The 505,899-nt window shown below is 50.6% G+C and overlaps 1 protein-coding gene across 2 annotated transcripts; it reads right to left on the bottom strand.

Moving 5' to 3' along the window:
* Nucleotides 1-62,919: 62,919 nt before the first annotated feature.
* LARGE2 (LARGE xylosyl- and glucuronyltransferase 2) lies at nucleotides 62,920-356,857 on the bottom strand. Of its 2 annotated transcripts, XM_078684388.1 has the most exons (18): nucleotides 356,558-356,857; nucleotides 231,658-231,779; nucleotides 129,094-129,272; nucleotides 111,837-112,102; nucleotides 108,973-109,055; nucleotides 104,010-104,133; nucleotides 103,389-103,560; nucleotides 99,059-99,163; nucleotides 96,768-96,880; nucleotides 94,984-95,109; nucleotides 93,368-93,523; nucleotides 88,265-88,431; nucleotides 87,176-87,454; nucleotides 85,776-85,922; nucleotides 70,268-70,463; nucleotides 67,458-67,651; nucleotides 65,842-67,378; nucleotides 62,920-65,262 (listed from the first exon to the last, which is right to left on the bottom strand). In XM_078684388.1, the coding sequence occupies exons 3-17, from the start codon at nucleotides 129,191-129,193 to the stop codon at nucleotides 67,258-67,260; spliced, it is 2,349 nt and encodes a 782-aa protein (XP_078540514.1). In that variant the 5' UTR covers nucleotides 129,194-129,272; nucleotides 231,658-231,779; nucleotides 356,558-356,857; the 3' UTR covers nucleotides 62,920-65,262; nucleotides 65,842-67,257. The 2 variants fall into 2 exon arrangements, with proteins under 2 accessions (XP_078540514.1, XP_078540515.1); XM_078684389.1 differs by lacking the exons at nucleotides 231,658-231,779; nucleotides 356,558-356,857 and adding an exon at nucleotides 166,752-166,885.
* Between the last annotated feature and the right edge of the window lie 149,042 nt (nucleotides 356,858-505,899).

Below are 505,899 nucleotides of genomic sequence, written 5' to 3'. Positions count from 1 at the left end.
AGAAATCACTCTGCCACTGAATCTTTAACACGCTCGGAGTAGATATCACTCGGCCGCTGAATTTGTACACCACTCGACCAGTGAATTTCTACTCGTTCAAGTTCCTTTCGTCGCTCAGACATTTTAATTAGGCTCATGAAGATTTCAGTTTCTCCAAATTTAACGGTCATACCACACAAATAATTTCTCGAGGTTACTGAGACGAATGAACAGTATTACTCAATGTCACTTCATATTAAGTTTGACGTGGAGATTCTTGCAACTTCACAGCTTCTCAAACTACTTTTAAGTTGACATTCAATCATCTTGATGAAAGTTTACTCACGATGTGGAGGATGACTTTTTCTAACATATATAAATAATCCAAGGGTGGAGGGATATTGCACTGGTAGTCTGCCCCTTGCCCAGAGTTCACTTCTGGGTTCACCTCCTCGCCAATGTAAAGTTATGGTGTAAAATGTTCTGTGCAGTATTTTCAGTTGCACCAGTTGGAGTCTGGAGGGGATTGCCACTTCGCGCTTGGATGCTCGCGCCTTTTGCCAGTCTTGCTCGTCCATATCCCCAAGCTCAGCCTGCCATTTGTCTGTAAGGTTGTGCGTTTGATCTTTCTGATGGTATATCAGTTTACGGTATGTAAGAGAAATTGCTTGGATTCCATTTAGGATTACATAATTTTTAGTTTTTTTTGGCTGAAAATATTTGACACAACCACTTGCCTACATCTCAAGGCACACGAGTGGTTGGAAAGGAATAACAGAGGAGGGGAGAATAGAAAAAGGGGAGGAAAGTGGGGGGATGCACTCAACAATGAAGGAGAGGGCAAAAGGAGAGAAAGGGGCAGATACACTCAACAATAGAGGAGAGGGGAAAAGGAGGGAAGGGTAATAGATGCCTCTTCAGAAAAGTAACTCACTATTCAATCAATCATGCCATTTGTATAGCGCACTACTCACCCGGGAGGGTCTCAAGGCGCTTGGGGGGAGGGGTATGCTACTGCTCGAACGGCCAGGTCTTGAGTTGTTTCCTGAAGGCGAGATGGTCCTGGGTCAGCCGAAGGTGGATGGGGAGGGAGTTCCAAGTCTTGGCAGCCAGGTAAGAGAAGGATCTTCCTCCGGCGGTGGCTCTTCGGATGCATGGTACGGCTGCGAGGGCGAGGCTGGTGGACCGTAGCTGGCGGGTGGGCATGTAGAAGGTCAGGCGGTCGTTGAGGTACTTGGGGCCCAGGTCGTGGAGAGACTTGTGTGTGTGGGTGAGGAGCCGGAACGTGATCCTCTTGTCGACGGGGAGCCAGTGCAGGTTCCTCCGGTGGCTGGAGATGTGGCTGCGTCGGGGGACATCCAGGATGAGTCGGGCGGAGGCGTTCTGGATGCGCTGGAGTCTTTTCTGTAGCTTGGCTATGGTTCCGGCGTAGAGGGCGTTTCCGTAGTCCAGTCGGCTGGTGACGAGTGCCTGGGTGACAGTCTTCCTGGTCTCGGTTGGGATCCAGCGGAAGATCTTGCGAAGCATACGCAGGGTGTTGAAGCACGATGAGGAGACAGTGTTGACTTGTCTGGTCATCGAGAGGGAGGGGTCCAGGATGAAGCCCAGGTTGCGTGCGTGGTCGGTTGGCTTGGGTGCGGTGCCCAGGGCTGGGGGCCACCAGGAGTCGTCCCAGGCGGAGGGCGAAGATTCCAGGATGAGGACTTCCGTCTTGTCCGAGTTCAGTTTCAGGCGGCTGTCCTTCATCCACTCGGCGACGTCTTTCATCCCTTCGTGTAGGCAGGTTCTGGCGGTGTCTGGGTCTCTGGTGAGGGAGAGGATCAGCTGGGTGTCGTCGGCGTAAGAGATGATGTTGAGGTTGTGCTGGCGTGCGATGGCTGCGAGAGGTTTCATGTAGATGTTGAAGAGGGTGGGGCTGAGTGAAGATCCTTGCGGGACGCCGCAGATGACTTCGGTGGCCTCGGAGCGAAACGGGGGGAGGCGGACTCTTTGTGTTCTTCCGGCGAGGAACAAGATGATCCACTCCAGTGCCTTCTCTTGGATACCGATGTTGCTGAGGCGCTGGACTAGGGTGCGGTGGCAGACCGTGTCGAACGCAGCGGAGAGGTCCAGGAGGATGAGGGCCACTGTTTCCCCCTTGTCGAGCAGGGTCCGGATGTCGTCGGTGGCTGCGATGAGGGCGGTCTCGGTGCTGTGGTTGGCTCTGAAGCCAGACTGCGAGGGGTCGAGGGATCCGTTTGTCTCGAGGAAGGCGGTCAGCTGTCTGTTGACGATCTTCTCGATGACTTTAGCAGGAACAGGGAGGAGCGAGATGGGGCAGAAGTTTTTGAGATCGGTGGGGTCCGCTGTAGGTTTCTTCAGGAGGGCGCTGATCTCGGCGTGCTTCCAGCTCTCGGGGAAGGTGGCGGTGTTGAAGGAGGCGTTGATGATGTTCCGGAGTTGGGGTGCGATGGTGGAGTCGGCCTTGTTGAAGACGTGGTGTGGGCAGGGGTCGGTCGGTGATCCGGAGTGGATGGTGTTCATCGTGCGGGCTGTGTCTTCGGTGGTCACCGTTGTCCAGGTGCGAAGGGTGGCGGTGGGGGGCGTTGGTTCGACGGTTGGGTGCATGGGTGGGGCGCCGAAGCTGTTGTGGATGTCGGCGATCTTGCGGTGGAAGAACGAGGCGAGGGAGTCGCAGAGGTCTTGTGACGGAGTGATGTCGTTGGTGCCGGTGCTGGGGTTGGAGAACTCCTTGACGATAGTGAAGAGCTCTTTGCTGTCGTGGGCGTTGTTGTCCAGTCGTTCCTTCAGGGATTTCTTCTTGGTGGTGCGGATGAGCTGGTGGTGCTTGCGGGTAGCGTGTTTGAGGGCGGTCATGTTGTCGGTGGTCCGGTCGAGGAGCCAGGCTTTCTCGAGGGTGCGGCAGGTCTTCTTGGAGTCCTTGAGGTCGTCGGTGAACCAGGATGCCTTCTTGCTTCTGGGTCTGCTGGGAGGGTTCTTTAGTGGCGCGAGGTCGTCGGCGCAGGCTGTCAGCCACTGTGTGAAGTTGCGGGCTGCTTCGTTGGGGTCCGTTGTGTTGGCGGGTGGGCTCTGGCTGAGGGAGGTGGTTAGCTGGTCTGCGGTGATCTTGCTCCAATTCCTGTGAGGTACCTGTTGCGGGTGGTGGTGGGTCGTGGATCTTTTAAAGCTGAAGTAGACGCAGCTGTGGTCGGTCCAGTGGAGTCCGGTGGTGTGGCTGAAGGTGATGTACTTGCTGGAAGAGAAGACGGGATCAAGCGTGTGGCCGGCGTAGTGGGTGGGGGTGTTGACCAGTTGCTTGAGTCCGAGGTTGGCGAGGTTTTCCAGCAGGGCGGTGGTGTTGCGGTCCTTGTTGTTCTCCAGGTGGAAGTTGAGGTCCCCGAGGAGGATGTAGTCAGTGGAGGGGAGGGCGTGCGGGCTGATGAAGTCTGTGATGTCTTCGCTGAATTGTGTGCGTGGTCCCGGGGGTCTGTAGACGAGGGTGCCTCTGAGGGTCGTCTTAGGGTCGGTGTGAATCTGGAAGTGGAGATGTTCGGCTGCGGCGAAGGAGTCGTTGGCGTCGGTCGTGATGAGGATGGTGTTCCTCTGGACGATGGCGATGCCACCTCCGGTCTGGTTGATGCGGTCCCTCCTGATGATCTTGTACCCGTCCGGGATGGCGATGGCGATGTCGGATGCAGAGGAGGCGTTCATCCAGGTTTCTGTGAGGAAGGCGGCGTCCGGTGATGTAGCGTCGAGGAGGTTCCAGAGTTCCACGGCGTGTCTGTGGACGGAGCGGGTGTTGATCAGGATGCACTTGAGGTGGTTGCTGCTGGTGTTTGTCTTGGCGGGTGCGGGGCAGGTTCGGAGGCAGGTGAACTTGCAGGTGCAGCAGGTGAAGGGTCCGTGGGTGCGTCTCGGGGTGGCTCGGCAGCAGGCATGGGTCCGGCCGGCATTGAGTGCGTTGAGAGTGGCGGCGTCGTAGGACAGTCGGGCCGTCTTGCCTCGGCGGGGAGGGCCAGGGGTCCTGGCGCTGGGCACAGGCCAGGCGCAGACGGGCTTACCTTTGGCGCACCTTCGGCGCTCAATCGGCGCTCCCGCTGCGTGGTCGCTCTGGGGGTGTCATAAGTAAAGAGCCGGGAGGGAGGAGCAGCTGGGTGGCGGGAGTGGGGCGGCGAATGGAATCACAGGGGGGCGGGGCCGCAGGGAGGCAGCGGCGGGAAATTCCAAGAAGCAGCGGGCAGCGGGAAATTCCCAGGAGCAGCGGGAAATTCCCAGGAGCAGCGGGCAGCGAGCGAAGGAATCTGCAGGCAGGAGCGGCAGCAGTGAGTGGGGCGACCAAGCCCTGTGGAGGGCTGAGCGGTCACACTCTGTGGTCCCCTACGGTCCCCTTAAGTAAGGAGCCGGGAGGGAGGAGTAGCTGGGTGGCGGGAGCGGGGCGGCAAATGGAATCACAGGGGGGCGGGGCCGCAGGGAGGCAGCGGCGGGAAATTCCAAGAAGCAGCGGGCAGCGGGAAATTCCCAGGAGCAGCGGGAAATTCCCAGGAGCAGCGGGCAGCGAGCGAAGGAATCTGCAGGCAGGAGGCGGCAAAGGCAGGCAGGAGCGGCAGCAGTGAGTGGGGCGACCAAGCCCTGTGGAGGGCTGAGCGGTCACTATTCAATTTGCAAACATCGGCATGACTACACGCAAAGTGCGTACCAGAGTGGTGGAGCACAGGAGCACCATCAGGTGTAAGAAGAACATCAGCAAGCTCACTGACCACTTTCTACGACACAACCACACCCCCAACGATCTCCACTGGACAGTTATCGAACAATTCCCTAAAAATGGGGATGACAATGAGAAAAGACTACTGAACAAGGATCAACGGTGGATCTATCTTCTTTCCCTTCAAAGGGATGGGCTTAATGACTCAATCCCATGGAACTCTCTCAATCACTGATACCTTGTCCCTATTTAGAAGAGCCACCCTTTCATAAACAGTCCCTGAGTACCCTGCCGTGCACATCATGCCCCCCTCCTTCATAATCTCCTAGCGCCCTACCTCGCGCCGCACCAGATAGCCTGGCACTGGCAGAACTCACTCGCACATCCACGAGTGGCTCCACTGAGCACACTGTCCCTCCCTTGTCATCGCGCACTACCTCGCGCGTCATTTGATGGGATTACGGTGCATAACTTACGAACACGCATGCACACAGCGGCCCTACCGCGCATGCACCAACCCTGGTTAATTATCCTGGTACATGTAAGCGCTCCTCGCGCATGCGCGAAGTCCGTTCTATTCTGTTCCAGTAACACGCATGCGCACGGCGGCTCTACCGCGCCCTGCAAGTCTCACTTCCATTGCTCCCACTCACAGGTGCTGGCAATTTACGAACATATATAAACAGGATCGCAACCTCCATTCATGTTCCGGAGTACGAGGATGGCACAACAGGTATCCCGCAGGTCCTGACCAACATCTTTGTGAGTACCATGACCTTCCAACACGACTTCCAGGTAAGCGTTTCTTTCCCCACAGATCCTTAACGATCAGTGGTCCCCCATTTGTATTCAGGGTCAAACCCCTTGCCGAATTACTCCAGGAAGCATCGAGGGCTAATCGGCAACGTGAGAACTCTGTCCTTACGCTTCCACCACACAGTGTGTGTGTACTACTCGTTTCTTAGCATCACCACGCCATTTAAAATACGATAATACCACTAACAGTACCACCAGTACTGTTCCACTTTAGCCGTTCTTTAGTCTCCACACAAAGCACTTAAAAATCGGCAAAAACACTATGACTTGTGTGATATCAAGCTACATGCGAATGTCTTTCTTCATATATGTCTTGGCTTTGTCATACATGTATGTCCAGGTATGCTTGAGGAGGGAATCCCCCCCCATAACACCTAGAGCACCTTAGTGGCGCGACACATATTCTACAAAACACTCACTTAGGGGCAGATTTATGAAGGCCTTGCGCCGCCGGTGCGTCACTTTTTCCCATGTTAAAAATGACGCACCGGCGGCGCAAGGCCTTCATAAATCTGCCCCTAAATGTTTTATTTGCACCAGAACTTTTTATGGTCCTGAGGAAAGCCAGCATTAAGAAAAGTCACTGGCAGAAACATGTCGACCAACACAGGATGTAGGAGGTCGTAGTCCGCCACCACAACATCCACACGCCTTGTTTTTAACCGCTGAGAGGCCCATTTATTAATATTTAATTAACCCTCAGGTATTGGGATCCGACCACTTCCAAGCCGTTTTAATCTCACTTCACATTCCACCACACTGCACACTCAGTAAAATACCTGCTTCGCTGTAATCCGGCGACAAAGCACACCCAGGACACATTAGGTGTCACTGGGTGGGCCCGATGATGAAGCATGCCACCAACCAGGTTGGTGGGTGAGGGCTTTATAAAGACACCCAACAGGTGCCTCCTGACAAGCAAGATATTTTAGAGACTAATTAACAAGTCATTCATAGCTATTTCTCTTTGATAATATATAAATCCTTGGGGATACGGACTAGCTATCTAGTCCTCTCTCTCTCTCTTGATACGCTAATGACTAGATCAGTGCCCCACCTCAAAAGGAGAACTTGCTTGCCGCGCATAAAGACAGAGTGATAGCCCTTCCTCTTGTAGCGTGGAGTGGATGTGTCAGTGCATTTGGTAGGCCTTGAAGGATGTAACGGGAAGCGTGGGATATCTATGTTGAACATCTGGTCGATATCTGCTAACACATCAGACCAGTAGCAGTGTAGTTTGGGACAGTGCCATAACAAGTGTGTCAAGTTGATGATATTCTTAGAGTGCCACCAACATCGTTCATCGCGTCCCTGACCTCGTGGCCATACGAGCAGGTATATAATACCAGTAGTGTGGAAAAGTAAATTTTGCCATGTTCTGTGTCCCTACGTGTTCCCCATCTTATGTTATATGTGCATGATTAATATGCATATGTATTTCCTTTTGATCGAGTAAAGACGCAATTACAGTTGTGTCCATCTCTAGTATGCCAAGTTTCCAGTTCTCGTGAAAGCTACGAGTATTAGGCCTATGTAAACCCATGTTGCCACGTTTCACAGTGTGCACGTTAATTCAGTAAAAGTCCCCGTTTCTGGGCCTCAAAAGGGCCCGGACTCAGATTCAGCTCCTGTCTCCTGAACCCTCGCTGAGGAGCGATACAGCCCCCACCTGCATCCCTGACCCTTCACTTATTTCCTGCCTCACAGTGCCCGGCTCGGCCTGGCTCTGCCTGCCAGTCTGCCAAGAGTATGTTATGATTCTAGTTATCAGTCCAGCCCCCCTTCTCTGCATTCCTAAGCTACTGAATCGCATCAATAGTTTCAGTCATAGTCTAGCCTTTACGTCTCCATGTAAGAGAAATACTGTATTAATGGTCATTTAATATTCCTCGACACTCACTACATGCAGAATAATGCATGCACCAGTCTTAGAGTCTGTTAGCCTTTGCCCTGATAACTTTTGGATTCTATCAACATGTTCTCTAAACATCAGATACTAGATAGTGTTTAGGTACATGTCGCTCTGACACTCCAGACTTTCGTCTCCTCTTCTAGTGCAGAAGTCGTAGCCACCAGCTCCTCATGGTAACACGTCATTGTCAGTTTGCGCGCACCACTAGGTTAAAGGTCCCGGCTCCTTAGGTAGCCCCCTCCATGTTTCCGCCCCATTTATGACATATTCTGTTACGTTTACATCACATGTCTATGTATACGCCCTGTACACGCCTCTTGTTACACCCATTTTATGCCTTATCTTTCGCGACTGCTACGAACCCCGCCCACTGCTACGCCTACTGTACTTACTGCAATGCAATTGTTTTAGTATATATATGTTGTGTACTGTTATGAAAGTTAGCGCGCTCATCCCAGATCTCGCCCCGGCAGCTGCCGGGCCCTGCCATCCTATTCCCGTGCAGGTTGTCCTGTTCCTGTCCTTTATGCTTTATTAAAACCTGCAAAACTCCAGCTACCTCGAATCTTGACTCTTATTTATTGAGCTATCTGTTTATTAATGATTCCGAAAAATAGACCCGGTATTTAATTATTTATTTACCACATAATGGCGCCCGAACAGGCACTTGCCCTTTCCCCACGCGCCGGAGAAGCCACGCAAGCCCCCTGACCCTCTGCAGCCGTGACGGAACCATACCGTGCACGTGCAGATATTTAGTTTAGTTTTAGTTTTTAGTTTAAAATTATTTATTAAGCGCACGGTCACCAGCGGTTTCATGGCGCTATAACTGGCAAAATAACAGGGTAGGAGCAGAGAATATAAAACTGAGGGAATTTGGAATAATAAAGGACTAATCAAATGCTTTGGAAAACAAGTGAGCCTTAAGCTGCTTCCTGAAGTGCGGATAGAGAGTCAAGGCTCTAAGTTCTGGAGGCAAGGAGTTCCAAAGGAGGGGAGCGAGGGTCGCAAACTTCGAACCTCCCCATTTCCTCCTCCGGAACCGCGGGACTGTGAGAAGGGATTTGGCAGATGAGCGTAGTTCCCTGGCAGGAACATAGGGTGTAATCTCAGACGAGATAAAGGCCGGAGCCGTGCCCAGTCGAGCTTGGAAAGTGAGAGAGGCAAGCTTGAACTGGACACGCTCACGGACTGGAAGCCAGTGCAAAGATTTAAGGAGGGGGGTGACATGGTGGAACTTTGGCAATTTAAACACCAGGCGTGTTTCAAGTATCCCTCAGGCCCACGGAGGAGACGGAGGTTGCGGTCCAGCATCCAGACGAGGCGGTGGAGGAACGCGGCGAGTCCCGACCAGAGCCCAAGCCGAGAGTCCAAGGTCCGAGGTATCCGGAGGCCCACCCGTAACTGAAGTCCGAAGTTCGTAGTCCGTCGTCGTAGCAGTCCAGTCCAGTCCGAGGCCTTCCGTTCTTGCTGCCCGGTGAGTACCGTTGCTGGGGTAGTATCTAGACAGGGTCAATTAATTTGTCTCTGGTCCGTAGGTTTGGGTACGCAAATCCAACACGAAGTGTCCACCTAGGTGGATGCGGGTCCTGACGTGTCTCTTTATGTGACCGGTATGTTTCGTACTGTTTCAGCAGTGCATCTAGTAATTCTAGTAAGTTCTGTTCTCGAGAAATTCATGTGTTTCTGTTTTCAAGTATTCCAGGTAATGTTTCTGTTCGTACTGTTATTTTAAATGTCATTTCAATGTGTTTTCAATGTCGTGGTATGAGTGATCAGTCTCAAGTCATTATTGTGTTCATTGTGTATTGTATTGTGTCCAGATCCCAGTTCACGTCATGCCTCTGTTCTCAAAATTACGTCAGTTAAGAACTAGAAAAGGTCTGCTCGAGGAAGCAGTTCCTGTCCCGCCTAGGGACAGTCCAGGTCATTTTATGTATCATAAGCATGGCATAAGTGCCATATTATATCTAGACTTATGGGTCGAGTACACTAAGGAATTAGAAGAGATATATAGATGGCCTGTATCAGGCACATGGGATGCCGAGTGCATCATGCGAGTAGAAGAAGTATTATGGAAAAAGAAAGCCAGACAGTCACAGAAAGATGCCATCGAGTTATGGCGCAAAGAATCTCATAAAAGAACAGAAAAAGAAATCAGAAAGTCAGAATTAAGTAGAGAATCCTCAGAAAGAGCCCAAGAAAGGGAATTAATCGAAATAGGTGAACGAGTTAAAACCGAACAGTCAGACAGACAGAGAAATGCCCTCATTAAGGGTATGTACCCTCTTCTTGCCGAGGGCTTGCCAAAAGCAACCCCGGAGGCATCCAGTAATTTTCCGCCACCCTTAGTTCCGACCAAGCTACATCACAAACCGACCGCAGCTGATATTTTTCTCTCGTCCTATTTGGACGACACAGTCCCAGAATATGCAAATCCTGTTCCGCCAGCTCCTGTAAATAATGTAAATCCTGTTCCTCCAGCCACCGGGGCACCTGTTACGGTACCCCCGGTCCAGCCTACATTACAAGTACCCGCTACACTGATCACTCTGCCAGCACGAAGAGTATCAGTCGACGATTCCAGTTTAGGGGCCGCGGGAGGAGGTCCCCCGGGAACCCCGCCGCCACACAAACGTGTAACGTCAGTTGAGTTACATGAACGTGCGTTACAGCGTACGCCCAAACACCAGTCCGTTGCAGATATCAGGCGAGCTCTTACCGAATGCCGTTATGATCCGGTCCCAGGTGATGATAGTATGGTTATATATTCATTACGTGTAAGACGGGTGACCGAGTATTTGGACACCCTACCGAATATGAAAGAAGATCTAGACAGAATATATCGTTTCATTCGTACAGGAACAGACCCAGAAAGTATTGGCGAAGTCATGTTTCTAAGAAAAGCTGAGATTCAGCTCATGCTATTAAAGTTTCTAATAAATTGTTTAATAAGGGAACAAGATTATCCGACTAAAGATCCGACCGAAATGAAAGTTCTGACAAGGTGGAGTGATAATATAGCCGAGGGTAAACACAGGACCATCAGTAGTATAGAGAGTATGTACAAGAAAATACGTAAAGAAATAATAAGGTTACACGAACAACGCAAAGAAGCACTGGTAAGCGAGAAAGAAAGTAACTCTGATACTGAGGAAGCAGAAGACGAGAATACCGCCAGAATAGCGTATGTAGGTAAATCGAGATTTCCCGACCGACATTTACGTCTAGAACACAAGAAAGTTTTCTCTCTTCCAGCACCAGAACAAGAGAATCTTGAGCAAGTATTTCAAGCTACCGATCACATTCTGAAATCACGAATCGGTTATAGTGAACTTAGTACTATGCATGAACAAGAACTAGCCCGATCAGCAGTCCGATGGGCTACTGATTCTACCACTTTTCCAGACGAAATAGTGGCACAAATGTTTCTGAAACTGCCCCCAGCCGAGCAGCGACTGGTGGGTATGTACATGTTCCAGCACCTCATTACACTGTATGAGGGTCAACATTCTGATCCAGGTCCGTTACATGATATCCTGAACGAGTTACTCCAGTATAAATGGAAAGGTTTAGGTACCGATTTAATTAGTGTCATTCTAGAACAGCGCCACAAATATAGAACGTTTCTGAATCCGCATTTTGTTCATGTCTCACCCCCAGAAAGTAAACCGTTTTACATAGACAGACAGCATCCGTTACGGGAAGTACACCCAGTTAAGACAGCGGGTGGTGAAATGCAACGAGTATTTGTTTACACCCCGATTACAAAGATGGAACTCTTAGAGATGAAGAAATTGATTCCCTGTCACGACAAAGATCCAGCAGGGTTCCATCGAGAATTAAAAGACATGCTCCGTATGGGAGAATACACATATCCAGATATAATTAAAATGTTAAAGGTTCTGTTGCCTGCGGGCACATATGAAAAACTCAAGGAAAAAGAATGGGAGGTGGGAGAGAAAAAGATAGATTGGGCAGCTCTAGAAGCTGAAGAAAATACACGTGTACCAGGTACCGGTCAAGGAGATAAATGTAAAGAATTACCTGAACTGTTAATACAAGTTTTGCCAAGATTACTAGCCACGAAAAAGGAAGACTGGGATGCAATCTCAGCCTGTAAACAGAAACCAGACGAAGATACTAGTGATTTTTATTCTAGATTTGAGAAATGTTTTAGCATCAACAGTGGTTTGAAGACGAGTAGTGAGTCATACCCTCATCTTTTTGTTACTAAACTAGTCGAGAATTCAAGTCCACAAGTTAAAAATCGAGTTTTGGAAGTCGAAAGTACATGGCAAGCTAATACTCCGTCCCAAATGCTTCAGATGCTTCAATATCACCAGAATAGAATCAGAGAAGAGCAAGATCATGAAAGGAAACGTATGAAAGACACGAAAATGAAAGTATTAGTTGCACAATCTGTTCCTCAAGACAGTCAGAAGAGGGGTACGAATCAAGCCAGTCATCCTGCAGTTCCTGTTAAAGGGACCTGCAATTATTGTAAACAGCCAGGTCATTTTATAAACGAGTGTGCAGTTCTGAAACACAACATAGCTACCGGTAAAACTAAAGAAAGACCACGTCCGCCTAGACAAGAACAAGTTTTACAGACTTCCCAGTCACCACAGAATGCACAACAGACAGTTACAGTACCGCAGCCTATCGCTGCAACACAGCATGTTACACAGCAAATGTACCAGTATGCACAGTCCGAGTATCCAGAGTACCAGCAGTATTCATGAAACAGCCTAGAGAGGGAGGTAGGCTTGCCTCTCATCGAGATACCTGTAGATCAAGAGGGTCCCTATGTTCACAGTCAAGTATTAGGGAAAGACAGAAAGTTTCTGATTGATACAGGGGCAAGTAGGACTACTATCAGTCATGACGAGGTTCCAGGGGCTCCGCTCTCAGGCTCAAGAAATGTTTCCCTTGGATTTTCAGGAAAGCCAATAGTTAACGAGATTTCCAAACCAGTTACTCTAGAAGTAGGTCCATTGTCCCGAACTACTGACCTGTTACTTACGAAGTCATGTCCAGAAAATTTGTTAGGCATTAAAACACTAAAAGAATTAGGTGCAGTTATTTGCTGCTCCCCAGAAGGAATACGTTTGTTTTTACGTGACTTTAAGGGTCACTATGTATTACGTGATTTTGATCCAAGATTATTGAATGTCCCGCAGCATCTATGGGCGCAAGGTCCAACTGATGTTGGTTTTATGCAAATCACACCCCATCGCGTGACTCTGAAACCAGGTGTAGTGTTACCACGAATCAGACAGTACAGATTGCCACCAGAGGCTGTAGCAGCCTTATCCAAAATTATTGACAAGCTTATTGTTCAAGGAGTGGTTGTAGAAACTGACTCCAATGTATGTAATTCTCCTATCATTCCAGTCATGAAACGTACTGATCCAAATGCACCTCCAGTATATCGATTAGTGATTGACCTTCGAGAACTTAATAAATGTATCATTCCCCAGTACCCAGTTGTTCCAGATATTTCTTCCCTATTGACAGCTATTGATTCTGAAGCTACATTTTTCACAGTCATAGACCTCAAGAACGCATTTTTCAGTGTCCCCATTCATCCAGACAGCCAGTTTCTTTTCGGATTCTGTTTAAATGGAAGGAGCTATAAATTCACACGAGCTCCTCAAGGTTTCACAGAAAGTCCTAGTATTTACAGTCAAGCACTTAAGAGACAACTAGACAATATTCACATGCCAACTGACACTGCCCTACTCCAGTATGTCGATGATCTACTGATCACAGCCCGTTCTGAACGTAACTGCGAGCGAGCGTCACTTACAGTTCTGTATTTCCTAGCCGAGATGGGGCACAAGGTGTCCCCTTCGAAGCTTCAATTCTGTGTCCAGCAAGTGATCTACTTAGGCCACTTACTGTCCAAGTGGGGTAGGCAGTTGACACCAGACCGTATCCAGTTAATAGCGAGTCTTCCTCAGCCCAAGACACAGAAGGAGGTACGTGCTTTTATTGGCCTCACTTCTTACTGCAGACAATGGATTCCCCAGTATGCATTTCTAGCTAAGCCACTGATACAGTTAACGACACAGGAGGCAGCCGTATCGACTGACCTCCCTTGGACATCTGAACATACACTTGCTTTTAATGAATTAAAGAAAGCCTTATGCCAAGCTCCTGTTCTAGCTACACCGAACTACAGTAAGCCTTTTACACTTTTTGTCACAGAACGCGAAGGTACAGCATTATCTGTTCTCACACAAGATCAAGCAGGACAATACAAGCCCTGTGCTTATTTTTCTAGCACATTAGATCCAGTAGCCCAGGCTCTGCCTGCGTGCCTCAAGTCAGTTGCAGCCACAGCACTAGCTATCAGACAAAGTGATTCCATAGTGTTAGGACATTCCCTGACAGTACAAGTTCCACACTCCGTGGAAGTTCTTTTAAACCGAACCCAGACTCAGCACTTGACAATTGCACGTTTAACAGGTTATGAATTGACACTGTTCCAGCCACACATAGAAATCAGACGCTGCAACGTTCTAAATCCTGCTACACTGTTACCGTCAGTTACTTCAAATCCTGCCACACATGACTGTGTGGAAGTAGTTACCACCATGACAAAGCCAAGACAAGACCTGACAGATATTCCATTACCAGATCCCGACCTGACACTTTATGTGGATGGTTCATGTATGAGAACTAGTACAGGAGAACTAGTAGCCGCGTATGCAGTGACTACTGACACTGAAGTTATAGAGACACACCGTATTGACACCCTGTCCGCTCAAGCAGCAGAGCTAGTCGCTCTGACCCAAGCCTGCATACGTGCCAAGAACCTGAAAGTTAATATTTACACAGATTCACGTTATGCATTCGGAGTCGTACACGACTTTGGAGTGCTCTGGCAAGAAAGAGGTTTTATGACTTCTCATGGAACCAAGATTCAGCATGGTCTCCTTATTCAAGCTCTGTTAGAAGCAATACATTTACCGACAGCTATCGCTATCATGAAGTGCAAGGCACATACGAAAGTCACTGACATCATTTCCCAAGGTAACGATCTAGCAGATCGAACAGCCAAACTCACAGCCCAGACTCCAGCCATTCCAGTTAACACAACACAGACATCCACTCCAGATCCGACTACATGTATGACAGTTAAGGACCCCACTCAAGATGTCATAGATATCCAGTCACATGCTACTCCCGATGAAATCAAGAAATGGTCCGAACAAGGAGGGGTCCAGACAGATCAGGGATGGTTGACGAAGGGAAAAGCCACGTGGTTTCTCCCCGACTCAATGGTTCAAGTCATTATTAATACCGCACATAGTCCTGCACATTTAGGAGAAAAAGCCATGTTAGACAGTATCCAGAACATTTGGTTCAACAAGCATTTACGAGCTGCAGCCAAGCAGAAAGTCCGTACCTGTATGATATGTTGTCAGTTCAATCCAGGTAAAAGTGTCCCGGTGGAACAAGGGGGATTCCAGCCTCCTGACCAACCTTTTGAGGTCCTCCAAATGGATTATATTCAGATGGAGCGATGTCGAGGTTTTAAGTATGTCCTCGTAGTTGTATGTGCTTTATCCAGGTGGACAGAGGCATATCCAGTCCCAGATTACACAGCCGCGACCACTGCCAAGCAGCTGGTTCGTGAATTTTTCCCCCGTTATGGACTCCCTAGGGTCGTGTATTCAGACAACGGCCAGCCATTCTCATCAGAGTTAATGAAGCATGTTTCCCTTCTGTTAGGGTACCAGTGGAAGTTTCATTGTGTACGCCATCCTGAAGCAGCAGGTCTCGTAGAGAGACATAATCAGACCCTGAAAATCCGCATCGCCAAAGTTTGTAAAGAGAAAGGTGTGGACTGGCTAGTAGCTCTGCCAGTCGCCCTATTTTATATGCGCATGGTCGCACATTCCAGATCAGGTCTGTCCCCTTATGAGGTCGTATTCGGCCGCCCCCCGAACATGTGGGGTACACCTAGACCCCGAAGTATTACAGATGTTTCCAGTAATATGCTGACAGATAACCTAGCTTCCTTGATGTCTGCCCTCCACTCTTGTCGTTCACAGGTTGCCGCTGCATTTCCAGACAATACTGAAGTCAAACCGCACGAGGTCCTTCCCGGAGACCTGGTCTTAATCAGGAATTTCGATCGTTCAAGTCCGCTGGAGCCTCGCTGGAAGGAACCGAAGCAAGTCCTTCTGACCACCCGTACGGCCGTGAAGTTGGAGGGCCGCAAAGGCTGGGTGCACCTGTCCCACGTCAAGAAATTTCATGGATGTCCCATAAAAACTTTGGACTGTTCCATTTTCAAGGACTGCCAGAACTTTAAAAACTGCCCTATTTCTAAGGACTGTCCCGCTACAGACTTTGATTCCAAACCTCCCCTGTTAGAGGAAACTCCGCAGCAGGAGTATAAACAGAAGCTCCGGTCTAGTAAAATAAGTCAGCCAGTTTAATTGTCTAAGTCCCCCTCGGGTGAAACGGTTAGACAGGTTTCTGACATGTATGAGATAGACCCCCATAGTGAGAGAGTTAGTCAAAACTCCATCAGATGTATCGTTATTTTATGTTTTCTTCTATTTTTGAGTTTGCTGGTTACCTGCACAAGTTATGCATTGCATTTATGTTTTTCAATTTCTCATGTAAATAAGTTTTCTAATGCTACAGTAGAGCACACATTTAGTGATCTGCCTCCTCACGAGCTATCCTATCGTCTTGCTATGAGAAACAATACATTTATCAGAATGCTACACTATTCACACCAGACCAGCAATGCCACTAATTGTTGGGTGTGTGGTCGACTCCCCCCTTTCCAGACACCGAAGGGAGTTCTGCCACTCTTTCCTTATCCGTTCTCGCATAATGGTTCGTGTGGAGCATGGTCCACGTTAACGTCATCCTCAACAGATATGTCCCTTCTGAATAGTACATGTTTTCCAGACAAGCAAGGTCTCACCCATAGAACAGGGTTAGATCTAGAAAATGAAGTTTATGATTTAGGTAACTATTCTTCGAATTTTATGGTCCTGAATGTTCAGTCTGATACTACTCCAGATCTACCTGCTATTTCAGTACTACCAGTCAAAGGCGAATGATGTGTCCGAAAGAATGGTTCCGCACATGTAGGACATAGTGATTGTACTACTATTGTCAAGTATAGTGACAGTGGGAAATCCATTTTCAAAGCCTCACGTCATTCTTATTTTGTTTGTGGTCAGACCGCATATGTTCGTCTGCCCCTCGATTGGGATGGAACCTGTTACATTGCCTTCCTACTGCCACCAGTTTTTCTAGCCCCATCCGATTATCATAGAAACACACATCTAGTACACATTAGACATAGAAGGGAGATCGAGTCCCCGATTGTCGATCAAACTGAAACTGCTCTAGAACAGTATCAAGATTTCAATAAAGGATTCTTCTTCTTTATAGGCCCTGTCCAGAATAGTAAGCTAATCCGTAGGTTAACCAGAACCCTTGAAGCAGTAGTGAATGAGACTACTTCTGCTCTAGGTAACTTAACCGAAGAGCAATCTGCTATGAGATTTGTCGTGCTCCAAAATCGTCTCGTTCTTGACATCATACTGGCCGATAGAGGAGGAGCATGTAGAGTCATCGGATCTAGTTGCTGCATTTTCATTCCTAATAACGCGCCGTCTGTTTATTCAGCTATAACCAGACTTCATAAAATTGCCCATCAGTTACACCAGAATCCAGGCACCTGGACATGGTCCGGTTGGCTCTGGAGTATAATTTCTGCCTGGGGATGGAAAGTATTGTCATTCCTAGGTATAGCAGTAATGATCATTTTCAGTTGCTGCCTCTGTTTACAATGTGGCCCTGCGATTTGCGGCATTTGTGCTACATCATGTATTCCTAGTCCTAAGCCCCGCTCTAGATCCCGTTCTAAGACAATTCGAGACGAGCAAATGATACTGTATGAAATGATAGATGGTATCATGAATATTGATGTTTCCTGATGGAAACGTAGTGACAAGGAGGGAATGTGGAAAAGTAAATTTTGCCATGTTCTGTGTCCCTACGTGTTCCCCATCTTATGTTATATGTGCATGATTAATATGCATATGTATTTCCTTTTGATCGAGTAAAGACGCAATTACAGTTGTGTCCATCTCTAGTATGCCAAGTTTCCAGTTCTCGTGAAAGCTACGAGTATTAGGCCTATGTAAACCCATGTTGCCACGTTTCACAGTGTGCACGTTAATTCAGTAAAAGTCCCCGTTTCTGGGCCTCAAAAGGGCCCAGACTCAGATTCAGCTCCTGTCTCCTGAACCCTCGCTGAGGAGCGATACAGCCCCCACCTGCATCCCTGACCCTTCACTTACTTCCTGCCTCACAGTGCCCGGCTCGGCCTGGCTCTGCCTGCCAGTCTGCCAAGAGTATGTTATGATTCTAGTTATCAGTCCAGCCCCCCTTCTCTGCATTTCTAAGCTACTGAATCGCATCAATAGTTTCAGTCATAGTCTAGCCTTTACGTCTCCATGTAAGAGAAATACTGTATTAATGGTCATTTAATATTCCTCGACACTCACTACATGTAGAATAATGCATGCACCAGTCTTAGAGTCTGTTAGCCTTTGCCCTGATAACTTTTGGATTCTATCAACATGTTCTCTAAACATCAGATACTAGATAGTGTTTAGGTACATGTCGCTCTGACACTCCAGACTTTCGTCTCCTCTTCTAGTGCAGAAGTCGTAGCCCCCAGCTCCTCATGGTAACACGTCATTGTCAGTTTGCGCGCACCACTAGGTTAAAGGTCCCGGCTCCTTAGGTAGCCCCCTCCATGTTTCCGCCCCATTTATGACATATTCTGTTACGTTTACATCACATGTCTATGTATACGCCCTGTACACGCCTCTTGTTACACCCATTTTATGCCTTATCTTTCGCGACTGCTACGAACCCCGCCCACTGCTACGCCTACTGTACTTACTGCAATGCAATTGTTTTAGTATATATATGTTGTGTACTGTTATTAAAGTTAGCGCGCTCATCCCAGATCTCGCCCCGGCAGCTGCCGGGCCCTGCCATCCTATTCCCGTGCAGGTTGTCCTGTTCCTGTCCTTTATGCTTTATTAAAACCTGCAAAACTCCAGCTACCTCGAATCTTGACTCTTATTTATTGAGCTATCTGTTTATTAATGATTCCGAAAAATAGACCCGGTATTTAATTATTTATTTACCACAGTAGTTTAGCATCTTGTGAAGGGTTTCTTGCCCTGCACCTCTGCATGCTGATGTGCGTGCCCTCTTGGTGATGTCCGCCCATTCCCTATTGGAAAACCACTGCCCGCACTCCTGCTCCCAAGGGGTACGTGCTGGAGAAACCGTGGGATCAGCATTAGTATTAAGCAATTTGTAAATGGCCGAGAGGGTTCCTTTATCGATTTGTCTAGAGAGAAGCCACCTTTTGAATAGCATAGGAGGTCTGCTTGCATGTGGGTGTATGGGCGGGTGTGTTAACCAGTGTTTAACTGCTTGGTAGCACTAGTCTTCGGTCCCTGGGAGACCGTAGGCGGCTTAAAGTCATCGGAAGTCCAGGAGGCCCTGAAGATTGTATAGGTTTCTAATTCTTCTACATTCCATTTCTTGCTAGAGGGAGTAGGGCTAGTCATTGAGAGAAGGAGAAAAATCTGGGTTCCCTATGATGTGTGTAAGTGGGGAGATGGGGGGGTAGAGAAGCCCACTTTATTCCATGCCCAAACCGTGGCTATGATCACTGGGTAAATGTACACCCCAGGTGGGCAGTTTTTCTTACAAAGCCAGGGGAGTTTACAGACCACAATGCCGGCAATGGCCTGGTCAGCGAAGCACCAGTGCTTTTCTGTGCTTGGTTGTTACCACTCTTCTAGATATCGCAGTTGTGCCATGTGATAGGGGGTCTGTGCATTCCACATTTAACCCACTATCGCTAATGGGAGGTAAGCCCTCTTCCTAGTCGCACATGAGCACTTCCCTTCTCAAAGGAATGTTTCAATCTGTAGCTTAAGTCTCAAGCATATGGTGGAGGCTGAAGGGCCAATGTTCATAGCAGAAGCAGGATCTTGGGGAGAAGTCATCTTGATGGCTGCTATCCTCCCAAGCCACAAGATGGACCTCCCACGCTAGGACTGGATTGTGTAGCGGCCCGTATCCAACAAGGTGGCATATTGGCGCCCAGCAATCTGATCTAGAGTGGAAAACAGGGAAATGCTCAAGTATCTGATCCCTGGAGTCACCCCTGGAAACGGGAAGAGAGTATCAAGCTGTGCCTTTTCAGCACGTGGAATAGAGAGATTTAAAAATAAATCCCGGATTCTTAATCTGTCTGCTTTACTAAATAGCTCAAGTTCCACCAGCAGCATGGGGAGTGACTGGTGGGGTTGTGTAATCGGCAACAATACGTCATCTGCATATAGTGCCACTTCATGACCTTGACCGCCCATGGTAATGCCCTCTATATGTGGGTGCTGCCAAATCCACTCTGCCAGGGGTTCCATATGCGAGGCAAACAGGATCAGCGATAATGGGCACCCCTGACACGTCCCACAAGAGATGGGAAAGGCGCAGGTTTGCAGCCCATTGATCCGAACGGTTGCCGTTGGGCCAGGGTAGCCAGACCAGATCCAATTGCAGAAACAAGGGCCCAAGCCCAATGTGTATGTGGCTCCCCTTGCTGACATTGTGAGACAATATGGGTTTACCCTTGTGTCGTATGCTGACGACACCCCGGGACACTCCTTGGAGTAGCCGTGCGCTATAAAAGAGACCATATAATATAACATAACCCAGCTCTTGTTCCCTTTTCAGACTTTAACCCCAGAAATTAAGTACTCCTTTGCTGAAGGTATGAGAGCGGTATCACACTGGATGGCCTCTAATTGCCTCCAGTGTAACGTAGGCAAGACAGAAGTCATGCTATTTGGGAACGCAAATCTCCTGTGGTCACCAGACTGGTGGCCGCTGGAATTGGGACCTATCCCGTGTCCAAAACAATCAGTTAAGAACTTGGGAGTCAGACTAGACCAGAACCTGGTCCTAAAAGAACATGTGAATCTGGTGACTGGATCCTGTTTCCGGACAATTGGCCTTTTGAGAAGGGTTTTTCCCTACCTATCGGATATCTATAGAAAGATCTTAGTCCAGGCGCTTGTAATAAGTCGGTTGGATTACTGCAATGGCCTCCTTATTTCGGCAAAGGAACATGTAATCAACCGACTCCTAGTGGCCCAAAACACTGCGGCCAGACTGGTTCTCAATGTTCCCTCAAGAACTCCATCTAGGCCCCTTTTGGAAGAGCTTCACTGGCTGCCTGTAGCCAGCGAATCAAACTTAAAATTTGTTGTATCATTCACAAAAGTCTCTTTGGATCAAGCCCCTATTACCTGACTCAGAAATTTCAAATTCACAAATCGGAACGCTTTTGCGTTCCAACAGCCAATTCTTACTAAAAATGCCATCTATTAAAAAGGCAAGGCAGGGTGGCCGTGCTCTCTCTTATGTAGGACCCTCCCTTTGGACATGCGTCATAACACCAATCTTCTCTCCTTCAGGAAGGCACTAAAAACCTACCTCTTTAGGGAAGCTTAGACACCCACCCATTCAGTACCCAAGATACCATTTCTCTGATATCTACAGCGTGCGAAGCGCGGAGATACCCCTCAGGGGGTCGAGTCCGGTGCTATAGAAGCAAATAAATAAATAAAGCCCACTTTCTCCAAGACAAGACGTAAGGAGGGCCGGTGTACGCTTTCGCAGCGTCGATCGACATCAGGAGGACCAGGATCTGCTAGATGGATCGATGAGATGGAGGATGCACCTAGTGTTGTCGCTGAAACCACACCCTGGAATGAAGCCCTGTTGGTCCGGGTCTATCAACCCAGGTACATAGGGCCCACTGGGGTTGCTAAGATACTAGTAAAAATGTGTGTGTCAACATTTAAGAGCAATAGAAGTCGATAAGAATTACAATGGACAGGTTACTTCCCTGAATTGTGTATTACTGATATAGTGGCATTATATAGTCTAGTCAAGACAGTAGTCAATTAAGGTGTGAACATGTTGTATAAGTTGACAGTAAACCCATCCTGGCCCGGTGCTTTATCCACCTGTAATTTCTCTATCGCCATGGTGAGCTCCTCCACCGTAATATCTTTATCAAGGAGCTGGGCATCCATCTTTGGTAAGTGGGCTAAAGGGGCCTGCGCAACATACGCAGCAGCATACCCAGTATCTAGCGGGTCTGCCGCGTATAGGGCAGTATAGAATTGCTCAAATTCTGCCGCTTATATCCACGTCCCTTTGGGAAATGTTACCTGATAGATCTACAACCTCTGACATCGCTGGTGCTGGGTCTTGTCGCAGTCTTGAATCCTCAGGATTGTTCGTTGCTCTATATGGTCCACCTCCTGACACACCCATTGTCTGATTGTATAAACAGACTCAATGGAGTGATCAAGTGGGAGAAGGGAAGGTTGGGAGAAGGGAAGGGTGGGAAAAGGGAAGGATGGGAACAGCGGGGAAGGAGACCTGTAACGAGAACATAAACGTTGAGATATACAATAACCCCACAGATTATCGTACTGGTATGTGTGACAATACCTGTAAAAGAAAATACATCTTGACGTACAGAAAATTGTGCGTGTTGTATGGCTCCACTATGATCTAAAGGGTAGACAACATAATCCGTAACCTTCCATGAACTACCTTCTTCTAACAAGGACTCTATCTCTCTAGAAAACAAGACTTAATAATATTTTTGCTGTTAGGGCTGGGAACGGGGGGAGAGCCGTCCTTCTGTGATCTCAATGCCCCTGTTGTGAAAACACAAGGAAACAAAAATCATTGACCACACCTCATGAAAGATGAGGGACAGAGATTAGAGCCTTCCACATGAAAAAGGGCCACAGAAAGAATCCATGCGCACATCCCAATAATTCTTGGAATGTTGCTGAATACACAAGTCTTACATCAACACGGAGTTTCTACTCCGTTACCTCCAAGGTATCCCCCTCACTGAGGACAGTATGAAACCTTGGTCAGATATCCTCATGCATTTAAATGCTTGTGTATAATGTTATTAACAAAACCTTGCGATATAACACAGAAAGAAAGGGTATAGCAATGCTCCTTGCTTAATGAAAACAAAAGTCAATGTCAGCGAAAGCAAAAAGCCAGCAGTGTGTTCTCTCTGCTTGAGCTGAGTCTCAGCTCTCCAAAACGAGAGATCACCTCAAAAGTACTTTTAGACAAATAGACAGCCACCGCTTATCAACAGCGGGCTCCACTTGCACATTGGCGTAGGCAGGGGAAAACAGGATGGCAGCAGGCACCCCTTCACAGAGTTCCCACCAACAATTCAGCCCCACACAATTTCAGGATGATTTGCAGTTAAAGGATTACTCTGCAAAGAACTGCAAGGGATGGTTCACCCAATGGAGCAATCGTGAAGGTAAAGTTCTCCAGAAAATACGGGCCACAGCAGGCTGAGCCAAATTAGACGGACCACCAAAAGAACAACGAATTGTTGGTGCACGAAGCACCCTTACCGGACTTCATTACGTCGCGGGAACAGACTCAACTACAAGAGTAAGCGGCACCAAGCCGGTGCCTTGGAAGCGCTTTTCTCCTCACGCCTCCATGAATGCGGTGACGGCGCTGACGTCTGGTACCCATGGACTCATGGGTAATGTAGTCTTTGTTGCATCAGAGTACGCGCTCCTTTCAACGCATCTCTGCAGTGTTCAACGGGTGCTCCTACGGTGCGCCATAACCAGTCTAGGCCTGCATACGGTGGGCCAGAAGATGGCCCACCTTGTTGCTTCCTACATAATATTTTTGTTTGGTACAAAGTAGCACGGTCTGCCGAATCCATGTCTAGTGCCGTAAGCCGTTTCCCAGATAAGATATGGAGGCAGCTTATCGTATGTGAGCCTACGTGTAAATGCAACTCTTCCAAGGCCCTCACTTGATCCTCTAGAGTGAAGCATTTCGCCTGTCTATCTTTACTCAATTTTGCAGCGACCGCTATAAACATCCCTCGAATTACTGCTCCACGGGCATCCCACAGTATCGCTTCCAGAGTGTAAGGGTTGTCATTAATAGAGACGACAGTCTAGATGGCCTCTTGGATTTCTTTAACCATGGGCTCATAGTCCAGCAGCTTAGTATTTAGCCGCCATAAACGTGATTGTGGACAATGTGCAGGTGAGTGGGGAGTAATAGAAATTGGGGCGTGGTCCGACAAGACCGCCACCCTGATGTCTGCCTGTTGGACTGTTGACTCTAGAGAGTTGGAAACTAAGAAATAATCTATTCTAGTGTGTCTGGTGGGCAGCTGGGAAGAAAGCATTGGCCTTCACAGCAATGTTCTGGGCTTCCCAAATGTCCCCCAAGCCTGTCTTGGCAAGCCATTGCAAGCTTGAAACAGTAAAGGAGCCCGTCAACTGAACTGAACGGACCAGAAGGGCATTCTGTGTCAAGTTGAAGTCCCCCTTCAACCAAAATGTTGGCATCTGGGTAGGTGAGAACATTCCCAATCACTTGCTGGATACAAGCTTCTTGGTGGTCGTTGGGAGTGTATAGGCAGGCCACTGTAAAGTTGTTTTGGTGGAGCAAAATTCTGCAGAGTCAGCAACTGGCCAGTGATTTCAGAATGTATCTGGAGAATGTGTCCTTGAAAATGCATCGGAGAAGGATAGCCACCTCCAGTTTCTTCCCAGGGCCAGAGGAAAAGAACGGTCATTCTATTTATACTACATTCTGACCCAATCACGGTGGAGCGAATGGGTTTCTTGCAAGAAGCAGATATCATTCCGGGAGTCCGTAACGAGGGCCAGTCTCTTAGCTGGGGCATTAAGACCTCTGACATTAATGCTCAACACCTTCACCATGGTCCCTGAGAAGGAGGGTGGTTGGAGAGTCCCTAAGCAAGATGTATCCCAGTACGTCTCGCCCAGGACTCAATAGGCTCCTTTTGGCTGATAGTACCGAGTGTGAGAAATCTGGAGGCATCTTCGAGGTTGGGTAACAAATAAACTTGGGCGGTGAACCTATTTACCATTGTAAACAAGTATGCGGTACTCTGAAGGTCCATGTCTCAGACGAGAGTCTGTTTCGGCGAGCAAGGAAGATGTATCGGAGCTCCGCTGTATCCATGTAATAGCAAGTAAGAAAATGTGGTATTCAGTGGCATATTAACAGTCAGCAGATCAGGCTTGATCTCCCAACTGAGGCAACCAAACAATATATCCGCGGAGCGGGCCAGCAAATCAGTAGACCAAGTGCTCTCGCTTGGGTGGCTAGGCGGCCCTTCACTCCATGGCAGAGCTAGGGGGACCTCTCCCTCTGATTGAGATGTTGTATAAGAGTACTGTTCAGACCTGGCCATATGCAAATCAGTCTGACCCTGTGCCTCATGGGAACAGTCCAGCCCGAACTGCCAAGCCATGACTTCCCTGGACCGGAAACAAGCTTCCAAGGACCGGTTTCTGGCATTTGTCACCCCGAGTGGGATGGGTATGCTCAGACGTGAGTCCCATGCTCTCCACACCACTGGAGTCAAGCTATCCTGGCTGAAGACGGCTGATAGCCAGAAACCGGTCCTAGGAGGCTTGATTCCGGTCCAGGAAAGACATGGCTTGGCAGTTCGGGCTGGACTGTTCCCATGAGGCACAGGGTCAAGGCTGATTTGCATATGGCCATGTCTGACCTGGGTGGTGTGGAGTGCAAAAAAAGGATGGATTTAGGCCCAGATCTCTGTACTGGGGTGAATGTATGACATTGTTCTGCATTCTGTCCATCAACTCTTGTTTTTGCATTCCCTGGAATGGAAACAAGCATCCTGGGACCGGTTGCCTGTTTTGCCACGTGAAGTTGTCATGGCTATCCTGCTGCGTCTACTCTTGTAGTCACTTCAGGGGTCCGCAGACAGAATGGTGTCCCCTTCAAGTCTCCTCCTCTCGGGTCACCCCTGATAGTAGCACTTAAGTCCTAGTGCTACCACTGAGCCGGTGCGGAGGGAAAGCAGCACCCCTCAGGAGGGCGCTGCTGCAAATATATGTTCCAGTCAGCCCCCCAAATCTCCAAAAACAAATCCCACCATCTCCTGCAAACATGGCAGGTAACAAGGGGTGCATTAGGGGCCACCAAGCAGCAAATTCTGTCACCCATCATCCCCAGGGCAATCCACTAGCAGGGAGGGGAGGTACTAACAGCATGCCTCCTGGGGTAAGGGGCGGGTCAACACTGTCCATGTCCCTTGGAGGCAGGTCACATACTCCAGCCCTCTGTGTGGCCTGATGTCTATGTAGAGTGTGATACGCGATGAGGCAGTCACCCACAGCTCGGCACCGCGGATGAAGGGGGCGATCAGTCAAATACAGGGGCAGCCATCCACCCCACTGGCCCGCCAGGGGAGTAGGCCTGCAAGGTCCAACACGCAGGCAGTCGTTGCAAAGCCCCCATGAAGCGGGGCCTGCCACAAGTTTAACACTTGTCTCGTCTGCCGCTGGGCCACAAACACATTCAGTATCGAGGCGCTCCCACAGGCCACCGCCACCAGTATTGGAGCGTTAGGACCCAGCCGTCCTCTTGCAGGTGGCGAATTGCCACTTTTCTCCAGCAGTTACGGGATTCCCAGGTGTCTTCCTCAGCAGGCCTCCCGCAGACTGGAGAGCTCTCCTGACGATGTCTCTATGCCGCCTTCTCTCTCTCGTGGGGCCAGGGACAGCAACAGTTCTATGCAGGGCTCCGCGTGTCTGCCGCTCACCACAAGATGGGTGCCTCAGCTGGCCCTCTGGTAGTCTTTGCCAGCCACCCTCTGCAGCGGTTCCAAATCTGCCTGGCACCCCAGGCAATGAAGACAGCCACACTGCCTCCTTTCGCTTGGGAGGCATCACTGCTTTCAGGTGTCCGCAGAGGTCACCAGGTAGGTCCATGTCAGCCCTGGCGTGACTATCTCCTACCCAAGAGCAGATCCGCTGGGCATTCTTTCTGCGGCGGCCTGGTCTGTCAGATGCGCCAGATAAGTGGGCTAGCGATGAAGCGCTGTAGTCGCGACACACCATGGGGCAGATTTACAAGCCCCTTGCGCCTCTTTTACGCCGCCGTTGTGTCACATTTGTGACGCAGCAGCTGTGCAAAAAATGCGCCATGGTGTGGGGTATTTACAACGTGACGCATCTGGGAGATGCATCATGTTGTAAAGCCCTGCACCAGAAGTAGGCGTTCCTGCGCAGGGGGGGCCTTCCGGCGCAGGAACACCTCCTAAAAGTGGCTGAGTGAAATCTACAAGATTTCACTCAGTCACATTTGAGCCTGTGCTGCGTCAAAACCCTGCGCCTGCTTGAAGCAGGCGCAAGGATTGACGCAGCATTGGAAGAATAGGGCACCCCTGAGCATTGCTGGGGCTGCGTCACGCTTGCGACGCAACTCCAGCAGTGCGCCGCCTTTACGGCACAGATGCGTCATGCATATGTGCCATATTTGCCCCATGGTGCGCCGCATTGTAAATGCGGTACATCCATGGTGGTGGAGCCCTGACGCACAATAACTGGTGCATCCCTGCTGATATGCAGGGATGCGCCACTTATTGTAAATCTGCTCCTCTGTATGTAGAGCCTGCAGCTTCCAGAGGCCCACAGGTCTGGGCTTGACATCTGCTGCCGCACAGGTGGGCTCGTCGCCCGGTTGCCTGGGTCCAATAACTCCGCATTTCGGGACCACTGAGCTAGTAGAGAGGCTTACTGGTATTCCCGGTCCCCATCTCTCCATACAGCATCAATTGGACTGCGAGAAGGCCCCCCCAATCTAACCAGGGCCCAAATTACACGGCAGAGCTTTGTGAATCTGCTCCTTCCAGGCGCCATCTTGGGCACGCCCCCTTGGATTCCATTTATCCGCACAAAAGGCGTCATTTTGCTTCAATGGTGAGCATGTAGCTTTCTTTGACAGTAATATCTTAATTACCATTACTCACCACTACAGTAACGTTCAATTCGTAGTACTTGTGGCTGTAGATACACATGCTCTGCACACTTCTGCCATCTAGTGTTGGGTGCAGATATTTGTACTTTTTTTCTTTCTTCGAAACGATAGTTCTGGGAACAATCTTAGCTGTGACTTCAATGCACCAGGAAACAAGCATTTACAATGCAACGGTTTCGCCTTTCACAGACTGAACCGAGAGACTTTGTTTGCATGTTTTTGTTTCTTAGACGGACTTAGCTGGGATTACTTTTTTTGTACAATGCGATGCTTAATAATATGCCTGCTTATTATAATCTCTTTGAATACAGCAGAATGACACTTCACTCGTGTGCTGCAATAAGTTTGAGCTCCCAGAGTATGGAAGCATAACCGATGAATTGGTCACAAAAAACCCAACACAAAAATGAAGTAGCATGAAAGCTTTTTTTATATATAAAGCGAAAGAGTCAACAAGGGAAAGGAAGCACGCGGGGGAGGAAACAACTAGGAAGAGAGCAACAAGCAAGGTAGAGCGACGCAAACGAGGGAGAGAACACAGGGGGAAGCACAGGGGCAAGAGAAATATGAAGCACGGTAGGGAGATCTAATCCTAGCACCCAATACTTGTTTCGTGGCCTGAAAACCCTCATGGGGTTGTTCGCTCATCTCTTGTACTGGGGCACCCCTTTAGCAGAATCCACTGGGTGAGTCGGCCACATCTAAGCCTGGCGGGGAGCATACGTGCCATCCTTGCACGAGCTCCCTGAATACAGCAGCCTGGCAGTGTGCACTCGTGCCGTTTGTTGTAGGAGTTCCCAGAATACAGAAGCATGAGTGTGCACTCGAGCTGCTTGTTGTACGAGGTCATACAATACAGCAGCATGACAATATGCACTTGTGACCTGCTTATTATAATCTCTTTGAATACAGCAGAATGACACTTCACTCGTGTGCTGCAATAAGTTTGAGCTCCCAGAGTATGGAAGCATAACCGATGAATTGGTCACAAAAAAACCCAACACAAAAATGAAGTAGCATGAAAGCGCTTTTATATATAAAGCGAAAGAGTCAACAAGGGAAAGGAAGCACGCGGGGGAGGAAACAACTAGGAAGGGAGCAACAAGCAAGGTAGAGCGACGCAAACGAGGGAGAGAACACAGGGGGAAGCACAGGGGCAAGAGAAATATGAAGCACGGTAGGGAGATCTAATCCTAGCACCCAATACTTGTTTCGTGGCCTGAAAACCCTCATGGGGTTGTTCGCTCATCTCTTGTACTGGGGCACCCCTTTAGCAGAATCCACTGGGTGAGTCGGCCACATCTACTCTAATGCCTCCGGGGACACACAGGACTCCTCATACACCCTACAGCTTGTTACTCAGCCTATACTATGACTACCCAATTTTTTCAGGGGGTGTGGGGCGGCAGGGCGTTTGGGGATAGTTTAACTATTAATTTGTTGCTACCATTTTGTGGTCTTGTTATCCATGCTAATGCAACGCACGTGGTGCGCATCTCATACACTGCTAAAAGTATAAATGTATCAATTAATTTGGCATTATAGCACTGCAATGCGACTGTTGTATTCTATACTTGAAAAACCTGGTGAGAGAGAGCCACACAGGGTACAGCGGAAGAGAAATACGGGTGAAAGCGCGTAACATGGAGATGGGGGAGAAGCAAAGGAGGGAGACCGCTGGAAACATGCAGTTTCATGAACCACTTAAGCAAAAAGAAACCAGCACTCACCTGAGGAACAACGGAGGCCCAGCACGGAGCGGGCATTTCGGCAACCCCGCCCACGGCCATGTGCGCTCGAAAAACATGAAGCGGGGGGGGGGGGCGGGAACGGACAGCGGTCTGGTCTCTGGGTCCGGTGTGGACGTCAGGAGGGAGCGCAGGCTACGGAGAGTACCAGGGGCGCCCAGGGGACAAAGAGCGGTGCGAGCCTCGCTGGAAACGCGGCTCGCACCGCGGCTGTGCTCACACGCTGCGGGACTCATGGGGGTGCCTGCAGCAGCCCGGGTTAGGAGAGCCAGTGTGAGGAGAGGGAGGCGGGGTGGAGGGAGCAGGGCAGGCCGAGCAACTCCATTGTCTGCCGTGAGCCGGGTGACTAATCTTCCGTCGTGAGACCCAAAAAAAATGGCGGCCAGCAACTCCTGAATTTTTCAGATTGGGGGCGTGTTTACAGGGGCGGGAACGGCGCACAGACAACGGGAGGGGGCGGGAAAGGGTAATCAAAAGGCAGAGCACTCACCTGGGAACGCCCAGGGAAAAAATCTCGGGAACGCCCCCGAATCTGGTCCGGCCTTGACGGACAGATCTCTGTTCCAATGGCTAGCCTCCATTTATGGAGCTAGCCAATGGGACAGGGGGGCGTATTCCAGAGTCCTTACTAAAATCAAGAAATTTCTCTGGAGGCGGAGCTAAGAGCTCCGCCCTCCAGCGAAACCTAAAAACTGCTTTGAACAGTTTTTTCTGCTATCAAGCTCAGATGTTCGACTGCCAGTTCTGAGAACTACATTATTTTGCCAGGACCTTCGCTGCCAGCTGTCGGAATTTGGACCCTATTGATGGCAAAACTTCTGCAGACGCGACTGTCTCCAATGTCAGCCAACACAACCTTTTTTCCCCCCACTTCATCCCCTTCCTAATAAAGGAGTTATAATGGTTGTGGCCATGGGAAGGTGGTCAGAAAATACAACGGGAGATTCAATATTAAAAAGAGAAAGAAGGTCCTCCAGAAATGAAGAAATCACTAAGGAAATAGTCAATCTAAGTGACCACACAAAACCTCAACTCCAGGTTCTAAATAAAGGTCTGGGGTTTGTCCCCACTCCCAAGTCAGACTTGTTTCATCTGCAAAAAGAATTTTTAGTTCTTCCGACTGATTAGTCTCAGTCTTATTTTCTAACCAACCAGTAGTTGGAGAAGTTAGAGAGAACAACCCTGGTCTAAGTAATACCTCTAACTTTTACCCACCTTCCAGTGCAATAGCACAAAAATGAACAGCTTTCGGAAAAGCTATGACACATGATATTGACAAATTGAATAATTACAGGGATCACACTTTTCAGTACCTAAGTAAAAAAGAGCAAGATGCAGTAAGCCAGCTGGATAAGTTAGATAATATCATAATCAAACCGGCAGACCAGGGCGGTGCAACTTGCTATTCTCCGTAAAGAGATGTTTAGAATTGAATGTCTAAGATCACTGAATGATGTTAGAAATTACAAACATCTGGATGGATATCCGACGAAAGACATTATAGAGAATATAAAATTCATGGTTGTGCAAGCGAAAGAGAATGACGAGGTAACAAATTTAGAGGCAGAATGTTTACAAGAGAAGCATCCTAAATACCCTATTTCTCATTCTGCCAAAGATCCAGAAAGGGAAAGCCCCCGCACCCCTAAGGAGGCCATTAGTATCGGGATTGGGTCATATTTGGAACCACTATCTAAGTTCACTGACTATTCCCGGAGGCCTCTGGTGTCTCAAATGCCTTCATATGTAAAAGGCACTAAAGAGAACTTCAACATCTTGGAAGACATAGACTTCGACCCCACAACTGAACAGGTCGATTAGTGTCGGGTACTACAAGTCCTGCTTCAGGATGAGTGTTAGGTGTTGTTGGCCCTGCTGTAGGTGGGTGAGTATTGGGTAGTACAGGTCCTGCTGCAGGTGGAAGAGTGTTGCGTACGTCAAGCACTGCATTGGTTACTACAGGTAGATTACTGTTGGGTTCTATAGGTCCTGCTGCAGGTGGAGGAGTGTTGGGTGCTATGGACCCTGCTGTAGGTGGGTGAGTATTGTGCACTAGAGGCACTGCGGCAGGTGGATGAGTGTTTGGTACTTTAAGCCATGATTCAGGAGGATGAGTGTTGGGTACTACAGGTCCTGCTTCAGGTGGAGAGTGTTGCGTACTTCAAGCACTGCGTTGGTTACTACAGGTAGCTTAGTGTTGGGTACTACAGGCCCAGCTCTAGGTGGATGAGTGTTGGGTACTACAAACCCCACTGCAGGTGGATCGGTGTCGGGTACTATAGCTGGTGGATGAGTGTTGGGTAATACAGGTCCTGCTACACGTTGATGGGTGTTGGGGACTACAGGTAGATTAGTGTTGAGTTCTACGGGTCCTGCTTCAGGAGGATGAGAATTGGTTCTGCAGGTCCTGCTCCTCGTGGATGGGTGTTGGGTACTACAAGTCCTGATGCAGGAGGATTAATGTTGGGAACTACGGGCCCAGCTCCAGGTGGATGAGTGTTGGGTACTACAAACCCTGCTGCAAACCCCAAAGGTATACCAGAGGTTAAAGTCAGGGCTGACCTTACTCTCAAAAGTGGCAGCGTGGTCGAGCAGTAAGGCAGTGCCAGAGGGCAGTGCAAAACATTTGTTGTACACACTCAGTCAGCAAAAGGTTTCACACACTCAAGGACTGAACTCCAGGCCAATGGTTTTTATATCCAAAGATATAGTTGTTTTATTTTTAGAACCAACAGGCATAAAAATATACTTTGCTAGATACGAGAACTCTCATGTAATTACTTTGCAAGGAAGCAATAAAGTTGGTGAACACACCAACAGGTACAGGAGTTGACGAAGGCAACTCAAGTCTAGACACACTTTAGCATTGAGCTCAATGGATTGTTACCATAAAAGTACAGTTGATTACAGTACAGATGACTTTAGTAGTTCCAGGACTAGATCTTAGATTCAGTCCTGGGGTCTAAGCTGAAACCAGATCAGCAAAAACGTTTTAGTGACTGTGGTGAAGTTTCATGAATATAAAGCTGTTTTAAAAGTTCACACTTGGAAACTTTTCAAAAACAATCTGGCAATGTTATTCAATGGGAGAAAATTCAGGTTGCAGGTAAAGTATGATTGCGCTACTTTTGTAATCTAGTACTGGGCTTCTAAGGCCATCACTTCGGTCTGAACTTAAAACAGGTAGGTAATTGCGTTTCAGTATTTCGTATTATTTTTAAAGAATATTTCAAGTTTTCAAAAGAATGCACTTAGAAGACATTTCATAGAAAAGCAGACAATGGGTTCCTATGGAGAAAATACAGATTACTAGTAAACCCGGTAAGGATTACTTTTGTGGTTCAGTACTGGGCTGCAAGGTACAGTACTGGCTTCTCGCCTGCTTGCACGTGAGTTCTTGGGAATTCAGATTTTGGCTGATTTGATATGAATATTTGCAGTTTTCAAAACTTCACACTTAGAACATTTTCGAGTCAAAATGGGTCAATGTTATCCAATGGTAGGTAAGTGAGTTACCGGTTTCCAGGTGAGTACTTGGCTGGTGAAGTAAAGGTTCCGGGTATAGACTCAGGGGTCCCCCAGGGTCAGGTAAGTACAGTCGGTTCCGCCCTAGCAGCGCAGGGCCGGCCGGGTGCAGAGGTAGGTAGGCCCAATGATATCCAATGAGTGAAAGGGGGCCTTCGGTTGGTGGCTGCTGGCTAGCAGGCCACGCGGCTGTGGGAGCTGGGCTCCTGGTCACTTGCTCAGGGCAAGGGGGGGGAAGTAGGCTAGAGCAAAGGTTGCACAGCCAGTAGAACTCGGGCGGCTGGGTGCAGGGTGCTCTTGAGCCGTCGGGCGCTCAATGTTATCCAATGGGAAAGGTCAAAAACGAACAAAGGCTGGAGGCTCGGGAACGGAGACTCTCCAGGGGCGACCAGCACTTCGAGAGGTAAGTTGGGATCCTGGAGCACAGGTAGGTACCCCAAAGGGAGGCACAGGGGGCTGTAGGGCGCCGGGTGCAGGGGTGTCTTTGGGTGTCGGAAAAGCTTTTCCTCGGCTGGTTGGGGTGGTCCCTGGTTCTGAGTCTGTAGGCGTCGGCTCGTTCGTCGAGGAGGGTCTTTGGGCACTGGACTTTGGGTCCCTGTCGCCGGGGGGACGTCTTCGTGGTCTTGGTTCGGTTGGGCCCGGCCCGGGCTCGTCTGGTGCAGAGTGGGCTGGTCCAGAGCTTCCTGGTTGGCACCAGGTGGGTGATTGCAGCAGAGCCGCTGCTGATGGGAGTCCCAGTCTTTAAGAGGGTCAAGGCAGGCAGGGCCTCCGGGTGTCCCAAGGTTGCTGTCTACAGGAGTCGCTGGCATTAGGCAGGAGCAGGTTCCAGGATCGACAGGCCGGTAGGGCTGGGGCCAAGTCAGTTGTTGTCGTCATGTTGTTAGCAGTTGCACAGCGGGTCTTCTTCTTCTAGATCTTCTTTCTTCTTTTCGTATCGGGATCTGAGGAAGGAAGGTTCAGGGAGCCCCTAAATACTAAATTTTGGGGCGTTACAGGTAGGTGGTGGGTAGGTAGGTGAGTACACCCCCTAGCCTGCTCCTCTCCTGTGAAATGAAATGAAATGAAATTTGGGACTTATATAGCGCATGGCTGCCCGTAAGCGTCCCAGCGCTGGTCTTGCAGAACTCCTGAGGGGGGAAGACAGGGAGAAGAAGAAGATTACTGCAGGAAAAGGTGGGTTTTTAGGAGCTTGCGGAATTTCAGCAGATTGGCCTCAGAGCGGAGGTGAAATGGCAGAGCATTCCAGGAGGTGGCCACAGTGACCGAGAAACGGCGTCCTCCAGTCCGAGCTTTTTTGATTTTATGGACCGTGGCCAGATGGCCTTGAGCTGAGCGAAGGGGCCGATTGGGTCTGTATGGAAAGATCATGTCTTTTAGCATTGGGGGCCCTTGATTATGCAAGGCTCTATGGGCCGTGCAGAGGGCCTTAAACTTGACCCTTTCACGGATCGGCAGCCAATGTAGTGCCTTGAGGGCGGGTTTAGCTGAGACCCTACGAGAGGTCCCAGTGAGAATCCTGGCTGCGGCATTCTGTGTTCTTTGCAGAATGTTGATCGTGGATTCCGGGGCAGCAAAAAAGAGAGCATTGCAATAATCTAGTCTTGATAAGACTAGACCTTGAACAAGCAATTTCTGAGAGGGTCCTGGAAGTCCTGTGGGGGTTAGAACTGATGGGAGCCACTTGCTGGGTACAGCAAATGGTCTGGAGAGGCTCCCAGAGGCGGCATGCCTTTGAAGCTTCCCCCTGCCCATCCTGGGGGAGGAGACCTAGCACCTCACCCAGGATGTGCATTGTGGCAGGCCCAGGAGAGCGGAGGCCCTCCACCCAGGGGTCCAGCAACATGTTGTTGTGACAGCCTCTGCAGCCACTCAGCCCAGACATGGATTGTAGGTTAGGATTTCAAAGGGCATCTCTAAGATGCCCTCTGGTGCATTTTACATTAAATCCCACACTGGCATCAGTGCGGGTATAATGTGCTGAGAAGTTTGATACCAAACTGGTCAGTCTTCAGTGTAGCCATTATGGTGCGGTGGAGTTCGTAATGACAACCTCCCAGCACCATATACTCTTAATGGCATCACTGCACTTACAGTGCCCAGAAATTGCCCTGGGAACTGTAGGGGCACAGGGCTCAGGCACCTGTGCCCACACCTCTGGCATAGGGCACCCAGCTAGAGGGGTGACTGAAGTATGCTAGGGCAGTGGGTTCTATGGGCATGGCACACAGGGATGTGTGCCACGTCGACTCTTGGTTTAGTTCTGTACCTAGGCACTCACCCTGCAAAGGCAGTGTGTGGGTGCCAGGGTACAGGGCTCCTGAGGGTGGTACAATAAGTGCTGCTGCCCTCAGGGGTCGTCTCTGGTCACCATGCCCTGGGTACCTAGGGCACCATTTAATAGGGGCTGACAGGTGGCCAGAGATGCCAATTGGGTTTTTAGTTTCAGCACAGTTTTAGGGAAGGAACACAGGCCCGGGGTACCTGGTTGGCAGGAACCCAGGGCACACTCAGTCAAAGCACATCAGCAGTTCAGAAAAAAGTGGGGGCATACCAAGGCAAGAAAGATGGCACTTTCTCACAATAGGTATTATAGGCCCTGGTGCTGGTGGATGAGTGTTGGGTACTACAGGTCCTGCTACAGGTAGATCAGTGTCAACGTCTACAGGTCCTGCTGCAGGGGGAGAGTGTGGGTACTACAAACCCTGCTGCAGGTGGATGGGTGTTTGGTATGTTAAGCCTTGCTGCAGGGCTTGAAGTACCCAGCACCGATCCACGTGGAGAAGGATCTGCAGAACCGACCCTCATCCACTTGAAGCAGGACCTGTAGCACTCAACACTAATCTACCTGTAGCAGGACCTGTAGTACCCAACTCCCATCCACCAGCACCAGGGCCTATAGAACCCTACACCCATCCACCTGCAGCAGGGTTTGTGGTATCCATCTCTCATCCACCTAGAGCTGGGCCTGTAGTACCCAACACTCATCCACCTGCAGCAGTGCCTGTGGTATCCAACACTCATCCACCTGCAGCAGTGCCTGTGGTATCCAACACTCATCCACCCGCAGCAGAACCTGTAGAACCCGACCCTCTCCCACCTGAAGCAGGACCTGTAGAACCCGACACTAATCTACCTGTAGCGGGACCTGTAGTAACCAACACTCATCCCCCTGCAGCAGGGCCAACAGCATCCAACACTCATCCACCTGAAGCAGGGCTTGAAGTACGCAACACTCATCAGTATTGAGTGCATGTTCTAATTTATATGCACACGGTTCTGCGACTGCCAGATCATGTTTTCATTAAGGATTAAGGGCCAGATGTAGGTAGCCAAATACCGGTCGGTAACGGCCGATTTCGGCCGTTACCGACCGATATTTGGCTTTTGACATATAGGTGGCTTGGAACTTACAGAATCGGTATATTTACCGATTCGTTAAAGTTACCACTTAGGTATTTTTCCGAATCGGTAAATATACTGATTCTGTAAATCCATATGTAGGTGGCACAGTTTGCAGTGCCAGGCCCTTAGGAGTTCTTATTTTACCACCCAATCCTATCTGTGCATGTACACCTATGCCATATGACACACAGACATGCCCTTAGGGCATGTATGTGTGCCACATGGCACACAAGCCTGCAATTGGGGTGCTACAGGGTGTCAAAGTGACACCCCGTTCCCCCTGCCAGGATTCGGTATTTACCAATTCGGTAAATACCGAATCGGTATTTCCCATTGATTCCTATGGGCTTCAACGCCCATAGGAATCAATGGGAAATACCGATTCGGTATTTACCGAATCGGTAAATACCAAATCTTACCGATTCGGTAATTGCAAAATAAAGATTACCTACATCTGCCTGCTTCCTATTTACCTACTCTTAAATACCGATTCGGTATGATTCGGTATTTAAGAGTAGGTAAATCGGAATTACCTACATCTGGCCCTTAGAGTGGTATAGTGATCTGTTTAGATCCTGAGGAGAAGTCAAGGGGATGACTTTGAAACATGTCGACAAAGGAGGTGTTTGCCCATTGTTGCATAGAACCCGTTTCCCCATTTTTATTAATAATACCAGCTAGAAAGAACATCAAAGTTCATTTTTCCACATAGCCAGGTATTTTTTAAACAAACATCACTATTGCACATCTGACCCTTCCACTCTCACTTTCTGCCACTTCACATTGTATTCACTTATCAGTGCTCCCACATCTTCGTAGGTCGTAGCACGCCCCGTCCCACCGGAGGGCGGGAAGAACCCGATGATGAAGCATGCCACCAAAGGCCCTTTTGGTGGGTGAGGGTTATTTTAACATAACTGTGTGCTTCCCCTAACACCAGGAAAGACACACAACATAGGGTCTGGCAAGACACCTTCTTTCACATCCTGTACATGGTGGATTTACTTTGTTTACTTTAAAGACGTGCTTGAGGAGGATGAATCCACCACTGGTTTTACCTCTTCACTCCCTCTTGTTTCATTTGTTACCCAACTGTGAGAAAGTGCCCTCTTTCTTGCATGGTACGCCCCCAATTTTTGCTGAATTGCTTTGACTGAGTGTGCCTGTGTTCCTTCCCTAAACCTGCATTGAAGCCTAGGCCCATTGGCATCTCTGGCCACATGTCACCCCCTGGTAAATGGTGCCATAGGTACCCAGGGCTCTGTGACCAGAGGAGGCCCCTCAGGGCTGCAGCACTCATTGTGCCACCCTTTGAGGCCCTGTGCCCTGACACACTCACACTGCCTTTGCAGGCTGCGTGTCTTGGTGAAGAACAAAACAAAGAGTCGACATGGCACACATACCTGTGTGCCATGCTCACAAAACCCTGCTCTGGCCAACATCAGTCACCCCTCTAGCTGGGTGACCTATGGCAGTGGTGAGGGTACAGGTGCATGAGCCCTGTACCCCTACAGTACCAAGGTCCATTCCAGGGCACTGTAAGTGCAGTGCTGCCATTAAGAGTATATGGTGCTGGGAGGTTGTCATTGCAAACTCCACATCATCATAATGGCTACACTGAAGACTGAGAAGTTTGGTATCCAACTTCTCAGCCCATTAAACCCACACTGATACCAGTGCGGGATTTAATGTAACATGCATTACAGAGGTCATTTTAGAGATGTCCCCTGAAACTCTACCAACTCCTAGTGACCTGACTGAGTGGCTGCCTCGGCTGCCACCACCAGACATGTTTTTGGATCTCTGGGTCAAGATCTTGCTGCTCTCGGGGACCTGAAACAATGCACATCCTGAAACGAGGTGCCATGTCTCCTCCCCCAGGATGGGCAGGGTTCACGAAGGAGAAGCTTCAAAGGCATGCCACCATTGTGAGCCTCTCCATACCACTTGCTGTACTCAGCAACCAGTCCTCACTGGTTCTACCCCCCACTTTAGACTGGAGACCCGAGGGAAGAACAAAGTGAGGAAGTGAGGTGTGCCCACCTTTGCCAACTCCTCCCCTAAGGTGGGGGAGGTGAGGTGAAGCACAACCTTGAGTCCCCGCCATCTTGAGGATGGGGGTACCCAGCCAACCAGGGACAGACTCCTGCCCCCCTCCCACTGGAGAGTGGCAGAATAGGGGGTGTACCCACCCTAGGGAAGGGACCCATTTACCTACCTGTAACACCCCTAAATTTAGTATTTAGGGGTACCCTGAACCTTCCTTCCTCAGATCCAGCAACCATAAGAAAAGAAGGACGAGAAGCCGTGCAGAGCTAACAAGAGGACGACGCCCCCTGACTTGGCCCCAGCCCTACAGGCCTGTCTCCCCTCGAACCTGCTCCTGCAAAACCCCGGCGTGTCCAGCGGCCAGCAATCTCAAAAACCCCGGATGATCTACATGCATTCACTTTCCAAGCGGTTTCTCCCGTGAAAACAGGACGTGTTTAAACTGCAGCTTCTGGTGCCAGCCAGAAACTGCGAATCCAGCACAGTCTGCACCTCGTGAGTCCAGCCCCTGTTTGAGTGAACAAACACCACGAGGAGGTCCCCCCCCGGGGATTCTGACCCGAGATGCGGTGACCCCTGACCTGTCTCAAGCCTCCAGCCGACAGCTGCAGCCTCAATCCAGAGGACCCCTCCTACCGCGTCCAGAGTGGGTAAGAAAATCCGGCGTCCAAAGGCACCCCTGCACCAGATGCCCCACGACCTTGTGTGCCCAACCCATCGGTGCCTAAACATCCCAACTTACCCCTCGAAGTGGTGGTCCCTCCTGGAAGATCCTTGTCCCCGAGCCTGCAGTATTTCTTTGCCCCTGAGAATCCCCATTGAAATCAACAGGGCACCCGACCTCAAAACAGCACCCTGCACCCAGCTGCCCTAGCGCCGCTGAGGGTGCCCCTTTGGCGCTAATTTGGTCCCCAACTTGCCCTGAGCTTAACCCTAGGGGCCTTATTTATGAAGGTCTTGCGCCACCGGTGCGTCACTTTTTCCCATTTTAAAAGTGACGCATCGGTGGCGCAAGGCCTTCATAAATAAGGCCCCAGGAGCTTTGCTCCCACAGCCCTGTGGCCTACTTTCCAGCCGCCACCAACCGGAGCCCCCCCTATCCTCCATAGGATAACATGGAGTCTCAACACTCTGCTCCCGGCCGCCCGAATGCCAGTGAGGGTGCAAAAACAGTGCATCACTGACCCTGGGAAACCCCTGAGTCTAACTCCAGAACCCTAACTTACAAGACCGATTACTTACCTTGAAACCGATAACTCAGTTTTCCTCATAGGATAACATTGACATTTTTTCTCTCCAAAAGTTTTTGTATTGACTTTTGAAAACCACAAATATTCCTTAAAAAGCAGCCGAATAACCAAAACACATTTTCTCAACTGTTTTCAGGAAATGTCCCAGGGCTGAATCCGGGATCCAGTACTGAGTAAGAAAAAGTATTGATAACATAACTTACCTGCTAAGTGAATTTCCTCCCATAGGATAACATTAGTGATTATATGTGAAAAAGTTTCCACTTTTGAAATGTAATAATATCCTTTAAAAATCGTACCTTTAACCAAAACGCATTTACTCACCTGTTTTTAGGACATGTCCCAGGGCTGAATCTAGGATCCAGTCCTGTGTTAGCAAAAGTAATTTGAAAAGTAATTAACTGCATTTCACTTAAAAAGCCCATTCAATTGAATGTACTATACCTGCAATGTGTTGCAAACTGCTTACTCAAAACTGTAACCAAAACCAGTACAAGTTACACTGCAATTTTGAACTGTGTTCATACAAGTAATTTACTACTGAAAAGAATTTTTATGCTTGCCTGTACCAGGCTGCTTGGTTCTAGAAATAAAACAACAGTATATTGTTGTATACAATACAGTTGACCTAGAGTTCAGTTCTTGAGTGTGTGGTTTTATTTGCTCACTGGGTGTGTACATCAAATGCTTTACATTGTCCTCTGATACTGCCTCACTGCTCGACCAAGCTACCACTTTAAAGAGTAAAGTTCTATCTAACTTTAATCTCAGCCAAACCTCTGGAGACGCTTGGACTCTATACACCCTGCACCTCTCTTTGGTGCAGTATATATAGAGCCAGTTTTTACACCAACACTCACCCACCTGGAGCAGGACCTGAAGTTCCCAACACTTTACACCTGCAGCAGGGCTTGAAGTATCCAACACCCATCCACCTGCAGCAGGGCTTGCAATACGCAACACTCATCCACCTGGAACAGGGCCTGTAGTACCCAATACTCTCCGACTACAGCACAGCCTGTGGTACCCAACACTCATCCACCTGCAGCATGGCCTGTAGTACCCTACTAACTGTAGTTAGGTTTCTAACGCAATTGAGAATTAAGTTGGAACATCAAAAATTGAAAGGGTGTAATCTAGGAAGTACCTAACATGTAAATAGTGTAACAAACTTGAAGTTTATAATTTTTATAGAACTGATTTTATAACTGATTTTATAATCAAGAATTATTGCATCTATATTGTAAGGTTTTAATTAATCAAACAATAAAGACCTTTTCATTTCATAGTACCCAACAACCATCCTGCAATGTGTTGTGTACTACATGTCCTGCTTCAGGTGGAAGAGTATTGAGTGCTGTTGGCCCTGCTACAGGGGGATGATTGTTGGTTACTTCACATCCTGCTACAGGTAGATTAGTGTTGGGTTCTACAGGTCCTGATTTAGGTGGAAAAAGTCTTGGGTACCACAGGCCCTGCTGCAGGGCGATGAGTGTTGGGCACTACAGGTACTGCTGCAAGTGGATGAGTGTTGGGTCCTGTTGGCCCTGCTGCAGGTGGAGGAGTGTTCAGTACTATAGGCCCTGCTGCGGGTGGATAAGGGTCTGGTTTTACAGGTTCTGCTCCAGGGGGATGAGTGTTGGGCACTACAGATCCTGCTGCTAGTGGCTGAGTGTTAGAAAGGCGACCCCGGGGGAGGCAGAAGATGTCTGACTGACCACCCCTAGGTCCACCTCTCCGTCGAGAAGTAGCCGAGCGTTACCGAGAGGCCTCCTGAATGAGGGCCCTCTCCTAGGATCGTACAGCGGAGTAATCACAACACTACAAACGGACACCACACAAGAGGTCAAGTTCTTAGGCTTTTATAAGTAATAAAGGTTGCGGGTTCTTGGCAGTATATACAGGCGGATCGAGGGATCCGTAAAGTCTCGAACAGGAGGGTAAGGTAGCGGGACAGTCTCACTCTGGCGGGGAAGGGATACCCTACGCACAGCTCTCAATCCTCGAGCTGGGGGGTTCCGAGAGGTTCGAGCCGCGGCAACGCCAGCAGGCTTGCAAGGTGGTTCAGCGAGGTAGGCCGCGGCAGCGCCAGCAGGCTCTCGGGTGGTTCAGCAAGGTAGGCCGCGGCAGCGCCAGCAGGCTCTCAGATGGTTTCCGCAAGGTAGGCCGCGGCAGCGCTAGCAGGCTCTCAGATGGTTTCAGCAAGGTAGGCCGCGGCAGCGCCAGCAGGCTCTCAGATGGTTTCAGCAAGGTAGGCCGCGGCAGCGCCAGCAGGCTCTCAGATGGACGTCGGGTTACAGGAGGGAGGAGTTCGTTTGGTGTCGGCCGTGACAGCGTCCGCAGGGCTTCCAGTCCAGGATACAACTAGCGTCCTACTCCGGGGCTGGCCCAGATATAGGACGGAGGTCCTTTGATGTCCGGACCCTCTCGCCTGGGGGTCAGAGGGGCCGGGATGATGGTGTCCAGACACCCAGCAGGGGGGTGGAGCCAGCGCCCAGGGAGGCCGGAGGGCGATCGATACCAGGCGTCGGGGACGGCTGGAGGGCCATCGAAACTCCTCTTCCTCCGGGATCTGTCGAGTGGCCACTCGACCACCTGGGGGGATCTTGGTGCCTCGATGTCGGGGCTTCGCTGGAGCCTGGGCCGGGGCCGAGGCCACGTGGTCGTGACGTGGGGGACCCAAGATGGAGTCGGGCACGGCCTCGTGCTTAGGTCGTGATGGGCCTACGCTGGAGCCAGGCCGGTGATGGGGATCCGGGATGGTAGCCGGACCTGTGGTGTTGGGGCGTGCAGGGTCGGGCCGAAGGGGCTGCCCGAGGTCCGGAGGAGGGCTGATGTCGTCCTGGGCCCGCCATGCGGGAGGGGTAGGACCACGCCATGAGGCCGGGTCCAACACTGAGCTTTGGGTACTACAGGTCCTGCCGCAGGTGGATGACAGTCTATGTCTACAGGTCCTGCTGCAGGTGGATGAGTGTTGGGCACTTCAGGTCATGCTGCAGTCAGAGACTATTGGTTACTAAAAGCACTTCTGCAGCTGGATGAGTGTTGGGCACTACAGGCCCTACTGCAGGTGGATGAGTGTTGGGTATTCCAAGCCCTGATGCAGGCGGATGGCTTTTGGTTAGTACAGGCCCTGCTTTAGGTGGATGAGGTTCAATTCTGCAGGTCTTGCTCCATGTGGATAGGTGTTGGATACGTCAAGCCCTGCTGCAGGTGGAGTGTGTTTGGTCCTGCAGGTCCTGCTGAAGGTGGGTGAGTGTTGCGTACTTCAAGCCCTGCTTCAGGTGGCTGACTGATGGATGATGTTGGCCCTGCTGCAGGTGAATGAGGGTGGTTCTGCAGATCTTGCTCCACATGGATGGGTGTTTGGAACTTGACGCCCTGCTGCAGGTGGAGAGTGTTAGGTACTTCAGGTCCTGCATCAGGTGGGTGAGTGTTGGGTACTACAAGTTCAGCTGTAGGTGGATTTTTGTTGGGTACTACAAGCCCTGCTGCAGGTGGCTGGGGCCCGATTCACAGAATGAACTTAAGACTAAATCCTAAACTTACTACTATTTGGTATTCACAGAATGCACTTGCTACTTTCGGGATTCACAGAGTGAACTTACTACTTTCGGGATTCACAGAGTGAACTTACTGCTTTCGGGATTCACAGAATGAACTTACTACTTTCGGTATTCACAGAATAGATTTAAGACTACTAACTTTACGTCCGCACTCGGGCTGGAAATTCCGGCCCGGAGGCAGAGTTTCCGGCCTGGAGGCGGAGCGTCTGGCTTGGCGGCAGAGCTTCCGGCTCGGAGGTGGGTGATGTCATCAGTGATGTCACTGACCATGTCATGAATGATGTAATATGTGACATCATCAGCAGTGGATTGCGGGTGCGCGATATATAGTTAGTGCAACTAACTATATATGGAATTTCAATGGTTTTGTGTGAGTAAAATAAGGTTTTGTAAATGCTAATTCCTAACGATATATGGTCTATAACCTATGGTTTTTTCAGTGAATTTTCAAGGTTTTGTAAATGCTAATTCCTAACTATATATGGTCTATAACCTATGGTTTTTTCTGTGAATTTCAATGGTTTTTTAATAGCAAATATCATAAGCTGTCGAATGTCAAGTACGTGGTAAGTAAAAACATTTTCGTGTTTATGCACACTGATCTGCTTTGAATGCTGCCCCCCACCCCTCATTTCTATTAGGAGTACTCTCTCTTTGCAGATAGTGAAGGCTAGTTAACGCAGGCCTTTGCCCCCGTTGTAATCCGTCGTGCCTGCTTCTCTCTCCATTTGATTGATTGTTCTCTTTGGTTCATTCTCTATTTACAAACAAGCACAGAGTCGCAATACTCTCTTTAGTCTTTGCAGATAGCGAAAAATCGTGTAAAAAAACAAAAGGAATCGAGCAAATTCAGTAGGCCACTAATGGGATCTCTTTTTGACCTCGCTAAAATAGAAACATTAGGAACAACCTGTTGAAAATAGCAATGTGTATGTACATAAGCGGCGTTCATTTGTGTTCACAGTACCCCTTGTTGATTGTTTGAATCGAGCATTGAATTGTTCGAAGTTGGTTCTCTTAAGGATCTTCTCTGCCTGCAAACGAGGAAGAATAGGAATATTCTCTCTCCCTTTGCAGATAGTGAAGGGTAGGTAACGCAAACCTTTAACACGTTGTGCCTATTTCGTTCCTCATTGATTGATTGTTTGCCCAAACATTGACTGTTTGGGAATTGGTTCTTTTTGGAGGTATTCCCTGTTTGCAAATATACGTAGGAAAATCTTTGCAAGTAGTGAAAGGGTAGGTAATGCGGACCTTTCTCCCCCGTTGTAATCTGTCATGCCTATCTACTCCCCACTGATTGATGCACCTGTTTCACCCGGACCATTTACTAGAGATACGTCATCTGGCCCGACCAGAGAGCACCCCTAGTGAAAAGGACATATGCAATAATAACGAAGTGATCACTGTATCCTGTTAACAGAAACTTTAGCATGAGACAACCTGGAAAGAAAAGAATAGGAAAACGAAAATCAGTAGGCCACTGATGAACTTTTTATTAAATAACAAACAAAGAAACGATAACAATACGTAATGATAAAACCTATTATTGTCCTAGAAACAAGAAACGTTAGAAGTAAGCCTGTAATAAGAAACCTGAAAACATCGCCCCTCACTGCCCCAAAACCTGTCTGTCCCACCGCCTGCCACGGCCAAATAACGGCAAACTGGAAAAGATAGAAGTCAGCAGACATCCGCCCCATTCTAGAAACTTCCAAAGGGCAACAGGTTTTCGGCTACGCCCAGCCGGAAGCAACACATATAAGACGGGTCCTGCTGCCACGCCTCGGCCAGGAGATCATCACGTAGGGTGTAGCCGGAGGAGAGGCCGAGGCCAGCGGGACCCGGCCAGGGGGATTGACAACACTGGAGAGTTGCAGGGGGGGGAATGTCCGTGTCCTCGACCCTCCCCTCTCTCTCCCAGTCCGGCCGCGGTGGCCCTTGACAGTTGCAGGTAGTCCCGCCACATTCTCTACCGGTCCGGCCACCAACGGCCGGGGGCTGGGGCCGATGGGATCCGGCTGCAGCCGATAAACCAAGGAACCCGTTCATGGGGCCAGAGCAAGGGGCGTCCGGCCGACATCCACCGGAAGCCCGGCCCGAAGGCGGACGGGACATTTCTTCTTTCTTCAATAATGGCTTTGACAACACTGGGGGGGATGTCTTGCACATGCCTCCGACCCCCCCCCCCCTCGTCCTCATCGCCTGGTCCGGCCATAACAAATGTCAAGCGAGACGCCGTGGGGTGCACTGGGAGGGAGAGACGGTGCGAACAGGCCTCTCCCGCCTCCCCAGGTGGAGGCTTCCCAGCTGCACCCTCAGCGCTCCAGGCGCCCGGAAAAGGATCCGGCTGCAGCCGATGAGCCAAGGAACCCGTTCATGGGGCCAGAGCAAAGGGCGTCTGGCCGCCATCCACCGGAGGTCCGGCCCAAAGACGGACGGGACATTTCTTCTTTCTTTTATAATGGCTGCAACAACACTGGGGGGGGATGTCTTGCACATGCCTCCGACCCCCCCCCCCCTCATCCTCATCGCCTGGTCCGGCCATAACAAATGTCAAGCGAGACGCCGTGGGGTGCACTGGGAGGGAGAGACGGTGCGAACAGGCCTCTCCCGCCTCCACAGGTGGAGGCTTCCCAGCTGCACCCTCAGCGCTCCAGGCGCCCGGAAAAGGGTTCTTCCACTGTGGCGATGCTGCAACGTCTCGCCCGGCAGGGTGGAGCCCGTCCACTCATTTGACCCCGCGATCGCCAGTAGCTACCGAACTCTCAAAATGGCGGTCGACCTGGCAAGAGCGGGCCCAGCATAAAGAAATGGCCCGGTCACTGGTTGACTCCACCACCGTAGTCCTCCACGACCTTGAAGATTCTAGAGGAGCCGCGGGAGTCTCCGACCCCCGCAGACACCCCCGATGGGGAATGACTGCCATGATCGCCCGTGGAGTGACGAAACTGTATCCGCGGGACGTCGGCGCTCCCATGCTGGCGCCAGCCTCACTTTGAATGACTAGAATCCTGCAGACCTCAGTTCCGGTGAAAGCACACTGTGACCCGGTAGGAAAAATTGTTGCACCCCCTCCCCTTTTTGACTGATAGTTCAAACCACCGATCCTTTCCTTTGCCCTTTTACCAGAACTTTGGACTGCCTCCCCCTCTTTTACATTTTCTAGAGAAAACAAAACATTAACCACTACATTAGCATAGCAGTTGACACCAGAACTGTTTTCAAATTGAAAACCAACAACATCTTCAACAGAATCCTTTTTGGGTTTCGCCTGCCGAAAGGCTGCGCTCTGCGCAGCTTTTCAGCGCAGGTGAAATCCTTTGTTGACTATAAGGAGTTCGGGAACGTCCCCCGGCTCTCATTGGCTAGCTCCATAAATGGAGGCTAGCCATTGAGTGCCGGATCTGTCCGTCAAGGCCGGACCAGATTCGGGGGCGTTCCCGAGATTTTTTCCCTGGGCGGAGTTACGTTGTTTCCCGTTCCCTCCCCTTTCCCGCCGTCCGTGTCCTCTCCCGCCGTCCGTGTTCTCTCCCGCCCCCCTCCCGCCGTCCGTGTCCTCTCCCGCCCCCCTCCCGTCGTCCGTGTTCTCTCCCGCCCCCGAATCTGGTCCGGCATTGAGCCGGCACCCGCCTTCCTGCTCCGGCCGTCTTCTGCGTCTCTCCTCCCCCTTTCCCGCCCCCTCCCGCTTGACATTTTTACCTTCCGATCAGCCGCATGGAGAGCGAGCAGGCAGCGGACTTCGCTGGAGGAGGAGGAGGAGGAATAGCTGCCCACATCCCGGAGGAGAGGATGAGCACCCAGCCTTGGAAGCCGCAACCCGTTTGTGACGACAGTCAGGGCGGCCCCATCAGCGCACCTTCACAGGGGGAGGCCCCCGAGGCACAATGTCCCGGACCCCCGGACTGGGCACCTCCCGGAAGCCCCGAGGCCAGCGGCGGCTCCCTGCTCCCCAGGCATACGAAACATAACCTTGGGAAAAATAAAATATTCAGAAGGCTGGCGATCTTTAACTGATCACCTAACTAAATTTCACAAAAGCTTGGGCAATGAAAGAGAAAAGCCGCGTCCTGCAGCTGTCACGAGATGACCCTCGGGCCAGGGGGTCAGCAGTTGGTGTGTGGGCCTCTGGTCACACCTCGACCACTCGCTGGCCGCGTGCTCCATTCACAAATTTCAAAGCAGGTCGGTTTCCCTTCTCAAAGAGGCGTGCGCCTGCGGCGGTGACCGCCCCTCGGGGGTGGCGCTTGGCTGGTGCCACCTCCCCTGCTGCCAATGGTATTCACAGGGGAGGAGAGGCAGGGAAGGACTCGTTTCCGTGACCGACTCCCCTGTTTCAAACCTTCCTCTGGTGCCATTGACGCCTGCTGCTGCGTTTTCAGCCAGTTCACCTGCGAGGACAAAGAGGCGCAGAGCGCCCGGGAGTCGGTGCACCCGCCGCGGGTAAGTCTTAGAGGTGGGCGCTGCAATGCTAGGAGGAGGGAACCGGTGACCCTGGGCAGGCGCGCCTTGTCTCCCGCACCTTCCCTTTGCGTGCGCTGTATGGGCGCCGAACAACTAACTTATGCTTATTTCCTACACATTCCAATAACTTGGAATGTTTACCTACCTTTGTTTCTGCTGGTCAGTTTCAGTGTATGCCTATTTGGATCCGTGGTTCACAAATTGAATATTGTCATTCCATTTTTTTTTTTATAATTCCTGAATTTTTGAGACGGGGAGTAGATAGGCCTTTGCGGGGCAGGGGGTGCTGCTTCCAGGGGGAACCTATTCTATCTCATGCCTTCCCTTGGTGATGATATGGAGGGGGAGGGCGTTACGCCACTGCTTTGAGACTTCTAAAGTGTGAGCGGGAGACTTCACTCAAGCTCTCCTACTTCCTTACACCTAGCTATAGCTATGCCTCTGTTTCCTTCGTAAATTGGGCCTCTTTGTTTCATCATGTGTTGCACCTGACCAGCGCTCTGTCTGTTTTTACGTATGTGTTTTAGGTGTATAGCAGAGCGCCGCAAAAGTTAGACCATTGCTCCGCCAGCTCCTAAATAAACCTGAAAATGATCCTCTTTCACTGGTAAGTCCCTGCGAATGTGTAAACCAGTTGATGCGTAGCCGGCTTTGCTGAGCTAGCTAGAGCTGGATTCGATTATTCACGAGGACAGTTGATCGATGAAAGCGGGACGCATCTATCTCGTGTTTTATCGCTGCCATCTCGTGTTTTAGCGCTGCCTGGCGTAGTGCATAAAATATCAACTGGAAGAAGAACAATCACACCCGGGCAGGAGGGGATATGCAGCCGCGCAATTAGTAGGCGATGTTTAAGGGCGTGGGTAGATGCAAAAAAAATCCGAGTATCCCTTTGTCAGATTTCCAAGGTTGATCGCATCACCCTCACAATCAATAATTCTTTATTCGGCTATTAATGAATGATCTAAAAAGTACAATTAAAAACACATACGATGTAGCACACATCATAGAACAGAAAAGCTATGAATACATATACAATAGTCCCCTCACAGCTAGACTCATTGCATTTATTCAAAAGTATTCCAAAGAATAGCATTCCCCCTTCTTGATGACAATCTGTGACCATTTTATCCCTAGCAAATCTCGCGATACAGGTTCATTTTACTCTATATGGGGCAGTGGATTTACAGCTGCTTTTTGGATATGTGTAATAAGGCAGTTTAAAGGTCCTGGAGTCACAGATAGTGTTGGCATGCACTGTTTCTGTAATTATTTATTTCGCTGGAACTGAAAGGAGAGAGAACCTAAAATGTTTTCTAATTTGGGAGTCTAGGTTTAGTTTGTCTTCGGAAATCCAGATTATTGGCTTCCTTTCAAAGATAGCCTTTTGGGGCAAAGTAGGTGTGGTTGGGGTAGGCAAATGAGCATCAGTTAGCTGTTTGTCCCTATTACCTTGTCTCTACTTTTTTGCTCTAGTGTGTTTCAGCCCCTTTAATCCATTTTGTTGACCGCCCTGTTTAGGCCGTCTGACACTACCAGTTCTCAACGCGAGGCAATAAAAAAAAGTTGAAGTAATAAAATACGTTTTCTCCAATACATGAAGAGTTGCCATGTGTGAGACATGATAGAACATAATTTTGAGTGTGGCATCATTAACTTATATATTTCAGTGGGCTGCAGTTTCCAGGATTTTGTAAAACTATTCCGTTTCTGGAAAGTTATAAATCATTAAGTTAACTGATCTTAGTACTACTTTGATTTGCTACAGTGTGAATGTGGTACTGTGAGTACATTTCAATATGAAAGTTTGCTGGTTTGGGCATTTGGGGCTAGAAGATGATTCTTAATTAAATCTTACCCGCCCCCCCCCCCCCCGCACTTCACTCTTTTTTGGGTTTCGCCTGCCAAAAGGCTGCGCTCTGCGCAGCTTTTCAGCGCAGGTGAAATCCTTTGTTGACTATAAGGAGTTCGGGAACGTCCCCCGGCTCTCATTGGCTAGCTCCATAAATGGAGGCTAGCCATTGAGTGCCGGATCTGTCCGTCAAGGCCGGACCAGATTCGGGGGCGTTCCCGAGATTTTTTCCCTGGGCGGAGTTACGTTGTTTCCCGTTCCCTCCCCTTTCCCGCCGTCCGTGTCCTCTCCCGCCCCCCTCCCGCCGTCCGTGTCCTCTCCCGCCCCCCTCCCGTCGTCCGTGTTCTCTCCCGCCCCCGAATCTGGTCCGGCATTGAGCCGGCACCCGCCTTCCTGCTCCGGCCGTCTTCTGCGTCTCTCCTCCCCCTTTCCCGCCCCCTCCCGCTTGACATTTTTACCTTCCGATCAGCCGCATGGAGAGCGAGCAGGCAGCGGACTTCGCTGGAGGAGGAGGAGGAGGAATAGCTGCCCACATCCCGGAGGAGAGGATGAGCACCCAGCCATGGAAGCCGCAACCCGTTTGTGACGACAGTCAGGGCGGCCCCATCAGCGCACCTTCACAGGGGGAGGCCCCTGAGGCACAATGTCCCGGACCCCCGGACTGGGCACCTCCCGGAAGCCCCGAGGCCAGCGGCGGCTCCCTGCTCCCTAGGCAGCGGGAGCAAGAAGAAGCCCCGGACAATTCCGAGCACAGCCCCCCCGTCCGGGGCCTCTTCGCTGAACATCAGCGCCGCCTCTCCCAATCCCCTTCCCCTCAGGGCTGTCCCACTGCCCGTCTACGAGGACTCTCACACCCCATCTCCACCTGCGGCCTCTCCTCATCATAGCCACTTAGAGCCCAAGACCACCGTTGAAACCTCTCAGTCTGCAGAGACTGCCTTTCAAGACCCCTCGTTCTCCGAGGCTTGTCCTCGCATACCCCTACCCCCGACGGCTGTTTCGTCAGGTTCCGAGCTTGCCTTGCCCAACCCCTTGTCGCCACCCTTCACATTGCCCTCCCTCTCCACCTCGCCAAACCCCTTGGAACCCGGATCTGCCCCGCCCAGCCACTTAATCTCTGCAGATGTTTCATTGAAGCCCCTGCCTGTGGCTTCCCTACCCACCCTCTTGCCACCCGGGGCCTCTTCATCCACCTGTCATCGTGAGTCCCCAACCCCCCCCTCCACACCCTGGCTTCGTTCACACCGCATGGCCTCCTGTAGAGAACAGGATCTGCTGCATATCTGTCGTGTCTGCCCAAGGGCGCATCCAGCTGAGAACTAGAGCGGCCGTGAGGTGGTGCCGGTAGTCAGTCCGCACCCGGACTTCGAGTCGCACCCAGAGGTCCCTGTTGAAGGGGGCGTGCAGTATATCTGCACCCCCGTGTTTGTGCAGTGTATGGGCACAGTGAGGTCAGCGTGAAACCGGCTGCAGGGACGGACGATGCAGACACGAAGTACGCCGCCGCTGCAAAGCCACCAGGGTGGGGGAGGGACTCTTTTTGTGAACAAGAAGTCGCGCATCTTTAGGTTAGAAAAGCTGACGTTTTTTTACACGCCATGGTTTACTGCACACGCGATGACTAAACTTACGCAAACATCCCCAAGCGAGGCCTGCATTTTGAATAATGGGCATCATCTGGAAATGGGCATGTTCTGCAAATATTTATGGCCACCCAAAACGATGACCAGGAAGAAGAAGAGCATATTGATGTCTGAATATCAAACACCAGCGCAATAGAACATTCCGTGCATAAGCGCATGATTTAATGTAAAGCAGGTCGGCGCTGTTGGATGTTAATGTCAGTGGAATGCCTTACAGGAAGGGGGCGCATGCTGCGGGCACATCTCGGAAACGCAAGACTATTTTTGTGCAATGCTGAACGTGTCAAAATTCCGCTTCCCCTATCGCCCTCAACTTCCGTAGTGTTTCTGCTTGATGCCTACTCTGAGACCGACCTCTTGTATCTTGTGCACGGGTAGGGTAAGGCATGTAAACGGATTGATCATGAACATTCAAATGTTACATTTCATGAATCTTGTGTCTAGTGTGAAGGCATTGTGACCATGTAACATCGTGCTTACTTTTTAACAGTATTATTTTCATCCTAATTCACCCATTTTGTTCCAATAGATTTAGGCCTCATGCTTGATTTCTCTATTTTTTTTATTTAACATAGCCGGTTGTTGTCACAACACCGTAGTATAAACATCTTTGTTGGCAGCATAAATCGATTATTCCAGATGCTGGTGTTTGGTGATTGATCCAGGTCAGACAAACTCAAAGGGCCTTCCTTATTTCGGCACACAAGTGGGCGGTCTTAAAAAAGACAGCAGCTTAAGTTGGCTAAGTCTTTGCCTTTTAAAGAGAAACACAATGCATATGGGCAGTGTTTATTTACGAATAACATTAGTGTGGGAACTATGGAGGCCTCCTTTCAAAAAGAAAATACCGGCCATCTGTTCACTTTTTAACATTCTGCAAATGCCCGGACAGGAATCCTAAGTAAAACTTTACATAAAACCGTCTGTATAATATTTTACATGGCCTTTTTGTTTTTATTTAATTTAATTATCAGTTGGGGGTTATTAGGACAACCGTACAGCACACTGAAGTGTAGCTCAGCTGCTGTGCAAGGGTTAGCTGCTGCTCAGGGTTTAGCTGCTGTGTGTGTGGCTCTCTGTATGTATGTGGCTGTGTGTGTGGCTCTCTGTACGTGTGTGTGTGGCTCTCTGTATGTGTGTGGCTGTGTGTGTCGCTCTCTGCATGTGTGTGTGTAGGAGAGACAGCAGTGTGAGAGACAGCAGTGTGAGAGACAGCAGTGTGAGTCTTCTAGGGAGAGCATGGTGTGTGAGAGGCAGCAGTGTGAGTCTTCTAGGGAGAGCATGGTGTGTGAGAGGCAGCATTGTGTGAGAGACCGCAGTGTGAGACCTTTTATTTATGTTTTGGTTTTTGAAACAAATAAAACGCATGGTTATCTGCAATATCATTAGCTCAAACTCGCGTAAATACGCGACCTATTGCATTGCAAATGCTATAGGTCTCGCATTTGCGAGAGATTAAGCTATTGGCATTGTAAATGACAATGCCATTTATTTATTTATTTTCAAAACCAACACATACATAAAAATTGTCATTTACAATGCCAATAGCTCAAACTTTTCAAAAGGCGAAACCATTGCATTGTAAATGCTTGTTGTTTCTGCTGTGACCCTGCTACAGCACAGGCATTGTCTCCAGCAGTAATTCTGCAATGCCGGTAAGTATAGCTGTGGTGCCTACTGGACTCACTCACCCCCGCGGCGCCCCACGCCGTTATTTGCTGGGCGGCAACTTACTAGACATCACCTTCGTGACATCCAGATTTCAGCGCGTTCTGCTGCCTTGGAACTATTCGCACAACAGACCGCTACTGACAATCCACCCCCCCCGGGACGCCCCACGCCGGATACCCAAATCAGTGCGGCACCCAGGCAACATCTTCTGAATTTTCATAATTTGAAAGAACTAGTAACATGTCCTCATCAGGAATTTCCTCATGAAAAGTCTGCAATGATGATTCTTGTAACTCTATGGTCTCCAAACATTCGATAAATTCGCCATCAAGAGATTGATCAAAAAAATCATTCAAGTCATCTCCTCCTTGTGAGAATATTTCATTATTGGTGCTGTCAATTTCAATCAATGTAGTGGATAATTCAAAAGAAATTGCCACGGTCTCTTCGTTGTTTAAATGTTTTTACTGTTTTTGTTTAGTTGTATATATTTATAAGTTATTAAAGTTTTATAATCCTACTACTTTGTTGGAGTGCTATATATTTTTAATGTGACACATAAATGTAAAAACTTTGATGTACAAAGAGTCATCCCTGGAATCTTCTGCTTCAGGCTCGGTCCCCTCCCCAATCACAATACAGGATGGTTTTCAGATAGTAGGAACACGTGTGGTGTGACGGATCTCATCGGGTGTGGGCCTTGATCTACTATAACTCCTTTGAAGAGGGGTGATTCTTTACAGCTGGGGCCATAAACTACATCTGCAGGGCTAGCTGATAGCCTGGACAATCGGACACAGAGGAAGAGGCGTGTCAGAGGGTGCGGTAGTGAATAGGGCGAAAGGGAGGTGTCGGGCGGGCACAGAGTGTGATTCTCAGGGAAGAGCAGCGCAGATGGGGGGAGGTTTATTGCCCATGCATAAGACAGAGAGCGGGGGTGACCAGTGCCTGGGGAAGATGCTTGCAAGGGTGGGGAGCCATGCTACGAATCGACAGCGTGCAGAGAGTGGGTCTGGTCAAGGCATCTAAAATGGCTGCCGTGCACGACAAAAGTGTGGCATTTCAAAAAAGGCAAGATGGCGCAAACAATGTTTTTCAACACTTCCTCATTTCCTTCGAATCGAACGTTAACAGACGTTGGTGCATATTACCAAAGTTAAGCGATATTTATCGCTAACGATGCTTACCAACTAATTTTTTACCGCTAAGCATCGTCAGAAATTATCGAAGATAAACCTTGCTATTATCAAGGTTTATCGCAAATGCGATAAAAAACGGCCGCAATGCATGAATATCGCTAAAAAGTCAGCGATATTCATGCATTACCGAGCTAATGCTCTTAGCCATGTTATCCACCTCCCATTGGATAACATGGCTAAGAACTGCTCAGGGCAGGTGTTAGTTTTTGGAGATATTCGCGCTTAGCGCGAATATCTCCAAAAGTTGGTAATAGGAGATAGATATCTTGCATGTTGTAATGCAAGTTATTGTGGTATATGGAACTCATACCATAATCTCTCAGGAAAGCAGAAACTGATCCTTTTGGGACCGCCTGAGAAGGCCTAGGGGGTGAGGGGTACTCTACTTTGCCCCCTTTTCACGTTCCGAACTATTTTATTTTACTCTCTTCTGTAATTACACAAAATAGCAGCGATAAGATGCATCAGAGACACACAGTGAGAGAAAGGAGGCCGGAGATGAAGAAGAGATGTCAAATACACATTGGAGATAATATAGTGGGAGAAGGGAAGTAAATATGAGTAAACTTACCATGTAACATAAAAATGTTGCACTCTATACTATAAGTCTCATTTTATACTACAATCACTTCGCTACAACCTCATAAATTAAAAATAAAAATGAATAATGTCTCAAACAATTTTTGATTTCTAAATATAAATTTATTCTTCTGAATTTTCTAAATTTGAAAGAACTAGTAACATGTCCTCATCAGGAATTTCCTCTTCAATCATCTCATCTGGAATCTCCTCATTAAAAGTCTGCAATGATGATTCTTGTAACTCTATGGTCTCCAAACATTCGATAAATTCGCCATCAACAGATTGATCAAAAAAATCATTCAAGTCATCTCCTCCTTGTGACAATATTTCATTATTGGTGCTGTCAATTTCAATCAATGTAGTGGATAATTCAAAAGAAATTGCCACGGTCTCTTCATTGTGAGCCATTTTATTTTGAAATTGCTTGCTGTAAATTGCAGAAAAAAATAATCACTTTCATTTATCGTTTTTAGTAATACATAATATGAAACTAACTTTATCAAGTATTTAGTATAACAGAAGGACTGCAAATAAATAACAGAAAACATTTTTCAAATTATCTTCAAGTGTACAACATAGTTCCCCTTACAAATTAACAACTCACCTTTTTAAAAGTAGGAGAAGTGTTAGTACTGTGTAAATCAAACACCAGAAATTGACCACCAAAAATTCCTCACCGATGTACCTCAGACAGTAGTATCACAAAATGGCTGTGGTTTCCTCTCATTTGAGATATATACATAACCAATTAACTTTCATCACACACAAATACAAAACCAAAGTAACATTTAACACTTTCAAATGTGTTTTCCCCATGCAATTTTCCATAGGACATTTACATACGTCTACAGCCTGAATGGCTGAACGGAATTACACCAAACTTGGCAAAATGGTACATCAAACCTAAGAGGTCAGGGAGGATCTACTATGCCCCCTTATGGTCATTTGCCCCTTCGCTTTGGCCTCCTCTTGTCTCTCGATCCTACCGAGAGACAAGATGGCGGCCGCTACGGACTGTTTGGAATGTTTACAGACGCCGGAGAACCAATCAGCTTCGCAAAGCTCCGTAACGCGAAAAGTACGCGAAGCGGAGCGCTGTTACAGATATATATCTTTTTTTGAACGTTCATTTCTCAAAATCCACTGGAGCACATATATTGAGACCTAGCAAAGGCACATCGGGCTACCAGTCCCTAATATTTTGCCAAGTTTCGTGCAAATCCATTCAGCCGTTCGATTATTATTATTTTATTTTTTTTTGCCCCGCGGGGCCCTTTTAAAACCTCCACATCAAACCTAGAGGGTCAGGGAGGATCTACTATGCCCCCTTATGGTCATTTGCCCCTTCGCTTTGGCCTCCTCTTGTCTCTCGATCCTACCGAGAGACAAGATGGCGTCCGCTACGGACTGTTTGGAATGTTTACAGACGCCGGAGAACCAATCAGCTTCGCTTCACAAAGCTCCGTAACGCGTAAAGTCCGCGAACCGGAGCGCTGCCTGGTCCGCTGTTACAGATATATATCTTTTTTGGAACGTTAATTTCTCAAAATCCACTGGAGCACATATATTGAGACCTAGCAAAGGCACATCGGGCTACCAGTCCCTACAATTTTGCCAAGTTTCGTGGAAATCCATTCAGCCGTTCGGCCTAAAAGTGAGGCCAACCGCCCTATGGAAAACTCAATGTTAAAAACACGTTTTGGGACCCCCCTTTTTTCTCGGCCCCCCCTTGACGAACCCTCCCCAAATTTCCAGGGGCTGCTCAGAAACAAAATGTGCCATTTTCCAGAAAATTTCAGCCAATTCCGTCCACAAACGCCAAAGTTATTAGACATAGAATTTTCAAAAATCCCATAGGGAAAAAATCCTAACTATATATACCTACTGGCGACCGCCAGTAGGTAATATATATATATATATCAGTGAGTACGGAAAGAATGGCGCCCCCTCCTTTCAACAGGATATCGAGGGGTGCGCGATCCTGTGGGGAGCCTCATTTTACAGTTTTTGCTATGGTTAAAGTGTCCTCCTTGCTAACCTGCGGCAACGCGCAAAGTTCAACCCGTGGTCCTGTTCTTGTGATCTGATGCCCCTACCAGCATGTCAGAAACGAGCCCTGCGTTTCCAAGGAAATAACTGGCTATGAACTCAGAGTGGGGCCTCAAAGGAGGAAGACCAGCTCCTTAGTAATTAGGTTTCCAAAAGGAATGAGTAATTTTCCGATTTTATGATTTAAATGTCAGAACTGCTGCCTACAAAAGTTGATAATTGGAGGGCACCCATAGGCTTTGTGGTGTCTGAGGTTTTTCAAGCATCGGTTAGACCTTCTGGACCGAAGGAGGACATGTTGAGCAGACGCTGCTGTACGTCTGGTTTAAAACCACAGACGCGGAGCCAGGTGGGCCATCTCACTAGGATCCTGGTGTTAAGCCCACAGGCCGCTGTGTTCGCGGCATCCAGGGCACAGCGAACGGTGGTGTTGGAAATGGTTTTCTTCTCCACCACCAAATACTCTCTCCTCGGCCTATACTCCTCGGGGAGACCCTACATCTCATTCCAGTGCACTCTAACGTATCACAAGAGCAAGCCAAATGGGCTGCCAATCCTTTAGTAGTTGGCCACCTGCACTGCTCCCCTTTTCCCCGTGGCTTCTTTCTTTTTGTTCTACTTATCTGGATAGGAGCATCTCCTGTGGCCTGTGCATTTTCAAGTCTACTGTTATGATCTACTGTTGCCTTTTCCCCTTTGCCTATGTATCTCTTCCCTGCTGCTCAGCCAGAATGAGTGTTGGTGCGCTTGGAGATGTCTGGAATGTTGGAGGATTGATGATGTCGTGGACTGCATGGGTGCCCAGTGAGGTTGTGAGTGGCATTGTTACAGCATAAATAGCTACCCATACAGAAGTGTGGATACTTGGTTGAGTAACAGAACAAAAGGCTTCTATAAATGTGGCCGTTGTAGCTCCTGCAGGTGGGCTGATAATAGAGTTAAGACATTTTGTTACAACAATTCAGGGACCTATGAGATGGATGCCTTTATTAACTGTGACACCACTTTTGTGGTATATGTTATAGTATGCTCCTGTGGACAGATACATGTTGGAAGCACAATTAGGAGATTGCAGGATAGAATGATGGAGCATTTCAGAGCGTTGAAGAATGGGGATACAAGATACCCTATGACCAAATTAAGCATACATTCCGATTTCATGGCATTGATCATATTGGCCAGGACCCTAGATGGGGTAATAGACAACTTAAACTTAGACGAAGAGAGGTAATCTGGCTAATGAAACTTAAAGCAGTGGAATGTGGCATGAATGTTGATAATGAATATCAGTACTTCCTTGGACATGACTAACAGTGATTTAATATTTATTCTAGGAATGCCAGGATTTGTATTATCAGTATTCTTGTGTGCTTAATGAGCATTGTATTAAGACGTGATTATGGAGATCTGTTTTGTAATATTTAGATGAAATGACATTATCATTAAAAGTTGGAATATAGATCATGATAACCCCTTAGAATATACACATTGGATAGATCACGTAAATAATACCTGATGCCGTCATGTTCTGACAATAATTGCAAGGCTAGGATGTCAATTATATTATTGAATATACTAGGAAATATGTTGTGATATACGTTATTGTAGGTTACCTTCTCACTTCTAGTGTATATATATATATGCAATCTTTTCTTCTTCTTTCACCCTACTGTCTGTCGTTCTTATTGTGTATACAAGTAGATGATAATTGGTGAAGACATAAGAACTACCACCCGTTGTTAGTATGAGCAAGTTTGGCACACTTAGAATGTTGTTCGCCTGACACGTGGCAGGCTCCGGTTCGAGACCGGGCGTTAACATTTAACTATATATAAAAAAAAATCGTCTTCCCAACACTGGAACGTGGCAATTTAGATCTGGTAATAATATAGGTCTAGATGTGTATATGTTTGTTTTAACTACATTGATATTTGAATTTACAGATAAGGAAGTAAATTTACCTTGTCTTGCTATACATGTAATATGACAGTAATAACGGAACTACATTTGACGTATATATCATTGAGATTATCTCAACTTCTGAACATTTGAGTTGGAGCCTCAAGTGGGGAGATGGTTTCTGATCCTTGATTAAAAGTGTGGGGGCTTTGTAAATTAAAAAGTTTTTAAGTTTACTCGTAACTAGTATACTCCAAGATGGCGCTCAATTTTCTCGAGTATAATAAGGGTTGTTAAGATGGCGCTTACCGAGGACGCCGGCAACCGTTGATGGATAGGGTGTATCGGTACACGGAATTGAGAACAGGGTGAGTGTGTTTACTACGGGACTGATTAGAAAATCGGGGGCCGTGTTATGTTGGTTGCCCCCTTTTTTGGCAACAGGACATTTATGCTGAAGCTTGTTATTATATTGGTACAGTGTTTGGGACATGGTATGACGTCGATGTTGCCATTTGATGTAATTATTTTTATTCTTTGAATGATACTGGTGTTGCTTGCGGTATATTTGGAGAGCAATTTAGAAGATGAGCAACTTTGAAAATTAGTGGCATCGGAATTCACACTAAATTACCCTTATATATTATCTTTCATTTGTCAGTGATTTGTGATCGGTGAGATACTGGATACTGACATTGTGAATATGGATGATTCTAGATGATTCTAGATACTTACATTGAAAACATTGGTCTTTGGTTATGTATACATATGTATATTCTAATTACACCGGTATTAGAGATATTGTACATATTATATTGTTTGTTTACTTTGGTATTACAGGGATAAATGAGCAGCGGTTTGAGGTAATTTTGAGGATTACAGTAACCCGGCGTGGGATAACTGATTTACGGTATCATTTGCTTTGATTTGGCCCAATGGAGCAGAGGGATTATGATTGGTTAGGTGGGGGACATACAATTTGAGTTAAACGATTGCATTAAGTTTACAGGATATTGGATTTGAGGAACTTTGTGGAACAACAGAGAATTTCTGTTTGCGTTGATTTGGGACAGGTGATTATTCAACCTGACACACATGTATAATTTATTTTCTGCCTTTAGTGATGACTTTTAAGAAAGGTGGAGGTACTTAATACTTTAGTATTGTTTTCACACAAATTGGTGTTCTTGGAGTTGGTTCTATTCTTTGATTGGTCTTTTCTTTCACGGGACTCCATTAGTATTAAATTATGTGTAGATTATTTATGCTGTAACAATGTATCTAAGTTACCCTCAAATGAAAAGTTTGGCATTTATATATCTTTTGTGTGGGTTGCAGCCCTGAGGAAGTTATTGTGCTTAAACTGTGACACAACGAAACACGTGTTGGCTGCGTTTGGAAGAAAACAGTGGATGAATAAAATCAAACTGGATTACGAAGATTGTATTGACTGGATTAAATAAGGACTGGAATATAATCGTCTTCCTGCATATTTATTTTATTTATTTTAAGAATTTGTAAAGCGCGGCTGTCACCATTGCAGGCATCCTGGCGTTATCTGGAGATATTGATACTCTTTGATTAATAATTTAATTTTGTTATTTGAGTGCTCAGGGAGAACGTTTGTAGTTTTTGTAACAGTTCCATTTGTGTGGAATTGAGTATGCATGGTAACCATACTCTTCACCCTTGGGAGCACCACATGTGATAACTTTGTGTAAACATTCCCATATTTGAGCTGAGCGCCCTGTTGAAACTGGTTACCTTAAAGTGTGCTTAAGGTTGTGAGTGTCAGTTGGAGTGTGCAGGCTGAGCAGGAGAGAGGCTGCTCCTGGTGGGGCATCACCTGGACTTTACATCTTCCAGTAACTTATCTGAAGCGGTTATCTTATGAATAAATCTACAACATACTTATATAACACCTGGCTACAGAAGATCTTTTATTTACAACATCTACGCACAGAGCAGACCATCAGGAAATCGGGAATACTTAAGGAGGGGCTTGTTGGAAAAGGCCCTATAATTTCTGCCAACTCAATGTGCGACTAGCCTTGCCTTCACAGGCCCCTCAAAGGAGTCTGTGGTGGTGTTTAGCATACCCTTGGTTATGGAGAGGAATTGCACTCTGCGTTAGGTTTTTGATAGTGTCTCAACCAGGAAGTTGTTGTCTTCCTGGAGGACATGCATGTCCACCTGATAATAGGCGGCTGCCCTCTAAATGACTTCAAGTTGGGATGTTGTGTGATCTAGGAAAGAGGACCTAGCTGGGTGCACATCCGTATCTGGGGATTCAACAACACTGCAGTCTTCTCACGGGTTGTCAGTAGGTACTGAGTCACAAGGTGCGTCATTGGGGCTGCCAGGATGAAGTGGGCTGCCTTACTCATAGGATGAGTGGGCAAATGCCTCTGCTAAGTATAGGAGAGGAGAAGTGTGCAGTGGAGGCTGTAGTGGAAGAGGAGGAGGTGGAGCTGGAGCTGGGGTGGAACAGCGAGAGGGCTGGTGCCCCAGTCCTTGCACTACTTAGGTTTAGGAAGTGGAGGAGGCTTTAAAGCAATTTCCTCCTCAAAGGGGAGTTTCTTTTTCCAAGGCAAAGTCTTGGTTGGCTTTGGAGGAACTTCGTAATGATCTTGCCTAGTTGAGAATGGATCAACAGGTGTTTCTGGCGAGCATCCAGTTCTTCCTGCCGCGGCTGGAAGACAGGTCAGTCTGACTTAGGAGCCAGCTGCCAAGGGTGTTTTTGGCAAAACACACAAGATGATGGACGGAATGTTGCAAATTGGCAAAACATTCACCCCCAGTCCCAGATCTGGGTTTAATCCATCGTTATTTTGCTCACCATGCCACCCCAGTTCAGAAAGGTTTTTTTTGGAACAGAATGAGCTATTGGAGCTAATGTAATATTTCGGCATTGATGTGGGTTTTGGTGGCAGAGCCGGCTATGGTGCCAGCGCTGTAGGTCCTCTCAGCTTCGAAGGCTTATGAAGAATCTTTGGGCTCCAGGGATGTACCTGTTGGTCCCTTGAAGGAAGGAGCGCTGTTGGCTCTGAAGCTTGGGTCATGCCGACCACGGCCCGAGGGCAGTGATGGTCCAAGAGATTGTTTCTTAGATATTGGGCTAGATGCCTGGTACCGTAAGGGCGGTGCTCAGCCTCAACTTGGCCATTGTGCTGACCTCGTGATGTCCTGGAGACGATAGTGCTCACGGTTGGAGTCTTTACGTGTATCTAAATATCAGTCTGTCTCAGCTGGGATATCCTATCTGCCCCTGTGAACAAAGACCTTTTCTTTAAAGCATTGTGTATTATTCACAAAGCACTAAAGAATACCAGACTGAGACAGATCTACTCCATGTTTCAATAGTATGCTCCTTCTAGAATGCTCCAATCTTTCAGCCACAATGGAGTAATCGTCCCTAAATTCCGAAAGGCTTTTTGGGGGAGGCAGAGCCTTTTCGGTAGTTGCGTCCAAGCTCTGGAATACCTGCCACTGCTCCATCTCCAGCCTTAAGATTCACACTACATTCCGAAAGGCCTTAAAAACCTGGGTTTTCACTTTTCAATGGAGGTTCTGGGTCCTTGTGATCTTTGAAACTCTAGTTCCTCCACTTTTCCTTCCATAGGACTAACCCCTTCAGCGCCTTGATTCCTCCGGGCATTTGTTTGTGCTTTAAAAATCTTTCATTTCATGTCTGTGAAGCATCTGCGTCTGGTTCTTCTTCCTGGTCAGACTCAGGATAAAAAGGCCACCTCCGGGCTGGGAGACGACTGGATGAGCTGTGCCTGAGGGGTTTGCTGCTTTTTCATCTGCCTCGACGCAGTCTTCCCAGGAGAGGTCGGTGGGAGGTCGGTGGCATCATCGGACTCCGGCCTCTGCATTCTCCAATGACCCCCCTCCACTCACATCGATAACAAGGGTCTTTTAGGGGCGGAAGGCCTTGCACGTGGTGTTGTCGTGGTTAGGGGGGAGGCAGAGACTCCAGTTCATATGGTGCTAAGCCACAGAGATTTGGAGTGACACTGAGTGGGGGGGGGTAGGGTGGGAGTGCTGGAAGGGCATCCGTTCGATCACTGTTTATACATTCTTCTCAAGACCTGGCTGTTTGAACAGTAGCAGCTTCCTCTCCCCCCTTTTAGCGCCTTGAGACCCTCGCGGGTGAGTAGTGCGCTCTACAAATGATTGATTGATTGAGGCCAGTGTCTGTTGGCCGTTGCTCTCAAGGAAAAAGAAAGATCGAGTACAGTTTTTTCCGCAGCTCCCACAATTGGAAATGACTAAATGAAGTTGAAAGGAAACACTACAAGTGCTGAACATGGGAGCCCCATCGCTACCGGTCTAGACCTGATGGTAGAAAAAAAAGGATCTAACATGGAGTTGATGCCCAGGAGCTCCGCCTACTTAGGGAGGAGTCACTATACCGCATCATTCAAAAGACGTAATTAAAGAAAAACAACTTGCACATGTACGAGCCCAGAACTAGATGGCAGGAGTATACAGAGCATGTGTATCTACAGCAACACGCTACAAACATCATATTTTGGTGGGACTTCCCAAACCTCAGTAATGTCACATACATGTTTAAGTAGCTTCCCCCCAGCCCCCAACATAAGCAAGCAGTGAGTGATACAGCCAACACCAAATGTTTGTCATAAAATACTTTATAAAATCAATAAAAACTAACATTCAAGCGCCTTTAACGCCAAATACATGTAGAACCGCATTCTGATCAGTAGCTTAAATAATTTAAATATTCATGGGTGTAGAGGTAGTGGGATAAGGCTGCGGTTTGTCTATCTCGGTATCCAGTGTCTAAAGAACCACCTGTAGTTACTACGCAGTAGGCCAGGCTTGCAATAGGATCCTGGTGCCACTGCTCAACGATTGTCAGCCGCTCTTCATGACGTGGCATTGGTTCACCTGGCATTAGTGGGCGGAGTTTTGTCATTTCTGCCTCAAAATGTCAGACCACCAGAGCCAGAAGGTTATCTTTTGATCTGCAGCAAGAAATGCCAGCCCCTGTAACCCCAATCCTCATCAGGGGCACGCTGTGGTCATACGTGATCTTGTCATCAGGCACATCTTCATGATGTACATGAGTGGACGCAACAAGGGATTCTGCACTTGTCACTTTAAAAAGTGGGACAAATTAAGGCCTGAGCACTTTGAAGAGGCAAAGACACAAAATGTAATCCAGTTCAAAGGTCCGTATCTCAATACCCTACATAGTAGCTACCGACACCACCACCACCACCACCACCTCACCATCCTAGGGTAAGCGACCAACACTGCACCTCCCAGGTGCTCCATGGGATAAACACATAATATATAATGCTTCCCAGGGGCCCCAAGGGCTGTGTGTGCACCCTTTAAGCAAGAGGAGAGGAATGCGAATGGTGGGCAAGGCTGGAGGGGCATTGGTTGCCGTGACAGGAGTCTTGGGGTCCCAAGGAAACGACCATGGTATTGGGTATTTACGCTTCACCTGCGATTCTGTCACCGCTGTCTGCTCGCGAAACCACTACCAAATAAGTGCTGATGGCGATGGGTGCAGAGGAATCGGAGAGATTTGAATGGAAAGGGTTGAGGGGTGATCCAGGAGCGACTCTCCAAGAGCAACATCCACCATTGTAGTAAGGACATCTTTCAAATCCAATCTCCTTTCAAACTGGGAAGTGTGGGCAAGAGAACAGGCTCTTTTTTCTTCTTTTGTGGTAAATTGCCTAGTATTACACAAGGTATTCATGTGGGTACACTAGCGCTGGCACCCAGGTAGTCTGGTTCCCGGTGGCCAACTTCGGCACTAGACCACATCTCCACTGTGCTGCCCACTGTCTGAAAGGAGATTGTAAATGTCCAGCGCTGGCTCGTTTATGGCTGCACATGCTGGAATTATTCCTGTTGACCAACTGGGAATACTCGGCCTGACGACAGAGAGGGTTTAAAGCATGTGAATCTATGAAAGATACCAAAGCTGGAGAACTGAAGTCACAGGCAAGTAACTTTAAACTATAGGGTTACATGAGCCACCTTAGAAAACCATGTCTGAAACATAGGGCAAAACAGAAAGCCAGCCTCGTGCCCGGATACCACCCCATCACCGGCAGAGCTTCCGTGATATTTTAGGTAGAGAACATCTTACAGTTCCCTCCCTGGAGTTTGGAAGTCGAAAGATTTCCAAGCAGAACAATTTGCGGGTAAATGTCTTGCACACCAAAAGGTGCGTCACCGTTTGGAAATCTGCCTATTGTCCAGTTCTAGGAGCAACAAGCCTAAGGCAGACCAAGCAGAGTCCAAATGTAAGCAGAGGGACTTAACGAGACGCCAGACAAAAATAAAAACAATTACAGAAAACACCTGAGGGTCTAAAACTGCAAGGGGTATTTGAAACCCCACGCAACAATCGAAACAAACTCATTGACTGTTCTGTTTGAGTGAACCTTCTTAAAAGAGTACGGTTCACGATGTGTTATCCTTCTGATGGAGTGACACGTCCTAGGAGAGTAGGGTCCATCATGGGTCCCCTCCAGCCCTTCTGCTGGAGTGACATCCCTCTAGAAGAGGGAACTCCATAACAGATCACCCGCTCCAGGCTAACTGCTCGAGCGACATCACTTAGGAAGAATAAGCTCCATTACAGATCACGCCTTCCTGCCCCTTGACTCGTGTGACATCTCCTATGAGAACAGGGTTTATAACGGCTCACCCCTTCAGTCCTTCAACTCAAGAGACCTCTCTTAAGAAGAGTAAGATCCATAATAGATCACCCCTTCCAGCCCCTATGTTCAAGTGACATCCCTCTAGAAGAGTGAGCTCCATAATATATCACCCCTTCTAGCCCTTGTGTTTGAGTGACATCCCTCTAGAAGAGTGAGCTCCATAATACATCACCCCTTCTAGCCCTTGTGTTTGAGTGACATCCCTCTAGAAGAGTGAGCTCCATAATACATCACCCCTTCTAGCCCTTGTGTTTGAGTGACATCCCTCTAGAAGAATGAGCTCCATAATAGATGACCCCTTCAGCCCTTTGGAGTGACATCCCCTGGGAGTGCAAGGTCCATTATGGTTCACGACTTCCAGTTCTTCTGCTCGAGTGTCCTCCGCTAGGAGAGTACATGTGAAGTAGTGTGGCTCACTGGTTAGAGGCGGCAGACCCGAGAGCAGAGGACGGCCCGGGACCAGGGTTCGATTCCCGGCGCGGCAGGTTCCTGGACCAGGGTCAGCGGACTCGATAATTCTCTCGCCTCGGTGCCCACTCTGATCAGCGTTCACACTCGGCAACTCTGGGCATTAGCTTGCCTCATCTTCACTAACGGCCCCACCAGACCGCCGGGGATGCCTGGTCTCACCCTGGAGATACCCATTAAGGGACCATCTCTCAGGGAAGCCAGGAAGGGTTTCGCAGCGGTCGAAGCGCCTTGGGACCCTACGGGTAAGTAGTGCGCTATATAAATGCCTATACATACAGTCCTTTATGAATCACCCGTTCAGCCCTTCGAGTGACATCCCCTAAGAGCACAGGGCCCATAATGGGTCATGCAATCCAGTACTTCTGCTCGAGTCACATCCATCAGGTGAGTACTGTCCTTGATGAATGACCCCTTCAGCCCTTTGGCGTGACATCCCCGAAAAGCATACGGTCCGTATTGATCACGCCTGCCAGTTCTACTGCTTGAGTGTCGTCACCTAGGTGAGTACAGTGCGGATAACTTGTTTTGCGCTTCTGCAAAGAGAATTTTGTCCACAACAGATCACGCCTTCCACCCTTTCTACTCGGGTGACATCACCTAGCAGAGTACCGTCCATGATAGCTGACCACCCCATCTCTGATGACGGTCCCCACAAGAGTACTCTCTGTGACGGACCACCCGTTCCAGCCCAGTGCAGTCCCCCGAGAGGCTATTACCCATAACAGTTTATCATGTCTTGTACGTGTGACAGCCCTTAATAAAGCACAGTCCAAACCAGGCTGCTCCTTCGGGGTGGAATGCCTTCCCGTAGGAGAGCTCCTCTTCTGGCCCAAGGGATATCAGCCGACAGAGTACTGGTCATGGCTTACCACCCGTGCCGTACAAAGTGATCTCTCAAAGGTTTAGTTTCCAGCCTTGAAAGACACTATTGATAAGTTCTGCCTACCACCGATCACCTTTTCTGTACTGGGGTGATGTACCGTGCATGGTCCACAATTGAGCTCCACCTCGGTCCCGAAACATTGGCCCATTTGACCACCTCACCTCCCAAAGTAGAAACGATTCTTTGAAATGACAGGATCATGTTAGGAATGAGCTTCTAGCGCATGTCAAATGTTTTGGACCCCATAAGGAAACACATTTGTGGCAGTAACGAGCTGAGGCAGACCTCCGCACGCAGGACATTACACTTCAGTTACCACAGAAACGAGCGTTTACCTCGTCTGCAGACCACCCATGCTTTTGGGAAAGTTTGGGACCCACCCTCTGATGGAGAAGGAACTGCAGGGAAAACCACTGGGGGCAAAGAGGCGGGCAAGACTCACAAGGGTCTTCTTGCCATGCCTTCCGTCTGGTATAGACTCCTCACCAGGGCACCACTTGGCAAAGCTCAGATTAATAAGGGAGTGGCAGACTCCAGATGAGGGTACAGTGTCTTTGGCATGGCCCACTGAGCTCAGCTTGGTGCAAGGCAGGTTGGCAGGGAGGGTCGCGGAGGCTGGAAATCTTGAGCCTAGATCAGATGAAGGAAGAGGGTCACCACGGTAGTCACCCTCTCAAATTTGCTGTGGTCAGACAAGAAGCAGGGATCACCTTGGCAATGAACAATGCTCAGTTTCAAAAGAGGTGTGGCGAGGATGGGACATCCACATGGGAGCCGGTAAAGATCCAGACAGACAGAGGTAGGGGTCACCATGGCAGCACCCCTTACAGTCAGAGGCAGGGTAAGTAGAGCACGGTCCTGTAAGCGTTCTTACGTTGGAGGGATGCCGGTATCACAGTCACTTCCTCTCAGATGAGACGCGCTGGTGGTGGACGAGTGCCTTTGGCAAAACTTCCTGAGCTCAAGTGGCGTGGAGTCTCTGTGGCTTGGCCCTCTTGGCTTAGCTGAGGCTGCTGGGGCAGACCCCCGCTGAGTTCAGTTTAGAAGGAGAAGCACAGGTCCAAGGTCAGTTTCCATGACGGCGAGGAGCCGCTGCAACAGTCCTCACAGGTTCTTCTCAGCAGTGAGATATTTCAGGGCCGCGGAGCCGTACCGGCGGGACATGTCCTGGTGGAACTCCTCCTTCAGCGTCTTGAGGCAGTGCCGGTAGGAGGGGCTCGAGCGGAACTTGGAGATGTCGAAGCTGGGGGCATGTGGCATGTGGATCATGAAGGCGTCTGGCAGAACCACGAGCTCGTATTCCTGCGGAAACAAAAACAACATTAGGATACCCACTGCAACAAACCTATGAGAAAGGTGTAGCCAACAAAAAACACCACACGCATTGCAAGTGAAGCCTCGTCTGCAGTACTGGGGCTAGTACAGGAGCCACAACTTCACAACCTCATTAGTATTGACCAACACTATACAAAAAGTTACATTTCACTCTCCTTCCACATATCAGCATTCTAAATTTGATCCAGTTTTCAAAATGGCATGATTCATTTCAAACAAGTTATTCTTGTATAATGCCTCCAATCTTATCAGGTAAAGTGCTAATGAAAATCTGAAACATTAGACCAAGATAAATACCTTTAAAAAAAAAAATGAAAATAACCCGGTCACCTCATTTGGTCTCGGCATTACGGCATGACCCTAATCTTAGCACTTTCTGGTATGGGACATTAACCCCTTCAGTGCTGCGCGAATTCCCCTGCGGTGCTGAAGGTTCTAAAGAACCTATGGACTCATGACGGAACCGTTCTGTCATGAGCACCGAAGGGGTTAAGCTTGTATCTAGGTTGCTGCTCTACATTTTTCCTTCAGTTGTTCTGGCATCAGGGTACCAAAGTTTTGTGGATGCTGGAGTTTACTATTTTAACTGAGCCCTAGAATATTTTGGGAAAAGTGTAACATTCCTCAAAAGAGCACAAGAGGTTTATTTACTATTCTAACTCCAGTTTTGGAAAATGTTGAGGAAAGGTAAACCACTTCCAGTGTAGTAAAAAAACAGGGCTGCTTAAAGCACTCAATCATACTGGTTGTGAGACTCAAAAGCCATTCCACTTAGTTAAGTGGTGACCATTGGCCCTGTAAACTGCAGAACGAAGGCTGATAAATGGCTCATCGCGGTGAATATCACCTTTCACTAGCACCTGTCCAGCGAGACAGGGCATGGTGGGCGAGGTCCAACGAATGACTGCCCAGCGAAACTGTCTCCCTCCCGCGACACGCTACTGGCCAATCAGAACTCTGGATACTAACTGAATACATGTAATAGGAAATTACATTCCCAGCACAAAACAACTTGCAAAGTTGTTGTTACAGCTCTTTAGAGGATGAAGGAGGATTGAGCTAAATTTATAGTAATAAACAAAACAAAAAGCTGGAACCATATCCGCATTTAGCAGACAAACATCAAAAGGACCCTTTCCAACACTCTGAAAAAAAGAAAATACCCAGCTGTGGTTCTAGGGCTTAACTTAAAAGCAGCTGGAGAGCCCTCGCAACACCTGATGTCAATATAAATATGTGAATTCACTTAATTGGAAGATAAATATTGAAATAATGGAGTGGTTGAGGCATTGCGTTCCGTACGCAAAAGGGCAACTAGGCAAAGAGGGACAAGAGGAGGACGGAAAGAAACACTTGAAAGTCCTAATAAGACATCCAAAGATTTTGGAATAGACGCCTCACCCACTGAATAGTGGCATACGTCATCATTGGCGCCTATCCACCCCCTGGTAGGATGGTACCCCCAGGGCGGACTCAGATAAACATGGGAGTTCTTATATAAAGTATTTCTCTGGATAAAGCACGGATCCAGAAAGATAAAAGATATAAACATGTCTCACAGTATACCCAAAAATAATTCCTTTTATTTGTAGGCTACCGTGGACATGACTTAAACAGATACAGGGTTTTAAGTGAGCATTAGTTTCTCAATCGCACCTAATTTTTGCCAACATACTTCGGCCATCGCTAAGAGCCCTCTGGGGCCATCGTCAGGGCTGTGTGTATATCCCTGCCTACCTATACGTGCACTCCATGCACATTTATGTTGTGCGGCGGTGTGAGCGGCACCTGTAGGTGACAGCAGCAGTCCTAAATCCTTGATGTATGTTTGACTATAGAATGATTCCTTCCACCAGACATGCATGAATCCAGTCACCCAAAAATGTGGTAACTCTGAATCAGAAGGTTCATTTTCAAGTGAGAGCCTTACAACTCACAAATGTGCATGGAGTGCATGTATGGGTGGGTAGGGAGCCCTGGTGAAGGTCCCAGACCCGGATGGTCTCCTAGGGAAGGCCGAAGCATGTTGGCAAAAATCAAGGATGATTGAGACACTAATGCTCAATTAAAACCCTGTGTCTGTTTTTAGTCATGTCCACAGTAGCGTACAAATAAAAGGATTTCTTTTGGGGTATACCGTGAGGCATTTTTAGTATCTTTTACCTTCCTGGATCCCCGCTTTATCCAGAGATATACTTTTTATAAGAACTCCCATGTATGGCTGAGTCTGCCCTGGTGATACATCCTACCAGGGTGTGGATAGGCGCCGATGATGAAGCATTCTACTATTCATGGGGTGAGGGGTCTATTCCACAATCTTTGGTTGTCTGAGTAGGCATTTCAAGTGTCGATTTCCTCTTTCTCTTGTCCCTCTTCGCCTAGTTGCTCTTTTCTATATGGAATATTGTTAGGGAGAACGCAACTAGGTTTTTTTCTCTCGCTCTCCCTTTGTGACAAGGAGGCATTGTGATCCCTATGTGAAGGCCCTCAATAAACGAGGGGAAAAAGCAAGAGAAAGCCATATTTGTCCTTCAGCATGGATTTGTGTTCGTTCCCCGCCTCTACCTTTGGTGTGCCTCTCACCTGCGCATCCAGTTCCATGATGTGTGACACTTTGTTCCAGCCGAATCCCACGAACCGCTGGTCGTACTTAGGACAGTCGCGCCCCACTACAACGTAAGGCTCAAAGTCGGCAGCCCACTCCACCCTGTACGGTTCGGTCATGGTGCGCCACTTGTCGTAGTCGGTGGGTGCATGGCCCTTCGTCCAAACATGGTATCTACAGAGAAGGAAGAAGAGGGCGTCAGCATCAGCCTGCTCAGAACCACGGCCTCTTTTACATAGCAGGTTTTATTAATGTGTATTATACCCATGTGCCACCCACGGGTGGGAAGTGTGCAAACGACCCTCTCTTCATGCCCTTAACTAGTTTCACTCTCTTGACAATTGTTTAAAAGAGCGCTGGGAGTAAACCAGCCTGCGGGGAACCCAAAAACCACTCTACCCTATCCCACCCCTTTCTTCACTTTATTAGCCACCTTTTCTTCGCAGTGTCATTCTTGCAGTAATGAGGCATTGAGGGGTAACAAAGCTGTTCTCTGAAACTCATCTTTGGACCAGAGCCCTATCTGTGGTTACTCAACTGTATCCGAGAGCGGATTTTTCATTGTGATATCAATTTCACTTCAGTGCGCGTTTACCGCCGGCGCTGTGCTCTGCCCTCCCCCCCGCTGCCATTTTGTTTATTTTGATTGTGGTCCGAGGTCTGTGTCCTCGTGAGCCCGCCCCGCCTCCCAGCTGAACAGCCCTCGCCCCTCCCCCTTCCCACTATGTTGAAAATTAGTACGTTTTGGTGAACATTATCTGCGCCATCTTGCCTCTCCCCCTGATGCCACACTTTTGTCGTGCGCGCCCGCCATTTTGTTAGATGCCCCGATCAGAACGAACCCTTTTGCATGCCGCTGGCCCCTGACCGCTGGCCCCTGACATAGCCTTTCGCCTTCACTAAGCCTGCACGCTGACCACCCCCTGCTTGCACCTGCCTTGAGTCATAAAACCCCTCTTCGGCGCTGCTCTGCCCCAGGCCCTCATCCTGTTCCCAGCGCGACACCTCCCTGCTTCCCTTTCATGATCTCCGGCCCTTAGATGCAAACCCCCTTCTTCCCCGTGTGCCCGTTTTGTCTTCCCCGTTCCCAGGCCGACACCCAGCTCTGCCGATACCATCCCTTGCCCCTCCCCGTACAATAGAAAGCTTCCCCCATCAAAGGATCCCCGGGTTGATCAAAGCCCCCACTCCATGAGATCCGATCAAACCCCCACATTCCGTGAATCGGCGGAATATCCAGCTGCGTGATACTCATCACCTGTTGTGACTAGGGTGGGGACTTCGACTGTAAATGTGTGTGGGAACGGGCTCAAAGGGAGTTCCGGGAATGTCTTTTTCATACATCAAAGCTTTAACATGAATGTGTAATGTACAATAAAGTCATAAACTTGTGTATAAGAGGCCAGGCCTCAGGGATGCAGTTAGAGCACCTCAGAACGATACCTTCTGTCCGTTTCGTTGTGTTCTCCTCCGGAGAGAATAAAAACCTTGTTTCCTGCTTTCCAGTCTCCAGCGCCTGCCTCTTCATTGATTAAATAACTAGAGGGTCACAGAGGCAATACCGCCGGGCAAATATCGATTGTCCCCGACCCGCCTCAGGTTTTTACAATTGGCGTCCCAAGCGTGGGGCCCATCAGCGACTCGTGGATCCAGTGGGAGAGGTCCCGACGACAGAGTGAACGACTGCAACGATCGGGAGAGCTCTTGCCCAATAGACCCTCGTCTGGCAACCGATCATCCGAACTTCACTAGTTCCGAACAGACCTCTCTCGAGTGATCTACGGTCCTGACTGGGGACCATCAGGAGTGCCGTGAGAAATACGAGAAAAAGAGGACGATCGGGCGCTGGATTCGGAAGACAAGAAACTGTCCACATGGTCCGGGTAAGGTCGTGTAATCACGACAAGTTGCGAAATAATTGCTTGTTTGCTTGATTGTTTAAAAATACTAGTATTGCTCTTTTTATTTTATTTGGAGATTCACTGTCTACAAACGGAGAAACAACGGGCTCTCTCTTTGCAAGCAGTGGAGGATAGGTAGGGCAGCAGCCGTGCTTATTTTTTCTCCCCCACTCAATAATTACTTGAAACTGAACTGTTGTTCGCAAAACTATTGTTTCCTGGAGATTCCCTGTCTGCAAACAGGGAAGAGACCACCCTTTTTGCAGATAGTGAAAAGGGTAGGTAACGCAGATCTTTGCGGACCTACTCATTCTCCCCATTGTTATTTATTGGTCTTTTTTTGTTATTTTTGATCCATGAGGTATTCACTGCCTGCAAACAACGTTGAATAGAAATATTCTGTCCGGTCTTTGCACCTAGTGATAAGATAGGCAGTGCTGACTTTTTAGTCCCTCGTTACGAGCCGTCATGTCTGTCTTCTCCCCACTGATTAATAGCCTGTTTAGCCCGGACCGTGTATTAGAGGTGGACCATATAGCTCCACTAGAAGGCACCCCTAATAAGGACATGTTCATAAACTATGGATTAGTCACCATAGCCTATAATAAAATTGTGGCACAGGTATACCGAAAATAGTCAAGACAAACAGTGGCCACTGACAGGATCCTTTGACCTTGATAAAATAGAAACGTTAGAAATAGCCCTTCGAAATAATAAGACAACGCCAATTATGCTCGACAGTCTGGGTATGTGGCGCAGAGAGGCTATGCAACGACAGAGAAAAGACGAGGACAAACCAAGTAGAGAAATATACCGACAGGACAACCCCAGGACATCGCTACCCACAACTTATCCCCCGACACTATGCAAAAGACGACCAGACTTAGGGCCAGCCCAATGCGCTTTTTGTAGGTATGTCGGACACTGGAAAGCCCAATGCCCGACTCTACTGAGCGTGAGTAAAGGCAAAGGGCCGACAGGAACGACAGACCGGCAGTACAAGAAAAAGCGCGAGACAAAGAAGAACCCGACTTACATAGACAGACCAGACAGAACCACCACGTTTGATTATGCCCGATGGCACAGATTTCGCCAGGACAATTTCAGCGGCATGCTCAAGTTTTCCTAGGTCGGGCAACGTCAAGACGGGAACCCAGCCTTGTTTCAAATTCACTGACGGAAAGAGATAATTATGACCAATAACTGTTTTATATTCGTCTTGGGTCTTTGTATGTCGTACTTGTACTGTCCCCCCGTCTGAGTTTGTGTGTATGTAATGTACAAATCTGCGTCATCCCTCTACACGTGTTTCCGTGTTACTCAACCTCTGTTAGCAGAAACTTAGCATAAAAACAACCTGAAAAGAAAGAAATGGTAAAACAAAATCCGTAGACCATTAATGAACTTGAACTTTTAATTTAACACAACAAACAAGGAATAATAACGGTAAACTGTAGAAAATGAAAGTCAAACAGAACATCCCCCCCCCCCATTCTGGAACCTTCCAAAGTAGGGCAGGGTTACGGCTACGCCCAACCAACGGCAACCCATATAAGGCGGGCCCCGCCGCCAACTCTTGGTCAGGAAATCTTAACGTATGGGGGAGCCGGAGGAGAGGCAGGAGCCAGCAGCCGGGGCAGTTGTAGGTAGTCCCGCCACATGTCTCTTCAGCCAGCCGCAACGGGCCTGGATAGACTTAAGTAGTCCCGCCACATGTCCAGAGGAGAACGAGGCACCTTTTTTCCTTTTCTCTTCCGTAACAGCCGCAGCAGCTCTGGACGGCGGGATGTCCTGCACGTACCTCCACAACAATTTGTCCAAGTTGGGCTGGGAGGGAGAGGCGACGCGGACGAGCCTCTCCCACCTCCACCGATAGGAGGTTTCCCAGCCCCCGGCCCGACGCCGAACACCCCCAGTCAGGCGATGGTGCCAATACTTCCACAGCACCGAACACACCATGGTGGCACCCCAGTACTTGCGCAGCACCGAACGTACAATGGTGGCCATATTCTCGGAACACCGAACCTGCAATGACTGCACTGATACTCGTGCCGCGCCGAATGCGCGCCACAGGTGGCCATACTCCCACAGCACCGAGCACAGGACTTGGGGAACACCGGGTGTGGAGAGACCTTCCTGCGGGGCGATGAAAAGGAGCGGCATGGAGTGCACCGGGAGAAGGAGACGATGCGGACGAGTCTCCCTCGCCCCCCCAGGTGGGGGCATCACAGCTGCACCCCAGCCGAACGTCCCGCTTTCACAAAACAGAGCCCTCTTCCGTTCACTCCGAAGGATCTCTCCCACTCTTGCAAACTCGACGAGAGTGGCCCCTGCAGGGCCTCAAAATGGCGTCTGGGTCCGCTGGAAGGCGGGCCCCGGCCACTAGAGTAACTTTGACCAGCAATATAACTCGAACATTTGCCCCCTGGAGCACGAGCCCCCATCTCCGACAGCGTCTCCGCAGCCTTGAAGATCCTACAAAGGTCCCCGGCGGAACCTTCGGCCTTTGCAGGTTTCCGGTAAGGGACGGCTGCCTTGAGCGCCAACGAAACAAACATGACATTGCCACTCCTTCTGTTAGCATGAATTCTAGAACTGCCGAAAAGGACTCTGGTCCAAACTGCCAGTAATGGGAAACATTTCCCCCTGATGCTGCTTCCGGACTGAACCGGCCCCGCCCAAAATGGCGCTGGTATCAATCGGAACTTACGAACACCTCGTGGTGTTCCTTCGCACTAATATAAACTTGATGTTCTGAGATTTTATATGATCCTTTGTACACTTGGTTAGAAAAGACAAGGAGAACTCACTCGACGAACAGTATGAAAGGATCCCCGTTACAAATGTTGATTACAAATGTACAATGTATTATATTTTTATAACTGATGTAAACCTCATTTACGACGCTCACGTACGGTATGCATATAGGAAATCTGATTACCACTATTATGATTATGCTTCTAAATTATGAAAATAAATGCCCCCGAACCCCCAGCCAATTAATAGACGTTTTAGTCTCTTACCAATGAATGAGTAAAACTTTCCGATGTTTTTATTGCTGCAAACGACACCCCACTGTACGCACTTTAGCCATCGCCACGACCGGCCAAATACGACCGCACCCTCATAATCCTCATGCTGAAATGATTTTGCAAAATAAAGTTTTTGAAACTATGGACGGGTATTGCATGCCTTATTTTAAAAATGTGGGATCGGTGGGAAAGTTCTTTTCTGTGCACCCTACTCTGCTCTCTCTTTAAGGTTAAAAGAAGATGGTTGCCCAGCCCTGGAGGACGGATCGGATCGACAACACGACACTCCGCCTTCAAAGTACGCGACTGACTCATGACCTCTCGCGTAGAGGAAGACTTCGACTTCCAAGGATGGGTAAAACGAACGGTGTAAATGAGGGAATGTAAAAGGAGGGTGAAATGAAATAATGTAAATGTGATAAAGTACAACGTTCCAAAGTATCAGGGAACGGAGCTGACCCAAGAACCAAAGAACCTTAGAACGCCACAGCGTTGAAAGAGGTTTAAGGATCCCGATAGTGAGATACATCCTTTGACTAGATACCTCGCACTAAGCACCTCTGGTTTCCTTTTTACGTTTCCCCGCACACGACCTATATGGACACACTACCCCCCCCGACTCCAGAAATCATATCCCCGGGGACCCTGCCCCGAGGAGGAAAAACGAGTAAGAGGTAAGTAAAGGTCTTATGAATCCATGTGTTTGAATATGCGCGAATGCTGTCTCCCCCACCCCTTTTTCCTCCCTCTGCAGGTTACATCAGAGATTACAGCCAAGGTGTGGCGAAGATCTGAAGCCTTGCCATGTCAATACACGAAGCGGACTAGCGCCGCAAGGTGGTGTCTAAGCACGCCTGCAAACTACTCACGTATTGAACAAATCCGAAAAATTAGCACAACCTGATAAAAAGTGATCACCCTTAAACCAGACCGGACGAATGAACCCATGTCACGTATGATGCGAAACTATGAGGGAATGTGTGTATGTGTGACTGAGGCGTCGGCCTAACTGGTCGAAGGACCGAGAATGCGAGAAAGTGCGACAAAATGGTACCTCCTTTCTTCTTTCCTTTTTCTCAAGGCACGTCCCCTCTACCCTGTCTAATGCTCAAACTGCATGATTACAAGATTCTAACGCAGACCCGTGAATGCCCTTTACTGTGTAATGCACTAAATAGCCTTTCTTGAATACACTGCCACCCTCTCTGTTGCACGTGTACTATTTAGCCTGCCGTTGCTCTCTCTCTCTCTCTCTCTCTCTCTCTCTCTCTCTCTCTCTCTCTCTCTCTCTCTCTCTCTCTCTCTCTCTCTCTCTCTCTCTCTCTCCCTCTCTCCCTCTCTCCCTCTCTCTCTCTCTCTCTCTCTCTCTCTCCCTCTCTCTCTCTCTCCCTCTCTCTCTCTCTCCCTCTCTCTCTCCCTCTCTCCCTCTCTCCCTCTATTTTTGCACTCCCACTCTTCCGAGTGATTAGCCCCGAAATTGGCAGATTGCCACCCCTAGCACACCTCCTAATTGGCTTCAAATACCGTCAGTATTTGCACAAAAACGTGTCTTTAATACAATCACCCTGAGGCCGCGTCATTACCTCTCCTTTTCCGCTAGAAGTCAATGAACCGAGGTTGGGCCGAAGGGAAAGGACAGGTAAGGCGACAGAGGTTCCCTAATCTGGCCCGAAATAAGGGAACTACAGGTCAACGGCTCCTATGGTATAAAACAAGGACCTCAGAATACGCGACCCTCCCCTCCCCGAAATGTCGCAATACCCAAAACCGGAAAAATGATCACCCCTGTTACCTCCCCTGTATCAGCCGCCCAAAAACTGGAATTATGAAACTACCCCTCATTTCCGGTTGTGAGAGATGGGTCGATTTATGCCCTTACCACAAGTTTCCTATGTCCCTGGTTGTTTCCCATAAAACCCCTGTCCTTCCTAATTAAGTAATCGGGCTGTAAAAGGTTACGTAGGATCCAGAATGATGTTTTACAAGGTTAACAGACTAGTCCAAGGTAAAGAAATCATCAAAATAAACCCCGTAGTAGTTGAAAAGCAGGATGCATCAATAGAAAGGAAATGTTTAGCCATGTTCGTCTCCCGGCAAAATACCTGCGTAGTAAATAATTGTAAAGGAAAGTCATAGTAAATCCAACAAGCCCGTCTCCGGTCATTCATATGCCAGTTGTGAACACCAATATAACGGGCATTTTCATTCTTTGCCTGGAGCTGGGAGAGAAATAGACTTTTTGATTATCTTCATCTGCAAATTCTCTAAAGACTGTCTTTTCAAACTTGTTTAAGGGTACTGCTGTTGGAGGAGAGAAGGACCGGATGTGGGAGCACGAGGCCTGACTGCAGACTAAGGAACACCTGCGACATTAGCCAAGGCGAGACCACGACAGAAAAGAGCTGCAGGACGAGGCACTGTTTTCGACAACATGAGAAGAAAGGGTCGACCTGATGCCCCTGCTCGATGTCCAGTGTCTGTCGACAAGTCCCCGCTCTCTGAATTCGGTCACACGCTCGCCTATTGGAAGTCTCTCGTTCCCCTAGTTTGTTCCTAATTTGGCCTTGCTCCATCCCCCTTTTCCTCTGACCTACCCTATGGACTGTTTTGAACGCTCTTCTTCCATCTGAACTTTCTGACAATCACCTCAAAGGACACAGGGCGAAAGGGACCTTTCCGACCAGGAACGCGAGGAAAGGGTCGTGCCCTGCAACGCAGAACTTAGAACCGAGCTGGACTCGTAGCTCCACCGCCGGTGCTCAACAGCGCCAACGAAAGGCAGCAAAGAACATTTGACATCCCCAATCGCCGTTTCTGCTAGACCTCATTCCTCTCCCAGCCGCCCTTGTATTGATCATGCTCCAATCCGAACCTGATATATATGTAATAACCTGCCAGTATGAAATATGCTTGCTGCTCTCGCTACAGAATCGTTTTTGTATTGCATTTCTATGACTTTCCTGCTAGACAAATTGATCAAAGTTTATCAAATAGGCCCACCTCCTAAAAAACTAGAAATGTTAAAATGTATTGTTTACGACTCTTTTCATCTAGGGTTCCTACCGTTTTCTTTCTCATGCCCACCACAATAGAACCGAGTAGAAAATGAACCAGCAAGATGTCTTGAATATGTTAAAGGGAGGACTGTTGAAAATTAGTACGTTTTGGTGAACATTATCTGCGCCATCTTGCCTCTCCCCCTGATGCCACACTTTTGTCGTGCGCGCCCGCCATTTTGTTAGATGCCCCGATCAGAACGAACCCTTTTGCATGCCGCTGGCCCCTGACATAGCCTTTCGCCTTCACTAAGCCTGCACGCTGACCACCCCCTGCTTGCACCTGCCTTGAGTCATAAAACCCCTCTTCGGCGCTGCTCTGCCCCAGGCCCTCATCCTGTTCCCAGCGCGACACCTCCCTGCTTCCCTTTCATGATCTCCGGCCCTTAGATGCAAACCCCCTTCTTCCCCGTGTGCCCGTTTTGTCTTCCCCGTTCCCAGGCCGACACCCAGCTCTGCCGATACCATCCCTTGCCCCTCCCCGTACAATAGAAAGCTTCCCCCATCAAAGGATCCCCGGGTTGATCAAAGCCCCCACTCCATGAGATCCGATCAAACCCCCACATTCCGTGAATCGGCGGAATATCCAGCTGCGTGATACTCATCACCTGTTGTGACTAGGGTGGGGACTTCGACTGTAAATGTGTGTGGGAACGGGCTCAAAGGGAGTTCCGGGAATGTCTTTTTCATACATCAAAGCTTTAACATGAATGTGTAATGTACAATAAAGTCATAAACTTGTGTATAAGAGGCCAGGCCTCAGGGATGCAGTTAGAGCACCTCAGAACGATACCTTCTGTCCGTTTCGTTGTGTTCTCCTCCGGAGAGAATAAAAACCTTGTTTCCTGCTTTCCAGTCTCCAGCGCCTGCCTCTTCATTGATTAAATAACTAGAGGGTCACAGAGGCAATACCGCCGGGCAAATATCGATTGTCCCCGACCCGCCTCAGGTTTTTACAACTATCCATATATGACAGTTCCTCCCGCGCGCAGCGTTCACGCGCAGCGACCGCGCCCAATCCGCGCCGAAGGTGCGCCAAAGGTAAGCCCGTCTACGCCCGTCCGCGCCTGGACCGCGCCCAGCGCCAGACCCCCTGCCCCTCGCGCTGCCCAGCCCCCCCGCATTACCTACGATGCCGCCACCCTCCTAGCCCGTAACCCCGGCCGCTCCCCCAACTGCATCCAAGCCGCTCCTGGACATACCCATGGACCTTTCTCTTGCTACTCCTGCAAATTCATCGGCACCGACAACATCCTCTCTACGACCACACCACAGATTCCCGACCCCCATCACCTACAATGCATCCTTCTCAACACCCGATCGGTCCACAGACACGCCATTGACCTTTGGAATCTACTAGACACCATCTCTCCAGACGTCGCCTTCCTAACAGAAACATGGATGAACGCTTCCTCCGCCCCAGACATCACCATTGCCATCCCTGAAGATTATAAGATCACACGCAAGGACCGTACCGGCCACACAGGAGGAGGAATCGCTATCGTCCATAAAAAATCAATCCGCATCTCAACCAGCTCCGACGTCAACCTCGCCAACTCTGAACACCTTCACTTCCAGATCCACATCGACCCCAAGACCACACTCAGAGGCACACTCCTCTACAGACCACCAGGACCCCGCGCAAAATTCAGCGAAGATATCACGGACTTCATCACTCCACACGCGCTCCCCTCCAAAGATTACATCCTTCTGGGAGACCTCAACTTTCACCTTGAAAAGAACAACGACCGCAACACCACCACCCTCTTGGACAACCTCGCCAACCTCGGACTTAAACAACTGGTCACTTCCCCCACCCACATCGCAGGTCACACACTCGACCCCATCTTCACCTCCAGCAATCTTGTATCCTTCAGCCATACTACGGATCTCCTCTGGACTGACCACAGCTGCGTGCACTTCACCTACAACAAGCCGAAACCCATCAACCACCTCCAACCAACTCTGCAAAGAAACTGGAACAAAGTCACCATCGACCAGATCTCCTCATCGCTCCTTCTAAACACCCCAGCCCACTCTTCTAACCCAGACCAAGCCGCCGCCAACTTCACCCTATGGTTATTCAACACCGCCGACACCTTAGCACCACTGAAAAAACGTCAAAACAAACCTGGCAGCAAGAAGGCCTCATGGTTCAATGATGATCTTAAGAAGTCCAAGAAACTCTGCCGCTCCCTTGAAATGGCTTGGAAAAAAGACCCAACCACTAGCACCAAGGACGCCTTCAAAAACGCCACCCGCTCACACCACCAACTAATCCGAAAGGCCTAGAAAACAGCATTCAAGGATCGACTAGACAACAACGCCCACAACAGCAAGGAACTTTTCAACATCGTCAAGGAATTTACCAATCCCTCAGCCAACTCCAACGACATCACCCCCTCTCAAGCCCTCTGCGACTCCCTTGCCTCATTCTTCCACAACAAAATTGCAGACATCCACAACAGCTTCGACAACCAACCCGGAGACCAACCCACCCAACCATATGTTGAACATTCTCCCCCCTTGAACACCCTTAACGACTGGAACCCAATCTCCACTGAGGACACCATCCGCCTGATGAACTCCATCCACTCGGGATCTCCCACAGACCCATGTCCTCACTACATCTTCAACAAAGCAGACTCCATCATAGCACCGCACCTCCGAGACGTCATCAACTGCTCCTTCAACTCCGCCACCTTCCCGGAAAGCTGGAAACACGCTGAACTCACCGCCCTTCTGAAAAAACCCACAGCGGACCCCACCGAACTCAAAAATTACCGCCCCATATCACTCCTCCTTTCCCGGCCAAAGTCATCGAGAAAGCTGTCAACAACCAGCTCGCCGCTTTCCTCGAAGCCAACAAATCCCTCGACTCCTCACAATCTGGCTTCCGAGCAAAACACAGCACTGAGACCGCCCTCATCGCAGCAACAGACGACATTCGAACTCTACTGGACAATGGAGACACAGTCGCCCTCATCCTCCTTGACCTCTCTGCAGCCTTCGACACAGTCTGCCACAGCACCCTTTTACAACGCCTCAGAAACATCGGAATACAAGGAAAAGCACTTGAATGGATCACCTCGTTCCTCACCGGAAGAACCCAGAAAGTCCGCCTTCCACCATTCAAGTCCGAGGCCACTGAAGTCATCTGTGGCGTACCACAAGGATCCTCACTCAGTCCCACCCTCTTCAACGTATACATGAGCCCCCTCGCGGCCATCGCACGCCAACACAACCTCAACATCATCTCTTACGCGGATGACACTCAACTGATCCTTTCTCTCACCAATGACCCCAGCACCGCCAAAACTAACCTACACGAAGGAATGAAAGAAGTTGCCGAATGGATGAAACACAGCCGTCTGAAACTGAACTCAGATAAAACAGAAGTCCTCATCCTAGGCACATCCCCCTCTGCATGGGACGACTCTTGGTGGCCGGAAGCCCTTGGAAAAGCACCCATCCCGACAGACCACGCACGGAACCTAGGCGTTATCCTGGACTCTTCACTTTCAATGAACAGACAAGTCAGCGCCGTATCCTCATCCTGTTTCAACATTCTTCGCATGCTCAAAAAAACATTTCGCTGGATCCCTACCGAAACCAGAAAAACAGTCACCCATGCTCTGGTCACGAGCCGACTGGACTACGGAAACACCCTCTACGCAGGTACTACCGCTAAACTCCAGAAGAAACTCCAACGAATCCAAAACGCATCAGCCAGGATCATATTAGACATCCCGCGTAACGAACACATCTCTGGTCACCTGAAAGACCTCCACTGGCTACCCGTCAATAAGAGGATCACTTTCCGACTGCTAACCCACGCACATAAATCACTCTACGACATCGGACCAGAATGCCTCAACTCACGACTATCCTTCTACACCCCCTCCCGCCAACTACGTTCTTCCAGCCAAGCTCTCGCCACTGTACCTCGCATCAACAAGACAACCATGGGAGGCAGATCCTTCTCATACCTGGCTGCTAAAACATGGAACTCACTCCCCACTTACCTTCGCCTTACCCAGAACCACCTAGCATTCAGAAAGCAACTTAAAACGTGGATATTTGACAAGTAAGCCTCTTCCCCTCCCTAAGCGCCTTGAGACCCTCTGGGTAGGTAGTGCGCTATATAAATTCTCTGACTTGACTTGACTTGACATATTATTAATTTGTTATGTAGATCTATCACTGAAAGCCACTATCGAGAACAACATATTCTAAATCTGGTTATTCACTGCTATGATGTAGCAACAGAGGGGCACAAAAGCTATTTCTCACTCTTGCGACACCATAACAGAAGTCCAGTCTGCGGACAGGACTCTCTGAGGGGGAACATCCTTTACGACGCGGATGTTACCCCGCAGTACCGTTACAACGCGTATCTTAGAACGCAAGTCGTAACCACGCATGCGCTGGAGGGCGCTAAAGGACAAGGAATAGTAGATCTACTATTCCAACACCTTCCCTCCTGTACGTAGGCTGGTGTTGGAATAGTAAATTAAACTATTACTAAGTCCGCACCCCTACAGCGCAAGTCGTGGTAACGACTTGCGTTGTAAAATACGCGTTGTAGCGGTACGCGTGGTAATACCACGCGTCGTAACAACGTACATCCCTCTCTGAGAGCCTATCAGGGCAGCACCGCCTCTCTGCTCCGATGGAGAGCAGGGAGCACAGCTCCAGGACAGGAGAGTGAGGAAAGGCACTGAGGGTGGGGGGAATGAGGCCAGGTATGTCTGTTGTTTGTTTACATCTGGGACAAGGAGGAAAGAAGCCATGTTAAGTATGGCTGCTGCATTAATCCTCTGCGAAGCAGATGAAAACAAGAGTTGATGGTTTAGGGAGCCATACAGAACATAACATGTGAAATGGGTAAAAAGTGAGTAACAGGAATGTTTGTCATCACTGAGGTCTGAATGACATCACAGACAACTCCTGGTTTGCTCTCGTCTATTTGGCAACAGTCTGAACCCCCTCAGTGAAAAACACTCCTGTTGTTCACTGTTATCTGTATATAAGTCTATATATCACAGGTACTTGTAAAGCGCATGCGCAGTAGATGAGGATTCAAAATGTAAGACTAGGCAACCGAGAAGTGTAAACATCAACAGGTAGGAGAGAGAACCCATCTGTGGACAAGAGGCACCAGTCAAGCACGCTCCACTACGTGGGTCAGGGGTACAATTATTGAGGCTGCACCAATTAAGAGAGATAAAACCACAACGTTTCTTCAGCATACGACAAATTCTGTACACTCCTACCTCGAAGCCCTCTTCATCAAGGTAGAACCAGACTGCGGCCACTACATCGTTAGGGTAAGCTTTCATGTATTTTCTACTCCATCAGCTTCAACATTTCTATTAAAATGATTTCATTTATTTTACCCTTTAAAGTAATAATGCCAAACTCCGCACTGTACCTTAAATATTAAATGATTGTAAAATAATTCAGAATAATCCAATTTGTAATGAATTTGCATTTTAAAAAAATTCAATTAGTTATTCCTAAAATAATAGATTTACATTTAGACCTGCCCCTCAACTTTAATGAAATTAAAATAACTAAGGTAAAATGTGTTTAAATACATATTCATACCCAGGTCCTAATATCAACATTATTTCTTTCATGCAACAAGGCCTGAGGAGGGAACTCACGGATAGGGAGCGCGGCAGGATCCGGCCTGCATGGCTTTGGGGAACACGCTGACTGGCAAGGGTGAGAGCCTGGGTATGGGAAGCGGGCTGCGTGGAGCAGTATGAGCTCGAAGGAGAGCTTTACGAAACACGCCGCAGGGAAACACGCTGTTGGAAAAAGGACCGAGCCTAGAAATAGAGTTCGCTCTTTTTGTCCGACTTGTGGGGCAGAATCGGAGCCATCCCGACGACCGCGCTGCCCACAACCGAACTGTGTGGGGGGTTCATCTGGATCAGTGAATGCAAAATATCTTATTTATGTTCTATGGGATGAAGGAAGGAGGACATGGGTTCTATGGTAGATCTTGAAAAGGAAGGTTACATTTCTGGGGGGGAAATGAGGGAAGAACGGGGGAGCGGTGCGAAGACTGGTTAACATCCCTCCTCTTGGAGTTGGAGTCACTGATCCACGTACAGGAGCTCCAGGGGCATTCAATCAAGGATTTATAAAGCACGGCAAATCACTTGTGAGAGTCTTAAGGCGCTGGAATTGCGAACTACTCTTTTCGAACTGCTCAATGGGGTCGCCCAGCGGCCTCCATTAAGTAGGTTCTGGGAGATAGGCGGGGCTTGGCGGAGGCGGGACAAAGACGGCATGCAGGAGAAGCAATGAGGGAAAAACAAGGAGAAAGCAATGAAAACAAGGGAAAAGCAAAGAGAAGGCACACAAACGAGGAAAAAAGGCAAGAGAAAGCAGTGAAAACAAGGGAAAAGCAAAGAGAAGGAACTCCAAAAGCAAGAAAACCGGAGCAAGAGCAACGCAGCAGCACGGGGTGAGGTGGCCTTGAACTGTGGGGCTTTACCACCGCCTTCTTAGGCTAAGATGGGAGAATGTTAGATAAATAAAGAAGTATTTGGAGTGAAGATTTAAAGCGGACATCTCAGTAGAACATCTACTTTCAAAAGTAAAGTAGATTAAAGCTTGTGGCTTCCCTGAGGAAAAGCTATTTCAGTAATTACTAGGGAGATGCAAGTATAAGAGTAGATCCTGTCGCCATCGAACTTATGCTCGTAATGTAGTAACCGCTCTCCGGCTATCTAACGTGGAGGTGTGACGGTGTTCAAGATTTCTGGGGAGATGGGTTATTGACAACCTTGACGACTGAAAGGAATAGGAACTATAGAAAACATTCCAATCAAAGGTAGTTTATTTAGTTTGACTCCCAATCTCCAGTGGTAATGGCTGTACGAAGCGGTGTACGTAAAGTATACAAGACGGATAGCCGAAATTGAACTGGTCGTGCCGAGTGGATACAACACGCAATGGTCCATGAGCTACAGAACAAATGACCCAAGAGGTGATGACACTTAAGACTCGCAAAACAACGGAATGCATCCGTTCCTGAGCTTTTCCTTTAAAGTGTTTTTGTACACTAATTATCAAATGTGCCTGTATCTCTGAGAGGCTGCTTGCAACAGTCTATTTCATTTAGGTTTTGTATTCAAATCTGAAAACTAAATGAGCTCTGTTTATCTTATATCTTTCGCAGGGGCGCTCACAGGCCAATTTTACTGTGAGATTAGAATGGTTTTTAATTATTATTATTTCTGCACAGGGTGCTAACACAGTTTTACCTGTTGATAACAGAAAATGCAAAATTTTAAAACTATTGCAGAAGTTAAATTGTGCTCAGACCTTTCCAGTAGGCAATGGGCACGGCTACTACTCACTTACACCTATGCGGACAACCACTACAGCACTAAAGATGCATCACCACCTACGCGCCCGCCTGCTAGGGCGATATTTATAGGTTTATAAACTACCCACCTGAGACCCAGATGCTCTTACCTGAATGTATAGAGTGTTCCCATGTCCAGCATAGACAACAGCTCTGCTTTAGATTTGGGGAATGTAAGGCGGTACCGTAGTGTCTCGAAGGCCGGGACGATCAGTGCCCGCTTCTTCACGGCCATGTCCTGCTGAACGATGGACTTCCTGGTCACGGGAGGAAGGGAGAGATGAGAAAACAGTGAGACAAAAAGAAGAGTTACAATGCCACAGAGAGACTCTTTACACCAACATTCAGGAGCAGGTGGTGGGTTGGTACATTTACAGCAGCCCAAACCTTCTAGAAGGCCAGCATGTCTGGGCATCAACCACCACATGCCAGGCAGCCCGGGCATGTAACGGATTCAGTGACTTTCAGGGGCGCCACACCTGCTGTAACACTCCAGACTGCCATATGCCAGTATCTTCAGGGAACAGACTGGTAACAGCAGCAGGGGTGATGTCTGCATAGGATACACCAACGGAGGTCGTAGTGCATAGAGGCGTACCTCTGAGCACTGCGCCCTCACACCCCATGCAGAGGTCACACTTCTGCAGGAAGCGGTGGACTCAACCGTTGCAGAGGGGTTATGATAAATTAGAAGACACTGACTAACCTTCCTGGTGGAGGCCTACTCTGTATACCACACATCCCATCTCTTATCCACCTCTACTCTTCATGTTCCCTCTACAGAATTCAGGAATACGCAAAGAGACCGCTACTCTCCGACTGGGAGCTCGCTGTGGAACATCTCTGGGTACGACTCTTCAGCCGTAGCCGCTTTCAGGCAGGTATCGCGTCGGAAGTGTGCTATGTACATGTGATAAAGCTGGTCTGTCTTCCCTGCTCATCGTGTGATCAACGCCAACATCTCCAACTTACACCTGATGCAGATTCACTCCCACAACCGGTTCCTCACGTACCCAATCACGTGGTTCTGCTGTCCATGAGCACGTGTGTTCAAATGCACAAACATCACACCGCCCTTGCACACCACAGCTCCCCTGTGGAGTTTGAGCAGGACTAAACCCACATCTAGCCTGGACTGTGGGGCTTCATACAAGGGGGTCTCAATTACCTTCAAGGTAGCAAGAAGCTATCATACATTTGTGAAGAGTCAGAATTGTTGGCCATTAGGAATGACTTACCAGTTGACATCAATAAGGCAATATGTAGGCAGCCCACTCAGCAAAGTCCAGAGGTTAGAAGGGTTTCAGAGACACCCTCACTAGGTGACTGAAGGTTCAGGCAAGCTAATGTATTCACACCTAATGCAGACAGTGCAAGTATCCCGCCCAACCAATTCTCCCCCTACTCCCCCCAGTTGCTGCTCTCAACCCTCTCCACTCCAAGACCTCTGTCCTTCGAGGGCCCTAAAGGCGGTACCCAAAGTAGGTGTGTCAGCTTTGCAGGGTCGCACCTGAGATATTCGTAGAGTCCGTACATGGGCAGAAAGTCTATATCTGTCAGGAAGACATAAGGTGTGGCCGCGTGGCTCAGTGCCACGTTTCGCAGCAGGTTTACTGGGTAGAACTGGCCCTCCTTGTACACCACATGGTAGCCAATGTTCTTGCGGTTCTGCAGCACCTCGGATGCTTCCGCGTAGCGCAGGAACTGCTGAGCCTCGGCATCGGACATGTACAGCGCCAGGCTGATGGGGCCCTCCCAGTGCTTGCAGATGGCTTCCAGCATCTGTAACCTGCAAAGGACAAGAGAGAAGACGTCAAGAGAAGTGCATGGGTCACCTGGAGTAAAAGAGAAGGAGGGAATCAGAGAGAAGGAAGGATGGATTGTGGGTGACGGGAGGGCATTGCATGGGCAAGGGAGGCAGAGGGCTGCAATTGTCTGTGTAACAAGACGGCTAATGCATGGGCAACCGTGGAGGGTCGGACAGTCTGTGGCACAAGAGAGGTTATGTACAGGGCACAGAGGAGGCGACAGTTAGGAGCCACGTCTGCCACAAGGGTGCTCCATGCCTGGGAAGAGAGGACGATGCCATCAGAGAGTTGCAGAGCACGGGAGAGACCCTGCTCTCAAAGTACATTTTGTTCTATATCTTCATTCGGTCCAAATCTGCAGGGCTGTTTGTTCCAGCCCTGAGATCCACCCACAGTTCTTTCAATGCCCAATCCCACAATACCCGCTTAATGATCAAATACTGACAAACGACGGTGCCAATGCACTTCAATTGTGAGCTGCTGCAACTTCTAATGCATAAAACATGCTGGGCTTTGCCAATGCACCTCAAGCCAAACCCGAAGCACAGAGTTTATCACAGTCACCATTCTGAGCACTCAAGAGCATTGCACCTACAATCATGTTCTGAGATCTAGCCAACTGATGAAAAGTGACCTGCCCAAGGTCACACTGTTGGCATAGAGCAGGGTTTGCCTAAAAAGGGCACTCCACTTCTACACTGCAGCAGAGGAATGACTTCTTCCGGACTGACGAGAAATGACATCCTAATGCTCAGTGCATTCAAAGAGCAGGATGCAGAAGCATCAGAGACCTGTCCATGGAAAGCTGCGCCACAAGGGTCACGTCTGCTCCGTCAGGGGTAGGGATGTAGGGGTCACTCTGCAGGAACCAGAGGTGGATACGATGCGCCGCAATGCGCTCCCGGCGGAAGTCATAGCACTCATCATCCTCATCCAGCGCCTCCAGGGCTCGCTGCAGCTGCAACAGTAAAATAACAATAATCAAAGAAGGGGAAAGAGATTCAAAGAATCCAGAGGTACACAGAAGGAGAGGCACACGGGGATTGGGATCAGAGGTACACAGGGGAAGGAGACAGGTGCACAGGAGGGAGGGGACAGAGGTGCACAGGAGGGAGGGGACAGAGGTGCACAAGAGGAAGAGGACAGATGCGGAAGAGGACAGAGGTGCGGAAGAGGACAGGGGTGCACAGGAGGAAGAGGACAGGGGTGCACAGAAGGGAGGGGACAGAGGTGCACAGGAGGGAGGGGGACAGAGGTGCACAGGAGGGAGGGGACAGAGGTGCACAGGAGGGAGGGGACAGAGGTGCACAGGAGGAACGGGACAGAGGTGCACAAGAGGAAGAGGACAGATGCGGAAGAGGACAGAGGTGCGGAAGAGGACAGGGGTGCACAGGAGGAAGAGGACAGGGATGCACAGAAGGGAGGGGACAGAGGTGCACAGGAGGGAGGGGGACAGAGGTGCACAGGAGGAACGGGACAGAGGTGCACAAGAGGAAGAGGACAGAGATGCGGAAGAGGACAGAGGTGCGGAAGAGGACAGGGGTGCACAGGAGGAAGAGGACGGGTGCACAGAAGGGAGGGGACAGAGGTGCACAGGAGGGAGGGGACAGAGGTGCACAGGAGGGAGGGGACAGAGGTGCACAAGAGGAGGGGGACAGAGGTGCACAAGAGGAGGGGGACAAAGGTGCACAGGAGTAAGGGGACAGAGGTGCACAGGAGGAGGGGGAGAGATGCACGGGAGGAGAGGGGCAGAAGTGCACAGGAGGAGAGGGACAAAGTTGCACAGGAGGAGGGGGACAGAGGTGCACAGGAGGAGAGGCAGAGGTGCAAATGAGGGGCAGAGGTGCAAATGAGGGGCAGAGGTGCAAATGAGGGGCAGAGGTGCAAATGAGGGGCAGAGATGCAAATGAGGGGCAGAGGTGCGAATGAGGGGCAGAGGTGCGAATGAGGGGCAGAGGTGCAAATGAGGGGCAGAGGTGCAAATGAGGGGCAGAGATGCAAATGAGGGGCAGAGATGCAAATGAGGGGCAGAGATGCAAATGAGGGGCAGAGGTGCGAATGAGGGGGCAGAGGTGCACGAGGAGGGTCAGAGGTTTTCAGGCTGTAAGTGGGGGTGCCCATGTCAAAAAGGGGCCCTTTCCTACAGTAGGATTTAGAACTTTGGTCTTCAGACTCCAGACCTCAACACCAAACTCCTTACAAGCTTTGGTCAAACGACCAGGCTGTCCCTGATGAGTGAGAAAACTTCACAGTGAGGTTGTTCAGAGATGTCAGTTGTAAAACAACAAGTAGAAAAGAAGAGAGTTCCTGGGGGCAGTCATGAAGCAAATACAAGAGTATGAGACCTAAAAAATATTTACAGAAAGAACATTATTAATCTGTGCTTCAAACTGCCTGCAGTGATGAAGAGGCAGAAAGTTATGTCCCGGAGAAAGGAGATCTCCTATTCTTAGCACTTGGGGGGTCAAAATAAGTGAGACATCAGCGTGATGACGAGCTGGAATAGCGATTTGGTAAATGTGAATGCACCATTCGACTGAAGATGAGGAAAGCACCCCAAAAAAGGGCCAATCTCACCGCCTCCAAATGTTATGGGAGTGATTTGTTTGCACTTGCAGTTTTCAGGGGGGGTGAGGGTGAGCAGCTTGTAAGCCCCTTCGGTGCCCCCTTTACCGAGGCCTCTTTTACGTGTGGTCCTATACCTAGGTGTATGCTCTGGTGCACGATGCTGCTACCACAACATGTGGTGCAGGGCTTAGCACTAAAAAGTGTGTCCTTGTGGTTTGATGCAATGTCGGGTGACCTTTTTTGAACTCAAGTGCTTCACCCACAAGCTTCTAATATTTCATGCCAAATAAAGTGTGTATTTACTGGTGGTGCCTGAACGCCAAGTGGATTCCCAACATTCCTTTGCAGGAGTGTCTCCGGAGTAGCACGCTGATTGTTTCAGTTGCTTGAAGCTGATACCAGTGTGTTTAGGTCGATTTTACCTTCATATGCTTGTATGTGTTCCTTCCTATACTGCAGACACCATATCAACTCTTACTTTCCTGGCCATCATCATACGTGGCCAGGCGGGGATCATACGTGGCCAGGCGGGGATCATACGTGGCCAGGCGGGGATCATACGTGGCCAGGCGGGGATCATACGTGGCCAGGCGGGAATCATACGTGGCCAGGCGGGAATCATACGTGGCCAGGCGGGGATCATACATGGCCAGGCGGGGATCATACGTGGCCAGGCGGGGATCATACGTGGCCAGGCGGGGATCATACGTGGCCAGGCAGGGATCATACGTGGCCAGGCGGGGATCATACGTGGCCAGGCGGGGATCATACGTGGCCAGGCGGGGATCATACGTGGCCAGGCAGGGATCATACGTGGCCAGGCGGGGATCATACGTGGCCAGGCGGGGATCATACGTGGCCAGGCGGGGATCATACGTGGCCAGGCGGGGATCATACGTGGCCAGGCGGGGATCATACGTGGCCAGGCGGGGATCATACGTGGCCAGGCAGGGATCATACGTGGCCAGGCGGGGAGCAAAGCTTCCCAAACGAATCACAAGTGATCCTTACGAACAAGCATTTCTCCCCAAGATATAGACCCCTTGCTTGGTCTCTCTGGTGGGGCTCCACTCTACGCCTTTGGGTTTACCTGATCGTAACTCTCACTCCGCCTGTTTCAGGGTAACTTGTGTCATCAATGTCATCTTGTGGGGCAGGTGCAAAGTTCCTATTGTAAGTCTGCCACTTTGGTAGTTATGGAAGAGGATCTGGAAGCAATCTTTCAAGTCTTCAACACAACTTCTAACATAGGTAAATCCTGGTTAGAGAGGGATGGTGAGCTCTGAGTCTCATGAGCTCCTGTTACATATATTTACCAAGCACTTTTCATAAAGTCTTCATACATTGCATGAGCCGGCAGGGGGACTTGCTCTCTGATGGGGAAGCTTTGTCGCAGGCAAACATATTGATCTGTTTTAGTATTTTTTTTATTTACAATACTGCAGTTCTAAACCTACTCACTGCCAAAAGTTATCTTCCCAAGGATTTGATCTCGAATGGAACTGCTTTTCTGCCCCCTAGTCTGTGACCTGTACGAGTGCCCCCTTATGGCATTGAGGTTCAGGATCACTTGTATTGGCAGGTTCTGGCGTGGGTTCCTCAATAATTAATAAATCATAGTAGGCATGTTCATCAGTAAATGAGGCGGCATGGTTATGGGAGCGTGGGTCACTTGTTCAAAATCAGTGCAATCAATGCTGAAGCTTCCAATCGGAACAACCAAGGCGTCCGCTGTCCGCACGAGTTTGTTCTAACAACAGACGCCAAATATACTTTGCTTGTTTGCACTATTTCAGTAAAAAATTACTGTATTTAATACTGTGAGCTAGACATGATGCATGCTCAGGAAATTGTTTATTAATAATAAGTTTAGATTAGATATATATCGTTTGAAAATCTAGGTCTAGGACCACTGTCCCTCAGTGCGCTGGCTAGAGTAGGAACAGGCTTCGAAGGACCGTCTGCGCTTCAGATGCTTGCCGATGGTGGCCTCCAACATAGAGGTTTTGGGAGTAGTTTTTTCTGAAATGTCCAATACCCATTTAAGAGACTACTCCAATGTGGGTCTTCGACTTTGGAGACCCCTCTATTTTGTGTTGAGTGTCCAATCAATGTAGCTTAGTTAAAAGCCTCAAGGCTATATCTATGAACAGGTGCAACAGCACAACTTGTCCTCTATTACCTCAATGGTGTTATTGATTAATCAACTTAAACCTCTTAAAAGTTGCTTTTCAAGAACTTTCAAGAGCCCAAGTGAACAACAGCTTCAAACTCTGTGCTTGTCAAACCACCAGAAATGGTTTCTGCATTTGGGTCACAACTTTAAAATGAACTTCAGTCATCGTCTAAGCTCCAAAACTACTTTTGAACATCAACTTGTGGAAAAATGTCATATGTCCTCTTCAAAATACTGACTGATAAACTGCTGATGCTGCAATAAAAGTCAACTCAACTCTATTCCCCATTACAATAATGTTTTCAGCAGCACGGACTCTGGTGGAACTGCAGGGCGCAAAGTACAATCTGAAGATGGTGCAGTGTGTCGCAGTGGGCTCAAATTACACCTCAGTGAAGAATCATTTAATACAAGCCCAGAGCTGGTGCTTTAAAGATATACTTTTTTTAACCGAACCATTACATGGCTGATCAATGTACTGTACATGGGGATCCATGATAAAGGCGTGCAGCACGATTGCAGACTTGTGCATGACGTGTAGGTTCTTGCATGTTTCTGTTAAACAATCTCTACATATAAGAGTTTCTTAAACTTAGCAATGGCTGGATTAAACCAAGAAGTCACAGCTTTATCAAAGCCTTAGACCTGAAGCTTAGTGCTGTGAACAAGAGGTGCATAACTGAATGGAGGGGAAATGTGATGGTAGATCCCGGATATGAAATGTCTGTACGAGAAGTCGATAAGGTAAATTTGAGAGATTTACCAGGCACAGAAAGTTAGGATTCTTCATAGGTAATGCCTTATTTTAGCTGCTCCATGAACACTGAAGCTGGAGTGTTGCATGTGGTCATAGGCGAAATGATCAATAGCAGAACCGGGAGAATTTGCGTCACCCAGAACCTACGAAAGTTCAATATAGCTCAAACTAACTTGGTGATTATTATCTGAAAGTGGTAGCTGGGGAGCACGTCTACATCAATCCTCCAACTGTATCGCAAACTTTTCACTCCCCTTTTCCCCAGGGATTGGGAATTAGCAGTACAGCTTAAACTCCCCAGGCTGTGTGGGTTTCATACAATGATACCAACATCCCTCCTCCACCAAAGACGTTCTTCCCCCAGAGTGAATTTTTCACATCAAGCCCTCTCACCTTGAGGCTCTCGGGCTGAGCTGGGCTGGGACAGCCGAAGAGTTCTCTCCGCAGAAGATTCCCATCGTACTCCAGGAAGGTGAGGTACAGGTTCCGGAAGAGCTCCACGTGCTTGTTCTTGACGTGCAGTTTACTAGGAGAGTTCCAGTGGATGACCTGGGAAGGGAAAAGCATCAGAAGGGAGTTGGGAGGCTGAGAAGAGGTCTGGATCAGGAGTGTATGCGGGGGCTGCTGATACTGCTCATTACTGACTGTAAAAGATTTGACCCTATCACGCCTGCCCACAAATCCCTGAATTGGCTCTCCATTGAAGGAAGATGCTTTTATAAGACTGCCTGCATCACACACAAAGCTCTCCACTCACAATCTCCGTCGTACCTAACAAACTAACTCAAAATATCTGGCCGCTCCAGACTGATGAGAAGCTCCATGGCACTCCTCTTCGTCTCCCCATTACTAAAAAAAGAAATCCATCCAAACTCGCTCCTTCTCTGGCAATGCTCCGAGCATCTGGAATGCCCTCGCGAGGGACCTGCGCTGCAACCCCTCCTACCTCAGCTTCAAAAAGGACCTAAAATGCCACCTACTCAACAAGTACTGGAGTCTATAAAGTCGCTTCTGAGCTAACGAACTGTCTCCCCCGTATTGGTTGCCTTTCTGCTAACCTGTTCGACCTTTCGCTCTCCCTCTTGTACTCTTCCCTTCTGTGTACCCCTGCCTTGCTCTCCCCGGCCCCCCTACTATCTTAGCAGCTCTAGCTTATGTTCTGCTAGCTGTTGGAGGACATCCTCCTCTGTCCTTGACCATTGCTCCCCCCATCCCCCTGTTCCTCTGCCCTCCTCCTCTTCAATTTGCATTCTCCCTGTTGTTACTGCCTTGAGTCGTTACTTCCATTTTATTTCTATATGCACTTTAACTCGTGAATCATCCAGAACCCTGGCTGTCCTTAGAAGTAGAGATGTGCTCTCTCCTGACTGCTGTTCTCTTTGCTCTGAATTAGTGTTTTGTTTTTGTTGACTGCTCTTGCAAAGCGCTCTGATACCTCTGGGTCTAGCCAGCGCTATATAAAACCTTTTTCCAATATATATGGATGGGAAGCCGGGCTACTAGGAGGTCGTGACTGAGGCGCGCTGACAGAGCAGTGACTAGGCAGCCCCTTGAGAGGGTCATCGTTAGCCCACATGTGTCACATCTAGAAGTCACTGCACAGAAGACACCTCATCTTTAATTAAGCATCACAAACAAAGGTTGCTCGGATGGCCCTCCCCTAGGCCCCTGCACTCGCAGTCAGGTCTTGTGATCAAGAGAGGGATGGTACTGCAACAGCCTTGAGGTCACATGATTACAAGACATCAGACCCCTGCACTCACCCTCAGAGCATGTGTCCATGCAAGGCCCTGCACAAGCCTGGAGATCCTGGTGTGATCCATATTTGTCAGACCACCTACACTCCCCACTCCAGTCATGCTCTTTTACAGAACCCCAAGACCTCCCCTTCTTCCCCTCAGGTGATGTGATCATGAGAAGTCAGAACCAATAATTCACGGAGTCGTAAGAAACCATGCATTCGCCTTCAGGTCATGTTGTAACCTCGAGTGGTGCCACCACAGACTCACCTTGAGGTCCGACACCTCGGTGTAGCAGATTTCCGAGCGCGTGTGGTCGGACAGCTGGACATTCCAGTAACATGGCAGCTGGTAGACCAGGGTGGGCATCTGCTTGATGACGGCGTTGAAGATGTCCTGACAAAGAGCAGAGAGAGGAATCATTCAGGGGGTGCATCTGGGAGAAATGCAGTGGGGCTGACAGGGTATGGACAGACAGACAGATTCACACAGGTGATTCATGGCACACGGACAGATATAGCCACGCTGAGAAGGGCCTGGAAAACAGCAGAGGGAAATGTTGGTGCTCTGCAAGGATTGTAAAGGCCAAGGAGGGATCTCTCTGCCTTTCACTGGAAGAACAGAACACCTTAAAATGCCAAAAGGACATTCCCACAGAAGCAGAAAGGACTCGGGAAAGAAGACATGTAGCATCCCAACAATAACTAGGCCTGACGCTGGTTCACGGGGAGAGCCTTCCGCAGAGACCTTGGCTTCAGCTCATTCGTCTCCCGCTGGACTCATGTAGGTTCCCTACCTACGCCCTAGAGAGCGATGAGTGATTATGACCGCAGCAGCAAAATGAAATCAGCTGCACAACTAAACCACATTGATTATAACAAACTGAGCAGCCAACTCTGGCACTTTACAATAAATCAACAGCAGAGGCTCGGACAACATTTCACCACCATGGAACTCAATGGTCAGAACATCTGCTTTGAGAAATTCATTTTATTTACACTTTCATCTACTTGCACTTCATAGATCTCAGTCTATACACTTTTTTTCTAAATATCTCAATGATTTGCCCAGGGCCTACATGCTCTGCTTTCTAAAATGATGCCAACAGATGTCCTTAGAATACAGAGGAAGGGATGTGAGCGGTGTCTGACTTCATCTCCGCATTTTATGCCTCCTTTGACACTCCAGAAAGATAGGAGCGATAGGCAATTCATTCTTGGTACTGAAGTAGTGGGAACAGTGGATTGTGGAGTGCCACGCCAGATTCACTCTGGTTGGAACAAAAACAACCCCAGGCCTGCTTCGGCGTTGGGCCAGATGAGTGAGGGGTAGCTCAGGTTTTAGACGCGGGGCATTTCACTTGGACAACCAAGAAGGCGATGGGTAGGATGCTTGCATTAACATGTGCCCAGAGCTTCACGAAGAAGCCGTTTTTTGTGCTGCTCAAGAACATTCTAAACATCGACATAAAATAAGCAGACGACTTTAAAAGCAAGTTAACAGTGATCTTGGCCTTATTGTAATCATAAAATACTTTGGATTTTACCACATTGGTCTGCAGTTACCGATCCTTTAATCCAAGTGCTGTGCTCGGACTGGTGGCCCTTAAAGCCCATTCTCTGGAGTATCCTCGGTTCTCGATCCCGCGCCGCTACGGCGCAGAACGGTTGTCTAGCAGAAACAGTGTTTGCCAGACTAGGAGCTGGTTCTCCAAAGACGGTGAGAGAATTTGCCAGACTGGGCACCCGCTTCCTACACTGGACACAGACTTTAATATCGATCCTTGGGATCCATTGAAGACGGATGCTCTGGAGTGACTTCTGAGCGCTGCAGAGTCACAGCGACCCTGACCAGAGACCTAAACCGCATGGTCTTGGGTTCTTGTGAGCCAGACAGAGCGCAAGCACACACCAAGACCACGCTTCGATCGGACACATGTATGAACAAGGTCCATCAGGATTGTGAACAGTATGTTCACTACCCTCCAGACACAGCGTGGACAGGCAAAGATCTTGCTTCGATAAGGACACACGTATGTACCCTGCACCACTCACCTGGTCCGCCAGGGATGTAGACAACATGTTCATCAGCTCACGCTCCGCCGTCAGCCGCCATAACTGCTCCCAGCCAATACGACGCAACTTATCCAGCAGGAGTAGGATAACACCTGAGACGCAAAAAGTACAACTTCATTTTAATTCTCATTCACCATCTCACTTTCTTTCTTAAATGCACACTCCTCCTTTACTGCCACATCTTTTGCCCACCCTCTTACTTTATCTATTTTCATCCCTATTTCAAAAGCCCATTTTCATACCTGGACTGAAACTTTTTTCAAACTATTTGCATTTTTTACATATATATATGAAAACATATGAAGATGTATGTCACAACATATAAACATCACCACACACTATGATTCAATATCTTTCAAATGAAATCCAAGATATTTTAGTTCAGACCTTCTTCTAAACCACCGGATTCTCTCGAGAGCTGAAACTGTGCACAATGATTCTACCAGGTGGAAATTAGGCCTGTTGTGAAAACCTTTCCCAGCCTGGCACCATCTATTCCCAGGCTGGCACCATCTATTCCCAGGCTGGCACCATCTATTCCCAGGCTGGCACCATCTATTCCCAGGCTGGCACCATCTATTCCCAGGCTGGCACCATCTATTCCCAGGCTGGCACCATCTATTCCCAGGCTGGCATTTCTATTCCCAGGCTGGCACCATCTATTCCCAGGCTGGCATTTCTATTCCCAGGCTGGCACCATCTATTCCCAGGCTGGCACCATCTATTCCCAGGCTGGCACCATCTATTCCCAGCCTGGCACCATCTATTCCCAGGCTGGCACCATCTATTCCCAGGCTGGCACCATCTATTCCCAGGCTGGCATTTCTATTTCAACTAGTCTGCCCAGTACTAAGAGCAAGTCTTCCCGGTTAACCTCTAGTCCTGCATCGATTTCTTTTTTCAATCATCGAGTGGGAAGGAGACCGGCTTGGAATGGGGGGGCTCAATAAGTGGTTCTAGGAAACCAGGAGGCCCCAGAAAAATGGGGTGCACTCAGTGGGCATGGCTGTGATATGTGTCGGACTGAACCCTTGATTTCTATAAAGACACAAAGGCCTGGTTTAGATCTCGGCGGTTGGTTTACTCTGTTTCAGGGGTGACTGATTTCCTGTCCGCCGAAATATAAATGTGATTATATCCCATCGGGTTTATATCTCAGCTGAGGAATAGCCATCACCGTTGTGATGGAGTCACCCATTCGCAGAGATGTAAATCATTTCTCTTCAGGATGTGAAAAATCGAAGATCAAATGAGGGCAATGACAACAACCACAGGAAGAAGAACCCTGGCTTCTTATAAATCTAACCCATAGCCTAAAAAAGGACTGACCTCACACGTTGCGCAAGCAGGAAGGTAACAACAGGGAGAACAGGAGAGCTATGGGACAGGCGGGTGTCCGCAATCGGACCCTTCTCTGTATGTAGGTTTCTTCTCTAGTACTGCCCCCACCCCAGACTCAACACCTCCTCACGCCACACTGTACTGCGGAAATGACGTGGTCTGCTTCCCTGCCAATTAACGCCACTAACCGGGGGCATTGCCACCACTTTACAACATCGGGTGATGGGAAATGTAACTGCTTTCCAACGCTTGGAGCTCTCATGAAAACACAATACTTTTCAACTACTAGGACTGAAGAGGGAAAGGGTTTTGAATTCTGACCTCTACGTAATTTTAGTCTATTTTGCTAACATATGCTTTTGGATTTTCACCAAACTTTGTTTTGGTGATGCAGCCTGGAACAAATGCAAATCCCACTACAGTCTCTTCCAGAGGTTTCTCACAAGCCCAGCATCTTCAGAAGACTCAAGGACAGTTCTAACCACCTTCTGATGGTCTTGATGGGGACACACATGTGTTCTCAGGGCGTCTGGGAGAAGACAAGGGCACTGGGCATCCAGTGGCAGGGACTGCTCCAGAGCTGCCCAGTGTGTTGAAAAGTCCACCCAGGTGACCTCGGTTTCAAGAACAAAACCCTCTGTTTGAACTGCTCCCGCCTTGACGGATCGAGCACTTCGTTGGGTTTTGGCGATGTACAAATATCAACAAGTTAGGAACAGTACTCTTAGTGGCACTGGCTCTTGGTGGCACTGTGACTGGAGGAAAGGTTTAAAGAGGATATGGAGACACAGAGCCAAGGCCAAGGCGGAGAGCAGGAATCTCAAAGGAGAGAATGAGGCAGGAGAGCCGACAGAAGGAGGCGGGGTTAATGACAGCACTAGGAGAGCTTTCGTAATGATGGTAAGAAGTAATATCACTCGACTCCTTACCTGTGTTGAACCCGCGACCCAGCGCTGGCCACGGCTTGTGGTTCTTCCACAAGTTCCCCAAGTACCAATCACTCTGGTTCTCCACCAGACCAATCACCTGCTTATCTGCAAACAAGAAACAAGGAAGAGGTGAGGAGAGGCTGTGAATCACAGGGAGAAAACAACAGAGAATCGCGAAACAAGAGGCAAAGCAGGGAAAGGAGCAATGCTTATTCCCACACCCTGAGGAAGGCAGTGAGAGAACAGAGCATGTTTTTAAGATTTCATAATGAAAGTGAGCTGGGAGTGTGGGCTCCTTGACCTCAAAGGTCAGGGCCCAGGGTGAGGGCTGTAGTGTGGGCTCCGTGACCTCCGAGGGAAGGGGTGAGGGCTGTAGTGTGGGCTCTGTGACCTCCGAGGTCAGGGGTGAGGGATGTAGTGTAGGCTTCTTGACCGCCCAAGGGTTATTGATGGGTGCTAGAACAATCCAAAGCTCAGTTCTTCAGTTCTAAGATTGCAGCTTTGGTTTTCTTTCAGTTGAACCAACAGGACTAAGACAGCTGCAAAGAAGGATTCATAAAAAGAAAGCGCAGGTCTAGAGGCGTGGGCTACTCTTCGAACCACTGGTCGCAGCAGGAGACGCTGGTGTGGAAACCAAAGAAACAACGAGACAAAAACAATTCCAAAGTCCCTTGGAAGCAATAACAGAGATGAGAGATCAGTGCTAGGAAAGGGGTTACTGCCACTGGTTTTACCAAGGCTTGCTCCCTCGCCTGGGTTGACTCCTCGGTCTTTGGCTGACTGCAGTCCAACCATCCGTACATGATCTGTGAATGCCAAGACCTCTGCAAGGCTGGTGCTCCTTGATACAAGGGACTAGGATACAGTGCACTCCATGTATTTGGAGTATCCAAACATGTCATTCATCAGCTCCAGGTGGTCCAACCTGAAGCAGCTAACCTTTTTCTGCAATTACCCAACATTTGGATAGTCTACAGCGACTTTCCGCAGCCAGAGAGTAGCGTTTAAAGTTCTGTGCATGGACCACTAGGCAGAAAAACATGCCACGGCTTGCATGCCTGCAATCTAAAGTCATTAACTATGTCCTGCTTCAAACACGGTCAGTCTATAAGCTTCATCTAAATTAAATTAATTGTTTAGGCCTGGCTTAACAGCTCGGCTGTCCGCATGATTTATTATTTCAATTCCAATCTTCGGCAAGGCATCCGAGCTACTATGAGCAACTCCCTACACATGCTAAGACGGCAGCAGCCGGTGACCCCATCCTTCTGTCCTGCTTAGCATGTGGCTACCGTGGTCCGCACCCTGCGCATGGCATGACGTCAGCTGCTGCATTGTCCATTCCTCTTCCCGTACGGGGTATGACCCTTAAATGGGCTGCTCCTGCAGCGTGACATGTCAGCTGGCATGTGGTCATTCAGCTCTTTGCGCATGCCATGACACCAGCTGCCAAGTGGCTTTTTTGCTCTTTACGTGCATGTCATGTGACCTACTATGGGCTGCGTCCAGCGCACGGCATGACGTTGGCTGCTATGCGAGCCTTGCCTCTTTACTGAAGGACAAACGCTGAATTGAGGCCCTCCCTCTGCATGTCATGTGAATTACCGTGGCAGCTCCCTTCACATGGGATTGCATGGGCTGCAACAGGGCACCACAGGGTGCATGGGATGACAGGAGCTGCAATGGGGCAGCTCATGGTGCAAGGCAATCCATGGCTGTAATGTGGCACCTTATGGTGCATGGATTGACGTGGGCTGCAATGGGGCACCTGAGGGTGCATGGAATGACATCGGCAGCAATGGGGCACCTGAGGGTGCATGGATTGACGTGGGCTGCAATGGGGCACCTGAGGGTGCATGGATTGACGTGGGCTGCAATGGGGCACCTGAGGGTGCATGGATTGACGTGGGCTGCAATGGGGCACCTCAAGGTGCATGGGATGACGTGGGCTGCAATGGGGCACCTCAAGGTGCATGGGATGATGTGGGCTGCAATGGGGCACCTCATGGTGCATGGCTTGATATGAACTGCAATGGGCACCTCATGGTGCATGGCTTGACGTGGGCTGCAATGGGGCACCTGAGGGTGCATGGATTGACGTGGGCTGCAATGGGGCACCTGAGGGTGCATGGATTGACGTGGGCTGCAATGGGACACCTGAGGGTGCATGGATTGACGTGGGCTGCAATGGGACACCTGAGGGTGCATGGATTGACGTGGGCTGCAATGGGGCACCTGAGGGTGCATGGATTGACGTGGGCTGCAATGGGGCACCTCAAGGTGCATGGGATGACGTGGGCTGCAATGGGGCACCTCAAGGTGCATGGGATGATGTGGGCTGCAATGGGGCACCTCATGGTGCATGGCTTGATATGAACTGCAATGGGCACCTCATGGTGCATGGCTTGACGTGGGCTGCAATGGGGCACCTGAGGGTGCATGGATTGACGTGGGCTGCAATGGGGCACCTGAGGGTGCATGGATTGACGTGGGCTGCAATGGGACACCTGAGGGTGCATGGATTGACGTGGGCTGCAATGGGACACCTGAGGGTGCATGGATTGACGTGGGCTGCAATGGGACACCTGAGGGTGCATGGATTGACGTGGGCTGCAATGGGGCACCTCATGGTGCATGGCTTGATATGAACTGCAATGGGGCACCTGAGGGTGCATGGGATGACGTGGGCTGCAATGGGGCACCTCAAGGTGCATGGGATGATGTGGGCTGCAATGGGGCACCTCATGGTGCATGGCTTGATATGAACTGCAATGGGCACCTCATGGTGCATGGCTTGACGTGGGCTGCAATGGGACACCTGAGGGTGCATGGATTGACGTGGGCTGCAATGGGACACCTGAGGGTGCATGGATTGACGTGGGCTGCAATGGGGCACATGAGGGTGCATGGCTTGACGTGGGCTGCAATGGGGCACATGAGGGTGCATGGCTTGACGTTGGCTGCAATGGGCACCCCATGGTGCATGGGATGACGTTGGATGCAATGGGGCCCCTCACGGTGCATGGCTTGACATGTGCTGCAATGGAGCACCTGAGGGTGCATGGCTTGACATGGGCTGCATTGGGGCACCTCACGGTGCATGGCTTGACATGGGCTGCAATGGGGCACCTCACGGTGCATAGCTTGACGTGTGCTGCAATGGGGCACCTGAGAGTGCATGGCTTGACATGGGCTGCTATGGGGTACCTCACGGTGCATGGCTTGACATGTGCTGCAATGGGCAACCTGAGGGTGCATGGCTTTACGTGGGCTGCATTGGGGCACCTCACGGTGCATAGCTTGACGTGTGCTGCAATGGGGCACCTGAGGGTGCATGGCTTGACATGGGCTGCTATGGGGTACCTCACGGTGCATGGCTTGACATGTGCTGCAATGGGCAACCTGAGGGTGCATGGCTTTACGTGGGCTGCATTGGGGCACCTCACGGTGCATGGCTTGACATGTGCTGCAATGGAGCACCTGAGGGTGCATGGCTTGACATGGGCTGCATTGGGGAACCTCACGGTGCATGGCTTGACATGGGCTGCAATGGAGCACCTGAGGGTGCATGGCTTGACATGTGCTGCATTGGGGCACCTCACGGTGCATGGCTTGACATGGGCTGCAATGGGGCACCTGAGGGTGCATGGCTTGACATGGGCTGCTATGGGGTACCTCACGGTGCATGGCTGGACATGGGCTGCAATGGGGCACCTCACGGTGCATGGGATGACGTTGGATGCAATGGGGACCCTGAGGGTGCATGGCTTGACATGGGCTGCTATGGGGTACCTCACGGTGCATGGCTGGACATGGGCTGCAATGGGGCACCTCACGGTGCATGGGATGACGTTGGATGCAATGGGGACCCTCACGGTGCATAGCTTGACGTGGGCTGCAATGGGGCATCTCACGGTGCATAGCTTGACGTGTGCTGCAATGGGGCACCTCACGTTGCATGGCTTGACATGGGCTGCTATGGGGTACCTCACGGTGCTTAGCTTAACATTGGCTGCAATGGGGCACCTCAGGGTGCATGGCTTGACGTGTGCTGCAATGGGGCACCTCACAGTGCATGGAATGACGTGGGCTGCAATAGGGCACCTCATGGTGCATGTCATGACATGGGCTGCAATGGGGCACATTCATGGTACATGGTAAGGCGTTGGCTGCAATAGGCCACCTAATAATATGTGGCATGATGTGGGCTCATAGTGCATGGAATGACCTACACTAGGGCCCCTCCGAGTCTATGTATGGGCTGACCTAGACTGTAATGGGGCCCTCCCCCTGTGCATGGGACAACAGAGAAGAAGTCTGGGGTCTTTACCTGTAAACTTTTGGAACACGGCCCAGAGTTCAGCGATGTCAGTGGCGAAGGTGATGTCCGTGTCCAGGACGATGACTCTGCTGAGGTCAGACGGCAGCGCCCTGGCCAAAGTCAGCTTCATTAGGCCATAGATGCCAGAATAGTGCTTGTTGGGAATCCAGGAAACCTCGCTCTGAAAAGGAAATGGAGGAAAGGCATTGAAATGGCAAATTCAATCACGGCTTCTTATTGAGCATCTGTGGTTCCAAGAGCCGCTGGCATTAGAGTCAGAAGCCATGTCTTACAACAACACTTGGCAGCAGCACATGTAGTCTCATGGCAGCTACAGGTGTCCAGCCCAGTTTGGAGCAGGACAGCCTCCGTCTTATGAAGTTGGCACATGCGAGGCATCATGGAAGCTGCATGCGACTCATCTCATGGCAGCTACACGTGTGCAGCCCTGTGGGAGCAGCAGTCTCATGGAGCTGGCACGTGCGAGACAAGGCTGCATGTGACATCTCATGGCAGTAGCAAGCGTGTGGTATCATGATGTTCTTGAAGAACCAAGTGTCCCTCGACAAAGAATAGTCACACACATCATATGCATGTATGACTGATCTTCTAAACACCGGCCTCTCCTACCTTCAAGTCCTCGGCGTTGTAGAAGCTGATGGCCAGCGACGGCACCATCCAAGACTGGAAGAGCGTTTGGAGGATCTCGTGAGCAACGCCGTCCGTGATGAGGTGGAAGTGCAGAGGGTTCTTTCTGCAGAGAAGAAACAGGAAAGGACACCTTGGTGAACACCAAAGCCAGGCTGGTTGAATCCAGCCCCAAGAACTGAACCTAACCTTGGCCAGGATGGGAGAGCATGAGGTCCATGGCAGCGAATGGCAGAGAAGGTGCAAGTTTACAGACCCCCACTTACCAATGCGTTCACCAAGCTCTACAGAGGAACAGCCCCTCCTCTCTGAAACCCACTTTAACAATCCGACTAAATAAAATGGCGACACATTCAAGCACTGATCTGTTCTAAGCGCTAACTACCATCTACCACGCAGGAGCTTCAAAACGACAAAGAGGCGATAGGGGTTGGGTTTGTTGAGACATAAGCGACAAGACAGTAACTGCATGAACTAGGAGAGGATAGAAAAGGAGCTCTAGATAGACAGCACGGCTGAGGCACCAGGCGATTGTTATCCGAGCATGGATCACTTCTGCACCGCCATCGAGGGCCTCAAAGGTCCTTAGCAGAATATGCAATGCCTGCTGGTTTGACAATGGACCCCTCGAGCTACAATCCCGCACTAAATATCTGAAGATTATCCAAAAATGAGAAAAAAGTGAGCCCTTAAAACACATATCGCTGTCACGGCACAAAAATACTAATATTTCAGGAATTTGTTTACCATGTGACAGACAGGCTTGCCCTTTGTCTCTGGCAGATCTTTATGCCACATGTAAAGAGATGAGTGCCTGGCCTGCCTATCCCTCAACCAATCAATCAATCAACCAAGCAGCATTTGCATAGCGCAGCACTGTCACCCCTAGGGGTATCTGGGCGCTGTGGGTGCGACGTCTCTGTCGAAGAGCCAGGTCTTGAGTTTCTTCCTGAAGTCTGCAGGGAGGGGGCTGGTCTTAGCCGCAAAGTAGGAGAAGGAGCGTACCCCGCTGTAGGTGGGATGATACAGGGGGTTTGCACATTAGCTAGTGAGGAGGAGCGCAGGTGTCTTGTGGTAGGTGGATATGAGTACTGACACTAACCCACTAGTCGACCCTTCTGACCAGAGTCCCCTTCCATCACCAGCATGGTTCACCTTAAGTCACATGCCCATTTCCAATGCCAGTTCAGCGCCTTGGCACCAGACAAAGCACGAACAGCTCGTCTCCGAGCTCTCAGCGTAGACCTGGACAAAGGGGCGGATCACATACAGCGTGTCTTTGATCTCTATATCAAGTCACAGTGCCCAATAAATCCATCAGATTTGTCTGGCATGCCTTCCCCTGGTGAAGCTGCAGGGATCTGGATTCTGTGAAGCTTGGCACTGCTTCAAGATATCTCAGCATGGTTTCTCACATAACACTATATGCATTATTGTCCCCACCACTGAGATCAAGTTTAAAGGTGACCAATTATGAAACAACCCCCTACCGAGATGAAAGCACCTAATATTCGATCAGCCTCAGGTATCTCTAACCACTGAACTCCCCCTCTTTAAGAACCTTTTTTGATTGACATTTAAATAGGTAGCAGTGCCTTTTAGGAAGGGGTTGACCCATCAGAAGAACTACTGGAACCACTGAATCATAAAAGGGGGACCTGGCCTAAAAATAAAAGTTGCAGTAATGATGTCATCCACACATTCCCCAGCAAAGAACCAATGCTTAGTTTTGTAGCATCAATAATCCGTCAATCATCAGGCGGGTCTCTGACGGCAGCCGCAACTCAAGGTTTCATAAATTAAGAGAAAAACATAAGGCATTCTATTCCAGAGGATGGAAAACAACATCCACTCATTTCATGATTCAAGCAGAGATTTACCAAGAGCAACCACTTCCATGCAGGGCCTTACATTTTATATAGGAATGAAACGATGAGCAGAGAGAGCCTCAACACGAGCGTCCACCTCCGTAACCCAAAGGGTCACCTAAAGAGCGAACCCCTGAGCGCTGTCCATGGGTTCGTGGATCCTTCCCACAAATGCAGCATCAGAACCATTGGAGAGTTTTTAACTCATCCCTCTGGAAACTATAAAAGCTTCCACAACCCAAGAAGAACTCAGAGCTTCGTGAAACCTAAGCAGCATTTGGGTTATATAAGCCGCCCGGACAGAGTCTGGAGCTTTTCCCAGCAGCAAATAGAACATCGTAGTCAAGAAAAAACTCCCCTTGGGCAGCTTAACCCTTTCGCTGCGGCGGCTATTCCGCCGCAGTGCTATGGGGCGGGGGGCGGAGGGGGCGGCGCTCCGACGCTGGTGACGGAACCGCTCCGTCACGGCCCTCGGGTGAGCTGTGCTTGTGACAGAACGGTTCCGTCACGGCCCCGCCCGCTCAATAGAACGCGCCGCACAGGAGCGAAATCAGCGCAGCGCAGGCGGGGCGAGCGGGCCGTGACGGAACCGTTCCGTCACCAGCACAGCCCACCCGAGGGGCATGACGGAGCGGTTCCGTCACCAGCGTGGGAGGGGTTAATACACCAAGGCAGAAATACTCATACAAACAATTATATCACCCGAACACAACACCCCACCATCAAAGGCCAAGTGCTGAGAATTACAAAAATATCTTAATAAAAATAACCAAACATGTGGTCAAATACAGAACATTTTCCATAAAGTGTTAAAATAATTTAAAAACATTATGACCATTTTTACACAAAAAACCAAACAATGTAGTGCATTAATGGGAGAAGCGGCAAGAAAAATGATTTCTCATCACAAATAAAGGCACATACATTAGATAAAGATCATTTGTTCAACAATTCATTTTTGTACAAAGTGTTTTTAACAATAATAATAACAAATGTCTCCATAATCTACAGTATGCCTTTAAACAGTTGCATCAATGCGTTTCGGTGGGTATTACTGCTTCAACACTACCTTCCTCAGGACAAGAAATGATATCTCCCCCATGAAATTTTGAATCTGTTGTAACACCGGGAGACTCATCCAATCTAAACTGCAGGATTTATCCTTGCAGTCAGGTGTGCGTAGATTAATCAATCTCTCACTTGGACATCCCTCCTTAATAGGAGGATTATTCTCCAACCTTTTTATTCTTGGCACCCCAAGGTTTGATCCTGTGTTCAAGCAGTTCGTAATAAGTCTCTTTCAAACGATAAAGCCACATACGGGCTGATAGACGCAAGTGTATGCGGCTTTATCATTTGAAAGAGACTTATTACGAACTGCTTGAACATGGGATACTATTGAGGGAATTACAGAGAGAGGATAAGAATGTAATGATTTGAATATCCTACATTGAGCGATACAGGAAGAGGCTGTAAGTTGAGAACCGTTTTTAAGAGACGTATAGTGGCCTTTTCTTCTCTCAAACCTTGGGGTGCCAAGAATAAAAAGGTTGGAGAATAATCCTCCTATTAAGGAGGGATGTCCAAGTGAGAGATTGATTAATCCACGCACACGCAACTGCAAGGATAATTCCTGCAGTTTAGATTGGATGAGTCTCCCGGTGTTACAACAGATTCAAAATTTCATGGGGGAGATATTATTTCTTGTCCTGAGGAAGGTGGTGTTGAAGCAGTAATACCCACCGAAACGCATTGATGAAACTGTTTAAAGGCACACTGTAGATTGTGGAGACATTTACTATTATTATTGGTAAAACACTTTGTACAAAAATCAGTTGTTGAACAAATGATCTTGATCTAATGTATGTGCCTTTATTTGTGATGAGAAATCATTTTTCTTGCAGGTTCTCCCAGTAATGCACTAAATTGTCTTGTTTTTGTGTGTAATAATTTACATACTGTTTTTAACTTATTTTAACACTTTATGGAAAATGTTCTGTATTTGATCACATGTTAGGTTATTTTGAATAAGATATTTTTATAATTCTCAGCACTTGGCGTTTGATGGTGGGGGTGTTATGTTCTGGTGATATAATTGTTTGTATGAGTGTTTCTGCCTTGGTGTATTAAGCTGCCCATGGGGAGTTTTTCCTGACTACGGTCTATTTGGTGCCCTACTCCTTTGGTGTCGAAGGGGCCCCTCTCATTGTATTTGAGGCGAATAGAACATCAACAGGGGCCGTAGAAACCATACGGTCTCCGGGCTGTCGGTGATCGGCATCTAGCCAAGCCATACCATCCACAAATATGTGGTCCGTCTTCAACAGTCTCCAACTTAAGCAGCTTATGGAGCGCCAACGACAATGGTCCATACCACAGACATTCTAGAGGGTAAAAGAGTGCAGTTCATTCCACAGACCTTCTAGAGGGTCATTGAGGGTTGTATGCACTACAGACAATCTGCAGGCCAAGGAGATACGTCTACTCCACAGATAACTTAAAGATCCAACAAGAGTAGTCCACCATTTGGAACATCTAGTAGCCCAACAAGAGCTGTTCAATCTGAAGTCCACCTGGAGGGCCAGGGACAGCAGTTCCCTTCCACAGACTCTCTGAAGGTGCATCCTGAGGCGTTCACTGTCCTACACAGACCAGCTCCACCCGAGCTATCCTCTCCACAGATCCTCTGCAGGGCCAACAAGAGCTGTGAGCTCTACGGACCATCTAGAGGTCCAATAGGAGCCACTCGCACCATGGACCGTGTGATGGTCCACTAGAAGCAGTCGGTTCCACAAACCAGCAGAAGGTTCAATCAAGGCCATCAACTGAAGGCAGCATCAAAAGTTTATTTTATAACTAAAAAACTAATAAAGCTTCTTGAACAGAAAAAAAAGTTTCTAAAATGGCCATACACCGCTAACAACGTTGTGCTACCTTCTCTGTGCAGAGACAGGAGGGACTCGAGCACACTCACTGTTGCAGCTCATTCTCTTCCACCCCACTCATGCATCACTCAGTGATCCCCACCCTTCCACAATACAAAGGCAGAGTGACTCCTTCTGCAAAGGTCTCCTTACCGGTGAAAGAGGATGGATTTCACAAGTGTGACTACGTCCCGGCTGGTGTTGTGTCCCGCACAAACAATTGCCACATGGATAAGCTGTAGGAGAAAAAACACAGAACAAACTATGTTATGTTATAGCTATTTGTAAAGCGCAACTGTTACCAAAAAGGTGTCCTGGCGCTGGGAGAAGCCCTAAGCAAGGAGTCAAGCCGGATGGGGAGATCATTGCGTTGGTTAGATCATTTTTGTAAAAAGCCAGGTTTTAAGTGTTTTTCTAAAAACAAGGAGGTTGGTGCTGCTTCTTAATGAAAAAGGAAGTGCGTTCCAGGCCTTTGCGGCATTGACTGTGAAGCTTCTGCCTACCCAGTTAGCCTTTTTCACCCTAGGTGCTGTTACCAGTTTGGCGTCAGAGGAGCGTAATGTTATTGTAGGGGTGTACCAGTGGGTGAGTTGTTTAAGGAATTCCAGCCCTATTCCATGAAGGGCATTGAAAACCAAGCACAAGGCTTCAAATTGGATATGTTTCCTTACTGGAAGCCAGTGTATGGCTTTGATTTGGGCAGAGATGGTACGCAAGGTGTCCACAGTAACGTCAACAAAGGTGATGTCAAAATGCAAGGTGGGCCTTTAGGTGTTGGCAGAGTGGGCCAGGGAGCACATGCATGTTCAAGATGGAGCTACAGGGTCCAAAATCAGCCACCGCTGAACTGATCTGTAATCTTTGGTTTGCTTGCACCTACGGTAGAAATGGGACTGACTGGTGGGTCTGACTGGTGGGTCTGCAGTCCTCATGTGCGACTTTCTACAACAGTGGTACTGGATGGCAACTGGTTTGTAGAACATAGGGTTCATAGTTGGCAACCAGGAGTGACCAGCAGTGGCGCTGCCCTGGTTTCAAGCGCCATGAAGGCAGAAGAGGGATCAGAGAGTAATAAAAAGACCTCAAAGAGAACTGCTGATCTTCTGTAGTGATCTCACACTGGCCTCTCAACAGCAGATACAACACCGTGGAGGCGCTGCAGTGTTGTCAAGCGGTCAACAGTGTGATGTCATTGAGGGTGTGATCTCACTTCTGCTTCCCATGTCGGGACATGTACTACCATGGCAAAGATGTAAAGTTACACAGCTCTTGGAGGGACAGAAAGACTGTGAAAGGTGAGAGTCCTGGGAGCCAAAAGGGGGAAGGAGTAGTGTCTTACCTGTAACTCCAGTTCTCTTGTAGGGGTATTTCCGTGATAGTCAATCATTTTTACGGGGTCCACGCACATGGGTGGGACTATTCACATGATTATGACTATACACGGAAATCCCCTACAAGAGAAATGGGGCTTCTTTGGTGGTCTCCAGAGATAAGGAATCACACAAGGTGCCTTCCATGGAAGCGTGTACTGCCAAACCTGTCCTTGAGACCCTCCGGTATAAGCCACTTTTAAAACCTGATTAGGCCGCCACAAAGGAGACAACACAGCCCCACAACAGGTGAAAACAAACACACAACATAACATACCTAATATTATGAGAACCGGCCATTGACCGCAATGAAGTGTGTATGTACTATACAAACTTCACGCACACTTTAATAGTAGGGTAGGTTGTAAGGCGGGCAGAGGCAAATATAACTGCAATTTTAGTTTTTTGATACACTTGCTCGAAAATACTCAATCAATCAATCATATAATTTGTAAAGCGCACTACTCACCCGTGAGGGTCTCAAGGCGCTGGGGTGGGGAATGCTGCTACTGCTCGAAAAGCCAGGTCTTGAGGAGTTTTCTGAAGGTCAGCAGGCCTTGGATCTGCCGTAGGTGGATGGGGAGGGTGTTCCAGGTCTTGGTGGCGAGGTGGGAGAATGATCTGCCGCCGGAGGTCACTCTTCGGAAGCAGGGGACTGTGGCGAGGGCGGCGGAGAGGAGCTGGCGGGTAGGGGTGTAGAAGCTGAGTAGTCTGTTGAGGTACGTTGGTCCGGTGTTGTGGAATGCCATGTGTGCGCGGGTGAGGAGCTTGAAGGTTATCCTCTTGTTGACCGGGAGCCAGTGCAGGTCTCTCAGGTGGGGTGTGATGTGGCTGCGGCGAGGGATGTCGAGGATCAGGCATTCTGGATGCGTTGGAGACGTCTCAGGAGTTTGGCCGAGGCGCCTGCATAGAGGGCGTTTCCGTAGTCCAACCTGCTGCTAACGAGGGCCTGGGTGACTGTTCTTCTCGTTTCAGTGGGGATCCACTTGAAGATCCTGCGGAGCATGCGGAGGGAGTTGAAGCAGGAGAAGGAGACGGCATTGACCTGCTTAGTCATGGAGAGGGTGGTGTCGAGGATGACCCCTAGGTTGTGTGCGTGGTCGGTGGGTGTTGGAGCGGTTCCCAGTGCAGTCGGCCACCAGGAGTCGTCCCAGGCCGAAGGGGTGGATCCGAGGATGAGAACCTCCGTCTTGTCTGTGTTCAGCTTCAGTCGGCTGTTCCTCATCCATTCAGCGACGGCCTTCATTCCTTCGTGAAGGTTGGTTTTGGCTGTGTGGGGGTCCGTGGTGAGGGAGAGGATCAGCTGGGTGTCATCAGCATAGGAGATGATGTTGAGGTTGTGCCGACGGGGGACGTGGGCGAGGGGTGCCATGTAGATGTTAAACACACCATGGCGTCCTGTCCTCCTAACATACCGAGCCTCACAAAGAAGGTGCTTGTCTGGTTCTGTCAGGGTTTACCCACGCGATGGGGACCGAGTTCAGCTTGTGCACTTTGGTCCGTGCCAGCTAGCAGGACAGATAGGAGGGCAGCGAGAGTCTGGGCCCTCAGCTGATGTGCTCGAGCAGATAGTGGGCCTATAAAAAGCACGTTATTTTCTCATGTCTGCCCCCCAGTACCTCCAGCAGCAGCAGCAGCTCTGCTCACCTCACACTTCTCCACTGGCCGGTGTTTCACGCACTCGCTCTGGTTCCGCCTCTTCTGTTCAGGGACTTCTCCGTCCTCGGCGGATGCTGGCCACGACTGGCTCACGGAGCCCCCTTCAGCCCCACGGGCTTGCACCTGACCCAGCTGCACACGAAGCCTCTGGTTCTCTTCCTCCACAGTCCGCAGTCTTTCCTTCAGAGTTTCCTGCTGCAGGAGAGGTGGCGGCTGGTCCCGGAAGCAGGGAGGCACCAGGAAAGAACTGCCACCTGCAGGGATGGGAAAGAGATTATATGAGGTCAGAGAATGGAAAGAGACCTTTATGGACAGCCATCAGGCAATGCATCCGACTTCAGACCAGGGGCCGGATCATACCAAGTGCGCCGGGGGCGCAACATCGAGAGCACTCCTTCCTCAATCCACAACACATCAAGAGCACTCCATCCTCAATCCACACCACCACATCTAGGCACTCCTTCCTCAATCCACACCGGGCGGGCAAAGCGGAGTGCGGCGCTGGACAGCAATAACTCCCTAGACACTAACCTACCAAATTTTAGTCTCACAATAACCTGCACTGTACTCTGCTCAGTTTTAGCGCTGTGATGTCCCTTGGAATGAATGTCGCGCTATACAAATACTTATAAATACAACAATACACCACCCTACCACCTCCACAGTGCTCCTTCCTCAATCCACACCACCACCACATCCAGAGAACTCAATCCACACCACCACCACATCCGGAAAACTCCTTCCTCAATCCACACCACCACCACATCCAGAGAACTCAATCCACACCACCACCACATCCAGAAAACTCCTTATATATAATCAACAAAATCGAAATATCGAGGGACTTTGGAGAGAGAGAAACTGAAAGCGATGAGCGTTTGTTTTAGGGCTTAGGGTTGGTGTAGTTTTAGGGTTTAGGGCTTAGGGTTGGTGTAGTTTAGGGCTTAAGGTAGGTGTAGTTTTAGGGTTTAGGGATTAGGGTTGGTGTAGTTTAGGGCTCAGGGTTGGTGTCGTTTTAGGGTTTAGGGCTTAGAGTTGGTGTGGTTAAATGTTTAGGGCTTAGGGTTGTGTGTGTTAGAGTTACAAAGTTTTAGGGTTCAGGGTGTGTGTTAGTTTCAACTATATATGGAGTTTGTTGGGAGTTGGCTGCGTAGGAGTTGGTGAGAGCAATAAAGAGAAGAGATCATGAAAGAAGATCATCTCGAGATTAATGGAGGGGAACTGTGAAGTATGAGGAACTGAAAGGTGCAACCTCTACTCTCTCATACCTCCAACATCTCCTCAAGCACCTGTACCTGTAGGTGATACTGGAGTTATAGAAGAGGAGGGAGGGAGGCAAAAAGCAAGAGAGAATGAAAAAGGGAGAGAGATGAAAAAAGGGAGAGACAGATGAAAAAAGGGAGAGAGGGAAAATGGGAGAGAGAAGGAGTGAGAGACAGAAAAAGGGAGAGAGAGAGAGAGAGAGAGAGAGAGGGGGGAACAGAGATGGGGAAGGAGGGAGAGAGAGAGAAGGACAGGAAAGAGAAAAGGAGAGGGGGCGAGAGGGAGGGAGGGAGGGAGGGAGAGAGAAGGAAAGGTGAAGGGAGAGAGAGGGGGGAGAGAGAGAGGTCAACATTTTTTGAATATTGCAGCCATGTCATCCTTTGATAACCGCAGACTCTCTCCCAAACCCCAACATTTGGAAGACAAACCCTCACTGGAGAGAGGAAACAGCCACATCACAAGGAATGAGAGGGAAGGAGGCCTGTGGCTGTACCACCATGAGAAACCACCAGCTCTCGACCCCCACTTTCCATAACTCAATGATCTGCTTATGCAGCTCTTGTTTACCAAGGTCACTTCATATAAGCAGTAAAGAGTTTCTAAGCTGAAAGAGGGAAAGGACAGAAATGTTTTTAAAAAAAGGCTCTAGTAACTGGCCGGGTCACTCCTGCCGCCGTCGGCGACATAGCAGTGTCCGAGTCTTGTGTTTCTTCCACCCGGATCGATGTTACACCACCATGGGCTCACACCGAGACATGTCTTCTGGACTGGACAGCAGCACATAGTCTACACCATGACTAAAGCCACAGATACCTGCAAGACCACCATCAACTGCAGCTCGTGCCACTGGAATTCGGGTGAGTCTCCTCGACAGTTCTAGTGCCCACCGGCACCGGCCTACCTCCACGAGCGAAGGCCAGGTCATGCCGGGACTATGATATTTGAAAAACTCTCTTTCAGCGCCTTCTGCGCTTCTAGTCTGTACCAATGGAAGGAGAGAGTTTTCATTGCTGAGATCAAACTTCTTCGTTTGTTTTGTTTTGTTTTACTAGTAAAGCGCAACTGTCACTCCGCGAGGAGTATCCTGGCGCGGTCTAGATCGGAGGTGAGAGTAAGTCATGAAGAAACTAAATGGAAGATCCATAATTTGTCTGGGGCAATGAATACCCAAGTCTTCAGGGCCTTCCTAAAAAGAATTTCTGATTTAAGAAGCCTTAAGTGAGGTGGCAATGAGTTCCACGCTCTACTCCCAAGGAAGGCAACTGTTTTTCCTCCTTTCAATTTGTATCTGAAGGTGGGGGGTTTAAGTAGGTTCGTTGACGATGACCTAAGCGGCCTGGAGGTGGTGTATGGGACAAATCGTGCTACAAGATATTTAGGTCCCACGTTAAGCCTGGCCCTATAGGTGATCAGGAGAATTTTAAAAATTATTCTCTTGTGTACCGGGAGCCAGTGCAGGCTTTCTAATGCTGCCGCTGTTCAGGATCTACGTGGGAGTTTACGCACAAGCCGTGCCGTCACGTGTTGCACCACCTGTAACTTTGAGAATAGCTTTATTAGCTCCCGCGAGAAGGCCATTACAATAGTCTACACGCGAGAGAATCAGGGCCACTGCCGCTGATTTCCTTGCAGCTAGTGGGAGAAAATGAAAAAAATATTTTAAAGATTTCATCAGACTAAAGCAAGTCCCTCTCACATCTGTGGCGTGTGGGAGAAAAGAGAGAGTGTTGCATCAAATTTTACTCCCAGATTCTTTGCTACCTTCACCCCATCTGGCGGAGGAGTGGTTCCCGCGGGCCACCTTTTACAAGGCTGGAATAGGACATCTTTACCTATTGGGAGGATTTCTGTTTTGCCAGTATTGCATTTGAGGTGGTTATTACTCATCCACTGGAGGACTGCGGATAGGCAACTTTTAAAATTACCCAACAGTAAATGGCTCCCGACTGCCAACGCTCACTGTAGGGCCCACAGCGGAGTCCAGACGGGTGAGGGATACGGACTGAGAGCATCAGTGGTCCTCTCATCGCGTGCGCACAGCGCCCGTCTGCTAAGCCATGAAGTGACATGGCAATAGTCCATCTCCAATCCTTTCTGCAAAGGTGGGATGAGAAGGTCCCCATCAGCCTAAGCCAGAGCCCCACCTACACTGGGAAACATATCACCAGGCAGGCAATATTCACTGTTCCAGGGTGGACTACTTTCCGGGAGGTGGAGCACACACACCGGCCATTGCCAGGCACACTGATTTAAAGTATCAGAAAAGTATCAGCAATTCCTGTTCTTGTCTAGAATCTAAGCAAGGAAATCTTGTATGACCACGACAGATGGGGAGGTACCCAAAGGTATTTCGCTATTGAATTGAATTACACATTCCTAAAGCGCACAGCTACTCATAAAGAGTGCCCGGCGCTATTCGGTATGCCCAAAGAAGAGAGAACCGGGTTATAAGCCATTGTTCCTTGCTAACATCTCAATAAACTGGTCTTCAATTCCCTTTCAAATTTTGCTTATTCAGGTATGCATCTAAGGTAATCTGGGGGTTTATCCCACAGATTTGCTGATAGGTAGCACCTCCCTTCTGCGGTTTCTACAAATGCAGGGAGACAACACCAGCTGAGTTCGACCGCAGCAGTCTCCCTGGGAAGTCAGCCTTAATGCGCTACCTAGGTTCCCTATTGTAGAAGGCTTGATGCGTTAGGGTTAAAGCTTCATACCTCATTCACTGCTGAACTGGCAGCCAGTGAAGCTTCGCTCTATACACTGATACCGACAAGCATTTAGGAATTTTGTATAATAAGCGGCCTGCCATATTCCGCATAACATGTAGGCGCTGGATCAGATATTCCGGGATACCGAGATACAGGACATTAGCATAGTCCAACCCGGATAAATCAGTGCTCTAACCACTGTGATTTTGGCCTCATAAGAGAGCAGATAAAGAAACTTCTTCAGCATGCGGAAGATCCAAAAACAGGATTTCACCACCGCTGACACCTGTGCAGCGAATGCAAGCTGGGTGTCCAACAGTACACCCACATTTCTTGCTAAGTTTCCCACCTCAGTTGTTGGGGCGGAAGAGGAACACTTTCAGGCCAGGGCCCAACCCATGCAGGACAAGGGTTCCGTCTGAATAATAAGACCTCAGTCTTATCCGGGTTGCACTGCAATCTCTTGACCCTCAGCCAGTCTAACAATGCCACCATACAGTTAGCAAAGGCAAGCCTCCCCCTCTCAGGCTCCCCATCACATGTGAGCAGGAGTTGGGTATCATCCGCATACGATATGTTCTTGATACTATAGGATTACACCAAACTAGCCAAGGGAGACACGTAAATATTAAAGAGTGTAGGGCTAAGGGAGAAGCCTTGCGGCACCCCCCATTCCAACTCTTTACCTCCTGAGGCATATGGTTTCATCCAAACCCCCTGCTTGCGGCAGTCGAGGAGGGAACCCAACCAACTCAGCGTAGAGCCTCCTACTCCCGCTGTTTTAACCTGTACAGCAGGATGTGATGATCCACCACAACAAAAGCGGCCGACAGGTCCAACAGCACCAGAGCCAGGCTGCAGCCAGTGTTCAGATTGAACTTAATGAACGCACAAACCTCCAACAGTACGGTCTCGGCTCTGAACCCTGACAGCGAGTGGGTGAAGCAAGTTATTATCCACTAAGAAGGTAGTAAGTTGCCGGTTTACCACCTTCTTCAACACCTTAGAAGCTGCTGGCCGGAGACTGGGGTTTCTTGAAGGAGACGTTGAGCTCGAGCATTAGCGAGGTATGCCATATAAACAAAAAGGGTTGTGTATGAGTTTGGAGATTTAAACCCATAGAGAAAATTAAAACATTAGGTTGACACAGCACTCTGCTTACCCTTCTCACAACCATTGTGGTAAGTAAGCACAAGTTACTCACCATCAATACGTGTGCATTCGAAGTCATGATTCACCGTTCCTCCTGACTGCTGGCTAGAAGGTACTTACCTTCGTTAACATCTTTTGTGGGAGAGACTTTACTGAATCTCAGTTCCCTTTTTTCTAACTGATATGCTGATTACAGGACGCATTCCCGGCAACTGCATCACTTCAGGATACGGCTAATACCGTTTTAAAGTACATTGCATTGCTAATACATATAGGATACCGCTCTACTACGAGTTTCACCATTATGCCATAGGACTGTATTTAAATCATTCTTGACCCAGCTACTGAGGATATAGCTCAATCCTTAACCTATTACCCCGAAGAAGCCCATGCTTGGGCGAAACGCGTTGGCTGGTTCTATCAATCGCATATCAAGCATATCTGAGAATAAAAGACCAGAAACGACTCTCTGCAGACGCTATTTATTGATGTGCTTTTCTGTACTAATTGTTTGTATTTATATATTGCCTCATCCAACCAGTTCACAAACCTCCGTTCCCTTACCTGACAATATTTCCCAGGCATCAGACTGGATCTGGGAAATCTTGAGCAGTACCACTGCAGGCCGGTAGGTGGTGCCGCCTGCTCGGTTGGACGTCGACTGCGCCGGATGACGCATACACAGTGCCTATATAGTCATCACCCTAGCATGCAGATGTCATTTTCTTTTCTGACACAGTCCTTGCTAACAGACAAAGAGCCTTGTCAGAATGGCTGTGACCAGTGTGCTGAAGAGGAGGATTAATCTGGAACACCCACTTGTCTGCGGTGACTATTTGCCATTCATTAATTTCATTTGGTTAGTGTCTTTCCGCTGCCAGCACTGTGATTCAGGGTACTTTTTTTGTTACATTTTTCTGTCCTTCATTTATCCTTCCATGCTACTCGGCACTTCACTCCAATCTACTCCAACCTACCTACTCCACTCTACCCCACTCCAATCCATTCTTCCCCACTCCACTACACCCCAATCTACCTCACTCCACTACACCCCAATCTAACTCACTCCACCCCACTCTACCCCATTCCACTCGGATCTACTCCATGCCAATCTACCCCCAATCTATCCCACTCCAACAGACCCCCCATTCCAATACAATGGACCCCCCACTCCACGACACGGGGTCCGGTTTGTCCCTTCCTGTCCTGTGCATATTCCTAGTTCTCAGGGAGTGGCTCTGGTCTATGCCTTTCTGTCACTGGATCTATGCTCTACCCCTGATGTTTTTCTGGGTGTGAGTTCTTACTCCCATTCTGGCACAGGTGCCTCTTTAGGTGGCATTACTGTGTGTGTATTCTTCTCTACGTCCTCCATTTTGGTAGACGGTGTCGGTCTTAGGCGGTGTAGGCTTTGGCGCTAGGCTTCTGTCTGTGCCTTCTTTCTACCCCTTATGGGCAGTCTTGTGGTCTATGTTTCCGCTGTCTCAAGGGAGACCAGGATTCTTCCCCCTCGGGACCTGTTATTTTTTCTGCATTCTTAACTGTTATGCAGCACACCGGTGCCGTGGTGCCGCTTGCATTACTCCCCTATTTAGGATTTAGTCACTCCACGTACGCGTGTCGACATTCCTGTCTCTTGTGTGTATATCGTGGATTCTACACGGCGCTGGGGTGCTCACATACAAAGTCTTTTTTGCCTTAGTGTCAGACATTCTTGCTTACTCTTTCCTTCGGGATAGTGTCCTCTGTGTGTTAATAGCTTTGCAGGTTATCCACTCACAGTGGTGCTTTTTAATTTGTTTGGCTGCATGCCTACCTCCTGAGCTTTTGCTCAGATGGTGGCTTTTCGGTCTCTGATTGGCCCTAGGCTCTGGGCTCCGCCCTGCCACTGTTGTCATACGTCCTAAGCAGTACACGTTGAGGTGTCTTTTCTTCCACCCAATGGCCTCATGCTGCGGCTCCGGTTATTGGGCAGTCTCCTGACTGTCCTGTTTCTTGCGGCTTCCACTGTGGTGTGGGTTCAAGCGGTATGCTCTACCATTGTCATATTTTTTGACCCTTGGTACTTCGTTCCTCCTGGGTTATACAGACCCATGCCTGAATCCTTCATTGAAGGTCTCGCTGCATTGTTTCTTACGTTGGCACAGGACTTATAGTTCTGTTTTCCTTTCGTCTATGTCTGGGAGAGAGAGGTCTCACACCGTCCCTTGTTGGATTTGGTGTCTTGCCATTCCTTGTTCATGCTCCTTAAGGTGGGTCATGGGTCCGAGGCCTGTTGTCGCGGCATTGCCGTTTCCACTGTTTTTCGTCAGCCGTTGACGAATATGTTCTCCTGGAACCTGGTGGTTGTTTCGCAGACCCTCCTCCTATGGCTTTGGTATCCATTCTAAGTTAAGGAATCTGCGGCTAGATGTCTCTAACAGATGGAAGAGTTATTTACCTTCGGTAACGATATATCTGGTAGAGACACAGTCTAGCCGCAGATTCCTTAACGCCCGCCCATCCTTCCCACTCTGTGAAGAGCTTTTCATATGGGGTCTTTTCACCTAGCCTCCCTCTTTCTGGTGGCCTTGGTCTTCCGGGGGTGTGCTCTGGCACCTCACTCTGGGGTAGGGTGTGTTGTTCTCCGTGGGACCATTCGGACTCCTCTCCGTCCTAGTGTTTGGTTGGTGGTGTGCTCTCGCAACTTCCTTTGGCAGCTTTCGAGCCTTTTGGCTCTCCACTTCGTCCACGTTTTACGGTGGTTCAGGTCTATACTTGTTACTACCTTCTCATGTTTTTCCTCCTGTGCTACTCACACATGGAGTTATTCTGTTTTTAATTCCCTCCCTCCGTCCACACTTATGCCTCCTCCTTTCTCTGGCAGTCAGTTGGGTTGGGTTCTCTTGATACTACAGTTCTCCAATCTCTGGAGTGTGTGTGTGAGGTGAACTTTCTAGCGGTCGTTCACTTCGAGTCCCTTGTCTCGCAACATGTTGCTTCTATATTGTGGTTCTTTTAATTTCCCTTCTGTGGTGACAAGCTGTGCCTCGCTTGTCATATCTTTTGTGCCGCTGTCGTTGCCCCCTCGAGGTGGGGTACGGCTTGGCAATCTGTTGGGCCCTTGCTCGCAGCAAGTACTCTGTGAGCTCCCTTCAGCCCCTCCGGGGACTGGGTGCTTTTATTCTTCTATAACACACACTGCTCCTGTGCTATCACAATATTTTTCTTGCACGGCTCCACGTTATGGCACGGAAAAGTTTCCTGTAGAAAACGGACATCAGCACGTCGGGAGGGGCTTATATGGCTCCATTGACATCACTTCCGTGGACGACGTCAGGACGGAGCCGGGCAACGCCGCCTCCCAGCGTGGATAGGTATTGCTGGGGAAAAAATATTTTCCGGATCCAGTCTGACACCTGGGGAGATATCCTAAGTTAAGGAATCTGCGGCTAGACTGAGTCTCTACCAGATATATCGTTACCGAAGGTAAGTAACTCTTCCTTTTGGCACAAGTTGTTTTTGCAATTTGTGTGTCATTACAGGACACACTGCTCTCCGAGTAAAGCAGACACGGATGAAAGGGTGAAGGGGAAGGAGAAGGAGAGAAGAGATGAAGGGCAGTCACCTGGCATTTGGAGCAGTCCCACTGTGCCCTAGGTGTGCCTAGACTCACCTGCTCAGCGCCAGGATGCCCTATCGCGTGATAGTGCGCTCTGCAAATCTACATAACATAACACAACGCAACAAGGAGGGCAAATGACAAGTGTAGGAGAGACGCTGTATATGCCTGTGGGTTCATGCCACAGTCCACTTTTGGGGGGGGGATCCAAAAGCCAGGCCACATTTGGGGATTCAAGGTTCAGGCCAGTGTCCACGTTTGGGGGTTCAAGTGCCAGGCCAGAGTCCACATTATTGGGGGTCCAAGAGCCAGTCCAGCGTCCACGTTTGGGGGTTCAAGTGCCAGGCCAGAGTCCACACTATTGGGGGTCCAAGAGCCAGGCCGGAGTACACGTTTGGGGGTTTAGGGCCAGGCCACAGTACATGTTTTGGGGTTCACGGGCCAGGATAGTGAGTATCCTTCCATGCCCGGACCACTGTAGAACCAAACAGGTTCTGAGGGAGTGGGGGCGCACTGTTCACAGACGAGCAGACCCCCCTCCAGGGTTAAGGTGAACCCACTATCCAAAGTTTTGTTGCCTCTCGATAGCACAGTTTTATTTCATTCCACGTTTGAGTTGAATGACTCACAAAACAGGATGTTAGCTGAGGGATTTGTCAGACTTACATTCTGAGACTCCTGAACAAAGGGACTAACTCTGGGCATCAAGAAGTCATCCTCTGAAAATGTCAAGAACACAAGGTGTAAACGGAGATAACACACCCCAGGCACAGAGGCCCTCTGCTTAATACCGAGACAAACACTGCAGGTGTTGGAAAGCAAACACATGAAGTGGTCACACACCGAGAGGGAGCTTTCCCCCCATCCTGTGTGGGTTGGCACGGAGCTGCCGGGTGTGGGCACCCCAGGCTGGCACTGGGAGCATGTACTCCTGCGGACATGCACAGGGCATCAGGGCTCCGGTGAAGCTGCTCGCAGGGCAACTTTTATACCATGGTGACATGGGTAAGGAGTGCAGCAGGCAGTAACCAGGCCCCCTATGAACACTGCCCTCTGCTCTGAGCACCCCAATATCGCAGGAATGTATTGGCAAAGACACCAAGACTTTCATCAAGTCATATAGCAAAACTCTGCAAGATCGTCAAGCTCTCTGAGTTATTAATGCTTTATTGATGAGTGATTTCATGTCTAAACAACGCCGTCATAAATAAGAAAAGTGCAACATTGTTAGACCGGGCATTTCTTGGTGTCGTCTCCCCTAATCTTTTTGGCTGCCAAACTCAAGTTCTGACCTTGTTTTGCTACCCTTAGGACTTGAGTGCGTCGAACACTGCCGTGTAGTGTGAAAGCGCTGTGCTCGTCATACACGTACTGTGGATCTGTGTATATATGATTGGCTGATTCGAGTTAGCTGCAAGTCCCTTGTCATGGGGTAAGACCTATACCGGGGGCATGTACCTCGAATGCGCTGCCATAGGCCTGCCGTACTGGTTGTGCCATCCAGTTACTGTTACTGGGTTTGGAATTTATAGAGCTACGTGCCAAGGATCTGCGTGTCTCCTGCTGTACCGGAGTTCTCCCTAGTGACACGTGAGTTGCTGGGGAGAGGTTGGGCAGGTTTGTGTAGGCGTTAACTGGCAGAGTTGTGAATGACACTGGATGCTGTGTACGGTACGATGGGCCTGCTTCTCACATTAGCTTACCATGAGGGGATGTAGGGAAATGCTGTTGAGCATTATTTCCTACGGACAGTATAGTGTTTGGTATCGATGAGTTCGTAATGGCAAATTCTCTCCAGTAGTGGGACGGGTTTCGACATAACAGACCTGGAAATGTCACTTTGGGAAAGTGAGCCTTTCAATGTGCGGGGCTCTGTGTGCCTGGCGACCTGTCTCCTAATTCACACTTGGGTGGTGGAGGACAGCCACATCTGTGTATTATGATAGAGGGCCACAAACGAGGGGTTCACTGGAAACCGTGGAACTCCGAGGTGTCTTCTGGGACAGTTATGTGGGGTGGAATGGGCAGCTACATTCCAAGGGGCAGGGTCTTGGCCCCGCTAAAGATTGTGATCAAACTTCCTGGGGATGGATGGCAGACAGGACAAGATTTAGAGGGGGCCTGTGCATTTCAAAGGCGACCTTTTGAACTGATCGTATCTTCAAAGGCCATGGTGGTTATAACTACTGGGGCTTCGTCCTCCAAAAGTAGAGACACTTTTGGACTTAGAACCATGTAATGCTGATTCGATACTGGAACATTTACACGAGGAGTCATTAGGGCTGGAGGGACTGAAACTGGACTATCCACAGACGTGTGGTGGCTTAGTCCCCTTCTTAGTTCATGACAAGTTCTATCACTTGGTGGATTTTGCCTGGATGTTGCTGGCCTGCAGCTAAGTTCCAGCTGTCAGTCTTGAAGTACTCTCCAAGGGCAGGGGAGCTGGCCTCCTGTCCACAAGATCCCAGAGACACAAAGGATCTCACTGTCTCCACGAGATCCTAAGGACCACACTGGGTGTGGTAGAGATCGGTGGAAGTGATCGTGGTTGGGACAGGGACCATCCTGACAAACACCATCATCTCGCTGTGCAAGAGGAGTGTGTGCCCAAGATCAGCAGTAAATCTGAGGTGCCGAGATGTGAGGAGTTTGAGGAGTACGGGGGAAGCTTGCAGAGTCAGAGGGACCAGTGCTTGTGCCCAGGCGAACTGTGCTCGCTCGTGCTCCAGAGCGTATGGTGTCAGAGGGGTGTTGGGAATACATGATACGGGAGCCGAGACTGTCTTCGGCCTCCGGATCGGGAGATGACAGTGCGTGACATCGCAGCCTCAATCCAAGGTTGTTGGCCTCCTCTCCCTAGACCCATGCCACAGGGTGCATAGTTTTAGGAAACACTTATGAAACCTGAGGGTTTTTTTGTGCCTTGTGGGTATCTGCAGCTGACTGTCGGTAATCTATGGCAGGTCACAGCTCCATTTGAGGGGAAAGCATTTTTTTAGACTTGGAAGCGAACCAGCTATCTGGTCCACAACTTTTGTCTACAAGGGGCATTGATCCCGCACTCGTGCAGGTGCCGTTGGGTGGCTGGAGGTCTAGTCCAGATGGACGAAACTAAGTAACAGTTTCTTTCCGTGTTAGGTGGTTGAGACTGTCTAGTCAACAGGGCACCAGCCGGTGCAACATGTATCGTTGGCTTGTGTAGATGAAGACTATGGGGCTGAGTCACGAGGCATAGTCAATAATTGTGACTGTCTAACCTTTCTGCTAATGGGAACGTCCAGCAGTTGCCTATAACTGTAAAGTGTATAAACAATGTGTGTTTCATTTTGATTTGAATAGAAAGTTTGACAATCTCGTATGACTGTTGAGTGTGTATATACAACGTGTATCTCGTTTTGATTTCAGTATGTGTGTGTATAATACAAAGACAAGTGTTTTATACATACGGTGTGGACTCTTTTTGTAGCATATGCAGTGTATTGCGTCGGGGGGTGCCGTGCCAATACTATATACTCGAGCCCCGAGGATAAGCCCGACTGCTCAGTGCCAAGCTACCAAAGGGTGAGCACAGGTCATCGGACAAGTATATCCTACTCATCCTATTTGGAACAGTGGATTCTGACTGGCTTCGATGCATCTTAGCCAGCTTGATACAACTGGGTTTAACAAACATCATAGAATAGTTCAATTTTCTTTACCTATGCTTCACTCTGAAATTAGTAAACAGAATCTGGAAGCATTAACAGTGGCCAATATGTCCCAACTAAATCTGATGTTCTATAAAACCCCTCTACAAACATACTGCTATGAAAAAATAGGATATGAAAATCCAAATTTTTTAAGTTTATTAAATTATTGAGTATTTCTTCACATCATAAATTCAGTACTTTAAAATAGCCTACACATTGTTCAATAGTTGTTCACCAAAGTAGTAATTTACATCTTCAACAAACAACAATACCTTTTGTTTTTAAGAAGTGTTATAAAATAAACTTCTGTGTTTTAAATGATATAAATGGCTGTGCTCTAAGATGGACGCTCTCTGATGGGCTTCAGCGAAACCACGGTCCACATCAGAACTGAAGTCTTGGGGGGAGAGGGGGCTTCCAGTCCAGTGGGAGGGCCACCAAGGTGCAAACAAGCATCTTGGGACCAGAGAAGGTTCCGCAGTGTGGGTCGCGTGTTGACTCACTGATGGAGGATATTCCACCCTGATGACGAGCAGCTGAAAATTTGACGAGAAGTTCAACTTCTCACTAAAGAGGAGTCTTGAAGAGAATAAACAGAAGGGGAACGGGGGGGAAAGAGTCTTCACTGCCCGAAACTCTTGATTTCCTGTGATGGCCAAGACAATGATCATAAGTGATCTAAAAATGCAGGTGCGACTCCCTCCTGAGGGGAACCTAGAGTGAAGAGCAGTCTGAGGTAGACGCAGAGCTCCAGGCAGCAGACTGAAGGGAACACATCTGCCCTTCTAAGGCTACTGGAGGACTTTACAGTCTTCACAATGCAAGGAGTCTGCACTGTTGTAAGCCACTCCTGTAAACAGCTGTGAGACACAGAAAGGAGGAGACACGTGGACCCAGAAATTCAAGGATTGCGTGGTCACCTCAGTGGGTAACTTGGAAGCAAAGACGGCACTTTCTGAAAACAAGGCTTGCCTAGGATTCAAATCCTGGGCTCCACCAGATACCGGAGGATAGTACGCCCGAGTAAAAGGCACGGTATATCTGTGGTCGCCTCACGAAGAGGTGGCTAAACTGGCCAGCTCTGGAGGTCTTTGGCTGCCTATGACGGGCACTTCAGGAGCAGAGAAGGGTCGAGGGTCTGTTCTCGTGGTTTGGGTGATGACAATCTGAGCCAAGGGAAGCCCTGAAGACAGGAGCCGCCAGGACAGGGGAACCCCAGGAAAATGGTGAGAATCCATGCTCTCCGCCCTTGGTACACCACGCATGGCGACGAGCTCAACCGCTGCGGTGCATGCAACCGAACCAGAGCTGAGACTGAGTAGGGGTGACTGATACTGTCCTGAGCTCCCCAGCTGGAACAAATACTGTCCTGATCTCTCCCACTGCCCCAGCACCTGAAGATCTGGCTGTGGTACCTCTATAATAGGTTTGCAGTAACAAAGCAAACTACAAGGCAGACAACGTAGAAAACTAGAGACGTAGAGCAGAAAAGCGGCTCGGAGGGCATAAGAGAAAGTGTAACATTATGTTTAGGTTTGGTTTAGGAATGAAGATTAGAATAAGGTACGACTTGAGGGGCTTTATAGTAAGAGTAAAGACAAGAGTGAGTTAGGTTAACTTTAAGGGACGGGTTACAGTATGAGCAAGGGATGGCGTAAAGGAAGGTGTAAGGTCCAGGCTGGGGTGCGCGTTAGGCGTGGGGCAATGGATGTGGTTAGGTTTAGGAGTTAGAGTAAAAAAATGTAACTGATGCTGCAGAAGAAGGGTGCTTAGGGGGGGCCACGAGGGGTAACGCGGGACAGCATGGTGGATACAGAGTGCGGACGGGGTACATTGGCGTCAAGAATGGGTTCGGGGTTATGTGAAAGGATGAGTTACTGCTCATGTACAAGCCACTGGTAAAACAATCGCTTTTTAACTCTGCATTCTCCTGATCGACACACACATGTGATAGCTGCAACTTTACCACCGCTTTCTGATATCTCCAGTTTTTATTTTTTCCCCTAAAATGCAGATATTAGTAAATTCCTGGAGGGTCGGATCTGTGACATATTGGAAGGAAAACCAGTGAAGCGGCAATACCTTCTGAAGCAGGGATTGAATGAGTCACGAACATGGACTGAATATATGAATGACTGCTGCAATCGGTTCATCTATGGCCGTATCATATTTTTAAGTTGGTGGGTGTTTACATAACCGGAGTTCTATACGATATGTATAGTATATATATGTGGACAAGATTTGCATAAAGTGTAGCGATTCTTTACAGTAGTAAATATTCTGCTGTAGTAGGTGTGTGAAAGGGTCTCTCCAGGGAGGTTCTCATTGTAATTATACGTAACAGAAAGTGCTTATTTGTCGCACTGCTCGACAATAAAGCGGTCTCAACAAGCACTGGCTGCCTTTTCTCTGTTATCTGTGTCACCTCCTACCTGCCTCTAGACAGATTGTGTCAGCTACATTCCTTAGGAGCAGAAAGTAAAAGTGTTTATTTCTAACAGGTGTACAGCCACAGATTACTTGCAAAAATTCTCCACCTGCTTTATTCCTTCAAATCCTGCACTAAAAATTGACATTCTATCAAACTTTTGTTATTGTTACTTACTTCCATATCCTTTTTTTATTTATTTTTTTAAGTGCATCACTCTTTTCCTTCTTACTGCCTCTTTTGCGTACAAGTGTCTCCAAATCTTATGCCTATCCGTCTTAAGCTCTTTTTCAAACCACAACTATCTTAATAAATCCAGTAAGCAATTGCTTCTCACAAAGCCCCCTCTAGTGATCACACCCCTGTCAATCATGTCCCACAAACAAAATGTGTGAATGCATGGAATGAGCATGCAAAACTAACCCCAACAAGCATTGGCATAGCCAATAGGTCTCGCCTTTGCGACCTTATAAGTGTTTAGCCATGAAACACTTGATGTTGTGGCACCAAGGATATTGTGCTGCATAACTAAATACTTATAAGATCCCAAAGGCGAGACCTGTTGGCTATGCCAATGCTTGTTGTTGCTTGGTGCTGTGTTTGGGCTTAAACTGGTACTAATGAGCTGCAAGTAATGCCCAGACAGTCGTATCAAGTTTACAAATGTCAAAATAATGAACTAATACTATCTCAAAAAAATGTGCCACAAAATGGCGCATAATTTGTCTTTTCTTCCTCCATAATTTACTCAACCCTGCCGCATAATTTGGCGTTTCCCTGCCGCATAGTTCCATTCGCCCTGTGTATAGTTCACAGAGTAAAAATACAGCCAAAGAGTGTGAATTTGTTTGAGCGGTCTGGCGGCATGTACTTGTTTTTTTGTGCTTTTGAAAGCTGTAGCAACATTAACATGAATGTGTTAAACTAATGGTTGCTCCAGTTCGAGGTGAGCCACAGAGAAATTATTTTGAATAAAATAATTTGATTTAAAAAACAAAGCTCAATGTGGAACCGAACCACGATCATCATGAGAACTGAAACGGCCCTGTATTTGCCCCTCTAGTAAACAACAAACTTAACTCCCTGTCTGAAAATAATGAAAAGAGAATCATTTGGTTTGGGCGTTTCTTGGATATTAGAATAAAACTACAGTCATCCTTTAATAGTGATATAAAAAGCAAGTCTACTGCAACGACTCCCCAGAGAGCCCGTGCAGGATCTTATCTACTGAAGGCTGAAGTGAAGGGTTGAGTGTGAGGAGCTGCCAGGTTCTTGCAAAAAATAAAATCAACATTTTTCAGAAAATACAAAAAAATAAAGTCAATGTCGCATTCATAATGTAAAAATACACCAAAAAACAAACGACTTCTTTAGGTCTCTGCTGGACGTTTAAATGCCTTTCAGAGCTGTGGAAAGAACTGCACTTACAATAATATATCAGACTCACAGAGGTTATTTTTCAAAGTTAAACTATGGTGAAATTATTTTGAAAAAAGGTTTTGAAAACACGAGGAACGAACCAGGACCTTCATGAATGAAAATATACACATTACGCATGAACTTCATAACCCAAATGAGGCTGGGGATGAAAAAAGGATTAAAGAGCAAGAGATACATACACAGTCCTGTACATACATCATGGTCTTCCTGTCTAACAATCTTCTGTGCTTAAATGCAGGCAGCGCCGCTGCGGGAGGGTGCAAATTGGAGGAGCTCTAGATGGAAAAACCTAGGAAACTGCAAGGCATTCACAAATGTACGAAATAACAAGCATTGGCCGCGCGGCCCTGAAAGTGACACGGCCGCGGGGCAGTGAAAGCAAAAGTAATGAGGAAGAGAGTGGTGTCTGCGCGCGCGTGAGCTAAACCGAAATAAAACTAGGAACAGAGCCCAGGAGTTGTGTGTGCGCTGGAAGGCTTAGGGGGAGGGGGTAGTGAGAGCAGAGAGAGAGAGAAACAGAGAGAGACAGAGACACAGAGACAGAGACACAGAGAGAGAGAGAGAGGAGGAGCATTGTAAGGCCTAATGAGCCATTACAAAAGACAGATGGCTGCTTTCCATGCACGCATGTTCACGCGCGCATAACCGAAAGCTGGTGGCCAGCAACAGCCTTTGGAAGCACTACCAAAAGCCACTGACTAAACGTCTCACAGAGCAGCGCACGCACTGACTCAGCGAGACCTAAAAACTAATGGACTGACCACTAACTTGGGGCTCAAGGTTAGCATACTACTCGCCATAAAGTACTTCAGCGCCTCGTCAGAGGTAGTAAGCGCTATACAAATTCAATTTAGATTTAACCCCCATTTAAATTTGTCCCCCCGCCCCATCCTTATCTACCCCCACTCAAAGGTTGCGAACTACAAATGTCCCCTGCAGACCCCCAAGCAGCTCCACTCACTTTCCAGACTTCCTGCGAAGAGGTAAAGCCAGGTCAGCAGGACCACGCCCACCACCGTCAGCAGCACGAGCTTGAGCTTCCCGCGCCAGGAGCAAAGCATGGTGGGAAGGCCAGGCTTGAAGGCGGGAGCCACGGTCAGGTCGGGAGTCCTGCAGCGGCCGCGTCCGACATCCTGCGTCCTGGAAGAAGAAGAGATGAAGAAGAGGGATTCAGAGGCAGGGTAAGAGGCGAGCAGGCAGAACACGACCCTGGCCCAGCAGCCTGGCTTCAGGTCCCAGTGTATGCTGGGAGTTGTGGTGCTGCACACAACATCACACCTAACTCCTATTGAATCTTCATGCGATAATTCCTTGAGATCACAAAACCAGTCCCAATAACTAATAACATCCACTACCTATGGGTTCTGGCGTACCGTGCTACCTGCTGTAAAGCACTTCAATGCCTTGTCAAGGGTACTAAGCGCTATATAAATGCAATTACAATACAATTAGGCAACAGATCACAGATGCAACTGTATAAAGCGACAGGCCTTTAATAGTCGGGAACCAGAGCACACTGGATACACCCAGAATCAACCAAGTCAAAGATGACATTTCATATTATTCACAAAAACTAAACTCAGTACATAATATATTTACATACTGTTATGTTTCGGCTGGTGGGCTCAATCAGCCAAAACAGAAACTGTGGCTACCCCATTTATCCTGCCTGACCACGCCGCCTTTAGGTCAAGTAGTCGCGAGTTCCCCGTGGCCAGAAGCTCCCTCTAATCCCAGGTTTACGTCAACCTTTAAAAAACTGCATAACAATCAGTTTGACAACTTTCAAGGAATAAACACAAACTGCGACATCATCACTTTCCCACCATACCTTCGCAAAAGGCACCTTTGTGTGGCTTCATCCCTTAAATGGAGAAAAGTGTGGCCTGCGTCTATTACAATGTCCCGGACTCTCAGGACCACCACACCTCACTGGGGAGGCTACTGAAAAATAGAAGTCATGGACCACCAGTCGTCAATGGGGAGGCTATTGAAAAACAGAAGTCCTGCCGCTACAGCTTGCTTTTCTATTTTCATGAAAGCTCATTTGTTTATACAAAAAGCATAAATTAAAAACAGTTGAAAATACCAATTAAATTCTTTCAGAAAATGATTTGACCTACTATACCTTTTATAAATAAACACAGTTTATGACTGTTTTTAGGTCTTGCCTGGCGTTAGCAGCACGCATGCGCTGCATCCGCCATGCAAGGCTTCTTGGAATCAATACGGATTCCGAAGCCGCGTCTCAGCTCTGCCTTTAAATTTGATTGGTATGCGTTGTTTATCATCATTTATTATTCTGATCAGATGTTGCTGATTGTCCAGGACGGTTTGTAGCCCCTCCTGGATGCCACTTTGTACTACTTAGGCCACGCCCCGCGAGATTTGATCTTTTACTGACTGTGTGACACAGTAGGCTTAATATTAACTTGTTGCACTTTTTTTTTAACCATCGCATTTGTTTCCGTGTGGAATGGCAGTGTATGCTTGTACGCTACTTTGGTTTTTTTATTATTACACTACTTTGTTGCTACATGTTTTTTTTTGTATGTATGCAGGAAGCAGTTGTCCGCAGGGGGGTAGTTAGGCGCAGCTCCCTCGGTTCGTTGTTAGGCGTCCCGTCCCCCCCGCGCGATCATCGCAGAGTGAGCTGCCGACCGGGAGGCGCATTAGGTTCAGGCAGGGTCTTAGTTGTATAGCTGGGGTCGGGGCCTCCAAATGGAACGGGAGGTCCTAGGGGTCGCCTGCCGATCTCCCCTCCCCCCCCCATTCTCCTACACTTACATGGCTAGGGAGGGCGAGAGTAATACTGCGGGCGCATTACAGCAAGGGGAGGGGCTCACACGAGCATCCAGGCCCTCCACAGTGCATCAGGAGTCTTTGGAGCCTCTGCCCCAGCCTTAAGCACGCTGGGGCTGCTTTGGGAAGTGTGGGGTCGCGCGAAAACTCTGACTTAGCCACTGACCGGGCTTTTATCAAAGCAAAGTGTGCGGTTTGTAAAAGCATACATTCTTAACTATATATTTGAATATGGTTCTGTAACGCCACCCGCAGGCTGTTCAGACAAAGGGCGTGGGAAAAATAAATAAATAGACCCATACTGGGAGGGCTCAGCTCTCCCGGGCCAAGAAGGGGCTGAAGGAGCGAGAAAAACGAGTCTGGCGCCGAGAGCTCGTCCAGCCGGAAGGGCGGTCCAAGTGAGGTGGGGGCCAGAGCGGGAGCTCCGTGTGCGCTACAGACGTGGGGAGAAAAGGGCACCCTGCATGGTTAATGTTGCTTCTACATGGCCTGAGTGGCTCTGAGTGTATATGATGGAGTCTGCTACAGCCGGGCATAAGGCAAACAGTTCACTATCCAGAGAATTCATTTGTTTACGTCTCTACCAGAAGCAAAACTTCACACACGCGTGTAAAATCCAGCTCCCCTTCATGCAAATATCCTGCATTTTCCATACTGTTCCGGATCTCCACAGCTAAGGGGCACGAAATTGTTGGTTGGTTGTGTGTAGTTAGTAGGGGTTTCTATCAGATGATCGTGTATTATTGGTTGTTTGTGTGGTTAGTATGGGTTTTCATCAGATGATTGTCTATTTTTATTTGCTTGTGTGTAGTTAGTAGATAATAGTGTTTTAGACTCCCTAGTGGCCTAATGGCTTGTGATGGTTAATGTAAAAGTCAAGCAAGTTTGACCCAGATAAAGCCCTTTTCAGTGACTTGTGTGCGGGTGAGTGTTCTGGGTTTCAATGTGGAGGTTGTCAGACAGACCTATTGCTAAATATCTATCTTTGGTGGGTTTTGGGTTCACCCTTACTGCCTATGGCTTTCTTCGGCCAGTCTCTTTCAGTTATTGGCTTGAGACATTGTCAGTCATTTGTTTTGGCGCATCCCAGTGGAGAACTCCAAACTCATCTGAAGCTACTGGCTGTTTGAGTGCATCCTTCCGCCTCCACTGGAGTGCTTGCGTTGAATTGCATGGTGGTTTTGTGTATGTAAACAGACCTCTCTAACCAGCGGTATAGCTGTGTGCCGCACTCGTCTTTGTGTTAGAACAGGATAGTCTGAATTCTGCTGCAGGTCACTTAGTGGTGGGTGCAAAAGTGAATGGATGAATGTGTTGACGAGGCACTGTGCAGCTACCTGAAGCGCCTTAAGGCTGTGTGCTTAGAAAAAGCGGGTGCACAATGCATTCTGAAAAGCTTTTTTTGAAGGTACATGTTGGGGGTCTTCGACTGCGGAGCATCTGCTGTCTTAAGAGGCAACTCAAGCCTGTGCTTTGAGGCTGACTGGTAATGGGGAGGCTCCTGGGCCAGTGGGGCTGGGACGGATTCAGCCATATACAACCTTAGATGCCAGATCACTACATTTCAGCAGGGCACCTCTTTCCCAGTCTCTTGAGTACCTTTTACAAATCATTATTATGAACCTGAAGCCAGCAGGGCACATCTCCCAGAATGCACTGAACTCTCAAGTGAAAGCTTAGGTCTGCGAAGAGTGGTGACCTGCCCATTTCTGCACCGTTTACTCCCAAACCTCTGTGTGCCCTCTAGTGCTCCGAAGCAGCATACTGGTGCTACATCCAGATCATAAATAAAATATATCAATTGGATGAAGTCTGAATGGTTATCCCTTGTGGAGGCCATCGAGCCTGAACAGAGTGAGTTCCCCCGGCCTGGTGTGACTGTCCGGTCAAGCATCTAGGAGTGGTACTGCACCGTGACAAGGAGCATTTGATACAACTGAATTACAGACCAGCCACTGATAAACTGACTTCCCAGGTAAACTGGCGGATCCAGCTTCCCCTTTCAACGGAGGGTCATATCGCAATGGTGGTCCTTCCCCGGTTTTATATATGTTTAGGTCTCGACTAGCATAGGCTGCGCTCATGCGCAGTCTCGCTGGCGAGATTTAATGTTTTAGAGTATGTTTCACCAGCAAGGGTTAAGCCCCGCCCCACTTTTCCATTGGCTGGCGTCACCGTTCATGCTAAACGGTGGCCAGTCATTGGAAAAGAGGTTACAGTGACGTACTCTTTTCTCTTTTAGACCCGTCCCATTCGGACAGACTTCCCCGACTTACTGCTGGCGTAAAAGGTTTCTTATCTTCTTTATGGGGCGAAACAGATGGCCCTATAAAGAAGATAATAAACCATTTATGCAAGCAGGAAGTGAGGCTGAGTCCGTCCAAGTGGGATGGCTCCAAAAGAGAAAAGTCCCTGTCTGCCGACTATTGAATAACAAAATAAGTTCTTGAATGGTAACCAACCATCAGCGCGCCGATCATATTTTGTAATCAAATTATAGAAGTTAAACACTGCTGAATTGCTCTTTGTAGATCCGTGTGCTGTTAAAATAACAGAGCTCAGACAAATTGCTGATAGAATATCACATTTTCCTTATAACAAACGTTTGGAAGGAGGAAGGGTGCTCAGACACAGATGTTCCTTGAAATGAATCGGTTTAAAAAGACAGTCCTTTCAATAAACACAATTTACAGAAGGTCGTGATGGCGGATGCAGACGAGTGGGCAGGGCTGGCTGGGGCATTTAATGTCACTGATGTGGTGTCCCTCTGTGTGGACTATTACATGGAGCAGCCAGCTGTCCTCATCTGACCACTTCACAAGATGACGACACTTAACCTGCCAATACCTAGGTCTTTTTTTGGGGCCCTGGAGACTGGCCCGACCTGCGGTTCTTTTCAATGTTTTATTGCCCCTTACTACTGCCAGCGGGCTCTATGCGCGCAATGTAGTGCGGAGTTTGCCTAGTACTCTAGGAGATTCGATTGGCGCTTGTGCATTTCACGTCACGTGTAATAATTCTTGGGGAAGTGCAATTTCTTGTTAAGATTTAATGGGGAAGGGTCTGGGGAAAGCTGTATATTTGGCGACTTTGGAGTGGTTTAAAGGGATAGGGCTGCCTTGTATGTCCACAAAACAGTAATGAGATAGCAGAGTAAGTTGAGCATTCGTTGTAAAGCATGGTAACCGGGATGATAATGGCACCATTTAAAAACAAGCATTGAAGATGCAATAGGTCTCGCCTTTGATTAAGTTAAAGCCATTTGTTTTGCTAATGGTATTGTATACCAAAGCAAATGGCTTTAACTTAATAAAAGGCGAGACCTATTGCATTTTTAATGCTTGTTTAAATATGTCCATCCCACTTACAAATTCTTTTTTTGCATCACTGAGAGGAGGACTCTTGAGACTCATCTGGGCTGGTAAGATGCCCTCTCATTGGCTGGGATACCCTGTGCTCCTGTAGGAGTGTGGGGGACTTGGTGTTCCGCACTTTTAATTGTACTAATTAGCTGCGCAGTGTCAGTTCACTCCCTATTGGTACCATGCAGGTGCTCACATCCCACACTCTAAAACCTGAAGGACTGAGGAAAGCTAAAGCAAGAAGCAGTCTGAAGATTAAGTTATCTTTGAGGAGAATCCACTTTCTATAAAGTAAACTGATAAAATTGCTTGGAGTGCAAACACAAGGAGAGATGGAATGTCAGTACACTTCACAAGAAAGAAGTATTCAATACGATATAATTGAAAATTATAACAAGGTTGTCCGTAGGAGTCAATACTGAGGTTGTCCCAATCAAAAAACGCCGCAAGATATATCCCCACGAGGTGTATATATTATAAACGAATGGAAACTGCCCTAGATAAAAATGTCCGCAAGTGTGTGATATCACACAGTTCCGGTGCTTCATGGAAATTGGCAACAGTAAAGGCAGCGAGCGTGTGGAGGGAAAACACAAGCTTGCTTGAACTGCCCTGTTGTAGGCCAAAGAGAAGAGACTTTTAAACCCCTGAGAGAGCCCTAGAAAGTCCAAAGCAGCCCCAGCCAAGGCGGTGACACTAAACGCAGCATAAAGTCAAAGCAGCGAAGCCTAAGGAAAAGCAACACCCAAGGAGAAGACGAGGAGAGCAGCCTGAGCCACAGTCTGTCAGAGAAGGCTCAAGGGGCATTAGCCAAAGAGAATAGACCACCAGCAGAGAGACTGAGCACCCCAGCAGAGAAACAAAAAGCACAAAGCTACCCCAGCCAAGAGAAGCGTCAAGTGGCCAAGCAAGGTCCAGCAAAAGTAATGGAATCAAGCGAGCCCCACAAAAGGTGCAAGAAGAGCGGGCACTGTGCATACCCCCCAGTGGCTGTCGAATGCCACTGCAAGCGAGTAGAGTCTCCCATGGTGAATGGACACCACCGCGAGCTAGAAGATGTACACACAAAATGCCAGAAAAGGGCGCCCGAGAACAGGACGGAGTGCCCGAGGTCATAGGTGTGCAGAAGGCCGCACCAGCAAATCTGACAGCACAGGCAGGCGCACAGGAGAGAGCGACCTCTCCACAGAGAAGAAGCGATTCTGAAAGCAGCAGGAACAGCCTCGACATCTCCACTGCACCAGCGTAGCCCGCAGTGGGCCAAAGACAGCACAGAGTGACCTCCCTCACACTGCTTCAAGACGGAGTCGCCAGTGGCCCATAACAAGCAAGAGGAGAGTCGCACAGTCTATGTAGCAAGCTGCCACCGCAACATGTGCTCCAAAGACATGCGAAACGCGGCCGGATGCCACAACGCACTGCAAGCAAGGAGCATGTCACACGAAGTGACCGAACCTGCCAAGCATGCCTAAACGAAGGCAGGAGCAGGCGCCACAACAGCGCAGGCTCAAGGCGCAAGCATGACGCCCTAGAGAGAAGGTGACCCGCCATCCAGGTAGAGGAGCACAGCGAAGACCGTTGAGGAAGTTATCGGACCAGCAAGAGGTCCGCACAAAGAAGAGTGAAAAACGGGTCACCAGGAAGAACCGGACGACCACAGGTGTGCTGGAGAGACCGAGGGGAGAAGAACGAGGATTCGCACTGCCATAAGACATGAATGCGTCCGGAGACACCAGACAGCCACCAAGGCAGACCGGCGTACCTGGAGACAGCTCAATGGGAGAACCATATGTAAAAGATCCACAGAAACCTGTGTTATGGGGAGCACTATACACTCGTTCACAATAACGTGATTTGTTTTTTCTTATTATTCATCCCTATATTCAATTCAACATAAACATCATAAATTAAACAGCCTCTGTTTCATCAAAGGTTCAGAGCTTAATGTATCCACAGTCTTTTTGATCAAACTGAAAGCCTTAACAAATTCAAAAGTAAATGCTCATGAAACAGTAATCGTATTTCCTTTCTTCAAAGATGATTTTATTCTTCTTGTTCATCAATGAATACGACAATCTATGTTCTTCAAACAACTCTCCATGATTCAACAAATGATGACATATCCCAATGCATTTCGGTATGCACCTTCGTCAGGGGAATGCACTATAAATAACAAAAAATTCTATCATGTATATATCCAAAACATACACTATTTACAATCACACATAGAGTAGTTTCATAATTTTTACGCTTAAACAGCAACCAGAAGATCTCCTAATGTGATTCAAACATCTGATGTGTATTCAAAAATCATGCTCACAAAAGTTCACCTGCCACCTTCTAAATCAGACCGAAAATGTGCTGAACAACCCAGTGTTACCACCACCTCGTGCTTACTAATATCCAAAAATAACCTAATCATAACATAAAAGCCATGTGCATCACCTAAATATTCAAAACTCCTACCTTTGTTAAACCAATCAAGCAAAAAAGTCGACCACCATCGGGGTCCGTGCTATTCTTTTACTAAAAAACAAGATGAAGCCCTTGATACACTGAATATATTACTTCGTGACTCGCTATTATGCTACAAGTGAAGCCGGTACTTACTTGGTCTCCGAGACCCCAATCGTAAATCACTGTAGCGCTATTTTAATCAAGTCGATTCTCAATCTGTAACACAATCAGGGAGAATACTCCTTAATATTTAATCGGATTGCATTACCATATAACATATTACTAACTGGATGTAACGTCATCTTACCTCTGTCTATTAGTCAAAACGCTCCGCGTTACTCTGTGGTTGTCTCTATCCTGCCGCTTTCTCGCTAGGTCGAACCCTGTACGAAAACGCCGGAATATGGCGTCTGACGTCATAATACTATGAAAATCGAAAACGGACTCCCAGTTTAGACAACCTCATCCAAAATGGCACCCGTTAGATTACTGCTCGCGTAAATTGCGAGTGAACTATTCCCATTCAAATTAAAGGAAAATAAGGCTAAGCTCATAATTCCAAAGGAAAACAGACTATCATTACCTAAAAATATGATGTAAATCAATACTCGTAACAAAAAAACGTGAGGTTTTATGAGCATGAGTGTCAATACCACCTGAATAAAATATGAAAGACATAAAAACATATACATATCCCAAGCATATTTTGTACAGCATAATATTACAATATTACAGGAAACAAATCATTTCAATCTTACTATTGAGTCCATAGGGTGTCAGCGTCCTAAGGGACTTTATCCAGTATGTTTCTCTTTGTGCCAACATTCTGATTGTGTCAACATGTGGTTTTTCCACCAATCTTTCTAGTACAGTAAATTTCAATTGCGGTATCGAATGTCCCCTCTCATGCCAGTGTACAGCCAAACACGATTTCATATTCTTTGTGCGTATCATACTTTTATGTTCGGTCATCCGAACCTTCACCTTCCTGCTAGTGCGTCCAACATAGACCAAACCACATGGACATTTGATTGCGTATATTAGAACACTCGAGTTGCAATCAGACGTGTGTCTCAGGGTACTGTTTTTGCCTGTTTGAGGGTGAGCAAAGGAATTGCCCACCAATACATTCCCACAATGTCCACAGTTTAAACACTTCCTCATACCTTTCTGGCCTAAATCTGAGTTTTCAAGCTTGCGATCCTTGAGAAGTTCCTTAATGTTCCTTGACCTTGAATGTGCAAATAGATGTTTGTCTAAAAATACCTGTTTGAAATCAGGTTCTTGCTCAATTATTTCCCAACGTTTCTTTACACATTTTTTTATGGCCGCTGTGGCTGTGGAAAATTTGAGTACGTAGCCTTCCCTCTTATTTTTACTCCTTTCTCTTTTTTCCAACATAGTGGATCTAGGCATGGTTTTTACTCCATTCTCAGCTTGATCAAGAATAGTGTCTGGATACCCCCTTGTTTGGTACTCTGTGCGCATTCTGGTAATAGTCTCAAACCCTTGTTTCTCATCAGAACAAATCCTTCTTGCCCTGATAAATTGTGACAGTGGTAGGTGTCTTTTCAGTGATTCTGAATGAAAGCTGTCGAAATGTAAAGCGTTATTTCTATCCGTTGGCTTCTTGAATACTCTTGTCACTAGTGTGTTCCCCTTTTTTGTGATCATGATGTCGAGATAGTTTATTTGTTCCGAACTGATGGTGTGAGTAAATTTGATAAAGGCATGACAGTTATTCAACTCATGGAGTTGTGCTCGTAACTTTTCTTCTGAACCCTTCCATACAACTAGTATATCATCGATATACCTAAGGTATAATGCTAGATGCTGTTGCCAATTTTCGTTCTGCAATATATGCTCATCTTCAAATTTGGACATAAACATATTGGCATATGTAGGTGCCCCGGTCATTGACCTGATGGACCGGCTGCCAGGGACCCGGACTCCATCGAGGCATCGTGGGTGCCCGGTAGACTCTGGTTAAATGAAGGACGTGTTCAGAGAGGCTCGGGTGCCCCCAGTGGCACCCGTCCACTGTGGTCCCGCGGACTGCCTCTCTGGACCAAGAGACGGAGTGGGCCTAGGTGAATAGTTTGTTTCCAGAAGTTGGACTTTGTTTTATTTTGAATAAAGTTTGGGAAGAATGTAGCGTCTCAGCAGACACTTAGGTAGTCAGCTACTCCCTTGTGGGAGTGGACACACGTGCACCCCACACCCATCCATCACAGGGGTCACGAGTGACGGGACCGTACTAATAAAAGGGCCCGTGACCAGTTAACTAAGCACATACCTAGTGTCTGTGTCGTGACTGGGCCTGGCCACAGCAAGGATGCCATGTAACCCTTGAGTGCACGCCCTGGCACGCGGTGCATTCAACGCGGTGCAGCACAAGCCCTGGGGCACAGGGCCGGACAGTGAGCTGGACACAATGCTCGCCATTACCCTCAAAACACACGTGTACGTGTATAGCGCATAGAAGCATGTGCTTTGACACACTCAAAGGCTTTAGAGGTGCTGGGAGAGGGGTCCATCTGCTGCAGCCACTCAGCGGGCGTCTGAGGCAGAAGGTGTACTTGGCATGACACTTCTGATGGAAGTCTAGAGCTGTGCTCACTGGCCATTGCACAGCACCTGATGGCCGAATCCCGTGGTCAGTTCCTTCAGCCATGGCAGGGGCTTCCGATTACACTCCGATACTTTGGAAGTTCTGTTCAGAGTTTCCAGAGTCAAAAGTATTTGAAAAATCAACAATGACCTTTATATCAAATAAACAGACTGAATTCAATGCACACTTCTGAAATACCATTAGATATATGTTAGCTTTGCTCCAGTATTTGTAAATGTTTCTTCTTCTTTTACATTTGTGAACAATTCTTTGTAGATAGACACTGGCTAAGCCAACTGCGCGGCGCTCACTTTATAAAGGAGCGACCTATTGGTTCGGCCAATGCTTGTTGAGCACATCATTCTCCCGCTGTCTCGGCTGTTTCCCAAATATTCGACATCTTAGAGACCCCTGAGGGTGGTGCAGGCGTTTACTTATCCCACCAGCACCGAATAAGGGTCAACTGGGCAAAGAGAAACTGTAACCCCAACCTTAAGTGCACGTGGGCAGAGGTCAAGTGTACCCCAACATTTAGTACCTGCGGGTAAAGACAAAAGGTACTCCCAACCTTTAGGACATGATGGGTAATTGCAGCCCTCAGCCGCCCCTCTTCTACCCCTCTGTGTAGCCACCGATGCCAGGAGGGCTGTTACTCAGGCCACTGGAGCCCAATGAAAGGCCTCGCAGATACTGCCCAGTACACACAGCAGGGCCCTGGAGCCCAATGAAAGGCCTCAGAGATACTGCCCAGTACACACTCAGGCCCCTGGAGCCCAATGAAAGGCCTCGCAGATACTGCCCAGTACACACTCAGGCCCCTGGAGCCCAATGAAAGGCCTCGCAGATACTGCCCAGTACATATCAGGACCCTGGAGCCCAATGAAAGGCCTCGCAGATACTGCCCAGTACATATCAGGACCCTGGAGCCCAATGAAAGGCCTCGCAGATACTGCCCAGTACACACTCAGGCCCCTGGAGCCCAATGAAAGGCCTCGCAGATACTGCCCAGTACATATCAGGACCCTGGAGCCCAATGAAAGGCCTCGCAGATACTGCCCAGTACACACTCAGGCCCCTGGAGCCCAATGAAAGGCCTCGCAGATACTGCCCAGTACACACTCAGGCCCCTGGAGCCCAATGAAAGGCCTCGCAGATACTGCCCAGTACATATCAGGACCCTGGAGCCCGATGAAAGGCTTCACGGATACTGCCCAGTACACACTCAGGGCCCTGGAGCCCAATGAAAGGCCTCGCAGATACTGCCCAGTACACACTCAGGCCCCTGGAGCCCAATGAAAGGCCTCGCAGATACTGCCCAGTACACACTCAGGCCCCTGGAGCCCAATGAAAGGCCTCGCAGATACTGCCCAGTACATATCAGGACCCTGGAGCCCAATGAAAGGCCTCGCAGATACTGCCCAGTACATATCAGGACCCTGGAGCCCAATGAAAGGCCTCGCAGATACTGCCCAGTACACACTCAGGCCCCTGGAGCCCAATGAAAGGCCTCGCAGATACTGCCCAGTACATATCAGGACCCTGGAGCCCAATGAAAGGCCTCGCAGATACTGCCCAGTACATATCAGGACCCTGGAGCTCAATGAAAGGCCTCGCAGATACTGCCCAGTACACACTCAGGCCCCTGGAGCCCAATGAAAGGCCTCGCAGATACTGCCCAGTACACACTCAGGCCCCTGGAGCCCAATGAAAGGCCTCGCAGATACTGACCAGTACATATCAGGCCCCTGGAGCCCAATGAAAGGCCTCGCAGATACTGCCCAGTACATATCAGGACCCTGGAGCCCAATGAAAGGCCTCGCAGATACTGCCCAGTACACACTCAGGCCCCTGGAGCCCAATGAAAGGCCTCGCAGGTACTGCCCAGTACACACTCAGGCCCCTGGAGCCCAATTAAAGGCCTCACAGATACTGCCCAGTACACACTCAGGGCCCTGGAGCCCAATGAAAGGCCTCAGAGATACTGCCCAGTACACACTCAGGCCCCTGGAGCCCAATGAAAGGCCTCAGAGATACTGCCCAGTACACACTCAGGGCCCTGGAACCCAATGAAATGCCTCACAGATACTGCCCAGTACACACTCAGGCCCCTGGAGCCCAATGAAAGGCCTCGCAGATACTGCCCAGTACACACTCAGGCCCCTGGAGCCCAATGAAAGGCCTCGCAGATACTGCCCAGTACACACTCAGGCCCCTGGAGCCCAATGAAAGGCCTCACAGATACTGCCCAGTACACACTCAGGGCCCTGGAGCCCAATGAAAGGCCTCGCAGATACTGCCCAGTACACACTCAGGGCCCTGGAGCCCAATGAAAGGCCTCGCAGATACTGGCCAGTACACACTCAGGGCCCTGGAGCCCAATGAAACGCTTCACAGATACTGCCCAGTACACACTCAGACCCCTGGAGCCCAATGAAAGGCCTCACAGATACTGCCCAGTATACACTCAGGGCCCCGGAGCCCAATGAAAGGCCTCGCAGATACTGCCCAGTACACACTCAGGCCCCTGGAGCCCAATGAAAGGCCTCGCAGATACTGCCCAGTACACACTCAGGGCCCTGGAGCCCAATGAAAGGCCTCGCAGATACTGCCCAGTACACACTCAGGGCCCTGGAGCCCAATGAAAGGCCTCGCAGATACTGCCCAGTACACACTCAGGGCCCTGGAGCCCAATGAAACGCTTCACAGATACTGCCCAGTACACACTCAGGCCCCTGGAGCCCAATGAAAGGCCTCACAGATACTGCCCAGTACACACTCAGGGCCCTGGAGCCCAATGAAAGGCATCGCAGATACTGCCCAGTACACACTCAGGCCCCTGGAGCCCAATGAAAGGCCTCGCAGATATTGCCCAGTACACACTCAGGCCCCTGGAGCCCGATGAAAGGCTTCACGGATACTGCCCGTACACAGTCAGGGCCCTGGAGCCCAATGAAAGGCCTCGCAGATACTGCCCAGTACACACTCAGGCCCGTGGAGCCCAATGAAAGGCCTCGCAGATACTGCCCAGTACACACTCAGGCCCGTGGAGCCCAATGAAAGGCCTCGCAGATACTGCCCAGTACACACTCAGGCCCCTGGAGCCCAATGAAAGGCCTCACGGATACTGCCCAGTACACACTCAGGGCCCCGGAGCCCAATGAAAGGCCTCGCAGATACTGCCCAGTACACACTCAGGCCCCTGGAGCCCGATGAAAGGCCTCACAGATACTGCCCAGTACACACTCAGGCCCCTGGAGCCCAATGAAAGGCCTCACAGATACTGCCCAGTACACACTCAGGGCCCCGGAGCCCAATGAAAGGCCTCACAGATACTGCCCAGTACATATCAGGACCCAGGAGCCCAATGATAGGTCTGGCGCTGCCTCAGGAGGCGCGTCATGAACCCGTGCACAATGTAAGTATTTGTAAACTGCAGGCGGCGCTGAAACAACTAGAGCCCAATGAAAGGCCTCGCAGATACTGCCCAGTACACACTCAGGCCCCTGGAGCCCGATGAAAGGCTTCACGGATACTGCCCAGTACACAGTCAGGGCCCTGGAGCCCAATGAAAGGCCTCGCAGATTGTGCCCAGTACACACTCAGGCCCCTGGAGCCCAATGAAAGGCCTCGCAGATACTGCCCAGTACACACTCAGGGCCCTGGAGCCCAATGAAAGGCCTCACGGATACTGCCCAGTACACAGTCAGGGCCCTGGAGCCCAATGAAAGGCCTCACGGATACTGCCCTGTTGGACCCGGCCTCGTGGCGTGGTTCGCCTCTGTCCCTCCACACCCTGTGAGCGTAAGCCTGCCCCCCGAGCCTGGTCGTCCCCCTCCAAGTAAACCTAGATCCCCCCAGAACCTCGACCAGGCCTGCCTTTTCCGCTCCACGCCCGGCTCCGAGCGCCTAACCTTGCATGCCCCACAAGGCCCGGACGCCATCTTCCCTTCCCGACCTCCCTGTCTCCCTGGGCCTAGCGTGACCCCGGCCCCAGCAAACCCCAGACTCCAAAGGCGCGCCAGTCCCGCTGGGGGGTAAAGGGCTCCCCGAGTGAGATAAGCCAGGGAGTTTCGATGGCACCTCCGGCCTCCCCTGAGGGGCTGGTTTCTGTCACACCTCTGGCCTCCCCGAGTGCTGGCTCCAGACCCGCTGGGCGTCTGGAAATTCCCGGACCCATCTTTCAAAGGGATCAAAGAGCCGACCACCGGACCCCGCCAACGACCAGCCCCCCGGGCAGGAGACCTCTGCCTGCGAGGGTCCGGAGATCAAAGAGCAAAAGGACTATAACTGGGCCCGCCCGACAACTAGCGGGCAGTTGTATCTTGGACCTGAAGCCTGCTGATCTGATCGCGGCTGACCCTAAGAAGACTCATCCTGAACCTCTGAGCCCTGCTGACGCTGTCGCGGCTCCTTCTTCGCCTTAAGGAACTGAACCACCTGAGCCCTGCTGACGCTGTCGCGGCTCAAGCTGAACTTGTAACCATCGGAGCCCTGCTGACGCTGTCGCGGCTCGATCTCTCAGACCACCGGAGCCCTGCTGACGCTGTCGCGGCTCAAGCTGAACTTGTAACAATCGGAGCCCTGCTGATGCTGTCGCGGCTCGACCTCTAAGACCACCCGAGCCCTGCTGACGCTGTCGCGGCTCCTCACGAACTTCTCCAGATCGAGCCCTTCTGACCTCGTCGCGGCTCGAGGAGTACTCTGGTCCGGCTGGACCTTCGAAACCACCATCACGACCGAGCCGACTCGACGGAGGTGAGGTAGCCAGTACGACCATCATCCCGTATCCCCCGGCTCGAGGATTGAGAGCTGTGCGTAGGGTACACCTCGTACTGACCCAGAGACTAAAAGACTGTCCCGCTTCCCCCTTCCTGAATCCTCCAAGACTTTGTGGTCCCTCGACCACTGTGTATATAAGAGTGCTTCCTTTGTTTATTGCTTATATAAAGAACTTGTTACTAGAATCCAACGGTGTGGTGTCTGTTCATAGTGTGGTGTGAGCTCCGTGTGTACGATCCTGGACTCGAAGTCCTCCCCGGTGAGGACCTCACAACCAAGACTCGGCAAGTTCTGTGGAAGAGGTGGGTCTTGGGGTGTCTGGGGGAGCACAACCTGGCCCTCTGAGATCGCCCCTTCTAACATTGGTGGCAGCGTCGCGATAAGAACCTACGTCTAGGGATCGTACAGCACTGACACACTACCCGAACGAAGAGCAACCATGAGCATCACCAACGACGAAACCACCTTCCAGATGGAACTTCTGGGAGATTATACACACCGGCAGCTGAAGCAGTTTTGCATAAATCGCCAAATCCCGACAACGGGACTAAACACCAAAGAGCACTTTCAACAAGCTCTAACAGCCTGGATGGAGACCGGAGCCCAACCTCCAGCACCGACAGAAGCCGATGGAGGGGGAGCCCCCCGGATCAAAACCCACGCCCCAGAGCAAGAAAGAGCAGAGTCCCCGACGCGGACTCACAGCACAGAGAGAGGTCTATCTCGAGAAGAGATGACCGACCGAGAACGCAACCGAAGCCACGAGCTAGAACTAGCCCGTTTGAAGATGGAGGTAGAACTCAAGCTGGCCGAGAAAAAGCTAGCCATCGAGCAGCTGCGGCTGCAAGGAGAACTGGAGGAGAAGAAACTCCAGCGAGAACATGACGGAAAGAAGCTCCAGCTGGAGCACGAGCGCAGCATATTGGAAATAGAACTAAAGGCCCGGAACGAAGACAACCGAACAGCAGCGACCCGAGAGTCCGTTCCCCCGGTGGAACCCAAGGTCCACATCCCCAAGGATGTGGTCAAAGAATATTACAAAAACGATGACATCCAGCAATGGTTCAAGGCCTACGAGGTCGCCATGACCTCCCACCGAGTTCCGCAGAAAGATTGGGGAGCAGGGCTGTGGGGTCGATTCCTGAGTGAGGGGAGAGACACCCTACTCGACCTACCGTCTGCCGAACAGACCTCCTACAGCCACATGAAAGAGGCCCTCCTCACAAGGTACGGGCTCACCCCAGAAATGTACCGCCAACGCTTCCGAGAATGCAAGAAGATCCCCGGCACCACATGGGTAGAATATGTCAATTTCTACAGCCGGGCCCTGGAAGGGTGGATCAAGGGCAGCAAAGTATCCACCTTCGAGGGACTCATCGACCTCATTGCGTATGAACATTTGTCCCTGAATTGCTTTGTGGAACTCCAACAGCACCTCCTGGACAGCAAGTTGGCTGACCCCCGGAAGCTGGCCGTCGAGGCCGATCGCTGGGTGAGCACCAGAGTACCCCGGGGGCCCGGGGGAGACTCTGGCCGAAACGAACAAGGACCATCCCGCCCGAGGGGAGGAGGGGGTCAGAATAGACAGAGGGGATCCCAGGTAGGGCCCCCGCGCAGTCCCCCCAGGAACCAGCCCGGCACCTCGCCTCCCACAGCGTGCGCAGGGTTCCCCCCAGCTAAGCCAGGGCCCCAAGTCAGCCAAGCCTGCTTCCATTGCCAGCAACCAGGGCACTATGCCAATGACCCCCGCTGCCCTTTGTTCAAGAAGCCTGCCGCTGCAGGGCCCCCAGTGCGCCACATCACCTCAGTAGCCCTAGAAGAGGAGGGGGAGGAAGAGTTCGAGGGAGCGGACCCCGCAGCGATGATGTTAGTCTCCCTGGGTGATAGGGAGATGATCCAAGGAGCCCCCCTACCCGACAACACAGAGAAATACCGACAGCAGGTGACTGTCAATGGCCATCACATAGGAGCGCTCCGAGACACTGGGGCCAGTATCACCGCCGTCAAACGGCACCTCGTCACCGAAGCCCAGATTGTTCCCCACATCTCCTGCAGGGTGATTGCAGCCGATAACTCCGTCCGCACCTGCCGGATAGCTCAAGTCCCGTTCGAATGGGGGGGCGTCTCAGGAGAGTTACGAGTGGCGGTCCGCTCAGACATGCCCGTGGACTGCCTGCTCAGCAACGATCTAGAGAGCTCCCCATGGCAGCGGGTTGAGAAAAGAACCCACTTGGAGATGGTGGGCCTGCCCGAGTGGGCCTGTGTGAGTACCCGGTCGATGACCGCCCGAAGGACCACCCCCGAAGGGGCGACCGTAGAGGCGGCACCGGCGACCCCCGAGGACCCCGAGGTCCCTGAATCCTCTGAGACCCCTGAGCTGTTCCCCGGAGAGAGCTTCCCCCCCGACGCAGGTCTCCTCGGCCCTGGCGTCGAACCGACCCCGAGCCTGGACGACCTTCCTGAGCTGGCCCAGTGGCGCCAGGAAGGAGGACCGTCCCGAGAAGAATTCTGCCTAGAACAGACCTCCTGTCCATCCTTGGTTGGGCCGCGGCAGCAGACCGCCGCCCAGGCCGCCGTTGACCAGTCCGGCTCCCACTTTGTCTATTGGGAAAACGGCCTCTTGTATAGCGAACAAAAGTCAGCCGAGCTAGGGTCAGGCCGAGTGCTGGTGGTACCCCTACGCTTCCGCGGCTTTCTCCTGAACCTGGCCCACGATGTGCCCCTGGCGGGACACTTGGGTCAAGACAAAACATATCACCGCCTAGTCACCCACTTTTATTGGCCGGGCATGCGCTCCGATGTGGAGGCCCACTGTAAGTCCTGCCCCACGTGTCAGTCCAGCGGAAAGAGCGGGGGGAAGCGCAAGGCTCCCCTCCAACCCTTCCCCGTGGTCAGTACACCCTTTGAAAGGGTGGGAATCGACATCGTGGGCCCCCTCGACCCCCGGACCTCCTTGGGGCACCACTTTATCCTTGTCTTGGTGGACCATGCCACCCGATACCCCGAAGCCATTCCCCTCCGAACGGTGACCGCCCCTGTAGTGGGGCAGGCCCTCATGGCCATCTTCTCCCTGGGATTCCCCCGAGAGGTCGTCAGCGACCGAGGGACCAACTTCATCTCGAAATACATGAAGTCCCTGTGGCAACAATGTGGGGTGACGTACAAATTTACCACCCCATATCACCCCCAGGGTAACGGTCTGGTGGAGCGATTCAACCGGACCCTCAAGGGAATGATCATGGGTCTCGAAGAGCCCCTTAGGCGTAAGTGGGACGTCCTCCTTCCTTGTCTCCTCTTCGCATACCGCGAAGTCCCCCAGAAGTCCCTGGGGTTCAGCCCCTTTGAGCTCCTCTACGGGCACCCCGTCAGGGGACCCCTCACCCTGGTCAAGGAAGGGTGGGAGACGGCGGCCCCAGAGCCCCCTCCCGATGTGTTTCGATACATTCTGGCCCTCCGGAACCAGACGAGGAAGTTCAGAGAACTGGCCGAGGCAAATCTCGAGGCCAGTCAAGAAGAAATGAAACGGTGGTATGACCAGAATGCCACTCTGGTCGAGTTTCAGCCCGGACAACAGGTCTGGGTGATGGCCCCCGTGGAGCCCTGTGCCCTGCAAGACAAGTGGACAGGACCCTTCAAGGTGGTGGAACGTAAGAGCCAGGTGACCTACCTCATTGACGTAGAGTCCCCCAGGAACCCCTTGAGGGTCCTCCACGTGAACCGCCTCAAGCCCCACTTCGCCCGGTCCGAGTTGAGCTTGCTCCTCGCCACGGACGATGGAGAAGAAGAAGAAACGGAGCCTCTCCCCGATCTCCTGTGCGTGAAAGAAAAAGATGGCTCCGTAGAGGGGGTGAGTCTCTCCTCCTCCCTCTCTCCGGAGCAGCGCGAGGACTGTCGCCAGTTGTTGGGACAGTTCTCGGACCTCTTCACCCTCACCCCCGGCGTCACCAACTGGTGCGTCCACGACGTGGACACCGGGGACAGCCCACCGGTACGGCACAGAGCCTGCCGCGTCCCTGACAGAGTCCGGGCCTGCATCAAGGCCGAGGTATCAAAGATGTTAGCTCTCGGGGTGGTCGAAGCCTCTGACAGCCCATGGGCTAGCCCTGTGGTCCTGGTTCCGAAGGTAGCCGCCCCCGGTGCTGTTCCCGAGCTGAGGTTCTGCGTTGACTACCGTGGGCTCAACGCAGTCACCAGAACCGATGCGCATCCCATCCCCCGAGCCGATGAGCTTAATCGATCACCTCGGGGCTGCTCGCTTCCTTAGCACGTTCGACCTGACCAGTGGATACTGGCAGATCGCCCTCACCGAGGGAGCTAAGGAAAGATCCGCTTTTTCCACCCCGGATGGTCACTACCAATTCCGGGTGATGCCCTTCGGGATGAAGAACGCCCTCGCCACCTTCCAGAGGCTGGTGAACCAGGTACTGGCGGGGTTGGAGGAGTTCAGCGCTGCGTATCTGGACGATATCGCAGTGTACAGTTCCCACTGGCCCAAGCACCTCCAGCACCTCTGGGCGGTGCTGACGGCCCTGAGAAGGGCCGGTCTCACCATTAAGGCGAGCAAGTGCCAGATCGGGCAAGGGTCCGTAGTCTACCTCGGGCACCAGGTCGGAAGCGGCCTCGTAGACCCCCTCCAGCCCAAGATCGATGCAATCGTGGCCTGGGAGGCCCCCACGACCCAGACGGAAGTGCGGGCATTCCTAGGGCTCACGGGGTACTACCGACGGTTCATCAAGGGGTACGGCAGCATCGTAGCCCCCCTCACGGAGTTAACCTCCAAAAACCAGCCGAAGAAAGTCAGCTGGACCTCCGCCTGCCAAGAGGCGTTCGAAACTTTAAAAGACGCCATGTGCACTGCCCCCATCCTACAGGCCCCCGACTACTCACGAGAGTTTGTAGTCCAGACGGACGCGTCCGAGCACGGCATCGGAGCAGTCCTGTCCCAGGTGAACGAGAGCGGCCTAGACCAACCAGTAGCATTCATTAGCCGGAGGCTACTCCCTCGAGAACGAAGGTGGAGCACCATCGAGCGGGAGGCCTTCGCGGTGGTTTGGGCCCTGAAGAAGCTGAGGCCCTACCTGTTCGGTACTCACTTCCGGGTCCAGACCGACCACCGACCTCTCCGGTGGCTAATGCAAATGAGAGGGGAAAATCCCAAATTGCTGCGCTGGTCCATCTCCCTCCAGGGGATGGAATTCACTGTGGAGCACCGGCCTGGTTCGGACCACGCCAATACAGACGGCCTGTCCCGATTCTTCCGTCTCAGCGAAGAGAACCCCCAAGAGGATAGGTAGTTCTCCCCGCCTTCAGCTGGGGGGGGACGCGTGTTGGACCCGGCCTCGTGGCGTGGTTCGCCTCTGTCCCTCCACAACCTGTGAGCGTAAGCCTGCCCCCCGAGCCTGGTCGTCCCCCTCCAAGTAAACCTAGATCCCCCGAGAACCTCGACCAGGCCTGCCTTTTCCGCTCCACGCCCGGCTCCGAGCGCCTAACCTTGCATGCCCCACAAGGCCCGGACGCCATCTTCCCTTCCCGACCTCCCTGTCTCCCTGGGCCTAGCGTGACCCCGGCCCCAGCGAACCCCAGACTCCAAAGGCGCGACAGTCCCGGCTGGGGGGTAAAGGGCTCCCCGAGTGAGATAAGCCAGGGAGTTTCGATGGCACCTCCGGCCTCCCCTGAGGGTCTGGTTTCTGTCACACCTCTGGCCTCCCCGAGTGCTGGCTCCAGACCCGCTGGGCGTCTGGGAATTCCCGGACCCATCTTTCAAAGGGATCAAAGAGCCGACCGCCGGACCCCGCCAACGACCAGCCCCCCGGGCAGGAGACCTCTGCCTGCGAGGGTCCGGAGATCAAAGAGCAAAAGGACTATAACTGGGCCCGCCCGACAACTAGCGGGCAGTTGTATCTTGGACCTGAAGCCTGCTGATCTGACCGCGGCTGACCCTAAGAAGACTCATCCTGAACCTCTGAGCCCTGCTGACGCTGTCGCGGCTCCTTCTTCGCCTTAAGGAACTGAACCACCTGAGCCCTGCTGACGCTGTCGCGGCTCAAGCTGAACTTGTAACCATCGGATCCCTGCTGACGCTGTCGCGGCTCGTCCTCTCTAAGACCTCGGAGCCCTGCTGACGCTGTCGCGGCTCGATCTCTCAGACCACCGGAGCCCTGCTGACGCTGTTGCGGCTCAAGCTGAACTTGTAACCATCGGAGCCCTGCTGACGCTGTCGCGGCTCGACCTCTAAGACCACCCGAGCCCTGCTGACGCTGTCGCGGCTCCTCACGAACTTCTCCAGATCGAGCCCTTCTGACCTCGTCGCGGCTCGAGGAGTACTCTGGTCCGGCTGGACCATCGAGACCACCATCACGACCGAGCCGACTCGACGGAGGTGAGGCAGCCAGTACGACCATCATCCCGTATCCCCCGGCTCGAGGATTGAGAGCTGTGCGTAGGGTACGCCTCGTACTGACCCAGAGACTAAAAGACTGTCCCGCTTCCCCCTTCCTGAATCCTCCAAGACTTTGTGGTCCCTCGACCACTGTGTATATAAGAGTGCTTCCTTTGTTTATTGCTTATATAAAGAACTTGTTACTAGAATCCAACGGTGTGGTGTCTGTTCATAGTGTGGTGTGAGCTCCGTGTGTACGATCCTGGACTCGAAGTCCTCCCCGGTGAGGACCTCACAACCAAGACTCGGCAAGTTCTGTGGAAGAGGTGGGTCTTGGGGTGTCTGGGGGAGCACAACCTGGCCCTCTGAGATCGCCCCTTCTAACATGCCCAGTACACACTCAGGCCCCTGGAGCCCAATGAAAGGCCTCACGGATACTGCCCAGCACACACAGCAGGGCCCTGGAGCCCAATGAAAGGCCTCGCAGATACTGCCCAGTACACACTCAGGCCCCTGTAGCCCGATGAAAGGCTTCACGGATACTGCCCAGTACACACTCAGGCCCCTGGAGCCCGATGAAAGGCCTCACTGATACTGCCCAGTACACACTCAGGCCCCTGGAGCCCGATGAAAGGCCTCACTGATACTGCCCAGTACACACTCAGGCCCTGGAGCCCAATGAAAGGTCTCACGGATACTGCCCAGCACACACAGCAGGGCCCTGGAGCCCAATGAAAGGCCTCGCGGATACTGCCCAGTACACACTCAGGCCACTGGAGCCCAATGAAAGGCCTCGCAGATACTGCCCAGTACACACTCAGGGCCCAGGAGCCCAATGAAAGGCCTCGCAGATACTGCCCAGTACACACTCAGGGCCCAGGAGCCCAATGAAAGGCCTCACAGATACTGCCCAGTACACACTCAGGCCACTGGAGCCCAATGAAAGGCCTCAGAGATACTGCCCAGTACACACTCAGGGCCCAGGAGCCCAATGAAAGGCCTCGCAGATACTGCCCAGTACACACAGCAGGGCCCTGGAGCCCAATGAAAGGCCTCGCAGATACTGCCCAGTACACAGTGCGGGCCCCTGGAGCCCAATGAAAGGCCTCACAGATACTGCCCAGTACACACTCAGGCCCCTGGAGCCCAATGAAAGGCCTCACAGATACTGCCCAGTACACACTCAGGCCCCTGGAGCCCAATGAAAGGCCTCACGGATACTGCCCAGTACACACTCAGGCCCCTGGAGCCCAATGAAAGGCCTCACGGATGCTGCCCAGTACACACCCCAGGCCCCTGGAGCCCAATGAAAGACCTCAGAGATACTGCCCAGTACACACTCAGGCCCCTGGAGCCCAATGAAAGGCCTCACGGATACTGCCCAGTACACACTCAGGCCCCTGGAGCCCAATGAAAGGCCTCACAGATACTGCCCAGTACACACTCAGGCCCCTGGAGCCCAATGAAAGGCCTCACAGATACTGCCCAGTACACACTCAGGGCCCCTGGAGCCCAGTGAAAGGCCTCGCAGATACTGCCCAGTACACACTCAGGGCACCTGGAGCCCAGTGAAAGGCCTCGCAGATACTACCCAGTACACACTCAGGGCCCCTGGAGCCCAGTGAAAGGCCTCAGGGATACTGCCCAGTACACACTCAGGCCCCTGGAGCCCAATGAAAGGCCTCACAGATACTGCCCAGTACACACTCAGGCCCCTGGAGCCCAATGAAAGGCCTCAGAGATACTGCCCAGTACACACTCAGGGCCCTGGAGCCCAATGAAAGGCCTCGCAGATACTGCCCAGTACACACTCAGGCCCCTGGAGCCCGATGAAAGGCTTCACGGATACTGCCCAGTACACAGTCAGGCCCCTGGAGCCCAATGAAAGGCCTCACAGATACTGCCCAGTACACACTCAGGCCCCTGGAGCCCAATGAAAGGCCTCACAGATACTGCCCAGTACCCACTCAGGGCCCTGGAGCCCAATGAAAGGCCTCGCAGATACTGCCCAGTACACACTCAGGGCCCTGGAGCCCAATGAAAGGCCTCACAGATACTGCCCAGTACACACTCAGGCCCCTGGAGCCCAATGAAAGGCCTCAGAAATACTGCCCAGTACACACTCAGGCCCCTGGAGCCCAATGAAAGGCCTCACAGATACTGCCCAGTACACACTCAGGCCCCTGGAGCCCAATGAAAGGCCTCACAGATACTGCCCAGTACACACTCAGGCCCCTGGAGCCCAATGAAAGGCCTCACAGATACTGCCCAGTACACACTCAGGGCCCCGGAGCCCAATGAAAGGCCTCACAGATACTGCCCAGTACATATCAGGACCCAGGAGCCCAATGATAGGTCTGGCGCTGCCTCAGGAGGCGCGTCATGAACCCGTGCACAATGTAAGTATTTGTAAACTGCAGGCGGCGCTGAAACAACTAGGTTTATACTCATCCTACTCAATCGCACGCAGTCTCTCGACGCTGGAAGAATGAGCAGCTGAGTGGCCCCGCCGGGAACTGAACCTGTGAGCACGAGGTCTGGAAGGGTCGCTGCTTGGAGCGCATGGGAACTTCACAAGGGCGCAGAGGGTGGAGGGCGGGGGAGGGTCACGTAATCTTTAATTAAAGTTTGCCAAGAGCTAATCAGGAACCAGCCAGCGGCCGGAGAGAGGCTGCGGCGCCCTCGCCTCCCCCGCGGGCTCCAGATGGAGACATCTCAAGGGCAAAACCAGCTCCGAGAGGCGAGGAAAGTAGCGAGGAGGCACTGGAAAACTACCAGCAGCGTCACAGCAGGACCGTGGCCGTGGGTGCCACACCCAGGGGCCCGGGGGGGGGGGGGGCACAGCCTGGGCCACGGAGGACAGAAGCCATGGGTACTGCAGCCAGGGCCACGGGAGGACCGAAGCCATGGGTACCACAGCCAGGGCCACGGGGGACAGAAGGCATGGGTACCACAGCCGGGGCCACGGGGGACAGAAGGCATGGGTACGCCAGGGCCACGAGGGGACAGAAGCCATGGGTACCACAGCCAGGGCCACGGGGGACAGAAGCCATGGGTACCACAGCCAGGGCCACGGGGGACAGAAGCCATGGGTACCACGGCCAGGGCCACGGGGGGACAGAAGCCATGGGTACTGCAGCCAGGGCCACGGGAGGACCGAAGCCATGAGTACCACAGTCAGGGCCACGGGGGACAGAAGCCATGGGTACCACAGCAAGGGCCACGAGGGGACAGAAGCCATGGGTACCAAAGCCAGGGCCACTGGAGGACAGAAGCCATGGGTACCACAGCCAGGGCCACTGGAGGACAGAAGCCATGGGTACCACAGCCAGGGCCACGGGAGGACAGAAGCCATGGGTACCACAGCCAGGTGCACAGGTGGACAGAAGCTATGAGTACCACAGCCAGGGCCACGGGGGACAGAAGCCATGGGTACCACAGCCAGAGCCACGGGAGGACAGCAGCCATGGGTGCCACAGCCAGGGCCACGGGAGGACAGAAGCCATGGGTACCACAGCCAGGGCCACGGGGGGACAGAAGCCATGGGTACCACGGCCAGGGCCACGGGGGACAGAAGCCATGGGTACCACGGCCAGGGCCACGGGGGGACAGAAGCCATGGGTACTGCAGCCAGGGCCACGGGAGGACCGAAGCCATGAGTACCACAGTCAGGGCCACGGGGGACAGAAGCCATGGGTACCACAGCCAGGGCCACGAGGGGACAGAAGCCATGGGTACCAAAGCCAGGGCCACTGGAGGACAGAAGCCATGGGTACCACAGCCAGGGCCACTGGAGGACAGAAGCCATGGGTACCACAGCCAGGGCCACGGGAGGACAGAAGCCATGGGTACCACAGCCAGGGCCACAAGGGGACAGAAGCCATGGGTACCACAGCCAGGGCCACAGGAGGACAGAAGCCATGGGTACCACAGCCAGGGCCACGGGAGGACAGAAGCTATGAGTACCACAGCCAGGGCCACGGGGGACAGAAGCCATGGGTGCCACAGCCAGGGCCACGGGAGGACAGAAGGCATGGGTACCACAGCCAGGGCCACAGGAGGACAGAAGCCATGGGTACCACAGCCAGGGCCACGGGGGGACAGAAGCCATGGGTACCACAGCCAGGGCCACGGGGGGACAGAAGCCATGGGTACCACAGCCAGGGCCACGGGGGGACAGAAGCCATGGGTACCACAGCCAGGGCCACGGGGGACAGAAGCCATGGGTACCACAGCAAGGCCCACGGGAGGACAGAAGCCATGGGTACCACAGCCAGGGCACGGGAGGACAGAAGCCATGGGTACCACAGCCAGAGCCACGGGAGGACAGAAGGCATGGGTACCACAGCCAGGGCCACGGGGGACAGAAGCCATGGGTACCACAGCCAGGACCACGGGAGGGCAGAAGCCATGGGTACCACAGCCAGGACCACACGAGGATAGAAGCCATGGGTGCCACAGCCAGGGCCACGGGAGGACAGAAGCCAGGGGTACCACAGCCAGGACCACATGAGCACAGAAGCCATGGGTACCACAGCCAGGGCCACGGGGGACAGAAGCCATGGGTACCACAGCCAGGGCCACAGGAGGACAGAAGCCATGGGTACCGCAGCCAGGGCCACGGGGGACAGAAGCCATGGGTACCACAGCCAGGGCCACGAGGGGACAGAAGGCATGGGTACCACAGCCGGGGCCACGGGAGGACAGAAGCCAGGGGTACCACAGCCAGGACCACATGAGCACAGAAGCCATGGGTACCACAGCCAGGGCCACGGGGGGACAGAAGCCATGGGTACCACAGCCAGGGCCACGGGAGGACAGAAGCCATGGGTACCACAGCCAGGGCCACGAGGGGACAGAAGGCATGGGTACCACAGCCAGGGCCACGGGGGGACAGAAGGCATGGGTACCACAGCCAGGGCCACGGGGGACAGAAGGCATGGGTACCACAGCCAGGGCCACGAGGGGACAGAAGGCATGGGTACCACAGCCACTGCCACGGGAGGACAGAAGGCATGGGTACCACAGCCAGGGCCACGGGGGACAGAAGGCATGGGTACCACAGCCAGGGCCACGGGGCAACTGAAGCCATGGGTACCACAGCCAGGGCCACGGGTGACAGAAGCCATGGGTACCACAGCCAGGGCCACGGGGGGAAAGAAGGCATGGGTACCACAGCCAGGGCCACGGGGGACAGAAGCCATGGGTACCACAGCCAGGGCCACGGGGGGACAGAAGCCATGGGTACCGCAGCCAGGGCCACACGAGGATAGAAGCCATGGGTGCCACAGCCAGGGCCACGGGAGGACAGAAGCCATGGGTACCACAGCCAGGGCCACGGGGGACAGAAGCCATGGGTACCACAGCCAGGGCCACGGGAGGACAGAAGTCATGGGTACCACAGCCAGGACCACGGGAGGGCAGAAGCCATGGGTACCACAGCCAGGGCCATGGGTGACAGAAGCCATGGGTACCACAGCCAGGGCCACGGGGGGAAAGAAGGCATGGGTACCACAGCCAGGGCCACGGGGCACAGAAGCCATGGGTACCACAGCCACTGCCACGGGAGGACAGAAGCCATGAGTACCACAGCCAGGGCCACGGGGGAACAGAAGCCATGGGTACCGCAGCCAGGGCCTATGGGGGGACAGAAGGCATGGGTACCACAGCCAGGGCCACGGGAGGACAGAAGCCATGGGTGCAACAGCCAGGGCCACGGGAGGACAGAAGCTATGGGTACCGCAGCCAGGGCCACGGGGGGACAGGGGCCACGGAGGGACAGAAGCCATGGGTACCGCAGCCAGGGCCTATGGGGGGACAGAAGGCATGGGTACCACAGCCAGGGCCACGGGGGGACAGAAGCCATGGGTACCACAGCCAGGGCCACGGGAGGACAGAAGCCATGGGTACCACAGCCAGGGCCACGAGGGGACAGAAGGCATGGGTATCACAGCCAGGGCCACGGAGGGACAGAAGGCATGGGTACCACAGCCAGGGCCACAGGGGACAGAAGGCATGGGTCCACAGCCAGGGCCACGAGGGGACAGAAGGCATGGGTACCACAGCCAGGGCCACAGGGCAACAGAAGCCATGGGTACCCCAGCCAGGGCCACGGGGGACAGAAGCCATGGGTATCACAGCCAGGGACACGGGAAGACAGAAGCCAGGGGTACCACAGCCAGGGCCACGGGGGGACAGAAGCCATGGGTACAGCAGCCAGGGCCACACGAGGATAGAAGCCATGGGTGCCACAGCCAGGGCCACGGGAGGACAGAAGCCATGGGTACCACAGCCAGGGCCACGGGGGACAGAAGCCATGGGTACCACAGCCAGGGCCACGGGAGGACAGAAGCCATGGGTACCACAGCCAGGACCACGGGAGGACAAAAGCCATGGGTACCACAGCCAGAGCCACGGGTGACAGAAGCCATGGGTACCACAGCCAGGGCCACGGGGGGAAAGAAGGCATGGGTACCACAGCCAGGGCCACGGGGGGAAAGAAGGCATGGGTACCACAGCCAGGGCCACGGGGGACAGAAGCCATGGGTACCACAGCCAGGGCCACGGGGGGACAGAAGCCATGGGTACCGCAGCCAGGGCCACATGAGGATAGAAGCCATGGGTGCCACAGCCAGGGCCACGGGAGGACAGAAGCCATGGGTACCACAGCCAGGGCCACGGGGGACAGAAGCCATGGGTACCACAGCCAGGGCCACGGGAGGACAGAAGCCATGGGTACCACAGCCAGGACCACGGGAGGGCAGAAGCCATGGGTACCACAGCCAGGGCCACGGGTGACAGAAGCCATGGGTACCACAGCCAGGGCCACGGGGGGAAAGAAGGCATGGGTACCACAGCCAGGGCCACGGGGCACAGAAGTCATGGGTACCACAGCCTCTGCCACGGGAGGACAGAAGCCATGAGTACCACAGCCAGGGCCACAGGGGAACAGAAGCCATGGGTACTGCAGCCAGGGCCTATGGGGGGACAGAAGGCATGGGTACCACAGCCAGGGCCACGGGGGGACAGAAGCCATGGGTACCACAGCCAGGGCCACGGGAGGACAGAAGCCATGGGTACCACAGCCAGGGCCACGGGAGGACAGAAGCCATGGGTGCAACAGCCAGGGCCACGGGAGGACAGAAGCTATGGGTACCGCAGCCAGGGCCACGGGGGGGACAGGGGCCACGGAGGGACAGAAGCCATGGGTACCACAGCCAGGGCCACGGGGGTACAGAAGCATGGGTACCACAGCCAGGGCCACGGGAGGACAGAAGCCATGGGTACAACAGCCAGGGCCGCCCCTGAGGGGTGTAGCCATGGGTACCACAGCCAGGGCCACGGGAGGACAGAAGCCATGGGTACAACAGCCAGGGCCGCCCCTGAGGGGTGTAGCCATGGGTACAACAGCCAGGGCCACAGGATGGGTGTAGCCATGGGTACCACAGCCAAGTGCCACAGCCAGGGCCACGGGAGGACAGAAGCCATGGGTACCGCAGCCAGGGCCACGGGAGGACAGAAGCCATGGGTACCACAGCCAGGGCCACAGGTGGACAGAAGCCATGGGTGCCACAGAGAGGGCCACAGGTGGACAGAAGCCATGGGTGCCACAGAGAGGGCCACGGGGAACAGAAGCCATGGGTACCACAGCCAGGGCCACGGGAGGACAGAAGCCATGGGTGCCACAGCCAGGGCCACGGGAGGACAGAAGCCCTGGGTACCACAGCCAGGGCCACGGGGGGACAGAAGCCATGGGTACCACAGCCAGGGCCACCGGGGAACAGAAGCCATGGGTACCACAGCCAGGGCCACGGGGGGACAAAAGCCATGGGTACCACAGCCAGGGCCACCGGGGACAGAAGCCATGGGTACCACAGCCAGGGCCACGGGAGGACAGAAGCCATGGGTACCACAGCCAGGGCCACCGGGGAACAGAAGCCATGGGCACCACAGCCAGGGCCACGGGAGGACAGAAGCCATGGGTACCACAGCCAGGGCCACCGGGGAACAGAAGCCATGGGCACCACAGCCAGGGTCACGGGGGGACAGAAGCCATGGGTACCACAGCCAGGGCCACCGGGGACAGAAGCCATGGGTACCACAGCCAGGGCAATGAGAGGACACAGCCATGGGTACCACAGCCAGGGCCACGGGAGGACAGAAGCCAAGGGTGCCACAGCCAGGGCCACGGGGGGACAGAAGCCATGGGTACCACAGCCAGGGCCACCGGGGACAGAAGCCATGGGTACCACAGCCAGGGCCACCGGGGACAGAAGCCATGGATACCACAGCCAGGGCCACGGGGGACAGAAGCCATGGGTACCGCAGCCAGGGCCACGGGAGGACAGAAGCCATGGGTACCACAGCCAGGGCCACGGGGGACAGAAGCCATAAGTACCACTGCCAGGGCCACGGGGACAGAAGCCATGGGTACCACAGCCAGAGCCACGGGAGGACAGAAGGCATGGGTACCACAGCCAGGGCCATGGTAGGACAGACGCCATGGGTACCACAGCCAGGGCCACGGGGGACAGAAGCCATGGGTACCACAGCCAGAGCCACGGGAGGACAGAAGGCATGGGTACCACAGCCAGGGCCATGGTAGGACAGACGCCATGGGTACCACAGCCAGAGCCACGGGAGGACAGAAGCCATGGGTACCACAGCCAGGTGCACAGGAGGGGTGTAGTCATGGATACCACAGCCAGGGAGACGGGAGGGCAGAAGCCATGAGAGGGCGAGCTACAGTCCGTAAGTGGACGAACACGAGCTACATGCGGCGAGAGGGCGAACTACAGGCGGTGAGAGGACGAGCTACAGGCAGCGAGAGGGCGAGCTACAGGCAGCGAGAGGGCGAGCTACAGGCAGCGAGAGGGCGAGCTACAGGCAGCGAGAGGGCGAGCTACAGGCAGCGAGAGGGCGAGCTACAGGCAGCGAGAGGGCGAGCTACAGGCAGCGAGAGGGCGAGCTACAGGCAGCGAGAGGGCGAGCTACAGGCAGCGAGCGGGCGAGCTACAGGCAGCGAGCGGGCGAGCTACAGGCAGCGAGCGGTCGAGCTACAGGCAGCGAGCGGGCGAGCTACAGGCAGCGAGCGGTCGAGCTACAGGCAGCGAGCGGTCGAGCTACAGGCAGCGAAAGAGCGAGCTACAGGCGGCGAAAGAGCGAGCTACAGGCAGTGAGACAGCGAGCTAAAGGCTAAAGGCAGCAGAAGGCGAGCTACAGTCAGCGAGCGGTCGAGCTACAGGCAGCGAAAGAGCGAGCTACAGGCAGCGAAAGAGCGAGCTACAGGCGGCGAGAGGGCGAGCTACAGGCAGCGAGAGGGCGAGCTACAGGCAGCGAGAGGGCGAGCTACAGGCAGCGAGAGGGCGAGCTACAGGCAGCGAGAGGGCGAGCTACAGGCAGCGAGCGGTCGAGCTACAGGCAGCGAGCGGTCGAGCTACAGGCAGCGAGCGGTCGAGCTACAGGCGGCGAGCGGTCGAGCTACAGGCGGCGAGCGGTCGAGCTACAGGCAGCGAGCGGTCGAGCTACAGGCAGCGAGCGGTCGAGCTACAGGCGGCGAGCGGTCGAGCTACAGGCGGCGAGCGGTCGAGCTACAGGCGGCGAGCGGTCGAGCTACAGGCGGCGAGCGGTCGAGCTACAGGCGGCGAGCGGTCGAGCTACAGGCGGCGAGAGGGCGAGCTACAGGCGGCGAGAGGGCGAGCTACAGGCGGCGAGGGCGAGCTACTGGCGGCGAGAGGGCGAGCTAAAGGCGGCGAGGGCGAGCTACTGGCGGCGAGAGGGCGAGCTATAGGCGGCGAGAGGGCGAGCTACAGGCAGTGAGAAGGCGAGCTACGGGCAGTGAGAAGGCGAGCTACGGTCAGCGAGAGGTCGCGGTACAGGCAGCGAGTGGGCGAGCTAAAGGCAGCGAGAGGTCTAGCTACAGGCAGCGAGAGATAGAGCTACAGGCAGCGAGCGGTCGAGCTACAGGCAGCGAGCGGTCGAGCTATAGGCAGCGAGCGGTCGAGCTATAGGCAGCGTGAGGGCGAGCTACAGTCAGTGAGAGGTCGAGCTACAGGCAGTGAGATGGCGAGCTACAGGCAGCGAGAGGGCGAGCTACAGTCAGTAAGTGGACGAGCGCAAGCTACAGGCGGCGAGAGGGCGAGCTACAGTCAGTGAGAGGTCGAGCTACAGGCAGTGAGACGGCGAGCTACTGCAAGTGAGATGGTGAGCTACAGGCAGCGAGAGGGCGAGCTACAGGCAGCGAGAGGGCGAGCTACAGGCAGCGAGAGGGCGAGCTACAGGCAGCGAGAGGGCGAGCTACAGGCAGCGAGCGGGCGAGCTACAGGCAGCGAGCGGTCGAGCTACAGGCAGCGAGCGGGCGAGCTACAGGCAGCGAGCGGTCGAGCTACAGGCAGCGAAAGAGCGAGCTACAGGCGGCGAAAGAGCGAGCTACAGGCGGCGAGCGGGCGAGCTACAGGCAGTGAGACAGCGAGCTAAAGGCTAAAGGCAGCAGAAGGCGAGGTACAGTCAGCGAGCGGTCGAGCTACAGTCAGCGAGAGGTCGAGCTACAGGCAGCGAGTGGGCGAGCTAAAGGCAGCGAGAGGTTTAGCTACAGGCAGCGAGAGATCGAGCTACAGGCAGCGAGCGGTCGAGCTACAGGCAGCGAGCGGTCGAGCTACAGGCAGCGAGCGGTCGAGCTACAGGCAGCGAGCGGTCGAGCTACAGGCAGCGAGCGGTCGAGCTACAGGCGGCGAGCGGTCGAGCTACAGGCGGCGAGCAGTCGAGCTACAGGCGGCGAGCGGTCGAGCTACAGGCGGCGAGCGGTCGAGCTACAGGCGGCGAGCGGTCGAGCTACAGGCGGCGAGCGGTACTAATGTTTATTTAGACGTTTAGTCCTTAAACAAAGCAAATAAAACCCGTGCAGAAACATGTAAAAGTAAGAACTAGAATCGGCCGAACCTATAAAACCACAATTCATCCACAGACAGTAAAAATCGACCCAGGACACCAGTTACAGCCAAGAATCTCATATCCAAGCGGAGATCACCCGCTTCCCCCTCCCTGGATCATACTTTTTAAATAGAGAGAAAGTGACAGGCGCCCGGGGCAAGGGAGAGACGGGCAGAGGGAGGGCACGCGAGAGACAGCTTGCAAGCGAGTGAGAGCCAGTGTGAGTGGAGGGAGGCAGAAAAGAGAGACAAACGGCGAAAAGGTATGAGAGAGACAGGCAGAGTGGGGGTATATGCAAGAGACGGCCAGAGTGAGGGTAGATGCAAGAGACGGCCAGAGTGAGGGTAGATGCAAGAGACGGCCAGAGTGAGGGCAGATGCAAGAGACGGCCAGAGTGAGGGCAGATGCAAGAGACGGCCAGAGTGAGGGCAGATGCAAGAGACGGCCAGAGTGAGGGTAGATGCAAGAGACGGCCAGAGTGAGGGTAGATGCAAGAGACGGCCAGAGTGAGGGCAGATGCAAGAGACGGCCAGAGTGAGGGCAGATGCAAGAGACGGCCAGAGTGAGGGTAGATGCAAGAGACGGCCAGAGTGAGGGTAGATGCAAGAGACGGCCAGCTTTGCAAGAGACGGCCAGCCCGCAGAGGCAGATGCAGGAGACGGCCAGAGTGAGGGTAGATGCAAGAGACGGCCAGAGTGGGGGTATATGCAAGAGACGGCCAGAGTGGGGGTATATGCAAGAGACGGCCAGAGTGAGGGTATATGCAAGAGACGGCCAGAGTGAGGGCAGATGCAAGAGACGGCCAGAGTGAGGGCAGATGCAAGAGACGGCCAGAGTGAGGGTATATGCAAGAGACGGCCAGAGTGAGGGTATATGCAAGAGACGGCCAGAGTGAGGGCAGATGCAAGAGACGGCCAGAGTGAGGGCAGATGCAAGAGACGGCCAGAGTGAGGGCAGATGCAAGAGACGGCCAGAGTGAGGGTATATGCAAGAGACGGCCAGAGTGAGGGCAGATGCAAGAGACGGCCAGAGTGAGGGTAGATGCAAGAGACAGCCAGAGTGAGGGCAGATGCAAGAGACGGCCAGAGTGAGGGTATATGCAAGAGACGGCCAGAGTGAGGGCAGATGCAAGAGACGGCCAGAGTGAGGGTAGATGCAAGAGACGGCCAGAGTGAGGGTAGATGCAAGAGACGGCCAGAGTGAGGGTAGATGCAAGAGACGGCCAGAGTGAGGGTAGATGCAAGAGACGGCCAGAGTGAGGGCAGATGCAAGAGACGGCCAGAGTGAGGGTAGATGCAAGAGACGGCCAGAGTGGGGGTATATGCAAGAGACGGCCAGAGTGAGGGGCAGATGCAAGAGACGGCCAGAGTGAGGGTATATGCAAGAGACGGCCAGAGTGAGGGCAGATGCAAGAGACGGCCAGAGTGAGGGTAGATGCAAGAGACAGCCAGAGTGAGGGTATATGCAAGAGACGGCCAGAGTGAGGGGCAGATGCAAGAGACGGCCAGAGTGAGGGTATATGCAAGAGACGGCCAGAGTGAGGGGCAGATGCAACAGACGGCCAGAGTGAGGGTATATGCAAGAGACGGCCAGAGTGAGGGCAGATGCAAGAGACGGCCAGAGTGAGGGTAGATGCAAGAGACGGCCAGAGTGAGGGTAGATGCAAGAGACGGCCAGAGTGAGGGGCAGATGCAAGAGACGGCCAGAGTGAGGGTATATGCAAGAGACGGCCAGAGTGAGGGTATATGCAAGAGACGGCCAGAGTGAGGGTAGATGCAAGAGACGGCCAGAGTGAGGGGCAGATGCAAGAGACGGCCAGAGTGAGGGGCAGATGCAAGAGACGGCCAGAGTGAGGGCAGATGCAAGAGACGGCCAGAGTGAGGGGCAGATGCAAGAGACGGCCAGAGTGGGGGTATATGCAAGAGACGGCCAGAGTGAGGGTAGATGCAAGAGACGGCCAGAGTGAGGGCAGATGCAAGAGACGGCCAGAGTGAGGGTAGATGCAAGAGACGGCCAGCTTTGCAAGAGACAGCCAGCTTTGCAAGAGACGGCCAGCCCGCAGAGGCAGGTTCCAGAGACAGCCATGGTGGGGGGCAGGTGCCAGAGACGGCCAGAGTGAGGGTATATGCAAGAGACGGCCAGAGTGAGGGCAGATGCAAGAGACGGCCAGAGTGAGGGTAGATGCAAGAGACGGCCAGAGTGAGGGTATATGCAAGAGACGGCCAGAGTGAGGGGCAGATGCAAGAGACGGCCAGAGTGAGGGTATATGCAAGAGACGGCCAGAGTGAGGGTATATGCAAGAGACGGCCAGAGTGAGGGCAGATGCAAGAGACGGCCAGAGTGAGGGTATATGCAAGAGACGGCCAGAGTGAGGGTAGATGCAAGAGACGGCCAGAGTGAGGGTAGATGCAAGAGACGGCCAGAGTGAGGGTAGATGCAAGAGACGGCCAGAGTGAGGGCAGATGCAAGAGACGGCCAGAGTGAGGGTATATGCAAGAGACGGCCATAGTGAGGGCAGATGCAAGAGACGGCCAGAGTGAGGGTATATGCAAGAGACGGCCAGAGTGAGGGCAGATGCAAGAGACGGCCAGAGTGAGGGTAGATGCAAGAGACGGCCAGAGTGAGGGTAGATGCAAGAGACGGCCAGAGTGAGGGTAGATGCAAGAGACGGCCAGAGTGAGGGCAGATGCAAGAGACGGCCAGAGTGAGGGTAGATGCAAGAGACGGCCAGAGTGGGGGTATATGCAAGAGACGGCCAGAGTGAGGGGGGCAGATGCAAGAGACGGCCAGAGTGAGGGTATATGCAAGAGACGGCCAGAGTGAGGGCAGATGCAAGAGACGGCCAGAGTGAGGGTAGATGCAAGAGACGGCCAGAGTGAGGGTAGATGCAAGAGACGGCCAGAGTGAGGGGCAGATGCAAGAGACGGCCAGAGTGAGGGTATATGCAAGAGACAGCCAGAGTGAGGGGCAGATGCAAGAGACGCCACGGCCAGAGTGAGGCTATATGCAAGAGACGGCCAGAGTGAGGGCAGATGCAAGAGACAGCCAGAGTGAGGGTAGATGCCAGAGACGGCCAGAGTGAGGGTAGATGCCAGAGACGGCCAGAGTGAGGGTAGATGCCAGAGACGGCCAGAGTGAGGCTATATGCAAGAGACGGCCAGAGTGAGGGCAGATGCAAGAGACGGCCAGAGTGAGGGTAGATGCAAGAGACAGCCAGAGTGAGGGCAGATGCAAGAGACGGCCAGAGTGAGGGCAGATGCAAGAGGCAGCCAGAGTGAGGCTATATGCAAGAGACGGCCAGAGTGAGGGCAGATGCAAGAGACGGCCAGAGTGAGGGTAGATGCCAGAGACGGCCAGAGTGAGGGTAGATGCCAGAGACGGCCAGAGTGAGGCTATATGCAAGAGACGGCCAGAGTGAGGGCAGATGCAAGAGACGGCCAGAGTGAGGGTAGATGCAAGAGACAGCCAGAGTGAGGGCAGATGCAAGAGACAGCCAGAGTGAGGGTAGATGCCAGAGACGGCCAGAGTGAGGGTAGATGCCAGAGACGGCCAGAGTGAGGGTAGATGCCAGAGACGGCCAGAGTGAGGCTATATGCAAGAGACGGCCAGAGTGAGGGCAGATGCAAGAGACGGCCAGAGTGAGGGTAGATGCAAGAGACAGCCAGAGTGAGGGCAGATGCAAGAGACAGCCAGAGTGAGGGCAGATGCAAGAGACGGCCAGAGTGAGGGTAGATGCAAGAGACAGCCAGAGTGAGGGCAGATGCAAGAGACAGCCAGAGTGAGGGTAGATGCCAGAGACGGCCAGAGTGAGGGTAGATGCCAGAGACGGCCAGAGTGAGGCTATATGCAAGAAACGGCCAGAGTGAGGGCAGATGCAAGAGACGGCCAGAGTGAGGGTAGATGCAAGAGACAGCCAGAGTGAGGGGCAGATGCAAGAGACGGCCAGAGTGAGGGGCAGATGCAAGAGACGGCCAGAGTGAGGGGCAGATGCAAGAGACGGCCAGAGTGAGGGTATATGCAAGAGACGGCCAGAGTTAGGGTATATGCAAGAGACGGCCAGAGTGAGGGTAGATGCAAGAGACGGCCAGAGTGAGGGGCAGATGCAAGAGACGGCCAGAGTGAGGGGCAGATGCAAGAGACGGCCAGAGTGAGGGCAGATGCAAGAGACGGCCAGAGTGAGGGGCAGATGCAAGAGACGGCCAGAGTGAGGGGCAGATGCAAGAGACGGCCAGAGTGAGGGGCAGATGCAAGAGGCGGCCAGAGTGAGGGCAGATGCAAGAGACGGCCAGAGTGAGGGTAGATGCAAGAGACGGCCAGAGTGAGGGCAGATGCAAGAGACGGCCAGAGTGAGGGTATATGCAAGAGACGGCCAGAGTGAGGGTAGATGCAAGAGACGGCCAGAGTGAGGGGCAGATGCAAGAGACGGCCAGAGTGAGGGTATATGCAAGAGACGGCCAGAGTGAGGGTATATGCAAGAGACGGCCAGAGTGAGGGTATATGCAAGAGACGGCCAGAGTGAGGGGCAGATGCAAGAGACGGCCAGAGTGAGGGCAGATGCAAGAGACGGCCAGAGTGAGGGGCAGATGCAAGAGACGGCCAGAGTGAGGGGCAGATGCAAGAGGCAGCCAGAGTGAGGGCAGATGCAAGAGACGGCCAGAGTGAGGGTAGATGCAAGAGACGGCCAGAGTGAGGGCAGATGCAAGAGACGGCCAGAGTGAGGGCAGATGCAAGAGACGGCCAGAGTGAGGGGCAGATGCAAGAGGCAGCCAGAGTGAGGGCAGATGCAAGAGACGGCCAGAGTGAGGGCAGGTGCAAGAGACGGCCAGAGTGAGGGCAGATGCAAGAGACGGCCAGAGTGAGGGTAGATGCAAGAGACGGCCAGAGTGAGGGTAGATGCAAGAGACGGCCAGAGTGAGGGTAGATGCAAGAGACGGCCAGAGTGAGGGTAGATGCAAGAGACGGCCAGAGTGAGGGTAGATGCAAGAGACGGCCAGAGTGAGGGCAGGTGCAAGAGACGGCCAGAGTGAGGGTAGATGCAAGAGACGGCCAGAGTGAGGGTAGATGCAAGAGACGGCCAGCTTTGCAAGAGACGGCCAGCTTTGCAAGAGACGGCCAGCTTTGCAAGAGACAGCCAGCCCGCAGAGGCAGGTTCCAGAGACAGCCATGGTGGGGGGCAGGTGCCTGAGACGGCCAGAGTGAGGGGCAGATGCCAGCGACAGCCATGGTGCCCCACCAGGCCTCGGGGAGGACGGTGGGCCGGTGGGAGGGGTCAGAGCGGAGGGGGAGGGGCTCAAACTCACCTGAATGTTTCCAAAGTTTTGCCGGACTCAGAGCCTCGACATATGGGAGGTCTCGGGCCAGGGCCCCCTCTCGCCGTCTGTCCCTCTCTTGTCCGTCCCTCCCCTTCTTTGCTTCCACCTTCCCCGGGTGCAGCTCCAGCCCTCTCCCTCTCTCACTCCCTCCTCCCGGTGTCTCACCTCCCCCTCCTGCCCGGGGCGGGCTCTGCCTACAGGTGACACGCACACATGGAGGGGGAGGTGAGACCGGTGGAGAGGGATGGGGGGGGGGAGGAGGGAGAAACCTGGGCAGGAGGGGGTGGGGACCTGGCAGGAGGGGGTGGGGACCTGGCAGGAGGGGGTGGGGACCTGGGCAGGAGGGGGGGGGCCTGGGCAGGAGGGGGTGGGGACCTGGCAGGAGGGGGTGGGGACCTGGCAGGAGGGGGTGGGGACCTGGGCAGGAGGTGGTGGGGACCTGGCAGGAGGGGGTGGGGACCGGGCAGGAGGGGGTGGGGGACCTGGGCAGGAGGGGGTGGGGGACCTGGGCAGGAGGGGGGGGCCTGGGCAGGAGGGGGTGGCCTGGGCAGGAGGGGGGGAGAAACATGGGCAGGAGGGGGTGGGGACCTGGGCAGGAGGGGGTGGGGACCTGGGCAGGAGGGGGTGGGGACCTGGGCAGGAGGGGGTGGGGACCTGGGCAGGAGGGGGTGGGGGACCTGGGCAGGAGGGGGGGGCCTGGGCAGGAGGGGGTGGGGACCTGGCAGGAGGGGGTGGGGACCTGGGCAGGAGGGGGGGGGGGGACCTGGGCAGGAGGGGGGGCCTGGGCAGGAGGGGGTGGGGACCTGGCAGGAGGGGGTGGGGACCTGGGCAGGAGGGGGGGGGCCTGGGCAGGAGGGGGTGGCCTGGGCAGGAGGGGGGGAGAAACATGGGCAGGAGGGGGGGAGAAACATGGGCAGGAGGGGGTGGGGACCTGGGCAGGGAGAGCGTAAGGGATGAAGAGAGGGGTTCAGGTAGAGAGAGGAGGAAAGAGTCCGGGGGGAGGGGGCCTGACCGGGAATCCTGGGAGGACGGAAGAGACAGGCTCAGACTGAGATGAACCGGGACAGGCCCAAGTGGAGAGGTTTTGGGGGCGCGTGAGACGGTGTGCGGGGGAGGGAGGGGTGCGAAGGCGACGCCTGAGGGCTCAGACGCTGATAGACACTTGGGAGGGGTGAGCAAGAGACGCATGCCCAGGAGCACACTGTGCGCCAGGACTCCACGTGTCCCTGCTCATGCATGGGGTGGAATGTGCTGGCTCCGGGGCAGGAGCAGAGACGCATGCCCAGGAGCACACTGTGCGCAGGAGCGAGACAGGACTCCACGAGTGGAGGAGCAGAGACGCATGCCCATGCCCAGGAGCACACTGTGCGCAGGAGCCAGGCAGGACTCCACGTGTCCCTGTTCATGCATGGGGTGGAATGTGCTGGCTCCGGGGCAGGAGCGGAGACGCATGCCCAGGAGCACACTGTGCGCAGGAGCGAGACAGGACTCCACGAGTGGAGGAGCAGACGCATGCCCATGCCCAGGAGCACACTGTGCGCAGGAGCCAGGCAGGACTCCACGTGTCCCTGTTCATGCATGGGGTGGAATGTGCTGGCTCCGGGGCAGGAGCAGAGACGCATGCCCAGGAGCACACTGTGCGCAGGAGCGAGACAGGACTCCACGAGTGGAGGAGCAGAGACGCATGCCCATGCCCAGGAGCACACTGTGCGCCAGGACTCCACGTGTCCCTGCTCATGCATGGGGTGGAATGTGCTGGCTCCGGGGCAGAAGCAGAGACGCATGCCCAGGAGCACACTGTGCGCAGGAGCGAGACAGGACTCCACGAGTGGAGGAGCAGAGACGCATGCCCATGCCCAGGAGCACACTGTGCGCCAGGAGCCAGGCAGGACTCCACGTGTCCCTGTTCATGCATGGGGTGGAATGTGCTGGCTCCGGGGCAGGAGCAGAGACGCATGCCCAGGAGCACACTGTGCGCAGGAGCGAGACAGGACTCCACGAGTGGAGGAGCAGAGACGCATGCCCATGCCCAGGAGCACACTGTGCGCAGGAGCCAGGCAGGATCCACGTGTCCCTGCTCATGCAGGGAGGTGCGGAGACACATGCCCAGGAGCACACTGTGCGCAGGAGCCAGACAGGACTCCACGAGTGGAGGAGCAGAGACGCATGCCCAGGAGCACACTGTGCGCCAGGGTGCCAGGCAGGACTCCACGTGTCCCCGCTCATGCATGGGGTGGAATGTGCTGGCTCCGGGGCAGGAAGAGACTGCAGGGTGGTGTGCAGCGCACGTCGGTGGCGGGTGGATGTGGGGCTGCCCCACCCACCGGGAGAGCATGTGTGTGGTACAGCGAGCAGGGCCTGGAGCGCCGGGCACCAGGGGCTGGCACCAGGGACCCCCGAGGCGCTGCAGCTCGCCCTGGCAGAGGCCCGCAGGAATGGTGCAGGCCATGCCAAGCAGTGCCGGGTCTAGACACCACCTTTAGAGGGGCCGCAGGTAAAAACAAGCATTTGCAAGTGTTAGATTTGGGGGTCTCTAGTTGGCACAGGTAGGTACTTGTGACTAATAGGGACCCTCTCCTCTAGACAGGACAAGGGGGATTACACTCCTAAAGTAACCCCTGCTCACCTCCTTGGCAGCTTGGCACGAGCAGCAGGGCTTAACTTCAGGGGAGTTGTAAGTTAAGCGTTTGTGACCACATACAGTAACCCAGTGACAACACTACAAATGGACACCACACAGGTTTTATATAAAAAAAATAAGTCGACTTTATATAGAGTTACCACAAGACCATAAACAACAAAAATACACACTAGGATTACTTTAACCTCATCACTGCGGCGCGAATTCCGCATCAGTGCTGAACATTCCGATCGCGGGTGTGGTCATGACGGCTCCCGGCCGTCATCAGCACACGCCCACCGTGACTCATGACGGCCGGGAGCCGTCATGAGCATGGAAGAGGTTAAGATGGTACATTTAAGCTTAGTTCAGTTCTTAGATGCGACACTCTGCGTCAATGTACCTCAGGTTACGTTGCGCTTCCACGACAAAAAATGTTGCAGCGATGGCAAATGCAGCAAAGTTCAGGTGCAAAGAAATAAAGACATGAAGATCTTCCAGATGCGGCACGCTTTCCGGGATGCGAGAAGTTCTCGGTCTGATGTGTGGACTACAGCGGTGACATCCAAGATGCGACGGCAGCAGCTCCAGCGACGCTATTCTCCAATGATGCGTGAAGCTTCCGCTCGATGCGACAACTACAGCGGCGACATCCAAGATGCGACGGCAGCAGCTCCGACGGCGGCGCGCTTCTCGGGGATGCGGGGTGCTCTTGGTCGATGCGGTGCAGTGTGACAGTTCCAGCGGCGACACCCTCCTTTGGAGTTGCAACGGCAGGCACAGCGACGGCGACATGCTCCAACCTCGTTGCAAGATTCTTCTCCTGATGCGGTGCAGTGCGACAGCTCCAGCGGCGACATCCTCCTTCTTCGGAGTTGCGACGGCAGCAGCAGTGACATGCTTCCTCTTCGTTGCGATACAAAAGGGGATGATGAACGGAGCGTTTGAGCAAAACAAACACTCACCCCCAGTCAACTGATCTGGGTTTAATCCATCACCATTCTTTAGCCCACTCAGCCACCCCATTTCAGACATGGCTATATGCAAATCAGTCTGATCCTGTGCCTAATGGGAACAGTCCAGCCCGAACTGCCAAGCCATGTCTTCCATGGACCGGAAACAAGCATCTTGGGACCGGTTTCGGATTCATAATCCTCATCAGCTAGGCTATCTTGAATCCAGTGGCCAAGTGAGCAAGAGACTCACGTATAAGCATACCCTGCCACACTTAGAGCGAACAAACCGTTTTTGGCCGCCATAAGTGTGGCAGGGTATGCTCAGAAGTGAGTCCCTTGCTCACTTTGCCACTGGATTCAAGCAAGCCGGGCTGAAGACGCCTGGAATGCCAGAAACCGGTCCTCGGAAGCTTGTTTCCGGTCCAGGGAAGGCATGGCTTGGCAGTTCGGGCTTGACTGTTCCCATGAGGCACAGGGTCAGACTGATTTGCATATAGCCATGTCTGAACTTGGGTGGCAGAGTGGGCTAAAGAACGGTGATGGATCAAACCCAGGTCTTTTGACTGGGTGTGAGTGTTTGATTGGCTCTGATGCTCCGTCCATCACCACCTCCTTTTGCTCCTCTTCGTTGCGGCACGCTTCTCTCCGATGCGGTGCAGTGCGACAGTTCCAGCGGCGACACCCTCCTTCGGAGTTGCGACGGCAGGCACAGCAACGGCGACACGCTTCTTCTCGTTGAGTAGCACTTCCAGCTCCTTGCGACACGCAGTTCCTCAGAAGGCCCAAAACAGCAGCAGGCACTTCCACAAGAACTCTGGGGAGCTGGGGGGTGAAGTCTGTTGTCCCTGAAACTTCAGCAGGAGGCAAGCTCTTTTCCAAGCCCTTGGAGATCCTTCACAAGTTGAAAGCAAAGTACACAAAGTTCCTTTCTCTTTCCTTTGGCAGTAAGGCAACCACTGCAGGCCAATCCCCCAAGCAGCACTTCGGCTTGTGAATAGTCTCTCCTCAGTTTCTTCAGGTTCCTCTCCTCAATAAAGGTTTCTTCTAGTAGTCCAAAGTGATCTGGTATCAGGGTCCCAATATTTATACCCAGAAATCCTTTGTTCTCTGAGGGGAGAGGGGCCTTTGCCCAGTCCAAACCAGTTCTGAAGCACTCTGTTTACCAGACTTCTCCTTTCCTTTCACAGTGCAGGGCAGAAACATCAGACGCCCCACAGGAGGTGGAGCCAGCACTGTGGAAGGCAAGTACAGTCCTGGAGCACTTTGTTTACAGGATTCCTTCTCTTCTTTCAGTGTGCAGGGCACAGATATCAGCCGCTCCCCAGGGGGTGGAGCCAGCATTGTGGAAGGCAGGCACAGCCCTATTCAATGTTCAGGTGCAACTCCTCCCTCCCATCTAGATTCAGATCTCTCTATTCACCACTGGGCTGCCACATCCTGTCTCTTGGAATCCCCCAGCCCTGTCACTCACAAAACCAGACAAAGGAATACACAACCTAGCAGAGGCAGGTTTGAATGGTTAGACAAGCAAATACCTACTTTCTAAAAGTGGTATTTGCAATCACAGAATATTAAAATAAACTTTACTAAAATATGTATTTTATTATTCTGAGTTCAGGCATTCTAAACTCGAATTTCTACCATGTTCTCTAAGCCTGTTAGGATTATAAAATGTAACAATTCTAACAGCCCATTCTGGCCTATGGAGAACAGGTAGCCTTGCAATAGAGAAAAACGAAAATGGCTGTAATTCACTATTAGGACATGCCACACACATCAGGGCTTGTCCTACCTTATACTTACAATGCACCCTGCCCTTGGGCCTTCCATAGGGGTGACTGATATGAAGAGATGGGAAGGTTTAGGAACTGGGAAGTGGGTGCACTTGCCCAGTCAGCATGACAGTACCAGACTGCACACAGGCTCTGCAATTGCAGACCTTAGACACATTTTACAAGGCTGGTCTGTGGGTGGCACAACCAGAGCTGCAGGCCCACCAGCAGCATTTGGATTACACGCCCTGGGCACACTCAGTACACTGTACTAGGGTCTGACAAGTAAACCAAACATCCAAACATGGAACCACTGATTAGTACATCAATTTACAATAGGGAGCACTTGCACTGTGGCACTGGATAGCAGTGGCACAGTGCCCAAAGCATCTAACACCAGCAAAAATACATGAGGCAACAGCACAAAACGGAAGGGAGACCCACGCCAATGGTGCCAGGTCTAACACAATGCAATAGGACTCGCATTTACGCGAAGAAGGCACCGACAACGGCCGGCGGCGAGAAGGCATGGACAGCGGGAGTGCGGGCGGTGGAAGGGGGAAGAAGACACAGAAAACGGGAGTGTGGACGGGGGGAGTAGAGAAGACAGAAGGAGAACCACATTAAAGAAAATAGTGCTCACAGTCTAAATAACACGTAACGTGTAACACTCGAAGTAAAGGGGCCAGTCGCCATGGGAGGATACAAATGTAAAGGGGCGGTACTAAGGAAGGACTAACAAGCCTATCGATGAATCAGAAGCCAGCATTTAGGACAGGCAATGACTCAAGCGAATGGCAAACATGGGCGGAGAGTGAACGGGGCTTCTATTCGCTACTTGTTTACAATAAGTTTCGCAGAGCAGCGCATGCGCGCTGGCTCAGGCTCGACCTAACAAGGATTTTAAAAAAAAGGCTGGTAGACCACCTGGCTACAGCAGACATATGTGCTTAAGTCCTGGTGACACCACTAATGCCCACCATGCCAAGGAACTATAAGGCACGCTTGGGTCCCGCCACGTCACTGGCATGTCCTGTAAATGACCTGGAACCCATTCAGCAGGTGAACTCTGCTGTGTCTGGAGGGCACTCGATCTAACATGGCTGCTACGGCGGTACAGGACTGCATGTACGACGGCTGCCCCGGCAAACAGGACGATGCCCAAAATGGATGCCTTGTCAGAGTAGACTACATCCAAAGCAGCCGCTATGCCAGCCGCAAGTACAAGAGAACGAGCCGCATGGTAGTGCATGCATGGGTGGCATGGGACAATGCTTGTTGCGGACAGTCGCTGCTTTCCTCGCTACCAGACCGACTGCCCTCCGTCACTGAGGTGGATCCTGAGGAGCGGAGCATCGTCACTCGCCAGCTTCGATCCTTCCGCCAGTAGGGTCACTGGCTCGGTCACTGCCGTTGGATTCCTAGCTCCTCTCCTCGCCTCCAAGCACGGAGGCGTGCGCTAGGATTGAGTAAAACATGAGGCGGTCGATGTGCCGGAAACACTCAGAGACAGAGACTCCATCAATCAGTAGAATTGTAGAGTGCTACTTGTCACTCCAGAGGGTATCCAGGCGCTAGCAGGGTCCAGTTGATTAGCTGAATAGCCAGGTCTTTAGGGACTTTTGGAACCCTGGAATACTCTAGAGAAAACTGTAGAAACTTCCTGACGGGTCTGGTGGCTCAGTGGACTAATGCATCCACTGCAGGGGCCTGTGTTCGACCTCATGTTCACAGGTTCAAATCCGGCGGGTCCACTCAGCCTTTCATCCATCTGAGGTCGATAAAGCGAGTACCATTGAGTTGGGTAACAAACATGTTATTCAGCGCCAAGATACCTCGTCAGGGGTGAAACTTCGATTCAAAAATACACGTTATGTTATGATCCTTTCCAGCTGCCATATCCATGGCTTTACATGTGGTGAGAAGTTTCGGCAAGCTTCCGTGTTTGAGAAACAAAACTTCAAATGGAGACTCGACTCGAGGAACAGAAGCGCCCCTTCCCTTTTTTTAAATCGCAAAAACACTGGTACGCTGTAAAGAGAAGCCACACTGGCTCTGGACAAGAAAAATCATACCAGACTCCAGCAAAAACATGCCAGCATCTCAGCAGGCCCAGCCAATGAGCTTGCAGTGTTTTGAAAAAACAATATCCTGCTGTTCCAAGCTCCTGGCTGCTCCTGCAACAAAGGGTGCCTAGAGGGGCGCCCGCTCCATCAAGGCGCCAAGGGTACCCTTGGCTGGCCGGAGCCTTGAGGCTACTCCTGGACACCACTTCACCTTCATAAACAGCCATTCGGTCCTACTGTGCCCAGGAGGTCCACTCTCAGCTGCTCTGCCCCAGGCAGCAGCGCTCAAAGTCCAGTTAGTGGTTAGTTAGTAAGAGCAGGGGGTTGTATGTCGTGCTCTGGTATTTCTTTCTTTATCCCGTTTTAGTTAATTTACAACTGCCTCCTTCTCGGATTCACCTTCCGGGACATTTCTAATGGTTTCCCAACCATGCCAGAGTGTAGGGCTTGGATCACCGCACATTCCATCTTTATTTAATTGTTAGAAATGGGGTCTCTAGCTGGCAGTGGTTTGCAGCCTGTCCAAGTAGGGACACTTCTGTCTAATCAAGGTAAGGGAGTCACACAGCTAAGATAACCCCTGCTCACCTCCTTGGTAGCTTGGCGCGAACATTGAGGCTTATCTCAGAGGCAATGTGTAAAGCATTTGTACCTAGACACAGTAACAAAGTGAAAACACTACAAAAGGAGTCCACACTAGTTTAGAAAAATAACTAATATTTATCTGAATAAAAGACGACCCAAAACAACAAAAATCCAACATACACAAGTCAAGATATCAATCTTAAAGGATTAAATGCAATTGTAGTTCCTTGAAACCATGGAAGCACATGGCTGGGGCAAAGTGCCTGAGATGGATCAGAAAAACAAATGAGATCGGGCCGCAGGGAGGTGATGCATCGAAAGAGCGGGTGATGTGTCGGCTTCTTACTGTGCACGGGAGGTAATGCATTAGTTCCTTGTTGCTAGGCAGGGGAGGTGATGTATCGGTACCTTACTGCCACAGGGGTGGTGATGCATCGTTCTGGGCAGAAAGTGCTGGTTCTTTACTGCAGTGCAGTGTCGATGAAGAAAATGACAGCCAGCGATAATGCGTCGATAATGCGTTGATGATGCGTCAAAAGCCAAGTCGTTCTGCGTTGATTCCAGAGCGATGAAGCAAGTGCTGCGTCGGAGTAGGAGCGATACATCATGGATGTTGGTGCTGCAGTGCTCGAAACTCACACCGCTTCGGTGTTTCTGATGCCTTGAGATGGAAAGCTGGAGCCTGCATTGTAAGATGTGGTCGCTGTGTAAAGCAGTGACCACTCTCGGGTGTGGACAGCGGTGATGCATCAAATTCTTCAGCGATTAGTTAATAAAAATATGCACTGGGAGTCAAGGCATGGATTTCTCTTCTTGTAGCACCAAATATCTCCTTCAAGGGCCCGGAACTGGAGTTGGCACGAGTCGTCAGGACAGCCCTCTTAGCAGAGGAGCCCAGGTGCTGGTCGATGAAGTCTTTGATGGCCCTGAGACTTCTTAACAAGAGGCAAGCATGCACCAGCCGTAGGAGAATCTTGGAAGCAGGATACCGAAAGCAAAGTCCAGTCCTTTCACTCCCAGGACAGAAGCAGCAGGCAGCACAACAAAGTGACAGGCAGAGCGGCAGTCCCTCCTACAGCACCCAGCTCTTTGTCTTGGCAGAATATCCTCAGTCCAGAAGTATTCTGATTTTGGGATGTCAGAGGTCCAGTAATGGATACCCCTTTCTGCCTTTGAAGTAGGCAAGCTTGAAAGGAAAGTTTTTGTAGTGCACAAGACCCTGTCAATCTCTGACCTGGCTCCAGACACACTAAAGAGGGGTGGAGACAGCATTGTGTGAGGACAGGCACAGCCGTATTCAGGTGTCAGTGACAACTCCTCCCACCACTCTAGCTCAGGAAGGCCCATCCGCCTGGTGATGGCCCATCGGGATATGCAAAGCACACCTCAGCTTCCTTTCTGTGACTGTCTAGAGTGAATGCACAAGAGCCATACTGTCATCCTGACCCAGACATGGATTCTACTGACAGGCAGAGGCATAGAATGGTTAAGCAAGGTAATGGCCACTTTCTAAAAGAGTGTGAAACAACACAAACGCCAATACTGATACCTTTTCATATAATAATTCGTTCCTGAGCTCACACACGTTATAATTAACAGCTATTTATTAATTTTTTTCCTGTTTCTTTTGATCTAAACATGTTTTTCCAAGAAAAACATTTCAGAACTCAATTTAAAAACATTATTTTGGACAAACTTATCAGTACACAAGAAGGACATCAGCCACATATATAAAAATTAGGAAAGAGACAAATAAATCGCTTTTTCCCCTCAAACATCACAAAACAGTCACAATTATACAAGAAACACTATTGAAACAGCCTATGTTCTGTTGTTTCAAGTAATTTTTTACATTGCCCAAAACATCTTTGATTGTATATATCATACTCATTTCTTAGTGGGCCAACACCAAACAGTGTCCATAATGAGCTTATAGAGAAATCACCAGTCCTTCAAAAATAACTTGTTAGGAGCATTAGTAATGTGTGTGAAACACTCGTTGGATGAAAAAACGGTCTAAAAGTGGCATTTTCAAACAAGCAATTTAAAAACCAAGTGATATATTTTTAATTTATGAGTTCTGAGACCCCAAACTCCAAATCTGTGTCAGCTCCCGATGGGAAATGACACTTAAAAGATATTTCAAGGCAATCCACAGGTTACCCTTTGGGAGAGATAGATCTAGACGAACTGAAAAATTAAATTAGCAGTATTTCACTATTCGAACATGTAAAATACTCTGGTACATGTCCTACCTTTTTAATACACTGCACCCGGCCCATGGGCTACCTTGGGCCTACCTTAGGGGTGCCTTACATGCAATGAAAGGGACGGTTTGGGCCTGGCAAGCAGGTGCACTTACCAGGTCAAAATGACAGTATAAAACTGCACACACAGACACTGCAGTGGCAGGTCTGAGACGTGTTTGCAGGGCTACTCATGTGGGGCACAAACAGTGCTGCAGGCCCGCTAGTAGCATTTGACTTACAGGCCCGGGGCACACCTGGTGCAATTTAGAAGGTACTTACCAGTAGATCAAATATGCCAATCGTGGATAACCCAATCACCAATACAATTTAGGCAGACAGCATAAGCACTTTAGAACTGATCAGCAGTGGTAAAGTGCCCAGAGTTATGAAACCAACAAAAACAGGTCAAAATAGGAGAAAGAAGGCCAAACGCTATCCCAGTAATCTGACTCGTCGGTCCCAATGCAAGTGTGGCTGTACTAATGACTGCTGAGGCCTTGAGTGGCAGGCGGTCTCCTTTGCCTCTCGTAACCCATCGCCACCATGCCTGGCCACCACTCCAACCTTGAAACCGGCTCTGGGCCCGATTACGATCTTGGCGTACGGGATACTCCGTCAAAAACACAACTGATATCCTGCCGCCAAATTACACGTTCCATGGGATATAATGGAATAGTAATTTGGCGGACGGGATACCCGTCACAAACACAACAGATATCCTGCCGCCAAATTACACGTTCCATGGGATATAATGGAATAGTAATTTGGCGGACGGGATACCCGTCACAAACACAACAGATATCCTGCCGCCAAATTACACGTTCCATGGGATATAATGGAATTGTAATTTGGCGGACGGGATACCCGTCACAAACACAACAGATATCCTGCCGCCAAATTACACGTTCCATGGGATATAATGGAATTGTAATTTGGCGGACGGGATACCCGTCACAAACACAACAGATATCCTTCCGCCAAATTACACGTTCCATGGGATATAATGGAATTGTAATTTGGCGGACGGGATACCCGTCACAAACACAACAGATATCCTTCCGCCAAATTACACGTTCCATGGGGTATAATGGAATTGTAATTTGGCGGACGGGATACCCGTCACAAACACAACAGATATCCTTCCGCCAAATTACACGTTCCATGGGATATAATGGAATTGTAATTTGGCGGATGGGATACCCGTCACAAACACAACAGATATCCTGCCGCCAAATTACACGTTCCATGGGATATAATGGAATTGTAATTTGGCGGACGGGATACCCGTCACAAACACAACAGATATCCTGCCGCCAAATTACACGTTCCATGGGATATAATGGAATTGTAATTTGGCGGACGGGATACCCGTCACAAACACAACAGATATCCTTCCGCCAAATTACACGTCCCATGGGGTATATTGGAAATGTAATTTGGCGGACGGGATACCCGTCACAAACACAACAGATATCCTTCCGCCAAATTACACGTTCCATGGGGTATAATGGAATTGTAATTTGGCGGACGGGATACCCGTCACAAACACAACAGATATCCTTCTGCCAAATTACACGTTCCATGGGATATAATGGAATTGTAATTTGGCGGACGGGATACCCGTCACAAACACAACAGATATCCTTCCGCCAAATTACACGTTCCATGGGATATAATGGAATTGTAATTTGGCGGACGGGATACCCGTCACAAACACAACAGATATCCTTCCGCCAAATTACACGTTCCATGGGATATAATGGAATTGTAATTTGGCGGACGGGATACCCGTCACAAACACAACAGATATCCTGCCGCCAAATTACACGTTCCATGGGATATAATGGAATTGTAATTTGGCGGACGGGATACCCGTCACAAACACAACAGATATCCTGCCGCCAAATTACACGTTCCATGGGATATAATGGAATTGTAATTTGGCGGACGGGATACCCGTCACAAACACAACAGATATCCTTCCGCCAAATTACACGTTCCATGAGGTATAATGGAAGTGTAATTTGGCGGACGGGATACCCGTCACAAACACAACAGATATCCTTCCGACAAATTACACGTTCCATGGGGTATAATGGAAGTGTAATTTGGCGGACGGGATACCGGCCACGTTTGGGACAGAGTAACCCGGTCTACCGAGATAGTAATCAGGACCTCTGTCTCTTTCAGAAAAACACAAGCTCCCGAGTAATCCCCCTCTTTGCAGAGGCCTCGACTCCAGCAAGGAAAATGAGGGATTTAGTTCTTAACAACCCTGGCCGCGGTGCCACTGCACCTGCACAGCTAAAGGCTGGTAGCCTCATAGGCTTGTATGGGCAAAGACCGCAAAAGTGCAACCGTGCAAGGACAGGATTTGTTGGTAAAGGTCTTGTATATCAGAGCAACAGGCAAAGTAAAGTGCTATGTGCACTGTCCCTCTGTCATAGCTCGGCCGCCCCCCTGGTCTCGTCTCCTAATCTCACCTTATCCCTTCATGCGCCATCCAGTATACACTGCCCTCTCCTGCCCTCACCCGGCTACAGCTGGCATCTACCAGCCCCTGCTGCCCCCTTACCCACCAGCCACGCCCTGTCCACCAGCCCGCTGCTGCCGCCGTGCCCACCAGCCCCTGCTGCCGCCCGTCCCCAGCCCCCACTGCCACCCTGTCCACCAGCCTCCGCTGCCGCCCTGTCCACCAGCCCTGCAGCCCCCCAGCCACCGCTGCCCTGTCCACCAGCCCCGCGGCCGCCCTGTCCACCAGCCCCCGCTGCCACCCTGTCCACCAGCCCCCACTGCCACCCTGTCCACCAGCCCCCACTGCCACCCTGTACACCAGCCCCTGCCCTGTCCACCAGCCCCCGCTGCCGCCCTGTCCACCAGCCTACGCTGCCGCCCTGCCCACCAGCCCCCACTGCCACCCTGTCCACCAGCCCCCACTGCCACCCTGTCCACCAGCCCCCACTGCCACCCTGTCCACCAGCCCCGCAGCCCCCTAGCCATCGCTGCCCTGTCCACCAGCCCTGCAGCCCCCCAGCCACCGCTGCCCTGTCCACCAGCCCCCGCTGCCACCCTGTCCACCAGCCCCCGCTGCCACCCTGTCCACCAGCCCCCGCTGCCACCCTGTCCACCAGCCTCCGCTGCCACCCTGTCCACCAGCCCTGCAGCCCCCCAGCCACCGCTGCCCTGTCCACCAGCCCCGCGGCCGCCCTGTCCACCAGCCCCCGCTGCCACCCTGTCCACCAGCCCCCGCTGCCACCCTGTCCACCAGCCCACGCTGCCGCCCTGTCCACCAGCCCATGCTGCCGCCCTGTCCACCAGCCCATGCTGCCGCCCTGTCCACCAGCCCCCACTGCCGCCCTGTCCACCAGCCTCCGCTGCCGCCCTGTCCACCAGCCCACGCTGCCGCCCTGTCCACCAGCCCACGCTGCCGCCCTGTCCACCAGCCCACGCTGCCGCCCGTCCCCAGCCCCCGCTGCCACCCTGTCCACCAGCCTCCGCTGCCGCCCTGTCCACCAGCCCTGCAGCCCCCCAGCCACCGCTGCCCTGTCCACCAGCCCCGCAGCCGCCCTGTCCACCAGCCCCCGCTGCCACCCTGTCCACCAGCCCCCACTGCCACCCTGTCCACCAGCCCCCACTGCCACCCTGTACACCAGCCCCCGCCCTGTCCACCAGCCCCCGCTGCCGCCCTGTCCACCAGCCTACACTGCCGCCCTGCCCACCAGCCCCCACTGCCACCCTGTCCACCAGCCCCCACTGCCACCCTGTCCACCAGCCCCCACTGCCACCCTGTCCACCAGCCCCGCAGCCCCCTAGCCATCGCTGCCCTGTCCACCAGCCCTGCAGCCCCCCAGCCACCGCTGCCCTGTCCACCAGCCCCCGCTGCCACCCTGTCCACCAGCCCCCGCTGCCACCCTGTCCACCAGCCCCCGCTGCCACCCTGTCCACCAGCCCTGCAGCCCCCCAGCCACCGCTGCCCTGTCCACCAGCCCCGCGGCCGCCCTGTCCACCAGCCCCCGCTGCCACCCTGTCCACCAGCCCACGCTGCCGCCCTGTCCACCAGCCCACGCTGCCGCCCTGTCCACCAGCCCACGCTGCCGCCCTGTCCACCAGCCCCCACTGCCACCCTGTCCACCAGCCCCCACTGCCACCCTGTCCACCAGCCCCCGCTGCCACCCTGTCCACCAGCCCCCGCTGCCACCCTGTCCACCAGCCTCCGCTGCCACCCTGTCCACCAGCCCTGCAGCCCCCCAGCCACCGCTGCCCTGTCCACCAGCCCCGCGGCCGCCCTGTCCACCAGCCCCCGCTGCCACCCTGTCCACCTGCCCCCACTGCCGCTGTGTCCACCAGCCCCGCTGACACCCTGTCCACCCTGTCCCCGCAGCCCCCCACTGCCGCTGTGTCCACCAGCCCCCGCTGACACCCTGTCCACCAGCCCCCGCTGCCGCCCTGTCCACCAGCCCCCACTGCCGCTGTGTCCACCAGCCCCGCTGACACCCTGTCCACCCTGTCCCCGCAGCCCCCCACTGCCGCTGTGTCCACCAGCCCCCGCTGACACCCTGTCCACCCTGTCCCCGCAGCCCCCCACTGCCACCCTGTCCACCAGCCCCCGCTGCCGCCCTGTCCACCAGCCCCCACTGCCACCCTGTCCACCAGCCCCTGCTGCCGCCCTGTCCACCAGCCCCCACTGCCGCTGTGTCCACCAGCCCCCACTGACACCCTGTCCACCCTGCCCCGCAGCCCCCCAGCCACCGCTGCCCTGTCCACCAGCCCCGCAGCCCCCAGCCACCGCTGCCCTGTCCACCAGCCCCCGCTGACACCCTGTCCACCAGCCCCCACTGACACCCTGTCCACCAGCCCCGCAGCCCCCCAGCCATCGCTGCCCTGTCCACCAGCCCCCGCTGACACCCTGTCCACCAGCCCCCACTGACACCCTGTCCACCAGCCCCGCAGCACCCCAGCCACCGCTGCCCTGTCCACCAGCCCCCGCTGACACTCTGTCCACCAGCCCCCCAGCCCCGCAGCCCCCCAGCCACCGCTGCCCTGTCCACCAGCCCCCGCTGACACCCTGTCCACCAGCCCCCACTGACACTCTGTCCACCAGCCCCCCAGCCCCGCAGCCCCCCAGCCACCGCTGCCCTGTCCACCAGCCCCCGCTGACACCCTGTCCACCAGCCCCCACTGACACTCTGTCCACCAGCCCCCCAGCCCCGCAGCCCCCCAGCCACCGCTGCCCTGTCCCCTCTCCCCAGCCTGTCTGTGTTGCAGTAAAACCTGTCCAGAAGGGGTTAAACTCGAGTCTTAAGATCCCATCTCTCAAACCTCTCACCACAGACTCCTCTGGGGCCGGTCAGAGCCCCCACCCCCCTGCCGGATACCGTGCCCCTGAGAGACATGCCCGCCCTGGCCCCGGGAGGTGGGGCAGGCTGCACCACCCACTGTGGGCAGGACCCACTCAATGCCACAGCACAGCGACCCCCAGCAACACCCCTGGGTGGGTGGGGGCTGAAGAGACCCCCCCCCCCCCCACACAGGAATGAAAACAACCACCGCATGCACCTCCACCAGACAGGAATGTAAACATCTCCCGCCCACACCCCAGGGTGAGACTACGGGGGGGGGGTATAACCCTCTAAACAATGTATCTATGGTAAATAGTTGGGCACAGGTGCTTTAACTCGGGTATTGTGAGGTGTTTGTCGGATTTTAATATAGTGGATTTGACAACATATAGAGTTTTAAGTACCCCTACACGTGCTCCCTCCATTTCTAATGCTCCTTAAGCTCCCCTCATACCCGCCTCTCATATACTCTAAAGCTCACCCCCCCCCTCAATTTTACTACCCAAGCTCTGCCCCTGCCACACCCATCACAACCCATCCCATTCACAGACTCCCCAGGAGACACAGCCAGCCCCAAAACCTACCCTGGTCGTGTCTGCAGCCCTGGCAGTGGGGTAAGGTAAAATGATGCCCCCCCCCCCCTGTACGGGTCACTGCGCGTGCCTGAGGTTTGGGGGGAGAGCGGTGTGGGAACGGGGAGACCCCGGCCTCACGCCTAAGAGCGGTGGCCATGCCTCAGGGGTTTGTGTGAGAATGTGGGTTTGAGCACGTGCTGCACGGGCAGCACAAGGGTGCCCAGAAAGCAATGCGGGTTTGAGCGCGTGCTGCACCTGCTGCACGGGCACAGCACGAGGGTGCCCAGAAAGCAATGCGGGTTTGAGCGCGTGCTGCACAGTTACAGCACGAGAATGCACAGAAAAGACTTACCCAATGCGGCAAAACGGCACAGCACAACCAAGGTACCGAGCTCTAAAGTCCTGGCAGAGTTGTACCGTAAACACCCGACTCATCACAAGGCCGCACAACAACGCACAACAGACTCACCGCTCTCCACAGGCAAGACGTACCATGGACTGCACCCCAAACTCACTGCACTTTACGGTGAACCCACTGGAACACTTCACTGCACTGCAGGTGGTGATCTGCACAGCACTGGGAAGCAACGGTGTGCACGTCACACTCACTTCACAGCACACAACTCACTGCACAACCCTCGGTCTGTGCATCTGAAAGCAGCACAACACTGTGCAGCCACTGGGCTGCAAATGTAGGCACTACACAGCAGAGGTATAAAAGTACAAAGAAGCACCACGGCACAACAGCACAGGTCCAGCACTGCACTGCACAACTGTGCACTGCACTACACAACTGTGCACTGCACAACTGTGCACTGCCCTTGCACAGTCACTGTATTGCGACAGTTAGATAGCGCTTACACCACGTGTAAAGAGTGAAGAAGCAAGAGGTGGAAAAAACCCCATACATCTGCAGAAAACTCACCCAAAGACATGTTGTGGTGAAAGGTTCAGGGCTGCGGCTCCAGATATGAAACTGAAACAGACAACGCAGGGACCGCAGGTAAAAATGACTATGTGGCTCAATGGCAGCGAGTTTACTATTAAGTCCTCTCTCTTTCCAATGTTTTCAGAGCGATAACCAATTATTAATGGACCATCGTGAAACCGTTCCTCACCACAAATTGTGGGGAACAGAGGTGGACATTTTAATAAACATGTTGACAGCCTTCTTCGTTTCATGCAGCAGCAAGAAAAAGTCTTTGAAAGACAGCGTGTGCGAGTACACAACGTTGTGACCAAATAATATGTGGATAACGATATAAAGATGTGTCCTACAATTGTCGTAGAACATGGATCAAACTTATATGCAGAACTGAAGGAGGAGAGATTTGAAAGAGAAAAGGCTGTTTGACATAATCCACACTTTCATTGCCGTAGTAAGAGTTGCGCCCAACCAGCCACTACAAACAGGTTACAAAAAACAACTTCCACAAGCAGATAGATAAATGGATGGAGCAAAAGAAAGGGGTGAATTTATCAAGGACAGTTTGTCTCATGATCTTCCACTGAAGCACAAACTCGTGCAAGAGCAAAAGAAACAAAAAACTTTCACCTAAAGAATTTCAATTGCAAAAGGTGTCCACGTTGGAAACGGCTGTTGTTGTGGACTATATGTCAAAATTGCAAACGGTCAAGATTTTATAATGCAAAACTTCTGAGCGGTCTGTCAAAGAACGTGAGAGAATCAGACACATTTCTACAAGTGGAACAATTGACCTTGCTCGCATCAAAAAGCCGATACTTAAACCTGTGCAACTTCATAAATTCTGATCCTCCACATTGAACAAGATGAGCTTGGAGATGCTAACTCGCCAAAACATTGCTGGTGTTTCAGAGAACACTAAATTTCCAATTACTACCAGTGGAATGATTGTCAATGAGAAGTTGGTGCCTGCAGAGAGATATATTCAAAAGGTACAAACCATGTTGTACAAGAACTTAACAGCAAATTGGAGGAAGCCAACATTGGTGTTGTGCCACATGTTGAGTGGGCTGTTCGAAATGGTTCCAATTGAGCCATTATATAGTCAAATGACACAGATGATATTATTGTGCAACTTAGATTTGTTGCAATGTTCACAAGTCAAGGATTGTCAGACTTATGGATACGTTATGGAACAGGCGAGAAAAGACACTTATTCCTTCTTCAAATTCTGTTCAAGAAACCTGACCCAGAGATCCCCAGTGTTAGTATCAAGGCACACATTCTTACGGGTGATGACACTATGAGCAGAAGTGGAACAAAGCTTGGAGCTTTACTGCTGAACATGTGAAGTTTCCAAAAGGATTTACCGAGACAGAAGAGAAACGTGGCTTTAAAGACGTAGAAAAATACCTTGTGCGGAAAACGAGATCTGACTGACACAGGGGCGGCTCCACCGCAATGGCGGAAGAGCGTTGCCCCACTGACTCAGAGCCAGCAGCAAAAAAATAAAACGATATTTCATTATCATTTTATTTTTAAGTCGCAGGCTTGGACAGGGAGTCGGAGACGTAGTCACAGTGTCTGCTGAGACAAGGAAGTCCCAGCACCAAGACGCGACAAAGAAGGCGGCTGGCAGCAGGTAAGTTGAACTTTTTAAAATATTTTTTTTATTATGATAATAGTCCCAACCTACTCCGTGCCCTCTCCTGCTCTCCCCCCCCCCCCAGCTCCTCACACCCGCCCCACCACTTTTTGTATGTGGCAGCCGTCACTGCTGTCACAGATTTGATGAGCTCCAGTACAGTGAGTTAAAAAGATAAGTCCCGCTTAGTGACCAACCACCGGTGTCATATTATGTGCGCGGACAAATTAAAAGAGTGTTCTACTTGATCAGAAGGTGTGTAAATGTTTTGGATAGTGCATGTGGACCTAGCTTTAGGACACCCCCGCGCCGCATGGCCACCAGCTGCTGCGTGTGCCCCCCACCTGCCTCACTGTCCCTGCCTGCTGCCGGCCGACCACGCCCCCTGCTGCCGAGCGGCGTTGTCTCCTGCGGTCGGGGCATCTGCTACTGTTAATGTGATCGCTGTTCTGTTGCCTTCAGGCTTTTGTGCCCTGTGATTCTCCTGCTGTGTGCCCCATTGTTTTACTGTATTTGCTCGTGTACTTTCTCCCCTCTGCTGCCCCGGTAACCTCCCGCCCCGCTCCCCGCTTCCCGCCTCCGTTGGTTTGCCACGCCCCCTTTTCTTTCTGTGCCCTCCCCGCTCCCGCCTCCCAGCTGCTCCTCCCTCCCTCGCACTTGGCCATAAATGGCGACCGTGCGACGCAGGTGAGTGTGACCTAGCTTTAGGACACCCCCGCGCCGCACGGCCACCAGCTGCTGCGTGTGCCCCCCGCCTGCCTCACTGTCCCTGCCTGCCGCCGGCCGACCACGCCCCCTGCTGCCGAGCGGCGTGGTCTCCTGCGGTCGGGGCATCTGCTACTGTTAATGTGATCGCTGTTCTGTTGCCTTCAGGCTTTTGTGCCCTGTGATTCTCCTGCTGTGTGCCCCATTGTTTTACTGTATTTGTTCGTGTACTTTCTCCCCTCTGCTGCCCCGGTAACCTCCCGCCCCGCTCCCCGCTTTCCGCCTCCATTGGTTTGCCACGCCCCCTTTTCTTTCTGTGCCCTCCCCGCTCCCGCCTCCCAGCTGCTCCACCCTCCCTCGCACTTCGCCATAAATGGCGACCGTGCGAACGCGCAGCGGTCACGCGCAGCGGGAGCGCCGATTGTGCGCCGGAGGCGCGCCAAAGGTAAGCCCGTCTGCGCCCGTCCGCGCCTGGACCGCGCCCAGTGCCAGAACCCCTGGCCCTCGCAGACCCCAGCCCACCCGCCGGACGTATGACGCCGCCACCCTCAACGCACTCAACACCGGCCGACTCCCGGAATGCTACCACGCCACCCCGAGACGCACCCACGGACCCTTCAGCTGCCGCTCCTGCGAGTTCACCTGCATCCGGTCCTGCACTGCACCCGCACCCGCCAAGACCAAGACGAGCAACAACAACAGCCACCTGAAGTGCATCCTGCTCAACACCCGCTTCGTCCACAGACACGCCGTCGAGCTCTGGAACCTACTCGATACCACTTCACCAGACGTCGCCTTCCTCACGGAAACCTGGATGAACGCCTCTTCAGCGCCCGACATCGCCATCCCAGACGGCTACAAGATCATCCGAAGGGACCGCATCAACCAGACCGGAGGAGGCATCGCCATCATCCACAGGAACACCATCCGCTTCACGACCAACGCTGACGACACCCTGACAACCGCCGAACACCTTCACTTCCAGGTCCACATCAACCCCAAGACCACCCTCAGAGGCACCCTCATCTACAGACCCCCGGGACAACGCACACAATTCAGCGAAGACATCGCCGACTTCATCAGCCCGCACGCTCTCCTCTCCGCTGACTACATACTCCTCGGGGACCTCAACTTCCACCTGGAGAACGACAACGACCGCAACACCACCACCCTGCTGGACAACCTTGCCAACCTCGGACTCAAGCAGCTGGTGACCACCCCCACCCACTACGCCGGACACACACTCGACCCCGTGTTCTCATCCAGCAAGAACATCGCATTCAGCCACGCCACGGGACTCCACTGGACGGACTACAGCTGCGTCCACTTCAGCTTCAGAAGGACCACGCTCCACCACCACCAACAACAGGTTGCACGCAGAAGCTGGAACAAGATCACAGCCGACCAGCTCGCGACTTCCCTGAGCAAGAACCCACCCACCAGCGCAACGAACACCAGCCAAGCGGCCACCAACCTCACGAAGTGGATCAGCGACTGCGCTGACGACCTCGCCCCCCTGAGGACCCCGCCTAGCAGACCCGGCAGCAAGAAAGCCCCATGGTTCACCGAAGAACTCAAGAGCTCCAAGAAGAACTGCCGAGCCCTCGAGAGAACCTGGCGCAGAGACCCTACACCGGACAACATGACGGCCCTCAAGCTCGCCACCCGAAAACACCACCAACTCATCCACGCAACCAAGAAAACTGCATTCAAGGAACGACTGGACAACAACGCACACAACAGCAAGGAACTCTTCAACATCGTTAAAGAGCTCTCAACCCTAACGCCGGAAACAACGACATCACCCCTTCGCAAGACCTCTGCAACTCCCTCGCCTCCTACTTCCACAACAAGATCGCGGACATACACAACAGCTTCAGCACTCAACCGACGCACGCCACGACCGAACCAGCGCCCCCCACCACCACCCTCCGCGCCTGGACCCAGATCAGCACCGAAGACACCGTCCGCACAATGAACTCCATCCACTCCGGATCCCCGACCGACCCATGCCCTCACCACGTCTTCAACAAGGCCGATGCTGTCATCGCACCCTACCTGCGGGACATCATCAACACCTCCTTCGACACCGCTACCTTCCTGGAGAGCTGGAAACACGCCGAACTCAGCGCTCTCCTGAAGAAACCATCAGCCGACCCCACCGACCTCAAGAACTACCGCCCCATCTCGCTGCTCCCGTTCCCTGCAAAAGTCATCGAGAAGACCGTCAACAAGCAGCTGGCCGCCTTCCTCGAGACGAACGGATCCCTAGACCTCTCGCAGTCTGGCTTCCGGGCCAACCACAGCACCGAGACCGCCCTGATCGCAGCCACCGATGACATCCGAGCCTTGCTGGACAACAGAGAAACAGCAGCCCTCATCCTCCTAGACCTCTCCGTGGCCTTCGACACGGTCTGCCACCGCACACTAGTGCAGCGACTTCACAACGTCGGTATCCAGGAGAAGGCTCTGGAGTGGATCATCTCCTTCCTCGCCGGAAGGACACAGAGAGTTCGCCTCCCCCCGTTCAGATCTGAAGCCACCGAAGTCATCTGCGGCGTTCCTCAAGGCTCCTCGCTCAGTCCAACCCTCTTCAACGTCTACATGAGCCCCCTCGCAGACATCGCACGCCAGCACAACCTCAACATCATCTCCTACGCCGACGACACCCAGCTGATCCTCTCCCTCACCAACGACCCCGCCACCGCCAGAGCCAACCTCCACGAAGGGATGAAAGAGGTAGCCGAATGGATGAAGAACAGTTGCCTGAAACTGAACTCGGACAAGACGGAAGTCCTCATCCTGGGATCCTCACCCTCCGCCTGGGACGACTCCTGGTGGCCCCTCGCCCTAGGCAGCGCACCCAAACCAACAGACCACGCACGCAACCTAGGCTTCATCCTGGACTCCTCCCTCTCCATGACCAGACAAGTCAACGCCGTCTCCGCGTCATGCTTCAACATCCTGCGCATGCTACGCAAGATATTCCGGTGGATCCCCACTGAGACCAGGAAGACAGTCACCAAGGCCCTCGTCACCAGCCGTCTGGACTACGGCAACTCCCTCTACGCAGGAACCACCGCCAAACTCCAGAAGAGACTTCAGCGGATCCAGAACGCCTCAGCACGACTCATCCTGGACATCCCCCGTCGCAGCCACATCTCCGAACACCTGAGAGACCTGCACTGGCTCCCGGTCAACAAGAGAATCACCTTCCGCCTCCTCACCCACGCTCACAAAGCCCTACACAACCAAGGACCAGGATACCTCAACAGCCGCCTCAACTTCTACGCTCCCAAACGCCAGCTTCGATCGACCGCCCACGCCCTCGCCGCCGTCCCCCGAATCCGAAGAGCCACCACAGGGGGTCGGTCCTTCTCCTACCTCGCCGCCAAGACATGGAACTCCCTCCCGACCCACCTCCGCCTGACCCTGGACCACCTCGCCTTCAGGAAGCAGCTCAAGACCTGGCTGTTCGAGCAGTAGCGGACCCCTCTCCCCTAGCGCCTTGAGACCCTCTGGGTGAGTAGTGCGCTATATAAATGCCTTGATTGATTGATTGATTGATTGATATGTAGAGAAAGAGCTGAGTGAATTTGGTTGGGAAGGTATTAATGGGGTGCTAAAACCTATGAAATTTCTAAAGCCTCTACCTGCAGAACTTACACATACATGTACTTGCAAAACCTGTTCTACAATAAGATGTCTCTGTCAATATGCACTTCTCAAATGTTCAATGTCCTGCACATGCATACAAGCAACTGCTGAAACAAATAAAGTGAACTATGAAAATGCGTCCAAAACAGGAGTAATAAACATTCTTTTTTTCATATTCAGATCATAAACATTGTTTGGTGTATACATAAAAGTATTAAAACCATTATATTTTATTTAATTTCTATATAGGTCTCTTCTTCCTCTATTATAGCTGCCATTTGGGAAATGGCAAAAGGGTAGGTCTGAGGAGTTATTTTCTGTCTCTATAATACTACTTGACCCTCAAAAGCTATGTTTTGAAACCAAAATGAGTTATATAGGTCTCATGGTTCCTGAAACATTACATTACCACTGCAACACATCCGCCATTTAAAAAAATGTCTACCCAAGCTAAATTACTTCTCTAATAATCTAAATATACAAACCAAAAACAAAAGTCTCTGGACAGCAATTTTTTCATGGAGGTATGTCAGGGGGCTGGGATTAATACTCGCGCCTCGGTGTATGCGCTATCCTCAAGCCTGATTTCTCCACAAACTTACCTAGAAGTTCTTCATAATGTGGCTTTGCAGAGCGGTTGTCGGCAGCCTGCAGAATTCATGGTGTACTCGTGCAGTCCCTCGTGGCTTACTTTGCAGCCCCCATCATCCTGCAGAGCTTGTCGAGTGCTCACACAGTACCTCGCGGCTTGAATCGCAGCCAGTGCCGTCTTCATGCCGTGCTGCAGTCACTACATGCTCAGCCGTAAGCTTTTCTCTAGAGGCTCCTTGTGTAACATGGGTGCCATCTTTCTTTTGGCGGACTGATCATTTTCGGAACTGCGATTTCGGGAACTGCGATTTCGGAAACTGAGATTTGCGTGTCGCTGCAACCATGCTCAAACAGCGACATGCACGATATTACTATGGCGAGGCACATAGTTTTTACGGGAAATTGTTCATCTGCACTGCTTTCCATACCGACGTTTCCAATCAGTGATACACACACTTTGGATGCTCAATACTAGCGTGTTATGGCGGTCGGTTCATCTGTCAGTGACACACTCACTTTGTGTGACCTGACAATTGCGTATTAGTGACTCTGAATCCACTCAGTGACACACACAATATTTACGGCATTATATTATTGAAAGCTAATATACAAGTGTTTTAAGTAGGGGATACTGCACCTCTTGTGTTTTAGTTTTGGTTAATTTCTTTCTTTTGCAGGTATTTTAGTAACAAGGTTGGGGTGTTGGAGGTGTGGGTTTTTTTTAATGCAGAGAAATTGGTATCTGTGTGTACTTCGAGAATTGCGACATACATGCATCTAAAAGAAGCCTTCTAGTCCCTCTTGTGTAATAGCATGCAGAATGTAACAACGTGGCCATTTTTCTTAGCATCACTTGGGGAACCACCTATCAAATGGCAGAAATGGTAAAAGGTAATTGGAAGGTATGCCAAGGTACGCGGGACATCTTTAAGCTCAAAAAGGTAAACTGCTTTGCTGTTGCATTGTTTAGGCTCTGAAGGCCAAGAAGTTTATGATCACCTTCCAGACATTGTTGGGGAGGATCTGAAGGATTATGAAGCATGTATAGCGAAATTAGATTGGTATTATTTGCCAAAGCTCAGCACCATCTTGGAGCATTATCATTTTGGTAGCAGCAATTAAAGGGAAGATGGTAGAAAATTGTCACAATTTTAAGAAAGATCGCCTCATCCTGTAAATTTGGTTCTTTCCTAGAAGAATGAATAAGGGGCCAATTTATGTTACGCTGAAACACTGAGAGGCTGACGGAAGAACTGTGGCAGGAGGACAAACCGTTCTTAGATGAGGTCCTGTTAATACCTAAAAAGATAGAGCATTCCAACAGTGTGTGGAGGTCATTAAAAAGGAAGAGGGCAAAGGAGCTATAGTTCACGTGGTTAAGCACATTTCAAAAATTCAAGAGAAAAAGAAAGATACTGACAAAAAGATGGAAAGAAGGAGTACATTCCAGGGAAAATGTGTTCGCTGTGGTAAACCTGGCCACATGGCTAATGATAAAGGGTGTCCGGCAGGTAAAGCAACTTGCAACTACTGTAAAAAGAAAAGGCATTTCGACAATGTATGCAGAGGGAAGGCTTTCAAAGGAAAGGTCTGTAAAGTCTAGGAAAAGTGTTATTGCACAAGTGATGGTGATACAGATTGTGAAAGGAGAAGGGACAAAGGTTCTTTTCAATTCTGGACCCAAGATCAAAATTGAATCCAAGGAGGTTAACCTAAAGAAGCAAAGTGTTTAGACCTGACATAAGACAGTGTGCCTATGGAGGAGAACTCATTGAGTTGTATGGATACATTTGGGGTATAGCTGAATACAAGAGAGGGTATGTGAATGCAAAGATCTATGTGATCAAACTGAGATGGTTCCATCAGAGGGATCTGTGAGTAATACTGGATCCAAAAAGTTGTCCCCCTATTAGGCTAAAGGGAGATTTCCATGTGAGGGAGGTGAGTTTACAAAGTGATTCTAGTGAAGCATTTGTACGAGAATTGGAGGCAAGCTTACCCTGGTTCTTCAAGAGAAACTTTGTCTTCGATACTATGAACACCACATACGTTTGGTGGATGGAGTCAAACCAGTCTGTGGTAAAGTTCGTAACGTACTAGTGACTGTGCAAATGGAGAGGAAATCAGAGTTCGAAAAGTAGAATAACAATAACAATGGAATTATGGAGGAGGTGGAAGGAACACAGTGGCTAGTTCCGGTTGTTGCAGCAAGGAAGACCAATGGGAGCTTACGCCTGTGAGTAGATTTGAGAGAGTTGAATAAGCATGTGATAGTAGACACGTATCCATTACCAAACATTTTAAATATGCTGATGCAGTTGCAAGGGGCAAAGGAATTTTCCACCATTGATCTTAAGTCTACATATCATCAGCATGTTATAGTGGATACGTATCCATTACCAAATATTTTAAATAGGCAGATGCTGTTGCAAGGAGCGAAGGTATTTTCCACCATCGACCTTAAGTCAGCATATCAACAGCTCATTCTCGATAAAACATCCAGAGATCTCGCAGCGTTCATTATGCCCTTTGGAACATTTCGCTATGCCAGGCTAACTTTTGGGTTGGTTTCAGCAGCCTTAGTGTTCTAGAGGGCCTTGAAGAAATTGCTGAGGGGGCTTGAAGGCATAACGTTCTTTCAGGAAAGTGTGTTTTTTGGAAAGGATAGTATTGAGAATGCCAGAGGGTAAAGCAGGTGTAAGGAAGGTTAGATTAATTTAATCTTACCATTAGGATGGAGTAGTACAAGTTTTGGAAGATGTTCATAGATTATTTGGGCCATACAATCACAGGGGAAGGTATAATGCCCAAGGAAGACATTGTAGATGCCGTACAGAAACTTAAGTGCCTTTCCAATAAGGAGGAATTGATTACATTCATTGGAATTGTGGAATATTACAATAAATTTGTAAAGGGATTTGCAGAGATTTGTGTTGACATGAGGAGTCTGCTTCACAAAGGGACTGAATTTGTTGTAGTGATGTATGCGTAGCGGAGTTTAGGGAGGTAAAGGAGAGGTTAAGTAAGGCTCCCAAATTGAGGAAGTTTGCTCCTAGCAGCAAGTCCACGCTAACTAAAGATGCCAGTATGAAGTGCGTAGGAGCAATGCTGCAGCAAGGGAGTCGTGTCTCTGAGAAAGTTTTTATATCCCTCCCGAGCTCTCAAAGGTGCAGTGTTACGATACTCGGCCATGGAGAGGGAGGATTTGGCTGTCCTTCGGGCTGCAAGGAAATGTAAGAATCTCTTGTGGGGTAGTAGCTTAGAGGTGCTGACGGATCACAAACCCTTGTGTGAGATAAAAAAAAAAAAAAAAAAAAGGGGGGGGGAAATTGATGCAGTGTCCAGCAGGTTCACAAAATGGGCAATTGCTGTACAAGAGATTTTAATGTTGAAGTAAAGTATCTACTAGGAGTGGATAACAGGGTAGTGGACATATTGTCCAGATTGGAGCAGGTGAATGTGGAAAATCAATCTAACCCATGTGATGAAGACAATGAAAGTGAGTGAAATCGAAGACAGTGGTCTCAGAGAAAGGAAACGGCACGATGAGCTTAAGTATGACCAGGATACGTTGGAGGGGTTGGTTTGATTTAAAAAAGGATGGAGTGCTAGGAAAAAAGGTAGTAACGAGTGAGAAATATTGGCATGTAGCGGATGATTTATCAGAGAAACAGGATGTTTTTAAGGGGTTCAAGGTTAGTCCTGTTAACTACTTTAAGCAGCAAACTCATAGCTTAGGCACACTGTGGTCATCAGGGGATGTATAAGACCAAAGAAAGGCTGAGAATGACAATCTGCTGACAGGGTATGCACAATCATGTGGAGGGAGTGATCAGAGAGTGTGTCCAGTGTGCTATGAGCGAGAAGCAGCCAAACCTAAAGTTCAACCGATGGTAATCAGAAACCGTCCAATGCATTGTTGGAAAGTTCCTTTTGACATCATGGGACCAATACATGTGGTGATTATCAGCCGTACTTGTTGGTGTTGATTGACATGTACTCTATGTGGCTGGAGATGGCATTCTCTAGAGGAATACAAACCAAACATGTCATATGGTTTCTTAAAGAGCGTTTTGGAAGAGAAGGCATACCCAGTGTTATCCTCACAGAAAATGGGGTGCAGTTGGTATCTAAAGAAGTGGAGAAGTGTGGCTCAATGGTTAGAGCGGCAGACCCGGATGCAGAGGTCTAGCCCGGGACCAGGGTTCAATATCCCGCCTCGGCGGGTCTTGGGCTCAAAATTCCACGGACCTGATAATTCTCGCCTCGGTGCCTATTCTAATCATGGAGTCCCACTCTGCAACTCTGGGCAATAGCTTGCTTAATCTCCACAACGGCCCCCACAACGCTAAGGATGCCTGGCCTCCACCTTGGGGGTGCCCAGGAGTGGACACCTCACAGGGAAAGCCAGAATGGGTTCCACAGCGGTATTCGTACAAGCGCATTGAGACCCTTGCGGGTGAGTAGTGCGCTATACAGGTATCAATTTACATTTCCAAGTTTTGAAGTGATCATGCGATAAGGCACAACAAATGCTTGTTGTACCACCCTGAAACTACTAGCAAGGTGGAATGTTTCAATAGAGTTTTGAAAAAGACAATAGCCATGGGGAAGGGTTGTGGGTTGGATTGATGAAAGAAGTAATCAAGAAGTTTGAGGCGTACAGAGTGTCTTCACATGCTGTCATGGGGAAAATCCCTTTTGATGAAGATCAGGGACATTTGAGGTAGACAAGGGTTGGGAGCTGAGAGAGGCAAAGAAAATAGAGGCTCACAAGAAACACTTTAATGTGAAGAATTCAGTCAAGAAAATGGGAGACAATGCGAGGATTGGATCATTGTTAGGAGACTGTGCAAGAAAGGCGGTGCAGCAGGGTTTCACAAACCTTTGAGAGTCTTCAATGTTTTGGCCAATTCCATTAAAACTGAAGACTTCTGCAAATGAAATCTCAGTGGAGTTGTTCTGTTCAGAAGCAATGTGATTCACACAGTGATACATATATATGTTGAGCACAGCCTGGTGCACTTCCGGGATAGTGTCACACTCTCAAATTTGCTTGAAAATGCACCATTTGCCTACTCTTTTATTCAAAATGTTCTTGGAGAGGGGATCCAGGTGGTTCAGGCTCGCTCGCTCACTGCAGTGAACTACAATTGTTTAACGCCTCACCACTTTCAAATGTCACCAGCCGCCACTGCCAAGGCCCGGAGCCGGATCCTGCTGGAGCCGCCACAGACAGGCGGAGCCGGGAACAATAGAGCCTTTGAGGGGAGTTTATTGTAAGTTTAATTATTAGCGGTTAGAGAGGCTCGAGTTACCGCTCCCTGCCAGGGCTCAGCCACCCTCCCCAATCCCCCCTCCCCCCACACGCACACTTGATCTTGGGTCAGCAGGGACTCTTGCAACTCGGACCAGCGAAGTCACAGATTAGGAATGAGAGTCACTGAGCGCCGAGAGATATGCCCCCCCCTCTCCCGGAGAGTGAGTGTGGAATGAGGTGCACTGGCGGAGCTGGGACTGAGCGCCGGCAGATACCCCACCCCCCGCCCCGCCACGGGGACAAGGTGCAGCCCCCCCCTCCCCCACTCAGAGCAGCACGGCTGCAGGCGGCAAAGAGGAGACAGCCCATCAATTACACAGCTGTGCACTCTCACGGCACGAGGCGCTACACTTCAAGGGTGCACAACTGCGCACTCTCACAACACGAGGCGCTTCACTTCACGGGTGCACAGCTGTGCACTCTCACAACACGAGGCGCTACACTTCAAGGGTGCACAGCTGTGCACTCTCACAACACGAGGCGCTACACTTCAAGGGTGCACAGCTGTGCACTCTCACAACACGAGGCGCTACACTTCAAGGGTGCACAGCTGTAAACTCTCACAACACGAGGCGCTACACTTCAAGGGTGCACACGACACTAGGCGCTACACTTCAAGTGTGCACAGCTGTGCACTCTCACGGCACGAGGCGCTACACTTCTAGGGTGCACACGACACGAGGCACTACACGTCAAGTGTGCACAGCTGTGCACTCTCACGACACGAGGCGCTGCACTTCAAGTGTGCACAGCTGTGCACTCTCACGGCACGTGGCGCTGCACTTCAAGTGTGCGTGTGTGCATGTGGGATCAAGCATCACACTGCTGTGTTAGCACACGAGGAGCTACACTTCAAGTGTGCGTGTGGGATCAGGCGTCACGCTGCTGTGTTAGCACAGCCACTTAGCACGTCAACTCCAGGGGGGGGGGGGGGCGTGCAAACTAACAGGGTCGAGGGTGGGAGGTTGGTAAGAACTTTGAAAGGTCTTGGAGAGTTTATATTAAACCTCAGAGCAGTGCTACTCACAGGGTATGAGTCTCACATCTCATCGTACAGTGCTACTCACAGGGTATGAGTCTCACACCTCAGAGTACAGTGCTACTCACAGGGTATGAGTCTCACACCTCAGAGTACAGTGCTACTCACAGGTTACAAGTGTCACACCTCAGAGTACAGTGCTACTCACAGGTTACAAGTGTCACACCTCAGAGTACAGTGCTACTCACAGGTTACAAGTGTCACACCTCAGAGTACAGTGCTACTTACAGAGTACAAGTCTCACACCTCAGAGTACAGTGCTACACACAGGTTACGAGTCTCACACCTCAGAGTTCAGTGCTACTTACAGAGTACAAGTCTCACACCTCAGAGTACAGTGCTACACACAGGTTACGAGTCTCACACCTCAGAGTTCAGTGCTACTTACAGAGTACAAGTCTCACACCTCAGAGTACAGTGCTACTCACAGGTTACAAGTGTCACACCTCAGAGTACAGTGCTACTCACAGGTTACAAGTGTCACACCTCAGAGTACAGTGCTACTCACAGGTTACAAGTGTCACACCTCAGAGTACAGTGCTACTCACAGGTTACAAGTGTCACACCTCAGAGTACAGTGCTACTCACAGGTTACAAGTGTCACACCTCAGAGTACAGTGCTACTCACAGGTTACAAGTGTCACACCACAGAGTACAGTGCTACTCACAGGTTACAAGTGTCACACCTCAGAGTACAGTGCTACTCACAGGTTACAAGTGTCACAACTCAGAGTACAGTGCTACTCACAGGTTACACGTGTCACACCTCAGAGTACAGTGCTACTCACAGGTTACAAGTGTCACAACTCAGAGTACAGTGCTACTCACAGGGTACGAGTCTCACTCCTCAGAGTACAGTGCTACTCACAGGGTACGAGTCTCACACCTCAGAGTACAGTGCTACACACAGGTTACGAGTCTCACACCTCAGAGTTCAGTGCTACTTACAGAGTACAAGTCTCACACCTCAGAGTACAGTGCTACTCACAGGTTACAAGTGTCACACCTCAGAGTACAGTGCTACTCACAGGTTACAAGTGTCACACCTCGGAGTACAGTGCTACTCACAGGTTACAAGTGTCACACCTCAGAGTACAGTGCTACTCACAGGTTACAAGTGTCACACCTCAGAGTACAGTGCTACTCACAGGTTACAAGTGTCACACCTCAGAGTACAGTGCTACTCACAGGTTACAAGTGTCACACCTCAGAGTACAGTGCTACTCACAGGTTACAAGTCTCACACCTCAGAGTACAGTGCTACTCACAGGTTACAAGTCTCACACCTCAGAGTACAGTGCTACTCACAGGTTACAAGTGTCACACCTCAGAGTACAGTGCTACTCACAGGTTACAAGTCTCACACCTCAGAGTACAGTGCTACTCACAGGTTACAAGTGTCACACCTCAGAGTACAGTGCTACTCACAGGTTACAAGTCTTACACCTCAGAGTACAGTGCTACTCACAGGTTACAAGTGTCACACCTCAGAGTACAGTGCTACTCACAGGTTACAAGTCTCACACCTCAGAGTACAGTGCTACTCACAGGGAGCGAGTCTCACACCTCAGAGTACAGTGCTCCTCACAGGGTACGAGTCTCACACCTCAGAGTACAGTGCTACTCACAGGTTACACGTGTCACACCTCAGAGTACAGTGCTACTCACAGGGTACGAGTCTCACACCCCAGAGTACAGTGCTACTCACAGGTTACAAGTCTCACACCACAGAGTACAGTGCTACTCACAGTTTACAAGTGTCACACCTCAGAGTACAGTGCTACTCACAGGGAGCGAGTCTCACACCTCAGAGTACAGTGCTCCTCACAGGGTACGAGTCTCACACCTCAGAGTACAGTGCTACTCACAGGTTACACGTGTCACACCTCAGAGTACAGTGCTACTCACAGGTTACAGGTGTCACACCTCAGAGTACAGTGCTACTCACAGGTTACAAGTCTCGACACCTCAGAGTACAGTGCTACTCACAGGGAGCGAGTCTCACACCTCAGAGTACAGTGCTCCTCACAGGGTACTAGTCTCACACCCCAGAGTTAAGTGCTACTCACAGGTTACAAGTCTCACACCACAGAGTACAGTGCTACTCACAGTTTACAAGTGTCACACCTCAGAGTACAGTGCTACTCACAGGTTACACGTGTCACACCTCAGAGTACAGTGCTACTCACAGGGAGTGTTGGACAGGCCACATGAAGGGCCGCTCTCCCCCGGCCCAACCAGGCCCGAGCCCAGCCACGCAAGTACCACACACCACCATTGCACGTCCACCGTCCCCGCAGGGACCCCTACACTCGAACCTGTTGACCGCGTAGGCCGACCCACTACCGGCCTGCGCGCCCATCCTGGGCGCCATCTTGGACACTCCACCACGAGGCCGCCTGGCCCCCCGATCGACCTCAACCCTGGGCCTGGCCAGGCCTCAGACATTCCGGCACCAACATCCACCCAGGAGGTGAGCGGGCTACTTGGTCAGTCAATGGGAGCAAGAGGTGTCGATGGCTCTCCCCCGCCAAGTGCCGCTCGCCCATCGCCTCCCCGGGCGCTGGCTCCACCCCCCTGCTGGGTATCTGGACCCCCACATCCCGGACCTCCCGACCTCCAAGTGCGAGGGTCCGGACATCAAAGCACTCCAGCCCTATAACTGGGGCAGCTCCAGAGCAGGACGGGAGTTGTATCTTGGAGTCGAGAGACGCAAAGAAGAACTCATCCTTGACGGACTACTGGCGCTGCCGTAGCTCTGTCTTGTGCACCCTCGTCTTGCCTGCTGGCGCTGCCGCGGCTTTGGGAACCACCCTATCCTTCATCGTCGTCGGGACCTGCTGGCGTGGCCGCGGACCGTTTGTAACCACCACCTTCATCGGGACCTGCTGGCTCTACCGCGGACCGTCGTCTTCCTTCATCCCTCTCGGGACCTGCTGGCTCCGCCGCGGCCCGTTCATCTACACCACCGAGCTCGAGGATTGAGAGCTATTTCCATCTTTTTGGTAACAAGACTGTCCCGCTACCCTTTTCCCAAACAGAGACCAGACTAGAGGGGACCCCTGAGTCCAGACCTCCTTGTACCATTCTACCGTACTTGAAGAATTGCCTATAAAGTATCGTTGAACTTTATCCTTGTGTGGTGTCCGTCTGTGGGGGGGAAGTTACTTGTCTGTACGATTCACGGGAGACTGCTCTCCCCGGAGACCTCTCCCCTTATCCTCGGCCGGCCCTCCCGGTCCGTCTAACATTGGTGGCCAGCGGCGCGATCCGAATCACCGCATAAACCGTACAGAGAGTAGCTCACCCCACGGCGAATCACGATGTCAACTAAAGACAGCGGATCAACGGAGAAATTCCAGATGGAGAAATTGGATGAGTACAGCCATCGTGAACTTAAACAGTTCTGTATCGAATTAGGTATCGCTACCACCGGACTAAATACCAAAGATGACTTTAAGCAGGCCCTAGAATCTTGGGCAGAAACCGGGGCTGCCGGAACCCCCGATCAAAACATCGCAGCACAAACCCCCATGGCCCCTGAAGAGCGAAGAACGGGTCTCTCGCCAGACGAGATCCAGGAACGAGAAAGAACCCGACTACACGAGCTGGAAATGGCCCGGCTCAAAATGGACGTTGAGCTGAAGTTGGCCGAACAGAAAATCAACTTAGAGCACCTGCGTCTCCGAGAAGAAAGAGAGGAGAAACAGAGACAAAGGGAGCTCGAGGAAAAGAAACTGGCATATGAACATGAGCGGAAACTAGCTGAAATCGACCTACGCAAACAGAATAAAGAAGCAGGGGTGTCCGAGCAACCCCACACTCCAGGGGCAACAGAGAAGAAGGTACACATCCCCAAGGATGTCGTTCGAGAATACTTCCGAGAGGACGACATCCAGCAATGGTTTAAGGCCTATGAAATCGCTATGACTGCACACCGGATCGATAGAAGCGATTGGGGGGCCGGTCTGTGGGGGAGATTCCTCAATGAGGGCCGCGACGCCCTGCTGCAACTCCCGGACCACCAGATGACCTCCTATGACCATATGAAAGCTGCACTCCTCACCCGCTATGGCCTCACACCCGAGATGTACCGTCAGAGGTTCCGAGACTGCACCCGCATCCCGGGTACAACTTGGGTGGACTATGTCAATTACTTTAGCCGAGCCTTCGAGGGCTGGATCAAAGGAAGCAAGGTCACAACCTACGAACAACTGTTCAATCTTATGGTATGGGAGCATCTGTCGAACAATTGCTTCATTGAACTTCGCCAGCACCTCCTCGACAGCAAGTTAACGGATCCCCGGCAGCTCGCAGCCGAAGCTGACCGGTGGGAGATCACCAGAGTGGGTCGAAATGGGTCCTACGAACAGAACCGGAACAACAATGGTCAGCACCGTCCCCGAGGAGGAGGAGGCCAAGGACGCGGAAGAAGCAACGCTCCGGTCACCCCCACTACCAGCACCACCCCCCCGGCCAACCGGGGCAGCACCCCAGCGCGACCGGGATATCGAGCCAATGGTACCTGCCATCGATGCCAACGAGTCGGACACTATGCAAACGACCCAAACTGCCCCCAGTACCAGAGCCCAAGACCCCGCCAAGTAGCCGCTGCTGCTCTGGGGGAGGAACAGATCTCAGAGGAACAAGAAGAATATGAACAGGAACACCAAGAATGGGAGCCAGCCGCCATGGCTCTCGCCTGCCTAGGGGGGAGAGACATGGTCCCGCGGGTCCCCCTACCCGCTAATACCCAGAAGTACAGCCAATGGGTGGGCATCAATGGACGCCGGGCTGAAGCCCTTCGTGACACTGGGGCCAGTGTAACAGCCGTCCGCTGTCACCTGGTGACCCCCGAACAATACTTACCAAACATTCTCTGCCCTGTACGTTCAGCCGATAACTCAGAAAGTCTGTGTCGGATGGCCTGCGTCCCCTTCGAATGGGGAGGGGTCTCCGGCATGTTGAAGGTGACGGTCCGAGATGATGCCCCCGTAGACTGCCTCCTGGGTAATGACCTGGAAAGCTCTCCATGGGCAGCAGTCGAACGAAAAGAGCACCTGGGGATGTTGGGCGTCCCGGACTGGGCGTGCGTCACCACCCGGTCCATGACCGCCCGTGCCAACCCCCGCCCAGAGGAACCCGAATGGCCGGCGCCACCGCCTCCGGTCGCCCCCGCCGAAACCACCGACCGTGACGTCCCCCCCGAACCAGCTCAACCTCCAGACCTCGCTAACCCCGACCAGTGGCCTCAAGAGGGGGGGCCCACGCAAGAACAATTTCGCCAAGAACAAAAGACCTGTCCCTCCCTCGAGGGACTCCGCCAGCAAGCGCTAGCCCAAAGCGCAGGGGATACCTCCGGAACTCACTGGGTCTACTGGGACAATGATCTGCTGTACAGTGAGCAAAGAATCGCGGAGCTGGGGGCCAGCCGAGTCCTAGTGGTACCCCTCCGTTTTAGAGACTTTCTGCTAAACCTGGCCCACGATGTCCCCCTGGCAGGACACCTGGGTCAAGACAAAACCTATAGCCGCCTGGTGACCCACTTCTTCTGGCCCAAAATGAGGGACAATGTACACCAGCATTGCCGATCTTGCCCCACGTGCCAAGCCAGTGGAAAGAGCGGCCGCAAACTGAAAGCCCCCCTGCAACCTTTTCCCGTGGTCACCACCCCGTTCGAGAGGGTCGGAATCGATATCGTAGGGCCCCTGGACCCGCGCACAAAACAAGGCCATCGATTCATCCTGGTGCTAGTGGACCACGCCACCCGCTACCCGGAGGCTGTTCCCCTGCGGACTGTGACAGCCCCGGTAGTCGGCCGGGCTCTGATGGGGATCTTCTCCCGGGTGGGCTTCCCCCGGGAGGTCGTCAGTGACAGAGGCACGAACTTTATTTCAAAATATATGAAGTCTCTCTGGCAACAGTGCGGGGTTACCTACCGGTTCACGACCCCCTATCACCCTCAAGGAAACGGACTCGTTGAGCGGTTCAACCGCACGCTCAAAGGGATGATCGGGGGGTTGGAAGAGCCCCTCCGTCGCCAGTGGGATGTGCTGCTGCCGTGCCTCCTCTTCGCCTATCGAGAGGTTCCCCAGAAGTCCCTGGGCTTCAGCCCATTTGAACTGCTATATGGACACCCCGTGCGGGGACCGCTCAGCCTAGTCAAGGAAGGCTGGGAGATGCCCCCTCTAAAGAACCCACCAGATGTTTTCCGCTACCTCCTAACCCTCCGCAACCAGACCCGGCGATTCCGAGAACTAGCAAAAGCCAACCTAGAGGCCAGTCAAGAGGACATGAAAAGGTGGTATGACCGGAATGCCTCCTCCATCGAATTTGAACCTGGGCAACAGGTATGGGTGATGTCCCCCACCGAACCCTGCGCCCTACAAGACAAGTGGACAGGGCCCTTCAAAGTGGTCGAGCGCAAGGGTCCGGCTACCTATCTCATCGACTTGGAATCTTCCCGGAACCCCCTCCGGGTCCTCCACGCTAACAGACTGAAACCGCACTTTGTACGGACAGAACTCAGCCTCCTGATGGCCACAGACAATGGGGCTGAAGAGGACTCCGAGCCCCTCCCTGACCTTCTACGAACTCGGGAGAAAGACGGCTCCGTAGATGGGGTCCGACTCTCAGAGGCCCTCACCCGAGAGCAACGCCAGGAGTGCCGAGTTCTCCTGTCACAATTCGCCAGCCTGTTCTCCCTCACCCCAGGTGTCACTTCCTGGTGTACGCACGATGTGGACACGGGGGACAGCCCCCCTATCCGCCACCGGGCCTACCGCGTGCCAGATCGGGTACGGGCCTGCATCCAGGAAGAAGTAGCCAAAATGCTCACGCTCGGGGTCATCGAGCCCTCAGACAGCCCCTGGGCCAGCCCTGTAGTACTGGTCCCCAAAGCAGCTGCCCCCGGCACCACACCAGAACTCCGGTTCTGCGTCGACTACCGGGGCTTGAATGCGGTCACCAGGACAGACGCACATCCCATCCCCCGGGCAGATGAACTAATCGACCGCATGGGAGCTGCCCGCTACCTCAGTATCTTCGACCTGACGGCAGGCTACTGGCAAATCGGCCTCACCCCCCGGGCACAAGAACGTTCTGCCTTTTCCACTCCCGATGGCCATTACCATTTCACAGTCATGCCCTTCGGCATGAAGAATGCCCCAGCAACATTCCAACGGCTCGTCAATCAGGTCCTGGCGGGGCTCGAAGGATTCAGCGCCGCCTACCTAGACGACATCGCTGTATACAGCAACCATTGGTCCGAGCACCTCCACCACCTCCGAGCAGTGCTGCAAGCCCTTCAGCGAGCTGGCCTCACGATCAAGGCCAGCAAGTGTCAAATTGGGCAAGGGTCTGTAACCTACCTCGGGCACCAGGTGGGAAGCGGCCTGGTGGCCCCTCTGCAGCTAAAAATTGCCGCCATCCAGTCCTGGCAGCCCCCCATCACCCAGACCGAGGTACGAGCCTTCCTGGGCCTCACGGGCTATTACCGAAGGTTCGTGAAAGACTATGGTACTATCGTGAGGCCCCTCACAGAACTCACGTCAAAAAATCAGCCCCAGAAAGTCAACTGGACCCCAGAGTGTCAAGCTGCATTTGAACAATTGAAAGCCGCCATGTGCTCCGCCCCTGTGCTCCAGGCCCCCGACTACAGCCGGGAGTTCATCGTCCAGACGGATGCCTCCGACCATGGCATTGGGGCAGTCCTGTCTCAAGTGAACACCGAAGGCCGTGATCAACCGGTGGCCTTCATCAGCCGGCGACTCCTACCACGGGAACAACGCTGGAGCACCATAGAGAGGGAGGCCTTCGCGGTGGTATGGGCCCTCAAGAAGCTCCGGCCCTACCTCTTTGGCACACACTTTCGGGTACAGACCGACCACCGACCCCTGCAGTGGCTGATGCAGATGCGGGGGGAAAACCCGAAGTTACTACGCTGGTCCATCTCCCTACAAGGGATGGACTTCACAGTTGAACACCGGCCTGGGCCAGATCACGCCAACGCAGATGGCCTGTCCCGGTTCTTCCGCCTCGACGAGAAGAGTCCCCAAGAGGATGGGTAACTCTCCCCGCCTTCAGCTGGGGGGGACGCATGTTGGACAGGCCACATGAAGGGCCGCTCTCCCCCGGCCCAACCAGGCCCGAGCCCAGCCACGCAAGTACCACACACCACCATTGCACGTCCACCGTCCCCGCAGGGACCCCTACACTCGAACCTGTTGACCGCGTAGGCCGACCCACTACCGGCCTGCGCGCCCATCCTGGGCGCCATCTTGGACACTCCACCACGAGGCCGCCTGGCCCCCCGATCGACCTCAACCCTGGGCCTGGCCAGGCCTCAGACATTCCGGCACCAACATCCACCCAGGAGGTGAGCGGGCTACTTGGTCAGTCAATGGGAGCAAGAGGTGTCGATGGCTCTCCCCCGCCAAGTGCCGCTCGCCCATCGCCTCCCCGGGCGCTGGCTCCACCCCCCTGCTGGGTGTCTGGACCCCCACATCCCGGACCTCCCGACCTCCAAGTGCGAGGGTCCGGACATCAAAGCACTCCAGCCCTATAACTGGGGCAGCTCCAGAGCAGGACGGGAGTTGTATCTTGGAGTCGAGAGACGCAAAGAAGAACTCATCCTTGACGGACTACTGGCGCTGCCGTAGCTCTGTCTTGTGCACCCTCGTCTTGCCTGCTGGCGCTGCCGCGGCTTTGGGAACCACCCTATCCTTCATCGTCGTCGGGACCTGCTGGCGTGGCCGCGGACCGTTTGTAACCACCACCTTCATCGGGACCTGCTGGCTCTGCCGCGGACCGTCGTCTTCCTTCATCCCTCTCGGGACCTGCTGGCTCCGCCGCGGCCCGTTCATCTACACCACCGAGCTCGAGGATTGAGAGCTATTTCCATCTTTTTGGTAACAAGACTGTCCCGCTACCCTTTTCCCAAACAGAGACCAGACTAGAGGGGACCCCTGAGTCCAGACCTCCTTGTACCATTCTACCGTACTTGAAGAATTGCCTATAAAGTATCGTTGAACTTTATCCTTGTGTGGTGTCCGTCTGTGGGGGGGAAGTTACTTGTCTGTACGATTCACGGGAGACGGCTCTCCCCGGAGACCTCTCCCCTTATCCCCGGCCGGCCCTCCCGGTCCGTCTAACAGGGAGCGAGTCTCACACCTCAGAGTACAGTGCTCCTCACAGGGTACGAGTCTCACACCTCAGAGTACAGTGCTACTCACAGGTTACACGTGTCACACCTCAGAGTACAGTGCTACTCACAGGGTACGAGTCTCACACCTCAGAGTACAGTGCTCCCTCCTCACAGGGTACGAGTCTCACACCTCAGTGTACAGTGCTACTCACAGGGAGCGAGTCTCACACCTCAGAGTACAGTGATGCTCACAGGGTACGAGTCTCACACCTCAGAGTACAGTGCTGCTCACAGGGTACGAGTCTCACACCTCAGAGTACAGTGCTCCCTCCTCACAGGGTACGAGTCTCACACCTCAGTGTACAGTGCTACTCACAGGGAGCGAGTCTCACACCTCAGAGTACAGTGATGCTCACAGGGTACGAGTCTCACACCTCAGAGTACAGTGCTCCTCACAGGGTACGAGTCTCACACCTCAGAGTACAGTGCTACTCACAGGTTACACGTGTCACACCTCAGAGTACAGTGCTACTCACAGGGTACGAGTCTCACACCTCAGAGTACAGTGCTCCCTCCTCACAGGGTACGAGTCTCACACCTCAGTGTACAGTGCTACTCACAGGGAGTGAGTCTCACACCTCAGAGTACAGTGATGCTCACAGGGTACGAGTCTCACACCTCAGAGTACAGTGCTGCTCACAGGGTACGAGTCTCACACCTCAGTGTACAGTGCTACTCACAGGGAGCGAGTCTCACACCTCAGAGTACAGTGATGCTCAGAGGGTACGAGTCTCACACCTCAGAGTACAGTGCTGCTCACAGGGTACGAGTCTCACACCTCAGAGTACAGTGCTCCCTCCTCACAGGGTACGAGTCTCACACCTCAGTGTACAGTGCTCCCTCCTCACAGGGTACGAGTCTCACACCTCAGAGCAGTGCTACTCACAGGGAGCGAATCTCACACCTCAGAGTACAGTGATGCTCACAGGGTACGAGTCTCACACCTCAGAGTACAGTGCTGCTCACAGGGTACGAGTCTCACACCTCAGAGTACAGTGCTCCCTCCTCACAGGGTACAAATCTCACACCTCAGAGTACAATGCTACTCACAGGGAGCGAGTCTCACACCCCAGAGTACAGTGCTACTCACAGGTTACAAGTCTCACACCACAGAGTACAGTGCTACTCACAGTTTACAAGTGTCACACCTCAGAGTACAGTGCTACTCACAGGGAGCTAGTCTCACACCTCAGAGTACAGTGCTCCTCACAGGGTACGAGTCTCACACCTCAAAGTACAGTGCTACTCACAGGTTACACGTGTCACACCTCAGAGTACAGTGCTACTCACAGGTTACAGGTGTCACACCTCAGAGTACAGTGCTACTCACAGGTTACAAGTCTCACACCTCAGAGTACAGTGCTACTCACAGGGAGCGAGTCTCACACCTCAGAGTACAGTGCTCCTCAAAGGGTACGAGTCTCACACCTCAGAGTACAGTGCTACTCACAGGTTACACGTGTCACACCTCAGAGTACAGTGCTACTCACAGGTTACAAGTCTCACACCTCAGAGTACAGTGCTACTCACAGGTTACAAGTGTCACACCTCAGAGTACAGTGCTACTCACAGGTTACAAGTCTCACACCTCAGAGTACAGTGCTACTCACAGGGAGCGAGTCTCACACCTCAGAGTACAGTGCTCCTCACAGGGTACGAGTCTCACACCTCAGAGTACAGTGCTACTCACAGGTTACAAGTCGCACACCACAGAGTACAGTGCTACTCACAGTTTACAAGTGTCACACCTCAGAGTACAGTGCTACTCACAGGTTACACGTGTCACACCTCAGAGTACAGTGCTACTCACAGGGAGCGAGTCTCACACCTCAGAGTACAGTGCTCCTCACAGGGTACGAGTCTCACACCTCAGAGTACAGTGCTACTCACAGGTTACACGTGTCACACCTCAGAGTACAGTGCTACTCACAGGGTACGAGTCTCACACCTCAGAGTACAGTGCTCCCTCCTCACAGGGTACGAGTCTCACACCTCAGTGTACAGTGCTACTCACAGGGAGCGAGTCTCACACCTCAGAGTACAGTGATGCTCACAGGGTACGAGTCTCACACCTCAGAGTACAGTGCTGCTCACAGGGTACGAGTCTCACACCTCAGAGTACAGTGCTCCCTCCTCACAGGGTACGAGTCTCACACCTCAGTGTACAGTGCTACTCACAGGGAGCGAGTCTCACACCTCAGAGTACAGTGCTGCTCACAGGGTACGAGTCTCACTCCTCAGAGCAGTGCTACTCACAGGGAGCGAGTCTCACACCTCAGAGTACAGTGATGCTCACAGGGTACGAGTCTCACACCTCAGAGTACAGTGCTGCTCACAGGTTACGAGTCTCACACCTCAGAGTATAGTGCTCCCTCCTCACAGGGTACCAGTCTCACACCTCAGAGTACAGTGATGCTCACAGGGTACGAGTCTCACTCCTCAGAGTACAGTGCTACTCACAGGGTACGAGTCTCACACCTCAGAGTACAGTGCTGCTCACAGGGTACGAGTCTCACTCCTCAGAGTACAGTGCTACTCACAGGGTACGAGTCTCACACCTCAGAGTACAGTGCTACTCACAGGTTACAAGTCTCACACCTCAGAGTACAGTGGTACTCACAGTTTACGAGTCTTACACCTCAGAGTACAGTGCTACTCACAGGGTACGAGTCTCACACCTCAGAGTACAGTGCTACTCACAGGTTACGAGACTCACACCTCAGAGTACAGTGATGCTCACAGGGTACCAGTCTCACACCTCAGAGTACAGTGCTACTCACAGGTTACGAGACTCACACCTCAGAGTACAGTGCTGCTCACAGGGTACGAGTCTCACACCTCAGAGTACAGTGCTGCTCACAGGGTACCAGTCTCACTCCTCAGAGTACAGTGATGCTCACAGGGTACGAGTCTCACTACTCAGAGTACAGTGCTACTCACAGGGTACGAGTCTCACACCTCAGAGTACAGTGCTGCTCACAGGGTACGAGTCTCACTCCTCAGAGTACAGTGCTACTCACAGGGTACGAGTCTCACTCCTCAGAGTACAGTGCTACTCACAGGGTACGAGTCTCACACCTCAGAGTACAGTGCTGCTCACAGGGTACGAGTCTCACACCTCAGAGTACAGTGCTGCTCACAGGGTACGAGTCTCACACCTCAGAGTACAGTGCTGCTCACAGGGTACGAGTCTCACACCTCAGAGTACAGTGCTCCCTCCTCACAGGGTACGAGTCTCACACCTCAGTGTACAGTGCTACTCACAGGGAGCGAGTCTCACACCTCAGAGTACAGTGATGCTCACAGGGTACGAGTCTCACACCTCAGTGTACAGTGCTCCCTCCTCACAGGGTACGAGTCTCACACCTCAGAGCAGTGCTACTCACAGGGAGCGAGTCTCACACCTCAGAGTACAGTGATGCTCACAGGGTACGAGTCTCACACCTCAGAGTACAGTGCTGCTCACAGGGTACGAGTCTCACACCTCAGAGTACAGTGCTCCCTCCTCACAGGGTACGAGTCTCACACCTCAGTGTACAGTGCTACTCACAGGGAGCGAGTCTCACACCTCAGAGTACAGTGATGCTCACAGGGTACGAGTCTCACACCTCAGAGTACAGTGCTGCTCACAAGGTACGAGTCTCACACCTCAGAGTACAGTGCTCCCCCCTCACAGGGTACGAGTCTCACACCTCAGTGTACAGTGCTACTCACAGGGAGCGAGTCTCACACCTCAGAGTACAGTGATGCTCACAGGGTACGAGTCTCACACCTCAGAGTACAGTGCTCCTCACAGGGTACGAGTCTCACACCTCAGAGTACAGTGCTACTCACAGGTTACACGTGTCACACCTCAGAGTACAGTGCTACTCACAGGGTACGAGTCTCACACCTCAGAGTACAGTGCTCCCTCCTCACAGGGTACGAGTCTCACACCTCAGTGTACAGTGCTACTCACAGGGAGCGAGTCTCACACCTCAGAGTACAGTGATGCTCAGAGGGTACGAGTCTCACACCTCAGAGTACAGTGCTGCTCACAGGGTACGAGTCTCACACCTCAGAGTACAGTGCTCCCTCCTCACAGGGTACGAGTCTCACACCTCAGTGTACAGTGCTACTCACAGGGAGTGAGTCTCACACCTCAGAGTACAGTGATGCTCACAGGGTACGAGTCTCACACCTCAGAGTACAGTGCTGCTCACAGGGTACGAGTCTCACACCTCAGAGTACAGTGCTCCCTCCTCACAGGGTACAAATCTCACACCTCAGAGTACAATGCTACTCACAGGGTACGAGTCTCACACCTCAGAGTACAGTGCTGCTCACAGGGTACGAGTCTCACACCTCAGTGTACAGTGCTACTCACAGGGAGCGAGTCTCACACCTCAGAGTACAGTGATGCTCAGAGGGTACGAGTCTCACACCTCAGAGTACAGTGCTGCTCACAGGGTACGAGTCTCACACCTCAGAGTACAGTGCTCCCTCCTCACAGGGTACGAGTCTCACACCTCAGTGTACAGTGCTCCCTCCTCACAGGGTACGAGTCTCACACCTCAGAGCAGTGCTACTCACAGGGAGCGAGTCTCACACCTCAGAGTACAGTGATGCTCACAGGGTACGAGTCTCACACCTCAGAGTACAGTGCTGCTCACAGGGTACGAGTCTCACACCTCAGAGTACAGTGCTCCCTCCTCACAGGGTACGAGTCTCACACCTCAGAGTACAGTGCTCCCTCCTCACAGGGTACGAGTCTCACACCTCAGAGCAGTGCTACTCACAGGGAGCGAGTCTCACACCTCAGAGTACAGTGATGCTCACAGGGTACGAGTCTCACACCTCAGAGTACAGTGCTGCTCACAGGGTACGAGTCTCACACCTCAGAGTACAGTGCTCCCTCCTCACAGGGTACGAGTCTCACACCTCAGAGTACAGTGCTCCCTCCTCACAGGGTACGAGTCTCACACCTCAGAGCAGTGCTACTCACAGGGAGCGAGTCTCACACCTCAGAGTACAGTGATGCTCACAGGGTACGAGTCTCACACCTCAGAGTACAGTGCTGCTCACAGGTTACGAGTCTCACACCTCAGAGTATAGTGCTCCCTCCTCACAGGGTACCAGTCTCACACCTCAGAGTACAGTGATGCTCACAGGGTACGAGTCTCACTCCTCAGAGTACAGTGCTACTCACAGGGTACGAGTCTCACACCTCAGAGTACAGTGCTGCTCACAGGGTACGAGTCTCACTCCTCAGAGTACAGTGCTACTCACAGGGTACGAGTCTCACACCTCAGAGTACAGTGCTACTCACAGGTTACAAGTCTCACACCTCAGAGTACAGTGGTACTCACAGTTTACGAGTCTTACACCTCAGAGTACAGTGCTACTCACAGGGTACGAGTCTCACACCTCAGAGTACAGTGCTACTCACAGGTTACGAGACTCACACCTCAGAGTACAGTGATGCTCACAGGGTACCAGTCTCACACCTCAGAGTACAGTGCTACTCACAGGTTACGAGACTCACACCTCAGAGTACAGTGCTGCTCACAGGGTACGAGTCTCACACCTCAGAGTACAGTGCTGCTCACAGGGTACCAGTCTCACTCCTCAGAGTACAGTGATGCTCACAGGGTACGAGTCTCACTACTCAGAGTACAGTGCTACTCACAGGGTACGAGTCTCACACCTCAGAGTACAGTGCTGCTCACAGGGTACGAGTCTCACTCCTCAGAGTACAGTGCTACTCACAGGGTACGAGTCTCACTCCTCAGAGTACAGTGCTACTCACAGGGTACGAGTCTCACACCTCAGAGTACAGTGCTGCTCACAGGGTACGAGTCTCACACCTCAGAGTACAGTGCTGCTCACAGGGTACGAGTCTCACTCCTCAGAGTACAGTGCTACTCACAGGGTACGAGTCTCACACCTCAGAGTACAGTGCTACTCACAGGTTACGAGACTCACACCTCAGAGTACAGTGATGCTCACAGGGTACCAGTCTCACACCTCAGAGTACAGTGATGCTCACAGGGTACCAGTCTCACACCTCAGAGTACAGTGATGCTCACAGGGTACGAGTCTCACTCCTCAGAGTACAGTGCTACTCACAGGGTACGAGTCTCACTCCTCAGAGTACAGTGCTACTCACAGGGTACGAGTCTCACACCTCAGAGTACAGTGCTGCTCACAGGGTACGAGTCTCACACCTCAGAGTACAGTGCTGCTCACAGGGTACGAGTCTCACACCTCAGAGTACAGAATTCATTATGCCCACTGGATATTTCTATTTTTAAAGGTACCCTTTGGTTTTGCATCCGCGGCTGCCATGTTTCGGTTATTATTGAGCAATCTTTTCGAAGGAAAAGCTAAAGTGATGTTTTTTATAAGACACTGATTATGGGCAACTCTAGAGAGGAAAATGATAGTAAATTAAGACACATTTTGGGAATCTTATAACAAGGGCTGAGAGTAGAATTTGGTGAGTGCAAGTTACCAAGGAAGAAGTAACTTACTCAGGACATAGTACCAGTGAAAAAGGAATTAAACCAAAGCAATTGTTGGAGGGTGCCCTTTGCAGTGCCCCATCACCAGCAAAGATGAAGAGAGCTTTCCTGGGCTTAGAATTCTGCTCAAAACGTCTCCATCATTTTTCTGCAGACACAAACTCCATCAAAAATAGAGTAAAGTTTATATGGTCTGCAGAATGTGAAAAAGAATTTGTAGAACAAAAAATTGATACTTGTAATGTACCATTCTTGAAGGGATTTGACCCCAAATGCAAAATTTGTATCACAACAGATGCAAGCTAAAAAGGATTAGGGGCCACATGATCTCACTAGGATGGAAATGTGAATGGACGGGTACGAGCATTTGCCTCCCGCGCCCGGTCACATGCAGATAAAAATATGCACTTACAGAAAGAGAGCCTTAGCAGGCGAGTGGGGTCTCACGCCCTTTCCTCAATATGTGTGGGGGCTACAAAGTACTGTTGAGAACATACCTCAAGGTTATTTTTTCTTATTTATTGACAAAAGCCCTTACTACCACAGGCTTGCGGAGAGCTTCTCCCAGGTCGCAGCGGTAGTGACGTCCATCAAGTTGATGGATTTTAATCATGGTATACAGTACATACCTGGTGTTAGCAATAGAGTCGCAGGTTTTTGAGCCACATGCCTTCACCTGGCGATGAAAGTTGTGAACAGTTTTTGGTGGAGGGATGTGTAGCAGGCATGGTGTGTAGCAGGCATAATGTGTAGCAGGCATGATGTGTAGCAGGCATGATGTGTAGCAGGCATGATGTGTAGCAGGTATGATGTGTAGCAGGTATGATGTGTAGCAGGCATGATGTGTAGCAGGCATGATGTGTAGCAGGCATGATGTGTAGCAGGCATGTTTGATGAAGGAAGGGGTGACATCAACATGGAAGGATAGAAAGATGAAGACAGACCGCTGCAAGCAACACATTCTCAAGACTGTGAATGATGGCTGCTGGAGAAACGATGAGCAAAAAGATGTGTGTTTTGGGAAGTACAAAATGAATTGAGCGAAGAAAAGGCGTGTTCTTGAGGTGTGGGAGTCTGCACCGCCAGAAGGTTGAAGGCTGAAAATATTAGGAATTAGTCAAAAAGGACACTTCGGTATTTCAGAGAAGAAGCAGAGAATTAAAAATATGTATTGGTGGCCAGGTTTAGATGGGGGTACAGAAAGATTGGTAGGAGAATGAATTAAATGCAATAGTTTAGATAAGAGTCAGTGGACGTTTCGTCCACCGCTGTGACCCATATCTTGTCCAAACATGCCATGGGAAACGATTAGGATGGACATTATGGGTCCAATGGAAGGTGAAATGACAGAAAAAAAGACATTATTGTAGTGAGCGATCATTTTTCAAATTGGTGGGAAATTCACAGTATGGAAAACAGGTGGTGTAAGGATCACACATGTATTACACAAGGTATTTTTAAAAGAGGGTATACTAAAATGCATAATTTCTCATAATGGACCCAATTGATGCCAGATTCATTTAAAGTTTTTTTGGGGGGAAATAAATGATATCATACACAGGACCACTTCAGTGTACCACTCCCAATGCAATGGGCGTGTGGAGTGCTTTAATGGGGAGATCAAGAGATCCTTCTTGACCTCTCGTCAGCATTTGACACGGTCAAACATGAGAACTTGCTGGAGCTGCTAAGCACTAGAATGGGTCTATCGGGAACTGTTCTCAAATGGTTTTCGTCCTTCCTTCACAATCGATCACAGAAGTTCAAGATCGACAATGTGCTATCCACACCTGTGCCTGCAGATCTAGGCGTCCCACAAGGATCCTCCCTCTCCCCCACACTGTTCAACCTCGTCATGGAACCGCTCACCACCTTGCTCCAAGCTTCCAATGTCCAATTTCATATGTACGCCGACGACACACAACTCTACCTAAAGCTACAATCTCCGGAAGATATCAAACATCTGAACTCCACGCTTATTAACACTCAATCTTGGCTGGCAGATAATCACCTCAAACTAAATGCTCTGAAAACCGAGTTCCTACTCATCTCACCCCCGACGAAAACTTCCACCACCCAAACATGGCTCAATAATCTAACAGCACTCAATGTCCAACCTACCATAGTGGATTCGGCGAAATCCCTAGGCATCACACTCGACGCCAAGCTCGACATGCAGCAGCACGTTAGCAAAGCCACAAAAGCAGCTAATTTCCAAATCAACACATTGAGGAAAATTAAACCTTTCCTCCCTGCCGAAGACTTCCAAACTGCTGTACAAGCTTTAGTCATCCCTCGAATAGACTGCGGAATTGTGGCCCTCAGCGGACTCCCGCTATCCACAACAGCACCCTTAAGAGCCTCCCTGAACGCTGCCGCGAGACTCATTACTGGCTCAAGAAAATATTTGCATATATCCCCAGACTTAAAGTCTCTAAAATGGCTGCCTTTTGAAGCCAGAATACAGCTAATAATTGCAGTTATGACACACGCGGCCGTGCACCACAATGCACCCAACTACCTCGCTCAAAAGTTGTCTATATCAGGAGGTGCGAGATCCAATAGAAGTACAAAAAATCTACTCCTGAAACCTCGTAGATTCCGGAAAGAGAAAACATACAAGCGCTCCTTCTCTGGAATAGCACCCAGGATTTGGAACGCGCTCCCGCCTGAAACTAGGCTGATCTCCTCCACTGCACTCTTCAAGAAAGAGGTGAAAAGCATCCTCCTGGCCAAGATCTCCTGAACATGATTGGTGCTGGACCAGAGACTCTGCATTGCTCTGTATCACTGCTCACCTTGTCCTCTGGCACTATACTTCTAACCTGATGTTGTCACTACCAATATATGACACACGTTGATTCACTCTCCAGATGCCCTTACTCAGTGGTCTCGCTACACTAAGACTTTGGTATAAGCCATCCACACACCCAAGGTACACATGAACACCCCTGTAGTGGGATCAATGACTTGTGCCATCTTATATTACTTGTTTACCTGATTGTATTGTGATATGTTTCATGTATGTCACTATTACCCCACCATGTTAGTGACGACTATATTGCTCCCATTGTCTCTGTTCACTCCTACTGCCCCCTCCCTGTCTTTGTGAAGCGCTCTGATATCCGTAAGGATCTGGTTCGCGCTATATAAGACTCTGAATAAATAAGAGGTCCACACAATTGTCCATTAGTAATAGTTTAGACTGGCAAACTGAAGTGTTACAAATGTTATGTGCCTTCAGAAATACTCCTAATCTTAGAACTGATAAAAGCCCCTTTGTTTTAATGAGAGGGCGTGTACCCCGGCCCTTAGCAAGGGTGAGGCATGGATGCCACTGGCCAAGTTGGCAGAGAGTTTTCCAGAAGGTGTGAAAAAGAAAATTAGATTTAGCCAACCAAGCCTGAAAGAAACTGGGTGAAAGTGAGGAGGAGAGAAAGGTGCAAAAGGGAGAGATGGCTTCCCAGAACCTTTTAGGGTGGACTTTAGCGATGGGAAAATGCGGCCTTTAAGTGGATTGGATAAAAGGAATAATTCAAATATGGATGAAGGGATGAGTGCAGGAAGGTGAGTGAGGCAGCGCGGGTCATCATTCAACAAAACAACCAGCGAGGCCTGGAAGAGCAGAGAACACCCAGAAGGTTCGAGGGCCGCCCTTGTACTGAATTGTAAGGACATTGCAATGAAATGCACCGAGTACAGATTATAGGGCAGAACTAACCAACACAGGTGCTCTGTGCAGACCTGTGGACTGCGCTCAGTTTGTGCATCGAGAGAAGGCACGGTGCAGCGCGCGGGGCGCACTGAACACGACTCGAAAACAATAGTACCTACCGAGTCACCCCCACCCCTTAGTGCAGCCCCCACGCCTGTCCTGAACCCCTGTGCCCCCTCTCCCTCCCCCCAGTTCAGGCAGAACTGCAAAATGAGGCGGGAGATGAAATATTACCCCGAATAATCCCAGCCGGGCTCAGGCGATCCCAGATCCGGACAGAACAAAGACAAGTGGGGGCTCACAGACCCCCCCCCCCCCCCCCCCCGCAGGAGCGTGGGGTGCCGGGGGAGGGGGGGATGAAAGGGGAGGAAGGAGGCGGATTACACCTGAAGGAAACGCTGTACTCGAGAGCTTTGATCTGCCAAAGAGCTCCAGGTGGGGGCAGGGCTGGGTCCAACTCCGCCCCCCCCACCTCCCCCACTGCGGCACCCTAGCCTTCCCCACCGAACCCCAGGGGTCCAACAAAACTACCATAATGTCAGAGTGGCACCCTCCCTACCACCAACACTGCGCGAACCCCACCAAAGTCCCATGGGGTCAGTGGCACCCTCCCACCTGCACAGTGAACCCCACAAATGTCCCACGGGGTCAGTGGCACCCTGCCACCTGCACAGTGAACCCCACAAATGTCCCATGGGGTCAGTGCCACCCTGCCACCTGCACAGTGAACCCCACCAATGTTCCACGGTGTCAGTGGCACCCTCCCACCTGCACAGTGAACCCCACAAATGTCCCACGGGGTCAGTGACACCCTCCCACCTGCACAGTGAACCCCACAAATGTCCCACGGGGTCAGTGGCACCCTCCCACCTGCACAGTGAACCCCACAAATGTCCCACAGGGTCAGTGACACCCTCCCACCTGCACAGTGAACCCCACAAATGTCCCACGGGGTCAGTGGCACCCTCCCACCTGCACAGTGAACCCCACAAATGTCCCACAGGGTCAGTGACACCCTCCCACCTGCACAGTGAACCCCACAAATGTCCCACGGGGTCAGTGGCACCCTCCCACCTGCACAGTGAACCCCACAAATGTCCCACGGGGTCAGTGGCACCCTCCCACCTGCACAGTGAACCCCACAAATGTCCCACGGGGTCGGTGACACCCTCCCACCTGCACAGTGAACCCCACAAATGTCCCACGGGGTCAGTGACACCCTCCCACCTGCACAGTGAACCCCACAAATGTCCCACGGGGTCAGTGACACCCTCCCACCTGCACAGTGAACCCCACAAATGTGCCACGGTGTAAGTGGCACCCTGCCACCTGCACTGTGAACCCCACAAATATCCCACGGTGTCAGTGGCACCCTCCCACCTGCACAGTGAACCCCACAAATGTCCCACGGTGTCAGTGGCACCCTCCCACCTGCACAGTGAACCCCACAAATGTCCCTTGGGGTCAGTGACACCCTCCCACCTGCACAGTGATCCCCACAAATGTCCCACGGGGTCAGTGACACCCTGCCACCTGCACAGTGAACCCCACCAAAGTCCCACGATGTCAGTGGCACCCTCCCACCTGCACAGTGAACCCCACAAATGTCCCACGGGTCAGTGACACCCTCCCACCTGCACAGTGAACCCCACAAATGTCCCATGGGGTCAGTGACACCCTCCCACCTGCACAGTGAACCCCACAAATGTCTCACGGTGTCAGTGACACCCTGCCACCTGCACAGTGAACCCCACAAATGTCCCACGGGGTCAGTGGCACCCTCCCACCTGCACAGTGAACCCCACCAAAGTCCCACGGTGTCAGTGGCACCCTCCCACCTGCACAGTGAACCCCACAAATGTCCCATGAGGTCAGTGACACCCTGCCACCTGCACAGTGAACCCCACAAATATCCCATGGGGTCAGTGACACCCTGCCACCTGCACAGTGAACCCCACAAATGTCCCACGGTGTCAATGACACCCTCCCTCCTGCACAGTGAACCCCACAAATGTCCCACGGTGTCAGTGGCACACTCCCACCTCCACAGTGAACCTCACAAATGTCTCACAGGGTCAGTGGCACCCTCCCACCTGCACAGTGAACCCCACAAATGTCCCACAGTGTCAGTGGCACCCTCCCACCTGCACAGTGAACCCCACAAATGTCCCACGGGGTCAGTGACACCCTGGCACCTGCACAGTGAACCCCACAAATGTCCCACGGGGTCAATGACACCCTGCCACCTGCACAGTGAACCCCACAAATGTCCCACGGTGTCAATGGCATCCTCCCACCTCCACAGTGAACCCCACAAATGTCCCACGGGGTCAGTGGCACCTTCCCACCTGCACAGTGAACCCCACAAATGTACCACGGGGTCAGTGACACCCTCCCACCTGCACAGTGAACCCCACAAATGTCCCACGGTGTCAGTGGCACCCTCCCACATGCACAGTGAACCCCACAAATGTCCCACGGGGCCAGTGACACCCTCCCACCTGCACAGTGAACCCCACAAATGTCCCACGGGGTCAGTGGCACCCTCCCACCTGCACAGTGAACTCCACAAATGTCCCATGGGGTCAGTGACACCCAGCCGCCTGCACAGTGAACCCCACAAATGTCCCAAGGGGTCAGTGACACTCTCCCACCTGCACAGTGAACCCCACAAATGTCCCACGGCAGTGACACCCTACCACCTATACTGCGCGAACCCCACCAAAGTCCCACGGTGTCAATGGCACCCTCCCACCTGCACAGTGAACCCAACAAATGTCCCACGGGGTCAGTGACACCCTCCCACCTGCACAGTGAACCCCACAAATGTCCCAGGGTGTCAGTGGCACCCTGCCACCTGCAGAGTGAACCCCACAAATGTCCCACTGGGTCAGTGACACCCTGCCACCTGCACAGTGAACCCCACCAAAGTCCCACGGTGTCAGAGACACCCTCCCACCTGCACAGTGAACCCCACAAATGTCCCTTGGGGTCAGTGACACCCTGGCACCTGCACAGTGAACCCCACAAATGTCCCACGGGGTCAGTGACATCCTCCCACCTGCACAGTGAACCCCACAAATGTCCCACGGTGTCAGTGGCACCCTCCCACCTGCACAGTGAACCCCACAAATGTCCCACGGTGTCAGTGCCACTCTGCCACCTGCACAGTGAACCACACAAATGTCCCACGGGGTCAGTGACACCCTCCCACCTGCACAGTGAACCCCACAAATGTCCCACGGGGTCAGTGACACCCTCCCACCTGCACAGTGAACCCCACAAATGTCCCATGGGGTCAGTGACACCCTCCCACCTGCACAGTGAACCCCACAAATGTCCCACGGTGTCAGTGACACCCTGCCACCTGCACAGTGAACCCCACAAATGTCCCACGGGGTCAGTGGCACCCTCCCACCAGCACAGTGAACCCCACCAAAGTCCCACGGTGTCAGTGGCACCCTCCCACCTGCACAGTGAACCCCACAAATGTCCCATGGGGTCAGTGACACCCTGCCTACTGCACAGTGAACCCCGCAAATATCCCATGGGGTCAGTGACACCCTGCCACCTGCACAGTGAACCCCACAAATGTCCCACGGTGTCAGTGACACCCTCCCTCCTGCACAGTGAACCCCACAAATGTCCCACGGTGTCAGTGGCACACTCCCACCTCCACAGTGAAACTCACAAATGTCCCACAGTGTCAGTGGCACCCTCCCACCTGCACAGTGAACCCCACAAATGTCCCACGGGGTCAGTGACACCCTGGCACCTGCACAGTGAACCCCACAAATGTCCCACGGGGTAAATGACACCCTGCCACCTGCACAGTGAACCCCACAAATGTCCCACGGTGTCCGTGGCATCCTCCCACCTCCACAGTGAACCCCACAAATGTCCCACGGTGTCCGTGGCATCCTCCCACCTCCACAGTGAACCCCACAAATGTCCCACGGGGTCAGTGGCACCTTCCCACCTGCACAGTGAACCCCACAAATGTCCCAAGGGGTCAGTGACACCCTCCCACCTGCACAGTGAACCCCACAAATGTCCCACGGTGTCAGTGGCACCCTCCCACCTCCACAGTGAACACCACAAATGTCCCACGGGGTCAGTGACACCCTGCCACCTGCACAGTGAACCCTACAAATTTCCCACGGTGTCAGTAGCACCCTCCCACCTGCACAGTGAACCCCACAAATGTCCCACGGTGTCAGTGACACCCTGCCACCTGCACAGTGAACCCCACAAATGTCCCACAGTGTCAGTGGCACCCTCCCACCTGCACAGTGAACCCCACAAATGTCCCACGGGGTCAGTGACACCCTGCCACCTGCACAGTGAACCCCAAAAATGTCCCACAGGGTCAGTGACGCTCTCTCACCTGCACAGTGAACCCCACAAATGTCCCACGGTGTCAGTGGCACCCTCCCACCTCCACAGTGAACACCACAAATGTCCCACGGGGTCAGTGACACCCTCCCACCTGCACAGTGAACCCCACAAATGTCCCACGGTGTCAGTGACACCCTGCCACCTGCACAGTGAACCCCAAAAATGTCCCACAGGGTCAGTGACACCCTCCCACCTGCACAGTGAACCCCACAAATGTCCCCACGGTGTCAGTGACATCCTGCCACCTGCACAGTGAACCCCACAAATGTCCCACGGGGTCAGTGGCACCCTCCCACCTGCACAGTGAACCTCATCAAAGTCCCACGGTGTCAGTGGCACCCTCCCACCTGCACAGTGAACCCCACAAATGTCTCATGGGGTCAGTGACACCAGGCCACCTGCACAGTGAACCCCACAAATGTCCCACGGGGTCAGTGACACCCTGCCACCTGCACAGTAAACCCCACAAATGTACCACAGGGTCAGTGGCACCCTCCCACCACCACAGTGAACCCCACAAATGTCCCACGGGGTCAGTGACACCCTGCCACCTGCACAGTGAACCCCACAAATGTCCCACGGGGTCAGTGACACCCTCCCACCTACACAGTGATCCCCCCACAAATGTCCCATGGTGTCAGTGACACCCTGCCACCTGCACAGTGAATCCCACAAATGTCCCACGGGGTCAGTGGCACCCTCCCACCTGCACAGTGAACTCCACAAATGTCCCAAGGGGTCAGTGACACCCAGCCACCTGCACAGTGAAACCCACAAATGTCCCAAGGGGTCAGTGACACCCTCCCGCCTGCACAGTGAACCCCACAAATGTCCCACGGTGTCAGTGGCACCCTCCCACCTCCACAGTGAACACCACAAATGTCCCACGGGGTCAGTGGCACCCTCCCACCAGCACAGTGAACCCCACAAATGTCCCACCGTGTCAGTGACACCCTGCCACCTGCACAGTGAACCCTACAAATGTCCCACGGTGTCAGTGGCACCCTCCCACCTCCACAGTGAACACCACAAATGTCCCACGGGGTCAGTGGCACCCTCCCACCTGCACAGTGAACTCCACAAATGTCCCACGGTGTCAGTGCCACCCTGCCACCTGCACAGTGAACCCTACAAATGTCCCACGGTGTCAGTAGCACCCTCCCACCTGCACAGTGAACCCCACAAATGTCCCACGGTGTCAGTGACACCCTGCCACCTGCACAGTGAACCCCACAAATGTCCCACGGTGTCAGTGGCACCCTCCCACCTGCACAGTGAACCCCACAAATGTCCCACGGTGTCAGTGACACCCTGCCACCTGCACAGTGAACCCTACAAATGTCCCACGGTGTCAGTGGCACCCTCCCACCTCCACAGTGAACACCACAAATGTCCCACGGGGTCAGTGGCACCCTCCCACCTGCACAGTGAACTCCACAAATGTCCCACGGTGTCAGTGCCACCCTGCCACCTGCACAGTGAACCCTACAAATGTCCCACGGTGTCAGTAGCACCCTCCCACCTGCACAGTGAACCCCACAAATGTCCCACGGTGTCAGTGACAACCCTGCCACCTGCACAGTGAACCCCACAAATGTCCCACGGTGTCAGTGGCACCCTCCCACCTGCACAGTGAACCCCACAAATGTCCCACGGTGTCAGTGACACCCTGCCACCTGCACAGTGAACCCCACAAATGTCCCAAGGGGTCAGTAGCACCCTCCCACCTGCACAGTGAACCCCACAAATGTCCCACGGGGTCAGTGGCATCTTGAGCGGGCCTTTGGCTCTGAGAGGAACGTAGTGAGGCACCCCTTCCAAAGCCATGAAAAGGGCAAAAGGCAGACTGCATGGGGCGAGAAGTGACTGCGAGGCCCAAGGATCAGGCCTTAGCCCTAGAGTCTTTGAAATGCTCGAGAGTGTTGTCCGCCTTGTCAGCATCAGGCGACGGCCATCAAAGGGCATGTCCAAAAGGGTAGATTGGACAACCCCAGAGAAGCCAGAGGTCCTCAGCCAGGCATAGCGACTCAGCGATAGCGACATGGAAGCCATTCTACCCAGCGAGTTGGCGGTATCTAGTCCACACCGGATGGTGAAGTTTGCTGCGTCTCGTGTGCGTGTGTGTGAGTCAGTCATTCGGTGTTCACCCACCCCAGTCCTAAGCTGGTGGAAGAAAACATCTTCTTCCCAAGATGGTCCTGCTTCTTGGATTCCCTATCTTAGGGAGCTGTAGGGAATGCGCTTCCTTTTGAGGATGAGGCTTCGACCAACAAGCTCTTGGGGGTAGAGTGTTGGGAGTGGAAAAGTGGGTCACCTGGAGCCGGGTGGTGTACTCTGGCAGTCATCCTGTCCACAGGAGCCCCTGTGTGGGCTTGGAGCAAGTGCCTAGGGTGATGTCGGTGAGGGCCTCATTGAAAGGCAGCAGGGCATCCAAAGAGGCAGCCGCCGGCTGAAGCACCTCAGTCAGGAGGTTAGTCCTGACTGCCACCGTAGGAAGCTCAAGGCCCAGGGCCTCAGCCACCCTGCGGAAAACCACAGTGTAGGAGGCTCACTCATCCATAGCCAGGGCAGTGGGAGAAAGCCTACCGAGGTCTGGAGAGGTATCCAGACTACTGGCATCACCCAACTCCTGTCCAGTCCAGCTCTTTACGTATATTACGTAACTCATCGTTGGTGGACTCACCCTAACATACACCAGAATAATCAATTTTTAGAGCAAACATGTGTTAAAAAGATTGCCCACACCTAGGGCCACTAGAATAAGGTGGGGAGGGCCAAAGTAAGTGGCTAGGTACAGTAAATTATGCGGCTAGAAAAGCCAAAAAATGCGGCGTAATGCGGCACATTTTATAATAGTATTACTTCATTATTTGGACATTTTTAGACTAGTAACACTGGCTGGGCATTGGTTTCGCCTCATTAACAGCAGTTTAACAACCGGATATAAAATAAGCAATACAAAGGTGATAGCCAACCGTTGCAAAGGGTCTTGAACCGTACGGCTACATGTGTTGCTGCGTTTTTAGTAACTTTTGAACCATTTGGGGTAGAAACGACATTTTTTGTCACAATCTGCAGATTATGCAGCTGGTGATAGATTATTTGGCAAATTAATATTTATGTGAAAAATGCAGCAGCCGCACAATTGCATATTTCCAGTGGCCATGCCCAGACCTCAAACACAAAACAAAAGCAGATTTATTCGGCCATCTTGGCTAAAGGTTCGACAAGGAGATGAAGGTTTGACTGGAGCCAAAGAGGATGAGCAGTTCACCACTGCCCCCTTGTAGCCACCAGGAAAAAAACACATCTCCATTGTTAACACACATGGACTGGCCAAAGATGAAATCTGATTTAGGCGCTGAGAAAGAAGGCGTGGGGGGTTCGAGCGCCACTCACTCTTTTTTAGCCAAGAGCACTTTCTTTTTAGCTGTTTTAGACCGGAGAGGCCCAGGAACCCTCCCCTTGGACGGTGGCTCCAATGGACTCATCCATGGACGAGGGCGGGAATTCTCCCAGTGAGAGTGAAAGGAAGGCTCTGGGGGCAGAGTCGGGATCCTAGGGCAGTTGAGGGCACACCCACCATCAGTGCCATCTTCGGGGCCCTCGAAAAGACATATTTTGGGGCCCTTGCTCGTAATTTTACAGCCCGTCTTCTGCTAATTGTAGGTCTCATGATGCCAAAGAAACGTTCAGAAACAGGGTTCACACAACAACAGTTGAAATTTGCATTTTTATGGCACCAAAAACCCTTAGGATGCTACTAGGCAATGAGAGAGCCGTAGAGGTAGAGGCAGAGGTAGAGGCAGAGGCAGAGGTAGAGGTAGAGACAGAGGTAGAGGTAGAGGCAGAGGTAGAGGCAGAGGTAGAGGTAGAGACAGAGGTAGAGGCAGAGGTAGAGGCAGAGGTAGAGGCAGAGGCAGAGGTAGAGGTAGCGGTAGAGGCAGAGGTAGAGGTAGAGACAGAGGTAGAGGTAGAGACAGAGGTAGAGGTAGAGACAGAGGCAGAGGCAGAGGTAGAGGCAGAGGTAGAGGCAGAGGTAGAGGCAGAGGTAGAGGTAGAGGCAGAGGTAAAGGTAGAGACAGAGGTAGAGGCAGAGACAGAGGCAGAGGCAGAGGCAGAGGCAGAGGTAGAGATAGAGGTAGAGGTAGAGGCAGAGGTAGAGGTAGAGACAGAGGTAGAGGCAGAGGTAGAGGTAGAGACAGAGGTAGAGGCAGGGGTAGAGGTAGAGGCAGAGGTAGAGGCAGAGGTAGAGGTAGAGACAGAGGTAGAGGCAGAGGTAGAGGTAGAGACAGAGGCAGAGGTAGAGGCAGAGGTAGAGGCAGAGGTAGAGATAGAGGTAGAGGTAGAGGCAGAGGTAGAGGTAGAGACAGAGGTAGAGGCAGAGGTAGAGGCAGAGGCAGAGGCAGAGGCAGAGGTAGAGGCAGAGGTAGAGGCAGAGGCAGAGGTAGAGGCAGAGGCAGAGGTAGAGATAGAGGTAGGGACAGAGGTAGAGGCAGAGGTAGAGGCAGAGGCAGAGGTAGAGGCAGAGGCAGAGGTAGAGGCAGAGGCAGAGGTAGAGATAGAGGTAGGGACAGAGGTAGAGGCAGAGGTAGAGGCAGAGGTAGAGGCAGAGGCAGAGGCAGGGGTAGAGGTAGAGACAGAGGTAGAGGTAGAGGCAGAGGCAGAGGCAGAGGCAGGGGTAGAGGTAGAGGCAGAGGTAGAGGCAGAGGTAGAGGTAGAGACAGAGGTAGAGGCAGAGGTAGAGGCAGAGGTAGAGGCAGAGGCAGAGGTAGAGGTAGAGGTAGAGGCAGAGGTAGAGGTAGAGACAGAGGTAGAGGCAGAGGTAGAGGTAGAGACAGAGGCAGAGGCAGAGGTAGAGGCAGAGGTAGAGGCAGAGGCAGAGGTAGAGGCAGAGGTAAAGGTAGAGACAGAGGCAGAGGTAAAGGTAGAGACAGAGGTAGAGGCAGAGACAGAGGCAGAGGCAGAGGCAGAGGCAGAGGTAGAGATAGAGGTAGAGGTAGAGGCAGAGGTAGAGGTAGAGACAGAGGTAGAGGCAGAGGTAGAGGTAGAGACAGAGGTAGAGGCAGGGGTAGAGGTAGAGGCAGAGGTAGAGGCAGAGGTAGAGGTAGAGACAGAGGTAGAGGCAGAGGTAGAGGTAGAGACAGAGGCAGAGGTAGAGGCAGAGGTAGAGGCAGAGGCAGAGGTAGAGATAGAGGTAGAGGTAGAGGCAGAGGTAGAGGTAGAGACAGAGGTAGAGGCAGAGGTAGAGGCAGAGGCAGAGGTAGAGGCAGAGGCAGAGGTAGAGGCAGAGGTAGAGGCAGAGGCAGAGGTAGAGGCAGAGGCAGAGGTAGAGATAGAGGTAGGGACAGAGGTAGAGGCAGAGGTAGAGGCAGAGGTAGAGGCAGAGGCAGGGGTAGAGATAGAGACAGAGGCAGAGGTAGAGGCAGAGGCAGGGGTAGAGATAGAGACAGAGGCAGAGGTAGAGGCAGAGGTAGAGGTAGAGGCAGGGGTAGAGGTAGAGACAGAGGCAGAGGTAGAGGCAGAGGTAGAGGCAGAGGTAGAGGTAGAGGCAGAGGTAGAGGCAGAGGTAGAGGCAGAGGCAGAGGTAGAGGCAGAGGCAGAGGTAGAGGCAGAGGTAGAGGCAGAGGCAGGGGTAGAGGTAGAGACAGAGGCAGAGGCAGAGGTAGAGGCAGAGGTAGAGGTAGAGGCAGAGGTAGAGGCAGAGGTAGAGGCAGAGGCAGAGGTAGAGGCAGAGGCAGAGGTAGAGGCAGAGGTAGAGGCAGAGGCAGAGGTAGAGGCAGAGGTAGAGGCAGAGGTAGAGGTAGAGGCAGAGGTAGAGGCAGAGGTAGAGGCAGAGGCAGAGGTAGAGGCAGAGGCAGAGGTAGAGGCAGAGGTAGAGGCAGAGGCAGAGGTAGAGGCAGAGGTAGAGGCAGAGGCAGGGGTAGAGGTAGAGACAGAGGTAGAGGCAGAGGCAGAGGTAGAGGCAGAGGTAGAGGCAGAGGCAGAGGTAGAGGCAGAGGTAGAGGCAGAGGCAGAGGTAGAGGCAGAGGTAGAGGCAGAGGCAGGGGTAGAGGCAGAGACAGAGGCAGAGGTAGAGGCAGAGGTAGAGGCAGAGGTAGAGGCAGGGGTAGAGGTAGAGACAGAGGCAGAGGTAGAGGCAGAGGTAGAGGCAGAGGTAGAGGCAGAGGCAGAGGTAGAGGCAGAGGCTAGAGGTAGAGGCTAGAGGTAGAGGCAGAGGCAGAGGTAGAGGCAGAGGTAGAGGTAGAGGCAGAGGCAGAGGCAGAGGTAGAGGCAGAGGTAGAGGCAGAGGTAGAGGTAGAGGCAGAGGTAGAGGCAGAGGTAGAGGCAGAGGTAGAGGCAGAGGTAGAGGCAGAGGCTGGGGTAGAGGTAGAGACAGAGGCAGAGGTAGAGGCAGAGGTAGAGGCAGAGGTAGAGGCAGAGGTAGAGGCAGAGGCAGAGGCAGAGGCAGAGGTAGAGGCAGAGGTAGAGGCAGAGGTAGAGGTAGAGGCAGAGGTAGAGGCAGAGGCAGAGGCAGAGGTAGAGGCAGAGGTAGAGGTAGAGGCAGGGGTAGGGACAGAGGTAGAGACGGGGACAGAGGTAGAGGCAGAGGCAGAGGCGGACGCAGAGGCAGAGGTGTGGACAGAGGTAGAGACGGAGACAGAGGCAGAGGCAGAGGTAGAGGCAGAGGTAGAGGCAGGGGTAGAGGTAGAGGCAGAGGTAGAGACAGAGGTAGAGGCAGAGGTAGAGGTAGAGGCAGAGGTAGAGGCAGAGGTAGAGGCAGAGGTAGAGGTAGAGGCAGAGGTAGAGGCAGGGGTAGAGGCAGAGGTAGAGGTAGAGGCAGAGGTAGAGGCAGGGGTAGAGGTAGAGACAGAGGTAGAGACAGAGGTAGAGGCAGAGGTAGAGGCAGAGGTAGAGGTAGAGGCAGAGGTAGAGGCAGAGGTAGAGGCAGAGGTAGAGGTAGAGGCAGAGGTAGAGGCAGGGGTAGAGGCAGAGGTAGAGGTAGAGGCAGAGGTAGAGGCAGAGGTAGAGGCAGAGGTAGAGGTAGAGGCAGAGGTAGAGGCAGGGGTAGAGGCAGAGGTAGAGGTAGAGGCAGAGGTAGAGGTAGAGGCAGAGGTAGAGGTAGAGGTAGAGACAGAGGCAGAGGTAGAGGCAGAGGTAGAGGCAGAGGCAGAGGCAGGGGTAGAGGTAGAGGCAGAGGTAGAGGTAGAGGCAGAGGTAGAGGCAGAGGTAGAGGCAGAGGCAGAGGTAGAGGCAGAGGCAGAGGTAGAGGCAGAGGTAGAGGCAGAGGCAGAGGCAGAGGCAGAGGTAGAGGCAGAGGCAGAGGTAGAGGCAGAGGTAGAGGCAGAGGCAGGGGTAGAGGTAGAGACAGAGGTAGAGGCAGAGGTAGAGGCAGAGGTAGAGGCAGGGGTAGAGGTAGAGACAGAGGCAGAGGTAGAGGCAGAGGTAGAGGCAGAGGTAGAGGTAGAGGCAGAGGTAGAGGCAGAGGTAGAGGCAGAGGCAGAGGTAGAGGCAGAGGCAGAGGTAGAGGCAGAGGCTAGAGGTAGAGGCAGAGGTAGAGGCAGAGGTAGAGGCAGAGGCAGAGGTAGAGGCAGAGGCAGAGGTAGAGGCAGAGGCAGAGGTAGAGGTAGAGGCAGAGGCAGAGGCAGAGGTAGAGGCAGAGGTAGAGGCAGAGGTAGAGGTAGAGGCAGAGGTAGAGGTAGAGGTAGAGGCAGAGGTAGAGGCAGAGGTAGAGGCAGAGGCAGAGGCAGGGGTAGAGGTAGAGACAGAGGCAGAGGTAGAGGCAGAGGTAGAGGCAGAGGTAGAGGCAGAGGTAGAGGCAGAGGCAGAGGCAGAGGCAGAGGTAGAGGCAGAGGTAGAGGCAGAGGTAGAGGTAGAGGCAGAGGTAGAGGCAGAGGCAGAGGCAGAGGTAGGGGTAGGGACAGAGGTAGAGACGGGGACAGAGGTAGAGGCAGAGGTAGAGGCAGAGGCAGAGGCAGAGGCAGAGGTAGAGGCAGAGGTAGAGGCAGAGGTAGAGGTAGAGGCAGAGGTAGAGGCAGAGGCAGAGGCAGAGGTAGAGGCAGAGGTAGAGGCAGAGGTAGAGGTAGAGGCAGGGGTAGGGACAGAGGTAGAGACGGGGACAGAGGTAGAGGCAGAGGCAGAGGTAGAGGCAGAGGCAGAGGTGTGGACAGAGGTAGAGACGGAGACAGAGGCAGAGGCAGAGGTAGAGGCAGAGGTAGAGGCAGGGGTAGAGGTAGAGGCAGAGGTAGAGACAGAGGTAGAGGCAGAGGTAGAGGCAGAGGTAGAGGTAGAGGCAGAGGTAGAGGCAGAGGTAGAGGCAGAGGTAGAGGTAGAGGCAGAGGTAGAGGCAGAGGTAGAGGCAGGGGTAGAGGCAGAGGTAGAGGTAGAGGCAGAGGTAGAGGCAGGGGTAGAGGTAGAGGCAGAGGTAGAGACAGAGGTAGAGGCAGAGGTAGAGGCAGAGGTAGAGGTAGAGGCAGAGGTAGAGGCAGAGGTAGAGGCAGAGGTAGAGGTAGAGGCAGAGGTAGAGGCAGGGGTAGAGGCAGAGGTAGAGGTAGAGGCAGAGGTAGAGGCAGAGGTAGAGGCAGAGGTAGAGGTAGAGGCAGAGGTAGAGGCAGGGGTAGAGGCAGAGGTAGAGGTAGAGGCAGAGGTAGAGGTAGAGGCAGAGGTAGAGGTAGAGGTAGAGACAGAGGCAGAGGTAGAGGCAGAGGTAGAGGCAGAGGCAGAGGCAGGGGTAGAGGTAGAGACAGAGGCAGAGGTAGAGGCAGAGGCAGAGGCAGAGGCAGAGGTAGAGGCAGAGGTAGAGGCAGAGGCAGAGGTAGAGGCAGAGGCAGAGGTAGAGGCAGAGGTAGAGGCAGAGGCAGAGGTAGAGGCAGAGGTAGAGGCAGAGGCAGGGGTAGAGGTAGAGACAGAGGCAGAGGTAGAGGCAGAGGTAGAGGCAGAGGTAGAGGCAGGGGTAGAGGTAGAGACAGAGGCAGAGGTAGAGGCAGAGGTAGAGGCAGAGGTAGAGGTAGAGGCAGAGGTAGAGGCAGAGGTAGAGGCAGAGGCAGAGGTAGAGGCAGAGGCAGAGGTAGAGGCAGAGGCTAGAGGTAGAGGCAGAGGTAGAGGCAGAGGTAGAGGCAGAGGCAGAGGTAGAGGCAGAGGCAGAGGCAGAGGCAGAGGTAGAGGTAGAGGCAGAGGCAGAGGCAGAGGCAGAGGTAGAGGTAGAGGTAGAGGCAGAGGCAGAGGCAGAGGTAGAGGCAGAGGTAGAGGCAGAGGTAGAGGTAGAGGCAGAGGTAGAGGTAGAGGTAGAGGCAGAGGTAGAGGCAGAGGTAGAGGCAGAGGCAGGGGTAGAGGTAGAGACAGAGGCAGAGGTAGAGGCAGAGGTAGAGGCAGAGGTAGAGGCAGAGGTAGAGGCAGAGGCAGAGGCAGAGGCAGAGGCAGAGGTAGAGGCAGAGGTAGAGGTAGAGGCAGAGGTAGAGGCAGAGGCAGAGGCAGAGGTAGAGGCAGAGGTAGAGGCAGAGGTAGAGGTAGAGGCAGGGGTAGGGACAGAGGTAGAGACGGGGACAGAGGTAGAGGCAGAGGCAGAGGTAGAGGCAGAGGTAGAGGCAGAGGTAGAGGCAGAGACAGAGGCAGAGGTAGAGGCAGAGGTAGAGGCAGAGGTAGAGGCAGAGGTAGAGGCAGAGGCAGAGGCAGAGGCAGAGGTAGAGGCAGAGGTAGAGGTAGAGGCAGAGGTAGAGGTAGAGGTAGAGGCAGAGGTAGAGGCAGAGGTAGAGGCAGAGGCAGGGGTAGAGGTAGAGACAGAGGCAGAGGTAGAGGCAGAGGTAGAGGCAGAGGTAGAGGCAGAGGTAGAGGCAGAGGTAGAGGCAGAGGCAGAGGTAGAGGCAGAGGTAGAGGCAGAGGTAGAGGCAGAGGTAGAGGTAGAGGCAGAGGCAGAGGCAGAGGTAGAGGCAGAGGTAGAGGCAGAGGTAGAGGTAGAGGCAGGGGTAGGGACAGAGGTAGAGACGGGGACAGAGGTAGAGGCAGAGGCAGAGGCGGAGGTAGAGGCAGAGGTAGAGGTAGAGGCAGGGGTAGGGACAGAGGTAGAGACGGGGACAGAGGTAGAGGCAGAGGCAGAGGCGGAGGCAGAGGCAGAGGTGTGGACAGAGGTAGAGACGGAGACAGAGGCAGAGGCAGAGGTAGAGGCAGAGGTAGAGGTAGAGGCAGAGGTAGAGGCAGAGGCAGAGGCAGAGGTAGGGGTAGGGACAGAGGTAGAGACGGGGACAGAGGTAGAGGCAGAGGTAGAGGCAGAGGTAGAGGCAGAGACAGAGGCAGAGGCAGAGGTAGAGGCAGAGGTAGAGGTAGAGGCAGAGGTAGAGGCAGAGGCTAGAGGTTGAAGTGGAGAGAAAGGTTACGTTCCTGGAAGGGGGGGGGGGGTGCCTTGAAAGGTTGGGGCCCTAGACAATGACCCGCTTTGCCCATCCCTTTAAGGGCCTCTCTGCCTGCCACACGCAGTGAACGCAAAAAATAAGCGCTTCAACACCCCACAGGGGTAGCAAGCGCTATATTGATACAAACCTTTTTTCCTCCTCTATCCTTCTGCTATCTTTCTGAATCCAAATAACTGACGGATCCATCCACCACTTAAAGTTACTTACAGCAGGAGATAGAAGGTCGGGGCACTCAAGGCCTGCACCAGGAAGTCTTAAGTTTGAGAGCGGAGAACTTGACCCTCCTAGTTCCCAGTAATTTGGATGACCAAAAACACAAAATATCACATAAAGGAATTAAAAAAGGAAAACAATTCTTCACAAGAATTTGAAGACTTGACTCATTCATTTGGGAGATTATTTCAGGTTTGATTAGTATTCCAGATGTTGCTCTGTGTCATTTCCTTGTTGCATATGGACTTTTAGGTAGGTGCTGAGCCATTGCGCAACTTAAAATGTACTCGCATGTTTCACTACACTAATTCAACACTAATCCTCTGAGTCCCGGAGTAGCGTGCTACCCGCCGAAAAAGCGCTTCGACGCCTCGTCTGGGGTAGTAAGCGCTATAAAATACAATACAAGTTCTCGTACAACGGGACCTTACCGTCACGGGGGTCACTTAGACGATGCTCCTCCGTCCAGGCTCCTCCTCTGCTGTGGGGTGGGGCGAGGGGGGGGGGAGAGGGGGGGGGGTCAGCACCAGCCTCTCTCCATGTCAGCTTCCATCTGTAACACAATAGATACAATCGATTTATCAGCAGACTTTTCACATCCAGGTATCCTGCCTCATATAATCCAAACCTTGAAAACACTCAGACACTTTAAACCATAACAGCATCAGCCTGACACAGGGGGAAACTCCATTCGATCTAAAAATGGGGGGGGGGGGGGTCGGGGGTTTAAAGGGCTTGCAGGATATTAGTCTGTGGCCATAAGTGACGTCACCGAGGGCGATCAGGCCCCGCCCTTGACTGTTCACATGATGGACCATTTCAGGTACATTGGACAGGAGGGTTCAAAGAACGTGGCGACAAAACAGCGGTGGCGGCTCCTCCACTGAGGCGGGGGAGCGTCGCCCCACTAAGTGCAAGAGGGAGAAATAAAATGATAATAACACAACATGATAACGTTATTATAATTTTATTTTTAGGTTCGGGCGGGGCTGGGCTATGTGACAAGCAGGAGGAGGAGTGGTCGATGGACTTAAGTGCAAATGACATCTTGGGCCAGCCAAACAGACATGCGCACTTAGCATTTCTCCACCCGGCTGTATTGCACAGTTGGTTGGAGAACATGCACAGGATCCCACTCCCTGTCTAAGAGTCGAACCCGGCCGCTCAGACCAATCACGATGATGCTGTCATGCTGGTGATAGCAACGTCGTGATTGGCTTAGGGGAGTCTGGGAGCCTGTGTGCTGCCGTGAGCCAGAAACAGAGGGAGGATGGAGGAGAGGCGGCGGCTGTACTCCGGTAAGTGAGATTTTATTTATTTCTAATTCCCACGCCCTCATCCCACCCTACCACTACTTTTCCCTACCATCCGCCACTAAACAGCATGAAGTGAAGCTTGAGGCAGCGGTGCAGGGCCTGTGGTTGCAGCACGGGGCCCCTGGCTGAAACGAGGGGCCCGTGACTGCAGCGCAGGGCCCGAAGCTGCCGTGCAGGGCCCATGGCTGTGGCACGGGCCCAAGGTTGCTGCACAGGGCCTGCAGCAGCAGCACACTGTCAGAGTCTTCGGCGCACGGCCTGAGGCCCATTGCTGCAGGGCCAGAGGAACCAGAGCAGACACCTTGGGTGTCAGAAACGATGTGAATACTCGCCAGTCAACTAGATTGACAAGTCCTCCTTGCAGGAGTGCAAGAAGAATTGCATTGTACTGCAGTGGATTATAGTGCAGCACTTATATAGCACTTACTACCTCTATGTGGGGCACTGAAGCGCTTGCCTACGTGTCGAGCAAGCTATGCCATGCAGGGCATGTTGGTTAAATGTGTCTTCTTTACTAATCGCACATTGGAGGCGATTCCATGTCATGCGTGATGACCACTGGACGGAGGTGATTCCATGTCATGCGTGATGACCACTGGGGTGTGGTTATCATGTTATGGGACGCAGCGCTTAGCACTGTGGTGGATGAAGAGGTTGGAGAAAGACGCGCCGTCATTGGTTTTCAGTAAACTGGCAGCTTTGAGCCGCTCCGCAGGTGCTTTTATGGCACTTCTCATGATCAGACTCCTTTTCCGGCGACTCGTTCAAACTTATATCTTGTTTGAAGTCTATGTCCGGAGCAGGCGAGGCTGGGGAGATCTCCTGGGATGGCCTTTATTACAATCATCACAAATGTGGGCGACATCGTGAATTGCGACGATCGGTCGCAGTATGCAGCTAGTTGTGACCTGCAGTGGTGGAGTCAACCAGAGTCCTCTGACTGGTTCACTACTGGCTGATGGACACGACCTGTGGCATATGTGTCTTATGAGACGACCGAGCTATAGTTCAATGCCGACCGCGGCGTGTTATGGTACTAGGATGGGCCGAAGAGTTATATATGAATGGACAACACTATGTACTAACTGCAAGTCAGACCTTCAGAACCTACTTCCATAGAACATGTACTGGTTGAATTGTTTTTTTATCTGTGAGCTATAAACAGTCGACTGAATGTGTGAGTAAGTTTCCTGGGTCTACCTGAGCATTGTAGGATGATGTAGTTATTTTGGAAATATTCATGTTTTCAACTGTCTTCTGAGGTAGATCTGTTCTTGGAAGCCTCGACTCTTGGCTGGTCAGGAGTCGAGAGGTTGGCAGCTTGTCTGAGAAAGCTTCACCCCCTGCGGATTTCTCATGGTAAGGTGATGTGATGCTCGGTGGTGCAAGCCTGGAGGGCAGCTTCCTGTCCAGTGTTTATAGGTTGAATTTAACTTGTAGTGGTCCTTTTCATTAGGAGGCTCTGTGGACACTGCAGAGCGCCTTGGACAGCGCCCTTCCAGCTATAGGAAGCCAGTGGAGTGATTGCAGGACTGCAGCGCGGTGTTCCCTTGGGTGAAGGTGGAGAAGGTGGTTAAGTGTGGCTCAATGGTTAGAGCGGCAGACCCTGATGCAGAGGTCTAGCCCGGGACCAGGGTTCAATTCTCGCCTCGGCGGGTCTTGGACACAATTTCCCCGGACCTGTTAATTCTCGCCTCGGTGCCTATTCCAATCATGGGTCCCACTCTGCGACTCTGGGCAATAGCTTGCTTAATCTCCACAATGGCCCCAGCAGCGCATGGATGCCTGGCCTCCACCTTGGGGGTGCCCAGGAGTGGACATTTCACAGGGAAAAACCAGGATGGGTTCCACAGCGGTATACGGACAGCGCCAGGACACTTCCGTTGGAGGTAGCCGTGCGCTTTACAAATTCTGACATACATGGTGGAGTGAGCCTTGTGGCAGCGTTTAGGAAGAGTTGTATTTTGCATTTGATGCATCTTGGGCACCAATGTGCAGTCTGTTGGCATCGTCAAGCTTGGAGATTACAAGAGAGAGGACGGCGTGTCGTGTTGGTTCGTATTTAGATGTGGAGCAGTGTTTACATTGTGTAGGAGACACTCTTTGTGATGGAGAGGACATGGTTTCAAGGATAGGTCTGAATGAAAGGTTTCCCCTGGGTTCCCGACTTCCCTGGATGATGTTGGATGGGCCTAGAGTTCTTTGAGCCATATGACTGTAGGCTCGAATGGTTGCCGTTGTCCACATATTATGATTTTTGTGTCTGCATTGTTGAGTGTTTAGTGATTGCTCATCATCCATGTATTTATGTCGCGAAGGCCATCGTCAAGTTCAGAGTTGTAGAGATTTTCTGGGCCATCCATTTTTTTGATTTGTTTGTCATCTGCATAACTAACAGGTGGGGTTGAATGATTTAATCAGGTCTGTTAAGGAGGCCTAGTGGATTTTGAATGACTGAGGGAATATAATGTACCCTGGAGGGGCACCACAGTGTTGGGTGTGAGTTGGTGATGGATAAACTACACTTCGCTTGTTCCAGAGGTAAGAAGCAATCCAGTTCACAAACCCAGAAGTGAAAGGGCAGCCACTCCGTTCTTGTCCACTGTGAGTTTTACGTCTCCCCAAATGGATAGGACGGCCGACTGCTACTGCCGGGTCAGAGTGTTGGTCTGACATTACGTCTTCAATAAATTTAAAGTTGGATCAAATACTGCTCTTACACATTTGTTACGTAAGATACAACAGAAAGTTGGCGCTTCCCGGCATGTCCACAGAGGACGGCGCCTACGTCTGCCACTACATCGGTAGAGGTATCGTAAACGCTAGTCCCATACACCAGCCGAAGCCTGAAGTCACTAGCAAGTATCTCAGAATCTTCTTCCAATCCAAGATGGCGCTCTTGTCACTGGACATAACTTCGATGGCGCCAACACTTCAGACAGGAACGTCGGGGTCAAGACCATCAGCACCAGCATAGATGGCTTGCTGGAGTGTCTCTGAATCCGGTCTTAGTTAGCAGTCAGCCTTCCTTTGTGTGCACCTCTGGGGAGTTTGGTTTTCCTTTTTGTAACTTACCTCAAGGACTCTTCTGGGAACATCTCAACCTCTGCTTTCTCCAATCTCTAGCACCAGCCAGGTATAACAGCGTACCTATGGGATATTCATTCTTTAGTTTTGGGCGGTTTGGGGGGGTCAATACTATGGAGAGTATCAGTCTCACCTGGTGGGTCACTCTTTCAAACTAGCCTACAGTGATGAGTATGCATCACGCTATCGAAGGTCAGCAACTCATATTACGGACAGCAAAAATGGAGACTGTATATCTGGATGCTGGCAATGCGCGAGGGCTCCGGGGGTACAGGACCAGTTTCCCACTTTCTCTTCCTCATCACCTCTTGCTCAACTGCTTTTCGCCTGCGTTTCGTTCAAGCATCAGTATTCTCACGCGAGGGGATTCGCTGCTGGAATCCATGCAGTATTCCTGCCAGACCTCGGCAGCAGGGTTCAAGGCAGCAAACAGCATGGGGAATGGGGCCATTTCTGCACCCCAAAACATTACCTGAATAGAACACCTGCGGGTTGACGAATGGGAGACGGTGTTAAATCTCACTTCTAATGAGGCAATGTGTCCCCGAGATAAGGCGCCTCCCAACCCATCAAAAATGCAGTTACTTAAGTAAGAACGCACTTAAAAATTGAGCTCTAGATCAATGGAATAAATGTAAAATATGTATTAACAAGCATTGGCATAGCCAATAGGTCTCGCTTTTGGTACCTTATAAGTATTTAGTTATGCAGCACAATATCCTTGGTGCAACAACATCAACTGTTGCATGGCTAAGCACGTATAAGGTCCCAAAGGCGAGGCCTATTGGCTATGCCAATGCTTGTTGTCATTGGTGATGGGCGTGACATCATCACAGACATCATTGCACTTTTACGCTCCTAAAATGTGCTCACAACCCACCAAATATTTCTATATTGTAACTTAGCATTTTTCATGTACTCTGTGCAGTGGCATTAAAAATAAGTCTTGTATATATGACACATACCACAACACTGCAGGGCATTGTTTTTCATGACCGAAACTGAGTTTCACTCAAAGCCAGGGTCTCACACCACATGCATAAGCCAGACATAATGTATTTGCAAAGACTGGAAAAACAAAAAAAGCATCAAAAAAGGATTGCATTTTCTATAGAAAATGGGTAATAAGGAATTGATTGTAAAAAAAAGTGTGATGATGGAAAGCATTTTTTCAGATTTAAAATAGTCCCTCATTCAAGAAGCACTCCGTAGGAGGTCTGATACACCAAACAGCTAATAGCATCAGACTGACTGAGCCAAAGTGCACTCTGAGTTAATTTTGTTAAAGAGTAAGAGCAGGTTGACACGGCTGCACTAATAACCCAGACCTAATTAAAAAAATGCTAAAAATATGAGCATCCATATCTATTTGAAGAAGCTTTTAACTTGTTGTCTGGTTTCTGCCTATAGGCGTTCTCTGTCTGTCTTCTGTCTCTCTTTGGTTCGAAGAAAGTGGCTTCATGTAGTCTGCAGAATTATTGGCTTAATGCGACAAGCAATAGGTGGTTGGATGGATGGACAGAGACATGAGAAATAGGAGGAAAGGTTTGGATACGTGGATGGGTGATTGGTCTGCAGCAACATATCTGCGGATGACTGTCATACAAACGTGGGTGAATGATGAATGAATGGCTAGAGGGACAGTAATTATAAAACAGTGTTGACGTCATATAGATGACATGAGCTGTTTCATGCACTAGTATGTACTCTTTGGTTTCACTTTAAGTCAATAAACCTACATTAAACCTAATATATATATTTTATCTCACTTGTCACACATTTCACTTTTATCGTCGTGAAAAAAAAGTAGTGACTTTTCTTAAAGTTTGAGTGACAATGTCAGGACTTCCACGACTGGGGCATCGTCTCTGTAGTCACAAGCTGTGTGCAAGGCCCAGACCTCGTGCCCAGGATGAATGCTGCAACAGGTTGTGTTAGAAAGGTGAACCTTCGCCCTTGCCCATCTGCAGATAATCTTTGGGCGTGCGGCTGACGTCACGGCCGTGTCTTCTGGCAGTCAGATAGACTTCCTCTGGTTTCCTTAACTCCTTGTAGGGACATCTGATTCCAGGGCATTCGGACTTCTAAATCCTGCTTTGCACTGCCTCGGGGACCTGGTGTTTAAGGAAAAGCTTCTAAAGGGACCAGGAGCCAAGGGCGGGAAAAGGTTGGCTCGGCTACTGGCGCAAGGCAAGGAGGACAACTTGAGGCCTGTCTGCTGGGGTCAAGCTCAACCGTTAAGTGACAGGCTGTGATAAGTGGGAGGTATTTTTCAGCTTTGCCCAGTTGCGCACCGCTTGTAAGGGACGTTTACTGTCTCACACTCCAGTATGCACTGTGCACCCTCATGTACATTGTGGAAGGGTGCAAGATCACACACTGGGGCGCAGTTCTTGCCACAGGGCAAACTACCAACCTCCAGACACAAATCTGTGAGCCAACACTCACGAGCACACTGACAAAATGTAAATCCTGAACTCTGCACTGCACTAAAATTGTATGACGTGACATCTGAATGGTCTTGGGCAAAAACTGCTGTGAAAGGAGTCCCGTTCCGACTCCGCAAACACAGACAGCAGGAAACAAAACACATCCAGGAGACAGGCTGGGGAGCAGGCCCCGGGGCCAGCGTGAAACCAGAGGCAGGGAGGTCTGAGCTCCGGGGAGGCATAGAGAATCAGAGGGGGTAAGGAGGGGCACGGAGGAGGTGGGGGAGGGGAGGAGAAAGAGAGAGAAAGAAGGTTGTGAAGGCTTGGGTATGAGAGAGTAAGGGATAAAGGAACGAAGGGGATATTGGGGAGGAAACATGGAAAGGCACTTATGTGAGCGCCCAGCGTGGATTACAGGACACACGCGCACCTTCTACAGTGAATATGGTAATATCTCTTAGTTAAATGCGGCAAGTTCCTACTGGGAGGGGGGCCATCCTGAGCTCACTGCGCAATGCCACCTAAGGACAAGTGCTCCAAGTTCAGCACATCCGGAGCCTTCCTGGGTCTCCCGGAATGTGATGGCAGAGACAGAACAATGCATACAGCAATCGTAGGCAGCAGACGCACTTGTGCGCCTACTACAAGTAGTATGGTCATTTTCAGCTCTCCCACATAGAGCGAGCGTACTCATAGCAGCAATCAGGACCTCTGCCGAGAGGTTCTCCGTAATGCCGTCTGAGCACGAGTGCCCCCAGGTATGTGCTCAAAGGAGGGGGGGGGCACACACAATGTGGGGGTCGACTACCTCGGGAAGTGCGGGTGGGTATCGACGGGGTCAACAAAAAAAAACAATCAAAGGCCCTGACATTTCCTACTCCTGAAGGGTCAAAGAAGCCTCAGTTTTTGTGCAGGGCTTTGAACCCCAAGCACTTCTAAAGCTCTCAAAGGTGGAAACACGTCAGTGTAGTAAACCATAGCATGGTCGTGACCTGACTGGCACCCTGCACATGCTGGTGAGACGTGAAACATTTGGTGAGTTGCTGCCTGCCCGAACAATACTGAGAAGGCATTCCCTTTCTCACGCTTACGTGAACTGAAGTCTATTGCAAGTGGGGGAAGTGTGCTGCGTATGCCTGCTGAAACTGTAAACGAGGGGGTCGCAAAAGGCAATTTTAAAGGCAGGATGCTTAGTAAATTTATAATCCTAATTGGCTGTTTGTAATTTTTAAAATAAAAAGGGAGGCTAAACAAACGCGTGTACAATGATTCTCAAAAACAAGCGATGCGCGCTCTGTGCTGGGGGAGGGCCATTAGCCTGTAAGAACTCGCGGCAAGATCAAAGGAAGGGTGGGAGGGACATTGGGGAACAGATGGCCATGAAAGTTTATGGGCCAAAAGCGCGTGCCTGTGGCCACGTGAACTCGATGAAAAAAGCACGAAAAAAGCGGTGCTTTCACGAGGATTTCGAGCACTTGAATTCTCGCCATTTCCCATTCCTTCGGAATGAGAAAGGCGAGACCTAAAAACATTCAAAAGCTATGGTACAGAATTGTTAAATACAAATGCACCGAGTGATTGTCATGAAGGGTCTCTGCAAATAGAACATTACAGTGCAAAACTATTCTTGATTCCACGTAGGCAGCAAAACCAAAAGAGAAATGTGCAGCATCCCTAGCAGCACAGCAGGTTCTCTGACTCTCCCACAAAATCGAGGGTTTATATACACTATTTACGAATATTAAATCACTAAACCTGCACACTCATCGTGGTATGATAAAACATGTTACATTCTCAGAAAATCGGAGCACAGTTTTTTTAAAACTCATACTGCCTTAGCACCGAGCACTATCCCACTGCATGAATATGGATTCTGCCCACCCCAAGCTAGGAGATGGTAGGACAAAGTTGATGAACAAGTTACTTACCTTCGGTAACAATGTATCTGGTAGAGACATATTTCCCCCAGGTGTCAGTCTGGATCCACAGATTTTTCATGAACAGCACTACTGAGCGTCGGTTGTCTCTGCGTCCTTCAATGGCGTTGTGGGCTCCCGGATGATGTTGCAGGACCTATATCGACACCGCCCATTCGCGCTGATGTTAGTTCTTAACATGACCTTCCACGCCAGAGCGCAGAGCCATGCAAGACACGAACCACTGGTGCGCCGCAACTAGGGCCATGAAGGGAAGGCCCAATCCACAGATCTCACTTCACAGAGCGGGGAGGAAGGGTGAGGCAGTAAGGAATATACAACTAATATATGTCTCGCCCAGATACATCTTGTAACTTGTTCATATGATAGAGACAATTAGTTGTAGATTCCTTACCTTAGAAAAGATACCCCAGCAATACCTTCCCCAGAAGAAAGAGGGTCTGTGAACCAAGATCGCACCAGGAATTCTTGGAGAACCAAACAGACAAAGTACCTGTCCATTTGGACTTGGCTGTCCAGACAGTGGTGCCAGGTAAGTGTGCGCAGGGATGCCCACGTCGCTGCCTGACAGATATCAAGGAGTGGGGCTCCGCGTGCTAACGCAGAGGTTGCCGCTGTTGCTCTAGTGGAGTGAGCATGCAACTGCAAAGCAGATTTTTATGCAGAGGACAATCCATCGACAGATGGTCCGTTTTTGCACAGCCCGACCTTTCTTGGCAACCACAGCCAACGAAGAGTTCATCATCCACCCGAAAGTCTTAGGTACGATCAAGATGAAAAGGCAGCGCAGATGGAGTCTCTCCTCCTCCTTGGAGGGATGCAGGGGAGACAAAAACACAATATCAGAGGGTATGTGTAAAATCAAGAATAAAACGACACTCTGCAAGTTGTTAATGATGCACAAAAAACATAAATGCGCAAAAATCACTCCCAAGCAGCAGACCGCGCCGGGCAGCCAGGCAGCAGAGACCGCCGAGGGGGGGCACACAGGCAGCAGAGACCGCCGGGGCACCCAGGCAGCAGAGACCGCCGGGGGGCACCCAGGCAGCAGAGACCGCCGGGGGGCACCCAGGCAGCAGAGACCGCCGGGGGGCACCCAGGCAGCAGAGACCGCCGGGGGGCACCCAGGCAGCAGAGACCGCCGGGGGGCACCCAGGCAGCAGAGACCGCCGGGGGGCACCCAGGCAGCAGAGACCGCCGGGGCACCCAGGCAGCAGAGACCGCCGGGGCACCCAGGCAGCAGAGACCGCCGGGGCACCCAGGCAGCCGAGACCGCCGGGGGGCACCCAGGCAGCAGAGACCGCCGGGGGGCACCCAGGCAGTAGAGACCGCCGGGGGGCACCCAGGCAGCAAAGACCGCCGGGGGGCACCCAGGCAGCAGAGACCACCGGGGGGCACCCAGGCAGCAGAGACCGCCGGGGCACCCAGGCAGCAGAGACCGCCGGGGTACCCAGGCAGCAGAGACCGTCGAGGCACCCAGGTAGCAGAGACCGCCGGAGCACCCAGGAAGCAGAGACCGTCGAGGCACTCAGGCAGCAGAGACCGCCAGGGGCACCCAGGCAGCAGAGACCGCCGGGGCACCCAGGCAGCAGAGACCGCCGGGGCACACAGGCAGCAGAGACCGCCGGGGCACCCAGGCAGCAGAGACCGCCGGGGCACCCAGGCAGCAGAGACCGCCGGGGCACCCAGGCAGCAGAGACCGCCGGAGCACCCAGGCAGCAGAGACCGCCGGAGCACCCAGGCAGCAGAGACCGCCGGGGCACCCAGGCAGCAGAGACCGCCGGGGCACTCAGGCAGCATAGACCGCCGGGGCACCCAGGCAGCATAGACCGCGAGGGGCACCCAGGCAGCAGAGACCGCCGGGGCACCCAGGCAGCAGAGACCGCCGGGGCACCCAGGCAGCAGAGACCGCCGGGGCACCCAGGCAGCAGAGACCGCCGAGGGGGGGCACACAGGCAGCAGAGACCGTCGGGGCACCCAGGCAGCAGAGACCGCCGGGGCACCCAGGCAGCAGAGACCGCCGGGGCACTCAGGCAGCATAGACCGCGAGGGGCACCCAGGCAGCATAGACCGCCGGGGCACCCAGGCAGCATAGACCGCGAGGGGCACCCAGGCAGCATAGACCGCCTGGGTGATGCTTCAGACGATCATGTCAGACAGAGGGAGGGTTCAGGTTGAGGAAAGGGTTCCTGATAGACACTGGAACTGGCTCCAGAGAGAGAAACTAGGGGTGCGAGGGAGCTCCAGACTACGCGACTCTGAGGCTGTGGAACACACACTTTTGGGGACACTCCAGACAGAGACCAGGGAGAGGCCGGGAGAGCTGTTCCAGACAAAGAAACGGTGGTGGGGGCTCAGACAGAGACCGGGGCACCCAGGTAGCAGAGACCGCCGGAGCACCCAGGCAGCAGAGACCGCCGGGGCACCCAGGCAGCAGAGACCGCCGGGGCACCCAGGCAGCAGAGACCGCCGGGGCACCCAGGCAGCAGAGACCGCCGGGGCACCCAGGCAGCAGAGACCGCCGGGGCACCCAGGCAGCAGAGACCGCCGGGGGGCACCCAGGCAGCAGAGACCGCCGGGGGGCACCCAGGCAGCAGAGACCGCCGGGGGGGCACCCAGGCAGCAGAGACCGCCAGGGGGCACCCAGGCAGCAGAGACCGCCGGGGGGCACCCAGGCAGCAGAGACCGCCGGGGAACCCAGGCAGCAGAGACCGCCGGGGCACCCAGGCAGCAGAGACCGCCGGGGCACCCAGGCAGCAGAGACCGCCGGGGCACCCAGGCAGCAGAGACCGCCGGGGCACTCAGGCAGCAGAGACCGCCGGGGCACTCAGGCAGCAGAGACCGCCGTGGCACCCAGGCAGCAGAGACCGCCGGGGAACCCAGGCAGCAGAGACCGCCGGGGCACTCAGGCAGCAGAGACTGCCGAGGGGGGGCACCCAGGCAGCAGAGACCGCCGGGGCACCCAGGCAGCAGAGACCGCCGGGGCACCCAGGCAGCAGAGACCGCCGGGGCACCCAGGCAGCAGAGACCGCCGGAGCACCCAGGCAGCAGAGACCGCCGGGGCACCCAGGCAGCAGAGACCGCCGGGGCACTCAGGCAGCAGAGACCGCCGAGGGGGGGCACACAGGCAGCAGAGACCGCCGGGGCACCCAGGCAGCAGAGACCGTCGAGGCACCCAGGTAGCAGAGACCGCCGGGGGGGCACCCAGGCAGCAGAGACCGCCGGGGGGCACCCAGGCAGCAGAAATTATGTGATGCTTCAGACGATCATGTCAGACAGAGGCATGGTTCAGGTTGAGGAAAGGGTTCCTGATAGACACTGGAACTGGCTCCAGAGAGAGAAACTAGGGGTGCGAGGGAGCTCCAGACTGAGCGACTCTGAGGCTGTGGAACACACACTTTTGGGGACACTCCAGACAGAGACCAGGGAGAGGCCGGGAGAGCTGTTCCAGACAAAGAAACGGTGGTGGGGGCTCAGACAGAGACCGGGGGGGGGGGGTTGGCAGAGTTCCCTCCCAGGATGTGCCAGGGACGCAGGTCCCTCAGCAGCACAGTGAGAGCGCACACAGGTTTGGGCACGAGGAGCGCTGGGCCAGGTATCTGAGCCCAAACTTGTGCAAGAGCAGTTTTTTCCACATCCTGAGGCTGAATTACATATTACGAATAACTATCATTTTACATTCTGTGGTGGACTACTGTGTGAGGATAGGGGAGCAGTTACTTCTATTTGAAAACGGAACAATCTAGTCCTAGACAACAGCAGAGTCAGGCGAGCAGGAGACCCGGGCATCCATCTGCACAGGAAGTGACACCACTGGTTTCCCGCCCGCGGCACCTTACGCTCCTCCCGCCACCCTGGGTCTACTTAATGGTAGCTGCAACGCGGACGCACTGTTGGGCCGCAAAGGCGCTTCAAAGGCAAGCCCATTTGCACCAGGCCGCAACAGCGCATAGAACCCTGGTACTCCCCCTACTGACCGCTAACCTGCCCCGCTCCTCTGTGCTCTCAACACGGGCCTCCACTTGCCGCAATGCTGCCGCACCGCACAGCACGGAAGTAGCATTCACATGAACCTCATGGAAGCCGTCATGCACTGTCCCGTGCCAACACCACCCAGCACCCCAGGCACCCACATTTACAGAAACCAGCCACTCACTCACACAGACCACACTCTCATCGCGCTCCTCAACACCCGCTAGCTCACCAATCACGCCCGGAGATATGGGACTTACTGCACTGCCAAGTACCACACCTGCTCTTCCTCGTGAAAAAATGGCTAAACCTGACCCCAGCACTGGACATTACTACAGTCGTAGCTGGCGGCTATAAGAATACCCGTCAAGACCATCAGCACATGCCCAGAGGTGGAGTCATCCTCATATTCAAAGATACCATCAGCTGCAACACCTCACGTTCAAGATATGCAACACCGCCATCATCGTCCTAGGCAGAACCTTTGTATACAGATCACCAGGACCCCACATTCATTTTGCTGGAGACATCACAGACTATGTGGCACCCGTCATCATCAGCCTAGCACCTTCATTCTCCTCGGGTTCCTTTACTTTTACCTAGAAGACCACACTGACCAAACTCTACGTCCCTTTACAAAACCTTGCAACCCTTGGCCTCCGCCGCCCCCGCCACGCTGATGATCCCTGTTGGAAATGGGATCCCCGGCTGGCCAGGGCTTTCGCCAAAGTCAGTCAGAGACCACCACTCCCAAGTCAGGGCAAGGGAGTTACACGCCAAGATAACCCCTGCTCACCCTCTAGGTAACGTGGCGCGAGCAGCAAGGCTAAACTCGGAGGCGATGTGAGTTAAGTATTTGCGCACGCACCCCAGCAACAACATCCAAAGGCCCACCACAAAGGAAACTCCACACAAGGTTATATAAAAATAGCCTTTGTATTACACCAAAACACATTAGATAAAACACACTTTACAATGTGCCAGAGGCACGGGCAGAATTTACAAGGGATTATTTACAAGACAGGGCCACCTGGACCACTGTCAGGAATCAGAACTTTTAGAAGTAACAATACAATACTTGTAGGCCTAGAACTTAGAACATAGCCTATCAGACAGTACCTTCCGTCCTGGTTGCACGGGATAATGCGAGTGACCTCCTTAGTAAGCTTGAGCGGGCGACCCAGCGAAGCGGCGCGGCTCAGGGGAGAGCGGCGCTGCTCGAGGCTTGGACGGGCTGCCGGCACGGTACAAGCGTTTCTCTGGGGCGACCAATGTGTGCGGCTCAGAAGAGGAGGGGGAGGCAGGATGCGGGCGACCCAGCGAAGCGGCGCGGCTCAGGGAGAGCCGCGCTGCTCGAGGCTTGGACGGGCTGCCGGCACGAGCTGCCGAGGGGAACGAGCGAGGCACACTTCAGCGAGGCCCCAGGGGCCCAGGGAGATCAGACAAGTCCCATCAATTTGGCAGGGAAGGCACCATAGAGTCCACTGGTCCTGGGACTCTGGTCAGGGGGCAAGCTTAGTATCAAGCCCTTGGGATCACTTATAACAGAAGATCATTGTAACACAAAATAGGACATAAAGCACAAAACCAGTACCCACTGGTAACTGGTAAGTCCCCCCTACGCAATCCTAACCACCCTAGGAACAGGTCACGCAGGGAACCAGGACCTTACTAGCACCACCTGCACTAGCAAGAACAACCACCTCAGTATCACAATACACATAGGGGCATAGACCTGGGGACAAAACACATGATGCAGAACCTACATTCAGCGGTGTAAGGAACACATGACGCATCAACACACGTTCAGCGGTGTAAGGAACAGGGCACATAATGTATCAACAACACATTCAGAGGTGCAGAACACAGGGTGCGCAAAACATACTACACATTGTACATTTCCTAACAGCCAAAAGCAATAGGACATAGATCATAACAGCATCTAAACCTTTAGCGTAGAACTCACAAAGTCCAGGTTGCGCCACTGCGCCAAGACCTAAACGTAGCAGCTGCCCACAAAGTGCTGGGCAGCTGAGGGACAGAACAGGGGGCCTAAACGCTGCAGCTGGCACTAAATGCTGCGCAGCTGGGGAAAGGCCAGGGATGAAGGAGTGCGCCTCACTCCTAAAGTCCAGAACATGTCCCTAGGAAGCAAAATACCTAAACGGTGCAGCTGCCCACTAATTGCTGGGCAGCTGGAAACAAATCTGCGCATGGGGCCCTCACTGGCCCCTCAGGAAGCAAAACTGTGCAAACGGGGAGCCTTCTAGGCTCTAGAACATACATAGGCGCAGTTTGGAGCCCACTAGGCCTTCAAATTAAGCAATGCCCCTGAGCCTCTCTGGGCTCGAGCAAATGTGGGGCCAATGTTGGAGTCCCCCCTCCTGGGACTCAAAATCAATGAACTGCCCTCAAGAGCCTCTGTGGCTCTTCAAACAACTGTGGCGCCTTCTTGAGCCTCTCTAGGCTCTATCAAAGAATGCGGGGACCGAACCTCGCAGGCTCGCCGGGGCAAAGGTAGGCGGAGTCCCTCTCGGGGACTCGATATCACGGGGGGCCCCCACGAGCCTCTCTGGGGCTCCAAAACACTCTGTGGGCACTCACCGGTCTCGCGGCGGCTGGGGGGCAGGAGAGCTCCCGCTCCTCGGGGCTCTCCTGTGCTGCGGGCTGGACTGCTTGGCCGGGGCTCCCTCCATTGCATGGGAGCCCCGCAACACCGGCGCTGCACTTGGCTGGCTGCCCCGGGCTCTCCTCACCTCACAGGAGCCCCGGGCGGCCATCGCTCCGCCTCAATCCTCTTCCGGTCGGCGGCAGCCAATCCCAGCGCGGCGGCGGGCGGGACTTCCTCCGGGAAACCGGAAGTCCCGCCTACAGTCAGGCGCGATGCCGCCTGACTTCCTGGTTTTGCCCGCGGCTGCGGCGGTGATTTATCGGGGGTATTTACGAGGGGTGGCACCCTCGAGATTAAAATAAACAGCGAGGTGGGCACTCGCTCGTTTTAAGTAATAAACGGGCAAATAACGCCGGGTGGGCACCGGCTGAGATCAATAGCGCGTCCAAGCGCTCAAAGGCAAATAAAGCGCTCGCCCAGCGCTAGGCACACAGAATACCGCTCTCCTGCACCAGGGGTCAATGGAAAGCACTCCCAAGCGCTAGGAAGGAAAATACAGCGCTCCCAGCGCTATGAAGGCACAAAAAGCCACAAAGTCCTTCAGGAGGTGGTCATCAGAAGTCCAGGGGCTGGGCAGGGCTCAGGGAGGCAAGCCATCCCTGAGCCCAAGCAGCAGCACGCCCCTGGCAAGATTCAAGCAGCAAACAAGAAGCTTTTCATGGGGTCACAGCCCCTCTTTTATACACCTTTTCCCTTTGTCTTTAGATGCAGGGTGGGGGCAGAACCAGTCGCAGCTGGTTCTGGAGCACTCTTGATGGCCCAACCACCCATTCTATTCACTGGCAGGGCTTGGGTCATCAGTCACACCACAGGGGGGCGGAGCCAGCATTGTGTGGGGAAAACCCAGCCCATCCAGGACACAGGTACACTCCTCCCACACATCACTCATGCTAATCTCCCACTCACCACCGGGGCAGACCCACACAGACTTCCTGGAGCCTGGCATCCCAGCCAGCTCCAGCCAATCACACGCCAGCACCCTCACAGCACACGTACAGCCATGTCTAGAAATGGCGCTTCCCTACTAGACACATACATGCTGCATACACCATCTCGCAGCATTCACTCCCCCGAGTTCACACATACCAAACTTGACCATGCACACCTCACGCACCAGGAACTACCAGGGACACAGACATTCCCCATGCATTCCTATGGGAGGGCAGGCCAATCTCACACACGCACTCAGGGAGAGCACGCACTTTACACTGCGCCACAGTGTCAAAGTGCGCAAAGACCAGAAATCACTATAATTTCAAGGCAAAAAGTTCAGGGGTGACCCTGCCAGAAGGCCCAAGTCCAACACGACCCCCTTCCAGCCAAAACGCAGGGTAGGCCAATCACCACCGTGATGCACTTCCCTGCTTGGGGCGATAGAACACGGACGCGGGCCCGCACTGCAGGGACACCCTCCGGTTCTACGCCAAGTTGATCCATAAGACAAGCACATCCTTAAAAAAAACACAGGCCCAACTAGGCTACCCCACTGGTACTCCTTAGCTGTCCACGGCTAGGACCAGGCCCTAGGCCACCCAGATACCACTGGTCCATGCCCATCCACAGAGTGGGGGGTAGTAACCCCTGGCCTGCACTAGCCATTCTCCACTCCCTCTCAGTGTAGTTCCAAACTACCACTGATCATTCAACCTAGGGTCCGCACCCTCAGGCTGACCAGAGGTCACGGGCAAGATTGCCCCACCCTACCTCTACTTCTGAAGCACCCTCCAGAACACAACTTCTCCCACCGGGAGTCCACATTCACCGGATGCACAGGGGTCAGACTCCCTCTGACCCCCTTCCAGAGTTCTGCACCCTCCCACTGTAGAACAGGGTCCCTCCACTTAAGGTAGGCCCCACCTGCTCTCAGGGTAGTACCACAACACTCAGCCAAGAACCCTAAAGATCCCTGCTAGGCCTGTACCACCCCTTCTGGGAAACACAGGGTCTCTTCACTTAAGATGAGCCCCACCTGTGTTCACAGGGGTACCCCTAGAAGACAAACCGGCCAGGACACTGGCTACAGTCGCCCTGCCGTCCAGGACAGGCAACACCTGACCCTGGCTCCCCAACCTAGGGACGCTACCCTTTAGTTAGATGCCTGGCGCACCAGGACTTCCACAAGTTGGAAACAAAAATCTAAGACTTTCTCTCCTCCTTCAGCAGCAAGGCAACCACTGCAGGTCAATACCCCATACAGCTTACCCGGTTCCTTCTCTTCAGGCAGGAGTTCCCTCTTGTAACTTCAGGACACTACATACAGTTGCCCTGACGTCCAGATCCGGAAACACCGGCTACTGGCTCCCCAACCGAGGGACGTACCCTTTGGTCAGATGCCTGGCGCACCAGGACTTCCTTGAGGGTGACACAACTAATGTGTCGTGTACAAGTCTCCCTGACACTCAGGACAGAAGTGGCATCACCATGGTCACTCCCTGGCGACACAACCCTTCTGGTTGGCCCCTGACCCCCTGGTTCTTCCACTGGGGAACCTATCCCCCTCGCACCCCTCCATCTGGACTTCTGCACCCTCCCAACTGGAGCGGTACTGCCAGACACCAGAACTACTGGAACCCTGGTTACAGAGGTTCCATGTTCTCCAGACACTCTGGAAGATCCTCCTCAAATGACCTATTGGTACAGCCTAGGCCCCCGACCTGATGTTCCCTTCAGAAACAATCCAGGCCCTGACACTGGGTTTCGGGCACCTGGAGACATGCAGTCCCACCCACTCCTTCTCCTCTTGAGACAGGACGTGGGCCCCTACACCGAGACCTAGCTGGGCTACACTGAGCCTCTTCCACCACGCTGGGCTGGAAGACACCTCAGACACTCCTTTTGGAATCACTCCATCCCCTATGACTCTCTCCTCCCAGAACATTACCAACTCCAAAATTCTGTCTCTCAACAGACCACAGAAATCAAAAAGCAGGCTCCACTATCTGCAGACGTTCTTGGGAAAAGTTCAACACACAGGACTTGAATATCTGAGCAAAACTAGCATTCAGCAAGCTCCCCATCCAGAGAACTCACAAACACATCCAGTGCCACACACCATTCATCCACACACACCCCTCCCCAGACTGGTAAGGCAGTTTCTACCACCCCTGACTTCTCAACCTGACCACACTTGACACAGGTACCATTACTCCAGGGCAGGGACGGGGGACACATGCACTGGACACACTTATGCTGCCACCACTGGATCCCACCCTTCTGGTGAATCCAGAAAACACACTGCAATTAGGGGGATGATCTACCCTCCCGAGCTAGGGATACCTAACTCAAAGTGCACAAGAAACACATTTCCACAGAAATGACATTTTTAGCAAACTCCATACAATAATCCCCAAAATGTTTTTATCTAAAATGCAGAGTTTTGTGGTGCAGCCAGCCGCTACTGTGGTACAACGCAAACACAAATCCTTATCCTCACCGCTTGCCGCCAATGTTGGAAATGGGATCCCTGGCTGGCCAGGGCTTTCGCCAAAGTCAGTCAGAGACCACCACTCCCAAGTCAGGGCAAGGGAGTTACACGCCAAGATAACCCCTGCTCACCCTCTAGGTAACGTGGCGCGAGCAGCAAGGCTAAACTTGGAGGCGATGTAAGTTAAGTATTTGCGCACGCACCCCAGCAACAACATCCAAAGGCCCACCACAAAGGAAACTCCACACAAGGTTATATAAAAATAGCCTTTGTATTACACCAAAACACATTAGATAAAACACACTTTACAATGTGCCAGAGGCACGGGCAGAATTTACAAGGGATTATTTACAAGACAGGGCCACCTGGACCACTGTCAGGAATCAGAACTTTTAGAAGTAACAATACAATACTTGTAGGCCTAGAACTTAGAACATAGCCTATCAGACAGTACCTTCCGTCCTGGTTGCACGGGATAATGCGAGTGACCTCCTTAGTAAGCTTGAGCGGGCGACCCAGCGAAGCGGCACGGCTCAGGGGAGAGCGGCGCTGCTCGAGGCTTGGACGGGCTGCCGGCACGGTACAAGCGTTTCTCTGGGGCGACCAATGTGTGCGGCTCAGAAGAGGAGGGGGAGGCAGGATGCGGGCGACCCAGCGAAGCGGCGCGGCTCAGGGAGAGCGGCACTGCTCGAGGCTTGGACGGGCTGCCGGCACGAGCTGCCGAGGGGAACGAGCGAGGCACACTTCAGCGAGGCCCCAGGGGCCCAGGGAGATCAGACAAGTCCCATCAATTTGGCAGGGAAGGCACCATAGAGTCCACTGGTCCTGGGACTCTGGTCAGGGGGCAAGCTTAGTATCAAGCCCTTGGGATCACTTATAACAGAAGATCACTGTAACACAAAATAGGACATAAAGCACAAAACCAGTACCCACTGGTAACTGGTAAGTCCCCCCTACGCAATCCTAACCACCCTAGGAACAGGTCACGCAGGGAACCAGGACCTTACTAGCACCACCTGCACTAGCAAGAACAACCACCTCAGTATCACAATACACATAGGGGCATAGACCTGGGGACAAAACACATGATGCAGAACCTACATTCAGCGGTGTAAGGAACACATGACGCATCAACACACGTTCAGCGGTGTAAGGAACAGGGCACATAATGTATCAACAACACATTCAGAGGTGCAGAACACAGGGTGCGCAAAACATACTACACATTGTACATTTCCTAACACCCAAAAGCAATAGGACATAGATCATAACAGCATCTAAACCTTTAGCGTAGAACTCACAAAGTCCAGGTTGCGCCACTGCGCCAAGACCTAAACGTAGCAGCTGCCCACAAAGTGCTGGGCAGCTGAGGGACAGAACAGGGGGCCTAAACGCTGCAGCTGGCACTAAATGCTGCGCAGCTGGGGAAAGGCCAGGGATGAAGGAGTGCGCCTCACTCCTAAAGTCCAGAACATGTCCCTAGGAAGCAAAATACCTAAACGGTGCAGCTGCCCACTAATTGCTGGGCAGCTGGAAACAAATCTGCGCCAGGGGCCCTCACTGGCCCCTCAGGAAGCAAAACTGTGCAAACGGGGAGCCTTCTAGGCTCTAGAACATACATAGGCGCAGTTTGGAGCCCACTAGGCCTTCAAATTAAGCAATGCCCCTGAGCCTCTCTGGGCTCGAGCAAATGTGGGGCCAATGTTGGAGTCCCCCCTCCGGGGACTCAAAATCAATGAACTGCCCTCAAGAGCCTCTGTGGCTCTTCAAACAACTGTGGCGCCTTCTTGAGCCTCTCTGGGCTCTATCAAAGAATGCGGGGACCGAACCTCGCAGGCTCGCCGGGGCAAAGGTAGGCGGAGTCCCTCTCGGGGACTCGATATCACGGGGGGCCCCCACGGGCCTCTCTGGGGCTCCAAAACACTCTGTGGGCACTCACCGGTCTCGCGGCGGCTGGGGGGCAGGAGAGCTCCCGCTCCTCGGGGCTCTCCTGTGCTGCGGGCTGGACTGCTTGGCCGGGGCTCCCTCCATTGCATGGGAGCCCCGCAACACCGGCGCTGCACTTGGCTGGCTGCCCCGGGCTCTCCTCACCTCACAGGAGCCCCGGGCGGCCATCGCTCCGCCTCAATCCTCTTCCGGTCGGCGGCAGCCAATCCCAGCGCGGCGGCGGGCGGGACTTCCTCCGGGAAACCGGAAGTCCCGCCTACAGTCAGGCGCGATGCCGCCTGACTTCCTGGTTTTGCCCGCGGCTGCAGCGGTGATTTATCGGGGGTATTTACGAGGGGTGGCACCCTCGAGATTAAAATAAACAGCGAGGTGGGCACTCGCTCGTTTTAAGTAATAAACGGGCAAATAACGCCGGGTGGGCACCGGCTGAGATCAATAGCGCGTCCAAGCGCTCAAAGGCAAATAAAGCGCTCGCCCAGCGCTAGGCACACAGAATACCGCTCTCCTGCACCAGGGGTCAATGGAAAGCGCTCCCAAGCGCTAGGAAGGAAAATACAGCGCTCCCAGCGCTATGAAGGCACAAAAAGCCACAAAGTCCTTCAGGAGGTGGTCATCAGAAGTCCAGGGGCTGGGCAGGGCTCAGGGAGGCAAGCCATCCCTGAGCCCAAGCAGCAGCACGCCCCTGGCAAGATTCAAGCAGCAAACAAGAAGCTTTTCATGGGGTCACAGCCCCTCTTTTATACACCTTTTCCCTTTGTCTTTAGATGCAGGGTGGGGGCAGAACCAGTCGCAGCTGGTTCTGGAGCACTCTTGATGGCCCAACCACCCATTCTATTCACTGGCAGGGCTTGGGTCATCAGTCACACCACAGGGGGGCGGAGCCAGCATTGTGTGGGGAAAACCCAACCCATCCAGGACACAGGTACACTCCTCCCACACATCACTCATGCTAATCTCCCACTCACCACCGGGGCAGACCCACACAGACTTCCTGGAGCCTGGCATCCCAGCCAGCTCCAGCCAATCACACGCCAGCACCCTCACAGCACACGTACAGCCATGTCTAGAAATGGCGCTTCCCTACTAGACACATACATGCTGCATACACCATCTCGCAGCATTCACTCCCCCGAGTTCACACATACCAAACTTGACCATGCACACCTCACGCACCAGGAACTACCAGGGACACAGACATTCCCCATGCATTCCTATGGGAGGGCAGGCCAATCTCACACACGCACTCAGGGAGAGCACGCACTTTACACTGCGCCACAGTGTCAAAGTGCGCAAAGACCAGAAATCACTATAATTTCAAGGCAAAAAGTTCAGGGGTGACCCTGCAGAAGGCCCAAGTCCAACAATCCCACTCACACTGCCGGACACCTATTGGATTAAATTATCTTCTCAATCAGCAGCATCACAGTCAACAAGGCAGACACTATGACTTGAACAGACTATGACTTAGACAAGCCACACCTTCGTCAGTTTCAGAATACCCATCAAGAAGACTGGGCTTCCATCCTCTCCGCACATTGACTCCAGCACACCAGCAACTTGTTGAAAGTCATCAAGAACCTCAACAGCTGAACCACCGTATTCTAACTCCCATCAACTGCAACTCAATGGCAAGAGCCCAACCACTGGCCAGTTGTTACACAGAGGATCCTTTAGACCAGTCTGGATGGACTGCATCTTATCTGTCCTCCGATGCCTGTTTTGCGGAGAAGAATGCGTGTTGGATTTCTGTCTGACACTCCCATCATGTGCGCAACCGGACGTTAATGCTTTACTGGACCAGATAATGGCCCAAGTTCTGCAGTGTCCCCAGTGTATTCCAATGTTGATGGCGGCATTCCTAGAACCACCACAGGTAGTATCGGCTCCTGTTGGTATGTACATCGGCTCCAACTCTGACACCCAGGCCTAGAATGGAGCACAGACTGCCCGAGCATCGGTTGTGGAGAGTGCAAAAGATCATCTGTGCTCGATTGACATAATCTGCGACGTGTTACAGGGACCGTCGTCTGCGGCAACAAGAATGTTACATCTACCAACCAGGACACAAACATTTGACTCATTTTGGATCGTTGAGTGCTGGGAGAAATGCGACTTTTTCGAAAAACAAACAGAAAATTGGAATATTGACATTCTTTTGAGCATGCATGGCTTTCAAATTTTGTAGTAGTTCGAACAATACCTACAGACACATCAGAGCTATGGCTTGAGTGACAATTTTTCTTTAACCTTTTTAGGTCTCGCCTGAGCCAGCGCATGCAATGCTCTGCGAGATATTTAGTTAGTGGGTTTTTAAAAGTCCAACCACAGCTTTTTATTTGGCATTCTGCGTGCGGTTACTGCACAGGCATGAGCAGAGGCGCCATCTGGGTTTCCTCTCGCTCTCCTGCGTGCCTCGCTCTGCCTCTGTGTCTTGCTCGACGCTCCCCCACCACAGAGCGCGTCTCGCAGCTGTGTGTCTTGCGAAATTGGCAACACGCTCCAATTTCTTTTGCCTCTACAACTAACTATGCGCAGCCCCTTCCCCTTTTACAGGATATCTTCAATATGATGCAACCCCTTCCCCGGGTCGAGGCAGAACTAGCAAACTCCTGTTCCGTCGCAGCCCACCCCACTGCAGTTCATCAACCGGTCCCCACAAAGCAAAACGCAACGTACCCCCCCACCCCCTAGTCAAGCAGCTGCGTTCTGCACCCTTCCTCTCAGGAGAAGCTTGACTCCTTCCCAGTTAGTGCGCAGTCCCAGCATGACCTTATAAGTCCCGCTCTCAGCCCCTGCGCACCATGCCTGGCCCCGTGAAAGGAGACCTCTCTTCGGTGTTTAGCCCTCGTCGCCCCGCTCTCCCTTCAGACCCGCCAGGTTCATCTCACTCGCTTCCTTCTCTCTTTCTCTCAGTCAGCAGTACACTTTGAAACCAAGAAGAACAGGACAACCTGACCAAGGTTCAGCACAACCAAAACAATAATCCAAGTAGTTTTGGTGCAGCACACTTCCCGTGCCCGTTGTCCCCAGGCACAAATCCGGTCAGCAAATTATAAACAAAAGGCGGAAGGCGCACTCATTAAGGAATTACACAGATGCTTAAAGTCCGAGAGTTTTTTCTTCTTTATTTAGGTAATTATACCCAATACACATATACAGCCAACGCGTTTCGTTACTTCGTTGTAACTTCGTCAGGGCATGTGCTCTACTGTTTATGTTCAAACTGAGAGCCGGTTGTAGTTGAAAAAGGATGTAGTTGCAATTCCACAAAATTGGGAAGTGCCTATGTTCTCATGTAGAAGTCAAGCCAGAGAGCTGAACAGCTAAGTGACACAATCACGGACAAAATTCACAGGTCCACATGTTGTAGGAGACACAATTGCTCTACTTGATAAGGATAAATCAGAGAGCTGACAGTGATGGGCATGATCATGGAAGGAAATTACCCATTCCACAACCAAAAGGAAGGGAAGCACTGGAACAGAGGCAATCTTCTGAATAGGTAGTGGAAAGCGACCTCTAAAAAGTGTGTATCACCTCCTAGCACTTCCGAAATTCCCCAAGATAAATAGATACAAGGTGGAATCTTTAGATCATGTGTGTTGTCTCCTATATAGGAAAGGATGCTTGGCCTGCGTCTGAATCCAAACCGCAGCCACGGGGACCTTTATGGTGCCTGGTCAAAGGTAGCGACCTCCCGGTATGGTAACACGGGTCAGTAGATCCAAAAGTAGTACACTTTGGCAGAGCCCAGCCCAGGAGATTGAGGTATGAGAATTTCACTCGTAGCTCTTTTCAGCGCAAACTCACAGTGGCTTACAGAGTTTGGCGAATCCCTGCTGTATGTAAGTTCTGTGAAAAGAGGGGATGCGTGTTTGCCTTTATGAGTGTAAATAATCTGTGTGACCTGGCTATCCCGAGGCTCCAGGCTCTCAGAAAGTGGGGGTACAGGGTTAGTTGAAACACCTTTAGTGAATAATAAGTAATGAAACACTAACTAACAGTTATTTTATGAATTTCTAGCCTATTGATAAATGCCTTTTTTTTTAAACTTTTGGATTCTTATGTACCTCGAAGCCCAGCACTAAATAAGCAGGATTGAGAATGCTATTGTCATTCACCGACTAGCTGTTTTCACATTGTGCTAAAAAAAAACTATACCAGAAACCTTTGGTAGCAGAAAAGCCACTTTACTAGTAGTTTCAACTTATGGGATTGAAATACCCATAAAAATCAATCTACGAATACAATATAAATTCCGACGACCTGCCTTCCTTAAACCCTCCCCCAAAACAACTTTCCATAACCCAATCTATATTTTTTCTATCGATCCCCTTCCCTTGCATTCCGCAATCTCTCTTTCTCTCTCCCACATCACCTTGCATCCCCAAGTCATTTGTTATGTTATGTTACTGCCATTTGAATAGCGCAACAGCTGCTCCAGCAAATGTGCATCCCGGCACTGTAAGCAGAGAACTAACACAGTGGAAGGCAAAGGCTACAGAGTGGGGAATAGGTACGTTTTTATGGCCTTCCTGAAAGCCAAATAATTAGTAAGGCTTCGAATATGAGTGGGCAGTGCGTTCCAAAGGAGCGCTGCCCTGCTGCGGAAGGAACGGCCTCCTGCCCGCACTCTCCAGAACCTTGGGACCCTCACCAGGTGCTGGCCAAAAGAAAGTAGCTGGCCTGTGGGGACGTAGGGGATAACTAGGTTTGTCAGAATACTAGGGGTGTTGAATTTCAGGGCTTTGAAGGTAATGCAAAGGGCCTTAAATTCAATTCTCCTGGCCATCGGCAGCCAATGTAAACGATGGATTGTGGCAGCAGCCAAATCAGCGATTTGGCTGCTGCGTTCTGTACCCGATGTAGCCGAACAATCTCGGCCTTATTTGCCCCCAAATACAAAGAGCAGGCATAATCCAATCTGGACATTATGGCTGCCTGAATGATAGTCTGGCGCGTCGGGGGTCAAAAAACCCTAAAAGGGGTCTAAGCCCTCGTAGAAGCCCAAAGCAAGTCCCTGCCACCTTTTTGATTTGGGCCTGATAGCTGAGCGAAAAATCCAACCATACCCCTAGATTGTTTACGGCTTGCTTGGGAGGAGGGGCACTACCCAGACTTTCTGGCCACCAAAGTTCGCTCCACAGACCACGGTCCTTTCCCACCAACAGCACCTCTGATTTACTAGCATTCAGCTGGAGGCAGTTAGTGGTCATCCACTCGGCGACCACCGCCAGATTGCCCCGAAATTTCGGGGCATCCCTCTTGGTGTCGCTTGAGAGTGTCACTACCAGCTGCGTGTCATCGGCGTAGGAGACCATGGTCAGTCCCCTATTTCTGGCCACCGTGGCCAGCGGTTAGACAGAGAATAAATAAAAGTGGACGGAGGGAGGAACCTTGTGGCACACCTTGTTTAATAGGGTGAGTGCCTGAAACAAAAGGGGGAACGGTGACCATAAATGACCTCTCGCTAAGGAACGAGGTGAACCACTTCAAGGCCGAGCCGACAATCCCTGCCTCCTCAAGGCGTTGCAACAGAATGGCATGAGACACTGTGTTAAATGTGGCGCTGAGATCCAGAAGGATCAGCGCAGACGTTTGCCCAGCATCCAGTGTGGACCAAAGATGTTCTGTCACAGCCAAGAGAGCGGACTCCATGCTGTGACCAGGTCGAAAACCATTCTGGGAGGGTGTGAACAGAATACGGTCCCTACCTCGCATACCCCGACGCTTCCCTCAAAATCCCGGACCTCGCAGTCCGATCCATCGGCGTCCCTAGCAACCCGGACTCCATTCTTATCTCCCTCATTTCAGGACCCAATCAGGAAGAAAGGAAAACCGGAAGGACTCCCGAGTAACCCCGGAAGTCCCTCCCCCTACTCAGAGACGGGGGAGGGAAAAACCGGAAACGAAGACAACGGGGTGTGCAGAGAGTTCGACTCGTGGCAGGAGACGGTTTGCGGTGACCCTGTGAAGCAGAACTGTGGAAAAGTAAATTCTGCCATGTTCTGTGTCCCTACGCCTCCTCCATCATATGTTATGTGTGCATGATTAATATGCATATGTATTCCCTATGTTCGATTAAAGACACAATTATAGTTGTGTCCACCTCTAGTATGCCAGTTCCCAGTCCTCGTGAATACTACGAATATCAGGCCTATGTAAAGCTGCGTTGCCACGTTTCTCAGTGTGCACGTTATTTCATTATAAAGTCCCCGTTTCCAGGCCTCAAAAGGGCCCGGACACCAGATTCAGCTCCTGTCTCCTGAGCTCTCGCTGAGGAGCGATACAGCCCCCACCTGTATCCTCGACCCTTCACTTACTTCTTGCCTTGCAGTGCCCGGTTCAGCCTGGCTCTGCCTCTGAGTCTGCCAAGAATATGTTATGGTTCCAGTTATCAGTTTAGTCCTCCTTCTCTGCATTCCTAAGCTACTGAACCGCATCAATAGTTTCCGTCATTGTCTAGCCTTTACGTCTCCATGTAAGAGAAATACTGTATTAATGGTCATTTAATATTCTTCATCACGCACTACATGTAGAATAATGCATGCTCCAGTCTTAGAGTCTGTTAGCCTTTCCCCTCCTGACTTCTAGTTTATATCAACATGTTCTCTAAACATCAGATACTAGATAGAGTTTAGGTACATGTCGCCCTGACTCTCCAGACTTCAGTCTCTGCTCCTAGCACAGAGTTCATAGCCCCCAGCTTCTCCTAGTAACACGTCATTGCCAACTTGCGCGCACCATCAGGTTAGAGGTCCCGGCTCCTTAGGTAGCCCCCTCCATGGTTTCCGCCCCATTCATGACATATTCTGTTACGTTTGCATCACATGTCTATGTGTACGCCCAGTTACACCTCTTTTCACCTTTATCTTTCGCGACTGCTACGCGTCACGCCTATTGCTCCACCCACTGCTACGCCTATTGCAATGTAATGCTATGTGTTTGCGTTATGTATATATGCTCATGTACTGTTATTAAAAGCTAGCTTGTCCTTTTCCCGATCCTGACCCCGGCAGCGCTGCCAGGGCTTGCCATTCTGTTCCCGTGCAGGTTGTCCTGTTCCTGTCCTTTATGCTATATTAAAACCTGCAAAACTCCTACTACCTCGAATCTTGACTCTTATTTATTGAGCTATCTGTTAATCATTTATGCATTCAAAAAGAGAGGTATTATTTATTTACCACATAATGGCGCCCGAATAGGGACCTGCCCTTTCCCCACGCGTCGGTGAAGCCACGCCGACCCCCTGACCCTCTGCAGTCGTGACGGAACTCTTCTGCGCACCGGCAGATATTTCTGCTTCAAGTATCCCTCAGGCCCACGGAGGAGACGGAGGAGGCGGTCCAGCATCCAGACGAGACGGTGGAGGAACGCGGCGAGTCCCGACCAGAGCCCAAGCCGAGAGTCCAAGGTCCGAGGTATCAGGAGGTCCACCCGTAACTGAAGTCCGAAGTTCGTCGTCCGTCATCGTAGCAGTCCAGTCCGATCCAAGGCCTTCCGTTCTTGCTGCCCGGTGAGTACCGTCGCTGGGGTAGTATCTAGACAGGGTCAATCTAAATTGACTCTGGTCCGTGGGTTGGTGGTACACAGACTCACAAACGAAGTGTTCACCTAGGTGGATACGGGTCTTGATGCGTCCCTTTATGGGACCGGTATGTTCCGTACTGTTTCAGCAGTGCATCTAGTTTCTGTTCTAGTCAGTTCTGTTCTCGAGAAAATTCATGTATTCTGTTTTCTGTATTCCGTATTCCAGGTGGTATTCTGTTTGAACTGTTATTCATAATGTTCTTCATGTATTTTAATGTCGTGGTATGAGTGCGAAGTGATTCTCGTGGTCATTGTGTATTGTATTGTGTCCAGATTATAGTTCAGTCATGCCACTCTTTTCAAAACTGCGTCAGTTAAAAACCAGAAAAGGTCTGCTGGAGGCAGCAGTTCCTGTCCCGCCTAGGGACAGTCCAGGTCATTTTATGTATCAGAAGCATGGCATAAGCGCCATATTGTATCTAGATTTATGGGTAGAGTATACCAAAGAGTTAGAAGAAAAGTATAGATGGCCCGTATCAGGTACGTGGGATGCCGAGTGCATCATGCGAGTAGTAGAGGCATTATGGAAAAAGAAAGCCAGACAATCACAGAAAGATGCCATCGAGTTATGGCGCAAAGAAGCTCATAAAAGAACCGAAAAAGAAATCAGAAAGTCTGAATTAAGTAGAGAATCCTTAGAACGAGCCCAAGAAAAAGAATTAATCGAGATAGGTGAACGAGTTAGAACTGAACAGTCAGACAGACAGAGGAATGCCCTCATTAAGGGTATGTATCCTCTCCTTGCCGAGGGCTTGCCAAAAGCGACCCCGGAGGCATCCAGTAATTTCCCGCCACCACTAGTTCCGACCAAGCTACGTCACAAACCGACCGCAGCTGATATTTTCATTTCATCCTATTTGGACGACACAGTCCCAGAATATGCAAATCCTGTTCGCGCTCCGCCAGTCCCTGTAAATCAGGCACTTCCTGCTCCTCCAGACACCGGGGCACCCCTTGCAGTACCTGCTACGGTCCCCCAGGTCCAGCCCGCCACACAAGTTCAGCCCGCATTTCAATTTCCCGCCCTGCCAGGACGAAGAGCATCAGTTGACAATTCTAGTTTAGGGGCCGCAGGAGGAGGTCCTCCTCAGACCCCGCCGCCACACAAGCGTTTAACGTCAGTCGAATTACATGCACAAGTGTCACAGCGCACGCCCAGATATCAGACTGTAGCAGAAATAAGAAAAGCCCTTAATGAATGCGGCTATGATCCAGTCCCAGGCGAGGATAATATGGTTTTATATTCATTACGCGTAAGAAAGGTGGCCGAGTATCTAGTCAACCTACCGAATATGAAAGAAGATCTAGACAGAATATATCGTTTCATCCGTACAGGGGATGATCCAGAAAGCATTGGCGAAGCCATGTCTCAAAGGAAAGCTGAGATCCAGCTTATGATATTGAAGTTTCTGATCAATTGCCTAATAAGAGAACAAGATTACCCATCCAAAGATCCGGCTGAAATGAAAATCCTGACAAAGTGGAGTGATAACATAGCCGAGGGTAAGCACAAGACCATCGGTGCTATGGAGAGTATGTACAAGAAAATCCGTAAAGAAATAATAAAGTTACACGAACAACGTAAAGCAGCACAAGTAAGCGAGAAAGAAAGTAACTCTGATCCTGAAGAGTTAGACGACGAGAATCCCGGCAGAATAGCGTATGTAGGAAAATCTAGATTTCCAGATCGCCATTTACGCCTAGAACACAAGTCAACTTTCCATCATCCAGCACCAGAACAAGGTTCTCTAGAACAAGTATTTCAAGCTACCGATCACATTCTGAAATCACGAATCGGTTACAGTGAGTTAAGTACTATGCATGAACAAGAACTAGCCCGATCAGCAGTCCGATGGATTACTGATTCTACCACTTTTCCAGACGAGATAGTGGCACAAATGTTTCTGAAACTGCCCCCAGCCGAGCAGCGACTGGTGGGTATGTATATGATCCAGCACCTCATTACTCTGTATGAGGGTCAGCACTCTGATCCAGGTCCGTTACATGATATCCTGAACGAGTTACTCCAGTATAGATGGAAAGGTCTAGGTACCGATTTAATTAGTGTCATTCTAGAACAGCGCCACAAATATAGAACGTTCCTGAACCCGCATTTTGTTCATGTCTCACCCCCAGAAAGTAAACCATTTTACATAGAGAGACAGAATCCGTTACGAGAAGTCCACCCAGTTAGAGGAACGGGTGGCGAACTAGAACGAGTGTTTGTTTACACCCCGATTACAAAGATGGAACTCTTAGAGATGAAAAAATTAATTCCCTGTCATGATAAAGATCCAGCAGGGTTCCATAGAGAATTAAAAGACATGCTCCGTATGGGAGAATACACGTATCCAGATATAATTAAAATGTTAAAAGTTCTGTTGCCCGCAGGGGTATATGAAAAGCTCAAGGAAAAAGAATGGGAGGTGGGAGAGAAAAAGATAGATTGGGCAGTTCTAGAAGCTGAAGACAAGGCACGAGTACCAGGTACCGGTCTTGGAGCGAAATGTAAAGAATTACCTGAATTATTGATTCAAGTTTTACCCAGACTGTTAACCACGAAAAAGGAAGACTGGGATGCAATCTCAGCCTGTAAACAGAAACAAGACGAAGATATTAGTGATTTTTATTCTAGATTTGAGAAATGTTTTAGCATCAACAGTGGCCTCAAGACCAGTAGCGAGTCATACCCTCACCTTTTTGTTACTAAACTAGTAGAGAATTCAAGTCCACCAATTAAAAAACGAGTTTTGAAAGTCGAAAGTACCTGGCAAGCTAATACCCCGTCCCAGATGTTACAGATGCTCCAATACCACCAGAATAGAATCAGAGAGGAGCAAGAACACGAGAGAAAGCGTATGAAAGACACGAAAATGAAAGTACTAGTTGCACAATCTGTTCCTCAAGACAGTCAGAAGAGGGGTCCGAATCAAGTCAGTCATCCTGCAGCTCCCGTTAAAGGGAACTGCAATTATTGTAAACAGCCAGGTCATTTTATAAACGAGTGTGCAGTTCTGAAACACAACATAGCTACCGGTAAGACTAAAGAAAGACCACGTCCGCCTAGACAAGAACAAGTTTCACAGACTCCCCAGCCACAGAATGCACAACAGACAGTTACCGCGCCGCAGCCTATTGCTGCAACACAGCATGTTACACAGCAAATGTACCAGTATGCACAGTCCGAGTATCCAGAGTACCAACAGTATTCATGAAACAGCCTAGAGAGGGAGGTAGGCTTGCCTCTCATCGAGATACCTGTAGATCAAGAAGGTCCCTATGTTCACAGTCAAGTATTAGGGAAAGATAGAAAATTTTTGATTGATACAGGGGCAAGTAGGACCACAATTAGTCACGCCGAAGTTCCAGGTGCTCCGCTCTCAGGCTCTAGAAATGTTTCCCTTGGATTTTCAGGAAAGCCTATCGTAAATGAAATATCAAAGCCAGTTACTCTAGAAGTAGGTCCATTGTCCCGCACTACTGATCTGTTACTTACTAAGTCATGTCCAGAAAATCTATTAGGCATTAAAACACTGAAAGAGTTAGGTGCAGTTATATGCTGTTCCCCAGAGGGAATACGATTGTTCCTACGTGACTTTAAGGGTCACTATGTATTACGAGATTTTGATCCCAGATTGTCCAATGTTCCACAGCATTTATGGGCGCAAGGTCCAACTGATGTAGGTTACATGCAAATCACACCCCATCGTGTGACTCTCAAGCCAGGTGTAGTGTTACCACGAATCAGACAGTACAGATTGCCACCTGAGGCTGTAGCAGCCTTATCCAAAATTATTGACGAGCTCATCGCTCAAGGAGTAGTCGTAGAGACTGACTCCAATGTATGTAATTCTCCGATCATTCCAGTCATGAAACGTACTGATCCAAATGCACCCCCAGTATATCGATTAGTGATTGACCTACGAGAACTTAATAAATGTATTATTCCCCAGTACCCAGTCGTCCCAGATATCTCTTCCCTATTGACGGCCATTGATTCCGAAGCCACGTTCTTTACTGTAATCGACCTCAAGAACGCATTTTTCAGTGTTAACATTCATCCAGACAGCCAGTTTCTTTTCGGATTTTGTTTAAATGGAAGGAGCTACATGTTCACACGAGCTCCTCAAGGTTTCACAGAAAGTCCTAGTATTTACAGTCAAGCACTCAAGAGACAACTAGACAACATTCATATGCCAACTGACACTGCCCTGCTCCAGTATGTCGATGATCTACTGATCACAGCCCGTTCTGAACGTGACTGCGAGCGAGCGTCACTGACGGTTCTGTATTTCCTGGCCGAGATGGGGCACAAGGTGTCCCCTTCGAAGCTTCAATTCTGTGTCCAGCAAGTGGTATACTTAGGACACTTACTGTCCAAGAGGGGTAGGCAGTTGACACCAGACCGTATTCAGTTAATAGCGAGTCTTCCTCAGCCCAAGACCCAGAAGGAGGTACGTGCTTTTATCGGCCTTACTTCTTATTGTAGACAATGGATTCCTCAGTATGCATTTCTAGCCAAGCCACTAATACAGTTAACGACACAGGAGGCAGCCGCATCGACTGTTCTCCCTTGGACATCTGAACATACACTTAGTTTCAATGAGTTAAAGAAAGCTTTATGCCAAGCTCCAGTTCTAGCTACACCGAACTACAGTAAGCCTTTTACACTTTTCGTCACTGAACGTGAAGGTACAGCATTATCCGTTCTCACACAAGATCAAGCAGAACAATACAAGCCATGTGCTTATTTTTCGAGCACATTAGATCCTGTAGCCCAGGCTCTGCCTGCGTGCCTCAAGTCAGTTGCAGCCACAGCACTAGCTATCAGACAAAGTGATTCCATAGTATTAGGACACTCCCTGACAGTACAAGTTCCACACTCCATGGAAGTTCTTTTAAACCGGACACAAACTCAGCACTTGACAATTGCACGTTTAACAGGTTATGAATTGACACTGTTCCAGCCACACATAGAAATCAGACGCTGCAACATCCTTAATCCTGCTACACTGTTACCATCAGCTAATCCAAATTCTGCCGCACACGATTGTGTGGAAGTAGTCAACATTACGACAAAGCCAAGACAAGATCTGACAGATATTCCGTTACCAGACCCCGACCTGACACTTTATGTGGATGGTTCATGCATGAGAACTAGTACAGGAGAACTAGTCGCCGCGTATGCAGTGACTACTGACACCGAAGTTATAGAGACACACCGTATTGATACGCTGTCCGCTCAAGCAGCAGAGCTAGTTGCTCTGACTCAAGCCTGCATACACGCCAAGAACCTGAAAGTTAATGTTTACACAGATTCACGCTACGCATTTGGAGTTGTACACGACTTTGGAGTGCTCTGGCAGGAGAGAGGTTTCATGACTTCTCATGGAACCAAGATTCAGCATGGTCTCCTTATTCAAGCTCTGTTAGATGCAATACATTTACCGACATCCATCGCTATCATGAAATGCAAAGCACATACGAAAGTTACTGACACTATTTCTCAAGGTAACGATCTAGCAGATCGCACAGCCAAGCTTACAGCACAGACCCCAGACATTCCAGTTAACCCGACACCGACACATACTCCAGATCCGACTACATGTATGACAGTTAAGGACCCTACCCAAGATGTCATAGATATCCAGTTACATGCTACTCCCGATGAAATCAAGAAATGGTCCGAACAAGGAGGGGTCCAGACAGATCAGGGATGGTTAACGAAGGGTAGAGCCACATGGTTTCTCCCCGACTCTATGGTTCAAGTCATTATTAATACCGCACATAGTCCAGCATATTTAGGGGAAAAAGCTATGTTAGACAGTATCCAGAACATTTGGTTCAACAAGCATTTACGAGCTGCAGCCAAGCAGAAAGTCCGTACCTGTATGATATGTTGCCAGTTTAATCCAGGTAAAAGTGTCCCGGTGGAACAAGGTGGATTCCAGCCTCCTGACCACCCTTTTGAAGTCCTCCAGATGGATTATATTCAGATGGAGCGATGTCGAGGTTTCAAGTATGTTCTTGTAGTTGTATGCGCTTTGTCCAGGTGGACAGAAGCATATCCAGTTCCAGATTACACAGCCGCGACCACTGCCAAGCAGTTGGTTCGTGAGTTTTTCCCCCGTTACGGACTCCCTAGAGTCGTATATTCTGATAACGGCCAGCCATTCTCATCTGAGTTGATGAAACATGTTTCCCTTCTGTTAGGATACCAATGGAAGTTCCATTGTGTACGCCATCCTGAAGCAGCCGGTCTCGTAGAGAGACACAATCAGACCCTGAAAATTCGAATTGCAAAAGTTTGTCAAGAAAAAGGTGTAGACTGGCTAGTAGCCCTGCCAGTCGCTTTGTTTTACATGCGTATGGTCGCACATTCCAGATCAGGTCTGTCCCCGTATGAGGTCGTTTTCGGCCGCCCCCCTAACATGTGGGGTACACCTAGACCCCGAAGTATTACCGATGTTTCAAGTAATATGCTGACAGATTACCTAGCTTCCTTGATGTCTGCCCTCAACTCTTGTCGTTCACAGGTTGCCGCCGCATTTCCAGACAATACCGAGGTGGCACCGCATGAAATCGTTCCCGGACCCATGGTCCTAGTACGTAATTTCGACCGATCAAGTCCGCTGGAGCCTCGCTGGAAGGAGCCCCGACAGGTCCTCCTCGCCACCCGTACAGCCGTGAAGTTGGAGGGACGCAAAGGCTGGGTGCACCTTTCGCACGTAAAGAAATTTTATGGACTGAAACCGGTCTCAAAGAACATTTCCCAGGATTTGAAGGATTGCCAAAGTACTATTCTTAAGGACTGTCCCGCAAAGAACAATGATACTGCACCCCCCCTGTTAGAGAAAACTCCGCAACAGGAGTATAAGTTGAAACTCCGGTCTAGTAAAATAAGTCAGCCAGTTTGATTGTCTAAGTCCTCCCCTAGGTGAAACGGTTAGACTGTTTCTGACATGTATAAAGTAGACCCCCATAGTGAGAGAGTTAGTCAAAACTCAATCCGATGTATCGTTTTCCTAAGTTTTATATTATTTCTCAGCATTATGATTTCCTGCACCAGTTATGCATTTCACCTGTATTTCCCAGTTCCTCATGTAAATAAGTCTTCTAATGTTACAGCAGAGCACACGTTTAGTGATCTACCTCCTCATGAACTCTCTTACTGCCTCGCTATGCGAAATAATTCTTTTATCCGCATGTTACATTACTCACACCAGACCAGCAATGCCACTAATTGTTGGGTGTGTGGTCGACTCCCCCCTTTCCAGACACCGAAGGGAGTTCTGCCACTCTTTCCTTATCCGTTTTCACATAATGGTTCGTGTGGAGCATGGTCCACGTTAACGTCATCCTCAACAGATATGTCTTTTCTTAACAGTACATGTTTTCCAGACAAGCAAGGTCTCCCCCACAGAACCGGGTTAGATCTAGAAAATGAAGTGTATAACTTAGGTAACTATTCTTCGAATTTCATGGTCCTGAATGTTCAGTCTGATACTACTCCAGACTTACCTGCTATCTCAGTATTACCAGTCAAAGGTGAATTATGTGTCCGAAATAATGGCTCCGTACATGTAGGACATAGTGATTGTACTACTATTGTCAAGTATAGTGACAGTGGGAAATCTATTTTCAAAGCTTCACGTCATTCTTATTTTATTTGTGGTCAAACCGCATATGTTCGTCTACCCCTCGATTGGGAGGGAACCTGTTACATTGCCTTCCTACTGCCACCCGTTTTCCTAGCCCCATCTGATTATCATAGAAACACACATCTAGTACACATTAGACATAGAAGGGAGATCGAGTCCCCAATTGTCGATTATACTGAAACTGCTCTAGAACAGTATACAGATTTCAATAGAGGTTTCTTCTTCTTTATAGGACCTATCCAGAATAGTAAGCTAATCCGTAGGTTAACAAGAACCCTTGAAGCTGTAGTAAATGAGACTGCCTCTGCTCTAGGTAACTTAACCGAAGAGCAATCTGCTATGAGATTTGTAGTTTTGCAAAATCGTCTCGTCCTTGACGTCATACTGGCCGATAGGGGCGGGGCATGTAGAGTCATCGGATCTAGTTGCTGCATTTTCATTCCAAATAACGCGCCGTCTGTTTATTCAGCTATAACCAGACTCCATAAAATTGCCCATCTGTTACACCAAGATCCAGGCACCTGGACATGGTCCGGTTGGTTCTGGAATATAATTTCCGCCTGGGGATGGAAAGTATTGTCCTTTCTAGGTATTGCAGTAGCGATCATATTCAGTTGCTGCCTCTGTATACAATGTGGCCCTGCGATTTGCGGCATTTGTGCTACCTCTTGTATTCCTAGTCCCAAGCCCCGTTCTAAATCCCGTTCCAAGAAAATTCGAGATGAGCAAATGATACTGTATGAAATGATAGATGGTATCATGAATATTGATGTTTCCTGATGGGAAACGTAGTGACAAGGAGGGAATGTGGAAAAGTAAATTCTGCCATGTTCTGTGTCCCTACGCCTCCTCCATCATATGTTATGTGTGCATGATTAATATGCATATGTATTCCCTATGTTCGATTAAAGACACAATTATAGTTGTGTCCACCTCTAGTATGCCAGTTCCCAGTCCTCGTGAATACTACGAATATCAGGCCTATGTAAAGCTGCGTTGCCACGTTTCTCAGTGTGCACGTTATTTCATTATAAAGTCCCCGTTTCCAGGCCTCAAAAGGGCCCGGACACCAGATTCAGCTCCTGTCTCCTGAGCTCTCGCTGAGGAGCGATACAGCCCCCACCTGTATCCTCGACCCTTCACTTACTTCTTGCCTTGCAGTGCCCGGTTCAGCCTGGCTCTGCCTCTGAGTCTGCCAAGAATATGTTATGGTTCCAGTTATCAGTTTAGTCCTCCTTCTCTGCATTCCTAAGCTACTGAACCGCATCAATAGTTTCCGTCATTGTCTAGCCTTTACGTCTCCATGTAAGAGAAATACTGTATTAATGGTCATTTAATATTCTTCATCACGCACTACATGTAGAATAATGCATGCTCCAGTCTTATAGTCTGTTAGCCTTTCCCCTCCTGACTTCTAGTTTATATCAACATGTTCTCTAAACATCAGATACTAGATAGAGTTTAGGTACATGTCGCCCTGACTCTCCAGACTTCAGTCTCTGCTCCTAGCACAGAGTTCATAGCCCCCAGCTTCTCCTAGTAACACGTCATTGCCAACTTGCGCGCACCATCAGGTTAGAGGTCCCGGCTCCTTAGGTAGCCCCCTCCATGGTTTCCGCCCCATTCATGACATATTCTGTTACGTTTGCATCACATGTTTATGTGTACGCCCAGTTACACCTCTTTTCACCTTTATCTTTCGCGACTGCTACGCGTCACGCCTATTGCTCCACCCACTGCTACGCCTATTGCAATGTAATGCTATGTGTTTGCGTTATGTATATATGCTCATGTACTGTTATTAAAAGCTAGCTTGTCCTTTTCCCGATCCTGACCCCGGCAGCGCTGCCAGGGCTTGCCATTCTGTTCCCGTGCAGGTTGTCCTGTTCCTGTCCTTTATGCTATATTAAAACCTGCAAAACTCCTACTACCTCGAATCTTGACTCTTATTTATTGACCTATCTGTTAATCATTTATGCATTCAAAAAGAGAGGTATTATTTATTTATTTACCACAGAACGGTGAAGAGGGAGAAGACGAGGAAGTCTGGACGGAGGACTGGTGGAGTCCAGTGGAGGACGCTGGAGAGCGTCCGTAACTCGCGGGAGAGTTGCGGCGGGGGCATGTGAGTAACGAACTCCTTAGTATAGGTAGCGTGTAAATAGCCCTAGTGTAAACAGACACCACCTCCCTTTTTCTCACCGACCACTGTAGACAGTGTAGAGTAGCTACTCTCAGTCACCGGCACTTGTATAAAACTCCCCGCACCGACTCAGCACTACATCACCCTTCTCTCCTCCTAATCTTCATCGTTCCCCTCCCCATACCTCCCTCACGGTCCGTTCCCCTTCTGCACTCCTGGTGACGGTACTAGGTGCCAACGCAGTTAAGAGCGGTCGGACTAACGGCCCTTTCTTCTTTCTCTCCTTGCCCCACCTCCGAGGAACCACCACCCCGCTGAAGGACCAACTCGACCTGGTGGACGACGCCCAACCGACGTCCGGCCGTGATACAGCCCTCAATGAGGAACCGTCGTTGTGACCTCCAGCCAAGCACCTTCCCTGTCGGAGCTACCTCCTGTCCTTTCTTTTTCTTCTCAATAACTCTGTACACAGATAAATAAAGAGACATAGCCCACTATATACGGCCTCCACGCCTGTTATTCCGGCCCGCACACACCCCACGACTACAGAGGGGTTCAGCGTGCCGTTCTTGGCCAAGAAGTCTGAGAGGAGTGAGTTGACATGCGCCTCCGTGATCTTAGCTACGCAAGGGAGTAGTGAAATAGGGCGGAAGTTTTCGGGTTTGGCTGAATCCAATTAAATTTTTTTAATTTCCCTTTCTCCTGCTCCAAAGCCCCAAACTCACTCTTCCTCTGTAGTCTCCCCACAAGCGGTGGATATGCCCAATCCCTACTCTCCATCCCCCAAACTACAGCTGCCCAGGAAGGTCTTGAAAGGTATTTTCTTTCCCCAAGAGTGGGGAATTCTTATGACCCGACGCCCAGGACATATTGTTTGCTGACCGAGACAACAAGTTTTCATGTTTTAATTGACTTTTGGCCACGTAGGCTCAACCTCCTGCAGCACAACCCTTCCTGCACAGGACTGCAAAATCCTTCTCACTTGCTTACAAAGCCGAGCTTTATAATTTTGGCACAAGACGTTTCTAGGGCTTACAAGTACTTTGGTGAAGGAGGGCCTACTGACAATAATTGCCAGAAGTATTTCATGCCCCGTCTGAGCCTCTCTAACCACAGTGCGAGGTACTATCGTCTCTGGGTCCAACAACCTGTCTGACACACCCTTCTGAATAACAAGCATTGTCATAGCCAATAGGTCTCGCTTTTGGGACCTTATAAATAGTTCGTTACGCAGCACAATATTCTTTGAGCAACAACATCAGCTGTTGCATGGCTAAACCTTGTATCTTATAAGTGTTTATTCATGCAACAGTTGATGTTGTTACACCAAGGATATTGTGCTGCATAACTAAATACTTATAAGTTCCCAAAAGGCAGACCTATTGGCAATGCCAATGCTCATTTTAAATGTCTTAGAAATGTTTAAGTATTTTTGAGTAAAAACTGATATTTTCTTTTAGAGTATTTGTGTACCAGTATCTAGTCAACCTAGTAGCAGGTTGAGAATTAAACGTCCATTCGGAAGAGGAGTGGGTGTTATATTCCATATAGGTACCATAATATAGGACCAGGTAACATTGTTACCCTTCACCTATATTCTTCCCTACATTACACTGATAACGGTTTACAGGGACTGACCTTTTACCTAGATATGACACTGCATTCAGAACGCGGGTTTTCCCCGGTTCGAAATCTCAGACATTATGCATGAGGATTCTGGAAGCACAGCGGGACTACCATCTCCTGTATAATATCTATGGATAAAGTTAATGACTGACTTCATCCTCAGGGCGACACAGTAATACAGCGAGGTAGGACCCCTGGGGAGACGTATGGGTATATATACATCACATCTTGCTAAGGGAGAGGAGACCAAGACTTCCCAGCGAGTACACTGACCAGAGACGATGAAGTTCCTGCATGCAGACAATTCAGCTCGCAGTGGCCTAAAACATCCCTTGCGGGTGTCCAACTCGAGACCAGGATGGGGTCCCACAGTCTCTCACTTCAGGTAATGGGGTTGACTTTATCCTAGAGGGAATCTTGGCTTAACACCTACACACATGCTAGGTACACGTCCACGCTCCCATAGCTATGCAAGGCCTAGTGTGTGTGTATGCACACAAGCACACACCACACCCCCCACTACCCCACCTCCCAACCCCCTCTCTTGTAATCAAACACATCTCTTGTAATCAAACAAACACCGGGAAAGGCAAACACTCAGGGGAGACCGGCTGCGCTAATGGTACCCGAGATGCTTTACTTTAGGAGCCGGCTTTTAAATGACGTTTTTATCAGTCACTTAACTTATCTTGTGGGCTGCCTCGGAGCTGCTTGATATGGACAGGTGCAGCTCTGGCCCTCTCGCTTTGCGTGAACGTCCTCCGGCTCCAATAAGGCAGTTTACTCAGGGGCTGCAATGATGCTCATTAAAAATATTTCTAGAAATATTCCTGGGCTAAACAGATGAGGTACCCTGGCTCTATCCCTTGGTAAACCCTGCCCTTAAACTTCCAAAGACATACCTGCCAACCTGAAGAACAAGGTCAGTGTGAGGAGGGGGCGGGCCTTGGAGGGGGGAGGCCTTGTGCTGAGAAGTACCTACGAGACACTTTGAAATGAACCCCACCCTCAAATCTCCTTCCCCTCTACCCGCCCCCCCAAAAAATTAGGAGGCTGGTGCCGACGTCTTGGGGTGTTGTCACACCCCTCAATGGACAAAGGAAATTCAAAACCTCGGAAACGAGACGCAAAATCACTATTTAAAGTGGTTTTTCAGCTCGTCGCCCCTGCCACAGTGTGATATCGGCTCCTCACCGAGTGACCGTGTGATGGCCGCCGATATCGTGTGTCACACTGTGGCACGGTCTTTCACAAAGGACAAGGGAGACCCTACTCACGAGGAACCAGGGCGATTAATTATATCAAGAACATTGGTTCCAGTGGCGTAATCTAAATTGATAACTTTTAATTGTTATGCTCAATGGCAATGATTATAACAAATGAGGATTGAAAATGGCGGAAAGAAATGCACTCACAATTATATTGTATACTTTCAACTTTTATAGACTCTTATTGAAGGAAAAAATTTTTTTCATACATATTGATTCATAGGAAAAACACAAACAGTACATAAGGGTGCAGTGTGTCCCAAGTGTGTAAAAAACAACAACCAAACTCACAGTACATAAAACATGAAGGCTCAAAAGGCACAGTGGTTTCAAACTGAATATATATATTTTGGAAAAAGACCCAGAAAAATTACTATAAATATAATGAGTGAATCTACACAATCATAGGCACTCTCTTTTAAGGGTTCTTTTTCACGTGGGCGTCGACGGCGTTTCGACCCTATGGGATTGGGGTCTCGTCAGGACAGGAAATTCTAGGACATCTAAAAATTAAAATACAAAAGGGGCTATGAGTTATTGTATGACCATGGTATATATTAATTTAATTAATTTAGAAAAAGTGGGGACCTAAATACCTGGTTTCTATTCCTATGATCACCCATGCGTGGTGAAAGGAAAAAGATTCAAACACTTACAAGTGACCCAGCCGGGCACTGTTGGATTTTTCGAAAAACAAGAGAGTAAAGGAGTAGTTAGTGAAAGATTAATGCCATATGAGGCACGGGGCAGGTGGCAGGTATACAAGGAGAAAAAAAAATAACTATAACAAACATGGAGTCATATACATATACTATTAAAAATTGCAGAAAATACCATAAGTGTATGCCAAAAGTAGAAAAAGAAAAACAACAAAGTTTGACTGAAGAGTTGCTTCTACATACGGCGTGAACTCGACGAAACCTCAGGCAGGGTCGGATTGGGACAACAAATTGCCGCTCACCCTGAGCTTCCTGGGGTTCACGCTCACTCCGTTACCCAAAGCCTTGCTCTGAGAAAGTGCCATCTTTCTTGCATTGGTATGCCCGCACTTTTTTCTGAACTGCTGATGTGCTTTGACTGAGTGTCCCTGGGTTCCTGCCAACCAGGTACCCATGGCCTGTGTTCCTTTCCCTAAAAACTGTGTTGAAACAAAACCCAATTGGCATCTCTGGCCACCTATCAGCCCCTAGTAAACGGTACCCTAGGTACCCAGGGCATGGTGAGCAGAGAAGACCCCTAAGGGCTGCAGCACTTATTGTGCCACCCTTAGGGGCCCTGTACCTTGGTACCCACACACTGCCTTTGCAGGGTGAGTGCCTAGGTACAGAACTAAACAAAGAGTCAGCATGGCACACATCCGTGTGTGCCATGCCCACAAACCCGCGGCCCTGGCATACTTCAGTCACCCCTCTAGCTGGGTGCCCTATGCCAGAGGTGGGGGCACAGGTGCATGAGCCCTGTGCCCCTATAGTAACCAGGGCCATTCCTGGTCACTGTAAGTGCAGTGATGCCATTAAGAGTATATGGTACTGGGAGGTTGGCATTATGTACTCCACAACACCATAATGGGTACACTGAAGATTGACAAGTTTGGTATCAAACTTCTCAGCACATTAAACCCGCACTAATGCAAGTGTGGGATTTAAAATGCAAAATGCACCAGAGGGCATCTTAGAGATGCCCTCTGAAACCCTAACCTACAATCCATGTCTGGCTGAGTGGCTGCAGAGGCTGTCACAACAACATGTTGCTGGACCCACCCCTCGGTAGGAGCGCCCCTGCTCTCCTGGGCCTGCAACAATGCACATCCTGGGTGAGGTGCTAAGTCTCCCCCCCAGGATGGGCAAGGGGAAGCTTCATAGGCATGCCGCCTCGGGGAGCCTCTCCAGACCATTTGCTGTACCCAGCAAGCAGCCCCTCCAGTCCTGCCCCCCACTCTGGCGGGAAGACTGGCGGGAAAAACTATGTCAGGAAGGGGGGTGCCAGCCTGTGCCAACCCCACCAACTGACTTGGCCCTAGCCCTACCAGCCTAGTGATCCTGGAACCTGCTCCTGCCTATACCCGGCGACCCCCACGGACAGCAACCTTGGGACCCCTAGAGGACCTGCCTGCCTTGACCCTCTTGAAGATTGGGACTCCCATCAACAGAGGCTCTGCTGCAACAACCCACCTAGTGCCCACCAGGAAGCTCCGGACCAGCCCACTCTGCACCAGCAGAGTCCGGGATGGGCCAACCCGAACCAAGACCACGAGGACGTCCCCCCGGCGACTGGGACCCAAAGTTCAGTGCCCAAAGACCCACCTCGACGAACCAGCCGACGCCTGCAGACTCAGAACCAGGGGCCACCCCAACCGCGACCAGCCGAGGGTAAGCTTTTCCGACACCCAAAGACAACCCTGCACCCGGCGCCCTACAGCCCCCTGTGCATCCCTTTGGGGTACCTACCCATGCTCCAAGATCCCAACTTACCTCTCGAAGTGCTGGTCGCCCCTGGAGAGTCTCCGTCCCTGAGCCTGCAGCCTTTGTTCCCTCTTCAAGATCCTCATTGGATAACATTGAGCGCCCGACGGCTCAAAAGCACCCAGCCGCCCGAGTGCCGCTGGCTGTGACCCCTTTGTCCTATCTTACTTCCCCCCCTTGCCCTGAGCAGGAGACCAGGAGCCCAGCTCCCACAGCCGCGTGGCCTGCTAGCCAGCAGCCACCAACCGAAGGCCCCCTTTCCCTCATTGGATATCATTGGGCCTACCTACCTCTGCACCTAGCCGCCCCTGTGCCACTGGTACTGAACTAACTGTACCCACCTGACCCTGGGGGACCCCTGAGTCTATACCCAGAACCTTAACTTCATCAACCAAGTACTCACCTGGAAACCAGTAACTCACTTACCTGCCATTGGATAACATTGACCCCAAGTGTGAAGTTTTGAAAACTGAAAATATTCCTATAAAATCAGCCAAAGTTCGAATTCCAAAGTACTCACCTGTGATCAGGGGAGAAGCCAGTACTGTACCTTTCAGCCCAGTACTGAACCGCAAAAGTAATCCCTAGCGGGTTTACTAGTAATCTGTATTTTCTCCATAGGAACCCATTGTCTGCTTTTCTATGAAATTTCTTCTGTCTACTTTTGAAAACTGCAAATATTCTTTAAAAATTGTACGAAATACTGAAACGCAATTATCTACCTGTTTTGAGTTAAGCCCCCAGTGCTGGCACTAGGAGACCAGCGCTGGGTTACAAAAGTAACGCGATCGTACTTTACCTGCAACCTGAATTTCTTCCCATTGAATAACATTGTCAGATTCACATTGAAAAGTTTCGAAGTGTGAACTTTTAAAACAGCTTTATATTCATGAAAATTTATCACAGTAACTAAAACGTTTTTGCTAATCTCGTTTCAGCTTAGACCCCAGGACTGAATCTAAGATCTGGCCCTGGAACTACCAAAGTAATCTATAAAGTAATCAACTGTACTTATCTGTGAAAAACCCATTGAGCTCAATGCTAGAGTGTGTTTCAGAACTGTGTTGCTCCTTAGCTATCCTGTAATTATTGTGTGCACAAACTTTATTGCTCCTTTGCAAAGTATTTACATGAGTGTATTCATAACTTGAAAAGTATATTTTTATAACTGTTGGTTCTAAAAATAAAACCACTATATCTGAGGATATAACAACAATTGGCCTGGAGTTCAGGCCTTGAGTGTGTGACACCTTTTGCTGACTGAGTGAGTACAACAAATGCTTTACCCTGTCCTCTGGTACTGCCTTACTGCTCGACCAAGCTACCACTTTGGAGAGTAAGGTCAGTTCTGACTTTAACCTCTGTTATACCTCTGGGGCTGGTGGACTCTATACACACTGTACTTCATTCTAGTCCAGTATAAATAGAGCCACCTTCTCACACCTGCTCACTCGTGGGTCTTTAAAGGCTCCTGATTGCACCAGTGACTCCTGCAGTCAGACGCCACCTGCTTGAGCAAACCATAACATTCTCTGAAGACCTCCATTCCCCATTGAAATGCAATGAGTGTCACCCTCTGCGGTCTCCCAAAGGTGAGTCGGGGCAGTGGCGGACCTTGTTCTGGCCCTGGAGTGGACAGACCCAGAGCCTGATTCTGAGTTGGGCGTTGATGAAGAAGTCCCCCATGTCTGGAAGAAGTGTCTAAACCAGAGGTGCTGTTTCCTTTACCGTGCCATCCGTTCTTGATGGACACTGCTTTGGTGGTCCTGCTGAGGGCTCAGCGGTTCCTCTGGGTGTCCGCCAACTTCAAACTCAAACCCTAGAGTCCTGGACGGTCAGAGAGCCGAGGAGGGAGTATGAGGCACTGATCCACTGGACCACGACGCTAAGGAGTGAGTGTGAGGCACCGACTCACCGACCACGAAGCCAAGGAGTGAGTGTGAGGCACTGACCCACCGACCACGAAGCCAAGGAGTGAGTGTGAGGCACTGACCCACCGGACTACGAAGCCAAGGAGTGAGTGTGAGGCACTGATCCACCGACCACGAAGCTAAGGAGTGAGTGTGAGGCACCGACTCACCGACCACGAAGCCAAGGAGTGAGTGTGAGGCACTGACCCACCGACCACGAAGCCAAGGAGTGAGTGTGAGGCACTGACCCACCGGACTACGAAGCCAAGGAGTGAGTGTGAGGCACTGATCCACCGACCACGAAGCTAAGGAGTGAGTGTGAGGCACTGACCCACCGGACCACGAAGCTAAGGTGTGAGTGTGAGGCACTGATCCACCCACCACGAAGCTAAGGAGGAGGTATGAGGCACTGATCCACCGACCACGAAGCCAAGGAGTGAGTGTGAGGCACTGATCCACCGACCACGAAGCTAGGGAGTGAGTGTGAGGCACTGATCCACCGACCATGAAGCTAAGGAGTGAGTGTGAGGCACTGACCCACCGGACCACGAAGCTAAGGAGGGAGTATGAGGCACTGACCCACCGGACCACGAAGCCAAGGAGTGAGTGTGAGGCACCGACCCACCAGACCACGAAGCTAAGGAGTGAGTGTGAGGCACCGAACCACCGGACCACGAAGCCAAGGAGTGAGAATGAGGCACTGACCCGCCGACCACGAAGCCAAGGAGTGAGTATGAGGCACTGACCACGAAGCCAAGGAGTGAGTATGAGGCACTGACCCACCGACCACGAAGCCAAGGAGTGAGTATGAGGCACTGACCCACCGGACCACGAAGCTAGGGAGCGAGTGAGAGGCACTGACCCACTGGACCACGAAGCCAAGTAGTGAGTGTGAGGCACTGACCACGAAGCCAAGGAGTGAGTAAGAGCACTGCCCCACCGGACCACGAAGCCAAGGAGTGAGTGTGAGGCACTGACCCACCGACCACGAAGTCAAGGAGGAGGTATAAGGCACCGATCCACCCACCACGAAGCCAAGGAGTGAGGCACTGACCCACCGACCACGAAGCCAAGGAGTGAGTGTGAGGCACTGACCCACCAGACCACGAAGCTAAGGAGTGAGTGTGAGGCACCGAACCACCGGACCACGAAGCCAAGGAGTGAGTATGAGGCACTGACCCACCGACCACGAAGCCAAGGAGTGAGTGTGAGGCACTGACCCACCGACCACGAAGTCAAGGAGGAGGTATAAGGCACTGATCCACCCACCACGAAGCCAAGGAGTGAGGCACTGACCCACCGACCACGAAGCCAAGGAGTGAGTATGAGGCACTGACCCACCGACCACGAAGCCAAGGAGTGAGTATGAGGCACTGACCCACCGGACCACGAAGCCAAGGAGTGAGTATGAGGCACTGACCCACCGGACCACGAAGCTAAGGAGGAGGTATGAGGCACCGACCGGACCACGAAGCTAAGGAGTGAGTGTGAGGCACTGACCCACCGACCACGAAGTCAAGGAGCGAGTATGAGGCACTGAAACCACAGACCACAAAGCTAAGGAGTGAGTATGAGGCACTGACCCACCGGAACACGAAGCCAAGGAGCGGGGCACTGACCCACCGACCACGAAGCTAGGGAGTGAGTGAGAGGCACTGAAACCACAGACCACGAAGCCAAGGAGAGAGTGTGAGGCACTGACCAACCGGACCACGAAGCTAAGGAGTGAGTGTGAGGCACTGACCCACCGACCACGAAGCTAAGGAGTGAGTGTGAGGCACTGACCCACCGACCACGAAGTCAAGGAGCGAGTATGAGGCACTGAAACCACAGACCACAAAGCTAAGGAGTGAGTATGAGGCACTGACCCACCGGAACACGAAGCCAAGGAGCGAGGCACTGACCCACCGACCACGAAGCTAGGGAGTGAGTGAGAGGCACTGAAACCACAGACCACGAAGCCAAGGAGAGAGTGTGAGGCACTGACCAACCGGACCACGAAGCTAAGGAGTGAGTGTGAGGCACTGACCCACCGACCACGAAGCTAAGGAGTGAGTGTGAGGCACTGACCCACCGGACCACGAAGCCAAGGAGTGAGTGTGAGGCACTGAAACCACAGACCACGAAGCTAAGGAGGGCGTATGAGGCACTGAAACCACAGACCACGAAGCTAAGGAGGGCGTATGAGGCACTGACCCACCGACCACAAAGCCAAGGAGTGAGTGTGAGGCACTGACCCACCAGACCACGCAGCCAAGGAGTGAGTGTGAGGCACTGACCCACCGACCACGAAGCCAAGGAGTGAGTATGAGGCACTGACCCACCGGACCACGAAGCTAAGGAGGAGGTATGAGGCACCGACCGGACCACGAAACTAAGGAGTGAGTATGAGGCACTGACCCACCGACCACGAAGCCAAGGACTGAGTATGAGACACTGACCCACCGACCACGAAGCTAGGGAGTGAGTGAGAGGCACTGACCCACTGGACCACGAAGACAAGGAGTGAGTGTGAGGCACTGACCACGAAGCCAAGGAGTGAGTAAGAGCACTGACCCACCGGACCACGAAGCCAAGGAGTGAGTGTGAGGCACTGACCCACTGACCACGAAGTCAAGGAGGAGGTATAAGGCACTGATCCACCCACCACGAAGCCAAGGAGTGAGGCACTGACCCACCGACCACGAAGCCAAGGAGGAGGTATGAGGCACCGACCGGACCACGAAGCTAAGGAGTGAGTGTGAGGCACTGACCCACTGACCACGAAGCCAAGGAGCGAGTATGAGGCACTGAAACCACAGACCACAAAGCTAAGGAGCGAGTATGAGGCACTGACCCACCGACCACGAAGCTAGGGAGTGAGTGAGAGGCACTGAAACCACAGACCACGAAGCCAAGGAGAGAGTGTGAGGCACTGACCCACCGGACCACGAAGCCAAGGAGTGAGTGTGAGGCACTGAAACCACAGACCACGAAGCTAAGGAGCGAGTATGAGGCACTGAAACCACAGACCACGAAGCTAAGGAGGGAGTGTGAGGCACTGACCCACCGACCACAAAGCCAAGGAGTGAGTGTGAGGCACTGACCCACCAGACCACGCAGCCAAGGAGTGAGTGTGAGGCACTGACCCAGCGGACCACGAAGCCAAGGAGTGAGTGTGAGGCACTGACCCAGCGGACCACGAAGCCAAGGAGTGAGTGTGAGATGGATTACGAATTAGCCCTAGTCCTGAAGAGGCCAGAATTGATTGGCTGAAACGCGTCGACTTGAAAGAGACACCAGATATAAAAAAACTTGATTAGTTTAAATAATTTGTTTGGGAATTCAAAAAGATACTGGTTTTGAATAATACATACCTGTTGTTCCCTCACAGAAGTCTGTTTGATCTCTATAGGAATGTCGGGTATTATTATTTTTTCAGTGAGACATCCTAATTTAGAAACGAAGGGCTTTTCTTGTATATATATAAAGAATATATGTATATACAAATGTGCTTGAAAATGAAAATATAATATAAAAAAATCTTTTCATTTGATAAAATAAAAATAAAAAATCATTCAGTGAAATTCTAAGGCGTGTTGTGGTTCATGAGGAGACATGAGATTGTATGAAAAATATAAAAAGGAGTGAGTGTGAGGCACTGACCCACCGACCACGAAGCTAAGGAGTGAGTATGAGGCACTGACTCACCGACCACGGAGCTAAGGAGGGAGTGTGAGGCACTGACCCACCGACCACGGAGCTAATGAGGGAGTGTGAGGCACTGACCCACCGACCACGAAGCCAAGGAGTGAGTGTGAGGCACTGACCCACCGACTACGAAGCCAAGGAGTGAGTGTGAGGCACTGACCCACCGACTACGAAGCCAAGGAGTGAGTGTGAGGCACTGACCCACCGACCACGAAGCTAAGGAGTGAGTATGAGGCACTGACCCACCGACCACGGAGCTAAGGAGGGAGTGTGAGGCACTGACCCACCGACCACGGAGCCAAGGAGTGAGTGTGAGGCACTGACCCACCGACCACAAAGCTAAGGAGGAGGTGTGAGGCACTGACCCACCGACCACGAAGCTAAGGAGTGAGTGTGAGGCACTGACCCACCGACCACGAAGCTAAGGAGTGAGTATGAGGCACTGACCCACCGACTACGAAGCCAAGGAGTGAGTGGGAGGCACCGACCCACCGACTACGAAGCCAAGGAGTGAGTGTGAGGCACTGACCCACCGGACCACGAAGCTAAGGTGTGAGTGTGAGGCACTGATCCACCCACCACGAAGCTAAGGAGGAGGTATGAGGCACTGATCCACCGACCACGAAGCCATGGAGTGAAAATGAGGCACTGACCCACCGACCACGAAGCTAAGGAGGAGGTATGAGGCACTGATCCACCGACCACGAAGCCAAGGAGTGAGTGTGAGGCACTGATCCACCGACCACGGAGCTAAGGAGGGAGTATGAGGCACTGACCCACCGGACCACGAAGCCAAGGAGTGAGTGTGAGGCGCTGACCCACCGACCACGAAGCTAAGGAGTGAGTGTGAGGCACTGACCCACCGACCACGGAGCTAAGGACCTCCTCTTCTCCATCAACGCTGTTTCATCATTGCTGGGCACTCCTTTTCTCTGTCTTCCATCCCTTTTCTCTCCACTGCTGCTCCCCTCCTTTACGCACTTTACATCTGCATCAGTCAACCCTTCTCACCACTCAACCTTTCCTCTCCATTCCTCGGTTTGTCTCTGCACCCCCCGCTCTGGCGCTCGTTCCCTTTTGTGTCCTGCGTTCTCCTTCCCTTATTCTCTCCCCTTTTATCCCAGAATGGGGGTTGATTGGTTTTGTATTTGTTGTAACAGAAACACGGTCTAAAAAGGCTATTTTTCTTTTATCCGTTTTTAATCATATTTTTTTTAACTGCAAATGTCTTTTACACCGCTGTAGTTCTTGTTTTTCTCTCCTTTCTCTGCACAGTATTTGAATGAAACTCCCAGTGTCAATCCTGCGGGCTGGCTGTGGGATCGCGCGGACCAGCTGTGGAGGGCCCGAGCCCCCCCAACAGGGGGACTGACTAGGGCTGGGCGCTGACCAGCTGTGTGAGACCAGAGCCCCCCCCTTATCCCCCCCACACCGAAGACGTGTTAATTTTGATGCTAATAGTTGACCACCTCCCTCCAAGGCTCGCGGCCCCCGCCTGGGGTCCCGGGCGGGGGGGGGGGGGGGGGTGTCACCCCATGATGTGCGTCCTCCCGCCTCCATTGTCAATCTGCAGATAATGAATGGGGCCGAGACTTGGCCCGCCCAGGACCCCCCTCACCTGCAGCTGGTGGAAGAACCCGCCCAGGTGTGTGGGGGCCTCAGCCACAGAGGGGAGAAGGGCCCGCAGCTCTGCTCCGCCCCGGCCCCGCCCGTAGGAGCCACAGGTATGTGGGGGTGCGTGGGGGCCCCTGGGTGGAAGGGAGGGGGGACCCCCATCGCAGGAAGCCAAGCATTCACAAGCAGACCCCGGACCAGAGATGCGGAGACAAAACAGAGACGCGTCCCGGCCTCAGCGCCTTCCAGCGGTGCCAGCTGCGGGCTTCCGGTGGAGGGGCCCGGGGGTCACCACCTGCAGCTGGAGGACACGTCATGGACAATGAACATCAGTCCTGGAGGCTGCACCCACCGAGGGCGCTGAAGCGAGGCTCCTTTCATGCCCCCAGCATGCCCCCACCAACAGACACACATGTCATGGCATAACCTTGGAATTATGCGGCAGGAGAGGCCCAGCTATGCGGCAGGTGAGGCCCAGCTATGCGGCAAGTGAGGCCCAGCTATGCGGCAGGAGAGGCCCAGCTATGCGGCAGGAGAGGCCCAGCTATGCGGCAGGAGAGGCCCAGCTATGCGGCAGGTGAGGCCCAGCTATGCGGCAGGTGAGGCCCAGCTATGCGGCAGGTGAGGCCCAGCTATGCGGCAGGTGAGGCCCAGCTATGCGGCAGGAGAGGCCCAGCTATGCGGCAGGAGAGGCCCAGCTATGCGGCAGGTGAGGCCCAGCTATGCGGCAGGTGCAGCACATCACGTGGCGAGAAAAGTCAAATCACGCGGCACAATGTGTAATAGTATTAGTTCATTATTTCGTCATTTTCAAAGTTGCTAACATCATCAGGGCATTGGCTGTGCCACACCAGGACCAGAACAACACCCAAATATAGCAAAGGGCTCCACCGCGTGCAACACGCGTCACTGCATCTTTAGTCACTTTTGAGCCGTTTGAGAGTCAAACAATTTATTTTTTGTTAAAACTTGCAGAATATGAGGCAGAGGATAGATTGAATGCGGCGAATCTATAACTGCGAAAATCAGTGCAGCCGCACGAGTGCAGAACTACGGTGGCCCTGGGAGTACCGGTCACTGGCAGGAGCGGGAAAAGAGTCACACTGGACGTGCACTGCACCGTGCACACAACGCATAGGAGCAAGAGGGCACATGCAGAAACTGCACGCACTGACAGGGCACACACGGAAAGACACACACGGTCTTTAATCTCACACTGACAGGGCACACACGGAAAGACACACACGGTCTCTGATCACACTGGAAGTGCACTGCACCGCGCATATGAGCAAGAGGGCACATGCAGAAACTGCACACACTGACAGGGCACACACGGAAAGACACACACGGTCTTTAATCTCACACTGGCAGGGCAGACACAGAATGACACACACGGTCTCTGATCACACTGGAAGTGCACTGCACCGCGCATATGAGCAAGAGGGCACATGCAGAAACTGCACACACTGACAGGGCACACACGGAAAGACACACACGGTCTTTAATCTCACACTGGCAGGGCAGACACAGAATGACACACACGGTCTCTGATCACACTGGAAGTGCACTGCACCGCGCATATGAGCAAGAGGGCACATGCAGAAACTGCACGCACCGACAGGGCACACACGGAAAGACACACACGGTCTCTGATCACACTGGAAGTGCACTGCACCGCGCATATGAGCAAGAGGGCACATGCAGAAACTGCACGCACCGACAGGGCACACACGGAAAGACACACACTGTCTTTAATCTCACACTGGCAGGGCAGACACAGAATGACACACACGGTCTCTGATCACACTGGAAGTGCACTGCACCGCGCATATGAGCAAGAGGGCACATGCAGAAACTGCACACACTGACAGGGCACACACGGAAAGACACACACGGTCTTTAATCTCACACTGGCAGGGCAGACACAGAATGACACACACGGTCTCTGATCACACTGGAAGTGCACTGCACCGCGCATATGAGCAAGAGGGCACATGCAGAAACTGCACGCACCGACAGGGCACACACGGAAAGACACACACGGTCTTTAATCTCACACTGGCAGGGCAGACACAGAATGACACACACGGTCTCTGATCACACTGGAAGTGCACTGCACCGCGCATATGAGCAAGAGGGCACACACAGAAACTGCACGCACCGACAGGGCACACACGGAAAGACACACACGGTCTTTAATCTCACACTGGCAGGGCAGACACAGAATGACACACACGGTCTCTGATCACACTGGAAGTGCACTGCACCGCGCATATGAGCAAGAGGGCACATGCAGAAACTGCACGCACCGACAGGGCACACACGGAAAGACACACACTGTCTTTAATCTCACACTGGCAGGGCAGACACAGAATGACACACACGGTCTCTGATCACACTGGAAGTGCACTGCACCGTGCATATGAGCAAGAGGGCACATGCAGAAACTGCACGCACCGACAGGGCACACACGGAAAGACACACACTGTCTTTAATCTCACACTGGCAGGGCAGACACAGAATGACACACACGGTCTCTGATCACACTGGAAGTGCACTGCACCGCGCATATGAGCAAGAGGGCACATGCAGAAACTGCACGCACCGACAGGGCACACACGGAAAGACACACACTGTCTTTAATCTCACACTGGCAGGGCAGACACAGAATGACACACACGGTCTCTGATCACACTGGAAGTGCACTGCACCGCGCATATGAGCAAGAGGGCACATGCAGAAACTGCACGCACTGACAGGGCACACACGGAAAGACACACACGGTCTTTAATCTCACACTGGCAGGGCAGACACAGAATGACACACACGGTCTCTGATCACACTGGAAGTGCACTGCACCGCGCATATGAGCAAGAGGGCACATGCAGAAACTGCACGCACTGACAGGGCACACACGGAAAGACACACACGGTCTTTAATCTCACACTGGCAGGGCAGACACAGAATGACACACACGGTCTCTGATCACACTGGAAGTGCACTGCACCGCGCATATGAGCAAGAGGGCACATGCAGAAACTGCACGCACCGACAGGGCACACACGGAAAGACACACACGGTCTTTAATCTCACACTGGCAGGGCAGACACAGAATGACACACACGGTCTCTGATCACACTGGAAGTGCACTGCACCGCGCATATGAGCAAGAGGGCACACACAGAAACTGCACACACTGACAGGGAACACACGGAAAGACACACACGGTCTTTAATCTCACACTGGCAGGGCAGACACAGAATGACACACACGGTCTCTGATCACACTGGAAGTGCACTGCACCGCGCATATGAGCAAGAGGGCACATGCAGAAACTGCACGCACTGACAGGGCACACACGGAAAGACACACACGGTCTTTAATCTCACACTGGCAGGGCAGACACAGAATGACACACACGGTCTCTGATCACACTGGAAGTGCACTGCACCGCGCATATGAGCAAGAGGGCACACACAGAAACTGCACACACTGACAGGGCACACACGGAAAGACACACACGGTCTTTAATCTCACACTGGCAGGACAGACACAGAATGACACACACGGTCTCTGATCACACTGGAAGTGCACTGCACCGCGCATATGAGCAAGAGGGCACACACAGAAACTGCACACACTGACAGGGCACACACGGAAAGACACACACTGTCTTTAATCTCACACTGGCAGGGCAGACACAGAATGACACACACGGTCTCTGATCACACTGGAAGTGCACTGCACCGCGCATATGAGCAAGAGGGCACACACAGAAACTGCACACACTGACAGGGCACACACGGAAAGACACACACTGTCTTTAATCTCACACTGGCAGGGCAGACACAGAATGACACACACGGTCTCTGATCACACTGGAAGTACACTGCACCGCGCATATGAGCAAGAGGGCACGCACAGAAACTGCACACACTGACAGGGCACACACGGAAAGACACACACTGTCTTTAATCTCACACTGGCAGGGCAGACACAGAATGACACACACGGTCTCTGATCACACTGGAAGTGCACTGCACCGCGCATATGAGCAAGAGGGCATATGCAGAAACTGCACGCACTGACAGGGCACACACGGAAAGACACACACGGTCTTTAATCTCACACTGGCAGGGCAGACACAGAAAGACACACACGGTCTCTGATCTCACTGAAGTGCACTGCAAAGTGCACACAGCGCACTGGAACAACAGGAGCGCAGAGTAACCCGACACCCGGCCCCCCAGCGTCGGACAACCTTTACAAACTAACTGCCCCTGTGGTTTAACAGTGACCCTTGACCTCTGCCAGTGACCCCGCCCGGATCCCAGCGCATACCACCCATCTCTTAAGGCAACAGAGGACCCCCCCCCCCCCGGCCTGTCCAACCAGGCACGTGGCCTTCAGCCTCGCCGTGCCCAGCTCCATAGCGCTTCGAGGAGGGCGAAGCGGCTACAGGCGCTAAATAAAGCAAGGAAATAAATACAATATAACTTACCATTACTGTGATATAGACTTGTCAACCATCAGCAGTGGAATATGAAAATACGCCTCGAAGCTCCGCCCTCCACAGCCCCTTGTGATGTTTCTCCTTTGCCCCCACACTACACACTGAGGCTCTGTAATTGATAACTTCTTTATTTGCATTTGTTATCAAGCAATTATGAGCATAAGGGCGCCGAGCGTCTAACCACAATCGCTCCGGTCGCCAACTGTCGTTTCTTCTTTTCGCGCCTTCACCAAAACCCCGTTCTGCGCCTGCGCGCGCCTCACACTCTCGTCTATGGCGTGACGCGTCATCGCGTTCACGCTCATAGACTAGAGCGCATACTACATATCTCCCCTTTTCAACAATAAACAAAGTGTCCCTTTTTCCCAACTCTCACTGAGTGTCCATGGTCACCAATAGTCTCTGGAGGGCACTCGGGTCTGAATGTCTATGACTAGTGTCCACTCATTTCAAAGTCTCTATATCGAGAGGGCACAGTGACCGCCCTGCCACTACGGGTGTGTCTTACCGGCATGTTCTCGTCCGCTTCTCTTTCACCTCCTGATCTCGCACCGTCTCTCTGATCTCCGCTCGGTGTTACCTCGGTCGGTGCACCATCTCTGGCTGTAAGCCCTGTGATTGGGTTTTCCGTCTCACTGTCCTCTCCTGTTCCATCGGGCAGGATTTCATCACCTTGCTCTGGTCGAGGCCTGGTTTCACGGGAATCCACTGGTGTCTCTATCTCCTCCATTTTGGGCCACACTACTATCTTGTTTACTCTGGCCATGCGGTCTTGTGACCACACCCTGCCATCGCTGAGGAGTGCTGCCCTGCCTCGCACCTCCTTGACCTGTAACGGCTGGCTATACTTGCTTTCACCTTTCTTTTGTAGAGTAGGGAGTTTAACCCTGACCCACTCTCCTTCTTCCAGCTCTGCCTCTTTCACATTGCGACGTCTGTCATAGTGTGCAGCATAGATCTTTTGGGCCTTTTCCAAGTTGTGCTGAACCACCGCGGTGGACCATTTGCTAGTGATGGTCTTCTCCCTCCACACTACATTGTCCCGGGTGAATGGATGCCGTCCTCTCAGCACTTGAAATGGACTGTACCCCACAGCCGTGGGGGTGATCCTGTAGGCCCACAGCATACTCATCACTTCGGTCTCCCAGTCCTTTCCCTGCGTGATGGCCGCCTGTATGGAGCCCATTAGCACGCGGTTGAACCGCTCCACTTGACCATTGCATGCTGGATGATATACTGCCGTGTGTTTAGACTCAATCCCATTCCTCTTTATGAATCTGATCCATTTGTCCGAGACAAACTGCGGGCCATTGTCACTGAGGATGTTTTTGGGAATACCTTCTCTTAAGAACACCGTCGTCAGGAATTTCAGAATCGTGTCCGTATCCATGGATTCTTGAATGTCCACTTCAGGCCATTTAGAATACTTGTCTATTACCACACATAAATACTTGTTCACACCTTTGCTGTCCAGTACAGGTCCCAATATGTCAATGGCCACGTTCTCCCAGGGGCCCTGTGGCGTGTCAAACTTCCCTAAGGCGGGCCGGAGTGGTCTCAGTACTTTATCCGCTCCTTGGCACTGGCCGCATTCCCTCACTTGCCTTTCTATGTGGACATCCATGCCTGGCCACCAATACATTTGCTTGACACGTGCCTTGGTCTTCACGATACCCAGGTGCCCCTCGTGAAGTAGAGTTAATAATCTGGGTATTATTGAATCTGGAGGCACGACCCTCTCACCTCTGTAGATGAACACTCCCGAGTCACTCAGGGACAGCTCTTCTCTCATTTCATAAAACCTCCGTACTCCATCGGTGAGCCTCCTTTTGTCAGGCCAGCCCGACGTCAGATGTCTCTTTAACTCTACCTTTTCCACGTCCTGATCATAGGCTGCCGCCCATTCCTGGATACTTATCGACGTCTCATGGTCCTCCATGCTGGCCACCATCTCTTCCTTATCCAGGGCATCCACCGGCGCCGCCTCCATCGCCGCAGCTCTGCTGAGATAATCGGCTACCCTGTTCTGCGTTCCTGGCAGGTACTCCACATCATAGGTGTAATCGAGCAGCTTGAGAGTCATCTTTGCTATTCTCGGGGTCGCTGTCTCATGACCCGAGGACGTCAAGACTTTGATCAAGGGTTTATGATCGGTTTGAAGCTTGAATCTTGTGCCCCACACGAACTGCCGGAACTTGCCTAAGGCCCAGGTGACTGCCAGCATCTCTTTTTCAATGACGCTGTACCTTTGCTCCGTCGGGGACAATGCTCGTGAAGCAAAGCTGATTGTTTCAGTAGCTCCATCCTCTCTCACTTGCGCCAACACCGCTCCTAAGCCCTTATCACTGGCATCTGTAGTCACCACTGTCTTGCCCATGGGGACATACCCTTGCAGTGGAACAGCATGGCTGATGCAGTCTTTTATCATATCAAATTCCACTTGCGCTTCTGAGTCCCACTCAAACTTTGTCTTGTCTCTGATGAGTTGCCTCATTCTATATGTCCTGGTGGCGAAGTGCCTCACAAACTTACTATAATACTCGGCCATTCCAAGGAATGACCGCACTTCCTCCTTGGTGCTGGGAGCCTTGGCATCTCTTATGGCCTTCACATTCTGTTCCTTGGGTGAAATTCCCAGCGTACCAATCTCATGACCCAAGTATGTCACTGTGTGGGTACCAATCTTGCATTTGCTCCATTCCGCTGTTAGCCCCCTGTTTTGCAGTACTCCCAGAACTCTATGCAGCTTGCTGTCGTGATCTCCTTTAGAAGAGCCCATCACCAGGATGTCATCCTGAAAGTACTGTACCCCCGAAATGTCCTTGAACAGCCGATGCATCAGCTTCTGGAATACAGCCGCTGCGGATGCCAGGCCAAAGGGCATCCTCCGGAACTGGTAGCACCCGAAGGGTGTAATGAAGGCTGTGTACTTCCTACTCGACGGATGCAGCTCAATCTGATAGTATGCAGATGTGAGATCTATAGTGGAGAAGTGGGTTACACCTTTCGTCTTGGCGAGCATCTCCTCGATCCTGGGCAGGGGAAATCTCTCTACTATGAGATTTTTGTTGAGCTCGCGGAGGTCAACGCAGAGACGAACCTGTCCATTGGGTTTCTTGACCACCACCAAGGGGGATAGCCACTCTGCACTGTCCACCGGTTCTATGATGCCTTGCTCTTCCAGCCTCCGAAGTTCTTGTTGCACCGCTCCGCTAGTGGATATGGGTATGTTTCTGACTTTGTGCACTACTGGTACTGCACCCTCCTTGAGGACCATTCTGTGGACGAACTTGTCCAGTTTTCCGACTGAGCCATCGAAAACCTTGGGGTAAGCAGATTTCCAGTCTTCATCTCTCGTGAGGGGCCACTCGTCCGTCAAGAGAATCTGCTCTTTTCCACCTGGGTTGAGTATGATTCCTAGATCTCCTGCGTCTCTCCACCCCAGCACTGAAGGACCTCTCTCTGCCACATACAGGGTGCACGTGGCTGACCTCCCTCTGAATTCAAATACAAAGTCTCGGCACCCCACTAGTGGAATGGCATTCTCGGTATACGAGATTGGTTTGATGTCCGGCGGCCATAGGTCTGGCCCCACTACTGGCACGAAGTCTTCTTCCCAAATGGATCTTTGCACGATAGTCCAAGGGGATCCTGAATCGACGGCCACATGTACCTTCACTCCCCTGATCAGCATGTCCGTGCGAGGCTTGTCTCTTCGCTTCCCCGCCACTTCAAGTACCTGGTCCTCGATGCATAGCACCAAATCTCCATCTTCCAGGTCGTCCTCCTCGCTGACGTCTGCTGTGGCCGCATCGACGCACTTGACCGTGGACTTCTTCCCCTTCTTGCGGCATACCTTTTCAAAGTGGCCAACCAGGCCACAAAACGAGCATCTGGCGCGGAACGCGGGACAGCGTTTATCCTGTGCCGAATGTGCCGTGCTGCCACATCTGTAACATGCAAACTTGTTGTCTGAGCCTGGGCGGACCATCTGTTTCCCTGTCCATCTCGAATCCTTCCTCTGGTCTCCATACACCCCTCTGGGTTTGCTGGGCTGGGGCGCCTCGTCTATCTTGTTAATCATCTGTCTCGGTGCGCCCTCTCGTTTGGCTGCATCAGCGCCGCGTTTTGACATTTCAGCCTTTTTGACCATAGCAACAACCTCTTTGAGTGACGTCTCGCTTTGCGCCCAAAGTTTGTCCTGGACAGCCCTGCAGGTGGTATGCATGACAATCTGGTCTTTGATATACTCCTCTTGAAGGGCACCATACTGGCACGTTATGGCCAGGCGCCGGAGTGCTGCCACATAATCATCAATCGATTCACCCGTCTCCTGCCTCCTCTGTTGGAAATTATACCTGTCTATGGAGACACAAACTGCTGGACGATAATGGCTGTCCAAGTCATCTAGTGCATTTTTAAAGACATCTGTTTCAGTCGCTCCCCTCTCCTTGGGCACCAGGTTCTTGAATACTCTCACCCCTTCCGGGCCCAGGTTGTGGAGTAGCAGTCTCTTCTTCCTTTCCGGGGTGAATGCCCCCTCATTTTCATCTTCAAGTGCCTCAATGTAATTTTGAAAGTATTCCTTCCAATCTTCCCATTTTAACTGTGGTTCTCCCGGTCTAGGCAGGAATGGGACGGGGGCCATCAGGGCCGACGCTTGATTCGCCATCCTGACTTCACCTCTGGGGTCTACCACTTGGGCACCTTGTTGAATGGGTACACCGGATGCCCCTGCACTCCCTGCCGTGTCACCTTGCCCTCTGGGACTACCTGGAGTGTTGTCCCTTATGGCCTGCGTGGGGTTGTCAGTTTGTGCCCCCTCCTCTGTCTTGGGGGTGATGCCTTTGGCTGCCAGGGTGCTAGCTGTGCTCTTCGTTCCTTATCCCAGCACTGACCTGGTTGTTGGAGCTGTGGTGTGGCTTATATTAGTGCTGTTTCGCTGCTGCCACGCCCTCTGCTCGTCCTTGTTGCTATTTGTCCCTCTGGTTGGTGTGGGGCTGTTGTAGAGTCCCTGCTCCTGACCACTGCGCTCCCTGGTGTTCGTGGTCCCAGCCTCGTCGCCACTGTGATGTTTCTCCTTTGCCCCCACACTACACACTGAGGCTCTGTAATTGATAACTTCTTTATTTGCATTTGTTATCAAGCAATTATGAGCATAAGGGCGCCGAGCGTCTAACCACAATCGCTCCGGTCGCCAACTGTCGTTTCTTCCTTTCGCGCCTTCACCAAAACCCCGTTCTGCGCCTGCGCGCGCCTCACACTCTCGTCTATGGCGTGACGCGTCATCGCGTTCACGCTCATAGACTAGAGCGCATACTACACCCCTGTCACGGTGCTTCGTACAGAGGGAGGACAGACTGTAAACGGCCATAGGGGCTGGGGCAGAGTCCTGCATTCAGGCGGGACACTTCCGGGAGACGAGGGGGGCGCACTGCTGGAGCCCGGATTACTGCCTGTAATATCAAGGGGGGGGGGGCATGCAGGCAGCTACGGATTAATAGTGCATTCCTACTGAAAGCTCTCAGCCTTCGTGTACACATCACGGACACCCTCACCCTCCAGATGCCATCAGCAGGTCAAGTGTAACACTTGTAACACTCGGTTTGCTACCTCTCACTTTTTGTTTGCTTTCGATACTTGCACAAGAGCCACCAGTGCCTACGTAACGTTTGTTCTTGTGTCTCAGTGTCTGCCATATATTGTAGTATTTTACCTCCACTTGTACTTTGTTTTCTCCTGTAACCTGCACACGTCACTTTCTCCTCTTGTAATGCACCGTTTGCTACCTCATGTATTTTGTTTGCTCACAATTGTCACTTTTGCTCATGTAATTTAATGTTTGTTTCTGTAATTTGTTCACTTGTAATGTTCTCCTCATGTATCATCTCTGTTCCTATTGTGAAGCGCTCTGACGCCTTCGGGTAAAGACCGCGCTGTATAAAAACGCATCAATAAATAAATAAATAAATAAATAAACAAAGAAATAAATAAATAATAGTGCCCGATTCTCCCCAGCCCTCCTGACCCGCCTCAGACCCGTAACTTAACATGTCACTGTCCCAGCCCTCCCAGACATGATCAGGCAGGAGGCAGGACAAGTGACCGAATCTGCCCCAGCCCCGCTGACCGGTCACAGACTGACTCTCTCCCGGCCCTACCAGCTCTTCACAGCCCCCTTCTGGGAATGTTACAGGCCCGACAACTGATTCACTGCCTCAGACATATGGCGGACGCTTCCAAACATACAAGCCGCACAGAGGCCCGACATGGGACCGACTGACCAGCCACGGTCCTGACATGCACCCAGCCCTGCCGGCCTCACAGAGGCCCAACGAGCCACGACATGGGACTGACTCTGACCAGCCTCGGTCCTGACATGCTACTGACTCTCCAGCCCTGCCGGCCTCACAGAGGCTCGACATGTCACGACATGGGACTGACTCTGACCAGCCACGGTCCTGACATGCACCCAGCCCTGCCGGCCTCACAGAGGCCCAACGAGCCACGACATGGGACCGACCCTGACCAGCCACGGTCCTGCCATGCTGCTGATTCCCAGCCCGGCCGGCCTCACAGAGGCCCGACATGTCACGACATGGGACCGACTCTGACCAGCCTCGGTCCTGACATGCTACTGACTCTCCAGCCCTGCCGGCCTCACAGAGGCTCGACATGTCACGACATGGGACTGACTCTGACCAGCCTCGGTCCTGACATGCTGCTGATTCCCAGCCCGGCCGGCCTCACAGAGGCCCGACATGTCACGACATGGGACCGACCCTGACCAGCCACGGTCCTGACATGCACCCAGCCCTGCCGGCCTCACAGAGGCCCAACGAGCCACGACATGGGACTGACTCTGACCAGCCACGGTCCTGCCATGCTGCTGATTCCCAGCCCGGCCGGCCTCACAGAGGCCCGACATGTCACGACATGGGACCGACCCTGACCAGCCACGGTCCTGACATGCACCCAGCCCTGCCGGCCTCACAGAGGCCCAACGAGCCACGACATGGGACTGACTCTGACCAGCCACGGTCCTGCCATGCTGCTGATTCCCAGCCCGGCCGGCCTCACAGAGGCCCGACATGTCACGACATGGGACCGACCCTGACCAGCCACGGTCCTGACATGCACCCAGCCCTGCCGGCCTCACAGAGGCCCAACGAGCCACGACATGGGACTGACTCTGACCAGCCACGGTCCTGCCATGCTGCTGATTCCCAGCCCGGCCGGCCTCACAGAGGCCCGACATGTCACGACATGGGACCGACCCTGACCAGCCACGGTCCTGACATGCACCCAGCCCTGCCGGCCTCACAGAGGCCCAACGAGCCACGACATGGGACCGACCCTGACCAGCCACGGTCCTGACATGCACCCAGCCCGGCCGGCCTCACAGAGGCCCAACGAGCCACGACATGGGACTGACTCTGACCAGCCACGGTCCTGCCATGCTGCTGATTCCCAGCCCGGCCGGCCTCACAGAGGCCCGACATGTCACGACATGGGACCGACCCTGACCAGCCACGGTCCTGACAGGCACCCAGCCCTGCCGGCCTCACAGAGGCCCAACGAGCCACGACATGGGACCGACCCTGACCAGCCACGGTCCTGACATGCACCCAGCCCGGCCGGCCTCACAGAGGCCCAACGAGCCACGACATGCGACTGACTGACCAGCCACGGTCCTGCCATGCTGCTGATTCCCAGCCCGGCCGGCCTCACAGAGGCCCGACATGCGACTGACTCTGCCTCGGCCCTGCCCGCCTCCGTGCCCCCGTGCCATCTTTCGTTTCTAGAGCAGAGGTGGAACCGTCCTCCGTGGGTCGCTTTGCATACTGGACGTCACGCTGGGGCGCCCAGGCACATTCCAAGCAGTTCTCACATTCCACAGGCGCTACAAGCGCCGGACGGGTCACTCCCCGGCAGAGGGCAGGGCCCCTCCAAGGGGTCAGAGGTCACAAAGGGGCTTTAATAATGTAATCATTTCATGCAGAACATTCCTGCAAGCATCAGGGCCTCGGGAAGGGGAGTGGACGGGTGTTTGTGGCTAAGGATCGCGAGGGTGTGTGTGTGTGTGTGTGGGGGGGGGGGGGGGGGGGGGGTGAACCTACAAAGTTCGCCGTCACGTAGAGGCACCGAAGAGCTGACAGCTGTGCCACCCCAGAGAGACCAACAATAACAGTTGTGGCGGGTGTGTATGTTTGTGTGTTGTTGCATTGTTGCAGGTGTCTGTGATTGTTGGTCTCTCTGGGTTGTGACCACTGTCAGCTCTTCAGTGCCTCTTAGCTGTGGTGGGTGTGTATGTTTGTGTGTTGTTGCATTGTTGCAGGTGTCTGTGATTGTTGGTCTCTCTGGGTTGTGACCACTGTCAGCTCTTCAGTGCCTCTTAGCTGTGGTGGGTGTGTATGTTTGTGTGTTGTTGCAGGTGTCTGTGATTGTTGGTCTCTCTGGGTTGTGACCACTGTCAGCTCTTCAGTGCCTCTTAGCAGTGGTGGGTGTGTTGTTGCAGGTGTCTGTGATTGTTGGTCTCTATGGGGTGGGACAGCTGTGCGCTCATACGGTGCCTCCTAGCTGTGGTGGGTGTGTATGTTTGTGTTGTTGCAGGTGTCTTCGATTGTTGGTCTCTCTGGGTTGTGACCACTGTCAGCTCTTCGGTGCCTCTTAGCTGTGGTGGGTGTGTATGTTTGTGTGTTGTTGCAGGTGTCTGTGATTGTTGGTCTCTCTGGGTTGTGACCACTGTCAGCTCTTCAGTGCCTCTTAGCTGTGGTGGGTGTGTATGTTTGTGTGTTGTTGCAGGTGTCTGTGATTGTTGGTCTCTCTGGGTTGTGACCACTGTCAGCTCTTCGGTGCCTCTTAGCTGTGGTGGGTGTGTATGTTTGTGTGTTGTTGCAGGTGTCTGTGATTGTTGGTCTCTCTGGGTTGTGACCACTGTCAGCTCTTCAGTGCCTCTTAGCAGTGGTGGGTGTGTTGTTGCAGGTGTCTGTGATTGTTGGTCTCTATGGGGTGGGACAGCTGTGCGCTCATACGGTGCCTCCTAGCTGTGGTGGGTGTGTATGTTTGTGTTGTTGCAGGTGTCTGTGATTGTTGGTCTCTCTGGGTTGTGACCACTGTCAGCTCTTCGGTGCCTCTTAGCTGTGGTGGGTGTGTATGTTTGTGTGTTGTTGCAGGTGTCTGTGATTGTTGGTCTCTCTGGGTTGTGACCACTGTCAGCTCTTCAGTGCCTCTTAGCAGTGGTGGGTGTGTTGTTGCAGGTGTCTGTGATTGTTGGTCTCTATGGGGTGGGACAGCTGTGCGCTCATACGGTGCCTCCTAGCTGTGGTGGGTGTGTATGTTTGTGTTGTTGCAGGTGTCTGCGATTGTTGGTCTCTCTGGGTTGTGACCGGTGTCAGCTCTTCAGTGCCTCTTAGCTGTGGCGGGTGTGTTGTTGCAGGTGTCTGCGATTGTTGGTCTCTCTGGGTTGTGACCACTGTCAGCTCTTCGGTGCCTCTTAGCTGTGGTGGGTGTGTATGTTTGTGTGTTGTTGCAGGTGTCTGTGATTGTTGGTCTCTCTGGGTTGTGACCACTGTCAGCTCTTCAGTGCCTCTTAGCAGTGGTGGGTGTGTTGTTGCAGGTGTCTGTGATTGTTGGTCTCTATGGGGTGGGACAGCTGTGCGCTCATACGGTGCCTCCTAGCTGTGGTGGGTGTGTATGTTTGTGTTGTTGCAGGTGTCTGCGATTGTTGGTCTCTCTGGGTTGTGACCGGTGTCAGCTCTTCAGTGCCTCTTAGCTGTGGCGGGTGTGTTGTTGCAGGTGTCTTCGATTGTTGGTCTCTCTGGGTTGTGACCACTGTCAGCTCTTCGGTGCCTCTTAGCTGTGGTGGGTGTGTATGTTTGTGTGTTGTTGCAGGTGTCTGTGATTGTTGGTCTCTCTGGGTTGTGACCACTGTCAGCTCTTCAGTGCCTCTTAGCTGTGGTGGGTGTGTATGTTTGTGTGTTGTTGCAGGTGTCTGTGATTGTTGGTCTCTCTGGGTTGTGACCACTGTCAGCTCTTCGGTGCCTCTTAGCTGTGGTGGGTGTGTATGTTTGTGTGTTGTTGCAGGTGTCTGTGATTGTTGGTCTCTCTGGGTTGTGACCACTGTCAGCTCTTCAGTGCCTCTTAGCAGTGGTGGGTGTGTTGTTGCAGGTGTCTGTGATTGTTGGTCTCTATGGGGTGGGACAGCTGTGCGCTCATACGGTGCCTCCTAGCTGTGGTGGGTGTGTATGTTTGTGTTGTTGCAGGTGTCTGTGATTGTTGGTCTCTCTGGGTTGTGACCACTGTCAGCTCTTCGGTGCCTCTTAGCTGTGGTGGGTGTGTATGTTTGTGTGTTGTTGCAGGTGTCTGTGATTGTTGGTCTCTCTGGGTTGTGACCACTGTCAGCTCTTCAGTGCCTCTTAGCAGTGGTGGGTGTGTTGTTGCAGGTGTCTGTGATTGTTGGTCTCTATGGGGTGGGACAGCTGTGCGCTCATACGGTGCCTCCTAGCTGTGGTGGGTGTGTATGTTTGTGTTGTTGCAGGTGTCTGCGATTGTTGGTCTCTCAGGGTTGTGACCGGTGTCAGCTCTTCAGTGCCTCTTAGCTGTGGCGGGTGTGTTGTTGCAGGTGTCTGCGATTGTTGGTCTCTCTGGGTTGTGACCGGTGTCAGCTCTTCAGTGCCTCTTAGCTGTGGTGGGTGTGCTGTTGCAGGTGTCTGCGATTGTTGGTCTCTCTGGGTTGTGACCACTGTCAGCTCTTCAGTGCCTCTTAGCTGTGGTGGGTGTGTATGTTTGTGTGTTGTTGCAGGTGTCTGTGATTGTTGGTCTCTCTGGGTTGTGACTGGTGTCAGCTCTTCAGTGCCTCTTAGCAGTGGTGGGTGTGTTGTTGCAGGTGTCTGCGATTGTTGGTCTCTCCGGGTTGTGACCACTGTCAGCTCTTCAGTGCCTCTTAGCTGTGGTGGGTGTGTATGTTTGTGTGTTGTTGCAGGTGTCTGCGATTGTTGGTCTGTCTGGGTTGTGACCACTGTCAGCTCTTCAGTGCCTCTTGTGAGAAGTTGGCCTGATATGCAGTGCTCACTATTCTAGTGATCACTATGTATCATTCCAACAACCCTTATTGATGATTGGTTGTAAGTCAACCTTATAGACCAGCTATCCTAGTAGCATGGATACGAGCAGTCTAAGGCTAAGACTCTAGAGGGCGTGTTAAGCCAGCTGTTTTACCATCACATTACCCCTTGAACACCAAGTGAAAGGACACCACACAAGTTGTTATGAAAATAAACAGATATTTATTTATAACAAGACTACCCTGGCTCTTTATGAGACAGGGAGCTAAGCACACAACAAAACTCTTACGAAAATACTTCAAGTCGCACGATTTACACAAATGCCCGAGGGGCACGAAAAACCATATATTACAAAAGTGGAATGCGAAATTACTAGCAGGTAAGTACTATTCTCATAGGCTTTAGAAACGCTAGACCTACAATGCTGAACCCTTAGATTAGAAGCAGGAGGTCTAGGGACGTCGTGTGCAGAGTGGGAACTCTCACGCGTAAGGCGGGAAAAAGTCTATGGAGGCTAGTAAAGTTAAAGTTAGTGTTCTCGGGCGAACCCGACTAGGTAGAGCTGTAACGACAAAGGATTCTGACACTTGGATAGTTAAACTATGCTGGAGCACCGAAATGCTCAGGTTACCTAGCCCAGAGGCTGCGGCTGCATAGGGCTGAAAAGACGTCGGAGATCCTCGTTGCAGTCTATGGAGCCTGAAGAAAGAAGTTGCTAGCAGGCGACCAGTGAAGAAGTTCGTGAGGATCCAAGCCTGGATCAGTGAAGAGGAAGACCTGAAAGCAGAGGGGACCAAGTTCTGAATCACTAGCCAGTGATTAAGTGGGCACCAGAGTGGCACCGGACGAGGTCACCTCGACCAGGTGAGTGGGCGCTGCTGGGCTCTGCAGTCTCTCGGACCAGGAGGCGTTGTCGGCGACCAGGATGGAGGTGCGAGCTGTCCCACGAAGATATCTGCTGTCGACGTCGCTGGACCCAGGATTGGGGCAACAAGTCTTGGCAAATGCAAGCCCACGCGGTGGACCTAAAATGGAGTCTGGAGTGGACCAGGAGGGTCCGGGGTGCTTCTCTGATGGAGGGAAGCAAGGGCCAGTCTGGAGCAACCAGACCAGCGGTGTTGTCGTCGTAGTTCGTCGTCGGGAGGGCCACTAGCCAACGGGCAAGTGCCCTGGACAACGCGGTGAGCAGCTAAGAGCAGAAGGGCCCCACGCAGATCTCGTGGATGCAGGGGGGCTGGACTTCGGTGCTGGAGCTGCTCAGGGTCAGGGCTTCTCTTACCCCAAAGCACTCAGTCGAGGGTCACTCGGTGGTCGTGCTGGACAAGCGTCGTGCAGTCTTTAAAGATGGCCGGTCCCTCGAGGTCTCGTCACACCCACGGATCACAGCTGAGCTGATGATGCAGGTTGAGGTCAGAGGTGCCAGGGAAGCCAGTTCTCGTCGTGCTGGGCAGTCTTGATCCGGAGGAGAGACTTACAGCAGACCGCGATGCTTGGATGGTGCCTGCTGCTGCAGGGTGACTACTCCTTAGCCACAAGGGAGAAATCTTGAGAAGAGTCTTGAGTTCCTTTCGTGGAAATTCGGTTCAGGATTCAAAGATGATCTAATTTGGAAGGGGGCCAGTTCCTACCTTTATCCTGAAAAAGGGGGTTGGCACGCGACTAAGTCCTGCCCTATGGGTGGGACTAGGAGGGGGGTGGTTACACCCCTCTCCTTTGGCGGGCTTTTCCCCAGCTCAGTGTCTGGTGTGCCCCTGGAACTGGTTCAAGCCGGCCTATGCATAGTGAGCACCGGGGTGCCACTTGCAGTCACCTTCCTCTAACGCCCTGCCTACCTAGGATACACAAAATCCTGTCTGGGATGGTGCTGGCACCGCCCCTGACAGGAAACCCTTTGTCCTTGCCTCCTGCGCTGGGAGGACTCCCAGCAACAGGAGGGCAGACTTGTGTCTCGGTGGCAGCATCCATTTTGTGTAGCTAAGGCTATGTCTGACTTTAACCGGGGTTACAGGTTACCAACATGTCTTCTCCCTCTAGAGGGGTGGAATGCTACCCCCGTAGCCAGAACTGGCGAGGGGGTAGTATTCCAAAGCGTATGACACCTTACACGACATGTTTAGATAATGTCAGTCCAAAGTTACCATAACCGCGAGGATTATAAGGCACTTAAGAGTATATGGTCTGACGCTGTCATGGAAACGGCTAAGGGATGGATCCCGAAAGCCGCAGACAGGCTCAGCTCATGCCAGAGAATGAATATGCTACTTACCAGTATGCATCTGTTCTTGGCATGTAGGGCTGCTAACATTCATATCTTAGCATTAGATCGCCGCCTAGTGTTGGGTCCGGATGATCGCACATTGTTGTCCTGGAAGAGTCTTCGAAGTATCCTGAGATGGGTGGCTCCTCCCCTGGACTACAGTGCGCATGGGCATCGGCTCCATCCCCAGATTGTTTTTCGCCATTGTGGCAGAAGATGGAGTGAAAAGTGTAAAGGATGTCCATGCTAATGAATAAATACAATAGTATATCTGCAGCTGCGACAGGCACCGGGGAGGAGGGCGGGCGATATGAATGTTAGCAGCCCTACATGCATAGAACAGATGCATACTGGTAAGTAGTATATTCAGTTTGAGGCATGTGGGCTGCTAAATTCATATCTTAGCATAGAATACATAGCAGTCCCTCCATCAGCGGCGGTTGCCTGTGCCAGCTGCAGAAACCTGAAAAAGTGTTTTGAGAACAGCCTGTCCTACAGCAGCTTGCTGCTTGGAATGTACATCAACACAGTAGTGTTTTGTAAAGGTATGTGGTGTAACCCACGTGGCTGCTCTGCAAATATCCTCTAAAGGAATGTTCCCTAGGAAAGCCATGGATGCCCCCAATTTGCGTGTGGAGTGCGCCCTTGGGGGTATCGTTAAAGTGCGCTTGGCCTTTTGATAACATATCTGGATGCACTTAACAATCCACCTGGCTATTCCTGCTTTGGAAATAGGGTTGCCTTTGTGTTGTGGTGCGAAGGCAACAAAAAGTTGTTTTGTCTTTCTAAAGGGTTGTGTCCTGTCTATGTAGTACATCAACGCCCTCCGTACATCTAAGGTATGGAGCATTCTTTCCGCCACCGTTTGTGGGTTTTGAAAGAATGCCGGCAAGTCAATAGTTTGGTTGAGATGAAACTGTGACACCACCTTCGGAAGGAATTTGGGGTTAGTGCGTAGCACTACCCTATTTGGATGAATCTGAATGAATGGCTCTTGGATTGTGAGCGCTTGTAGCTCACTAACACGCCTCAGTGACGTAATAGCTATTAGGAAAGCCACTTTCCACGTTAGGAACTGGAGTTCACACGAGTGCAGTGGCTCAAAAGGTGGTCCCATCAGTCTGGTGAGGACCACGTTGAGGTTCCACACCGGAGCTGGTGGTGTTCTTGGGGGAATGACTCGTTTCAGGCCTTCAAGAAAGGCTTTAATGGCAGGCACTCTGAAGACAGAGAGGTGCTGCCTGTTTTGAAGGTAAGCCGCTATGGCGGATAGATGTATCCGAATGGAAGTGTACGCTAGATTGCACTTGTAAAGATGCAACAGATAGCAAATGATGTCAGGGATAGATGCATCTAGCGGGTTGATGTCATTGGCAGTACAGTAAATGACAAAACGCTTCCATTTCGCAGCATAGCACGCTCTGGTAGTTGGCTTCCTTGCCTCCTTGATGATGTCCATGCATTCTGGAGGTAGGTTAAGGTATCCAAACTCTAGAACTTCAGGAGCCAGATCGCCAGGTTGAGCTGTTGTGGATCTGGATGCTGAATTTCTCCATGGTTCTGCGTCAAAAGACTGGGCGTGAGGCGCAGTCTTTGATGCGGCACCACTGAGAGTTCGAGGAACGTGGTGTACCATGCTTGGCGCGCCCACGTTGGAGCAACTAGGATGAGAGTCATCGCGTGCTGCCTTAGCTTTCTTGCGACCAGCGGTATCAGAGGGGCTGGCGGAAAAGCGTACGCAAATTTGCCTGACCAGTTCATCCATATCGCATTCCCCTGCGACTGTGGGTGAGGGAACCTGGCGGCAAAGTGTTGGCATTTTGCGTTTTCTTTTGTGGCAAACAGGTCTATCTTCGGATGACCCCACTGCTGGAAGTACGGGTGGAGGACAGATGGGTGTATCTCCCACTCGTGCATTTGATGGCTGTACCTGCTGAGCAGATCCGCCATCTGGTTGTCCTTCCCTGGGAGGTGTTCTGCCATGAGGAAAATGTTCCTCTGAATGGCCCACTTCCACATGCTCTGAGCCAGATGAGACAGCTGTGGCGAGTGGGTGCCTCCCTGCTTTTGAATGTAGTACATCGCGGTCATGTTGTCCGTCCGGACTAACACTACCTTGTTGCACAGATGTACAATGAAGGACTTGATCGCCATGAAGATTGCCATCAGTTCCAGATAGTTGATGTGCATCTTCTGGTGCTGCGTCGTCCATAGTCCCTGCACTGTGTAATCGAGCAGATGAGCTCCCCATCCCTGGAGAGATGCGTCCGTTGTCAGGGTAATCTGCGGCACAGGCTCTTGGAACAGTCGGCCCTTGCAAAGGTTGTGTGGAGTCCACCAATGCAGAGAGTCGTATGCCCGACTGGTAACCAACACTAGGTCTGTCAATTGCCCTTGAGCCTGTGTCCACTGATTCGCTAAGCACTCCTGGAGCGGGCGCATATGTAACCGTGCGTGCGGGACTATGAAGATGCAGGAGGCCATCATGCCTATCAACTGCATGAACACTCTCGCTGGAAGCGAGTGTTGTGGTCTGAACTTTTGGATCAGAGACTGCATGCTGTCTATCCTGACTTGGTTTGGCTGAGCCATGGCCGTCAGGGTGTTGATCGTCGCACCTAGGAACTGCCGGACATGTGCTGGTTGTAGATGCGACTTTGGGTAGTTCAGCGAGAAACCCAGATTGTGAAGAAGGTGAATTGTAGTCGACATGTCCGCGCCGCACTGTTGCTCCGACTTGGCTTGCACGAGCCAGTCGTCCAGGTAGGGGTAGACATGGATGTTCTGCCTCCTGAGGTGCGCTGCTACTGTCGCCAGACACTTGGTAAACACCCTTGGGGCTGTGGTGACTCCGAAGGGTAGTACCTTGAACTGGTAATGCTTGCCTTGAATAGTGAACCTGAGGTATTTCCTGTGGGACGGGTGTAGTGGAATGTGGAAATAAGCATCCTTGAGATCTAAGGTTGCTAAGAAGTCCCCTTGGTTTAGCAAGGGAAGAATCTGTTGGAGTGTAAGCATGTGGAAATGTTCTGATAGTATATACAGGTTGAGGGGACGTAGATCCAGAATGGGTCTGAGAGATCCGTCCTTTTTCGGAATAAGGAAGTACAGGGAATACACCCCTGTGCCTTCCTCTCCCACCGGCACGAGCTCGATTGCGCCTTTTTGCAGCATCACCACTACCTCCTGCTGCAATAAGAGCAAGTGCTCTGCGGACATAGGTCTTTGCCTTGGCGGGATGTCGGGTGGAGTGGATTTCAACTCTAGGCAATAACCATACTGGATTAGTTGTCGCACCCACCTGTCTGTGGTGATGTTTCTCCAGATGGGCAGGAACTGCTGCAGTCTCCCCCCGACGGGTGTTAAGTGGTCGGGGGGCAGTGACAGAGAGTCACTGTTTGCTTGGGGTAGAGGTGCGGGAGCTGTTGTTTCCTCTGCCGCGACCTCTGTTGCTGTTGTTTCTGTAACCTCCCTTGTTCTGTTTCGTGAACGAGGATTGTGCTCCACCTTTTGAGAACTGAGATTGTTGACCCATTTGTCCTCTGGTGACTCCACGTGCACCTGAGCGACGAAAATTGCTGCCACGAAACTGTTGTGACTGTAGGGCCCCCATGGACTTAGCAGTCTCTGTGTCCTTTTTTATTTTCTCTAGGGTGGTGTCAACATCTGGACCAAACAGACTATCAGGATTGACTGGCTGATTAAGAATTGTTGTCTGAATATCCTGTTTAAACCCTGAGATGCGTAGCCACGCCTGTCGTCTCAGCATAACGCTAGTGTTGATAGCTCTAGCAGCTGTGTCTGCTGCGTCAAGGGCACACTTGATGGCTGCGTTTGAGATTAGCTTCCCTTCCTCAATAAGCAGTTTAGTGCCTTCTTGGAACTGTGGAGGCAGGTGTTGTATAATCTGTTCTAGGGTGTCGTAGTGCGCCCTATCGTAACGCGCTAAGAGTGCCTGTGTATTGGCAATGCGCCAAAAGTTTGATGCATGCGCAGCTACTCTTTTGCCCCCTGCCTCTAGCACTTTAGACTCCTTATCCGGGGGAGGAGCTTCACCCGTGGTTTGGGAGTTGGCACGTTTCCTGGCATTGGCGACCACAAGAGAGTCCAGTGGCAACTGTCCCCGAATGTATGCGGGGTCTGCAGGTGCAGGTCTGTACTTTTTATCAATACGTAGATTGACCACTCTTGCTCTTGTAGGCTCCTTAAATATGTCCCCAGCATGCTTGAGGACTCCTTTAAGCATAGGCAGTGTCTTTACTGTCCTTTCAGAGACTGAAAATGTGTCGAAAAGGAAGTCTTCCTCAACCGGGTCAGCATGCATGTCCACATCATGATTGGCAGCTGCCCTTTCGAGTAGTGCATGAAAACCTGCTGAATCCTCAGTTGGGGATGCACGTGCATTAAAGAGCTGCGGGTCCTGCCCCACACTTTGGGTGCCTTGGTCACCAGTGTCATCATATGAATCCTGTTGTGCATCAGGTTCATTGATAGGGAAATTGTATTGCTCGTCCTCATCATACCCCTCACCCGCAGAGTGTTCTGGTGAGGGAGTAGGGCTCCGTCTCGGAGGAGGCTGGATTGGTTCCATGAGGCCTGAAGCATCAAGGGGCACCCTCTTCTTCAGTGGGATGACATATGAGTCCACTGACTCCGAAGTGATTTTCCTCTTATAGAGGGTCAGTTTTCCTGTGTCTGCGTCGATGAAATGCTCTGAATCATCCTCAGATTCGAGTACCCGACGTGGAAGAGGGCCAGCCGGTGAAGAAATCACCTGTTTCGGCGCCGATTTGGTGGAAAAAGCCTTCGGCGCCTCCTTCGGCGGCAAAATAAAGAGAAGTTTCCCAGAAGGTTTTGCTGGATTGTCCTTCTGCGGCTGCGGCGATGGTATCGGAGCCGACGGAGCAGAGGCCTTCTCCCTGATTCGCTGTAGTGATTCGGCGATGGGGGACGTCTCACTCACAGTTTGTTTTGGCGCCGTCGAGGATGTTCTGAGCTTTCCCTCGGATCCGACGTCTTTGTAGGCCTTGTGCGCTTTGGGCGCGGATCCCGTCGCCACCGACCCCGATTCCTGGGACCGGGGCGTCGACGTGCCAGTCTTCGATCCGTGCGCTTGCGTAGCCTCTTTGGAGCTGGCTTTGGCGTGCTTGGACGGCGGCGCAGCTGTCGATCCGTGCCTACCATCTTTCTTAGAGGACCCCTCCTCTGGCGTCGATTTCAATTTTGCAGCGGCGGAATCGACGGACTTTTTCGACTTCTGCGGACCGGAGGTCGACGGAGTCGATGGAGCAGCGGGCACAGTCGTTTTTGCCGGTACGGCAGCCATCTTAGGGACACTCGAGTCCTTAAGTTTCGGTTTCGTTTTCGGGTCGGCCATCTTAGGTGTTGTCGATCCCGATGGTTTCGGTTTCGGTTTCGAAACAGTCTGCTCGGCAAGTAAGTCCGTGGCCGGGCCAGAAGGCGGGGCCGTGGCTTGCGGCAACGGGTCTTGGGTAAGGCCAACAGGCGATCCCGTGACCCGGTCGTTATCCTCGTAACCTTCGGGGCAGAGCTCGTCCCCCGAGCTGTCTGCCGCGGCCCCATAAATCTCATCGTCGTCTCCTACCTCGTCGACGTATTCAAGGCCTTGACCCACGACTCCGTCGTCGTCTCCCGGATCCGCCTCGACCTCCGTCTCGGGTGGTGAGATTTGAAGATGATGACCCTGGTCCTCTTCTTCCTGGTCTCCGAAGATGTTCTCCGGATCTGGGGCCGCTTGTCTAGCTTCCATGCGCACCGCGCGCCGAAGCTTGAGAGTCTTCTTTGAGCGGAACTGTGCACATGCCTTGCACTTGCCGTCGTCGTGGTCAGGCGAAAGGCATTTGTTACAGACGGGGTGTAGATCGATGTGTGGGTACTTAGACCCACAAAGCGGGCAGTACTTAAACGGGCTCCGCTCCATGTCCGAAAAGTTTTGCAGTCGTGTCGCGATGAGAAGGCCTCAAAGTTCAGAAAGCGAAAGAAAACTCCGCTTATTCCGGCTCAAAGAGACGGAAGACTCGAGACCGTGCGCAGACAATACCGACGCAAAAATCGAGGCCTTTTGGCCGCTAAAAGTAAGTTTTTCTCGGTTTCGACAGAAAGACGTCGAGACCACATCCGAACCCAATGGCGGAAAAAAACAATCTGGGGATGGAGCCGATGCCCATGCGCACTGTAGTCCAGGGGAGGAGCCACCCATCTCAGGATACTTCGAAGACTCTTCCAGGACAACAATGTGCGATCATCCGGACCCAACACTAGGCGGCGATCTAATGCTAAGATATGAATTTAGCAGCCCACATGCCTCGAACCTATCTCACACGATTCCAAGCACTCTGCCTTCAGGATTGTTAAGGCCTGCCATAGGAGTGACTGATAGGAGATCTGTGTGCCCATTTAGGTTTAGATATAGGGATACTATATCTAAAGCAAAGGGTGATTACACCACCTTGCTCCCAGCTGTCAAGCAGCCAGTTGTGTCTGTTTAGTTAGTCAGCCCAGGGGTGGCATAATACATGCTGCAGCCCCTGGGAGACCTCTGGGTGCACCTCAGCCCTGGGTACAGGGACTCAGAGAGGGCCCAGTGCCAATTGGATATGTACCTAGGGCACATGGAATCCATTTTACAGAGAGAGCAGTAGGCCCGGGGCCCTGAACAGCAGGGTCCCAGGTCAACTAAGTCGGAAAATCAGCAAAACACCAGGCAAAAAGTTGGGGGCAACCATAGTCAGGGATCTACCTTCCTACACCTCTTAGCTGTGGTGGGTGTGTATGTTTGTGTGTTGTTGCAGTTGTCTGCGATTGTTGGTCTCTCTGGGTTGTGACCACTGTCAGCTCTTCAGTGCCTCTTAGCTGTGCTGGGTGTGTATGTTTGTGTGTTGTTGCAGGTGTCTGTGATTGTTGGTCTCTCTGGGTTGTGGCCGCTGCCAGCTCTTCGTTGCCTCTTAGCTGTGGTGGGTGTGTATGTTTGTGTGTTGTTGCAGGTGTCTGTGATTGTTGGTCTCTCTGGGTTGTGACCACTGTCAGCTCTTCAGTGCCTCTTAGCTGTGGTGGGTGTGTATGTTTGTGTGTTGTTGCAGGTGTCTGCGATTGTTGGTCTCTCTGGGTTGTGACCACTGTCAGCTCTTCGGTGCCTCTTAGCTGTGGTGGGTGTGTATGTTTGTGTGTTGTTGCAGGTGTCTGTGATTGTTGGTCTCTCTGGGTTGTGGCCGCTGTCAGCTCTTCATTGCCTCTTAGCTGTGGTGGGTGTGTATGTTTGTGTGTTGTTGCAGGTGTCTGTGATTGTTGGTCTCTCTGGGTTGTGACCACTGTCAGCTCTTCAGTGCCTCTTAGCTGTGGTGGGTGTGTTGTTGGAGGTTTCTGCGATTGTTGGTCTCTATGGGGTGGGACAGCTGTGCGCTCATACGGTGCCTCCTAGCTGTGGCGATAGTGTATGTTTGTGTGTTGTTGGAGGGGTCTGTGATTGTTGGTCTCACTGGGCTGGGACCGCTGTCGGCTCTTCAGTGCATCTTAGCTGTGGTGGGTGTGTATGTTTGTGTGTTGTTGCAGGTGTCTGTGATTGTTGGTCTCTCTGGGTTGTGACCGCTGTCACCTCTTCATTGCCTCTTCGCTGTGGCGGGTGTGTATGTTTGTGTGTTGTTACAGGTGTCTGCGATTGTTTTTCTCTTTGGGTTGGGACCGCTGTCAGCTCTTCAGTGCCTCTTAGTTGTGGTGGGTGTGTATGTTTGTGTGTTGTTGCAGGTGTCTGTGATTGTTGGTCTCTCTGGGTTGGGACAGCCATGCAGTCATACGGTGCCTCTTAGCTGTGGCGGGTGTGTAGGTTTGTGTTTTGTTGGAGGGGTCTGTGATTCTTGGTCTCTCTGGGTTGGGAGCGTTGTCGGCTCTTCTGTGACTCTTACCTGTGTGTATGTTTGTGTGTTGTTGGAGGTGTCTGTGATTGTTGGTCCCTCTAGGTTGGGACAGTCATACGGTGCCTCTTAGCTGTGGCGGGTGTGTATGTTTGAAATGTTGTTTGCTGTGTCTGTGATTGTTGGACTCTATGGATTGGGACAGCTGTGCGCTCATACGGTGCTTCTTAGCTGTGGTGGGTGTGTATGTTTGTGTGTTGTTGCAGGTGTCTGTGATTGTTGGTCTCTCTGGGTTGGGACAGCCATGCAGTCATACGGTGCCTCTTAGCTGTGGCGGGTGTGTAGGTTTGTGTTTTGTTGGAGGGGTCTGTGATTCTTGGTCTCTCTGGGTTGGGAGCGTTGTCGGCTCTTCTGTGACTCTTAGCTGTGTGTATGTTTGTGTGTTGTTGGAGGTGTCTGTGATTGTTGGTCCCTCTAGGTTGGGACAGTCATACGGTGCCTCTTAGCTGTGGCGGGTGTGTATGTTTGAAATGTTGTTTGCTGTGTCTGTGATTGTTGGACTCTATGGATTGGGACAGCTGTGCGCTCATACGGAGCTTCTTAGCTGTGGTGGGTGTGTATGTTTGTGTGTTGTTGGAGGTGTCTGTGATTGTTGGTCTCTCTGGGTTAGGACCGCCGTGCGCTCATACGGTGCCTCTTAGCTGTGGAGTGGAGAAGTGTGGCTCAGTGGTTAGAGGCGGCAGACCCGGAATCTGAGATCGACCGTGGACCAGGGTTCGATTCCCCGCCTCGGCGGGTCTAGGGCTCATAAATTCCACGGTCTCGACAATTCTCGCTCCGGTGCCTACTCGACTCACGGGGTCACACTCTGCGACTCTGGGCAATAGCTTGCTTAATCTCCACATCGGCCCCTCGCGGCGGGATGCCTGGCTTTCACCTTGTGGATACCCTGCCGGGGTTTCTCACAGGGGAATACCAGGACGGGTTCCCTAAGCAAGCGCGGAGATGCCCCAGGGTAAGTCCTGCGCTATATAAGTTTCATACATTTACACATTTACATTTACATTTAGCTGTGGTGGGTGTGTATGTTTGTGTGTTGTTTGCGGTGTCTGTGATTGTTGTTCTCTCTGGGTTGGGACCGCTGTCACCTCTTCATTGCCTCTTAGCTGTGGTGGGTGTGTATGTTTGTGTGTTGTTGCAGGTGTCTGTGATTGTTAGTCTCTCTGGGTTGTGACCACTGTCAGCTCTTCAGTGCCTCTTAGCTGTGGTGGGTGTGTATGTTTGTGTGTTGTTGCAGGTGTCTGTGATTGTTGGTCTCTCTGGGTTGTGACCACTGTCAGCTCTTCAGTGCCTCTTAGCAGTGGTGGGTGTGTTGTTGCAGGTGTCTGTGATTGTTGGTCTCTATGGGGTGGGACAGCTGTGCGCTCATACGGTGCCTCCTAGCTGTGGTGGGTGTGTATGTTTGTGTTGTTGCAGGTGTCTTCGATTGTTGGTCTCTCTGGGTTGTGACCCCTGTCAGCTCTTCAGTGCCTCTTAGCTGTGGTGGGTGTGTATGTTTGTGTGTTGTTGTAGGTGTCTGTGATTGTTTTTCTGTTTGGGTTGGGACCGCTGTCGGCTCTTCGGTGCCTCTTAGCTGTGGCGGGTGTGTATGTTTGTGTGTTGTTACAGGTGTCTGCGATTGTTTTTCTCTTTGGGTTGGAACCGCTGTCAGCTCTTCAGTGCCTCTTAGCTGTGGTGGGTGTGTATGTTTGTGTGTTGTTGCAGGTGTCTGTGATTGTTGGTCTCTCTGGGTTGGGACAGCCATGCAGTCATACGGTGCCTCTTAGCTGTGGCGGGTGTGTAGGTTTGTGTTTTGTTGGAGGGGTCTGTGATTCTTGGTCTCTCTGGGTTGGGAGCGTTGTTGGCTCTTCTGTGACTCTTAGCTGTGTGTATGTTTGTGTGTTGTTGGAGGTGTCTGTGATTGTTGGTCCCTCTAGGTTGGGACAGTCATACGGTGCCTCTTAGCTGTGGCGGGTGTGTATGTTTGAAATGTTGTTTGCTGTGTCTGTGATTGTTGGACTCTATTGATTGGGACAGCTGTGCGCTCATACGGTGCTTCTTAGCTGTGGTGGGTGTGTATGTTTGTGTGTTGTTTGCGGTGTCTGTGATTGTTGGTCTCTCTGGGTTGGGACCGCTGTCACCTCTTCATTGCCTCTTAGCTGTGGTGGGTGTGTATGTGTGTGTGTTGTTGCAGGTGTCTGTGATTGTTGGTCTCTCTGGGTTGTGACCAGTGTCAGCTCTTCAGTGCCTCTTAGCTGTGGTGGGTGTGTATGTTTGTGTGTTGTTGCAGGTGTCTGTGATTGTTGGTCTCTCTGGGTTGTGACCACTGTCAGCTCTTCAGTGCCTCTTAGCAGTGGTGGGTGTGTTGTTGCAGGTGTCTGTGATTGTTGGTCTCTATGGGGTGGGACAGCTGTGCGCTCATACGGTGCCTCCTAGCTGTGGTGGGTGTGTATGTTTGTGTTGTTGCAGGTGTCTTCAATTGTTGGTCTCTCTGGGTTGTGACCACTGTCAGGTCTTCAGTGCCTCTTAGCTGTGGTGGGTGTGTATGTTTGTGTGTTGTTGCAGGTGTCTGTGATTGTTGGTCTCTCTGGGTTGTGACCACTGTCAGCTCTTCAGTGCCTCTTAGCTGTGGTGGGTGTGTTGTTGGAGGTTTCTGCGATTGTTGGTCTCTATGGGGTGGGACAGCTGTGCGCTCATACGGTGCCTCCTAGCTGTGGCGATAGTGTATGTTTGTGTGTTGTTGGAGGGGTCTGTGATTGTTGGTCTCACTGGGCTGGGACCGCTGTCGGCTCTTCAGTGCATCTTAGCTGTGGTGGGTGTGTATGTTTGTGTGTTGTTGCAGGTGTCTGTGATTGTTGGTCTCTCTGGGTTGTGACCGCTGTCACCTCTTCATTGCCTCTTCGCTGTGGCGGGTGTGTATGTTTGTGTGTTGTTACAGGTGTCTGCGATTGTTTTTCTCTTTGGGTTGGGACCGCTGTCAGCTCTTCAGTGCCTCTTAGCTGTGGTGGGTGTGTATGTTTGTGTGTTGTTGCAGGTGTCTGTGATTGTTGGTCTCTCTGGGTTGGGACAGCCATGCAGTCATACGGTGCCTCTTAGCTGTGGCGGGTGTGTAGGTTTGTGTTTTGTTGGAGGGGTCTGTGATTCTTGGTCTCTCTGGGTTGGGAGCGTTGTCGGCTCTTCTGTGACTCTTACCTGTGTGTATGTTTGTGTGTTGTTGGAGGTGTCTGTGATTGTTGGTCCCTCTAGGTTGGGACAGTCATACGGTGCCTCTTAGCTGTGGCGGGTGTGTATGTTTGAAATGTTGTTTGCTGTGTCTGTGATTGTTGGACTCTATGGATTGGGACAGCTGTGCGCTCATACGGTGCTTCTTAGCTGTGGTGGGTGTGTATGTTTGTGTGTTGTTGCAGGTGTCTGTGATTGTTGGTCTCTCTGGGTTGGGACAGCCATGCAGTCATACGGTGCCTCTTAGCTGTGGCGGGTGTGTAGGTTTGTGTTTTGTTGGAGGGGTCTGTGATTCTTGGTCTCTCTGGGTTGGGAGCGTTGTCGGCTCTTCTGTGACTCTTAGCTGTGTGTATGTTTGTGTGTTGTTGGAGGTGTCTGTGATTGTTGGTCCCTCTAGGTTGGGACAGTCATACGGTGCCTCTTAGCTGTGGCGGGTGTGTATGTTTGAAATGTTGTTTGCTGTGTCTGTGATTGTTGGACTCTATGGATTGGGACAGCTGTGCGCTCATACGGAGCTTCTTAGCTGTGGTGGGTGTGTATGTTTGTGTGTTGTTGGAGGTGTCTGTGATTGTTGGTCTCTCTGGGTTAGGACCGCCGTGCGCTCATACGGTGCCTCTTAGCTGTGGAGTGGAGAAGTGTGGCTCAGTGGTTAGAGGCGGCAGACCCGGAATCTGAGATCGACCGTGGACCAGGGTTCGATTCCCCGCCTCGGCGGGTCTAGGGCTCATAAATTCCACGGTCTCGACAATTCTCGCTCCGGTGCCTACTCGACTCACGGGGTCACACTCTGCGACTCTGGGCAATAGCTTGCTTAATCTCCACATCGGCCCCTCGCGGCGGGATGCCTGGCTTTCACCTTGTGGATACCCTGCCGGGGTTTCTCACAGGGGAATACCAGGACGGGTTCCCTAAGCAAGCGCGGAGATGCCCCAGGGTAAGTCCTGCGCTATATAAGTTTCATACATTTACACATTTACATTTACATTTAGCTGTGGTGGGTGTGTATGTTTGTGTGTTGTTTGCGGTGTCTGTGATTGTTGTTCTCTCTGGGTTGGGACCGCTGTCACCTCTTCATTGCCTCTTAGCTGTGGTGGGTGTGTATGTTTGTGTGTTGTTGCAGGTGTCTGTGATTGTTAGTCTCTCTGGGTTGTGACCACTGTCAGCTCTTCAGTGCCTCTTAGCTGTGGTGGGTGTGTATGTTTGTGTGTTGTTGCAGGTGTCTGTGATTGTTGGTCTCTCTGGGTTGTGACCACTGTCAGCTCTTCAGTGCCTCTTAGCAGTGGTGGGTGTGTTGTTGCAGGTGTCTGTGATTGTTGGTCTCTATGGGGTGGGACAGCTGTGCGCTCATACGGTGCCTCCTAGCTGTGGTGGGTGTGTATGTTTGTGTTGTTGCAGGTGTCTTCGATTGTTGGTCTCTCTGGGTTGTGACCCCTGTCAGCTCTTCAGTGCCTCTTAGCTGTGGTGGGTGTGTATGTTTGTGTGTTGTTGTAGGTGTCTGTGATTGTTTTTCTGTTTGGGTTGGGACCGCTGTCGGCTCTTCGGTGCCTCTTAGCTGTGGCGGGTGTGTATGTTTGTGTGTTGTTACAGGTGTCTGCGATTGTTTTTCTCTTTGGGTTGGAACCGCTGTCAGCTCTTCAGTGCCTCTTAGCTGTGGTGGGTGTGTATGTTTGTGTGTTGTTGCAGGTGTCTGTGATTGTTGGTCTCTCTGGGTTGGGACAGCCATGCAGTCATACGGTGCCTCTTAGCTGTGGCGGGTGTGTAGGTTTGTGTTTTGTTGGAGGGGTCTGTGATTCTTGGTCTCTCTGGGTTGGGAGCGTTGTTGGCTCTTCTGTGACTCTTAGCTGTGTGTATGTTTGTGTGTTGTTGGAGGTGTCTGTGATTGTTGGTCCCTCTAGGTTGGGACAGTCATACGGTGCCTCTTAGCTGTGGCGGGTGTGTATGTTTGAAATGTTGTTTGCTGTGTCTGTGATTGTTGGACTCTATTGATTGGGACAGCTGTGCGCTCATACGGTGCTTCTTAGCTGTGGTGGGTGTGTATGTTTGTGTGTTGTTTGCGGTGTCTGTGATTGTTGGTCTCTCTGGGTTGGGACCGCTGTCACCTCTTCATTGCCTCTTAGCTGTGGTGGGTGTGTATGTGTGTGTGTTGTTGCAGGTGTCTGTGATTGTTGGTCTCTCTGGGTTGTGACCAGTGTCAGCTCTTCAGTGCCTCTTAGCTGTGGTGGGTGTGTATGTTTGTGTGTTGTTGCAGGTGTCTGTGATTGTTGGTCTCTCTGGGTTGTGACCACTGTCAGCTCTTCAGTGCCTCTTAGCAGTGGTGGGTGTGTTGTTGCAGGTGTCTGTGATTGTTGGTCTCTATGGGGTGGGACAGCTGTGCGCTCATACGGTGCCTCCTAGCTGTGGTGGGTGTGTATGTTTGTGTTGTTGCAGGTGTCTTCAATTGTTGGTCTCTCTGGGTTGTGACCACTGTCAGGTCTTCAGTGCCTCTTAGCTGTGGTGGGTGTGTATGTTTGTGTGTTGTTGCAGGTGTCTGTGATTGTTGGTCTCTCTGGGTTGTGACCACTGTCAGCTCTTCAGTGCCTCTTAGCTGTGGTGGGTGTGTAGGTTTGTGTGTTGTTGCAGGTGTCTGTGATTGTTGGTCTCTCTGGTTGTGACCACTGTCAGCTCTTCAGTGCCTCTTAGCTGTGGTGGGTGTGTATGTTTGTGTGTTGTTTCAGTTGTCTGCGATTGTTGGTCTCTCTGGGTTGTGACCACTGTCAGCTTTTCAGTGCCTCTTAGCTGTGCTGGGTGTGTATGTTTGTGTGTTGTTGCAGGTGTCTGTGATTGTTGGTCTCTCTGGGTTGTGACCAGTGTCAGCTCTTCAGTGCCTCTTAGCTGTGGTGGGTGTGTATGTTTGTGTGTTGTTGCAGGTGTCTGTGATTGTTGGTCTCTATGGGGTGGGACAGCCGTGCGCTCATACGGTGCCTCTTAGCTGTGGTGGGTGTGTTGTTGGAGGTTTCTGCGATTATTGGTCTCTATGGGGTGGGACAGCTGTGCGCTCATACGGTGCCTCCTAGCTGTGGCGGGAGTGTATGTTTGTGTGTTGTTGGAGGGGTCTGTGATTGTTGGTCTCACTGGGCTGGGACCGCTGTCGGCTCTTCAGTGCATCTTAGCTGTGGTGGGTGTGTATGTTTGTGTGTTGTTGCAGGTGTCTGTGATTGTTGGTCTCTCTGGGTTGTGACCGCTGTCAGCTCTTCAGTGCCTCTTAGCTGTGGTAGGTGTGTATGTTTGTGTGTTGTTGCAGGTGTCTGTGATTGTTAGTCTCTCTGGGTTGTGACCACTGTCAGCTCTTCAGTGCCTCTTAGCTGTGGTGGGTGTGTATGTTTGTGTGTTGTTGCAGGTGTCTGTGATTGTTGGTCTCTCTGGGTTGTGACCACTGTCAGCTCTTCAGTGCCTCTTAGCTGTGGTGGGTGTGTATGTTTGTGTGTTGTTACAGGTGTCTGCGATTGTTGGTCTCTCTGGGCTGGGACAGCCATGCAGTCATACGGTGCCTCTTAGCTGTGGCGGGTGTGTAGGTTTGTGTTTTGTTGGAGGGGTCTGTGATTCTTGGTCTCTCTGGGTTGGGAGCGTTGTCGGCTCTTCTGTGACTCTTAGCTGTGTGTATGTTTGTGTGTTGTTGGAGGTGTCTGTGATTGTTGGTCCCTCTAGGTTGGGACAGTCATACGGTGCCTCTTAACTGTGGCGGGTGTGTATGTTTGAAATGTTGTTTGCTGTGTCTGTGATTGTTGGACTCTATGGATTGGGACAGCTGTGCGCTCATACGGTGCTTCTTAGCTGTGGTGGGTGTGTATGTTTGTGTGTTGTTGGAGGTGTCTGTGATTGTTGGTCTCTCTGGGTTAGGACCGCCGTGTGCTCATACGGTGCCTCTCAGCTGTGGTGGGTGTGTATGTTTGTGTGTTGTTTGCGGTGTATGTGATTGTTGTTCTCTCTGGGTTGGGACCGCTGTCACCTCTTTGTTGCCTCTTAGCTGTGGTGGGTGTGTATGTTTGTGTGTTGTTGGAGGTGTCTGTGATTGTTGGTCTCTCTGGGTTAGGACCGCCGTGCGCTCATACGGTGCCTCTTAGCTGTGGTGGGTGTGTATGTTTGTGTGTTGTTTGCGGTGTCTGTGATTGTTGTTCTCTCTGGGTTGGGACCGCTGTCACCTCTTTGTTGCCTCTTAGCTGTGGTGGGTGTGTATGTTTGTGTGTTGTTGGAGGTGTCTGTGATTGTTGGTCTCTATGGGTTGGGACAGCTGTGCGCTCATACGGCATTGGAGCGCTATACAAATCTCCAGCTTCTGTGGCATAAGGGCCAGAGCTGCATCTTTCGATTTGTTGAACCAGATCCGAGTCTCAGTGACGGCTCAACATCCTGTGATTTTGGGCAAATCACTTAATCTCCCCTTGCCTTCCAAAAATGAACGAGTCCTTGTGTAATGTAACTGGTGTTCATGTAAAGTCCTCCAATACCGTCCAGTCGAGTTTGTGAGATTATATATTATATCCCACATATATATTAAAGGGAACGTATAGGGTCTGCTACACCAGCAGCTCTAAATGGGCAATCTTACTGCCAACGTCCAGAGTACAACAGCCGCACTCTCCGCTGTGCCACCCCCACCCACGTCCCTCACCCACAGCTCGGACAAAAAGTAAACTCAAAATAAGCACTGGCAATGCAATCAGTCTCATATTTGTGAACGAACTATTGACGTTGTAAATGATAATGTTTACTTCTTTTTTTGTCTGCAGTAGATTGATATAGAAAATGAGCTTTAGAGCTATTGGCGTAAATGTAAATCTTTTTTACTTATGTATTGCGGAGGGAATGTATGTGGTATACAGTAGAATTATGTGGATAGTTATGTGGTATTTAGTGTATTGGAATTATGTGGAACTGTGAAGCTTGGAGTGAAATTATGCTGATTGGAAATATGTGGCATGGTGTGGAGTGTGTTTATGTGGATTGTTACTATGTGGGATATACTGGTTTTATGTGGGGTGTATTTATGTGAGCGAGAGATAGGCTGTGTGAAGAAAGAGGGTGGAGAGTTACAAAAGCAGCAAGGGTGAGTGTAAAGAGAGAGGAGGGGAAGAGACATGCCCAGCGCTTCCTGCGGAGGACCAGTCCTGTACTGAGAGACGCTCATAAGTTACAGCCCGACTTCATATGAACTCCGTTCCAAGTCCAGTGAGGAGAAGGGGGAGGGGAAGAAAGCACTGCATGAAAATAAGACAACATTGTGGGTTCAGCAACATTTGCTGTTCTAATGTGCACAAAGCAGGGAAAGGGTGCAGTACCACAGCCTGCCACTAGGGGCCCTTGGGCCTTCTTTTGGCCACATAAGGTACTGCACTCTTTTTTTTTTAGCAGTACAGCAGCATCAGGGATCTTGCTGAGCGACACAAAAGGAATTTATAGAACAAGCATTTAACACTGCTGTTCTGTAACTTGGAGCACTGACAAAGCCAGTAGGTCGGGCCTATCGCTTACAGCACCTTGACGTTTCCATCCATGTTCTCACTCATCCATCTGTACACTGAATTCTCACTGATCATCCATGCAGTCAGGGACCAGAACTACCTTCGTGTTGCACGCCACCATAATCAGCAAAATAATGCAGGCCACCGAAGTGCATCTAACAAAGCCTTTAAAAGTGTGCAGCAAATGTGATGCACTACCACATCTCACACCACAAACAACTGCTCAATGTAGGATATGTCTGGCCTCAAACATGAACGAGTACAGAGGTAAACAGAATGAAGAACGTACCCATGGCCAGCACGTCTCCCAACAGCGGACTGTAAGCCGTTTAAGGAAGATACCATAAACAGAAGGCTCTCATTATCTACCTTCAGACACTTCAACGTCATCTGGGCGCGACAACTAGCGAGAGTGCACAGCAGAACTCTGATTGGACAGCGTGTGTTGCCGTTGACCACGTAAGGAGTTGGAAATGAAGATCTTGCTACTGAAAAGTTCATGAATAGTAGCATTTGAAACGCTAGAGAATACAGTTACACAACCACGATAGACTTACAGAGTGTGCCAGACGCATAAAGAACAAAGCATTGCACTGCCCCACCCATGGCAGGCGGCCCGCCGATGAACACGCGGTCTCCCATAGCAAGCAGCAGGAGCTATGAATAGGCAGTGTTTTTTTGGTGGTGGGAGGGAGGGCATCCCCACGGGGAGATGCAGCGCCAAAGCTGCAAGTAAAAGACAAAGCGCGGCACTCGTAAAACGGGCACCGCGCTGAGTGTTAACAAGAGCTGCGTAGCTGAAGAAAAAAGCGTGGCTGCCACGTTAAAAGTTGAAACTCAGCAGACGCAGTGTTGCAGACATAAACCACGCCGCGTACTGAATCGCTTGTAACAAATTTGATCTCCTGTGCAGCGTGATGGTTTGGGAAGCGAGAGAGCACATTGTGCCTGAAAAGCAGCTAGGAGAAAGTAATTAAGAAAGTAGGGCCGAAAAACCGTAAATAAAACATACTGAGTAAAAACACATGTAACAGGGGAAGTCCTCATGGGAGGTCACAACAGGAGAGAATGACGTACTAAGGAGAGACTACTAAACAAATAAACCAATGAAATAAAAACAATTCCAAAAGGCACTCAGAGGAGCCAATAAAATACATGGATGGAACATAGGCGGAGCTTAAAGCCCATTGCCTGAATACAGCAGGTCTTGAAGAGACAGCGTAAGTGCTGCCCAGGCGAGACCTAAAAACGTATAAGGAAGCAATGCGCTCAGAGCACAAGAGAGATGCTGAAGAGCTGGTAGGGGCCAGGAGGGCGTCTCCAGGGGTCTCCCCTTCGTACCATTCAATGTGCCAACAGAAGGCACCGGTACCCGCTCTGAGAGCTTGTAGGGGCCAGGAGGGTGTCTCCGGGGGTCTCCCCTTCGTACCATTCAATGTGCCAACAGAAGGCACCGGTACCCGCTCTGAGAGCTGGTATTCAGCCAATGGTGCCAAGGAGGCATGCCTGATGGGAAGGGTTAAACTAGAAGCAAATAATTAACTGTGCCCACCCTGCCCTTCACCAGGCGTGACGCCCCCTTCTCCACCCGTGAGCGCGTAACAGACGCACCCACCGTGCACATACAGGAGGCCTGTTCATGTTTGTGAACCAGTGGCAGCGACCCGGAAAGAAAAGCACTGCTAAGAGCCGCGTCTGCAGAGAAACTATGTCTGAGCCGCTCAGAAGCAGCGGGACCGTGACGGCGACAACCCCCCCCCCCCCCGCCCCCCCACCCCACACCACCTTAGCCCAAGTAGTTTCCCATCATCAACAGAATGAGGCATGAAAATATCAATGTCCCATGTGGTTCCTGGCACTCAAGAATCACTCCTGCCTCGCACTCCTTTATATTTTCCTTAAATAGTTAATCCAGTCAGATAAGTTCGTTCATCATATTTTATTTTCAATCGTTATCATTGTTTTCAATACTCATGATTTCTTCCTTGTGTATTATTTTCATACCATATTTTGTACATTTTATAATTCCCAAGGCATTTCAAGCAATAATGCCCTTCCTCAGGGGATTCTTTCTCTGAAACAGTTAATATAAGAAATTTTAAGCGTCTGGAGTACAATAGTTCATATTGTGATCTTGTATACTTTGTTTACACCAAATGCATAAATGTTGTTGAAACCAACCACGAGCCATGTAGTAAGTTACGTTTGTGATAAACAAGAAAAAGTTTGTGAGGTGTGTAACCTTATAACCCAACCGTGAACATGACCAGTCAGAAATATTTTTGAGAGAGGCGAACTGACCTTTGCACGATCGTTAGTGGCTTTCAAATAAGTTTTTTGTTTCGAAATCACGATCTAGAAAGTAAATATGCGACCGTCAGGTTTTACATGTGCATTTCTACGATGGTCTATGTAAATGTAATCAAAATTACGCCAAACGGCGTTTTACCTGCACAAATCAATGTGTTCTCGTCTCGTTGTCGGGTCTGCGGCTTTTTCGAGTTCCGATCATGTGACTAGAAGTCGCGTCATATCAAGTGTCAAACGTATGGACAGTGAAAACGGACGGGTTGTTGCCGATCGAGTATGCTAGAAATAAGTGTAGGACATCGTGTAGAAATTCAGAATCCTTCTGACCGTCATGTGTGATCGCGGTTTTGAAAGCCCGTCTGTCTACATGTGAATGGCCGTGGAAATGTATGTTTACATTGGGTAAATGAAGTATGTATGCGGATCATATCCAAACTATTAGGCAATCAAAATTACAATTAAAATAAAATAAAAAATTAACAAAAGTGAAAAAACGGATACATAATTGCTACAAAATTGTACATGAAAATATCAAGCATTGGCAAAAGTAACAGCTTTCAAATATCCAATGCATGTGCAGAGCATTTGGCCCTGCTACTGTTAGTCAGCAAAATGTTGTTTAACCCCTTCCACGCTGATGACGAGCTGGGCTCGTCATGAGGTAGCCTCCTGCTACGCTGATGACGAGCCCAGCTCGTCACGTAACATGCGCTTTGAAAAATATCAGCGTACGAGCGGAATTCCGCCCGCACGCATGCGGTTAAAGAAAAAAGGAAAAGAACCAAAGTCACAATACCGGAGGAAAAGTAAGTATTTGTATGGCATCTCAAAACTGTACATTGAATTCAATATTCTCAAAATGTATAAGTGGCGTGATTTAGTTTCTAGCGCCAGGACGCCCCTTTGCTGGGGCATCTGTGCGCTTTATAAATCCGGATAACATAACGTTTCCAAGAACTTGTCCCTCAGGAAACTCGAAGCAGAATTAAAAAAGAATAAGCATGTAAGAATGTAAAGGGAAACACTTATGTTGCCTATTTTACTTTCCACAGTGTTCAGCTATTTTGTCTTCTGCAGAAGGCCATGGAGCAGATTTATGAGCCTCCAGGAGAAGTCTCATACTAAGTACACCTTCCACCTCAGATACCAGCCAATAGGAGCGGAGCAGATAGACCCTCCCACCAGCACCATAAAGGGTTTGGTGACATGGCTTCTGCTTCCAGGCAATGTGTCGAATGACGGAGATAAAACAATAACAACTCTTACATTCCACTCCTCAGCCACATCCCAGCAAAAATATCCCCGCTGCTGTCCTTTTACAGGCAAGCTCGGAGGGGCAGAAAGAAGCAGACACATTTAGGGGCGGGGGGAGGAGGAAGAATGGGGAGGTGGGAGGGATAAGGTGGAGGAATAAACCAAGAAAACACATGCACTTTATTCGAATGCTGAATGAAAAAGAAAAAAGTTGTTTTATGAATGTGGGCAATGGAGGATACAAATCATCCAATCAAAAGGATCGTAAAGAGGCTATGCTCCAGTGGAGGGAAAAACACAGGAAGAGGAAGCAAGCCGGCGAATAGGAAGCAAGGGAGTGATAGTAACGCCAACCAATGGGCGGGCTCTAAGCCGCTGTAAGTTCACAATAAGTCTTTTCAACCACATAGCTTGAGCTGGTGGGAAGGCAAGACCTAAAATGGCCAACTCTCCTCTCCCCTCTTCATGCCCAATAAACCTCAGTCTTCAGACCTCCGCATTTAAGAACCGGCTTTATGATCTCAGAATTAAGTGGAAGGTGTTGTCCTGGGCCAAGGGTGTGTGGGAGGGCGTCAGGGCTAATATTAAGGGTGCTACCATGGAATACAAACTCCTCAGCAGAGCAGAGAAGAGAACATATTAATTGGCATCCCCCGTGGCATACAGTACAGGTGATGGAAGTCGTGGCCAATCCTTCAAAACCAACCCCACCCCAAACAGAGCAGAGGTGTATTCACAGGCACCGCTCAGGAGTAATACGTAGGGGACGGAAGTTGGGGTCCAATCTTTCAAATCCACCTCATCCCAAGCAGAGCAGAGGGTGCACTCATGGGCACCTGTTAGACTTGGCCTCCTTGGCGTGGTTTTCCCCTGCATTTTTGCCTTTGCCTCCAATGTTTCTGCTGTGTGCTGGATTTCGTTTTTGCTGGTCTTTTTATTTTCAAAAACAGTGGTACTTGTAAAAGGAACAAGCATTTACAATGCAATAGGTCTCGCAGCATTAAAGTTTGAGTTATTGGCATTGTGTATGACAATGCGTTGTATAAATTTTTTAGCAAACTTTGAATTGGTGAGCAGTGAGACCAACACAACCTCTGTCAGGCAGGTAAAATGGCTGTGAATAAACTGCAGTATCATTGTCTATCTGATGCCACCGAATAAACACTGTGACTTGGATCAGCTTTTTTTCTAGAACTGGGAAAAAGAAGTGTCAAACTCGGCTGCCAGATACCATTTATAAACAATGTGATATTTAGCACATTGGATGACGTTGCTGTCTATTTAGCAAAATCAGTTTACCAATGACTACGGTCTCCACTTCCTCCAAACTTCAGCAACAATCCATATTAACTCACACATTGGCTTTTGAAATCAACAGGAAGGGAATCAAAGTCCTGCCCCGCTCGTGCAGAGTTTTGGACCATTCCTTTTACACCACCCAGATTTAGAACATCTAATTGAGGGAAGCTGCAATTCATTTGTGCAGGCCAAGTTTCCAGAAATGGATGTAGCCACCATCTAGGCAGATAGCTCTCAGGGGCCTTGAGCTAGACCTGAAAACAGCCAACCGTTGACTGCCTCTTTGAAAGCTAACAGCTCAGAAGAAAATTCAGTTACAGAGGATAGCTATTACTTGCCCTGAGATCAAAGACGGTATAAAGAGGTGGACAAACCCTTGTGTAAAGAAAAGATTCAACTTTATGGTTTTTCACAATGTTTACCAGCTACAACATTTACTGTTCCAACAGATTAATTGAAGGGCAAATTCATCCATCAAAAAAACCAAACCACCAATTCCAGACTGGATTTTACTTTTGCTTTAGGTCTGTTCTGCTGATGTTATGCTATAGACAAACTACTAGTCCCCTTTCTTCCTTTACTGCCCTTGACCCGTGTCACAGCCTCTTTCGACAATCCTTTGTTATTAACACGTTGAAGCTGACACCATCTAGAATAGAATGCCAAATAAACCAGGGAAGAAAATAATGCCTTTGGCTTAATCTTCATATCTAGACATTGCTGGTGCTTCAGAAACCAAAGATGAAAAAATCAGTTAGTCACCTTTAACCCATCAATAATGTTAGATTATGCATGGCACCCAAAATCATCTTCCCCGGTTTGCAACTACTACACAGGGACAGGAGAGTGATAGAGGAGCCATACATAGCATGGCCTCTCCTCTCTGTCGCAAATATAAATAAATAAATAAAAATATAATAACATCTAGGCAGCTGACAGCTTGGGAAGCAGTGGGTATTAGCACCACTGACGATCTCTAGGAGGACCATTCTCTTGACAGCTACCAATCCCTAGTAGAGAATTATGCTCTGCATGCAGGCTAGTTCCTTCTTTATGGCAAAATACAACATGCAATCCAAAGAAAATGGGATTGTGACCAAACAGGAACCCAGAAGTAGGCAGTGTTGCAAACAATTAACGCAATGGGGAATAGGGGAAAGCTTATCACACTGCACTATAAGGCGATTTAAGAACACACTGGAACCTCCCTATAAGCTTTATGGGTTAAATGGGAATTGGACACTAGATGGGCCTTACATGATAAAAAATGGAAAAAAGCATTGGCTGCGCGTCTGCTAAAGCCATGATAACGAGACACGCTCTGTGGTGGTGGGGGGGGAGGAGCGTTGAAGCGCCGCGAACGATGAGCAGCCTCACCGGAAGTCAGGCACGGTCGCCTGTGACGGGGGCGGGGCCGCGTACGGACCAGAAGAGGAGGCAGGCGGAGAGAACGCGTCTCGCGGCCCGGGGCTCCTGTGAGCGGTGGAGAGCCCCGGGGCCGCCAGAAGAAGGTTGCGCAAGCCGGTGCCTGCCGCGTGCGGAGAGCGGAGTCCCCCGTGATTGGCCCGGTAAGTTGAAAAGGGCTGGGGGGGTCTCGGTGCACTTGTGTGTGTGTGTGCAAGTGTATGTATGTGTGCGACGGCAGGGGGGGGGTCGGGGCACTCGTGTGTGTGTGTGTGTGTGTGTGTGTGTGTGCGCGTGTGTGTATGCGTGGGGGGGGTGTCTCTGTATGTATGTGCTTGCATGGGCGCTCGTGTGTGTGTGTGTCTGTAAATGCGCATGGGTGTGTTGTGTGGGAGCTTCCCAGGAGACAGCAGCTGGCCCGCTCAAATCGCTTCCTCGGAGAGAAAAAGCGCGCGGCCAGGTGCTGTCTCCTGGGAAGCAGACTCAGTGACAATAGGTCTCGGTGAGACAACTCTTACGCACTGAACGCCACGACACCTAAAAAACAGCGTAAGCAATAAATATAGATCAGAATCGATTCTATATGTTCTATCCAGCCGGATAGTGCAATTTATTCAGAATAAATAGATTTTTGTTAAGGGACAAATTGTAATATCCAGTGGGATACAGTCCTGTGTACGAAGCAAGACAATATAAAAAGTGTGACAAGGTGATAATTTACATTGAAAACAACAAACAACATATAAGTACAATCAGGCGGAACAAAAAGACTTGCTTGTTCTTAATTGTGCATAGTAGGACAAGCATGATAAACAACAGCAACCGTGACACATATAGTTTGGAATGGTTTGTGTGCACAGTGCTTTAAGGTCAACGACGTTTCGATCCCATTCACAAAATAATAGGGATCATCATCAGGACAGTGGTAATGTCAGCCTGAATTAACAATTCAACATAACTTAGGCGTCAGAATTGGAATGCTGCCATAGTGATCTAAATAATGGCAGCAGTCTCGACGAGTTCGGAACAGACTTCAAAAAGGACGCGGTGGTCCTGCCCGGGAATTATGAAAGCGGCGTTTGCCGGGAGGCGAGTGCCAAGTTACCTTAAAGGATAGGAATTCGGACGGTGCCGGTCGGCATGGGATCCGGGAGTCACGGGTGAAGAGCGCAGTGGCTCGATGCAAGTGACTCACTTGCATTTCCTGCGCAAACGCCACTTTCACAATTCCTGGGCAGGACCACTGCGTCCTTTTCGAAGTCTATTCACGGAGATTTTTTACCTTTTCGCGGAGGTTTGCGTAACGCGATTACGCAAATTCCGCCAACCCCTATTTAAATGTCAACCTACCGGAATTTGAAAGTGAGAGGGGCGGAGCAACGCGAGACCTCTGATTTGATCGACTGATTTATTAAACGATTTTCTCAGGCTCCACAAAATACACTTGTGACAGCTGAGGAGATGGCACATTTCGCGGCCGCCCCCCCCCCCCCCATGCTGATCAGGTCTCCTTTCTCCAACACCCAGCCAAGCTGCCTAAAATTATATAATGAATTATTCATTCCATTTTCCATGAACCAACATTTTCATAAGTGAATATTTTTAAAGTTAGAGCCCCGCAAGTATCTAGCCTGGCATTGGGTAGTCGTTACATTTGACCTTCACTAGCTTGAATTCCTTTTACTTACTTTACAGTAAAAATCTCTCTGTTTCAAGGCGTCTGGTGCGAATCTCTCGGTTTCAAGGCGTCTGGTGCGAATCTCTCGGTTTCAAGGCGTCTGGTGCGAATCTCTCGGTTTCAAGGCGTCTGGTGCGAATCTCTCGGTTTCAAGGCGTCTGGAGCGAATCTCTCGGTTTCAAGGCGTCTGGTGCGAATCTCTCGGTTTCAAGGCGTCTGGTGTGAATCTCTCTGTTTCAAGGCGTCTGGTGCGAATCTCTCTGTTTCAAGGCGTCTGGTGCGAATCTCTCGGTTTCAAGGGGTCCGGTGTGAATCTCTCGGTTTCAAGGCGTCTGGTGTGAATCTCTCGGTTTCAAGGCGTCTGGTGTGAATCTCTCTGTTTCAAGGGGTCTGGTGTGAATCTCTCGGTTTCAAGGGGTCTGGTGTGAATCTCTCGGTTTCAAGGGGTCTGGTGTGAATCTCTCGGTTTCAAGGGGTCTGGTGTGAATCTCTGTTTCAAGGGGTCTGGTGTGAATCTCTGTTTCAAGGGGTCTGGTGTGAATCTCTCTGTTTCAAGGCATCTGGTGTGAATATCTTTTTCAAGGGGTCTGGTGTGAATCTCTCGGTTTCAAGGGGTCTGGTGTGAATCTCTCGGTTTCAAGGGGTCTGGTGTGAATCTCTCGGTTTCAAGGGGTCCGGTGTGAATCTCTCGGTTTCAAGGGGTCTGGTGTGAATCTCTCGGTTTCAAGGGGTCCGGTGTGAATCTCTCTGTTTCAAGGGGTCTGGTGTGAATCTCTCGATTTCAAGGGGTCTGGTATGAATATCTCGATTTCAAGGGGTCTGGTGTGAATCTCTCTGTTTCAAGGGGTCTGGTGTGAATCTCTCTGTTTCAAGGGGTCTGGTGTGAATCTCTCGGTTTCAAGGCGTCTGGTGTGAATCTCTCTGTCATACCAGGCATTACCACCCAGGGGTCTATGCAAGGCGTGCGCCTCCAGACGGGTTCCTGAAGGTGACTGGCCACCACGTCATCAGAGACCTTATGTTTCAGTCCTGGCCTTAAGTAGACAAAGGATTGTGGGAGCTGTAGTTCTGGTTAAACTCATATTGAACAATTTATAGTTGAAGGAATACGGTGACTCGGATTGCTGGGAAACTGCCCGGTAACAGCTCACTGCCCCCAGGCTCCCAAGAAAAGGCCTCAGAGGACATGTGGTCACAGGACAGCCTTCATGGCCCTGTGCCTGGCCTCTGAAGCTGAACCCTTCGAGGCACTGAGCCGGGGGCAGGGCTGGGGCTCTGCTCACTTCCACTCTCACTGAGTTTCAAGGCGTCCGGTGTGAATCTCTCTGTTTAAAGGGGTCCGGTGTGAATCTCTCGGTTTCAAGGGGTCCGGTGTGAATCTCTCGGTTTCAAGGGGTCCGGTGTGAATCTCTCGGTTTCAAGGGGTCCGGTGTGAATCTCTCGGTTTCAAGGGGTCCGGTGTGAATCTCTCGGTTTCAAGGGGTCTGGAGTGAATCTCTCTGTTTCAAGGGGTCTGGTGTGAATCTCGGTTTCAAGGGGTCTAGTGTGAATCTCGGTTTCAAGGGGTCTGGTGTGAATCTCTCGGTTTCAAGGCGTCTGGTGTGAATCTCTCGGTTTCAAGGGGTCTGGTGTGAATCTCTCGGTTTCAAGGGGTCTGGTGTGAATCTCTCTGTTTCAAGGGGTCCGGTGTGAATCTCTCTGTTTCAAGGGGTCCGGTGTGAATCTCTCTGTTTCAAGGGGTCTGGTGTGAATCTCTCTGTTTCAAGGCGTCTGGTGTGAATCTCTCTGTTTCAAGGCGTCAGGTGTGAATCTCTTTTTCAAGGCGTCAGGTGTGAATCTCTTTTTCAAGGCGTCAGGTGTGAATCTCTCTGTTTCAAGGCGTCTGGTGTGAATCTCTTTTTCAAGGGGTCTGGTGTGAATCACACAGTTTCAAGGGGTCTGGTGTGAATCACACATTTTCAAGGGGTCTGGTGTGAATCTCTCGGTTTCAAGGGGTCTGGTGTGAATCTCTCGGTTTCAAGGGGTCTTGTGTGAATCTCTCAGTTTCAAGGGGTCTGGTGTGAATCTCTCAGTTTCAAGGGTTCTGGTGTGAATCTCTTTCTCAAGGCATCTGGTGTGAATCTCGGTTTCAAGGGGTCTGGTGTGAATCTCTCGGTTTCAAGGGGTCCGGTGTGAATCTCTCGGTTTCAAGGGGTCCGGTGTGAATCTCTCGGTTTCAAGGGGTCCGGTGTGCATCTCTCGGTTTCAAGGGGTCCGGTGTGAATCTCTCGGTTTCAAGGCGTCCGGTGTGAATCTCTCGGTTTCAAGGGGTCCGGTGTGAATCTCTCTGTTTCAAGGGGTCTGGTGTGAATCACACATTTTCAAGGGGTCTGGTGTGAATCTCTCGGTTTCAAGGGGTCTGGTGTGAATCTCTCGGTTTCAAGGGGTCTTGTGTGAATCTCTCAGTTTCAAGGGGTCTGGTGTGAATCTCTCAGTTTCAAGGGGTCTGGTGTGAATCTCTCAGTTTCAAGGGTTCTGGTGTGAATCTCTTTCTCAAGGCGTCTGGTGTGAATCTCTTTTTCAAGGGGTCTGGTGTGAATCTCTCGGTTTCAAGGGGTCTGGTGTGAATCTCTCGGTTTCAAGGGGTCCGGTGTGAATCTCTCGATTTCAAGGGGTCTGGTGTGAATCTCTCTGTTTCAAGGCATCTGGTGTGAATCTCGGTTTCAAGGGGTCTGGTGTGAATCTCTCGGTTTCAAGGGGTCCGGTGTGAATCTCTCGGTTTCAAGGGGTCCGGTGTGAATCTCTCGGTTTCAAGGGGTCCGGTGTGAATCTCTCGGTTTCAAGGGGTCCGGTGTGCATCTCTCGGTTTCAAGGGGTCCGGTGTGAATCTCTCGGTTTCAAGGCGTCCGGTGTGAATCTCTCGGTTTCAAGGGGTCCGGTGTGAATCTCTCTGTTTCAAGGGGTCCGGTGTGAATCTCTTTTTCAAGGAGTCTGGTGTGAATCTCTCTGTTTCAAGGGGTCTGGTGTGAATCTCTCGGTTTCAAGGCGTCTGGTGTGAATCCCTCTGTTTCAAGGGGTCTGGTGTGAATCCCTCTGTTTCAAGGGGTCCGGTGTGAATCTCTCTGTTTCAAGGGGTCCGGTGTGAATCTCTCTGTTTCAAGGCGTCTGGTGTGAATCTCTCTGTTTCAAGGCGTCTGGTGTGAATCTCTCTGTTTCAAGGCGTCTGGTGTGAATCTCTGTTTCAAGGCGTCTGGTGTGAATCTCTTTTTCAAGGCGTCTGGTGTGAATCTCTTTTTCAAGGCGTCTGGTGTGAATCTCTGTTTCAAGGGGTCTGGTGTGAATCTCTCTGTTTCAAGGGGTCTGGTGTGAATCTCTCGGTTTCAAGGCGTCTGGTGTGAATCTCTCTGTCAAACCAGGCATTACCACCTAGGGGTCTATGCAAGGCGTGCGCCTCCAGACCGGTCCCTTAAGGCTTCCACTGGCCACACGTCATCAGAGACCTTATGTTTCAGTCCTGGCCTTAAGTAGACAAAGGATTGTGGGAGCTGTAGTTCTGGTTTAACTCATATTGAACAATTTATAGATGAAGGAATACGGTGACTCGGATTGCTGGGAAACTGCCCGGTAACAGCTCACTGCCCCCAGGCTCCCAAGAAAAGGCCTCAGAGGACATGTGGTCACAGGACAGCCTTCATGGCCCTGTGCCTGGCCTCTGAAGCTGAACCCTTCGAGGCACTGAGCCGGGGGCAGGGCTGGGGCTCTGCTCACTTCCACTCTCACTGAGTTTCAAGGCGTCCGGTGTGAATCTCTCTGTTTAAAGGGGTCCGGTGTGAATCTCTCGGTTTCAAGGGGTCCGGTGTGAATCTCTCGGTTTCAAGGGGTCCGGTGTGAATCTCTCGGTTTCAAGGGGTCCGGTGTGAATCTCTCGGTTTCAAGGGGTCCGGTGTGAATCTCTCGGTTTCAAGGCGTCTGGTGTGAATCTCTCGGTTTCAAGGGGTCTGGTGTGAATCTCTCGGTTTCAAGGGGTCTGGTGTGAATCTCTCGGTTTCAAGGGGTCTGGTGTGAATCTCTCGGTTTCAAGGTGTCTGGTGTGAATCTCTCGGTTTCAAGGTGTCTGGTGTGAATCTCTCGGTTTCAAGGTGTCTGGTGTGAATCTCTCGATTTCAAGGGGTCTGGTGTGAATCTCTCGATTTCAAGGGGTCTGGTGTGAATCTCTCGGTTTCAAGGGGTCTGGTGTGAATCTCTCGGTTTCAAGGGGTCTGGTGTGAATCTCTGTTTCAAGGGGTCTGGTGTGAATCTCTGTTTCAAGGGGTCTGGTGTGAATCTCTCGGTTTCAAGGTGTCTGGTGTGAATCTCTCGATTTCAAGGTGTCTGGTGTGAATCTCTGTTTCAATGGGTCTGGTGTGAATCTCTCGGTTTCAAGGTGTCTGGTGTGAATCTCTCTGTTTCAAGGGGTCTGGTGTGAATCTCTCTGTTTCAAGGGGTCCGGTGTGAATCTCTCGGTTTCAAGGCGTCTGGTGTGAATCTCTGTTTCAAGGCGTCTGGTGTGAATCTCTTTTTCAAGGCGTCTGGTGTGAATCTCTTTTTCAAGGCGTCTGGTGTGAATCTCTCTGTTTCAAGGGGTCCGGTGTGAATCTCTCTGTTTCAAGGCGTCTGGTGTGAATCTCTCTGTTTCAAGGCGTCTGGTGTGAATCTTTCTGTTTCAAGGCGTCTGGTGTGAATCTCTGTTTCAAGGCGTCTGGTGTGAATCTCTGTTTCAAGGCGTCTGGTGTGAATCTCTGTTTCAAGGCGTCTGGTGTGAATCTCTTTTTCAAGGCGTCTGGTGTGAATCTCTTTTTCAAGGGGTCTGGTGTGAATCTCTCGGTTTCAAGGCGTCTGGTGTGAATCTCTCGGTTTCAAGGCGTCTGGTGTGAATCTCTCGATTTCAAGGGGTCTGGTGTGAATCTCTCGATTTCAAGGGGTCTGGTGTGAATCTCTCTGTTTCAAGGGGTCTGGTGTGAATCGCTCTGTTTCAAGGGGTCTGGTGTGAATCTCTCTGTTTCAAGGGGTCTGGTGTGAATCTCTCGATTTCAAGGGGTCTGGTGTGAATCTCTCGATTTCAAGGGGTCTGGTGTGAATCTCTCTGTTTCAAGGGGTCTGGTGTGAATCGCTCTGTTTCAAGGGGTCTGGTGTGAATCTCTCTGTTTCAAGGGGTCTGGTGTGAATCTCTCTGTTTCAAGGGGTCTGGTGTGAATCTCTCGATTTCAAGGGGTCTGGTGCGAATCTCTCGATTTCAAGGGGTCCGGTGTGAATCTCTCTGTTTCAAGGCGTCTGGTGTGAATCTCTCGGTTTCAAGGGGTCTGGTGTGAATCTCTCGATTTCAAGGGGTCTGGTGCGAATCTCTCGATTTCAAGGGGTCCGGTGTGAATCTCTCTGTTTCAAGGCGTCTGGTGTGAATCTCTCTGTCAAACCAGGCATTACCACCCAGGGGTCTATGCAAGGCGTGCGCCTCCAGACCGGTCCCTTAAGGCTTCCACTGGCCACACGTCATCAGAGACCTTATGTTCTAGTCTTGGCCTTAAGTAGACAAAGGATTGTGGGAGCTGTAGTTCTGGTTTAACTCATATTGAACAATTTATAGATGAAGGAATACGGTGACTCGGATTGCTGGGAAACTGCCCGGTAACAGCTCACTGCCCCCAGGCTCCCAAGAAAAGGCCTCAGAGGACATGTGGTCACAGGACAGCCTTCATGGCCCTGTGCCTGGCCTCTGAAGCTGAACCCTTCGAGGCACTGAGCCGGGGGCAGGGCTGGGGCTCTGCTCACTTCCACTCTCACTGAGTTTCAAGGCGTCCGGTGTGAATCTCTCGGTTTCAAGGGGTCCGGTGTGAATCTCTCGGTTTCAAGGCGTCCGGTGTGAATCTCTCTGTTTCAAGGGGTCCGGTGTGAATCTCTCTGTTTAAAGGGTCTGGTGTGAATCTCTCGATTTCAAGGGGTCTGGTGTGAATCTCTCGATTTCAAGGGGTCTGGTGTGAATCTCTCGATTTCAAGGGGTCTGGGGTCTGGTGTGAATCTCTCGGTTTCAAGGGGTCCGGTGTGAATCTCTCGGTTTCAAGGGGTCCGGTGTGAATCTCTCGGTTTCAAGGGGTCCGGTGTGAATCTCTCTGTTTCAAGGGGTCCGGTGTGAATCTCTCTGTTTCAAGGGGTCCGGTGTGAATCTCTCTGTTTCAAGGGGTCCGGTGTGAATCTCTCGATTTCAAGGGGTCCGGTGTGAATCTCTCGATTTCAAGGGGTCCGGTGTGAATCTCTCGATTTCAAGGGGTCCGGTGTGAATCTCTCGATTTCAAGGGGTCCGGTGTGAATCTCTCGGTTTCAAGGGGTCTGGTGTGAATCTCTCGGTTTCAAGGGGTCTGGTGTGAATCTCTCGGTTTCAAGGGGTCTGGTGTGAATCTCTCGGTTTCAAGGGGTCTGGTGTGAATCTCTCGGTTTCAAGGGGTCTGGTGTGAATCTCTCGGTTTCAAGGGGTCTGGTGTGAATCTCTCGATTTCAAGGGGTCTGGTGTGAATCTCTCGATTTCAAGGGGTCTGGTGTGAATCTCTCGATTTCAAGGGGTCTGGTGTGAATCTCTCGGTTTCAAGGCGTCTGGTGTGAATCTCTCTGTTTCAAGGGGTCTGGTGTGAATCTCTCGATTTCAAGGGGTCTGGTGTGAATCTCTCTGTTTCAAGGGGTCTGGTGTGAATCTCTCTGTTTCAAGGCGTCTGGTGTGAATCTCTCGTTTCAAGGCGTCTGGTGTGAATCTCTCGGTTTCAAGGCGTCTGGTGTGAATCTCTCGGTTTCAAGGCGTCTGGTGTGAATCTCTCGGTTTCAAGGCGTCTGGTGTGAATCTCTCTGTCATACCAGGCATTACCACCTAGGGGTCTATGCAAGGCGTGCGCCTCCAGACGGGTTCCTGAAGGTGACTGGCCACCACGTCATCAGAGACCTTATGTTTCAGTCCTGGCCTTAAGTAGACAAAGGATTGTGGGAGCTGTAGTTCTGGTTAAACTCATATTGAACAATTTATAGTTGAAGGAATACGGTGACTCGGATTGCTGGGAAACTGCCCGGTAACAGCTCACTGCCCCCAGGCTCCCAAGAAAAGGCCTCAGAGGACATGTGGTCACAGGACAGCCTTCATGGCCCTGTGCCTGGCCTCTGAAGCTGAACCCTTCGAGGCACTGAGCCGGGGGCAGGGCTGGGGCTCTGCTCACTTCCACTCTCACTGAGTGTTCATTAACTTTCAGAATTAATCTCCCGTATCCGTCGTCCCATGTGAGGCGGGGTCATGTGATTCTGTGGGCCCCCCCACCCCCCTCCGGAAACGCTAATCCCTGAAGCCCGGATCTCAGGATGGTGTCTAACCGGCTGCCTTTGAGGCGCTGCCAAAAAGACACGTTGGCGCTAGCTGAAGAGTTTTGCCTGGCTCCGAGACCCATTTCTAGCTCCTATTGCTGGTAACTTGAGCCAGGCGCTATACTGGTGCTAGCTGGGGAGTTGTGTCTGGCTCCAAGATGCATCTGTAGCGCCTCTTAGTGGTAACTTGAGCCAGGCGCTAGCAGTGCTCGGATACTGGTGCGAGCTGGCGGTGTGTGCCAGGCTCTCTCGTGACCCGCACCTGGTGGCACCCTAGCATCTGCCCTTGGCAGGGATTCACCTTAGCTCAATCTACATAAAGGTTATTTCGGAAAATTGATTCCTTAAAACTTAGACTATTTTTTTTTTTACTTCAAAGTATTTTATTATTTTTTTTATAAACAAGTACATTAGCATTTCTGTTTCGAAGTTTAGCTAAACTTAGCTTGTGTTGCAGTGATTACAGGTACTTCGGAATACATGTTTAGCTAATCCCCTCTACATGTACTTGCTGGGAAATGAGGCAAAGGATGATAGAAAGAGAGAGAATAGGAAAGAAAGGGTGGAGAGAGGACACAAGAAGGTTCTATAGCGGCGAGCCTAGTTTGAGTTTATAGCCTTGTGTCAAAGCAGACACCCCGCTGGGGGGGTGGGGGTGGTTGAGGGGGCGAGGGAGTCGGGATGGTATAAAACAATCTTCAGAACACAACATTTCAAGATTGTGAAGACCTTTAAAAATCTCTTAAAATCGGTCATAAAAACACTTGAAAAAAGGTAGAAGACGATTCCCACAACACAGCGAGGAGTCACAAACACGATCATGTTTAAAAGAAGCAGCCAGGGCGAGCCACCGACGTCTCCAGCGCTAGGATTTGAGACCTTTCGCTTTCCGTACAAGCCCTGCCATGAACAGCAACTTACTTCGAGCAAAAGCAGTGTCAATGGCTGGGTTACCCGTCAAGACCCCCACTGCCTTGAGGTACCCCCGAAGGCCAGAATACTTGCACAGCGGGCGGATCCGTGTCCCTCCTGGCTTTCCATGCGCTGGACAGAACAACAGCCGCCTGTATAGTTTCATTTACAGATCGCGGCCTCAGACTGCATAAAAGTGAGTGAACAACAATACTATGGGAGTTCCATAGTGCCGCGAAGGACACAAGTTCCAGTGAGTCGCAGCGTCATTTTAAATATAAGGTTTTTGCTAATTGCTGGAGCGGGAGGTCAAGAAAGGTTTATGAGGGGGACGACTCTTAGGAATTGGCCTGTCAGCCAATCAGGAGGCTACAATAAAGACTGGTATGGATATACTCCCAATACATGCAGCTTAAAAGTAACCACCAGAGAGGCAGGTTCAGACCAGACGGATCCAAGGCCCCCCTAGCCCAGTACTTAGGCCATAAAGCTCCGGATTAAATCCAGAGTGGGGCTCCTTCCGGGTACCTTGCAGTGATCTGTGCCTGCACAGACTAGAGATTCACGTCTGGTGCTAAGCGGTGACATGTGCCTGGCACAGACTAGAGATTCACGTCTGGTGCTAAGCGGTGACATGTGCCTGGCACAGACTACAGATTCACGTCTGGTGCTAAGCGGTGACATGTGCCTGGCACAGTTTAGAGATTCACGTCTGGTGCTAAACGGTGGCATGTGCCTGGCACAGACTAGAGATTCACGTCTGGTGCTAAGCGGTGACATGTGCCTGGCACAGACTAGAGATTCACGTCTGGTGCTAAGCGGCGACATGTGCCTGGCACAGTTTAGAGATTCACGTCTGGTGCTAAACGGTGGCATGTGCCTGGCACAGACTAGAGATTCACGTCTGGTGCTAAGCGGTGACATGTGCCTGGCACAGACTACAGATTCACGTCTGGTGCTAAGCGGTGACATGTGCCTGCACAGACTAGAGATTCACGTCTGGTGCTAAGCGGTGATCTGTGCCTGCACAAACTAGAGATTCACGCCTGGTGCTAAGCGGTGACATGTGCCTGGCACAGTTTAGAGATTCACGTCTGGTGCTAAGCGGTGACATGTGCCTGCACAGACTAGAGATTCACGCCTGGTGCTAAGCGGTGATATGAGCCAGGCACAGGCTAGAGATTCACGTCTGGTGCTACGCGGTGACATGTGCCTGCACAGACTAGAGATTCACGTCTGGTGCTAAGCGGTGATATGAGCCAGGCACAGGCTAGAGATTCACGTCTGGTGCTAAGCGGCGACATGTGCCTGGCACATACTAGAGATTCACGTCTGGTGCTACGCAGTGACATGTGCCTGGCACAGACTAGAGATTCACGTCTGGTGCTAAGCGGTGACATGTGCCTTTATAATATTTACCGAATAAAAACATAATTCCAATAATCTGCGAGCATAGACTGACATGGCCACATACACATAATAAATGCTTATATTTAATTACTATTAATCAGTACCCGAAGTTAAGAATTGACGTGAATAAATGTCCATATTATCATTCATGGGCATTGTTTTGAATTGCTGCATCATTTATTTCTCAGATTGTGGAACGTAATATGGCTCCACATCAAGACTAACTATGGGAAAAATTGATACTACGATCCTGTAACAACATATATCAAGTCACAGAATAAGGTAGGACTGTGTTACAATTTAAGAAAATAGAGATAAGTAAACAATTTTAAAATAGTTTCTAAATAATGGTGAATGACGACAGACTTCTCTGTCTGCAGTTTATGTTTTAGATCGATTGCATAAAACATTATGAATATATTTTCAAAAAGTACACATATATATTGGAACTGAGGATTACTTGTACATAACACAAAGGTGAGCGGAAATATGTTATTGTAACCAATAGTCATTCTGTAGTTTAATATTTAAGAATAGACGTACAGGTTAGAACTATTTTACTATCTTCTCTCTCTCTTTATTGTTTCTTTTTCTCGACACGGTATTGGTGGCAATTCACATAGGTGATAAGTCGTGGTTTATATCTTAATTGTTTCATTGCACATTATTATGCACATGGTATATTTCAGGTACAAATCAATCAGGGTTGGATGACTTGGATTGCACGGCCTCCCTTGGTTTCTCCGATTGATATGAATTATTTTCTCAACAGCTCCATGATATGGGGTTGTTGATTATCAAATAATGGGCACAATAGGTGAAAACTTACTAAATGGCCATTACATATCAACCAATCGATTTTGCATGCATAAAATGCATATGTGATTCATTAAGTTTTATGTGTGTTTGTTTACATTTTTACACTTAGTATTTAGTATATATATTTTCTTTTTTGTTAGATGTATGATTGACAGCCTTGAGAAAGCCCGAAGGGGGCGAAACGCGCGTCGGCAGTGGACCATAAAATGAAACAAATAAAGGCTTGAAATTTCCACTACATCTGATGTCTGTGAATTTGACAGTTTTGACCAAAGACTGGGATTGTTAATGAATCGCTAAAATAGCGAAGGGATCAAAGAGACTATATTGGAAGTGCACTGGTGTTTCTGTTTGCTAGGCGGCGACATGTGCCTGGCACAGTCTAGAGATTCACGTCTGGTGCTAAGCGGCGACATGTGCCTGGCACAGTTTAGAGATTCACGTCTGGTGCTAAGCGGCGACATGTGCCTGGCACAGTTTAGAGATTCACGTCTGGTGCTAAACGGTGGCATGTGCCTGGCACAGGCCAGAGATTCACGTCTGGTGCTAAGCGGTGACATGTGCCTGGTACAAACTAGAGATTCACGTCTGGTGCTACGCGGTGACATGTGCCTGGCACAGGCTAGAGATTCACGTCTGGTGCTAAGCGGTGACATTTGCCTGGCACAGGCCAGAGATTCACGTCTGGTGCTAAGCGGTGACATGTGCCTGGTACAAACTAGAGATTCACGTCTGGTGCTACGCGGTGACATGTGCCTGGCACAGGCTAGAGATTCACGTCTGGTGCTAAGCGGTGACATGTGCCTGCGCAAACTAGAGATTCACGTCTGGTGCTACGCGGTGACATGTGCCTGGTACAAACTAGAGATTCACGTCTGGTGCTAAGCGGTGACATGTGCCTGGCACAGTCTAGAGATTCACGTCTGGTGCTAAGCGGCGACATGTGCCTGGCACAGTTTAGAGATTCACGTCTGGTGCTAAGCGGTGACGTGTGCCTGGCACAAACTAGAGATTCACGCCTGGTGCTAAACGGTGGCATGTGCCTGGCACAGGCCAGAGATTCACGTCTGGTGCTAAGCGGTGACATGTGCCTGGTACAAACTAGAGATTCACGTCTGGTGCTACGCGGTGACATGTGCCTGGCACAGGCTAGAGATTCACGTCTGGTGCTAAGCGGTGACATGTGCCTGGCACAGGCCAGAGATTCACGTCTGGTGCTAAGCGGTGACATGTGCCTGGTACAAACTAGAGATTCACGTCTGGTGCTACGCGGTGACATGTGCCTGGCACAGGCTAGAGATTCACGTCTGGTGCTAAGCGGTGACATGTGCCTGCGCAAACTAGAGATTCACGTCTGGTGCTACGCGGTGACATGTGCCTGGTACAAACTAGAGATTCACGTCTGGTGCTAAGCGGTGACATGTGCCTGGCACAGACTAGAGATACACGTCTGGTGCTAAGCGGTGACATGTGCCTGGCACAGACTAGAGATTCACGTCTGGTGCTAAGCGGTGACATGTGCCTGGCACAGGCTAGAGATTCACGTCTGGTGCTACGCGGTGACATGTGCCTGGCACAGACTAGAGATTCACGTCTGGTGCTACGCGGTGACATGTGCCTGCACAAACTAGAGATTCTTGACTGGTGCTAAGTGGTGACGTGAGCCTGGCACAGACTAGAGATTCACGCCTGGTGCTAAACGGTGGCATGTGCCTGGCACAGACTAGAGATTCACGCCTGGTGCTAAGCGGTGACATGTGCCTGCACAAACTAGAGATTCACGCCTGGTGCTAAGCGGAGACATGTGCCTGCACAAACTAGAGATTCACGTCTGGTGCTAAGCGGTGACATGTGCCTGGTACAAACTAGAGATTCATGTCTGGTGCTAAGCGGTGACATGTGCCTGCACAAACTAGAGATTCACGCCTGGTGCTAAGCGGTGACATGTGCCTGGCACAGACTAGAGATTCACGTCTGGTGCTAAGCGGTGACATGTACCTGGTACAAACTAGAGATTCACGTCTGGTGCTAAGCGGTGACATGTACCTGGTACAAACTAGAGATTCACGTCTGGTGCTAAGCGGTGACATGTACCTAGCACCTATTACAGCGCTGTCTCTTATCCGAGCCAGGCCCCCCCCCCCCCCCGCCTCCAGCGCGTGTACCTGTTTTACCGTAAACACAGATTTACTCACTCAGATTCTTTTAGGATTGGAGCACATTTTTTGACTTTTTAGAATTCACAGATCTTTTTAAAGCGCACCTACAATTCTTTTGTAAACTCCTTCTGTTTAATGTAAAACATTTTGAGCTACGTAAATGTCCACAGAAATCAGTAAAGTGCACTTTAAACTTCTTTCTCACTAGTTTGGGGCCCTGAAGAATTGTGCGCGGGCACGAGTTTCACTGCTCACTTCATCCCGCACTGCCCACCCCACAAGAGAACTCCCCCCCCCCTCCATAAGCATTTGTGGGGGAATCTGTTTTTAATGAGTGTTCCATTTACATTTTGTGAATTCCAACGCGGATTACGCTCGTAAATCAAACCATTCGCTGAACAAAGTTCAGCCCAAGAGGGCGCGCGGCTGTGTGAGGGGCAGAAACTATGAACGGGCGGTTTATGACATATATTAGTGCTGAGGAGATCTGGTCAGGAGGACACGTTCCTCTGATCCAAAGAGCGCATTGTATTCCACAAAAAACCAAGCACGCGGATAAACTAAGCGAGCGCGTGGATTTACTCACTAGCACGGATATTTTATCCATCAATGTGTTAAAATGCATCATACACTTTCATAAAAATTAAAAATGGAAGCTCAGTTTCTTGATTTCACCTTCTCAACATCAGCCTCAAATACAGTAGATACACAATTCCAGCTATTTTTGAGAGTGGGTGGTTTCAAGGTAACAAGCACTGGCAATGCCGATTGGTCTGTCTTGAAAGGAATGTTGCATGCTAGTGTGAAGCATTACAAGGAGATCATGTGGGAATAAATATGTATTTGTGTGGAAGCAAAGAACTGTAGAATAATATCGGAGTAGGTTAAAAGGTCAGATGACTGTTGCACTGTCAAGCCAGAATTAAAACTCCATGTAAATTAGTGACTGCCCTCCTCCCATCTGTGCTGCTGCCAGAGTAAAACAACATAAATTATCAAGTTATCTGAGACATTTTAATAGCATTCCAATGTCATGTGAGCTTTGAAAGTTCAAGTTGAGGCAGCTGGATAGATAAACAAAATGTTCACAGCTGGACCGCGCGCAAGAACCCTGGATGCCTCGTCAGCCACCAGTACAGCAGCGCCGCGCTCACTGCCTTGGACCCGCCTCTACAGGAGCGCCGAGCTCACTGCTTTGAACCCCGCTACCACAGCAGCGCCGAGCTCACTGCCTTGAACCCGCTACTACAGCAGCGCCGAGCTCACTGCCTTGAACCCCGCTACCACAGCAGCGCCGAGCTCACTGCCTTGGACCCCGCTACTACAGCAGCGCCGAGCTCACTGCCTTGGACCCCGCTACTACAGCAGCGCCGAGCTCACTGCCTTGAACCCCGCTACCACAGCAGCGCCGAGCTCACTGCCTTGAACCCCGCTACCACAGCAGCGCCGAGCTCACTGCTTTGAACCCCGCTACCACAGCAGCGCCGAGCTCACTGCCTTGAACCCCGCTACCACAGCAGCGCCGAGCTCACTGCTTTGAACCCCGCTACCACAGCAGCGCCGAGCTCACTGCCTTGAACCCCGCTACCACAGCAGCGCCAAGCTCACTGCCTTGAACCCGCTACTACAGCAGTGCCGAGCTCACTGCTTTGAACCCCGCTACCACAGCAGAGCCGAGCTCACTGCCTTGAACCCGCCACCACAGCAGCAGCGCCGAGCTCACTGCTTTGAACCCCGCTACCACAGCAGCGCCGAGCTCACTGCCTTGGACCCCGCTACCACAGCAGCAGCGCCGAGCTCACTGCTTTGAACCCCGCTACCACAGCAGCGCCGAGCTCACTGCCTTGAACCCCGCTACCACAGCAGCGCGGAGCTCACTGCCTTGGACCCCGCTACCACAGCAGCGCCGAGCTCACTGCCTTGGAACCCACTACCACAGCAGCGCCGAGCTCACTGCCTTGGAACCCACTACCACAGCAGCGCCGAGCTCACTGCCTTGAACCCGCCACTACACCAGCGCCAAGCTCACTGCTTTGAACCCCGCTACTACAGCAGCACCGAGCTCACTGCCTTGAACCCCGCTACAACAGCAGCGCCGAGCTCACTGCCTTGGACCCCGCTACCACAGCAGCGCCGAGCTCACTGCGTTGGAACCCACTACCACGGCAGCGCAGAGCTCACTGCCTTGAACCCGCCACTACACCAGCGCCGAGCTCACTGCTTTGAACCCCGCTACTACAGCAGCGCCGAGCTCACTGCCTTGAACCCCGCTACCACAGCAGCGCCGAGCTCACTTTCTTTGAACCCCGCTACCACAGCAGCGCCGAGCTCACTGCCTTGAACCCCGTTACCACAGCAGCGCCGAGCTCACTGCTTTGAACCCCGCTACCACAGCAGCGCCGAGCTCACTGCCTTGAACCCCGCTACCACAGCAGCGCCGAGCTCACTGCCTTGAACCCGCTACTACAGCAGCGCCGAGCTCACTGCTTTGAACCCCGCTACCACAGCAGCGCCGAGCTCACTGCCTTGAACCCGCCACCACAGCAGCAGCGCCGAGCTCACTGCTTTGAACCCCGCTACCACAGCAGCGCCGAGCTCACTGCCTTGGACCCCGCTACCACAGCAGCAGCGCCGAGCTCACTGCTTTGAACCCCGCTACCACAGCAGCGCCGAGCTCACTGCCTTGAACCCCGCTACCACAGCAGCGCCGAGCTCACTGCCTTGGACCCCGCTACCACAGCAGCGCCGAGCTCACTGCCTTGGAACCCACTACCACAGCAGCGCCGAGCTCACTGCCTTGAACCCGCCACTACACCAGCGCCGAGCTCACTGCTTTGAACCCCGCTACTACAGCAGCACCGAGCTCACTGCCTTGAACCCCGCTACAACAGCAGCGCCGAGCTCACTGCCTTGGACCCCGCTACCACAGCAGCGCCGAGCTCACTGCGTTGGAACCCACTACCACAGCAGCGTAGAGCTCACTGCCTTGAACCCGCCACTACACCAGCGCCGAGCTCACTGCTTTGAACCCCGCTACTACAGCAGCGCCGAGCTCACTGCCTTGAACCCCGCTACCACAGCAGCGCCGAGCTCACTGCCTTGAACCCCACTACCACAGCAGCGCCGAGCTCACTGCCTTGAACCCTGCTACCACAGCAGCGCCGAGCTCACTGCCTTGGACCCCGTTACCACAGCAGCGCAGAGCTCACTGCCTTAGACCCCAGACTCCGCAAAAACAACTGCTGCCGCACTTCTCCACGCTCAACAGTTGGACTCTTTTCCTACCACCACTGTTTCTTCTCATGCAACACCGGAGCATCCGAACACACCACCACCACACTTACCACAACCGCGCCAGAACAACTCCACTGCCTCCTGCTCAACAACTGATCACTTTGCAAACACGCAACCGAGATCTGGGACACTATCGCTTCCATCATCCCAGACACCTGGCTTAGCCCAGCATCCGCAAACGACATCAAGACGGCCACACCCAACGGATATAAGATAGCACACCGGAGCCGCATCAATAAACACAGAGGTAGGATCATCATCATCCCCAAAGAATCCTCCCACTGCACCAATGCCGCAGACGAAACCACCCCGATCATGGATCACCTCATCTTCCAACTAAAAACAGATGCCAAAACCACCATCAGAGGCGCCCTCGCCTAAAAACCTCCAGGAACATGCTTCGGCTTCTACAACACCATTTCGGATTTCTATGCACCACTTCCCATCGACACCAAACACTACATCTTCCCCTACACCTCAATTTTCTGCTCTACGACCCCAACATGGCCCACCTACTCGAAAGCATGAATAACATCACCCCACTAAAATAGTCACCGACAACACTCACATCGCAGAACACCCAATCTTTACAACCAGCAACAGAGTCAAATACAGCCATATCACCGAGGTCAATTGGACGGACCACTCAATCGTCCACTTTACCACGACAGCAGATCCCAGCCCTGCCAACAAGCCTCCCAGCACCTCAAACCACGGCTGGAATAAAGCATCCTACAGCCAATGGACCAACTCCCTCAACGCCCACCCTGACTGCACAACCAACCTGGAACTGACTGTGAAGAACTTCAGCGCCTGGATCACTGACAGCACCAGCAAAGTCGCCCCCATCAAACCCACCAAACTCAAGATATCCACCAAACCTCCCAGCTGGTACACCTTGGATCATAGAATCAGCAAACACAACTGCAAGCAGCTACTAATAAAGTGGCGCACCAGCAAGGAACCAACAGACCAGACCACCTTCAAGACATCACTCAACCACTATCAAAACTCCTGAAAAAGACAACAAAAAAAAAGCTCTAGCCGACCACATTGAAGCCAGCACTATCCACAGCCAAGAACTCTTCTGCCTCTTCAAGGAGTTCTCCAACCCCTCAGCAACTGAAAACACCATCACCCCTTCTCAAGAAGTTTGTGACACCCTGTCTGACTTTTCCACGACAAGATCTCCTCCACCTAAAAACACTTTGAGCCCCAACCCGCAGCCTCCGACAACCTCAGCCTCCTTACTCCCAGAGAAGTTAACTCCAACCACTGATTCAACGCGTGGAACCAGCTCACCACTCATAGCACCACTACCTTCCGTCAACTTAGGAGCACCCACAGACCCCTGTCCCCACCACATGTCCAACCTCTGAAACTTGGCTATCAGAAATAAACTCCCCGCCTTCAACACATCCATCACCGTGGACACCTTCCCAGAAGAATGGAAACAATCAGACCTCAAACCCCTCCTCAAGAAACCTTCAGCTGACCCCAACAAGCTCAAGAATTCCCTGCCCATCGCTCTGCTCCCATTATCCACCAAAGTCACTGAGAAGGCCATTGATCACCAACTCTTGAAATACCTGGAGAACAACGACCTTCTAGACTCATCCCAATCCGGAGTTGGGACAACCCACAGCACTGAAACCGCCCTGATCACAATGACATTAGAACCCTCCTAGACCGGGGGGAAATGGCCACCTTGATCCTCTTCAACATCTCAGCCGCCTTTGACACCATGACAGACCACACCCTGATTGGAGGCTCCACCAGATCGCAATCTGAGAGAAGGTCCTTAAATGGATTGCATCCTTTCTCTCCGGAAGAACCCAGAGAATCCACCTTTTATCTTCTAACCCAAGACCACCATTTTAGAGTGCCCCTCAAGGCTTGTCCCTCAGCCCCAAAATTTTCAATGCCTACATGACCCCCCTTGCCAACATTGTCAGAACCCAGGGACTAAACATCGTATTCTACGCAGACGACACCAAGCTCATTCTCTCTCCATCAGAACACCCAGCCACCACAAGGAACAACTTCTACCCGCGCATGACCAGAGTCACCGACTGACTGCAAAAGAACTGCCTCAAACTCAACAAGACAAAACAGAAGTACGGATCTTGAGGAACAACACGTCCCCATAGAACAACTCCTGGCGGCCCACGGAATTAGGACCCTCACTCACTCCCACCGACAAAGCCTGGAACCCTGACAACATCCTAGACAGCAAACTCCCCCAGAAAAATCATATCAATGCAGTCTCCTCCGCCTGCTTCCTCACACTTTGCATGCCCCTAAAGATCTTCAAATGGGTCTCAGTCAGCATCAGACCGACCATCACTCAAGCCTCATCGCTAGCCGCTTGTCCAACAGCAACACTCTAAATAGGAATCCCACCTCACCTCCTGAAGAGACTTCAGACCATACAGAACGCAGCAGCCAGACTCATCCACAACAACCTCAAATGGACCCACACCTCAAGAAAACTCCACTGGTTCCCCATCCACAAGAGATGTCGATTCAAGCTGCTGACACATGCCTACAAAGCACTGCACAATCAAAGACCAGAATAAATCAACAACCGCCCGAGCTTCCATCAATCATCCAGACACTTGCGCTCCAGCTCCTTCTCCATCGCTCATACCCTTTGCGTCTGCCGAAGCAACAGTAGAGTTCTTTTTCCTACCTCTCCGCGAAATCCTAGAACTACCTCTCCACCCGGACTGCACACTTTCTGCAGAAATTCAAAATGGGACTCCAGACCAGGCTGTTAAATGAATTCCACCCGAGTCCAGACCTGAAGTCTGCTAGATACACCATCCCCAACCTGGACCTACATTCTTCTAGATGCACCGTATCTAGGTCAGACCTTTAATTCTGCTAGATGCACCGTCTCCTGTGCAGACCTGAACTCTGCTACATCCACTGTCTCCTGTGCAGACCTGAACTCTGCTAGATTCACCGTCTCCAGTCCAGATCTGAACTCTGCTAAATCCAACGCCTCTAGTAAGTCTCCAGTCCAGACCTTTAACTCTGCTAGATGCACCGTCTCCAGGCCAGACCTGAACTCTGCTAGATGCATCGTCTCCAGTCCAGACCTGAACTCTGCTAGATGCATCGTCTCCAGTCCAGACCTGAACTCTGCTAGATGCATCGTCTCCAGGCCATCTGCTAGATGCATCGTTTACGGTCCAGACTTGAACTGTGCTAGATGCACCGTCTCCAGTCCAGACCTGAACTCTGCTAGATTCACCGTCTCCAGTCCAGATCTGAACTCTGCTAAATCCAACGCCTCTAGTAAGTCTCCAGTCCAGACCTTTATCTCTGCTAGATGCACCGTCTCCAGGCCAGACCTGAACTCTGTTAGATGCATCGTCTCCAGTCCAGACCTGAACTCTGCTAGATGCATCGTCTCCAAGCCATCTGCTAGATGCATCGTTTACGGTCCAGACTTGAACTCTGCTAGATGCACCATCTCCAGTCCAGACCTGAACTCTGCTAGATGCATCGTCTCCAGGCCAGACCTAAACTCTGCTAGATGCATCGTCTCCAGGCCAGACCTAAACTCTGCTAGATGCATCGTCTCCAGGCCAGACCTGAACTCTGCTAGATGCATCGTCTCCAGGCCAGACCTAAACTCTGCTAGATGCATCGTTTACGGTCCAGACTTGAACTCTGCTAGATGCATCGTCTCCAGTCCAGACCTGAACTCTTCTAGATGCTTCGTCTCCAGGTCAGACATTTAACTCTGCTAGATGCATCGTTTACGGTCCAGACTTGAACTCTGCTAGATAAACCATCTCCAGTCCAGACCTGAACTCTGCTAGATGCATCGTCTCCGGGCCAGACCTGAACTCTGCTAGATGCATCGTCTCCAGGCCATCTGCTAGATGCATCGTTTACGGTCCAGACTTGAACTCTGCTAGATGCACCATCTCCAGTCCAGACCTGAACTCTTCTAGATGCATTGTCTCCAGGTCAGACATTTAACTCTGATAGATACACCATCTCCAGTCCAGACCTGAACTCTGCTAGATGCATCGTCTCCAGGCCAGACCTGAACTCTGCAAGATGCATCGTCTCGAGGCCATCTGCTAGATGCATCGTTTACGGTCCAGACTTGAACTCTGCTAGATGCACCATCTTCAGTCCAGACCTGAACTCTGCTAGATGCATCGTCTCCAGGCCAGACCTGAACTCTGCTAGATGCATCGTCTCCAGGCCAGACCTGAACTCTGCTAGATGCATCGTCTCCAGGCCAGACCTGAACTCTGCTAGATGCATCGTCTCCAGGTCAGACATTTAACTCTGCTAGATGCATCGTTTACGGTCCAGACTTGAACTCTGCTAGATGCCCCGTCTCCAGTCCAGACCTGAACTCTGCTAGACGCATCGTCTCCAGGTCAGACATTTAACTCTGCTAGATGCATCGTTTACGGTCCAGACTTGAACTCTGCTATATGCACCGTCTCCAGTCCAGTCCAGGCCTGAACTCTGCTAGACGCATCGTCTCCAGGTCAGACATTTAACTCTGCTAGATGCATCGTTTACGGTCCAGACTTGAACTCTGCTAGATCTAACGTCTCTAGTAAGTCTCCAGTCCAGACCTATAACTCTGCCAGATGCACCGTCTCCAGTCTTGACCTGAACTCTGCTAGATGCACCGTCTCCAGACCAGACCTGAACTCTGCTAGATGCACCGTCTCCAGTCCAGACCTAGTACTTTGGGACAACAATTCCAAATATTTTGTGCAGAAGAAATCTTGTACATTGTGAGCAGAACTCGGGGGTCAAGGTGCACTGACAGAGCTGTGCATGGAACTGTCACAGTTCTGGGTCGAGGTGCACTGACAGAGCTGTGCATGGGACTGTCACAGACCTGGGTCGAGGTGCACTGACAGAGCTGTGCATGGGACTGTCACAGACCTGGGTCGAGGTGCACTGACAGAGCTGTGAATGGGAATGTTAAAGAATAGGGCAGATGTGCACTTTCGGAGCTGTGGGTGGAAATGTCACAGGAAACCCAATACTGGGAAAACTAAAGTAGTATTATTTGTGAGTCTCTCTCCCTTGTGGTCCCCCACCTGGTGGCCTGATGAGCTTGCCCGCCCCATACCTGTGACCAAAGCCAAAAATCTGGGCTTCCTTATGGATGACAAGCTCATTTTTGGATCCCAAGTCCCTGCCGTGGTTTCATCTTCCTTCACAAGCTAAAGAGGATAAGGAAAATGTTCCCATACATTCCTGATAAGACCAGGAAGAACGCGATCATCTCAGTCCTCTCAAAATTGGACGACTGTTATGGCCTCTACATGAACTTACAAGAAAAGCATGTCGGAGGCTTCAGAATCCTGAAGCCAGAAGTATCCCGGACCTCTCAAAATTCCAAATTCCACTCGATCTCTCCTGGAATCCGGAAGCTGCACTGGATCCCGGTCCACAATCGGGTCAGATGTAAGGCCCTCTGCATGGCTCACAAGGGCCAGCACCCCTCAGGACCTGACTTCCTAAGGCCCTCTTTCCAGTGGTCTGCACCCAACAGACCCCTGTGTACTGAGGGGTCCAGAACACCTACAATCCCAGTGTCAGGAAAGCTACCTGGGAAGGTAGGAGCTTTGTTCCTAGTACAGCTGAGCATTGGAACAGCCTTTCTGACCACATCAGAGCCATTCCATCCCTGCTCACAGAGCCCTCCCATCCCTGCTCACAGAGACACCCCATCCCTGCTCAGAGAGCCATCCCATCCCTGCTCACAGAGACACCCCATCCCTGCTCAGAGAGCCCTCCCATCCCTGCTCACAGAGACACCCCATCCCTGCTCACAGAGCCATCCCATCCCTGCTCACAGAGCCACCCCATCCCTGCTCACAGAGACACCCCATCCCTGCTCACAGAGCCCTCCCATCCCTGCTCACAGAGACACCCCATCCCTGCTCACAGAGCCATCCCATCCCTGCTCACAGAGCCATCCCATCCCTGCTCACAGAGCCATCCCATCCCTGCTCAGAGCCACCCCATCCCTGCTCACAGAGACATCCCATCCCTGCTCACAGAGCCATCCCATCCCTGCCCACAGAGCCACCCCATCCCTGCTCACAGAGACATCCCATCCCTGCTCAGAGCCCTCCCATCCCTGCTCACAGAGCCCTCCCATCCCTGCTCACAGAGACACCCCATCCCTGCTCACAGAGACACCCCATCCCTGCTCACAGAGCCCTCCCATCCCTGCTCACAGAGACATCCCATCCCTGCTCACAGAGCCCTCCCATCCCTGCTCACAGAGCCATCCCATCCCTGCTCACAGAGACATCCCATCCCTGCTCACAGAGACACCCCATCCCTGCTCACAGAGCCCTCCCATCCCTGCTCACAGAGACATCCCATCCCTGCTCACAGAGCCCTCCCATCCCTGCTCACAGAGCCATCCCATCCCTGCTCACAGAGCCATCCCATCCCTGCTCAGAGCCCTCCCATCCCTGCTCACAGAGACATCCCATCCCTGCTCACAGAGACATCCCATCCCTGCTCACAGAGACACCCCATCCCTGCTCAGAGAGCCATCCCATCCCTGCTCACAGAGACATCCCATCCCTGCTCACAGAGACATCCCATCCCTGCTCACAGAGACACCCCATCCCTGCTCACAGAGCCCTCCCATCCCTGCTCACAGAGACACCCCATCCCTGCTCAGAGAGCCATCCCATCCCTGCTCACAGAGACATCCCATCCCTGCTCACAGAGACACCCCATCCCTGCTCAGAGAGCCATCCCATCCCTGCTCACAGAGACACCCCATCCCTGCTCACAGAGACACCCCATCCCTGCTCACAGAGCCATCCCATCCCTGCTCACAGAGACACCCCATCCCTGCTCAGAGAGCCATCCCATCCCTGCTCACAGAGACATCCCATCCCTGCTCACAGAGACATCCCATCCCTGCTCACAGAGCCCTCCCATCCCTGCTCACAGAGACACCCCATCCCTGCTCACAGAGACAACCCATCCCTGCTCACAGAGCCATCCCATCCCTGCTCACAGAGCCATCCCATCCCTGCTCACAGAGACATCCCATCCCTGCTCACAGAGCCATCCCATCCCTGCTCACAGAGCCACCCCATCCCTGACCACAGAGCCATCCCATCCCTGCTCACAGAGCCATCCCATCCCTGCTCACAGAGCCCTCCCATCCCTGCTCACAGAGCCCTCCCATCCCTGCTCACAGAGACACCCCATCCCTGCTCACAGAGACATCCCATCCCTGCTCACAGAGACATCCCATCCCTGCTCACAGAGACACCCCATCCCTGCTCACAGAGCCATCCCATCCCTGCTCACAGAGCCCTCCCATCCCTGCTCACAGAGCCCTCCCATCCCTGCTCAGAGAGCCATCCCATCCCTGCTCACAGAGACATCCCATCCCTGCTCACAGAGCCCTCCCATCCCTGCTCACAGAGACATCCCATCCCTGCTCACAGAGACATCCCATCCCTGCTCACAGAGCCATCCCATCCCTGCTCACAGAGCCATCCCATCCCTGCTCACAGAGCCCTCCCATCCCTGCTCACAGAGACATCCCATCCCTGCTCAGAGCCACCCCATCCCTGCTCACAGAGACATCCCATCCCTGCTCACAGAGACACCCCATCCCTGCTCACAGAGCCATCCCATCCCTGCTCACAGAGCCATCCCATCCCTGACCACAGAGACAACCCATCCCTGCTCACAGAGCCAACCCATCCCTGCTCACAGAGCCATCCCTGCTCACAGAGCCATCCCATCCCTGCTCACAGAGACACCCCATCCCTGCTCACAGAGACACCCCATCCCTGCTCACAGAGCCATCCCATCCCTGCTCACAGAGCCACCCCATCCCTGCTCAGAGAGCCATCCCATCCCTGCTCACAGAGCCATCCCATCCCTGCTCAGAGAGCCATCCCATCCCTGCTCACAGAGACAACCCATCCCTGCTCAGAGCCCTCCCATCCCTGCTCACAGAGACATCCCATCCCTGCTCACAGAGACACCCCATCCCTGCTCACAGAGCCATCCCATCCCTGCTCACAGAGCCCTCCCATCCCTGCTCACAGAGACATCCCATCCCTGCTCACAGAGACACCCCATCCCTGCTCACAGAGCCATCCCATCCCTGCTCACAGAGACACCCCATCCCTGCTCACAGAGCCCTCCCATCCCTGCTCACAGAGCCCTCCCATCCCTGCTCACAGACATCCCATCCCTGCTCACAGAGACATCCCATCCCTGCTCACAGAGCCCTCCCATCCCTGCTCACAGAGACATCCCATCCCTGCTCACAGAGACATCCCATCCCTGCTCACAGAGCCATCCCATCCCTGCTCACAGAGACATCCCATCCCTGCTCACAGAGACATCCCATCCCTGCTCACAGAGACATCCCATCCCTGCTCACAGAGACACCCCATCCCTGCTCAGAGAGCCATCCCATCCCTGCTCACAGAGACATCCCATCCCTGCTCACAGAGACATCCCATCCCTGCTCACAGAGCCCTCCCATCCCTGCTCACAGAGACACCCCATCCCTGCTCAGAGAGCCATCCCATCCCTGCTCACAGAGCCATCCCATCCCTGCTCACAGAGCCCTCCCATCCCTGCTCACAGAGCCATCCCATCCCTGCTCACAGAGACATCCCATCCCTGCTCACAGAGCCCTCCCATCCCTGCTCACAGAGACATCCCATCCCTGCTCACAGAGACACCCCATCCCTGCTCAGAGAGCCATCCCATCCCTGCTCACAGAGACATCCCATCCCTGCTCACAGAGCCCTCCCATCCCTGCTCACAGAGACATCCCATCCCTGCTCACAGAGACACCCCATCCCTGCTCACAGAGACATCCCATCCCTGCTCACAGAGCCCTCCCATCCCTGCTCACAGAGCCCTCCCATCCCTGCTCACAGAGACATCCCATCCCTGCTCACAGAGACACCCCATCCCTGCTCACAGAGACATCCCATCCCTGCTCACAGAGCCCTCCCATCCCTGCTCACAGAGACATCCCATCCCTGCTCACAGAGACATCCCATCCCTGCTCACAGAGACATCCCATCCCTGCTCACAGAGACATCCCATCCCTGCTCACAGAGCCCTCCCATCCCTGCTCACAGAGACATCCCATCCCTGCTCACAGAGACACCCCATCCCTGCTCACAGAGACATCCCATCCCTGCTCACAGAGCCCTCCCATCCCTGCTCACAGAGACATCCCATCCCTGCTCACAGAGACACCCCATCCCTGCTCACAGAGACATCCCATCCCTGCTCACAGAGACATCCCATCCCTGCTCACAGAGACATCCCATCCCTGCTCACAGAGACATCCCATCCCTGCTCACAGAGACATCCCATCCCTGCTCACAGAGCCCTCCCATCCCTGCTCACAGAGACATCCCATCCCTGCTCACAGAGACACCCCATCCCTGCTCACAGAGACATCCCATCCCTGCTCACAGAGCCATCCCATCCCTGCTCACAGAGCCCTCCCATCCCTGCTCACAGAGACACCCCATCCCTGCTCAGAGAGCCATCCCATCCCTGCTCACAGAGACACCCCATCCCTGCTCAGAGAGCCATCCCATCCCTGCTCACAGAGCCATCCCATCCCTGCTCACAGAGACAACCCATCCCTGCTCACAGAGCCATCCCATCCCTGCTCAGAGAGCCATCCCATCCCTGCTCACAGAGCCATCCCATCCCTGCTCACAGAGCCATCCCATCCCTGCTCACAGAGCCCTCCCATCCCTGCTCACAGAGACACCCCATCCCTGCTCAGAGAGCCATCCCATCCCTGCTCACAGAGACACCCCATCCCTGCTCAGAGAGCCATCCCATCCCTGCTCACAGAGACATCCCATCCCTGCTCACAGAGACATCCCATCCCTGCTCAGAGAGCCATCCCATCCCTGCTCACAGAGACACCCCATCCCTGCTCAGAGAGCCATCCCATCCCTGCTCACAGAGACATCCCATCCCTGCTCACAGAGACATCCCATCCCTGCTCACAGAGACACCCCATCCCTGCTCACAGAGACACCCCATCCCTGCTCACAGAGCCATCCCATCCCTGCTCACAGAGACACCCCATCCCTGCTCACAGAGACATCCCATCCCTGCTCACAGAGACATCCCATCCCTGCTCACAGAGACACCCCATCCCTGCTCACAGAGCCCTCCCATCCCTGCTCAGAGAGACATCCCATCCCTGCTCACAGAGCCATCCCATCCCTGCTCACAGAGCCACCCCATCCCTGCTCACAGAGACAACCCATCCCTGCTCAGAGAGACACCCCATCCCTGCTCACAGAGACATCCCATCCCTGCTCACAGAGACACCCCATCCCTGCTCACAGAGCCATCCCATCCCTGCTCACAGAGACAACCCATCCCTGCTCACAGAGCCATCCCATCCCTGCTCACAGAGACATCCCATCCCTGCTCACAGAGCCACCCCATCCCTGCTCACAGAGCCATCCCATCCCTGCTCACAGAGCCATCCCATCCCTGCTCACAGAGACATCCCATCCCTGCTCAGAGCCACCCCATCCCTGCTCACAGAGCCCTCCCATCCCTGCTCACAGAGACACCCCATCCCTGCTCAGAGAGACACCCCATCCCTGCTCAGAGAGCCATCCCATCCCTGCTCACAGAGACATCCCATCCCTGCTCACAGAGACACCCCATCCCTGCTCACAGAGACATCCCATCCCTGCTCACAGAGCCCTCCCATCCCTGCTCACAGAGACACCCCATCCCTGCTCAGAGAGCCATCCCATCCCTGCTCACAGAGACATCCCATCCCTGCTCACAGAGACATCCCATCCCTGCTCACAGAGCCCTCCCATCCCTGCTCACAGAGACACCCCATCCCTGCTCAGAGAGCCATCCCATCCCTGCTCACAGAGACACCCCATCCCTGCTCAGAGAGCCATCCCATCCCTGCTCACAGAGCCATCCCATCCCTGCTCACAGAGACATCCCATCCCTGCTCACAGAGACACCCCATCCCTGCTCAGAGAGCCATCCCATCCCTGCTCACAGAGACATCCCATCCCTGCTCAGAGAGCCATCCCATCCCTGCTCACAGAGCCCTCCCATCCCTGCTCACAGAGCCACCCCATCCCTGCTCACAGAGCCCTCCCATCCCTGCTCAGAGAGCCATCCCATCCCTGCTCACAGAGCCCTCCCATCCCTGCTCACAGAGACACCCCATCCCTGCTCAGAGAGCCATCCCATCCCTGCTCACAGAGACATCCCATCCCTGCTCACAGAGACATCCCATCCCTGCTCAGAGAGCCATCCCATCCCTGCTCACAGAGACAACCCATCCCTGCTCACAGAGACATCCCATCCCTGCTCACAGAGCCATCCCATCCCTGCTCACAGAGACATCCCATCCCTGCTCAGAGCCACCCCATCCCTGCTCACAGAGCCATCCCATCCCTGCTCACAGACATCCCATCCCTGCTCACAGAGACATCCCATCCCTGCTCACAGAGACATCCCATCCCTGCTCACAGAGCCATCCCATCCCTGCTCACAGAGACATCCCATCCCTGCTCACAGAGACATCCCATCCCTGCTCACAGAGCCATCCCATCCCTGCTCACAGAGCCATCCCATCCCTGCTCACAGAGCCATCCCATCCCTGCTCACAGAGCCATCCCATCCCTGCTCACAGAGCCATCCCATCCCTGCTCACAGAGCCCTCCCATCCCTGCTCACAGAGCCCTCCCATCCCTGCTCACAGAGACACCCCATCCCTGCTCACAGAGACATCCCATCCCTGCTCACAGAGACATCCCATCCCTGCTCACAGAGACACCCCATCCCTGCTCACAGAGCCATCCCATCCCTGCTCACAGAGCCCTCCCATCCCTGCTCACAGAGCCCTCCCATCCCTGCTCAGAGAGCCATCCCATCCCTGCTCACAGAGACATCCCATCCCTGCTCACAGAGCCATCCCATCCCTGCTCACAGAGCCATCCCATCCCTGCTCACAGAGCCATCCCATCCCTGCTCACAGAGCCATCCCATCCCTGCTCACAGAGCCATCCCATCCCTGCTCACAGAGACATCCCATCCCTGCTCACAGAGACATCCCATCCCTGCTCACAGAGACATCCCATCCCTGCTCACAGAGCCACCCCATCCCTGCTCACAGAGCCATCCCATCCCTGCTCACAGAGCCATCCCATCCCTGCTCACAGAGACATCCCATCCCTGCTCAGAGCCACCCCATCCCTGCTCACAGAGCCATCCCTGCTCACAGAGCCATCCCATCCCTGCTCAGAGCCACCCCATCCCTGCTCACAGAGCCATCCCATCCCTGCTCACAGACATCCCATCCCTGCTCACAGAGACATCCCATCCCTGCTCACAGAGACATCCCATCCCTGCTCACAGAGACATCCCATCCCTGCTCACAGAGCCATCCCATCCCTGCTCACAGAGCCATCCCATCCCTGCTCACAGAGACATCCCATCCCTGCTCACAGAGACATCCCATCCCTGCTCACAGAGACATCCCATCCCTGCTTGCATTTAGGAAAGAGCTCAAGACCTGGCTTTTTAATAACGAATACGTCCAACTTCTGCGCTTCAGTTCAGCCAGCGCCAAGACACCCTTGGGTATGCGTGCAGTAAGTTATCTCAACATACCAGGCAGCAGGGGTCAGTGATCCTGATGAGATAGCAAGCCCCTGACCTGTCTGTGATGAAGTTACAGGTCGCAGTTGCACAGAGTGCAGGGCCCATGGGTTTCCACTGATACAGGCTGCATATGTCACTGCTCCCAGGGACGCAGGCAGCAGATCTCAGTGCTCCTAGAGACACAGGCAGCAAGCCCCCGCGCTGCCTGTGATACAAGTTACAGGCCCCAGTCGCACACACTGCAGGTACCAGAGCTCCCAATGATACAGGCCGCAGGTGTCTTCTTATAGTAAGAATGGCCATTTATGAACACCAAATGTCTCACATATTTAAATTCTTCCAACACAGCCTATACTCTTACCCCCTTCTACCCTAATTTTGACTACCACTGTCTATGTCTAATAGATTCTCTTTTTTTCAGTAGATTTCAACTAATATAGTAAGATCTGTTGTACAGTTTATAGATAAACAGAGGAATGCGACCATTGTTGTGATTGGAAAATGACTATATAAGATTGATATATTATCCTATAGCTGCTTATAGTGTGTTTATAATCTCAATAGGATCATTAGATCAAATTTTGTGATATTTAATAAATTATGATCTAGACCCAAGACGGAGATACTGTGTACAGTATGAACATATAAACGAATAAGAAATTTGTGATATATGACATGTTTTTTCTATTGTGTTTTTTGTAGTGTTGTGCTTATATGTTTTCACTGCAAATGACGGACTCCTGAAGAAGGCTTATGCCGAAACGCGCGTAGAGTCCCATCTACCGCTTTGCTTATTACACTCAAGCCCCATTTAACATCGGAGTCATCTTTGTTGTTCACTTTGTAATTTTCGTTTTTGTATTTTTTCATTTGACAAATTAATATGTATACCACATACTTTTTAACTTGATAATGTATATTTTTATAAACTGAATATGTTCTACAAAAATGATATATAAAAAATATTTTGGAAATAAAACAAAAATATCAATTTATAATATAGAAATGTTTTGTGTTCTTATCAGTTCTTTACTACAGGTCATAATTACCTTGTAGTCACTCAGTTTCCTTCTTGGGTTTTTGGCTTTAGAATTATTCTCACTACTTATGGTTTTGCAAGAAAGTTCTTACATGTTTCCCTACAAGTAGTGAATGCATCATTAGTAGGGGTCCCCCTTCTTTACAAATAGCGCAGGTGTCTTAGTGACACAGGCAGCAGGGCTCAGTGCTCCTAGAGACACGGGCAGCAGGGCTCAGTGCTCCTGGAGACACAGGCAGCAGGGCTCAGTGCTCCTGGAGACACAGGCAGCAGGGATCAGTGCTCCTAGAGTCACAGGCAGCAAGTCCAAGCGCTGCCTCTGATACAAGTTACAGGCCTAGTCGCACACACTGCAGGTACCAGGGCTCCCACTGGTACAGGCAGCTGGGCTCAGTGCTCCTAGAGACACAGGCAGCAAGCCCCCGCGCTGCCTGTGATACAAGTTACAGGCGCCAGCCGCACACACTGCAAGTACCAGGGCTCCCACTCATACAGGCTGCAGATGTCACTGCTCCTAAAAGGCATAGGCAGCAGGGCTCAGTGCTGCTAGAGACACAGGCAGCAGCCCCCACGCTGCCTGTGATACAAGTTACAGGCCCGAGTCGCACACACTGCAGGTACCAGGGCTCCCACTGGTGCAGGCGACAGGTGTCTTAGCGACACAGGCTGCAGGGCTCAGTGCTCCTGGAGACACAGGCAGCAGGGCTCAGTGCTCCTGGAGACACAGGCAGCAAGTCTAAGCGCTGCCTCTGATACAAGTTACAGGCCTTAGTCGCACACACTGCAGGTACCAGGGCTCCCACTGATACGGGCTGCAGAGGTCACTGCTCCTAGAGGCATAGGCAGCAGGGCTCAGTGCTGCTAGAGACACAGGCTAAAAAAGAGATAAATGAGGGCCCTGAAGCAGGCCTGACTAGACACATAAGCAACAAATTGGGCCTGCAGTGGCCCACCCAAATGCACCCTTGGCCCACTGTTACAAAGATGAATGATACGTAGGTTGAGTTATGTAGAACAGGATAGTAGATTTATTCATAAGATTACTTCCTTGTTGGTTGGTGACAGGAAACAAGTTAGATCCATATTAGACCCCACCAGGAGCAGCCTCCTTGCTGCTCAGCCCATCCATTCCAACTGACTCTCTCTCAGACTCACACTCTCCAAATATTCCGATGACATCGCCATTAGCTATTAGCTGAGCAGCAAGGCAGAGGACATCAATAGAGAGGATCCCTAATCAAGTAATAGATTACAACACCCACCCAAATAAAAATTCCCGGAGCCGGGCCTGCCCCTAACCCCTAAGCTCAGATCCACAGCACCCGTTCCTGGAGGTAGGTCCCAGGAGGTCTATGCCGGCTTATCTCCAAACACCCCTCCCCTCTCACACACAGTGAGCTTCCTCCTGCTCAGACCCTCCTACTGCTTCCCACCCACTGCCAGGTGTTACTGGTCGATCACAGTCGGCACCAGGCTACCAGCTGCCCTGTTCCTGCCATCTTGTGCTGCCCTGACCACCCACACGCAGTACACTAAATCACAATTTGCCCTGGGGTGCATTAACCACCCACACTCAGTATGCTAATTCACATTCAGCCCCAGGGTGCACTAACCACCCACACTCAGTACACTAAATCACAATCAGCACTGGGGTGCACTAACCACCCACACTCAGTACACTAAATCACCATCAGCCCTGGGGTGCACTAACCACCCACACTCAGTACACTAAATCACCCTCAACCACCCACACTCAGTAAACTGAATCACAATCAGCCATGGGGGGCACTAACCACCCACACTCAGTACACTAAATCACCATCAGCCATGGGGTGCACTAACCACCCACACTCAGTACACTAAATCACCATCAGCCATACGGGGTGGGGGGGGGGGCGACCACTCACACTTAGTACAATAAATCATAATCATCCATAGGGTGCACTAACCAACCACACTCGTGCACTAAATCACAATCACCCCTGGGGTGCACTAACCACCCACACTCAGTACACTAAATCACCATCAGCCATGGGGTGCACTAACCACCCACACTCAGTACACTAAATCACCATCAGCCCTGGGGTGCACTAACCACCCACACTCAGTACACTAAATCACCATCAGCCCTGGGGTGCACTAACCACCCACACTCAGTACACTAAATCACCATCAGCCATGGGGTGCACTAACCACCCACACTCAGTACACTAAATCACCATCAGCCATGGGGTGCACTAACCACCCACACTCAGCACACTAAATCACCATCAGCCATGGGGTGCACTAACCACCCACACTCAGCACACTAAATCACCATCAGCCATGGGGTGCACTAACCACCCACACTCAGCACACTAAATCACCATCAGCCATGGGGTGCACTAACCACCCACACTCAGTACACTAAATCACCATCAGCCCTGGGGGGCACTGACCACCCACACTCAGTACACTAAATCACAATAAGTAGCAAACAATGTAAACCAGTGTTGGATCTTACCTGCATCAGCTGCTTCAAATCAGTATCCGGTCCTTCAGCAGGTCCATCGCTTCCAGTGAGCACCAGTCCCTACTGGCCAGTCCACAGCCAGACTCTGGGTCTCTGAAGGTCCCTCCCCAGCACCCTCGTCTGTTCAGGGTCTCTGGTCAGTCTGTGCCCTCTCTGCCCGGCGGGTTCCACTCCCCCCAGCCTCCTCAGCCCCTTCTCTCCGGCTCTCACCAGCCCTTTAAATCACATACTAACGGTTCGATGCCATCGTCTCTCGATTCATTGCCCTGCCTCATCCATTGCTCCGCCATCGCTGATTGAGAAAAACGCCGGCGCGTGCAGAGTACAGCTGCAGGCCGCCTGATTGGAGGAGAGTGCAGGGGAGGCGGAGTCACGGAACCACAACAACAGGACAGGGGTCCAGCGTGTCATTCCGTACTTATGATCCGATTGGATAGTTCGGTGTCCGGAAGTTGCGGCCTTTGGAGCTCAACAGCCAATAGGGGACGGATGCGGAAGCAGTCAGGGGAAGGAACTGTAAACAAAGCCTGCCAGCAGCAGGTCAGGAGAAAAATAAGATGAGGTAAACGTATGCATTGCAGAGAGTGTACACAGAACGGCGCCTTCACTTCATTTATGCAAAGAGGACGAGAAGCAAAATTCACCAACCAAAAAACCTGGCAGACGGCCACAAATGTGTACACATATATTGAATTAAATGTCGCCATGACCCTGAAATATTAGAGACACCAGTAGATGGCGCTCTTTATCCATGGAAGGCGGGAAACGTTAATTACAGAAAGGTACGAGATAAACTGATTTTGGAACAAATGGAGGAAAAAACGCAGAATGGAGATTATTAACAAGCATTGGTAATGCCACAGCCACTATGACTAGCTTTTTCATGTGCTGCAATTTCTACTTTCAGGGACTCACCACTCACATGCATGCTCAGGTAATACGAGCAAGAACTGTCCAGAACCTGTATCGTTAGGTGTCCCCCAAGGATCCTCCCTATCCCCAACTTTGTTCAACCTAGTTATGGAACCTCTCACCACCTTGCTACAAGCATCCAATGTACACTTCACATGTACGCCGATGACTCCTAACAATGTTTCCGCTTTGGCCAATCCTAGAGATGTACATACTGATAGGGGTCATGTCGCCCCAGGCTCACAGGAGGACCTGGAGGCTACACCTAATCTTTCTTTGCTTGTGACTAGCACCTTAGCTGAAAAGGAGACCGATATTTTAACTATAGCTAGTGATTTAACCCATAGGGGTTTGAAAGAGGGGGCGATCCCTAAACAAAAGATTAACACTCAAAAAATTGTTAAATCTAACACGAGCAAAGGGAGAAAGGTAGATACTAGCAAGAATAATGACCCGGCCACATCAGAACCTGTGCCTCCAAATTCGAACATCAATCGAGCTCTTCATACTAGTGACCATGGGGCAGTCCATCATTGCAATGTTGGCCTACCACTGAGTCTTCCAGATGATACTGTCCTAGATAGCAGTCTGGAGGATATTTTGGATTTAAGCGGCGCTGTCACGAATCTAGATGAAGGTAGCGAGGACAATTGTAGCCTAAATATGGCTAACAATAACATCTTGGTCATGTTAAAGACCCTCCTCGAACCAATTGAGGCTAGGCTACGGTGTTTGGAAACCATACTAAAAAACATCCATAAAGATATAAGTGCCCCTAGCTTTAATCTAGATAATAGAATTCCATCTGGAACAAACCAAATGACTAGGCCGCCACCAGCTGCTAAAAATGTAACTATCACAAAATCACTCCCAAAAACCATACCAACCCCTAAAACTCCTGTCCCGACTGATATAGTAGTGCCAGTCCAAGAACTTCCCAAACCACCACATGATAAAGATAAAGATAAGCCTAATAAGCGGGATGTCCGCAGAAATATACATTTACCCCCACAAGGCGCACCATACGTTGTGGTCCTAACAGGAGTCCCGCATTTAAATGATAATTCTAATGAAAATAATAGCGGACTTGTAAATAAAACCATCCATTGGTTGAATGATAATTACCCTCTCCCGTCAGCAGTTAAAAGTAATATTCTGATGGTTGAAAGGGCCCCATGGATTGGGTACAATAAAAAAAGGGCACACGGCGATTGTGTGGTAATAACATTCGAGAATCCATTGACTGCTAAATATATTACTACAAGACCCCCTAGAAATCATGGTCTCTCTGTTACGGCTAGGGCATTATCTTATTTTTATCCTGAGGGCGAACACCCTGACAATAGGTGGAGTTGGACTAGGGACAACAGATATCAAGGGGGTAATATGGGTTGGGCTCCCGATAGAAATCAGTATAACACGCAAGGAGGAGGGAGAGGAGAGGATGGTTGGAATGTAGTGAAACATAGATCAAGGTCCCCTCATTATCGACCACAGAGTTTTGACCAAGGATGGTTGGGCAACCCACAATTCCCTCCAATCTTCCCGTGTTTTAACCGGTTTGATTGTTTGGAAGCAGTGGATTGACTCCCAACGAGAAAAAATGAGGCTTTAAGGTCATCTAAATCTGTGCATCTGGGGCCTATAACATCTCTGGGGCATGATGCGACTCAGGAACTATATGTTGAGCCACAAGTAACCCATGGGGTGGATGAGACTATACTAGGGAGTCCCATCAGTGTCACTGGAGCTATTCTCGAAGACCCACTTACAGAAGAACACTGTAAGGTGGTTTTTTGGAATGTGGCAGGACTAAAGCAGAAAATTTTAAACCCGTCCTGGTGTAATGTTATTGCTGAAGTAGGTATATTAGCTTTACAAGAAACCTGGACCACCACAGCAATACACCTTAATGGTTACAGAACTTATTTTACACCTGCAGTGGGGGGAGCACACGGAAGACCAAAGGGGGGACTGTCCGTGTATATATCGAACCTCCTAGTTACCGATAAAATTACTTTTTTTCCTGGTTCCAGTTATTACCAGAAAATTGTCATTGATACAAGGAAGGGTCTTACGATTGTTCTTTTTAATTTTTACAATAACTGTTTAAGTAGCGTAATCAAGGATGTTTTTGCTAATATAAGTACAGATATACAGAATGTTTTTGAGGAAAAAAAGGGTGAAGTCATGGTATTATGGGGGGGTGATTTTAATTGTTCTTTGTGCAAAAAGGGTCAGAAGGGTATTTGCGGTCTGATGTTGGAGCAGGACATCAGCTTGACGCATTTTGAACATACCCTTCTAGGTGATTCATTAAATGAGATGATTTTTAATTTTGATCTTGGTTTTACGAATGAGCTAGCCCACCACACAATGCCATTTGTTCCAACATTTGTGGGGCGGGGGGCTTCGACTACCATTGATTTTAGCCTTTGTACAAGTAGCTCGGCGGGCAGACTGATTAGCTCCAGTATCATGAACTTACCCTTAAGTGACCACTACCCACAGGTACTAAAAATGGAGAACCTTTTTTCCGCTGTGGATCATGTTGTAGGTCCCAATATTAAGGCGCCGGACGTGAATCTAGGTACCCAAAATGGATATAGCCTTAAATGGAGTAGAGTGGTCCCGGCTGATTTTCTTTTCAAATTAGTGAATAAGTGTAGGAGTAATTTTTTGACCTGCCTGAACGAGCATGCTGACAGTGATGAAATTTTAAATAATTTTTATATTATTTCTATTGCAATCAAGGAGGCGCTGTGGGTTGCAAAGAAAAACTCCCTAAAGCACAATAGAAAATGGTTCGATAATAAATGTACTACTGCCCTATCAAGGCTTAGACAAGCGATCCATAAAACACCGCGGGATGTAACTCGAATTAGAATCCTGAGGAGGGACTATAACACAGCACTGAAGGATAGGAAGGCGGCTATAAGAAACGAGGCTTGGGATGATTTATGCGAGGCATCACAATCAAAGGACCCGGCAGCTTTTTGGAGGGTAATTAATACCCCGCTCCTCTATGAAAATAAGGCACGGATGGAAATTGCCATCCCTGAAGATGAGTGGGTGGCGCATTTTTCCTCGCTCTATAAGGCTGTGGAACCAGTCTGTGACATAAGTCAGGACTTTACGTGCCCAAACATAGATCCAACTAAAGTACTGGTCGTAACCCTGCCCGAAGTTCTGGCGAGCTTGAAGGCAACCAAAGGGGGTAAGGCTGCTGGACCAGATGGCATACCAGCAGACCTCTATAAGGCCAACACTGAATTATGGGGGCCTTTGCTTGTCCAGCTTTTTAATGTTGCTCTGGCTAAGGGCTTAGTTCCTACCTGGCTTACATCGATTATAGTCCCAATATTTAAGAAAGGGGACAGGCAGAACTGCATGTGTTATAGGCCAATTTCTTTACTGGACTCATCTATCAAAATTTTAGGGAGAGTTGTTTTAGATAAATTGCGAATCTGGTCAGAAGAGAATGGGGTGCTATGTGATTTTCAATTTGGGTTCCAAAGAGGCTTAGGGACTATAGAACAAGGATTGAATTTGTTAATCCTGCAGCAGAAGTATGTAAAGGTTAAAAAACAACGTCTATATCTCACCTTTGTTGACTTATCGTCAGCTTTTGACTGTGTTTCACACAATAAATTGTGGTCAATTATGACTGAGTTGGGGGTAGACAATGCCATTATCTGCTTTTTGCGAGATCTATATTCCGGGGCCAATGCAAGTGTTCGTTTTGGGAATGATGGTGAATGCACTAGACAATTTGGGATTGGTCGGGGTGTACGTCAAGGATGTGTTTTAGCCCCATTTTTATTTTTGCTCTATATAAATGGTCTGGAGAAACGACTGGTGCAGGAGGGTAGGGACATGCCTATGGTGGGTGGAAGGCCTGTCCCCGCCTTGATGTACGCGGACGATGCCGTTTTGATGGCACGAACTCCAATGGCGTTACAAACCTTGGTCACCTCTTTTAACAGTTTCATGCTTGGCTTAGACTTAAAGATTAACTGCTCAAAAACACTGTCCATGTTTTGTGGGCCAAGATCAAACAAGCATTTGAAACCCATTTTTATAAATTCCAATCCCCTGGAAAAGACCTCCACTTTTCCCTATTTGGGAATTCTGTTTCATGAAAGTGGTTCATGGACTAGTGCAATCCAGGCTAGATCTCTGCTGTTTTCCAAAACTATTATGGCCGTAAAATGCTTTATGAGAAAATTAGGGAAAAAACCCATAAAAGAGATTTTAACTATTTATAGGGCTACCTGCTTAGCAGTAGCCACCTATGGATCAGGGCTGTGGGGTTACTCAAATATTAACACAATTCAAACTATGGAAAATAAATTTTTACGCCACATCCTGTCTGTACCTGAGAGTACAGCAACTATGATATGCCATGTTGAATTGGGAGTAATTTATGTTACTGATACGATCAAGATTCAGCCAATCCTTCTTTGGCACAGGGTGTGGACAAATGATGAATGTCTGGTTAATCGGGCTATTTTAAAGGACGTTTTAGTATTGGACAATATCAATGATTCCAAATGGATATGCTATGTCAAGAACTTTCTCAGTGAAATAAATTGTGTTCAATACTTCGAGGACCCACCAACTATGGCATACATATCGAGAAGAGACTTGAAAAATTTGTGTATTGCCCATCTTAGGGACAAAAGACACTTAGAGGAGGCAAGAAAAAAGACTGTCTCTGCTCACCAGGACATTTTATGTGGAGACAAATTACAGCCATATCTGTCCCTATATATGTCTAATCATGAACGTTTCCTCTTAACCCGGTTTAGACTCAACATTGTTTTTAGAGTCTTGTCCTTTCCTGTGATGAATTGTTGGCTGAAAGAATTACCCTTTTGCCCATGTGATGATGTCTCCCCACAGTCCGATATTCATATTTTATTCTTTTGTAAATTTTATACTTTCTCTCGGAAGAAACTTATCATCCCGATTCTCAAAGACTTAAATATACGAAGATGTCGCTTAGCGTTCTTTGAATGCCAGAAAATGGAAACTGTTTTTATGGTAGCCTCTTTGGGCGAATTTTTTAAATCTACTTTTAAATGTCGTAAATCGATCTCAATGAATTAACCTCCTTATTGTACATATGCATTTTAAACAACGAATATATGACTCCCGTGTAAAACTGTATTTTCTTCATGCTACTTTTATGGTTATTTTGTTTTTTAACCGAATAAAGTATTTTGAACTGAACTGAACTGACACCCAACTATATCTCAAATTACAATCCCCCAAAGACATTATGCTTCTGAACTCAACGATCAGAAGCACCCAATCCTGGCTTGCCGATAACCACCTCAAACTCAATGCTCTGAAAACTGAGTTCCTTCTGATCTCACCTCCCGCGAAAATCTCTACCACTCAAGCTTGGCTTAAGCACCTAACTGCACCCAATGTCCAACCGACCATCGTGGATTCAGCAAAATCTTTAGGCATAACACTTGACGCCAATCTTAACATGCAGCAGCATATCAGCAAGGCAACTAAGGGAGCGAACTTCCAAATAAATACCTTGAGGAAACTTAAACCCTTCCTCCCAGCCAAAGACTTCCAAACTGCAGTACAAGCACTAGTCATCCCTCGCATAGACTACGGCAGCATCGCCCTCTGCGGTCTCCCCCTAACTACAATTGCACCCCTAAGAGCTTCGCTAAACGCGGCAGCGAGACTCATCACTGGATCTAAAAAACACTCACATATTTCCCCTGACTTTAAATCCCTGAACTGGCTGCCTTTTGAAGCCAGAATACATCTGAAAATTGCCTGCATGACGCACAAGGCTATACACCTGAACTCACTTGGCTACCTCACTCAGAAGCTGACAATTTCTGGCGGCTCCAGAACCACCAGAAGCACAAACAATCTTCTGCTGAAGCCTCGAAGATTTCGGAAGGAAAAAACTTACAACGCTCCTTCTCAGGAATGGCGCCCAGGATCTGGAACTCACTCCCTCCTGAAACCAGGCTCATCTCCTCCACTAAGAAGTAAAAGCTATCCTCATGGCTAAATACACTTGAACTATTACTTTGGACCTTTTTAAGACTCTGCGTCAATCTATACTACTTGTTTGACCTCTTTGCCCATTTGTATTACTTGTATTATCGACTTACCTGATTGTCTATGCTCCCTCTTATTTGTACTATTTGTATTACTGACTTACCTGCCTGACTATGCTCCCTTGTGTACCTACCCTACCACTCACTTATTACCTACAATTACGCTATGCCCAAATGCCTGTTAGGCACTCTCCTGTTCTTACCCCTTGCCTTTGTAAAGCGCTCTGATATCTGCAAAGATCTTGTTCGCGCTATATAAAACTTTCAAAATAAAATAAATAAATAAACTGGGCCAGAGCCTCCTGTGATTCTGGGCAAATCTCTAAATCTCCCCGTGCCTAACAAAATGAATGTGTGTCCTCATGTAACGTAACTGGTGCTATGTAAAGTGCTTTGATACCTTTGAGTCAAGTTTGTGCTATATAACCCCAACTACCCCAAAAAAAAAAAATCTGCCTGCTTGGTGCAATGGAATGTGGGCACGACATGGTTTGAGATGGCTTGTGTGTGACATTTTCATAATTTCAGTGTAATTATGAGTGACATTAAAGACTATGTGTGACACTTCTCGCAAGCACACTCAAGCAATGAAGACGAGGGAAACATATAAATATCAGAAATTACAACCAATTTAGCAACTAGAAACTCTAAGGTCTTAAAACTGCTGCAAAGCACCAGAAATGGAAGAGTACTAACGTAGCAAAAAGAAGTAACTCACACCCAATCCTCATAAAATACTGTTTTGCAAATATGCGTGGGTCATGGGCTTTTGTGAAAACTGTAACTAATAATAATAATCTTTATTCGGTGGTAATCACAGCCATACACAAATAAAAATACAATAACAAATTAATTTAAAAACAATATATCATCACCTCTGCAAAATCGTAAGAGTCTCTAGATACATCAATCATGTCTTGAGTTCCTTGATTTTACTACTGCTCTTAAAAAATTCGTAACAGCAAATACTGTTTGAACATTGGGTAATAATTGCAAATACAAATGGGCTACATGAGCATGACTGAATCCCAAATCTTTTAAAAAAGGTTTAAGATACAATCGCCTAGAATAAGTAAAATATTTACATAAAAATACAAAATGTAAGGTATCCTGTGGAGACCTATTGTCACAGCCACAGAGTCCTCTGTCTTCTACGTGTAAAACAAAGCCTGCCAGGGATGTCACTAAGTGATGGAACATGTTTAGTCTAAAACAAGTAATGAAGAATCTATAATGGGCACTGTTTAAAATAGAGAGGTAAGTCTCCATGCCCTGTACTGATTTGACTAAGGTGAATGCCCATACCATAGGTTTACTAAGCTCCTTACCCTCACAATCGGCCATTACTTTTTCAAAAACCAATCAATCAATCAGGGGTTTATAAAGCGTGCTACTCACCCGTGAGGGTCTCAAGGCATTTGAGGGGTAGGGGGTTAGCGGCTCTGGTTCAGTCGAAGAGCCAAGTCTTGAGGTCCTTCTGAACGTGTGCAGGGTTAGGGGGCGTCTGATGTTGACAGGGAGCTCGTTCCAGGTGTTGGCTGCGATGTAGGAGTAGGCTCTCCCGCCGGTTCTGTTTCTGAGGATGCAGGGGACCTCTGCCAGAGCGAGGTCAGTGGAGGGAGGTTCCTCTTGGGTACGTGGAAGGGTACTCTCTCATTGAGGTATTTGGGTTCCATGTTGTTGAGGGTTTTGTAGGCGTGGGTGAGGAGTTTGAAGGTGACCCTCTTCTCGACGGGGAGCCAGTGGAGGCCTCGTAGGTGTTGGGTCTTGTGCTCGTGGCGCGGTATCCCGAGGACGAGTCTGGCTGCGGCGCTATGGATGGTTTAGAGTTTGTGTAGAAGAGTTTTGTTGATTCCAGGGTAGAGGGCATTGCCGTAGTCCGGTCTGCTGGTTATGAGTGCGTGGGTGACAGTCCTTCTGCAGTCAGGGGGATCTATTTGAAGGTCTTACGGAGGATGCAAAGGCAGTTGAAACTAGTGGAGGCGACAGTGTTGATCTGGCGGTTCATGGAGAGGGAGGAGTCAAGGATGATGCCGAGGTTCCGAGCATAGTCTGTAGGGGTGGATGGGCTTCCGAGGGCGGAGGGCGGAGGTCCACCAGGTGTTGTCCCAGACAGAGGTGCAGGGTCCGAGGATGAGGACCTCGGTCTTCTCTGAGTTTAGCTTCAGGCAGCTGTCTTTCATCCAGGAAAAACAACTCTATGACCAATTTCTTGTCCTGTTTCTTCACAGTGACATATCTCATAAAAAAGTCTGCTCTTCCCAGGACCGTAAGAGCCTCCTTGACATACCACAGCCATTGGACTTTAAAAGCTCGGTCAAGTGAGAGGCAATCCAAAATGACTGCTCGATTTAAGGATACCTCCTCATTAGACCAGACATTCACCCAACACAGCAAAGGCTTGACAGTAACTAGGTCAGTTATGTACTTAGTGCCTAGTTCTTCCTGTACAGAATACATGGGGTACCCTGGGAGACTTTCAAAATCCATCTAAGATATTTGTTTTGTACCGTCTGTAATTTGTCAACCACCATATACCCCCAGTCCTTGCTGCATACAAAACCTTAGAGATAGAAAAAGACTGATATCATTTTAAAATCATCCCCAGAGACCATGGATTTATTCAATCTCCATAATTTGCAATAGTGCCCATTGATTTTTTCATATCCAATTGCATCCCCTCCTGCATGTTTTTCCAAATTAGTTTGGCATTGAATAAGCTCCCAAGGTATGAAAAAGATGGAACCTTAACTAAGTTATGAGTACCTCCATCACATATGATTTAGAAAAAATAGGGGACAGGTCCAACCCACTCATAAAGGAAACAAAGCCATCTATTAGGGCCTGCAGGGCCATGGGTGTGTGCGCTATTAGTCTACGTCGTCCGCTTACAGCAGGACAAGTACCGGTCTCCTGCCTTTTCCGGGTGTATCAGCCTGTAAAGGTGTAAGAACGGATTCAGAGCCATTAATGTATAAAGTGAATAAAAAAGGAGCAAGAATACACTCTTGGCACACCCCTCTAGAGCAAATAAAATGATCTGTTAGTCCCCCTTCTTGGGTGAACCTAACTGCAGCTGTGGTATGGGCGTAAAGAGCCATTAAAACGGATGTATGACGTTACAACGCATACTTTTACCATGCATGCCTTTACAACGCAGTATTTACAACGAATACCTTTACAACGCATAGTGCTTTGGGGCGCTGGATAGTGAATAGTTTAATTTACTATTCCAACTCCAGTCCCCAGATTGCTGGCTCCTCTCCTAAATCACCAAGTAGCAACCACAATTTGTTGCGATTCACTCAATCAAATGCTGCAGTAAGGTCCATAAAACCCAGGAAAGGGCTCCCGATTTGGCGATCGAGTATTTAGCAATTAAAAGGTAAAGATTCAGACACTGATCTATTGTAGATTTGCCTATACGGAAACCATATTGCACCTTGAAGATGATTTGATTTTTGTCCGCCCGCTTGGAGAGTCTATTTAATAGAACCCGACCCAGAAATTTAACCGTGGAGTCAATGAGGGATATCGGGTGATAACAGTGAGGGTTATCCGTCTCCCTTCTTAAAGATTGGGACAGTAGTGGCAGTGGATTATGAGGGTGGCATAGCAGATGCTACAACGGTGTTTAATACCCTGGTCAGGACTGGAGCCCACACGTCAATTTTATTCCGGTACAGATCTGGAGGAATCCCATTGGGACCAGGGGTCTTGTTCTGGGATAGTTCCTCGATGCCAATCCTAACCTCATCAAGAAGGAAATTAATGGGCGCCTCGCAGGGAAAGAGCTGTAATTCATTAATAAATTCCTCCCCTTGACCGTAGTTGTAAACATCCTGAAAATGGGCCTTCCATTGATCAGAGTTATTATGGTGACGTATGTTCAGTTTATCCGGTTCAGAGAAACAAGGGCTGCTAATGACCCTCCAAAACAGAGTACTATCTCTTAATTCACCTACTTGTATTAGCTCATCCCAGGCTTGTGACTGGGGGTGAATGTTTTGCCATTGTGCAACATTCCGTCCATCATCTTGTGTGTTTTGCTGTTCACCCTATGTGGGAAGGGTATGCCCAGACGTGGGTCCCGTGCTCACGAAGCCACTGAAGTCAAGCTATCCTGGCTGATGAAGGCTGATAGCCAGAAATCGGTCCTAGGATGCTTGATTCCGGTTCAAGGAAGACATGGCTTGGCAGTTCAGTCTGGACTGTTCCCATGAGGCACAGGGCCAAGACTGATTTGCATATGGCCATGTCTGAACTGGGGTGGCTTGGTGAGCAAAATAACGATGCATTAAACCCAGATCTGTGACTGGAGGTGAATGTTTTGCCATTATGCAACATTCCATCCATCATCTTGTGTGTTTTGCTGTTTACCCTATGTGGTAAGGGTATGCCCAGACGTGGATCCCGTGCTCACTACGCCACTGGAGTCAAGCTATCCTGGCTGATGAAGGCTGATAGCCAGAAACCGGTCCTAGGATGCTTGATTCCAGTCCAGGGAAGACATGGCTTGGCAGTTCGGTCTGGACTGGTCCCATGAGGCACAGGGCCAAGACTGATTTGCATATGGCCATGCCTGAACTGGGGTGGCTTGGTGAGCAAAATAACGATGGATTAAACCCAGATCTGTGACTAGGGGTGAATGTTTTGCCATTGTGCAACATTCCGTCGATCATCTTGTGTTTTTTGTTGTTTTTGTAACAGGCACCTCCGACCCTTAATGGCCCTTATATAATAACTCCGCCAACTAGCCAACCAAGACCTATTGTGTGTAGAATGTTTCAAGGTCAACTTAAGGCTTCGTAAAGCCCGGGAGCATTCGCTGTCAAACCATCTCGGAATTTCCAGGCAGGTAGTAGCTACTGGGACAGTTAGCAAACTTGCAACTGACTGTGCAATAACAATAAATGACTTAACTATTTCCTCTCCTAAGACTGACATATCTAGGCATTTTAAATCTCATGTTGCCACAATTTAAAATGGGAATGATTAACCACATCCCTGCTGTGCTGGACAGCAACGAAAACGGGTGTGGTCATGACGAGCTCAGCTCGTCATGAGCACCTGAGCGGTATATGCCATGACGAGCTGAGCTCGTCAAGTCAAGTCAAGTCACAAAATTTGTATAGCGCACTACATACCCAGAGGGTTTCAAGGCGCTTAGGAAGGGGAGGAGGATTATTTGTCAAATATCCACGTTTTAAGCTGCTTTCTGAACGCTAGGTGGTTCTGGGTGAGGCGAAGGTAAGCGGGGAGTGAGTTCCATGTTTTAGCAGCCAGGTATGAAAAGGATCTGCCTCCCATGGTGGTCTTGTTTATGCGAGGTACAGTGGCGAGGGCTTGGCTGGAAGAACGTAGTTGGCGGGGGGGGGGTGTAGAAGGACAGTCGAGAGTTGAGGCAATCTGGTCCGATGTCGTAGAGTGATTTGTGTGCGTGGGTAAGCAGTCGGATGGTGATCCTCTTATTGACGGGTAGCCAGTGGAGGTCTTTAAGGTGACCAGAGATGTGTTCGTTGCGTGGGATGTCTAGTATGATCCTGGCTGAGGCGTTCTGGATTCGTTGGAGTTTCTTCTGGAGTTTGGCGGTGGTACCTGCGTAGAGGGTGTTTCCGTAGTCCAGTCGGCTCGTGACCAGAGCGTGGGTGACTGTTTTCCTTGTTTCGGAGGGGATCCAGCGAAATGTTTTTCTGAGCATGCGGAGAATGTTGAAGCAGGAAGAGGAAACGGCGTTGACTTGTCTGTTCATTGAGAGTGAGGAATCCAGGATAACGCCTAGGTTCCGTGCGTGGTCTGTGGGGATGGGTGCTTTTCCGAGGGCTTCCGGCCACCAGGAGTCGTCCCAAGCAGAGGGGGATGTACCTAAGATGAGGACTTCTGTTTTGTCTGAGTTCAGTTTCAGACGGCTTTGTTTCATCCATTCGGCAACTTCTTTCATTCCTTCGTGTAGGTTAGTTTTGGCGGTGTTGGGGTCTTTGGTGAGTGATAGGATCAGTTGGGTGTCATCAGCGTAGGACTGTGGTTCCCAAAGTGTGCGCCGCGGCGCCCTGGTGCGCCGTGAAGGGAAGCCAGGGGCGCCGCACCGCCGCGCAGGATGTGGATCTGAGAAAAGTCGCGTAGAGACACTGGCACTGCAGCTGGTTCACCAATGGAAGCTACACCCCGGGACCAAACACGATGCACACACGTGTGTTTCAGTTATGGTACTGCCACACAGAGCACGATTGGCTCTGAGTCACACGCAGAGCATGTTTCACACGCGTCGAGACAGGCACCACCGCATCATATGCAGCATGCATGTTTCAAGAGACCGGGTCGCCACGCATATGTTTCACACACGGAGCCATATGCAGAATGCATGTTTCAAAGCTCCACCTCGGAGTTAGGCATGGTTGCGCTGACTTGTTCCAGGGAGCAATAAGCGCTGCCGGGTTTCTGAGTCCGAGTTAAGAGGCTTTCCTAGAATCCCGTTTACACCCGGAGTGGGGGGCCTTCTTCCTGAGACGTGGTGTGTTTGATGACCCTCAGAGTCAGGGACCGCGGCGGCGACACCCAGACCCACAGTGGTCCAAAGCCAAGCACATACATAGAGCACGTGGGATTCAGAGTATGTGACTGACAAAGGGCAGGGCATGCGTGGTTCACACTTTGAGTCAGGGTTTTCCCACACCCGAAGCACAGGCGCTTCACGCAGCGCTTAGCCCTGCCACACCCAGAGTTTAAGAGTTTCACTGTCAGGCAGGGTCGGATTGGCAGGACGGGCAGTTGGCCTGTGCCCGAGGGGCCTGTGGCAGAGGCCAGCTTGTGGGCCGATTTTTTTAGGCTGTGGCTCAAACTCCAAATCAGTAAGCCTTTTGAGAGAGTTGTGTCTTTTGACCAGTGTGATTAACACGTCGTCAGTGTGGGGAGGAAGCTTTTGTCCCCCCACAGCAGGTTACAAGGACCAGACAGACAAGCCTTAGGTGCCTGCTCACAGATTTCTCAGATTGAGGTTAGGAGTCCATTTCTAATACTTTGCAATGGAATAAGAGAAAAAACAAGAAACGCAAAAGTTTTAAATAACTTTGCAATAAAAAAAAATCTAACTACAAGCGGCTAAGAAGAAACCGATCACCTTTTTCGGCATAAATGGTTGCGAACTGCAATTGTGGGCCACTATTTTTTTGTGTGCCCGGGCCAAATTTTCATCCAAATCCGACCCTGCTGTCAGGCTCTCTTTCCAAGTGGCTCGTTAAAATCCCATGTTAGGCCAGGTTCTCCCAATTTACCATAACCGGCCCCCGTTATTTCATAGGTAGGGAAATAATAGGGTTTTTCATAATTTGTGAACGCGCATGTGATAATCTGTGTTCCTGCATCGATTCCTGCGTATTTTTCTATTGGCCTTTCACAAGGGACCTTTCGACGGCTTTCAGCATTTGAACTGTGTGTGTATAACACGTACCCTTCGTAATTCCAATGCAAAACTCTGGTTGTTTATGGTGACCATCTGCAAACATGCATTTTTTGGGGTGTGCTATATGAATAGTTAATGATACGCTTTAATGTCCAGCAAGCTCTATTAATAATACCCCTTTCTAACAGGAGAATCAGTCGTCGCCGCGTGTTTGAACCCAAGAAGCTTTCACGTCTTGTCATCTGTATGGCAGGGCTCCCGTTCAAGATCGACCCCTGGAGAGCCTGTTGGCTTCTGGTTCGAAGTGTTCCAAGACTGGCACACTGCCCGCTCTCATCCAGCGTGCCAGGAGTCAAGCAGAGGGGCTGAGCCTCAGTGGCATGCGTAGGCCGTAGGTTATTAGGGCTTAAGACCCCACAAATAATTTATAAGAGCCCGGGGGTGGGCTGGGTCCTTCCACATTGTTCAGTAGCTGAACTGGGAGCGCGAAGGTCTTGTGTGCGCGAGGCTCATGTACTGCCAGAGACCTGCTTTCTGAAAGACAAGGCCCAGCATTTCGAAAGGGACTCAGGTGGAATGTCAGGGACACATATAAGGTTGCAATTCAAGCACATCTCTTATTCCTCGGACCATTGGGTGGGTGCAGGGTGAGGGGCATGCTGGAGAGCGTTGGATGGGTGGGTGCAGGGTGAGGGGCCTGCTGGAGAGCGTTGGGTGGGTGGGTGCAGGGTCAGGTCCTGGTGGAGAGTATTGGGTGGGTGGGTGCAAGGCAGAGGGAGAAGGGTGCAAGGCAGAGAGGGGAAGGGTGCAAGGCGGAGGGGGGAAGGGTGCAAGGCGGAGGGGGGAAGGGTGCAAGGCGGAGGGGAAAAGGTGCAAGGCAGAGGGGAGAAGGGTGCAAGGTGGAGGGGAGAAGGGTACCAGGCAGGGCGGAGAAGGGTACCAGGCAGGGCGGAGAAGGGTGCAAGGCAGGGCGGAGAAGGGTGCAAGGCAGGGCGGAGAAGGGTGCAAGGCAGAGAGGAGAAGGGTGCAAGGCAGAGAGGAGAAGGGTGCAAGGCAGAGAGGAGAAGGGTGCAAGGCAGAGAGGAGAAGGGTGCAAGGCAGAGAGGAGAAGGGTGCAAGGCAGAGAGGAGAAGGGTGCAAGGCAGAGAAAAGAAGGGTGCAAGGCAGAGAAAAGAAGGGTGCAAGGCGGAGGGGAGAAGGGTGCAAGGCGGAGGGGAGAAGGGTGCAAGGCAGTGGGGAGAATGGTGCAAGGCAGAGGGGAGAAGGGTGCAAGGCAGAGGGGAGAATGGTACAAGGTAGAAAAGGGTGCAAGGCGGAGGTGGAGTAGGGTACAAGGGGGAGAGGGAGAAGGGTGCAAGGTGGAGGGAGAGAAGGGTGTAAGGCAGAGGGGAAAAGGGTGCGAGGGGGATGGTGATAAAGTTAAAAATACCCCCCCCCCCGAAAACATTTCTGCGGATGCCCATGATCAGAGCCCACCTCACGTAAACTTCTTGTAACACCACAGAGCTCCTTGAGCCTTTCTCTAGCCTGGTTACTTTTAGTGGGAGTGCTTTATACTACTCTATGATGGTGTTGTATGCATTGAGATGTACTTTATAAGGTCTTTGTGATTGCAAATAAAGTTTTATGATAGTGATGGCTACTCTCTGAATCCTTCATCACGTCTAGGCTTCATTCTTCATTTAGACCAGTGGTTCCCAAAGGGTGCGCCGCGGCACCCCGGTGCGCGGGTAAAAAAATGGTGGGGAGCCACGGCCAACTGCCAATTAGGTCAAGGGAGCCACGGGTCAAAAAAGTTTGGGAACCACTGGCGTAGGAGATGATGTTGAGGTTGTGTTGGCGTGCGATGGCCGCGAGGGGGCTCATGTATACGTTGAAGAGGGTGGGACTGAGTGAGGATCCCTGTGGTACGCCACAGATGACTTCAGTGGCCTCGGACTTGAATGGTGGGAGGCGGACTCTTTGTGTTCTTCCGGAGAGGAAGGAGGTGATCCAATCAAGTGCTTTTCCTTGTATTCCGATGTTTCTGAGGCGCTGAAGAAGGGTGCTGTGGCAGACTGTATCGAATGCAGCAGATAGGTCGAGGAGGATGAGGGCGACTGTGTCTCCATTGTCCAGTAGAGTTCGAATGTCGTCAGTTGCTGCGATGAGGGCGGTCTCAGTGCTGTGTTTTGCTCTGAATCCCGATTGTGAGGGGTCGAGGGATTTGTTGGCTTCGAGGAAAGCGGCGAGCTGGTTGTTGACGGCTTTCTCGATGACTTTGGCCGGGAATGGAAGAAGCGAGATGGGGCGGTAATTTTTGAGTTCGGTGGGGTCCGCTGTTGGTTTTTTCAGAAGGGCGGTGAGTTCAGCGTGTTTCCAGATTTCTGGGAAGGTAGCGGAGTTGAAGGAGCAGTTGATGACGTCTCGGAGGTGCGGTGCTATGACGGAGTCTGCTTTGTTGAAGATGTGGTGAGGGCATGGGTCTGTGGGGGATCCTGAGTGGATGGAGTTCATCAGGCGGATGGTGTCCTCAGTGGAAATTGGATTCCAGGCGTGAAGGGTGTTCACGGGGGGAAGATGGTCAGCAGATGGTAGGGTGGGTTGGTTTCCGGGAAGATTGTCAAAGCTGTTGTGGATGTCTGCAATCTTGTTGTGGAAAAAAGAGGCTAGGGAGTCACAGAGGGTTTGGGAGGGGGTGATGTCGTTGGAGTTGGCCGAGGGATTGGAGAATTCTTTGACGATGTTGAAAAGTTCCTTGCTGTTGTGGGCGTTATTGTCAAGTCGATCCTTGAATGCTGTTTTCTTGGCTTTTCGGATCAGTTGGTGGTGAGTGCGGATGGCGCTTTTGAAGGCGTCCTTGGTGCTGGTGGTTGGGTCTTTTTTCCAGGCCTTTTCTAGGGAGCGGCAGAGTTTCTTGGACTTCTTGAGATCATCGTTGAACCATGAGGCTTTCTTGCTGCCAGGTTTTCTTTGACGTTTTTTCAGTGGTGCTAAGGTGTCGGCGGTGTTGGATAACCATAGGGTGAGGTTGGTGGCGGCTTCGTTGGCGTTAGAAGAGAGGGCTGGGGAGTTTCGATGGAGTGATGCGGAGATTTGGTCCGTGGTGATTTTGTTCCAGTTTCTTTGCAGGGTAGGTTGGGGGTGGTTGATGGGTTTCGGCTTGTTGTAGGTGAAGTGAACGCAGCTGTGGTCAGTCCAGAGGAGGTCCGTGGTGTGGCTGAAGGAGACATGGTTGCTGGATGTGAAGATGGGGTCGAGTGTGTGACCTGCGATGTGGGTGGGGGAAGTGACTAGTTGTTTAAGTCCGAGGTTGGCGAGGTTGTCCACGAGGGTGGCGGTGTTGTGGTCGTTGATCTTTTCGAGGTGAAAGTTGAGGTCTCCCAGAAGGATGTAGTCTTTGGAGGGGAGCGCATGAGGAGTGATGAAGTCCGTGATGTCTTCACTGAATTTTGCGCGGGGTCCTGGTGGTCTGTAGAGGAGGGTGCCTCTGAGTGTGGTCTTGGGGTCGATGTGGATCTGGAAGTGAAGGTGTTCGGAGTTAGCGAGGTTGGCGTCAGAGCTGGTAGAGATTCGGATGGAGTTCTTATGGACGATAGCGATTCCTCCTCCTGTGTGGCCGGTACGGTCCTTGCGAGTGATCTTATAGTCTTCCGGGATGGCAATGGTGATGTCTGGGGCGGAGGAAGTGTTCATCCATGTTTCTGTTAGGAAGGCGACGTCTGGAGAGATGGTGTCTAGTAGATTCCATAGGTCAATGGCGTGCCTGTGGACTGATCGGGTGTTGAGAAGGATGCATTGTAGGTGGTTGGGGTCAGGAATCTGTGGTGTGGTCGTGGCGGAGATGTTGTCGGTGCCGATGAATTTGCAGGAGTAGCAGGAGAAAGGTCCATGTGTTTGGCCAGGGGTGGCTCGGACGCAGTTGGGAGCGCGACCGGGGTTAAGGGCTAGGAGGGTGGCGGCATCGTAGGTAATGCGGGGGGGGCTGGGAGGGACAGGGGACAGGGGGTCTGGCGCTGGGCGCGGTCCAGGCGCGGACGGGCGTAGACGGGCTTACCTTTGGCGCACCTTCGGCGCGACTGGGGCACGAACGCTGCGCGTAAACGCTGCGCGCGGGAACTATTGTCATATATGGATGGGGGAGGGGGAGGGGCGAGGGCGTCTCAGCTGGGAGGCGGGGCGGGCACACGAGGACGACGACCACAACAAATAAACAAAATAGAGGCGGAGGGGGGGAACAGAGCGGAGCACAACGCGCAAACCACGATAAAACAGCAGAAACTATCACAACACAGCGCCAATGAGTCCAATAGCAACTGGGCACAAGCAGGCAAGACAAAAAGCAACTTTGCAGGCAATGAGCGGAGCGCTGAAGGCTGATGCGCAGATCACGTAAAACACAGCACAGTTAAATAAAATACAGCGACAAAGATATTTAGCGCTAGCTAGGCACAGGCAGACAGGTGAAAAGCAGCTTGTGAGGCAATGCAGTGCTACGATACCAGGTCTCAGCAGAGGCACTGGGAGCGACCACTCGGCTCGTCAGAGAGGAGCGAGTCACGGTGAGCGAAGGGTGAGGAGCGCTACTTCTGGTCAGTGGGAGGGCGTCTCAGCTGGGAGGCGGGGCGGGCACACGAGGACGACGACCACAACAAATAAACAAAATGGAGGCGGAGGGGCATGGAAGCGGTTAAAAGCAATACTGTCCACCTACGACCACCGTAAGCACCTCCCCTGATCTGTTGATGATAGTGTGCCCACATTCATGCTACCTGGCACTATGTGAGTGCCCTCTAAATCAAGTACCAGAATCAGAGGATTTTGGTCACTGAACGGGCTATGTTAAATCTTAAAAGGGTATATGTGCCGACCTAAGGATAATGAGACGAAAAAATGAAATCAAGGGTCCTAGCACTTCCCCTCCCTTCATAGGATGGCGTCAGGGCACAATTTGAGTAGTTGGGTACCTTATCTAACGTGAAAATTAAACCATGGGTGTGCAAAAGAGCGTTTAATTCACAGCCATTTGGGGAGTGCCCCATATGCTGTTCCTCCGTCACCATGCTTATAAGGAGGTCTTGTGAGTTTTGTCCAATGTTTGAGCATAAATGGCAATTCAAATCTCCTAGCAGATTAAGAGTCTCCTGAGGGAGGCCATCACCCTGCAGTGATTCAAGAAGGCCACTCAACTCCGCAAGACTAGAGGAACCCTGCTTCTTACTTTTATCGTTGTAGAAGTTAATTAATGTTAACTGCAACACTTTTCCTACCACTAGTTTAAGAACTTGTGCTACTTTAGAGTCCCAGTTCAGTTGCTTCACAGACCCACAGAGCCCCATTGCTATGTAACTGAACCTCCCCTAGCACTGCCTGAAATAGATTCCTCTGCTGATAGGAAGAACGTCTTATAACCATCAATAAAGAATTTGTTTTCCATCTCCCAGGTCTCCTGAATACAAATAATGTTAAATTATCTAATAAATTGAATCCACCTATCATCTTCAAATTTAGAGGCTAGACCTGCTACATTCTAGGAAATAAGACTTAAATCTCCTCGGTATTCCAAACTGTGGGATATATGAGGGACTGTGGCTTCCACATCGGGGTCTATCGGCCTAGGTGAATTTGGGCAACTAGAGTGATGACCTTCTTTTGTGCAGGGCAGAGGCTCTCTAACCTTTCTTTCTTGTGTCGGTAATTCATCAGGCATGACAACCACTAAAGTGTTATTATTATTAACCTCTTTTTGCCCATCCAGACCATTCAGATCCAACAGGGGCGGTAAGTGTTAGGTGTTGCCTCTATTCCCACCAAGACTTGAGCACCTCCACCCGGGCCTAATGCATGACTATTTTTTAATATATTGAGGGTATGCCTATAGAAGAAACCCAATGGAAGTAGCTTGATTTCAGATGCATGAAAAGGGAACTGGGAGGTATGACTCAAAATGTCTTGTGCAAGTTCTGGGATTCTAAATGTGTCAATCACACTATCTTCCTCAATTGTTTTATTGGCCCAGCCAATCCAGGAGATCCTCCTGGCCATCAAAATGTGTCTAGGATCTGCCACTTTAAATCTACTATGTCTCAGGGAGGAGCTACGCTACGAATCAAGATCGCCGCATAAGCTCCCGGCTCCGCCGACCTCCGCCAGCAGCTCGATTATCCTATCTTTCATCCTGACATTACACCTGATTTCCTTGTTTATGAAGGTCTACTGCTTCCAAAGGTGCAATCCCGGGATTTCTACCTCATCGGCTGACGAAGATACGCCGTGTTTCCATTCTCGGCCTAACAACGTGTGGAAGCCGGGGCCTCGATTTCTAGACTACCCGAGTCCGAGTTGAACAACACCGGCCGTGAGACCTGGACTGAGCCCGGTCTCCCGAAGAGTGCCTGAATTGTTGACTTTTCGTGACGATCCTTTGACCGATCTACACCCGGGACACGTCATCGTGCCACGCCGGCTGCTGTGGTGGGGGCCCGGTGCCCGGAGACCTTGCTGCCCCCTCGGGGTCGACGGGCTGGGGTCCTCTCTGACGGCGAAGGTGTGTTTCTGTAAGACGAGGAGCGCCCATTATTTGTTCTCAGATTTGCGTGGCCTGCGACTCCGGAGCAGCCGGCCTCCGGGGTTCAAGTCCGGCTCTATCGCCTATTGAGAGGAGATGGAGCGGACGGAGGGCACGCCATCGCTACAGGCCATTGTGGCCGCGATTAGGGCGCTCCATTCGCACACAGTCGCTGTGTTCCGGACACTGATGGTGAAAGTGGACGTTATCCTGGAACCTGAGGACGACACCTCGTTTAGTTTCCAGCAAGTGATGGTGCCAGCGGTGCATTGCATATCAGAAGTCGAGGTCCCCGTGCATAACCCGGAACTCATGAACCTTGACGGTCCCCTATCACCGGCAAGCCAGCCCGTGCTTCTCGCTAGCGTCTTTTGTCTGACCCTGCTGCCGCCTAACACATCTATAGACGGTCTTCCATGTGGCTACGAGTTCCTTGGTGATGGTCTCGGATACTCGCTGTTCTCGGACATCTTTCCTCGTTCGAGCCGTGAACTTTATCCTGTATTCGATCCTCCTGTGCTGAAAAGAACTTTTATGGACGCTTTGCCTTTTTCCTCAAAATGGCGGCTCGAGTGGCAAAGACTCTTCTGACGAACCGTACTGGCCAGGGCTGAACTTTATCGCTGGGATCCGATATACTAGCTTTCGTAATGCCGGGGTTGTGCCTGCAGTGAAGTGAAAAAGGTTGCATCTCACGATGTGACCTCGTGCAATTAAGATAGAACCGCTTGAAACGGTATGCATGTTTAGCAACTGGTTTTAAATTTTACAAAATACACTCTGTAAATAAATAAGAGAACAAATAAATTAATAATAAAGTGGTTGCTATTAGAGTCTATTTGTCTATCTTAATTGCACGAGGTCACGTCGGGAGATGCAACCTTCTTCACTTCACTGCACTTAGTTTTCTTTTTGGACACTTTCTCTTCTTTTTGGCGAAATGACCACCAATGATGATTAAAAGTGGGCACAACTGGCGGCTGAGCAACACATCTTCCACTGAGCATGCAGACTCCGTGCCACACTGTGAGCACGAGTACAGTCTGATTCAGTCAGCTGAAACGAGCCCGGTGTGGTGGGCACCATCTGCCTAAGGTGAGCAGTGACGTACAGGCTCAGGCTGTAAATAACTATTATATTCTCAACAAAAATAACTTTACCCAAGTGCTGGACCCGGAGTCTTGCAGCATCATGCTTGCTGCCAGACTGCACACGGCACAGACCACCAGAGAGGCAAACAAAGGATTATTATTCGCATAACTTACTTACTGGATCACCCAGTTATGTAAATAAGGATCCTGTGCTGCACAGCCTCTGAGCAATGAGAAGGATAACTATGCAACGGGAAACATCCTTTACAACGCAACTTTTACCACGCAGTGCCTTTACAACGCAGGTTTTTCAACACAAGTCATTACAACGAATTGCGCTGGGGGCGCTCTAGGATAGGTAATAGTTTAATTTACTATCCAACACCTTCCCTACTATCCACGGGGACTGGAGTTGGAATAGTAAATTAAACTATTCACTATCCAGCACCCCCCAACGCAAGTCGTTGTAACGACTTGCGTTGAAAAACCTGCGTTGTAAAGGCATGCATAGTAAACGCATGCGTTGTAACAACGTACGTCCCTATGCAACTCTGGTCACTTTAACCGTCAACGGTGAGTTGTGGCATTGATTAAACTGGTGCCCTAGCATGCAGGTTGGGCACAGGCAGCGGTACAGGCATGCTGGCAAACTAAAGATACATAACTATCGCTTGCGCCATGACTTGACCCGCGTAGCTGAGCCCCAGGCCGGCGCTGCACACTCACCTGCCATATAATTCTGCTATGAACAGCTGCCTTCTCAGACTCTGCCACAAGAGCCTGCTTGCTAAATGAGTGTTTCTTGCTTTTTTCTGCCTCAGCAGTGGTAGTGTCAAGGAGGTGCTATAATGCGTGACTTTGCATTTTAGTGCGGTGATGTGGACTACCATACCAAAATGCGGTAGTCTAATACCTGATGCGTGGTACTTGGCAGGAATGGGCATAACTAGGAGTGCATGAGAAGGGGAACAAAGTATATGAGATATCAGGTTGTAGTAAACACTGTGCTTTTTTATTTCACATGTTTCTAATTCTAGAATAACATGTATGTTAATAGATAGTTAGAAAATGTTCAGAAATGCTTGCATTAAGTGAACCTACTTTTCAGTATTGTTTAATATGATAAAATTAGCAGACATATACAATAAGCTGACACAATCAAATCAATGTTATTTATCCCACATGTCAAGTTTAGTATAACATCTTGTTGTTTTCAAATATAGTGTTTGCAATTTCCATCATTGTTTTCTACTATAAAAACAACATAATAGCTATGCCTTTTAGGGCCCGATTCACAGAACTAACTTAAGACACATACCTAAACTTACTACCGTTTTAGTATTCACAGAAAGCACTTACTCATTTTGGTATTCCCAGAAGGCACTTACGCATCGATGAGTAAGTGCCTTCTGTGAATACCAAAATGAGTAAATGGTAGTACGTTTAGGATTTTGTCTTAACTTAGTGTCTATTATTTAGTTTAAACCCGTATCAACAAGATCTCTGACTAAATCCTATAAAATCTCCAGTATTAGAGAGGAGCTTTGCACCAGGGCTATCCCAGACAAGGGCACATTAGCCAGATTACAGCACCTGCTTTAGTGGAAGGCTTCAGCTAGGCGAGTGGTCTTTCCCAGTCGCTGTTTATGTTTTACGCTGCACAACTGCAATAGAAAATAGCAACTTTGCTATTCGAGAACAAATTATCCTAAAAACTGGTATGCTGTGCGCACCACGTCTGAATCGCGAGAACGGACATATTATGTACGGATTCCTCTAAAGCTAGCATCGCCCGTAGAGGTAGCAGATTGGGGTTTTAGGACTAGAGAACTCAACAACAATGCTAGAATTGTTCTAATTATTTTCATCCATAACCGGTTTAGTTGCATTACTGTTCATATTCTGTGTGGTTATCATTCAGGTTTATGCACTAGAGTAGGATTTTAAAAGAAACGTATTTTAAATACATATCCTGTTTCTTAGGGCTATTTTAGTGTGTTATTTATTAACAAAAGAGGATTTGGAGTTCCACTCTGTCCCTGAACTCATCCTATGGGACTGATTGTTGCCAGGAAACTCTTCCTACGCAGTATTGCTCAGTCGGTTGTATATAGTTGAAGTGCCACTGTATTTCTAATTTGGGATGGCACAATAAATCCTTAGTATCAGGAGGATAGAAATCTGACCCCTGAGACTCTAGGGGGACCCTAAAGAACATATCAAGACAGGGCTGAAGCCAACAGCTGAGATTATCAGGACAATGCTGGTCCCACTTTGTGGAATGGATTACCTTTGGCACTTAGGAAATGTACAGAACATCTGAGTTTCAGGAAACAACTTAAGACCTTTTTGTTTCAATCATAAAACATTTCCTCTGGACTTTGCAGAAAGCGCTCTCTAGGTTACAGGCGCAGAGATACTCCTTCGGGAGTCGATTCCTAGCGCGTTACAAACTTATAAATAAATAAATAAATGCCAGCACCTGCATAAAGGCACCATGCAAAGTGTCTTACATAGGATCTGTTTATTCCCTGGTTACCTGAGGAGCTGAGGTGAATTAAGTAATAGGCCTGGCAGTTGCATTTTGCACAATCTAAATATGACAAGATGTTTAGGTAAGTCAGGCAGGATTGCATTCAGGTAATCCAAAAAGAGGAGATAGCTACCTGGATAGCCAACCTTCTCCCTTCAACTCAAAGGCAAAGAAAATCTTTAAAAGTGAGTAATGTACCAGTCATTTCTTTGTCAAGCTGGCAAAAGTTAAGATTAGTGTTCCACATGACACCAATATTTTTGGTCATGTTAGTAGAGACTCCAGTTGACCCAAAATCAACTGACTACCAAAGAGAGATCTAAGTTTAATTCCATAGAATCAACATCTCAATTTCACCTGCATTCAGCTTCAAATGATTATAAGTAATCTAGCATGCGACTCAAGAAAGATATTTACAAAGTTCTACGGGAAACTCAGAATTGCTAACACTTTGTTCTATCAGGAATGGAATAGGAACAGCAAAGAAATAGAGTCACAAGTGCAAATTAAAGCAACTAAATGGGTAAAATTAACATCGCAGGATTACCAAATAATCCATAATCAATTCCAGTGTCCCTAATTAAAAAATAAATAAAACTTATTTAATTCACACACAATTAAATACTAAATATAAAATGACAAATGTACACAATGAAAACAAGACCTCTCTGGCACCATCTGTTCTAGAGATCTGTACAATGTGGTCTTAGTTTTAGATAATGTATAGCCCTTCCCTACGGTGTCCTTCCAAGAGTTCTCAACAAGAAGTCTGCGTATTGTGCTTGCCACTGAGTTTTCAATGTAAAACCCTTTCCGTTTGCATTTGGCAGGCGGTTCACAATGTGAGCCACTTTATTTCTGAAAGCCACCTTACAGCAATGAGGCAGAACAGTCGAACGCTGATCCAGGAATGTGTTGTGAGCTAGCAACTCAGACCTGGACAACACCCCAAAATAACACATACTAAATTAATGTGCAACCAATGCCCTTTCTTTGAAAAAAAATAATACTTTAATGCAAACACAACCAACAACCAACTACTGTTCTCAAAATTGCAAACATATGCAAGATTTCAAGTGAAATTACAAATGTTAACCTCTTCTATAGGGGTCCTGCATATTAATCAGAACACAAATCAGATATTTAATTAAATATCCCAGGTGGCAACTAACCCTGTAAATATAGTCTGCGCCCAATATCTGTGAGGTCCATGTGTCTACAAGGTAACAATTTGCATACCAGCAGGCTCTAATGTCGATGGAGTGCTGCACGGCCATGTGCTGTAATATATATATATCAGCCATGTAGACAAAGGACGTATAAGAGCCTACTGCGTGGCAGCGCAATAAAGGGTTAACAATTAAGAGTAAACACCTTTTAATAATATCAATATAGGAGGTTACACCGTCACAACTGTTTCCGGAAACAGAAGTGAGGGTTTTGTGGAGAAGCACAAGCACTACTCAAGCGTCTCGTAGTTAAGAACCAGACCAAAAAACGTTGGTGGGGCCATGTTGCAGGGATTCTGCCCATATACAGAACTAGGAGTCAAGCTATCCTGGCTGAAGATGGCTGATAGCCAGAAACCGGTCCTTGGATGCTTGATTCCGGTCTGGGAAAGACATGGCTTGGTAGTTCGGACTGGACTGTTCCCATGAGGCACAGGGCCAGAGCTGATTTGCATATAGCCAGTGTCAACCCAGGGTGGTGTGGAGTGCAAAAAAACGATGGATTTAGGCCCAGATCCTTGTACTGGGATGAATGTATGACATTGTTCTACATTCTGTCCATCAACTGTGTTTTTTGCAATTTTCACCCCGAGTGTGCTGGGTATGCTCAGACGTGAGTCCCAGGCTCTCCACACCACTGGAGTCAAGCTATCCAGGCTGATGAAGGCTGATAGCCAGAAACCGGTCCTTGGATGCTTGATTCCGGTCTGGGAAAGACATGGCTTGGTAGTTCGGACTGGACTGTTCCCATGAGGCACAGGGTCAGAGCTGATTTGCATATAGCCAGTGTCTAACCCAGGGTGGTGTGGAGTGCAAAAAAACAATGGATTTAGGCCCAGATCCTTGTACTGGGATGAATGTATGACATCGTTCTACATTCTGTCCATCAACTGTGTTTTTTGCATATACAGAACTATGCGCAGGAAACTAGGACCTCGGTGTATAGTGGTGTACCAACTACCCACCTTAGGGCCCAGAACCCCAATCCGACTAGCCATAGTGTCTCATTCGTTCTCCGTACTACAGCGAAGCTATCAATGATTAGACATACACGTCTGGTGCTAAGCGGTGACATGTGCCTGGCACAGACTAGAGATTCACGTCTGGTGCTAAGCGGTGACATGTGCCTGGCACAGGTTAGAGATTCACGTCTGGTGCTAAGCGGTGATCTGTGCCTGCACAAACTAGAGATTCACGCCTGGTGCTAAGCGGTGACATGTGCCTGGCACAGTTTAGAGATTCACGTCTGGTGCTAAGCGGTGACATGTGCCTGCACAGACTAGAGATTCACGTCTGGTGCTAAGCGGTGATATGAGCCAGGCACAGGCTAGAGATTCACGTCTGGTGCTAAGCGGCGACATGTGCCTGGCACATACTAGAGATTCACGTCTGGTGCTACGCAGTGACATGTGCCTGGCACAGACTAGAGATTCACGTCTGGTGCTAAGCGGCGACATGTGCCTGGCACAGACTAGAGATTCACGTCTGGTGCTAAGCGGTGACATGTGCCTTTATAATATTTACCGAATAAAAACATAATTCCAATAATCTGCGAGCATAGACTGACATGGCCACATACACATAATAAATGCTTATATTTAATTACTATTAATCAGTACCCGAAGTTAAGAATTGACGTGAATAAATGTCCATATTATCATTCATGGGCATTGTTTTGAATTGCTGCATCATTTATTTCTCAGATTGTGGAACGTAATATGGCTCCACATCAAGACTAACTATGGGAAAAATTGATACTACGATCCTGTAACAACATATATCAAGTCACAGAATAAGGTAGGACTGTGTTACAATTTAAGAAAATAGAGATAAGTAAACAATTTTAAAATAGTTTCTAAATAATGGTGAATGACGACAGACTTCTCTGTCTGCAGTTTATGTTTTAGATCGATTGCATAAAACATTATGAATATATTTTCAAAAAGTACACATATATATTGGAACTGAGGATTACTTGTACATAACACAAAGGTGAGCGGAAATATGTTATTGTAACCAATAGTCATTCTGTAGTTTAATATTTAAGAATAGACGTACAGGTTAGAACTATTTTACTATCTTCTCTCTCTCTTTATTGTTTCTTTTTCTCGACACGGTATTGGTGGCAATTCACATAGGTGATAAGCCGTGGTTTATATCTTAATTGTTTCATTGCACATTATTATGCACATGGTATATTTCAGGTACAAATCAATCAGGGTTGGATGACTTGGATTGCACGGCCTCCCTTGGTTTCTCCGATTGATATGAATTATTTTCTCAACAGCTCCATGATATGGGGTTGTTGATTATCAAATAATGGGCACAATAGGTGAAAACTTACTAAATGGCCATTACATATCAACCAATCGATTTTGCATGCATAAAATGCATATGTGATTCATTAAGTTTTATGTGTGTTTGTTTACATTTTTACACTTAGTATTTAGTATATATATTTTCTTTTTTGTTAGATGTATGATTGACAGCCTTGAGAAAGCCCGAAGGGGGCGAAACGCGCGTCGGCAGTGGACCATAAAATGAAACAAATAAAGGCTTGAAATTTCCACTACATCTGATGTCTGTGAATTTGACAGTTTTGACCAAAGACTGGGATTGTTAATGAATCGCTAAAATAGCGAAGGGATCAAAGAGACTATATTGGAAGTGCACTGGTGTTTCTGTTTGCTAGGCGGCGACATGTGCCTGGCACAGTCTAGAGATTCACGTCTGGTGCTAAGCGGCGACATGTGCCTGGCACAGTTTAGAGATTCACGTCTGGTGCTAAGCGGCGACATGTGCCTGGCACAGTTTAGAGATTCACGTCTGGTGCTAAACGGTGGCATGTGCCTGGCACAGGCCAGAGATTCACGTCTGGTGCTAAGCGGTGACATGTGCCTGGTACAAACTAGAGATTCACGTCTGGTGCTACGCGGTGACATGTGCCTGGCACAGGCTAGAGATTCACGTCTGGTGCTAAGCGGTGACATGTGCCTGGCACAGGCCAGAGATTCACGTCTGGTGCTAAGCGGTGACATGTGCCTGGTACAAACTAGAGATTCACGTCTGGTGCTACGCGGTGACATGTGCCTGGCACAGGCTAGAGATTCACGTCTGGTGCTAAGCGGTGACATGTGCCTGCGCAAACTAGAGATTCACGTCTGGTGCTACGCGGTGACATGTGCCTGGTACAAACTAGAGATTCACGTCTGGTGCTAAGCGGTGACATGTGCCTGGCACAGTCTAGAGATTCACGTCTGGTGCTAAGCGGCGACATGTGCCTGGCACAGTTTAGAGATTCACGTCTGGTGCTAAGCGGTGACGTGTGCCTGGCACAAACTAGAGATTCACGCCTGGTGCTAAACGGTGGCATGTGCCTGGCACAGGCCAGAGATTCACGTCTGGTGCTAAGCGGTGACATGTGCCTGGTACAAACTAGAGATTCACGTCTGGTGCTACGCGGTGACATGTGCCTGGCACAGGCTAGAGATTCACGTCTGGTGCTAAGCGGTGACATGTGCCTGGCACAGGCCAGAGATTCACGTCTGGTGCTAAGCGGTGACATGTGCCTGGTACAAACTAGAGATTCACGTCTGGTGCTACGCGGTGACATGTGCCTGGCACAGGCTAGAGATTCACGTCTGGTGCTAAGCGGTGACATGTGCCTGCGCAAACTAGAGATTCACGTCTGGTGCTACGCGGTGACATGTGCCTGGTACAAACTAGAGATTCACGTCTGGTGCTAAGCGGTGACATGTGCCTGGCACAGACTAGAGATACACGTCTGGTGCTAAGCGGTGACATGTGCCTGGCACAGACTAGAGATTCACGTCTGGTGCTAAGCGGTGACATGTGCCTGGCACAGGCTAGAGATTCACGTCTGGTGCTACGCGGTGACATGTGCCTGGCACAGACTAGAGATTCACGTCTGGTGCTACGCGGTGACATGTGCCTGCACAAACTAGAGATTCTTGACTGGTGCTAAGCGGTGACGTGAGCCTGGCACAGACTAGAGATTCACGCCTGGTGCTAAACGGTGGCATGTGCCTGGCACAGACTAGAGATTCACGCCTGGTGCTAAGCGGTGACATGTGCCTGCACAAACTAGAGATTCACGCCTGGTGCTAAGCGGAGACATGTGCCTGCACAAACTAGAGATTCACGTCTGGTGCTAAGCGGTGACATGTGCCTGCACAAACTAGAGATTCATGTCTGGTGCTAAGCGGTGACATGTGCCTGGTACAAACTAGAGATTCATGTCTGGTGCTAAGCGGTGACATGTGCCTGGTACAAACTAGAGATTCATGTCTGGTGCTAAGCGGTGACATGTGCCTGCACAAACTAGAGATTCACGCCTGGTGCTAAGCGGTGACATGTGCCTGGCACAGACTAGAGATTCACGTCTGGTGCTAAGCGGTGACATGTACCTGGTACAAACTAGAGATTCACGTCTGGTGCTAAGCGGTGACATGTACCTAGCACCTATTACAGCGCTGTCTCTTATCCGAGCCAGGCCCCCCCCCCCCCCCCCCCGCCTCCAGCGCGTGTACCTGTTTTACCGTAAACACAGATTTACTCACGCAGATTCTTTTAGGATTGGAGCACATTTTTTGACTTTTTAGAATTCACAGATCTTTTTAAAGCGCACCTACAATTCTTTTGTAAACTCCTTCTGTTTAATGTAAAACATTTTGAGCTACGTAAATGTCCACAGAAATCAGTAAAGTGCACTTTAAACTTCTTTCTCACTAGTTTGGGGCCCTGAAGAATTGTGCGCGGGCACGAGTTTCACTGCTCACTTCATCCCGCACTGCCCACCCCACAAGAGAACTCCCCCCCCCCCTCCATAAGCATTTGTGGGGGAATCTGTTTTTAATGAGTGTTCCATTTACATTTTGTGAATTCCAACGCGGATTACGCTCGTAAATCAAACCATTCGCTGAACAAAGTTCAGCCCAAGAGGGCGCGCGGATGTGTGAGGGGCAGAAACTATGAACGGGCGGTTTATGACATATATTAGTGCTGAGGAGATCTGGTCAGGAGGACACGTTCCTCTGATCCAAAGAGCGCATTGTATTCCACAAAAAACCAAGCACGCGGATAAACTAAGCGAGCGCGTGGATTTACTCACTAGCACGGATATTTTATCCATCAATGTGTTAAAATGCATCATACACTTTCATAAAAATTAAAAATGGAAGCTCAGTTTCTTGATTTCACCTTCTCAACATCAGCCTCAAATACAGTAGATACACAATTCCAGCTATTTTTGAGAGTGGGTGGTTTCAAGGTAACAAGCACTGGCAATGCCGATTGGTCTGGCTGGAAAGGAATGTTGCATGCTAGTGCGAAGCATTACAAGGAGATCATGTGGGAATAAATATGTATTTGTGTGGAAGCAAAGAACTGTAGAATAATATCGGAGTAGGTTAAAAGGTCAGATGACTGTTGCACTGTCAAGCCAGAATTAAAACTCCATGTAAATTAGTGACTGCCCTCCTCCCATCTGTGCTGCTGCCAGAGTAAAACAACATAAATTATCAAGTTATCTGAGACATTTTAATAGCATTCCAATGTCATGTGAGCTTTGAAAGTTCAAGTTGAGGCAGCTGGATAGATAAACAAAATGTTCACAGCTGGACCGCGCGCAAGAACCCTGGATGCTTTGTCAGCCACCAGTACAGCAGCGCCGCGCTCACTGCCTTGGACCCGCCTCTACAGGAGCGCCGAGCTCACTGCTTTGAACCCCGCTACCACAGCAGCGCCGAGCTCACTGCCTTGAACCCGCTACTACAGCAGCGCCGAGCTCACTGCCTTGAACCCCGCTACCACAGCAGCGCCGAGCTCACTGCCTTGGACCCCGCTACTACAGCAGCGCCGAGCTCACTGCCTTGGACCCCGCTACTAAAGCAGCGCCGAGCTCACTGCCTTGAACCCCGCTACCACAGCAGCGCCGAGCTCACTGCCTTGAACCCCGCTACCACAGCAGCGCCGAGCTCACTGCTTTGAACCCCGCTACCACAGCAGCGCCGAGCTCACTGCCTTGAACCCCGCTACCACAGCAGCGCCGAGCTCACTGCTTTGAACCCCGCTACCACAGCAGCGCCGAGCTCACTGCCTTGAACCCCGCTACCACAGCAGCGCCGAGCTCACTGCCTTGAACCCGCTACTACAGCAGTGCCGAGCTCACTGCTTTGAACCCCGCTACCACAGCAGCGCCGAGCTCACTGCCTTGAACCCGCCACCACAGCAGCAGCGCCGAGCTCACTGCTTTGAACCCCGCTACCACAGCAGCGCCGAGCTCACTGCCTTGGACCCCGCTACCACAGCAGCAGCGCCGAGCTCACTGCTTTGAACCCCGCTACCACAGCAGCGCCGAGCTCACTGCCTTGAACCCTGCTACCACAGCAGCGCGGAGCTCACTGCCTTGGACCCCGCTACCACAGCAGCGCCGAGCTCACTGCCTTGGAACCCACTACCACAGCAGCGCCGAGCTCACTGCCTTGGAACCCACTACCACAGCAGCGCCGAGCTCACTGCCTTGAACCCGCCACTACACCAGCGCCAAGCTCACTGCTTTGAACCCCGCTACTACAGCAGCACCGAGCTCACTGCCTTGAACCCCGCTACAACAGCAGCGCCGAGCTCACTGCCTTGGACCCCGCTACCACAGCAGCGCCGAGCTCACTGCGTTGGAACCCACTACCACGGCAGCGCAGAGCTCACTGCCTTGAACCCGCCACTACACCAGCGCCGAGCTCACTGCTTTGAACCCCGCTACTACAGCAGCGCCGAGCTCACTGCCTTGAACCCCGCTACCACAGCAGCGCCGAGCTCACTTTCTTTGAACCCCGCTACCACAGCAGCGCCGAGCTCACTGCCTTGAACCCCGTTACCACAGCAGCGCCGAGCTCACTGCTTTGAACCCCGCTACCACAGCAGCGCCGAGCTCACTGCCTTGAACCCCGCTACCACAGCAGCGCCGAGCTCACTGCCTTGAACCCGCTACTACAGCAGCGCCGAGCTCACTGCTTTGAACCCCGCTACCACAGCAGCGCCGAGCTCACTGCCTTGAACCCGCCACCACAGCAGCAGCGCCGAGCTCACTGCTTTGAACCCCGCTACCACAGCAGCGCCGAGCTCACTGCCTTGGACCCCGCTACCACAGCAGCAGCGCCGAGCTCACTGCTTTGAACCCCGCTACCACAGCAGCGCCGAGCTCACTGCCTTGAACCCCGCTACCACAGCAGCGCCGAGCTCACTGCCTTGGACCCCGCTACCACAGCAGCGCCGAGCTCACTGCCTTGGAACCCACTACCACAGCAGCGCCGAGCTCACTGCCTTGAACCCGCCACTACACCAGCGCCGAGCTCACTGCTTTGAACCCCGCTACTACAGCAGCACCGAGCTCACTGCCTTGAACCCCGCTACAACAGCAGCGCCGAGCTCACTGCGTTGGAACCCACTACCACAGCAGCGTAGAGCTCACTGCCTTGAACCCGCCACTACACCAGCGCCGAGCTCACTGCTTTGAACCCCGCTACTACAGCAGCGCCGAGCTCACTGCCTTGAACCCCGCTACCACAGCAGCGCCGAGCTCACTGCCTTGAACCCCACTACCACAGCAGCGCCGAGCTCACTGCCTTGAACCCTGCTACCACAGCAGCGCCGAGCTCACTGCCTTGGACCCCGTTACCACAGCAGCGCAGAGCTCACTGCCTTAGACCCCAGACTCCGCAAAAACAACTGCTGCCGCACTTCTCCACGCTCAACAGTTGGACTCTTTTCCTACCACCACTGTTTCTTCTCATGCAACACCGGAGCATCCGAACACACCACCACCACACTTACCACAACCGCGCCAGAACAACTCCACTGCCTCCTGCTCAACAACTGATCACTTTGCAAACACGCAACCGAGATCTGGGACACTATCGCTTCCATCATCCCAGACACCTGGCTTAGCCCAGCATCCGCAAACGACATCAAGACGGCCACACCCAACGGATATAAGATAGCACACCGGAGCCGCATCAATAAACACAGAGGTAGGATCATCATCATCCCCAAAGAATCCTCCCACTGCACCAATGCCGCAGACGAAACCACCCCGATCATGGATCACCTCATCTTCCAACTAAAAACAGATGCCAAAACCACCATCAGAGGCGCCCTCGCCTAAAAACCTCCAGGAACATGCTTCGGCTTCTACAACACCATTTCGGATTTCTATGCACCACTTCCCATCGACACCAAACACTACATCTTCCCCTACACCTCAATTTTCTGCTCTACGACCCCAACATGGCCCACCTACTCGAAAGCATGAATAACATCACCCCACTAAAATAGTCACCGACAACACTCACATCGCAGAACACCCAATCTTTACAACCAGCAACAGAGTCAAATACAGCCATATCACCGAGGTCAATTGGACGGACCACTCAATCGTCCACTTTACCACGACAGCAGATCCCAGCCCTGCCAACAAGCCTCCCAGCACCTCAAACCACGGCTGGAATAAAGCATCCTACAGCCAATGGACCAACTCCCTCAACGCCCACCCTGACTGCACAACCAACCTGGAACTGACTGTGAAGAACTTCAGCGCCTGGATCACTGACAGCACCAGCAAAGTCGCCCCCATCAAACCCACCAAACTCAAGATATCCACCAAACCTCCCAGCTGGTACACCTTGGATCATAGAATCAGCAAACACAACTGCAAGCAGCTACTAATAAAGTGGCGCACCAGCAAGGAACCAACAGACCAGACCACCTTCAAGACATCACTCAACCACTATCAAAACTCCTGAAAAAGACAACAAAAAAAAAGCTCTAGCCGACCACATTGAAGCCAGCACTATCCACAGCCAAGAACTCTTCTGCCTCTTCAAGGAGTTCTCCAACCCCTCAGCAACTGAAAACACCATCACCCCTTCTCAAGAAGTTTGTGACACCCTGTCTGACTTTTCCACGACAAGATCTCCTCCACCTAAAAACACTTTGAGCCCCAACCCGCAGCCTCCGACAACCTCAGCCTCCTTACTCCCAGAGAAGTTAACTCCAACCACTGATTCAAAGCGTGGAACCAGCTCACCACTCATAGCACCACTACCTTCCGTCAACTTAGGAGCACCCACAGACCCCTGTCCCCACCACATGTCCAACCTCTGAAACTTGGCTATCAGAAATAAACTCCCCGCCTTCAACACATCCATCACCGTGGACACCTTCCCAGAAGAATGGAAACAATCAGACCTCAAACCCCTCCTCAAGAAACCTTCAGCTGACCCCAACAAGCTCAAGAATTCCCTGCCCATCGCTCTGCTCCCATTATCCACCAAAGTCACTGAGAAGGCCATTGATCACCAACTCTTGAAATACCTGGAGAACAACGACCTTCTAGACTCATCCCAATCCGGAGTTGGGACAACCCACAGCACTGAAACCGCCCTGATCACAATGACATTAGAACCCTCCTAGACCGGGGGGAAATGGCCACCTTGATCCTCTTCAACATCTCAGCCGCCTTTGACACCATGACAGACCACACCCTGATTGGAGGCTCCACCAGATCGCAATCTGAGAGAAGGTCCTTAAATGGATTGCATCCTTTCTCTCCGGAAGAACCCAGAGAATCCACCTTTTATCTTCTAACCCAAGACCACCATTTTAGAGTGCCCCTCAAGGCTTGTCCCTCAGCCCCAAAATTTTCAATGCCTACATGACCCCCCTTGCCAACATTGTCAGAACCCAGGGACTAAACATCGTATTCTACGCAGACGACACCAAGCTCATTCTCTCTCCATCAGAACACCCAGCCACCACAAGGAACAACTTCTACCCGCGCATGACCAGAGTCACCGACTGACTGCAAAAGAACTGCCTCAAACTCAACAAGACAAAACAGAAGTACGGATCTTGAGGAACAACACGTCCCCATAGAACAACTCCTGGCGGCCCACGGAATTAGGACCCTCACTCACTCCCACCGACAAAGCCTGGAACCCTGACAACATCCTAGACAGCAAACTCCCCCAGAAAAATCATATCAATGCAGTCTCCTCCGCCTGCTTCCTCACACTTTGCATGCCCCTAAAGATCTTCAAATGGGTCTCAGTCAGCATCAGACCGACCATCACTCAAGCCTCATCGCTAGCCGCTTGTCCAACAGCAACACTCTAAATAGGAATCCCACCTCACCTCCTGAAGAGACTTCAGACCATACAGAACGCAGCAGCCAGACTCATCCACAACAACCTCAAATGGACCCACACCTCAAGAAAACTCCACTGGTTCCCCATCCACAAGAGATGTCGATTCAAGCTGCTGACACATGCCTACAAAGCACTGCACAATCAAAGACCAGAATAAATCAACAACCGCCCGAGCTTCCATCAATCATCCAGACACTTGCGCTCCAGCTCCTTCTCCATCGCTCATACCCTTTGCGTCTGCCGAAGCAACAGTAGAGTTCTTTTTCCTACCTCTCCGCGAAATCCTAGAACTACCTCTCCACCCGGACTGCACACTTTCTGCAGAAATTCAAAATGGGACTCCAGACCAGGCTGTTAAATGAATTCCACCCGAGTCCAGACCTGAAGTCTGCTAGATACACCATCCCCAACCTGGACCTACATTCTTCTAGATGCACCGTATCTAGGTCAGACCTTTAATTCTGCTAGATGCACCGTCTCCTGTGCAGACCTGAACTCTGCTACATCCACTGTCTCCTGTGCAGACCTGAACTCTGCTAGATTCACCGTCTCCAGTCCAGATCTGAACTCTGCTAAATCCAACGCCTCTAGTAAGTCTCCAGTCCAGACCTTTAACTCTGCTAGATGCACCGTCTCCAGGCCAGACCTGAACTCTGCTAGATGCATCGTCTCCAGTCCAGACCTGAACTCTGCTAGATGCATCGTCTCCAGTCCAGACCTGAACTCTGCTAGATGCATCGTCTCCAGGCCATCTGCTAGATGCATCGTTTACGGTCCAGACTTGAACTGTGCTAGATGCACCGTCTCCAGTCCAGACCTGAACTCTGCTAGATTCACCGTCTCCAGTCCAGATCTGAACTCTGCTAAATCCAACGCCTCTAGTAAGTCTCCAGTCCAGACCTTTATCTCTGCTAGATGCACCGTCTCCAGGCCAGACCTGAACTCTGTTAGATGCATCGTCTCCAGTCCAGACCTGAACTCTGCTAGATGCATCGTCTCCAAGCCATCTGCTAGATGCATCGTTTACGGTCCAGACTTGAACTCTGCTAGATGCACCATCTCCAGTCCAGACCTGAACTCTGCTAGATGCATCGTCTCCAGGCCAGACCTAAACTCTGCTAGATGCATCGTCTCCAGGCCAGACCTAAACTCTGCTAGATGCATCGTCTCCAGGCCAGACCTGAACTCTGCTAGATGCATCGTCTCCAGGCCAGACCTAAACTCTGCTAGATGCATCGTTTACGGTCCAGACTTGAACTCTGCTAGATGCATCGTCTCCAGTCCAGACCTGAACTCTTCTAGATGCTTCGTCTCCAGGTCAGACATTTAACTCTGCTAGATGCATCGTTTACGGTCCAGACTTGAACTCTGCTAGATAAACCATCTCCAGTCCAGACCTGAACTCTGCTAGATGCATCGTCTCCGGGCCAGACCTGAACTCTGCTAGATGCATCGTCTCCAGGCCATCTGCTAGATGCATCGTTTACGGTCCAGACTTGAACTCTGCTAGATGCACCATCTCCAGTCCAGACCTGAACTCTTCTAGATGCATTGTCTCCAGGTCAGACATTTAACTCTGATAGATACACCATCTCCAGTCCAGACCTGAACTCTGCTAGATGCATCGTCTCCAGGCCAGACCTGAACTCTGCAAGATGCATCGTCTCGAGGCCATCTGCTAGATGCATCGTTTACGGTCCAGACTTGAACTCTGCTAGATGCACCATCTTCAGTCCAGACCTGAACTCTGCTAGATGCATCGTCTCCAGGCCAGACCTGAACTCTGCTAGATGCATCGTCTCCAGGCCAGACCTGAACTCTGCTAGATGCATCGTCTCCAGGCCAGACCTGAACTCTGCTAGATGCATCGTCTCCAGGTCAGACATTTAACTCTGCTAGATGCATCGTTTACGGTCCAGACTTGAACTCTGCTAGATGCCCCGTCTCCAGTCCAGACCTGAACTCTGCTAGACGCATCGTCTCCAGGTCAGACATTTAACTCTGCTAGATGCATCGTTTACGGTCCAGACTTGAACTCTGCTATATGCACCGTCTCCAGTCCAGTCCAGGCCTGAACTCTGCTAGACGCATCGTCTCCAGGTCAGACATTTAACTCTGCTAGATGCATCGTTTACGGTCCAGACTTGAACTCTGCTAGATCTAACGTCTCTAGTAAGTCTCCAGTCCAGACCTATAACTCTGCCAGATGCACCGTCTCCAGTCTTGACCTGAACTCTGCTAGATGCACCGTCTCCAGACCAGACCTGAACTCTGCTAGATGCACCGTCTCCAGTCCAGACCTAGTACTTTGGGACAACAATTCCAAATATTTTGTGCAGAAGAAATCTTGTACATTGTGAGCAGAACTCGGGGGTCAAGGTGCACTGACAGAGCTGTGCATGGAACTGTCACAGTTCTGGGTCGAGGTGCACTGACAGAGCTGTGCATGGGACTGTCACAGACCTGGGTCGAGGTGCACTGACAGAGCTGTGCATGGGACTGTCACAGACCTGGGTCGAGGTGCACTGACAGAGCTGTGAATGGGAATGTTAAAGAATAGGGCAGATGTGCACTTTCGGAGCTGTGGGTGGAAATGTCACAGGAAACCCAATACTGGGAAAACTAAAGTAGTATTATTTGTGAGTCTCTCTCCCTTGTGGTCCCCCACCTGGTGGCCTGATGAGCTTGCCCGCCCCATACCTGTGACCAAAGCCAAAAATCTGGGCTTCCTTATGGATGACAAGCTCATTTTTGGATCCCAAGTCCCTGCCGTGGTTTCATCTTCCTTCACAAGCTAAAGAGGATAAGGAAAATGTTCCCATACATTCCTGATAAGACCAGGAAGAACGCGATCATCTCAGTCCTCTCAAAATTGGACGACTGTTATGGCCTCTACATGAACTTACAAGAAAAGCATGTCGGAGGCTTCAGAATCCTGAAGCCAGAAGTATCCCGGACCTCTCAAAATTCCAAATTCCACTCGATCTCTCCTGGAATCCGGAAGCTGCACTGGATCCCGGTCCACAATCGGGTCAGATGTAAGGCCCTCTGCATGGCTCACAAGGGCCAGCACCCCTCAGGACCTGACTTCCTAAGGCCCTCTTTCCAGTGGTCTGCACCCAACAGACCCCTGTGTACTGAGGGGTCCAGAACACCTACAATCCCAGTGTCAGGAAAGCTACCTGGGAAGGTAGGAGCTTTGTTCCTAGTACAGCTGAGCATTGCAACAGCCTTTCTGACCACATCAGAGCCATTCCATCCCTGCTCACAGAGACATCCCATCCCTGCTCACAGAGCCCTCCCATCCCTGCTCACAGAGACACCCCATCCCTGCTCAGAGAGCCATCCCATCCCTGCTCACAGAGCCATCCCATCCCTGCTCACAGAGACACCCCATCCCTGCTCACAGAGACATCCCATCCCTGCTCACAGAGACACCCCATCCCTGCTCACAGAGCCCTCCCATCCCTGCTCACAGAGACATCCCATCCCTGCTCACAGAGACATCCCATCCCTGCTCACAGAGACATCCCATCCCTGCTCACAGAGACATCCCATCCCTGCTCACAGAGACATCCCATCCCTGCTCACAGAGACACCCCATCCCTGCTCACAGAGACATCCCATCCCTGCTCACAGAGCCCTCCCATCCCTGCTCACAGAGACACCCCATCCCTGCTCAGAGAGCCATCCCATCCCTGCTCACAGAGACATCCCATCCCTGCTCACAGAGCCCTCCCATCCCTGCTCACAGAGACACCCCATCCCTGCTCAGAGAGCCCTCCCATCCCTGCTCACAGAGACACCCCATCCCTGCTCACAGAGCCCTCCCATCCCTGCTCACAGAGCCACCCCATCCCTGCTCACAGAGACATCCCATCCCTGCTCACAGAGCCCTCCCATCCCTGCTCACAGAGACACCCCATCCCTGCTCAGAGAGCCCTCCCATCCCTGCTCACAGAGACACCCCATCCCTGCTCACAGAGCCCTCCCATCCCTGCTCACAGAGACACCCCATCCCTGCTCACAGAGACATCCCATCCCTGCTCACAGAGACACCCCATCCCTGCTCACAGAGACACCCCATCCCTGCTCACAGAGCCCTCCCATCCCTGCTCACAGAGACACCCCATCCCTGCTCAGAGCCACCCCATCCCTGCTCACAGAGACATCCCATCCCTGCTCACAGAGACATCCCATCCCTGCTCACAGAGACATCCCATCCCTGCTCAGAGCCACCCCATCCCTGCTCAGAGAGCCATCCCATCCCTGCTCAGAGAGCCATCCCATCCCTGCTCACAGAGACATCCCATCCCTGCTCACAGAGCCCTCCCATCCCTGCTCACAGAGACACCCCATCCCTGCTCTCAGAGCCATCCCATCCCTGCTCACAGAGCCATCCCATCCCTGCTCACAGAGACATCCCATCCCTGCTCACAGAGCCCTCCCATCCCTGCTCACAGAGACACCCCATCCCTGCTCACAGAGACATCCCATCCCTGCTCACAGAGCCATCCCATCCCTGCTCACAGAGCCATCCCATCCCTGCTCACAGAGCCATCCCATCCCTGCTCACAGAGACATCCCATCCCTGCTCACAGAGACACCCCATCCCTGCTCACAGAGCCATCCCATCCCTGCTCACAGAGCCCTCCCATCCCTGCTCACAGAGACACCCCATCCCTGCTCACAGAGCCATCCCATCCCTGCTCACAGAGACACCCCATCCCTGCTCACAGAGACATCCCATCCCTGCTCACAGAGCCCTCCCATCCCTGCTCAGAGCCATCCCATCCCTGCTCAGAGAGACATCCCATCCCTGCTCACAGAGACATCCCATCCCTGCTCACAGAGCCCTCCCATCCCTGCTCACAGAGCCCTCCCATCCCTGCTCACAGAGCCCTCCCATCCCTGCTCACAGAGACATCCCATCCCTGCTCACAGAGCCACCCCATCCCTGCTCACAGAGCCATCCCATCCCTGCTCACAGAGACATCCCATCCCTGCTCACAGAGACATCCCATCCCTGCTCACAGAGACATCCCATCCCTGCTCACAGAGACACCCCATCCCTGCTCACAGAGCCATCCCATCCCTGCTCACAGAGACATCCCATCCCTGCTCACAGAGCCCTCCCATCCCTGCTCACAGAGACATCCCATCCCTGCTCACAGAGACATCCCATCCCTGCTCACAGAGACATCCCATCCCTGCTCACAGAGCCATCCCATCCCTGCTCAGAGCCACCCCATCCCTGCTCACAGAGCCATCCCATCCCTGCTCACAGACATCCCATCCCTGCTCACAGAGACATCCCATCCCTGCTCACAGAGCCATCCCATCCCTGCTCACAGAGACATCCCATCCCTGCTCACAGAGCCCTCCCATCCCTGCTCACAGAGACACCCCATCCCTGCTCACAGAGACATCCCATCCCTGCTCAGAGAGCCATCCCATCCCTGCTCACAGAGACATCCCATCCCTGCTCACAGACATCCCATCCCTGCTCACAGAGACATCCCATCCCTGCTCACAGAGACATCCCATCCCTGCTCACAGAGCCCTCCCATCCCTGCTCACAGAGACACCCCATCCCTGCTCACAGAGACATCCCATCCCTGCTCACAGAGACATCCCATCCCTGCTCACAGAGACATCCCATCCCTGCTCACAGAGACACCCCATCCCTGCTCACAGAGACATCCCATCCCTGCTCACAGAGCCCTCCCATCCCTGCTCACAGAGCCCTCCCATCCCTGCTCACAGAGCCCTCCCATCCCTGCTCACAGAGCCCTCCCATCCCTGCTCACAGAGCCCTCCCATCCCTGCTCACAGAGACACCCCATCCCTGCTCACAGAGACATCCCATCCCTGCTCACAGAGACACCCCATCCCTGCTCAGAGAGCCATCCCATCCCTGCTCACAGAGACATCCCATCCCTGCTCAGAGAGCCATCCCATCCCTGCTCACAGAGCCATCCCATCCCTGCTCACAGAGACATCCCATCCCTGCTCACAGAGACATCCCATCCCTGCTCCCAGAGCCATCCCATCCCTGCTCACAGAGACATCCCATCCCTGCTCACAGAGACACCCCATCCCTGCTCAGAGAGCCATCCCATCCCTGCTCACAGAGACATCCCATCCCTGCTCACAGAGACATCCCATCCCTGCTCACAGAGACACCCCATCCCTGCTCACAGAGACATCCCATCCCTGCTCACAGAGACATCCCATCCCTGCTCACAGAGCCACCCCATCCCTGCTCAGAGAGCCATCCCATCCCTGCTCACAGAGCCATCCCATCCCTGCTCACAGAGACAACCCATCCCTGCTCACAGAGACATCCCATCCCTGCTCAGAGAGCCATCCCATCCCTGCTCACAGAGCCACCCCATCCCTGCTCAGAGAGCCATCCCATTCCTGCTCACAGAGCCATCCCATCCCTGCTCACAGAGACAACCCATCCCTGCTCACAGAGACATCCCATCCCTGCTCACAGAGACAACCCATCCCTGCTCAGAGCCACCCCATCCCTGCTCACAGAGCCACCCCATCCCTGCTCACAGAGACATCCCATCCCTGCTCACAGAGACATCCCATCCCTGCTCACAGAGACACCCCATCCCTGCTCAGAGAGCCATCCCATCCCTGCTCACAGAGACATCCCATCCCTGCTCACAGAGACACCCCATCCCTGCTCACAGAGCCATCCCATCCCTGCTCACAGAGACACCCCATCCCTGCTCACAGAGACACCCCATCCCTGCTCACAGAGCCATCCCATCCCTGCTCACAGAGCCACCCCATCCCTGACCACAGAGCCATCCCATCCCTGCTCACAGAGCCATCCCATCCCTGCTCACAGAGCCCTCCCATCCCTGCTCACAGAGACATCCCATCCCTGCTCACAGAGACATCCCATCCCTGCTCACAGAGACATCCCATCCCTGCTCACAGAGCCATCCCATCCCTGCTCACAGACATCCCATCCCTGCTCACAGAGCCCTCCCATCCCTGCTCACAGAGACAACCCATCCCTGCTCACAGAGACACCCCATCCCTGCTCACAGAGCCATCCCATCCCTGCTCACAGAGCCATCCCATCCCTGCTCACAGAGCCATCCCATCCCTGCTCACAGAGCCCTCCCATCCCTGCTCACAGAGACACCCCATCCCTGCTCACAGAGCCATCCCATCCCTGCTCACAGAGACATCCCATCCCTGCTCACAGAGACATCCCATCCCTGCTCACAGAGACATCCCATCCCTGCTCACAGAGACACCCCATCCCTGCTCACAGAGCCATCCCATCCCTGCTCACAGAGACAACCCATCCCTGCTCACAGAGACACCCCATCCCTGCTCACAGAGCCATCCCATCCCTGCTCACAGAGACATCCCATCCCTGCTCAGAGAGCCATCCCATCCCTGCTCACAGAGACATCCCATCCCTGCTCACAGAGACATCCCATCCCTGCTCACAGAGACATCCCATCCCTGCTCACAGAGCCATCCCATCCCTGCTCACAGAGCCATCCCATCCCTGCTCACAGAGACATCCCATCCCTGCTCACAGAGACATCCCATCCCTGCTCAGAGCCATCCCATCCCTGCTCACAGACATCCCATCCCTGCTCAGAGAGCCATCCCATCCCTGCTCACAGAGACATCCCATCCCTGCTCACAGAGACATCCCATCCCTGCTCAGAGAGCCATCCCATCCCTGCTCACAGAGACATCCCATCCCTGCTCACAGAGCCACCCCATCCCTGCTCACAGAGACACCCCATCCCTGCTCACAGAGACATCCCATCCCTGCTCACAGAGCCCTCCCATCCCTGCTCACAGAGCCCTCCCATCCCTGCTCACAGAGCCCTCCCATCCCTGCTCACAGAGCCCTCCCATCCCTGCTCACAGAGCCCTCCCATCCCTGCTCACAGAGCCCTCCCATCCCTGCTCACAGAGACATCCCATCCCTGCTCACAGAGCCATCCCATCCCTGCTCAGAGCCACCCCATCCCTGCTCACAGAGCCCTCCCATCCCTGCTCACAGAGACATCCCATCCCTGCTCACAGAGCCCTCCCATCCCTGCTCACAGAGCCATCCCATCCCTGCTCACAGAGACACCCCATCCCTGCTCACAGAGACATCCCATCCCTGCTCACAGAGACACCCCATCCCTGCTCACAGAGACATCCCATCCCTGCTCACAGAGCCCTCCCATCCCTGCTCAGAGAGCCATCCCATCCCTGCTCACAGAGCCATCCCATCCCTGCTCACAGAGACATCCCATCCCTGCTCACAGAGACATCCCATCCCTGCTCACAGAGCCACCCCATCCCTGCTCACAGAGCCACCCCATCCCTGCTCACAGAGACACCCCATCCCTGCTCACAGAGACATCCCATCCCTGCTCACAGAGACACCCCATCCCTGCTCACAGAGACATCCCATCCCTGCTCACAGAGACATCCCATCCCTGCTCACAGAGACATCCCATCCCTGCTCACAGAGCCATCCCATCCCTGCTCACAGAGCCCTCCCATCCCTGCTCACAGAGACATCCCATCCCTGCTCACAGAGACAACCCATCCCTGCTCACAGAGCCATCCCATCCCTGCTCACAGAGCCATCCCATCCCTGCTCACAGAGCCCTCCCATCCCTGCTCACAGAGACATCCCATCCCTGCTCACAGAGCCCTCCCATCCCTGCTCACAGAGACACCCCATCCCTGCTCACAGAGACATCCCATCCCTGCTCACAGAGCCCTCCCATCCCTGCTCACAGAGACACCCCATCCCTGCTCACAGAGACACCCCATCCCTGCTCACAGAGACATCCCATCCCTGCTCACAGAGCCATCCCTGCTCACAGAGACATCCCATCCCTGCTCAGAGAGCCATCCCATCCCTGCTCACAGAGACATCCCATCCCTGCTCAGAGAGCCATCCCATCCCTGCTCACAGAGCCATCCCATCCCTGCTCACAGAGACATCCCATCCCTGCTCACAGAGCCCTCCCATCCCTGCTCACAGAGCCCTCCCATCCCTGCTCACAGAGACACCCCATCCCTGCTCACAGAGACATCCCATCCCTGCTCACAGAGCCCTCCCATCCCTGCTCAGAGAGCCATCCCATCCCTGCTCACAGAGCCATCCCATCCCTGCTCACAGAGACATCCCATCCCTGCTCACAGAGACATCCCATCCCTGCTCACAGAGCCATCCCATCCCTGCTCACAGAGACATCCCATCCCTGCTCACAGAGACATCCCATCCCTGCTCACAGAGCCAACCCATCCCTGCTCACAGAGACATCCCATCCCTGCTCACAGAGCCCTCCCATCCCTGCTCACAGAGACACCCCATCCCTGCTCAGAGAGCCATCCCATCCCTGCTCACAGAGCCCTCCCATCCCTGCTCACAGAGACATCCCATCCCTGCTCACAGAGCCATCCCATCCCTGCTCACAGAGACACCCCATCCCTGCTCACAGAGACATCCCATCCCTGCTCACAGAGCCATCCCATCCCTGCTCACAGAGACATCCCATCCCTGCTCACAGAGACACCCCATCCCTGCTCACAGAGACATCCCATCCCTGCTCACAGAGCCCTCCCATCCCTGCTCACAGAGACACCCCATCCCTGCTCACAGAGACATCCCATCCCTGCTCACAGAGACACCCCATCCCTGCTCACAGAGACATCCCATCCCTGCTCACAGAGACACCCCATCCCTGCTCACAGAGACACCCCATCCCTGCTCAGAGAGCCATCCCATCCCTGCTCACAGAGCCATCCCATCCCTGCTCACAGAGACACCCCATCCCTGCTCACAGAGACACCCCATCCCTGCTCAGAGAGACACCCCATCCCTGCTCAGAGAGCCATCCCATCCCTGCTCACAGAGACACCCCATCCCTGCTCACAGAGCCATCCCATCCCTGCTCACAGAGCCATCCCATCCCTGCTCACAGAGACACCCCATCCCTGCTCAGAGAGCCATCCCATCCCTGCTCACAGAGACATCCCATCCCTGCTCACAGAGACATCCCATCCCTGCTCACAGAGCCCTCCCATCCCTGCTCACAGAGACACCCCATCCCTGCTCACAGAGACATCCCATCCCTGCTCACAGAGACACCCCATCCCTGCTCACAGAGACATCCCATCCCTGCTCACAGAGACACCCCATCCCTGCTCACAGAGACACCCCATCCCTGCTCAGAGAGCCATCCCATCCCTGCTCACAGAGCCATCCCATCCCTGCTCACAGAGACACCCCATCCCTGCTCACAGAGCCATCCCATCCCTGCTCACAGAGACATCCCATCCCTGCTCACAGAGACACCCCATCCCTGCTCACAGAGCCATCCCATCCCTGCTCACAGAGACACCCCATCCCTGCTCACAGAGCCATCCCATCCCTGCTCACAGAGACATCCCATCCCTGCTCACAGAGCCCTCCCATCCCTGCTCACAGAGCCATCCCATCCCTGCTCACAGAGACATCCCATCCCTGCTCAGAGCCATCCCATCCCTGCTCACAGAGACATCCCATCCCTGCTCACAGAGACACCCCATCCCTGCTCACAGAGCCCTCCCATCCCTGCTCACAGAGACATCCCATCCCTGCTCACAGAGACATCCCATCCCTGCTCACAGAGACATCCCATCCCTGCTCACAGAGACATCCCATCCCTGCTCACAGAGCCCTCCCATCCCTGCTCACAGAGACAACCCATCCCTGACCACAGAGACATCCCATCCCTGCTCACAGAGCCATCCCATCCCTGACCACAGAGACATCCCATCCCTGCTCAGAGAGCCATCCCATCCCTGCTCACAGAGACAACCCATCCCTGCTCAGAGCCCTCCCATCCCTGCTCACAGAGACATCCCATCCCTGCTCACAGAGACACCCCATCCCTGCTCACAGAGACATCCCATCCCTGCTCACAGAGCCCTCCCATCCCTGCTCACAGAGCCATCCCATCCCTGCTCAGAGAGCCATCCCATCCCTGCTCACAGAGACAACCCATCCCTGCTCAGAGCCCTCCCATCCCTGCTCACAGAGACATCCCATCCCTGACCACAGAGACACCCCATCCCTGCTCACAGAGCCATCCCATCCCTGCTCACAGAGCCCTCCCATCCCTGCTCACAGAGCCATCCCATCCCTGCTCACAGAGCCCTCCCATCCCTGCTCACAGAGCCACCCCATCCCTGCTCACAGAGCCCTCCCATCCCTGCTCACAGAGACAACCCATCCCTGCTCACAGAGCCATCCCATCCCTGCTCACAGAGCCATCCCATCCCTGCTCAGAGCCACCCCATCCCTGCTCACAGAGACATCCCATCCCTGCTCACAGAGCCATCCCATCCCTGCTCACAGAGACATCCCATCCCTGCTCACAGAGCCCTCCCATCCCTGCTCACAGAGACACCCCATCCCTGCTCACAGAGACATCCCATCCCTGCTCACAGAGACATCCCATCCCTGCTCACAGAGACATCCCATCCCTGCTCACAGAGACACCCCATCCCTGCTCAGAGAGCCATCCCATCCCTGCTCACAGAGCCATCCCATCCCTGCTCACAGAGACATCCCATCCCTGCTCACAGAGCCATCCCATCCCTGCTCACAGAGACACCCCATCCCTGCTCACAGAGACATCCCATCCCTGCTCACAGAGACATCCCATCCCTGCTCACAGAGCCCTCCCATCCCTGCTCACAGAGACATCCCATCCCTGCTCACAGAGACATCCCATCCCTGCTCACAGAGCCCTCCCATCCCTGCTCACAGAGACATCCCATCCCTGCTCACAGAGACATCCCATCCCTGCTCAGAGCCCTCCCATCCCTGCTCACAGAGCCATCCCATCCCTGCTCACAGAGACATCCCATCCCTGCTCACAGAGACATCCCATCCCTGCTCACAGAGACACCCCATCCCTGCTCAGAGAGCCATCCCATCCCTGCTCACAGAGACATCCCATCCCTGCTCCCACAGACATCCCATCCCTGCTCACAGAGCCATCCCATCCCTGCTCACAGAGCCATCCCATCCCTGCTCACAGAGCCCTCCCATCCCTGCTCACAGAGACACCCCATCCCTGCTCACAGAGCCCTCCCATCCCTGCTCACAGAGCCATCCCATCCCTGCTCACAGAGCCATCCCATCCCTGCTCACAGAGACATCCCATCCCTGCTCACAGAGCCCTCCCATCCCTGCTCAGACACCCCATCCCTGCTCACAGAGACATCCCATCCCTGCTCACAGAGCCATCCCATCCCTGCTCACAGAGCCATCCCTGCTCACAGAGCCATCCCATCCCTGCTCACAGAGACATCCCATCCCTGCTCTCAGAGCCATCCCATCCCTGCTCACAGAGCCATCCCATCCCTGCTCAGAGCCATCCCATCCCTGCTCACAGAGACAACCCATCCCTGCTCACAGAGCCATCCCATCCCTGCTCACAGAGCCATCCCATCCCTGCTCACAGAGACACCCCATCCCTGCTCACAGAGCCATCCCATCCCTGCTCACAGAGACATCCCATCCCTGCTCACAGAGACACCCCATCCCTGCTCAGAGCCATCCCATCCCTGCTCACAGAGCCATCCCATCCCTGCTCACAGAGCCATCCCATCCCTGCTCACAGAGCCATCCCATCCCTGCTCACAGAGACACCCCATCCCTGCTCACAGAGACACCCCATCCCTGCTCACAGAGCCATCCCATCCCTGCTCACAGAGCCCTCCCATCCCTGCTCACAGAGACATCCCATCCCTGTTCACAGAGCCATCCCATCCCTGCTCACAGAGACATCCCATCCCTGCTCTCAGAGCCATCCCATCCCTGCTCACAGAGCCATCCCATCCCTGCTCACAGACATCCCATCCCTGCTCACAGAGACATCCCATCCCTGTTCACAGAGCCATCCCATCCCTGCTCACAGAGACATCCCATCCCTGCTCTCAGAGCCATCCCATCCCTGCTCACAGAGCCATCCCATCCCTGCTCACAGAGACATCCCATCCCTGCTCACAGAGACATCCCATCCCTGCTCACAGAGACACCCCATCCCTGCTTGCATTTAGGAAAGAGCTCAAGACCTGGCTTTTTAATAACGAATACGTCCAACTTCTGCGCTTCAGTTCAGCCAGCGCCAAGACACCCTTGGGTATGCGTGCAGTAAGTTATCTCAACATACCAGGCAGCAGGGGTCAGTGATCCTGATGAGATAGCAAGCCCCTGACCTGTCTGTGATGAAGTTACAGGTCGCAGTTGCACAGAGTGCAGGGCCCATGGGTTTCCACTGATACAGGCTGCATATGTCACTGCTCCCAGGGACGCAGGCAGCAGATCTCAGTGCTCCTAGAGACACAGGCAGCAAGCCCCCGCGCTGCCTGTGATACAAGTTACAGGCCCCAGTCGCACACACTGCAGGTACCAGAGCTCCCAATGATACAGGCCGCAGGTGTCTTCTTATAGTAAGAATGGCCATTTATGAACACCAAATGTCTCACATATTTAAATTCTTCCAACACAGCCTATACTCTTACCCCCTTCTACCCTAATTTTGACTACCACTGTCTATGTCTAATAGATTCTCTTTTTTTCAGTAGATTTCAACTAATATAGTAAGATCTGTTGTACAGTTTATAGATAAACAGAGGAATGCGACCATTGTTGTGATTGGAAAATGACTATATAAGATTGATATATTATCCTATAGCTGCTTATAGTGTGTTTATAATCTCAATAGGATCATTAGATCAAATTTTGTGATATTTAATAAATTATGATCTAGACCCAAGACGGAGATACTGTGTACAGTATGAACATATAAACGAATAAGAAATTTGTGATATATGACATGTTTTTTCTATTGTGTTTTTTGTAGTGTTGTGCTTATATGTTTTCACTGCAAATGACGGACTCCTGAAGAAGGCTTATGCCGAAACGCGCGTAGAGTCCCATCTACCGCTTTGCTTATTACACTCAAGACCCATTTAACATCGGAGTCATCTTTGTTGTTCACTTTGTAATTTTCGTTTTTGTATTTTTTCATTTGACAAATTAATATGTATACCACATACTTTTTAACTTGATAATGTATATTTTTATAAACTGAATATGTTCTACAAAAATGATATATAAAAAATATTTTGGAAATAAAACAAAAATATCAATTTATAATATAGAAATGTTTTGTGTTCTTATCAGTTCTTTACTACAGGTCATAATTACCTTGTAGTCACTCAGTTTCCTTCTTGGGTTTTTGGCTTTAGAATTATTCTCACTACTTATGGTTTTGCAAGAAAGTTCTTACATGTTTCCCTACAAGTAGTGAATGCATCATTAGTAGGGGTCCCCCTTCTTTACAAATAGCGCAGGTGTCTTAGTGACACAGGCAGCAGGGCTCAGTGCTCCTAGAGACACGGGCAGCAGGGCTCAGTGCTCCTGGAGACACAGGCAGCAGGGCTCAGTGCTCCTGGAGACACAGGCAGCAGGGATCAGTGCTCCTAGAGTCACAGGCAGCAAGTCCAAGCGCTGCCTCTGATACAAGTTACAGGCCTAGTCGCACACACTGCAGGTACCAGGGCTCCCACTGGTACAGGCAGCTGGGCTCAGTGCTCCTAGAGACACAGGCAGCAAGCCCCCGCGCTGCCTGTGATACAAGTTACAGGCGCCAGCCGCACACACTGCAAGTACCAGGGCTCCCACTCATACAGGCTGCAGATGTCACTGCTCCTAAAAGGCATAGGCAGCAGGGCTCAGTGCTGCTAGAGACACAGGCAGCAGCCCCCACGCTGCCTGTGATACAAGTTACAGGCCCCAGTCGCACACACTGCAGGTACCAGGGCTCCCACTGGTGCAGGCGACAGGTGTCTTAGCGACACAGGCTGCAGGGCTCAGTGCTCCTGGAGACACAGGCAGCAGGGCTCAGTGCTCCTGGAGACACAGGCAGCAAGTCTAAGCGCTGCCTCTGATACAAGTTACAGGCCTTAGTCGCACACACTGCAGGTACCAGGGCTCCCACTGATACGGGCTGCAGAGGTCACTGCTCCTAGAGGCATAGGCAGCAGGGCTCAGTGCTGCTAGAGACACAGGCTAAAAAAGAGATAAATGAGGGCCCTGAAGCAGGCCTGACTAGACACATAAGCAACAAATTGGGCCTGCAGTGGCCCACCCAAATGCACCCTTGGCCCACTGTTACAAAGATGAATGATACGTAGGTTGAGTTATGTAGAACAGGATAGTAGATTTATTCATAAGATTACTTCCTTGTTGGTTGGTGACAGGAAACAAGTTAGATCCATATTAGACCCCACAAGGAGCAGCCTCCTTGCTGCTCAGCCCATCCATTCCAACTGACTCTCTCTCAGACTCACACTCTCCAAACATTCCGATGACATCGCCATTAGCTATTAGCTGAGCAGCAAGGCAGAGGACATCAATAGAGAGGATCCCTAATCAAGTAATAGATTACAACACCCACCCAAATACAAATTCCTGGAGCCGGGCCTGCTCCTAACCCCTAAGCTCAGATCCACAGCACCCGTTCCTGGAGGTAGGTCCCAGGAGGTCTATGCCGGCTTATCTCCAAACACCCCTCCCCTCTCACACACAGTGAGCTTCCTCCTGCTCAGACCCTCCTACTGCTTCCCACCCACTGCCAGGTGTTACTGGTCGATCACAGTCGGCACCAGGCTACCAGCTGCCCTGTTCCTGCCATCTTGTGCTGCCCTGACCACCCACACGCAGTACACTAAATCACAATTTGCCCTGGGGTGCATTAACCACCCACACTCAGTATGCTAATTCACATTCAGCCCCAGGGTGCACTAACCACCCACACTCAGTACACTAAATCACAATCAGCACTGGGGTGCACTAACCACCCACACTCAGTACACTAAATCACCATCAGCCCTGGGGTGCACTGACCACCCACACTCAGTACACTAAATCACCCTCAACCACCCACACTCAGTAAACTGAATCACAATCAGCCATGGGGGGCACTAACCACCCACACTCAGTACACTAAATCACCATCAGCCATGGGGTGCACTAACCACCCACACTCAGTACACTAAATCACCATCAGCCATACGGGGTGGGGGGGGGGCGACCACTCACACTTAGTACAATAAATCATAATCATCCATAGGGTGCACTAACCAACCACACTCGTGCACTAAATCACAATCACCCCTGGGGTGCACTAACCACCCACACTCAGTACACTAAATCACCATCAGCCATGGGGTGCACTAACCACCCACACTCAGTACACTAAATCACCATCAGCCATGGGGTGCACTAACCACCCACACTCAGTACACTAAATCACCATCAGCCCTGGGGTGCACTAACCACCCACACTCAGTACACTAAATCACCATCAGCCCTGGGGTGCACTAACCACCCACACTCAGTACACTAAATCACCATCAGCCATGGGGTGCACTAACCACCCACACTCAGTACACTAAATCACCATCAGCCATGGGGTGCACTAACCACCCACACTCAGCACACTAAATCACCATCAGCCATGGGGTGCACTAACCACCCACACTCAGTACACTAAATCACCATCAGCCCTGGGGGGCACTGACCACCCACACTCAGTACACTAAATCACAATAAGTAGCAAACAATGTAAACCAGTGTTGGATCTTACCTGCATCAGCTGCTTCAAATCAGTATCCGGTCCTTCAGCAGGTCCATCGCTTCCAGTGAGCACCAGTCCCTACTGGCCAGTCCACAGCCAGACTCTGGGTCTCTGAAGGTCCCTCCCCAGCACCCTCGTCTGTTCAGGGTCTCTGGTCAGTCTGTGCCCTCTCTGCCCGGCGGGTTCCACTCCCCCCAGCCTCCTCAGCCCCTTCTCTCCGGCTCTCACCAGCCCTTTAAATCACATACTAACGGTTCGATGCCATCGTCTCTCGATTCATTGCCCTGCCTCATCCATTGCTCCGCCATCGCTGATTGAGACAAGCATTGAAAATGCAATAGGTCTCGCAATAGAAGAGTTTGACATTTTTCGTTTTGCAAATGGATGAGTGGCGTTGCGTGGATGAGTGGCGTTGCGTGGATGAGTGGCGTTGCGTGGGTGAGTGGCGTTGCGTGGGTGAGTGGCGTTGCGTGGGTGAGTGGCGTTGCATGTGTGTGTGGCGTTGCGTGTGTGTGTGGCGTTGCGTGGGTGAGTGGCGTTGCGTGGGTGAGTGGCGTTGCGTGTGTGGCGTTGCATGTGTGAGTGGCGTTGCATGTGTGTGTGGCGTTGCGTGTGTGTGTGGCGTTGCGTGGGTGAGTGGCGTTGCGTGGGTGAGTGGCGTTGCGTGGGTGAGTGGCGTTGCGTGGGTGAGTGGCGTTGCGTGGGTGAGTGGCGTTGCGTGGGTGAGTGGCGTTGCGTGGGTGAGTGGCGTTGCGTGGGTGAGTGGCGTTGCGTGGGTGAGTGGCGTTGCGTGGGTGAGTGGCGTTGCGTGGGTGAGTGGCGTTGCGTGTGTGAGTGGCGTTGCGTGTGTGAGTGGCGTTGCGTGTGTGAGTGGCGTTGCGTGTGTGAGTGGCGTTGCGTGTGTGAGTGGCGTTGCGTGTGTGTGTGGCGTTGCGTGTGTGTGTGGCGTTGCGTGTGTGTGTGGCGTTGCGTGTGTGTGTGGAGTTGCGTGTGTGTGTGGCGTTGCGTGTGTGTGTGGCGTTGCGTGTGTGTGTGGCGTTGCGTGGCTGAGTGGCGTTGCGTGGCTGAGTGGCGTTGCGTGGCTGAGTGGCGTTGCGTGGCTGAGTGGCGTTGCGTGGCTGAGTGGCGTTGCGTGGCTGAGTGGCGTTGCGTGGCTGAGTGGCGTTGCGTGGCTGAGTGGCGTTGCGTGGCTGAGTGGCGTTGCGTGGGTGAGTGGCGTTGCGTGGGTGAGTGGCGTTGCGTGGGTGAGTGGCGTTGCGTGGGTGAGTGGCGTTGCGTGGGTGAGTGGCGTTGCGTGTGTGAGTGGCGTTGCATGTGTGAGTGGCGTTGCGTGTGTGAGTGGCGTTGCATGTGTGAGTGGAGTTGCATGTGTGAGTGGCGTTGCATGTGTGTGTGGCGTTGCGTGTGTGTGGCGTTGCGTGTGTGGTGTTGCGTGTGTGTGTGGCGTTGCGTGTGTGGCGTTGCGTGTGTGTGTGGCGTTGCATGTGTGTGTGGCGTTGCGTGTGTGGCGTTGCGTGTGTGTGTGGCGTTGCGTGTGTGTGTGGCGTTGCGTGTGTGAGTGGCGTTGCGTGTGTGAGTGGCGTTGCGTGTGTGAGTGGCGTTGCGTGTGTGAGTGGCGTTGCGTGTGTGAGTGGCGTTGCGTGGCTGAGTGGCGTTGCGTGGCTGAGTGGCGTTGCGTGGGTGAGTGGCGTTGCGTGGGTGAGTGGCGTTGCGTGGTTGAGTGGCGTTGCGTGTGTGAGTGGCGTTGCGTGGTTGAGTGGCGTTGCATGTGTGAGTGGCGTTGCGTGTGTGAGTGGCGTTGCGTGTGTGAGTGGCGTTGCGTGTGTGTGTGCGTTGCGTGTGTGAGTGGCGTTGCGTGTGTGAGTGGCGTTGCGTGTGTGTGTGGCGTTGCGTGTGTGTGTGGCGTTGCGTGTGTGTGTGGCGTTGCGTGTGTGTGTGGCGTTGCGTGTGTGTGTGGCGTTGCGTGTGTGTGTGGCGTTGCGTGTGTGAGTGGCGTTGCGTGTGTGAGTGGCGTTGCGTGGCTGAGTGGCGTTGCGTGGCTGAGTGGCGTTGCGTGGCTGAGTGGCGTTGCGTGGCTGAGTGGCGTTGCGTGGCTGAGTGGCGTTGCGTGGCTGAGTGGCGTTGCGTGGCTGAGTGGCGTTGCGTGGGTGAGTGGCGTTGCGTGGGTGAGTGGCGTTGCGTGGGTGAGTGGCGTTGCGTGGGTGAGTGGCGTTGCGTGGGTGAGTGGCGTTGCGTGTGTGAGTGGCGTTGCGTGTGTGAGTGGCGTTGCGTGTGTGAGTGGCGTTGCGTGTGTGAGTGGCGTTGCATGTGTGTGTGGCGTTGCGTGTGTGTGGCGTTGCGTGTGTGTGGCGTTGCGTGTGTGTGTGTGGCGTTGCGTGTGTGTGTGGCGTTGCGTGTGTGTGTGGCGTTGCGTGGCTGAGTGGCGTTGCGTGGCTGAGTGGCGTTGCGTGTGTGTGTGGCGTTGCGTGGCTGAGTGGCGTGCGTGGCTGAGTGGCGTTGCGTGGCGTGAGTGGCGTTGCGTGGGTGAGTGGCGTTGCGTGGGTGAGTGGCGTTGCGTGGGTGAGTGGCGTTGCGTGGTTGAGTGGCGTTGCGTGGTTGAGTGGCGTTGCGTGGTTGAGTGGCGTTGCGTGGTTGAGTGGCGTTGCGTGTGTGAGTGGCGTTGCATGTGTGAGTGGCGTTGCATGTGTGAGTGGCGTTGCATGTGTGTGTGGCGTTGCGTGTGTGTGTGGCGTTGCGTGTGTGTGTGGCGTTGCGTGTGTGTGTGGCGTTGCGTGTGTGTGTGGCGTTGCGTGTGTGTGTGGCGTTGCGTGTGTGTGTGGGCGTTGCGTGTGTGAGTGGCGTTGCGTGGGTGAGTGGCGTTGCGTGGGTGAGTGGCGTTGCGTGGGTGAGTGGCGTTGCGTGGGTGAGTGAATGGTTAGCTGTTGCTTATGCGACGTATAGCACTTAATACTAAAGTAGGCAGACCTTCTTAGCCTTTGTGAGAATAATAGCAAAATAAAAATAAAAACCAGATCAAGTCAAGGACGCAAACGGCACCATGCTATTGTTTATTTACTCAGATGATTTGCATAAAAATGTAACTTGTGAGCACGTTTCTCTAACTCTCCAATAATCCCATTACAACACTTTGTACAAATGAGATTGGGACTCATCCTTCCGAAGTCGAGAAAAATGTGCAACGCTGTGTTGTAGTTAATTTTTTTAATTAACAAAATGCAAATAATGTGGAGAGATTTCAAGTGATTCAGGAATGGGCGCCCTTGTAAAGAGAAAGTACGGCCGGCCTGGGCAGTGATAGGGGAGGAGGGAGGAGAAATGCGAGTCACGGCAGCAGCAGCCTTTGATGTGCCTGCCGGCCGGCCGTGAATAATTAGGGGGTGAGAAATGCGCTCGGAGGGCTGCCTTTGATGTGGTAATGCGAGGCAGGCAGGCAGGCGGCTGGTGGCATTGTGCACGCGCTTTTTAGGGCTTGCGCAAGCGCAATGACCTAAAAAGCACATGCACTTGAAGGAATCGCCAGTGGAATCGCCAGTGGTGGATAAACACTGGATAAGCCCCTATAGAGCTTCGCCAGCTATGCGCTGAAGCGCATCAGCAGGCGAGCCCTAAAAAACGCCGGCGCGTGCAGAGTACAGCTGCAGGCCGCCTGATTGGAGGAGAGTGCAGGGGAGGCGGAGTCACGGAACCACAACAACAGGACAGGGGTCCAGCGTGTCATTCCGTACTTATGATCCGATTGGATAGTTCGGTGTCCGGAAGTTGCGGCCTTTGGAGCTCAACAGCCAATAGGGGACGGATGCGGAAGCAGTCAGGGGAAGGAACTGTAAACAAAGCCTGCCAGCAGCAGGTCAGGAGAAAAATAAGATGAGGTAAACGTATGCATTGCAGAGAGTGTACACAGAACGGCGCCTTCACTTCATTTATGCAAAGAGGACGAGAAGCAAAATTCACCAACCAAAAAACCTGGCAGACGGCCACAAATGTGTACACATATATTGAATTAAATGTCGCCATGACCCTGAAATATTAGAGACACCAGTAGATGGCGCTCTTTATCCATGGAAGGCGGGAAACGTTAATTACAGAAAGGTACGAGATAAACTGATTTTGGAACAAATGGAGGAAAAAACGCAGAATGGAGATTATTAACAAGCATTGGTAATGCCACAGCCACTATGACAAGCTTTTTCATGTGCTGCAATTTCTACTTTCAGGGACTCACCACTCACATGCATGCTCAGGTAATACGAGCAAGAACTGTCCAGAACCTGTATCGTTAGGTGTCCCCCAAGGATCCTCCCTATCCCCAACTTTGTTCAACCTAGTTATGGAACCTCTCACCACCTTGCTACAAGCATCCAATGTACACTTCACATGTACGCCGATGACTCCTAACAATGTTTCCGCTTTGGCCAATCCTAGAGATGTACATACTGATAGGGGTCATGTCGCCCCAGGCTCACAGGAGGACCTGGAGGCTACACCTAATCTTTCTTTGCTTGTGACTAGCACCTTAGCTGAAAAGGAGACCGATATTTTAACTATAGCTAGTGATTTAACCCATAGGGGTTTGAAAGAGGGGGCGATCCCTAAACAAAAGATTAACACTCAAAAAATTGTTAAATCTAACACGAGCAAAGGGAGAAAGGTAGATACTAGCAAGAATAATGACCCGGCCACATCAGAACCTGTGCCTCCAAATTCGAACATCAATCGAGCTCTTCATACTAGTGACCATGGGGCAGTCCATCATTGCAATGTTGGCCTACCACTGAGTCTTCCAGATGATACTGTCCTAGATAGCAGTCTGGAGGATATTTTGGATTTAAGCGGCGCTGTCACGAATCTAGATGAAGGTAGCGAGGACAATTGTAGCCTAAATATGGCTAACAATAACATCTTGGTCATGTTAAAGACCCTCCTCGAACCAATTGAGGCTAGGCTACGGTGTTTGGAAACCATACTAAAAAACATCCATAAAGATATAAGTGCCCCTAGCTTTAATCTAGATAATAGAATTCCATCTGGAACAAACCAAATGACTAGGCCGCCACCAGCTGCTAAAAATGTAACTATCACAAAATCACTCCCAAAAACCATACCAACCCCTAAAACTCCTGTCCCGACTGATATAGTAGTGCCAGTCCAAGAACTTCCCAAACCACCACATGATAAAGATAAAGATAAGCCTAATAAGCGGGATGTCCGCAGAAATATACATTTACCCCCACAAGCCGCACCATACGTTGTGGTCCTAACAGGAGTCCCGCATTTAAATGATAATTCTAATGAAAATAATAGCGGACTTGTAAATAAAACCATCCATTGGTTGAATGATAATTACCCTCTCCCGTCAGCAGTTAAAAGTAATATTCTGATGGTTGAAAGGGCCCCATGGATTGGGTACAATAAAAAAAGGGCACACGGCGATTGTGTGGTAATAACATTCGAGAATCCATTGACTGCTAAATATATTACTACAAGACCCCCTAGAAATCATGGTCTCTCTGTTACGGCTAGGGCATTATCTTATTTTTATCCTGAGGGCGAACACCCTGACAATAGGTGGAGTTGGACTAGGGACAACAGATATCAAGGGGGTAATATGGGTTGGGCTCCCGATAGAAATCAGTATAACACGCAAGGAGGAGGGAGAGGAGAGGATGGTTGGAATGTAGTGAAACATAGATCAAGGTCCCCTCATTATCGACCACAGAGTTTTGACCAAGGATGGTTGGGCAACCCACAATTCCCTCCAATCTTCCCGTGTTTTAACCGGTTTGATTGTTTGGAAGCAGTGGATTGACTCCCAACGAGAAAAAATGAGGCTTTAAGGTCATCTAAATCTGTGCATCTGGGGCCTATAACATCTCTGGGGCATGATGCGACTCAGGAACTATATGTTGAGCCACAAGTAACCCATGGGGTGGATGAGACTATACTAGGGAGTCCCATCAGTGTCACTGGAGCTATTCTCGAAGACCCACTTACAGAAGAACACTGTAAGGTGGTTTTTTGGAATGTGGCAGGACTAAAGCAGAAAATTTTAAACCCGTCCTGGTGTAATGTTATTGCTGAAGTAGGTATATTAGCTTTACAAGAAACCTGGACCACCACAGCAATACACCTTAATGGTTACAGAACTTATTTTACACCTGCAGTGGGGGGAGCACACGGAAGACCAAAGGGGGGACTGTCCGTGTATATATCGAACCTCCTAGTTACCGATAAAATTACTTTTTTTCCTGGTTCCAGTTATTACCAGAAAATTGTCATTGATACAAGGAAGGGTCTTACGATTGTTCTTTTTAATTTTTACAATAACTGTTTAAGTAGCGTAATCAAGGATGTTTTTGCTAATATAAGTACAGATATACAGAATGTTTTTGAGGAAAAAAAGGGTGAAGTCATGGTATTATGGGGGGGGGTGATTTTAATTGTTCTTTGTGCAAAAAGGGTCAGAAGGGTATTTGCGGTCTGATGTTGGAGCAGGACATCAGCTTGACGCATTTTGAACATACCCTTCTAGGTGATTCATTAAATGAGATGATTTTTAATTTTGATCTTGGTTTTACGAATGAGCTAGCCCACCACACAATGCCATTTGTTCCAACATTTGTGGGGCGGGGGGCTTCGACTACCATTGATTTTAGCCTTTGTACAAGTAGCTCGGCGGGCAGACTGATTAGCTCCAGTATCATGAACTTACCCTTAAGTGACCACTACCCACAGGTACTAAAAATGGAGAATCTTTTTTCCGCTGTGGATCATGTTGTAGGTCCCAATATTAAGGCGCCGGACGTGAATCTAGGTACCCAAAATGGATATAGCCTTAAATGGAGTAGAGTGGTCCCGGCTGATTTTCTTTTCAAATTAGTGAATAAGTGTAGGAGTAATTTTTTGACCTGCCTGAACGAGCATGCTGACAGTGATGAAATTTTAAATAATTTTTATATTATTTCTATTGCAATCAAGGAGGCGCTGTGGGTTGCAAAGAAAAACTCCCTAAAGCACAATAGAAAATGGTTCGATAATAAATGTACTACTGCCCTATCAAGGCTTAGACAAGCGATCCATAAAACACCGCGGGATGTAACTCGAATTAGAATCCTGAGGAGGGACTATAACACAGCACTGAAGGATAGGAAGGCGGCTATAAGAAACGAGGCTTGGGATGATTTATGCGAGGCATCACAATCAAAGGACCCGGCAGCTTTTTGGAGGGTAATTAATACCCCGCTCCTCTATGAAAATAAGGCACGGATGGAAATTGCCATCCCTGAAGATGAGTGGGTGGCGCATTTTTCCTCGCTCTATAAGGCTGTGGAACCAGTCTGTGACATAAGTCAGGACTTTACGTGCCCAAACATAGATCCAACTAAAGTACTGGTCGTAACCCTGCCCGAAGTTCTGGCGAGCTTGAAGGCAACCAAAGGGGGTAAGGCTGCTGGACCAGATGGCATACCAGCAGACCTCTATAAGGCCAACACTGAATTATGGGGGCCTTTGCTTGTCCAGCTTTTTAATGTTGCTCTGGCTAAGGGCTTAGTTCCTACCTGGCTTACATCGATTATAGTCCCAATATTTAAGAAAGGGGACAGGCAGAACTGCATGTGTTATAGGCCAATTTCTTTACTGGACTCATCTATCAAAATTTTAGGGAGAGTTGTTTTAGATAAATTGCGAATCTGGTCAGAAGAGAATGGGGTGCTATGTGATTTTCAATTTGGGTTCCAAAGAGGCTTAGGGACTATAGAACAAGGATTGAATTTGTTAATCCTGCAGCAGAAGTATGTAAAGGTTAAAAAACAACGTCTATATCTCACCTTTGTTGACTTATCGTCAGCTTTTGACTGTGTTTCACACAATAAATTGTGGTCAATTATGACTGAGTTGGGGGTAGACAATGCCATTATCTGCTTTTTGCGAGATCTATATTCCGGGGCCAATGCAAGTGTTCGTTTTGGGAATGATGGTGAATGCACTAGACAATTTGGGATTGGTCGGGGTGTACGTCAAGGATGTGTTTTAGCCCCATTTTTATTTTTGCTCTATATAAATGGTCTGGAGAAACGACTGGTGCAGGAGGGTAGGGACATGCCTATGGTGGGTGGAAGGCCTGTCCCCGCCTTGATGTACGCGGACGATGCCGTTTTGATGGCACGAACTCCAATGGCGTTACAAACCTTGGTCACCTCTTTTAACAGTTTCATGCTTGGCTTAGACTTAAAGATTAACTGCTCAAAAACACTGTCCATGTTTTGTGGGCCAAGATCAAACAAGCATTTGAAACCCATTTTTATAAATTCCAATCCCCTGGAAAAGACCTCCACTTTTCCCTATTTGGGAATTCTGTTTCATGAAAGTGGTTCATGGACTAGTGCAATCCAGGCTAGATCTCTGCTGTTTTCCAAAACTATTATGGCCTTAAAATGCTTTATGAGAAAATTAGGGAAAAAACCCATAAAAGAGATTTTAACTATTTATAGGGCTACCTGCTTAGCAGTAGCCACCTATGGATCAGGGCTGTGGGGTTACTCAAATATTAACACAATTCAAACTATGGAAAATAAATTTTTACGCCACATCCTGTCTGTACCTGAGAGTACAGCAACTATGATATGCCATGTTGAATTGGGAGTAATTTATGTTACTGATACGATCAAGATTCAGCCAATCCTTCTTTGGCACAGGGTGTGGACAAATGATGAATGTCTGGTTAATCGGGCTATTTTAAAGGACGTTTTAGTATTGGACAATATCAATGATTCCAAATGGATATGCTATGTCAAGAACTTTCTCAGTGAAATAAATTGTGTTCAATACTTCGAGGACCCACCAACTATGGCATACATATCGAGAAGAGACTTGAAAAATTTGTGTATTGCCCATCTTAGGGACAAAAGACACTTAGAGGAGGCAAGAAAAAAGACTGTCTCTGCTCACCAGGACATTTTATGTGGAGACAAATTACAGCCATATCTGTCCCTATATATGTCTAATCATGAACGTTTCCTCTTAACCCGGTTTAGACTCAACATTGTTTTTAGAGTCTTGTCCTTTCCTGTGATGAATTGTTGGCTGAAAGAATTACCCTTTTGCCCATGTGATGATGTCTCCCCACAGTCCGATATTCATATTTTATTCTTTTGTAAATTTTATACTTTCTCTCGGAAGAAACTTATCATCCCGATTCTCAAAGACTTAAATATACGAAGATGTCGCTTAGCGTTCTTTGAATGCCAGAAAATGGAAACTGTTTTTATGGTAGCCTCTTTGGGCGAATTTTTTAAATCTACTTTTAAATGTCGTAAATCGATCTCAATGAATTAACCTCCTTATTGTACATATGCATTTTAAACAACGAATATATGACTCCCGTGTAAAACTGTATTTTCTTCATGCTACTTTTATGGTTATTTTGTTTTTTAACCGAATAAAGTATTTTGAACTGAACTGAACTGACACCCAACTATATCTCAAATTACAATCCCCCAAAGACATTATGCTTCTGAACTCAACGATCAGAAGCACCCAATCCTGGCTTGCCGATAACCACCTCAAACTCAATGCTCTGAAAACTGAGTTCCTTCTGATCTCACCTCCCGCGAAAATCTCTACCACTCAAGCTTGGCTTAAGCACCTAACTGCACCCAATGTCCAACCGACCATCGTGGATTCAGCAAAATCTTTAGGCATAACACTTGACGCCAATCTTAACATGCAGCAGCATATCAGCAAGGCAACTAAGGGAGCGAACTTCCAAATAAATACCTTGAGGAAACTTAAACCCTTCCTCCCAGCCAAAGACTTCCAAACTGCAGTACAAGCACTAGTCATCCCTCGCATAGACTACGGCAGCATCGCCCTCTGCGGTCTCCCCCTAACTACAATTGCACCCCTAAGAGCTTCGCTAAACGCGGCAGCGAGACTCATCACTGGATCTAAAAAACACTCACATATTTCCCCTGACTTTAAATCCCTGAACTGGCTGCCTTTTGAAGCCAGAATACATCTGAAAATTGCCTGCATGACGCACAAGGCTATACACCTGAACTCACTTGGCTACCTCACTCAGAAGCTGACAATTTCTGGCGGCTCCAGAACCACCAGAAGCACAAACAATCTTCTGCTGAAGCCTCGAAGATTTCGGAAGGAAAAAACTTACAACGCTCCTTCTCAGGAATGGCGCCCAGGATCTGGAACTCACTCCCTCCTGAAACCAGGCTCATCTCCTCCACTAAGAAGTAAAAGCTATCCTCATGGCTAAATACACTTGAACTATTACTTTGGACCTTTTTAAGACTCTGCGTCAATCTATACTACTTGTTTGACCTCTTTGCCCATTTGTATTACTTGTATTATCGACTTACCTGATTGTCTATGCTCCCTCTTATTTGTACTATTTGTATTACTGACTTACCTGCCTGACTATGCTCCCTTGTGTACCTACCCTACCACTCACTTATTACCTACAATTACGCTATGCCCAAATGCCTGTTAGGCACTCTCCTGTTCTTACCCCTTGCCTTTGTAAAGCGCTCTGATATCTGCAAAGATCTTGTTCGCGCTATATAAAACTTTCAAAATAAAATAAATAAATAAACTGGGCCAGAGCCTCCTGTGATTCTGGGCAAATCTCTAAATCTCCCCGTGCCTAACAAAATGAATGTGTGTCCTCATGTAACGTAACTGGTGCTATGTAAAGTGCTTTGATACCTTTGAGTCAAGTTTGTGCTATATAACCCCAACTACCCCAAAAAAAAAAAATCTGCCTGCTTGGTGCAATGGAATGTGGGCACGACATGGTTTGAGATGGCTTGTGTGTGACATTTTCATAATTTCAGTGTAATTATGAGTGACATTAAAGACTATGTGTGACACTTCTCGCAAGCACACTCAAGCAATGAAGACGAGGGAAACATATAAATATCAGAAATTACAACCAATTTAGCAACTAGAAACTCTAAGGTCTTAAAACTGCTGCAAAGCACCAGAAATGGAAGAGTACTAACGTAGCAAAAAGAAGTAACTCACACCCAATCCTCATAAAATACTGTTTTGCAAATATGCGTGGGTCATGGGCTTTTGTGAAAACTGTAACTAATAATAATAATCTTTATTCGGTGGTAATCACAGCCATACACAAATAAAAATACAATAACAAATTAATTTAAAAACAATATATCATCACCTCTGCAAAATCGTAAGAGTCTCTAGATACATCAATCATGTCTTGAGTTCCTTGATTTTACTACTGCTCTTAAAAAATTCGTAACAGCAAATACTGTTTGAACATTGGGTAATAATTGCAAATACAAATGGGCTACATGAGCATGACTGAATCCCAAATCTTTTAAAAAAGGTTTAAGATACAATCGCCTAGAATAAGTAAAATATTTACATAAAAATACAAAATGTAAGGTATCCTGTGGAGACCTATTGTCACAGCCACAGAGTCCTCTGTCTTCTACGTGTAAAACAAAGCCTGCCAGGGATGTCACTAAGTGATGGAACATGTTTAGTCTAAAACAAGTAATGAAGAATCTATAATGGGCACTGTTTAAAATAGAGAGGTAAGTCTCCATGCCCTGTACTGATTTGACTAAGGTGAATGCCCATACCATAGGTTTACTAAGCTCCTTACCCTCACAATCGGCCATTACTTTTTCAAAAACCAATCAATCAATCAGGGGTTTATAAAGCGTGCTACTCACCCGTGAGGGTCTCAAGGCATTTGAGGGGTAGGGGGTTAGCGGCTCTGGTTCAGTCGAAGAGCCAAGTCTTGAGGTCCTTCTGAACGTGTGCAGGGTTAGGGGGCGTCTGATGTTGACAGGGAGCTCGTTCCAGGTGTTGGCTGCGATGTAGGAGTAGGCTCTCCCGCCGGTTCTGTTTCTGAGGATGCAGGGGACCTCTGCCAGAGCGAGGTCAGTGGAGGGAGGTTCCTCTTGGGTACGTGGAAGGGTACTCTCTCATTGAGGTATTTGGGTTCCATGTTGTTGAGGGTTTTGTAGGCGTGGGTGAGGAGTTTGAAGGTGACCCTCTTCTCGACGGGGAGCCAGTGGAGGCCTCGTAGGTGTTGGGTCTTGTGCTCGTGGCGCGGTATCCCGAGGACGAGTCTGGCTGCGGCGCTATGGATGGTTTAGAGTTTGTGTAGAAGAGTTTTGTTGATTCCAGGGTAGAGGGCATTGCCGTAGTCCGGTCTGCTGGTTATGAGTGCGTGGGTGACAGTCCTTCTGCAGTCAGGGGGATCTATTTGAAGGTCTTACGGAGGATGCAAAGGCAGTTGAAACTAGTGGAGGCGACAGTGTTGATCTGGCGGTTCATGGAGAGGGAGGAGTCAAGGATGATGCCGAGGTTCCGAGCATAGTCTGTAGGGGTGGATGGGCTTCCGAGGGCGGAGGGCGGAGGTCCACCAGGTGTTGTCCCAGACAGAGGTGCAGGGTCCGAGGATGAGGACCTCGGTCTTCTCTGAGTTTAGCTTCAGGCAGCTGTCTTTCATCCAGGAAAAACAACTCTATGACCAATTTCTTGTCCTGTTTCTTCACAGTGACATATCTCATAAAAAAGTCTGCTCTTCCCAGGACCGTAAGAGCCTCCTTGACATACCACAGCCATTGGACTTTAAAAGCTCGGTCAAGTGAGAGGCAATCCAAAATGACTGCTCGATTTAAGGATACCTCCTCATTAGACCAGACATTCACCCAACACAGCAAAGGCTTGACAGTAACTAGGTCAGTTATGTACTTAGTGCCTAGTTCTTCCTGTACAGAATACATGGGGTACCCTGGGAGACTTTCAAAATCCATCTAAGATATTTGTTTTGTACCGTCTGTAATTTGTCAACCACCATATACCCCCAGTCCTTGCTGCATACAAAACCTTAGAGATAGAAAAAGACTGATATCATTTTAAAATCATCCCCAGAGACCATGGATTTATTCAATCTCCATAATTTGCAATAGTGCCCATTGATTTTTTCATATCCAATTGCATCCCCTCCTGCATGTTTTTCCAAATTAGTTTGGCATTGAATAAGCTCCCAAGGTATGAAAAAGATGGAACCTTAACTAAGTTATGAGTACCTCCATCACATATGATTTAGAAAAAATAGGGGACAGGTCCAACCCACTCATAAAGGAAACAAAGCCATCTATTAGGGCCTGCAGGGCCATGGGTGTGTGCGCTATTAGTCTACGTCGTCCGCTTACAGCAGGACAAGTACCGGTCTCCTGCCTTTTCCGGGTGTATCAGCCTGTAAAGGTGTAAGAACGGATTCAGAGCCATTAATGTATAAAGTGAATAAAAAAGGAGCAAGAATACACTCTTGGCACACCCCTCTAGAGCAAATAAAATGATCTGTTAGTCCCCCTTCTTGGGTGAACCTAACTGCAGCTGTGGTATGGGCGTAAAGAGCCATTAAAACGGATGTATGACGTTACAACGCATACTTTTACCATGCATGCCTTTACAACGCAGTATTTACAACGAATACCTTTACAACGCATAGTGCTTTGGGGCGCTGGATAGTGAATAGTTTAATTTACTATTCCAACTCCAGTCCCCAGATTGCTGGCTCCTCTCCTAAATCACCAAGTAGCAACCACAATTTGTTGCGATTCACTCAATCAAATGCTGCAGTAAGGTCCATAAAACCCAGGAAAGGGCTCCCGATTTGGCGATCGAGTATTTAGCAATTAAAAGGTAAAGATTCAGACACTGATCTATTGTAGATTTGCCTATACGGAAACCATATTGCACCTTGAAGATGATTTGATTTTTGTCCGCCCGCTTGGAGAGTCTATTTAATAGAACCCGACCCAGAAATTTAACCGTGGAGTCAATGAGGGATATCGGGTGATAACAGTGAGGGTTATCCGTCTCCCTTCTTAAAGATTGGGACAGTAGTGGCAGTGGATTATGAGGGTGGCATAGCAGATGCTACAACGGTGTTTAATACCCTGGTCAGGACTGGAGCCCACACGTCAATTTTATTCCGGTACAGATCTGGAGGAATCCCATTGGGACCAGGGGTCTTGTTCTGGGATAGTTCCTCGATGCCAATCCTAACCTCATCAAGAAGGAAATTAATGGGCGCCTCGCAGGGAAAGAGCTGTAATTCATTAATAAATTCCTCCCCTTGACCGTAGTTGTAAACATCCTGAAAATGGGCCTTCCATTGATCAGAGTTATTATGGTGACGTATGTTCAGTTTATCCGGTTCAGAGAAACAAGGGCTGCTAATGACCCTCCAAAACAGAGTAATATCTCTTAATTCACCTACTTGTATTAGCTCATCCCAGGCTTGTGACTGGGGGTGAATGTTTTGCCATTGTGCAACATTCCGTCCATCATCTTGTGTGTTTTGCTGTTCACCCTATGTGGGAAGGGTATGCCCAGACGTGGGTCCCGTGCTCACGAAGCCACTGAAGTCAAGCTATCCTGGCTGATGAAGGCTGATAGCCAGAAATCGGTCCTAGGATGCTTGATTCCGGTTCAAGGAAGACATGGCTTGGCAGTTCAGTCTGGACTGTTCCCATGAGGCACAGGGCCAAGACTGATTTGCATATGGCCATGTCTGAACTGGGGTGGCTTGGTGAGCAAAATAACGATGCATTAAACCCAGATCTGTGACTGGAGGTGAATGTTTTGCCATTATGCAACATTCCATCCATCATCTTGTGTGTTCTGCTGTTTACCCTATGTGGTAAGGGTATGCCCAGACGTGGATCCCGTGCTCACTACGCCACTGGAGTCAAGCTATCCTGGCTGATGAAGGCTGATAGCCAGAAACCGGTCCTAGGATGCTTGATTCCAGTCCAGGGAAGACATGGCTTGGCAGTTCGGTCTGGACTGGTCCCATGAGGCACAGGGCCAAGACTGATTTGCATATGGCCATGCCTGAACTGGGGTGGCTTGGTGAGCAAAATAACGATGGATTAAACCCAGATCTGTGACTAGGGGTGAATGTTTTGCCATTGTGCAACATTCCGTCGATCATCTTGTGTTTTTTGTTGTTTTTGTAACAGGCACCTCCGACCCTTAATGGCCCTTATATAATAACTCCGCCAACTAGCCAACCAAGACCTATTGTGTGTAGAATGTTTCAAGGTCAACTTAAGGCTTCGTAAAGCCCGGGAGCATTCGCTGTCAAACCATCTCGGAATTTCCAGGCAGGTAGTAGCTACTGGGACAGTTAGCAAACTTGCAACTGACTGTGCAATAACAATAAATGACTTAACTATTTCCTCTCCTAAGACTGACATATCTAGGCATTTTAAATCTCATGTTGCCACAATTTAAAATGGGAATGATTAACCACATCGCTGCTTGGTAGTTTCCCCTGCTGTGCTGGACAGCAACGAAAACGGGTGTGGTCATGACGAGCTCAGCTCGTCATGAGCACCTGAGCGGTATATGCCATGACGAGCTGAGCTCGTCAAGTCAAGTCAAGTCACAAAATTTGTATAGCGCACTACATACCCAGAGGGTTTCAAGGCGCTTAGGAAGGGGAGGAGGATTATTTGTCAAATATCCACGTTTTAAGCTGCTTTCTGAACGCTAGGTGGTTCTGGGTGAGGCGAAGGTAAGCGGGGAGTGAGTTCCATGTTTTAGCAGCCAGGTATGAAAAGGATCTGCCTCTCATGGTGGTCTTGTTTATGCGAGGTACAGTGGCGAGGGCTTGGCTGGAAGAACGTAGTTGGCGGGGGGGGGGTGTAGAAGGACAGTCGAGAGTTGAGGCAATCTGGTCCGATGTCGTAGAGTGATTTGTGTGCGTGGGTAAGCAGTCGGATGGTGATCCTCTTATTGACGGGTAGCCAGTGGAGGTCTTTAAGGTGACCAGAGATGTGTTCGTTGCGTGGGATGTCTAGTATGATCCTGGCTGAGGCGTTCTGGATTCGTTGGAGTTTCTTCTGGAGTTTGGCGGTGGTACCTGCGTAGAGGGTGTTTCCGTAGTCCAGTCGGCTCGTGACCAGAGCGTGGGTGACTGTTTTCCTTGTTTCGGAGGGGATCCAGCGAAATGTTTTTCTGAGCATGCGGAGAATGTTGAAGCAGGAAGAGGAAACGGCGTTGACTTGTCTGTTCATTGAGAGTGAGGAATCCAGGATAACGCCTAGGTTCCGTGCGTGGTCTGTGGGGATGGGTGCTTTTCCGAGGGCTTCCGGCCACCAGGAGTCGTCCCAAGCAGAGGGGGATGTACCTAAGATGAGGACTTCTGTTTTGTCTGAGTTCAGTTTCAGACGGCTTTGTTTCATCCATTCGGCAACTTCTTTCATTCCTTCGTGTAGGTTAGTTTTGGCGGTGTTGGGGTCTTTGGTGAGTGATAGGATCAGTTGGGTGTCATCAGCGTAGGACTGTGGTTCCCAAAGTGTGCGCCGCGGCGCCCTGGTGCGCCGTGAAGGGAAGCCAGGGGCGCCGCACCGCCGCGCAGGATGTGGATCTGAGAAAAGTCGCGTAGAGACACTGGCACTGCAGCTGGTTCACCAATGGAAGCTACACCCCGGGACCAAACACGATGCACACACGTGTGTTTCAGTTATGGTACTGCCACACAGAGCACGATTGGCTCTGAGTCACACGCAGAGCATGTTTCACACGCGTCGAGACAGGCACCACCGCATCATATGCAGCATGCATGTTTCAAGAGACCGGGTCGCCACGCATATGTTTCACACACGGAGCCATATGCAGAATGCATGTTTCAAAGCTCCACCTCGGAGTTAGGCATGGTTGCGCTGACTTGTTCCAGGGAGCAATAAGCGCTGCCGGGTTTCTGAGTCCGAGTTAAGAGGCTTTCCTAGAATCCCGTTTACACCCGGAGTGGGGGGCCTTCTTCCTGAGACGTGGTGTGTTTGATGACCCTCAGAGTCAGGGACCGCGGCGGCGACACCCAGACCCACAGTGGTCCAAAGCCAAGCACATACATAGAGCACGTGGGATTCAGAGTATGTGACTGACAAAGGGCAGGGCATGCGTGGTTCACACTTTGAGTCAGGGTTTTCCCACACCCGAAGCACAGGCGCTTCACGCAGCGCTTAGCCCTGCCACACCCAGAGTTTAAGAGTTTCACTGTCAGGCAGGGTCGGATTGGCAGGACGGGCAGTTGGCCTGTGCCCGAGGGGCCTGTGGCAGAGGCCAGCTTGTGGGCCGATTTTTTTAGGCTGTGGCTCAAACTCCAAATCAGTAAGCCTTTTGAGAGAGTTGTGTCTTTTGACCAGTGTGATTAACACGTCGTCAGTGTGGGGAGGAAGCTTTTGTCCCCCCACAGCAGGTTACAAGGACCAGACAGACAAGCCTTAGGTGCCTGCTCACAGATTTCTCAGATTGAGGTTAGGAGTCCATTTCTAATACTTTGCAATGGAATAAGAGAAAAAACAAGAAACGCAAAAGTTTTAAATAACTTTGCAATAAAAAAAAATCTAACTACAAGCGGCTAAGAAGAAACCGATCACCTTTTTCGGCATAAATGGTTGCGAACTGCAATTGTGGGCCACTATTTTTTTGTGTGCCCGGGCCAAATTTTCATCCAAATCCGACCCTGCTGTCAGGCTCTCTTTCCAAGTGGCTCGTTAAAATCCCATGTTAGGCCAGGTTCTCCCAATTTACCATAACCGGCCCCCGTTATTTCATAGGTAGGGAAATAATAGGGTTTTTCATAATTTGTGAACGCGCATGTGATAATCTGTGTTCCTGCATCGATTCCTGCGTATTTTTCTATTGGCCTTTCACAAGGGACCTTTCGACGGCTTTCAGCATTTGAACTGTGTGTGTATAACACGTACCCTTCGTAATTCCAATGCAAAACTCTGGTTGTTTATGGTGACCATCTGCAAACATGCATTTTTTGGGGTGTGCTATATGAATAGTTAATGATACGCTTTAATGTCCAGCAAGCTCTATTAATAATACCCCTTTCTAACAGGAGAATCAGTCGTCGCCGCGTGTTTGAACCCAAGAAGCTTTCACGTCTTGTCATCTGTATGGCAGGGCTCCCGTTCAAGATCGACCCCTGGAGAGCCTGTTGGCTTCTGGTTCGAAGTGTTCCAAGACTGGCACACTGCCCGCTCTCATCCAGCGTGCCAGGAGTCAAGCAGAGGGGCTGAGCCTCAGTGGCATGCGTAGGCCGTAGGTTATTAGGGCTTAAGACCCCACAAATAATTTATAAGAGCCCGGGGGTGGGCTGGGTCCTTCCACATTGTTCAGTAGCTGAACTGGGAGCGCGAAGGTCTTGTGTGCGCGAGGCTCATGTACTGCCAGAGACCTGCTTTCTGAAAGACAAGGCCCAGCATTTCGAAAGGGACTCAGGTGGAATGTCAGGGACACATATAAGGTTGCAATTCAAGCACATCTCTTATTCCTCGGACCATTGGGTGGGTGCAGGGTGAGGGGCATGCTGGAGAGCGTTGGATGGGTGGGTGCAGGGTGAGGGGCCTGCTGGAGAGCGTTGGGTGGGTGGGTGCAGGGTCAGGTCCTGGTGGAGAGTATTGGGTGGGTGGGTGCAAGGCAGAGGGAGAAGGGTGCAAGGCAGAGAGGGGAAGGGTGCAAGGCGGAGGGGGGAAGGGTGCAAGGCGGAGGGGGGAAGGGTGCAAGGCGGAGGGGAAAAGGTGCAAGGCAGAGGGGAGAAGGGTGCAAGGTGGAGGGGAGAAGGGTACCAGGCAGGGCGGAGAAGGGTACCAGGCAGGGCGGAGAAGGGTGCAAGGCAGGGCGGAGAAGGGTGCAAGGCAGGGCGGAGAAGGGTGCAAGGCAGAGAGGAGAAGGGTGCAAGGCAGAGAGGAGAAGGGTGCAAGGCAGAGAGGAGAAGGGTGCAAGGCAGAGAGGAGAAGGGTGCAAGGCAGAGAGGAGAAGGGTGCAAGGCAGAGAGGAGAAGGGTGCAAGGCAGAGAAAAGAAGGGTGCAAGGCAGAGAAAAGAAGGGTGCAAGGCGGAGGGGAGAAGGGTGCAAGGCGGAGGGGAGAAGGGTGCAAGGCAGTGGGGAGAATGGTGCAAGGCAGAGGGGAGAAGGGTGCAAGGCAGAGGGGAGAATGGTACAAGGTAGAAAAGGGTGCAAGGCGGAGGTGGAGTAGGGTACAAGGGGGAGAGGGAGAAGGGTGCAAGGTGGAGGGAGAGAAGGGTGTAAGGCAGAGGGGAAAAGGGTGCGAGGGGGATGGTGATAAAGTTAAAAATACCCCCCCCCCCGAAAACATTTCTGCGGATGCCCATGATCAGAGCCCACCTCACGTAAACTTCTTGTAACGCCACAGAGCTCCTTGAGCCTTTCTCTAGCCTGGTTACTTTTAGTGGGAGTGCTTTATACTACTCTATGATGGTGTTGTATGCATTGAGATGTACTTTATAAGGTCTTTGTGATTGCAAATAAAGTTTTATGATAGTGATGGCTACTCTCTGAATCCTTCATCACGTCTAGGCTTCATTCTTCATTTAGACCAGTGGTTCCCAAAGGGTGCGCCGCGGCACCCCGGTGCGCGGGTAAAAAAATGGTGGGGAGCCACGGCCAACTGCCAATTAGGTCAAGGGAGCCACGGGTCAAAAAAGTTTGGGAACCACTGGCGTAGGAGATGATGTTGAGGTTGTGTTGGCGTGCGATGGCCGCGAGGGGGCTCATGTATACGTTGAAGAGGGTGGGACTGAGTGAGGATCCCTGTGGTACGCCACAGATGACTTCAGTGGCCTCGGACTTGAATGGTGGGAGGCGGACTCTTTGTGTTCTTCCGGAGAGGAAGGAGGTGATCCAATCAAGTGCTTTTCCTTGTATTCCGATGTTTCTGAGGCGCTGAAGAAGGGTGCTGTGGCAGACTGTATCGAATGCAGCAGATAGGTCGAGGAGGATGAGGGCGACTGTGTCTCCATTGTCCAGTAGAGTTCGAATGTCGTCAGTTGCTGCGATGAGGGCGGTCTCAGTGCTGTGTTTTGCTCTGAATCCCGATTGTGAGGGGTCGAGGGATTTGTTGGCTTCGAGGAAAGCGGCGAGCTGGTTGTTGACGGCTTTCTCGATGACTTTGGCCGGGTATGGAAGAAGCGAGATGGGGTGGTAATTTTTGAGTTCGGTGGGGTCCGCTGTTGGTTTTTTCAGAAGGGCGGTGAGTTCAGCGTGTTTCCAGATTTCTGGGAAGGTAGCGGAGTTGAAGGAGCAGTTGATGACGTCTCGGAGGTGCGGTGCTATGACGGAGTCTGCTTTGTTGAAGATGTGGTGAGGGCATGGGTCTGTGGGGGATCCTGAGTGGATGGAGTTCATCAGGCGGATGGTGTCCTCAGTGGAAATTGGATTCCAGGCGTGAAGGGTGTTCACGGGGGGAAGATGGTCAGCAGATGGTAGGGTGGGTTGGTTTCCGGGAAGATTGTCAAAGCTGTTGTGGATGTCTGCAATCTTGTTGTGGAAAAAAGAGGCTAGGGAGTCACAGAGGGTTTGGGAGGGGGTGATGTCGTTGGAGTTGGCCGAGGGATTGGAGAATTCTTTGACGATGTTGAAAAGTTCCTTGCTGTTGTGGGCGTTATTGTCAAGTCGATCCTTGAATGCTGTTTTCTTGGCTTTTCGGATCAGTTGGTGGTGAGTGCGGATGGCGCTTTTGAAGGCGTCCTTGGTGCTGGTGGTTGGGTCTTTTTTCCAGGCCTTTTCTAGGGAGCGGCAGAGTTTCTTGGACTTCTTGAGATCATCGTTGAACCATGAGGCTTTCTTGCTGCCAGGTTTTCTTTGACGTTTTTTCAGTGGTGCTAAGGTGTCGGCGGTGTTGGATAACCATAGGGTGAGGTTGGTGGCGGCTTCGTTGGCGTTAGAAGAGAGGGCTGGGGAGTTTCGATGGAGTGATGCGGAGATTTGGTCCGTGGTGATTTTGTTCCAGTTTCTTTGCAGGGTAGGTTGGGGGTGGTTGATGGGTTTCGGCTTGTTGTAGGTGAAGTGAACGCAGCTGTGGTCAGTCCAGAGGAGGTCCGTGGTGTGGCTGAAGGAGACATGGTTGCTGGATGTGAAGATGGGGTCGAGTGTGTGACCTGCGATGTGGGTGGGGGAAGTGACTAGTTGTTTAAGTCCGAGGTTGGCGAGGTTGTCCACGAGGGTGGCGGTGTTGTGGTCGTTGATCTTTTCGAGGTGAAAGTTGAGGTCTCCCAGAAGGATGTAGTCTTTGGAGGGGAGCGCATGAGGAGTGATGAAGTCCGTGATGTCTTCACTGAATTTTGCGCGGGGTCCTGGTGGTCTGTAGAGGAGGGTGCCTCTGAGTGTGGTCTTGGGGTCGATGTGGATCTGGAAGTGAAGGTGTTCGGAGTTAGCGAGGTTGGCGTCAGAGCTGGTAGAGATTCGGATGGAGTTCTTATGGACGATAGCGATTCCTCCTCCTGTGTGGCCGGTACGGTCCTTGCGAGTGATCTTATAGTCTTCCGGGATGGCAATGGTGATGTCTGGGGCGGAGGAAGTGTTCATCCATGTTTCTGTTAGGAAGGCGACGTCTGGAGAGATGGTGTCTAGTAGATTCCATAGGTCAATGGCGTGCCTGTGGACTGATCGGGTGTTGAGAAGGATGCATTGTAGGTGGTTGGGGTCAGGAATCTGTGGTGTGGTCGTGGCGGAGATGTTGTCGGTGCCGATGAATTTGCAGGAGTAGCAGGAGAAAGGTCCATGTGTTTGGCCAGGGGTGGCTCGGACGCAGTTGGGAGCGCGACCGGGGTTAAGGGCTAGGAGGGTGGCGGCATCGTAGGTAATGCGGGGGGGCTGGGAGGGACGGGGGACAGGGGGTCTGGCGCTGGGCGCGGTCCAGGCGCGGACGGGCGTAGACGGGCTTACCTTTGGCGCACCTTCGGCGCGACTGGGGCACGAACGCTGCGCGTAAACGCTGCGCGCGGGAACTATTGTCATATATGGATGGGGGAGGGGGAGGGGCGAGGGCGTCTCAGCTGGGAGGCGGGGCGGGCACACGAGGACGACGACCACAACAAATAAACAAAATGGAGGCGGAGGGGGGGAACAGAGCGGAGCACAACGCGCAAACCACGATAAAACAGCAGAAACTATCACAACACAGCGCCAATGAGTCCAATAGCAACTGGGCACAAGCAGGCAAGACAAAAAGCAACTTTGCAGGCAATGAGCGGAGCGCTGAAGGCTGATGCGCAGATCACGTAAAACACAGCACAGTTAAATAAAATACAGCGACAAAGATATTTAGCGCTAGCTAGGCACAGGCAGACAGGTGAAAAGCAGCTTGTGAGGCAATGCAGTGCTACGATACCAGGTCTCAGCAGAGGCACTGGGAGCGACCACTCGGCTCGTCAGAGAGGAGCGAGTCACGGTGAGCGAAGGGTGAGGAGCGCTACTTCTGGTCAGTGGGAGGGCGTCTCAGCTGGGAGGCGGGGCGGGCACACGAGGACGACGACCACAACAAATAAACAAAATGGAGGCGGAGGGGCATGGAAGCGGTTAAAAGCAATACTGTCCACCTACGACCACCGTAAGCACCTCCCCTGATCTGTTGATGATAGTGTGCCCACATTCATGCTACCTGGCACTATGTGAGTGCCCTCTAAATCAAGTACCAGAATCAGAGGATTTTGGTCACTGAACGGGCTATGTTAAATCTTAAAAGGGTATATGTGCCGACCTAAGGATAATGAGACGAAAAAATGAAATCAAGGGTCCTAGCACTTCCCCTCCCTTCATAGGATGGCGTCAGGGCACAATTTGAGTAGTTGGGTACCTTATCTAACGTGAAAATTAAACCATGGGTGTGCAAAAGAGCGTTTAATTCACAGCCATTTGGGGAGTGCCCCATATGCTGTTCCTCCGTCACCATGCTTATAAGGAGGTCTTGTGAGTTTTGTCCAATGTTTGAGCATAAATGGCAATTCAAATCTCCTAGCAGATTAAGAGTCTCCTGAGGGAGGCCATCACCCTGCAGTGATTCAAGAAGGCCACTCAACTCCGCAAGACTAGAGGAACCCTGCTTCTTACTTTTATCGTTGTAGAAGTTAATTAATGTTAACTGCAACACTTTTCCTACCACTAGTTTAAGAACTTGTGCTACTTTAGAGTCCCAGTTCAGTTGCTTCACAGACCCACAGAGCCCCATTGCTATGTAACTGAACCTCCCCTAGCACTGCCTGAAATAGATTCCTCTGCTGATAGGAAGAACGTCTTATAACCATCAATAAAGAATTTGTTTTCCATCTCCCAGGTCTCCTGAATACAAATAATGTTAAATTATCTAATAAATTGAATCCACCTATCATCTTCAAATTTAGAGGCTAGACCTGCTACATTCTAGGAAATAAGACTTAAATCTCCTCGGTATTCCAAACTGTGGGATATATGAGGGACTGTGGCTTCCACATCGGGGTCTATCGGCCTAGGTGAATTTGGGCAACTAGAGTGATGACCTTCTTTTGTGCAGGGCAGAGGCTCTCTAACCTTTCTTTCTTGTGTCGGTAATTCATCAGGCATGACAACCACTAAAGTGTTATTATTATTAACCTCTTTTTGCCCATCCAGACCATTCAGATCCAACAGGGGCGGTAAGTGTTAGGTGTTGCCTCTATTCCCACCAAGACTTGAGCACCTCCACCCGGGCCTAATGCATGACTATTTTTTAATATATTGAGGGTATGCCTATAGAAGAAACCCAATGGAAGTAGCTTGATTTCAGATGCATGAAAAGGGAACTGGGAGGTATGACTCAAAATGTCTTGTGCAAGTTCTGGGATTCTAAATGTGTCAATCACACTATCTTCCTCAATTGTTTTATTGGCCCAGCCAATCCAGGAGATCCTCCTGGCCATCAAAATGTGTCTAGGATCTGCCACTTTAAATCTACTATGTCTCAGGGAGGAGCTACGCTACGAATCAAGATCGCCGCATAAGCTCCCGGCTCCGCCGACCTCCGCCAGCAGCTCGATTATCCTATCTTTCATCCTGACATTACACCTGATTTCCTTGTTTATGAAGGTCTACTGCTTCCAAAGGTGCAATCCCGGGATTTCTACCTCATCGGCTGACGAAGATACGCCGTGTTTCCATTCTCGGCCTAACAACGTGTGGAAGCCGGGGCCTCGATTTCTAGACTACCCGAGTCCGAGTTGAACAACACCGGCCGTGAGACCTGGACTGAGCCCGGTCTCCCGAAGAGTGCCTGAATTGTTGACTTTTCGTGACGATCCTTTGACCGATCTACACCCGGGACACGTCATCGTGCCACGCCGGCTGCTGTGGTGGGGGCCCGGTGCCCGGAGACCTTGCTGCCCCCTCGGGGTCGACGGGCTGGGGTCCTCTCTGACGGCGAAGGTGTGTTTCTGTAAGACGAGGAGCGCCCATTATTTGTTCTCAGATTTGCGTGGCCTGCGACTCCGGAGCAGCCGGCCTCCGGGGTTCAAGTCCGGCTCTATCGCCTATTGAGAGGAGATGGAGCGGACGGAGGGCACGCCATCGCTACAGGCCATTGTGGCCGCGATTAGGGCGCTCCATTCGCACACAGTCGCTGTGTTCCGGACACTGATGGTGAAAGTGGACGTTATCCTGGAACCTCAGGACGACACCTCGTTTAGTTTCCAGCAAGTGATGGTGCCAGCGGTGCATTGCATATCAGAAGTCGAGGTCCCCGCGCATAACCCGGAACTCATGAACCTTGACGGTCCCCTATCACCGGCAAGCCAGCCCGTGCTTCTCGCTAGCGTCTTTTGTCTGACCCTGCTGCCGCCTAACACATCTATAGACGGTCTTCCATGTGGCTACGAGTTCCTTGGTGATGGTCTCGGATACTCGCTGTTCTCGGACATCTTTCCTCGTTCGAGCCGTGAACTTTATCCTGTATTCGATCCTCCTGTGCTGAAAAGAACTTTTATGGACGCTTTGCCTTTTTCCTCAAAATGGCGGCTCGAGTGGCAAAGACTCTTCTGACGAACCGTACTGGCCAGGGCTGAACTTTATCGCTGGGATCCGATATACTAGCTTTCGTAATGCCGGGGTTGTGCCTGCAGTGAAGTGAAAAAGGTTGCATCTCACGATGTGACCTCGTGCAATTAAGATAGAACCGCTTGAAACGGTATGCATGTTTAGCAACTGGTTTTAAATTTTACAAAATACACTCTGTAAATAAATAAGAGAACAAATAAATTAATAATAAAGTGGTTGCTATTAGAGTCTATTTGTCTATCTTAATTGCACGAGGTCACGTCGGGAGATGCAACCTTCTTCACTTCACTGCACTTAGTTTTCTTTTTGGACACTTTCTCTTCTTTTTGGCGAAATGACCACCAATGATGATTAAAAGTGGGCACAACTGGCGGCTGAGCAACACATCTTCCACTGAGCATGCAGACTCCGTGCCACACTGTGAGCACGAGTACAGTCTGATTCAGTCAGCTGAAACGAGCCCGGTGTGGTGGGCACCATCTGCCTAAGGTGAGCAGTGACGTACAGGCTCAGGCTGTAAATAACTATTATATTCTCAACAAAAATAACTTTACCCAAGTGCTGGACCCGGAGTCTTGCAGCATCATGCTTGCTGCCAGACTGCACACGGCACAGACCACCAGAGAGGCAAACAAAGGATTATTATTCGCATAACTTACTTACTGGATCACCCAGTTATGTAAATAAGGATCCTGTGCTGCACAGCCTCTGAGCAATGAGAAGGATAACTATGCAACGGGAAACATCCTTTACAACGCAACTTTTACCACGCAGTGCCTTTACAACGCAGGTTTTTCAACACAAGTCATTACAACGAATTGCGCTGGGGGCGCTCTAGGATAGGTAATAGTTTAATTTACTATCCAACACCTTCCCTACTATCCACGGGGACTGGAGTTGGAATAGTAAATTAAACTATTCACTATCCAGCACCCCCCAACGCAAGTCGTTGTAACGACTTGCGTTGAAAAACCTGCGTTGTAAAGGCATGCATAGTAAACGCATGCGTTGTAACAACGTACGTCCCTATGCAACTCTGGTCACTTTAACCGTCAACGGTGAGTTGTGGCATTGATTAAACTGGTGCCCTAGCATGCAGGTTGGGCACAGGCAGCGGTACAGGCATGCTGGCAAACTAAAGATACATAACTATCGCTTGCGCCATGACTTGACCCGCGTAGCTGAGCCCCAGGCCGGCGCTGCACACTCACCTGCCATATAATTCTGCTATGAACAGCTGCCTTCTCAGACTCTGCCACAAGAGCCTGCTTGCTAAATGAGTGTTTCTTGCTTTTTTCTGCCTCAGCAGTGGTAGTGTCAAGGAGGTGCTATAATGCGTGACTTTGCATTTTAGTGCGGTGATGTGGACTACCATACCAAAATGCGGTAGTCTAATACCTGATGCGTGGTACTTGGCAGGAATGGGCATAACTAGGAGTGCATGAGAAGGGGAACAAAGTATATGAGATATCAGGTTGTAGTAAACACTGTGCTTTTTTATTTCACATGTTTCTAATTCTAGAATAACATGTATGTTAATAGATAGTTAGAAAATGTTCAGAAATGCTTGCATTAAGTGAACCTACTTTTCAGTATTGTTTAATATGATAAAATTAGCAGACATATACAATAAGCTGACACAATCAAATCAATGTTATTTATCCCACATGTCAAGTTTAGTATAACATCTTGTTGTTTTCAAATATAGTGTTTGCAATTTCCATCATTGTTTTCTACTATAAAAACAACATAATAGCTATGCCTTTTAGGGCCCGATTCACAGAACTAACTTAAGACACATACCTAAACTTACTACCGTTTTAGTATTCACAGAAAGCACTTACTCATTTTGGTATTCCCAGAAGGCACTTACGCATCGATGAGTAAGTGCCTTCTGTGAATACCAAAATGAGTAAATGGTAGTACGTTTAGGATTTTGTCTTAACTTAGTGTCTATTATTTAGTTTAAACCCGTATCAACAAGATCTCTGACTAAATCCTATAAAATCTCCAGTATTAGAGAGGAGCTTTGCACCAGGGCTATCCCAGACAAGGGCACATTAGCCAGATTACAGCACCTGCTTTAGTGGAAGGCTTCAGCTAGGCGAGTGGTCTTTCCCAGTCGCTGTTTATGTTTTACGCTTGATTGATAGCTGAGTGAGTAAGTCCTGAGGCGGAAAGCCGGGACTCTGCGTGCAGGATTTCTGTTGTTCGCGCTTCTGCGCTCGGATGCTCATAATTTTAAAAAAATTGCATTTAATATTGTGTTTGTTTTATTTTGGCTCACAATTTTAACGAATTAGCTTACTGTCTTTGCGCACTCGGCGCTCACTTTTGGGGTATCTCCTGACTCCTCCTGAAGCGCTGTAGCCCCCACCACAGACGATCAAGGTCTGGTTGGGTAGAACTACTTTGGGCGCCATCTTGTGTGAGGCGAGGAGGCGGCGAGCGGTCTAGTGCTCTGCCCCTCCCGCCCCACAAGCTTAAATGGCTCACCTGTACCGGAAGCGCAGCGGACGAGCGCAGCGGGAGCGCCGACTTCGCGCCGAAGTCGAGCCAAAGTCCTGCCCGTCTGCGCCCGTCTGCGCCCGTCTGCGCCCGTCTGCGCCCGTCTGCGCCCGTCTGCGCCCGTCCGCGCCCGTCTGCGCCCGTCCGCGCCAGGCCGGGACCAGGGGCCATTCATTCTGCTCCCGAATACATTTGCTATTCGCGCTCAGCTCTATTGAGCCTACAGCCACCCCCCTGCACTTTTACCCCTGCCCTGAATTGTCAAGATGCACCGTTAAAATGTCCCAAATGTGCTCTTACATTAGATTCTGCTACCTCGGTCACAGATTCTCCCTCATCCTCTTTTTGGGACACTCCGCCTATTTTACATCAGGCTTCCTTTTCAAAGTCGAAATGCCTTGATTTGAACTTCCTCAGCATTAATTGCCGATCTCTCCCTAAACATAGGAGAGATATTTTTGACCTCCTTGAGTCCTCTAGCCCGGCTGCCATGTTTGTTACAGAAACATGGCTTAACGAGAGCTCCGGCCCTGACATCGCCATGGCCCTCCCCAATAACTACACCTTTGTGGGGAGAAACCGTGCGCTCAAGGAGGGTGGAGGGATTGCTGTTATTTTTAAAAGAGATTTCTCCTGCTCATGGGAAGACCTTGATTTTCCAGGGTGCGAAGCAGGTATTTTTAAACTTCTTCTCTCTCCTTCTTTCACCCTGACAGGAATCCTTATTTACCGTCCTCCTGGGTCAGCCTCTGCATGGGCTCTGCTCTTCCTGAGCTTATTGCCCCTCTGATTGTACAATCCACTAATCTCCTTATAGTGGGAGATTTAAATATCCATTTTAATCAAGTTTCTTGCCCCATTAGTACACGCTTATTATTGGATTTAGCTGCCTTGGACCTTCACTTACTTAATTCAGGCCCTACTCACAAAGCAGGTAATTTATTAGATCCCCTTATTTCAAATCTCGAGTGTATAATTTATCACTCCTCTTCTCCTGTTATTTGGTCGGATCATTTTATTATTGATTTTTCAATTAGAATTCCCTCTTGCTACTCTTCCATGAGTTCAGACCCTCACAAGGCTAGTAGGAATTGGAAACGATTAGACAAGGACAAGTTGAACATCTGCCTTGATATTTCCAAACCCACATGCCCTATTACCACTACGAAGGAAGTGTCCATTGTCAGCTCCTGGTTGACATCAGCCTTAGATTCCTGTCTTCCTACTCAGAAAAACAAAACTCAGATTCATCACCCTCCGGCCCCTTGGTTTAATGACTCACTTCGCGCGGAAAAATCCAGTTGTAAAAAATTGGAACGCATTTGGCGCTCCAATTACTGTACGACTAACAAAACAATATACAAGAACGCCTTGCGGTCTTACCATTCTGCTTGTGATACCGCCAGAGCGAACCATGCCAACTCGACCATACTCAATGCCCAAAATCGACCAAAGGCTTTGTTTAAGGTGGTTAAAGACCTTTCAGGCATGTCCTCTGCACCTAAAGATCCCTGTCTGGACTTACTCCAATGTAATGCTCTGGCTAAATTTTTCGTGGAGAAAATAGATAAAATCTACGCTATCTTCAATACTACTCCTACTGTTTCTTCCACTTCCATGTCGTATTTATCCAATATTGGTACTAGCGATACACCTGACTCAACTCCCATGGCCCCTTTTCGTCACTCTTGGGAGCCGATTTCGCTTTCACTCTTACAAAACTACCTTAAAGAAATTAAATCTGGCTCTCCCCTGGACCCCATGCCACCACAAATACTGCGTACTATGGCCCCAACCACCCTCCAAATCATTCTAAACCTTCTAAATGCTTCTTTGATTGAAGCGACGGTCCCCAGCGAATGGAAGCATGCGATGGTGGTCCCACTAATAAAGAAGGCCAACGCGGACCCTAATAACCCTGCCAATTTCCGTCCCATTTCTCTTCTCCCCTGCTATTCTAAGATTCTGGAGAAACATGTTAATTCTCTTCTTACTTCCTATGTTGAATCTTCTAATCTTTTACACTTCTCTCAATCTGGGTTCAGGGCTGGCTTCTCTACCGAGACCACTTTACTTGGTGTGTCTGAGACTATCAGAAGACAAGTGGACTGCGGGGAGACTGTGGCACTCATCCTGTTAGATTTGAGTGCCGCGTTTGACACCGTCTCCCATGCCATCCTGCTGTCCACTTTGAAATCTGTGGGTATTGATGGCGCCGCCCTGGCCTGGATTGCTAGCTTTCTCTCTAATCGTACTTTTCAAGTCTTTTCTTCCTCATCTGTCTCCTCTATCTTTTCCTCCCCTCACGGTGTGCCCCAGGGGTCTATTCTCAGCCCTCTTTTTTTCAATCTCTATGTGAGACCTCTTGCTTTTTTGGCAGAACAAGCAGGCCTCACAATCTATTCTTACGCTGACGATACACAAATCGTCTATTCGCTATCCACTAACAAACATCTCCCTACGTCCTCCTTACAGTCCGGGCTAGAGCAAATTGCCAACTGGATGCATTGCCATAAATTAAAATTGAATGGCGATAAAACGGAGTTACTCCTATTCGGCCCTCTCACTTCGCTTTGGGGCCCTCAACATTGGCCTCATCAGATGGGTCCCACTCCTACCCCTTCAGCCTCAGTTCGCAACCTTGGGGTCATTTTTGACAACCAGCTGTCTTTTAAGCAACACGTGGTAAAAGTCTCTGCCACCTGCACTACCATCTTAAGGTGGCTGAGAAAAATCAGGTGGATGCTTCCAGCTGATACCCTGAGGATAGTAGTCCAGGCCCTCGTCACCTCACGCTTGGACTACGGGAACATTCTGCTTCTGGGTGCCTGTAAAGAGGTAACAAAGAAACTTCAGGTGGTCCAGAATGTGGCAGTCCGACTTCTCTGTAACTTGCCTGCTAGGTCATCGGCTTCTATCCATCTGCGCAAGTTGCATTGGTTGCGCATTGAGAGGCGAGTAAAGTTTAAAGCGCTCTGCATAATTCACCATATTAAAATGGGTAAAGCTCCTGAATATCTATCTTCCCTAGTCCAGCAGTATGTTCCGTCCCGTACATTGAGATCTTCTACACAAAATAAGTTTACGACCCCGCGGGTCAACAGAGCTAAAATGGGCGGCCGCTCGTTTGCTCTTTTGGCACCCTCTCTATGGAACTCTATGCCCCAGTCCCTGCGTTCTGAAACATGTTACCTGTTATTCCGCAAGGGAATAAAGACCTGGCTTTTTAACACTTAATTTTGTATTTCACTCCCCCCTCAACTCACTCATTCTCTGTTTATCTTTAGCGCCGGGAAACCTTCGGGTAGCTGTGCGCTCAATAAATACAATAATAATAATAATACGCTGCACAACTGCAATAGAAAATAGCAACTTTGCTATTCGAGAACAAATTATCCTAAAAACTGGTATGCTGTGCGCACCACGTCTGAATCGCGAGAACGGACATATTATGTACGGATTCCTCTAAAGCTAGCATCGCCCGTAGAGGTAGCAGATTGGGGTTTTAGGACTAGAGAACTCAACAACAATGCTAGAATTGTTCTAATTATTTTCATCCATAACCGGTTTAGTTGCATTACTGTTCATATTCTGTGTGGTTATCATTCAGGTTTATGCACTAGAGTAGGATTTTAAAAGAAACGTATTTTAAATACATATCCTGTTTCTTAGGGCTATTTTAGTGTGTTATTTATTAACAAAAGAGGGTTTGGAGTTCCACTCTGTCCCTGAACTCATCCTATGGGACTGATTGTTGCCAGGAAACTCTTCCTACGCAGTATTGCTCAGTCGGTTGTATATAGTTGAAGTGCCACTGTATTTCTAATTTGGGATGGCACAATAAATCCTTAGTATCAGGAGGATAGAAATCTGACCCCTGAGACTCTAGGGGGACCCTAAAGAACATATCAAGACAGGGCTGAAGCCAACAGCTGAGATTATCAGGACAATGCTGGTCCCACTTTGTGGAATGGATTACCTTTGGCACTTAGGAAATGTACAGAACATCTGAGTTTCAGGAAACAACTTAAGACCTTTTTGTTTCAATCATAAAACATTTCCTCTGGACTTTGCAGAAAGCGCTCTCTAGGTTACAGGCGCAGAGATACTCCTTCGGGAGTCGATTCCTAGCGCGTTACAAACTTATAAATAAATAAATAAATGCCAGCACCTGCATAAAGGCACCATGCAAAGTGTCTTACATAGGATCTGTTTATTCCCTGGTTACCTGAGGAGCTGAGGTGAATTAAGTAATAGGCCTGGCAGTTGCATTTTGCACAATCTAAATATGACAAGATGTTTAGGTAAGTCAGGCAGGATTGCATTCAGGTAATCCAAAAAGAGGAGATAGCTACCTGGATAGCCAACCTTCTCCCTTCAACTCAAAGGCAAAGAAAATCTTTAAAAGTGAGTAATGTACCAGTCATTTCTTTGTCAAGCTGGCAAAAGTTAAGATTAGTGTTCCACATGACACCAATATTTTTGGTCATGTTAGTAGAGACTCCAGTTGACCCAAAATCAACTGACTACCAAAGAGAGATCTAAGTTTAATTCCATAGAATCAACATCTCAATTTCACCTGCATTCAGCTTCAAATGATTATAAGTAATCTAGCATGCGACTCAAGAAAGATATTTACAAAGTTCTACGGGAAACTCAGAATTGCTAACACTTTGTTCTATCAGGAATGGAATAGGAACAGCAAAGAAATAGAGTCACAAGTGCAAATTAAAGCAACTAAATGGGTAAAATTAACATCGCAGGATTACCAAATAATCCATAATCAATTCCAGTGTCCCTAATTAAAAAATAAATAAAACTTATTTAATTCACACACAATTAAATACTAAATATAAAATGACAAATGTACACAATGAAAACAAGACCTCTCTGGCACCATCTGTTCTAGAGATCTGTACAATGTGGTCTTAGTTTTAGATAATGTATAGCCCTTCCCTACGGTGTCCTTCCAAGAGTTCTCAACAAGAAGTCTGCGTATTGTGCTTGCCACTGAGTTTTCAATGTAAAACCCTTTCCGTTTGCATTTGGCAGGCGGTTCACAATGTGAGCCACATTATTTCTGAAAGCCACCTTACAGCAATGAGGCAGAACAGTCGAACGCTGATCCAGGAATGTGTTGTGAGCTAGCAACTCAGACCTGGACAACACCCCAAAATAACACATACTAAATTAATGTGCAACCAATGCCCTTTCTTTGAAAAAAAATAATACTTTAATGCAAACACAACCAACAACCAACTACTGTTCTCAAAATTACAAACATATGCAAGATTTCAAGTAAAATTACAAATGTTAACCTCTTCTATAGGGGTCCTGCATATTAATCAGAACACAAATCAGATATTTAATTAAATATCCCAGGTGGCAACTAACCCTGTAAATATAGTCTGCGCCCAATATCTGTGAGGTCCATGTGTCTACAAGGTAACAATTTGCATACCAGCAGGCTCTAATGTCGATGGAGTGCTGCACGGCCATGTGCTGTAATATATATATATCAGCCATGTAGACAAAGGACGTATAAGAGCCTACTGCGTGGCAGCGCAATAAAGGGTTAACAATTAAGAGTAAACACCTTTTAATAATATCAATATAGGAGGTTACACCGTCACAACTGTTTCCGGAAACAGAAGTGAGGGTTTTGTGGAGAAGCACAAGCACTACTCAAGCGTCTCGTAGTTAAGAACCAGACCAAAAAACGTTGGTGGGGCCATGTTGCAGGGATTCTGCCCATATACAGAACTAGGAGTCAAGCTATCCTGGCTGAAGATGGCTGATAGCCAGAAACCGGTCCTTGGATGCTTGATTCCGGTCTGGGAAAGACATGGCTTGGTAGTTCGGACTGGACTGTTCCCATGAGGCACAGGGCCAGAGCTGATTTGCATATAGCCAGTGTCAACCCAGGGTGGTGTGGAGTGCAAAAAAACGATGGATTTAGGCCCAGATCCTTGTACTGGGATGAATGTATGACATTGTTCTACATTCTGTCCATCAACTGTGTTTTTTGCAATTTTCACCCCGAGTGTGCTGGGTATGCTCAGACGTGAGTCCCAGGCTCTCCACACCACTGGAGTCAAGCTATCCAGGCTGATGAAGGCTGATAGCCAGAAACCGGTCCTTGGATGCTTGATTCCGGTCTGGGAAAGACATGGCTTGGTAGTTCGGACTGGACTGTTCCCATGAGGCACAGGGTCAGAGCTGATTTGCATATAGCCAGTGTCTAACCCAGGGTGGTGTGGAGTGCAAAAAAACAATGGATTTAGGCCCAGATCCTTGTACTGGGATGAATGTATGACATCGTTCTACATTCTGTCCATCAACTGTGTTTTTTGCATATACAGAACTATGCGCAGGAAACTAGGACCTCGGTGTATAGTGGTGTACCAACTACCCACCTTAGGGCCCAGAACCCCAATCCGACTAGCCATAGTGTCTCATTCGTTCTCCGTACTACAGCGAAGCTATCAATGATTAGACATCCTAGAAAATGTCACTCCGACTCTCTCAGGAATCGCAGGAGCAAGAACACTCTTTCGCTCACTCACTCATACTTGTCCACGTGTTTGATTTGCTCAAGTGCTTCGTCCATCATCCCCTTTGGTATCGCTTTGTTCGCCCTAAGTTGGCAGGGTATGCCCAGACGTGGGTCCCTTGTTCACTTTGCCACTGGATTCAAGATAGCCTGGCTGATGAGGGTTATGTACCCGAAACCGGTCCCAGGATGCTTGTTTCCGGTCCAGGGAAGACATGGCTTGGCAGTTCGGGCTGGACTGTTCCCATGAGGCACAGGGTCAGACTGATTTGCATATGACCATGTCTGAACTGGGGTGGTGGAGTGAGCTAAAGAATGATGATGGATTAAACCCAGATCAGTTGACTGGGGTGAGTGTTTGATTTGTTCAAACGCTCCGTCCATCATCCCCTTTTGTATCGCTTTGTTCGCCTTAAGTTGGCAGGGTATGCCCAGACGTGGGTCCCTTGCTCACTTTGCCACTGGATTCAAGATAGCCTGGCTGATGAGGGTTATGGACCCGAACACGGTCCTAGGATGCTTGTTTCCGCTCCAGGGAAAACATGGCTTGGCAGTTCGGGCTGGACTGTTCCCATGAGACACAGGGTGAGACTGATTTGCATATGGCCATGTCTGAACTGGGGTGGTGGAGTGAACTAAAGAATGACGATGGATTAAACCCAGATCAATTGACTAGGAGTGAGTGTTTGATTTGCTCAAGCGCTCCGTCCATCATCCCGTTTGGTATCGCTTTGTTCGTCCTAAGTTGGCAGGGTATGCCCAGACGTGGGTCCCTTGCTCACTTTGCCACTGGATTCAAGATAGCCTGGCTGATGAGGGTTATGAACCCGAAACCTGTCCCAGGATGCTTGTTTCTGGTCCAGGGAAGACATGGCTTGGCAGTTTGGGCTGGACTGTTCCCATGAGGCACAGGGTCAGACAGATTTGCATATGGCCATGTCTGAACTGGGGTGGTGGAGTGAGCTAAAGAATGATGATGGATTAAACTCAGATCAGTTGACTGGGTGTGAGTGTTTGATTTGCTCAAGCACTCCGTCCATCATCCCCTTTGGTATCACAACATGAGTAATCAGAGACACGGTATAGTTTGAAATGTTTATTTTAACTAACGTGCTCTAAAATGCAGTACATGTGCCAGTATTATCAGCATAATGCATACACACAATATAGTCAGCATTGTTACAATTCAATAGAAAATAAACAGGGATATAATTTTATAAACACAGTGGGAAAAGGCCTATTGTACCTTACCACCCTCCCCGTGCTAGGAACTAGTTTATTATAAAAAAGAAGCCCTCTGGACTTTGTCAGGGGTACCCCATACCTCCAAGTCTAGATGCAAAAGTTTACATCTCCGGACAAGCACAGCTCTTCTCTCTGGAAAGGTTTTCTCCGAGTGCATCTAACATGCATGCATGCAAATATTAAAATCAATCGATTTTCAGCAGTGCAGCTGTGTTTTCGTGAAATCTCTAAGTGCGGGGGACTGACCAAAGCAGAGTAACAAGGGACATTGTTTTTCGACCTTGAACATCATGTGCAGACGAACACCACCGAGTACAACCAGGAACGTGAAACGCAGACAGTTCTTATGTGAACATACACAAGCAGAGGTTTTGCGAAAACAAAGTCATTTGGTAACGTGCACAACAGCGGCATCATGGCGCCCAAGTTTGTGCTAACCTATGCTAACTTCGCAATGTCGGCAGTGAATCCCGCAGCCTCACCACATTACAAAGCAGTGAAGAGGTCATCGAATTTGCTTCTCAGTGACTCTTCGACCTCTGTGTTTACATATATAAAGAAATCATGGCATAGTTGAAGTCAGTAGCGCCCGGTGGGGCGGGGTTGGAGCAGAGTGGGGGGTAGTAAACTATGGAATACGGTCCAACGGAGGTAAGTAAACAAATAAATAAATTTAAAAAAATTGTTGTGCTCGCTGCATCGCATTTGGCAATGCAGCGCCCGCAATGAAATTCGTTTTATTTATTTGTTCGTTTACTTGTCTCTGTTCGGCCGTATGCAGTAGTTTACTAACCCCCACCCTGCTTCTTCCCCGCCCTGTCCCACCGCCCGCAGCACTTCCACCAGCAGCGGCTACTGGTTGAAATATACGTCTTTGTGAATGTTTTGACAGAATAAAGAGTTTGTCTTGAACAAAAATCTACCATTTGTACTGTTTATCTGGAATCGAGGAATATGCCTTTCTTGGTTGTGTAGATTGAGGGCCTCATTTATGAGGTTTTGACGTAGGACCGCACCGCAAGGCATCTTGCTACGGTGCCCTCTGTCAAAACAAAAGGGCGGAATGTATCGTATCTATGTGATACAGTGCATTCCTGTCCTTTTCACCAGCGCCGGCGCAGAATAGGCTGCCATTTTCTTTTTTTTTGTAAACATATTTTATTGAAGGTTTTCATCATGCAGCAATATTACGAAAGTCAACGCCCTCAATGACCAAACATGTCCTCAGTTATACTCCAACAAAGTCCAAAACGTACCCCCCTTACCCCGCAGGTGGTGTGGGCGTAGCAATACAAAAAAGTGCCTCATGTGTTATGCAGTTGTCATGGATGAGTGCTCAACTTAATGGGGTCTCTGGGTGTCGTTCATGCATTCCTAGTGCTCTAGCTTACTTCTTCTATCTGTAGTTTCGACAAGGCCAGTACCAGCGTTTCCCATGCTCTCGCGTGCTCCAAGGCCTTTTCCTGTTTGGAGCACCGAGCCTGTCGCAGCCGGACAGTGCTCTCGCACCTTGCCCATTTACCAAGTTCCGCCCTCCAGCGCTTATAGGATGGACCTTCCTTAGATTTCCAGTGTAGGGTAATCTCCCTCTTTGCCAACATGAGCCCCAAATCTATACATTTACTCGTTATTTTTGTTTTGGGCGTGTGTGGAAACCAGAGTAACATACATGTAGCCATGTCATAGGTCAGATCCCTGCCCGTGACTTCATTTAAAAGTGCTCCCACTTCCACCCAATAAGTCCCTATCTGTGGGCAGTCCCAAAGCATGTGCTCCAATTCCGCTCCCTCCTTGAAGCATCTGGGGCATGCTGCGTCTCGCGCCTGAAAGTACCTCTGAATCTTCCCCGGCGTCAGATAAGCCCGGTGTACTATGAAGAACTGTATCAGTAGAAGTCTCGCATTTCGTGTGCCCTTCCACGCCCTTCTAAGGATGTGTCCCCATGTCGTGTCTGGTATGGGTCTGCCCATCCCCTCTTCCCATTTCAGTTTCAGAGCGGCTAATGGTTGCAATGTAGTGTAGTTCCTATTATCCCAATAGGCTCTGCGCATTGGAATAATACCTTCAATAGTATAGACCTAGGGCCGAGGTTAACTAGGTCTTCTACTGACGATATTAGACTTAAAGTTTTGGGTTTGCCAGCTAGCTCAGAGTTCACTAGAAAATTTCTCGAATAGGCAAGGAGGAGTTTAACCTCCCTGGATAGACAAAAGGGATTTAGTTTCTGACAACCATAGAACATGACAACTTTGCTCTCCCCTAATCAAGAGTGTATCTCTAGAGACGTGTGAAAACAAAAGACAACTTATTTTACTCAGTCAGTTAAGTGCATTCTTAGTTTCACCAGATTGTAGAGAAAAGGAAGAGACGGGCGTGTTCAATAAAAGATGTTATTTATTGATCAGTCTCTTTTCTCGTACAAGAGAAATGAATCGATATTATTGCAATACTTATGGTTAAGTAAAGTGCATACAGTAAAAGCAGAATTATAAAATAATACTGTAAAAGCATTGATATGTTTTCTAAGCCATAAGATATTTAAAATGGATAAAATAGATACATACATATATACATTTGACTAATCGTACTCAACTGGTGCTTCTAACCACGCCTACCCCGGTGTACCTGACCTAAGCCTAATACGTGGGCGGGAGCAGATAAGTAGCAGTTTAAGTTAAGTTTGTTTTGCCAAGTGACTGACTCAAGAATTCTCTGCAAGGGGTTATTCAGTTCTGTACCTGAGATCTAGAATGGTTGAGGGCTGGTATCTCTCGTCTTTGGTCTTGATATTCCAGCTGCCTGCAAGGGCTGCTTGGAAGCGCCGGAGCTGGATTTCTCGGCAGGAGAAAGGCAGCGTCTCCTTCTCAGCGCGTCAGGAAGGCGGGGCAGCGCCAGTGGGCTTCGCTCTGTGCTGGGCTCTTCGGCAAGTCTCGCTGCTCCGATCTCGTCACCACCGCGTATGTTTGCTTAAGGCAATGTCGGTAATATTTATACCTGTAAGGTGCCGAGATTGACGTAAGGATGGACATATATACGTCAATAAGGATGTCATAAGAACTGGTCGTTAGCACATTCTTTTACTGAAGTTCTCGGTAAAATCAAAACAATGGCTGTCGGGATTTTCCCAGGTTGTCATAGGTTTGATTTGTTTTGAGAACTCCGTATGCCTTATCAGGGGCTGGAGGAATAGTACTTGCCTAATTAGATGGCATGCGTTATGACCTAATCAGCTAATACGTTTCTGTGCCGTGGTGTGGCTTAATCAGATAACGGTTTTTGCACCGTGGGATAGCTGCTAGTTAATTATTAACCAAACCAGGGTCAGGAATAGGGGGATCGATACAGAACCTATAGGAATACATCACACCCACTCCACGCAGACTATGTCCATATTTACAAGTCTAGGCATAGTAAATATACAGTAGTGTATGTGTATACCGTACCACCCCAAAATACATTCATATGCATTTTGAAATTATGTAATATACGAGAAAAAAAAATAATCATATGTACTATATGTACTCAAGCAGTAGAATGATGCTAAATTAATCACGCATATCCATACATTATTATTAATCAAATATGAGAATTACACATGAAATGACTCTTAATACAGAAGAAAACGCGCGAGACCATTTCATCACAGAATAAAATATTTATGAACATGCCAGAGGGCAGCTAATGTCTCTAAAGTTCCTAAAAATAGAAATTTAGTTCTCTAAGAATAGTTTCAACCTTAAGCAGAAGATAAGTGTCCCGAAAAATTGCAAAAATATTTTGGGGCCGCTGAAAAAATTGTGTTCCGCTGTCCATAAACTGGAGAAAAATTGTTCATGATACTTTATTATCAAAGTTGAAGGCCAAATTCAGGGTGTTGGGAACGCCGTGTGCTAGCTTGCTCAAAAGTCATTATTTCGCTCTGGTGAGAACATCATATCATTTAGACTGTCGAAAAAGCTGTCAACAGCTTCCTGTGAAAGTTCCACTAACTCGGAAAAGGATGTCACCATGCATTCAGGAGCATGATTGCCTTCATTGATGTTTTGATTAGCATTGCTGACAGAAGGTCGTACCTGATCGATGCTGCTTTCATCTTGAACTTCACTACCCCTCAATCGTAGTGGTGAAGTCTCCACGAATGCCGTCATCAGGATTGGTAGCCGCTGGGGACAGCACAATGCATGAGCCGTTACCGGACCCAACAAGGTTTCTGCGTCCATTGGCATATCCGATTGTAGTGTCAGACAGGTGTCCAACACGCATTCTTCTCCGCACAGCATGCACCTTAATACAGGTAAAACACATCGTTGCCACATTGGTCGAAATGAAAGAAACCAAGTCATGTTTAGGTCTCTAAGCCGGGATAGTCCCAGTATTTTAGATATCCGGTCCCGGTATCCAATGGCTAGGATTGTTTCTTCCCTTGTCGCAGGTGTTTTGTCTGTGACACGGTTTGCCATAACGAAATAACAGGATCAAAAATAGGATTCCTGCCACTAGTCCCAAAAGGAGAGGAAGTCCGCCAAAGATGGAATGGACGAAGTCTGGAAAAATACCCAGAATGGCTTTGAATGGTGTTAAAGCCCCCGAAAACACTGTCTTAAATACATTTGAGACTCCACTGGTATCAGAAATATTTAAGATTTCGTTCAGGATTTCTGCGAAATGTATGGGGGAATTAGTTGATAACAATGAATGAATCTCTGCCGTTGTCCTTGCAACTTGGAGATCATACGTCTCTTTTGATGACGTGAGCCTGGTCGGCGTCTGAAGGAGCACTGTCTTCATTCTGCTTAAAGTATCAATTCGAATAGAAGTAATTTTCAATTTGGGCCATAACCTTGCCTCCCTGTCTGGCGTGGTGCTGGGGAACAATACCCGTTCACAGCACATGACCTTCGCAGTCGTAGTTATGAGATAAGGTATTCCGGGCAGCAAACTACAACATCTGCGGTCTACTATTAGAATGTAACTCCCGTTCGATAGTCTCCTAAAGAATGGTTCTATTTGCGTTGCAGGTGTGCCTAGCTGGTGACATGAAAGGTTATTTGAAGACCCTTCACAGGCTCCATGTAAACTAATACCATTACACAGAAGTGTACCGCTTAGTGACATCGCACAATTATTGCCACTAAGAAACACTTTCTGGCCTTTATTACTGACACATGCATGTGAATAGGGCAAGTTCCATGTTGACTTAATGTACCCTTTTCCCAATTTTTCGTACATGCCAGCCTGTATATATTTTTGGCAGTATTGAAACCTGAAAGTAGATATTGGAATATTAATTATCCCATGTATTATCCATTCAATGACAGGTCATTCTGACATTGTCAATGGTAATCTCTCGAGTTTCTCAATGCTCAGGATTGTATAATCAGCACCCTTCTGTGCCATACTGATTTGTTTATCAGTAAGGTTAAAGATATTGAATAGTGACGTTGTGTTGATTAAACGCCAAGGCACATAGCCTGAACGCAGATTTTGTAACGTCCAGCCAAGCTGTATAATAGAACGCAATTGGGACTGACCGTGTTGTAACAACAGTAAGTCTTGCGATATTATGTCGATTGCTGAAGACACAATGCTGTCCAATGAAAAAATTCTGGAGGACAGAGTCATTAACCCATTGTCCACTACAGAAAGTGATTTTTCCAAATTAATACGGTCAATTTCCCGTATTCTCTCTGCTATCTCAATTTGAGTTATTTTCCAGGCTTTGTTATAAGCTGCATATATAGAGGCTGCTATGAAGCGTTTTTGACGCTGTTTGCGCGGTCCCATAATGAAATCACGCAAGTCAGCACCATCAGTAAGTAAAGTTAGGTGTTGCTTAATTTCTGCCAGTGTGGATGTTTGTAGCCATTGAAGGCAGAGCTTGCCCACACTGTACGTGGTAATTATCCCTGGGTGTTGTCTTTGGGAATATCTAGGGTCTGGCCTGGTCAATGCGAACCCCTGTATTTTGTTCAGGAATCTGTCTTGACAGTTATTAGTATCTGTGGGCCAGATCAACCATTGTTTCCAATCAGGATGTGTTCTGTTTTGGCTTAATACATGGTTTACGTCTATCTCCTCATCTATAGAGCTATTACTGTTCATTGTTGGCTTTGGAATAGACGGTTTGTTTAAATCTTTGATTTTGGCTAGCCCAAGACAGGTAGTTTGTTGAATAGTGTCATTCAAAAATATAATTTGTTCTGGGGTCATGCAGGCTCTAAACAATGATTCCATACCTTGTACTTGCCATTCTTTTGTACCCCAAACACTTTTTACTTCAACATTTTTGTCCCAGTAATCAAAACCAAATGTATTCATTTGTTCAAAAAATGAGTCTGAATATATCAATTTAGTGTTTGTAAGCATGGTCTTCGTACCTGTCTTGTTTGACAATTTGAAATAAAATGTTTCTGCATTACTTGTGTTGAACCCTGAAAAATATGAATATTTGTAATAAAAAGTTCTTGAGCTACCTTTTGGAGGGGTTGCACAGTGTTCCCATTGATTATAATTTAAAACATTTCTAGGTTGTGCAGATTTATGCAGATAATGGTTACCAAAGTGATTATAGCAGAACATCTTATCATAATTAGACGAACCCTGCAAATAATCATGTTTTGTAAATTTAGCAGACATCACTAGGTCAGACATCATATCATTAATACTTTCAAAGTCCCAATCATCAGCAAATGAGCTTGGTTTTACAAAGTCACTCAATGAGATCTTAATTTGATGTGGATACTTCAGGATTTCAACCGGACCATAGATTTCGTAGTCAGTGTTGTCCCATGCTACCCCGCCGGGTATAGGATTGGCTGTGAAGTTGACTGAAGAAAGTTCTCTTTTCTCGACGTGTGAAGATGTGTGTGGTTTGAGGACCAAGTTAATTTTCTGGCTTGCTGTGTCCATTTTAGCATATTTTCCTCTCAATGAAATGTCCCAAACATAGTACCACGATGAGCCAAAGTATGAGGATAAATGCACCTAAGGCCACCCAAAATTCAATCCATGGAGAAATTAGATAGGTTTCTTTCAGATGTTGAAAAAGTTCCTTAGCTCTATCTTTAAAAGTTTTTGTTGATGTCTGTTTCTTTGATTCACTCAGATCTTCAGATGAATCATTGAAGTTGATGAAGTAGCCGGATGCTGTTCTGTCTATTGTTCCAATTGCTTCTGGATTATTTTTTGTTCTAGAAGTTTCCTTTGTTTCATCAGCATAGTCATATGTTACTTCATTGTAGGTTGGTGTGTCTCGACTAAATGTTTTTATTTGGGTTTTTAGAGGTTTAAGTTCAATTGCTTTGTTGCATAGTCTTTCTTGATGTTCTGTAGGCATTTCGAATGTGATTAGCCTCTTAGTTTGAACCTCTGTATTTTTAGCAAACCTTGGTGTTCTACTACTTATCGGGAGTCCACTTGGCCTACTGTTTGTTATCGGCCACATGATTGTGGTTTTACCAGGTCGATGGATACAACTCTGTTCTCCTTTTTACCAGCAAGCGGCGGTAGTACTACTGATCTTGTCCCGTTGATAGACAAGACAGGAACTGCTTTTCTGTAAGAAGGCCCAAATTCCTTCTTTACCGCGATCTTCTCCCTGACTAGATCCCCGACTTTTGGAATCCAGACAGGTCTTGCTGGGACAGGTGGTTTTTCTTCAGTGGTTGTTGGCTGTTGTTTCAACTTTATGTTGCTCAGGTCTTTCCTTGTTTCGTTTAAGTCCTGCAAAATAGCCAAACGATCTTTGATGTCAAAGCTTTTTTCTTTAACCACTGAAGTCTGACTGTCAAGATCTAAGATCATCATTCTAGTCCCAAACAATAATTTGTACGGACTGAATCCCCTCAGAGAATTTCTTGGCAGGTTGTTTAGACTACGTTGGACACTTATTAGATGTTTGACCCACCCAGCTCCCGAACCTAATACCTTCGCTGTTATAGATTGCTCTATGCCTTTGGTTTTTTCTTTACACCATCCCGTATCCCTCAGGTAGGAAGTGAGAAGAGTCCCGCTATGCTATGCTCATTTGGCCATGTTTTTCCACACGCTTTAGGGCAAGAGGAAAAAACATTAGCCAAACGTAGCATGCTTTAGCGTATATGCCATTATAGACTCGCAAATCTTTTTATAACAGTCCAGACGTCAGCCGAGTGCTGGGGTCTACATTACAAGTGGAAACTAGTCTTTATATGTTAATTGGACGCATTATTTTTTATTGTTGATCCATTCTGGAGTGAAACGCCATGGTAATATACCGTTTCTCTCGCCACTGCGATCTCTATTGCAGTCTGGGCAGTTCTTTACAAAGATGTGATGATGCAGGCTCATGCCTGGCCACCAGTACACTGATTGTAATTCTTCCAGGGAATCTTTTAGATTGAGGTGTCTGAGACCCTCACCCATATGTGCGTCTGCTATTAACAAGCCTCTCCTGTCCGTGTTTGGAATTACTCTATCCCCCACTCCAGGGATTCGAGCAAAAGGGACGGAGTTTGCATCGATTATGTATGTATAATTGAGTGGATAGTTGATCGGTAGCGCTGAGCAGTCGCCTTTTGATGACGTTTTCACCGCCAGCACTGTTTCACCGTCAATGTATTTTACTGCACGCTTTTTTCTAACTACGGAAGCCAATTCAGTTGCTACCGTTGTGGCTTTCTCAGCCAATGAATTCCCTGCTACGTGACCGCCATCACGCTGATGACTCAGTGAGTGTATCACGTGAGTCTTTGGTAGTTCTTTCTGCAAAAGAATTATTTGTTTCCAAAGCACTTTTTGCTTTATTGTTGCACCTGTGTCATCTTTGTAACCGTTTTGAATCCATTTCTGCAAATCGTTGTTATATGATTTGACGCAGTAATATGAATCGGACACTATAAGTGTCGGGAATTCGCGATCTGCATTATCTAGCGCCATTTTCAATGCTATTATTTCAGTTTGTTCTTCTGAATTAGTTTCTACTGAGTGTGTTTTTATTAGCAGAGGTCTCAGTTTCCCTCCGTGCCACACTTCTTTTGTAATTTCACATGTGGGGTTGTACGCTTGTTCTCCCCACCCTGGTGGTTGAGCATGGCCGTCTGTATAGATTACACAGGCGTACTGACGTAAAGGCAGAATGTCGATTGGCAGAGGGTATGTCATTTCATATTCTAGATATTTTAATTCCTTTAATTCTGGATCAAAGTAGTATTTTACTTTGTCCGTTGTAATAGAATTCACCCATTGTATCCATTCTGGATTCAACGCTGTTGTTGGTAAATTGCATGGGGTTGTTAATGCCTCAAAGGCTGATTCTGCTGTTCTGACTGTGATACGTCTACCGTCAGCTTTGTCTTTTTCTCTTGCTATAGCCGTTTGAACTGCATGAACAATGTTTTCTTTAATACTGAACTTCTTTTCAGCTTCTGTGTACAAGTGTGATTTGTATGCAATTGGTACCTTTTCTCCCTCATTAGAGGTCAGGTATATGAATCCGCATCTTCCTGGGATGACTCGAATCACAAGATTGCGTGTGTTATCACGTGTTTCTAATTTTGTATTAATTAACATGTCTGTTTGTAAGGATCTCAGAATTTCTGTATGTTTTTGAGTCCAATTGGTTCTTTTAAAATCTGGTTTTATTAGATCATAAAGGGGTTTGACCCTTTCTGCGTAATTTGCAATGTATGTTCTTCCGAAATTTAGGAAGCCTAGAATTGATTGTAGGTTTTTTAGTGTTCTAGGTGCTTGGAGTACAGCACATTTCTCTAGGAAATTGTCAGCCAGGCTTTTGCCTTCACTTGATAATTCATATCCTAAAAACAGGACTGTTAGATGGGCAATTCTAGACTTTTTAAAGTTGAATTTGTAACCCTCTGCTGCGAACCCAAGTATTATGGTGTTCACTCTCTTCAAGTGAGTATCCAAGTCATCATCTGTTAGGTAAATGTCGTCGACATAAGATAATGCCTCATCATCATAGGTTTGTAGTAACTCTGTTACTCTCGCTGAGAATAATCCTGGGCTGTTCTTGAACCCCTGGGGTAACCGACAGAAGTTTTTTTGAGCGCCATTTATTGAGAACGCGGTCAAATATCTGCTCTCTGGTGCTATATTCTGACAAAAGAATCCATTAGAGATGTCTAATGTTGTTTTGTATTTTTTGCGCACTATGTTATTCATTAGTGCAGCACTATGCGAGTTTTGCACTGCAAAAGTTTTGCAACATGAGTTAAGATGTCTGTAGTCCAAAACAAGACGATAAGAGTTGTCTGGTTTGGAGACAGGAAACAAAGGATTGTTCATTTGTGAGGTGCAAGTTTCAATCACCCCCTGGTATTCAAGTTGATCTAGGATCTCTTTTACCTGTTTTTTAGCTTCTTGCTTAATTGGATACTGCCTCTGTGCAGTAGGTTGTGATTTTAACTGGATTTTGTGAGGAGGAGAGTCCTCATCCCATCCTACATGATTTTTATATAAAGCAGGAGCTTGAGCTACTGCCCACTTTCTAGCAAGTGTATATTTTTTATGAATTGTAATATGATTTGAGAAGGCAGGCATAATATTTCTTCGCCATGAGGGCACTCCCTGACAAACTCGGGTGGCCAGTCTTTCTCAGCTAGAAGGATGTCATAGCCCTTGGAGAGATTATCCCAAAATAAACCCCTTATTTTTCTAGTCTTATCCCCCTCTATACGTAATGTTATTTCATATATTTTGTGAGGTTTGCTAACTCTGGTGTCTGCAGTTTCCACTTGAATATATTCATTCGTGTTCACTGTCTCTAGATGATTCATAAGGACTTTGCGAGCAATGCTCACTTCTGCTGCGCTGTCTAGCATTGTCTGAGCCCATTCTCCGTTTTTCAGCTGTGTCCTCAGTATTCTCGGCATCTTTGATTACTTTAATACTGGCTACCTTCTTTTTTGGAAATTGTAACTTTTTATTTGGATGAGCAGGTTCCTTGTCTTTGGACTTGACGTGCTCTTCCCTGTGTTCTGATCGTCCTCTTCTTTCCGATTTCTGCGAGGAAGTCTGAAAAGATTGAGAGGGACGTGTATCATTATCTTGATATCTATCAGGTTTCTTTATATTATCCCTATTTCTAAGGTTGTATTTTTTCCCAGAGGGCTCACTTTGGGGAGACCTGCGTCCTTGGTTCGGAGATCTTTCTCTCCGCCGAGGAGACCTTCCTCTGGACTGGAATCTTTTTTCTTTAGGATTGGATTGTTTGTTTCCATCCCAGCTCTTTTTTTGAGTGTTTAAATTATTTTTAATAAATACTTTTTCTGGACTTTCAATTAGTTGGGGTTTTACCGGTATTCCACCCAAACTATCTCTACCTAGTTCCTCATAGGATTTTTCTATAATTCTGGCAATTTCAGCTGGTTGGTCTGCTATATTTGTCTCTTTTAACCTCTGGCGGATCGCCACATTCGCTGCTTCTCCCTTTATGTTGGCTAGTAATATTGCCGAGACCTGCTTGAAGTCTTTCAGTAATTTCATACCAAGAGTTAAAGCGGGTTCTGGACCGTATTCATCTTGAATTTGTTTTAGCACATCTGGTATTACTGACATGGATGGTACACCATGTGTTTTTGTGTAAATGGAAGCAAAGACTGTACCCCAAGTGTCACAGTCCTCCACGTGTGGTGCGATTCCCATTGGAAGACAGATAGTCAGAATCCTGTGTTTCTCAAGAGGAGTGGTGTCTGGAAATACCGCCTCTATTTGAGTGATTTTTTGTGCTAACCAGAATGGAATTTGTTCCCGTTTAGTTGGTACTTTACCTAGGCAGGACTGTATGTTCTGTGGTGTAATTTTATTTGTGTTCCCCTGATGAGGGGTCAGCTGTGGAATTTTAATTGCTGGTTGGACTGTTGAAGTCCGCATTACATATTGGACTAATTGTCTATGTATTTTGATTAGTTGTTTTAGCTGTATTAAAAGTTCTGGTGCAGGCATTTCTTCAATGTCTGGATGTGGTGTGTATCCGGCTAGGACCGGCCACGTTGCTCCTGGTCTACCTAGTGGACCGAGCCTGGTGATGTGATTATTATGTTTTAGGGCGCCATTAAACAAGAGCAGGTGCTCTTGGAATTTGAGTGGTACTTCCACCTCCTCGAAAGGAGTGTACTCATTAGGAGGTTCCTCTGTTTTGTAATAGTGGAAGTCCTTTGTTACAGCGTTTGCTGCTGGAAAGTTTATCCATGAATAGAATACCTCTGTCTGCCGATATTCGTGTGCCTCAATTACGAATATGACTGTGCCACCTCTCGGTGTCAGTCCATTTTCTATAGGTTTTAAAGTTATAGATTTTCCTATGTTGACCGGGATGATTATTATATCCGGGTCATTTTCCTGCAGAGTAGTATCAGCTGCTATGAGTTCAGCTGTTATTCTAGCTGTCTCTCTTTCTTCTTCACTGTCTACCATTTTACCGACAGGAAGGTTATTCCGTTTGTTTGCAGATCAGGTTTCTTATGGAAACAAAGATTAGATGCACAATATTTTGGAACAGTGTATCCTTCAACGTTGACTAAACCAAGAACCATACATAGGAGTCTCCTCCTGCGAGGTTTGGCGGATATGACCTTTCACCCACTCCAGACGTCTTTGGAGTATTATGGGAAAAAAGGGGTTCTGTGTGAAAAAGCACGACTGAGTTACTCTAATGTCTTGCGTTAGTTTTATTGCCTCTCCAAACGTTGGGCGCCATGTAGTGTAGTTCCTATTATCCCAATAGGCTCTGCGCATTGGAATAATACCTTCAATAGTATAGACCTAGGGCCGAGGTTAACTAGGTCTTCTACTGACGATATTAGACTTAAAGTTTTGGGTTTGCCAGCTAGCTCAGAGTTCACTAGAAACTTTCTCGAATAGGCAAGGAGGAGTTTAACCTCCCTGGATAGACAAGAAGGGATTTAGTTTCTGACAACCATAGAACATGACAACTTTGCTCTCTCCTAATCAAGAGTGTATCTCTAGAGTCGTGTGAAAACAAAAGACAACTTATTTTACTCAGTCAGTTCAGTGCATTCTTAGTTTCACCAGATTGTAGAGAAAAGGAAGAGACGGGCGTGTTCAATAAAAGATGTTATTTATTGATCAGTCTCTTTTCTCGTACAAGAGAAATGAATCGATATTATTGCAATACTTATGGTTAAGTAAAGTACATACAGTAAAAGCAGAATTATAAAATAATACTGTAAAAGCATTGATATGGTTTCTAAGCCATAAGATATTTAAAATGGATAAAATAGATACATACATACATACATTTGACTAATCGTACTCAACTGGTGCTTCTAACCACGCCTACCCCGGTGTACCTGACCTAAGCCGAATACGTGGGCGGGAGTAGATAAGTAGCAGTTTAAGTTAAGTTTGTTTTGCCAAGTGACTGACTCAAGAATTCTCTGCAAGGGGTTATTCAGTTCTGTACCTGAGATCTAGAATGGTTGAGGGCTGGTATCTCTCGTCTTTGGTCTTGATATTCCAGCTGCCTGCAAGGGCTGCTTGGAAGCGCCGGAGCTGGATTTCTCGGCAGGAGAAAGGCAGCGTCTCCTTCTCAGCGCGCAAGGAAGGCGGGGCAGCGCCAGTGGGCTTCGCTCTGTGCTGGGCTCTTCGGCAAGTCTCGCTGCTCCGATCTCGTCACCACCGCGTGTGTTTGCTTAAGGCAATGTCGGTAATATTTATACCTGTAAGGTGCCGAGATTGACGTAAGGATGGACATATATACGTCAATAAGGATGTCATACGAACTGGTCGTTAGCACATTCTTTTACTGAAGTTCTCGGTAAAATCAAAACAATGGCTGTCGGGATTTTCCCAGGTTGTCATATGTTTGATTTGTTTTGAGAACTCCGTATGCCTTATCAGGGGCTGGAGGAATAGTGCTTGCCTAATTAGATGGCATGCGTTATGACCTAATCAGATAACACGTTTCTGTGCCGTGGTGTGGCTTAATCAGATAACGGTTTTTGCACCGTGGGATGGCTGCTAGTTAATTATTAACCAAACCAGGGTCAGGAATAGGGGGATCGATACAGAACCTATAGGAATACATCACAGCAACCCTTCGTGCAGCATCCTGGAATGGAGGCATGTAACTGCCTTAAAAGTCCCTGATGCCATTACCACATATTGACATGCCATGGTAGTCTTGGGTTCCGCTTGCCCCTCCCTCCAATGCCTCCGAATTGCCGCCACCACCGCCGCGTGGAGCAGAAAATCGCCTATCGGGAGGTCATATCTCTCCCGTAGTGCCTGAAAGGACAGTAATTCCCCCTCCTCATACAAGTCCCCCACCATCTGGATTCCTAGTTGCTCCCATTCCTCGAGAGCCGACCAGTCACTCCCATGGGGAAGTGCTGTCAGCATCCCCAGCGGGATCTCTGGAGCATAGGGATGGAGGACTGCCTTACGTTGACTGCGATTCCAACAGGACCTCAAAGTACTCTCCTCTAGTGACAGGTCCCTGGGTAGAAGCGCTTGCTGTAGTACTATATATGAAAGGACATGTCTCTGTATTCCCGAGCCTCTCTGATGTTCAGGGCCCCGGAACTCCAGTGCAACCGCCTGTGTGAGGACCTGCAGCTGACCTGCTAAATAATAGAGTTCAAAGCCCGGAACTGCCAGCCCCCCCTCCAGTTTTGGACGTATCAGTTTATCTAAGGCTATTCGCTTCCTGCCAACTGCCCACAGGAATCCTATAGTCATCGTCCTGAGCTCCCTGAACAGCGCCGGCGGAATCCAGGCGGGGAGTGTTCGGAAATAATAAAGTAGCCTCGGCAACACCACCATTTTAAGTAAGGCTATCCTCCCCAAGACTGATAACGGAAGTGTGGACCAGAATGCCAGGTTCCATTTTAGGGCCCGTACACAACACCCTATGTTCCCTTCTAGGATGTCTCTGGCGTCGTGATAAATCCGGACCCCAAGGTAAGTGAAGCATCTCGGTTACTATTTGATCCCCTGGGGAAGGGTCGGAGCCTCCATACAAGGTCTTACCGGAAGCAGACTAGTCTTACTCCAGTTCACTTTAAGCCCTGAGAAGTTTCCAAACCTAGTCAGCAAAGCGATCGTTCCCCCCAGCGCTCCTCCCATGTCTTCCAGATATAGAAGCAGGTCATCTGCATATAACGAGATACGATGTGGTATCGTGTTCTGCCATAGCCCGTCAAAGCTCCTTCCCAGTCTGGCCTGCACTGCTAGGGGCTCTATGGCCAGCGCAAACAACAACGGGGACAGGGAACATTCCTGTTGCGTACCTCTCAGGACCGGATACTGGTCAGAGATCAGTCCCCCCAACCTCACCCTCGCCACCGCTGAAGAATACAGGACGCCGACCCAGGTCCCAAACAGCGCACCCAAACGAAATCGTTCCAGCACTTTATATAAATACATCCATTCTAGGCTATCAAAAGCTTTTTCTATGTCTACTGATAACACCGCCGGCGCCTCAAGAGCACTGTGGTCAGTGCCCACTATCCGCATGAGCCGTCTTATATTCGAGGAAGTGTTCCTAGTCGGAATAAATCCAGCTTGATCTGGGTGGACAAGCGTGGTCATGTGCGGCAGCAATCTGGTGGCCAGTATCTTACTCAATATCTTATAATCCGTCGTCAACATGGACAGCGGTCTATAAGACGTTACGTCCTCCCCGGGCCTACCCGGTTTCATAAGGGGTACGATCAATGCCTCACGCATGGAGGACGGCAGCCGGCCTAACTCCCTTGCCTCTGCATACACTTCAAGGAGACGAGGAGCGAGCAGATCTAAAAAGTGTGCATAAAGTTCCACTGGCAGTCCATCTACTCCCGGAGTTTTGTTCCGAGCCATGTGCTTGATTGCACCACGGATCTCCTCCAATGTGACCTCCCGTCCCAATAATTTAGCCAGTTCGTCCTCTAACTGCGGAAGGTGGAATTCCCCCAGATAGTCATCTATTGCTTCTCCCTCGACATTCAGGCCACTCCTGTACACCAACTCATAGTAACCCAAGAACCGCTGCAAGATCTCGCACTGGGTGTATACTATAGTGCCAGGTACCATTTCCAAGGCCAGTATCGGGCAACCCCTCGGCGTCGGGTCAGCCAGCCACGCTAACAATGATCCGGCTTTATCTCCCTCCGCATGCACCCTTGCTGCATAATTCTTATAATCGAAACTGCGCAGCCTCTCTATCTCTGCCACTGCAGAATGGGCTGCCATGCGCCAACATAGGCACCCTTGCACCATGATGCAAGTGTGCATGCGTTGTGGGGCTAATTGATTTTGTGCAGGAATGGACACCTTCCTGCACAAAATCAATCAATTCAAACAATTTCCTTTTTCTATGTGTGCTGCAAAAAAGGAAAAAAGCGGTACAAAAGGGGGTGGTAATGGACGGAGCATCTGAACCAATCAAACACTCACACCCAGTCAAAAGATCTGGGTTTAATCCATCACCGTTCTTTAGCCCACTCTGCCACCCCAGTTCAGACATTGCTATATGCAAATCAGTCTGACCCTGTGCCTCATGGGAACAGTCCAGCCCGAACTGCCAAGCCATGCCTTCCCTGGACCGGAAACAAGCTTCCGAGGACCAGTTTCTGGCATTACAGCCGTCTTCAGCCCGGCTTGCTTGAATCCAGTGGCAAAGTGAGCAAGGGACTCACGTCTGAGCATACCCTGCCACACTTATGGCGGCCAAAAGCGGTACAAAAGGGGGTGGTAATGGACGGAGCATCTGAACCAATCAAACACTCACACCCAGTCAAAAGATCTGGGTTTAATCCATCACCGTTCTTTAGCCCACTCTGCCACCCCAGTTCAGACATGGCTATATGCAAATCAGTCTGACCCTGTGCCTCATGGGAACAGTCCAGCCCGAACTGCCAAGCCATGCCTTCCCTGGACCGGAAACAAGCTTCCGAGGAACGGTTTCTGGCATTACAGCCGTCTTCAGCCCGGCTTGCTTGAATCCAGTGGCAAAGTGAGCAAGGGACTCACGTCTGAGCATACCCTGCCACACTTATGGCGGCCAAAAGCGGTACAAAAGGGGGTGGTAATGGACGGAGCATCTGAACCAATCAAACACTCACACCCAGTCAAAAGATCTGGGTTTAATCCATCACCGTTCTTTAGCCCACTCTGCCACCCCAGTTCAGACATGGCTATATGCAAATCAGTCTGACCCTGTGCCTCATGGGAACAGTCCAGCCCGAACTGCCAAGCCATGCCTTCCCAGTCCCTTGCTCACTTTGCCACTGGATTCAAGCAAGCCGGGCTGAAGACGGCTGGAATGCCCGAAACCGGTCCTCGGAAGCTTGTTTCCGGTCCAGGAAAGGCATGGCTTTGCAGTTCGGGCTGGACTGTTCCCATGAGGCACAGGGTCAGACTGATTTGCATATAGCCATGTCTGAACTTGGGTGGCAGAGTGGGCTAAAGAACGGTGATGGATCAAACCCAGATCTTTTGACTGGGTGTGAGTGTTTGAATGGTTCAGATGCTCCGTCCATCACCACCCCCTTTTGTACCGCTTTGGCCGCCATAAGTGTGGCAGGGTATGCTCAGACGTGAGTCCCTTGCTCACTTTGCCACTGGATTCAAGCAAGCCGGGCTGAAGACGGCTGGAATGCCAGAAACCGGTCCTCGGAAGCTTGTTTCCGGTCCAGGGAAGGCATGGCTTTGCAGTTCGGGCTGGACTGTTCCCATGAGGCACAGGGTCAGACTGATTGGCATATAGCCATGTCTGAACTGGGGTGGCAGAGTGGGCTAAAGAACGGTGATGGATCAAACCCAGATCTTTTGACTGGGTGTGAGTGTTTGATTGGTTCAGATGCTCCCTCCATCACCACCCCCTTTTGTACCGCTTTGGCCGCCATAAGTGTGGCAGGGTATGCTCAGACGTGAGTCCCTTGCTCACTTTGCCACTGGATTCAAGCAAGCCGGGCTGAAGACGGCTGGAATGCCAGAAACTGGTCCTCGGAAGCTTGCTTCCGGTCCAGGGAAGGCATGGCTTTGCAGTTCGGGCTGGACTGTTCCCATGAGGCACAGGGTCAGACTGATTGGCATATAGCCATGTCTGAACTGGGGTGGCAGAGTGGGCTAAAGAACGGTGATGGATCAAACCCAGATCTTTTGACTGAGTGTGAGTGTTTGTTTGGTTCAGATGCTCCGTCCATCACCACCCCCTTTTGTACCGCTTTGGCCACCATAAGTGTGGCAGGGTATGCTCAGACGTGAGTCCCTTGCTCACTTTGCCACTGGATTCAAGCAAGCCGGGCTGAAGACGGCTGGAATGCCGGAAACCGGTCCTCGGAACCTTGTTTCCGGTCCAGGGAAGGCATGGCTTGGCAGTTCGGGCTGGACTGTTCCCATGAGGCACAGGGTCAGACTGATTTGCATATAGCCATGTCTGAACTAAGGGGGCTGAGTGGGCTAAAGAACGGTGATGGATCAAATCCAGATCTTTTGACTGGGTGTGAGTGTTTGATTGGTTCAGATGCTCCGTCCATCACCACCCCCTTTTGTACCGCAAAAAAGGAAAAAGCATGAGGAGAAATTAAAACATTTCTTCTTGCTGCGCCTCCCCAATGCCACTTCTGGGGTGGCGTTAGTTTCTGACGCATTCCCAGGTTTACAATATCTCGTTAATCTGGGAATGTGTCGGGTTGCCATGGGTGTTCGTGGGAACACCCACAGCAACACCCATAGAATGCCCCATTCATGCAGTTTTCTGCATGAAAGGGGCACATATTTATAAGGCCGTGAGTAGCCATGTAAAGTTGCTTTACGTGGCATTATAAATATGTCATGGCATATTGTGCCACCAGAACATCAAAAAAGTGACATTCTGGTGGCGCAAAAGTGCCGATCGGGCCCCATAAATGAGGCCCTAAATCCTTTGGTTTTTTGATGAATTGACTCAAGAAATGTGGATGTAGTTTTGGAAATAAAGACTTGAGGAATCATGAGTTTGTCAACCGTCCTGAAATTCTCTGATTCTTGATATCACCTAAACAGGGAAAAAGCGATAACATTTTCATAGCCAGGAGTTTAGGTAAGGAAAAAGTAAACTTGTTGACAAAAAAAAATGGCCAGTGAGCTTGTCTACTATTCTGACATTTAGCCAGTTCGATCACTTGAAGATTTCTGTGGTCAGTGTAGATAGTTACTTGAAAATGCGATTCAAGCAAAACATTTCTCCATTCAATAAAGGCTGCCTTACAGCCAGAAGTTATTTCTCCAAAATACAATAGTCTCTTTCTGCTGAGGCATCAGTGTTGAGAATGATAGACTCGGAGAAATCAGGTTGTTGGAATAGGGGAGCTCGAATGAACTCTTTCTAAATCCTTTTGAAGGCTATTGTGGCACTGTTATTACACGGAAAAGTCTTGTTCTTTTTTAGAAAATTGGTGATTAGAGAAATTTGAGATTGGCTAGGCATAAAAATCTCTCTGTTTCTTTTATCACAGTAGGAGTGGGCCAATCCAGAATAGCTTGAACCTTCTGAGTGTCCATGGCTATTCCTTTAGAAGGAAGGAAGATAGCCCAAATAATCTACAGAATCTTGTTCCAATAGACTATAGGAACCTGGGACGGATGTATAAGGCTGGATTTGATTTGGTGTCTTTATTTTGAATGTATTGGAGTTGAAAACATATACATGTGGATGTGAGGAATCTTCTTGAATTGATGGTATGCCTTTCTTTCTCTTTTTCTTTTCTCTCCCTCTTGGTCATCAGGTGTGAACAGACTCCTTGGATGCTCAGACAAAAGAAAGGAGAGGTAAGTAACTATTCACAGGAAAAATCGGTCAATTCCCTCCACCATATCTTTGAGTGTGCAGGAGGGAAAGGGAAGTGCCAAAGTAGAATCAAAGAAGAAGATAGATAAAGCTACGTAAGACAAGAAGAGTAGCAGCTATCCTCTCTGTTTTCTCTTTGTAATAATAATACTTTCCTCTCCTTGTTTCTCTGCTTCTCTTTCGCAGAGTATGAGAGTTGATTTGGTACCCATTTGCATCATGAGAATTTCCAGGAAATATCAAGGGAGGCTCGATAGTTTCAAAGGATTCCTCAATTATCTTTGTCCCTTTTAAAAATAAGGAATCCCTTCTTAAATTATATTTCTTACCCCAGTGCCTTCTGGGATATGTAGTGCTGTCCATGTGAGATGCTTTTAACTAAATAGCAAAACAATAGTCTGGCCAACCAACCAACCAGTCAATATACCTCCCATGTACAGTGTCCCCTCCCACACCTTCCTCCTGTAAATAAACCCAGCAATTCTGTCCCTGTGTATCACTCACTACACTGCAACTATCCACAGTTGTGGCTGCTGACCAGCAACCTCCGGGGGGATCCACCGCTCCTCAGGATCGGACTTGTCTTCTTCTCCTTGAGGACCGAATCCTTCAGGTCGCTCCTGCTCAACGGTTTCTGGCGGCCTACTGGATAGTCAAGGTCTTCCTCCACTCCGGGAGATCCTAAGTGGCGGTTCCTTCTCCTCTCGCGTCTTCGGTCTTGTCTCTCCTGATGTCGGCGTCTTCCTTCTTCGTTCTGTCTTCCAGTTTCTGTGGTTCTGTTTTCTATCGCACACCTTCGTAGGACTGGCTCTCCTCTTCTGTAAACTCTCCTTACTGTTTAAAGAAACAGTCACCTTTTACTGTCTGTGTGACTGTGGTGCAGGGTTGTTTAACCCTTTTTCCTTTTTTCTTCTAGGTCTCGTGACACCGAGGTAGTCCATCTGGAGGATGACAAGGTGAGGTAAAGGTAAGGGAATTATCCCATAGGAACAACCTCTCACATCTCCCTTCCCTTGCATTCTTGATACCAAGAAAACTATCATAGAGATATCAGGACAAATAGTCAGCATTGATTTGATGAACACCCATTCGATGGAGGGCTTTAAAGGGAAAAGGATGTAGGGCCAAAAAGCACCTGAGGATGCGGTCATTATTACTCTTGTTGTGTGCCATCCATTCCAACGGGGCATGGTCTGTGAAGAGAATGAACTCTCAACCCTATAAATAATATCGCAGTGTTAATGGCTCACTTAACGGCTAAGGCTTCTTTCTTGATAATCCTGTCTTTCCCTAGGGAACAGTTTCCTACTAATATATGTTATGGGGCGTCTTTCTCCATGTTCAGCTTGGGGTAACACTGCCCCAAGACCTGTATCTGAAGTATCAGTTAGGACTATAAAAGGCTTGTTATCGTTTGGGCTGATTAAGACTGGTTCAGACAACAGCGCTTGTTGAGAGATTTAAAGACATTAATCACTGCAGTTGAGGGATGATGTAACTCTACTTCTGTCTTGGTAGATTTTTTAAGAAGGTCTGTCAGAGGGGTGGCTAACTGCAAAAAGCAATGTTGAAGCACCTCTAAGAGTCTAATAGGCCCAAAGAGGCATGTCGTTCTTTTTTGTCTTGGACATGGTAGGCCTTATGTGTCCGCATACCAGGAAATATCCCAGATGTTTCAACGATTTTGCAGCTAACAAACTCTTCTTCGGATTGATCTTTAAACCATAGTAGTCTGATGTATGCATGACAGCCTGTAAATGTTGTAGATGGTGGCTCCAGGTCCGGCTCTATCTGATGATATCGTCGATATACGATAGGGAAAACTGGGTATGGGGCTGAAGGATCATATTCATAAGTCGCCGAAATGGGGTGGGAGCGCTATGCAACCCGAAGGCAAACACTTTAAAAGGATACAGTCCTTCTGGAGTCACTGTTTTTTTCTATGCCTTAGGCTCAGAGGGCACCAGCCAAAACCCTTTACATAGGTCAAGAGTACTAATGCAATGTGCTTCTCCCAGACATTCTACCATCTTTCCTACCCTGAGAAGGGGATAGACATCAAATAGTGAAATCTTATTTACTTCCCTGAAATCAATGCAAAACAGGACGGACCCATCTGATTTTGGCACAAACACTAAAAGGGAATTACACTCACTGGTGGAGGGCTCAATAACCCCCATTTGTAGCATTTGTTTTACTTCTGTGCTTATAAACTCCCTACGGTTTTTAAACAACAAGGGACCCCAATCAAGTCAAACAGGGACCTAGGGGAACAGTTTTATGGAAACAACAGTAGTCCCATGCTTATGTGATACACCACACCAAATAAATATAGACGAAATCACTTCTATATTTTCAGAAGGACATGTCCAGCCGGACAGAGGTCTTCCAGGTTTACTTAATAAACACAATTCTCCAAGGAATAAAATGTCAAGAATACCTTCCACAATGCCCCTGTGTGGTGCACAAGCCTGTGCCCGACACTAACGGGGTGAACACAAGTGAAAATAGTAGAAAGGTTCAAGGCAAAACAAACGTTTTTCTGTTTACATATAAATTTGTACAGAAAATATCAAGCTGCACCATTACATAAAATCAGACAATCAGATTTGTATCGGGTGCACAAGCAAGTCGACGGCGTTTCGGTTTCATAAAGAAATCATAGAAACCATCATCAGGACAATTTAAATACTTTGCCTTTACATTAAACCTCAATTTTGCCTACGAGAAGAAAAATAAAAGTACTTTAGTAACAGAGAACATACAAGAATAAGTGATGTGACTCTTCGTGCACAGTGCACATGCTGACTCGTCAGGGAGTGATATTTATTCATAACCTGGTTGTTGAAGCAGTGACATAACTCACAAGTCTAAAACATGCGACCTAGGTTGCTATCATGTGCCTATGGGCCATAAGTGAATGATATGGATATTGATCGTCGTGCCAGTGGACTAAAGTCGTGGTAAATTCGTGTAGCTAGCACTTGCCGGCAGGTGGGGCTATCTAAGAATGAGCGTCTCGCACTTCTTACCGAGGCATAGCGCGTGTGGGCTCAGATATCAATAATGTCAGAGTGCCCGGACCAGCCACCCTGTAAAACGAAGGGTGTATATTAAAGCAGGCCAGTTGTATGGGAAAAACCGGCGGGCGGAAGAGGAAAAAAGACAACCATCTTACCAAAATACAGCGTCTGGTAGACCCGGTTTACACGATCGTAAACGGGCGACGCCAGGACATGCCTGAGAGAAGATAAAGTCTATTAGGGCCCGGGCAGCGGACTATAGTCACAGTAATGACCAGGTCGCGGAGTAAAACTTACCGATAGCTTAGGTGAAGAGATGTAACCCTGGCGTGCTCGTGCCTTGGAAACCAGGAAGTAAAGAAGGGGGTAGGGAGCGCTGTGATTGGAGCAGTGCGCCGGAGTGGAGGGCATAAAAATAAAAGAAGGACTAAGTTCCAGGGGCCATATTAAAGTGAAACTTTATGTGAACACCATGCAGAGTGACATTATAGTGTCAAATTATTTCAGGATTTTCGAAGATAATTATAATTAACCATCCATTCCTGAGTGACACGAAAAAAGGAAATTATTTTAGAAACTGTAGATTTCAGGAAACAATAACAATTGAACAATCGTTTTTGAGCAGCATGAAGAAGAGAAAGAGTCAATTCAGATTAGTGACGTCCAGTCCTCTTGCAGGTTTAGCCCGGAATTCAGGCTATCGGTCTTCAGTATCCACTTTAGTTCCTCCTTGTTGAGCAACCGGCTCAGGTCTCCACCCCTGGGTGGGACAATAATCTGTGTGATGACAGTCCAGCGGATATCATTCTCAGTGTGTCCCTTGTCCATAAAGTGTTCAACCAAGGGGGCGTTAGGGGTTTTGCACCGAATACGGCTGCGGTGCTGGGAAATCCGTAGTTTGATCTTTTGTTTTGTCTGACCAACATAGATGTAATCACAAGGGCATAAAATCGCATATACAAGATTACAGCTGTTGCAATTAGTAAACGTGCACAAATCATTTTTTACATCCCTATACACAAACTCTTTTCCTTCTATTGTATATTCACAGACTACGCAAGAGCCACATCTAAAGTGACCCCTCACGGGTGGTAATGACCAATGGTCATGCAATGTGACACTCTTCTGATGTGTAGCAGGTAATGCTGCCCTGACTAACTGGTCCTTCAAGCTTTTATTCTTCTTGAAGGCAAAGAGAGGAATTTCCCAGTCAAGGGGGCCCGAATTCAAAATGTGCCAGTTTTTTCTAATACACTGCGTTACCTGGTGAGAAATGGTTGAGAAAGTGGTTACACAAACTGTTTTCACATCAGTAACTTTCTGTTTAGGTTCTAACAGGGTGTCACGTGGACAGTACCAGGCCCTTTTCATAGAGTTCTTAACCAGGCGTTTAGGATACCCTCTAAACCTGAGTTTCTCAGATAAGGTGTTTGCCTCTAGAAAATAGTCCTCTTTCTTATAACAGTTCCTTCTGAGCCTTAGGAACTGTGAGTAGGGAAGGCTATCCCTCAGAGCTCTGGGATGGCAGCTCCTGTAACTGAGCAGTGTATTCCTCTCTGTGGGTTTACGAAATAGGGATGTGTACAAAGCCCCTTCCTGATGTTGGATGTTCAGATCCAGGAAAGGGATACAGTTTTTATCAGAGGTTAAGGTAAAAGTGAGCCCATTGCAATTATTGTTGAGCCAGAACAATAATTGCAATGGGCTCACTTTTACCTTAACCTCTGATAAAAACTGTATCCCTTTCCTGGATCTGAACATCCAACATCAGGAAGGGGCTTTGTACACATCCCTATTTCGTAAACCCACAGAGAGGAATACACTGCTCAGTTACAGGAGCTGCCATCCCAGAGCTCTGAGGGATAGCCTTCCCTACTCACAGTTCCTAAGGCTCAGAAGGAACTGTTATAAGAAAGAGGACTATTTTCTAGAGGCAAACACCTTATCTGAGAAACTCAGGTTTAGAGGGTATCCTAAACGCCTGGTTAAGAACTCTATGAAAAGGGCCTGGTACTGTCCACGTGACACCCTGTTAGAACCTAAACAGAAAGTTACTGATGTGAAAACAGTTTGTGTAACCACTTTCTCAACCATTTCTCACCAGGTAACGCAGTGTATTAGAAAAAACTGGCACATTTTGAATTCGGGCCCCCTTGACTGGGAAATTCCTCTCTTTGCCTTCAAGAAGAATAAAAGCTTGAAGGACCAGTTAGTCAGGGCAGCATTACCTGCTACACATCAGAAGAGTGTCACATTGCATGACCATTGGTCATTACCACCCGTGAGGGGTCACTTTAGATGTGGCTCTTGCGTAGTCTGTGAATATACAATAGAAGGAAAAGAGTTTGTGTATAGGGATGTAAAAAATGATTTGTGCACGTTTACTAATTGCAACAGCTGTAATCTTGTATATGCGATTTTATGCCCTTGTGATTACATCTATGTTGGTCAGACAAAACAAAAGATCAAACTACGGATTTCCCAGCACCGCAGCCGTATTCGGTGCAAAACCCCTAACGCCCCCTTGGTTGAACACTTTATGGACAAGGGACACACTGAGAATGATATCCGCTGGACTGTCATCACACAGATTATTGTCCCACCCAGGGGTGGAGACCTGAGCCGGTTGCTCAACAAGGAGGAACTAAAGTGGATACTGAAGACCGATAGCCTGAATTCCGGGCTAAACCTGCAAGAGGACTGGACGTCACTAATCTGAATTGACTCTTTCTCTTCTTCATGCTGCTCAAAAACGATTGTTCAATTGTTATTGTTTCCTGAAATCTACAGTTTCTAAAATAATTTCCTTTTTTCGTGTCACTCAGGAATGGATGGTTAATTATAATTATCTTCGAAAATCCTGAAATAATTTGACACTATAATGTCACTCTGCATGGTGTTCACATAAAGTTTCACTTTAATATGGCCCCTGGAACTTAGTCCTTCTTTTATTTTTATGCCCTCCACTCCGGCGCACTGCTCCAATCACAGCGCTCCCTACCCCCTTCTTTACTTCCTGGTTTCCAAGGCACGAGCACGCCAGGGTTACATCTCTTCACCTAAGCTATCGGTAAGTTTTACTCCGCGACCTGGTCATTACTGTGACTATAGTCCGCTGCCCGGGCCCTAATAGACTTTATCTTCTCTCAGGCATGTCCTGGCGTCGCCCGTTTACGATCGTGTAAACCGGGTCTACCAGACGCTGTATTTTGGTAAGATGGTTGTCTTTTTTCCTCTTCCGCCCGCCGGTTTTTCCCATACAACTGGCCTGCTTTAATATACACCCTTCGTTTTACAGGGTGGCTGGTCCGGGCACTCTGACATTATTGATATCTGAGCCCACACGCGCTATGCCTCGGTAAGAAGTGCGAGACGCTCATTCTTAGATAGCCCCACCTGCCGGCAAGTGCTAGCTACACGAATTTACCACGACTTTAGTCCACTGGCACGACGATCAATATCCATATCATTCACTTATGGCCCATAGGCACATGATAGCAACCTAGGTCGCATGTTTTAGACTTGTGAGTTATGTCACTGCTTCAACAACCAGGTTATGAATAAATATCACTCCCTGACGAGTCAGCATGTGCACTGTGCACGAAGAGTCACATCACTTATTCTTGTATGTTCTCTGTTACTAAAGTACTTTTATTTTTCTTCTCGTAGGCAAAATTGAGGTTTAATGTAAAGGCAAAGTATTTAAATTGTCCTGATGATGGTTTCTATGATTTCTTTATGAAACCGAAACGCCGTCGACTTGCTTGTGCACCCGATACAAATCTGATTGTCTGATTTTATGTAATGGTGCAGCTTGATATTTTCTGTACAAATTTATATGTAAACAGAAAAACGTTTGTTTTGCCTTGAACCTTTCTACTATTTTCACTTGTGTTCACCCCGTTAGTGTCGGGCACAGGCTTGTGCACCACACAGGGGCATTGTGGAAGGTATTCTTGACATTTTATTCCTTGGAGAATTGTGTTTATTAAGTAAACCTGGAAGACCTCTGTCCGGCTGGACATGTCCTTCTGAAAATATAGAAGTGATTTCGTCTATATTTATTTGGTGTGGTGTATCACATAAGCATGGGACTACTGTTGTTTCTATAAACTCCCTACGGGCTTCCGGTATATGATAGGATTTTAATCTCACTGTTTACACGGGGGAGTATGAATAGCATGTTTGACTGCTGTAGTCCTACCTGGGAGAAGAGAAAACACCCAACCCCGGGTTTGTAGCTGTTGTATCAACTCCTGTCTAAGGAGTGGGGTTAGGCTTGGATCTATGCTTTACAGCAAAAGGGGAGCATATTCTGAGATTATTCCTGTCAATACTGGCAAGGGGCCTTCCCATTTCTTTTGGATATTTGTTTGGTATATTTGTGTTGTCTTCCTGTGGGAGTCAATTTCTATTTGATAGGTGACTGGAGTTACTTTTGCGAGTACTCTGTGAGGTCCTTGCCACTGGCCTAATAACTTGTGATCTGGTGAGGGTGTCATGATCAAGACGTGGTCTCCCACACTAAACTCTCTTTCTTTGGCTTTTTTGTCATACTGTCCTTTTGTTTAATTTGAGACCGTTCCAGGTTATCCTTAACTATGCTCTGAATCTGACTTAGATGCATTTTTAATCTGTTTACATATTCTGGTAATGCCTTAGTTCCATCTATTTCACTCTCCCATTAATCACTTGCCATATCTAATAGATCATGTGGTTGGTATCCATACAGGAGTTCAAAAGGAGAATAACCCGTACACTTTTGGACTTTGATCCTTCTGGCAAACGAGGCCAGTAATAGCATATCTTCCCAGTGTCTTGTCTCGAGATCCAATAATTTTTTAAGAGTATTTTTCTTTTTTTTTTTTTTGGTTAAGAATTTTTTATTGAGCAATCACATAAAAATACAAAGATGGGCCCACAACCACACGGGCTGGCCGCTAAGTCACATAGCACGACACATGAAATAAACAATCATTTCCGAGGCCAGGCCGAATCATAGAATAAAATTGCTCCAGACATAAGACAGAATACAACAATTTTCTATATAAAACATGAAAATAACAAACACAAAGACAAGGCGAGTACAGTAATCAAGTCAGCCCAAATAGCAGAGGGGGAGGTCACTAAACAGGAGACCAGACATAAATCAATGAGCTTCGGTAAGGCCGTGAGGGGGGGGGGAGCAGGGAGGACAGGAAAATCCTAGAACAGAGTGAAAAATTTCGGGAACGTCGGCCTAAGGAGACAGGGTAATATCGGAGGTGGCAACCAAGGGAGGGGTACAAATATCTCCACGGTATGCATTCCATTGACCCCAGATTTTCTTCCACGCCCCTGGCCTGCCCCTAGCCACGTAGACTGTCTTCTCTCGGAACATGGACCAGTCCATGTTGTCCTCCCACACCGAAACGTCAGGAGGTCGGGATACGCCCCAGAGTTGCGCAATGTCGCGCTTCGCGACCATGTAACCCAGGGTCGCCCATCTAGTCTGGGCCACAGAGTAATCAGAGGGTTCCCACACATTCAGCAGGCACCGTCGGGCCTCAGGCCGCAGGGCAACACCCGTCACTACAGTCATTATCGCAAGCACATCCACCCAATAGGCCGCCACCACAGGACACTCCCAAAGTATGTGCAGAAAGGTAGCGCTCATCCCACAGCCACGCTTACACAAGCCATCCGGGGAAAAACCCATCACGACCAGACGCGGACCAGTTACATACACCCGGTGGAGGATCTTAAGTTGCACCAAACGAAGACGGGCGGGAATGGCGACCTCCTTTGGGGAGGAGAGTGCCGACTGCCAGTCCTCGTCATCCAGTTCCAATCCATCACTGACCCACATCTCCCGGAGTCGGACCAACAAATCCGCACGATTATGAATCAGTTTCTTATAGATGAGCGAGATAGTGCTGTCGGGCAAGTGTCCATCTAGTATACGATCTTCGAGGGGGGAAGACTCGGGTAGGGTCGCATCAGGAGTCAGAACCGAGGCCAAGGCATGTCGGACTTGCAGATACCGGAAAAACTCTCTATCACTCAAGTCGTATTACGCCTTTAGGGCCTGGAATGACTTCACGCGACCATTCACACAAACGTCACCCACCTTACAAATCCCAATCATATCCCAGCGTTCAAAACCCTTAGTAGACCAGAGACATCCCAAACGTTCAGAAGCATAAAGCGGAGTCGCCAGCGTCAGTCGATTCTCCCACCCCAAACTCACATTCGCAGCACGCCACACTTTGACCGCAGCCCTGGACGGGCCCACAAGATGGCTCCCGGCCGATCTAGAATATAGCGCTCTATTAATGTCCCCTCCCGGCAACTGGAGCCTATCCATCTCAAAAGCCGGATCGCGACCCGGCGAGTACATCGCGTGGTTAATGGCCGCGAGCTGGGCTGCCCAGTAGTATCTCTTGATGTCGGGGAGCGCCATGCCCCCGTCGTACCAAGGGATAGTAAGTTTCGCGAGGGCTATACGTGGGCGCCCGTCCCAAATCAATTGTCTTTGCAGACTCTCGATTTCTCTGAAATAAGTAGCGGGAATGTCGTCGAAGGAGTTCTGAAGAGCGTAGAGGAACCGCGGCAAGGACATCATTTTAAATAGAGCCGCCCTACCCAGAGGAGACAGGGGTAGCTTACGCCAATGGGCCACATCCAGTCGTAATCTAAGAAGCGGGGGGAGGAGATTGCGCTCAAACCGGAGGGAGGGGTCCAGGGTAATAAAAATCCCCAAATACTTGAAGCCAGACTGGACCACCTGGATAGGGAACCTGGCCGGCAAAGAGGGCAAAACACCCGAGAGAACATACACGCAGGACTTAGCCCAATTAATAACAAGGCCCGAGTTAGCTTCGAACGAAGTAAGAACATCAAATAAGACGTTCAAGGATTTACGCGGGGATGTAAGATATAGAAGAATGTCGTCCGCGTAAAGAGAGACACGGTCTTCAAAGTCCGGGGACCAACGGATCCCTTTGAGTGAAGGTTCCCATCGAAGCCACGCAGCTAACGGTTCCAGGGCCAGCGCAAAAAGCAATGGAGATAAGGGGCAACCCTGCCGGGTCCCTCTACCAAGGCTGAAGGGGACAGAAACTCTACCGTTCACCACCACTTGCGCCAAGGGTTCCACATACAACAACTTCACCCATCCAATAAATTCAGGTCCAAAACCAAATTTTTCGAGGGCTGCCCAAAGATAGGGCCACTCGACCGTGTCAAAAGCCATCGAGGCATCCAACGAGGCCAAAATGGCCGGCTCCGTCAGACGCCCCGCCCTCGCAACAGCACCGTGGAGACGACGTAAGTTAAGAGCCGTGTTGCGATGTGGGATAAATCCGGGCTGATCCGGATGAACCAAGTCGCTAATGACCGTCAGTAGGCGGGTCGCCAGGAGCTTAGCCAGGACCTTAGGCTCAACATTTAACAGGGAAATGGGCCTATAAGACGAACAAAGGTCCCGCGGTTTCCCGTCCTTGGGAATTACGACTATCGTAGCAAGACGCTGGTCATACGGGAGAATACCCCGTTCCCGGGACTCCAAAAACATGGCACGAAGATGGGGCGCTACCTTGTCAGGGCGTAGCTTGTACAGCTCAATTGGCAATCCGTTCGGGCCCAAGGCCTTGCCCGAACGGAGTGAACGAATGGCAGTCGCTATTTCATCCGTAGTAAAAGGGGACTCCAACGAGACACGGTCTAGATCGGAAACACTGGGCAAAGCTATATCGCGCAGCAAAAGGCGAGAGTCAGCCACATCCCGTCCTGACACGGGGGTATAAACCACACGAAAATATTCTGCAAAACATTCCACTATTCCAACCGGGTCTGTCACTTCGACACCATTCGACGACTGAATCACAGGCACCACACGATTCGCTCTCTCTTTCTTATCCAACCACGCCAGCAATTTACCCGCTTTGTCCCCCACATCATATAGACGACCCTGCTGTTCCCGAAACATCAGTCTAGCCGCATCCGTGACCAAGGATTTATAAGCAAATTGTTTCAGACCCAGGGCGTGGAGTTTATCAGAGGTGACCTCAGACTCTAAGTCGGCCTCCCTCTCCGCAATCTCTGTCTCAAGGTCCACCACCTCCCGATTCCTAGCCTTCTTGGATTGAGCAATAAGGGAAAGGGCCTGCCCACGTATCACTGTTTTAAAGGCCTCCCACAGTGACACAGCCGAGGAAACCGACCCCTCGTTGTCCAAAAAATAGGCATCTAAAGACTTAGTCAAAAGGTTTCGGGTCTCAGGGGAGGCAATATACCAGGGGTTGATAGGAGCCACTCGGCCCGCCGCTTCCACCCCAAACTCAAAACAAAGCCAGAGCGGAGAATGATCGGAGATGCCCCGGGGGAGGTGTCTGATCTCACGCACCGCCGGCGTCTGCGCCGCGGGCATCAGGAAATAATCCAGTCTAGACAGACTCCCATGGGCCCCCGAATGGAAGGTGTATTGGAGCCGGGTAGGATGCATGAGCCTCCAGCAATCCACCAAACCAAACGTGTCCAAAAACCCACCTAGCCACTGTTGGGCCGAAGGAGTATCCCTAGGGGGGTAGCGATCATGTAGACCGGAGATCACAGAATTAAAATCGCCTGCAAGAAAAAGAGTACTTTCAGGAAGGTTCAGCAACACACGGCCCAAATCGGAAAAGGTGGAAGTCTGTAGGCCGGGGGGCACATAAACAGTAAACAAGGAGAGGGTACGACCCTCATAGCGACCCACGAGGACAGCATAACGCCCCCGATCATCAAGGATCACATCATCAATGGCTAGGGGGAGGGAAGCCCGAACAAGGATACCCACCCCCTGGAACCAGTGGTAAACCCCGAATGTGCAGCAAGGCGATATCCCCACCTATTCATCGCACGACAAGAATTGCCCACCAAATGAGTTTCCTGCAAAAAAACAACATCTGGAGATAAACGGCGTAGACATTTTAACACCACGCTCCGCTTAATGCGATCTCCCAGACCATTAACATTCCACGAAACCAGCCTCAACCCGCTACCCCCATCCCACACAGCAACGCCGAAACCCCCCCGTGATGAGCATGACATAACAAATATCAGAAGCAAGATTGATTCGCCTTGAAAACAGAACACATAAACATCGAACATCCCAATCACCCACCCCCCAACAATTAAGAAAACACCCCCCACCCTGCACCCCTGCAAAATGCTAAATAGCCACCCCAACATGCAGTGTGCCTGTCGCCCAAGAACCCCTATTCTACAAAAAGAACCCCGGAGGAGGAAAGGCTCTGGCCCACCCGCCACCCCGAGTAGGACAGATAATGAGGAAAACACCCAAACAGTAGAGGCACTGAGGCATTAAATCCCTGAAGAGTTTACTCTATTCGAGGGCCCAGGCGTAGGCGGATTGTTCAGCTCTCCACGCCACCCTCAGCACCACCCGGGTGGGCGGCGGACTCAGTCTCAGGAGGTCGGTCAGGCAGAGAGTCCATCCAGTCATTTACAGAATCTGGCCGATCAAAGAAGAAGGTTCGGTCGTTGTGCTCGACGCGCAGCCTGGTCGGAAAAAGCATGGCGTAGCGGAGCCCCATGTCTCGAAGACGTTTCTTGACATCACGGAAGCCCATACGCTGTCTCTGGACCTGTTGAGAAAAGTCCAGATAGAAGTTCACCGTGGCGTTCTCAAATGCCACCGGGCCCTTCACACGCGATGCTTGCAGGATAGCGTCCCGATCCCTATAATGGAAGAATTTCGCAACATAGGCCTCGGCGGGGCACCCGGCTTACCCTTGCCCCCCGGAACACGATGGGCACGTTCCACTGCGAAAAACTTAGTCAAACCAGACGGGGAGAGGTGGTTCTGGATCAAGTCCTCAACAAGGAGATCAACCGAGTGAGGTTCTGGATTCTCCGGAACGCCGACCACGCGCACGTTACAGCGGCGGGCCCTGTTCTCAAAGTCCTCCAAGCGCCGGGTCATGAAGTCGTTCACCTTACGAAGGTTGCCGATCTCCGTCTGTATCTCCGAAACGTCTTCCATGAGACTGGATGACTTGAGATCCAACGACTTCACCTTCTCATTGGTTTTCGACAGGTCAGCACGAATCAAGTTCACATCAATGGCCACGGTGTCAATTTTGTGGGCCAAAGCTTCATATTGTTGGCCGATCGTCTCCTTCATGGCAGAAATGGCGCCCATGACGTCCTGCAAGGATGGCTCCGTTGACGCATCCACAGTGTGATCAGCGTTACTTGATCCGGGCAGGGCGGCTCCGGGGGACCCCTTGGAATGGGTGTAGCGGTCCATAACGTTGGATTGGACCGGGCCCCCACGCAGGGGCGTCTTGGTCTTCCGAGTCTCTCGGTCCCCTCTGCCAGCCATGATAGAACTGCGTCACTAGGAGATCAACCAGGCTCGATAGAATGGCCACAGGAAAGCAGGGCCTCGGGACCAAAGAACCGCAGCAAGGGTACCACTATGGAGAGGGTCAACAGACAGGAGAATAAACCAGCCAAAGGCCCGACAGCCGGTCCGTGCCCCGACTTCAGCCCAGGCCAGGCTCCTCTGCCAGATGTCTCAGTCCGAGGCAGAAACGAAACCGAAACTTAAGAGGGGGACCCACAAGTCGAATCCCCCTGCCGTTGTTGTTCAACTGCAAGACGGCCACTGAGCCTCACCCAGTCCCGGGCGTACCTCGTGGGCGGAGCCCGAAAGTCCGAATCGATGTAACTCCGGCACCCCGGGTCCAAATCAAATTTCAAGAAGTCCAGGGCAATCAGCCCAGTGTCCTCTACACAAATCCTCGTAAAAAGTCAGGATTAGTTCAGGATATCATGCCGGGAGTGGCGGGGGTCCGGGGAGCGCTGAGCTCACGCGGCCATCTCGGATGCCCGCCAAGCTCCTCCAAGAGTATTTTTCAATGTGACATTATATCTCTCAACAAGACCATCTGTTTGGGGGTGATAGGCTGCCATGTGTATTTGGGTAACCCCCACAATGTGACATACTTGTAGCATCAACTTGGAGATGAAGGGGATACCTTGATCTGTCAATATTTCTTTTAGAAAGCCAACTCTTGCAAATACATCTATCATGGCTTTTCCTACATTCAGAGTATTGGGGTTACGCAGAGCAGTGTGTGGCATAGTCAGCAAGCACTAATACATATTGACAACCACTCCTAGAGTGAAATAGAGGACCTATAATATACATCCTTACCCGGCTAAAGGGAACCTCTATTATTGGCAAGGGCATCATGGGCACTCTATACCCACTAAATTTTTAGGACATGCTTTGCAGTATTTTTGTACTTGTTAAAAGATACCCGGCCAGTAGAATCTATCTAGAATAGCCTGCTCGGTTTTCTCTTTAACAAAATGTCCTCCCAATAAATGGCTATAAGCTAGGAGCAGGCCTTTACCCCTAAAAGGAGTGGGAAATAACAACTGTGCAGGATCATTAGAGCCCCTTATTCTTTATAATAACCCGTTGTGTACACAAAATTGGGGACCTACTTTTGTTGGGTCTTCCTGTTCATATGCAATACGCCATGCCTCATGAAATATAGGGTCTTCCCTTTGGGCAGCTTCAAAATTGTAGTTTGTGTCCCAGATAAAGTCCTCAGATTTGCTGGATAAAACCCTCAAAGGGGTTCGTCCTTTTTCCTATCATCGCTTTTTTTGAGCTTTTTCGCTGTTTTGTGGGCGACCACTCCTGATAGTACACATGAGAGAAAGGAGCAGTGCTCCACCATTCATCTCCCTCTTTCCAGGTTTCTTGTACCAGAGAATTAAGATGAGGATAATCACTGCCTACAACAGTGGTTCCGGTAACCTTGGCATGAGACCTACTTTGAGGCGAACAACAGGCAGGTCTTGGTGCTTTAGGTGCACTTCTGCTACAGGGTATCTCTTACTGTCCCTGTGAACAGACTGAATGTTCACCATTTAACGGGTCTCGAGGACTTTGTTTGACAGGCCTTGGGGTTGCATTATACTTTGTAGACATCCGCTGTCTACCAGGGCAGTGACCGGCACATCATTTACTGATAGGTCACAATGGAAAGGAGGCTTTTTCCCCGGGAGGATTTTTATGCAAAACTCAAGTCATTACTATTTCCATTGCCTCTTTGAGGGCAGTATTGGGCAATATAGCCAAACCCTCGATATTGGAAGCATTGGGGCCTAGGCGTAGGAGTCCTTAATGTGTGACCAGGCAGTAGGGTCACTAGTTCTGGGGTTTTCTGAGGAAGAGGATGGGGATGACGAACATAAGCAAAGACCTCAATCTTCTCCAGTTCGGTTCTTCCTTTCCTTTCTGTAGTTCCTGAGCCTGAATGTAGGCACTAGCTAGTTCTACGGCTCGGTCCAAAGCCAATGGGGTGTGTTGTCTGATCCATTTTTGTATTGGGGGATGAAGGGAGGTAAGATATTGCTCAAGACACATTTTCTCCATTATTTCATCCTTGGTTGCTGAATGTGGTATTAGCCATCTGTCTGTCAGATCTTTCACCTGGTAATACATTGCTTTGGGGGTCTCTTGGGCTCCTTACTTGAGGTGACAAAATTTCATCCAGCAAGTCTTGTTGTCTACTACAAGTCACTCGAGAATGTTCCTCTTAATGTCATTATATAAAGTAGTCCCTTGTGGATTTGAAGCCTGGTAGGTGGACTGAAACACCTCAGCTAGTAAAGGATCTAGATATGGACCCCATCGCTCGGCAAGGCAGGCAGCGGCTTGAGACATCCTCTTGAGGTTCTCAAAAAAGAAAAACAGATCCTCTCTGCTAACAAATCTTTCTAGGACTATTGAGGGCAACGCAGTATGCCCCCTTTGTTGTCCCAGGGTGTCAGTCAATTGCCCCAAGGCCGTCTCATGAGTAGTTGATTGTGTGGTCGGAGCCTTGTGTATCGATTCTCAATCCTCTGCTGCTGCGTGGAGAAATTTCTCCATAACACGTTCCAGTTTCTTGTGACTTTCAGCCATCCTGTTCCCTGTGGCCTCCATACTTCCTGATCCCACTTCTGACACCACTTGTAGGAGACTGGATGTATGTTTAAGCGAGGGGGCTTGCTTTGTTTCACAAAGGTGTCTTTATTTTGGATTTATTGCGGCTGAAAATATACATGTGGCTGTGAGGAATCTTCCTGAAACTATGTTGAGCCATTCTTCCTCTTCTTCTTTTCTCTCCCTCTGGGTCCTCATATGTAGACGGACTCCCCGGATTGTCAAGCAAAGGTAAGGAGCAGTAAGTAACTATTAATGGAAAAAAGCAATAACTTCCCTCCACCATCTCCTTGGGTGTGCAGGAGGGAAAGAGATGTGCCAAAGTAGAATAAAAGAAGAAGATAGATGAAGCTACAAAAGACAGGAAGAGTCGCAGTTATCCTCTCTGTTTTCTCTTTTTAATAATAATACTTTCCTCTCCTTATTTCTTTTCCTGTCTTTCTTAGAGTATTAGAATTGATTTGGTACCCATTTGTGTTATGAGAATTTCCAGAAAATATCAAGGGAGGCTTGAGAGTTTTGAAGGGCTCCTCAATTATCTTTGTCCCTTTTAAAAATAAGGAATCTGTTCTTAAATTATATTTCTTACCCCAGTGCCTTCTGGGATATGTAGTGCTCTGCATGCAAGGTGCTTTTAACTAAATAGACAAACAATAGTCTAGCTAGTCTGGCCATGTAACCCACCACCAACACCTTCTGTGTACAGCGTCTCCTCCCATACCCTCCTCCCTCTTCCCATCTCGTAAATAACGCCAGCAATTCTGTCCCAGTGTACTCACTTGCTACGCCGCAACACTACAGACTTGTGGCAGCTGACCAGCATCTTCTGGGGCGATCCTCCACTCCTTAGGACCGGACTCGTCTTCTTCTCCTTGAGGACCAGATCCTTTGGCTCTCTCCTACTCAACGGTTTCTCTGATGTCCTCCTGGATAGTCGGCACCCTTCCTCCACTCCACGGGATTCCGAGCAGTGGTCCCCTGTCCTCTGGGGGCTTCCGTCTTGTCTCTCCTGATTTAGGCATCTTCCTTCTTCTTCCCCTCTTCCGTTTTTTGTGGTTCTGTTTTTCTCTCGCCTGCCTCTTTGGGTTGGCGCTCCTCTTCTGTGAACCCTCCTTCCTGTTTAAAGAAACACTCATCTGTTACTGTCTGGGTGACTGTGGTGCGGGCTTTTTAACCCTTTTTCCTTTTTCCTTCCAGGTCTTGTGACGCTGAAGGAGGCTGTCTGGAGGAAGACATGGCGAGTTACATGTAAGGGAATAATCCGAGAACACAACCTCCCTCTGCAGACATTTTTAGGTTTGGGGAGCAATTTGTTTTCTCTCTGATGCTGTGGGACTTGCTTGACATGAGATGTATTATCTACCGGGTTTTAGGGAAAAACAAGGATGTCATCTAAGTAGACGAACATCGTCTGGAGGATTACATCTGAGAAAATAGCATTCATAAAAAGCTGGAAAACAATATGGGGGTGTTACAGAAGCAGTATGGCATCATCCGCTACTCAAAGTGCCCAATTGGTGTTCTGAATACTGTTTTCCACTCACCAACCGATCATATCTGGGTCGTGATAGGCTACTCTCAAATCCAACTTGGTTAACACTTTACCCCCTTGGACAGCCTCCGCAATATCAGAATTGAGAGGCAAGGGATAACGGTCCTTGACAGTCACTAGATTTAAACCACAGTAATCAATGCAAAGCCTAAGTTCAGAAGTACCTTTTTTCGGTATAAAAAATAAAGAGGCTCTAGCAGAAGGTTTAGATGGAGTAGTCAGACTGTCAGGGAGATAGGTTTTGCCTTTACACTGTGTTAAGTTAGCATGAGCTTATTAGAAGTTTAAACACCATTTTTCTTCTCTGCTGCTTTTGCACACGGCACACAGTGTTATAAATGTTTAGAGTCTCACAGTGTATTTTGCTTCACACGAGAATAATATGTTTTCAGCTTTGCTTAGTAAGCTATGTCTGAACAGTGAGTGCCGAGGCCGTCAAGGTTATTTCAACACAGTGGTTGTTGTTCGGTCTGATCAGCGCACGTCCTAGACATAACACATATGCAGCTGTGGCTACCTCTCTGATTTTAGCGCGTTTAATAATGCACTCCGCACAGCATGCAGAAACACTCTGAATGACATTCGCATGCAGAGGGCTGGTGTAGAAAATGATGTGATCCCTTTCTACTAGAACCAGAGGTATGGGGCCGTCCTTGTAAACCCAAAGAGACCTTCTGTAGATATAATATAATATACTAGCTAGGGAGGGTAAGATTGCAGTACCATTTAGCCTTCTTTCCATTAGCATTTTAACATGCTTTCTCCTTTTGTATTTTAGGGAATAGTAACTATGCTGATAACCTTGTTGCTAATAATATGTTTGCTCGTGTGGGCGGCAGATCTTTCAGGCAGCTAGCACCCTACCATTGGAATAAACTTCCAGTAGCTCTTCGCTTGGAACCTGTAGAATCCAGGTTTAGAGCTAAATTAAAAACCCACCTATATGTCAGATAAGCAAGCCCACGTTGGCAGCCCCTTTCCTCTGTTTATGCCCTCTCATCGTTAGCGCGGGGACACGCCGGTGTGCGTAACTCAGCGCTTTACAATTGCCCCTATTATTATTATATTAGCTAAGATACTGCGCTTGAGAACACTGCATTAGAAATAAATATTTCAAACTTGCACGTGTCTTCATTTACTGATCTTTTTGTACTGGTATGATAGTATAACGAAAGAGTGTTCATGTGTTCCACGTTACCTGAGGTGTTCTAAGTCCATGTTCTGGGTTGTCTAATCATTGGGGGTATGAAAGAACCAGTGAGACATTGATTGTTAGTCTGGTAGGGGATTTTGGCTACTAAGGTGAGTTTTGGCTCACCTTAATTCACTGAGGTTCTAAGTCTCTATGCACAGTTCTGTGTAGGAGCAGAATCCCTGCTACAAGACCATTCTCTGAGTTAGTGTCATGGTACTTGCTTAGAGTTTGTAATTCCGCAGGAGACAGGGAAAAAATGCACTGATAAGGAACTGTAGCCTCAGAAAGAATTTCAATGGCACAAACAAAGGGACGATGAGGAGGACACTCCTTCAAAATGAACTATTGGAAATCATCAAAATATTCACAATATATGTCAGGGATTTCAGACAGTTGTCTAACTCACTGGGAGGGACTGTTATAAAGAACCTATAGTTGCAGAAAGGTGAATGTTGGAAATTGCCCTTTTTGCAGGGTTATCCCCAAACTTTTTGCTTCTTCCTCCTATTTTTCTCTGACCTGTTTGTGTTGGGTTTAGGACTCTGGGCACTTTACCACTGGTAATCAGTGCTAAAGTGCATATGCTCTCTGGGTAAATTGTGTTATGGAAGGTGTTTCCATGAATGGATATTTGATCAACTTGTTAGCCCCTAGTAAAGTGCACTGAGTTTGCCAGGGCCTGCAAATCAAATGCTACTGGTAGGCCGGCAGCACTGATTGTGCCACCGAAGTGAGTAGCCTTAAAAAGGTGACTCAGACCTGCCATTGCAGAGTCTGCACGCAGTTTGTAACTGCCATGATGACTTGGCCAGTCCACACACTTACCAGGTCCTAAACCTTCCCTTTTCTACATGTCAGTCAATCCTAAGGAATTACCAAGGTACCCCTGTGGGCAGGGTGCAGTGTATGTAATAAGGTAGGACATACCCGGGTGTGTGTGGCATGTCCTGATAGTGAATAACAGCCAATTTCGTTTTTCACTATTACAAGGCTATCTGTTCTCATAGGCCAGAATGGGCAGTTTGATTATAACATCTTATAATTCTAAACTGACCCAGGGAACAAGGTAGAGATTCGAGTTCTGTATGCCTGAACTCAGAATGTTAAAATACATCTTTTAGTGAAGGTGATTTTTACATTCTGTGTTTGAAAATACCACTTTTAGAAAGTAAGTATTTTCTTGCTCAGTCATCCCGTGTGCCTCTGCTGGAATGTGGATAGCCTGTCTGGGTTTCGTATGACAGAAGACTGGGGAGCAGGAGGGCTCCAGATAGTGTAGGTTGGGTCAAGAAAGGGCTAAATAGACCTGGGCTGCAATGGGGGAATGGGGAGGAGATTTCCTTGCACCTCAAAGGGCCTGGTCTGCCTCTGACAATGCCGTCTCCCCCTCCTGCCAGGAATTCACACCAGAGAAGGCAGAATTGGTTCTGGCTGGGCACAGACACCCCTGCCTAGAGGATCAAAGGATTTTTGGATACAAATACTGGGGCCCAGACCCCTGAACTTTAGAACTCATCTGGATCAAGAACACTGCCAAGAAGAAGAGCCGGAGATGCTGCGAAGGGGAACGACTGCTTAGCTGGGTACTTCGCTGGGCTGACCTGCATTGGCTGCTTCTATCTTGGGAAGTGAAAGGCCTGGACTGGACTTCCTGCAACCTAAATTGTGAGTCTCTCCAAGGGCTTGAGGTAGAGCTTGCCCCCTGTTCACAACGTCTGAGGAACAACAAAGGCTTCAAGCTCTTCTGCCCGCAGCACTGGGGACTGTGTGTTTTGTACTGCAAACAGAGGAAAAGCAACTTGACGCCATCTACGATGTCACTGCCGACTCCGTGTCCTGAAGGCATCCTTGAGGGCACCACCGCAACGCAACCTTGGTCTCACTTACGACGCCTGTTGATGCCGCCACTGAGCCGCTGCTTGCACCGCGACCTGTGGGCACTGCACTCCGCACCGCCTCGCTTCCTTCCGAAGCTTTGGCACTGCAGAGAGCACCGCCACAATGCCGCACTGTGACCTTGGTCTCACCTACGACACCTGTTGACACCGCCACCGAGCCGCTACTCGCACCGCAACCTGTGGGCACCGCACTCCGCACCGCCTCACTTCACAATGACGCCTTGGCACTGTAGAGGGCACTGGCACAATGCCGCACCGCGATCCTCGTCTCACCGACGAAGCCTATTGACGCTACCACCAAGCAGCTGCTCGCACCGCGACCTGTGGGCACCGCACTCCGCACCGCCTTACTTCACAACAACGCCTTGCCACTGTAGAGGGCACTGGCGCAACGCCGCACGGCGATCCTCATCTCACTGGCGAAGCCTATTGACGCCACCACCAAGCTGCTGCTCGCACCGCGACCTGTGGGCACCACACTCCGCACCACCTTGTTTCACGAGGACGCCTTGGCCTCCCTGACGCCGCTGCATCATCCCGAAATCGACGCCGCTGCTTGCACAGTGGTTCGAGGGCACCGCTCATAAGTCACCCGACGCAGCACCCTCATCCCGCACCGCAGCCTTGGCCTACCGACATCGGTGCCATCGACTCTAGTTCGTCAGCCTACGACAGCGCTTTAGCAACAATGACGCCGCTGCTTGCACCATGACCGGCTAGCACAGTGGTGAGCACTGCCTTCATCCCGCACCGCGACCATGGTTTCACTGACGACACCATCTGACGCTGTCACTGAGCCGCAGCTCGCATGGCGACCGTGGGGCACCGCACGCCGCACTGCTGCAATTCCCACCGCAGCACACGACGCCTGCCAGCGTCAGCACTCCTGATTCCACCAGAGAGGAGCTCGACCTGCAACATGAGTGACTTTAAGGGCCTCATCGCCCTGCATCTCTCACAGGTACTGTTTGCGGGTCTTCGTGACACCGTAGCTGGCCTGCGCCCCCGCAACCAGCCAGAACAGTTGGATTTGTTGTTCACGACGCCGTGATAGCCCCAGACATAGCTATCGACATCAAGGAACTGTGTTTGAAACTTATTTTGATAACTACAAATTTTTTAGTATAGTATTGTGGATTTTTATCGTAATTGGTCTTCCCTTAAAGTATATAAAAATATTGGCTATTTTTCTAAACTGGTGTGGTGTCCTTTTGTAGTGCATACACTGTATTACTGTTGGTTATGTGCAAATGCTTTACACACTGCTTCTAAGATAAGCCTGACTGCTCGTGCCAAGCTACCAAGGGGGTGAGCAGGGGTTATTTTAGGAGTGTAACAGACATATCCTGACTAGAATGGTGGTTTCTGCATCGCTTTGACGCAAGTCTCAGCTAGCCAGAAATCCCATTTCTAACAGTGATCAGCTGTACAATGAGAAACATAGAACTTGAAGCACAAGACCAAGGTTTTTGCAGACCAGTTTATATAAGGATTTGTCTAGCTAGCCAGTTGATATTTAAAGCATTAGGATAACAAGGGGAAGAAATGAAATCAGGATGAGTTTCTCAAAATGGGGGGCAGCAATCCGGTGAGGCAAGGTTTCAGTCTCTTCAGTGACTAGACCCGGAGCCACTAAAGTTCCATGAACAGCTTCTACTGCAACTGGAACTTCTTTCTTTCTGAAGCCCACTGAATATCAAAATAGACACTGGGTGCTCCAGAGTCCACAAAAACGGGCAATAAAAGATGTTGAGACTGAATTAGTAGTTCCCCTTGCAGCAGGACAAAACTAGAAGATTTCAGAGGAGAAGGCAGGAATGTTTAATTGATAATGTCTCTATTCCCTGTACTAGGGACATGCTTTCTGGGTTTACGGCTGCTAAGGAAAACAGGCAAGGACTCAGAAGATCTTTCTGTCCACAGTATAAACACTTGTTTTTGCCGTCTTGATCTTTCTTCATCAGTGAGAGGACCTCCAGTCATACCCACTCGTATGAGGTTGTCTGCAGGATCAGAGGCCTTGGATAATGCCTTGATTGCAGGTATGGAAAGAGGTATAAACTGCGACTGACTTACTTGAAGATGACGTTTAATCTGGATGGAGATTGAATAAGGTCTTGCAAGAAGGCTGACCTCACTACTCTGACAAGTTCGTCCTTCAACTCATCATTCACCCTCTTTTGAAACAAGGTGAAAAGAACTGAGTTTGAGTTTCATCCTAGTTGGGAACAGTCAGTAGTGGAGCCAAACATCTTGATGCCACTGCGATCGAGGCAGCAAAGGCACGCAGCTTGTTGTCACTTCACAAGAGCTTGAGAAGTAAAGTGTGATTTCATACCAGGTATTATACTTTTCACAACTTCGTAGGAAAGTGACACACATGCTATGTAAAAACATCAGATATATCTGACTGTAGGACTAAATATACCAGTGACCATTTAGATAGCACTTACAAGAAGTATTTATTACTAGCCAAAGGACTAATTTTTTAGGTCTTGCCTGCGTGAGCATGTGCTAGCACATACGCTCTTGTAAGCAAGACTATTGTGTTGAGTAATAGGCTTGAGCCCACCCCAACAGGCTGATTCTCTTCGCGCGATGGGGCACACAGACTCGTCTCGGCAGTGAATGCATTGAAATATGTTGTCACGCTTGACCGCGACCTGGGTGGTGATGATCCTTATATAATATTGTTACATAATTATAACCAGATGCGGAGTACCCAAAGGATCGTCGCTCAGCCCCACGCCCTTCAACATCTACATGGCTCCCCTCACGACCATCGTCAGAGACAGCATGGGTTCAGCATAGCATCTTTCGCCCACGACACCCAGCTCAGCCTCTCCCTCATGAAGAGCCCCGAAGACCCCAGACTCAGCTTCCAAGAAGGAATGAAAGACATCGTAGCCTGGATGAGCGACAGCTGCCCAAAACTGAACTCAGAGAAAACAGAGGTCCTCATCTTGGACCCTCCCCCACTGCGGAGGGACAGCACCTGGTGGCACGCCGCCCTTGGATGCCCACCCTCCCCGATGAACCACGCCCGGAACCTCGGCATCATTCTGGACTCCTCCTTCACCATGACTCGCCAGGTCAATCCACCTGCTTCAACTCCCTCTGCATCCTCTACAAGACCTTCAAATGGATCCCACCCGAAGCCAGAAAAACCTTCACCCACGCACTCATTACCAGCAGGTTGGACTACGGAAACACCCTCTCCGTGGGAATCAACAAATCCCTGCTACAGAAACTCCAGGCCATCCAGAACACCGCAGGCAGACTCATCCTCGGCACCCCACGACACGAGCACATGACCCAACACCTGCGAGACCCTCACTGGCTCCCCATTGAGAAGAGAGTAACCTTCAAACTACTCACCTGTAGAGAGCCACCCGGGCTGTCCTAAACAATGTAACGCATGCACACGCATCCATGCACCCCACAGGGCGGGCTCGACCCGAGGGGATAAATAAACGGCCAGAAGACCGCTCTGGGTCTTCCAGCCATCACACAACCAACAGTGTGGCGTACCTTATTCCAGCACTGCTGCGGCCTGTACCCACGTGGCCCCGCCGCACTACTTTGGTGACGAGGCCGGTCGCACTGCACGCATGCACTGCCTCCTGCCCTCCGGTTAGCTGGGAGCTTGCGGAGCCCATCCGCAACGCTCCGTTCCTGTGTGGGTAGGAGATCCTGTGCTGGTGTCTCTGCTCATCGCCGTGGCTGCTGCCATCATTGAGGCCCACGTGGACCGGCTCGCACACCCTGCTGCCTAGCCCTGCGCCCCCCCCCATGCATCTCCCTGTGCATCGGGAGCGTGTTCAGCCGGCGGCCTAGGCCCCTTACGCGGTGAGTGACCTGACGCGTCTGAGCCCTCAACGCAGTGGCCAGCTGCAGTACTGCAGCCTCCCACTCCCATCACCGGCAGCATCGAAGGGGGGAGACGGTTCCCTGCAGGCCTCTGCTCCGGCCCTACTCCTCGTCTGGTGCCAGGCCCCCAGTTCCCACAGCTGCCCCGTGTGCTGCCTGCTATCTGCAAAGGGAAACAGAAAGAAAGGAATCAGTGGTCTGAAAAAAATAAGGAAAGGGAAGAGAACACACAAGAACACACTGGGGTCCTTCGTCGTCAAGGCTCTGACACCGTCCGACCAGGGAGACTTCGCTGCCTCCGCTGACGCAAGGAGCGAAGGCACCCCACTCACAATCTCAAGGCCCATAGACCAGTCAGCCACACGTGGCCCGAGGCGACAAACAAGTAAATTTGCGATCCCCTAGCGCCAAGACTGCGCCACCGCGCCTGCGCACAGCCGCGCAGCTATCATGGGCGACCCTGCTCCGAACGCTGCTGCTGTCCAGCAGGCTGGGGGAGGAAACCCGGACCAGGGTGTCAACGCACCACCCCCAGGGCACGGTCACACGGCTGTTGCACCACTGCCGCCCTTCAGCGAAGCCTCAGACCCCGCCACAGCAGCACCATAATGAAAGGCGTGGGTCGCAAGGCTCAACCATTACTTCAAAGGCACCAGGGAGACCAATGGCACCGTGAAAAGGTCACTACTCATCTACTACGGAGGCTCAGAAATTTATGACCGCTTTGAAACACTCCCCAACACAGGTAATGACGACGACTACGAAGCAGCGGTCGCTGCGCTCAACAGGCACTTTGACTCCCAACTTAACCCTGACTTCGAGAGGTTCAAGTTCAGACGGGCGTTCCAGTCGTACAAGGAGTCCGTTGAAATGTTTTACGCGTGGCTGCGCCGGCTGGCCAGCACGTGCACCTTCCCGGATCATAGGGAAGAGATACAAGGCCAAATCATCCTAGGATGCCATTCCAAACTCCTGCGGAAGCTGATCCTTCATCAACCCGGGATCTCGCTGGACGAGATCCTTGTCTTGGCCCGGTCACACGAGCTGTTGGATGTTTGGGCTGAAAAAATTGAGGCCACCCTACACACACCCATCGCAGCGCCACATGCATCCAGGCACGTGCTCATCAAGGAAGAGAGGGTGGAGGCAATCCAACGATGCCCCAACACGGCTCGCCAAGCACCGAGAACGCAGCCCTAAGGGCGATGTGGCTACTGTGGTGATGATCACTCAGCGACGGCCGTTTGCGGGTCGAGAGGGAAGACATGCTCCCGCTGTGGCAAGATCAACCACTTCGCCAAGGTGGGCCACAGCAGTCGGTCCAGGCAGTCTCCTTCGAGGCCGCGAGGCATGTTGCAACGCCTTCGCCAGGTCTCCATCGATGACCCGCCATCGACAAGGGAGGTCCAGCAGCAGGAATGCTGCCTTGCTCTCGAGGATGATGACAACGAAGTGTTTGTCATGTGGTATGTCAGCAGGACCGACAATCGCCGAAGGCCACCACCAATGTGCTCTGTCTCGGTGGAAGGGATGGCTGTTCAGGCCCTCATCGACACCGTTGCCTCTGTCAATGTGATGGACTCAGAGCAATATGACCGTCTGTCATCACAGCCACCGCTCATGCCCTCCAAGGCTCGGATTTACACGTACGGAGGGACAGATCCACTTCCCCTCCGAGGAGTCATCCATGCCAAGTTTCCAGCGGGAAGTATACCACGGAGACCAGGTTCCACATCACAGAAGGAAGGAAGGGTACACTGCTCAGCTACCATACAGCTGAAGACCTGGGGCTAGTCTTCTTTGCCCACCAGATCCATGACTCCCACGACAAAGCCATTCTGAGGGAGTTTCCAACACTGTTCACTGGACTAGGAAAACCCAATTCAAACTCTACATCGACCCCACAGTGAGACTGGTCACCCTAAGGCACCAGAGAGTGCCGTTCAATCTCCGCCCGCAGGTGGAGGAAGAGCTGAAGAAGCTTGAGGATCTCGACATGATTGATCTGGCCCCACCCCGTGGGTGTCCCCGCTGGTCGTGGCTCCCAAACCCAAGAAGCCCGGAGCTCTGTGTGGACATGAGGCTACCCAACACAGCAGTGAAGAGAGAACCAGGGGTGTAACACAGGCCCCCGCAGCCCACGCGGTGCAGGGGGGCCCCTAGCTCCAAGGGGCCCCCTTGGCACTGAACTCTGGCCTGGAGAGCTCCTGATTGAGCCCAGAGGGGGCCCCCCTAAGTACTGTTCAGGGAGGCCCCCTCACTTTTCGTTACGCCAGTGGAGAGAACGCCACATTACACCACCATGGACGACATAGTGGCAGACCTGAACGGAGTCAAGTGGTTCTCAAAACTGGATTTAAATGCGGGATACCACCAGTTAGAAATATGGTATGGGTCACGCACTCCTCCTTATAACTACGTTGATTAAATTGTGGTGTGCATCAAGGTATCACCCCCTGACAAGAAGGTGTGGTAATCAATATCCGGTCAGTGGCTCTTAAGGTAAGTGCCAACTCCTTGAGCACAACGTTGCAACATCAAAAAATTCACTGTGTTTTATTCATTCCAATGCTTTAAATACGAAATCCATTATCATAAATGCATGGTTTCACCATTTCCCTTCCCGATGCATTTCGGACCCACGGTCCTTCGTCAGGGGAATCCTGCAAAATAATAACCCAATCTAAGTATTGTGCCCCGAGGTCTAGTCAGAATATACCAACATATCAGTACGTGCAAAATCAATAAATCAATTGCAAAATATAAACTGCAAAATATAAACACGTTATACACATAGCTCCTTGAATCGAGGTCACGGCGTGCTATTCAGAACGGTTTGTGTACACCACGATGTGTGAGTGCCATTGTAATATATGCCGATCCTACCGGCTCCATCGAGTCCCGTGCCGTTTTTATTAAATAAACGCCCTTTAATAGAAAATACAACCATTCTCGAACCCAAAACTCCGTGTTGAGCAAAGTTAATGCCAAAAGTTGTTGTCGGCGTGCAAATAAGTTAAATACCATGCCTTACGAGAAAGGTGAAGTAAGAGCTCGTGTCCCCCTCGTGCACCCAAAGTTTTAATCGGCATGCAGATAGAAGAAGTATAATAACTTACTAAGCAGGTAGAGTGAGAACCCGTGTCTCGCTCGTGCGCCCTTCGCAAACACAGTTCAGTGTGAAACCCGGAAGTATATATGAAGATGTCGAAGACATGCAAAGCGGACTGTGCAAGTGGCGGCCATCTTGTAGGGGTGTTTAAATGATAAACGATGTGACTCACGTAAGTTAATGCATTCTGTAGCGTGGTAAATGTACGGTGTGACTAACAAGTGAAAAATCAATTCCAAACCCGATTGGGCTTGTTGTAATCAGGAGTCTATGACGCAACTGTAAGAAAACTTGTAAAAAATAAGCAGGCTTATAAACATCAAAATAAAAATGACAGTAGTAAATATAAATGCATGTAATTAATGTTTCGAAATAAGTCAGTGTCCACAAGGTGCTCTACAGATTGCAAGCAAATTCCATCCGGTCATTGAGACCGGACGGTTTCATTGATTGAAGAAATTTGATCCAGTGGTTTTCACGTTGCAATAGAAAATCATTGTTGTCTCTACCATCCCGTTTGTTGACCACTTCCACAGCAGCGAATCTCAGTTGGCTGATGTTGTGCCTATGTTCTTTGAAATGTACAGCAAGGTTAGATTTCAAATTCGCTGTTCTTATGTTGCTCTTATGTTCATTTACTCTCAATTTTAATTTGCGAGAAGTCTTACCAGTGTATACCAGTCCACATGGACATTTGATGATATATATCACATTCTCAGTGTCACATGTTGCGTTCAATTTCAGTTTGATATCAGTACCCTTGAGGGGATGTTTAATCACAGAACCCTTGATCATATTGTTGCAGTTTTTGCAATTAAAGCAAGGTTGATTGCCTTTGTAGGTAGTGTCTGTAGGATGTTTAACTTTCTTGATGATTTCTTTGAGGTTATTGCCCCTTTTGTACGCAAACAGTGGTTGTTCATCAAAGATGCCATTAAAATCTTGCTCTTTGCTGACAATTGGCCAGTGTTTCAATATTGAGGCCTTGTATGCCTTTGATGCTTCAGAATATTTAGATACGACCACTGGTCTTTTGGTGTCACTTTTCTGTTTGATAGCGAGCGTTTCCTCTCTTGTTAAGTTGTCACACCTTTCTTTGGCTTTGGTCAAAATGATCCTGGGGTATCCTCTTCTCTCAAAACGTCTCAACATGTTATCAGCCTGCACTTCATATTCAGCTTGATCGGATACGATCCGTTTTACTCGTAAGAGCTGTGAATACGGAAGGTGATTCTTCAGTGATCTTTGGTGATAAGAGTTATAGTGAAGAATGTTGTTCTTGTCTGTTCCTTTTCTGTACAAATTGGTTTCCAAATGATCTCCAGATCTTGTCAGTCTGACATCCAGGAATGTGATAGTTTGTTGGTCCACCTCATGGGTGAACTGGATACGTTCATTGATATCGTTAAGGTTCATTAGTGCCAATGTTAGAGACTCACGGTCTCCTTGCCACACAACGAAGATGTCGTCTATATATCTCAGAAACATCTTGGCATGCTCAATCCATGGAGTCTGATTCAGGATATTGTTGTTCTCAAAGTATTGCATGAATGCATTGGCATATACAGGCGCTGCACAGTTGCCCATGGATGTCCCGGACAGCTGTGCGTAGAGTTGATCATCCCAAGAGAAATAACTCTGGTACAAGGTGAAGTGCATCAGCTGCATGATGAAAATTTGCACATCGTTTGCGAGTTCGGAATGTAGCAAAATGTTCTCTATTGCTTCCATTCCCAAATCATGGGGAATGCTGGTGTACAAGGATTTGACGTCTATGGAACAGAGCCATATGGTCTCGTCTTGTTCAAATTTGATTTCGTTAATTTTCTGCAGAAAGTCAGTGGTGTCTTTCACATATGTACGGGATTGTTGTATCAAAGGTTGTAGGTATCTGTCGATAAGTTTGCCAGTGTTTTCGTGTATGCTACCGCGTGTGGACACAATCGGTCTAAATGGTGGTAAGGTGAGACTTTTGTGCACTTTTGGAAGCATGTACATGCTTGGAACACGTGGATTGTTGTTGATTAGAAATTTCTTTGTTTTTTGATTTATGGTTCCACCCTCTTCTGCCATTGCCACTATGTTCATCAATACCTCATTGTACTGGTTAGTGGGATCAGTCTGCATGAGACTGTAGGTGTTAGAATCTGCAAGATGTTCTTGTACTCTGTCCCTGTAGAAGGTTGTGTCCATGAGGACTAGCGCGCCCCCCTTGTCAGCAGTTTGGTAAGTGATTTCTTCTCTCCTTGCCAGGTTGTTCAATATAGAGTATTCCTTGTTGGTCAAATTCAGATGTTTCTTCTTTCTAGTGAAGTTAATGCCACTGATGTCATTTTTCACCAAGCTTTCAAATATATCTAAGGACTTGTGGCTAACAGGTGCCATGAATGTACTCCTCGCTCTCAATCCCATCAGTTGATCCATGCGGTCACCATCCGGTGGCGGCAACACGTTCTCGAAGAAATGTCTAAGGCGCAAATTGCGCATAAACTTAAATAGACTAATTTCCAGCTCTAGTTCATTCGTGTGACTAGTGGGGATGAATGAGGTACCTTTCTGTAATACCATTGTTTCTTGTTCAGATAAGGTATACGATGAAATGTTAATCACTAAGGTATCTTCTTCTTTGGTTTCTCTACCCTCTTGTTCAAGGTTGTGCTCCTCATGTCTCTTTCTGTCTCTTTTTCCTTTTCCTTTTGCCTTGCTCCTCCTGGGTCTTCTCTTTCTTCCAGTCCTTCCCCTAAAAAAGGAACCGCAGAGGGGGTAGTGGATTCAGCGCTAGTTGAAGGTTTGTTTGCGTTCTTCCGTCTTTGTTCACCGCGAGCGTCTTCCTCTGAGGATGAGGTTTCTGTTGTGGTATTTGTGTGGTCTCTTTGTGGTCTATTCTGCCGCCTCCTGGCATAGACCTCAGCCCAGGAGTATACCTCCCCCAGTTTGTAGTCTATAGTATCTCTGCGATACTTCCGTATTTTTCGTTCATTTATTTCTCGTGTGTGTTTGTCCATCTGAATGGTGATGTCCTCCAATATCTTGGACCATTCCTCTGTGGATAGCATGTCGCTTAGTTCCTGTTTGCATTGCTGTATGTCTTTGTTCAATTCTTCCAAGGCTTGTGATAGTTCGTCATGGACACAACCTTCTACAGGGACAGAGTACAAGAACATCTTGCAGATTCTAACACCTACAGTCTCATGCAGACTGATCCCACTAACCAGTACAATGAGGTATTGATGAACATAGTGGCAATGGCAGAAGAGGGTGGAACCATAAATCAAAAAACAAAGAAATTTCTAATCAACAACAATCCACGTGTTCCAAGCATGTACATGCTTCCAAAAGTGCACAAAAGTCTCACCTTACCACCATTTAGACCGATTGTGTCCACACGCGGTAGCATACACAAAAACACTGGCAAACTTATCGACAGATACCTACAACCTTTGATACAACAATCCCGTACATATGTGAAAGACATCACTGACTTTCTGCAGAAAATTAACGAAATCAAATTTGAACAAGATGAGACCATATGGCTCTGTTCCATAGACGTCAAATCCTTGTACACCAGCATTCCCCATGATTTGGGAATGGAAGCAATAGAGAACATTTTGCTACATTCCGAACTCGCAAACGATGTGCAAATTTTCATCATGCAGCTGATGCACTTCACCTTGTACCAGAGTTATTTCTCTTGGGATGATCAACTCTACGCACAGCTGTCCGGGACATCCATGGGCAACTGTGCAGCGCCTGTATATGCCAATGCATTCATGCAATACTTTGAGAACAACAATATCCTGAATCAGACTCCATGGATTGAGCATGCCAAGATGTTTCTGAGATATATAGACGACATCTTCGTTGTGTGGCAAGGAGACCGTGAGTCTCTAACATTGGCACTAATGAACCTTAACGATATCAATGAACGTATCCAGTTCACCCATGAGGTGGACCAACAAACTATCACATTCCTGGATGTCAGACTGACAAGATCTGGAGATCATTTGGAAACCAATTTGTACAGAAAAGGAACAGACAAGAACAACATTCTTCACTATAACTCTTATCACCAAAGATCACTGAAGAATCACCTTCCGTATTCACAGCTCTTACGAGTAAAACGGATCGTATCCGATCAAGCTGAATATGAAGTGCAGGCTGATAACATGTTGAGACGTTTTGAGAGAAGAGGATACCCCAGGATCATTTTGACCAAAGCCAAAGAAAGGTGTGACAACTTAACAAGAGAGGAAACGCTCGCTATCAAACAGAAAAGTGACACCAAAAGACCAGTGGTCGTATCTAAATATTCTGAAGCATCAAAGGCATACAAGGCCTCAATATTGAAACACTGGCCAATTGTCAGCAAAGAGCAAGATTTTAATGGCATCTTTGATGAACAACCACTGTTTGCGTACAAAAGGGGCAATAACCTCAAAGAAATCATCAAGAAAGTTAAACATCCTACAGACACTACCTACAAAGGCAATCAACCTTGCTTTAATTGCAAAAACTGCAACAATATGATCAAGGGTTCTCAGTCAGTCAGTCAAAAAGGCTTTATTTCGACATATAACAATATCTTAAAAAGCATACATACAATAAGAAAAAATACTTTTCAGTACATTTAAAATAAACCGTAACTTTCTGCTATCAGAAAATGGATCTGTAGGTTTTAAAATAAGCATTTAGTTTAAAACAGACCATGGTAAAAAGTGTAATTAAACAATTTGCCTAAGTCTTTTTGACCGGATTCGCCATGCCCACCCAAGGTACTTCGAGGTGGCACATGCGTAAAAAGTACGGGTGTCCGAATAGAGAATCCTTAAGGCCACGTTGCAATGCCTAGTGCCCAGAGTACGACACATAGGCTTAAGCCATTTTGACCGTGGAACTATGTATGCAGGACACTCAAATAAAAAGTGGGGGACAGATTCTCTGCGCTGTGGGCAGAAGGGACACCACGGAGCAGTCTGGTATGGGATTTTCCAATGACAAGTAAATTCCATTACAGGGAGAAGACCAGTTCTGAATTTAAAATACAAGGACCTTTCCCAAGGGGCTGAGATGGTGTCCAGATACAGTTCTCTATAGGGGGTATCTTTGGACTCCATGAAGTTTCTAGTCGACTTGCATATCGAGGTGGAGGAATTCCTTCTGTTTGTTACCCAATTCCAGTAAAGTTGTTTAATTGTGGATTTGGGAGGGGCTGACTGTTGATGCCATGCTTCTTCTAGCCCCAAATTGGTAAGTAAGGCTTTAATGTCCGTTAGCCACTTTATTTTCGCCCACCCTGTCGATCTTAGTATCTCCCGTAGACCATCCGCATAACTTGAGAGTTCAGGAACTCTCCAGATGCGAGCCCACAGAAGCAAAGGGCGTAACTTCGCTAGATCTTCTATGGCCCGACAGCCCATGTCCAATTGCAGAGGCAAGATGGGGACAGACGGGCCAAGGGACATCAGGCTTCTCAAGAAGGAATTCTCAGCTCGAGTAAGGTCTTTCAAGTTCGACATTCCCCATAATTCCGCCCCATACAAGGCAGCACTTACTCCTCTGGCCGCGTAGATGTCCAATACTGCAGCTATGGGTTTAGTTGAGGCTGCTCTCTGCTCTTTTAGCAGGGTCCCAGTTATTCTTTTTAGGTTTAACAACATTTTAAGCAGATGCTGGTCCCATTTCATGGAATCCACCAACCTGATGCCCAGATAATCGAAGGTTTTGTCCTGTCCAATGCCACAGAGCCCAATGTTGGCGAAGGGCCCAGTTTTTGCGGAGGGTTCAAAATAAGGTACTTTGTTTTGTCTGTATTTATACAGAGTCCTCTTTGTTTACAAAAATCGTCAAAGCCTAAGAGAAGCTGTTGTAGGCCCATTGGCGATTTTGACAGGAGCAAAGTATCGTCCGCAAAAAGCAGGGTGGGAATAAAGCGACCTGCCAGACGAGGGGCATCTGCTGGAATCCTTAACAAGTGGTCCACCACCCCATTAACATAGAGCGAAAAGAGTGTTGGGGCAAGGACACACCCTTGCCGCACTCCTCTGTTCACATCTATTCTTCGGGTTTTTTGGCCATTGGGACCCCAGCGAATTTGGGCGTAGTTGTTTTCATGAAACTTCATGACCAGGTGGAGCAGGTAAGGTGGCAGGCCAAGATCATTAAGAACCTTCCATAGATTATTTCTGGGGACCAAATCGAAGGCCGTCCGGAGGTCGATGAAGGCCAAGTATAATGTACCCTTCCCAATTGTGACGACCTTCCAGTGGATCATAAGAAGCCTTAGTGATTGTTCAATTGTTCCAGTGCCAGCACGGAACCCTGCCTGAAAATCCGAGAGGATCCTGTTCTCATCTGCCCATTGTTGTATTCTTGTTAAAAGAACCTTGCCTGCGACTTTTTGTGAGCAGTCGATCAGGCTGATTGGCCTGTAGTTCCCTGGGTCATCTCTCGAACCTTTTTTGTGAAGGGGAACCACTTCAGCGGCCATCCAAGAGGCAGGCAGAGGTGCGCTTTCCAAAGCAGCATTCAAAACCGAGGAGATCAGTGTGCTCCAATCATCTATATCCGCTCGGAGCAAGTCACCCGGAAGACCATCGGGGCCAGCCGCCTTGCGTGGAACCAGAGATTTTATTGCACTTTCCGCTTCTATCTTAGTGAACAGACTTTCCTCGAATCTTTCCATCACTCTGAGGGGCTGAGGTAAAACGAAATCCAACGCTTCAACTGCGGTTGCCGTATACAATTTCGAAAAATGTGTAAACCATAAGTCCTCGGTTATATTACAGGTGATAACTGTATCAAGGGGTCTGTTCTTCTTGTGAACTAAGTCCCAGAAAGCTTTTGCGTTTTTTCCGCCACTGGCAGTTCGGAGATCCTGCCAGAACTTGTCTTCCCAGTCTCTCTTTGCTGTTTTAAGCTCCGATTTATAGCCCTTCCGTTCAGTGGATATTAGGATAGCATTTCCACTTTTCACCGCCAATATCAGGGCTCTCTTCTTGGCACGACACTCCTTCGTGTACCATCCTGACTTGCCTTTTTGGTTATTACGATTAGGGTTCCCATTTTTTACTTTGGCCTTGAAAAGGTCCCCAATTGAGAGTGCGACCTCACAGAACAATGCTGTAATCTGATTAGGGCAAATAGGCTGACTTTTTAAAATGGCACTGGCTGTGGAAGTAACAGTTCTGATACATGCCATTTTCTCCTCATCTATTGCCACTTTGTCCCATTTCAAGCGTCTTAAGCAGTTTGTTGGGACCACTCCTCCCAGTGGCCCTGTTGCGAAAGCATCATGGTTTCCACTTCCAGGGAAGTTCTCTTTCCACCAGATTGATAAGGTCAAAGAAAGGGCGTTATGATCACTGTCCAGGGAGGGAAGAACTACCATATCCTTCATATGAGCCCACAAAGAAAAATTTAGAAGGATATAATCGATCCGGGAAGAATGGCCGACCCTGTTATATGTATGAGCCCCCACTAGGTCTGATGGTGTCCTCCCATTGGCTGCCCTTAGGCCATGCTCTAAAGTGAGGGAATTTAGTTGGATGATTCTGGGAGTCCAGCTATTTATGATGGGCAAGTCAGGGCAATAACCTCAAAGAAATCATCAAGAAAGTTAAACATCCTACAGACACTACCTACAAAGGCAATCAACCTTGCTTTAATTGCAAAAACTGCAACAATATGATCAAGGGTTCTGTGATTAAACATCCCCTCAAGGGTACTGATATCAAACTGAAATTGAACGCAACATGTGACACTGAGAATGTGATATATATCATCAAATGTCCATGTGGACTGGTATACACTGGTAAGACTTCTCGCAAATTAAAATTGAGAGTAAATGAACATAAGAGCAACATAAGAACAGCGAATTTGAAATCTAACCTTGCTGTACATTTCAAAGAACATAGGCACAACATCAGCCAACTGAGATTCGCTGCTGTGGAAGTGGTCAACAAACGGGATGGTAGAGACAACAATGATTTTCTATTGCAACGTGAAAACCACTGGATCAAATTTCTTCAATCAATGAAACCGTCCGGTCTCAATGACCGGATGGAATTTGCATGCTATCTGTAGAGCACCTTGTGGACACTGACTTATTTCGAAACATTAATTACATGCATTTATATTTACTACTGTCATTTTTATTTTGATGTTTATAAGCCTGCTTATTTTTTACAAGTTTTCTTACAGTTGCGTCATAGACTCCTGATTACAACAAGCCCAATCGGGTTTGGAATTGATTTTTCACTTGTTAGTCACACCGTACATTTACCACGCTACAGAATGCATTAACTTACGTGAGTCACATCGTTTATCATTTAAACACCCCTACAAGATGGCCGCCACTTGCACAGTCCGCTTTGCATGTCTTCGACATCTTCATATATACTTCCGGGTTTCACACTGAACTGTGTTTGCGAAGGGCGCACGAGCGAGACACGGGTTCTCACTCTACCTGCTTAGTAAGTTATTATACTTCTTCTATCTGCATGCCGATTAAAACTTTGGGTGCACGAGGGGGACACGAGCTCTTACTTCACCTTTCTCGTAAGGCATGGTATTTAACTTATTTGCACGCCGACAACAACTTTTGGCATTAACTTTGCTCAACACGGAGTTTTGGGTTTGAGAATGGTTGTATTTTCTATTAAAGGGCGTTTATTTAATAAAAACGGCACGGGACTCGATGGAGCCGGTAGGATCGGCATATATTACAATGGCACTCACACATCGTGGTGTACACAAACCGTTCTGAATAGCACGCCGTGACCTCGATTCAAGGAGCTATGTGTATAACGTGTTTATATTTTGCAGTTTATATTTTGCAATTGATTTATTGATTTTGCACGTACTGATATGTTGGTATATTCTGACTAGACCTCGGGGCACAATACTTAGATTGGGTTATTATTTTGCAGGATTCCCCTGACGAAGGACCGTGGGTCCGAAATGCATCGGGAAGGGAAATGGTGAAACCATGCATTTATGATAATGGATTTCGTATTTAAAGCTTTGGAATGAATAAAACACAGTGAATGGCATTTAATCCATGTGAATTAAACATGAACAATAGTTGATACAACTTTGGCGTAAAGCGCAATTTTTTGATGTTGCAACGTTGTGCTCAAGGAGTTGGCACTTACCTTAAGAGCCACTGACCGGATATTGAATACCAGCAGTTAGAACATGAACCCAAGAGTAGATACATCACTACATTCTCGACGCACATCGGCCTCTGGAGGTACAAGAGACTCAGCTTTGGGGTATCGTCGGCAGCCAAAGTCTTCCAAAACGCCATCAGGGAAGCACTGCTGGGTCTGCAAGGCGTGATTAACCTCAGTGACGACATTCTGGCATTCTCAGACACCCTAGAAGATCACCACACTCACCTCTGACCCACCCTGAAGAGACTGGAAGACTGCGGGCTAACACTTCACAAGTCAAAGTGCTCATTCTACCAGGAATCTGTTGATTTCTTTGGCTACACTTTCACCAGAGAAGGACTACTAGTGGACCCCAAGAAGGCCGCAGCCATCCGAGCAGCCAGCACCCCGAAGAACCCCACAGAAGTGAGAAGCTTTCTTGGCATGGCCACATACTGTGGAAGATTCATTCCGAACCTCGCTGCCCTGTCAGAACCGCTCCATGCTCTCACACACAATGACCACAAGTGGGAGTGGACTGTGGCCGCCAACACGGCATTCAACAACCTCAAGGCAGCGCTGCTGTACAAGACGGTAATGGCTTACTTCCATCCGGGGCGGCGTACTGAACTGATCGTTGACGCCAGCCCAGTTGGCCTCAGAGCCGTCCTTCCGCAGGAGCACAGCCCAGAAGCCTGGAGGCCGGTAGCGTACACCAGTAAGGCCCTCACAGACACTGAAACAAGGTAAGCCCAAATCGAGAGGGAGGCCCTGGCGATAAAATGGGTGTTTCAACATTTTCACTTATACTTGTGGGATGTAAACGGTACAACGCGTGGTATTACCACGCGTACCATTACAACGCAGGTTTTACAACGCAAGTCAATACAACGACTTGCGTTGGGGGCGCTGGATAGTGAATAGTTTAATTTACTATTCCAACTCCAGTCCCCGTGGATAGTAGGGAAGGTGTTGGATAGTAAATAAAACTATTCCCTATCCTAGAGCGCCCCCCAGCGCAATTCGTTGTAACGAATTGCGTTGTAAAAGTTGAGTGGTAATGGTACCACGTTGTAAAAGTTTCGTAGTAAAGGATGTTCCCCATACCTGTGCGGCCAAGAATTCCAAGTTGTGACCGACCACAAGCACCTACTCCCGCTCTTTGCAGGATTGTCCAGGCTGGCGCCCCCGAGGATAGAGCGATGGGCGGTGCAGCTGCAGTCCAACAATTTCAAGGTCATTTTTCATACTGGGGCTCACGACCCGGCTGACTACCTATCACTCCACCCTGAATCGATGTCGCCTCCAGGATCCTCAACGGATGCATTCCACTCAGAGGCATTTGTGAAGATGGTCTCACAAGGAGCGTGCCCCACGGCCATGACACTCGAGGAAATCGGCCGTGCCACTACTGAAGATGAGACACTGTCCGGGGCGAAAACCGTGCTGGTGAACAACGGCTGGGCACATTTCATTGATGGAACCCAAGCTCTCAGGACAGAAGTCAGCCACGCTTGACAACAACTCTGGCAAGTGCGCCACGAACTCAGCATAGGTGAGCAGGGAGTCATCCTGAGAGGACATCTGATTGTAATTCCGGAAAGACTGCAGAGGCGTATACTCCTGCTGACGCATGTTGGACTCCAGGGGATGGCCAAGACGAATGCCAGGCTGAGGAATAAAGTCTGGTTTCTGGCTATGGATTCCATGGTGGAGGAAATGGTGAGACAGTGCCATGCCTGCACAATCCCAGGGGGAGATCCGGTGCCGGTAATCACCGAAGAACCCAGTGAGACCCCCTGGGCCAAAGTCAGCCTTGACTTTGGGAGCTTCCCCGATGGACGCAACATGCTGGTAATGGTTGACTCCTTCTCGAAGTTCCCCATTGTGGAGGTAGTCGGATCGACGGCGTTCACACACGTAAAGAGAGTTTTGGACAATACATTCAAACTGATGGGTCTGCCCGAGGAAGTCAGGTCAGACATTGGGCCCCCGTTCCAGGGCCAGGAATTCCAAGAATACCTAGAAAGTTAAGCGATTCATCACCAAAAGATCACCCCATTGTGGCCTCAAGCCAACAGGGAGGTGGAACGTCTGATGCGAATGCTCAACCGAGCATTGTGCATTGCCGTAGACCAAGGAGAAGATGCAGAAGCGGCACTAGACCAATTCCTTGGCGCCTATCAACAGACACCCCACAGCACCACCAAATGTGCCCCATCCCACCTACTGTTCAAGCGGCACCCGCGAGACAGCATCCCGTCAGACCCAACATGGGTGCCCCCGGAACGAGACAACAAAGTGGTTCAGGAAAGAAGGGCAATGACCAACCTCCAGGCCAGTGAGGCCCGCCGGGCACAAGAGCCACAGCTAAGAGTGGGGGAATCGTGTGGTGGTCAAGGACAGGCACCCTGGCTGGAAGTTCAGGACACCCTAGGAGCCAAAGGAGTGGGACAGTTGTTGGCATTCAAGGGACCATGGTCACTGCCCAGCGTGGGCAGCAGTCTGTCACGAGAAATGTGTCTAGCTTCAAGAAGGTCTGGGAGAACAATTCTGGCCAAGAAGTATTGGACTATCCAAAGAACACCCCAAGTCTCTCCCCACCAGTCTCGCCAGGAACGGTGAGTCCGTTGCCGAGGGGCTCGCAAGTGGAGAAAGAAGAGGCTGTTTCCGTGGCTGGTTCAACCCGTCTCGACGAGGTGACCGAGTCACCCCCAAATACTCCATCCAGCGCAGTGGGCAGTTCCAGCTCCCGGAGCCAGAGGTATGGTCTCTATTCGAACCCTGCGCCGGGTCAAAGACTCAAAGACTTTGTGTGCCCCTCTCCATGAACTTGAAGAACCTGGTCGCAAGTCACTAAAAGAAAGGAGGGATGTAGAGAGCCACCCGGGCTCTCCTAAACAATGTAACGCATGCACACGCATCCATGCACCCCTCGGGCGGGCTCGACCCGAGGGGATAAATGAACGGCCGGAAGACCGGTTGGGGTCTTCCAGCCATCACCCAATCAACAGTATGGCGTACCTTATTCCAGCGCTACTGCGGCCTGTACCCACGTGGCCCCGCCTTACTACATCACCCACGCCTACAAATCCCTCCATGACATTGGACCCAAATACCTCAACGAAAGAATCTCTTTCTACGCACCCAAAAGAAGCCTCCGCTCCGCAGACCTCACCCTAGTAACGACCGCACGCATCCGCAGAACCAGAGCCGGGGAAGGGCCTTCTCCTACGTCACAGCCAAAGCCTGGAACGAATTCCCAGTCAACATCAGATGCTCCCCCACTCTGCACACCTTCAGGAAGAGCCTCAAGACCTGGCTCTTCGGCTGACGCATAGCTGCCCCCTGCCCCCCCACGACTTGAGACACTCATGGGTGAGTAGTGCGCTAATAAACCCCTGATTGATTGATTAATTGAGATTAGCAGCAGCTAGAGCTGCAACTCTGAGCCAGCGCCCCCCTCTGGAAGAGCATGTGCAGTTTATGTGCTTTTTTATATTGATTACTAGCGCTCCTTGACAGCTCAGGAGGCGCTATTATGCATCACTTAGCATTGCAGTGCGGTGATGCAGACCACCTACCTGAAATGCGTTAGTGTAACGCCTGATGCGTGGTACTTGGCAGGGCTGTGTAGTGTTGCGCTCTAGTCTCCGGCGCCCGGCGTGATGACGTGGAGCGCCGGAGCAGGAGCGGAACACTGGCGCATGCGCGCAGGGGTGAGAGGAAAGCGCGCGAAGGCGAGGAAGCGGCAGAAGCCACCGGAGCTCGAGAAAGTTAGACGCTCGGTGCTCTTTGTTATAGCGGAATAGAAGAAAGAGAATAAAGGCAGTGTTCATCTGCCCTGGTGTCCTGTCCTCTGTGGGGGAAGCAATTAACAACACAACAGTGGCGACGAGGACTGGGATCACCCCACCAACCCCCACACAGAGATACGGGAGAGGCAGCAGCAAGGTACACAAGAAATAAAACAGGTCAGAGGCTGTGTAAGGAGCTCCACACTGTGAGCGCACCCAGAAACACAGCGCTATTAACAAAAGAGCGTGGCAGCAGCGCACTACACCAGCATCCGGCATACATGAAAGCCAAGCCACACCAAGGCGGGTCCAAGCCAGCACAACGCAGAGGGGCACGTAGCTGAGACCCTGGCAGAAAGAAGAGACAGTGATAGGGAGGAAGGAAAGGTACACCTCCCCGGCACCACACGAGATAGAACTATCAGTGCACCTGGCAGTCCCAATAGCCAAGGGGACAACTCAGAAAGAGAAGGAAACCCCAGTGCACCGGGCAGCCCAGGGAATCGTGACGGAGGGCCAGGAACAGCGCCCAGAATGAGCAACCAGATGACATCTCTCACAGCGCCCGTCCCCTTCCTACCCAGACCAGGGGAACCCCTGATGAAGTGGGAGGACTGGAGGGAGTATTTCAAGAACTACGTGGAGGCCTTGGAAGATGAAAACGGTGAGCCATTCCCCAGCGCTAGAAAGAAAAGGCTGCTGCTGCATAACCTGGGCCCGGAAGGAGTACGTGTGTACACGAACATAGTGCCGGCAGAGAGATCAGCCGCAGCCGATGACGTCTTCAAGAACGCCTTAGAAGACCTAGACAATCACTATCGCCCGGCAGTATGTGTATCCGTCGATCGGTACAACTTCCAACAAAGGAAACAGGAGCAAGGAGAGTCTATAGATGATTATGTGGTGGCCTTGAGACGACTAGCCATCACGTGCAAATATGGGCAACTACAGGATGAATATATCAAAGACCAAATAGTCATGCACACCACGAACAAGTCGGTTCAGGACAAGTTGTGGGCACAGGGAGAGACATCGCTCAAA

The sequence above is a fragment of the Lissotriton helveticus genome, chromosome 3_2 (assembly GCF_964261635.1).
Source record: "Lissotriton helveticus chromosome 3_2, aLisHel1.1, whole genome shotgun sequence".
NCBI lineage: Eukaryota > Metazoa > Chordata > Amphibia > Caudata > Salamandridae > Lissotriton > Lissotriton helveticus.
Note: the sequence above shows the minus strand (reverse complement) of the source record. Positions and strands in the feature narration are given on the sequence as shown.

Coding starts and splice junctions, on each gene's coding strand:
- LARGE2 (XM_078684388.1), bottom strand. CDS start 129,193: ATGCTTTGCTCCTGGCGCGGGAAGCTCAAGCTCGTGCTGCTGACGGTG. Junction 104,134..108,972: donor AAATCCATCCTCTTTCACCG/GTAAGGAGACCT, acceptor TCTTCTCTGCAG/AAAGAACCCTCTGCACTTCC. Junction 103,561..104,009: donor ACAACGCCGAGGACTTGAAG/GTAGGAGAGGCC, acceptor TTTCCTTTTCAG/AGCGAGGTTTCCTGGATTCC.